This window comes from Colius striatus, chromosome 13 (assembly GCF_028858725.1).
Source record: "Colius striatus isolate bColStr4 chromosome 13, bColStr4.1.hap1, whole genome shotgun sequence".
In the NCBI taxonomy this organism is placed as follows: domain Eukaryota; kingdom Metazoa; phylum Chordata; class Aves; order Coliiformes; family Coliidae; genus Colius; species Colius striatus.
In genome coordinates this window covers 16,592,090-17,168,805 of record NC_084771.1, presented here as the reverse complement: position 1 = coordinate 17,168,805, position 576,716 = coordinate 16,592,090, and the positions used below count along the sequence as shown (strand labels likewise).

The 576,716-nt window shown below is 35.5% G+C and overlaps 1 protein-coding gene across 1 annotated transcript; it reads left to right on the top strand.

Moving 5' to 3' along the window:
- Nucleotides 1-155,098: 155,098 nt before the first annotated feature.
- Nucleotides 155,099-460,371, top strand: PCDH11X (protocadherin 11 X-linked). The gene is made up of 6 exons (XM_062006639.1): nt 155,099-155,638; nt 177,205-179,691; nt 341,532-341,603; nt 369,835-369,842; nt 423,803-423,830; nt 460,165-460,371. Exons 1-6 carry the CDS (start codon nt 155,099-155,101, stop codon nt 460,369-460,371), a joined length of 3,342 nt encoding a protein of 1,113 aa, XP_061862623.1.
- The last annotated feature ends 116,345 nt before the right edge of the window (nt 460,372-576,716 follow it).

The window sequence follows — 576,716 nt, the reverse complement described above, 5'->3', positions numbered from 1 at the left end:
CTTAATTTGATACACTGTATTCTAGGGGCACGAACAATTGTAATGGGTTCTCCGTAGGACTGGCTTTAAAACTGCTAAAATCTGAGATCTTTTTGAAGAATCACAAAGTTCTTTTCAGTTCTCTTCTAACATAGCCTACAAGATCAGTGTTATGTGAAATACATGTAAAACTCAAGTGTCATCATTTCAGAGGCATCAAAGTTTCAGAACTTACAAATGTTAACTGACATTTCTCTTACATGTGACGGAGAACCAGCTAGCTCCAACTTCGTGCTTCTTGGGCAAGAGTTGTTCATCATGAAGAAAAATGATATCTAAACCAGCAAATAATTTATTTTCTAAGCCTTAAAAATGCCATAACAAAGGACTTCCTTTCAAAAAGAAGTAAAATCCCACTTCTTGCATTTGAAACCACAAAGCAGAATTTGTTCAAGAAGATATTTTTCAGAAAGTTTTTAAAAAAACACAAAAGTGTCCCTTTTTTCTCTTACATGCCAACGAGACGGTGGGACCTACTGCACACTTAGTAAAGGAATCAGTAGGAAAAACACTCCCATTGAAACAGTTACTGCTTCTTTTTAAAATAGGGGAGGTTTTTTAAAACAGATGGAATCCAGAGAAAAGTATGCTGTAAAGCTTTTGTCAGTGCTTGTTTCAAATGACCTGAATAGCTCATCGCAGCTTTGTCAGCACTAAGCAGCATACCTATTCCAACAGTTTGTTAAACCCTTTTATATCTACAGCACTATCATGCATTTTGTATAGACCACATCTTTTGTAAGTCCAGCTAGTAGATAATAACTACAGCTTGGTAAATGTAACAATGTCTTCTTTTTCCCCCATCATATGTCTATGAAGATAATAATCATACTGGGCCAAATTCCATGGGAACAATACCATAAATAGCCTAGAAATCTCACTATTTCAGTTCTTCAGTGTACTGGATTTCTTTTATAAGTTCAGAAGTTTCCAACGATTTGTGTCAAATACAGTATTTCAAAGAAGCCCCGCTCTAGAGAGCAAACCCCCAAAAGAGAAGTATACTTCCCTGTGCAGAGAGGAAACCAAGGCTGCCTAGTACAGACTGAACAGTTCTTTGATATAGTTTTATGCACTCCACTCTCTTTCATTTACTTGAAGTTAACCAACTGATAAACAGAAAAAAAAAAAGAATGTACCCAGGAAACCAAAGATTATTCACCAGGGAGAAAAAATTACAAAACTGTTCTTCATGCCCAGTAATCACTTAAATCACAAACCATTAGCAGCAATCACATTGATCACATAAAATAAACTGCAGCCCCAATATGCAGCTAACCGTAATCCTTCAGAATACAGACTATTAGCAAGGGTATGATTTAGTATTGCTAAGAGGTATTGATGTAAAATGGTTAATAAAAGATATCAGTAACCACTTTACTATGAAGCTTTGACCTTTGACCACTGAAAAAAAAGTAGTTTTTTAACTAAACCATGGCAGTGAAGCTCTTTCCATAGATAAGGATTGTTTATTAAGAATTTAGTGTCACACACTGCAGCGACTTTGAAGAAAACCTATACAGTGATGAAAACATTCAACTACAATTTTTAAATGAAGTATTCTACCTGAACCATAGAAAAAACTGGTGATCAAATCACTATTTAAATAACTGTCAACATGTATACGTGTATATACCTGAAACTGCATATTAGTTTCGAAATCTCAGAGTCAGAGGATACATCTATTATCATTTATTTCAATGTTATAAAGAAGTTCCTTAGGATTTTGAGAAGTATCCAATGAGGTCCTCCTCAGACATCCTTGAGAAATTCAGAGTTTCATTGCATTATTGACTTTTTTGTGTTTTGTAAATTGCTGGAATAAGGAATAAACAAAGTGCATAAAGAGATTAATAGAATTTTTAAGATAATAGGAAAGAGTTTTTGTCTACTCTCTACCTCATGCCCCTGTTCTGGCTGCCACTAGCATCTCTCTCTGCAGTAGGTATCTCTGCAAGTCCTCTAACTTAACAGTAACACAGAATCAAAAAGTAAAGAAGATAATGGGCCTCAGGATAAGCTAATATAAATGAATGCAACTTTAAGTGAAAAATGGGGAAAACAGAAAAGGTCATAAGAGGAAAAATAGCAATGATTGGTAAGCAACACAGTATTTGGAAGCAGCTGATATAACTACACAAAACACAGAAACTTCCTTTAGATTTCTTTGAATACTTTGAAGTGCTTTAAAGTATTGCTTTCCTGCAACCCACCAGATACAGTAGATATACTTTGACATCATTTATTAATATGGTATTTTAAGGCTACATTCAAACATACAAGGAAATGGGAAGAAGAAAAAAGGATACAACACTTGAAGTTAGAAAATCATAAAATAAAACACTGATAGTAAAAAAATGGAAACAAGAGGTTGGATGTAGGAAATCCAACAAATCGTAAATAATAATCATAAGAATCAAAGTTTAATTTAACATCTTTGACATTTTTGTTATCTGATCCTGGTCCTAGACTGCTCGATACAAAGCCAGAATTTAATACTAAAGATAAAACCAGTAGCCGCCTTTAACTACATTAAGTCAAATTGAATTGATATTTCTGGACTTCCTGGTACATAGCCATTGGTTACAGTAAGCAATTATAAATATACATGGCTGAATGCATTACATCCACTGCCCTCTGTAATGCTGGAAGAACAAGTTGATGACAGAAACAGACAGCCAGTCACTTCATCTGGAATCTGTCCAGTGTGTATGACCTGGACTGCATGACAGGGATAGAACCCTGCCACACAAATACTATACAGACAGAAATGCCTTTCACCTACCCCCATAGAGAGCAACAGAGGCACGAGGAGAAGCCACTTTAGGAGACCACAAATAAGACTAGCTGCCTTGAAGTTCATTTCCCTCATACATTCCCCTAACATCAGTAATCACTGGATTAGATTTGTCGATGCCTATCCTTTCCCTTTAGTATCTGTTCCAGAGCTACCTTTCCAAGAATTTCTGCAATGTCTTTGTGAAGCACCTGAAACTGTGTCCAAAACTTCCTATGCCAATTCCAAAGCATAGCATTTACTTTAAGTGGATCTCTGACCAGTTTAAATTAGATTTTCTTAGTTGTAGTACTGAGATTTGTTGAGTAGCAATTCTGTATTTACTTTATTTACAACTTTAATGATTCCATAATCTTCAAATTTCCCCCATTTCAGTCTTCTACTCTCCAAACTGAAGAACTTCTGCCTTTTTAGCCTCTACTTACAAAGTCATCTTGATTATTTTATATGTGATCTTCTATACCTTAACTCTACTGTGTCCTCTTAAGAGTAATAAAGATATGAGCATAAGGATGTAAATAGCATTTGTCTCTTCCTTAAAACTTTTCCGGCTAATGCCAAAGACATTCAGGGCATTTTTGAGAAGAGGTTTTCACTGAGCCACCTATTTCAGAAACTGTTAGCAATGACTCCAAGTTCTGCTTTCTGAAATCTGACAGCATCTTCTGAGGTTGAGATAAGATTTTTCTCCAGATTCACTATCTACAGCAAAATTCACATGCTACTTTGCTCACCCATTTCATTTTCTGCAGTCCGCCTGGCACAGCGTTACACTACCAAGAGGGGCTTGTTCATCTGCAGTCTTGGAGACTTCACTGTATACAAAACTAGATTTAATTTTCATCTTTGCAATTTACAGTCTTTTTTTTTGCTAATTGTTAGAAAGGTGCCCCAATGAAGAAACTTTTAACAATTTCTACAATCATGTCTATGGATTAGAATTTATTTAGATTTTAAATAATATCTGAGCTATTTATCTGTTACTTAGGCTACTAAAACTAGCCATAACTTGCTACTAGCTAACATTAAGTACTGCAGACAATTGAAATATTTTAGAGAACATCTCCTACTTCTTAGTTTGAGTCTCACATTATGCAGACCATGAAGAGAAATGAAGTCACAATGTGTGTTACCTTCCCCCATGAGAATTCTGTCACTGAACTCTAGTGATAGCAAGGCCTCAAAAGTATCTGAAGTTAGGTCAAGCCAGAATCTAATTATTTTGCTGGACTCTAGAGCACATTGTAGCCATCCAAACCTCTCCAATGTGGAAATTAATCAAAGTATGTCAGCATAAGGTTTTTAAAGTGACAATTTTTGTGGCTGTTTTCTGGACATTAAAAAAGCTTTACAATAGCTACATTAAAGGCTTGAAAACATAAATAAATACATACGTATTTGTTGAGAGAAACTTCAGGTTTTATAATTAGGTAAATAAACCCTAAGAATTTCCCTTCCTATAATTTTCCCCTCTTCACGTTTTGATCACAATAGAGCTGATTCTACTTTTTTTATTGTTTATTAGGAGGTTTTAGAGAAAGAAAGTTTACTAATCTTATCTGGGTTTATTAACAATACTTAAAATTTCACAGTTTTTCACCACCTGCATTCAATGAGAGAAGAGGAAAATTACAGTGAAAAATTTTGTTTCAGAGACATGCTCAATTCTCATCAGTGGTTGATGCTGCAATCCAGACCAAAACCAACTATTCAAAGCCTTATTCAGTCCCCTTCACAGAAAGGTCTCAGCTCCCTGGATCCTTAAGTGCCTTTACTCTTACCGTCACTGGAGATTTGGGAATACAATCATGTTGTTACCTTTGGACTACATGTAAACAAGCATAAAGTGAATGACAGAACAAGGATCCAAATAACAGTAACTAGATGTTCAGCAACAACTAATTAAAGCTCCTGATGCACAGTTCAACAATAATGCCAGCCGACCTTTAACACATTTCTAGTAAATCCAGGTGAATAAATGTAGTACAGCATGAATCTCTTAACAAAATGCATGAATATCTCCTATTTTCCTTTTGCAAACTGACAACAAAGCTTTACCTAATCACAACAAAGTATCAAGAAGACATGCACTTGGAAAAACTCTTGATGCGATTACAAGGCAGCAACATACATTTTGCGACCTGATTTAGGTGAACCTGCTTCTGCAGGGGGTTGGACTAGATGATTGTTAAAGGTCCCTTCCAACCCCTCCCATTCTATGACTCTATACCTCTTTACCATTACTGAAAGTTATTTTTCATCTTTTAGAAACTGTAAAACTTTTTGAGTCAAGTAAAACGCTCTAAAGGCCTCATATGTTAGCATTCATTCATTCATGTGGTACAGCTTTCTTGACTGTGACTGTAGAATCAATCAGTAATCATTAATGTAGAATCTTTACTGTTTTTTTTACAAGGAATGAGGCTTATCGGCCGCTAAAAAGGGCACATCTCTCAAGCTCCTTGTATGAGAGATTACTCTACATTTGATGTTAGCAATCTGAGTTAAGTTACTTAATAGGAGGTAATCATTCTTCAATTCAACAATCCATCTGGGTTACTACTAATGAAGAAAAACAAATACAAGCTTGCCTGCATCCATTAAAATTAATGTAACAGCTTTACATCAACACAATTCACTCACAATGCTATATACTTTTCTGTGGTTTAGAACTTTTGTTTTCCATTGATAACGTTCAGCTTCTTCTACTAAACAAGCAATACACAGTAAAAGTTATGTTTCTTCACAGCTGATTAGTTTCACATAATTCTATATTTCTACTTTAGACTAGAAATATCGTTTTATCCATGAGACAGTATTACTTGAGCAAATAACCACTGCTGGCAGAACGGCACTCAGTAGTGAGAGAAAGAGCAGGAGACAGTTCCTCTGAAGTCTCACTCATATTGGTGCACCAAGCCATAAGAAAGCTTACCAAAACCATTAGGACTACCTGTATACTCAGGTATAGAGGGTTGAAGTGCTGCTTAAATCATGAAAATCAGTATCAATTTTGAAGTTGTTAGAGGAGACTCCCATGGATCTTACTGACCCTGTTCACCGTGGAATTGGCAGTGTTATTTAATGTAAACTTCAATAACAGAATTAAGTTGACTACAAACCCCTTCCTACTGTGACCACTATCTCCTGGAATTCCTACAAAGCACTACTAAGCACACATGGGTGAATTAATCATGCCACCTTTCAGAATAATTAAAACATTTTTGTTTTTTCTTTCCATATACTTTCTTAAAAAATATATATCAAAATTATACATGAAAAAAATTTGTACATTTCCTCTTGAAATTGGAAAAAGAAGCAATACTTTCTCCCCTACTCCACCTCCCCACCCCCGAAACAGATTTCCAGTAAAATACAGTTTTCACAGAACTGTATGTTCTGGCAAAGTTGTTTGTCTATGCTTCCCAGACACACAGTCAAATATGAGATTAGTCAATAGATTTAAAACTATAAAATCAACAAATGAAAACTAAGACTTTCTATATATACATTTATTAACCACATAAGGTGGGCAAGAATAATTATCCCTCTGGGAAAAGTTAATTTTAGAAGGCTGAAATTATTTTTTTTTCCCCTTAAATCTAATGTATTAAATCACTGAATTGTATTTTGTCTCAGGGCTAAATCACAGTGTAGGTGGACACCTCAATACTAATTCTATCTTGAAGTACTTTTTTGAAACTTCTATTTAAAGAATGTTAATTTTTAAGGAGAAGTTCTAGAAATGGAAATGAGAATTTATTTAAGTCTTATCTCACTGCAAACTGAGCTCCAAAACTGTCTACTGAAGAGAAAAAAACCAGTCTGTTGCATAGACTTCAGTGTATGTTCACCAGAACATTTCTAACTATAGTTAAGACAACTAGTAGAGAATTATAGCCAAAGTAACTGCAGACAACTCACAAATTGATCTTTGATTTACAACCATCCCTCAATTACTGCTCATGACATGACACCTTAACCATCTGTATAAAGATGTCATTACTACAAACAATCATCTGAAGCTATATATTCACTCAGCTCTACTGATACACTGCTGAGAAGGAAGAATGGAGAAATCCATATTTGCCATAGCCGGTTCCAATTATTGAGACTGACTTAACTGTAAGGCTTAGATATTTTCTGTGTTAGATCTTTTTATAACCTCTGCTTTCAATGTTATGTCCTATTTAACAGTGAAGCCCATTCTTATGTCTAGATCCTAAGTGCTCTGTGGAAGGTAGTACTGCCATTGGTGCTTCTTGTAAAGGGTACCACTCAATGACTATGGTCCTGCACACACCTACAAACAGAATTTGAAATCAGAAATCAGGGGAAAAAAAAAGTAATCAGTCATTGTCTAATTTTGTTCTAGTGTTCATACCAGCAAAGTCAGTTCTTAAGCTCTTTTTGTCACCACTACAAACTAGCAGTTACAGAATGATATAATCATTTAGGTTGGGAAAGACATTTAAGATCGAGTCCAACTGTTAACCCAGCACTGCCATGGTGTCTACTGAATCATGTCTGTCACTGCCACAGCCACACAGCTTTGGAATACATCCAGAAACAGTGACAATCCTTGCAGAGAAGAAATTTTCCTTCATATCCATTCTAAACTTCCCCTGGAGCACCTTGAGGCCATTCCCCCACCTGGCCATGACCTCCTTTCATGAAGCTGAGAGCAGGGTCTCCCCTCAGCCTCCTTTTCCCCAGGTTGAACATGCCCACTTCTCTTAGCTGTTCCTCATAAGTTTGGTCTACACCATTCACCAGCTTTGTTACCTGCCTCTGGACATGCCCCAGTGCCTCACTGTCCATCTTGTAGTGAGAAGCTCAACACTGAACACAGTAATCATGGTGCAGCCACATCAGCACCACCTACAATCACTGCCCTGTTCCTGCTGGTCACACTATTTCTGACACAAGCCAAGATGCCATTGTTTTTTTGGCCACACAGCTGGCTCATGTTCAGATGGTTGTTGACCAACACCCGCCAGTCTTTTTCTGATACGCATCTTTCCAGACCCTCTTCCCTCACCTGTAGGGTTACCTGGGGTTGTTGTCACGCAGGTGAAGGATTCACCTCTCAGTCTTACTGAACTTCATCATACTAGCCTTGGCCCATCACTCCAGCTGGCCCAGGTCCCTCTGCAGAGCCTTCCTGTGCTCAAGCAGATCAAAACTGCCATCCAGCTTGATGTCATCTGCAAAGTGACTGAAATCTTCAGTATGAACCGGGTAAGACAGCATTTTTTAAATTGCTTTTATGTGTACTTTCACCTCCTTTTCAATGATGAAATGCTAGGCAAAGTATATGAAGAATACTCTATTGTAGAATGAGAAAAAAATCTAAACTGCTGTAGAGAAAAAAGCCTTCAAACACTGAAAAAATAAGGCTTAGTGTCAAGCTTTGATTTTGGATGGATTGCAATGGATTTTTTCATTGGCAAACCTTAAGGCTTGACCAGCATCAAAGTAGTACTTGCAGTACTAAGGCTCCAAAGTGTGGTTTAAAGCTTTGCTTCTTTCTCTTGTATATTTTTCATCCTTTTATATCAGACTAGAAAAGGATCTTTTTCCCCTTTAGTTTTCCTTGTAACTTTACATTCATACAGGAGTACACAACACAAATTAAAGATGCAAACAATGATAAAAACAAAAGAAGAAAATATCATTTTAAAGCCATAAAGCTCCACATAAACCCTTACTATAAACATCTTACTATAGAAGGTGATATTTCATCTGTAAGATATGTTAACTGTATGAAACATTGATTGGTTCAAGGATAGGACTTTATGGTTAGCTTTATTAGAAGTGTAAATGAGTTGCAATGATGAGCTGTCTGACTGTTGAGGAGAAAAAAAGTCTTTCCCCGAAATCTGTGCATAGAAAATAACTCTTTCAGAAAGAGAGCAACAATTAATTCGGTGATCTCTAAAAAGGAAAGTACAATCAAATATTCTATTTTTATTTAAATAAAAATTGTATATTCAACAGCAGGAAGCTGTAACACAGGCAAGAAAAGCCATCCTTATGCAGATAGGGAGAAGTGGCAGTGCGAAGGCACTACAGTCCTGTGCCATTGTCTCTGTTGGCTCCATGCTTTTTAACCTTCCAAGAGGATCTGGGCAGAACCTTGCCTGGTACTGTACCTAAGCAGAGGTGAGCTGGTTTACACTCCAAGAAGATAAAAATTAGAAGAAAAAATTATTCTTGTTAAACCTATTCAAAATCTAATGAATACTTTTTGTGCTGGTGTATATGTATGTTTATCAAATGGTTATTTCTGTATATAGACATTTTAGGAGTGCTTAATACTACTCACAAGGTTTTTTCAGTAGTGTTACTGTTGGCTGAGTGTTGCTTACGGGCCATGGAATGGGAATGTGACAAGCAGAGTCCGTGCCCTAGGATCAAAGCTGATCTAAAAACATCATATGATAATGCACAAGCCAAAAAGTACCAACAGCATCAGCGACTAGATAGACAGAAGATAATTAATTAGGTCTAGATAGCTATGCAGACCTAATTTAGAGGCTATTTGAAGACAGAGGAGGCATGATTAATGCCCATCTTTGTTACGACAAATTTTGCATCCCTATTAAATTTCATTATTAAAATCAGGCAAGGGACAGGAAAAGGACGACTGCAGACAACCCAATCAGAGGAAGAAAAAAAGCTCATTTCCTTTGTAAAGCACATATTCTCTCCAGCTGTCTTCCCTTCTGTGGTGCTATAGTGTGACAGCACAAGACTCCTCATGTTCAGAGAAAAAAGAAAAATGAAGGGCTTGCTTCAAAAGATCTTAACTGTACTTAGGAGAAAAATATGCAAGGAAGAGGGTATGGAGAAGACTTCATAATGCTGTTTAGAGGCTAATTTAATTCCTTCAGGATCCATGCATGAAATAATCTCTTGATCATGAGGACAGAGATGGGAGGGTAATTTCTCTCAAGATAAAGTTAGTTTTGATGGCTGTTCTCCCTTCTCAAGAGCAAAATACAACTGTACCTGAAAGTAAGAATTAGGCTAGTTAAAAAAAAAAAAAAAAAAACAAAACCCAAACAAACAAAAAAAACTCAAACAAAAAACACACTCCACCATACCGCAAAAAAACCCACAAAAGCACAACACCAATCTAATTATTGCTAGAATTTTACCACAAACAGTAGGAAGAGCTGTTTTACATGTTGCAGACTAGAAGCAGAATAAAGGATTCCTCTAACTTTGACTTCTAAGTTATTGGTATCATAGTATTAAAGTTATTCTTAAAATGTAAAAAAAGATACAGTCCCTGCATGGATCACTTGTGTCACTCTTGCTTCCCATGCTGGGACCAAATGTTGTATAGAATTAGTTTTACAACACTGTAATTCATAAGCCAGACAGTCCAACTGTGATCTGTCTATTGTGTAGTGAGTATTTCAAAAATCAAAGCAACTCTGCTGTGACGCAACATAAAAACCTGATCTCTACTAAATCCATTCTAAGATTCTAAAAGAAAAGAAATACCATTAATATTGTTGTTTGGGAATTATTCTTATTTTTTGTTTGTGAGTCATGGAATAGTGGGAGTTTGCATTGACTCCTATAAGCCATTCCAAATGGCCAATCAATGGAAATAAAACTGAGCAGCTTTAACAGACTTTACAAATGTGCACTCCTCTTCCCCTCCCCAAGCACTGTTTAATATGCAACTGGACTATAATGTTTCTTGTTAGGCAGACAGCTTAAAATTAGAACTGTGGGAGAAGTGATTGATGATCTGAGTTCCCACAGCCCTTCAATGCAACATATTCCATTTCCATTTCAAAATATGTTTATTATGAATTATTGGTTTGTCATTGGACTTGATGAAGGTGAATTTACATGAACAATTCAGAGCTCTGCAAGGGGAAACACTTTAATCAGGCAACCTTTCCCTCAGACTTTTCCATACTTTACAAAACAGAAAATCTAGATAGAACTTTATTCTTTGCATACAGAACTAGATTATTGATTGAGCAATGCTTCTTAGTTTGGAAGTCACTTACTCAAAGTCAGAAAATGTTGTGACCTCAACCCCTTACTCTCAGAATAAATCATTAACATGTGTCTCAGACAAAGCTCTACATTCTTTTGCAGAATGATGAAAAAGAATCTGAATATTGGGTAAGAGAAGCACCTTCTCAAGATATCCTTGTAAAAAGAGAATCCTCAAACAGAATGTGACTTCAAGCACATGCTGATAGAAAATTTTTTTATAAAATACACTTCAACTTTCAGAATTTCAGTTTTCTAAGCAGTTCCCATCTGAGGTTTACTAATCAAACCCAACACAAAACAGAACATGCACCTGTGAACTACATAATCATTCTACAGCTTGCCATTGCTTAACCTGGCATTCCCTGGAGCACAAGAACTTCTCTCATTCACAAGGAAAATTAAGGAAATAGTGACATGGTTGAATATGGCTGTTATCACCTCTCAGTCACAAAGAGCAGCATTTCATCAGCAAGGAAAAAGTTATGGAACTGTTTTTTTACTTGTGTTATACAGCACTGATTACACTGGCAGGATTTTTTTTAAAGGAGGAGCAGTAGTTATCACTGGTCCTCTGCAAAATCAGCTGACTCTGAGGGGCATTCAATGACAGGGCAGTAATGTTCAATATACAAAAGCCCCTGCAGCCATCGTCTTAAAACCCCTCAAACTCCCTGGCATCAGTTGTTAAGTCAGCAGTTCAGATGACTATAGATCTCATTTAAAGTAGAAACCATTCCTTGTCAGAGTGTGATGAAATGATTGCAAGGCCTGTAGCAAAACATAAATTAGATTGCAATTAAAAGCATACAAGAACCAGTAAAATGCTCCCTAAGGAGAAATTAAAGGAGCTTCTAAAGTCTAAGGTCATCACGTAGTATTGAAGGTCCATGGCAGCACTAACACTGATACATTTTCATTTTATTTATACTTTAATATAGGCTTCTGGAACGTCCCCATTCTCTTTTGACCCTTACCCCGAGGAAAAACAAAAGAATGGAATTCCCAGGGCATTTTTGTAAAGGACAGTGCTAACTTGTACTTCATTTCACTAAACAGTAATTGTAATACCTCAACTGCAATGAAAATACTTACTTTGGGAAGATTGATGCTGCTGTTACCTCTAGTTAGCATTCAAAAACAATACCAGAAATACCAGAACTGTGATACATTGCACAGCATCTTTCACATACAGGGATATTGTTTTTAACAGTATATCAACATTTTAACTGGACTATGTAGGTTAGCATTAAAATCAGAATGGCAGAGGACAACACAGCAGGCCAAGGTTAGCGCTGGTTTTGGCTGGGATTGAGTTAATTTTCTTCATTGTAGCATCCACGAAGCTATGCTTTGGATTACTGCTGGAAACAGTGTTGACAACACAGGGTAACTGCAAAAGTTCTCAATTCAGTCTACATACATTCTACCTTTGATAGCATAGTAGTACCTGACAGTTTGTTTTAACTTGCCTATTTTTTTCAGTAGGATGACTCTTCTTCAGTAGTCATTCTCATTTTCAAAACCCAACTCTCCTCTCAACCTACCAGTGAATTCATTCTAACTTCACTCAGGCTTCTGTTTATTTTTCCAGTATTCCTCAAACCTGAAGAATTCTAGCTCTGAATCCAATGTCTGCCCATATTGGATTTTTCATTAAATGTAATTGGACAACTTCCTGGTTTTGACAGGCATCCTGACAATCACAGACAGAAAATAATTCTATTTTATATTTCAGTAGTCTTCAAAGTAATTCTTTAATTTAATTCCTAGAAAGTGGTGTCTACAGAAATATATTATTAAAGATAATAAAAGAAAAATAATTGAAGTAGAAACACACCAAATATTCACTTTGATAGGAAATATCCTAGAATAGCACTGCTGAAAATAATACATCTAGCATACAGGAACAGTAGAAATACCTGAGCTTCTTGCAATACAGATGTTTCCTAAAAAGTTAATTTGGATCTCAGTTTCATTCAGATTTCAAATGACAGAATCTGCTTAGAGCTCATTTGCTTAAGCATACACTCGAGGATAGCTAAGAACAGTTTTGAGAGAGCTATTTAAATAGTTCAGTAATAGTTTGAATACTAGAGAAGTTGACATGATGTACAGTAAATGAGGAAACACTCCACTAACAGCATAACTTTAATTTAAAAATTGATTTCTGATACGAAAATGTGTCTTTATTCACTGGCAAACAGCTGCTCTCAATTAGCTTAACAAGTATGTGGTATGAGTCTTCCTCTACCCCATTACAGTATAAACATATAATCAGACTGATGTTTTATGGAAAGTCAGCACCATTTCAAAAAGTACTGAACACTGCTTCAATTTCCCCACTTTAAAGCAGGCTTCGTGGCACCAAACTTTTCCTAGATGAAGGCATATTCGTGCTCAGGAAGTCACAAGGAATAAAAGAGATGGCAGAATCTGAAAATGATAATCAGCCAAAATGTCCTTGTTCCTTTAATTATTCATCTGATTTTAAATATATACATACACATTGTTATATTTTTAAAAAGTCCCTTCTCAATACTACAGGCAAAGTATGAAATCTGAGATCCTTTCTGGCTCTGCTTTATTATGTACCACTGGCATGTTTTATTTCAGACGTCTTCTCTCCCGGATTTTTGGCCAGACAGTGCTTGTAATCTGATTTACTCTAGAGGGTGATTTACAGGCACTTAATCTTATTTGTCTAAAAACTGTATGGTGTATAATTCTACATTCTATATTGTATGCCAGTAAACATACAACTAATATGATATACCATATGCTGTACTTAAGAAATCAGTTAATATGTTACATGTAAAACTACCTGTCAATTAGAAAATAGTTGAAACGATCTTGGTTCCAAGGTCGCACTATCCATCCATTACAGAAGCACAAAAACTAAGCCCAAATCTAAATCTTAATATTTAATTAAGATAATACTTCATAAACAATAATATTCAAGAGAAATCCAACATCTGTTAAGCTAACTACATGTGTAGATACACATATAGCTTAGCTCTAAAGTAATATTATCCATTAAATACCATCCATTTTCTTTGCAAAATGTAATATGCCTTAGTACACAAGCCTCAATATTCACTTGGAATTAAATAAGATTTGTCTCCTATTTTACAGTCACTAGATGGAAAGAAGGCCAAGTTGGTCCATTTGAAAGCTGAACATGTGTACGTTACAAAACGCTCACTGGACTTCAGTTCACAACTTGGCAAAAGTAGCTTAAGTTTGACACCTAAAAAATGAAAATTTAAGACTTGCAGACATTCTCATTCAAGTGACATGGAGTATTCCAAAGCTGTGAAAAGTGAGGTTACAAATCTCCTAGATTCCTGAAACTCTAAAATAAAACTTTTTGCTATGTTGTTGTACTCCCTCTAATCAGGGGTAAAAGTCAAGCAGAAAGAAATTCTTTAGTTAGTAAAAGAACCACTGGATTTCAGCCCTTCCTCTATATTTTGGATTTCTCTTAACTATATATTTATGTGGCTTCCAGCATCATAAGATTCTAAAATACTGGTTTGATTTCAGTTTTAGGTGTCAGTTTTAGCAAGCATGTTTTTCTCCGGATACACAAAAGACTAGGTGAGATATAGTGTGGTGCAGAATACAAGAGGGAGTTGATATGCCTGAGAATATTGTCAACAGAACAAAGAAAACAGACTTCATCTCCCTGGGTTTTTTTTTTCCCTCTTCAGCACATCACTATAGCTATTAAAAAGATTTATTGATGATGCGTATGATTATTTCAGCAGAAATATGAAGGAGCAATGGATCAGCATTCACACCTCATTTCCCAGCACATCCCACCAGAATGGATGAACTCTCCCACAGTACACTCAGTGGAGGGATAGTACCAGACAATGTGAGAGAATACATGTCCAAAACAGAGGTGGTGTTTTTCATGCTCTGTCCCTGTTAAAGAGCATGGGTTCCCCCCCCCCCCCCCCCCCCCCCCCGTATAAATGTGTTTCTTTGCTTTGAATGTACAAAGCAGCATTGCTACATAATTACCATCTGCCACTTCACCAAGGGAGAAAGATACAACTATTGGGTTGTTTCTTTAGTTTTGGTTTGCAACTTTTTTGCATGGATCTCATACAACTTAAACTTATATACTGTAAACTGTTACCAAGTGGCTTTCCAAGTGAGCAACACTTATTTTAAAAGCAGTCTCAATCTTTCACAGTGTAACTCAAGTCTTGCAGTAAACAATGCATGTTAGCATGTAAAAGCATGCATTGGTAAGTGAACATTAGCATGTAAAAGGCAAAATGATAGTGAGATAGGACTACTGAAAAAACAAGTAAAGAAATTAAGCTACCTGGTAGTGTCCACATTCTAATGCTCATGTAGCACCCAGCCCTGACAAAACATCTGCACAGTAACTAGCAACATGCCCTGTCTTTTGAGTAGAGGCCCTCAATTACTGCACTGAGCAGTACTGATGTTTTCAAAAACTGATAAATATTCTTTACTAAACAAATTGAGAGCACCTTGTAGGTGAAGCTGTAGAGCTTAATACATAGTAAAGTTGTTTAATATTAGTATTTCTGTTCTGTAACCTGTAGAGTTAAATAGAGAAGTTATGAACTATATTGCCAGGACTGAGAGTGCATTCTAGGTATTCTTCAATGCTTGATATTCAGTCATCTTTATTCAGACACAAAGCATCACCAGTTGTTGGTATAATCGAAGTAGTTAAAACATGCTTGCAGTATGTCATACCTAAATATTCATATCCTACTTTATACTTCTTATGCAGCACTACAATTCTGAGAGTATTGTAAAGGTTTTGTCCACTTCGTTCATTTCTTGTTCCTTTCCATCTAAACCAATGTCCTTTTCAGAGGCAGCATGGGCTGAGGAGTAATATCACACCCTTATCCACTACCTATTAGCTTCTATCACAGAACAGCCCTCAACACACCTGTAGTAACATAAATATAAACATACAGGAACTGCATTTCCTGGTCCTTCAAGGATGCTACTTTTCTTTGTGTCTTTAAGCATTGGTTAATTCTTTGCAGTTATTTCTGTCCTCAGAGCTGCACTCTGATTTGGTTTTATTGTTTTGTTTGGGTTTTTAATTAATGGATGGAAATTATTTTAACCTTCTCAGTACTCTTTGAGCAACAGACATTTAGAATTGTGACACTGGTTTTCTGTTTGGTTTTGGTTTTTTTGGTTTTTTTTGTTTTTTTTTTTTTAAACATGAGGAACTCCAAAAATATTAAAGCTAAACTGGGATCACTCTGACCACAATGCTCCTTCCATCTTCTGGGCCTTCTCTCATTAAGGAAAGTTAGAAGTCAGGAAGTCAAACAGTTTTCTGCCAGGAACCACCAACAGTGGACATAAATAATGTAAGCCATGCTTCTAGAGATACACCAAAAGTAACTTTACCATTGGAGTATCAGCCTAAGTATTGAAAACCTAAGAAATCAAAGACCTGGCAATTCATGTTTTTTTCTTACATCACTGACATCAATGAACTGGATTATTTCATGAAATCGTTGAGGTTGGAAAAGACCTTTGAGATTGCCAAGTTCAATCAATAACCCAGCACTGCCACAGCCACCCCTAAATCATATCCCTCAGCACCTCAACTGCACAGCTTTCAGAAAAAGCTGTGGGTTGGAGAGTGTGGGTTGCACAGTAGCACTTGTGCAGTCACTAGGAAATACACACTGTTTAGGTTTTCAAAAGATATCATTTCATTTAGACAGAAGAGTTATCTTCCCAGTCCAAATAATACCTGTCTGGAAAAGGTCCACAAAGAAACAAAAGGATGATTTAAGAAAATAAGTAGCATTTCTATGAAAGTTGTTCCAGCTACAGAAGTGTGCTCTACCTTTAATAAGACACAAGTGAAAAGAATAATTGTGATGCCTCAGCATATGTTTTTCATTCTTTCAGCCTTCTGCAGAGACATGAAGAAAAAAGATGCACCTTGCCTGGGCAGACTAACCTCATGCACAAATATCCACTCTAATCATAACAAAGATGAGAATAATAGATTTCTTTTTTGAATGGTTTCTAGTCATAACAGATTTCTTCTAACAAAAATCTTCCTTAGAAAGAATGCTGAATTTCTCCCAAAGGAAAAAATTTAGATAGTCACCACATTATCAGCTTCATTTTCACTTTCAATCTACACCCTTCAAGTATCCCAATCCATTAATTTCTTTCCTATATAAACATTTATGTAGTGCATATCTCTCATAAACGAAATCCCAAAGCAATGATGAGCTTGTTATAGGAATAACTTGACACAGATTATTATTCAGCAAGGATACAGCCAGCAAAATAAAACCATCTTAAAACCAGGATTTGGCAGTGGCTATCAAATCTAGCTTGTTACACAGTGTTACCATCGTTTATAAAAGTGCACTCTAATTAAGGTAAATGAGACAGTAAAAACACAGTGACATTGTTAACTTCATGACCCATAGCCAAATTATTTAAAACTTCTTTGAAGTTCCACTTAATTGTAATGGATATAATACTGAAGAATTTAAAGAGGCTCTGGATGCCTTGTACTATAACCTTAATGATCTTTCTCTCCTCTCCTCTGAATTTGTGTGTGTGTTTAGAATATTGTTTATAATCCCTGTACTTAGTATACAAGTGAATGCTGGTGTGATCCTCACAGTAAAATGACATCCATGTTCTCCAAACCAATCACTATACCATATTTTGAACTAACAAGGTACAAAAATTTGGCAGGTATTATAACTGAGTTTTTATCAGATTTCAGTTCTGTTAAGTGAGATTTTATCAATCCAAAGGATTCTTCTGAAGATTTCAAAGATGCTTTTTTTTTAATGTTTTAAATACAAAGCACAGAAAACACACTTTAAATTAATTATCAACATAACTGTATTTTGCCTTGTTCTAGAATGCAATCTCAGAAGCACCAGTGTATTGTGGGCTTCCAACCAAAACAAAACCTATTAAAACACAGCTTTACTGCAAATAGCAAGTTTAAGTTACTCTGGAGACTGGTAGCAAAATCCGATGTACTTATTTTTCTTACCTGAATTATGAGTGCATTGTTTTCATCTGCAGAGTGAGACTCGATATCTAATATGAATTTTATAATAGAACAGGAAAACATTTTTCCCCCCAAATTATTTGATTATAAGCTCCAGAAGGGGAGTTACTTCCCACATTATGCAGGACAATCAGATCTGTTTAAGACCATTGGTACAAATCATGAAAAAGATATTAAGCATTTAGAAAAGACATGCAAATTATGTTACATTTTCATACTGGTTATTAGAGAGCAAGGAAACAATCAAAAGCACATTTACAGGAAGTAAAACATACACGGGGGTGGGGGGGGAAGCAAGTGTTAATTGGCTTAGGCCACAGTCTTTTGGTTCTGGACTGCAATAGAACACTGCACACAGCAAGTTCATCCAGTAATGAAAGACATTGTTAATTAGCACATATTACTGTCAGATAACGGCTTTGCATGCCCTCAATATCTTTGGAATTGTTTTTGTTTCACATAAGACAATAAAAAGATCCACTAAGACTCAGAAAATCCCTCTGTTAACATTACTCTCCATCTTCAACTATACATGCCAAAGAAATTAGTCTAAATGCTTTGTAATTTACCCATCCGCTACATGATGTGGGTGATGATTTCATGTGCTGTATCTGCTGCATTACCTAATCACCCTGTGCTTTGAATCTCAGTGTAGTGTGCCAAGCACAAGGGGCAAGGAAGTTAATTCCAAGCACAGGCCTTTTATGCAAAGGAGAGTTCTACAGAACAGGACTCAAAGATTAATGACAGTCTGTACTTTGTGAATTACTACTTCTAGTCTGGTATCATAGTGCAAGTTTTTCATGCAAGATCATCTTCTCAATGAAAGCATTTCTTCCCCTTCTCATTTGAAAGTTTCTTGATGCATCTGTGTTTTATTTTTTATAGATCTTATTCCTGAGTAACTTCAACACTGCTTCAAAACCACAGTACTGCATAGCAATTTTTCCCCTCATTAACACTCCTGCAGAGGAGACTAGGGGATTATAGAGCAAGATTATTAGTGGTGAAGGGGACTCCCCGGACCAACACTCCAGGATTGTTAATAAAAGTAGTCCTATTACTTAGAATTTCCATAAGCTGATCCAACTAAATTTTAAAACTACTTGGTTTGATTTTTCCTCTTACAAATGTGCAAACTATTATTACAGATTTTTCTTTAATTACCATTATTTTCTGATATGAGGGAGTTTATTTTAATTTCCTCTGAAACAGTCATCTTCTAAACCCAAAGTTTAAGTGCAAGCAACATGTGCCAGAGGACACAGCAGTCAAAATTTCAGTGTAGCCTGTACAACACTCAAGGACTCTGAGTTTGTACATGGGTCACTGGAATTTCCATTGGTCAATTACCACATATTTACTAATGCTACCTAAAGTAGATTTAGTTTGATTTCCTTGGTTATCTTGTTAATCATATTTTCTTCAGCAACACGTGACAGATTATTAAATTGAGCTTTTCAAAGTACAAGTTTTATTTTAAATACATAGAAAATGCTGAGATGACTGGCATTTCCATATCACTATTTGGAGATGTCAATCTCTTGGCTGTGTCACATTGATAACATCTGTATAACTCACTGACAGTCAAATTAAGAGAAATTATTTTTGCCTGCCTACATCTCTGAATGAGCAGCCTTACAAAACTCAAAACCTCCAACTTAGCTTGCTTCTGGAATTTTTTCCCCAGATTTGGATACAACAAATGGAATCTTCCCTTTGCTATGCAAAAATTTCTCACTTTATTCATCTACGTTGGTTTTAGTAATAAATCTGACATACATGTTTTCATGCTATTTACAGAGTAATAAAAATAGGAGCTTTTCTTAAAAAAAAAACCTAATCAAACAAAAAGCAACCCTATCATTTTTATGTTTACAATTTTCAGGTTTTAACCATGTAGTTTTCAATCTTTCTACAGTCAATTCAGAAATGTAACAAATATTCACCAGTAACTCTTCTCCTTATCAGCCCAGGTAAATATTCTGAAATGCCTCTGTTGGAGGAAAGATACGTTTCCAGAGCTGTTTCTGAAATTTGATAAAGTGCTTTCTGTACAGAGAGCCTTGTTGTTAGAGGTGAAAAACATGACAGCCTAATAATATGTTGGGACTTTAGAGACGACAGTAAGCTCAAAAAAACTACTAGAAACAACTTAGGAATTATTTTTCTTTTACATTTTCAATAAAGATTGGAAGGTGCTGTCTTGCAAGATGGCCTCATTCTCTTTTTTGCTATTTCAATGTTATTTAAGATGTAAATACAGGAAGAGGGATTGATCTCTCTAGAGAATCTCCAATGCAGTGCTGTCAGTTTCCTTCTTACTGTCTTTTAATAATATTTATAATTTAGCATGAAAAAGCTCTACATGATCACACCCAGCTTTCTATGATTCTAACGAGTTTGAACTCTAAAGGTTAGTTTTGTTCCTCTAAGTAACTGCATGTAAATAAATGGACTGGAATCCCAAATTTTCTTCTCCATAGGATAACTTTGGGTAAAGAATCACTGATCAATGATTTCAAATTATTGAAATAACTCCCATCCATTTACACACTGGTGTGGATGGTTATATAGTACAGCAACAGCACATCTAAATGTCAGAAGATGGAGAAAAGATGCCAAGAGGCTGCAACAGAAGAACAAAGACCTGCAGAAGAGCTTCTCAGCCTCAGCCATCAGTCTGAGATGCATAAAGAGCCTGTGGTATGATAACTGAGCCAGGCACAAGTTATATTGCATTACTTCCAGCACCCAAATTTGATCATCCACTATCTAGTTATAGTGAAGTATAAACTTCTTACATTGCTTATGCACTCTAGGGTATTCTGACAAAGCATTGCTATTTTCTGTAATTTCTCATGCTTGTGTAAGTCTATCCCTAAAAACAAACCCATTTTGTTATCCTGTTCAAATGGTTTGACTTTTACAAGACTCCTATACCAATCATATTTCTATTAGGCATTTACAATTCATTTGCTGCTGTGCTGAAGGCCAGTTATCCATCTCCTTGGCCTGTAAAGAGCTGAACCTGCTAAGCCACTTTAGTCACCCTTTTGTGGATATTTTCATTTCAGCAATGTTGTTTTAAAAACATTTTAGAAGAACCAAAACAACACTGCATATATTGTTGTTGGATACAAACTTACACTGTAGTTTGGAGAGCAGTTATGATGAACAATGTAATTCATTGCACAGATTCCCACATGAGGCTGAAGCACTTTGGATATACTGCAATTTTCAAGAACAAAAGAATTTAAGAAAATTAAATAAATCCAATAGATATGATCTCTGAAATTTAGTATGACAACATATCAGCCCTTATATCCAATGCTAAATGTTCAAGCCTGAATTTTTTCCAAACCATTAGAGTGATGTTCAGTTTTAAGAAATACTCATAGCAATGAGTTGAGATAGTGAAAAAAGATTGTGTTTAGGAATAACAGGAAAACAGGTGTTAATTGCTGAAGAATGAGTGGCATCTATGGCCCACATCTTGCTCAGAAAAGTTTTGATTTTTCAGTAGATCCTCCTCCTAGATAGCCTTTAGATAACTACATCAGAATCCATCAGTATTCATTTATAGCAAAAGTTGAAAAGGAGAAATTCCAGAAGAGCAGAATGCTATGATTTAAAAAAACAAAGAAAATTCAGGATTTGAGGCATTTAAGTTCTATATATAGATTATCAGTCAGTAAGCACAAGTCAGAACTTTCTACAGTTACTACATAGCAATATTCATCACACTTCAGCTTTTGTTATTCTATACACAGAGAAAATTATAGTGCATCAAATACATACTGTGTTGATGTTTTAGTAAATGTCAAAATGTTGACAGTTTTTGTGGAATTACTTGCAATGTACAGCTGGTATAAAACTTATGAACTTTTTGGAAACATTTGTTTGGATTTAATTGGTATTAGGTGAGGCACATGAGATAGTTACAACGTCATCTCAAAGAAATGAATAGCCCAAGTTTTTTAAATAAACATTTACACCATAGCTGCTGCTTCTGTCTGTCAGATCTGTCTGGAAATCCCCCAGTGACCAAACAAAATAAAATAAAGGCAGAACTGTTGTGAACTTGAGTACTAACTTTACCGTCTATTCCTTTTGCTTTGCCTCTGGCACTTCAACATCCCCACAACAGAAGGGAGCAAAGGGCTCTGATGACTGAATAAAACTCTAGGAGGATTAGTGGTAAAACATATGCACTTGCACTCTGATTTCTAATATCACACTTAATCTATTCCTGCTTGAAAACTCTCACTTTTAAGTACTCCAGGGATTTGTTCTCATATTTCCCTGAGCTAGTATGAATCAATGTTATTTGTTAGATCTAAAATGTTCTGTCATAAAACCTTTTAAAATTTCATAATGGATAACAAAATTTTTGTCCTATTCCTTAATCTAGCCACTTATCCTGCTTCATTACTGATTTTGTTAAACAAGTTGCTTCCTGGATTTTTTATTATTTCCTTTTAAAATTCTAATACTCCTTTTTGTGACATGTCTCTGCATCCAACATATTCTGTTCATTTAGGTAGAATAAACATTTGGGGCAATGTTCCTTTTAAATGAATGTTTAAGCATTCTTTAGTCTGTTTCCACAGTAGGACACTTGCAAAAACATGAAAGAAATCAGAGACAGAAATGCTTATGGATAACTAAAATAGAAAAAGTAAAATGTAATCAATGCTTACTTACTTTCATATAGGATCTAGAGACTTTTAACTTTAAATTTGTTTTACACTGACATTATAATTGGCTTCATTAGTCTTGAAAATTGTCGCTGCAAGTCAGACAGGCTGACTGCCTGGCTCCTGCAGTTAGAAAATAGCATTAGAAAATGCTAATTGTTAAATGAAATTTCAAGCTAAAATCTCCTATATGAAAACACATTGCACTTCAAATACAGAGATGCAGAGTTTTAGAGCAGACAAGTAGAGTAGGGATTTGAAAATACAAACTGAAACCACCACTGAAATAGGAAATGGGGTACATAATAACTTTTCAGATTGAAGCTTACTTGAAAAAGCAGACACAATATTCCCAGGAAGCACTAAAGCCTGTAATGAAGTAATTCAACAAAGAAACAAACCTTCCACACTCTGCTAAATGGTTTATTTTGCACTTCTCACTTTTTTCCAATACCTGTTAAGAAACACTCCACAGTACAAACTTAAAGGAAAACTGATTTCTGTTAAAACTAGATACTGTTAAACAGCAGAAACATGGAAATAACCTTTTTTATAAGCTTTGCTTAACATGTATTTGTATTTTTTAAGTAGCTACTACTACTAACAAGTCCCACCAATGTTTTCATACAAGGTAAGTCATTGTGAGGCATAAGGAAGGAAGTAATTACAAGACTAGTGTAATAAAATGGTTTTTACAAGGTCCTCCTTTAGCAGAGATTTAGATCTTTACAGATTTCTGCTGTCTTATTAAATATTTATTTATTCAAGTTTCCCTCTGTCATTATCTCTTCCATAATACTTGATTAAAATATTAGCACAATCCAAAAAAGTTTGGGAAAAACCCATATACTCTAACAATAGTCTCTTTAAAATGGGCTCTTTTGCCAAATTACTGCAATTGCAGCTTTTTCAGGGTGTTCATAGAAAATTCCTATATAGTAGCATACCAATGGAGGCAATGCAAAGTTGATGATAACTATCTCCACTTGAAATTCAAAATGTATGGTAAAATACTTTGAAATCTGTCATTTACTCAGCTCTTCAGCCACATATAAGAGGAAAGAGAAAAAAAAGAAAAAAGAAAAGGCAAAAAATAGACTTGGGGAGAGAAAACTCCTGTTAATCAAGACAAACTTCGCAAGTCTGGAAACCCAGTTCATAACTCTTCACAGACTTTCAGAGCTCCGCTTCAAGTTCCAGATGTAAACGTTATGACAATCTTGGCTAAAAATGGATATTCAAAAATCTGCATAGAATAAGATTCTATTAGCATACAAACCTAGAGAGTAGCAGGAGAAATTAATGAAAGAAACAATGTTACTTACTATTCATCTCTCAAAAATGTCTTTAGAAATATCTATGAAGAGCATTCCAATGAACACTCACGTTCGCAAAACACACAGATGTACCCATAGGGCCCCACACTTTATAGCAGTGAATCTACTAACACACATGCAGTATCACCAACTAAAAAATATATTCAGAAAAAGAGAAATGCAAAAAAGATCTTAAAGATATTTTGTCTAGAAAGAATAAAAATGGTGCACACCAAAGAAGAATTTTTTTCCTGCTTTGCCAGAGTCTTCCACTAGGTCCCAGATTGTGCATCTGAGGAAGATAGGCAATCAGCAGAAATGAGTGCTAATGGTTTCAATGAGGCAACAGCACTTCTCATTGTATGCTCAAGGCCATAGACTAGAAGCAGAACAAGTTGCAAGAGTTGACAAGATGCACTAGTTACAGAATCCAGACAGGGGGGAAAAAACAAAAACAAAACTTGGAGAATCTGATTCTGGCAAATCTTGTAGCAGTTTACAACAGCAAAGCTTAGCTATTTGCTCCGTGCTCTTACTAGGTGCTTGCCTTTTACCTCCAATACAGACAGGTATTACTCTAAGAATCAAACTGAGAACTGGCTCACAATGGTAGTGCAGGAATGTGTTCCCTTACCACCCCATAAAAAGAAGTCAACTTCAGCATGACAGCCAACAGCTCCCAAAGATACTGTCAGGGTACATGTCATCACCGCCCTCCAATCACTCCTCAGATTCTGACATACTGCTACCATTCAGTTGCCAGCACTTCCAAGACAATAGAGAAAGGCTGATTTTTAGAGATTTTGTCCCTACATTTTCTTAGAACAGGGAAAATTTTTGCACCATTACCTGCACTAGTTAGGACAAATTACACAGAGACCTACATAGATGCTCTGAACTATTACTTACTGCTTAGACTTAAATATAATCAGCACGTATTTGACACTTCTGTAATAATGTTCAAAAGATCACAACAAATCCACATTTCTATATCATGTAACACAACAAACCAGAAAGATGTGTTTTCTTTGTTTTCGCATCTGCTTTGTAAGAGATAACAATTACAAATGCTATTTTCTCTTGTAAGGCTAATGCAGTTTTCAAAATAATGCTCATGTATTAATACAGGGTATGTTATCCAGCAATTGCTTAGATAGCTATTGGAGACAATACATAGTTTTTGCTTGTTCCAAGATCCCAATTAAAAAAACATTGTAGCAAGCCAAGGTGCTGTGCAAAGAAACCATTCTCTTTTCCTGCCCAGCCTTACAAAAGTATCAACAGTTGTACTTTGTTGAATCAAAGTTCATTGCAGCACCACAGAGCACTTCTTTTCCCCCCACTGTGGCATAAGGCAGATGCCTACAGAAGACTCTTAGGATAAAGCAAAGAGTATAACAACTTTTCTCCTCAGGCTCTGTTTGTTTTCATAGTCAGAGCCAGAAATGGTCTGTGTATTACCTATCCACTTCATTAACCTTGTCAGTCTCTTCCTGAACTCATGCAGATCTTTCATATCCACAACGTCCTGCAGTACGGAGTTTCATAGTCTGTAGATTCTCAAAGATTACATGGATTAAAATCATGATCAACAAACTGAAAATTATCAAGCAGTACTCAATAACACTCAATAAAATCCAAACGCAAAGTTTTGGGGGTTTATTCTCTTAAACAATGTTACTGGCCTTTAAAGAAGTGCCTCAAATTCAAGGAAGACCATTTTAAGACAAAAATACAGTGATTTAACATTTCTGTTTACATGAGGTAAGTACTTTGGCAGTTGGCGTCTTTACTCAAGGGAATAAAGATTGTTTATTTGCTGCTACTGTTAATATTTTTCTTTAAATGTAAGTTAGTTATCAATGATCTCGCTGGACAGGAATAGGCATTTGTTTATATGAATAATCCCAATACAGAAATACAGATGAAGAATAGCTCTAAGTGCTCATGGTAATTTACATCTATGAAGTTTAAAAGGACTTACTGAAAATCAAGCAGTGCATTCTCTCACCACAAAACACTTTTCTGTCGCAAAACACCTTTTCCTTCGACTATGACTTGATACACATTGCTTATACATCTCAAGTCAGCTGACTTAAGGCATGTAAAACCTTAATTAATTCCTTAATTAATTAGTTGCTCAATGACTTCCTAAATTCTGTATGGATTATAATTAATGAAATTTCAAGCATCGGGGTACTGTTTTGTCAGTGCTTGAGGCAAAAATCACAAATTCAATATTCTGTCTTACAAATAGTACTAAAGTTTAGTAAACTGCTCCTTAATTTGAAGTATAGCAATGATGTGGAGCTTTATACTTATTCCATAAGTATAGGTTTAACTGTAAAGCTTTTATTTTATACAGACAAAGCTATCTACTTAGAGATAAGTACACATGAGCTGTAAAAAGGTCATGCTTATCTGGCTTTACACAATACCTCAGCGCCCTCCAATTTCCTTGAAGGCATAAAAACTGAAACCAGTTCGGTAGGGTCAAGTGGCATCTAAGGTTGTGGAAAGATCAGGGATGAGAAAGATTCAAGACTATCAGCCTTCATGTCTCAGGGCTCCTGAGGATCATCATCAGGAGACATTGTGCAAACGCAAGGAAGAGGAGACCTAACTTACACGGGAAAGCGGGGACAGGTTGTGTGTATGTATAGGAGGATATAATCACATGAATTTGTAACCGTAGCAAATATAAGTGAAGTAAGTTGCAGAGTTAGGTGCCCATGTTTGTGGTGATCTCCAACATCCCACCCCCCACCCCCCCGCCTCCATGAGCCCGCAGCTGAATAAGTCATTGAGTTGCAGAGTCTGTTCCACATGTCAGCAACAAGTAACCACAGTGAAGCAAACTTGACTAGGCTGTACAACAGGTCATTGTTACCATGGGATATTTGTGGTATTCTTTAGGGAAGGTAAAGCATTAAGCTTTGATAGTCTGATATTAAAAAAAAAAAAAGAAAAATATCAAAAATATCAAATGATAGACAGAAATAAATGTATTCAACATTAAAAAAAATATTTTTAAGAGTAAGTAAGCATCTGGAACTATACAGTTTGCATTGCATTTTTAAACCTTTCTCCACAATGTAGATGTTTCATTGGAACAAAACAAGCAACACAACAGGGAATACATTAAGAATGAAATTGGTTTGGTAGATACAGTCAGCACAGTTGAGTCAATAGTTACAATCTCAGTATGCTTTCAGGGGCTATTATCCTCACTTCAGCATTCTGTTTATTGTTTTAGCCCATCTGCAAAGCATGAACACTTGGAAGTATACTCTTCTTTTCTATCACAGATTTTGTTTGCACTTAAACATTGCTGCAATTGAACAGATATGCCCTCTCATATCTACTGTAGATCAAAAAGTTTGTCTTGCAGATGAGTCTTGCCTGTGAAGGAAATGTAGTAATTATAATTCATCTTTTCTAATCTGATCCCTCAGGTTACTAGCTGTGTGTTTTCAACACAGACACTGTCCATTTCCATGGCTATCAGTAGGATGCTTTGTGCTCTGTTTTCAGTTTTGAAAGGCAAACTAGAGGGTATCGTAACACTTACCAAGATACAGGGAAATAATTTTTCCACTGTTACAAGCACAGTGCATTTCTCCTTTGTCTGAATGCAACTACTGACACTCAGTCTGTTTGGTTCCTACATCTTACATCCCACACATGAACATTGGTGCTCACCATGTGGTACTTACAGAGGATAACTTTGTCCACTGTTAGTCACATCACCTAATAGTACATCTGAGGTTTTTAGATAGAACAGCAATGAACCATGTAAATGTATACACACATTATTCGATACAAAATTACTTATCATGAAAACTCCAAAGAAACAGAAGAGTCTATATTTGTGCCAGGCTTGTCATTCTGTCACAGATCTTCCCAGTCAATCACACTGCTTATGATGAAAGCAGAATACAAAGAGAATTTTCTTTCTTTCTTGTGTAGAAGACAAAGTACCATTTACATATTTAGCCAATAATACTTTATCAGACAACCTGCCCCTAATCTCTTTTGGGATCATAAAATTACACTTGATTAATTTCTCATCTCACATTCACACGTGACATACTGATATCCTGTGTAACTACTGAGGAAACAGGAGATACAGGTTTCAGTGTATTAAGTAAATAGCATTCAAACTTTTGGTAGGCAAAAGTAATCTCTCAATTTTTAAGTACAGCAATTAGGAAAAATATCTTAGTGTACAACTGCCAGATCCCTATTCAACTCTTGAGCCACATATTCTGACAAGAAAGGAAACAGAAGAAAGAAATTACAGTTTGGTTCAGACCAAGCTGTACCACCACCAACACAGACAGAAATAAAGATGTCTCAGTGGCATTTTAAAGAATAGGATTTAATTTAAGATTTAGATCTTTTGCCTAGTAAGTACTGTTATAAATCTAAATCTAAATCTGCTACTACCGCGACTTCTAAAACTGTTTCTCTGAGGTCACTCTTCTGTATGAGCATGTCATATTAAGATTTACCAGACATAATAAACTAACTAGCCCATTTATTACAGTTATCTGCCCAGATTTATAATTTCCTGACTGCATTAGACTCGGCTAGAACTGGAGATACAGTCTATCCATTTCCTTAAACTGCATTCTCCAAGACAAGAAGGCAAAAAATGAAGAGGAAACAGAAAGAAAAAAAAGGAAGATGTTTATAAACTTCCCAGTTGAAGAGAAAGCATCAGAGCAAAAAACATTTCAGAAGTCTTTTCTTGGGCCTTCAACATCTACATGGAGGTCAGTCCCACAAGAAAAGATTCAATTCAAATGGTATGCAAAGGACTAAAAGGCTGATGAGTAGTGAACAGGCATAGAAACTCTGGTACACATTTTACTCTAAGCAAAGTGATTAACATTGATAATCAGTTGCAACAGTTGAGGTATAACATAGAGATTTAGGGATCTTTTTCTTTTTGGGATTTTTTTTTTTTTTGTTTTCTTCAAAAACTAGTGTAGACTTTTTACCTCCTGCTTCTCACTTTGAATCTACTTCTCATTAAAACATTGCAAATAGGCCCGATAGGTTTTTTTTTAAAAAAATCAAAATGACAATTAAAGCTACAACCTGAAGTATAACTCAGGACTACATAATCACCTTAGTATTTTTGTGCCTTTGCCTGAAGATAATCAATCCACAGTGCAAGTCCTATTCAGCAATCCCTCCTGCTCTGGCAGATAGAATAGTGGCATCGTTCTCAATGGTAGAAATAGCAATCTGCTATACCAGCAACAACTGTGATGACACAGATCAAAGACAAACATTAACTGACAATGAACTAGAAATAAAAAAAGGTCCTCTTTAGATACAACACAGCAAGCACTAGACAGAATGCTGTACAGAGGGTAAAATAATACATAGAAAGGCAGATCAAATCTGTTTTCCAAAGATTCTTCACACATTAATCCTGAAGCTATAAGGGTGAATTACAACCTGCTGTTCTGAATCATCTGCTCAAAATACATATCTAATTTTATTCTTTTCTTTCTCTTCACTGAGAGGTAACTGTGCTCTGTGCTTGGCTCATATAAGCAAAGAATTATGTGATATGATCTGAATCCTCTGCTCCTTTGAGAAGACACTATCTCTGTACTACATACACATGTGGAGTAGCTAATATTCCCTGGTTCTCTAACATACCAAAGATGCAAGATAAATAATGAAGCTATGCAGGGCACTAAGGAATAGTTCAACAGAGATCCTAATCTATGCTAGCACCCCATGACTCCCTCAGTCCCTCTGTACTTGAGAGCTATTGTGCATGGCATATATGTCAGTGTACAAGAATATATAACACACTTAGCTGCAGACATGTCAGATTATTTTTCCATTACCACAGCAAACACACAGTCAACATTCCTGTTCCCTGTGCAGCTTCTAGGAGGGGTAAAATTTCACATGCACATTCACCAGAAATCTTACAAGCATGATAAAACAAGTAGGATTTCAACCTTAAGTTTAGGAGCAATATTTCAGGTTTGTTTCAATCTCTGTTCTCTCCCAAGTATGTAGTAAATGTAACAGCACTACAGCATTTTGAGGTGTTTTGTGTTAGTTTGTTAAATTTTCATAAGGCAGACCAAAAAAAAGCAAATAACATCTCACAAAAGATACCTGTTAATGGTTACAGCAGGCCAAGAGTTAAAAACACAGCTTGGGGTATATTTTTTGGTATAGTAGCTTGACAGTTCATAGTCAAAGTTATTATTAATTCTGTAAACTCTATGTTAAGTATTTATCAACATATTAATTATATATTTTACATTGATACTGCATTCTTTATCTTTTAACCAAGTTTTTCAATGAAGTAGTACACAATCTCATTTGAAAAGAAGAATAAATATAATTTCTATTCAAAGGATAGAAAATAAGGTAAGATAAAAGATAAAGTAAGGCTATGTTACTCAAAAGTGTATAAAAGTATAAAATAATAGTGAAAACACTAATGTCTTTGGCTTAAACCACATTAAAATTTAGTACTGAAAAATGACCATGTCTTAAATCAGCAATTCTCAAATTGTACCTTATGCAACCTTCCAACCCTACCTACTTCTTAATTTGAGACACAGTCACAGGTACACTATTTTCTAGTTTTATTCTTATAATTTCTCACACGAATTTTAAAATATACATATTAAAAAACAATTATCTTCTATATTCTAAGAGGATAGCAGAATTGCATTAACTGTACCTGAAGTATCTACTAGCTTGATATATTTGCAACTTAAGACACAGTCACAAATAGCAGACTCCTGACTTCCTTACAGAAAGAATCAGAAGTAATAACTGGGTATTATATATTATTTTAACAATGCACAAAAATATCACAGATAAAATCTAAATCCTTCCAGTCCTACACATTAACTAGAAAGTTCTGTGAAGCAGCATTCAAATGCAATCGTAGCAGAACATCAATCCAACAACTGCAGTCAAAAGATTCCTTTAGTTCAGACTTTGAACTACAATCTATGTGGTTATCCTTGGGTTTCAAACCTGTTTATTTGTTGGGATTTTTAAAGGTTTGCTACTATGTTGCCAGGCTTAATTAGTAGAATGCTAAGTATGGAAGATGTGAAATTCACAGGATATAAACGTCATGATAGACTAATTTAAGATGAGGACCTAACTCCAAAAGCATGAATCATTGCCACTAAGACAAAGCAGAACACACACAAAAAAACTTGCAAGTTCAAGTTCTTTCACCTTCAAAGTCAATTAAGTGAATTTTGTAAATACATCCATCATGGTAGGAATTACCAAAAATAAATATTTAGATTAAACACTTCAGATATCCCTCCATATTTCTAGTTTAAATGTCTGTGCATTACAATTGAGGTGGGGGATTTTTCTAAACTAAGAGTTAATTGGGGAAAAAGGATTTTTTTTCATATTTCTAGATCACGTTTTAAGGGAATTTTCTAAACAGGACAAGACTTGATACTGCAGGTCATGATTGTTCCACTCTGCATGACTCAGTGTAACTAGCTTCTTTGTTTTAAGAACAATGAACTAACCACCAGATATTTCTTCCACCCATGATGTGTGGATGAAATGAGTCTCTATGTAACAGAAAAAAAATCACTTGATATTTTTGAAACTCATTTGAAATGATGAAAGGATAAAAATAAATTATGCTTTTGCTTCTGTTCTGATAAAATGTAACATTGATTCAAAACTATTCTACCTGATAATTGCACAGAATTCTACATGGCTCACATCTCGGCTTGAAGTTTCTGGACAGACTAATATCTTAAACAAGAATGAGACCTCAGAAGGAGTGAAAGTTTGGTATTCATCATACTTTAGAAAAACTACAGCATAAATCAAAGTTTTTTGGTTTGAGTTTTTAAGCATTTTTTTCCTTTTCCACAGACATACTTTCTGTTGAAAGTTTTATGTAAAATAGTAAATAGTTCCCTATATTCTTTTTATTGCTAAGAGCATCCTTAAAGCACTATGGGAGAACAGTAATAAAAATACCAATCCTTGTAACATGAAGGTGGCTCTTCTGTCATTTTGGAGATTACTATACTGGCATACCAACTACAAAACTGACAAATTACTATATGGATAAAGCTACAGGAAATAAAATGAGAAAATGCTAAGTGTACACTACAAAATTAGATATTGCACTTTATGTAAAAGGTAGTTACTTGAGACTGGCATGTAATAGAGCTTGTAGAAAATACATAAAAATGGCTAGAAACAAAGCAAGATAGATATGAACTGACACCTAGCTTTGGATACCTAGGTACCCACACATGAGAAACAAGCAACTTCTTAACTTCTCTAGTAAAGACTTATTTGATTCGTCCTTTTTTTTTTTCCCTAATACCAACTTTGCCTCCAGCCACACTGTGCTCCTTAGCAGGTCTGAGAATGAAGTTCCCATACCTTCCAATTCTCAGGATTATCAAAAACTTTAACTTCTTAGTGCTGCTCTATCCATAACAATTTGTTATGAGCCTTAAAGACTGTGTATTTAACCAGGTATAGCTGAAGCACAGCAGCACTACTCTTGCTCATCAAACAGAATTATCCCTCAACATCTACACTGTTGCACTACCTTATGCCACCAGAACATTGTAATGAAGCTGTACTGGAAAAGTCATTGGTCTCTGTCTTATGATATAGAGCAACACACTCAGTAGTCTTTGTATCTAAATCACATTATACAGAAAACACAGCACTCTATTAATTCTTAATCCAAAATGAAAGAGATTTGTTCCATAAGAGTCTGAATGCTTTTAAAGGGGAAAAGACATGATTAATAGAGAAATTGTGCTTTTACCCAGTACCAAAAAGTAAAATATACATCAGAATACTGACTTCAGTGAAAACAAAAAAAAGCCAGCAGCAACAAACATCAGGTGTTTAGTGGGTTTAGCCTGACATAAGGGTTTCTTCATCTGTGTCAGTAGGTCCCTTCCCTGCAGGGCAGTTGGGCATAAACTCTCTGGAACAGCAATCCCAAAAAGCTGTGATGTTCAAGGCTGTGGTTGGTCCTGGGCTCCATGTAACATTTACACAGTGTTCTTGCTGCAGCTATGCTAGAAGTCATAGTTCAGTTAAGTCTGCACAAAGACACTGAGGACTGGTAGTAAAAGTCCTTATTTTAACATGACCAAGTAATTCTTACAGAATGAAATCTATTGACAAGAGGATGCCAGCTGAGACCTGTTGCTGTGAAAATGTCCATTTGGGATTCCCGATAAATAGATGGTAGATGACAAGAATGCCCAGCATACTATAGACATTGTCTTCCTGCTATTCTTGTACTCAATTCTCAGAATAAATGTTTTTTGTCTCTATAATAGGAAGAACACTTCAATGGAAAGGGTAATGGCTTTTTTCCTTTGTGGATATAAGTTTCAAATACAGATAGTCAAGGCCAGAATAGATTTTACTACTGACTTTTAGGAAAACAAGGAGTGTGTACACATGGTACTCCATAAAAGTTTGGAATTCTAAGGTCAGTGCTTTGCCATGACCCACAAAATGATCATACAGCTAGTACATCTGATGAAAAACACACTGACTAGCCCTTACAAAAAGAATGCTACAATTAATCAGTAAACATGTCTTACACAAGAGCAGGGATTTTGATTTGAACATTAAAAAACAAATAAAAAACCCCTATGAGTTTCCCTTTAAACTTAAAACCAAAACTCAAATGTTATCAATGTTTTTACCACCAACCATAGTAGCATATGCAGTCCCTACCCTCTGGGCCATTCTTTGCTTATCATCTTCTCATTGTAGTTGATAACAAACACAGTGTATAATTGGAGTCTGATTTTGTGTAAACTCGTTAAGATGTAGCCAGCGGGTGAGTCAGTCACAGCGCTTTTAACTCCTTGCACTGTTTTAAACCATGAAAAGCTTCCTCTCAACTATCAGAGAAAAAATAAATAGGTCATACTGGAATAAGCAAACCATTAAAGTACTGAAAAGGCACAACAGTAACTAACCAGAATTTAGTGATGATCAAGAAAATAATTCAAGTGTCATTGATGTCTAAAGAGTAAAGATTTACAAATTAGGTAACCATGATGATCTAATTTGAAACCATAGCAAGGAGAATGGAACGTCCTCAAGAGAATTAAAAGTCACAGAACTGGATGTTGTTAAAAACCAATGCTGTGGTCAAGTATTGTTTTAAATAAGACGTATACCAAGGTATGAGGTTTAGCAAGAATCTAGTGGTAGCTGACAGGATAAAAGAATGACTACTAGTTACTGCAGGCAATTATACACAGCTCTAGGAGGACACCCCAACCAACATGTGTTTGGAAATATAGGACCACCTTAGTATAATGAGTTGGGTATCTAGACACGCAGAAGGTTAATTCCTTACAAAATCATAAGTGACGAATCTTCTATCTTTTTAAAGTTTTTTCTTTGTTATTATTTTGTATATAAGACCCTATTTGTTTTGTAACATCATGAAGAACAGTTCGTCCTGTATGTTAACCACTGGCAGGAAGATTGTATAGAAAACATCCTTGTCTGTCTGAGGATTAAGATATTCCAACTAGTTTTTGCACATGATATCCTACTTAGAAAATGAAACACGTTGCAAAAAAAAAAAAAAAGTTCTCATTTCATCAACATTCACTTGACAAATAGTGGGGAGACCTAACTAAAGCTTCAATATGAAAAAATCAGGCAAGGTGAAGTGCATATTTGGAACGTTACACACAGCGGAATAGATCTGAAGCGCTTGAAAACACTATGAGAACATAGGACAAAAATATAAACAACTTTAGAATTAGACATTCAGAATTAGGAAGGGGAAAATAGAAGAAATAAAGTTTGAAAAACTGTCATCATAATTCCCAAAATTTTTTCAGAAAACTACTGCAGGGAAGAACAGGTATTTCTGTATACTGCTAGATGTATGCATACATATACATACAGAAGAAATATGAGAGGCATGCAGAAAGCTGTATGTCCATTAATGCAATGCATGCTTATAAAAGAAAGAAACTAATCTCCTCCTCTGGATATGGTATGGAGAAATCTTTTTAAATAGCAAACACACAACATGAAAAGATTTCATACTGACATAGGCACTATGCAACTACACCATGAACATTGCTTCTCAGCAAAGAATAAACAGTTGCTATGTTCTTGAGATAGTATAAATTGTCTCTCCTAGAGAAAAATAAAGTACACTCATCTATGAAACTCCCTGGAAAGCAAAATACATGGTATGAAAAGATCCATTAAGCATGCAATTTGTGGTATAGGTACAAAATGACAGACCCAAGAATAGAGATCTTGAAGGCACAAGGAGTTATCCAGAAATCTTACTTATAACAGTAGGGGAAAAAAGAAAAAAAATAGAAGAGACTATGTCCAGTTTATTTCCTCTGAAAAAACTCCTGAAAGTTCCTGGGCAAAACCAAGACCAGAAGACAAGGCTGCTGGAATCTGCAAGAACCCAGATTGGTTGGTTTCCACACTCCATTTCTCTCCCACATCAGTTTTCTATAGAGCATCTCTATATAATTTGGGAAATTTTTATTATTAGAAAAAATATGAAATAAAATGATGCTTAAGACATTGGAAGACTTTGATATTACTTTGCAAATGAATATCCATCAAAGATAGGTTATAGGTTGAAACTTTAGTCTGGCAAGGTCCTGTTACACTTTAAATGTGCTCTCATAAGCTTTCACACTTTGCAATTCAGTACAAAATGTGAATTTGCACTGGGTTTTTTAAGTAAATTTAGAATTGGCTATAAAGTACATTCTTGTCAGACTGCTGTAGACTAACTCCCAGCAACCTAAAGATTCTTTTTTCCCGTGAAATATCAAGGCAATTTACAAAATAAGAGCTACTGGCATTTGGCCAGTAAAAGGTCTTGCAAACCAGCTTTACCTCTTTCCATTCAGGTCTAGCTGTAAACCATGCAAAGAGACAAATATGCAAAAGTCAACTGTAGGTTTTCCTGCTTTCACTATTCCACTTTCTGTACATTGAGGTTTTATGCATTTCTTCTCTGACTAGCAAGTACCTGTGCTACTTGTCCACTAGCTGCTGCCATCTGGTAGTTTATGTGAACTACATCATAGATTTTTAATTTTCAAATGACAGCTAACCTACAAGCTTATTTTAGACTGAAGCCAGAAGAATTACAGTTGATTCACAGTTGTTCTGCCTTTCTACTATACCTTATCAACTCTGTTGGAGGGCAGCTTGGGGGGTGGGGGGAGGATCTGTTTTGCAGAGGTTTGGGGGGTTTTTTTTCAAGAAAATTTGAAAGATTTGTTCCTATTTCGAGATGTGATTCAGCAGCATTGCATGAAGCTTTTCAGCAAGTGAGTCAGAATTGGTCCCTCTGTTTTTAGCAAAAGAAAGGGGCTGTGTGGGAAGGCATGTGGAAAGTGTGGGAGTTCAGAGAATGTTCATTATGTAACTCAGCAGGGAACAGAAATTCAAGAATATGGGGAGAAGCCAGAGTGAGCAGTCAAGTCAGAAGTATGTAACAGTAAGCTACAGAATCTTCAGAGGTGTTAAACCACGTGTCCTCCTTCTCCTTAACAAAGCTGTCACTTCCCCAGGTTCAAAACCAAAAGGGATCCTTAAAAATCCTTAAACCACCACTGAAAAGGTCATACTTGCCAAACATAAGTAGTACAAAATTATCTTGAATATCTTTGCAAATACTGTATGCTTTTTCCAGCCTGTCATCTTCTCTTGAACTCATTTTAGCTAGATATGCATTTACTGTAATAAAAAAATCTGGAGATTGTTTCAATACAGATACTAATTTTGTAATCAGAACTGTCTTAATTATAGCACAGTAAAGCTGGAATATGTAAGGAATTCTCATCAACTCATAAGCTATGCCAAGCAAAAATTGAAATGTTACCTAACTTCACACACAATGGAAGGAAATTCATTTATACAGGAATACTTGAAGTGAACCCAGAAATATTCATGGATTAACAGACTGAGAAACACTAGTGATTGATCTGGATGAATCCAGTATCCTATGGCTGCTCAGCTATAAAGTATTCTACTCTTGTGCACATCAGAGGCTATTGTGATAAAAAGAATGAACCAAATGAAAGATAATTTTCTTTTGAACTACAATGTTCAGTGAAAAACCGTACTTTGCAGCTGGAGTAATATACTTCCTCTAAATTAAATATTCTTGATTGTCTACAGAAGACATTAACTTCCAGGGAAAAGAAAAAAAAAAAAAGCAGACTGCATCACAGAAAGAGAACAGAATTTTCTCAGTAATTACAGCTTGTAACCTTGGAAGTCTCCCACTACTTAAAATACTTTAGCTATCACAGGCATGTTTGCATGTCACTTCTGTGACTTGATAGGGGGGATAGAGGCCCTTAAAAAGGATATTTTTTTTCCACACTGAAAACAAAAAACATATTTACGAAAAAGTGTGCTGAAATGTTAAAATAAAATAGCAGTGCCTGTCTTCTGGAGCATTTGGTGCTAGAAATTCCCTTGACAAAATTTTATTCTGTGCTAATGTTTAGTTAACACTTAAAAAATTTCCACAGAAATATCATAAAACTACCTCTAGCCATTTTTACTAGTAACTTTTTTTTCTGCTAAATTCAGTACATTCTTGGGGATGAGTATCTGCATTTTTTGCCTACACAGAAAATTCCTGAAGTCATACATCTCTTTAGGTACAGCTAATATGTTATCAGCAAAATTGCAAGATGGGAAAATTTAAAGATTGGCAGCAAAAGCTCAAATATTATGACATTTCACATTCAGAAGGAACAAAAGAAGATTTTGTTTGGAAGTTTCCTTCTTCAGCAATTTTCTATCCTAGATAAAATGGCAGAACATTCTGTCTATGTATTTAGACATACAAACAGCAGAAATGGACTTTCAGTGAACAACTGTCATTTCTTAGGAATGTTTAGCCCAACATCTTTCTTTTTATTATGTTCTGTTTGTACTTCTTCACTTATCATAGAATCATAGAATCATTTTGGCTGGAAGAGATCGTTCATTCATGTTCCAGCTCTCAATTGTGCTCCCACATACCCCTTTTCACCTCAGTTCTTCCTTACATCTTTTTGTGGTTTCTCCTCTATAGAAACTTTCAACTTACTGTGGAAAAAGTTACTGTTGAAAACTTTCATTCATATTCTGTCAGCTTTAAGGTTTAACACAAATCTGTCAACTACACTATATTACAGTTATAGTGTTTTCTATAGAACTCATCATCAAAAAAAATCAAAAAAGCAAGCAAACCAAAACCACAACCACACCCCTAAATCTGCACAACCACTGTTAATAGTATGAAAAGAAAAAATCCTGAAATATTCACATATCTGATATTTTCACTTCTCCCCCTCCCAGCAGCACAGAAAGCCAGAACATAAAGGCATTCTTTTTTGCTTGACAGCAAATTGCATCCAATAACTGGTTTTCTAATTGAGTTGTAAACAACATATAAAAATCATAACATTTAACAGAAAACTTATTCTGTCTCAGCTTGCTAAAACAAAAAAATTGTTATGAGAAGCAAAATACTCCATTTAAAACAGAACAATGCACTTTCAGAACTTGTATGCACAGAAAATGCAGAAGGAAATACAAATGAATACTGAAACAGAGAATAGGGGAATAGCTCTGTTTCCTTCTGGGAGATCAACCGGAGTTACAACACTCTTAGCAACTGTGAGCTAAATTTGGCTTTTATTCCTTTGCCTACTTAATTGCAAAGACTTCAATCAACATTTCTCATGTAGGCAATCAAGCTCTGAAATATGCTGAACTGACCTTATGTCAGGCTATGGGGTGTGCTCATGACAGACTGTAACAAGAAACCACTGCTCCACTTCGTATTAAAATAGGTACATTTCCATGGAATAAAATAAATGGGCATCATTTTCTGATTTGGACACTCACCTGGGAAACAGTAGATTGTGGTTGTCAATAAATGCTTGTTTCTGCCAAGCAGAAAAGAATGAGAGAACATCATCTAGCATGGAGGTCACAAAAGGATCATGAACAGAAGAGACAGCTCAAAATTATATGGGCAGAGAAAAAAAATGACATGTGGTTCTTTAAAACATAAGAATTGTCCTAATCCCCGAGTGAAATGAGAAATAATCCCTACAATCCAACAGCAGTGATTCTAGCTACCTCCCTAGAGAGCAGATGAATTTGCATGTTGCTCAGAGAAAAAACAATGGGAAGGCAGTGACAGTCCTACATGCTGTGATTCAGACTACCTCCACTAGAACATTCCTGCTTTTGTATTGACTTCCCAGATAAAGCTAAGTAACTCAGAGGCACTTAAGCAAGATGGTATGGAGCAGCTCAACTCTTCTGACAGTTCTTTCCAAATTAGTAGAAATTGCTGTTCTTGAAGTAGTAACCAAATCTTTTGTTTTAGTAGCCAGGTGTTGGTCACAACCCGTAAGTCTTCGTTCATTAAGGAAACCAAGGTTTTCTGAGTAATTAAAACTCTTTTCAGAGAAACCAGTCAGAATATAAAACAGGATGAGACTGCTCACACTTGTATTCTAAATATAGGAAAGATTAACCTAGTAAAATTATCAACATACAAATGTCCATATTAATCCAATGACTCAAAAATGCTTTGTGGAAATAAACTCTTCAAGCACGTACTTGGTGTAATCAAATTAGCATTTCATTTATGCTTATAGAATTCATGTCTATCTAGTCTTAAATGCTCAGCAAGTAATTTTTTTCCGCTTTTTATACACAAATCCACAGACGAGTTTAACAGTTTAACTATATATATAAAGCATCCATAACTATATATACAGGTTGCACTGTGCTGCCAGCTGACTTCCTATATTCACCTTTTCAAAGCAGGCTCATCTCAATGCTGGAAATGGAAATTAGAATGAAAGTGTTACCAGATAAACTTGTATTTAAGAGAGGTATGTGCCATCTGTAACATCTTACTCAGAAAAAGAATTTCCCTGTTTTTCCTCCAGTCTAGGATCCGACATGCACATCTAGTGAATGGTAAGAGAGTAACTTTTCCTAGAGCCAGAACAAACTTGGCTCCTGATAGAAAACCCACGTAGCTTAGTTTGAGAATGAATCATAGAATCATGGAATCATCTAGGTTGGAAGACAGTTTTAAGATCATTAAGTCTAACCAGTAACTGAGCAATGTCACATCCACCACTTAACTGTGTCTCTCGGTGCCATATCTATACAGCTTTTGAATACCTCAGGGACCGGGACTCTGCCACTTCCCTGGATAGCCTGTGTCAGGGCTTGACAACCCTTGCAGTGAAGAAATTTCTCCCAATCTCCAATCTAAATCTCTCTGGCATACCTTGAGGCCATTTCCTCTTGTTCTGTCACTTGTTACTTGGGAGATAAGACCCACACTCACCTCCTCAAGAAAGGGCAAGAAAGTTTTCCTTCAGCCTCCTTTTTCCCCAGGCTAAATACTACCAGTTCCCTCAGTTGATTGGCATCAGACCAGCTTCACTGTTCTTCTATGGGCACTCTTCAGTACCTCAGTGTCCCTCTTGTACTGATAAAATCTAAATTTAACATTCATGTAATTATGAGAAACAGAAATCTGTATACAAATAAATAATAGAAGGGTACGTATGTGTTTAAGACAAAGACAAAAACCTTGTATTGACAGAGACATTATGTACATAATTTCTTTTAACATCAAGAGAGTTAAATGTCTAAATATTAGAGTACTATTAACCATAACAGCAAAACTCAGCTTCTCTCACAAGGAGGAACATACCAGTCTTAAGTAAGTATATGCACAGAAGAGTTGGGCTGTTGGTGCATTTCTGCTGCACCTTAGTATCAAATCGTTCTTTGGTTAACTGAATCTTCACTTTCTCAAAAACACAATATAGATAATTGCCTCCTGCTGTTATTAATTTATAAGGATTTCTTCCGAAGTATTTTGGCTTGCAGACACATTTTGTGTCTTGCTATTGAACTGCTACAATCTAAATTAAATACCAAATCATCTGGCCTAGCCAAATGTTGGATAGAAATGGATTCACAGCAAAATAATGACTACTTCTACTTCTGACTGCAACTATTACACTTCATGGTATTTTTCTTAAAATACATTCCACAGTGCTTGATCATTCTTATTCTAATGCATTCAGATATATTCTACACATAAGTTAAATAAAGAAATGTCTGTTTGCTGAAGGCAAAAGTATTTTATTTTTCTGGATTTTCTTTCCTAGTTCTAGACTCTATAATCCCTCTCCCTCCAGGTCTGTCTTGTATAGTATTTTCCATTCAGATATATAGAATTCATTCATCAGTACTTAACGCTTTTATCCTTACGTGTGTACGCATACTTGTGTTTTAAGAACAAGTCTACACACATGTGCACAGCAAGGCACACAAAATTGATATAAATACCTCAGGGTCATGTAATAGATGAAGAGAAGAGGCAAGAAAATTACTCAGGTTGTCAGACTCATCTTTGCACCTACCAGAATCATACTTCCACTAAATTTGATACAGTAGTGTCCCAGCATCTGGCATTACCACCGTAATTCAGAAAAGTTGCTTCATTTTTATTTTATAGGCAAAGAACACTAGCACTAAAAAATTTTAAAACTTACAATCACAGCAGCACACAACGATCAGAAATAATGGTTAAGAACAGTTTCTAGAGAGTCTTGAAAAAGCATTAATAGGGTAATTCACAACATCTAATTTTTGGTCAACTAGGTATGTTATCTGAAAACAATTTTCATCACTAAGTTTTTTTTGCACAGACTGAGAGGCAAACAGTTCCTGTCTGTGTTTTTAACACTGTTAACATGTATTCCCTGCTGGAATTAGTAAATAAAGTAATCCTCCTCCTTGGTCTGTGAAACATACACCTATCACAACAAGCTCAGGAGATAACACAGCTCCTACAGAAAACCAGAGGTTACCCCTTTACAGGTAACTTAATCAAAACATCAAGGACTGAGAAAACCTACAGATTAAGACAATGAATTCTTGTACTTCTGATCTAGTTCTGATTCACCCCCCTCTCACCAAAAAAAAAAGTCATAATCACAACACAATTGTGATCAAAAGCTGATCAAGTCACACCACTCCCCATACCAGCCAGAAGACCCACATATAATGCTAATATCCCTATATTTGGCAAAACAATCCTGCAGTCTAAAGAAAAATGCCTCTTACATGAATTGGAAATACATTGTAATTCAACAAGAATCCATCTGTTGCTGTAGATTTCATCCATCCTATTTCATATAATGTAGGCAGCACTACAGCTCTTTTAAACATAATTTTCTTTTAATTACTAGTGAAACAGAAAGAAATTAAGTATTACAGAATAAATATCATAGGATTTGATTTTTGTTTAAAGATAAAATACTGTACTAATGTCAGTGACACCTAGTATAAGTAATTTTTCATATTAAGCATAAATTTAACAGAAGCTCTGCCAACTAGGAAAGTAACTTTATCTAGTTCTTCTTAAGACAATTAATCATTGTACCACAAAAGCACAATGTCCTTTCTTGAACGTTTAATATATTAAATATGTGAACCACTGTAAATAGCAGTTTGAATCTACTAGCTGCTTATATACTTATAAACTCCATTATCATCACCAGACAACAGACTTGCATTGATAGAATTAAACCTATCAAGATACGTTAGAACTCTTGTTTGTTAATTGTTAATCTTAAAACCTCGAACAAGCACAATCCTCATTTTCTTAGAAATTAGCCACAAAAGCACATTTAATGAGTGATACAACTGCTCAACAGTAAGAAGCTGTGTATTAGTTTCATATAACAGCTATGATAAGAACAGCAGCCTCCCACAAAAGGCAGAATCACTTCCTTGCTACCTTCTTGTTCCTCTGGTAATGGAGACGGAAAATAGGAATTTAGACCATCTACGTATGACCCAGATTTAACAGAATTATGACTGCTTGGTGGCAGAATAAAAAAAAATCCACACCCAAAAACCTAACAGTGATATGTAAGAACAGCACTGCAGGAAAGTTTCACCTAACTCTGAGGCTTTCCTGAACAGAAGACATCTAATAGAACATCCACATGGAAACACTATAAAGTAGTAAGCAATAAAGAAGAAGAAAGTAGGATTTGTGGATAAGCCACTCATAGAAAAATGTCTCAGCTTCTTCCACTAAAATAACTTTATAGAGCAAGACTGCTGTCATATATTTGCTATTAGAGCCCAAATATTTAACTAACCAACGAAAAATCAGGATTCTTTGATTCAAGCACAAAAGATCTTTCCATTCCAAAAGTCAGTCTACAAGGACACTCCTCAGTGAGCATTTAACTACAGCTATTATTCACCTCAGAGCAGTTTCAGGAGGTCAGTAGCAAATAGAGGGTTTTAACGTTTCTGCAAAAATATAACAACGTAGACACAACATTTGTTTTGAAGATAACAAACTGAGAAGCCTTTTCTGTGTTAAATTGCTCTCTAACTAGTATTCCTCAACAGTCGGCACCAAACAATTAAAGTAAAATGTCAACATCTAATTCCTCGCAATGTGTATCATGGCTTTAATTATGCTGCTTATTCCTTTCGTCTTCTTCAAGAAGATGAAGGGAAAAGAAATTTCAAAGGCAGAAAACAAATGGCAAGTCATTTATCTCAGATCAGGATTTTGCAGTCAGCATAGATTCTCAAAACTGTACTCACAAGAGTCACAAGTTTCTTCTCTCTCTTTTTTACCTTCCAAAAGTAACCAAGCATCTGTACTCTTTTAGGTGTTAACACATCCCATATAAATGTATTTACTAATAACTCAGAAAGTTAATAGCTCTTCTGAAAGACAATAATTCCAAATGCAGGATAATTAACAGAGAAAAGTGAGTAGAAAAAAATACAAAATGTAATGACAACGACATATCTTAAATAATTTTTTATCAATATCTATTTTTCATTCAGTAATTATAATGTTAATATGTTCTTCTGTGACAAAAAGGCACCTCCAAGTTATTAATGACAACTAATATCTATAATATTAATTTAAAATAAATAATTCATGCAATAATTTAGATACTAATAATGTAATTAGACCAAGGTTATGATCTCTGAATAGTAGATCAGTACTCAGTTCATGTTGGTATCTATTTTCCTCTGACACAATGTTTCTGGAGGCTTAATTAAATACTGCAGCATGTTTCAGTCTTTATTCATTATATAAATATTCTGCTCCCTCTCTAGACTGTTCTTCCTCCCTGCCCCAAAGGACTATATTTAGCTTTATGGCTGTACAACTGCTAAGTACAGCAGAAGGGCAGGTGCATGTCAAAGAGTTATACCAGAGACCAACACCTTCTGTGTCCTAGGAACAGCAAGCTTCTCTTCAAGAAGTCTTCAGTTTGAGTAATGTGTCTGTTGTGGAAGAATTTTTCCCCTGACTACATCAAGACTACCACAAAGTCATTAAAGGCACAGATAACCTGCCTAAAATTAAACAAATGCCAACAGATACTGTAGAAACAAGCACCAGGTATACCTGCAGTGACTTCCTGTCCTCAGTGACCTCTCACAACACTGAGATCACCTGCACCCAGATGTCAATTTACCCTTTCTGCGTTGGTAAGACAGTAACTGCAGGTTATGGCACAGCAAAGTGCTGTTTTTCTTCACTCTGAACTCATGATGTTTCCCAACAGTCACATATGTATCTGTACAAAAGCCTGTGCAGCTCCTAACTGGTCAAATGATGTCTCCTTGTAAAACAAGTCAGAGGGAAGGTGAAAGTTCTTATTTTTACTCCTTTAGAAATACCTCTTAGTTTCCAAAATGCAGGAAAGTTGATTCTCTGAGTAAAATCTAGAAGCTAGCCTCTAAATTACCTTTTCATAGAAAATCTCTACTCAATGTCATTAGCTAACAGTTGTTCCATGGACAAACAATCTTTGTGCTTAATTAATTCAGATTTTTAGACACAAGCAGCACTATATCAAAACATTTTCTCAGTAGGCCACGATGGTTCTATAACTATTCCATTCCGAGACAAATTTGCATTTTGTGTAGAACTGCTGTTCATCAGGACCTATCTATGAAACTCAGATTGCAATAAGTATGAGGGTGGAAAACAGTACATTGTTTTTGATCGTTACCTGTGTATCATCTATGCGCTTACTGGATAACTCTTGTCTGATAATTCTCCTCTAGGTTCCCATCAACAGGAACCAGATAATGCCTCTGCTTTTCACTCAACAGACTGATGGCAGAGAAGTATTCTTGATTGGCTGAGAGTATCCCATTGCACTTTAATAATACAGTCATTTAGATTAATCTGAAAACATGCTTTCTATTACAGAGCTCCAATTTCCTAGGAGAAATATCTTAAGTGTATTAGTGGTATGCTGTTCAAGACTGCTTGGCACAGATTTTGTCTTCTTTCTGCAATTCTATTATAAGAATTTATGACAGACATTTGGAAGATATTTTATCTTTACAAACAGTGAAATCTAAATCATAAAGCCAGAATGATATTCACGCTTGCTGTATCTCATCTAGTATTAAAGGACAATTTCACAGTAGTGGCTCTACCAAGTCTTACAGGAAATTGCTCCAGTTGGGATCCCCGTAGCAAGAGAACTACTGAATTATTTCAAGTTGTTGTTCTTGCAAACTCCATCAATTTTTCAAGACATACTATGTCTTCTTGAAAATTCAACTGTTCTGGATTAGTAGCCTCTTGTGACCATTTCTGGCAAGCATATGGATGTTTCTCTGTCCGTCTTCTCAATCCTACCACTGTCTCAATGTTAAAACCACTTGCCAAAACAACTGGTAATGACATAGTTGTAAATACACCTAGAAGATATAAAAACCCTAACAACCGAAGAGTTAACATTTTATTATATTTTGCTAGATTTGCAAATCAGAATTATTCAATAGATTAAGAGAAATAAACAATATCTTTTATTGAGTTGGTATGACAAAATGTTTGGAGAGTGCAATTCATTTAGAAATACTATATCTCAAGAAAGAAACTCCTGATGTTAGTAGCAATAAAAAGCATGCAAAAAAACCGACAATGCATCAAATATTACAATATTTCAGAGTTTCTGAAAGGTATATGATAGTTTGTCATAGGTAATTAAGTTACCAGTTTTTCCTCAAGACAGGTAGTACACAAACAGATAAGGGAGGCAAGCACTGAGAGCAGATATGGCACACCAAGAAAGGGAAAGTGATGAAGTTGATCAATCCATCAACGACAATTACGAACATTGTGTCCAGTCAGATCACTACATGATATGACCCCCCTGCCTGTGATCTGAGATTAGCTCCATATCACCAAATCATAGAAAACAGAAAAAGAGAAAGAAAACTGCAGAAAGCTAGAACAGAAAGCTAATCACTATGTACTTGACTATAGAGATTTATTGAGTCACTGCATAACACTGAGTATACAGAAAAAAAAAAACCTACTAGACCTCTGAGAACCTGCCTCTCTGAAAAGACTATGATGAAAAGTATTTGACAGGAGCAGTGACAGATCATCCTGATCAGCACATAACATTTGTGTGAAATCTGAAACCGTCTTACACAGTGCTCTGAATCAGTCCATCGTTATCTTCACTGATATGCAAGTTACAGTGATAAGGTAATCCTCAAATCAGTATGAGAAACCTACGTGATAAGTAGCAATATAGTCATGCATACTTAACCTGACATTGCTTCCTATCTAAAGATTCCTAAACTAGTTCAGCAAACTCAAATCTATAATTTCTTTTGACTAGAAGATTGCCTGTATAAAAACCAAAAATAACGATTACTTCATGCACTTTTGACTAAAGCTACATTAATGTCTGGGAGCCAGAAGGCATCCCGTTTCAGTAATATTCTAGACTAGAGTTTTATTCTAGACTTCTAGACCCTTCCTGTATCATAAACCATCTTTATAAGAACCAGTGTGAATGAGAAAACAGATCAAAATTACTCCTGGAGAACTCATCCAAGATGACTGTCCTCAATGCCTTAAATATCCACATCTATTTTGAGAGCAAAGGAACTGTCAAGAACCTTCTACTACCATTCATTGAATTTAGTTCTACGGAACCACTGTCGACTCAGCAGAACTGAAATTCTACTTCTCATTCCTAATAGAAAATGAAATACTGAATCTTACACAGACAGTAACTGCTGCTGTAGTCTACAGTACTTGTCCCTCTGAGGCCCTTTGCTACCTCAGGCCATTTTCAGTCAATCCTACAAATCTCTATTTTGCAACATTGCCTTTTAAACAATTTAGTTTGTCATGTTTGCAGCTTATCCCATCACTATATGTGACTCCATGTGCTGGCTACACAAATCTATAACTAGAATCTTTATTTCTACATTATTTTTTATTTTCTGATAGTAAGTAAGAATAAAAGAAAAAGAAACAAATACACATACAAAAATTTAATGCCTTCTCATTTCCTAGTGCAAACAGCATGTCATGGTCAATATGACAGTCTCTTTCCTGCCATGTACCAAGTCCACAGAAAAACATGTTGCTGGAAACTGCAATTGCTATTGTTCTAATAAGATACTGAAAACAGAGACAAGATCTTGCCAGCTTACTGAGAAAGACAACTATACTGCCCAGTCAATCAAAAAAAGTCAATTCATATTAATTACTTATATCCTGTTAGCTGAAGTTTGTAAAAGGCAAGTGAATGAGCACAAACGAGAGACTATGACATCCAAGAAACACACACCTAAACAGATGAACTCAGCTCAGTAAAACACTAAGCTCTCGTAGAATAATCTTAGATTCCAGTCTGTCAGAACTAAAATCATGGCAAAACTGGAAAAATAGGAAAATGTTCAGGTACTCATTGAAAAAGACCAGGTTTCTACTATTACTTGTATTTCAAGAAGCAGTAACAGTCTTTAAGTTTGGATTTAATGAGCTGTTAATGCTTTCAGTTCTTTTTGCTTGGTTCCTGCTGCACGAAAATCCATTCTACTGTCCTATTTATATTTTTTCTAGGAGTAATGGAGATAAAACACACAAACCAATGAGGGGAAAACAACAAAAAGGACCTTCCATTTATCCCAGGAGCTTCCCTACACATTCATGACTCAGGCAACACAACTGCAGGGCTCACTAGAGACATCTGCCCAGACACTGATTGCAGAACTGCACAGAAAGCTCTGAACCTGCGGGGACCAAATGTTAGGTTGCCTGACAGTAGATCTTAGTCAAAACTGTTGATTGTGCTTACCATCCATTATAGACATGTAGCTACAAAAACACTTTTCCATCTTCCTTAGTTTGGAGCCAACACGCAAGGTCCATCACAAAATAAAAGATTCCATCCAGCAGCTACTTTTTTTTCCCCTCTTTCATTTAATTTTTAATACCAGAATATGTTTGACTTCAAGTAAAACATAACCCTTTATCTCCCTTTAGAATCATATCTCTAGTTTTCTCAAGGCAAATAAAAGTGACATATTTTGGGATACTATTGTTCTGTTGCTTTTATTCCTGTTTTCCACTGTTCTTAACAAATGCATCAGCACTTTTATATAAAAAACAATTAACAGGATCTTCATCCCTCTCCTGCTTTGAAAGCAGTGCCTCTAAAGTTGAACCTCATGATACTAGTAACACAGCTCAAATATCTGAAAATGGCTTTCAAAAAGGAATCACTTGCTCTACTATTTTAATAATTTAATAGCCATGCTACTGTTACGCTCCAAAAGGAACATAAAGAAAGGCTTTTAAGAATCTATTAACAGGTATGTAATACCTGTTTAAAAAAACACTTTAGAAAGCTTTAGTTTTACCATTCTCAATCATATATGCAGAGAATACACTTGGCTAGTTTGCATAACCAATTTCTTCTTACTGTGACATTACTCAGTGGTTTCTTACCTGTGAAAGCTGAATTCCCATAATTAGAGAAAACTATTATAATGAGGATAGTCACAATCTGAGTCATCTTTTAGGACTCTTCCTAAACATTTTTTAACTCTGTTTTTAGTAGACAGTCCAAGGATGCATTTCATTTTTATTTCACAGGACAATTAAAAATTTTAAATGGTAATTATTCTTTATTGGGTAATGCTATATTTCACTATTCAGATATTCTGAACTTCTAAAAGAATATTAAACCCAAGTAATTCTCAAATAAAATAGTAACACAAAAGTTAAGAGATGCTTAAGACACAATCAGTCTCTAGGTACTTCTAAAGTGGGGTGGTGCTCTTCTCTTTGAAAACCAGGGCAGGACAATCCCTGGCTGACTTTTTTTTTTTTTTTAAAACATTTACCTTATCCAAGTACATTAACAGGAAACTTATTCTAGAAAGAAAAATAGTTTCTTTTGGATAAACTGACTGGAGGGAGAGCGAAATAACACTCAGGTTTTCCCAGAGCATCAGGAAACTATATAGCAATTTAATGTCTGTAACTTGTAAGGTGAAACAATTCTTTCCAGCCTTACACATTTTACATAAGCTCAAATTCCAAAGAGACATCTAATAAATTGCAGAGCTATTTCCAAATCACTTTTCATTTATATACTTAGAAGAAAACCTTAATTCAAAGTCTATTATGAAGCTTTAACAGGGAGAACTGTGAATGAAACTGTCATGTCAAACATGACAAAGATCATACAGAGCAAAGCAAGAAGATCCCAGTCATAAAATTACTGTTAAATGATTACTAGTTTAGGAATGTCTACCATGTTAGTGCAATCGATTGCTTTTATAAACTACAGAGTAGCTAAAGATCTAAACCAGTGAATTATGTTGTCTGATTAATTATATAGATGAAACATGCTTTCAGAAAGATTGTAAAAGTCATCAAGTTTGCAAATATGGGTACATGCTACTTTCCCATATATGAAAGCTCTAACTTAAGAAAATATCAAGGAAAAAAAAAAATAAGCCAGTTAGGCAACATGACATTCAGGATCAAGATCAAGTTACTCATTACTCACTGTCAGTGACAAGCGTAACATAAAGGCTAAAATATTACATGTTTAAACAATAGGAGTAATTGCTGTATACATCTATTTAACACACATTCAGGAACAAGGTGAACAAGAGGTCTCTTTTTTCTAGCTAAAAGTCTATTAGCATAATTTACAATTACCCCCACTCCAGAAATAAAGCTGCCAGGGTATAAAAATGTCACTGGTGACACCAGTACACAGATCACAATGGAACTCTTAGCATCAAATTACAAACGACTCAAAGAAACACAGTATTATAGTGACAATAATGTAAAGCAATCTTCAAGTAAATTTTTTTCCAGATGTTAAAAAAAAAAAAAAAAACCAAAAAGGCCACATAATGCTAAATCAATCTGTTTTTAAAGAGGAGACTGAGAAAATGTAAACATTGTCTTGGTTGTAGAGCCAAAATACAGGGCACATTTATCAGGCAGTCTTGAACAGGAAATTAACTTGCCAAAGTAACTTTATAATTGAAAACTCCTAGGAGATACTGCGAGAAATAATTTTATTGGCTTAATCTGTGAAATCTGCCTTCATAGAAATGTCTAAATCTATCTAAATTAAATATCTATTTAAATAAACATAGTGTAATCATATTTTCCTGTTCACCACCTTTCTTCTTTTGCTTGTTATGGTTAAAATCAATGATCACCTTTCCTTCCAGAAAGTAGTGATGCTTTCCAACTGCCTGTGGTCAGACATGGTTTTTCCGTTATACATGACACTACTGTAAAATAACTAAAGTCTGAGCTCAGTGGCGATCTGCCACTCTCATAATCCTTAACAGCACCATTGATCCTGAAAAACTTAATAATTTTGGAAAGTCATTAGCATAAAAAGATATTCATAAAACATCTGCTACCAATTTTGCAAATAACATCTAATTGTTGACCCATCATTGCAGGAAGCAATACTGTCTCAGCAACTATCTTTGCAGTGACCTAACTCAAACTATTGCAAAGTTCAAGTGTCCTTTAATATGGACCTTCCTTGGAAGTCAAGGAAAAGACTGCTGTAAATAAATATCGGTAGAGCTTGCTAAGAGGAACAATCTTCTAGATACTATACCCTTGTATGACCTCTATGACAAACTATGACAAATCTAGAAAGGAGATGTATATATCACAGTATTATTGTAACAGCATCCAGCATTAAAGCACCTCTGATTATCTTAAGGTACACAAAAGCATTCAGAATTGTTGTGACATTGCCTTATTTGATGTAGAGAGAAAAGTGTGTCTTCGGGTATTATGTTTATCTCTCTCTCATATTCCTCAGTAACAGATACTTTGAGAGATCTACCAGGAGAGGGGGAAAGTGCTCTTAAACCTGATCCTCTATACAACCTCAATTTATACTGTGCCTTAAGTTGTAGGCAGAGTGTATTTACAATAGATTTTCCTCCCCAGAATGCAGTGACAGGGGCAGTGGTTGAGGCTACTTCAGAGTATCACAATTCCAGAAAAATAACATGCACTGAGACATTCTAGCATTTCTAGGTTTACTAGGGCTGTAGTTGCAATACTTCTCTGTTAATTGGTTTGGAAACCTAGTACTTTTTGACAGGATGGGAAAATGAAGTCTAAGTTTTCCCCCAGAGAAAGAGACTGCTGTTGTTAAACTTAGACATATTACCCATAATTATATTATATTCAGAAACACTGAATTAGAATTTCTTTCCTATGAGGAGATATTTATACTTAGAACACTTCATTTTCTGTTTTTTGAACATTACCACAATCATTGACCCTAAAGCTCAGACTGAGAAACACACAGTATGAACCTACTTGCAGCCAAAGCATATGACTCAAAGAGCACCAGAACATAATTCTGGAGCAAGTGTTACAATAAAGAGAATTAGGCAACTTGGTTTTTAAAATAGAAAACTGCAATAAAAGTAAATGGATTGAAAGTCTAATGGTGGGATGAGAATTTATTACAGCCCTGGGCATAAAGATCAAGACAGTAACAGCCCACTACATTTCTTTATATAGAAGCAATCACTGCAAAATCCTGTCTAAAATAGGGTATTAGAAGTCAGGCTATTCACAAGTCTTCTGTAGCTCTACCTTTTTCTTTCAGGCTGTTCTGACTTAACTACTGTTGACAAAGTGTGCACAGCTATTTTTCCTTCAGCTGTTCCCAACTATTTTCTTTATACTCCTGGAGTATAGCTCCATTAAATAATTGTAAATTATTACCCACTTGATGCTGTCTACAAAGCACTGCTACTCCATGCCTGCCCCAAGTTAAAGAGCACACATTTGTCCTTGCATCTGCTTTGCCTCAGATTACAGCAACAAGCTCTGGTTCCTGTGATCACTTAATGCAATGGCTGTGGCTGTTAAGGAAAGCTTCTGACCTTTTGGACACACAGTACGTTTGAGGAATCAAAACCAGAACTGACTGCCGAAAAACTAGTCTCTTTCCTTTGATCAAACTCAGAAGTGTAAAAACTGGGGAATTAACACCTTTTGCCATCTAATTATATAAGGAAATTAAGTGCACACTATCCTCATCAATTTAACAGTATTTTTAATCCACTGATTTCTAACATACTTTTTTTACTGAAATGAAGAATTAAAAAAATTCAATTATTTCTTTTTAAAATAATAGATATTAATTTAGAAGCAGAGAGTGGGTTTTGGTGTTGGTTTGAGGTTTCTATTTGCTTTTTATTTTTGGGAAGTTTTATGAGGTTTTCTTACTGTTTTTTCAACCTTGCAAATCAATTTCAGCACTAACTGCTGAGTCAGCTGCCCAGAGTTTTGCATGCCACTGGACTATAAAGTAACTTTCTTTAGAAGAGATGCTTACTCTCCTGCTCAAGAAAATCACTTTAAAATGTACAGGTGCTTGATAACTAAAATGGAAGTGGATGCATGATTGTTTAGTCAAAATGGAAAGTTGTGCACATCTCTGCTTCTTTGGTTAGCCACTTAATAAAAGTTTTCCTTAACTTGGCTCACAGTTTCCCTCTGGCTGAGACAGCAGACAGTGGAATCTGGCAGACTTGTGTCAAAGAAGTAGTACAGACTTCGGAATTGAACCCTGAACTATCATAAGGCAAAGGCTAGGAATTAATTTGTACTGTAGAACCACTTTGGTTGGGAAAGACTTTCAAGATCGAGTCCAATCATTAATCCCATATTAACATATCCAACATTAAACTATACCACTCAGCTCCACATACCTCTAGAGATGGTGACTTGACCACTTCGCTGGGCTGTCTATTTCAGTGCCTGACAGCCTTTGCTGTCAAGAAATTTTCCTTAATATCCAACCTAAGCCTGCCCTGGCACAACTTGAGGCTGTTTCCTCTTGTCCTATAGTTTTTTATTTGGGAGAAGAGACCAATACCCACCTCGCTGCGAACTACTTTCAGGGAACTATAGAGCATGAGAAGGTCTCCCCTCAGACTCCTCCAGACTAAATGTCTCCAGTTCCCTCAGCCACTCCTCACCACACTTGTTCTCCAGACCCTTCACCAGCTTCACTGTCCATCTCTGGAAATGCTCCAGCACCTCAATGTCCATCTTGTAGAGAGATGCACAAAACTAAACACAGAACAATGTGCAGCCTCAGCAGAGCCAAGTACAAGGGGAAAATTACTGCCTTAGTCTTGCTGGCTATATCACTTCTGATACAAGCCAGGATACAACCAGTCATGCTGTCCAGCTGAGCACATATATTCAGGCAGCTGTCAACCAACATCCCCAGGTCCTTTTCCACCAGGCAGCTTTCCAGCTATTCCTCCCCAAGGTTGTCAATGTTTTATTTGCCATCTTTTAACCAACTTTAGATAAATAAGATGAATTAACATGGATTTTGGCAGATCTAGTAACCTCCATAAAATTAAAGAACTAAGTGGCAAAACAACTCTGCCAAAGTGGGGGAGTGAGGGAGTACAGTTATTCATAACACTCATTTCAACAGGCAGTTCCTGCTACATTTAAAGCTGCAGAAATCTTTCTAGTCTTATTTAATTTCTTTCAGTTTATCATCTCATTAAGTAATCCACACTTTTTGTACTGAAATAATGTTAGCTTTGTTTTTCAATTGCAGATCTATTTCTACAAGTTTTGGACAAATTAGTCTACTCACTTGGAATTCAGAAACATGGAAAAATGTGTCATTGACTGTGAAATTTTAAAAGCATCTCATATAAAACTTTGAAAATAATACATTTATTATTTTAAAACCTAATGCAATTGTCATCATTTTGGATACGCAGAATTCTACATCCACTGAACAGGTGTGCTAAGAAATCATTATTCACTGGTTTACTTTGTGACAGTCTAACTGCAGTAACCCTACTTTACTTACCCTACACTTTGACAGTACACTCAAGCAGGTAAATATTTTTTTTAATTATCCTAAAAAGATTTTGTATGAGATCTATCAGGCATTCTAATATATCAAAAGTTCATTAAAATCACTAGCATGGTAAATACGATGAAACATTTATTCTCAAGACATTACCAATCTTGTGGTCCAGAACAACAGTGGAATTTTACACTAATGTCATGGTCTAGGACACTGAACATAAAATTACAGCTTTGTTAGCTTTCACTTTTTGTTTCATCCTATGAATTGCACCTGCAGAAAGATGTGCTGCTGGCTGATAATAAAATTTCCAGCACGCAGCTGCTGAGAAAAATAATACAATATGTTACTTAGGGAAACTTATAAAAAGCTTGAAGTCAATAGGTATATACTGAACTATCATGACTGTAGAAGCTGTGCAAGCAGTCAAGTTTCAGAAAAATGCGTCTCACGGTGCAGAATTATTAAGAGTACAGAACAAGAAATAGTGACTGATACAAGACACACTGCTATAGAAACAAACATTTTTGTAAAAATTATTACAATTCACACAGAGAAGAGCAGGAGCAAGGCTGGACCTTTAGTTTGTTATTTAAGTCCCCTTGTGCTCCACAATTAAGCTTTAATTACCATATAGTACTTTTAGTAGGTTTGAATAGACTACTCTTGCTATTTTTACACGTGCCACCATTAGCCTGCTAAAAGTGTTGTTATGTAAAATACATTTTCACTTCTACTACTTTTTAAGTTACTTGATGAATAGAAAGCAATTAACATTAGAAACCAATTTCTATTGGTGTTTTGGGATTACTTTTATTACATTTGATCACTTATGGATCTAAAGCTAATTATAAACAAAAGGACATAATAGCTACCAACTGGGATAAGAGAGGGAATACAGAAGTGATTATTAAATCTGTGGAAATGTTCTTTGCCTAAAGAACATAGCACACTTTGAGATACCTGCAAGAAAGCCACAATTCCAACAAAAATTGGTTAATTAAACAAACATTAACACAAAAGATTACCAACTCAGAAGACAAGACAGTAAAATATCAAAAACGTGACATTTGGGTGCTTTTTTTTGTGCTTGTTTTTCTAATACTCTTTTTAAAATGTCTGCCACAACATCTTTTCCTTGAGCTGAATGACTCTTCTGCCCTACAAAGTGTTCAATTGTCTCAGTCTATTGGCAAATGTGCCCCAGTCCTACTGCACTGCCTTGCTTCTGCTTCATTTCCAGAATTTGATGCTGTATATCACAGAGAAGTAATTCCCTCTAAGAGCTGTGTGTTTCCATGAACTGAGCACCACTGGAGAAACATACCTTCTCTCTCAATTGACTCAAAACAATACTTTTAATGTCCATCTTTGTGTAGTGTAAGTAAATACTTTTCAAAAGAATGATCAATAACATAACCCCAAAAGTAGAAATCTGTTCCTGCTGAGACACTACCCAGAATTGATCACATCACCAACAGCTAGAAACAGTACCTGTTAGTCAGGGAGTCACAAATCAACGATAGTTTTATGACTAGTGTACGGAAATATCTAATAACACTTTTTTGGAAAAAATATTTAAACTTTATGGTTGAGTGGCATTAAAAAAATGTTTACTGTTCTGAAATACAGCCTGTTTTCTGATATAAAAGATCAAAAAGATGTTTTGGCCAGTTTTCACTTCTGAAGGACACAATATTAGAATAAAGTGATACAGAAGCACTAGGCTGCTGTTGAGTTTTAGAAGATCATTTTCTTCAGGTAAAGGATGTCAGAAATCCTCCAGATTTTTTTCTTTTAAATTCCATTAGTCAAACCATTAGCAAAGAAAAGAAAACCTTCAGGGTTTGTTTTGTTTTGCATAAAAGCTGTTCTGTTACTAAGTTTTTTTACTTCACAAGACAGCAAATGACTGCAGTGTTATGAAAGAGAAACTCTGCAAAAAGGCACCAGGTTGTAATCAATGCAATTGGCAGTGAAGTTTGACAGACTGAATTCCTTCCTTGAAGTCATGTTAATCATGCATACTATCTCACACAATTGGGTTTTTCAGGACTCAAGTGTGTTCACAGCATTACATATGCTTTGCTGACTTTCTAACACTTAGCTTACTGGCAAGAACGTTCAATGAAGTCTTGAATTACTAACAAATGTTCCTGAAATGAAAATTTGAAACTTGCATCAGAGTCCTGACAGTAGGAGTTATGCTCATCTCAGGAACCGATGCAAGCATACCAGCCTGTCACCAGAACCTCTAATCAAACAGAAGCTATTGTTAACTAGTCAAGAGTAACAAACTCTCACTCAGAAAGGCAGAAACGAAGGCTGTTTAATATATAACAATTACTGATGCTTTCACCAACACTTTACAAATTAAAAAGTCAAAAGATATTAAGATATTCTTTCAATAATTTCTTCAGCTATGACCAAGTTTAAGACTTTGGTAAGTAACAGTAATACATTCAAGATGTGTCTCAGGTGTCACCTTCCAATTGTTCCTACAGCTAAGAATGCAACTGTGAAGTACTTCAAGTTTGAATAAAAGGCTTATATTACAAGTGTTCAATAACTACAGAAATATAATCTCTGAACAACTTGACACATTAGACATAGTAGACAGGCTAGAAGGACATTTCTTGTGGAACTGATGTATTAATCCATTATTATAGTTTTATTACAGATATTGTTTAAATCTCAGTTTGATATGTCAACATGAGCTCCAGGTCCTCTCTTTATAAAGGGGGTTTTTTGTCTATAACTCTCCAATATCAATTCCGTAGACAGTTCCATCTCCCAGAATAATTTTAAAACAAAATTAACTGCAGCTTAACTAAAGTTGGACATGAAAGGTTACCAAAAAAAAAGAAAAAATCTTAAGTTTCCTGAATCTACTATAACACTCTCCCTCCAACCTCAAATGACTCATCACAGCTGTACAAGTGAAGCAGCTTCTGGGGGACTTGCACAAGATCCTGGAACAATCAGTGTACAGGACAGAATGACTGTTCTTCATACTGTCCTCATGGACATCTCTTTGAAAAAGAAAGGTATAAACTCATTCAGTTCTGCCCAGCTACAAAGGGATCAAGTCAGCTGTATCTGTCAAAGGAAAACACATTTTCTCCCAGATTTTTCAGGCTTTATTAGCAATAGTAATTTTATTTTCCACTTTTTTTTCCACACTGTAGATGGATGATATTCTAATTAGTTATGACAGGCAGAGCAAAAAGGTCAGATCGATCGCTTAGGGGAAAGTAGACTTCAGGGAAAAAGATAGAGATTAAAAAACAGGGGGGAGTAGCAGCCCACCCAGTGAGATCTTCTAAAGCACCCAACTGATCTTGGAATGTGAATCCATTTTATTTCCCACTAAAAGTGATGGAAATAACCTCCCTATTCCTGAACTTCTATAACAATAAAACTGGCTTTTTACTAAGATGAAGCTCAAAGAATTTTCATTGCTTGAAAGAAAAGTCCATTTTAAATTATTTTTCCCTCTCTAATGTTCAGTCCAGAACACTGAAAAATGTAGTCCAAATGGAGATGGCATGAGAAAATTTCCACTAAAAAACGTACACACTCATGGAAGCTGATACAATGGTAGTATGACCAAACACTCTGCTACTGCTATTCTTTATCTTATTCCTCCAATTTTTATTCCTGTGTTGGAGAGTTAGTGTTTTTAGGTAAAAAACCCACCATCTATTCTTATATTCTTGTGCAATAAAAATTTCAAAAACAATGCATTGAAGGTAGAAGGTAAAAAGATTAATGCAAGAAGAAAAAAATAATAGTTTAAAATTAAAGCAATTAACATTTAAATTAGTAACCTTTATTATAAACTTTCTACTAGTTTTACATAGAAATGACTTAATCCAAATAATACCTTTTTTATGCCATTAAAATGAATTTTGGAAGTCAACAGTCACAACACACAGTTATAAATTACGCATACTTTCATATATAAATACACACACACACACAACTATCACTACATCTCATTGAGCTCAAAAGACTAAGCAAGATAGAAAAGGAATTTAAATGAAAGTTAGCAATTTCATCTCTTCTCATTTGAATTCATCTCTACTAGTCAAAGACATGGTCTAGTAAGTGCAAGCACTGCTGTCTGTTATAGGATAGGACTGAAGAGTTCTGATCTGGTTCTATGGCAGCTCCTAGAAAGAAAAAAATTCTAGACGAAGAAGAATCCAGATAACCCACATCTGATGTACAAGGCAATTTAGTTGTTAGGATATGATGTATTGTTTCTACTTCAGTGACTAAGCATTTTCAAACTGGAGCAATACTAGCACATTGGGGAAGGTCAGTGAGAACACTGAAAACCAAGAGACTTGGTAATGCTGTCCAGGGAGATTATGAAGGAGGGAATCCCATAGTTTCTCAGTGTTTTAGAGGAATATCATAAGTTCCCAATCCTTGAACCAGAGCCACTACATCAGAATTACTTGTTTAGTGAATCTAACTGTTCCAATTTGATTTGTGGTCAGGAACTTAGTATTTTAACTTATTTTCCAGGAGTTTTATTTTCAAAGAAATATTTGTGACACTATTTCACATGGTAACTCAAAGTAGTTATCTTACATACAGAACCTATACGTTTAACATACACACGTAGCATGTGTGTCATACATGGATTCCTAGGCCTAGGGCCAACAAACGCAGAATATGACTTTAATACAGAACTATGACTTTTGCATGGAAGCTGCCAAGAGACAACAAAAGCTGTACTGAAAAACCTTGCATCATTGTTACTGTAGGTTAAAAAAAAAAAACCCTTATAATCATCTCTATGTCCCTAAACACATTCATAGAAAATTAAACACATAATTTAATTTAGAATTACAAGACATGTTCAAAGTTTTTCATATTCTTAGGCTTGAAGGGTAAGCTCATCTACTCACTTCAGTGGCAATGGATTACCCTCTTGAATTTCTGTAATCACACTTTTTAAATCTGTGAATTTCTGTTTCTTCCATCCATGCATTTCTTATCATTCACATCCAAGTCCTAAAGTCACCCTTCTCAGTACTACTATCAAATAACTCCAGGTGGTTTAGGTAACAATTAAGACTAGAATAAAATGGAAGAGAGAATTCTGTGGAAGAATCTGCAGTCAACAGGAAATATACACAAAACAATATTGTTAGCTACACGCAATCATAATTTTGGTCACTTGTAGAAAAAGTTAACATTAAGCAATCATCTCTTTTCATTTTCTTTTGTCTTGCATGACTCCTTTAACATCTAGTGGGTAAATTACCAAAGTAGTTGCACTGCAGCACCCAAAGAAATATCTAAATTTTAATTTAAAGTGTGGCAAAGCTCATTTGAGCCTCCAATTGACAAATACATATGTTCAAAAGAAGCAAACAAATTAGCAAGGGAGAGTCAATACTGAAGAAACTAAAATTTGTTCGGTTATTTGGCTATGTCATGTTCAAAATGATAAATGTAATTAAATTTCATCGAGTCAATACATCTTTTATCATGAAGTTTTCATAGAGTGTTCACTGTAAAATACTGAAATTTCCTATGTGCATTGAAAATAAATCAATATTAACTTCAAAATTAATTGGAGTCCTAAGGCTTTAAGTTCTCTATTAGATGGAAGGTATGAACTATCAAAACAGGGTCAGAAGGAAAAAAAAAAAAAACAAGCAGCATCTCACAAAAAAACCCTGAACAGACACTTTCTGTTTCCCCAAAACAAAAAAAAAATAATTCTACTTCAGATTGAACATGTCCCTTTCCCCTTCATTTCTTTTATGACATGGTTTGGAAACCATGCATTTGATACAACTTTTCCCTGATATAAAACAAAAGGAAAACATAAAATAAAATTTAAAAAAAAAAAATCAACCAACCAAAAAAACCACAAAAAAACAAGGAAGAGGTATGAAAAGTTCAGATTATGTTTATCTTAGATAGTTCAAGACTTTTAAAAAAGGGGAAGGAAGGTATTCATCTAAAATATTTTTGCATCATATCAAAGAACACTTACAGAAGTCTAAGCTGACATTACACTTTCTGCAGTTTCCCTGTCTTACCCCAGAAAAGTCTCCTTAGTTTCTCCTAATGGAATTGCTGTACTTATATATATTACTTTAAAAAATAAGTCTCTGAATTAAGGATAAAATACCAGACAGCCTTATTTACAAGGGTCTTCAAAGGCAGTCTGAAATAGCATTCATATTTTTCATACAGTCTAAATATTACCAGTACAGTCTATTCAATTAGTGTCAAAAATTAATTAGAGTCTGCTACCTTTCAAAGCAGTCACTCAGCTTAAAGCTTTCTGAGGTGGGTTATCTTCAGTTCTTCAAAAGAACTGTGCTACTTGACACAAAATACATAAATATTCATTGAGCCAGAATGACTACACAATTTGTTAAAATGACTGTCCAGTCCCTTTCAATTCAAGTTTGATCAATTAATGCTCAGGTAAAAAAAAAAAAAAATATGAAATAACCAGAGTGACGGTAAAATACCCTAGGCAGATAGCACTGCAAATACAGTCTACTGATTGCAGCAGATCGAGGTTTTCAGCCATCAGAGCAAAGCACCAGAAATCTAACTAAGCTATCTGAAACACGTGTGACATAAATCTGTTTACTCAAAACTGTCTTTTGGGTGGTCTAATTAGTATTACTTCATATGCTTAGTTGTTAAAGATGACTCTGAACTAATTCCAATGACCTTGCAACACAGTAATTCCTTGAGTGTCATCTTATTCAGGAAAAAGCAGAGGTGAAGTGCATTAGAGAATATTAAGCTCTGAGACATACTTAAGTAATATTAGATCTTTAAATATTAATTCTCCTCCTGCTCTCAAATTCTTCAAATCTGATGGCTTTGCCTTATAACTTTAGATAGGCCAATTCACTTTTTTTTTTAAAAAAAAAAAAAAAAAACCCAAACTAGGACAAGTACAGTTTTGCTTTGAAAGTAATAGCTGGATCTCCAGAAATGTAGGTTTCCATTTTCTTCATGATCCCAATTCCACTAGGAATAGCTTTGCATTTCTTTATTAATCTTTGTAAGAGGGAAAAGTAATTAAAATCTGTAAATACTGATTCATTTGTAGAAATACCCTCATATGGCTCTCATGGGATCACAAGGAGATAGTATAGCTTAAATAAACAATATCTACCAACATAGTTGAACTGTTTGCTCCCTGTTCTCTTTATGACACAAATGTCTCCAGATTCACTCAGTTTGTATGAAGTTAACACCAGATCTGTCTATACTACTATTTCCAGCCTCTTCTTTCCCTATTCTTGCCTCCCAGTCTTTTACCTTCCATGTATGTATCTTCTTAGAGTCTTCTGTTGCCATGACAGCATGAAAATATCACCATTGCCATAAATTAATATCTGAAGATACTGTGGTCTCTCAGTTACAAGACACAAAGATCCTACTATGATTTTTTTATTTTTGTTTCCTTTGATTAATTATGTGTCTAGTTGAAACAATCTGAACCAATATATTAGTGCATTTGTACAACAACAATTATCTTAGCTTTTAATAGGAAAAAGTAAGCTCTTCCTCAGTACTCAAAGGCGCATACGACTCACTATCAGACTGCTTCCCACAAAAAGCAGCATTATGCTTAATGGACAAGTCAAGTGTGAGAGAAGTTAATGCTGATACAGACCAGTCTTCCACTCTACCTACTGCAAAATACTCCGTATTTAATATCAATGTGACTTTTCTTTTAAAGGTAAATGTCAAATTAACCTACAAATAAGTGATACAGGTATGTGAATCAAGAACTGTAAGAACAAAATTCTCCACCATCATAACTGTGAGCAGAAAATTCACAAAGAGCGAGTTTTGTCCCTGACAACTGAAAAGTGTAGAAGTGTGGTCAATAAATCAGACTCTGGCTCAAAAGGCTTGCTTCGTCTCTTTGCTTACAGATTTTCCAGTTCATAAGGGCTTATAATAAGCTGTGCCCAGCATGTCTATTCTGCTTTGTGTTTAATCACCTTTGCCAATACAGTAACAAAGAAAGATACAAATATTGCCAAGTAAATAAGAACTTCAAAATACTACTGGACTTGCAAAAACTATTCTAGCAATCTGAAAATGTAATGAGACCAAGAAGTAGTGGGCAAGATAAAATGAATGAGACTATCAACCGGGTAGATTCTGTACTGCCTTGGTATGCCTTTCTAAGGCTGATGCCTCAGAGCAGAGAATGCAACTATACAGAAAGGCCAGAAACACAGTGAAAGGTGTTAATGTTCTTTAAAGACAGAGGTCTTCTTGGTACTATCTCTAAAATTCTGCAGAGCCCACAGATGATTATTTCATACAGGTACTAATCTGTTGGCCATTGGAAAGGAAAAACTAGAAAATAGCATTTGTTTTACTTCAGTTATATAAGTCATTTTCTGATTGGATAAGGAGACAAAAATTCAGTCAGAATTATATCCATCACTCAGACTGTGTTTACTGTGTTGAACACATACAACAAAATATGTTAGCAAAGAAAATCTGAAACCAAGCGTTCATTAAAAGAATTACCAAAATGTTTGCAAAATATTTCCAAAGATTAAATAGCTCTTGAAAATAATTACTTCTCTTTTTTTAGCTCTGCAGTGTTTAACTGTAGCAAGCCTGGAACAGGCTGCCCAGAGGGGTTGTGGAGTCTCCTTCTTTGAAGGTCTTCAAGACCCACCTGGACATGTTCCTATGCAACCTGATCTAGGTGAACCTGCTTCTGTAGGGGGGTTGGACTAGATGATCTCTAAAGGTCCCTTCCAACCCCTATTCTATGATTCTATGAAGTTTTTCTGTCATCTTAAGTTTTTACAACAACCACAAAAAAAACCCTGCAACACAATGTGAGACAGAGTTACAGGAGTAACGTGATTTTTTTTTTTTCCCCCTAATGTTTCTGGAAGATATTCCAGCCTTTAGAAGAATAAAAAAACCCCAACCCTATGAATACCACAAAGATGACCATAAAATAATAATGAAGTGTCTAAAATGACTTTAACTAAACCCCCTTTTCAAAGGTGTTTTATACTTAAAGCAGTCTGAGTACTACTGAAAGCCATTAGGATTATAGTCCCTTATGTTATGTCTCTAAGAACATCTCATCAATATAACAACATCCTCTACTGTCCAAACTGTCATGTACTGGTATAGGATGGTCAGTGCTTGAAGTATCTCACTGAAATTGCACTGCATTTAACTGAGCATCCAAAGTCATGTTTTCTGATGACAGGAGTTCTGTAACAAGCCTAGTGAGAGAAAAAACAAGGATGGTAACTATACATAGCATATATCTGATCTAAAGCATATTCATCACACTGCAGAAACAATTAGTTTATCAATACTGGTAATGTAATGCAGAAACTGAAACACTGAGGCTTTAATGGGAGAGGAGGGGCTCATTAAGGCACCATGCAGTCTGAAGCTTGATTAACTGGGGCTAAACTGTTTCCAGAACTTAGACTATTTGGATTAGAAGCTGTTGAACATCACCATATAAATCTATCAGCTACTGAAAGGTAGCTTGACAGTCTGGAATTCAGAAGCTTGTAAAGACACTTTAGAGCTTACTAATGTAACCTTGCCTTTACCTAGTCCTGTACACTATCTTTTGTGCAATCACACAATTTCCAATTTAAAAAAAAAAAAAAAAAAAAAAAAGCAGAAAACCTGGACATGTCTTGTCTTAGCCTTGAGACCTCAACTCCTGTCAAAAACTGATTAACAGTTTTGCTTTACCTTCTTATTTAAAGATAATCATAGATGTTTCTCAAATGAAAATAAATAGGGCCGCATCCCTTCCTAAAGTGTGGGCTATATATGAACAAGCCTCAAATGCAAACATTTCTCTATGAGATTTATTAAAAACTTATCATAGGCTGATCTGTACATTTACAAACATGTAGTATTTGGAAACTAGCTATAACCATGTATTTTTACATTAAAGGTATGTGAGTGCCTGTAATTAAACATACAAATTAAGCTCTAAAGTGATCTTTTGTTTAGTTTTGTCTGAGTCACTGACCTATTATCAGATACTGGTTCTATTGCATACTTGCATTACCTGTGGAAAACCAGGATTCAGGTAGGGTGAGGGGGAAGACTGAGTAGATATAGGCTGCCTAATGGCTCAGCTTGTCATTTTTTCTTTGGCTCAGACACATAGCTACAACTGTGCCACCTTATCAAAAAATTAAATCAAAAATTAAAACTTCAAGGAGCCTGAATGTCTGGTTGTAGTGATACAACACCCAGTCAATATCTATCTTCTCGATTTGCTAGTAGAGCCGCATTTTACCTCAATGTTTAATAGTTTCCATGTTGAATTACATCTCAAGTATAAAGGTCAAAGCAACAAAGCTCCTTCAGAAAGCAAATTTGAATCTCTACACTCCATGATCCACACAGATCAATTAGAACATCAACAAACCAAATTAATAATGTATTAATATTTATTTCTTCATTAACATACTTTTTGGAGGCGGCATTTAGGTGGCATTAAAAAAGCTTATGGTACTACAAACATGTTGCTGCAGATGCAGATAAAAGGACAATTGATTGCCCAAAGTAAACTTTTTCACAGTAGCAGAAACATGAAGTGTTATGTGTATGTTTCAGTTATGCGTAACTGTTTTCATAAAGTACTAAAAGGCAAAGCAAGGCACTTAGCTCAGGGTTGCTCCCCTTCTTGGAGGGGCTGCAGTTCCACTGGCCGGTGGGAATGCCCAATGTCCTGGGCACTTGTCTTTGCGCAGTGTTTCTGGTGCTTCTTTTTGTCAGACAATGGCATACTCTGTACCTGCAGAGAGGGTAGAAGGGATGGAGAGTTTCCTTTAAGTCACCATTAACCAACTGTAGAACCCAGCAAAGTTGCTTCTAATATGTCTGGATCCATGTCTTGATAAAAATGCTACCTTTTTCAAAAGAAAAGTCAATGTGAACTAAAATCAGGCATATGAATTCCTTAAATAGCAAAATAGCAAATACTAGTGATCTGGACTACAGAAGAATCACAGTAATATTTTTCAGCAGTGAGTAGAGAAATTATTCTTTCAATCCATGGAAAGTCTTTCTTGCTCTTCATCTTAAAACTGCATTTCTTCACGTGACTTGACACTATGCAACAACAAAATGCAGTTTTCAAAGATATGTGCAATGTAGAGGAATGAGATAAAGACAGTATGCAGCAATAAAATTCAATAATGTAGTATTAACACCAGAGATTTAGATATCTCCTTGAAATAGTCCAACTTATCAATAGAGCCAAACTGCTACTTGCATGCTGCTTGAAATAACATTGGAACTTGTTCTATTCCCCGCCCCCCATAATTCATGTTTTTAAAACATAGGTTCAACAAACAACTCATTCTTTTGATCTATATAAAGGTTTCATCCAATTGAAATAATACTCTACATTGGAAAAAGTCCTTTTTAAATGTAATGTAAGTAAATAAATGTTGACTATACTGGGCAAGGCAGTTTTTCTACTTTGCATATCGAGAAAAAAGAGTTAAATTCTATGAAACTGGTTTGGTTGTTTAGTTTATGAAATAAAGTAATTTGTACAGCTTATGAGTAAATCACACCTATTTTAAAAAAAGTAACATCACATAGAGTGATAAAAAAGTTAACCTATTAAAGAGTTTATTTTCTATTCCTCAGCTGTGAATAACAGGTGAGATGTTTCTGAGTGCTTTTGCACCATACTGCAGTCCTTGGAATGCATGAGGCAAATGCTACAATTCAGTACTACTTCATCCACTTTGTGTAATACGGACAGTAGACTTGTGATGGAAGGGAAAAAAACACTCACACTTTAAAAAAAAAAAACCAAAAAAAAACCCCATCTAACAAAAGCTCAGTAGACAACCCTTGGAATTGCATTGCTAGCAGCTCTTAACCAGTCCTAGAATGAGATGATTCATGAACGTGGCAACCTGCCACTTCCCCCTTTGTTTCACTGGTCCTTCACTGAATGAACTTCAGTATTAAGAATCTGTCCCTGAGACTGCCTAAACCAAAACAAGAGTATGATAAGAATCAATTTAAACTGTTAAAAGCACATTTTGTTTAAGTGTATATATAGAGGTAGCTTTCAAATGTGTTGATGTGAGAAGCCTTGGATAATACACAGGATACCACCGCTAGGATACTGACAAACACGCCAGAAACACCATTCAAGAACCCCATTCTCAAAGACTTGACAAATAGGAGAAAGCTGCCTGAAATCAGCTCAGTAGCATTAGTTTGTAGCTGGAGTTTCTAAACTTACTCCTTGCTACATGGTGCCATGGCAAACTGGAGACTGCTATTTATTTTGGTTTTCTGTAATGGTAAGACTATTTTTTGTCAATATCTTACTCAGCTAAAATTGTCACTGTAATCAACACAATGACATTCATGGTAAGGTAATGCACAGAAGTTAACATAATAAAATCAGCAGCACCAGATTCTGGTTGCAAATGAGGTCTTTTCAGGAGTTTCAATATATTCAACACAAAAAGATATATAGTCTTTTTTTGTCTGCTCCACAGCCCCTCCACCCCCACCTCTTTAAGAGCACGCCTGCCTCTCTGAGTATCTAGGAGTTATGAGCACCCACAGTAAGATAAGAATATGCCCCTAAATCCACAAATTCTCTAAGTTATGAACTGTCATGTGAAAGGGGATCACAAAAGGAAAAGGTAGAGCTTGCAGTGATTGGACAAAAGTTTGCCATAACAACCCCTGCTTAGCAAATTCTCTACCAAGCAATTTATATCCACAAGAGGTACATTCCATTCCCTTAGCCTCCTGTGTCTTTTAAAGTTAAAACTTCTTTCTTGCTACAGTTTATGGCACATTTTTACTATGTGTACTTAGGAAGCAAGCAAGGCTGACTAAACAGATTTTCTTCATGACCTTTACTACTGTCGGCTGAAAACAATTTAGTCCATTTTAAGTCATTTGAGAGCATTGTAAACACTATCCAAGCAGCTTAGGAATGACCACCTAAACCATGACCTTTCAAGCTGACAAATGACAAAAAGTATTCCACTTTAAACCATTTTAAAAGATATGATAAAGGTCTCTTATCCTGCTGAAACAAAAAGGAATTTTCCTTTTACCACCATAGAATAAAGATGCTTTTTGTTCCATTTAAGGAATTATTTTTTGGGTTTTTTTGAGAGAAGGATGGAAAAAAAATGAGAAAAATAACCTAAAGTATTCAAGTCCTTTTTGTCTTGATTAAAAGCTCAACCCATCCAATTAATATAAACTAAGAACTGAAATAAAAAGGGTAAGTAAGCAACTGAGAGAGTTAGGTGATGCAAAAATGAAAAGCCTTATACTGGAAATACTTTGGCTGGAAATGAAAAGAGAAAAAAAAGAAACTTTATCCAAACCTATTGAAACTTTGTATACATACCTGGTGTTTAACTCATTCATACTCAAGGGGACCTACATGTAACTTTCTACCTTGTCATCCTTGGTTACACTGGAACTCAAGCTAGTGATAAGCAAATCCAGAGCTGCAATTCAAAAGCTACTGTGCTGTGCTGTATTTTAAAAAGAGAAGTCAAAAAAGTTTGATATGCTGGCAGTATCCTTGGGTCTAATAGTACACTTGTTCCAAAAATGACTGATACTCTCTCTCCACCCAATAAACAAAGCACATTCTTGGCTTACTGTTGGGACAATGACAGCATTTTAAAAAATTCTTGAGAAAATGTGATGTGTACAAGATTCTCAGGTGTAGCACTCAGGTATATAACACAAGGTACATAATATACCTCAAACTTTGTCTTTAGACAAGACATCTAGTTTTTATCCTAATTTCTCAGTAGGATCACTTGGCTTGGACTGAGTAACTAAAGCATCCATGATTTTTCTTCCTCACTGCATGACTTCTCTAGAACTGACCTTTTGTGGTGGTTTAGCCTGGTGTCCATCAAGTCATAAAATCACTCCCCCTCCTAAACTGGACAGGAGAGAAAGAGAGAGAAATATAAAAATGGCTAGTGAGTTGAGATAAGGATGGAGAGATCACTCAGCAATTAGAATCACAGGCAAAACAGATTCAATTTAGAAAAAGGTTTGATTTATTAAAAGAACAATAAGAGCAGGGAGATAAGAAATAAAACCATCCCAAAAACACCTCTCCCCACCCCTCCTCTTCCCAGGACTCCCCTTCCTTCTCCCCTCAGTGGTGCAGGGGATAGGGGTTCCAGTCAGTTCATTACAGATGGACCGCTGCTTCTTCTCAGGGGGAGGCCTCCTCACACGTCCCACTGCTACACTGTGGGGTCTCTCCCCACAGGAGCCAGTCCCTCACAAATTGCTCCAGCATGGGACCTCCCATGGGGGCAGCTCCTCACACCCTGCCCCAACATGGGTCATCCACCAGGAGAACAGTCCTTCAGCAACAGACTGCTCCTGTGTTAGTCCCTCACAGGATCACAAGTCCTGATAGTAAACCTGCTCTGGCATGGGCTCTTCTCTCCCCATGGGCTCCCAGGTCCTGTCAGGAACTTGCTCCAGCGTGAGCTTTCCACAGAGTCACAGCCTCCTTCAGGTACCCACTCACTCCAGCATGGGGTCCTCCATGAGCTGCGAGTCTCTGCTTCCGAATGGTCCTCCAAGGACTGCAGGGGGACAACCCACTTCACCATGGTCCTTACCACATATCACAAGGGAGTCTTTCTTTCAGGGCCTAAGCACCCTCCTTCCCCTCCTTTTCCACTGACCTTGGTGTCTGCGGAGATGTTTTCACATTCTCACTCCCTGTTGCTGCTGCAGTTTAGCAACTGCACCACAACTTCTTCTTCTGAAATATGTTATTCACAGAGGCGTAACCTCCATCACTAATTGGCGAGGCCTGTATCAGGTGCAGGGTCCAGCTTAAAATTGACAGGTCCTAACCCTGTGAGCTACAGGGGAAGCTTCTGGCAACTCTTTGTTTAAAGAAGCCACCCCTGTAACCTCCCCTGCCCCCCCCAAAAAACCTGGCCCATGCAAAACCACTACGCCTTCCGAGTTCCCACACTGGGGATGCAAAGTATAACCTCATGCTCTCTATTGTCTCAGATTTGGAAAACTGGAATTGAAAACTGTTTTCAGAGATATGCAAATGACTCCTCAAGGAATCACATTTACAACATCTGCCAAATTTTACTTCAAGTAATAACCAATTCAAGAAGAATGCTATACTGTCAAATTAAGGCATCTTGTTACTTCTGTGAACTAGCACTGCAGCACATACTTTCCACAATTTTTCAAAACAATAATAAATACTTGAATTTACCACTAAGCATGACTGATTAACTAGCATCCTTCAGGCTCAAAACAGGAATTTGAGGGCCTAAGATTTAAGTAATATCTAAGCAGATTAAAGAATATAAACCTGCAATGACTGCACTAACTCTTCTCAAATAAGACCATGGGAGCAAAGCAAACAAATAGGTGGCAGAATCAGAACAAAAGGAAATTATTTTATCACAGGTAGTTTTAAGCTATAGTACACTAAAGAGGCCAGTGAGACAATCTTTAGAAGTTGACATTGCACAACCTGCAATATCACAAACATCACAGATCATTCATTTGAAGAATGTTCTGCACATGTCTGTGTAAAGAAGCAAGGGAAAATAAAGGCAAGAAATACCTTTGAAATGTGTATTTTAAATGTACACTTTTAAATCTATATTCATCACATGGAACCCTACCTTACTCCTGGTGACTGGAGTTAGACCTTGTCTTGGGCACAGCCGGTCCGACTTAACAGAACAGTCATAAAGTATCCAGAGAAAGAAGCGTACAATACATGATTCCATTTTATTATTATACATTCAACAGACTTGAAATGCAGGTGTATGATGTTCTTGATACTCCATAAAAAAAAAACCTCCAAAGGTCAGGTTCGGTGCCTAGTTGAGCTAGTAGAAGTTCTGACAGGAATATCAGTAGAAATGGAAACACAGCACTTCTAAAGCATAAAGTGTATCCAATATACAAAAGAGGAGATAATAAGCGACACAGCTTTCTGCTTGAGGACATGAAAAATACGACAGTTAAAATACAGAAGAAAACACAGAAGTTTCACTTGGAAACAATGAAAAAAATGTCTCAACTTCAGAAAACAGGGCAGAGGACACTGTGTTTTGAATCATTTTCACTGGATCAAGGACATTCTCATTAAATCAAGTAATGACAAATAGGAACAAAGGATAAGTGCCCAAATATAGCACTGAAGCACTTCCAGGACAAGCTGAGTCTCAAGAAATCTGGAGGATTTTTGCCCTTCTTTACATTTTGGTAACACCGACATACTTGTGTTATTGGACTGAATTTTCTTCAGTCATGCCCAGGTAACACAGGAACTTCCCCATAGCATCACTGTATAGACATTACACTAATCTTCTGCCAAATAGTAAGAACAGAACCATCAGAGCTGGACTAGTTTCAACACACAGATCCCTGCTTAGTATTACTTGCCCCATCTCTCACCAAAGGGCTATTTCTCGTAACAGCTGTCTTAGGCAACTGCAGCAACAAAAAACATAAGGGGAGAAGAAAGCCTCCTGAAAATAAATTTAATTATTGCCTTTTGAATTTGACACATGTCAATGCCATTACAAAAGCAGGTAAGCAAGTCAGCTGAATTGTTCCTGGAAATTACTCCAAATACCTCATACTTTGTGAAGTCATGTTACTAAATCACCTCAGCAATATCTACACCAATTGTGTTCTGTGTCTGCTTCATCATAACTAGTAGCTGTAGAATACTCCCAACTTTTCAAACTGAGATCCCTTAAATAGGCATATTAGTGTAACTCACATCATCCATAGGCTCCTATAACCTGAAATTAAGATACACCGATAAATGTAAGTAAGTTATGAAGTAGAAGATTGGCAGGACTCCTTCAAAGATATCCAGTTCTGCTTCTGTCAGCAGTTAACTGTAATTTAAAGCAAGTTATTCCATTTACAACCAGAGAAAATACCAGACCCATCATTATGTTATGTATCCTAGAAAGATACTGTTGAGTTGGAAAATTCAAAACTTGATTTTCCTGTAGTGTTTCACTGATATGATGGAAATATTACACAGTCACCACTGAAAAGAAATGATAGCATCTTTTTTTAATTAGTTCAATCTGCGGTTGCCATGGTGCATTATGTTGACATCTTGGGACATAAAATCTGGAAGACGCAGAATCTGTGCTTCAGGGCAAGGTGGAAGAAAGAAGTTCAAGAAAAAGATATTTAAGCTAACTAAAAGATCAGACTGAGTTCTACCAGATGTTGAAGGTTGAAGCCACTAAAACACTCAGGCAACAGTCATCAGGTCAAACAGCACAACTGAGTATTAGGAGAACTGGGTTACGCACAGATAACATTCACAAGGAGTCTCTCCAGCACTTTACTGAGACATTAGTTTCAAGCAATTTTGTCAGGTATAAATTTTAAGCAGGGTGAATTATAGATTCATAAAATAGTACGAGTTGGAAGGGACCTTTGAAGATCATCTAGGCTACTCCCGCTGCTCAAGCAGGTCCACCAAGATCAGGTCACACAGGAGAGTGTCCTGCTGGGTTTTGAAAACCTTCACAGAAGGAGACTCCACAGCCACCTGGGGCAGCCTGTGATAGGGCTCCATGACCCTTACAGTAAAGAAGTTCTTCCTTAAGTGGAACTTTTAATAAAACTAACTATGGCTTGCTAATTTGATATAATTTGTGATAATCATAATAGTTCTTTAGGTATGGTTTTTTTCAGTTCCTGACTAGTTGAATTTGCCATTTTCTATAGACTTCTAGATAAAACCATGCATTTAATGTTAGTTTTTCTTTTTCTTCACAATGTATACCTCTTTCATATGACATAAATGAACATATAAACCAAGTAAAAACTAAGTATGTTTACACTATAACTTCACTATATTACAATAGATTAGTATGATAGTTTTGTCTAGAATGGAAAAAAAATTGTTTTACTTGTCTCTGGTTCATATCAATCCACTACTAGGTGGATGATAGCTCAGAGAAACATTCCACTCAGAAATAAAAATGTTACAAAAAACCCAAATTATGTATTATGTTACACAGCATAGCCATTTGATGTAGCCGGCATAGCAGAAGGTATCCTTGCCCATGGCAGAGGGTTAGTAACCAGATAAATTTTAAGATCCCTTCCAACCCAAACCATTATATGATTCTATGAATTAATCTGCCAAAGTTTTACCTTATAGTTTCTGACACGTAGCACATAACAGTTTATTTGGCACTTAAGTCACAATTTTCTGTATCTAACTCATGAAGAATCATAATTGTGCTGTGGACCTAACAACTGAAGAGATGCTTTTGAAATCAAAGAGTAAAATTTCACAGGCTCTTCAGTCTAGAAACAACAAAGTCATCTAGCCAGATTTTCAATGAGCCCTCTAAGTACATAAAGCAATTTAAAGAAATCACAGTAAGAGACATCCAATCTGCATTCCCAGAAATATTTTCATAATTTAAGTACTCAATCAGTATTCAAGAAAATATATTATTTGCAGCTCAACTTCCTGAACTAGCTGAAAATTCAAGGTAGAAAATTCCACTTGTCAGACAAATATATAACAAAACTACATACACAATCTAGACTTTGACATAACAGAGTCAGGTAACAAAATACAAGATTTGTTAATGAGAAATTTGACTTGGTAAGAAAACACAGAAGGTCGGCAGGATCACCAATAAAAAAATATCACTACTGTTACTACAAAGCAAGTGGTTCCAAGTATGATAAGTTTTATAACGATTCCCAAAATCTTCAGAATGACTCTGAGGGTGGTGCAGAGAGCATCCTTTAATCATTTTCATGCTATCACACATGAAAAAGGCACAGTCACTAGCCTTTAGAGATGAGGAGGATCACTAAGCTCTGGCACTCAGAAGACTAAAAAATTCAATGCATCAGTTAAGGAAAGTATTAACTCGTTTCCAATTCTGAAATTCACTGCCTGCTTGACAGTGAAATAGCATAATGGGCACCAAGTGCTGCAGCCATTGGAACTTGTGAGTTCTCAAAAGTATCAAAACAAAAAGCCTGCCATTTTGTCAGATACTGCAGCTCTACCAAGTAACAAGTGAAAAACATCTAAGACTACTATTTGACGTGTCTTTACTTGCCATTTCAACAACAGGAAGTTGCTCTTCACTGCTTCATGTAAGTGCTTGATCTGTCTGATGCTCTCTTCACAAAGAAAAGGGCTTGATTATGAACTACACTGGATGTTCTGAAGCAGAATACTCCAAGAAACCAAACATATCTGATTTTAAACCTTTACAGCACGCTGAATATGAAACTAAATTATTTACATAGAGTTTCAAGTGATCCAATAGAATGGATCACCACAACAGTCTAAACACTGTAACAGTTTCATGTTTGTGTAAACTAATGTAACACTTTCTTTCATTTTTGTTTTGTTTCCTGGAACAAGCTTGGTAGTGTAAACAAAATGAAAGGGACTTTAACACAATTAAAACATTTAGCATATACTTGGTGTTCTGACCTCACAGGAACAACAAAAAAAACCCCAAATCTCCTGAGAACCATATTTTATCACTAGTTTTTAAAAAGTGTATAAACTTCATGACTACCAGCTTAAAAATCACCTTGTCTTCCTTTAAAACGAAGTTTAGTGTTACCACTACAAGTAGGCCAGAAATATACAATAAGATACTACTTACTTTCTGTGTAACTGTAAAATAAGTTTGAAAAGAAAGCAGTCAAAAAAACTGCACTACCCACTAGCAAATCTGCTATGTAGATTTACTTTGTACTCCTAAGTACCACATAGTTACACACAATAAAACCCCTAACAAAAAAAACCCCACAACCCAACTATTTAAATCATCTTGTTCCTTTTAATGTTACTTAGTTTGATAGTGTAACAGCCTTTGTAGTAGCACCCTGTTGTGTGTGCTGTCTAAAATATTCTGCTGTAGCCTAATCAGCTAAACACTCTTTAAGTCCTGATCTTTTCCAACTCTTTCCTAACTGCTGAACACCTGCAGAGAGCTCCCATAGTTATCTTTGTGATACAGAAACATAAAAGATGAAACACAGTGTGTTATAGAAGCTACGCATACATGAAAAAAACCTCAAAGGACTGACAGTCTGTCCATTTACCATTGGATTCTTCCTTTAGCCCATTCTCTGTGCAAGTAAACTCATAATATTGAATTGTTGATTTATTAAATGTTGAGTGAATAAAACTATGTCAACATTACAAAAATACTGAACACCATTATTTAGTAGTTTAAATGAAGGCAAGAAATGAATACAAATCTACATCTATTTGTCTTTCACTCATTACTCATTACTCATTCCATTGTACTACATGGTCTTCCAGATTTTAATTCCATTACCTTCTCATTTTGGATACTGTTTCTCCCCCCCTTCTGCTTCCTTGCTTTTTTGTCCAGTCATTTCACTTCTCTAAACATATTAAATTATATGAACCACTGAGATTTTCCCTTTATACTGAATTCACAGGTTTTGAGAAATCAAATGAAAGTTTGAGAAGTTCCAGATTACAAACAGAAACTGTTAATTTTGCTTACACTTGTAAGACTATCTTTAAGTGAAACATTCTTTAATCAGGTTCCATTAGCTTTAGCCATTACCTTTCTGCAATATTGCCAATTTGAGTATCACGCAGGAAAAGTTTATCCTTCAAACAGAAAGCAGATTTCTTGATACTCATGATCCTTTGCAAAAACTGTGCAATATGACCTTTTGCTTGAAGACAGAAGCAAAATATACATTTATAATTTCTTTTTTAAACTTTGCAAGAGATTGCAAACATGATGTTACCAATAACTTCTCAAAGAGCGAGATGGGCTGCTCCAAGAGCAGAGATAAGCCACGCAATGGCAGCCTCATCAAACAGGGGACACAGTCCCACATGGTCAAAAAGCCAGGCTGCGAGAGGGACTTTTTCCACAGCATCCAGGCGAGGGAAGTTCCACGGTATAATCAAGGAGGACAGTGAGAAGCACGAGAAGGCAGGGCCACAGACAGGACTGAAGTCCAGGCTATGATACAGGTTAAAACATTCCTCTTGGAGGCGAGCTACCCACAATACAGCTCCAAAGTCCATGCAGGAAAGAGCCAAGACGGCAGGAGAGCCAAATGAGTAGAGGTATGCTTGTGGCAGAAAAAAGGCAAGGGCCCTAGACCAAGGGGCAGCCTGTGCAAGGATTCTGGGTGAGAGGAGGCCCCTGGTAAGTCTGTCAAGGTAATTAAGACCCATTAGTGCAACCATGGCCCTATCACAAACCACTCTATACTCTTGTCATGTTAGGGCAATAAAAAGCATATGTGTTGTAGTGACTGTTGCCTATTTCACTGGCTCTCACACTAACATCTGTTTCAGTTTAAATCTGTATCATAAGAGTTTTAACTTGGAGCTCTTTGGTAGGGCTCAAAAGGGACATTAGGAAACTCTTAGCATATTTTAAGAACAGACACTTTATCAATCATAAAATTAAAATAAATTACAGAACTGACCAGGAAAACAAATTCCAAACATTTTAAGGTGAAGAGCGTCTTTAATACACTTATCATCATATGTGAAGGAAAAGAGGAAAGCATGTTTCACCCTCCACTGACAAAATCTGAAGCTAGTATTCAGTCAAAGGAATCTCTGAGGATGCAGTCAGTCTGAAATGTTAAACAAACATGCTGTTTTTAATTGATAATGTATCAAGTGCAGTTGACTAGCTACTATATTGCTCACATGTATATCTAATATAGGCTTTTCTGCAGTATTTTCTGTTAAATAATCTGTAACAAGGAATGAGAATGAGATGAAGTAGCACAGGTCTGTATCCTGTTTAACTATTCATTACATATGCAAAACAATTTCTGTCTCTCCTCAGGCAGAAAAGGTGCATGAATCTATGATGACCATTTAAAAACAGTTACTGTACTAAGACAGGGCAGATGTAAAAAAACGGATGTCAAGAGGATACAGATAACCAACATGGTATACAATAGGCAAGTGCACAATATTAATTAATGACTGCTGTTGACTTCTGTGTCTTCTCAATAGAGAAGATGATGACTAATATAGCCCCAGCAAAAGTAACAAAACAAGAAAGAGAAGAGCACTTAAATTCAGCTGTTTCAAACCAGACCTATTTTGCTGCACTAGCTCTTCAGCTAATGTGGTAATCCTTGTCTTTCCATAAACCAGCTCTTGAGCTTGCTGAAGCAGAAGCCTCGTAGCTGAAGTCCAACTGCCTGAATAAAGCTGTTCCTGATATCTCCTTTTGGCTTCCCTAACTTTTCAGCATACTATAAGGGCATTGGACAACAAACGCCTTTCCTCACAAACCACTCAATCACTTCAGTCATTAATGTGCACTGACAAAGACATTTTTGAGACTAAAGGCAAAAAGATACTTTAGAAGAAAGACACAAGAGAAGTAATACTGCTTATCTACACCTTTGCAAAGGTTTAGAGGCACCCCAACATAAAGAGCAAATCTACAAAGTTACCTTAATGTATTTGTGTTAGGTTACTAAGAGCAGATGTCAAATCAAAGGAGACTTGCAAACAGGAATTGTTCTGAAGTAATGCAAGAAGTACAAGAACACCACAAGGATCGATGCTAAGAAGAATAATATTATTTTCACTATCTCTTAAGATTTATACAATGCCACATGAACTGTAGTGACAATATTCATTTAAAGTACGAAGCAGTAGCAGTCAGCATTAAGCAAGAAGGTTATACAATTCACATGCATGGGGTTCATGCCACTGTGAAGGCAACAGCGATGAAAATCAAAACAGAACATAACATTTTAATGAGTTATAGCCTACAGAGATGTGCAGGAAAACATCTATTCTCGGAAACAATTGTATTATTCTTCTTTCAACTTGGACATTTGATACAATAATTACCATTTTGTGATACATCTGAAGCTGAATTTATGTAATTAGTTTCTTTGTTTAAAAGAAACAGACAAGTCAGAAGAGCATAATACAAGAATAACAAGAAGTAGATCGATTTTGTAAGAGAGTACCAAAGATCCCTACTGAAAAGTTGTTAGAATGGGTATTCCTAATGAGAATGAGATTTCTTAATGAACCATGATGAGAAAAAAGAACACATGGACAATATCACGTCTTGCCTGAACATCATACCTTAGATTTAAGGTTGATTGAGCATCTTGGACAGAATTATGGTTCATAGTTACAGCTTCTAAAAGCCATGAACTCATAGCCATGTTACCCTGTATACTGAGAGTTCCATATAAAGACTTATGAATTCTGAATAACTGTCTTAACTATATATTTACTATACAATTTATGATATACTCATATATGAATAAATTATATCCTCACATTTTACAATGAAAGCTGTTACTTACCTGTTACTACCAGTACAAAATCCTTTTACACCATCACACATTTTCTTTTGCCCTCAAAACTTACTGCTCTTAAATAATTTCACTTGTCAAATTCTCTCATCCATCAACACGAAAGACCTAAGATAACAGATTTTAAAAATTCACTAGTATAATGAAAAAACTCAACTTTTAAACCCTATTTACTAGCCAGTGAGCCTTTTTAAGCTTCTTTTTCATTGTTCTTACTCAGTGTTAGAGATTTTCAGCTTTATCATTAAACTTCATTGAGCCACTAGCCCTTACTCACACAGGCCTGGCATGGATGCTTACCTTCAGACATATGTTAAAAGTCTATCAAATTCAACAATACTAACATATGCAGTAAATAAAGACAGAAATACACAAAAACCACTGTATAGTTAAAAATACAGTAGCATTTTCAGTGACATAACTTGACAATTCAAAAACTAAAGGAATCATTTGTATGTTTGACACATAGCAGGAATGGAAAAAGCCAGTAATTTACACATTTTGATTGTGTAGAAGATGTTAAAAAAAACCCCAAAAAACAAAAACCACTCTCAATCATTACCTAAGTAATGTTTCTGAAAAGAACAAAAATTCTAATTAAAAATTACTAACTCTCATTTCAACCAATGTAATCCCTTTATTTGTCAACCCTTCAAACACTGCTATCAGCCAAAAATGACACCTAAGCTTGAGAAAGCTGTAATTACCACAGTGATTTTGTAAGGGAGTTACAAATTAAAAGTATTTCAGTTTTCAATTAAAATTCAAGGAGAAATGCAATAATTCCACAACATGCTTTTATCAAAAAACACATCTTCAGTTTGTTTTTCTTTTCCCTCTTATAAAATGTCACCTTTTTCAAATGGTGTACTGTGGATGATGAATTAAACAGAAAAAGAAAAAGAAAGGCCCTTCTCTAAATTAGCTTGTGTTTAAACAAACATACAATTTAACTGCAGCAGGAAAGTGATCCCACTAAATAAGAGATAAGTATATTGTCATTTGTACAGAGGATTACTAAACAAGGTGAGAACTACCCTACTGTCTCCTAAAATGAAGGCAAAAATCTCATTACCCGGCCCTCACCTTCAACACTATTGTTTCATTAGCTGCTAAAGACTACAGGAGGCGCCAACGCAAATAAATGGGCTGCAGACGCCCAGCAGTAGCTGAAGGCAATAACCCAACACAAAGGCTTACCTGTAAACTGCTGGAGCAGCGGTGGCATCTCGACCTACGCAAGTTCGTTAAAAAGGAATAATGCAGTCTGTGAATGACAAGGACGTCCCACACACAGATAGACACAACCGATAATGTAGCCCCCGGGAAGAGGGCAGCAAACAAGATCTGAGTCTCAGGAAGAAAAAGCTACAGAACAACTGGACTGCACCTAGAGATTCCAAACCTGGTTTGGACAGTGCTTTCCTGTGCAGATTTTTATAACAGATTCACCTGATGGAAAAGGCACACAAGCAGCTAGGGTGTCAGGCATAGAATGGCTGTGCCACCACCACTGGAATAAAGCCAGCGGGAGCAGCCCGCAGGACCGGTCCCGTGGCGCAACATGGAGCCCCACACCTCACATCGCGGGGCAAGGCTGCTGCTGCCGCGCTCCCCTCTTACCTTTCCCAGGGGTGAGGGGCCATCAATCCCTAGAGACCCAACCACCCTTCTGCGCGTTGAGATTCCACCTCAAAGGAAACTGGAGTCGATGAACGGGTCCCATTCCCCTCAGCTCGCTCCAGCAGCGCGGCGCCACACCACCCCCGAGCGCTGGCAGGAAGTGCACTGCGGCGCCGGCGCGCCCCCGCCCTCCTCGCAGGTAGGCGGAAGGTTCTGGAAGGCGGCGCACGAGGAGGACGTGCGATTTCCCCTCACACGCCCCTGAGGCGGGAAAGACAAAGGCTTGAATGTGGCGGCGCATGGTAGGTGCTTATAATAGCTCCCTCACAGGTGCTGCATTGAGCCTCCTTTTTCTCCTGACACACTGCACAAGTTCTGTATTCTTCTTTTTGAGCTACTTTTAGTGATTACTGATAAAAGGTTGAAGACGGGTCAGAAGGTCGAGGGAAGTTCTCTTTGCCTTTTATTCTGCCATGGTAAGCCCATATCTGGAGTACTTTGTCCAGTTTGAGGCTGGTCAGTTCAAGAGAGACAGGGAACTGCTGGAGGATGATGGAGCACTGGAAGGGGCTGCCCAGATGGGTTGTTGAGTCTCTTGGAGACATTCAAAACCCCCCTGGATGAGTTCCTGTGTGACCTATTCTGGGGGGGGGGGGGGGGGGGTTGACTAGGTGGTTTTTAGAGGTCCCTACCAACTTTTAAGAATCTGTGATTCTGTGAGGGCTTCACAGAGATAAGGGGACTGGAACATCTTTCCAACAATGAAAGGCTACAAGGCCAGGGGCTGCTTAGCCTGAAGACGAGACTGAGGGAGGATCTTAACAATACTTAGAAATACTGAAAGTGTAGGTGCTGAGAGGAAGGATCGGTCTTTTTTCTGTAATGTCCTGTGATAGGACAAGGGGTAACAGGCACAAGCTGGAACACAAGAAGTTCTACTGGAACATGAGGAAAAACTACTTTCCTGGGACAGTGAGGGAGCCCTAGCAGAGGCTAGCCAGGTATGATTTGGAATCTCCTTCTCAGGATAGAGTTTCCAAACATACCTGGATGTGTTCCTCTCCATCATCATTAAAATGCTTTAATTGTCATTTTTTCTTTTATGAGAAACTGTAAAAACTACTGATTTTTTAATTGTTCTAATGCAATCATACCATATAGACAATTTCAACCACTCTTTCCTGTTTAGTATGTTTAAAATGTATGCCATTTTTCACAGATCAGAATAAACAGGTATTAAAAAAATATAGAGAAAAAGCATGAAAGTCTAATCTCAATTTATGTCAAGTGCATAATTCAACATAACAAAAACAAGTACTACAGGCCTTTTTACAATAGCAGAAAGAAGGACACCCTGATGGACTGACAATCTCTTAGCACCTTCCACAATATTCTTTGGAATCCTCTTTAATTGTCTTGACAACAGGAGCTGGATCTACAACAGTACCAGTTTATGGTTTATCTCAGACCTTTGTAACTAACCTACCCCCACTTTTATTAGTCTTTTATTATATTCCAGTTCCTTCAGTAAGATAGGTAATGCATAAGTGGGTATTCAGACTGCATCAGTAACAAGTCAGGAATGAATCAGTTTTAAAATGTTCACTATTACCTTTCTGTTACTAAAAATAAAACAAAATCATTTTAATGATTTTTTTTTAAAAAAAGCTTATGCCAAATGTTGCAACTTCCAGTTTAATTCACTGCTAATTTCATCCTACCTTGTATATAAAATATGAACTTAGCATCTGCAAGGGCCCCACAGGCTGTTTCCTTAACCACTTCCCCACAGAAACCACCTTGCATACTTTCACTGGCATAAGTAGATTTTTCTTCAGGCCCAGAAAGCCTGAAGATCAGACCTGTCATCTGCACAAAAACACCATTTGTTTTTTCAAGATAAACTGTCACATGAAAATAGTCAGAGACATACCTCTGCAGTTTCTTCAGTTGTTCAATTGTTCACTGCAGGCACAAGGCATGGAGCAAAGGTTGAGCATGCAGGCATACAGGAAAGAGATGTGAAGATTTTCTTTGCTACCCAAATATGTCAGCCAACAGAGAAGGGAATGAATGCAAAATTAATATGCTTCTGGTCAAAGTTCAGCACAAAATCTTTTTCTCTTATGCTGACTAATATATGCTGATCTTTGGGTACTCAGCTGTGTAAAACAGAGGAAGAAATTGAAAGTACGAAGTCTTACAGCTTTGTTCTTTGTTGTGGTACCTGCAATAATTTTTAAATTAGTTTCAATATCTTTCTCACAGCATTGTGTTTTAGTTTGTTTCTGCACTTACCTTAAATTAAGTGTTAACCAAATTACTTTTAAAGAAACAGGCAATTTTCATAGAGTATTCTCTTCAAAATCCATTGTAATTCACAGTCTGTTTTTTTCATTTTTTTTTTTAACAAGGAGCAATAATTTTAACAGTGTACATGCTTTGCTTTACATTTAAAAGTACAAAAATACACACAGTAACAGCCACAAAGTAAAAGTAACCTTATTTGAAAAGAGTGATACTGAGCCACCTTACTTTTTTTTTTTTTTTTGTTACTGTTACAAGCAATGTGAATTGCAGGTGTTTGTACTGACATTTACATAATATGGAAATATACTTAAGAGAAAATATACTCTATGAGGCATCTTTAGCTGTCATTCTCATGGTTTTCTTTCAGATTATAAACACATGGATACAGGCAAAGAAAATATAATTGAGGTCATATTAGTAATAATTTTTATTTTTTTTAAATTAGGATGATGTTCTTTCACGTTTTCTAGAATAGCTTGTTCAGCAGAAAACTCAAACAGTGCTGTTCACAAGTGTCTTCTCTCTCTGCTCCCGTTTTCTTTATTCTTCTCCCTGCACACCTTTTACATGGCCCCATGGCAGTGCTTCCTCACACCAATACGATCTGCCAAAATTCTCTCTTTGTTTTGCAGCACACAACCTATCGTTCTGTTGCACAGCCTACTGCAGCCATCTCATTTCCCACATACACTGAGATTCAAGTCTCAAATGACACCAAAAAGCAAAGCATTCCTTTTCTGATCTAATACAAAGCACCATATTTCAGATGTACTTTCATGCAGAAAGCTGAAGAGGAAGTTACCAGTTTACCTCAAGATTTTACTGTCATTTCTAAGGAATAATGAGTGAATTCTTAACCCATTTTTACATTACATATAATGATTACAATTCAGTAGTATTTAGTGCAGTGATATATTTTTTAAAGTATTAGCCCATGCAGCCTTATAGTACAATGCTATCTGTGTGATCAGAATTTTAAATACAATTCTCTGTAAAATTTCTACCTTGGCAATAAAACCCTAGGGTTTTTCTACACTGAAAGATACTATGATCAAATTTACTTTTTTTTCTTGGCTGTTCTTACTTTATCTTGCCATCTGTAGCAGTGTCTTTGCTAAAATTCAGCATCTTTCCTGTATCCTAGTTCCTACTTGATTCCATGTACTACCTAGCTGCCTTATTGGTCCTATTTTCCCTTACTACCTATTTTCACTGTCTTCATGCTTTTTACAAGCTTAAGGTCTAACATTACCTCTTCTTCTTAGCAAGAGAGAGACCCTAAATGTGTTCAAATCACTTTTGAGCATCGCTTTCTTTTCTCTGAAATGAGACACATTGATTTAGAAAAGTCCTTCTTTGCTGTCTTCTCATTTAACTTTTTTCACAATTATACTTAATAAATATTACACTGTAAGGAATTAAGAAGAAATATAACTTTTGATGCAAAGACAAGTCACCCACTGTTGAGTCTAGTTTGTACTTAGAGATCCGCACCAGTAAAGCTCTCCTTCACAAAAGCAGTGCTGTTTATCCTTAGTGCTGTTTATCTTTGAAGATCCTTCTCAATAATGTAATTGTAGCACTTTTTTTTTTTCTTCACAGAGACACTGTAGTATTTTTGCTATAGAGACCTTTATTAGATTGGGGGGAGCAGAAAATTTGGCTCATACACATGATTTGGAGATCTCAGTGCTCCTTTCACAAGAATGGAAAATGATAACAGATGAAGGGACCTCTGAGGGACTCCGGAACTATGTACATCTCTTATTTTATGTTACTGTAATAAAAGTGTTGCTGCTTCTACATTCAGCTGTCTAGTTCAGTTGGCAAGAAGTACATTTTTCAATAAATCATTTTCAAGCCTCTTTTGATATCTGTTCCCTTGAGTTGATAGGTTTCTGAAAAAGCAAAAGCAAAAAACTCTCCTAGGCTGTTTTTCAGTGGTAAGTATGAAACACAATGAACCCCAAATGCTGTCATGCATTTATAAGCACTCATAACTGTAGAGTGTGCTTTCAGTAAGAAAAACCCCAGTACTGTTCTGGCTAAGTAACATGACATAGTATTTGAGGTACTAGCTGGAGCATGGGGACCTATATTGTGTTCTCAATTGCTGCTCTTCCTCTCTTGGATGTGACTCAAGCCTGTCACTCTGGGCCTGTTTCCTATCTTATTCCTATCTTATTTGCTTGAAGGTTATTCAGAGGACAAAATTTGTCTTACCAAAGTGAGGGATCATTATTACATCTTTAGAACTGTGTACTACAGTGTTACTAAGTGGATAAAATTAGATAATACAGTGCTTTGCATATAACATGTTTCTCAGTAAATAGCACAAAACAAAACTTACAGGTGGGCAGCCACCAACCTTTAATGCACAACCCCCTGACCTCTTCATTACAAAGTTTACCATCCACCCTAAGGTTAAGAGTTATAGTGGCATTTGTGATATTTGCCACTACTGCAAACAATTTACTGTCATATATTGCCAGTGATCACCAAACTCAGGCATTATGGACATTTACCTGATATTCTTTTGAATCTGGTACAATTTTTCCTCCTAACTTTGGAATAAGAAAGTTATAGTCAGAGATCTATTAATATATAATAGGACTACACTTTTATCACATTTATCATACATGTAAATATGACCCAAGTGTAAGAGTCATACATAGAGTCTTTGATCAGGTAACTTCAATGTTTTCATCTACCTGTGTGTAAAACACCTATGGTATTATGCCTCATCGAAGAGTATTCCAAAGCCATATCATAAACTTTTAATTAAAAATATATGTAATTGTTGTTATTAATGATTACTTAGTCTTGCAATGCCACTCATGTAGTCCACTTGTAGAACTTTTGTTTAGTTGACCCAAACTCTTGGCATAGTAAATTACATGACTACATAAAGAACAATGTATAAACAAAAGTATACAGTATTTTCTATTTAGAATATATAAATGTGCTCTCTTATCGCCAGTCAACTAAGTATAAATATACTTTTCACACATAAACTTTGTTATTTTAGGCATTTTGCTACCTCCTATGCTGACCAAGGAATACTTTTCATGCATTACATGCCACATTCATTGCAAGCTAATGTATTATAAAAAATTAGTTTTAAAAAATAAATATTTACATTCCTTTGAAGGTTTAATGCCAGATATCCCTAATGGCAGCATTTTCTCATTTCTGCATTTTAAAGTAATTGCTTTCCTCACCATGTAGTCTTTGGTGATTTTCCAATTAATTGCCAACCCATCTGATCACATTTACTCTGTGTTTTATTTCTGGCTTATAAAAAGAAAAAACAAAACAAACAAGCCAGATGTAAAAACCATCATGGTAATATTTTTAACTGCTTATGAATCTGAAAATGCTATGCAGACATTAATTAAGTCACATAATGGTATTTATCACACACTGCCATGATTGATGAAAGGCAGTTGATTGTGTAGGCAGTTTAAAATGCAGTCTCATAGGAACTCCCAAGCCTGAGTTTCATTGGTAAAGTCCACTTAGTAATTAGTAGGAAATTTAACTCCTAACATCAACAATATGGCAAGGTACCCGGAAAATTATGGTGGAAAATTAAGGCAGAAAATATAAGGTAATATGACAAATGTTACCAAATGGTACCAAAAGCTACTTATCTCACTAGGTCTTCATACTCTTTGTATGTACAATGTAGAGGGTTTAAATCTGCTTTTCTCTCCAGAAAACAGGATTTAGGATAAAGAAGAGTGTCACTGCAATGTCTTGCTGAAGCAAATAGTGAAAGCAACCACTGGAAAGAAAAGAAAATGTTACACAACTTAGCTATACATGGCTCCGTTTGGTACGGTTTCATTTTAGGCCCTAATCACAGGAACGAGATTTGTTCTAAATGGTTTGCATTTGCTTTTGAATACCTGGAAATCTGCTTGCTAAGTGTTCAGGTGGAGGAAAAAGCCTTCTCAGGTGCAGAAAGAAGTAATGCTGTGCAATCAGTGGAAAGAAACATTCAAGCAATTATACACCCTACTGCTTCAAGTCATATTAAAACAATCTATAAGCTAATTCAATGCTAACACAATGTCTCATAAATGGTAAACGGGCCGGATGAACATCCTGGCTGAGCAGGCTGGATGAACAACCTTCCAAGTTAAGAAATACAGTATCATTGCTTTGTTCAACAAGATTTTAACTGCCAGTTGTGCTTTTATAACTGGTATGTATAAATGTTTCCTGCACAGATTTGTTTCCAGAATTGTGTCAGACAGTTCAGCATGTCCTACAATTTTCACAGTGGTCCTTTAATTTTTCCAGTAAAATGTCCATTTAAATTACTTGTCCCTAGTTTTAAATATAGTGGTTAGAAGAAACAGATCATGAAATAAGGAAAACTCACAGCTAGCAACTAAGATTCTGAAGTTTGACAATTTTTTACCTATCTTATTAGATTCCCATATTTTCTGGTACAAGCCAGTAGGTGGAAGACAATCAAATGGATTAAAGTAGAGGTTTAAGACAGTTCCAGTACAAGCCTAACCCTGACTCCCTCCTCCTTATGTGCATGAGCTCCAGTCACAATTTATAGCTGATCCTATGGATTTGGTGTCAAACATACAGAACTTGTATTCAGAAACACTGAATTTATACTACAAATAGCTGAGGTTTTTTAAAACTTCCTTGTCTTGTTTAAAATCACATTCCTAGCTAGTTTTGGATAACTATGGTTTGCACTCGATAACCTTAAAGGTCTTTTCCAACCTAAACAATTCTGTGACTATATAACCAATTAATTGCTACTAAAACCACAAAATGGCACCAATGACGTTACATAACAGTGCCAGTTACATTTCATTGGAAAAATACTGTCATTGAGATGATTTACCCAAAGTCCTCACTACAAACAGGTTGAAGCTTACAAACACATGGAATCCACACTCTAACCTCCTTTACTATCACCAGCTAGACAATTTAGGCCTAAAGTTTGATCCAAACTGTAGGTAAACAAAGAAAACTCTAAATAAATGATAGGGAGAATATGGACTTTGACAGCCTAAGATTTCTGTCTATGGAATAAAGAACCATAGCAGAATCCTCATAAGATGTAAGGCAGTAAGTTAGCCAAATTTTACTTGAAAAATAGAGAACAATATGATTAAAAATGAGAACTGTACTCTGTTCTACTTCTAAATGTTGAAGTTCTTTATCATGCAGGGCCAGGGTAGTATAAAGAAGGCAACAGAATAACCTGCTATTGTGTGACACTGATAAATACTTTTGGTTGAACATTGTAAAATGAAGTTGCTGGATTTTGATGTTGATCAAGGAAAGTACTTTACATGGATGGTAACTGGGCACAAAGGATATAGATACTGATTAAAATATAAGTGAGGGAGGAGAGAAAAGACATGAAGAAGTTGAAGAAGTTGAGCTGGTTGGCTCAAATTATCAAGCAAGGTTTGCAGCCCAGGGACCAGCAGCACAAGGCCTAGGAACTCTACTGAGACTGAGATTTAATGTGTTTAGTTTTTTCTAAGGAAGGTACTTTTCTTTATTTTCTTTCTTTCCCAACCTTAATTCACAAGGCAGTGTTTTGTAACACTTTTGGCCCTAAGATATGATTTTTGATCGATTTGCCGTGGCTGTAGGATGTCGTAAAATTGCCTGTCATACTAAAGGCTGCCTCAGTGTTTTGTAATGGGCTATTATTAAGATCTACTAAAAATAGCAACTTCTAAATCAAATGACAGTAGGCTCTATTAGTATTGTCTCCTATTTTTTATTTTATGGACTTCATATTGGCTCATGTCCTTATCTCCAAGTGTCTGCTTACAGTTTAAATCTTCCTTTGGTAAAGTAACCATGCCACTATGTGTACAAATTGTTAGGCATCATACAGGCAGAAAGATTGTTTTTATAACTGACATCTCTTTAAACCAATTTTGGGATAGGAAAATCCCAGTGAGATATTTTCTGATATGCTTTGTGCTTTGTTGTTGCTAATACTAGCATAGCCAGGATGTTTCACGAAGCATAGTTAAAAATGTGACTATAGTTACTCCTTCCATGTAGCTCAGACTAAATATTCTAATTCTGCAACTCATCTAATTCTTCTGTTAACATACCAATTTAATACAATATCTTCTCATGACTGCTTTGATTCTGCAGGGTGAATAAGGTTCAGTAGGTATTACGAACTTACTAACTTTTTGTTTTTTATATCCTCATACCTGTGAGACAAAATTGTTGGATCTAATCTCCTTCAGAACATTTTCCTCTTTAAGAATAAACACACGGGAATCTCACAGCAATTCTCTAAAAGAACTGATGGGAAACACTAAAAATTGAAGTTGATGCTTAATGCCACCTTGAAGACCTAGTAATAAGCATGTTCAATTTTTTCAATTGTAACTTCAATCACTAGCTGCCTAGTCCCCAAGATACCTTTAAATTGAAAAAACTTCCAAATACTTTTTTTCCATATTTTTTCAATGATGTTTCTATTTGATGAAAAAATAAAGCAAAAATGAAGCAAACTGGATTAAACATGAGAATCAAGAATGGTGTAAACCCAGGGAATATCAGTAAAGGATCTGTTTGCAGATTAAATGACAGCACTGTCTTTCATATCAGGGAGTATCAGTAGGATCAGCTGCAATATTCATTAGCTGGGGTAGTTGAAGAGAAGTATGTGAAATAATGCTCCTGGTGCTACTTACATTAAATTTATAGCCTTATCTTTGTAAAAATGGGATGGTACTTTAGATCTGAAAATCTACATATCAAATAAATATTTTAAATATAATTAAATATAAATAAATAAATATCTAAAAGTAAAGTTGGAAGAATGATTAAATATTAGAAGAAACTTTCGGCTTTTTTACATTGCTGTCTGCAAGCCAAAGTAATTTTTTTTTTCCTTTCCCTAAAATTATTTTTAGGACTGGAATATATCTGGAAAAGCCAAGACAAGAAAAGATTGCCCAAAAAGACAAGGTGGTGCATACCATCTGTCATACATCCCCAAATGTTAATTACTTATGAGTAAAATTTAAGATCCAAATGGAAATGAAAATGATCTTGAAAGTAGAGCCATAGCTGTAATTCAGTTCCCTGTATGTCTTGAACCTCTTTTTCTAACACTTCAATTACGTTTGATACATCAGCTTTTTACAGGTTCTGTATCTCAGCATACACTACTCATCTGGTAAAAATTTCTGCAACACTAAGGGGTCTTATCTCTTTAGAATGAATGTTACAGGAAGTTTTGCATTTATACCAAATTCAGAATGTACTTAGAGATCTTTAAACAGGTATTTCTTTCCTTTTGGTACTATGGAAAGAGAAACAACAGCTAATTTCTTCATAATTTGTTGATATTGTTAGAACTACATAGTGAAGAAGACAGAAGAAAGGAAGAGAAAAGTATTCATCCCATTTTGAACCTATGGATATGAATTGTTGGATCCAAAAGCAGCTCAGAAATTCTGGTTTGAACTTACATCCAAAACTGAGCAAAGCCTATTCTTTTACCTTTAAGATACAGAATAGTTTTTTTGTAATAACTTCTGTTCACTCAAGATTTTGCCCTGAGAGGAACAAAGACTGCACAGAAATATCTAATCTTCAGAGATTTCTGTACTTTACAAGGAAAAAATCCTGCACAGAGAATAATCACTTGAAGTTATTTACTTAGCCCTCAGGTAGAAGTGTTTATGCACACACAGAAAATCCAGATACTGTCTTAAACAAGGTCTTGTATATCTCACATGCAACCTCTACTAACTGCTCTAAAAATGAGTAACAGCTCAAAAATAGCTGTATGCAAGCATCTCTGTGGAAGGAGTTGGAGCTGAGCATATCTATAAAATGTTTCTCAAAATGCCTAATAACATTTTATAATATAAGAATAGAAATTCTAATGTTCAAGTTTTCTGCGAAGAACTGTTTCTTTGTATCCTTTTCTCAGAAAAGGCAAACTGACTGTTGAAAGGCCCTTGTTCTGCTCAGGAATGTTGCTGTTGGTACTGCCCCGCAGTGGCTCCATGCACTGTGTATTGAGGGCGACGGGAGTTTCTGCTTGAGTAGGCATTGGAAGAGGGGAGTGTTGCCAGGGAATCTTTTCTTTTCACTCAGTCTGCTTTGCTAATGATCTATAGTTACAGGCAAATATAGCTATAATCCGAGATCACATTTTTCTTTCATGTCCTTATTAAAGGGCTAATGTACTTTTCTTCTCAATGTATAGATTATATTTTCCACTTACAAGTAGTTCTTTAGATTGGATGAAAAAGAATGATTTAGTAGATAAATGGGAGACTGATTTGGAGAACAGGCATTTCATTGAGTTCTGCTAGTGACAGTGAATCCTGCAATATGCCATGAATGGTAAAAACCTCAATGACTGTAAATACACATCCGTGTGTGTAAATACTCTTTTTCACACACTGTTCCTCTGTGCATACTTTCCTTTCATATAACTTATTCTGAGAACAAAAAGAAAACTGCCCCTCAATCTCAATAAATGTTCTGGATTGTATATTTAGAACATATGTAACAATCAGGAACTAATTTTTAGATTAGGTCTGATCGTTTCACTAATATTATGATTTATCACAGCTAACACATCGCACAATGAAACAGATTCTCCTGCACACTGTGGCTTTGGACTACTCTGCCAGCATCATCCATTTCCCAAGGCAAAGAGGAGGCTTCAGTCACACACATTGTCATACCAGTGCAACTCTGCTGTGACTGTACTCAGAAAAATGAAGGGTTAGCCCAGAGTATCACAGTGCCAGTTTAACTTCCTGGCCCTCTTAGCAGTCAACATGGTACCTTAATTCCATACAAAGACGCTGGCCTTTGTGCACAGCAGCATCATGGTAGGATAAGAACAAGTATAAAATTACTTTGTTCAGTTATTTTTCCTACCACTTCTTGCAGATTGCTGTCTAGGTACACTTAGCTCTATAGTCAAGTACATTTTCAAATTGCCATCAGATTGAAATAGAAAAAACTTCTCTGGAATTCACGACTGCTTTCAGTCTGTGAATTGGGGAGAATGTCACAAAATAGTAAGTCAACCTTCATTCTGACCTTGATTTGCAGTATACAATTTAGTGAATCTCACATCCCATCAGATGTTCATTGGGTTAAAAAGATCAGTGAGCTTACCTGTCAGTACATATGTAGCTTACCTCTTTGAGTTCAGCTTGTCAGCATACTAGTGATCTGTGCTTCAGCTGTACATGGAAGCAGAAATGCTCTGTCTCATAATATGTAGGCTGGCACTGCACTGTAATTCCCATTTCAGCTGAAGAATCTTTATGGAGCTAAGCATACTTGTGCTGTCATCCTAATTTTTCGACATTATTGTACCAGCACAAAGTTCTTGCAATGTGTTGTTTAAAATGCTGGCTGCTCAGCAAATGATCTAGTGCACACAGCACTGTAATAATACAGAAATCTGCATGTTGAATTTCAATTGTGCTTTAAAGCTTTCTAAACAGAGTGCTTACATTTGCTTTTCAACATGCAATTAAATGTTTCTTGTGGCTTTGTGTTTTTGTGGGTTTGTTGTGGTTGGATTTTTTTTTTTCTTTGTCTAGAAATACCATCATGGCAGGGCACTAGAGAGCTTTCTTTAGCTCCTGTGCCCTGTGGAAAGCCTGCTCAGTGAGTGACCATGGTGTAAAAGAAACTCATTCAGTTTTCAAATCAGTTAATGCATCATATCTCTCTCTTAAAAGAGAGGGAATAAATTCTGTGAGATGTGTTTTCTTTTCCAGTGTTTAAATAGCCAGGGCAGAAGTGCATTTTGGGATTGGTACAGAGTAGAAAGGTGCCCTATTATGAGATTTATTTGCTGGAATTTGTCACTGGTTTGTGCAGTCAGCATATGGTAGGGATTGACTGCTTATGGCATAAGAATCAAACTTCAAACTGTGATTTGCAACTTGGTAGAAATGAGCCTTTTTATTCTAGAAAACATGTGGATGCACCACTCTGGCAGACTAGATTTCATTGTCATTCTCATAGTGCAAAAAGACCATATTTAATAAAATATAAAGGGGAAATAGCACAAGGCAAGAATCAGCCTTAACAGTGCAGTGGTCACCAGGTAAGCAGGTAGGTCTGTATGCTCAGCGGCATGCAGAAGTACTGGAATAAAGCCTATAAGCTTAGAAGCCTAGAATCACGTTACTGTGGCTGAATATAATCATATTAGCCCAGTTTGAAAGGCAGAGCTTATCTGCCCAGCTACAAATTATTTTGGTGAAGCCATATTGCTTCAGGGATCCCTGCACTCTACTTGCACTGGTCTATGTAGATAAGTCTGTGATCTACCAGAGGAAGGTGAAGTAAGTTGGCATCTTCCTCTTTAGCAGCAAAATAACAGGCTCAAACAGGAAAGCATTTTCAGAGTTGGAGATTATGAAAGGATAAGCCAAAACAAATTAAGGTTTGAAAAAAGTATAGAATAAGAAATATAAGAAAGTCATTTCCCTTTTGTAAGAGCCTAACTAATACGATTCTTCAAGATCATGGGGAAAGGAACAATGTAAACCAAAGTTCTCCAATATTCAAAGAGAAGTCCTAAGCTCTGAATAACCATTTCAATGACCTTTTTCCAGAGGGCTGCAGTTTATAGTCCACTACTGGTTTAAAAAACAAGATGAGTTCAAAATGAAGAGTAAACATATTAAAATCTTGCAAATAGTTTTAAGGAAATAGAAAGAAATACCATGAGTAGTTGATCTACAGGACAACAAAGAAGCAAGAGGTGGAGGAAAAAGTGAAGGAAGGAAGATTTTAACTTTCTTCTTGTGCAACATAAATTAAACATGTAAGTACTATACTATAAATAAGGTTCTAAAAACATTTCAGGGGCCTTGGTGACAGAACAAACCACTTTAGCTCTGTTTTTTTGGTTTAGTACAATGTCACTGAAGTCCCTTGTGGTGAATATAATCCACAGAAACTTCCAACACTAATTCTTGGTTTACGCATGCATGCATTCTGCTTTTAGAAAGAGAGAAAAAAAGTAAAGTTTTTTATATTTCATAACTAGTGAATTCAATGGTAGTTTTGAAATGTTACCATAGACTAAGATCTCTATTTATTATTCTTTAATAATGAAACCATTGACAACGACTGTAAGGACGATAAGGGGATAGGAACTGTTCCCCATTATCACAAGAAAGGGCCTCCAAAATTTAACACAGAATTGTGATAAAGCATCTCCTTACAGCTAAAAGGACAAACACAATTCAGAGATCATAACCAGAATTGTTAGAACTATGATTCAAGTAGAACTTGGCTTCCCCTACTAACATGAGTGTTCAAACAAATAAGATAGAAAGAACTTCTGTGCTAGCAGACAGATTTTAAATTGAAGTGACAATGGAAGAAGATTCCATGTAAGAAAGGACTAGTCTGCCCAATAGCAGATGGGGAAGAACAACCTGATCTCCTGTGAATGCAGTCTAGCAACAGCTGCTTACAGCAAAAGGGCAAGGCATTCTTCCTTTCTTGCACATGCCTCCTCACTTCTCAACCTCTGTATTTGTAGAGAGGTTTATGTGCTATTTGTGTTTCTACAGTTAGCATGCTGTATTTTGTTGATCACATTCTGCAAGTATAACTTCCAGCACAAGATTGTCTAAAAAGCCTAGGCTTAACTTTACTCTTTTTTTTTTTCTTTCATCAGAGATAAAAAGAAGTTCAGTTGTCCTGTGCTATTCTAACAACATAGACCTGCTGGAAATTTGCACACTGTTGAGCCAGATATAGACCTGTTTGCATCAGTTGAACAACATAAAGCAGCTAGAGCTGGCGAGTCTAATCTGAAGACTGTTTTCTTCACAGTTCAGGCTGTGCACATCAGTGTGATATGTACAGACATCTTCAAATTTATTATGAGATTGCATTTTTATTTTTAAAATATCAAGGCTAAGAAAAATATCTTGTAAGCCCACAGTATGACTAACTTTTACATGTTTCACCACTCAGAGATAGGTTGAAATAGATGGGAGCATCTGAAGACTACTAATTCTGCCTAATTTGGTTTTGTCACTACTACGTATATGTGTCAGTGATTAGTGATTCATTTTTGAGGAAATGATGGGTAACCACAAGTCCAAATTACTGCAGGAAGTATTGGATAGACAGGAGGATAGCAATTTCTCATGTACTATAGAGTTTCAAAAGCAAGTTAATGTTAGGGGTTTTTGAGTGCTCAAACATCCAGTGTCACAAATGGGGTAATATTTGTTTTTGTCTTACCAGTAGGCAAATACTGAAAACACTTCAGAAATCTACTGAATAACTCAAGAGGAAACTTAACACTAGCCTGAAAAACACTCAGCTTTGCTTTCATTTCATATTAGTCACTGTAAGAACTGTCTTCCAAGATACTGCAGGTATTATCATGGTTGAATACATTACACTTAAAACCCTCAGGGTAGCACTACACTTACCTGTGCATAACCCGCAATCAAATATGAAAAATAAATATTAAGGCACATTTTGGAATCCCTGAGGCCTTGTTTGAGTGGCTCATGCTGTCAAATTTCATTTATGTCATGTTTTAAATTTGGCAGATATATCAACAGCAACAGATACTTTATTTTCAGTTCAGATAAACCATTTTGTTTAACTATGGCTAGAATATGCCCTGAATTACATCACAGTACAGATTACAAGTTGAGTTTTTTTCCTTCATAGAGCAACATGAGACATTTTTAGTTCTAGTCTAATGCAGATCACAACCTCTGCTCTTCATTTACAACGTACTGCAAATGAATAGAAGCAGAAGCAGAGAAAGACCACAGTACTTTGCTTTTGCCTTTCTATACGCTGGCCCATGGCATTGGTCAGGACAAAACAGTATTCTCTAAAGAATAAAGAAGTCTATTTCTTTGTTTCACATACTGAAACAGTGCAGAGCTCACTGGGAATTTTAAAACATGGTAATACATAGTTATAGTTAGACAATGCCATAATCTATATGCTCATGTGTTAATCACCTGTCTGGCATTTATTGCTTCTATGCCTGTATGTTTTTACATTAGGACACAACTTCCCTCAGCATGGCTAGAAAGCTAGATAGCTCTGACTGGTGTTAAAAGAAAACCCACAAAAATTTGAGGGAAGTTTTACAGAGATCAGCTCCTGGTCTTACTCTCCTCTCACGTCCAATGAGTCTGACACATAACAGACATTCCTATTATCAAAATAGAATAAGATTTAGGCTTGATCTCATTTAAATTTTATCAGCATAGTTGTTGATCAGTTGTTGTTATTCACACATCTATCCTGATTCTAGAGTTATCTGTTTAACTGCTGTTGTGCTGATGCCAGGGTATGCCAGTAAAAACATTTTATACCTGTGTAATTGGATCTACACTAAAGCGATTGAAATAATGATAAAAGCAAAAGCTGGTCTTGTCTGTGCAGGGAATTTTATGAGCAGAAATATATTGCTAGAAGCAGGGGTTCAGGCACCCAAGTGACTACAACAGTAATGCATGAAAGCAGAGTATCAGCTTACCTGTGGCAACTACTAACTGTGTGGGCTAAACTACTGTCACTGCAGGATGGGAGTGACTTAAAAAGTTTCAGTTGATGGAGTTTACCAGGCCCTTGCTATGGGCAAGGGGCAGTGACTTAGTCACCTTCAATGGTTAGATGATGGATTAGCTTTTAAAGCTTCAATAAGTTGTAAGTGAGTCTGAGATCCTTCTTTATGTAGTTACAGCATTTTAAATCGCTCTGTGGAAATGTAGAAAGAGCAGCTTTTTTTCTTGTTTGCCTTACCCTGCTTTTACATTTGTTCAAGGCATAGAAACAAAACTATCAGTGACTTCTTTGTTTTCAGTAGCTGCCTTGTCTACAAAATTGATGAAAAAAATGTAAATATCAAAATTTATTCCTGCCAGTTTAGGGATAGCAAAAGTCAAGTAGCTTAAATATAGGTGCATTGAATAATTACAGTTATAGAAATCTCAGCTACCTGGAGTAGATTGAGGTTGTCCTGTTGAGTTCTATATTTGCTGTTATTGATAACGGTAGATAACAATAAAGATTATGATAAATATGTGTAGATTATTTTAAGATTCATAAAGATAAACTTTGGAACAGAAGCAGAGGCAATTTTTCAAAGTTATGTCCAACATCCATTGTTGAGCTGGAAACAGAGCCCTGCTTATGCCTTTTCATCTGACTATTCTTCCTCTCAAATTATGAACCACTGTAGTATATATTATTTGATATAAATTATTAGATATGATTGGATCAAACTGGATCAAATTATGTTCTATTATTAATATATAGCCAAAATCATACCTAAACATAAATAAAATTATAAATATTCTGGCCTACATGTATTAATCAAACCTCACAGTGTAACACGGGATTATTTTGGTTCATGAGTTTACTTTGTAAAAGAAAATTCAAAATACCTTCAGAAATATTAATGACAGAATTTGTGATAACAACTTGAAAAATGTGCTCTTGAAAACTCATTCATTCCTTAATCCATTTCACCAAGAATATTTAAGGACTTTAGATTTTTTCCAAAGAACACAGCTAAGAATATTCCCAAAATATTAGCAGCATGTAGTGCAAATTACAATTTCCTAAACAATTCTCAATTTCTAAAATCTCTAGGAATGTATACTTTAAACATATGAAGATTTATTGGACATGTGTCATATATGGGATTAATATATTTGTTGCCAGTTGCTTCATGTCCAATTTCTTTGTTAAACAATTTTGAGCACCAGTGATGATTTAACCTGGTACTCTGTAGTCCTGGTTTTACTTTTCTGTTAATTTTCAGTATGCTTCCATGCTCAAGTTTTGCAATTTATGCTGACACAGTTAAAGTGACAAAGCCTAAAATTCATTGATTAATGTCAGTTTAAAGGAATTCAGGAGGATGATATTTTACTCACATAAGTTTTCTTTCACCAGATGAACTGCTAGAGCTTATATTATCATGATTATGTCTATAAAAAAGAAATCACAGCCATAATTGCCATAGTGGTACAGCTAATTACACCTATTTTTAGGTGTAATTTCTAATCCACTATAAAAAATGTCACCTATATATTTTTTATCTCACGTTCTTTTCAAATAATAAGCATGAGCAGCCATCTTTTGAAAGCAAGCTGTGCTTCACTATTTTAAGTGCCATCAATACAAAGTTGTTTGTTCATTAAATGTTGTTTATTATGGCAGTCTGGAGTGGAGTACACACCAATTTCACTGGATAAATGGGAATTTAAGACTTTTAGGCTATATTGGTAGCTACTAGTTATGAAAAAAAAATAGCCATATGTTAAGAAAAACAATATTTTGTTGTGAATTATCTTGCTATAAATCAAATATGTTATCTGCAAACCATCACTTTATAGTTCTGCATATTATTTTATTGTATTTCAAGATTACTAGGAGTAAAGATAAGAAAAAAATTTAGTCTATTTTGATTTTCGTCTCAAGTTTTCTAGTTTTGAGAAATTATGAGAGCTAACAACTTGGTTTCAGCATGGAAATAGTCTAGAGCAGCAAATGCTCATTTTTTTTTTTTTTTCTCCAGCAAGATTTTTCTTCCTTCATTAACAAGAACAATGCTACATAAAACTCAAATAAAACTTATCTTCTTCAACTGCGCTGAAATATACATTTTAAACCTATACATAGAGGAAGCCTGAGCTAAACTGAACTAGAGGCAAAGGTATGTAATTCTCACCAAATCCAATCAATATGTTTTTAACAGATTTTGACTTTTTTTTTCCTGTTTGCTCTAAAATTCCAATGAGTATATTATCAACATTGTATCGGTGCTTTTCAATACTAATGGAGAAATATGATAATTTAGAGCCTTATATGGGACAATTATCTTGCTGGTTTGTTGTGATTGTTAAACAAGAGCATGATTTGTGATAAGTGACTTGTGAGGTTTAGAACAGTTTCATAACTAATCAGTAACTAGACAGTCAAATTAAATTATAGTGATTAAAATTATTGTATACTTTCCCTGCTCTATATTATCAAAGTCCCTTTTCTAATTTTTTAGTAGCAAAGCTATTGGAGATTGAGGAGTAACGTTGCCTATGACTCCCTCTAGTGATACTGCTGTGGGAAATGCAGCCAGCTATTTATGCCAGACATACAAAATCACCCTCAGTTCATCTCTACATAAATTCTTCACGTCTAAAAAACGTTTTTCACTGTCTATTGAGTTGTCAATAAATTAAACTTTTTAAAAGCAGTAGGCTGAAGTACTCAGGAACACATTGTTTTGGGAAGCTGCTGTTCTGCAGCAAATAAATATTTTCTGATGCAACAAGCCGTTCTTCCTTCTATATAATGGAGAACCCGGATGTGCCAATAGAAATAAAAGCCTATATGTTAAAAATGAATGGTATTAGTGCATTCCTAGCCTAATATTGTTGAAGGTACTTAATTTTCAAAAAATACTTAGCATATCTCTTGGGAGAATTGAGAAACTCCAACATAAAAACTATTCACTCACTGTATCACTTTGTATATCACTTTTTGCATCAGTTTGTGATGCAACACGACAGAACATTATGAGATCATCAACATACAACTGCTTCATTTTGTCTAACTGTAATTTGCATTCTCGCTAACATTTTAGTTTTCTCCCTAGTCCAAACACTTGGTAACCATTACCACCAGTTGCTGATATCCTTACACTATCTCAAGAAACCTTGTTTGATTTTCACAAGCATTTTAAAAAATGAGTTTTATTAACTGCAAATATTCTGTTTGTTCCACATGCAGATAACCTTTGCCATGAGGAAATGCTACCACTTTTTCTAGCTATAAAGATATGCAATATTCATGGCCAGCTTTGAAATGTTACCAGCCAGTTCCTTATAAACAAGGACCTATATCCATCTTGCCATAAACTCTCTAAAACAGCTCAGCACATCTATCCTTAGCAAATGATAACTTGGTTTTCTGTGTATTAAAAAAGAGAAGAAATGCAATTGTCCATTAATCAGAAAAAAAATTCCTAGAAATAAGGTTTGTTATAACTCAATAATGATTTGAGCTGTGAGTAGGTATTTTCTGCATGCAGGTATCTTATAGTATAATGTTTATGGCTAGGTCAGTGAAGCATTAACCACAGATGTAATTCCGATGACAAAAACACCTAAATGCAATTCTAGATTTTGATTGACTAAAATACTTTTCCAGCAAGTAGATTTAGAGTCCACACCTAACAGCCAAAATTGAAGTGAGAAAACATAATAGCCCATAATAGTCAACCCAAAACCCAGGTACAACTAACATGTTAATCTATACCAAATCATTAGTTTTCTTGTCAGTAAACCATTTCATGTTCCTGGTGTGAGAGGAACACAGCTAGAAACAGTCATACCCATTCTCTGTTATTATTTTGATCCTGCAGCAGATGTTTGTTCAGAAAGTCCTAATTCATGAGCACTTACATTGAATGAATACGGTTTTGGATTGGGTCCAGGTTAATTTTTTGTCTTGGAAACTGTTTTGCAAAGCAATTTATTCTCTAGCATGCAAGACAGTAAATGATTCAAAGTTAATTTCAAAGGATTTTGAGACTATGGACACAAGTTCTTCTATTTCTTTCCTAGGTCGTCTTATAAATACTGGTACTGATGAGCCTTTTTGATACTTACTAAGCATGAAAAACCAGGGAGCATCATTCTCTGAAAATGATGCCTCAAAAGCAAAGTAACTTGGTTTGCACCCTTTTTTCTACTTGGAGAAATCAGAACTTCAGGAGTCTTTTTTTCAATAAGTTTTAATCGAATCAGTGTCTCATTAACAGACTTTTCCTAACTACTAAAAGATTCTAAGCACATCTACTTGTAGGAAGAGGATATCAATTTGAAAGGAGGCTGGTTCTGTTATGCTGATGTTACATTGCTGGTGTTACTGGACTTATTTCATGATAATAATTGCCAAATAATAACTTTGCTTAAGTATGGTCTAGACATGTCTTACTGAATCTATTGGGAACTCAGTCACCTAATATACAATATATCTTTTGAAAAACAATGCAGCTGCTATATTTTCTGATTCCAAAAAGTGCCGTGTACTTTGTTTCCTACTTTTAAACTCACTGTAAAATAGAACTAGGAAGTCCAACCAATAGAAATGTTATGGCAGTTCCTGTTGCACCACTTCCAGAAAAAGCTGGCCTGTTTTGGTTCTCTGGAAGAGAACCATCTTTTCAGCACCATCACAGTCTATTGAGTAGATGGTAACACTCCTGCAAAACTTGAACTATAAACATGCAGTAGTGTAAAGTTTGCAGACATCACAGTGTTGCAGACATGCTCTATGTCTCCTTTCCATGATGAGTTTACTCTCATGATGTTGGTATCCCATACATGCTGATTTCAGTTATCAAAATAAAAAAAAAAAAAAGTAAACCAACAATGACACAGGCCAATCTGAGTATTGTGCAGATTCCAGTCTAATTTAGATGAGGCCCTGAGTCTTCTGAATATACACACTTCAAAGAAACTATAGAAATCTATTTTTTTTTAAAGGAACACTTAATTATTCTATAGCCACCAATGCCACTACCTTTAAAGTAATGACAAAGGATACTTAAAAATATCCTGTTACTGAAGGGCAATGTTTTTCCCTTTGCAAAATACAATATACTTAACAATTTACTTAGGAAATCCAGGTCAGATGAAGATTTAAAAGCACTTTAGCAGGTTTTTTTTTTTTTCTCTCAGCAAGACAATACAAATAAATGTAATGTAAAATACATTTTTTGAATGGGAAAACCTTATCTGAATGGGAACCTTATCTGAGCTATGTCAAACGATATATGTATATCTTTTTCTTCAAGCATAATGAGAATAATATTTAATATATTTCCAATATGAATTTTCATATTTAATAAGGATCTGACAGGCACAGAAATTAAATGACTTGCCAAAAGCCAGATTGAAGACAATGCCCTAGTGGAAAACAAAGCTGGGTCTTCCAAGATCCTGATTATTATCTGATTTACTGTGGTCATCTTCTTCAGCTACAGATGTCGCAAAGAAGCACTCTGAGCTCTAGGAGCAGCAGCGGCAGGAGTTGCAGTCATCATTGTTGCTTGTCAGATATAAATGAATGGTTTTCTGTTAGAAATACTCTTGAAAACTGTTCATTTACAGTCTTACAGAACTCCTGGGATGATAGCAGGCCTTTTCTTCTCCATATTTGTTATCACTCAAGGATAATTACTGTTTTATAATTGATACAATACCTAGCTGAATCAAGGGTGCTTTCTCAAAAGCTCGACTGGAACCTTCAGTTTATGTGTGAAGTTTGTCTCAGAAGGATCCTTAAAACTGTATTTCTTTCTGTATAGTTGTTGCGCCACGGTATTGTTTCTCTGTTCATAAGCCAGAGGAGTAGCTGTCAAGGGCAGAAATCTGCCTCCTTTACTAGTACTCACAGGTAGAAAACTCCCTTAGCTTGGCATGAACATCTCCATCACTGTTCTCCAGAAAAAAACAGCTCATTTCTACACTCCTGGTCATAAATTCAAAATATCTGTCATGACTCTATTTGATTATTCTTTAATTGCACAGATAATTCATCTGAAAGGAGAATAAAGAAAAAAATATTTAGGACCAAGAAATATTTGAACCCCTATGATGAATATTAAATAGCATTTTAAAATGTTTGTATGTTAAAATGGGTTAAACAAGCCACTAGAATAAGGAGCAGGGAGAGGGGAAGGATGTGACTCTTCATACTAAGTAAAATATCCTGAAGGTTTATGGAAACGTTTTGTTTTTCTTTTATAGGAAATCACTTGTAATTGCATTAAGTTGGAAGGAAATTTATATTTATAATGGCAGGTAACAGAAGAGCCTTTTAGTATGTTTTGTTTTGAATATTTGAATAATGTGAAATCCTGTTATTGTGCACCATTCTGAAATTTACAGCATTCCAGTACAGGCTAATTTAAAATAATGAAAAAAATATTGTTTATTCTATCATTTTTGCATGTCTAGACTGCTTCTTAAACACAAGCTGTGCTGTAAAGTACAGCAAAAGACACAGTATATTTCAGCTTTCTTAGTTGATCTCTGTTTTGCAAGACATAAATCCCCAAGCACTCTTGAAGATGCAGAGAACAGCACAGTGTAACCCCTGTTCAGTTTAAAAGATTAATTTAAATGAACAGTTTCTACAAATTTTTATTGCTCAAGTAATGAATTCCTAGGTTAAAGACTCAGTCTGATCTTTATCTTAAGTCATCTTGAGATAGCACCTGTACAGTCAGGGATGTCATAGCTCCTGATGCAGGTAATCAAGCAGGGAGCTGAGTCCACAACCTCTTGCTTGTGCACTAACTCCCGTTTTGAGGCTTTCAACATCTTGTCTTGCACTGCCATGCCAAAGCCATGCCCTTTTGGCACGTGTGTGTGAACTCTCAAAATGTGCAGTACAAAAACTAATGCATTTTATACATAATTCATGACATTTAAAAATATTGTCACCTGATAACCAAGATGATAATAAAATTAGTATGTTCTACCTCCTGCTGTTAGGTACCAGACTTCCGAAGCTCCAGATTGTAATTGTTCTGGCAATAGCCCTGAAGATGATAAACACCACTGGTGCCTGGCTCTCCCTCAAAAATGTATTAGTAATTGTGACCCTTCTAAAAACAGCACAGCCTAAACTTCCTACATATTATCAATAGTTGTATATATAATATCTTCAGTCGTGGAACAAAGGAATAGATACCATGCAATCATCTGACAATTTTTCATCTAGATTTATGACTGCAGAGTTCTTTTTATGATGTCTGCCATTCCTAATTAAGACAGTAATTGTCAGAAAATTATTTGACCAGAAGTTGTGACAGTTTCTTGGGAAAAAAACCCCACCACAATATTTCCACAAATAATTTAGAAAAACTGATCAGCCATTGTAAATTCTAGAGCAGTTCAAGAGGTGGGACTCTGAGAGACCGCACTGCTGTTCATTATGAAGTCCAGATATAGCATCAATAACCATTTGTGAACCAGGGTGTAATGCAGATAAACCTTGCTCCTAGAAAAGGTAAAATGTAGAAATTTCCATTATTAAGAAGACACAATAAAACCAGTGCTAGTGCTCAAAAACCAAATGAGAATGAGGGAAAAAGAAGGGAAAGAAATTATTGTTCACGTAAGTAGACAGAGAGTAAGTGTCTTACTTGAGATTGAGACAAAACCCTAGTAAAAGATGTGGTACAGGGTAGTTGCAATTTGTTTTCTGAATTTTTCTGTTGCTCTGACAGGAAAAAAAGAAAAAGCCCAACTATGTGAGGCCTTCAGAAGAGGAAGACCTCCAACCTCTGTCAGTCTGGTGAAGATAGCTCCTTTTTGTTCCCTGCACCAGCCTCCACACATACCTCATTCCCAGTAGTGAGGGAAAGGCTTGTCTCTCTTATTTTCTTGCATGGAGACATAAAAGTAAATTACAATCTTTCCTCGAGACTCTAATCTACAGTGCCCTCTCCATGACTTGTCTGGGTGACCAAAAGAAGGCTACTCAAGCAATATATTTTGTGTGACCTTTGCAAAAATGCCAGGAATTCGTCCCACAGGCAGTGCATTTTTATTAACAGGTTATTCCACAATGACTGTAGAGCCAGTACTTGTATAACATCTATGAGATTTTTCTCCTTAGATTTTGAGAAGTTTATAAAAAAATCGTTGTCTGTGGGAAGAGCTACCACAACAATTACAATCAGGGAAAAGCAGGGAGAGCCCCCATCCTGCAAGGCAGCAGCCTGCTTGCAAGATGCTTGGTACCACAGTCATGGGGACCTGCTAGTACACCAGTTGCTCTAGATCAGCCACAGCACATGAAGAACCAGATGAAGGTGCTGCATGGAAATCATATTTCTGGTAGTTTTTGTGTTAAGTGCAAGTTTTGGAAATGAAGCAAGCCTGACCTTCACAGTATGCAAAACTTTTTCTCTGGTCCTGGCTCTTTTCATATGTGAATAGTTCCTGTGGGCCTCTTCATGTGTTTAGAGTAACAAACAATTTCAGGATATAGACTTTGGTCAGAACCAAGGGTAGCAGCAACACCTTCTCATATACAGAAATGTTTATGTTCATAACGAGTTTTGCTACATGGACAATGCTAATCTTGCTCTGTATTTGACCCTTCATTTTTGAGATGCAATTGCTTTGATTTGTAAAGGTGTTTTGCCCTACTCTGGGATTCCTGTTTGCTTCCAGTATCAGTTAAATAAGCCATCTACCCTTTTCACCTTTTGGGTTTAATGAAATCAGACTTCTGGCTGTGTATTTCAAACATAGTTGAGGCTGAACTGCTGGATCCATTGTACCTTCTTAGATACCACTTTGAAAAGCAAGACAAGTCATTCCCCCAGACAAGCTGTTTGTTTTCCTTCCTGGAATGGCTGATGCTATGCCCACTGATCACTCTTGCACAGGGAAAATGATGGTGTTGGTCATTATGTCTCTCAGGAGGAGTCAAAGTTCTTTCAGTATTTTTTTTCAGTAACAATCTTTATTTAATATGAAGGCAGGAGGAAAAGAACATGACAGTGACCAAACAATAAACAGGAATTCTCTCATCAATTGTCTCTTCTTGAGCGTAAAATACAGCTGTCTATTAAGATATGTCTTGTGTGGACTTTACTATTTTAGAAATCCATTGTAATGCCAGCTCAACAAAATAGGTATGAATGGGATCACCAACCGGTCCTCAGCTATATGGCATCAACAGGATGTAAACCAAACACCCACAGCTGCACACTATGTTTATTCTTTGTCCTTTTGTTTTTTAGATATGCTTTATTTCACAATTCATTTTAAAAAATCAGAAATACTGATAAATTAGTGTAATGGACTGGTAGGCATTACTCTCAGCACCAGGCTGCAATGCAGTGGGATATGAACTCTAACTTGTGAGTACTGTCGTGTTGGTACATAATGAGGTACCTCTGCTATCTATGTGTATGTGGGACAAAAATAATGGAGTCACATCACTAACTTCATTGAATTTAGTACCTAGTAGAGTAAAATACAATGGGCATTTGTAATAAATAACGTGATTGAAATACAATATGGAAATGTAACCTAGAAGAACAGGAATTACATATTTTTTGTAGTATTTTAGCATAATCAGTGACCATGCAATGGTTCATTTTGAGTCCATATTCAGGGAATCTCATTGAATGGACGAGTTAATAGATAAGATGGTGATTTTTAGAAGCTTGTTTTAGAACTCTCATCCTTTCTCTTATATACCTTTATTTCAGAGAAATTCTGCCAAGTAAACTATATTTACCAATAAAAGTGAGACATCACCCACATATTGGTACAGTGAAGAAGGTAAACCAAGGCTTTCACGTACATGTTTATAACATGTTTATACTGTTTTTAAAGGACACATGCAAGACTATGTGCTTTCAGGGTAAGTGCAATTCCTTTTCTTATTAATCAGAAAAGAATTTGAAACTGTGTCTTCACCCACCAGCAAAGTACAAAAGATGTTAAATTATTTATTAATAATTATTGTCTTCACTGAGAAGTGCCTACTGCAGGCATCTGATAAAATACTGCAAATAATTCAAGATACTGAAATTATTAAAATCAACACCATAAATTAACTATTAAACTGTTCTTTCACGCACACACTCATAAGTAGCTGAACTCGCCAACACAATCGGTCTTTGCACTCACTGATACCGCACACATAGTAAACTGGCTCTCGCCCCGTGGCACGGCCGCCGCCACAGAGCCCTGGGCAAGCACGTCCCGGGGCGGCCCACACCGTGTCTCCCTGGGGCGTGGGGCCGTCCTGACTCAGATGGGACACTCGGGACCCACGACTGCCCACAGGGGATCCGCGGCCGCCGGTGCTCTCCCAGCCGCGTCCCCCTCAGCAGGTAGTCCCCGCCCGAGGCTGCGGCACAACGCGCCCCCGTCCCGCCGCCCGCGGCTCTCGTCTCCCAGCCTCTCCCGACACCCCGGCCCCGCGCTGCCTCCCCTCGTCTCGGGCCCCAGCACTCGCTGCGGGGGAAGACTCCTCTTGCCCGCCGGCCTCGCACCTTCGCCCCGCCCGAGAGCACCAAGCGCAGCCGGAGAGCGCGTTCCTCCGCGGCGCTGCTGTCAAGCACCTCCCGTCCGACCCCGCCGAGCCTTCGCGCCGCAGCTGTTCCGCAGCGGGAGCGGAGCTCCGCTGGCCGCTCCTCCGTCCCCGTCTTGGGCTCCGCCAGGGCATGTCGGAGTGGACACCCGCCGCACTACCGAGGTCGGCGGTCCCACACCGAGGCGGAGGGGCTTAACGCGGGGAGCCGGGGGCGGAGGCGGCTGCCTGCGCGGGCGCTCTCCCAGCTGGAGCTGGACCGAGGCGACGGAAGAGGCTTTCTCATCTGACCCCCGCCAGCCTCCTCCGCGGCGCTTCCGCAGGCGGAGAGCCCGGGCGGAGGAAGGCAGGGGCGCGACCCCGAGCTGCGAGCGCTGCACTCCGCTCTGGACCCACGGTCGCGCCGGAGAGTCGATGCTCCCCGGCGGCGGGCGGGGGAGCGCGGGAACCGCCCGCCGGGCAGCACTGCCGGCCCCTCTGGGTCTGTGCCGCGGGGCGGGGGACGCCGGCGGGGACTGGAGCCGCCCCCCAGCGAGGCGGCTGAGCGGCCGCCGCGCCACTGTCGGGGGATTCTCTGAGAGGAAAAGGCAGGGCGGCTGCGGGAGGGGGAACCCCCCTCGGCTCGGCTGCTCGCATCCCCGGTGTCGCTCCTCCTCCTGGCGGTGATGTCAGCCGCGGGGAGGGCCGGCTGGCAGCGGCAGAGCGGGGTGCGGGCGACCGCGGCAGAGCCGAGCCGGAGCCGAGCCGGAGCCGTCGCCGCCGCCGCCGCCGGGACAGCGCGGTCTCCGGGGCGCCACCGGCAGCGCAGCCCGCGCCCCCAGGGCCGCTGCAGCGGCCGCGCCGGGCCAGCAGCCAGCCCCGCGGGAGGCGGACGAGCGCCCAGCGGCGGCGGTTGCCCCGCAGGGGAACCCCTCGCTCCGCTCCCCTCAGCCTCCTGGCCGGGGCAGAGCTGCTGGTCTGCGCGGCGGTGCGGCGCCGAGTTCAGAGTCTCTCCGCGCAACTTAGGTTACGCGGCAGGACCTCTGAGGACTGCTGTGGGGCTTTCAGGTCGCAATTGCGTCTCCATCCTTTTGCAGCCGCAAAAGCAAATAATTAACTAAACCCATCAGAAATAAAACAAACTCGAGCTTACCTAAAAGTTAGGATACGTTTTATTTTTTTTATTTTTTTCCCCTTCCTTCTTTTCTGTTACAATTTTATTCCCTACGTGGAAGTCGCTTATGAATCGTGCTCGGCACACTGCACTGGAAGAAGCGGCTTGTGTTTTGGATCGAGGATTTGCTCTTGCAAAGCGGTCTAACTTCCATGCAGTGGGGCAGCCTTCACTACTCTAAACGCCTTGATGATATACTGAGGAACTCATGTAGATTGACATCTTGTGCAGAGAAGGCACTGAAGGTAAGATGAGGGCTTGGGGAATAGAGGGATTTTTATATCCTTTCATATGGTATCTTTTGTCCAGCATCCCTCTTTCATCAGAGCATCAGCAGTTGAGCCAGAACAGTATTGATAGACTGGAACTGATCAAGTGAAATGAAAGTCTGCGCCTCAGAAAAGTATGTGGAGCTCACAAGTGATCGCAAAAGATGCATTTATTTTTAGTCTGCTAACAGAGCATGTTTCTGCGCTCTGCTCCCAGTGCGGACGGGGAGCCAACTCACACAGCTCGGGGAGATCCGCGGTCTCAGTCTCCGATGGGCAGTTTGCATTAGCTGCTGCATTTTGTTGAATGTAACCCCCCACTGCCCTCTTGAAGCATCCCCTCGTCCGGTCGGATTTGTTAGGGTTTTTTGCAGACATAGTGTCTAGTATTAATGAGAGAGGGAGAGGGATGGGGCGGGGGGGGGGGGGGGGGGGCGGCATTGAACCAAGCCACAAAACATATGGAACATTTTATTGATGTGATGATAATCCTGTAATGGAGATTGCATTAAATGAGGATTGCATCAAAATGCCTAGCTGCTGTGGAGAGACAGAGCAAAAACTATGCTGGATTGTAAATGAAGTTGTGTGATTGAAGGATTTTCTTGAACCATGAAGGGATGTCTGTGAGCTTAAAGTTGCTGTATATGTGGAGTACTGGAATGTGATAAAAGCCAAATCAAGCTGAAATACATTTTACTTTACTCAAGCTCTGGATATAGTTAGATTTGGTTGGAGGCATTGCAGTAATGTCCAATGAATTCTTGGTTTCAGCCATGGAGACCATAGAGAGACGAGGAGATAATGTGATCGTTTGGGGAGGAGGAGGAGGATGGTTCCTTTGTGACTTTTGCCATAGTGGCACAAAGCTTACAGCCTGCTGCTTACAAGCAGGAGCCTTGCAAGCAATCTGAAAAGCTGGGGATTTATCCCACTTTCCTTTTGCAACCTTGGTGTAGTTGCTGTGAGAAGTAGCTGTGAGGTGCACATCAGGAGGCAACCAGGGACTTACCTCTCTTGGATGCTGAGAGAAGGTGTAAGCTTGAGGGAGATGGAGTCAATGCATCTGATCCTGTCCTTTTGAACTCAGGTTGATAATACATTTTGAGTAATTGTTGCTGCTTATCTTAATTGGCAAAGGAGAAGGGGAGAAGATGTTCAAGTTTATTGAACCAAAGCAGGGCTGAGGACAGTAGATATTATCTATTCACCCTTGCATTCTTTCAGGGCTCAGTTTTATTCTTGCATAGAGAACTGAGCCACAAAGAGCACCTTCTTCAAGCCTTGTTGAAAGGAAATGTAAAGAGGACCAAAAAATTAAACCAAAGATAATTTTCAACTTTCTGCTTGTCAGCAGTGGAAGTAACACAGATCTGTGAGCTTACCCAGGTCAAAAGAGGTAAGATAGGAAAAAAGTTATTTATTTATTTACTAACATTGCCACACACACACACAAAGTAAAGTTGGCATACAAATAAACATCACAGCGTGGGAAAGCACCAGTTCTTAGAACCGTCTCAGTTATAACTGAAGTAAGAAAGAGAAATTCCTGTAAGGACACAGCAGTATTTATGTGTAACTGCAAAATAGCTGGTTAAATGCAAAATTATATGGAATAAACCAGAACCAAATAGCTGGCGTTCACAGAAGTAATTTGTTTTCCTACTTGAGTTGTGTACAAAATCTGAAGCAATAGCACCACAGTTCAGTCACTCTATTGCTGTACATTTGGCATAAAGTTGAGACAGAAACACTTATTTTAAATGAAATGAAGAAAAGCAGTGTAAGCATCTTGAATTCCTTTTAAGCATTTTATTTTGGCAAAAGATGACTTTTAGTGAATAGTAAGAGATAGATTTAGAATATTCATGGCTAAACTCCAAGGAACTTGGTGTTAGCTCAGTAGGCAGAAGGTTCTTCTTCTAAACAGATAGCTGGAAAAGATGTGTTTCAATTTCAAGCCATATTCCATTGAGACTGTGGATTTCCACATTTTAGAATCATTTGTTATGCTTCTTAGCGGAATGATGCTTAATTTGGAAAATAAAGCAAGTATTCATCACTCATTTTTAAAAGGAAGAACAAGCAGCGTGCTTTAATTGTACTTCTGTATGTGCAAATGTTCCGGATTTTACTCTATTTTTTATCAAATAACAGATGAGGAAAAAAGGTCTTTGGGAACCATGGTTATCCATGCAAATCTTGCTCTGTATTTTTGCTACAGAAGAATTCTGCTTCATGGCTGCACTGTACATCCTTGCAGCATTTCTTTAACTGTGAGCCTTACTATAGTTAAAGGATAATTTATATTCAGTGTAGTACTGTCTGCTCAGTGGAATTGGCTTTATACATCACAGCCTCTGCAAAAAAGGAGATCAAAGATCTGAACCTGTGGTCCTGTATTGCATTTGTATTCTACATGGGCTTGAGTAATCTTATACTGGAGCCATTCCCACTCTCATAGTTAAGAATGTGTCAGTCTTTCCGTTAAAACACTCGTGTGCTTAGTAATTTAACAACTAGTTCTAAAGATGAGCTCTAAGCTGAAGTAAAGTACATTCATACAGTAAAAAGATATCCTATAACAGCAATTGGCCTTTGCTAATAGAGCAGTGGAAGGTGAACTTAAAGAAAGCTTAGCAGAAAATAACACCTGCCCGGAAAACTTAGAGGTGAAAAGGGAAAAAAAAAAGAAAGAAAAAAAAATCTTTCCAGATCTGTAAAGCCCCTTGTGGGTCCAGGTGAGTGTTTGTACAGGGATTTTAAGGGGGCCTGTGATTACTATGCAGGCAGGACAGCTTTTCTTAAAGGAGAGCAGCACTGGCTTAGAACACAAATTGTTTGTCTCTCAGTGTAACAGTTCAGTTTTAGACTGCAGTAGAACTAATGCCTTTGGCATTGTTCCAGGTAGTTCTTTGGGGGGCCAAGTGAGAAGAACAACAAACTCCCAAACCTTGTACCTTAACCAGTACAGTTATCCTCTCAAAGGCTGAAAAGAAGTATATATTTTTGAAGAATGATGATTTTTTTACATGAGTGTTCAAAGCATTTGGGAGCTACTGCTGTTAAGGCTCACATGGCAGGTAATCTACCTGCAACAGCCACTGTGCTAAGTATGCTCCCCGTTGCTGGGACAGCTTACATTGCAACAGAACCCCTCCTTCTAACGCATCCCCAAATCTCCTGCACTTGACTGTATGGGTTAGATAGCCATCTTCTAACAGTGAAGGAGTTGCTTCATCTCTGGAGACAAAGTGTGTGAATACTTCTAATAACTTTGTGCATATTTCAGGTTAAAAGTTGAAAGTCTGGAATTAAAAATACAAGGGGATTCAATGTTACAGTTGCGTGTGCTATATATATAGTACCTCTGTTCAAGTAATAGTTCACCATAGAGCTTGCTGTGTTCCAAGTATCTTGGATTGTATGAAATTAATGAGTATTGTTTGAAGGAAAATTTTGTTATTTAAATAACAATCCCTAATGGAGATGTATAGTTTGTCCCAATTACCCCTTTCTGCACTGAGATCACTGAGAGGAAATTTGTAACAGTTGTCTTTCTTCAGTGCAGTGAAGTAGTGGTGGCTTTCTTGGGTTTTCTGAAAATGCATGCTCCCTGCAAATACATAGGCAAGTAATATGAAGCAGGAAATTTAGGGTGGAAATGGGAATTTGATTATCCCTTAAGATCTGTGGGGAGACTCCCATTCTCATTATCCAACGTAGAGTAAGGAAAATAGGTTTTAAACAGTCATTTTCAATTACGCTCTCTGAATTAGTAGAGTGACTTGCCAGGAAGCATAAAAGTTTCTATAGCTTTTGCACATTTAAAAGCTCCACTGAAAGAGGAGTTTAAACTGTCTTTAAATTTCTATTTAAGGTGTTAAATTGTGAGTAAGAGTGAGAGTAGTGGAAAATAATACTGGGACTTATAATAATAGTATTTACCACTTCTTTCATTCACAAGTGAATGAAAGATACAGTTTTTAATTTTCAAAAAACTTTAAAGAAAAAGATTGCTATTTCCAAATAAGAAAAATGAGGAGTGTTTTCCGAGTCACACAGTGATATTTTAAGTCTGAATGAACGCACCCTCCCCCCAACCTCACCTCACTTGCATGAGAGGTGTCTTGAAGGCCCAGGGTATGTTAGTGTAAAAATTAGAAAACAGATTAAAAAGGCAGTGGAATTTAGTCTGTAGATGCAATCAAACCAATGTAGTAAGCAGTAAATATTAGCAGTAAATAAGACACTGTAAAGGGATTCCTGTAACTGCATCATAATTAAACATTTTTTATTTGAAGTCTTTTTTCATTGCCTTTAACAAATATCTTGTTGAAAAATACTTTATTTCAGATACACTTAGAAATAAATGTTTCCCCATAGATTCTATAAGATTTAGACTTCTCGATCCAACGCAGCCTGAGCCAAAGCTTCCTGCAGCCTGTGAAAAATTCCTATTGGAACAGGGCCTCCAATAATTGCTTCTTGGATTATATAATGTACATTAACTTCTGCCACTTGTTTAGGAGTTCAACACGTTAATGTGGTCTAGAAGGCATTGCTGACGGGAGTTTTGCTGGGAAGGATGGCAGAACGTAACCTGTTTAACAGCAAGCACTGTTCTAACTTTAGAGAGAAAATCTTCGTAAATGACTGTTGTTTTCCTTCATTTAAGCTGCAATAGACTCTGCAAGGACTGCATAATTTCAAGGAAACCTACATCACCAAATCAGCAGAGAGACAGATGAGGGCTGAAATTGTTGGAGACTTCCAAATTCAATAGTGAAATTATCAACAGAGGTGGCTCACTGTACTAAACCCCCATCCTGTGGGGTTTAATATGGCAGTTGAAACTTTTGCCTGATTCATTTTCCTGCCTGGGGAACATTTTGCTTTATATACTACTTTGATTTGAAATGGTTGTTTAGGGGATGATTTTCTTCCTCCAAGCTGGTCTAGAAATAAGATGTCACTGGTGATGTAGTCTGTTTGTATATCAGTTTTTATCTATTGCATCCTTAAGGACATACTTTTATTATTTTTGTAAGAATTCAGTTAGTAATTATGTGTGTATTATGCTGTTTGCTGAAGTAGCAGGAAATACGTGCTAAAGGGAAAAAAATGAAGTAAAAGTTTAGAATGCTTTAGGCACAGCATATTTCATTTAAGCAACCACTTACCGTCATCATTGTTACTATTGCACTATCTTGTTAAATAAATAAATGCACATATATGGAAAGTTGTAATCTACTGGATCTGTGATCACATACATGAGCACCCTGAAGCAATATAGAGTCTTGTTTCCAGATTTAGTCCCTGGCACATACACACATGCACAAGAAAAGAAAAGTGAAAAGTATTTGGGGGATGACAGAACTGCAGGGTCCATGAACATGTAGTGTAGGAAACAGTTATTAAAAAGTCAACTGCCTGCCTTTAGCCCGGAACTCAGATTTCATTGGAAGGTCACATCTTTTAATAATTCTCCTGAGAAAGGAAATTTCATGACTTTGGGGAGGAACTGAGTTTTATTTCTGCTAATGGAAGTGAGAGTGTTGTCATTTATGCAGGCTTTGTGACTGCTTCTGTAATGATAAAAATGTGAGACTGTGTGTCCTGACAGGGACATGGTTACCTGGGTCAGTGGTTTTGCTTTAGCACACTCAGTTTTCCTCCTGAAATGGAGCACAGCTTCAACAGGAAGCCTGATGTCAAGTTTCAGGCTAGATTCACAAATTGGAAAGAGATTTTCTTGGAACTTGTGTGATGTTTGTGATGAAAGACCTCAACTTGACTTGTCAATGTTAAATAGCCAAGGAGCGTGCCTTAGCATTCCCTAAAGCAAAGTGCAAAGGAACTCCAGTGTTTTTGAAACTTCATTAAATGGTGACTTAATAGGAATGGTAATGTGCAGATATAACTCTGGACCGAAATAATTTGTGACCTCACCACAACAGTTTGTTCAGATTACAGTTGCTGCCAGTAATTTATAAATATATGCAAGACATAAGGCATGAAACTAAAGCTATTATTAAATGGAGTAATGGCTTTACTTTGTCAGTCATTTAATTGACCCGTGGCAATGTGTTGTAAATTAAGATCTAGAATACATGGCAACACAGTAATCATTTTGGGGATGAAAATTGGGAATGAAATGCATAAAATTTTCTGTTCACTTCCCTGCCTTGTCTGCATGTGAGACTTTACTAGAATGAATGGTTTCCAGGTAAGGGTTTCATAATAGTTTCCTGTTAATTGGACTACAGGAGATCAGTTAGGTGCTTATTGGGCAAGTGTATGTTCGTGTCTCGTTATCAGAGAATTCATTTTAAACTTCATATTCAGGAGATCTGTAATTTTGTGACTTATTAAAGAAAATGAGATATAAAGTAAATCAAGGGTTTTATTGTCCTAGTTTATTTGTCTTAGTTCTTTTGTTACAGTTTTCTAAGATAATGGGGAATGGTCTTTTCTTCTGGCCAAACAGGTAGCTGAAGTAACAGGTAATGAAAAGCTGTAAACGAGTAATTGTGGCCATGGAACTGAGGCAGAACTAGTATTTTCAAGTGGAGTTGCACAGTTTGAGTGTACAAGTCCCATTTTCAAAGTAAGCAGAACTCTGAAAGAGCCTAAAACTTGTCTGATATGCTTTTGCGAATCTTTTCAGTGTTTTGAAAGCAATACTGCTTTTGTTTAAGACTGGTTATAATAATAGTTTGTACCTCATATGTGTTTTCTTACATTTTATTAAAATATTTAAGACATTAAAGCTAGTCACATCCAATACTCAAAATATGCAAGAACTTCAGAATGATGACTCTATCAAAAACCTAAATGCAAACTATGGATTTCAGCTAAAATCTTACAGTCTTCACCAAAGTTGCACAAAATAAAATTTTTAAAGGAATGATATCTTTTTAATAATTTTGATTTTATTCAATTAGATTTTAAATTCTTAAATAGAGAGAAGGAGAATTAGCAAGCTGTCACTGAAATGAATATATTATAGTAAGGCTGTAGCATATCACGATTTGGGTTGAGTTTGTAGCCCGTTACTTCTAATTTGGCATTCTAATTTCTGAATGTTACCTGACACAGCATTCATCAGAGAACAGGTAACACTGAAGTATCAAACAGCTGGTACAGTTAACCATTGAACCTTCAGCCCTGGAAAAAGATCCAATTATATTTTAAGACAATCACACTAAGCATGGATTCTAGTTAGAAAATGAGATCCTTTGTACTTTCTATTCATCTAAACTTTAAAATCTTGTCAGATGAACTGAGACAATAAACAGAAGTTAAAACACTGAAGGAAAGGTTTACTAGAAAGAACTGACTGAAATTTGTCTAAATACAAATTGTTTATTTTTATTCATTATAGAATGGGAGACTCAACCTGAAATCTATTGTACGATCCATTAAGTTGGAGAAAAAAGTAAATATACTGGTAAATTTGTTGTGATAGGACAGTCTTTATTGTGATTGTATTGCATTCCACAGCTCACACTCAGTAAGAGATTTCTAACAATACAAATGGAGCTAAATGCTCCGATTCTGTGTTTGAGTAGTACTTCTTGGAATTACTGTGTAGGATATTTTGAAATTACAAAAGAATCTTCATTAACAACATATTATTGCTATTTGGGACTGCTTAGCTTCATATACTGTGTTACACAATTTATTCAGTAACTGTTTCCTTTGGATATTTTTATATCTTGCTAACTTAAACAAAAACCCAAAACCCACTTTTTCTTCCACTTCAATGGGAAAATATAAAACCCCAGAATATTTTCATGTTAAATTATGTGAAATTTTAATCTGGCTTCATATAAGTGTTGTTTGTGATTAATCCTCTTAATGTCAGTATTTGTATTTTTGTTGTACTGTGCTTAACAAAAATGAGTATTAAAAAAATAATGTCTGAATCAAAAATAGCATAACATCAGACTGCAAAAAATGCGTAGTCTCAGTTCCCTATATGTAATTAGTTTTGGCAGGCACAGTGTTTTTTGTTTTTATTCTACTATAAGCATTAAAGAAGCTTGAAAGAAATTATTGGGAAAAAAAATTTAGAGAAGGTGATTTAGATGAGCTGGCAGGTGGTACAGTTTGGCCATCGCCAGATCAACTAATTTCTGAAAACTCAGTCACTTCAGAGTATGGAATCTCTGTCTTGATTCAGTTGTTGTTGAAGCAAAAGTAATAATTTTACTCATCTGCTGAACTGTGTGACAGTGACTGGTGGAGATACTAATCAACCCACGAAACTCCTTTCTAAAAATGGGATGCTTTGGTGATTAAACTGACCACTTGGTCAGGATATCTCTTTAACTGCTATATCTGTGACTGTAGGTAGATATAATAAATATGTAACACAGTGACATTACAAATATGTCTGAAGGAGAAGACTGATGAAATGCAGAGAATCTCTAAGGCACAGTAGAGTTGAAATGATTAAATTTCAAAATACTCTTGGAAACAGCTTCACTAAGTTACTATGGTAGTAAAATACCTGTTGAGCCTCACAAAAGTTAGGTCAGCTCACATTATTTCTTAGTCTGATCTCTGAGGGAATTATTGCTTTTAATAGACTATTTTGAGATCCATAGGAGCAGATGAAGGATGCTGTCCATCATTTTGTGAAGATTTTCCTCCTTTCTTTTTCTCTCAATACACACAATTCTGACTGCTGTAACTGTTTTGGAGGGAGAAACACTAAATCCTTTGTGAATTAGGAACAGCCAATTTATTTCTCAGATTTTGGAGACCCTGCTCAGTTTTATGAAGGACCTCATAAATAGCAGCCCTAGTTGTAGCTACATATTTCTGTGACTATGAGGAGTTGCCTAATGTCCTTGACATCAGTGTGATTTTAGGCTGGGTTATGCATAGTAACGTGCACTATATCCTCTGCCATTTTTCTGTTTCCTTGAACCTAAACTGCATATTTATCTGATTTTCCTAGTGGTGAAACGTTTGAATCATTTGTTGCTGTAAGTACAGAAGAGAATCTTGGAATATTTGAAGAGGTTTCTTCTTTTTGCACACTACAAAAATGTTCACTTCCTATTCAGAAGAATTCTTGGAAATTTTCAAAGCTTGACCTAAGGCCCTAAGCAACCTAATGTAATTTACAAGCTTTAAGCAGGTTGGGCTAGACAACATCTTCCAGTCTGAACTTCTCTGTTCTTCTAAGAAGAAGCCCCCAACTCCTCTCCAGAGGTCACACCTTTTTGCTTTGTCTTGATTGCATTTTTTTTTTCTCAAATTCAGGAACTTGCTGTGTCCTTGGTGCTCCAGGTGTTCAAGTAGTGAAGAAGCGAGAAACAGGACAGGAGAAGGAACCCACTAGTGAATGGAACTGTTATTTTTGTTCTTGGATTTGGATCTCAACATTGTTTGCTGTTCCTGCCTCAATGTGTGCAATATGGTGCGATTTTAGAGGCTTCCTTGAACTGAGGTTATATAGACAGGCTGCCACTTCAACAAGTCATCTATTCGCTGTCTTTTTTCCAGGACTGTTCTGAATACAGTTTAAAGTGCTGCTTTTGATCTATGAAACACTTTTTAGTTTTCTTTCTCTCTCTGAGGCAGATCTGCTATACCTTTTTGTTCTTCTGTAAGAACCAACTGGAAAGCAGAAGCCTCAGCTTTATAAACTGTGCTGAGGACAAGAAAACCTATGACTGACCTTTTTTTTCCCTTAGTCCTGCAAGGCCTAAGTTAGTTGACATTCAGGAGCTGTAAAACAAACTTGTTAATTTAGCTTTTCCTGAAGGTTTTTTTTGACTGGATGTATTAGGCGGAGTATAATTTTATTTGCTTTTGTGAGGAGGGTTCTGCTGGTGTTTCTTGTTGATGGTTTAGTGTTCTTTATAAGAGTGTCTGGAGGTTGATCAACAAGTTCCCTACAAATATGCAAGAAATGCAGATTCCAGAGAGGGGCTGTGCAGATAAGAAAATGGGATGTTTGACAATAGACAATATTTTATGGACAGAAGTTTTAAGTACCTTCACTAGATACAAGGGAAGACCACTGTAAATGAAAACAAGGTTCTTAAAAGTTCTCTATAAAGGATCTTTACTGTTACAGAAGCTCTCATTTATTCTTTGTTCCATCATGGAATTACCATTCTGTGATTCTATGATTTGTCAAAGTGGGCAGTCAAAAGAAAAAAAATACACTGGAGAGCAGTGATGAAGGTGCCTGAATCTGAACCAGCATTTCATGATTTGCTGCTGCTGTTGTAAAGCTACATTAGACTATTTCCGTGTTTCGAGTACTTGCACTGATTTTCCGTGCTGTCTATATACCATGACGTCATTGGTATTTAGACATTTTTCAATATCTAAAGGGATCGTAATACTGCTTGTGCTAAATTTAACTGAAATTTAGGTTAAAAATTACTTTCATGGATTTGTCTTGTTTTATTTCGGCCGATTTTAACTGAAAGCTCAGCAGAATCATGAATGTACTCATTCAGTATTTTCCATCCTTGACTCCTGCTGTACCATTGCAGTCTCCATTTTGTTCCTGCTGTTTTCCCCTTGAAAGATACTTAGATGTGACTAGAATATTTCAAAAGATCTTGGCCATTTGCAGTTTATTTGTAGTTGCTTAATGTTAAACATAGTTGTTCCACAATGATGGACCGTTTACATTGAGGAAAGCTCCTTATCCTAATTATTTGTTTATCTTAATGGATATGTGTAAAAGGCTGTATTGCATGTGTACCATTAGATGCTTTCAGTCTGATATTTTCAGAACCCTGATTTTAAATAAAGGAAAAGAGCAGATGGTATACAGGGAAATGTTTTGTAGGCCAAGAAGGTAAATCAAAGATTCCTTGAGTTCTGGGAGGTACCCTACGTAAGGACTATTCTTCTGTCACTAAGAAGTTTAATAATAAAGTGCTTATCTACCATATGTTACAGAAGTTCTTAAATATGCAGAATATTCTATAGAACAAGTGTATACTGTAGAAAGGGATTTGCAATATGCGCTCTGTGCTTGTTAGCATACATTTTAGACATGGGACTTAGGCTTGCTTTGAGATGATCAACCCTGATGGTGCTGAATATAAAAATGTCAGTATAGTTAGTCATCTCCAGCAGAAAATAATTTTTGCCATCTTTTTTCAACATGTGGAGGAGGGGATGAACTGGGTTTCGGTTTCTTTCTATCATTTAGGTTTTCTATTTTTGCCATCAACTGAGAACATTTCCCAATGACTTTTTTTCCGTCTTGTTCTCAGTGATGGGCTGTTTTATGAGACAAATCTTAACAAAAGAGATGCCCTGATAAACCACCATGAACTGGTAGTAGTTCAGCCAAAGCTGTTCCTTGACTCAGCAGTAAGATTTTATTATTAAACTTCTTAGTGACGGAAGAATATTCCTTACGTAGGGTATGTCCCAGAACTCAAGGAACCATACATGCACAGCTTTGGATATCAGTTGAGCTACTGACACTATTCTAGTGCTAATCCAGGGGTTCCTATTAAGATTAATTGGAGTGTCCATTGTAGAAACTTCATATTAACTGTTCTGATTATGGCAAATATATATAAGCATATTCTCTTTGTTTTTGCATTGGTGCAACTACCAGAAAATAGTGTTATGCAAATATAAGACGGTATACACAGACTCAGAACACAGACAGTTGTTCTGATCTTCCCTTATTTGAATCACCATAAAATATTCTCAAAAGATACTTCATTGCAATCATGGCTAAGCAAGATGTTGTAATTTAAATGTATAGTTACCATCATAGATGATATGTATGGGCTTTGTAACCATAGGGAAATCACAGACTTTCAGTTTCCATTGGAATGTGTTCATTATTAGAAAGTATTACTAGAGTATTGTTTGTTGTAAGAGAAGAAAGCTCTGTTCAAGTTTTTAATGAATCTCTTGAGAGATTCATCAGATTTACAGGTTAAAAAAGCTGTAAACATTCTGCTGGGAGTAGTCATTACAGAGAAGATGAATGTGAGTTGTCTGTATATTTCTTATGAAACAGAAACCCTGAAGATGATTTACAAACCAAAAAGCTATTTCTGTTTAAACGGCCTGTACTGCTGCATTATGTAATGAAATACAAAGTATGATCCAAAATAAGCCTGTTTGCTAGATGAGAAGCAGTTTCAGTATTTTGTTCGGAGAATTTTATAGGTAAGATGGTAAGAATTAGAAGGCAAGAAGCCTGAGACTAATATTTCCTAAATTTCTAGATTAGAAAAAGCATCAGAGTGGAAGAAAAAATCCTTACTGCATAGTTAATCAACTTGGAGGCCTTATGTTGAAAATCTGATTTTCTAAATTAATAAAGATTAAGTAATGAAAGTTCTGTAGGTTAAATGAATAAATTCCCCCAAAACCGATCTTAATTCTCTGGTGAGTTACTTTTTTCACAAATCACAAAGTGACAGCATAGGACTGCAAAAAGGCTTGCCTTTCCACAAGTCACTTCATATCTTTGGTTACTCACACAAGCTTGAATGACCCAGCAGCAGACTAGAATAAACTTCTAATTTGTGATGGAACAGCTTGTTTAATTCTTGGTATTTTTTTATGTGAAGTATTACAGAAACAGTGAAGGGAAAGTTTTGAATATACTGCTAAAAGATAAAATTCAGATAAATATTCTTAATTAATCAAAGATTTTTGCTTCAGAATTTTAAATCGATCATCTAAGATTCCTCCGAACATCTTACTGTAGTTTATAATCTCCCGCTTCATCAGAAAGTTGTAGATCTGCCACAAAGAAGACAGTTTGTTTGTAGTTATGGTGAATTTTGGCATTAGTTTTGTTTTGTTTGTGCAACTCTTCAATGAAGTACAAATGTACTGAAAACTTGGATAACAGCAAAACGTGAACTGTGTCCTAACCGCATCTGTTGAACATAACAACAGTAGTTTCACATTCATTCAGCTTTCCAAGAGGTCACACCCTTTGCAAATAATATGCATAACAAATGGCTGTATTCACAGTGCCTCCTCATTATGAATAGTCTGTATTTCAGCTGACACTGCCATTCACTACATGATTTTACCAATTTAGTACATGATTGTGAGTCTGGTCTTACTGTCATATTGGAAATATTAAGGACTCCAAAATAAAAACACTGTGATACCAAGAGGATGAATACTTCTGCTGAATTTTCTTAATATTTTCTAAATATTACATGCCACTGAGTATTGTTTCCAAGATACATGTGTGTGCAGGTTTTTTGTTTGTATTAAAGTGTATGTGTGTCTTTCTGATGTATATGTATGGACATCCTGTGGTCACAAAAGTTTTAACTTATGCCCTTGGTCTGAGATAAATGTTGGGCTTACAGGCTTTGAGCAAGATTCTTTGTGAAGCAGTCCTAGTAAAATTCATCTCTGACCTGAAATACCAATGTGCAGAATCCTCTTGTGCACACTTGTGTCATGCCATTTGTAACAGGGTGATTGACAAGAATAAGGACATCATGTCTGCTCTAGCTTAAGACTGAAATGTCACAAAATGTAAAGGAATGCACTCATTCAGATAGAATCTTTTTATGACGTAGCTTGTGGATCAAAGATTAATAGAAGGATCTTGTGACATTTCCTAGCAGCATTATGTTTGGATATGTCTTAAATAGCAGTTTGCAACATGTTAGATCTTATTTTCTTTACTTTTCCTTTTTACATAAGTTTAAATTTGGCCTGTCATTTCTCTAGGTGACTGGGAAGCATTTTACCAATTTTCCTGTATCAGCTATCCACTGCTGCCTTTCTGTGCATGTTTGTCTCCCACTGACTCCTACTTTTTCACAAATATGTGCCCTAAAAGGAACATTTCTTGATATAAAAGCAATAGGTTCCAGCATATGGTTTGAAATAGTCCTGTGACTGTTTCCTTCACAAAGGCATGCAAGATTTCAGGAAAAAGGCCAGCTAGTGCACAGACAGTTTGGCTCTCAGAGCCCAATGTTAAAGTTAACAAGTTGCAAATATCTGCATGTTGCCATTAACTCAAAACCCTGCTGCTTTCAGGACATGATGAGGAGTCCAATAAGAATGTTGTTCATTGCTTGTTCATATCTTTTTTCTTCTCTTGCACAGCACTTTCTGAAGAGTAAGATTTAAAAGTTGGATGGCTTGTGATGGGGTCTTGATGTAATTCTTTTATCTTACTGTCCATCACGTTACTGATAGAAATCTAACAAATAGATTACTAAGATGAAGGGAAAAAGCCAAACCCAAACTTGGCACTGGTTTTTGGAACAACTGTTTATAGGAATGAGTCTGCAATTTTGGATTACTTTTTTCCTACAAAAATAAATTCAGTGTTAAGAGAGCTGCATATATTTACAGCACCTACTGTAAACATTCAAATATGTATAAAACTTTTTACAACTATATAAATGTGCACATCTTGATAGATGTCTGTTGAGCTGTGCTGACTTACAAAACCCTTGGGTTGCCTCTATCATATGCCACTCAAAGTTATAATCTCTCTTTTTTTTTCAGACGTATATAAAAAATCATCTTCGTGTACTTAATGAAACAAAATATTTTCAGTATTTAAGAGCTGCTTGCTTTTCTTTGAGAATGTCTAATATATTACCTTCTGCATGTATTGCTCAGTGAATTGGCCAGCTTTGGAAAAAGGCTGCTAAATGAATCATTATTAGTATATTTTCCTCATGAAATGATCGGTATGAACTTGACACTGATCCAGGAAGAATTAGCATATTGAACTTGGAATTCTACATGATCATTTCTTTCCAAAAGAAAGCACAAATACTGATCAAAAGGAACCATTAGACTTGGATATACTGGGGAAAAAAAGTGAGGCTTGATGTCATTCTCTTGTTAGTGTTTTCTGACTGAAAATGCAGAAAAATATCGTATGATTTGATTTGAAGAAGTGTGCAAATGTTCCAAGTAGACATAAAATAATAATAGTAGTAAAAACAGTACTACATCAGTAGTGTTAGTGACAGTATCACTCAAACGGACCAAACTTCACTGCCTTAACTACCTGTATCAGGAGCTGATGACCATTTAATATTTCTAGCTCATTTTATTTTGGTCAGGGAAGAGGGATCGAGGAGGGTTCACTACGTTACCTAGGAGTTCTGGGTTATGCCCCTCTCATAAGATATGTCAGACCCCGCCTTAAGCCTGGTAAATTTGCAATGGAGCTGAAAAGAACTATCTATATTGGAAAGAATTAGAGCTGAGTCGTCGGAGAAAATTTTATAGAGGTGAAGACATGGTGGTAGAAGTACATGGTTGGAACATCAGAGTACTGAGATTAATGTACTGCAATACTGAGGCAAAGTGCCAGTATGAAGGGAAAGTATCCAAAGAAACTATGGCATTGGAGCCTCCCAATAAAGAGGAGCTTTGAGGTAAGAACACTGAAGTACTTAGAAAAAATATCAAAAACCCAGAGATGTTTTGCCAAGCTAGCAAAGAACAAGAATCACAGAGAAACATTGAATTCACATGCAGAAACAGCCAAGTGCTGGAGAAAAATGCTAAAATGTTCAGATAAAATTGATAGTTGTATTGTGGAGTGCTTGATAGGCAAAAGCTAAAGTGCAGAGTTGAATAGCTTCAAACCGAATAGCTGAACAGAGGAATCATGGAAGTAGTCAAATTAGTTCTTTTCTCTGAAACTCAGATTTTCGGGAAGCTGATGTTAGGATTCAGTCTGATATAGATTGGTGGTCTGCTTATGGTAACACTGAAGGATTTATTGGTGTTTTGGCACAAATGGGATACTTAAAACACAGATGACTACTGAGGTTTTTACTATAGAGAAAAGTTATAGGAGGGGTGTAGCTGTGTATAAAATTAAAAGGAGGAAATAACTTTGGTAAAAATACTCCTTAGGAGGCTTAAAGTCTGCAAAATCCTGCCCAATTATACTAACATGCCTTAAGATCAAAGACTTATTTAGTACTTCTATAATATGTTTTCAGTTTTATAGGATATGAATCCTACTGATCAAATCCTCAGGAAGGGTTACCCTAAGCCAGGCCCATTGCGCTTCATTTATATGAAGGGAGTGCATGGCAATTCAATCAAAGGCACTTGTTTTTAACATAGCAGGAGTGTACAGTTTCTTCAGTATTCAGCTCACTGAACATTCATGCATTTTCTGTCGGTGTGTCTTTATTTTAAAAGATAAATGGTGTCCTGTGACTGGTGTGGAAATTTGCTGAAGGGAAACGAGATTCAAGTTTCAGCAGAAGAGAAGATACAGCCCTTCTAGCTTGATTTCTAGGCAAAATGTGACAAAACTGTAGAAGGGGAAGATGGGTGTAACATTCACCAAGTTTCAACTCAACCCTAAGTAAACTTGTTTCACTCTAATAATGGTTGAAGAACCAGAGTGCTGACAATTTTTGTGTGAAATTGTATCTATATAAAATAATGTACGTTTGTCAGTGTTCAGTGCACTTTGAAAGAGAATATTGTATGTACAATATGCATGTTGTTGTCCATGCAGTCAGTAAGATGCCATTGAACTCTATGCATTTATTGTTCTTAAACATAGCTGTGTTTGCAGTTGTATAAACTTTTGTTTTATATGGGACCTGACTTGGACTACTAGTGATATATTTTTGGTAGCTGCAGAGTGTTTCTATAAAGGTAAGATTTTCAGTAGAATGTTAACAGAAAAATTATTCTTTTCTTTAGTTTAAGAGTTTTTATAGTACTGATCAGTGTGTCAATTATCAGTATGACATAAGAACTACCTCATCTGGTAAGACCAGGGTTGTTTCGCTTTTCTTCATCTGTTTGCTTAGATAGCAAATGATATACAGTTTCAGAGTATGCAGTATCTCGTGTTCTGTGCAGCCTCTGACAGATTGATTGCAACAGAACATGGATGTATGCATTTTGTTCACACATTCAATATGAAATACGGAAAATATATTTTGATTACCATCTTCCATAATGTCCTCTTCATGGAATAAGAGGAGTGATGCATAGTGCAAGGTTTTAAAGTGTTCAGAGGCTAAATCACACAGATGCATATGGAAGGATCCTTCAGCATGGAAAAGAATGATCTTGGAGCAGCCAAATTTTTCCCTTCACCCTTCAAGCATTTGCAGTGTTGGTCTGTAGCACTAAACACATTGTAACTCCATAGGCACTAGAAATTTGTGGGACAATTGCTGGAGTTTCAGAACAAAATTTGCATGTGGTCCAAGTATCTCTTGGGCAAATATAGCATGCTAGAAACTTGGGAAGAGTGTACATTATGTAACCAGGCTCAGCTTCACAGCCCATTTAGAAAAAATTACATTTTACTTCCCAGAATGAGACTCAGGTAAAGGAATTTTGCCTTGATCAAATGCAGCAGCTGTTGCAGTTTATATTCAAGTGTCATGCAAATCTAGCCCCCACTTCTGCTCTGTTCGCTTCTGCTCAAAGAGGGAACTCTGGTGTTTTGGGTTTTTTTTTCAGAAAATTTGCCTGTGGTTTGACCCCAGTAATTATACTTTTTTTTTCCCCAAAGGACAAATTCTGTCTTATTGTAATGACATACAGACAATCTAAAAATGCTTAAGTGATGAATCTGTGTTGTAACAGCCAGCTGCAGAGTACTTATAACTGGAGTATGTTAAACCATTTAAATATTCCAAACATTATGTACAACAGATCTTGTACTAATTCATTATGAAAACAGCAATTTCATTTAATAATTTATTAGCTATTTATAAGGTGTCTGCCTATTAAGCATGCATACAGATTGTTGTTCGACCTAGCGACCGCTATAATGATTGCATAAGTGTCACCCATGTGTAATCAGTAACCATTTTTTTTGGTGATCATTGTTCTCAATTACTAGTTAGCAGCATGACTGTATGGTTCTGAAACATGTGTGTGCAATCAAGTAAATGAGCCTTGGACTCCCTAAAAAGAGAAAAAAAACCCAACAAATTGCTCAAAACAATACTAAATTTTTATGTAAGTTATTCATTACTCATTTCTATTCACCTCTGGAATGTATATTTACCATAAATATAATATGGCACCCTAAAGACAGTGGAGCGGTTTGCCCAGAAACACTGTAAAATTTCTGTCCTGAGAGATTTTCAAGATTCAATTGGCCAAAGCCTGAAGCAATCTGATCTGAGTTGAGCACTGATCCATATCTGTGCAGAAGATGGGACTACAGCCTTTTCAAGGACCCTTCCAACATGAGTGTTTCAGTGAGTTCCAATGAAGTCACAGTGGGGAACTAAGCAGAATGCTATTGAGGATGTTGAACTTCATTTCATTGTAGAATACAATGTTGAACTGTGATTACAAAGGAAATAATTCCAGAGGAAGCAAATTGAGTAACGCTGTCCATTCTACATGGGTGTATCTTAATCACTGGTGTATCTTTAACACACTGCTTCAGTGCTTTGTTATTTTTGAACAAATGACACATGAGTTTCAGCTTCCCTGTTGTGATAATGAGCTTCTTTGCTGGGTCTTACTGTACTGTAGGTGTAGGGCACCATAGGACATAACTCTTATTAGCAGTAAACTCTTTGCTACTTATCTTGTATACATATCTGAATCATCCTTCTCATCTGATGAGTAAAGCTTTGAGAACCTTAATCAAGAATTTGAAGTTTAAAATATCCAGGGATTTAGACTAGCAATCCTAGACCACAACTCTTATCTATGTCCTGTAGCCAAAGCTCTGAAGAGCTTTACAGCATAATGTAAACCAGTAATAGTAACAATACATATAATATATGCAAAATCTAACATACAGCCATCTTGCTAAAATTCAGCTGGTCAGGGTCATATAATTCTCACTCATGCCTGGTCATATGCATCTGTGCCTACTGCACAAACCACAACATATATTGCCTTATGTAGAGATTGGATATGACTGTTGAAATCCTTAGGGACTGTTAAAATTCCTACTAATAGGATTATTTATCACATGTACTCTTACTCCTACAGTGAGTATGTGAAGGTGGGAAGAGACCTTGTAGATCTTAACAATCTTGAACCTTGCTACTGCAAATGTCTCACTCTATAGTCCTTTTGATATAGGTACATACAGACTATTTGTTTCTTATATAAAGTGTTGGAAAGGAATAAGATTTTGTTACAAATAATTTTATCACATCCTTGAACTTCCATTGTTTATTTTCCCCTTCACAAGTAGATAAATATAAAAATATCTTGACAGCAAAGAATCAATAAAATACTAAAGATTTCAAACCACCAGCAGATTCCTGTAGTGATACATCACTTTGTTCTTTCAACTTTAAACTTCTAGGTGCAAATATTTAGTTCTGAGGTACTTGAGGTGTGCTACACTATGCATTTCTTGTGGAGTAAACAGACTCTCAGAGACAGTGAAATTATTCACAGAAAGTGTTGGTATTGTTTGTGATGTTATATGCAAGTCCACCTGCATTAGCTTCATGCTTTTTGATATGTGCATTGCTTCCATTTTAGTTAAAGCTAAGACCACATTTTGTTATAAATGTCTATATTCATGGATTCCAATTATCTTTGCCTGATATATACATACATACTTAAACATATATGATAGAGTTTTCTTTTTAAAACAAATTATATTTTCAATTGTGGGAGTGAAATTTCCCTCTCTAGACACTTCAAACTGAAAAACAAGACGTTTGTTTAAAAGAACGAAAACAACAAAAGTCAGGAATTGATAAAATTAAATGAGAGAGAAGGAAAACTATGAAAATCAGAATCTTAAGTCACAAATCGATACCTTTGGGCCTTCAACAATGTGGCACAATATGGCATTCAATCAAAATGAATATTCACTTAAACATCAGTAATTGAGGGTAAAGTATTTCAGAGATTAATGATAGATTGAAAAACTGCTGGCTTGCAGTAACCAAGAGAGCTCATCTGGCTATTAATTGCCAGGAATACCTGCAATGAAGTCTTCATTGATATTATAACTTGAAAAATGATGAAGAAAATTATGTAGATTCTTTTTCATAGTGAGCATTCGTTATTTATCCATTTCAGTGTTTGTCTCTTTCACCTAAATATGTTTCCAAAAATAGTAAGGAGGAAGGAAATGATCCTAAATTATCTACAAGGGCTTGTGTAAAGTACTGCTTTTGCTGCTGCCTAGAAGAAACATGCCAGTTACAGGCATCAGTATCTGAACTACCAAAACCAGTCTAAATCCAGCAAGAAGTCAGCAATGGCAATACCCAACAGGCAAGGGACAGGAAAGAAAAAAAAAAAACAAACAAGGGTTCTTAAAAATATTTGTGTATCAGCTTACTTGGCACCCTAAAGAGATCTCTCCTGGAGGCATAACATTGTTTTGCACACATTTTGGTACTCTGAAAATGAAGTATGTTATTAACACACATAATCTGCTTGTCCTTCCATTCACGCTCTCTGTATATCAGTGCACTTACACTGATTTATGTCAAATGACATCCTGATGAAATATGAAATTAAACTGTCTTTAATGTTAAGTTGTGTAACATTAATTTCCAGAACCCCATTACCTGAAGTTTAGAATGAACCGTTCCTTGAATGTGTGACTGCAGGGAATTGTAACACTTTGTTGTGAAAATTATGTAAGGAAACCCACTGCGTACTCAGCTGTGTACTGAGATCCTAGAAGTGGGGTATGTGCCAGACCATTTCTAAGTAGAAGAATTGGTAGTATGCAATCCAGTTTCACTAAGCATAGAAGCCAATAAGCTAAGTTATGATCTTGTATTCTTTACAAAGCAAATCAAAGAGAAGAGAAATCATTTTGGTTACTTTAAAAGACGTTAGAAAGCTCTTACTTCCATAGTGCCACCCGATTCTGTGTTACAATATGAATATCCTTTTATATGCCACTAACAAAGTAATCTCTCTAAATTCCTTTTCAATTTATGCTTAACCAAGCTGATTTGCATGCACATAGAAAAGGAAATGAGAAACTTTTAAACCAAAAATCTATGTTCTTAGAATTTGTTATTCATGCACATTTTTATGCATGGAATTCCCATTAAGATTACTAGAAGATTTACCTACAAATCTTCCATCCTGGATGAGTGATTAAATTCCCCAAATTTTATGAGAAATAAGAAACTGTATCTTGCTTTTCAATTGTCAGTTAATGCTCACGAGGGGCATGTGCTACTACACTCCTATATGTTTAAATTGACCGAAAGGTTTTGTATGAAGCTGGTTTGAAAGCTAGAGTGTGATAAAAATCTGCAAGTTTTTCATGTCTCAGAGGAAATACTTTTTGGGTTGACTTCTGCTTCAGCTGACGAATAATTTTTACATTTTATTTTCCTGCAGAAAAAAGGCCTTTAGTAAGAATGTGAGTACATGAGAACATGTGTAAAGTAGATCAATTGCATGAATATTAACAAAAATTAGGATCATGTTTCCTAAATAAAGTATAACAAGACTTTGTTTTTAAAGGCTACTCTTCAATTTAAGGAGTTACACTTTCTGTTACAACTATCAGTTAATCTGAACACGGTCTTGGTTGCAAAAGTGTGATGTAGCAAAAATTCCCATTCCTATTTAAATTACAATAACAACTTCATCTGACCCAACTACAAAATGTCCCAGAACCTCACTTCATTTTCTGTTTCTAGGGCAGCAGCACAGAATAGCTTAGTTCAAGTTTCATCACTGTTCTCTAACTTGTGGCAAACATTTGGTAGATCATTTTGCCAGATGCATTATAGCAGAAGACTTGAATGAATAGAGACATCTTAGTCTGGTGGTGATGAAAAGCTCAAAGAAAGATCTTATTTAGTCTGAGCCGCTGTACAGTAATATACTGTGCACTATACACTGCGCAGCTGTTTAAATCTATATGATGAATTCAGGCAAGTTTGGAAGGAATAAAACTGGAAGAATACTGAGAAACAGCTATTGTGATGGCAGTGCTGGAGCATGAATGGCTGTATTTTTATCTGTGAGAATTAGAATCTTTTTTGTTGTTCACTGCATATTCTTCTTTTTATATTATTTCTAAGTTTCCAATCCTTCAGAATCAGTATGAACATTTCTTTGGGAGTGAAAAAATCCCAGTGAGTGTGAGGAGGAAAGAATTTTTGGTTTTGTTGTCGTCGTTGTTGTTGTTTTTGTTTAGACAAATGCTATACATGAGTCAGAAATACAAGTCAGCAGTACACAGGTCAGATATTGCCTGAAACCTACCCAATAAAATCACAGAAACTCTTAAAAAAAGGTGTGAATTTAAGTTTTATCTTGCAGTACCAGTGTTTCAGCTTAGTATTTTTGTTGGTAAAGGATGAGGCACTTGCAGTGTGTTCATTTTTATGCAGTTACCCTATTCTTTTGACATACACTGATAATTTGAACTAAGTCTCGTGAAAAGGGCATTTTTTTAAATGAACTTGTTGAATGCATTTGTTAGTTTGATATCAAAGGGTTTGCTCTGATTGAGAAGTGCTAAGCACACATGCCAGGCATAAGGCAGGTTGAGTGTACCTCTGTGAATGGTGAAATGTTTAATGTAAAGACATCATGAGGGAACGCTCCATCAGTTTCAGTTGCCAGCTGACTGAGAAACTAACTTTTTGCTGTTATTTTGATAGGTTGAAGCTAATTTTTGTTAGATAACAGAATTCTGATATAAAATCTTCCTCATGAATTTGAAATGTTTTGCTACTTTTGCATTCTTTGTGCTATATACAGCTGTGGTGTATTTTTGAAATTATTTGGCAAAACATTTTACATACAGATTTTGTTGGCATTTTTCCATTCAGAACTTTCTGATACCTAAAAAGCTACATAGTTATTCCCAGAATTCAGACTCCTAGTGTAGCTTCTTTTATGTTACTGTTCAAATCCTACTGGATGTTGTAGGTAGCAGTAACATCCAGGGACACTGTTGTCTGTGACACGTTAGTGTACCTGATTATATTGATTCTGAATTACTCTGGTGACTGGACAGCTAGGAGTGCTGGCAAGAATTCTAGGTACTTGATGGCAGAGGAAGAGAGTTTGATCATTACAAATATCTTCTTTTTTTTCCTTTTCAATTAGCGCCTAATGCCTTCTGCTTTTATTTTCTTGACTTCCTCATTACCTTTAGTTTTGTTTCACCTATAAATGAGTGGTTGAGTGATTACATTTACAGCAAAAAAGCACACCAGATGAAAAAGGAAAGAGGAAAAGAGAAAATTTAATTGGTAGAAAAGTTATATAAATGAAGTTTCTTATTATTTTCCTTAAAATAATTAATTATTCAGTATTTTGGTTTTAATAATTTAATGGAACCCAAAGTAAGATATCAGCAGGACATATGTGAGATGGGTGGTAGTTCAAGTTTGATCTAAAAGGCTTGCCTTTGTATTGAAGTTGGATTGAAGCTTTGATCTATTTATAATGAGTATTCTAAGGGTTTAGTAATTATTTTAAACCTGAAGAGAATCTCATAGTCCATTTTTTAAGTTGGAAAGGAACCAAAAAAAACCCTAGCTGGAAGGTAAAGGCAGAAAGTCATAAAGTTCAGGCATGTTTTTTAAAGTTAAAGCGTGATTGCCTACTGGCTGTATTTCTCATAAGTTTGGGAGCAAAATGTATTTTCTGTCTCCTTTTTTCATTCTGTAGCATAAGGGAATTTTCTGAGGTACTTCTAACTTCTGACTACAGATATAATGTCCTTGATATATTCCATCCACTTAAAAAGTTTGTAGTAATAAAGTTGACATGCAGAAAACCGATTTTTGCTTTGTGTTCTTTGGAATTATGTGTAGACAAAGTGTGTATCAATTTCAGTTTCCACATTTAATCAATGAACAAATTAAATTGACTAACATACTTGTTTATAAGCAATTGTAGGATTGTAATCCATTTATGAAGGGAAAATATATAAAATGTTCATGACTCTACACAAATACAATTTCAAAAATAAATCTGAATTTAACACTACTTAAAACATTGCTCATGAGAGGTTTTTTTGGAAATCAGGTACTTGTTCTTGAGCCACATTTAATTCCATCTTTAAAGGCAATATATTCCAATTTGTTACAGCTTTTTGAACAATGCTTTTGCCATTCCTCAATGGAAAAAACTTCAGATAGACAGAAGACAACTATACTTTTCTGAGATAATCATTATGGAACAGCAGTGACTGTAATCAAGTGGACATAAGAGAGTCCTCCAGCTGTATGTCTGCGAGCACTGCAACATGTAAGCTGCACAGGCATTAACAGCTGGAAATTTTAATTGTGTTTGAGTGTTCATATAAATATTCCTCAAAGTAACAAGGCCGGGGAATTGATATTTATTTGCATCAGAGAAAGCAGAAATTAATATAAAACAGTTCTGCAGATTCTGGTTTTGAATCAGTCACTCTGCAAGCTGGAATACATGGAATGTGTTCGTTTTATGCAGATATTGCTTTGACTTGATGATGAGGATGAATACTTTCTCTCATTGAAAACACATAGCCTCTTATCAAATACTGAAGCATTGTTCCTGAACATAAAATGATGTGGTCTGAAGTGGTATTTACATCATGTGAGGGGTTTTTTTTCCACATTTGCTAAGAAGTTTTCCCATTTTCAAGAGATGTTGGCTAGTTTAATGAATTTATAATACGTATAAAATGCTTTCTTGTTTTCCCTGAATCAGTATTTGGGATTAAAGGTGAACCTCTTTTCGTGGTTCAAATAATTTTCATTAACAGAAAGGAAAAACATGCCTAATAAGCTTGGTATTGCAAAAAATTATTTAAAATAGTTCTGAGGAAAAAGTTTTGCCTTTTCAATTATGCAAATGCTCATTAAGTTTTTGTCTTTGGTAATGTTCAGCTGATATTAAAAAAGTGACACAGACTTCTTGACCTGGCAGAAATGTAACAGCTGTGAAGATTTTTTTATACCCTTACCCTGGCACAAGATGAAAGAAATGAAAGTACTGCATTCCACAAATCAAGCTCATACTTATACTTGTATCTTATCCTTAAGATTAAATTTTTATGGAATCATGGAATAATTCACATAGGAGGGAACCTTGGGAGTTTCTTCTCTAATCTCCTCCTTCTCAGAGCAATGACAGCACTGAATGCACATCTGATTGCTTTAGGCTTTGTCCACTGAGGTCTTAACCTGCACAGATAGATTCCACAACCTCTCTGGGCAACCTGCTTCCATGCTTAGTTATCCCAAATGATTTTTTTTGCCATAATATCTATTCTGAATCTTCCCTGTTGCAGTTTATGAGCCTATCTATTGTTGGCTCACTGTGCACTTCAGTAAAGGGCTGGCTTTGTCTTTCTGGCACTTTTTCCATGCTTGTAGTTGCTTTCCTCCTTGACCCTTGTGTCTTTAGGCACAAAGATCTTTTCCCTTAGGACAGAGGCAGAGAAGCAAAGTTTCTGTCTTCTCTTTTATGTCTTGCATATGTCCTTTTTGTACTGGAGCTCAGTTATAAATTCCCTGTGAAACCAAGCAGGTTTCCTGGCATGTCTACTTATTTTCCTGGGTTATCAGAATGGTGATTTGCTTGTGAAAGGTTGCCCTTCAAGGACTGCCAGCTGTCTTGAAACTCCTTTTCCTTTCAAAACTTTCACACAGGACCTCACCCACCCAATCCCTGCCTAAGCTGAAGTCTGTCCTCTAAAAGTCCAGGGCCTGTACTCTGCTAGTTGCCTGCCCTTGTCCCTTCAGGATCTTGACTGAGTGTCACTAGTTCATGGTCATTACAGAAAAGGCTGCCACTGATTATCACAAACCCATCTTGCTTTCTTTGTGATCAGCAGATCCAGCAGTGTGTTTAGTAATTCAGTACAAGAATTGTTGTTTGGTTTTGCCAGCCAGAGAGCCAGAAGGATACTATTTTTAAATGATTTAAGGGCTAATCACAGAGATGGTTATCCATCGGCCTTCCAGAGAGCAACCTATATACCTAGTGAATCTAATTGTAAGAAAATCATTCATCCATATTGTGGAAGCATCTGGAAATGGTGTTTCTGCAGTGACTTTTTAATTACCATTACTAAAGTAGTTAATAAAATACTGTATTTTGAAAATCAGAGTGGCATTACTTAAATGAGTGGCCTTTGTCTTTAAAAGAAAGAGACAAGTTTTTAAAAATACTCAGAATATCAGCATAAAAAATAAATATCCTGAAAATATTTTTAATAACTAAATATCCATAATTATCATTATGTTTTGATATAGACTTCGAAACTGCCGTAACTCATCAAATAATATATTGCAATCACTTAACATGATTGCAGAGCTGAACAGATTTTACCAAATTCAGTGAGGTTTAGCTATTTGCTGATAATTAATTACTGGTTGATCACTTAAGGCTTTGTCTGGGACCTAGATGGAATGGATAATGAGACTGCTTGTTACAAGTTCAAACAAATCTAGATCTAAGTGAAAAGTATACAAAAAATATTAGAATTAGACCTAACTGATTAGCTAATTAGCTGTACCAAGTGCAAAACTGATAATGAAAAAGAGCTTTAACTGCAAACTCGCAGGATTTCTTTTCCAAGGTGCTGTATTTTAAGGCCACACAACACACATACCGAGTCCGTGACTAGGCACTACAGCAAGGAGAGTTTGTCATCAAATTTAGCACTCAGGAGACAAAATTTGTAGTGCCATAATATTTGACACAATGCATGCCTTTTAGACATCAGAATTTTTGCTATGCAAGTATTTCGGACTGATACCATTTCAAAATTAACATTGACTCCAGCCAAACTAAGTCCACGGAAGTCTTGTCCAAGTCAATGGAAGATCAATACAAAAGAGGCTGTATTGATCTTTAATTGTATCTCTGTGCCATTGGCTTTATGGGGCTTATACTGAGGTAGGCTTTCATTTGGTTTATTGAACGTATTTTTATATAAAAAAAACAGAAAGAAGATTGGACGAAGGGGGATTCTGTTGTTTTCTAATGGAAAAAAAATGTTTATTTTCTTTCACTCAGTTTTTCCATCCTTTCTGTTTTACTAAACTCTATGAAGAGGAGATGTTTAAAGCTCATAGAATCCTGTCTGAGTGGCCTGCAACCAAAAGCCATGTATGATAAACATACATCATCTAGTTTATTAGGTAAAAAACATACTTAATTCTAATTCCTTGTAATTAATTCTAGAACTTATTGATGAATCCAGACATGCAGTAGTAGTCTCTTAGCAAAGGAATATACAGTAAAACTGAGGTTTTTAGTCGCTGCTCCTTATTTTGACAACACAGTTAATATATAGAAGGGGACACGTGGCTTGTAGTTTGCACACATTTTCCTTGGGATTGTAGTAATTTGAGCCTGAACAATAATTAAAAATATAGTATGTAGAGGATACCAGTAGCTAGGACATATGCAAAGGCCTTATTTGAAACACATTCAGCTGTTGTAAATGTTTTAATTTGATCTTTTAAGGCACACCTCTATCTATTATCATATGGTGTGTTCTACTACAGTAGTAATTTTACATAGAAATATATGAAAAATATTTCTGTGTCTATTCTTGGTTCAGTACAAGAACACATTCATTCACATTTAAAAAAATACTTCCATTTTTCCACTGTGGTTTAAATAATACCTTCAGACAGCTTTTGTCATTGTTGAACACAAGCTGTCATGTGTTCATTTAGTGAGCATGGGAATATTCTGTTTATAAGAAGAAAACCTTTTAAAAATTTAAAGTCATGAAAGTCGGAAGGAACTGAGGTTTATTTCTCATTATTTAACATAAAGAAAACCACTTATGTGTAACAACAATATATATATATTTATATATATAAAAAAATAGTTACGCATACCAGCAAGGACTGAAAGTGTAAGCAATCTATATAAATAACTTTTGAAAACCCAGGCTGCTTTCTCTCAGTATTTACCATGTTTAAGCTCCCTGAAGACTGGTATAATTAGTTTTCTCCCTTACAAGTAATTATGAGCACCTGTAATTTAAAAAAATATTTGTGTCTGAGATACAATCCCTCAGGTATCTCTCTTTTAGAACCTTTTTTCATTTGCTGTTAGAAGTTTTTTTCCACTAACTTCTACTCTTGGGATACCTTCAATGGAAAGAACTATTCCTCTTCAATTACTTCTAAAACCAGATGAGACTTGAAACAATGCTGACAATGTTTTTTCACCCTGGGATCACTTTGGAGTGAATGCTGTAAGTTCCTGGTGGCTGATTACAACTCCATGAGAAAAGGGAGATAAATGTCTGTACTGGGTCTAGTCAGGCCAAGGGTAGCCTTGAAAAGGTTTCATGTGGTTCATGTTTAAGTTCTCTGAAAATTTCAGATGGCACAATGTATGGGTACATATTCAGTGATCTACATGGTTTTCTACATGGTTTACTTCATGATAGTGTCATATTTTAAAATAATTGTAATTTAAACAGAAATGTCACGAGACAGCTGCATTGAAACTGCCTTCTTACAGAGCCTTGGATCAGACTCTGTGGTAGAGGGTTTCTAATGGGTGTCTTAATGTCCTACTATGAGAATAGTGGTTCCTTTCAAAACTCTGTCCAGAGGGCAGCTCTTCGCCATTACTGACAGAGACAAGGATTTTACAACTAGCTCAATCTTAAGTAAGAATTTTGTTAAGCAATGGTAAGACAACACTTCCTATTTTCTCAACATTTTTCTCACTGTTGTGTTACACTCCTTCTCAAAACAGTCTATGTATTACCCTTTAGGAATTATGCAATACCACAAACCAGGAGATACTTTATAGACTCTAAACCCCAGCATTATGTTCCTCTACTCTTCTTTCTGCTTGGATGTGTTGCAAGTCAAACTCTACAGGATTAATCTTCCATACCTGAATGCTGGCATTACCTTTAAGCTGAAGGATTTCCTCAGAAAGAATTATTTAATAGTAATTTTGCTTAATGCAAGAAACTGACAGGATAAGCCATGAAGTCTACAAAGAATTGCCCATTAGTTTGACAAACCTAAACCACTAACTACCTGATAAAAGAATTTGATTTGGTTTTTATTCTAATACTGTATTGATCTTAGAATGATCTCAGCATTCATTTCAGTACAGTAGACCAGTCATTAAATTTTGTGTGTTTTCCTTTTCATAAGATATTTTACTCTGGGCACTGAATCTCCAGTGGAATTTGATGGAATCACTTCGTCATATGAGCAAATTCTCAGTGATGAACAAAAATCACTGAAAATGATTTGGCTTAAAAACCACTTTGATTTAAGTGTTCTTGGATACAGTACATACACCTATGTTCACACAAGCGCTCTTAGAGAATACAGATGTGTAGCCTTAGACTTTAAACCTGTGGGTATCATAAAAAGCACAGGGCCTATAAAGTCTTTCCTGGTTCTGTAAAAAACATCCATCATGAAAATATTCCCAGTTTGTGCTGATAAGGAAGTCAGACCTTTCTACCTCTATCCTCCTTTTCTAGAAAGACATGCTAATTGCACAAGGTTAAAGGAGACACATGGTGTCCCATACTTCAGTCAGGCTGAGTGGGAGACCAGGAGTCAACTGCTCCTGTTGTACAGTTGAGAATAAGCCTAACTGTCTCTAATTTTCATTTTCATCCTTTAATCTCTGTTAAAGACAATGGAAACACTATGGTCTTGGAGGGCAAAAACATCCTTCCATAACACATTAATACCAAACTAAGAGGTACAGTATGCTTCAGAATGTCCTTCCTCTAACTTGTCATGCAAATATTTTACAAGATCAGGAACAGTATAAAGTTATTCATATCAGCCTTATGCTTGGCTCAGAAATTACATGTAGAGGAAGGTCTTTTCCCATGGGCAGTGCCCATGCCCTTTTAAGGTCCCTGAATTTTTTCACGATTCAGATCTACCTTGTTACATTTCACCTTGTTAAAAAGAGTGCATTCAAATAGAGGGATCTGATCTGGATTTCTCAACAAGAATAAAACCAAAAGCAATCACTGGCTTTTCAAAACTTGCAATGGTCTTGGCTAGATATGCTTACCTTATAATTGTATTTTCCCAAGAGCCTTTCTCCCAAATAAGAGGTTGAGATGCTATTGTAATGTCAAATCCAACTTCACTGTTACAGCTGCTATTAAAAGTTAGCAGCTGTAATTAGGAGAGAATTTTGAAGCTGCAGTGTTGTATTGTCAGTTGTAACAGCTTTTAATTATCATATATTTTTCTTTAAAGTGATCAGCTTTGCAGAAGTTGAGTGTGCTTTTATCATTTTTACTCTGGAAATGAACTGACAAGTTTAATATAATTTAGATAGAAATACTGTTACTGCAGAAAACAATGGGAATGTCTGAACTTTTTAAAGGATTTTGAACACAGGAGACAGCCATAGTGCTTAGAGGGATTTTGCCATCATCCAATTAAAATAGACCTCCATTCTTTCTAATACCATTCTATCTGGTTTTAAAATGCGTAAGACTAATTACATTAGCCCACAGAGGCTTGCATAGCTAATACTATTGGCTATTTCCTCAAATAGAAGAATTATAAATGATTAACCACTTTGCAAATAATACCAGTGTTTCTACTGCAGGACTAGATTTGATATGTAGATACACAGTCATTGTTACAACCCACTTGCAGCAGTGTGTGGTACTCAAGGTTAGAATAGAAGCCCATGTTGAAATTTCAACAGCCAATTCCTTTGTCCCTCCATCCTACTTTAGTCCATCAGGAAACCAAAACCTTTTGTTGCTATTTCTAATCTGGTCTTATGCTGAGGATAGAAAGAATAAAGACAGAGCCTTATAGATTAGCTTTCTAATAGGACAAGCCTTGTTATGCATGACTTCACTCCCTTGAAGTACCTTCATTTGTACCAGAAAAAAATCTAGTTTTCCAGGGAAGGACCCTGGTTATTCAGGACCTGAAAGTATGCAGTTGGTACAGGATTTACTTGTGAAAAAGCCTCTGGGTTAGCAGACTATCTTGCAGCATGCAGCAATCTAGAAGGCAGGGTACAGCTAAAGAAATCCTGTTCAATTATGACATTTTTGGCAGGCAGCATTCTTGTCAATATGCATAGGCACTCAGATGAATAAGAGGACCTGTCACCCAAGGGATGTTACACATTGATGACAACGGCCAGTCACAGGTCCTCTACTCTAACATGCAGTTAGATTAAGTTCTTTCAAAGTTGTTACTCTGAAAGAAGGAAAAATGCTAGGCAGCAATTGGTAGTGCAGCCAGTATCAACATTTTCAGTTTGGATCCTACTTCATAACTGATTCTTCAAGACTGGAAAAAGTGAAAATTCTTTCAGCTTCAGGATCCCCAGCAAACCTGGAAATTAACCTCTCCATTATGATTTTGTCCACTGTATCCCCATTTAGCCCAGTTTAGCCCATGATTATTGGTTTTAGAAATGCTGTCTCGTCCCAGTATGTTGGTATTAGACTGTTGTTTTGACACAGCCCCCAGACTCTTTGGAGCAGGGCCTAAATAATGGTTGTTTTTGGTTTGATTTTTGGATTTTTTTGGGTTTGAGGTTTTTTGTTGGTTTTGTTTTCTGTTAGTAGGGATGATGCCTTTCAAATCACAAAAGCAGAAGTAAGTCAATGAAGCAGGTATGAATGGGTGTCCTTTAACTTTTACTACAAGACTAGTATATATCAAGGGATGGGTAATAAAACTATAGTATTTCAGAAGGGATAATTCCTTCTCTCAAAAGCCAACAATGTATTGTTGTGACTATAAATTTTAGATTTGAAATTGGCAAATGGGAGCTTTCACTTACTACAGAAAGAAAGATTCTTTTCTTTCAAACACACTCAGGATTTATTTCCTGTTCTAGGCAGGCCTAACACCTTGGAGTGTTCAAGGGTTTTTCTGTAAATATAAGTGTCCATCAAAATATATCTCATCAGGAGTAAATGCAGTGCAAGCTAAATGGTGTTGGTTAGTATTGGACAGTTATATGGTCAAAGTGACCTCACAGAATGTGCATTATCTTGGGGAAGAAAATTTCTAACTCTTCTCTTCTGGTAGACTTTCAGGGTACGTGCTTTTAAATTTTGCTGTAATGCTCAAAAAAAAAAAGTTTATTTCACTGAATGCTTTTCATTATTTCTTTTCTATATAAGCAGCATGTGTATGTATAAATATATATATACACACATAGAGATAAGTCCTAAATAAGTTTATAAATTGAACCAGAAGATTCAGGGTGTTATGCTTTCCAGAGGAAATAGGTTTTTGAAAAAAATATTTGACTTGAAGAGCACAGGATGAGATATTCAGCACTGGATATGCATTTCCCACTGCTATGGGAACCTAAGTTCCACTGAAGTTCAGGAGGGCTAAAGCATTGGCTCTGACTTCATCATTTGTCATCTGAGTTTCTTTCATGGAGACATGTGAAATTCGGATATTTGAAAAGTAGTTCTTAGAATCTGAATAAGAAAATATTTTTGGTATCATCTGATTCCTTTGAACATAGCCTTTCCACAGGCTTAAAATCTCACTATTCCAAGGAAAGCACTAAGGGTAATTTAAAATTGAGTAAAGAAAGAACTAGTCTCTTTATTGAGGGACTGTTGGCTGCTTCTTGAGAGTATTGAATTTTCATGCCAGTATACAGGAAAGCAGTATATTGCCAAGATGAAACAGAAAGCTTAATAGGCACTGTATCTCTTGATGTTTATGGAAACTTTGCCAATAATCTTAAAAGATGCTGAATTGGACTCCAAAATACTGATACAAATGAAATTGGGAGGAAATATCCCTTACAATAGTACTACCAGATGTGTCATTCACACTATTAAAATACTACATTCATCTTCTTTTTATTAAATTGGAAATTACAAGTGTCTAAGAATAATGGAATAATGGGAAATCTTTGTACAAAAAGACTGGCATATGTTTTTACAGCAACAAACTGAAATTGAAATTTTACTAGTAAAATTACTTACAAAATTAGCTTTTAAAGAAAATAATTTCTTAACAAGAGAAAGCCACATATTCAGTATTTAAAATCTGTGCAGGGAAACTGTCACAATCCTGCTCTAAGGGGAAAGGGGGAGGACATGACTTAGTTGTCTGTTATTTTGTGCAGAGTTGTAACATATCAGCATAATTTTGGTATCCAGTCGACGAAGTGTATTGTTACTTATTGCAGCATTCAATAAGGTCATTGTAGAGTACGTGTTATTGGTTAGTCACTAGGTGGCCTGCTTGCTAAAACATAGTAATGAAGGTGCATGCAAAGGCACTTTGGGAAGGCACTGAGTGAAAAATAAGTAAATAAAAATGTGTCTTTAATTTCTAATAGAGAATGGTGCATTCACACTCTCCAAAGTAACATATGAATGGAAATTTGCAAGTTGCATAACCTACCCAAAATCAACATAGCAAACAATTATTTTTCATCTTGCAGACAGTATTTAGTTCCTCTCTATACCTTTGCTTAGGGAAGAACAGTAATTAATTCATACTTATTGTTAAAACCTTCTTCTCTGACACAGCAATGTCTTAACTGCTGACATAAAAAACTATGTAGCTATATGTATGCCTTTTTTCCTTCCCACAATCATATGAGGTCAAAAGTTTCCAACTGGAAGACAGTATAGTAACCTGTATGTTCTCTGAATTGTAGAGATCTTAGTTCTTACGAGGGAAGTTAAAAACTGGCCAGTACAATGTAGTACTTCCATTTCTTTTAGAAAACTCATGGGTTATTGTATTATGCTCAGAAACATGAAAAGGGTCAGTATTATTTATTGTTTCTAAGTAGTAAAGGTGATAGTTTTAGGAGTTAGCTGTACACATACAGTCAATCTGATCTCAAATATCAATCTATAGAAAACATTAATAATAGTAAGCAAAGCACATCTTGCTATTTGGTTTTGGTTTTTCTTTGTTAGGTTTGTTTTTTTGAGTAAATGAAGGCTGTACATGACCTGTGGTCTTTGAGTATTGCAACCTGAGTCCTGTGATCGAACAAACCATGACAAACTATATATTTTGGCAGTTTTGAGGGTTTCATTTGTTGGTCTGTGACTCTTGTTAATGTCAGTAGGAGATCCATGCTGACTTGAGGTTGTGTTCAGTTGTGGACATTGTTTTGTTTTGGTTTGGTTTTTTTTAAAGTATTAATTTTAATTATTGAAAATGTAATGAAACAATAATTTCAATAACAAACCTTCATTAAAAAGAGTTTTACTGTTCAATTGAATGGCTAAATAATTAGCCACAGATTTATCTCAACATGACTATTCCCCTTCTTCATTGCAGGTATAAAAAAAGACTAATAAGATGGCTAAAATTCTAATAATTATTTAATCTATCATTGATACAATTCTAAACTACTAGCAGTCAAGGAGAATGAAAAGCTTTTACTGTTCTACAGAGACCATGTGAGAAGTACATATCTGAGCCAAGGAATGGAACGTAATCTGCATTCCAGGCAACACTATTTTGGTCATCAGCTTTGAAATTCATCTTGCAGATATTTTTCAACTGAATTCCCCTAATGTCTCTGTTGTAAAACAAATAAATGAATGAACAACAGAAAACCCCATTGCGCTGATTTCTAATTGTATAAGAAAGAGCATTGTGTGACTGTTGTAATTACTTGTTTTGTTTTTTCCTGAAATCCTATGAATTTAAACAATGGATTCAGATGACTTACCATACTTTTCTAGGACAGAAAAAATATTTCAACCTGATATTTTTGTGCTGTAATCTGAATAAGACTACAGCATGCCAGCAAATATATGGCAGAATATAATGTTTTCCATGAAAATATCTATTTTTTTGCTACAAGAAAACATTCCATGCCAATAAAAGAGGAACTACAAGAATTTGGTTTTTTGTGACTTGATCAAAAAGTATATGGCTCCATATTCCAGCCAAGTCTGAGCATGAATCTCTTGAATTGATTTTAAAGAAATCGGATGTGGTGGTATCCCTCAGGTTGCAGAGAATGACTCTACTTTAAAGTAATACAGCATCCATCCCCACAGTGAACTGGGGAATAATCTACCTCATCAAACTCTGACCAAAAAAACCCCCCAAAAAATCTGGGTTACATGGTGTCTAATTATAAAAAATGCAATCACTAATGCTGATATTAGCAGTGATGAAAGAACTCCTGGTAATACACATGCTTTTGCTGATGCATAGAGAAATATCTCTCTGAGACACTGGGCAACCTCTAGGAATTCCTCTTATCTGGATATCAGAAAATAGGTGTATTGTACTACATTACATAACATAGAGTGGTATTTTATTAGACAAATGGTCTGAAAACTTAAGACATCCTATCACACTTTAATACACTGTCATGTTTGAAATAGTTCAAAATATTTCGTAACACTTTACAGTATACATGGGACTAACATCATTAAGTTCCAGGAAAGTAATGATTATGTTCCAATAGAAATTGTGGCTACTTTTCAATAGCATAGTACTTTTATAGTTCCAGTTCCTATACAAGAACAGAACATTTTATTTGGGAAATACACTTTTGTGCACTTCATACATATCACATAATGCAACACTGGAATTATGATAGATTTTAGCAACAGAACACCAAATTTTATTTACTAAACAGTGTTTGAATTTTATAAGTTCTGAGCATCTATTGTACTGGAAATCATTAAGAGTTTGAGTTCTAACTGACAGTTATATTGTCAAAGGTTAAAGACTTGAAATAGTATTTTCTCTATTCATTGAATCATAGTTCTGTATTTTTATTCTTATACCAGTAATTGATGGAACAGTTAATCTTATCACCATTGTTCTTTTCCCTTGTGAAGAAACTTATAATTATGTCCTTCTGTCACTTGCATTGATCTTGCCTTTCTTGTCTTTCAAAACAACCTCTGCATATAAAGAAAAACATCCTTTTCGTGGTAAGCCTTAGATTTGGAGGCATGTAAATGAACAGTCTATCTGATGTATTGTCATGACATTTCTATTACAACCTTCATACAAACGTCTAATTTCCAGAAATAATCAAAAAGCCTTTGGTCATTGTAGTTGAGTGAAACAGGCAAAGTCACCAAAATGTGAAGTATGATAGAACTTACAAATTATACAATATTTAATATAATCCCATGTTACTGAAACGTCCTCTGTGTTGTGATTACTTCAGCTAATGGGCTAGTATGCTTTGTGGTATTTTTGGTGCTCTTTTTTGTCTTTCTTATATTTAAATAATAAACTGTTATCAAGTAGTGAAGTCCAATTATAAGCACAATTAGTTTTTGCACTTGGGTTTGTAGTGTAGGGACATATCTTTTATACAAAATAGAGAAATATGCAAGAATATAATTGTAATTGAAACTTCAGACTAAGAATTATCCACATTTAGGATTTTTCTTCATTTATTTCAACATTTAATATTCTGTTTTCTTAAAAAAAAAAAAAAAGCATCATGAGTCCATGATGAGCAAATGCACCTAATTTGTTTTTTATAAGGTTTTTCATGAACATCAATGACCTACAGGACTTTGATATATAAATGTACGCTGTACTTATTATTCATGTAGTTATGAATTCCCTCCCTTAAAAATTATGGGAGCTGTTCATCCTCTTGCACTGTGTCAGAAGAAGGCAAGTGAATGGAAAATAATATCCAAAACCTTTCTGTTCTTCATTACAAGCATGAGTCCACGCCACATCGCTTCTACCTGGACAACAGTAGGCTGGCCAGACTAAGTCAGTGGATGTGCAGATTTCTAGCTAGAAATATTGTGCCTACATTACAAAACTTCTTTTATTTCATCTTAATTATTGTGAGATTTCAATGAGGAGGCAGTGAAAAAATGCAAATAACACATTTTCCATTATTTGAGTACAAATTTATAAAGGAGATAGAGTATCTTTCTGAAGTTTATACATCTAGGCAAAACTTTAAAAGCAAGTTTTTTGAGATTCTGTTAGGCATCAGCTTTACCATGGCAGGCGTCAGTCAAGAACATAGTTTGTTGTGATCTTGCCTGACATGTAATAATATCTAAAATTAAATATTCAATGCTGACACATAACAGTCTATGCCAATATTTAATAAAGTTCTGTTGTTATGTACCCTCTCTCACTGGCATTAAATTTCCAGAGCTATAGTTCTGGCAAACTTTGTAAACACTGCAGAAGGTGCCACTGATTTCAGTGAGCTTTGAATCAATTTAATTGAAAATGGTTGACCAGATCCTCCACTTTTTTAGCCATATTGACTATATATATAAGACAAAATTTAAAGTACAGATTCACGCCCTGCACATGCTATAGCCCCTTTTAAAGTATCCTTATAATTCTGTTTCTTCCAATTTTGTAACTCTTTACTGAGTATTTTTTGTACAAGTAGTCCAACTGTATTTTGATAGTTGCTTTTTCCCATATCTAAACAGCTATGTTCCATCATTTCCATTGGATAATTTAGTTTTCAATCCCCTTTCCAGAATTGCTTTAGTGTAGTTCCTGGTACAGAATTTCAGTGCTTTGAGAAGCGATCCATGTGTTTGCAATTTACAACGGTTTGGAGATCTGTCAGGATGGAAAGTGCTATGCACAAGAAGGTATTTTAACAGGACAGTTAGGTGATTCCAGAGTAGTTCTGGTTTTTAAAACAACAGAGAAAAATACTTGAATTTTTTCTCTATGTAAACTATAGAATTATAGAAGTCTTTTTCTTATATATCAATAAGGCATGATGCTTTTTACTAGTAAGAGAAATTTCTTTAAAATTTTCATGACTGCATCTTTTAGAATTTGTTACATCTTTAATAGTCATGCGTATGATAATACTGAGTTATTAAGAGTTCAGTCCTACTCAATTAGTATAGAAAAGATTGTTAAATTTTGTTGCAATTCATGCATCTTTTGTTACATCAAATAATTGGGAAAAAAAATGGGAGAAAGCACAGTATAAAATAATGATTATTTCTATTGCTATCTTTAATTACTTTCACTGTGTCAACAGATTGAAGCAAAGGTCATTTCAAGCTACAAATGTATTAAGGAAAGAATTCTTCCTTGAGTGGATTGAAGAACAATGGATAATGAAAGACAGAACTGTGTCACAAGGAAATACTCAAATGATGTTTTATTTATATTATAACATGAGATAAATTCATCTCCTTAATAATGTAAGATATGAATCAGTAAAGCTTTATTGTAATCCTTTTAACTATTGCCAGCTGGGATCAAACTTGGATGCTTTTGGTCTCCCACAAGGTCACAGGAAATCAAACTGCTTTTCATTCTCTTCAAAATATGTTTATTTCCTGTAGTTGGTAGAGGATAAAAAGAGTGGTTAAACTTCTTCCCCTGAGAAATTTTTCCAAAGCCACACCACGATGCAGCTGCTGTTGCTGACACCTTTTGTGTATACAGCACTTTTCACTTTCAGCGATCCTTAAAGTACTTTATTGACTCTACAGGCATTTTTTTCTCTTCAGTACCAATAGCATTGCAATTAAATGGCTTTGAGAAAGGGAGCACAGAATAATCTCTCTACCTGAATCTGTGCAGCACTGGCATTTATGTAGGCCAGCCTGGTGTAACTTGGCCAGAGCATGCAGAGAATTTGTAAGTGCTTCTTCATGTCCAAGTTTAAGAATACTTGATGAGGTACCTTGTGAGATGTCTTTCACCAGGCAGGGGGGAAACCCTCAGGTGAGAGGCAGCTGCAGAAAGCCATCTGAGCATGAAGCCCCGGGCTACGGGAAAACTCCTTGCAGAAACAGCTCCGCGCAGAGGGAATGCCTCAGCCCTGGCCGTGCCCGGGAAGCTTCGAGAAAGAGGTAGGAAGATAATTGGCACGTGGCGAGCTGCGCTGACCTCGGGAGCAGCAGGTGGCGCCATTGTGGTGCCTCCTTGGTCCCGGCCAGTGCGACTGGCAGCAAGTGAGAAAGCTCGGAGCAAGTCGCGAAATTCAGGTGTTTTTTGTGTCTTCATGTGATTTTTTGGCATAAGACTTTGCAAAGATAAAGATAAAGGTTTTGTCTTTCTGTTCAGATAACAAAAATGAAAGGGTTTTCCTATAAATTAGTGGAGGGTCTGTGGAGGGAGTGATAAAGTCTTGAGCTGATGGGAGGAACTGACTTGCCAGGACAGAGAATGGAGACACATTTGCTCATAATCGTATATTTTTGTTTGTCATGATCTGGTTTTGATGGGGTATTTTTGTGTGGATTTATTTTGCTGTTTGTTTGGGGGTTTTTTTTCTTTGAGATTTTTTTTTTCCTCTCCATAAAAGGACTAAGGTGTTTTTTTTTATATTCTAATGTAACATCTTGAGATTGTTTTGTTCTGCTCTTGGAAAAGGCCTGCTCTCTAATCATGCTCTCTTAGGAGAGTCTTGTGTTGCATATTGCTCTATTTTATTTATGTAATGTGTTTAGGGAGGGCCAGTTAGCTAAAAAATGTGTTGGCTGCTTCCCTGCTATTTGGACCCACGCATAAATTATAAGAAAATTCCTTCAAACACATGCGATTAGTTTGTAGTACTTTTAGAAAGTCCAGATCTTCACATGGATATTTCCTTCTGTATTTGGTTCAAGAGTTTATTATTGGTAAATATGTATTATTTTGTACATAATCTAAATGTTACATGTGACTACTTTGGACAAACATGGTCATTAGGTTGTTAATTGATAACATATATGCTCTTTGATTTCAAACTCTTAACCTAGTACCTTCTAGTTTGAATCTCATTACATTTGAGATCTATTTAGTAACAATGAAAAAAATCTCATAAGAAGAAAGAAACATACCATATGAAGGGGAATGGAACATCTTTTTGTATGAGGAAAGACTGCGGGAACTGGGGCTGTTTAATCTGGAGAAGAGAAGATTGAGGGTGATCTTATTAACATTTATAAATATCTAAAGGATGGGTGTCAGGAGGTTGGGACATCCCTATTTCCTATAGTAGCTAGCAACAGGACGAGGGGTAATGGGATGAAGCTGGAACTCAAAAAGTTCCACTTAAACATAAGAAAACACCCTTTCATTGTGAGGGTGATGGAGCAGTGGCACAGGCTGCCCAGAGGGTTTGTGGAGTCTCCTTCCTTGGAGGTCTTCAAGACCTGCCTGGATATGTTCCTATGCGACCTGATCTAGGTGACCCTACCATCCTATGATTCTATGAAAATGAGTAACAATATTGCCATGTGATGAAAGTCATAGTTTCTTATCTAAAGACTTCAGTGGAGACTACACTACTGTTAAGATCTCTTTTGCTCTACTGTATGAACTTCTGGTTGAAGGAAAAAGATTGAATAGGAAACATTTTGCTTTTCTGAAAAAGTAAGATTCTGGCATAGTTTAAAGTTTGATATATGAATTCTGACACCCAGGAAAAGACATAGGGTTTTGGGGTTTTTTTTCCCTCCTTTTGGGAATTTAATGCAACTAGTGCAAAAGCCCAGATATCCTTAAAAGACAATGTGTCTATATCGTTTGTAGTGGGATTTTTTTTTTTTCTTCTATATGTTTTGGGAACAGTGCTTTCTCAAATGGAACTTTTGGTTCAATGAGAACTGTAAGTTAGAGTAATTATACCACCTCTGTGTTTTGAGCTGAAGTGGAGGATGGAAGAAGACAGCTAATTTTTGCCACACTAGAATGCTGTTGTGTATATGGCTATATAGCCAGAGTTGTATTTAGTGTAAGTACATAAGAAACAGTATAGCATTCAGCAGTGAGCAGTATTCGTGTCCTTATGCACAAATGTTTGAATTGTTTAGGAGACATTGGGAAATGTATTTTTTTTTTTTCTATTAAATAATGAAAGTTATTACCTGGCAGTAAAGTAAAATGCATTATGCATGAAACAGGTGGTCTTGAAAATTGCCATTTCAAAGGATTTGACACAAGTGGCTAAAATCAGGTTTACTTCTGTTTTTTTTAAAAATTATATTTTAAGTTGAAATACATCCAATGAGCACTTATGTGATTTCACATATTTCCTTATTGTGATATTGTGTTCTCTTGCCAGTGGTTGATGGACAACTTTTGTTTACTTTAGCAGAGATTGAATTTTCAGAGTTGAGGTGTGAACAGATTTTCAAAGACCAAAACTAGAGCAATTTTCCCTTGATTTGTAAAGTGTATTCATAGATACAAACACAGAAATAAAATACTAAGAAAATTACATTATAAAACATACTATTAATAACTTGATTCTTGGTATTGTTTTTGAAGTCAGTCATTGAATTTTAATAAATATATATTTGAATTTATAGAACGTTGTCTTGGCTTTGGAGATGTAACATTCAGCAGCTTTATAGAGGGTTTGCTTGATGTAGTTTTGTATTTTTTTTAGTTTTTCATGCAGCTCTGGTGTAAAACTACTGGTATTTCACTGCTAATAGCAGGACTATCTATTTCCCAGTTTTACTAGTATATAAATAAATTTGATATTGAATGTTCTCACAGTTTTCTGAAATAAGTTACAGATATTTAAACTATTGACTGAGTGGTTGCTAGATGGATTTTCCCAAACATGGACTGTACTTACTATTTTAGTAAAAAAGATACTTCAACAGGGATTCATTTCAAACAGTTAAAAGAAATTACTCTATGCCATATATCAGTGTGATTGTCTTCAAATTGTTCTTTCAGCTCACTGCCTGTAATGTATTTCTAGTTTTGTTCACTGTTTCCAGCATCTTGATGCAAATTTTAATGAACCTTCCTGTTAGTTTGATTCATATCAGGAATATAGAGGTTTGTATCAGCAAGAGTTTATTAATTGCAGTTTTAACACACCTTGACTGCTGCTTCATGTGGCTGGAAGAATCTGACTTTTGGTCATTAACTTTTTAATTCTTTCTACAGGTAAAGAGTGTTTCTTACACCTTTGTCATGGGGGAAAAAACACACAAAGGCAAGCCAAACCTAAAACCACATCTTCTAAAGTAGTGAAGATTGAATCAGAAGAGTATGCAACTGTAAGCCAGTTGTGGCTCACATTACTTAATTCTTTTGTTGACTTAAATGGATGTGGGATGATGTTTCCTCCTGGTGATAAGAATTTCCAGTTTCATTTTGTTCATTGCTTGAAAAAAAAAAATCGAATTAAAGAAACCTCATTGAAGTCAGTACCATCACACTAATAAAAAATAGATCAAAGAATAAATCAATCCCTTAGTGGATTTAGAGTAAAATCATATGAGAGAATGAATTTGAAAGCCTGGATAATATATCAAATGGTCTGTTTCTCTTTGAGGTAGGTCTCTTTCTTTGAGTATGATAATGAAATGTAGTACATAGGGAGTGGATCTTGTGGATAAGTATTGATAGTTGCAAAATAATTAATGTTTGAAACATTATAAATTGTGAAAATGAGTTCAGGTTGGTTGTTATCATTTGCACCTGGACTTAAAAAGACAAGCAACAGCTTTGTTGTGTTTCTCTCAAAAAATGATAAGAAGTACCAGTACAGTCTCTACCTTTTAAAAACAGTTAACCCACCAACAAAACCAGAAATTTCCTTAAATGAAACATGATATGTGTGGTGAGAAAGGATATACATTGTTACTTTCACCTATGTTGGTGGCTTACAGCAAAAAAACTCCCCAAAACCAGAACATCAAAACGGATCAGAAACCTGCAGTACTAGAAAAAGTCCTACCAAACAGTCCAGCAGCTGAAGTCTATAGGATAAATTCAAATTTATATCAACATGATTCAGAAATTCGAAACCTCTGGCATATTGCATAGAAATGCTTAATTATCAATGGAACTGGAATAGTTGCAAATAACTCTCTCTCCAGTTAAATGACATTATAATCATTCTGTTGACTGACAAATATGCCCCCTGTCATGAGAATCTTTTGCTCTGAGAAGCACTGTTTTAACATAGGGGTTTAATTACTATTTAAGGAGTCCACAGTGGATTAGCAGCAAATGAAAGGAATATTATATTGAAAAAGTGTGATATATTGCTATTTTTTTGCATATAATTAAAATAGATTCAGGAATATGAAGACAAGAATGGGAGTGATATTTTCAGACTTTCCTCTCTAGTATGATTTCAATGTTTGGATATTGATGTAGGTTTGCTTTCAATGCAATATTCCTACATTTGTAAAATAATCTATGATACTTTTTTCTTAAAACTTCATGTAGCAGTTACAAAATATTGCCACAGCTTATTTATTCCTCTTCTAAGCCAGATTCAAACCCAGGTATCAAGACGTAGTGTTGCTTTTTCATCTGAAGTGGACACCTCTGTGATCTTCTTAAGTAAGAAATAGCAGTTAAGCTCTGTAATGAGCTACAGAAACTCTGACTTGGGACCAGTTAGAATCATATATGTAAAGAACAGATTTAGATCTACCTTCACATCATACTCCATTAGGTAGTTAAAGTTTTTATATTCTGTCTACTTATCAATGTATGATTTGACAGCTGCTAAATGAGGAGAGTAATGAACAATTATAATATTTAGTGCTACTAATATTTAGTATGTAAGACATAAAAAAGCAGGTATATAAGTACACAGATATTCAGGTGAAAGCGAGTACATCTCACATTGCTTTTTTTTTTTTTTTTCCCCCTCCTACCCTCCATCCTGTCCATCTGGGACATTTGCCTTACTAGTTACAGAAGTCAATAGCACAGACATCATTGCTTTCTTTTGAAAGCTGGGAAAGTGGTTTGGCAAGCTTAATATTACCTTCTGTTAAACAAATTTATTTGTTTGGTTGTTTTTTTTTTCTTTTTTTAACCAGCTTAAATGTTTTAGAGACTGATGGAGCTTATGAAAAGTCCTTTAGAACTGGACTACTCTAGCCTTCTGGACTTTTTCTCCCCACATCTATACTCAAATCATCAAGAAAGCCTTTCTCTGCACACTGTACTATGTGCCTTTGTGCCCTCGTACTTTCCTTTTTTGCTTTTTGTATTTTTATCTTAGCTGCCTGACTTCATCTTTGACTTTTTCCACCATCTGTTACTATTCACATGCTTTCTTTTGACAGTTTCTCTTAATGTCCTGTTTTGTCTGACTCAGCCATTTCCATTTGCAGTTTCTTTAGCCTTTCCTTTCACTTTTCGATTTGTAATTATATTATTTTCCTGTCTTGTGGTATGTATATGTATGATATACCTCTCATATTTGTCTACATATTAAGTAGTATATGTCAATAAAGATACTCTGATTTTCTAAAAGTCTTTCAGGATGATAGATTGCTCGAAACTACCTTGTGCTCTTTTTCTTTGCATTGCTGTTGCTATAGTATTCCTGTCAGTTCTATGGCACAAATGACAGGCAACATACAGCTATGACTATATAAATAGGTTTCTTCAAGAACAACACTTTCCCCATGGCATAAAATGTTCCACTGTATATTTAAGCAGAAAACTTGAATCACACTGGGGTTTCTTCTCCTTAAAGATCTACATCTCTGCAACAGTTTTTAAACGTTCAAAACTGTCCTCAGAATTGTGTAGAAAAGATAGGTAAAAGCCATCTGAAATTAATGTGTTCTACAGAAATCCAAGAATTATAAATTGTTGCTGGTTGGTTTTTTGTACTTTAAGACAGAACAGTTTTCTGTTAAAACTCATAATATTACCTGTTACGTTATCTATTCCCTTTAGTAATTCAGGGAAATTTGTGGCAGTTAAAGGCATTAAATAAGTCATGTTGGCATTTACCTAACATGGTTTATAACAATAGTGTTCTGTTGTTTCCATATTTTCATGTATTTTTCTTTAATATGATACAGAAATACTTTCAATAGAATAGTTCAATGTTTTCATTTAAAAAATGTAAATAAAGATGTGCACAGTGTTGTAATTCTAAGAAGTTCCATGCTGCAGATTTCCTGACAAACCTCTTTGAGTCTTGCTGTTGTTATTTTATAATCCCTAGAAATTCCACTGCAGTTATAACTGAGGTTATAGGAATTCTTATCAGTTATTTTTAATATCAGTTTTCTTCTACTACTATCACATCTTTCAGAATGGATTTAGAAAAGTTTTTCATGAAGACTTTAGTGTTCGATTTGTGTACTCATCCTCAAATTGTGTTGTGACAGTAACAGTGTAGCATTAATAACTTTGTTAAAAATAAAAGATTTTTTTTGTAGCAAAGATATATAGATGTGTCTATACAATATTTTGATATTAATTTATAGGCAATTCTTACATCAATGTCATCCATCATTTGGGATAGGGACTGGAACTTATGATTGCGGCTTTTAAAAATAGCATTTCCTCCTCTCAGAAGTGAACCATAAGTTTAGAATTTTACTTTATGACCATCAGGATGTGAAGGGGTTTTTCCCTGTTTTGTTGTTTTTCAGTTTAACTTCTAGTAGAGAAGAAAAAGTGGCAGAACAGTGCTTTCCAGCATGCACAAAGCCTGTTGCCATTTGTAAATTTTGATTTGAGTGGAACATTTAAATATTAACTCTTCATTGCAACTCATACATTTTTATTGGTGTTTTGCATGGAAACTACATAAATAACATTTCTTTTAATAATAGTCAATACAAAAATGTGCTTTCTTGGGAGAAAAAAGATTTCTGCAAGTTGAATATATATGGGTAATTAATTTTATGGAGTGTCAGTTGCTTGAGATGTATTTCAGAAATATAACATTTAATAAATAAAAATACCAAAATTAATATACTTGTACAATGTTACCACAATTCTTTCTTTAAACTCCTGCTCTTACCGTAGTGTTCCTGTTAACAATAATCAGTATCTGCTGATGGCTTCCTTATTTACATATGTAGAATTTATTATTTTAATGGATTTATAAAATGGCTGATTTTAGCACGCTGTTTCTTCAGTCTTCGTTGCCTGTTCAGGACTATGTTGTTCCTTGTACTGAATTACTAAAGGCAGTGCAAGCAAGTCAGTGAGTTACTAAAATACCGCAGGTGATGCAGTAAGTATGCCACGTGAACTGCATATCCAGTTCTCACCCCTGTTGGCAATCTCATTCAGGTTAATTTAATTACTCCAGTTGAGCAGTGCCTTTTCTCATAAGTGAAGATTTACAGGATTGGATTTTTATTTAATGTTTCTCATTTTGTATAATCATAAAGCCAGAAAATGCTGTACAGTTAAATTGTGCTGATGTGGAAAGATACACCTTGCAGATCTAGTTGGAATGTTCTTTATCTGTTACTTACTCCCAGTCAAAAGCAGGCTGCACAGTTGAAATGGAATGGCAACATTGATTGTTCCTAATCCATTTCTCTGCGAAGTCCAATGTTTTAATTTAAATTACCCAAAAGTGGTACTGCAGAAAGGCAATAACTAAGGGGTGAAGGCAATTACTGGCTTCAGTAATTTCTTCAACCACTGTAACTTGATCTGCAGGAGTAAATCAATCTATGCTATGACAAGAAGAAGAAAATCATAAAAGGTAGGAAAAAAATTAATTTTTACCTGCACAATGAGAAGAATGTAGATGAGTCAGTACAAGTTTATTTGAAACAGATGTTAAGCTGGTAGCAGCTAAAATTCCATTAATGAAAGAATCATTTTAGATGGAACTCTTGAATGTCTCTTTACAGAAATACTCTCCTAGATTATCCTAAATTCTGGAAGGGCAGAATTATGCAAAGATTAAGCAAGGCAGCCTATTCTGTACATGGAGTTCAACAGTGTGGTTTTTTTGCAAAAGTTCTTAGCGAAAGACTCTAGGCACAGAGATGTCTGAATGTACCTATAAGTTGTCCCATCCATCTTTCTTGAGGTTGTTAACAATCTTGAGAGAATATGTTGTTTTTCAGAAACTAGGATGAAAAGTAAAGAATTTTCTTTTTTCAACCTAGAATAAATATGTATCACACTTTAAAGGTATTCTTATCTCAGAGTAACTCATATAAGAGCAGACATCTCCAGATTTAAATTGCTACAAACTTTCTTACAGTTCATTCTCCGGGAGATGCATTAAATGTCACACACCAGAAAGGAAGTTATTGCTGTATGGTTGATCTCTTTTTTTTTTTTTTGGTCTTCTTTTTTGATGGTTTTTTTTTTTCTTACTAAAATTGAAGAAACCAAAAGAAATCTCAACTGTCTTGGAAATTAATGACATGTATCCAAAGAGAGATTATCTGACAATACGCTGGGCAGATGGGGAACTAAGAGTGTTACAAGTTTACCCTTCCTGCCAGGAAAAATCTTGTAGCTTTATTTCCACATTTAAAACTTCTGATATTTTGTTGTTCCTTCTGTGTTGAAATATGTGCACTGCTTTGTAGACACATAATTTCAGTGAATTGAGTACGAATATTTACTTCCAAAGATCAAATCAGAACTTCTTGTCGTAAAGAACAAGACTGCTATATGAGTATCTCTCTTAGATTGCTACCCATTTCTTAGCTGAAGTTCACCAGACTCCATCTAGATAATGTTTTCTTGCCAGTTTGAGTTAGAAATAGACAGATTTATTTGCTTTTAACAAATATTACGTAATTTTGTCAGTGCAAAACTTGGTAAAATTAAGGCAAGTGTTCTTGGTTTCCTGTCTCAGAGCAAGAGGTATAAAAAGATCTGTTTCTAGCAGGTGATTGCTTGCAAACTTACCTACTTTTTCTTTGGAAATAAAAAAAAAATGAGGACTGTGACAAAGAGTTGAAAGGAAGAGGTTTTCTTAAAGAGCAAAGCAAAGTCTTATGCTGGAATTAGAGATTTTTTGATTCACTCGTTCATTCACTGTAGTTCTTACATCAGTGTTTAGTAAAGAATTTTAAGTAAAAAATTGTACATAAAATTTAATATATTTTATGAAATATTTAATCAAACAATAATGTGGTTTTCAAATGCTTCAGGTTATTTGCTGTAGGAAAGGTACTCCTTTCATATCTCTATCATGTTAAGAACACGATATTCTGTGACTTTTAAAGAATTTTCCTTTCTTTTTCTTTTTTTTTTTCAGCTACTCCTGGTGTTCCACACGAATACTCATTAGTCATTCTGGAGATGGACTTGCTGTCTGGAACCTACCTCTTGGCAGTCTTATTAGCCTGTATTGTATTTCAATCTGGCGCACAGGAGAAGAATTATACCGTGCGGGAAGAACTGCCTGAAAATGTCCTCATTGGGAATTTGCTCAAGGATCTTAACCTAACACTGGACCCAGATGTGCCCCTTTCATCGCCACTACAGTTCAAGCTTGTGTATAAGACTGGGGATGTACCGTTAGTACGGGTGGAGGAGAACACTGGTGAGATATTCACAACTGCAAACCGCATAGACCGAGAGAAGCTGTGCTCTGGCATCTTTAGTGAGAATCGCTGCTTCTATGAGGTGGAGGTGGCTGTTTTACCTGATGAAGTTTTCAGGCTGGTCAAGATCAGATTTCTAATAGAGGATATAAATGACAATGCCCCCCTCTTCCCTTCAACAGTTATTAACATCTCTATCCCTGAAAACACAGCAATTAATTCTCGCTATTCTGTGCCATCTGCCATTGACCCGGACATTGGTGTGAATGGTATCCAACATTATGAACTCCTTAAGGTGGGTTTCTTCCATTCTTCTATGTTGCTATCTGTTTTACTGTCTTTCCACAAATGTTGCCAGTCCTCATCAACTCATTAGAAATATGAATTTATGTGCTATAGTAGTGGTACTCCAGCAATCTGTCTTGAAATGTTAATCTGTAATCCTGAGTGCTTTCTAGTGCATCATATCTTTGTTTTGTGGAAAACTGTTTATGTCTGTATACGTGTATCTGTGTAACAGTGTGATGAAACATGCATGTCTCCATTAACTGTCTGCCAACATTTAAACTGTTGTGTGCTTTGGCTAACAGACCATTAAAGATGTGTTCTTACTGCCACCACCATGACAATGCCAAGTGCAACAATGTTTTTCATTGGCTGATGTGTCTCTCTTGCATGTCTAAGATTTGAGCAATAGAACTGAGCCCAGAATATTATATGATATGATACTCATTTATGTACTGAGTGAAAAAGGGTCTATTTGTCAAAGCAGCTTTGCAATGTTTGATTGGGCATAATGTCTGTGTCAGGAGAAAGGCCAAGGTACACATGAGTGCAGGGATAGCAGTGCCAATGGCCTTGTAAGAGCAGATATTTAGTATTCTTGCTTCTTTTACTCATTCTTACAAATAAAACTGCAATTAGGGAACAAAAAAATAACATATAAACGTGATGTGTAAGAGTGCTAAATAGAGGATTACTTTCATTTGAGTTTACTTGACTACAGGGTTTAGAACAAGAAAGGAACTTATCCTAAAACTGTTGAATTATTATTTGCAAATATGAAAATATCTTTATCTGTAATAGGAAGCTATTGGGCAGTATGACTGCTCAGGAACCAATCTAACACCCTTATTACTGACTGGAAGAATGCAGACTATATAGGCCAATATATTGTTTGATTTGGTAGCTAATATTCACTCATGTCAGTACCTGCTAGCAATTTAATAAAAATCAAGTGCTGTGTTATTTTAACTCTTTTAAATTTGTTAAAACTCAAAGTAACTGTTTCAGTGTGCATACTAACTAATGATGAAGTCATAAAAATCTCTTTCAGAAAACTGCATCCACCTGGACACTTCTGGTTATCTATCTAAAAAATACCCAAACATATATATATCTATTTGATTTAAGTATAAACTAGGAATTTAAAACTTTCCAAGTTATTACAGACTTTGAGGTCTTCACCTTTAGAGATCATCTGGTTCAACCCCCTGTAGAAGCAGGTCCACCTAGATCAGGTTGCACAGGAACATATCCAGGCAGGTCTTGAAGACCTCCAAGAAAGGAGAGTCCACAACCTCCCTGGGCACACTGTTCCAGGGCTCCATCACCCTCACAGCGAAATAGGTTTTTCTTTTGTTTAAGTGGAACTTTTTGAGTTCCAGCTTCATCCCATTACCCCTTGTCCTGTTGCTAGATACTATAGAAAAAAGAGATGTCCCACCCTCCTCATATCCAGTATTTAGACATTTCTAAATGTTAATGAGATGCCCCCTTAGTCTTCTCTTCTCTAGACTAAACAGCCCCGGTACCACAGCCTTTCTTCATTCCTCTCTGCCCAACTCTCAAGCCAGTCGAGATCCTGCTGAATGGCAGCACAGCCTTCTGGGGAATCAGCCAATCCTCTCAGTTTGTGTCATCAGTGAACTTGGTGAGGGTACACTTTGTCCCCTCATCCAGGTCATTGATGAAGATGTTGAACAAGACTGGCACCAGAATCGATCCCTGTGGAACTCCACTGGCCACAGGCCTCCAACTTGATTCTGTGCCATGGATCACCACCCTCTGGGCTCTGTCATTCAGCCAGCTCTCCATCCACCTCACTGTCCTCTCATCCAAGCCACACTGCCTGAGCTTTCTGATAAGGATGTTATGGGAGACAGTGTCAAAAGTCTTGCTGAAGTCAATATAGATAACATCCACTGCTCTCCCCTCATCTAGCCAGCCAGTTATGCCCTTGTAGAAGGCATCAGGTTGATCGAACAGGATTTCCCCTTGGTGAATCCATGTTGACTCTCCCTGATAACCATCTTTTCCTTCATATGTTCAGTGATAACATTCAGGATGAGTTGTTCCATCACCTTTCCAGGGATGGAGGTGAGGCTGATCGGCCTGTAGTTTCCTGGGTCATCCTTCATGCCCTTTCTGAAGACTGGAGTGACGTTGGCCATTCTTCAGTCCTCAGGCACCTCACCTGTCCTCCATGATTGTTCAAAAATGATGGAGAGAGGCTTAGCAATTCCATCAGCCAGTTCCCTCAGCACTCGTGGATGCATCCCATCAGGACCCATTGACTTATGAGCCTTAAGCCTGGCCAACAAGTCTTTAACCTCTTCCTTTTTCATCCAGTGGAAGTCCTATGCTGTCCAGACCATCATACTATCCTTGCTGGGTTTTTTATTTGTGTTGGTTTTGGTTTTTTTAGATAGCTAACCAGAAGTGTCCACTAGGATGCAGTCTTCTTTATTTGGCATGTTAAATGAGAATCTAGGAATGAACAAGAGCATAAGAAATAAACACCAATAATACAAAAAAGCCAAGGCTACAAACAAAATGTGGCAAAATAATACACTTAGAATTTACAGATGTTACAGGCCTCTGCTTTGTCTATGAAAATTTCAGTCTGAAGCATTTCTTTGTTCTCTCAGGTGTTAAAACAGGGAACTGTTTCAGAGCAGGCTTTGAGTAGAATTCCAGCTTGGAGCACCGTAATGGAGGGTCACAGGTGTACTTCCAAAGGGATTCATATAAATGCATGTTTTAAATCAGATTATTTTAATTGATTATATAGCATTTCTTGTCAACTAAGGTATTCCACATATGCTAGATGTTGCATGACACAGTTAGCAGTAGACTAGAGTGAAACTGTAACCCTGCTCTTACAGGAGCAGAGCATTTGCTTCTGTGAGCTAATCCTGTGTGCTAATAAGTTGTTGCTTTAATCTGTTGCAGTTTGGGGGGAAATTAGATTGGTGTTACAGTTGTTATAGTTCCATTACTATTACCTATTACAGTAATTTTCCTGTATTTACTTATCTTCAGAAGCAGCTGGTGCATTCCTTCTAGAATAATATAATAATCTTTTTGTAGCTGTCAGTTCATACCTCTGTAATCTGACAAAATAGATTCTTACTCAGTCTCACAACACGTCAGTCTTGCCTCTGATGAGGAGAGTTACCTCTTGCTACTGTAGATGATCTATTGTGATGTCTTTCAATAGAAGCTTTCCACTTCTTTCTGGTACAGTTTATCAATTCTGTGACCCGTGGAAGATGGAGATCACAAATCTTCATCATATTTCAGGGCTGCTCTTGCAGCTAGGTTATTCCTGTGCCTCATAGTTCTGGAAGGAGATGTGTTTTCTGTAAAATGAAAGCTAGGAATGTAGTTAGAATTATAGAGTGAGACTAGATTTGTAGTTAAATCAGAGCCAGAAAGATTAATGAAATAATTGTTGATAATCGTATTGTAAGCAGTGATACAAACTTGATAGTTGGAAATACTAACAGTAGAGGGCAAACAAAACTTTTATGTAGCGTGTTTGTGTTTTAATGTTGCACCAAGACTATCCAAGTGATTGAGTACATAGAGAGACAGGAAGAAAGCACAGTTAACATCCCTGCAAATTCAGTGCACAGTGACACTGACTTAAATTTTCACAACACAGTTGTTCACCAGATTATCTTCTCTGTCCTATGCATCAGCTTGAACCTCTCATTTCTATCCTTTTTAATGTTTTGATTCCTTAAGTGGAAGCTGAAGCAGCAACCCACACTTTTACTCTCCTACTATGTGTGAATGAGGAGCATCTGAAATTAATGTGGATGACTCTTCTGTGTAGACTTCAACAGCATAAAAGGACAATGAAGTGGTATATTGGCCCTTTAAATAGGTCACAGAAAGCCTGAGGTGCTTGCTATCAACATCTGCCTTCTGTGAAAACACTGCCAACCTAGAGCTTTTTCTGCATGTAAACAGACATTTATTAATATTGTCAGGTCTTACTGAATATTGCAGTTAGACACTAATAAGACTTGGTAAATTCTAACTTCATTATTCTCATGTTATCAAAAATCCATTATAAATTTACAGTAACTCATTAATAGCAAGACATTTTTATACTTTATAACTTTTAATATTTTTTCTAATTGGCAACCCTTTATAGTAAATGTGCAAGGGATATATGATTGAGTTGTAAAAGATAGCCATTCAAGATCCCAAGAAATCTTGTTTTACAGACTTATATATGCTCAGAAAAGTACAGGTTTTGGATAGGATCTTGACTACCTGATAAGACAATGACAGTAACTTCTTGGTATGTGTCTTGTCATTGGAGAAAGACTGGTTTGGTCAGTGATATTTTAAGATTCCCTGACACTCAAACAAAAATCAGTTACAAACATATTGATGCCCTAGGTAGCAACAGCACTTAGCTATTTGAAACTATAACTGATAATGTTTTTTAAAAAACAAATCCTAGGTTTGTTAAAGAAGCACTTGAGAGTTCTGGTTTTGTTTTCTTTGTTTTTGTTTCTTCCCTCCCATGGAGAAGTATTTTAGACTAAGATTTTTATTTTCTGCTTGGCTAGGGGGATGACCTGTTTTTCTTCCTTCACAATCCTTGAATTAGTGTAGGGATTTAATTCAGAGTAACTTTGCAGGACAGGTTAACTTCCATCTTCATTGTAATGGTTCACATAGATTATACTTCATCTATCCACAGAACAGTGCTGTGTCTTCTTTCCCATTTCATATGCCAGCCTAGATGGGGTAATAGATTTAGGGAGCTCAAAAATAGATTTAGGAGGTTTTTTTTTGGTATGGAGTTGCACTCTAGTCAAGCTCTAAGGTCACCTTCTAGTGCCTGAAATTTAATAAATACGGAGAGTTGGACATGTCTTTCTAAGGTAACGTTCAGCTGACCTTTAGAAGAGAGAGGTTTTATAGGACAGACAAGCTGTCTTTTGAATGATGCTGAGTACTTTTTTCCCCTAAGTCCACGGTGGCAGTGCGGAATAGGTCAGTACTGAAACATCTTTCCTTTTCTCTGCTACTACTAGAAGGTCAATGTATTTGTTTAATGTTATAATGTAGCCTCAGTTTTTCACATGGACAGTTCCCTCTTCTTATCTTTTTCCACTGAGATGTGAATAATTACCCTCTGAAGGGGCCAGAATTTCATCTTTCCATTAAAGATTTGCAAATGCTACTTGCTGAGAATTACAACTTTGTAAACCTTATTTCTTTTAATGTACACTTGTGGAGGTTGAAGTACCATTGCAAGTTCCCGTTGAATCTTGCTGCACCTGCCTTTCGAATAATTGAATATTTTTTTATTCTCCTTATTTTATTCTATTCTTCAAATAATAATGTGCTGCACAACAGGACTAGGTTTAAAAGTTAGTCTTCAGCTACAGGGAAGTTCAGGTGATAGTAAAAATTCATTAAAAAACTGAGCCTCACAGAGACTAAAATTTCTTCACAAATAGGTAACACTGATTATGGGGTTTAGTTAAAGCGGTCCTTAGTACTGCTCTGTAGAGTCTCAGATGCTGCTTCTGTACAACTCTGACTGGGGAAAGAGCCTTTTTGTTCCAGAAATCTGAGATCGGTTTGTTTCAGGTGAAGTAATAACTTTGACAAAACAGTTTTAGAGTTAATTTTGTAGGTGAATGTTCTTTACTCATGAAGTCAGTTCTTGGAAAGTAAACATATTCTTACAAGGTTATGATTTTCCTTTCCCTCAGGCTTTTGACTGATAGGTAATGTTAGGCCTGACAATAGCTTTGTTTCTGAGCTCGTTTTATTCAACAATCTCCTTCCCCTGCATTTCGATCTTGTTTTTACATGTGTACCAACCTAACTTACCCTGCACAACTTTCACCCCAGTACTTTCCCATAAAAGAAGCCTATCGCGAGCCTATTCAATGAAGATTTAGGTGTGCACAGCACGTATTTGAGAAATGCTTGAAAGAACACATTCAATGATTTAGCACAGGATACACTTAGGTAAACCCCTACGTTGCTGTTGAGAGAAGAGAGGGAAAAATCTGTTAGTCTTGTAAATTTTAGAAGTACTTATTGTTAAATAAGTTCATATATCAAAGATGTGCAGAATTTCCTTGTTACCAGTCTCTTTGTGAAATAAAAGATAAATGGAAGTAATGAGGAATAGTTCAAATGTAATGGAATAGGGAGTTTACCTAGCTTTCACTATAGGTAAAAAGTAATTGACTCTCTACCACCAGTTCACTTGTCTAGGTCAGGTAGTTTTGGCATCATGGATAACAGACAGAAGCTGAAATAAGCTATGAAATGAGATACAGAAACTTGAACGATGGTGATAAGTGCTAAGTGACATTTCAAAACTTTGAAAAGCTCCTCTGCAAATATATGAAATAGACAAATAACTTTCATTTTGATCTTATTTTCTATTAGTAGTTGTCCTTGGACATCTAGTGAAATAGATTTCCTTTTTTTTCTTTTCAATTACTTAGTTTCAATAACAGAAGGAATTTTTAAAAACTACGCAAAACTCTTCCCTTTACATGTCTCCCTTACCTCAAAATGTTCTACATGATCTTTGTGTCGTAAGTTTACTTTCTTTGATTTATGATATAGTTTGGCATCCATCTTCTTATGTAGTCAGTCCCCTCCCCTCTTTACTAATTTTTGTTACTATCCAATATATCAAAATGTACGATCCTTATGAGAAGATTTTGTAGTAGAATGAAAGTATTGCTCAGTAGTAATTTGTCTACAGAAATCTGGGCAAGTAAGTGATCACCTATGAACATTGCTTTGAAAAAGTCTCCGAGTCTTATTTTTAAAGGATTTGCATTCTTAGAGCTGTGAGTTACTGTCTCTAAGTAGATAAAATTCTACTACTGACTGGTGGTAGTGAGTCAAGAGTCAAGGTAATTGCTTCTTGTTGGTTGATACAATGCTCCTTTAGGGTGGTTTATGGCATTATTACTGTAAAACTGTCAGGTTCCATTATCTTGACATTCCTTTGGGGGACTGACTGAAGACTGGAGGAGAAAGCCTTGCTTCTAGGCACAGTAAGTTCAGTGAGTTAGGGTGAGGGACAAGTTGGTGTATCTTTTTGCATTCAAGGCTCTGATTTTCACACTGACTGTCATTGAACAATAATATATAACTTAGCATGACTGTGTGTGGGAAGGATGATAGACTCAAGCTGGAAGGCACAAATCTGTCAAACGAAGATCTTCACTTCAGCTATCTTACATGAACATTATCTTTTGCTGATGTCCAGACAGATCATTATGCTAGTTAACACGAATGTAGTGGTGCTTTCTAAGCATAATAGTCTGAGGATTTGTTTACAGAGTCTTTTTGAAACCAAGTATTTAGACAACAGCTAGAAATTAGTATTTTCCTGAAGTATGTTGGGTAAAAACTTTATTTATACGGAAAAAAAATGCCAATCACACAATATATAATACTCTCAACAGTAAATCATAATAAAAGCAATAACAAAACCCTTATGTATGTCAATAAAATTTCAGTTTAGTTTGCATATATGCATGAATTGATATTGCAAGTATGTCATGTCAAACAGCCTTACAAACAGTGTGTTGTATTCTTAAGCCAGTTACACTGAAGTATCCTCGTGTGAACAGTGATTGTTTTATGTTTCCTATACAATGGCAAAGAACTGTATCTCTCAGGCAAATTGATACAAAAATATTAAATGTCACATTCAAAATCAGTGTAACTCATTTCATGTTCAACTTTTTGTGAACACTTTAGAAGTGTTTCTATGTTGACAAAATTTCTAATGTTTAATTGGCTGTTGGTGTAGCGTATGGCAGAAATAGTGTCTTCTGTATGTCATTTGTGTTACAAGTTTTGAAGTATGCATATTCATTATCTGAACTTTCTGAAGGTCTTTAAAGGTTTTACATGAGCAGCAATATACTGAATTTCTTTTTGCCCTTTTCTGTGGTTTAGATGCTGGTGATGATTACCTGGAGGACAGTATTTTTAATGTGCTGCTTTGATTTGAGAGAGCTATGTCTTATGAGCTACTTGGAGGAAAGAAACAAATCAGTGTTAGTAGCTCAAAATAATCTTGCTTAGGAGAATTTGAGACTTGTGAGGATTTATGAGGCATGTCAATGTAGACAGTTAAGTATTTGAAAAAGTGCTCAAGAATCATTCAAGAAGAGATTTTTTTCCTCACCAATTAATTGCAGAAATTATTAGCTAAACATTTTGTAAGTGCAGGTAAGCAGTGAAATTCTCTAGCAAGTTCTCTCTGCGTGTTAAAACTGAAGCCATACTGAGTCTTACTGGTCACTCGATCAAGACATCATCTGATTTCATGATATATAGAAGTGAACCTTAAATTTGCCACCAAAGCATTCAGGTGAAGAGGATGACATCACTGTATGAACTCCTAATGTGTTAAGACACTCTTGATTCCTTTCGGTGTAATGAATAGTGCAAGGACAGAGAAGAGTGAGGTATTGTGCAGATCTATGCTGATTCATCATGACTTGATGATGATTTTCAGACAACTTGCAAGAATTTTGAGGGCCTTGGATTTCATCATGTGTTCTTATTTGCTGTTGTTTTTATGCTTCTCTAACTTGTGTATCATTACAACAAGATAGCAGCAGTTTGCTCTCATGTACTATGTACTTAGCAGGACACACACTGAACTTGCAGCCATTCAAGGAGTTTTGTATACACCTGTTCTTGACTCTGTGATGTCACCTGATTTCTTTGTGTCTCTTTTCTGTGCTGTCCTACCTGTTTCCATAGCTTCCCCAAAATACTTGGGAATCAAATATGGCCTTCAGGTTTCTGGCTATTATCTTCCTGTGGATCTGATAGGTGACCACAGTGCTAATAAATTTCCTCTTCTGGGAAGTCTTTCACAGATGTAGCAGAACACATAATTATGGCTTAGACTATGTATTTGTATGTGTATAGATATATTAAAAATTTTTATATGGGGCATCTTTTATTCTGGCAGGTTGCTAACAATGCACTTAGGGCAAATTAGACTGCACTCATATCAAAATCTGCTATCTCAAAATCTACAATATTTTAAAGACTTTGTATTTTTTATGTCACGAAGGAAAGAGGTTGGTGCCTTTACAAAGTACCCTGAGAAAGTACCACCATTGTGCTGGTACATTAGTTTTCTTATGTTCATTGTCAGTATCTATGAATAAAGGTATTTATGATTGCCCCCTATTTTTCTTTAAATAACGACCTAACATAGATTTCTGAATTTCAGACCAGTTAATTATGTTAGTGAAACTGAATTCAATTTTCTGTTTTATATAGTAGTCATCACCAGTGTATCCAACAGGATTTAAATTTTCTGTGGTAATTTTCTTGGTTAAGTTTTTTTCACTATTATTAAATAATAGCCTTATTGCTAAAGGCAGGAGGAGTTATCACCATCCAACCATGAAATGTATTACATTTAAAGACCATTATTTTTTTGGCCAAATGATAAATAATTATTGCGAGTTCTAGAAGGAAATTAGGTAATGGTGCTCTGTATTACTGCATAGAATGTAAAAGTTCTTCGGATCCAGAGCATTTCTAGTTTCAGACAGGTTTACTGAGGATTTTTTTTTTCTACATCTGTTAGTTATTATCATGGATGCAATAATATATATTTTACTTGTATTTTGGATGGATTGTCATGAAAAACCTCAAATTAGATTTCCAGCAGCAAATTGCATGCAAATCCTAAAATTATTCCTAATTATTATTCAAAGAATCACACAGAGTCACAGAATCTTAAGAGTTGGAAGGGATCTCAAAAGATCATCTAGTCCAACCCCCCTGCCAGAGCAGGACCACCTAGAGCTTGTCCAGGTGGGTTTTGAATGTCCACAGAGAAGGAGACTCAACAACCCACCTAAGCAGCCTCTTCCAGTGCTCTCTCATCCTCACAGTAAAGAAATTCTTCCTTGTATTTATTTGGAACCTCTTATGTTCTGGCTTATATCCATTGCTCCTTGTCCTATTAATCCTAATTGTTATTATAATCCAAAATATTCATTAATAGTTTTCTTTCTCATATATTCACAACAGATGATTAAAAAAATACTATTCAGTATTTATGAATGTTAGTATTCACAAAATCTTCAGAATTTTCTTTTGTCCAACGCTGTCCCATTGCCTCTGTTTTTCGGAGAGACGAAGATTTCCAATTATAAGATAGATTTTGAAAACAAGTGAGGTAGTTTCAGGTTTTCCTGCTTTTAGTTGTCATAAAATACACAATTAAAATATAAAGAAGTTTTTACAATAATAATAATTTGTTCTTGATTTTAATTTTGCTTTTAGCTTTCTAATATTAGATGATAGTGATAGAGATTTAAATAATCCTAGCTGGTTTTCCCTCTAATGCACTGTATATAATATTTTTCTTCTTTTCAAGAGGAAATATAGTCCAAAATTATATTCTTTTAGCTATCAAAGAACACATTTAAATAGAGTTTCAACCATGGATCGTGGCACTTGACTGCATTAGCATGGTTATTTTTATTCCTGAAAGAAAGGTTTATTACAAAGTAATTTGTATTCTCTAACCTGAAATATAATTGGTCTGAACACTGAAGTCCTGTGGAGCTTTTGAAGCTGGTACATGTAGCAAAGAGCATTTCAGACAATTTGAAAGAAACAAAAAGCAACATTGGTAAAAGGAATGAATTGCGAGTCATCATCTGTCAGTATTGAAATACATTTTTCTCACATTGTACTGTAATTGCTGGCTCTATTAGTATGATGTGTATTATTGCTTTGGTTATTGCTGATGTTTCAAAGTCAAATAATTGTCATTTTTTTCTCTATGCTTTCTCATGGAAAGTGACATCTTCTGTGGGGTTTTTTTTGGGGAGGGCGGGTGGAAACTTTTCCCCCCATTTGAGTCAAGATGTTCCTTTGTGCTTTTCAGTATGGAGTATTACATGTCTTTTTCACTTTGAGATTACTTTTTCCTCCTTATTTTAACCTTGGCCATATAATTTTCATCCTTATTTCCTTTAGAGACTTTTCAAAACTGTTTGTTGTAGCACTTTTAAATGTATAAACAGTGTAGTAGCTTTTCTTTGTTCCCTATCCCGTTTCCTATGCAACTTCAAAAATAGTATTCTGACAGTTACATATTAGTATTTTCCATTGGTGAATTAACCATTGTCTGGAAAACCAGCACATAGTGTGGGTACCATAATTTGAAAGTCAGTCTTACAAATAAACCATAAAACAGTGATGGAACTTTCTTGAATTCCATCAGCATTGCACACCTTTTATTGTTTCATGTAAATGAAATATCCATCCAAGATTAATATCTAGGATATTTACTAAACCTGTAAAAGATCAGAACATGAATCAGTTCCTTCAAGTTTACAGATTTTCGAATTCTTCATAAGATTTTTCCCTTAACTTAATGTTGTGGGTTTGTTTTTTTTTTTAAACCCTTCTGAAGTAGCCCAGAAGTTGTCTCTTACTTATAAAAAAAAGTGCTGTTTGAATAACTTAAACCTTAAACTGCTAGAGTCATCCAGAGTTCTTGGCAATGAAGTTGAATGGCCAACCAGACCTTTGGCACAATTAAAGAAAAAACCCCAAAAAGTTGGTGTGTGTTTTAATGTCTGCTTCTGATGGTTCTATTTTTTTATTATTCAGCTTTTGCAGTGAATTATGTTAAGACTTTATGACCTTTTCTGTACATCTTCACATATGAATCTTAGCTGAACTGTTGTCTTTTTAGTCTTTCCTTGTCTCTGTTTTCAAAGTCTCACACAGTTATCTCTGCCAGCCCAATTGCTTCTGCCAAGTGCTAAGCGATGACCGAACAGACGGCATGGACAGCAATAGAATATATTTTGCTTCCGTTGAGGCTTTTGGTTTCAAGGTTACTTGTGAGGGTGGGATCTTAGAAGGCAAAATTGTGTGCATTTCAATCACAATGAAGGGGAAAATGAAACATAAAAAATTATTCAAAGAGGCTGAATAAAAAAAAAATAGAAAAGACACAAAGCACTCCAATGGTCCTTTCTCCTAGTAGTGCAGTATTTGTTTTGTGGGATGGTTATGATAAATGACCAATTTGAATAAAAGCTTTCTCATTTTTTGGACCAGTGATATATGAGAAATAATGATGCCCCAGGCAATTTTCTAAAATTTAAATCTTGTTCACATTTTGTAATGCTCCCTAAACCAGTAGTGTTTGTGCTTCCATGTTTTCTGTAACACACCTAGTCTGTAAACTGATGATGTGACTTTTGAGAGTCACTGAACTGCAAGATTTGGGTCATTGTGATTTTGTTACTGGCCCGAGCTGGCAGAAGTTATTGCTAGACCACTCTCTATCATCTTTAGTAAGTTATGGAGAAGTGGCTGAGGACTGGAGGAAAGCAAAAGTTCAGTTTCTATGTGTGTATTACAAAGTATTGGTACCATGAATAGTGTGCATACTGTTATTTCAAAACAGCTGTTTTAGGACAGTGACTGAACTTCAGGAAAGAGCCTTGACTGTATCCAGACCTAGGAAAGCCCGCTTTTCCTCTGACTTGCATTACATGAGTTGTACTGGGCAGAAATAACTTCAACTATCTTTGCTGGATTTCCTATTTCTACTATTTCCTAGCACAGTTTGTGTGTGGTCTAAATAACATGTCAGCTATTTTGTTTTATTCTAGTGTTAGCTTTCCTTTAGAGATACACTTCATCATTTACTTTACTACTGAGATTACCCACTTTATGCAGTTTTACCCATGAATTGTGGGAAAGCTTGTCTCGGCCTCAGAGGACAGATACTTCACAATTTATTGGAGGATATGTGATATCCGGTGGGACTAATCTAGATCTCTGCAACAGGAGATGGATATTCTGTTTCCCTTCTGTTAATCATGCTTAAATGTCACCTTACTGTGTTATTCTATGGGTCTATGTGTTTTTTTCACATCTTTCCCCATTGGAGGAAAACCCCCTGGCCATTAGCCAAAATTTATAGCATATATTCAAGACCCAGGTGCTACTAGAGAATATCAACAATGAGCAAAAAGTGAGCAGAAAAGCCATTGTGGAATGATGAGCATTTGACATTTTCCCCTGTAAGTGTAACATCCTAATATTTTAATTTTCTTTCTTGAAGTTCAGTTGTACCAATTTCATCACTGATTTTAGGTATGATAAATAGCACATTTACTCAATTGGATAAAATTTGAATTTTTTTTTGTTTTTAGAAAGGAATATCTTCTTGAGTTTAATTACTTACAAAAGTCTGTATGAAATACAATTTTAAGATTTTTGATCCCAAACAACTCTCAGAGAAGCTATTTCTCGGAACACAACTTAAATAGAAAGTTGTGACAGTTTATATACTAGAACTTATGATACACAAAGGTAGCACAAGATTTCTTTTCAAAATTGAGTAAGTTGAATTACTGCTTACAGTAACAATATGTTTCTTCCTTTATATCTTGCTTTTGTTCTACTGATTCAAACAAGTAGGAATCAGTAACACTGGAAGAAGAAGAAGACAAGTTACCTTCTTGATAAATCCATCACTGGATTTATCCCCTACATTTGCTGATCAACCTGGTGAAAAGACCTTTATTTAATGAGTTTTGGAATTCAGTCTCTCTGGAACTGTTTTGAGTACTTACTGTCATTCTGTTTATCTTCTCAGCAACCATCTGATTTATTACTCTGAAGTTGCAGTATTATTTATTATCTTCCACTGTGTAGTGAAGTAGCATCTTGCACTTACATATGTCATACACTTTTACAGTTTAATATGGTAGATCCATGGTTATTGCCTCAGAATAATAGAAGGATAAGCTTTCATTATTTGGAAAAGCATAGCTTTATTTCTTTCAAAAGCAAAAATGGTGCTGTGGAATGTCTCACGCAAACTTTCTTTTCTTTTGAGGTTTACAAAATCCTGCAAAGAGTGGAGGTTTTGAGAAAAGCTTACTGTTATCTTCAGTTCAGCAGTTCCCTTCCAACCACTACCATCCTATGATTCTATGATATGATAGACTTACAAGTCCTAAAGTGTGCTGATACGTGCTAGGGGAAGTCTACTCAAAATGAAAGAAGCAAAGTCTGTTGTGTTAGGCTTTTTTCCCCATTCTCTTGTATTTTTTCCCATGTGAATTGTGAATTTTCTACATTAAGACTATGTATTTGTTAATGTCAAAATTTGTAAAGCAGTGATACATGCAGATTAAAGTGTGGTCTCTGCATGTGAAGGAATGTCCCTTTGATGTAAATCCAGAGACCATGTAATATTATTAATTTATTTTGTTTATATTTCTGGAAACTGGGATCCCTGAAGGGAAAGGTGGGGATGTGGGAGATACCATGACATTCAGATGAAAGTTTTGTCAACGTTTTTTTCTTCAAGTGTAAACATGGAAGGAAGATAGACTGGTTTTGCTTGCAGATGAACTTCAGTTTAAAAGGACCTCAGATGAAATAAGATAATCTTACTAAATAACTTGGAAAAACTACAGCATCAGAAGTTAGGATATGGGTTTGTCTTGATGATGATGCTATGTATTTAAATAACATATGCACTTTAGCTGAAATTTTGTGTGTGTATAAGAAGGAGTGAGATAATAACAATGCATTAATTTAATGAATGTTACATTGTAAATATTTGTACTCCTTTTTTAACAAAGGAAAAACGTTTTCTGTCAAAATCCGTATGTATCCATCACCTAAGTTCCTGTTGAAATTATTGGAAGCTGATGGTACTGAACAGTGTCTGCCTTAGGGTAAAGGAATTTTCAGAAACATCTCAGTTGTTTCTATTTTCTTGTATACAAGTGACTGTCAGTTTTAATCTCCTTCTACCTAAAAGTACTGATCTAGTTACAGTGCAGGTAGTGAATAAGGAGGGCATTACAGGTTCACACTTCTTCAGCACCCAGTCAGCATTCATCTGAGAGCTCTAAAATATGTGATTAGGAGCCCAAGATACCTTATTTGTCTGTCAAAGCAAAATGAGGTTGTGATTTAGGAGCTGTTCTGAACAGCAATACAAAACCATTCACTCTTGCCTCTAAAAGCACAGTGATGTATTAGAGAATTACATCAGTAAAACGTGCTCATTTATTTCTCTTTTTTTAGAGATACTCGGTGTTGTTACTGCTCTGAACTAGGAAAGTGAGCAAACATGTAAGCATCATACGTAAATAATAGAAATATCACTTGTTGAATATATTGTTGCTTAATACAAATCCTATTTTTTCTTCTTCATTATATATCTATAGTGAGATTCCAAAGACAGAGAACATACTGAAGGAGGGATCAGGTATCTGACACTTTATCTAGCTTTGGAAACACGGGAATTCAGAGTAAAGCTCAAACATTTTTATACCTTAATCTGAACACCTTCAGGTGTGTTGAAAATGCAGTTTCTTGTTCAGTGGGATGCCTGTGGATATTTCTGAACAACTATAATGGTCAAGATTAAGAGGGGAGGTTAATTCTCCAGTTGCCGTGCTGGCAGCTGTTCACCTTTCTTGTTTTGGGAAGAGGATCTGTAAATGAAAGAATTTCCGATTAAAGTTTAAAATTCTAAAATGTAGTTTATAAAGTTAGATTCTAAAGTTTGGTTTCTAAAGTTTAGTTTAAGACATGATTGGTAATTCAGAAATGTCTAGCTTCAGAGAAGTTACAAGCTTTGGACAACTCTTAAAATGTCTCTGTACTTCAATTTGAGTAGATTTTGACTCTGTACTTACACCTTGAGGTAGAGCTACAACTATTTATAGAGCAAGAGTATTGTGATGATAAATCCCTTGAAGTTTTTAAAGGCTTGCTTTAAGTGTAGACTGGAGAAATTAGGGCAGCAAATGAGGAAATATATTAAAAATGTAACATTTGTTGTGTCTAAATGGAGTTCTGAGAACTGAATGTCAAGAATTGAGGAGGATGCAAAACTACTCCATCTTAGAAAAAATATCTATGGATCTATCTATCTTTATCTGTCTAAGAAGATAAAGTTGACAATGTTCTGAATGCACCAAGATTGAAATGAACTCTTTACAGAAAGGAACAAATTATCTGGAAGGATTAAGGTAACTGAAGCAATGTAATTGTTAGAACTGTTTCAGTCTTTTTGTAGCAACATTAAATTCAGATTTCTAAGAAAGTAATTTTGTGTTTAGGTATACCTCCTAGTCTTTTTTACTACTTCTTCAGAAAATCAGTATTAAATGCATTGACTGTCTGCTTCTTCATTCCATATCATGCTTTTTACTGTTCCTTTCCAGCATTAAATAGTTTGTTATTATCCTTATATTGTATTGATCCCATCTACAGCATTTTGCTTTCTGTCTGCTTTATAGTATGAGTATGGTTTTGTATGTTTTTCTATAGCTGGAGTGGAAATCTTTGGCAGTACATTTATAGAAGACCTTTCATAATTGAAGGTGAAAAGAATAGCAAATTATGACACAGACATTGCAGAAATTATGTCCTTAACTTTTACATTGGTGTGGAGCTAGTTAGGATTCTGAATGCACAAAATTCACTTCAGATTCATCCACGTTTTGGACTCGACATCCTGCTTATACCGTGGATTTGAATATGTAAGTTCACTTTTTTCAGAGCTAAGCTTTGGCTTTCTTCAAAGGAAACCTTGTGAAAATCTGATACCAATGGAAAATCTTAAAATGAACAGAACTTATAGGAATGAGTTGTGACCTGCAAATTAAAAGGCTGTAGTTGTTTTGACAAAACTATTGTTTCAAATCTGTAGGCAACTTTGCATCTACTGAGTTTTGCATAAAAAAAATTCTTACCTGTGCAATCTTAATTTCTTCTTTGAGGTACTGTCAGTTCAAAATGTAACCATCTGTATTAATAACACAAGTAACTTTAGATTGTCAGATGTTCAATGTGATGAGGGTGGTGACTGGGCAGTCTTTAAATAGGACAATTGCCCAACAAATTTTAATCTTCTAGAATGAGTGAACACATGAATTGCACACTGTGTAAGAGCAGACAAGGAGCCTTTATTAGAGCTACAACAATGAAAATATTATAGATCTGAGTGTACTAATATGCACCTATTAGAGGAACTTGCCTATTGTGTGGAATATTTTGTGTTTAAGGCTATAGCTTGGCTTTGGGAACTCACATTTTCACATCTGAAGTATCACGTCTGAAAGAAAAATGCAAGTTTAATTATCAGGTTTTACTAAAAATATTGTCCCCTGTGTAAGTGTTGTCTGATTTTCTGTGTTAGTAGTTATTATGCTACTATACTGTTTTCTTTGCTAATGTAATGCTACATTTATAGAGCGGTTCCATATGTCTTGACAAAACCAGAGAAGGAAACAGTGTCTGGGACCAATTTTGTAATTTTTCAGGAGACCTGCAAAGGGTTTCTGTGTGCTACACCTGAAATAACTAGCAGTTAGCAAACATACATTATTTTCTAGGCATTCAAAAAAGATTTTAAGATTCCTTGCACATACAATTGCATTTCAGCCAAAGGTTTTATTATTAAGTAATTACTGTAATGAATTAGTGAATTACTTTCTAATGAGAAACTGACATTTTAGTCTTCCTTTTTTTTTTTTTCTCTTCTAAACATTTTATTCATATTATTTCTCTATATTGCTGTATTTGGCCTGCTAGAATGGAGTCACTCTAAATCTGCTTATTTTAGATTTCAGTCAGATTTTTAAGAAATAATAAAGATATCTGATTTTAAGAGGATTGTTGATATGCACTAAATGTACCCTTCTTGCTTTTTGCAATATTCATTGAAATGAGTTACTGTAGAATATTAGTAAGTTTATTTTATGCCCGTTGTCTAGCCCTTGACTTTTGTTTAAGATTCAGTTAACTAAAGGTGTGTGTCCTATAATGTTTATCATTTACAGTGCATGAAGACAAGTGTTGATAATAAGAGTAGGGTGAAGTTGTAGACACAAAACAATGAGCTGTGCTTGCTACTATACTTTTCTCTAAAGGTTCAAAGCAACTACTCTTGAATGAAGATGGAGGACAGTGTTGATCTACTTTGTCATTTAACAATGTGCAGTGGTTATATATAGTGATGTAATTTGTAGTGTTTTAAGAAATAATCACTAATAAACTGCCTTAATTTCAGAGTAGTTCGTATCACAAGCAGTTACTTTTATAGAGTTATTCAGCACAATATTCTTTGCCTTCCCTATTTCTTTCAGAAATTACTATATCTGTCAATTCATTGTTTTGCAAGTGTTAGTTCATAAGATGTTTTGAAGACAACAGACCACGCCACTGTTAAGGGCATAACAGGAAGCTGGACTTTTTACCCATTCCTCTCAGTGTCCAAGTAGTCAGTACCTCATGGATTGAATGATGTGCCTGATACTGCATTATGCATGTCTAGAAGCAAGTTAAGTGTAGGCTTTAAGATGCACTTTGTAATATACAGTCCTGTCCATAATACTAGAAACTTGTCTAGCTTATCACATTGTGTCCATATGTCACTGATGATGTATTTATTGATCTATCTAAATGTTGCCATTTTTTAAAAACTCTCTAATATTTTATTTACATGACAGCCCAAGACTGCTCCGAAAAGGACATTTGGATCCATTACAAATGATCAGGTAAATATTCAGTTGGGAGTGTTCATCATCCCCGTTTTATTATTTCAGAGATTACTGTGTGCATGAAAAGGATGTTATGAAAATTGAATATGGTAATGGAGTTTCTTATTGCCCTTATAAAGAATCCTGTGATCAGGGCCAGAGCCTCTTAAGGCTCATCCTGGCACTGAGATGGGCATAACCTTGCTTTGCATCAAGTAGTTAGGTTATATTGCTTAAACTGTCTTTTTAAATTAAAAGTCAGTGTTTTTTATTTCTCCCTCCCATCCTTCTGTAGTGGTGGAGATAATAATGTTGCTGATTATTTTTACCAGTCAGTCATTTTAATGGTGAAAGGTACTGTATAAGTGTTAATTATCTATTATGCTTCTCCTATGGATTCATAACCTTCCTAGTGTGAATGAAACCTTCAGATCATTGTGATAATGTGGTGACTGAGGTACAGTTCAGTCCAAATAGCAGTCTAACCTTAATGAAAATTTTCACTTCACTGAGGTTTTAATGATGATAGAGCCATTTACTTCAATATCAAGAATTTAATCCTGAAGGTTTTCCTTCATATTTCTCTCAGGATTTTTAGCTCTCAATTTATTTGCTCATAAGGAAGAGAATTAGATATTTATAACCCTAAAAAATGTTTCTGGATTTTTTAATCTTTTTTTTGAGTGCTCAGAATAGAAGAACTATCCTTACAAAATGCAATTGTTACAACTAATCTTATCCTATGAACAACATGGAAAAGGCTAGTTTGGAGAAACTATAGTTTTCTTTAATTCTTTTTTTAGTGGTTTTAAAAGATGTATAAATCTGTATTGAATAGTAAGAAATATTCTCGGTGAATATTTTCCCATATGAAATTACATAAGTGTTAATAATTACTTTGGAAGACATCTTTTCATTCTTTTATGTTTCTATAGTAGTTTACTGCTACTGATGGGGAACTCAAGCTCTGTATTTTGCATCAAACTTGTATGCTATAATGAAAAATATCTTTCTCATACCTCATAGCTAAAAAGCAGAAATGGTTATGCATATGTATAGCTGCATGTATTCAAAGTCTATATGAAGTGTTTGTTGTAGATGAAGGATCTAATGACAGAATAATCAGTGCCCATCTGTCAACTTGTGTACAAATAAAGAAGTAAAAGATAGCTGACAGGTTTTTTTTCTCTAGTTTCTGTTACTTTTTTTTTTTTTTAATCTATGTTAAAGCATAGAATATGTAATCCATCACTTCTCAGTAATTATGAAATTTATTGCCAAGAGCTGCTAGCCAGATTGAAGATGAAGAGGAAACTCACACTCCGCCTTCATGAAGAGATCAGCATAGAATTACCATTCTAAAATTTAACCTAATTGGTTCAAAATTTATGTCTTGATTTAGAAACAATTTGTAAGCCTTATATTTTCACATGCTTTCTGCTAAAGAAGCCAAAACTATATTTGCTTTGTGTATGTTCCAGTTCACTTTAGACTGTCCTAGTTGCAGCTTAATGTTGTCACAAACACTGTGCAAGTGGAACAGTAATTTTTGAAGTGGGGATTAATAGTTCTTTTCCATGAAATAAATTATTACTTCTGTAGTGTCAAATTCTTGCTTTGAGAAAATAAATCAATGAAATAGTATAGTCTTTTCCAGAAGTAGACCTATAAATGCATTCACTTAACAATGGTGTAGTAAGATATTGTGAATACCAATCTTTTATAAGTAATGACAAATAAGGAATTTTACACATTGAAAATATTTTCTTTCCTTTTGGGTCTGAAGTTTCTTATACCAGTTTAGACCATGCATACAATTACATGGCTGAGGGCAGAAGACAAGCATAATCAACAGAGGAACAACCAGTCTAGACACAGTTATTCATTCTTACAGTTACAACATATATAACCACAATTCTAATTAGTCATCACTTTAACGATGTCATGTTTTTCTGGTCATTCTATACGTTCAGATTTAGTGGTCTGCATTCTAACTCTTCCCTTATGGAAGATATGGCTGGAAAACTGCATCTCTATCCTTTTTTCCTCTGAAGCATGTAATATGTGAGAAAAAAGGATGATTATTATATTCTTAATCACTGCTTGTCTGAAGAGACAGCAAAAGAGGGAATGTATTTCTAGATTCCAATCTTCATTTTAGCAGACTGTCCACACTAGTGTTTTAAAAGAAGCTATGTTTGTGCAATATATGTGGCATTTCTTTACAATTCCAAGGGTGTTAAGTGTTCAACAAACCCCATGAGTATTTCCAAATTGATCTTGTAATTCTTTCCTCACTGGGATTGTAATTTTCACTAAAATGATAAAATATATATTAATGAAGAAAAGAGTAGTTTTAATGGGTTTTTAAATATTTCTAATGAACTGTTATTACCTGGTTTTGTCTGTACCATCTAATGCCTGAATTATGTAGTAAGCCTCTTTACAACAATGAGGGGTTTTTTTAATGGTAATGGTTTCAGATCATGGCCAGAGTTGCTCCATGAAGAGAGAAACAACCCCTTTTGTCATGGTTGTTTTACTTAAAATGGAATATTGGTTTAAGTCCTTCAGTATGTGCATGCTACTTTGTCTTTGGATGTAGCTGAACTTTGGCTTCCTTCCTCTCTACCACAGTCACTTATACAACAGGGAAACCAAATTACATCTGTCCAGGAATTTATTATTTTTTCTGTAGAAATAGAGAAATTGGTTAAAAAACCAAAACACCTCCCTTCCCCCATTTTTTTTCTAAAATATCCATTTCTTCTCATATTTGATGTGAAGTTTTCTTAAGGCCCCAGAGCTTAAAGCCAAATCAGATGCTGCAAAATAAAGGTAAAGATTTAGATGTATATTTCTTAATGTGGTGTATATATAAAAATATATATTCCATGGCAATTTCAGAAGATTAATTAGATGTTTTTCTATTTAAATATACTGTCGTGCTAAAGTATGTTCTTTCTGTGTCTTGCAGGGTCAAAATGTATTTGGTCTTGATATAATTGAGACACCTGAGGGAGATAAGTGGCCTCAACTGATTGTCCAACAGACCCTGGATAGGGAGCAGAAGGATACCTATGTGATGAAAATTAAAGTTGAAGATGGTGGAAGCCCTCCAAGATCTAGCACTGCCATTCTGCAAGTCACAGTGACTGATGTGAATGATAATCGCCCTGTCTTCAAAGACAATGACATTGAAGTTAGTGTTCCAGAAAACGCTCCAGTGGGCACCTCTGTTTCTCAGCTCCATGCCACTGATGCAGATCTGGGCTCGAATGCACAAATACACTTCTATTTCAGCAATCAGATCTCCAGTTTGGCCAAGAGGCTGTTTGCCATTGATAACACCACTGGCCTCATCACTATAAGAGAGCCACTAGACAGGGAGGAGTCTCCTGTACACAAATTAACTGTTTTGGCAAGTGATGGCAGTTCAACTCCATCAAGAGCAACAGTGACTGTTAATGTCACAGATATTAATGACAATGTCCCATCAATAGACACGAGATACATCATCAATCCAGTGAATGGGACAGTGCTTTTGTCTGAGAAGGCTCCTCTTAATACAAAAATTGCATTGATAACAGTAATGGACAAGGATGCTGATTTGAATGGAAAAGTTACTTGTTTTACAGATCATGATGTCCCTTTTAGGCTAAAGCCCGTGTTTGATAATCAATTTCTTCTCGAGACAGCCATGTTTCTAGATTATGAAGCTACACGGGAATATGCCATTAAAATAGTGGCTTCAGATTCAGGGAAGCCTCCCTTAAACCAATCTGCAATGCTCTTGATCAAAATCAAAGATGAAAATGACAATGCCCCAGTTTTTACACAGTCTGTCATAGGTCTCTCAATCCCTGAAAACAATGCTCCTGGTACTCAGCTAACCAAGATAAGTGCTACAGATGCTGACAGTGGGCGCAATGCTGAGATCAGCTATATACTGGGTTCTGATGCACCCCCTATTTTCAACCTTGACCGCCGTACAGGCATTCTGACAGCAGTGAGAAAGCTGGACAGAGAAAAGCAGGACAGGTACTCCTTCACTGTGCTGGCTAAGGATAATGGGATGCCACCCTTGCAGACCAATGCTACTGTGACAGTGTCAGTCCTGGACCAGAATGATAATAGCCCGGCTTTCACACATAATGAATACAATTTCTATGTGCCAGAAAACTTACCCATGTATGGCACAGTGGGGCTTATCACAGTTACAGATGCTGACTCAGGAGAGAATGCTGCAGTCACTCTCTCTATATTAAATGGTAGAGATAATTTCATTATAGATCCACTTACTGGTGTAATACGACCTAATATTACCTTTGATAGGGAACAGCAGGGGTCATATACTTTCCAGGTAAAAGCTGTGGATGGAGGAAGACTGCAGCGTTCCTCAACTGCCAAAGTGACCATCAATGTTGTTGATGTAAATGACAACAGGCCTGTTTTTGTTATTCCGTCATCTAATTATTCATATGAGTTGGTTCCAACATCAGCCAGTCCAGGATCTGTAGTTACTAAAGTCTTTGCAGTTGATAATGACACAGGAATGAATGCAGAGCTCCGCTATAGCATCATAGGTGGGAATTCAAGGGGCTTGTTTACAATTGACCAATTAACAGGCAATATTACTTTGAAAGAGAAGGTAATTACATCAGATCATGGCTTGCACAGACTGGTGATAAAAGTCAATGACTTAGGACAGCCAGAGTCTCTTTATACCATAGCTCTTGTGCATTTGTTTGTGAACGAGACAGTCACCAACAGTTCCTACGTACAGGAGCTGGTGCGCAGGAATATGGAAACGCCGGTTGGCCAGAATATTGGGGATGGTGAGATAACCCCACAAACCAATGATTATGTCAAGATCATCATTGCCATTATTGCAGGCACTATGACGGTTATTCTGGTGATTTTTGTTACTGCTTTGGTACGGTGTCGCCAGACACCTAGGCACAAGGTTGTCCAAAAAAACAAACAGAGTGGTGAATGGGTTTCCCCAAACCAAGAGAACAGGCAGATCAAGAAAAAGAAGAAGAAGAAGAAGCGGTCCCCAAAAAGTCTCCTCCTCAACTTTGTGACTATTGAAGAATCTAAGCCTGATGATCCCGGCCATGAGCACATAAATGGCACTTTAGACATTCCTGTAGAGCTAGAAGAACAGACTATGGGAAAATATAACTGGGCCACCACACCAACGACATTTAAGCCTGATAGCCCAGATTTAGCAAAGCACTACAAGTCTGCTTCTCCACAGCCTACCTTTCAAATTAAACCTGAGACCCCCGTACCCCCCAAGAAGCACCATGTGATTCAGGAACTGCCTCTGGATAACACCTTTGTGGTGGGCTGTGACTCGCTTTCCAAGTGCTCATCAAGCAGCTCAGACCCATACAGTGTTTCTGAATGCAGCTGTCAAGGAGGCTTCAAGACCCCAGGCCCCATACACACTAGACAGGTAATGAAAGTTTTAAGGTGCTCTCTTTCTCCTTCCCTTCTTACTTTGCCATTCCTTTAACTAGCTTTAAGCACTGCAAAAAAATTTCACTATGAGGATTAAAAGTTTGAAAGATCGTGTTTGTCTGAGGCATTGAAAACCAAACAATTTGAGATTCATCACTATTAAGGGAGAAAATGAAAAGAAAATGACTGGCCTATAAGGAAATGGTAGGATGAATTGCTGGATTGGTGGATATTCCTGACTGCAGATGGCAGCATGGTCCTGCCTGCACTGCTGTAGTACCTAGTGCAGCTCTGTACAGCAGCGAAGGGTTGTGGTACTGTCCTCTGTAGTATTGTATGCTGAAGAAGTGAAGTAATCTAGACCAAGTGGAAAGCAATAAAGCTTTACAGGACCTAATAAGTTGTTCTTAATATTAATGGAGTCTGGAATAGCAACCTTCATTTGGGCATAGCTTTACTTTGAGGTCTCTCAAAAGCAGGCAAGGATGTTCCTCTGAGAATTTCAGTGCCATTTTCAGACTAGAAGTGTACTGGTCTACTTAAATCTGGTGGAATGGCACACCAGACAGGCAAAACCGGGTGAAAATTTAGAGGCATCAGTATAATTACTGTCACTTATTTGCTCCTCTGCCTGATAAATCAGATATTAGCTTCTCAGAAATTCAGTAGAGCAAAGGAAATGTCTTATGAATGTTCAGCTTAAAATTAAAAATAAATGGAGAACCAAGGTACCTTTTATTCCTCAAGACACCATAGAAAGACTTTAAGTCACTGGAAATTGAGTTTAATGTCTATTTATATTCTGGACAATTTCATTAATAGTAATGCTTTGCTGTTTGTCTGCTTCACGAATATCACAAAGTTGTCAGTAAAAACAGTTTTTTATTTAAACTTTAGTTGATCAAGGAATTGACCATTAAAGAAGCAATAATTTCAGGAGAGTTTATTACATAATTGATAATATATTTTAACGCTGTTTCTTGGGAACAAATCTCAGCATGATGAAATCTGTCAGAGTTTCTGCTCCTGCTAAGGTTTTGAGTTTTTTTCCTATAGGCTTCATTATCACTATAATAATAAGAAAATCTGCCTTAAAAAAGCTGCTCAATCAAAGTAATCATCATGGTTTTGAAATTTACAGGATGGATTGTTTATTTTATTCTTTGTTTATTCCCCTTACCAACACATACCTGTGTGGGAATCTGTATCACTACACTTCACAAAATTTTTGGTTTTTTCTGAGGTGCAATAACAGAAAAATTTGAAGTGGAAAAAAATCTCTTCTTATTTCTAAGACATAACAGCACTGAAAAATGTGTAGCTTTTTGAGATGTGTTTTCTGTGAAAGGTATTTGAATGTGTTAATTTAAACGACACCTTAGAAAAGCTTCTCACTAATTTATTCCTCTATTTGAACTCTCGTAACTCTTGAGAAAGGTGATGCTGTTTTCTGCATTGCTCTGGGCCTGATCTAAGTGATTTTTCAATTGAGTTCTGGTATAGTTCCTCTCAACCAAAAAGCTTCTTCCATTATCTGCTCAAATACACTTTTCATGCAGTAATGCTGCTAACAAAGAAAGCAAGCTCTTGACTCTAGGTTTTTACTAACGTAGTTCTTCCATCAGAAGGGGTTTTTTAAGGTAGAATGGAAAGCAGTTCTCTTCTGCAGAAGCTGGTTTGGGAAAAAAGGTCAGTGACAGGCTTTTCCTATCTGGAAGAGCAGAGTAGAACTGTGTTTTTGTTTTGTTTTGGTTTTTTTTTTAATAGTCATTACCTGATATTAGCTTTTTATCATATAGCTGTACCTGAAATTCTATCAGTTTGATGTGCTGAATATATTAAAAAAATATTGTTTCTGTTTGTATTGAATTTCTTAAATCTACAGCTGTCCTTTTAGATATATTTTTCTCTATGAAAGCGACCACATTGTTTGAAAAAGTAGAACTATTCACTACCAATGGCACTTTACACTAATTTGAAATCATAGAATCATAAAATGGTAGGGACTTTTAGAGATCATCTAGTCCAACCCCTCTGCAGAAGCAGGTCAACCTAGATCAAGTCATATAGGAACATGTCCAGACAGGTCTTGAAGAGCTCCAGGGAAGGAGACTCCACACCCTCACCGGGCAGCCTGCTCCACTGCACCGTCACCCTCACAGTGAAATAGTTTTTAATTATATTTAAATGGAAATTTTTGTATTCCTACTGCATCTCATTTCCCATCGTCCTGTTGCTAGATATCATAGAAAAAAGGACTGCCCCAACCTCCTGACACCCACCGTTTAGATATTTGTAAATATTAATAAGATAATAATACATGAATTCACATTTTTATTACTTATTTAAATGTAAGTCATTTCATGAATGCATTTTTTTACATGATTTTATCAAGAAAGAACATTAAGAGTTAAATCTTTTGTGTTGGACTATGATCACAAAGGCAGAATTATGTTTCATAAGTAAAACTAAACAAAGTATCTCTTAAACCTCAATGATAATTAAAAGTCAGTAGTACTCCTAACCTGGTTTTATATATTTTAGTCTGTAAGGTATTAGTTATGTGACTGTAGAAGTAGACTCAGGACAGACAAACTTAGAGTTGTCACTGTTAGCCAATAAAGAAATAAAACAAACAAAAAGAAACTTCTTCCACAGTGCTTCAGATGTCATGCTGTCCTGCCATCCTCCAGCCTGGGAGACTAACAGGACATTTGTGGTTAATGATGCATTTGCTGTGTGGTCTCTGAATTTTCTGAGAGCTGTAGGAGAGCCTGGAGAATTGAAGGGTAGTAAGTTCAGTTAAAAAGGGAGACGTTCTAGTTTCATATATTAAAATAAGATGTCTAATATGAGAAGAAATATTTTACTTTATCACTAATAATTACTGTAATGCATCGCTTTTATAAGACGAGCTCTCTGAAGGAGACTAAAGAAGATTACATCCACTGTGAAGATATCTCTTCATTTTCTATCAGGTGTTGATATTAATAAATGATGCATCTCAACTGTTCTTTGTTTTGTCCATGCAAGACTTTATGCCCAAGTGTTTCAATTAATATTGAGTTAAAGCTAAAAATTTTGTGTATGTCTGAATGGTATTGATTCAGGTCTTTAAAGGAAGGAAATTATGTCTTTGCTTTGCTGTTAAATTTATCTAAGTGATCTATAAAATGTTAGAAAATAATTTTAACAATTGTACTCAAAAAGAAAGAGAAGATGGAAAAGTTTTTCTAATAAATGCCAAAATGTCTCTTTAGTGCTCAAGTGGGCAAATAAATATAACATTACAACAGCTGAGATTTTGTTGGAGAAGAATTCCTGAAGCAGCTGAGGACAGTGAATCACGAACTACAGGAAGTTGAAAAGAAAAAAATATGGTCCTAATGTAATGTCCACAAAGAGAGAGAGAGAAATTGAACTTGTGTTTGTATGTGAGAAAGGACAAGGGAGAGGGCTAATATTATTATTATTTTGAAGTTAAACAGTAGGAATTAATGAAGAAATTAAAAATTGCATACTTTCTTTTGGGAGGTGGTAGTTATAATAAGTTTTAAAGAGTTTTAACTGTGATAAATTGTCAAGAGAATTCTTTTTCACAATAAGATTTTTCAAACTCAGATATTTGGATGCTCATAAAATCAAACTGACTTTCAGTGTCATCAGATTTTCTTTTTTTTTTTTTTTCTTGATAGTTGTGAGCCTCATATAAAGAAGCTTTTATTTTGGTAGAAGAACATACAGCACCTTTAGAGTTTATCTATCTGCAAGAAAAGGTCAATTGCTTTTGGTATTCACCTTTGTGAGAGCAAATTTTGTAAAGTGTTCCATAATGATGCAAATCTAATTATTTTATGTTTGCATTGGAATGATGAAAAGGAAGTAGAGGGTTTTTTCAGCCTTATTTTCATATAGTATGTAACAAAGTTTTAAAATCTGAAATATTTGCTCAAATACCTTAAACAATATTCAAACAATTCAAATGCCTGTCAACCTGGCTGTTTGAAACATGAATGATTATAGAGCACAATGTTATCTGTGGCAGCTTGGTTCAAAGAAGCTAGTGCCATAAAGGTTCATTTGAACTTCCCATGCATCCTCCTTCTTCTTATCCCTTTAATTAATGCTATTTCAGACATTATTTTCATTTGAAAGTAGTATAATGCATACTATAGGAAGAGTAGAAATCTTCAATAATAAATACCTTATCTCAGGAAGGGTCCTGTGACAATTTGTATTGTCATTTTGAACTTCAATTTAAGAACATTTTTCTCAGAGTTTGCAACTGAAGAAGTGTAAGCATTCATGGAAGTGGCACCTCTTCCACTGACAGAGCTGCAGGGTGCAACCTTACTCTGAATCTATGATTATGTGCTTTTTGGTGCTTCTCCCTGCTATGTTATGTTACTCTAGCTGCACTGCTAGTGCACTGTGCTATCTTCAGGAAATAGTTCAGGGAGTGAACAGACATGCAGATTGATTTTTTTTTTTTTTTAAATAATATTTTTTTTAATTTATTTTTTCCCTCTCAGATTTACTGGTGCAAATCTTTGTTAGTTGGTTTTAGTTGCCAGGATTCTATCATCTGTGAACATATCCATACTTAAGAATAGAAATTTCAGATTACACAATGATTGCTGATGAACTTGTTTGTTACAAACTGGTGGGAGATAGGCATTTTAATTCTATAGAAATCCAAATAGGAAGTAGACTACATTTAAAATACATTGCATTTTGGGGCCCTACTGTCTCTATTCTATGATTGTTTACAGTTATGGTGTGTTTGCTTTTCTGATTCTGGTTTGGAATGTGGTGAAATGTTGCTGGAGCTTCCCATTCGTTATGAGAGCAGTGTGCTTAGGATGTGAACTGAAATCATATTGCACTGTTCTGGGAAGTTATAGCTCTGAAAAATTCACCAGTTATGTAAAATTTTAGCTGCAGGATTTATTGTTTTGTTTCATAACAGTGAGACTAGTGAGGTTAATCTACCATACTGTAAATATCAATCGACAGTGCTGATACTTTTAGTATGTAAAAGGGCATAGAAATAACTGTTATGTTGCATTGACAGATAAAGAGTAAATTGCATTCAAAGATTTTCTTCCAAATATCAGCTAAATAGCTGTTGGTATAAGCACTTCCTAGAAGTCATTTAGAAATGAAATACTATGATTCTAAATATACTTGCTATTTTCCCTTAATTTTCTGGTGGGTAGTTTTGGCTGTAGTTCTGATATGCTGCAATGTATACACAGAAAAAAAAATGAAATCTGCATCTGGAGAAAAGATTTCTAACTGAAGGATAAACAAAAGGCTGAGACTCAGAAGTTTGTGAGCAGTTACTTCAATGTTCAGTACTACTGAAATAAAACTGGTCAAGAAAATGCTTTTCTTCTGTGGAACACTTTGAAGAGAAACTTCTTCACAATTGTTCTTTTAATATGAGTCTTTCACTGGAAAAGCATGAGGTGAGATATCTGGAAAGTGTCCCCCTTGCCTTGTAATTGAAGACCAAACAAAGCATGAATGGTAAGAAAAGAAGAAAGGAATTAATGTTCTTTCTGTGAGGGGAAAAAAAGGAAGATTTTGAATACCACAATTAAAAACTAATTTGAAGAAAACAAAGGTGTTGTGGTTTTTTTTCCCCCTCCAAGTAAGAACTTGTTGACTGAGTTGATTCAGAAGTTGGTAGATAAACGTCAAGCAGTAATAACTGGGTGATTTTTATGCAAGCTGGAATGATATTCAACGCTCTCTCCAGTAACAGCTTGCTTTGAGATAGTAGCAGCTTAAATTTCCCACATATTACATGCATTTCACCTTCATTTTTCAGTGGATTACCTGAAAGGTTTATTCTTTTCTCTTTGTAACCCAACTTTGTTTTTTTAAATGACCTATAGATATAAACACCTGCCAATTATGAAGTTCGATTTAACAGCAGTTTAATTTTCACACTTTTTCTTTTCCTGTTTTCTCCCAGAAGGTATTGCACTCAATAATCTGCAGTTGATAGCAATTTCCTGACCAGTGAGTGGCTTGTGTCTTGGTGACTGTGGTACTGACTACTTTCTTTTCTGTGAAATAATTGACTGAAGTGGCTTAATTTCTGTGATTTTTTTAGGACTCTTTACTCTGTTGATGATAAATATACAATAAAGATGCAAAATAACTCTTCAAATTAAAATGTTTTATGCTTTTAGGAAAGATGTTATTGAACGAAGTCTACTAAACCCTGTAGAACATGTTCTAGATAATATGGTAGTCTTCTTACAGCTATAATCTTGCAACAGTACTTGGGGTTTTGAGCTGACAAGGCAAAAAGCAAAAAAGAAAATGGAGTCTAGGGTAACATACATAGAAGCCATTTCTGTGGCTCTGTTTTGGCATTTTTGTTATGTGTATACAAACGTGTGAAAATCTTTGCTTGTGTATAGAAACCTAAAAGCACATGCACATAAGAAATGGTTGATTACTTAGAGCCGCAGTAGTTCACTACTTCTTTCTAGCCATACACTGATTGACATGGTAGAAATTTGGAAACAAACTTTACAATAAATGGGGAAAATTATGCAGGAAAGGGCTTTTCTCATGCTGTTTCTCTGTTTGCCAGCTCTGAACGTCATCGCATCTGATGTTATATACTGAAGTCGTACGTGTACACAATGATGTTAAGCCAGCAAACATGAAAACAAGGAAATAGCACGAGAAAGCCCTTTGTCCTGTCTCTGATTGCCGAAGAAATTTATCGTCTGATCTCCAGAGGGGTTTGGATGTGACGATGAACTGTTCAAGCTGCCCTACTGAAAGGTATCAAGGGCAAAAATTTTTTAAAAAGAAAAGACAAAGAAATTTTAGTACCTTGTGCTATAGTGTTCTATAATGTAGTTTTGCTAAGAAAAAGGTAATGTGACCCATCCTTCTTCACAGTTGGTGATTATGGTAAATCTATTTTGCTTGTAATCATCATCTTGTCCCAGATTTTCTTCATTATTTATTTTAGTTGAAAAAATTAGGAATTTTGTTTCTATAAATATATTAAAAGGGAGCAATAAATTTTATTCATCCATTAAAAAGAGAATGTAAAGTTCTTTATACTCCCTGCATTTAAAAGAAAAAACAAATTAATTGTTGTCATATATAGCACCATTAGAACTAAGTGTTATTTATATCTATTCCATAATCTTTTTAATTACGATATTGCTGCTATGGATCATAAATAGAATTGATCAAATCAATGCTTTCTCATTTTATAGGCACAGTAGTAGTAGTGAAAAATGAGTACTTCCTGCTTTCTTATTCACAACATTGTGTAATAAATTATCACCTTTGAAATAACTGTAAAGTAATCATTTTTGAAAATAAAATTTAATTTATGTTTTGCTTGCTGAAGTCTAGATATAATATCTGTGTAACAGGTGCCATGCATTTAACCTTCTGAAGTACTTTTATTTAGAAAAAAGAAGTCATAAATACAGTGGCTCAGTTTTCAGTGTGATAAAACAGAGAATAGCATACATTTTTTTTCATTATTGGCCAGCACATGGAAAAAAAATGGCCTCATATTTGTTTTTTGTCCCAGATTATTTCCCTATATACTTCACTTTCTAAAATTAGTAAATTTTTTACATTAAAATTTATTTAGCACAGCTCATTTAAAAAATCAAATTTGAATATCACACTTCATTTACAGGTCAGTTGCAATCTCTTGTATATTACCTCACATTTTAGATAGTAATGCTTAATATGTATCATCCATAATATTAGAATTTCATGTGCAATGCAAAATCTCTTATTAAGCAAAGGAGTATAAAGAACCCTCTTTTCTGCACTTATATGAAGACATGTAATAATAGTTTGCTAGAATATAATGAAATACAGACACTGCTTTTAGCCGGGATGTATACAGTATATATAACTTTGTTTTCAAGAAAAAGTTATTAATGATTCATGAATTAGACTACAACATGGAATTCTTACACATTACTGTATGTTTGATGTAAAGGTATTTATAGGCTTGTACTTAATAATCACGTTGCCTCAGTTCTTGGACTGCAGAATGTCTACCATGACTGTTGCCTCTGGTTTCCTCCACATTTGCTATCTGGCTCTTTTAAAAATGTGTATTTGGCTATTTGATCTGTAAAATAAATTCTATTAATAATGAATTACGTATTGTAATTTAGCATATTGTATGGCATAATTATAGCTATGGTTGTTACAGAAAGTTTTTCATTTCTGATAATGAAATCATTGTCCCTGGAAGACGTTTATGTATCTGTAAGACATTTTAGCTATTCCTATTTATCATACTCTCCCAGTATTTATGCTTCAAACTCAACACTCAACACTTACAGTGATTATACATATAATAATCGTATTTATGGATTCAGTGCCACAATTCAGCCAGCTATTTTGGGTGGAAAATTCATTCCTAACATAGTAAGGAACTTATTCAAGAAGTGTTGTTTAGTGTTACAATGATTGATCCTGTCTAATGCTGTTACAATTGTTTAGATACTGTGTAGGTGGGTGACAGGAAGCACTCAGAGATGCTTGTTAAGAGTAGTAACCCTTTGGCTTAATAGAATTGTTTGTCAGGAGGACAGTAGGATTTCACAGACTTTCAGTGTGTGTGGTTTAGTTTTTTTAATCTTAGGATTTCTGTTCTTGTGATAATTAGGTGGAATTTCCTTCATGAGAAAACTGATATACATAAAGTTAATGTTTACATTAAATTCTTGCATTGAAACTTATTTTTAATCAAAGCATTGATTAAGTGACACTAGAGATTCTGGACTAGGGTAATGTAATCTAGCCTCAAGCATGTAACTTCATCTGAAGTGGACATAGGGTTGCCCTCAGTTTTTTCTCTGATGATGAAAAGGCATAGATGTACTGTAGCAGGTCATTTTGATTTTAGGACTGCATGCCCTCTAGAAGTGCCTACTTTCTTACACTGAGTATGAAGATAACATTTGATAAATACCTTTCTAATTTAAATGCTTGCAGAGTAAAATATTTTTCATGAGATTCTTAGTTCTTTTGCTTTTAACCTAGCTCAAGATATATCTATTTTTTTCAAGTATTTCCCTAGTATTATAATTCTGTTCAATCAATAAATAATTCTAAAATAATCTAGGATTATTTAAAATGAAAAAAAACTTTTCATAAAATAAAAGACACATCAAGTGATTGGATTTTTAGTTCAAATCAGTAACCTCTCCTTTCCAGTTCTACCACGAATCAACACAGCCAAATATAATAAACCTCCAAATGCACTAAAGGAAAAGCCAGTAACCTCTGAAATTGTTCAGTTTCATGTGTTTTCTTTTTTTGATTTTTTTGTTTTTTCACATCTAAGTATAATTTTTTAAAAAGTAGTTCTTTCATAGTCTGGTACAAGATGTTCAGGGAACTCATTTCCTTGTGATGGTTAAATGGGTTCATGAAAGTCTTATGAGAGCCTCATGTGAACTAACCAAATATGTATCTGTGCCAAATCACAATTTCTACACTTTTTGTTTATGTGAAGGCTAAATGGAGACCAGTCAAAAAAATCAGTATTTAAGTTTTGTGTTTTTTTAAAATGAAAATTTGCATCCTGAGGTAAAGCTAGATGTATGTATGTCAAAACCAACTCTCTCCAATTTTTTCACCTACTGGAACACTATTTTCTGACTTCATAGAAGTTAGAGCAAATGAAGAGCAAAAAATCACTGAGTTGGCCAAATACTGTTTTTGAAAATTAAATCTCATGACATTTTTGTAGGAATATCAATCAACTTTCTAAGTTATTTTACCATACTTTACATTATAATTATTATTACTGTCATCTCAGTAAACTTCTCAAGATATTCATCCTCTTATCTGGTGCATGTTGCCATTCTTGTCACTAGTGCAGACAGGTCTGGAAGTATAGATAAAGTCCTAGAGTCTGATTTTGGTAGTTGCAGTGATGTGTGTGGATCAGCAAAAAGAATAGTTCTTTATTTCTTACCAGTTTAACGCAGTAAATGAATCACGTCATTGCTTTTAGCCCTACAGTGCCAGCAGCCAAAGATGACTCTCAGATTTGCTGTTCTGCATTTTGTGTCATATTGTCAATGCCTGGATGTCCTATGGATGCACATCTACCAAAGCTCAATGCTGCTCAATCTCAATCATGCTCTGATATCAAGTGAGTCACTCCAAGGAAAAGTTGTAGCACAGAGTCTGAAGTTTGTGTGAAAACTGCCAATCGTATCAGAAAATATATTGGACCTCAGAGGATTTAAATCCTTCTAAATTTGAGCGGAGGACTCCAGAAAGGCAGTAGGGTGCTGTCAGGAGCAAAGCTGGTTTGTGATGTAAATAGAATTTTTTTAAACAAACTATAATGCTGCAGGGGTTTTTTGTTACACATTTTCAGTGATTTCCCATTTTACCATAAAACACATTTATGATATATCCTGGTCTTAAGTATTATTTGTAAAATCTTTTAAACGAATATTTTTTATATATATATTTGCTTTCATATTGAATTACTGAGCACTGTTCCTTTTATGTCTTATTTATCTATTTCTAAAATAATTTTCATTTGAAGATCATATTTATATACCTCTGGAGAAGCACTGTTTTTAAACACACCTCCGGTATGTTTGCTTAAAGCATGCACACCACCAAGTCTATACATATACTAAGATTTTTTAACAATAATTAGGAGCTATGATTATTAAAAGAACATTATCACACAAAGTACCATAAAGCTTTACTTGTTATATAAAGAAATATGGGTTTTTCAAAGCCTCATACTCCTTAGCAGTACATTTCTTTTGTCTGCATATTTGTCATAGAAATCTGAGCTCAGCAGGAATTCCTAGAGTTGCCCATCTTTTAACATTTACATGTATGTGTGTTTACACAGTGCTTATAGCTAGAGAGAGGGATAGAGATAGTGCGTTTATATTTATATATCTCAACATATGTGTGTATTTTGTGTGTATTTAAAGAGCGAGCATGAGGATGTATATACACATTTATCACCTATTCAATTAGTAAAGTTTATAGGCAGTATATATTACATAGAATATAACTGTAGATATGTGCCTATCTCAGTATCCAGTATATTGTGTGATGAAAGATAACCGAGCACTAAGGTTTTCCCTTTTCCATGTTATTTTGAGATTTGGAAAGGTCAGTCTTCTTTTTGAGAATGTACTGGGTTCTCACTGCATTAGAAAGTGACTCTTGATAACTTGGCAGTTACGATACAATAGCGTAAGTACAGTTTTGAATTTCAGTTCTTTTCTTTTACTATTTCACTTCTGCTCATTCCAATATTGCCTCCTATTATTTTAAAATACTTTTTTTTCTATAATATAGGCTCATTCTCTTAAATCTCAACACTGAGAATGTCATGGAAATGACATTTTTGTATTTCCTCCAAATAGCGAGTCTCAGCTTATTTCATGAATAGACACATTTAAATCAAACTTGATTGTTTATATTCATACAGATAGATATTATGTGTGTTATCAGGAATTTTTCAGGGATTCTCCTGACTTTCTGATATCTTCTCAATGGGTTTTAGTCATTTGTATTTAGATTTTTTTGGGGATTTTTTGCCACTATAGAAAGTGTTAACTAAAGCTCAAATAACTTATTTCCAATAAAAACTAATTGATGATATCAAGGATATGAGGTTTGATTTCCCATCACTGAATTGCAGCCAAGAATTATGAGCTGAATTTTAGTCTATATTCTCAGCATAATTTTGATTCTTTCACTGCTGAGAGACGATGTCCATGGTTGTCACATGGATAAGCTGCCCTCTGCTTATGTTCTCTGTTTCTGGGCTATGTTGTTGTTTGTCTTTGTTCTTGATATATCACCAGAGTCTGACATGGAATAGGAATCTAAGACCTTTCCTCACAAGAGTTTCCTCCTTTTTATTGTCTAGGCAGTACAAAAACTTCCCTTTCATCTGTATACATCAATAGCAAACAACTTGCAGACATATAGACACTCTGACACTAATATGGATCTGAAAGACTCCAATCATAGACTTTCCCACACAAAAATATTTTTCCTAGATCTGTATCTAAATCACTGACAGGCTGGTTCTTTTGGTCTTATAGTTGGATAGGGGAGAGAATCAGAATAGTACAAGTGAGATAAAGACTCATCAGCTAAAGCAAAAGCTGCACACACCAGCAAAGCCAAATCAAGGGATTCATTCACTATATCCCATGGGCAGGCAGGTGTTCAGACATCCCCAGGAAAGCATAGCTCCATCATGCTTAATAGTGACTTGGGAAGACAAAGGCCATAACTCCAGCTTTTTACTACTGAGTGGGAGGCCATATGGTCTGGAATATCCCTGGGTTCACTTGGGGTCAGCTGTCCTAGCTGTGTCCCCTTTGAACTGCTTGTGCACCCCTAGCTGCTTGCTGTCGACTCTGTGTGAGCCCTGCTCAGCAGTAACAAAAACATCGCTGCATTATCCATGATTTTCATCACATCCAAAACATAGCCCCATAGCAGCTGCTATGGAGAAAATTAATTCTATCCCAGGTGAAGCCAGCACAAAATGGAAGTGAACAAGAAATGCAATTTAGACTTGAAATGCATTTCTTATAACATTATTGACTGTTTTAACTGCATGAAGCTATTTCAGTTTTTAAGAATGGTACAAAAAGTTTACAGTGTGATGTACCTTTTTATGTTTTTAAACTTACCTGAGGTAAAATGATAGGTTTTGTATAACAATAAACTGTCTTCTAGCTTTGTTGCTTTTTATTTCTTGAAATATACTTTAAAAAAGTAAAAACCAGGTACTTCTGCTTGCAGTTATTATAATTACATAAAAATACACATGTAGAAATTTACAACTATACACCATGAAAACATAAACATTTTGTGCCTTCTGTCTTCTATTTTCAAAAGCATCTAGTTTTGAGGGGGTTAACATGAAAATGTCTGTAACAAACATAGCAGTAAATCAAAGTGAAGCTGAGAATGTGCTTTTCTATTTTGAATAGGTATATTTGTAAACAAAACTTAGAGAAAACATGGGATTATGATCTCAAGCTTAGCAGACAGGAGGCAGGAACTTCTACAGCCTACTGAGATTTTGATTGTTATTGATTTCAAAGTTAGAAGCCCTGAACACTACAATTTATAGAATAAATGTTTCCCCCAACTCATGTTGAACTCAGAACTCAGTGAGAACAGCAACTAAAAGCTGCTGGCACTTGTAAAAGTATGTCTGATACTGTTATTAGCAGCAGTGATCAGCATTGCTGTATTTGCTGTTCTACAGTCTATGCTGAGTCAGCTTGATATATAATATTTCTTTAGAACTGAGTGGGAACAATGGATTTACCAAAAATCCTACAAGAAAATCCCTTTTTCTTCCCATAGAATGGTAGTAACCTACTCTTCCAAACAGAGATATCTAATACTTTTAAAAAGTATGTCCTGTTAGACACTTTGAAGTGAGATAATAGTTTGTGTGTGATTATTGTTCACACTAAATATGTACCTTTTAACTCCTATTTATACATTCTAGGGCTGTAGAAGCTTGTCTATGGATACACACAGAAAAATAAGGTAGTTTTCTGATAATTTCCAAATTCTTATATTCTATGTAAGGGAACGTTCTAAAATATTTCTTGCTGTTTAGTTACATGGAGGAATGCATTTTTGAATGGCCCAAAGTAGATTTTTATTTTTATCTGCCTAAATAACATTGTGACTAATTAAAAATGTGAAGAAACTGATTGGTGTTTATTTACACATGGGGAAATTCTCAAACCTACTAATTTGGGAAACATTAGGCTTGAGAATTCCTTCAATCTTATTAACTCCAAGTGTATGATGAGAGAAAGCAGTATTGTTTTTTGGCTGTTGTATGTCCAGAGATGTGAAGTAATACCTAATAAGTGGTCTTTGCTGAATAAATTCTCTTTCTTCATCAGGCTTATTGTAAGGTCACTTCTGTATATTATCCCTTTGGCCATTCTCCTAACACAAGTTGCTTTATACTCTGTTCATCAAATATTATCTTTGTTATTTCATGGTTAAAAACAATACTTGTATAGACTAATACCATGCATTTCTTCATATCTAGCCTCTCTGTTAGAGGATTTAGGATTATTTTATTTATATCTTTTCCCATTTTTTATTTTATGTGAGAGTCCAGACATATGTAAGTTCTTGCACTTGGCATTGTGTCAACTTGATGTTTGACAAAAGCACTGTGGTAATAATAACCAAAGAAAATAATATCAGCTGTATAAATCTCCTTTGACAATATATTAGAACCTTTTAGGATACCTTGGTGGGTAAGGGAATATACATCTATTTGTTATACCAGAGTTCTTAAAGATTGCAGATCATGGAATCATATAGTAATTGAGGTTCATAGAACCTGTCACCAAGCTCATATACAGTGCTCAAACCTGGGCTAATTTAGATCGGTTTGCTCTGGACTTTGTTTGGTCAACTTGTGAGTATCTCTAAGGGAGGAAATTCTAAAACTTTTCTAAAACACTAGTTCCTATTTGACTATTTTCCCCATGGTGAAAAATTTTATTATGTCTTAATTGCAATTTCCCTTGTTATGTTTAATTTCTGTTGAATGACAGAGCCCAGAGGGTAGTGGTATATTCAGCCGAGTCAAGTTAGAGGCCTGTGGTTAGTGGGGTTCCACTTCAGTTCTTGGGCCTATTCATCACCAACCTGGATGAGGGGACATAGTGTACCCTCATTGCGTTTGTTAACACCAAACTGGGAGGACTGGCTAATTCCTCAGAAGGCTGTACTGCCATTTAGTGGGATCTAACCCAACTTGAGAGCTGGGCAGAGAGGAACCTCATGAGGTTCAACAAGGACAAGTGCAGAATCCTGCATCTGAGAAGGAACAACCCCATGCACCAGTGTGAGTTGGGGGTTGACCTGCTGGAGAGCAACTCTGTGGATAGAGACCTAGGAGTCCTGGCCGACAATAAACTAACCATGAGCCACCAACGTGCCCTCGTGGCCAAGACATTCTGGGATATATCAAGAAGAATATGTCCAGCAGGTCAAGGGAGGTTCTTCTCCTCCTCTACTCTGCCCTTGTGAGGCCTCATCTAGAGTCTTGTGGCCAGTTTTGGGCTCCCTAGCAAGAGGGACAGGGAAAAGATGGAGAGAGTCCAGTGCAAGATGATCAGGGGACTGGAGCATCTTTCTTATGAAGAAAGACTGCATGGTGCATTCCTGTGTGACTTATCTAGGTGGATCTGATTTAGCAGGAGAGTTGGGCTAGATCTTTAGAGGTCCCTTCCAACCCCTATCATTTTGTGATCTATGTCTGCTATGTCAATACTTTGAAGGAAGCACTCTTTCCTATTCACCCTGGTTCTGGAATCCTATGAGAATCCTCTGGGGTCCCTTCAGAATTCTCCGAGATTCACACACCACATTCCTATTTCAATACAAATGTTCAATATTTCTGGATCCTCAAGTAAACGTAGGTGTCTCAGTGGAAATAAGAATCTTAATTGTTTATGTGACTCCACTACTTACATGCATAAATATCCAAATTATTTCAATTTACTTATAGATATAAATATTTTAAATATATCTATGCATATTCATTTTCAGGGTAAAGCCCAAAAGAGCATGTTTCTGCACAGTTGTGTGGCCCATCACCTTTTGTATTCATCTTTGTAGTAATCAAATGAATAGTCCATCATTGGGAGTATTTGTTTGGATCCCATTGAGTTCTACTATTGAAAATACTGATACGTTGACATAGTATTGATTATTTGACTCACAGAGTGAATCAAACCTCTTTAGAAACTTATCATGAAGACTGGATATTAAAAGCAGATAGAAGTGACAGAATGGTTCTGTCAATAGCAATTTTAAAAGGTAAATGTGTTTGGAAGGAAAGATTATTTTGATGTTTCTGTATACGAGATACACAATGGTGCAATTATCTGTTCACTTTCAGCTACCAAGCATGATTTATTAGTTACAGTATTTTGGCTTTGAAACACTGAACATGGATAAGACAGCATGTGCTCAGTTGTGTAAGGGTTCCAACATCTGTCCTGACAATCCTCTTACAGAAAGTCTTTTTGGAATTAGGAAATGGCAGCATGAGGTCTGAAATGGATATGAAAGAAACAGAGTAAATGGTGGGGAGGGAGGGATTGGAAGAGAATGTTTCATTATTTCATTGCCCCTTTTTAACACATTAACTGCTTGAACTATTTGTTTTTATGATTCCAGATGGTAGCAAGATGCATATAAATGAATAAAATGAAATAGAACAAATCACATGCTTGGCTGCTGTTCAAGAGCAGCTAAAGCTAAGCTTTATTAAATTCACATGAGAATATGATAACTGTGGAATTTCACAGAATGAACTGCAATAATCTTACTCATGAAGAACATCATTCTTCTTGAGATAGGTGAGAGAATTTTATCATGTAAAAAACAAATCCCCTTTGGAGCTTTATATGCAGAGGGCAATCACTGCTTGAGTGAAATCTGTACATGTAACACAGATTCTACTAGCACAATCCATTTTTATACCTGTAAAGTTTTAAGGATTTGTTCTTTCTTAGCAACAAAGCAGAGCATGTTTCAAAGAAAGTTAGTATGTCCTAGATTAAAACTCTTCCCCATCATGTAAAAACTCTTTAGGAATACATATATTTATATTTTAAAAAGGGGGAAAAGTATTAAATGTGAAATTAATATTAGATATATTTAAGTAGGAAGAAAAAGGTAAAGCTGACTAAACCACAGTTATTATGATTTTTTTGGCAAGAAATCATTTCTATTATTGATGCTTTTTTTTTTTTTGGTGACTGTAGATAACTTTTTATGCTTCTGCAGTTTGAATGACTGTCTCTAACTCAGCATTCAGCATGTCTTCTGCCAAATAATGAAGTGAATGTTAAGCAAGTTTTTTTTCATTTTGATATACTATTTATCTCATTTCTTTTCTATGAAACTTCAAAATTTGTTTGAAATTTCCTATGAAGTAATAAAATACTTTCCTCAAAAATCCTTAAGTATATTTCCTGCCAATACTTTCGAAGTATAGTTTGTTACTTTTTCCATTTAAATATAATTTAAATTGATTTTCATCCATCAAACTCCATTCATACACTGCATCCCTGTATCTAAAATGAGGGAAAGAGAAAATGCTGAAACTCAGGGCTAAATGAGCATTCAAATCTATTGAGGGGTCAGTTAGGCCAGTCCAACCATCTCCAGGAAAGCAGGACTCCATCATACCTATCAATATCTTGGGAAGACAAATGTCATCACTCCAAACATTCCCCTTCCTTCTTCCCCCAGCTTTCTGTGCAGAGCATGAAGCCATATGGTCTGGGATAGCCTTGGGGCCAGTTGGGATCAGCTGTCCCAAATGTGTCTCCTACCAGCTCTTTATGCACCCTCAGCTGCTTACTGTGGGGTGGGGTGAGGAGAAGAAAAGGCCTTGAGTCTAAGTGGACTCTGCTCAGCAGTAACAAAAACCTCCCTGCATTATCAGCACAATTTCCAGCGTAAGTCCAAGACATAGTCTCATAGCAGCTATTGTGGTGAAAATTAACTCTATCCCAGCCAACACCACCACAACTATACAGATCTTTGGATATTTTAGCAAAGGTATGAATTAAGCTAGGTCCTCAAATATAACATAATATTTTGAAATGACTTGGTGCTGTGTACAGGACCATACATATACTATATGTATTAGAATTTTTTGTAAGAAGAATATTTTATATGACAAGCACTTGTGTCATGTTCTGTGACTTGTAAATCAATTTGAAAAAAATTTGATGTCTTTTGATCTTTTCTTCAAAACTTACTTCAGTGGCTATTAATCCTGGGTGAAATGATTAAAAATTAACACTTTAGAAAAGAGAGAAAGCTGTAATAAGAGACAACAGTGAACTCTTTTAAATATTATATGAATAGAAAATTCTAAATTTAAACATTAGCAGTAACAGAAACTTTATCTCATTATTGCTTATTGCTTCTGAGTGATACTTGTCTTTACTGTACAGTATAAGTGTTTATACTAAAGTTATTTTTGAGCAATGCACAAACCCAGAGCATAGTTTTCAGTAATGCAGGAAAAGACTGTAATAATTACAAATTTTTAAATACATGTAACTGATTGACATTTCATAGAATCATAGAATCATAGAGTCGTAGGAGTTGGAAGGGACCTTTAGAGATCATCTGGTCCAATCCCCCTGCAGAAGCAGGTTCACCTAGATCAGGTTGCATAGGAACATGTCCAGGCAGATCTTGAAGACCTCCAAGGAAGGAGACTCCACAACCCCTCTGGGCAGCCTGTTCCACTGCTCTGTCACACTCACAGTGAAATAGTTTTCCTTATGTTTAAGTGGAACTTTTTGTGTTCCAGCTTCATCCCATTACCCCTTGTCCCATTGCTAGCTACTATCAAAAAAAGGGATGTCCCAACCTCCTGACACCCACCCTTTAGATATTTATAAATGTTAATAAGATCTCCCCTCAATCTCCTCTTGTCCAGACTAAACAGACCCAATTTTAAGCCATTCTCTAACAGGAAAAAAAAAATGCTGAAATAATGTGGGATTTTTTAATAGGAAGTGATGAATCTTTATCTTCCGTAAGTTAGATACCATCAAAGTGGGCATCATATAAAAATAGTATAAGGCAACTGCCATTTTAGTGTTTTGATGAAATCCTTTGTAGCTTGTTTGAGTAATGTCAAACACAAATCAGTTGTATTTTAATGACTGAGAAATTTGTTCACTGTCGTCTTCTTTGAAAATGGAGTGAAGAGAGATTCTGTCTCCGTGACAGACTGAAGATACTTTTCAGAGACAAATGCAGAGCTTATTTAAAGGCTACCTATACTTATTCATGAAAATAATAGTTTAATGGTCTATATGAAAAATAATGGCCAGAAAAATTCTGACATATGTCATAACAGATAGATATCCTTTTCTCCTTGTGAATTCAGCCCAAATAAAATACTCTTCAGATTAGAACTATTTTTTCTCTCCCTATGTCAGTCAAACATTTCCTATTGACAATCTGATCCAAATAGGACTGAGAACACAAAGTCTACTTTTGTAATATTAAGATGAAAAGATTCTGCCAGAGTTTGATAACATTTGAGATGCAGAGGCTATTACAGGAACATAATGAATATCAAATATATCTGCAATAAAAACTTTTTGTCAAGATAAAATCCTGATGAAAAATGTCACTTATTCTTTATTTTCCATCGACAGGTTTAAAGACTGCGAGAATGTAGTTCTATATTTAATGGAGATACTTAGTACTTTGTGTGCTGAAATATGAACCTTGAATTCAGTCACTTGTCATGTGACCCAAAAAATATTTTAAAATTAGACCAGTTCTTTCATTTTCAAGTATAGAATATTCTATTAATACATTAGAGTTTACCAATGAGTGTCACAACCCTATGGGTACATCTGTATACTCTCTTATTTCAAAGGAGTTCTGTAGTATCTGGATCAATTTCAATGTAACTATTGTTTTGGTGAATTATTTCCACAACAAAAAAAGTATCTGACTAGTCACTTTTAATTTATACACCTCAGAAGTGCTTGGTGTTCCATGAGTGAAGAAAGCAGATTATTGTTTATTTGGTTTCTGTTTCCTTCTGGTTTTATCTGGCAGTACAACACACCTGATAATGACTTTGTCAAGGGTATTATTCTTTGGGACAGAGAGAAGCTGGAACAGGATGTTCCGCTACTGCTCAAAAAAAGTTGTGTGATGGGAATTCAGAAGAGAATGTATTGTAATCTTCTAGAGGGATTGTGGAGGATTGTCTTACACTGTTTCCACGCCATGCCTCGTGTGTGGTTCTAGGCTTTGCATGGATTTTCTTTTTTGTAATTTTTTCGCCTCAGCCATACTGAAACTGAAGATTGGAAGAAAAGGAAAAAAGGTCAGAAAGGCTTAATAGCAATTTTGGTTTTGAAAGGGAGAGACTGGATGATCCAGCTTAAATGGTTACAGCTGGATCAACCACTAACCATTGAATTACGGAGACAAATGCACATTGCAAAACCTTACAGCACTACACCAGCTGTAAACAGAAGAGGATATTGAGAAAGAACAGTGAATCAACTGGACATATTTTAATAAAATTTTGAGAGGATATCTGAAAACAGATGGAGAAAAAGGGAACACCACTTCTTTACTAAGATGGAAAAAATCAAGGAAAACTGAGTTTCAGAGCTCTTCCATTTCAAATGTTGCTGAGGATAAATGGGGCTGTCTTGATGAAAGATAGAGTTCTAATTCACTATTGTGTTGGTTGTACACTCTATTGTTTATATAAAGTAGTACATGGACTATTGTCAGGTGTATGATCTCACTGAGGCAATTATCATACTGAATCTCTTAGACTGACTCAAGTGAACATTTTATATATATTTTAGTGGAGAAATGCTGAAAAAATGATGAGTTAATCTTTTACTTTTCAATGTCTTTGGGTTACCCAATTCAGTTTTACAGATTTAGAACAGATTAGCTGATACATTGAATCAGTAAATATGTTGTGTCAGGCATAGATACACAGATAGCACATGCAACCTTATTTTTCTCTTCATATTATATAATGCTTGAAGTTGAAGACATCAGAATATCTTACTAATTTCTTCCAAGTGATAACAGTTTCCATTTTGAATGACTGTAAAGGTAGCAGAAATATTTTTAAATGAAGGATTTAGGTTGGAATTAATTTCTTCTGTAAGAGATGGAAGGAGACATCTGTAGAGAATCTTCTGCTCTAGCAGTCTCAAATACCTACCCTAAGCTATCTGTGTACTGCAGGAAGAAACTGTATGAACACAACTTTTAGATAGCTAAAACTAAGATTATTTCTAAAATCCAAAATAATTTTAGAATCTAGGTCTCACAAAACTTAGAACCTCATTAAGATATATAACCTTCAGTACTATGTGCATATGTACTAGTTAGAAGGAGCTGAGGTAATTAAATGGTAGTGCAGAGAAGAGTTTTCAAAGTGATTAGAAGTATTATGCTTAGATACTGACTGTAATGTTAGGTTATATGTTCTATGCATACTATTAGAAGTTGTTTTAAATATTGGTAAATTTTACTATGTCAAGGGAAATTAAATTCTCTGATATTTTGCCTTATTTTTCTAGAGTAAACATTTTCTATGTTATGTAGTAATCATATTTCTTTTTTCTCCTTTACTCTTTGCCATAAACTTAAAAGGATTCATGTGTGTTCATTCTGCTTTCTTATTTGTGAATATAATTTATTATCAGTGTATTTACAAAGAAGAAAAGATTAAGGATTTTGAAGAACAAATATTTATGTAGTAGCACATGTCTCCATGTTGCCAGCAGACAACCTGTAGTGGATCCTGGTATGTTCCAGTAATCCAAAATCCATGCCTGAGAAGAAAGTGAGAAATATTGTCTTCAAGAAGTGTAGATAGTGTAATCATTTTCCTGTTTGCAAAGTTCGGAGGTGTTAACATGCATATTTTTATTTCCTTCGGTAGCATCTATATAAACTTGAATATACAGTTTATGTCACGTTGTGAGAGATGTCAGAGTCAGTGTCTTATGTATTCCTATACTGCTACTTTGTAACTTGCAGCAAAACATTTCAGGAGAAGCAGTCCAATAGAGAATGCATTTTCAGAAAACATTAGGATTTTTGTCATGTAACTACTACTACTATCAAAGCTCAGATTGAATTAATGGGTTTAAAGAGTTCATATTCTTATTGAATTATGCCACCCGGACAGCTTTTTTGGAAAAACTGGACTAAGAATGGTAAGTTGTCAGTATAATCAATTTGAGGCAGGATGTAAGAACATTGCATTTAGTTGTCTATTTCCTCTTCCCAGAAACCTTTGGATGACTGAGAAGCACAGTTACATCTTTATATAAAAATGTAGGAGCAGAAGTTGGAAGCAGGGTGGTAGGAAGATGGGAAGTGGACACTTTGAGAGAGAAGATTTTCCTGAAGTCTAGAAACTCCTAAAATGTCACATAAATTTTTGAAGGAGAAGAAACTTGTCACATTGCACAGCTTTTAGTTAAGCCCAGGAATTTTGATGTGTGTTTAGCAGTTTTTACTTCATCTTTCTCTTGGAAGGAGTACTGTGCAGGGTGAAAAGAGCGGTATGATATGAGAAAACTGCAATTAAGCTCCACTATAATAAAGTTCTGCCTTTTACCAAAATAGCCTATTGCTCTTTTAGTGTTGCTGGAGATAGACATCCCAAATCTCATAAACTACCATCTCATGTGATACTAATTAACACATTTTTTGTGATGTCCAGAAGGATTTCAAAGTCTAATTAGCATCTGACGGCTGAACTGTATTTTCAGCATAAGTGCAGCTCCCATCATGTCAGGGTTTACATGTGTTAGCGTGGTATCGTAAAGCTACTTTTACACTGTGATATGTTTTCAGACTGGAGAGGTTTCAAACTTGAACCTTCCTGAGTAGTCCTAATGCTCACATACAAGTTTAAGGACTAGAAAAAAAGTCCCAAACCACTATATATTAATCTAGTTTCTCTTAAGATAATTTGACAAAAATATACTTCTGATAACTGCATTTTGGAACACCTTAAAAAAGAACTGTGTTTACTGTTTATTCTTTGGCTAATTTTTAGTTCTTCAAGGCCACATCTTGAGTTTATTTTAATGGAAAATCAAAGGTATGGTTATTATTTGATGCTTCATGTCTTTTACTTTATTCTAGGTAGGAAAAAATGACATGGTTTTATTCTATGAGTAAAAGTCCAAGAAAAAAAAATAATGAAGAAAAAAAGATAATAATGATGAAGTAAAACAATAAAGATATCTTTGTGATGCTGTAAATCATATTACATTATATTTATTCACAGTTTTGCAGTTAGAAAACTACAAAGGGATGAAGCCTTAAGAGAAAAAACCCTTATGAAATGAGAGCAAACAATATCAGAGCATAAGGTGTCTTGCTAACCTTTAAAAATGCCACGCAGTCCCCTACAATTTTCTTCATTCTGAAGCAATCTCCAGCTCTTCAGTAGCAAACCAATCGGTTGAATTCTCACTCACTTTGGTGTATGGGTTGAAATTTAATACAAAAGAAAGAAAAGATCTTTTGAAAAATCGTATTAATGGAGGTTCATTTTCATTATGTCCGGTTTTCTTTCATTATTTGGATAAGTTATAGAGGTCTCTCTTTTTCTCCCACTGCACTTTTCCTGACATTTTTTCACATGCCTTGAAAGCAGTGTGGTAGTCTGCTACTAGTTTCTTCCATCCTATCTTCTTGTATTAATTTTAGCTACAAAATTTTATTGATTAAAATTTTAGGATCATCTGTACTTGTACAGTGTGCTTTGACATATTTATATTTTATTTTTTTGTTCAAAAGGTTGCTATGGATTTATATGAAGTGATTTATTTGGAATTTTACGTGAAATCAAGCATCTTTGCATGATCTCAAGAACTGAACAACAAAGGAAAAAATGAGGATACTGTAATGGAAGTATTTTAGTAAATTAAAGTTCCAGATCAAGGGTCATCATCTGCTTTTAGCTCACCCTATTACTGACTTTTAGTGACTCAGTGCACTGGAATATGATTATCATAGTGATTAAATACTCCTGTTTTACAATGAATTCAGAGGGGACTGCATTTACTCAGGAGTTGAAGCTGCTAAGTGTCACTGGAAGTGTATAAGGTCATTCCTCTTTAGAAATTGTTATTTCTCTATGTGCTTAAGATGGGCATTTCAAAACTATGCAGGCTAACTCCACTTTCAGTACAGAAGTGTAACCTTTAACTTCTAGGGAAGCAGAGTAAGGTCAATGTGCAACGCTTTACAAAAGTCCATTTATCTGATTTTCATTCCAGATTATCTTTAAGAAGGTAGCCAATATGAAACAGGGAGGTTAACTGTGAATTCAAGTGTCATTGAAATAGCTGGAGTTATAGATGACTCCATTACTGTCACTCTTTTATCTAATATCATATTGATTTATTTTAAAGTACTTAATTTTTCAATGTTCTGTACAGTTTAGAGATCCATCTTTCCAATCACGTGCCAAACTGGTATAGAGTGCACTGAGAATTATAGCTTTTATGACATTATATCAAATCAGATCTGTGTGTCTGTATAAGGAAGAGTTACATTAAGCAAAACTTAGCATTATATTAAGTTAAACTGTGGTTTCATTTTCAAATTTGAAGCAGAAATTACTTTCGAGTAATCAGAGAAATGTGTGTGTATGCATACATTTATTTCACTGGTTGTTTACAGATATCTACAGGAAAACAAAATCATAAATAGAACTTAAACATGTAGGAGTATAGGAGGCCTATGCTTAGAGCCGTTAAAATCGAGGCTTACTCTTTGTTAATCCACTGCTGCTTACATCTGTTTACTGGTGTTTCTTCCTTACCAACAGGTTAAATTGGGACCGAATGAATATAATTTTAAACAAGACCTGTCTGTCTTTGCTAGGACTGGGACCATGGGTTGATCCAAGCGCAGTGTAATGGATCAATTACCTTGGTACTTGGAGAGAGGCTGGATTGTCGACATAGGAATAATGGTCTGAACTCTCTTTTCACGAAAGGAAGGTTACTAGGAGGTAGTGGAAGGGAATAAGTTGTCTTCCATTTTAATAGTGAAAGTTACAATGTTTATAGATTTGAACAATGAAGATAGATCATTAATGTGTGGCTAAATTCTGCCAGTCACCTTCATTAGTCATTCCAAGTAAGGACAGGTAGGGTCTAATGAACATTTTGTAGAAAATATTAAATTTGCTCAAGAAAACAAAAAGAGCAAGGATTCCCTCAAGACATTGCCCATTATTATATACATTGGGTAAAATGTGAGAGCAAGATTTAGATACTGTGGATGATGATAAAGTTTTAAATTTGAGATTTCTTTCTTTGATTTTGAAGAGAATTTCTGTGTTGCATTACTGAAGCATGTTGCTGTACACTGTTCTGTGTCTCTTTCACTTCAAAGGCATTAATGTAAGGACATGAATCAGGTAGTGGAATGCAAGAAGAAACTTGCACCAGCCAGCTAATTTGTTTATCAACAGTGTTGTATAGGAATGCAGAGCAACATTTACTTGTAGCACTATCTTTTCAGTCTTATCCTAAAATTTGTGAAAAAAGATCATCTTTTATCAGGAATGTTAACCAACTTATTCAAAGTAGAACCTAGTGACAGTTTATTTGGAACAGTGTGAAGCCCTACAGTCTGGTACGTTTATAGATTTTCTTAATTTGAGTGGTATAGGAACTCACCATTTGGAAACTATAGGTATTAGTTTGACTACATTTAGAACAGATGTTGTGGTAGAGTAGTCTTCAGTCTTCATTAGCTCTATTTCCATATCAAGGACATTCCAAGCTTTTTGAAAATAAATGTTGCAGTATAATTACTATTATGAATTATCGACCACTTGCGCCACATAGTAGGAACTAACCTTACTTGTTATCCATTATTTAAAGGAATGATATCACTTCAGCAAACCTAGTGTTCTTAGATGGCCAGCAAAAAAAAATTATTAAGTAGAAACAATTTTCTTTAATTATCCTCAGTGATTCGCAGTTTAAGAAAGATTGCCATATTAGCAAAACTAATATAATGAACAACTCCAGAGAACTCAGAGTATGGACTGTATTGGAACCTAATTAAAAAAAACCAAACCTCTACAAATAAAAACAAAATCTTTAAAACTTTCTCTTTATTTTTTTTTTTTAATATCATATGACAGTTAATAAAACCCTGTAAACTCAGCCTAGCAGCATGTGATAAAACCTCTTTAAGAGTGGAACATTGATTGATGGCTGTTGATATTAAGTCACCAGAGAATTTTCCCAGCAGATGGGACACGTTAATTAGAGGGAAACCGAGAGCAAAGCCTAGAAAGTTTTGAGACTGGATTAGTATGTACCAATTCACTATGCCTAAAGAGAATCTTATCAATTAACTATACAATGTGAATGATGCTCCATTAAATGATTTACTGAGGATCTCTATTTTACTTTGACTTATAAGAGGTAATGGTAACTGGAGAATGAACAAGATAGCTTTGTGCAGTATGTATTCTGATACAGACATTCAAACAGACTTTATCTCCCTCAAGAGAAAAGCCTATAAGCTTTGGAAGTATGACTGATTTTACTTCTTGTTCATATAGCTATACTAATAATTAATTATGATAATCTTTACACATGCCCGAAAGAAAATAGGGTGAAAAGCTGTATTGAAATCTATCTTAGGAGATTTGCAGTACCTTATTGCCCTTACCATTGTTACGTACTTTGTGAAGTTTCACCCAACTAAATAGATGTTGACAAAGTTTCAAGGTGTCTTTTACAGTGAAGCAGCTTCACTTCCATGTTTCTGAGCAGCCCTTCAACACAACTACCTAGAAGCCAAATCAAAGGTCTTCTCTTTGCTGCTAAATCTTTCTTACTTGAATTTACTTATATATAGAAGCTGCCCTGAGGCAAAAAGGCACAGTAAAAGGGCATATTAGTTTTCACCACTCTGAAAGCAAGGTGAGCTCAGCCATATATTGAGACGTGTTGCTGACTAGGCCTAGTTTATCATACAGTAATATGAAAGAGTATTGTCATCTCATCTGTGGTTTTTTGTTTTTATGCCATGTTGTTAATATTTTTCCTTAGAGATGGAATTTCTTGTGCAAATTAACTACTCAACAGTAATAACTTTTTTAGCAATTAAATTTCTTCAAAAGTGTACCTTCATTTTATGGTTATTCCACTTTATCATCAGGAAGAGGCTTTTGCTAAACACTTTGCTTCTTTGGTTAATATAAGATTCCAATCAGATTTTTTTCTGGAATTTTTAAGTTTTAAAAGATTATAGTATTAATCAGTTCAGTAGTCATTAATTTTCTGGATTTCTCTGACCTTCCTAACAAGATCAAATTTACCTACTTTTTGCTCTCTGTAAAGAAGCTTCTTAACTCTTATAGTTCTCTTTACTGTCATTCATAGTCATGATAAGGAATTTAGGTAGTATAGTTTTCCTTTTCTATCAGTCAAAATAGAGAGCAGTAAGGAATAAATAAAATAAAATATTTTATAATTATCTAGGCAATTGAGTAGCCTAAATTTAGTAAAATACAAAAGCAGCTGCCACAGATATTTCTACTACTCTTCTAAAAGACTCCATACTTACATATCAATTTATGTATTTGTTTGCTAGAGTTCTTCATTCCTTCTACTGTAACAAAAATAACTAAAAAGGAAACAAATGCTGATTTGACAGCTTATAGACAGCAAAGACCATTTTCCATCTTTAAACTGTAGACAAAGTGTAAAAATAAAAATGTAGCAAGTTGTTAAATGTAACTGAAGTATAAAAAATTTATACCTGATACTTATTTCTAACTTGAGAACAAAGATCAAGGAACTGTGACAAATATTTGCTAAGTAACAGCCTTTTGCACTAGGTAGAGGCACGTGAGGCATCTTTGGAGAATTGAGTGGGGAAAAAAATCGTCTGATAAAGAAAGAAAGGATGAATTTTAATTTTATGGCTTGAAGAACTTATGATAAAACTCCATTCCAATAAAAGGTGATAGAATTTTGAGATGTGATAGTCATAAATCACACTTAAATCCTGCTGAATATATAAAATAAAATTTGCTTTTTCTCCACAAGTGTTTAGGCTTGATATTTATTGAAGTCTTCCATTATTTAGAATGAAATAGCAATGAAAAAGAAGAGAATCTGAATCTATTTGCCTTCTCATTTTCTAAATATTTCGTATTTCTACAGATAACAAAAATGCATGTGAAGCAGTAATGCAAAATTTGGCCATTTGACTTTGATATATGCCAGATAAAAGTCTGAGTCTTCATTCAGTGAAATCCATCACTTGTATTTCCAGTCTTACTTGCAGTCATTGTAAGATAGCAACTGTCAATTTTTCATAAGATAAATCTAAAGACTTAAATCTCAACTAAGTAATGTTCTCTAAGTTGCAGTTTTCTCTACCTGCTTATGAAATAAAGATGAATAGATGTCATCCACGTATTTATAAGATGTACACCATGGCACCTGGATATATATATCTTTGTTTTCCTTTTATTTCGTGAAGTTCATCCACTCCTGTTCTGACAGCATGGATAGAATCCATGCAATCTTCTTTGAGGTTTTGTAATCTAGGAAACCTGCAGCTTTAGACGGAATTAAAAACCTTAATTAAAAGTGGGAAAAGAAGCTTTTTCATTTTTGCATTTGTGTACAAGTAGTCACCAAAGAAATTGAATATCAGAGAGATTTTTCAAGATCATGTCTCAGTGATATCATATATACCATTAGCTGACTCATACCACACTCTGTGATTGTCAAAGGATGACAGAAAGTTGCTTATGACCCTTGAGTTAAGCACTCCAGAAACATACTCTAAACAGAAAACATTGAATTTCACCAGAAGACATACTTCCATTGCCTCTTGTGATCACAGTCTTTCATCTAGCTTGATATCTGAAGCAGAGGCCTATTGTTATGCTTTGGGTAAAGTGAAGGATCGTTTGGCATTCTAGCAGATAATATTACGGTATTAATGGCTCTAGCTTATATATGGCTTATATATACACACATTTAATATAGAAAGGAATAAATGTAAAAGCATGACCATATTTTTTCTTTTAGCATTCAGAATAGCAACACAATTGCAGCTGTTCCTAAAGAGAGGGGAAAAAATAAATCTATGTGTGATGTACTTGTACAGTGGTTACCACAAGTTTCTTTCAGTGCGTTCAGCAGAAGACAGGGAATGCATAATTGGAATGATGGACTGAAATGATCCACCAGCATAAATTAACACAGCTGAACAGTTACTTTAATTCAAAGTGAGTAGCAATGCAATGACATTACATGGTGATTACAATAGTGGGAACATCTCTTAAACTGGTCTTGTGTTCTGCCAACCCAGGAAAATATGCCTCAGCCACTCAAGTGAGAAATCTCTAGATCAGATTTCATTTCAACTACAAACAAAAGAATAGTTCAGCTGTACACAATGAGCAAATTCCTGTCTCCCCCCCTCCATGACTCACATTCACATTAGGCAGGCATACACTGGAGTTGTTCAAGGGTACCAATTTCTGTCTTTTAGCAGACAATGTAACTGAGGCCTTACAGCACCTGCAGAAGTGTTCCTGAGTTAGGAAACCTGATAAATTCTTTACCACCATATGTTCTTCAGAACAGGAGCTATACTCATTATCTGATTACATCAGTTATAATGATGCTCTCTAGGAATATGTGATGCAGGGTGCATGTTTGTGAGTGGACTAACTGTCCTTACCCAAATTCCCATGAAGTTGTGAGGCTTTGGTAATTTTCATACAACATCTTAAAGTATGGCAACTGACATCATCTAATAGTGTTGTTTATATGCAGAAATATATTGTTTCATTTATATATTTCTAAATAAATTATTTCATGAGATTCAAAAGGGCTAATGTACATATAACTTGCATAGACACAGAAGTTACTTGACATAATGTCAAGAAAACAAAATGTTACCAATATAACAGTGTGATTTAGCTACATTCAGAAATGAGTGACATACTTGGTCATGTTATCTATTGTCTACAAAACATACTTGGAAATTTCTCCCCTGATGGCAGGAGAATAATAAATTCAGTGATTATATTCTGTCCCAAGGTTAAAAATAACCTAATGGAGTTTTAATTATCTTAATAAAACTAAGAAACAACTGTGATTTTTTTGTCAAAGTGGGTCATTTAACCAAAACTTGATTGGGTGAGGGAAATAACCATATATTTTCTGACTTTGAGGCTACTTTATGTATCAGTTTTATTTTTCATTTTGTTTGTTTGCCTGAATTTTGTGAACACATTTTCACTTAATTAGTGTTTAGACATCCTCAGTCATACTTATGTGTAATGCATAAGTCATGCAGCAGTCAGAAAAGAAAGGAAAAGAGGAAAATTTTGTGACACTATAAATAAATATGCTCAAAGATACTGACACTGTATATTCAGTTGCTTTCCTGTTACCACTAGCTATTGCCACTACTTGGACAACAAATGGAGCTCAGTTCACAATATGAACAAGATTGAAAATGCTTGTTTGGCACTGTTTGGTCCAAAAGCAGGAATCAGAATCATCTCTGCATGTTGTGTTCATAGCTAGAAATGAAGCTTTTGTGCAGTGTGGTTTCATAATTTAGATGTGGCAAACACATGTTGCAGTTACCTAATTCAAATTAGATGCAGAAAACATCAAAATTTCATGACTATCTGCAAGTGATAGAGAAGGTGAATTACAGTGTGAAGATTTTGGTTATTGAAATAAAGCAAATTTTCAGTCAACTATGTAGCATATTGCTTATAAAGAACAAGTTTTCTTATTTGTAAGCATTGACTACAGTAGGACTGCATTATGAACTGTAATATGGCATAATATGTTTTTCTGCCACGGTTTAGAACAGTGGACTACACTCTTAATTCATTTCAACTGAAAAATTTCTCCCCCTCTACAACTATACTGCTGTGTTTTCATTAAAAATCTTGTTCAGACTGATTTCTAATGTTTTGTTCCTAACTTGTCAGAAGAACTTTCTTAAGAACATGGTTCCTCAGCACAATCTGCAATTAAAACTTTAACTGTAAAGACAAAAAAAAAATTAGATTTCCTTGTATTTCCCCAGTAATGGATTGCATAATCACCTTGGCTTACCCTGTGTTCCTTCCTCAGGCTAAGTTCCCATGGAAGCAAGACTTTGATGGAAGTCATGAGTAAGGAGTGCTGAACAGGACCCATTATGATTAAATACATATTTTGAAAAAGCTTGAGGAATGACAAATTGCATAATTGCATTATTGCTATTTTAATTTGTATTTAAGAAAGACCAATGAAATTTTGGGTCTTCTAAAAGAGCAAAGCAGATAATAAGAAATGTGTTCTCTTAAGAGCTTTCCTGAAGGCACGTTCTTGTCTATTTTTGTCATGCTCCAAAAAGTGTAAAATATATTGTTAGAAGCTAAATGAAAACTTCTACAGGAAGTTTTTTTTCTGTCAGTGTAATGTAGGATGAAGTCTTCTGAGGATTCATGGGAAATACAGTGGATTAAAGATTAAAAAGCTAGCAATGTTACAAACAAGTAAAAGGTCAAATGGGGCCATTGCACACAGATATTGACTAAATCAGGGGTTTGCTGTGCATCACCTGCAGAGCTCAAATAGTTGGGAAAGTGCAGAATCATGGCTTCCTGAACTGTAGCAAAAGCACAGATTATGAAAGACTGCTATTGGTACTGTGTTAGTTAACTAGCACCGAGTAAGTGAGCCCAGTACTTACAACTTTTGTAAAGAGTTAAGCTTGTAGAAGAAAGAATAAAATATGTGGTTTAGTGCACCACTCATCAGTCCAGCCTTAGCTATGCTTCTTTCGTTGGGGTGCATGGTTGGGTTTATAAACCTAAATCAGACACTTAATACTTTTATTTTACTTTGTTTCTATGATAATTGGTTTTCTCTGTGAAGCATGAGATGGAGGACATTAAGTAGCAGTTGGGAGTGAAACTTAGCACTAGGCAACCACTGGATAAGTAGTTAGGAGTGACAATGATTCTCTCTAGGGAATCATGTACGGGGGTGTCACCTGCTGGCTGCTGCACAAAGGAGCCCCTCAAGGAGACTGATAGGAAATAAAAAGCATACAATTAGGAAATACAAAAGCAAAAATTACTTTGAAACTCAGTAGGGGTGCACAGCAATCCACTGCTCAGAAGCAGATGAAAACTACCTAGGTCAGAAAGGAGTCGTCCAAGTTCCACATAGTGCTACATATAATGAGTCCATTGTCAGTGAATCAGTCAGTGTAAAACCAACTATTTAAAGTGTCAGAACTGACAAGGACAGTTTGACTCCTCTGGTGACAGTGTTCAACCAATGTCACTTAAAGGCAATCAACAAATTAAGTTTGATATCTCAAAAAGATTGTCTTAATTTAAGAGATAACATTAGAATCAATATGCTTTGGGATCTTCTAGTAAAGGAGGAATGTACACCGATTCAAGTTTACAAGCTGTAGACAGTGGTCTGTTAAAGCAATTGTAGTCATGTAAGGCTGATTGGAAATCAATATCTGTAAATGTGAGTCATTTGCATTATTTTTTCTACACAGACCTATGTAAAAGAATCATATTTCTTCTCCATGCTTTGAGTTACTGCTGTTTAAAATATGCTTTATAGTCTACATTTGGAATTCCTGGTAATCAGGTAAGGTTAAAAATAATCTAGGAAAAAATTAATGCCAGACTGTGATTAAAATGACTGTCATGTACACCATAGGAAAGAAGTTGAATATTCTTGTGAAATGAACTTGATTTACTGCCAGTTGTCTTTACTTAGCTTTCAGATAGATTTCAAGCACATCAGTACAGTGATTCTAGCTTATTGCAGATTTACTTAGCTACACTTTCAACAATCTTGATGGACTGTTTTGATTCTTTTAGTCCTTTCTTGGAGTAATTTTACAGAAGCACTAATTAAAGCTTTTCTACTGAATAATACATGTACTTCACCCTCCAAAGTTTAGCTTAAGGGACTCACATTGACAAAAAATACATTATATTCCTTTCACTTAATTTCATTAGTGGGACTTCTCTGACTTTGTGGGAACATACAGATTTTCCTCCAGAGCATGTTAGAGCACAGAACAATTAGCAGAGCATTAGAAGTAACCACAGCCCAGGAATAATGTCAGTTAGCCCTATGGCAGTATGCAAAGTCCAGGGCAATTTGTAGATGTTCTGTTCAATGGTGTATAAAATAGGGATGCACTGCATTGTACTTGAGGCACTTTCTCTAAAACTCCAGCCAAATCTGATACACTAAAATAATTCAGACTTATATTTTCTCATTTACCAAGTAGTGTGCTTTGTGTACTGGATTGACAACGGAGCATTGACTTAAAAAGAGATTTTTTTTACTTTTTGGTGTGCAAACTTATAAAAGATGCTTTAATTCTTGTGTTTATGGTACTGGAAATCAAAAGAAGTTCTACTGAAATCAGGAGGGTTTCACTGGTGTAAAATTAGCTTAAGGAAGAGAAGAATCGTGCCCTCACAAAGCACTAAGAGGCAAGGGGTGACAGTAGAAAAGCATTGGTATTCTGTAGTGAAGCTAAGCTTCCTGCAATAATGAGTGCATAGCAGAGGCCAAACAGAAAGCAATACGTTTAGGTTCAACATCACATTCACCTTTTGTGGTCTGAGAGCACATGGGAACAAAAGGAAATGCGAGCAGTGACTTCAGATATTTCTTGTTATCCTTTTATTTCTTTACTGCTTTCTATTCTGTTCTGTCAGTTACCAGTGATCATCATTTTAAAACCACTTGTAGTTCTGGGAACAGTTCGTACACATTTGTTGAAGCATTTATGATTGCCTGTAAAACTTTTCAGGCTATCATTTTATTTAAGCCTGTCTTATTCTCTTCCAGCCTATTAGAAGCTTTTTCTTTTTTCATCAGCTAGTCAAGTTGCATGGCTGTGCTATATGTGTGAAGTTTTGAATTAACGTTCTGAATTATATTGCACTCATTCTCATATTGGGACAGATCTTGCACAACCTTGATGCTATGTATCTACTCACTATATGCAGACAATTTGCCAATGTCAATAGAAGTTCATAGATAAGTGCTATTATTAGTACTGGTTTGAGTTTTTTTCTTGGTCTAATAAACTGCACAAATAAAAAACAAAGTTCAGGACTGCCAATTTTAATTTTTGTTCTATCTAGTGCAATTCACAAAATCACATCTCATGAATGCAAACTAACAATTAATGCAGATTCTTTTCAAACATGCAACAATCTTGCTAAACAATTTTTCAGTTTAAGATGTTTATACAAGTTAGTCAATTAAAAAAAAGGCAAAGTTGACTGAAATTCTGCCACTGCTGAGATACTTTACTGATTATCTGTTGCTGCTGTTTTACAGATTTGAAAGTACAGTACGAAAACATTTGCAGTAGTGTCATGACTTTCCTCACCAGGTCACCCACTCATCCTCCTTCTGATTCTCTGATCATTTCTTTATTATATTATCCAACGGTGTCATTTCCCCTTCTATCTTCTCCTACTTCTTTCATCCATTTTCATCTCTGACCAGTCCTTATTTCCTTTGTGGTGTCCCCCTAGGTAATATATCTGAATATGAATGGCCTCCTGTTGCACCAGGGGAGGTTCAGACTGGATAATAAGAGAAATTTCTTTACTAAGAGGGTTGTCAGGCATTGGAACAGGCTGCCCAGGGAGCCTGTGAAGTCACCATCCCTGGAGGTGTTTAAGAGACAGTTCGATGTTGTGCTTAGGGAAATGGTCTATTGGTTGATAGGGCTGGGACAAAGGCTGGACTTGATCTTAAAGATCTCTTCCAGCCAAAACTATTCTATGATTCTCTCATGAGTTTAAAGGTCATCATGGTACTACATCACAATTCTACATCTTTAATCTACATGAAATATCTCCTGTAGGCTGAGGAGATATTTCAAGTAACTGAAATGTAATGGTCAGAATTATGCTTCTGATATTTTTTCTAACTTTGACTGATAGCTTTTTCTGTGTTCCATGCAAATTAGCAAAAATGAGGTTGGAATAGTGGACTAAGCACCAATAGTGGAGTACTAACCCAAACACAAGCTGACTATTTCCCTTCTAAAGAAACAAAACCCTTGCATATGCAGCAATTCAGACTACTAGTTCTTCATATCTTAACATGCAGTAAGGTAGCAGCAGAACTAGTCATTTTTTTTTGTTTCAGACTTGCATATAACATTTAAAGACAAAGTCACCTACATTCACTGGTTGTTAAAAGAGTTGAGTGTATGATTGTCTTATGCCCTGAAGGAAATATCTTTCCAGGTTGCATTCCATGTTTATCCACAAGTGATCAGCTACATTTATATTTCTGTGTCTTCTGTTTTCATGCTTTGGCTGCATCTTTAAGACTCCTGCTCTCCTGGGATTCACTCAATGTGCATAATTAGAATCATTGACAATTCCCTCTTCAAAATATCAATTTCTTAAAAGCACGTGTATTTATTTGTAGGTAATATTTTTTCAACAATTTTATTGTTGATATCTAATTATGTCAGTGTTACTCAGTTTTGCAATGTGTTTTCTTTCTATTTTATTTTTATTCTCTTAAGGTTACAGAACCTATAAACAAACTGCTTCCAACCTGATACTCCATTCAGGAGCATTTTGTACTTGAGTCTTCCAAATATGCCCTCAGATTTACTTGTTGCTAGATTGTTATTTTAATGTTCATAGATTTTGCTCAGTCTTGTCTCTTTTGGCTCAAATCTGATGATTTAAGTTCTTTTCCTACACTTCTTTGCTGTGAAGATGAGAGACCCCTGTCACAGGCTGCCCAGGGGGGATGTGGAGTCTCCTCTGGAGGTTTCCAAACCTATCTGGATGTGTTCCTGTGCCCCTGGTTGAGGGCAACCTGCTTTAACAGAGGGTTGGACCGGATGATCTCTGGAGGGCCCTTCCAACCCCTAATGTGCTTCTGTAATTCTGTGTGAGTATTTAGGTGAATTGTAAGATGATAATGTATTCAAACTTGCAACTACATTGTTATTGTTGTAATACCATCATTGCTATGACTTTGTGATTTTTCCTTTGATAGTTATAGGCTACTCAGAAATTATATTCTGAGCTTTGTCACCATGAGAAATAGCTGAAAATACCTTTCCCATCCAGTCTAATAGGTCTCTCCCTCCTCCTGCAGTCTACCATTTAAAACTGCAAAATCTCTTTAATCACTATCTTATTCATAGTAAACTTGACTGAAATGTCTTTGTTTACTTGCCACAAAAGAAAAAGACATAAAATGTATTGACCCTTGTAAATATGTCGTCTAAAACAGACTATTTTTTATTGAATTCCTGCCCTTTCTTTCCTCTTCACCCAAATCCATTCCCCTGTTGAATTATAATAAAAAAACAACCCCAAACCAGATGTCTCAGGATTAGAGCACTGAAGGTTTTTTCTTTACTTCTTGATTTAAAAAAAAAAGAACAGTAGATTATAATCAACATTGTTTATTTCACTGCTTGATTTCCTAAATACTAGTGACTGGATTATGAGCTTGTCTGAGGATAATCAGAAAAGGCCAAGAATTGCCTGTTTTGAAAATCTTTTCCAACCAGGGGTAGGAATCTCTATCTAGCAAAGCTGATGGCAGCTTTTAATTCCTGATTAGTGCCAGCTGAAAAGCTGTAGAAATTAACTGACCAGACACTAATCAGAAAGCAGAGACATACAGAGGCTGGAAATGCTTAATGGATAAACTGTGATTATTAGCCTGACAGTGGAGACCTCATTGTAGTACTTGAAGAAAACAAAAATTTTAACTTAGAAGTGGAATAATACTTAAAATTAGAAAATAGTTGAAGCAACTTGTATATAGTGACAAGAAGACATTTTTGTGCTACTTGCATAACTATGGATAGCGGAATGAGCTGTCACAGCACTGAAATTGTCAGTTCTAACTTCTAAAGCCCTTAGAATACCTTAAGGATACGTTTAACTGCTTGTCTGGGTGACCCTTGTGTCTCAGATTAACACCTAAATGCTTAAAAATGTGAATGCTCTTTGCATGATATACCTCCAGAGAGAGGAGTGGATGCTTAGAGGTATCCTTACAACAAGAGCTGGATTTTTTTCTACCTTTCTTACAGGACTGAGTCCTGCCTATAAAGTGTAGGAGATACCAAATTCTTTACAATATTTTTCCCTTTAAATTTTCTGTGTTTATGTTTCCACGTGCCAAGCAGGTTCCCAACAGACTGAATTTCATCACCATACATGTTATATATCAACTGTTAATGCTAAGATCTTTGGTATAAGAGTCATATCTGAGAAGAATAGTTCATGACATCCTTAAAGATGTTCCAAAATATGTTTTTTTAATCTCTGAATAAAAAAAAAATATTTGACAATATCTCTACGAATGAACAGCTTTTTAAGAAGCAGCTTCATTCACATCTGATGAGTTCTATGTGTGGTTTGAGTTGTATGTTTTGCTGAGTCCAATTACACCTGCTCACTATATGTATAAATGAAGTTACTCCCCAGTTTCAAAGCTTAGAGCTTTTACAAGAATTCTTTTACAGTATGTCACACAGTGCTTGTGTGTAGTATGTATGTTTTACTACTGCCAGTTAAACTGAAAGACTGTGGTCCACCGTTGCTCCTTTGACATGTTGGAATACTTTACCTGACTTAACACATAACCTTTATGTTTTAATGTCCTCTGACTCCACAACACAGACATCTGTTGGTTATTATGAATGCAAATATGCACTAAGAAAATCAAATTGTGACTCCAAATTATTAAAAACCATAGATATCTTTAAATGTCCCCAGCAGTGGTTTTCCTTCTTACAGAATTTCAATGTTTTGATGACTTTCACCTGTACTTTTCCCATTATTTAATTTCTTGATCTAGTTTTAAGAAAGCTGTATTTTATATTCCTTTTTTGAGTCATAATGACTTTTTATCTTTTTATTTATGATATGAAAAGAATTATTATCAGTGGGACCTTTCTCTTTTGAATAATCTTGAGCATTAATAGAAAGTAATGCAGAATGAGTGCTCTGATATTCTTTGTTGTAAGTATCATGTCCTCAACACTGCAGCTCCACAGTGTCTTTTCACAGTGAGACTAATTCTTTGCTGAGGTACTGTGGATATATTTAGTTTGCAGTAATGCTCTTTCTTCTCCTTAAAAGTTGTGACATTTTCTTGGAACTAAATGTAATCCAGTGTAGAGCTCCCCTATAAGGCTAATATGACTCACTCCTAATATCATTAGTCTATCACATTATTATTATTCTTATATCTTCAATACAATGTTCCTGGAAGTAGTTTGAATTTGTAGTGCATGACTTGACCAGCTACATTACTTCTCTAGAAAATGTGAACTTGCATCCTCTATGACATTTCTGGTGTTTGGCAATCCAAAAGCAACAAGTAGTGACACAGTATCAGTTAGTCTAATTTGAGCTTAATTATAATGACTATTAGGTATCATTCTACCTCTCATTCTCTAGATCATAAAAACATTGCATAACTGTATTGCTTACTGAAAATGATTCAACAATCAAACATACCATAGAGACTTGGTAAACAAATATGACTTGGACTAGTAAAATGCATTGTTTGAAATGAAATAATGGATGTTATTCCTGTATTTGTCATTGATTTTTAAAGGTTTTTAAGCATTGCTAATAGATGCAACTCAACAAGTTATAAATGAATCATAGAATGGTTTGGGTTGGAAGAGACCTTAAAAATCATCTAATTCCAACCCCACTGCCATTGGCAGGGACACCTTCCACTATGCCAGATTGATCAAAGCAGCAATTAATGGAACACTAGAGGCTCAGAAGAGAGGGAAGTGATGTTTTGGTCTCTGTATCAATTGTAAGATAAAGTATTTTTGTGTGATGCATAAATAAATATGGGTATAATGTCCAAAATTCAGAATGCGGAGAAATCATTCAAATAAAATTATTTAAAATTCTCAGATCCTGACTATTTTCGTTTCACCTCTGGGACAGAGATGAAAATCTTCCAAGAGCCAAAAATAAATAGGAATTTCTGTCTATCATCCAAAATGTATATGTGATTCTTAACATCAGAAGCACTCAGAACCAATGTTATTGAAGTGTGTGTGGAAATAGTATATGGTGCATGAACGGAAGAAATATTAAATGTAAGGCAGGCTTGAGTCTTAGTAAAAGTGACAGTAAAAGATAAAAGCAGAAGACTGAAACATTGTGTAAAATATAATGAGCTGAATCAGCAGGACAGGAGAAGGCAGTGTAGGAAGTCATGGTTACTGTTGAGTTAGAAGGTATGTTAAGGTACAGAAGCAATGGGCAGATTAGATGGTGCAGCTGCAGGCAGAACAAGAATTAGTTACAGGGAATTATGTGAGCAATTCTCGTGACTTAATTTCAGCAAATGGACATTTCACTTCATACAAAGAGTTGGTGCCAATTTGAAAAATAATGAGAAGAAATAGATAAAATCTATGAAGCTGCCAGAAACATCACCAAAAATATCTCCATGGATCCAGAAACTTGTGTTTTGTACTCTGAAACAAATAAAAATCTGTATGTTGCTTTTCAGAAGCCCTCTCCTAATAGTGGGAATCTGGTCAGAGTTTAGCAGTCTTAAAAATCTCCACATGACAAGAGTTGTAAAGCAGACAGTCTTCTCTAAATTTGTCATACATAGTTAGAAGCTTCTGGGAATGCAGGAAAAAAGAAATAGCCAACTTGCTATATTTGTGATCTGGTGCTAGAATTCAGCACCTGTGTTCCTAAGAATTATAGAAAAATGAATAGCACAGTATCTTTCAGTACCATAGCTATAAATTATTCTAATATAGTAATGATTTTATGAATGTTATCTGTTAACTAAATTTGAACACATTAATGAAGAAATGCATTTAAGAAATGGAGAGCCCATTTTGATAATATTGAAGCATTTTGTGAGACTCCAATTGAAAACAACAGATGATCAGAGCACTTCTGAGGTGTTTTTGCTGTTCTCTTGTTAAGAAAGAAGTTGGTCATCCTTTATGGCTTTAATATGAGGGGGACTGTTGTTTTTATTAAATAGTCCATCCTTCTGCAGGCAGAGAGATAAGAGTATCACAGAAATAATTCTAATATGTATCACACTATGGAGTTTAATTTTTTTTTTCCTTCTTCCTTTTAATGGTGAGGGGTATATTTCTTTTTCAAACTTTTTCTCATTAGTATTAGAGGCTTTTCTCATTGTTAACAAGTAAATTAAATAAATAATTGGCAGTACTTGATCACTTGCAGCCTGATTTCTGTGCAGTTTAGGACCTGAATTTGTCCAGGGTAATGTGTAATTTGTCCACTGGATCAATGCATAAGTACCTATGTTAACATGGTCATGGAGGGATTTATTAAATGTGCAAAGTGAATTTGTTATAAGCTAGATGTGAAATCATTTACTTTTGATTAATAGAGTACAGTTTGACAGACTGACAAACACACTACTTTTTTACAAATTTTATTTTGCATCTATATTCCAAGGACTTCTAAAAGGAAAATAGAAAAATCAAATAAACCTTGTTTAGGATTGGTAATGGTGTGTGTAGGAAAATATAATCTTGTTTCTAATATGAACCTTGAGAGACAACATTGGACGTGACATTTGAGTTACCCTATGACAGTACCGTTCTTAAAAAGAATTGTGTTTGAAGTACCTTTACCTGCTGTTTTTTTAAGAGAGAAAACTCCTATTTACTGTCCTACCTGTAAGTATTGGGTAAAGATGTAGTAGTTTATTTCTTCTGATATGTTGTCTCACCTAAGTATTTTCTCATGCAAATGTGACCTTTCTCTCATTTCTTTAAATTAAATTATCATCTTGCCTGTCTTTGCAAATACTTCAGGAAAGGCAAAAGATTATCTGAGGGCAAGTGGACCTATGAACACCTCCACTACTTATTGCTTGACTTTTTGAAGAAAACAATATGGTTTTTTTCCTTAGTAATTTCTCATCCCTTCCTTTTGCAGATGATAAACCTCTAATATCTCAAAGTAGATTGTAAAGGTACCTTCAGCCATTTAGGGGCCTGCAGTCAATTTGTGACATCTTGTGTTTCTGAATAAATTTGAAGAATAGCTTTGCTTCCTAGATTTTTGTTGTGGTTTGGCCCAGCTAGCACAGCAGCACCACCACAGTCTCTCGCTCGGTGCCCCCATTCACCCCCACCCTCGTTAGGATGGCAGAGACCCCAGCGAAATGGGAGTAAAAAAATAAACAAGGCTGTTGTGCATTGAGACAAGGGCAGGGAGGGCTCACTGCCAATTACAGTTCTGGGCAAAACACTCCAGTACTCAACTTAGAGAGGAAAGTAGGAAAGTTTATTCTACAAGAAACAGAATGGAACAAAAGCAAAAAGGGAGTAGGATGATGAGAAAATTACAACCAGCACTTTAAGATCTCCCACCCCATCCCTCCTTTCTTCCCGGGCCCAGCTCACTGATCCTGATATCTCTACCTCCTCCCCTCCAACAGCTCAGGGGAGCAAGGAATGGGGGATGTGGTCAGTCTCTCACAGATGGGCTCTGCTGCTTCTGTGTTCTCAGATGAGATCAACTCCTGGCATTCTTCCCCTGCTCCAACACGGGGTTCCTCCCCCGGGACACAGTCCTTAACAAACTTCTCTGGTGTGGGTTGTTCCCAGCAGCTGCGGCTTCTGCCCATACAGGGTCCCTCCCACAGGACACAGTCCTTGGTAAATATCTCTGGCGTGGATTCTTTGCCATGGTTGCAGTTTCTGCAGTTAATGGGTCCCTTTCTCGGGACAAGACTTCTTCTGGGCATAAGTTTAATGAGCTGCTTTGTCGTGGTTTCCTCCCCACAGTTACAGCTGTGGATATTGAGTCCCTTCCTCGGGACACGGCCTGCTCTGGCCATAGTGATAAAGAAGAAAATCACTGCCCCTGGCTCGAGGTCTGCAGTGAAGTGGTTGGGTCTCTCCCATGGGACACAGCCTCCTCTGGCTATAGTCACTGTCCCTGGACTGGGACTAGCTTTATCAAAATGAGTCTCGACCACTGATGTGGTGTCTTTCAAGAAATGAAATAAATCTCAGCTTCACCAGTTCTCTCCATAGAATGCAGAGGAGTCTCTGCTCCAGCACACCTCCTCCTCTCTTTCATCACTGACCTTGGAGTCCTCATGGTTGTTTCTCTCACTGTTCCTACTCCTTGCACCACACCCAGCCAGAAGAAGAAGAAGGGGCAGAAGAAGGAAGAAGATGGAGGAAGATGGAGGAAGAAACCTCCTCTTCCAGCTTCTTCTTAAAAAGTGATCATGGAGGCATCTAATTGGCTCAATCCCAGAAGTGGGTCTGGCTCAGAGCTGGGGAGAGTTGCGAGCAACTTCTTACAGGAGCCATCTTTACAGCCCCCTCCCCCTTACCAGAAAAGACTATAATGTCAAACCATGACAATTTTTTATTTTATTTTTTATAAGTCAATATGTTTTCAAGAAAGACTTAACAGACATTCTGGGAGTGACGTACCGAGGACTATTAATAAATGAATGACAACTATGCTACTTTCCCCTTCCAGTACTCTCTCAGACTTTCCTCATTTCATGCAGTCCTCTTCCTTATCAAAAAGACCAAGTTTAATGTCCTGGCAACATGCTTTGTCATGTAGCAGCAGCACCATTGATAGTATACTAAATAAATTGAAATAAAGATGCACTTCTAGACTAAGCGTGTGATTGAAGCAGACAGGATCAGAAACAACAAAAAGCTAGCAAGCAGTATTTTACTTTGCTTTATGTAGTAAATAATATTTTACATGATACTTTATTCTTCAGTTACCATGGAAGACAAACAAAAAAAGTCATTAATAACCACATTTTTGCCAAATGGTGCAATTATTAAAGGAAAGGCTATTGGATAAGGCCTTGTATTTGCAATGCCCATAGCTTTGCTTTTTTCCTTTTCTGTTTGTTGGATGAAGAATTAGAATTTTATCAATTTGATGATATTTGATATGATGAAGCAGTAGACTAGAAATGATCTCTGTTTTATTTGTTGCCATCATTTTGGATTATATTATTCTGATTTTTTTTTTGTAAGCTCCTTACTAGTAAAATAAAGATGAAAGCTGTTGGCCTTATCCATCATTCTTTTTTTTCCTCTAAAGCGAGATAAGTCGCCAGCGTTCAAGTCAGTAAAAAAAAAAATAATACAAGTCTATTCATGACTGGATTGAAAACTAAGAGACTTTGTAATTTTTAAAAAGTAAGAATTGCAAAGTTTAAATATCAGATCCTTTGATAGATTGTAGAATCTTTGAAAGTAAAAGGGAGTTCATGGCCATGTTCATTGTGGTTACTAAGTACATTTGACCTCAGAAATTCTGGTTTACAATGAAACCCTCTCATATGGTACGCACACAAACACAGAAGTTGAGTCAAAATTTTACTTTTATCCTGGAAGTTGTTCTGTACCTACATGGAGCTCTAATTTACTGTTGTCCAATTTTTATCACATCTAGCTGTGACTATGTCAGGCTTTACAAGATTGCTTAGCCATTCCCATAACGCGGTGCAGTGGAGAGAAGAGGAGCTTTGTTTCTTCTAGGCACTCTTTTCCATACTTGGTTCTTTTTAGTGAAAAACAGTTCATGGTGGTACACACTTTAGAAATATTTTAAAAGTGCCTCTAATAATGTGTTGCTTTTTCATCATTTCTCTTAATTTAATATTTATGTTTTGCTATTTGCTAATTTTACTAAACGTATGTGAGAGCACAAAGCTTTGGCTGATATTTCTAGTGTGGATGTTCCTTTTTATTGTTTTCTTTATTTTAAAAGTAGACAGTTTTGATTGGTGTGTTCATAATTCACAGCATTCAGTAAGAGTTTATGTATCACAGCACCCTGACTGCTTATGGATTTTCTCTATGCAATTTGCAGTTTGTCACTCATCTTTTTTATTGCGGTGACTGTGTCCAGTTCTGTATTACATTAGAGTATGTGCTTAAAGCACTTGTGCAGTAGCTGCAGTGTTCTATTACTTTGTAGACCTGCCACTATCCTCAGTTTAGAAATAAGCCTAAAAAGGACCTTATTGCATATGTCCATGGCTTTTGCATAGGAAGACATAAATAGAAGGATATCTGTGGAAATACATTCAGAGCATACGTCTCTGAGATAGCACCCTAAATTATTTGTGTATGTACTTGTTCAGAAGAGGTTAAACAAAATTAAGTAAGGCATTCTGAAAATGTTAACAGTAGTATCTCTCACTAGAATGTTTTGTTCACACGGGCATAGTTAGACAGCTCTGTTTTCTGAAGTCTGCAAGAAGTATTTTCTCTCTTTGTTCAGAAAGTCGTGTCTCATACAGCATCCAAGTTGGTACCCTGTACAAGGTCTACAACAGTTTACAGACAGACATTAGAGTGCTTTAAACAGAGAGGAGAAAGAGAATGTTAAGTGTTGTTACTTTGCTTGTTTAGTTGAGATTAATTTTATTTACATTGAGGATATTAGTCAGAATAACAAATTGCGACAAATACATAAAGCAAGTCTATTTCTAACTTCCAATATATAATGTGTGGAATCTATCCAAAACTGGTTCTTTGCTAAGTTTCTTTAAGCTGTTAATGTTTAGATTTTGGTGAAAAGGAAGTGCAAGATTATGTTCTTTTTCTAAAGCCTATTTATTTTACTGTGCAGAATATTGCTAAAAGTTATTCTGAAGCCATTGCTCAAACACAACCATAGTTAACACTGTTCAGTGAGAGTTCCACCTCTTTTGGTGTGTCATTGCCGCAGTCTTTAACAGGGCAGTAGGAATGGCTTCTTAGACTTGTTTTAGTAAAATCAAGTTACCACAGTCTACTCTCAGTTTTGTCATCCACTTTGTGTGTAAAAGGATGCATCATGTTTTATCTTACTCTATGTAATGGCAGTTCATGTGGCAGATTTTCAGTAGTTCATCTTTATTACATAAGTAGGCCTCCATTGTTTTGCATTGAGACCTTTTAAAATGACTGCAGAAGAAAAAAATATGACCCACTATTTGAGGATCTTTATTTAGAAATTGTAGAAAATTCAGTTAAGAAATCAATGTAGCAACAGCAATAAGCCTAAAATGTCACCATTTTAGTGTACCAAAAACTGCACCTGTCTCTTTTGCCAAGCTTTTGTATCACACTTGCTGTTACAGCTATTGAAATGCTATTCATTAGAGAAGTTATTTCTCTTTTCATTCTTCACATGCAAGTGCACTATATATCACTCTTTTGACATAACGCTGTAGAGTGCGTGTTGTTTATTTCTACAGTGTACTGTTCTGCTGTTGGAGTATTCGTTTTCAAGTTACAGTGCTCTGAAGAAAATGAATCTTTGACACATTGATTGAAGAAAAACCCTAGACAAGTGCTAAAGGAAAATAATACAGTGATTTATTCTGCAAATTGTGATTAATTTCAATTTCATTTTATAATCCTTGAGGATTAAAGGTTTTAAAGTCCCAAACTTTATTTGGATAGGTGTGGTGATACTTAAAATTCTTAACTGAAGTGTAGCATCAACTAATTCACTCTGCCATGTATATGTGTTTAGAATGAACTTTTAAGACTTTAATTAGCACAGAGAATGTAAAATAATACAAAATAAGAGCTTTATTATTTAGTGGAAATGAGACTGTTATTTTCAGACTTTCAATCTGGATTTAGGTCTTGAAGACCCAGCTAAAAATCAAAGTTAATTAATAGTTTTGAAAAACTAGTTCTACTTCTCCTGCAAATGATTCTAGAAAATCTTAGTTAGCTTTCAAGTTCTTTCTCCTGATTCTTTGATTTTCCCTAACTGCAAAAAATTCATCACAACAGGAGAGTGGAGATACTGAAAAAAACTAAGGACTCACCAGTTGAAGCTTCTGCCTAGACTGGGTCATTTGATTTTTAAAAAGGTATGCAAAGTCTCTGTTACACAGTTTTCCCTAGGAAAGGCAACTTGAACAGAAATGCATGCTTCAAGAGTTACACTCATATTTGTTCTGCAAACTGGAAAGTAACAGGGGTTTTATTTGTCCTTTAAAACTGAGGGACACTTATGGATTCCTAGATATAACAATTACTAGTTAAGGGTTAACATCATTTTTACAATTTTTTTCCCCTTATACATGACAAATAAAATGTAGAAGATAAGAATGGCCAATTGTGATAATAAATACAGGAAATTACTTTTGGCCATAACAATAACATCTGTATGATGAAAACAATGCATGGTGAAGTGTCTGCTAGAAAAGGAATCAAAAGAGCTGAGCTGTAAGTTAAATGAATAAGTTTTTCTATGAGACATTCTGACAGGAATCTACTTCACCATTTCTTTTAAGACATTTTAATGGATATCTGGAGTTAAGATGAATGCTGGATTTTTTTTTTTTAATTCTTTTAATATTTTTTCTGCTTCTCTTACAAATGGTCATGACAGATATGCTACCATGTTCTTAGCCCTCCTGACTTCATTTTTTGCCTTTCATGAAATTCCCACTACTTAATCAGAAGAGAATTTAATTTCCTTGGATCACAAAACTCTAGAACTCTGATAAATGGTTTCGTTCATTGCACTTTCCTGCAAGTCTTAGTTTTCCTTTTGTGTAGGACATTTATACATCTTCCATAAATAGCTCACTTGGATTATTACTTGCTAAGAAAGGGATTTTTTTAACCTTGAAGATTTCATTTCATTTTTTAACTACTAGCAGATACCTCTGTTCGTCTGGCAACCTTTTGGCACGAAACCTGAAAGCAAGCACATGTTTTCAGAGAAATCTTACTTTCATAGAAAAAAAAAAAGAGATGTATTTACATCAGCCACAATTAGGTTTAAACTAAAAAGTGTGACTAATCTATGACCTTTATTTGGAAATCTTAAGAAAAAATTACAAATCTGTAAAAAAGGCTCCTTTGCTGTGACAGCTTTTATTGCTGTCTCTCATAGATTGCAGCTTGAGCTACTGTGGAGTCCCAGGAATGAATTTCATAGAACAGCGACAAGGCAGTAGAAAAACATAAGTTCTTCATTTTGAAGAGCACATTCATAAACTTAGAGTAGGCAAAGAGATATTTAGTACTTGAAACTTCAGAATATATTGAAGTTTTAGTGTACAAAATCTTAAGGTGTATCTTTCTACTGCTGCTGATCCTCCTATTTCAGATATGCCTAAAAAATTACATTTTCTATCAGCAAACTTTAAAAATAACAGTATCATAGCCTTTATTTTTCTCACTTAGGATAAATATTCTGGCCTTCTTTCAGTATTTAATCAGCTATTGTGGTTTTTCTTATTTGTGTTACATAGAAACACAGAAAAGGCATTAAAATATGCCAGGATTAGAGAAAGAATGAATGAAAGAAAGAAGGAATAAATGTTATATTGAATACTGTGTAGTAAAATCTCAAATAAACTGTAATTATGTTAGGTTGGTGTCTTTCAACTTTTTAGCTTGTGCCTCCCCTGAATTGCTTAATGGAACTTTGGCACCCTGTAGTAGTTCCTGGAGTGTGAGTGCTGTTCATTTCTAGTGAAGGCACCACCCGCTGACACTGCTAAGTAGCATATTAGCCGAATGCCACTTACAGTTTGTCAGACACAAATATCAGTGTATTGTTTGGAGGCAATCGATGTTACTGTAAATAATTTGTTGGAATGAGAAACCAGTAATTCCTGGCCAAAGCCATCACCTTGACTTGACTTCCCTGATGTGTATCAAATCAAGGGCTTTACTGTACTGGGGTAACTTATTTTGTTTTCAGTGTAAGCCCTTAAGGACCCATCTTATTTAACTGAGGTTTCTTGGGGATTTGGTGGTGCATGATTGTCTTGGCTTTTTTTCTTTTTCTGACTATGAATCAAGTTGGAGCAAAGCCTGTTGTACACCAACTTATCTCATGAGACAGAGATATAAGCCTAAAGACAGCCAAAAAAATCAACAAAGCAAAACCAACCAATGAATAAAAAAAAATCGGCAATATTGTGTTGGTAAAACCAAAAATGTTTACGTAATACTGTATACAGGCACTGTATTCACTTATGGAGATTAGTTAACATTTGCTGAGTGTGATTTCTCATTGAATGTTCAGCTGTGAATAGAAACAGAAGTGCATACGTACCTTGTAGATATGCCAATTAAAATTAGAAGTTTGGAAACCCGAAATGCATTTGAGCAAATTTTGGGTGTCCTTAAATGACTTGTTTTTTGTGGTATGAAGTAAGAAATATTCAGTGGTTTACTGAAAAGTTTTAAAACATTTTGTGATTATTCTACTTCAATGAAAAGCCGAGGAAATATTAAATCATATGATGAAGTTAAATACTAAAATTTCTGTGTAAACATAAACTGCTGATTTTCATAAATGTTTATTAAACATGTTGTTTATGTTTGTGGAAGTCAAAGTACTATCTTTCTGCAATCAGCTAGGCAGCTTTCAGAGAAGAAGTCATATGTATTCGCTGTGTTACAGTTTTCCATCAAACTTCCTCTGAATTCAATGCTTCTTTCCCAAAGCTGTGATGAAAAACCTGAAGGCTTTTTGAAGCAAAAATACCTCCTTATCTTGCACCTGTGTTGTAATAATGCTGGAAAAATGTAGCCTCTGTAATGATGAAAAGTTTAACAAAGTATGTACATCAGTTGTCATGCCTGACACAGGTGTATGGGAAACTCAACTTTTTTCAATTATACAGTTTATGCTGTAGTAATAAAATATGTTTCTTTGCTGGGTCTCTATATAGCTTGCAATTTTTTTCCTGAAGTAGTAACACAAATAGTGATAATTGTTTTATAATTATGCAATAGACCTATTATAACAATAGATGAGAAACATATGACCTCTCAAAAAACCAAGAAGTACATTCATGCATCAAGTAATAATTTATTAGTGTTTGTGGATGTTGAATAAATGTCAATACAGATTCATCAGTTACAAAAGAATTTGAAAATACTTTAATATTTATTTCCTACAACAAAACCTACCAGACCTCTGTAATGTCATCCTTTTTAAATGATATTTTGTGTTGAATCCTCGTTAAGTGTACTAAACAGAAAACATTTAAACAAAATGGATAATGCTGAAAAAACTGTCATGAGGACACTTGCTTTTATTAGGATATGTCTTCAAAGTTAGCTTTACCATGTTAATCACATAAATCTTTTGAATAATTATCAGTCATATTCTCTAGGACTAAGCATTTAGCAGGCTTTAATAGCAATTAAGTACTTTGCAAAGTTAGCAGAGCTTTAAAATAATACTTATTGAGAGACTCTCATAGAATATTCATCTGACATCTAAAAACAGTTTTTAAAGTGTCTTTGAAAGAATATCATGCAGGTACACATCTAGCTCATCCATCTGAATTCCAGTGATACAGTGTGGGTTACTCTCAACACTTGCAATTTTGACAAGCTGAACCAAACAAATTTAAACAGTGTTCTTTTTGCCAGCATTCGTGCTATGTGAAAGCTTGCATGTATGCAAATGTTCAGCTTTGTTAGCATTCTTAAGGAAAAGATAATGTCAGTATGTGCAGTAATCAAGAACATAGAAGCCTGATTGTAAAACCTGTTTCACATATTGAAGAAGCATGAAGAGAGCTAATGTGATAGATGTGCTGGCATATTGTGGTTCAATGTCTGAATTAATAGGTGTACTTGTAGTAATATAGTAATAGTAATTTGCTCCTGAGAATGTAGGATGAGGACTGTCACTCAAGAAACTAAACTCTTTTCAAGAGTATTGGGAGTTTCCAGTTTCCCTAAGTCATTAGTGTCACTTCTAATGTAACCTGAATTATGAATGCATATGACCATAAAACATGAAGTTTGCCTTTTCCAAGAGTACCACTGTAGAACAGACTTGTTTCAATATCTAGGGCTGGATTAGTGGTGTTAAAAATGATCAACCATAAATTTAATTGATTATTTTGTTTTGGTATTATGTATTTGGGATCACATAGGCACAATTAAAGGACTAAGCAATATTCAAGGAGTATCATGATCATAGTCTTAAGATTTAATAGTAGACTTTCCATGCCTAGCTTTTGTGAGTATGCATGTGCTTATGTTCCTGTGTCTGAATGATTCTGTGTGAGATGTGACTTGTTTTGATGAAGCTGAAAAAGAGTAAATGGCTGATAAATTTATGCCTTGAGTTGCTTTCTGCTAAACCAAATTATTCTGCTCTGTCATGATATCTGAAGTTAAATTGACTACACAAATATTTTTTTTTTCTTTTAATATATTAGTTTAGATTTATTTTATGTAGGAAATATTCAAGTCTCAAAACCAAATTTCATGGTAAATGGCAAAGTGCTGATAATGGCAAAGACCAACACAATCATCTAACGTTGGAGGTCAACTATTTTCCTGAGAGTTAGTGTCAGTACATTTGAGGGTTTTCTTGACTTTTCACAAAATCAGAATGAAAACAAAGTTGCTTCAATTTGAAGATACGATCTGCTACTCTGATTAATTTTATTCTTCCCTTGAGATAGAAAAGTTGCTAGAGAGCTAAATGCCAAATGTCTCGCACTACAGTCCTGTATAACTGATACCTCTCCCACTCTATGATACACAGAACTTAATTGCTTACTTAGTCTCAGTATATGTTGGTCCATTTTATCACCTAATTAGATTGTGTTTGAAACACCATTTGGTAGTAACAATCCAATCTGCTCTGCCATTTGGTTCTTCATTAATTTACTTCCAAGGATTTGTTTTTACTGGGAGGAAAAAAGAAAGTAAGTTTTTTTGCCACAAGGTATCTAAGACATTAGCAATGCAATATTAAAAAACTGCTGAAAAGGGCACAGAAGTTGTTGGTAAATCAGCTCTAGTCTCCACTTGGATTTCAACTTTACTGCATTTAGCTTGAGAGGACTGATTCATACATATTAAAAGCTGCAGGGAGAGATTGGCAGGTAGTGAAGACAAACCTCAAAAGCGTTTTCATTGTACGTTATAATTCAAGACTATTATGTGCTTTTACCTATCCAAAGCACCTTGTCCATTTCCACTCTGCATGCAAGTGTGCTGCTGCTCTTGCAAAGAATCACTTTGTTCTTTTAACTGTGTGCAAAGACATGTCATTGCAAGCTTTCAGAACAGTAGATATGTTCACTATGTGATCGTCCCTGAAATAATGTTTGATAACTGAAGATGCTCTTTGATGAAAGGAACTGCCTCCCTCAACCATTTGTTTTCCAAAGCTGATTGCCTGTGGCATGATTGTTTTACCCATGTCTGGACAAGAGAATATACAATTTACTCAGTGCTTTAAATCAGGGAAACATCCTTGAATGAAGAATAAAAGATTGCCCTCATTCACAAAGCATCTTCTTGGGCTGTAGTATAATGTAAATTTAGCACCTATAAACTTCTTTTCTTGTAGCTTGAAAATATGTAACAAGATTTCATTTTTGTCCATAATGTAGCTAGATGAGAATTTGCTGTAGACAGGGGACAATGAACCCTCAATGCCCTTGTAGAGTGGTAGGCAGTGGATAAGGAGAAAGAAATTCTTAGAGTTCTTTTACTGTAATATAGTATGGGAGTTTTTTTTAATTGCATGGTAATGGAATACACAGGTAGGCCAGAAGACAAAAAAGGAGTAATGAAATTTCTGTTCATTGACGTGATTTTGTTATCCACCATTAGTTATGTTATGTAAGAAGAAATACTTCTTTGAATAACTCCATATTTCTCAGCCCTCACCCCACCACTCCAACACACATTTTTAACGAGCTCTTTGAGTCTGATAATAGTAAAAGGAAAGTGTAAAAGAAAGCTATGACTGTTGCATTTCAGGCATTGGAAACTAGTAGTCAAGAACTTTTAGTCTAAATTGATATGGCTTTTCTCATGTTTATGTCAACCAACATATTTAATTCTAGAAAAAACATAAATGTGGGAAAGGTAGAAGTAATTCTTCTCAGCTTATGAAAGTCTGTGCTGTAGTTATGCCTTTGATTCTTAAAGTCCTTAATATATTTTACATTCACAAATTAGTATAGCTTCTTATGAACCAACAACCTCTATAAAATTTTGAATTAATGAATTCCTTGGTTTAAATACAGTGTATCTGAACAAGCAACTTGTTTTGTTTTCTACTTGGTAGTTTCCCTTTATGCCCCCTTTTAAGTTCTGCTTTTACTGAAGTACAGAAAAAACATGACAGTCTTTGCCTTCTCTGGGCCACTCAGTTTAAAGGTTTTATAGCACACACCCTAAAAATCAACTCTTCTGACAGAAGACTAGTTGTTTCTTAGCTGTCCTTGCTACAGAAGGCATCTCATATCTGTGATTATGCTGTCTCTGGGTTTTTTAAATACTTACATATTTTTTTGATGAGTGGAACCAAGCTTAAGGACACTATTGAAATATCTGTTAATGCCTTAGATGGTGTTTCATGCTTAACTGCCAGAAAATTATAGCTACAGACTGTGGTCGAGAAGTAAAGGTATCTTTAATATTTGATTGATATTACCTGACAACGAGATGAATCTGAGGGGAATGTTTCATTGTCATTTCACATGTTTTTCAGATATCTGACTTGAAGTGAGAAATAGCTGGATTTGTTCTTGCTTTAAAGTATCTATATCTCAGAGTTGAAATCGGAATGTCAATAGGACAATTAAGGATCATAATATCTCTTACATACACTACATCTGTGGCTGTAGTGTGACATAATGCTAGTGATTATAAAGAGCTCCATGATATAAGAAGAGGACTTTATGTAGACTTAAGAGGATTTATTGAGAGTGAATTACATGTCTACTTCTTTTATACAGTCATAGAATGACTCATATAGACATAACAGCAGATAAATAATGACACTCTATAAGAGAGTTTCTACAAGTTTGGGATTTTTGTTTCAGTGTAGCTTACTTTTGTGTCAGAATACATCTTGCTGTCTGGACAGGAGTAGGGACTAGTCACCTCTGGTTTATGTTCTTTTTGTGTTTCTGTTGAATTTTCTGTAGCTGACCCTCCTGCTTTAAAACAAAGGAACAGAAAACATAACAGCAAAAACACATGGAGCAAAAAGCATTTGAAAATCAGCAGATTGCAGCAGCTATTTTCCATGGACTACTATGCAACAATCCTGCTGCAAATGGATTAAAACATCAGGGCAGTTATTGTACTGATAATACCAGTATCTGTCAGTATTATTTTTCCTCAGGCATGGAGAGGAAGTCTTTGTGCAGTATCTTCTTTATACTCATCTCCAAGATGAAAATATTTTTCCTATCTTAGACAGGGTGAATATTAACAAAAAATATTCGAATTCCAAATGCCTGATTGACAATATTTGTATTTTATTTAATGTACTTAGAAGATTTCTATTGATATTGTGGCTGCTAATCTGAATTTTTCCTGAATGGAAATGACACATTTCAAACTCTGTTAGGTTTACAGAGAGTGGTACTAGTTTCACCGCTGAATGTAATTGAAGCTGATCAAAGAAGGGTAACAAAAAAACCACTAACTGTTCTGAGAATTTTACCTCAAATTTATGAAGACTTTTAATTTTAGTATTAAACTTTCCCTTCATGGGTAGATGATGAAATGAATTTTCTGGTTTTTCCATCTCTTCATTATTTTTGGGACCAGAAGGTTCATAACTTTAAAACAACTTTTGTATTTCCAAGAAAAAGGTAGAGATTCAAATGTACACACACTTATCTTCAGAGAACAGGAGGCCTAAGAAAGAAACAGATTAAGACTACTGTAGAACAGACTAAGTTCAATACTTCAAAATAACGAGACTTGATTTTTGCAACCTGTAACATACCATTCCAGCATTCTTACTGTGACTTAGCTGACAGTGACTAAGGTTGTGAGGGAGATTTTATACTTCTTGCAAGTCAACATCTGATAAAGGAAAATTTAGTTTTAGTTTGCGTGATGTGTTTTTTCTTGTCCTGTTTTGAAGTTGTTTATTCTCAATGATGCTTTTATGCAAATATGGTTTTCATTATTTATGCTGAAGGGGAAGATCCCAGGTACTGATGATCAAATTTTCACACTATAAATAGACTTACTATATTGAGATGTGAATTTACAGGGAGTGATCAATTGAAAGCAAATGATGCTGGTCGTCTGCAGAAGTCTTTCACAGTAATCAGAGGCGAGGGAAAATCTTTCTGCCTTATTTATGTTTAATCACTTTTCTTTCCTGCAAGCTGTTCAAACACACAGACACAATTTTCTTCCTTCAGTTTGATGGTTGTTGATTTTGCCAGAAGGCATGCTAGCATTTGTCCACCTTGAAGTGTTTCTACATCGCCATGAAGATAGTGCAAGTTGTATTTGTCCTCTGCCTGTGGGATATTATGTTACAGTCCTGATATAGATCTGAAAAATTGAATGAACATAAAATCTAAAACCACATATAGAATCAAATCACAGCATGCACTAATGAGACGGGATGGAAACTAGCAGTACACAAATATTTGTACTTGTGTGTTTTTGTGTGTGTGTAGCTACGCACAACATTGACTAATGAAAAAAAAAGCTGAAAAATAAATGATAATTGCTTTTTATCCTGCAGTGTATGAAACATGCAAGAGTGTTGCTTTGTGTCAACACTGGACTCTTTCCCAAATAAATCTACATACGGAGAATGGGGAAAAAAAAAGCTTTTGGCAAATATAACAGCTGAAACACATGCCTATCTGAAAGAGAAAGAAATCTGGGAATAGGCTATCAAAGATGGATTTTCAGCATCTAGTTTGAACACTGCAAGTTGCTTTTATCTGAATATTTTAACTCCTAGGAGTACTTGGGCACTGCATCCTATAAAAGGCATATCTATCTTCTCCCTCCTTTCCCAGAACAAATCACTCTCTTTTTTAGCTCTCCAGAAGATGGGAACAGCTAACCACCACTCTAGTCTCCAGAGCCCCCTGACTCATTGCTGACAATAAGGGTGAGACAGAGCTTCTTTTGGTTGGGCAGCCTGAACTGAGAAGTGATGTTTTGGAAGAAACGTGAACAGGGAATTGCTGTATGTGAGACTGCAGAGCTGCTTTAAACTGTGCTTTATCTCCAGTAAGGGACCTCTTAAAATAACTATGTAGCTCTACCAAACTCACTAGTTTGCAAAAAAGATATTATGAAATGATGTATTTGTTTAGCACGAGAGGGTAATTTAGGATTTAATGCCAGTTAATGCATTTATATACAAATATATCAGAAACACACTTCGTATTGCTTCAGATTTTCTCGAAGACAATAGGAAAATTGTCTCTAGATGTTGAATGCCTGAAAGTCGTCCCAGTGCAAATACGCAGGGGGCTGAAAGTCTGGAGCATGACTCTCACATTTTGAAGTGTGTTTGCAAAGAGAGTTGCCCATCAACTTGGCTGCTGGTGAAAGGGAGATGTTGATGTTTCTAAGTAGAGAGGGAAAGAGTGTTGACTGGGAATTGTTAATTTTTAAAACCCAACCAACTGTGAATAGTAATTTTACTACAAATTTAAATGTGAATGTATTTATTCTAGTGCAGACTAGTATAAGCTCTAAAATATGACAGTGCTCATGATCCACTGATCTAAAGCAGTAAACTTAATACATTTTTATTAATTATTGACAGTTTCTGACACTGTACAAAGCAGAAGTCCTTCCTATGTGAACATTTACATTCTTCAGTATCCAAACACACAATATTGAATACCAGTAGTCACTAGAAGTAGCTGATAGATTGGCTCTGTTATTTGTGGATTGATGTAAAGTCATTGAAGTTCCTGCTTATTTATAGAAATGTCAAGATCTTGCTAAAAGCTTTAGTCAAACAGAATTAGTATTGTAAATCTTATTAATTAGTGTATATCAAGCTATATTAACCAGCAAAATTTCTTTTTGTATTAGAAAGCTTTAAATGGTTGCACCAACACTAATTAAAAGAAGTATGCTTTAAAGAATAAATCCTTTTCAAGCAGTCTGCCTTTTTTCTTCTACAGGTGTCAAATCGTGCAAATAGCTAAAAACTAGAATTTTGTAAAACTACTAAAATTAAGTAGTGATGAATACTGCTGTATTTTATGGCTCATTAAATAGACTCTTACAGAAAACTTCGTTGTTTCCTGCAGGTTTTTGAATGTAGCGTCAGATACTGAGCTCAAAATAGAATGGAAATTTTCTGATCTTTTCTTTAATATATGCAAAAAAAGAGCATTTAGTTAAATTAATTTCTGGGTATAGTAGCTCAAAGCTCTCACGTCTGCATTAAAAGCAATATAGCAAAATTTTGAATCTTGGAAAGACTATAAAATCACAAATTATTCCTTGTGATAGATAAAATATTTTTTAGCACCTTTGATATGTAATGAGATAAGTAAAAGTACTGTCTTCAGTATCTTTACTGATTTCTGGAGTTTAAAATGCAACAACCTGTCTCTCAAAGTCTTTGTCACACACCTCTGAGGTAGGCACCTTGACTCTCTTTCCCATTCTAAGGTAAGGAAATACTTTTGCATCCTTGCTGTGTTCTTTTGTAGGTTTTGCCTGGCATCTGTATTTGATGCTGAGGGATCTGGCTGCAATACTATAGCACTTCAATTTTACCCAATGTGAGTTTTTGTCATGTTGCATAAGGCTTAACTTGGATATATCAGTGGAATTTTTGTTTTTCCCCCTATATAATAATCACTTATTTTGTTTATGCCTTCTAATTGTGTTCATTAGCATAGCACCTTTGTTTCATTCTCTTGAGACTCGAAAACTTGATGTTTTTAAAAAGTTAAGAGATTTACAGGGTCATTTCTATTATCAACTAAGACTCTCATTTATTTTAAAATAGGTCAGATACCTCTCAAAACAGCCCACAACTCCTTTTAATATCTTGCAATTTTAAAGCTAAGGCTTTAATGACTGTGTGTTTCCCTTCTCCACCCACCAACCCAAACAATTGAAATTTGAAAACATTTCATATATAGATCTGCATTAATGTTCAAGTTTAAATATTTACCATTGTCTTTAGATTGCAGAAAACATTCCTTGGATTGCTCAGTTTTCTCAGGCTAAACTCCAACTACTTTACTGGGAGGTACAGAGCATCAGTAGAGTATTCTGTAATTTTCTAGCTTTTTTTAGGAAAGTGGTGGGTTTGTCTCCAGGGTTTTCTTCAAGAAGCTTTTAGCTGAGAGCTTCTGTCCTCATTGCGACACAGAAAGAGACTTTCAATGAAGAGTGGAGACAAACCAAGGCAAAGGGAAGGAAGATGTGGGAATGGGGAGAAGTTTGAGTGTTTAGAGTTATTAATTTACTTATATTTCTGATAGATAGCATATAGTGCTATTTTTGCTGCCTGAGGAAATCCAGCACAAGAACATGGGGATAAGCCCATGGGTCTGTACCCTCTTGGTGTCCAGACAGGGCAACTTAGAGTATCTGTAATGGTGTTAAACACCAATGTTTAGGTAACCACTTTCCAATTTGTGTTACCAGTGAATTTTCTAACAGTGATGAAGGATGGTGTAGTTAAGATCACTGCAAACTCCAGGTGCATTGTATTCTCAGAGTGAAGTTTTCAAATGGAAACTCTGGCATTAGTTTTGTAAACAGAAGGATAAAAGGATTATTCTTATTTAATTTTTAAAAAAAGATAAAAAATCTGGTCCTGAGTTTTTAAGCATGTTTTTCTTAATTAGTGAACTTCACTTCCTAGCTTGTAAATTCTCAGATCTCTCATTATAACCTAAAGGAATATATGTTCTTATTTTTTCCAGATGGATTGTGGGGGCCTTTGGGAGAGTGGGGGTGTTTAGATTAGAAAGTGGCTACTATTAAAAAGAGCTGTTTCAGTGACTGAGATTTAGTTTGATCTGAGGAGGAGCTCTTTGGAAGCCTGTGGGCATTTGCAAATGTTTCCAGATGTCAAGGCACTTTAAGTGGTGGAACAGTTTTGAGCTGTGAAGTGAGTGACTAAGTGCAGAGACCTGGTTTGTGTTCATCTTAGATAATGATGCACTGGCAATTTAGAAATCATTCTTCATTAGTTCCAACTGAATGCCAGCCAGACTGCATAGCTTAAGAAAAAATAAAATCCAGTATCAACAAACTAACCACAGGAGACTCTTGCTTCATAGGGGTGCTTAAAAATGTGTTAAAATGTTAGGAGAGTGTGGGAGGCCAAAGGAGAAAATCTACTCTTGTCTGATCTGACACATAAATAAGTGGATTGAACTGTGGTAAACAAGTGGATTAATCTGAGTTACAATGGTTTGCAGTCATCAATATGCTTTTATAATAAACTGGTATTTGTAGGAGGGGGAGAAAAAACCCTCTACCTGCCCTTCACTGATTCTTGTCATAAAAGAAAACATTAAAGGAACAGCAGGACAAGATGTATATTTCAAGCAAAGCAGAAGAGGCTTTCTTTTCTGTTTGATTTTGCACTTGGGGAATTTTACTTCATCTCTGCCTTCAAAGATACCAGAGAATTCATTTACTGTAGCCTGAGGTTATGATAGCAAAACAAAGACCTGCAACTTAACATACTTCAGAAAAAACAAAATAATTCAATTAGACTAACTCATTTTGTTGTTCTTGGACACTTATGAAGTTGGGAAGGACATGTAACTTCTGTTTTTAAAGGAATTGAAAGAAAAGAAAAGCCAGGGAAAAAGGAACATTTGGACTAAGAAAATGTAACTTGACTTTTACTTCTTCCCCAGATGAGCAGGGTTTTAAAGTGGAAGAGGACTTGTCAGTTCTAAGGATAATTAATTTAGTCTAGATTTTAAAAATGTTCATTAAAGTTGAGGTGGCTGAATATTTTGTACAGGTGGTCACATGACCATGAGAACTTTGTCCTAATAATAACAGCTATTTATTCTCTAAAGGAAGTTACCTAAACTTAGTAAGTAATTTGTCTTCAAGACTAAATACATTATCCTACAAGTGACTCTTTCTGCTGTTCTGATACTTCATTAGCTGAATTTTGATAGTAAGCAGATATCAGACAAGTCTGTATTATTTCTAGGATATTTAGTTTGCTGTAGTTGAGATATTTAAGGCCTTATTGTGATTGAACATGTTTGTATAAGTCCTGTCATATTCCTGAACTTAGTGGTTCAAGCTTTTTGACCTCCACAATATCATATGTGAGCTTGTAAATTATTTTGACATATATATATATATAAATATATATAGGAACCTGAGATATTTTTATGAAAACCAAGAATTTGCAGTAAACCGGGTTTGTTATTGATTGTGATTAAATCCCACTGATGTACCTTTAACTTGTAAAGCAGTTTGCCTATTATTAGAGAATGTGTCAAACCAATTGCCATAGGTAATCAAAGATGATCTAAGTTGAGCTACATAAAGAATGGGATTTCAGTATCACAAGACTTTGTAGCTACATAACATGTAGCTAATGGGGAGTAATTTTGGAAGGTGGATAACTTTATGCTGTAAATAGTCAGTCAATGCAGCTTGTACAGCAGCTTGTCCTTTCAGAATTAGTTTGCATCAGAGAAAGCTTATCCTATGGTCTCTATGACATGCACTATACTACTATTCTAAGGCCTCTGTTAGCCAAAATAAGTGCAGCCATTTCTACCATCTGCTTCTAGTCAGCATCACATTGTAAAAGGGTTTTCAAACACAAAACAGAGATTTCATTTCTTGGCAGCCCAGTCTAGACAATCTGACTTAGATTTCCTGATCTGCCATTGTAATTTTTTTCTTACAGGGGAAAAAAAAATGATAAATGGAAACCTGAACCCTAAATTTGGAATACACTTCACAAGGCTATGCAAATATAATACGTTACTTGTATTCTTCCTCATGGGTTTTGCAATCACAGAGGAAGTGTATTGGCAGCTCTCTACACTATGTACTGCCTAGTCCTCTGGGGCTTGCTTCCCTGAAAAGCAAGAAAAGCTTATGTAGGCCTGGATTTAAATGTAAACACCTAAACTAGGAGTTATGTGTTCATAGTGTGCTCTTTATGATGCTTGTGCAAGTGGACAATGCCCTCTGCCTTTTTTGCCTAACACTCCTGATTTCACTGAAGATCTCCATTGCTGCTCTGCAAGTGTTATCTTTACAAGACTAAGCTTACATATCCTTTGAAAGGTGAAATTTTAAAGATCTGTTCCCTCAAGTCCTCTGCTCTGCTACTTTGGCTTCAGAGGAGGAGGTATGTCAGATCATCTTTGTCTCATTTTCCTGTCTTCCCTATTTTTAAAGCTAAAAATTTGAATAGACTTGAGAGAAGTTATCCCTTAACTTTTATGTAAAAATAAATGTCAGTGGAAAAAAGAATTTCCCTTCTTTTCTTAATATTTCATTTGATCTTTCATACTCGGTCACCTTGGTGATATAACTCATCCTTTTCACAGTAAAAACATATAAGTGCTCCTGGTTTTCCCCTTTTTTTGTATCCACCAGTTCCCATGGTGCTGAAAAACAGTTTTTAATCTTCCTAGTTAAAAATAGCTTTGAGTTCAATAAACAAGAAGATGAAATAATTTTTTGTTTTTCCTTGGACAGGTGAATACATCTCTCCCTAATTTTATATGTATTCAATTCCTTTCCAAATCCTCATAACTAATCCTGCTTTTACAGATGTATTTAGCTTCCTTTTTGGAGATGAGAGTTGCAGATGGTGAGATTTTTATAAAAATATTTAATCTGGAAATAAACCAAAGAGGATTTAGAACTATGATGGGAAAAGGCAGATGAAGAAAGGAATCTTGAAGTGGTCTGGGAAATTCAAGACAGCTCAAACCTGTTATTTTTAGTATGTTAGTGCCTGTTTGCATTGTATTTTCTTTTGTGTACAGAGTTGCAAATATATATTTCAGAACTTCTTGTAATGACATGGCATTCTGTGTTAGTAGAGATCAAATACATTTGTAGGAAGCTGTTTCTAGCATTATAATCCGTTAATGGTGAAACAGACATTTCTTAATTCAAAGAATTTTGAAGATTTTTCTTCAAATCCCAAAGTTATGTTTTCATTTTTACTAGTGGTTTAATATTTTTAATATGTTATATTTCAGTAGAGGAAAAAGGATTTTAAAAATTTGAATTGAAACATTTCAAACAGTTAGATGAAAGAAGAACATAGTGGAAAATACTTCTGTGAGATTTCCATTGGTTAAAGTGCTGTAACAAATAGCACTTATCTCTATTGGTAAATCTAAGAACCAGAGGCATGACTGGACAGCTGCAAGTGCTGAACTAGACAGTAGGCATAGCGCTGGTTTTATACATTAAAAAAGAAATTGAATTTTGTCCCACCTAAGGAAGAAATGTTGGCATTTTGGAGAACGAGAAATACACACTGCTCTGTAAATCACAATAACTGAATTGGTACAGCTTAGAGAATATTATTTTGGGAAAAAAAAAAACTTTTAGGAGACTTCCCTTAAAAAGGCTGCGAGACATGAATATGTTATGTAAATAAATGGATAGCCTTAAGGAGATCATTCATTACTTCTGCAAAACCAACTTTGTAGGTGTGTGGCAGCTGGGGAAATGCATCTTCTTACTTTAATAAGTGATTGCTTTTCACAATTTATTTAAATACCCAACCAGAGGGAGGGATATGTACCACAGTTAGAGGATTACAGTGTCATGTATATCATTTATTATTTAATTCTCCAAGGAAGTATTATGCTTAAGAAGGAAATTGAGAGAAATATGGGCTTGTGTTTGGGTTTGATTTTATGTTAATTTATAGCCTTCTGTTACAAGCTACTAAAGAAGAAAAAAGTTACAAAAGGATCTTCTCACAGCTAAGTTTGACAATACAAGTTACGTTTTCCTTCTGTCCTTACATCATTCCATACCAAAAAGACCTTTGTCTTGAAATCTAGAAAATCTAGATTCCTTCTCTGAAGTCTGCAGCTATCCCAAGTCTAAATATAACTATAGCACTGCAACCTAAAATATAATATGAACAATTAAAAACCACTTAAGGTGTTTGTTTTCTTTTACTTTTACCTAAAAGTTGTACAATCTAGAAAATTCTTATTCATATATCTTCCCCTGCTGCATTTTCCTTAGAAGACATCAAGTCCCAAATAAAGGTGAATAGCCAGTTCTTCTTCAGCACATTAGTTACTGCCTCCAATTTTGTGTCATTTTTGTGAAACTTACTGAAGGTGCACTGCATCCCTTCATTCAGGTTATTGATGAAGATGTCAAAAGATATTAGCCCCAGTATTAACCACCAAGTAACACCACATGTAGCTGACTGCCAGTTGTAGTTTGAGTCATTGGTGAAGCTTTTGAATGCAATAATACAGACATTTTTCTGTCCACCTTGTACTCTTTGTGTCCAATCTGTATCACCTGAATTTATTAGTATGGTAAATTCTCAGAAGCCTTCCTAAAACCAAGAAAATTAAATTCACTGCTTTCCATTATCCACAGCACTGTCCATTTCATTGTTAAAGGCTTAATTGGGTTGGTCGAGTGTGGTTTGCCTAGTGTTAGTTCCATTACAGCTCATTCTTGGTTTTTTTTGTAAGTAGATGTGACTTCACTGTAGACTTGCTCCATAATCACCACTGAGACTTAGGTAAGGCTGACTATACTGAATTATTTCTTGCCTTTATGAAGATAAGCATAGTATTTGCCTTTTCCTAATTATGGAGCCTTTTTCAAAACTCATAGTTTTTGAAATGATAGAAGCAAACACATCCTATGATGCCTTGTACCATTCTGAGCTGTTGTAGCATTGAACCCACTAAGATCATATGTGCACTCTAATTATATATGGAAGCAAATACCTTGTTGTATCAGGATGTTGTTATGTATACTATAGCCTGATTCAGTATCTGTTTCTAATTTCCCTGAGAACAGAGATGAACTTTTTATGCAAGTATTCTCTTTTCTCTCATAAGAGTTATCCTTTCTATGGTTTATTAGATAAGTTTTTGAGTTGGCCTACTGTTAGATATGCCCTTTATATATCTCTGCAAATAGAAATATTATGAAATAGAGCTAAGCTTAGAAATAATTTTTCTTCGAGTTATCTGGACATGTATTTAAAATTGCGTTGGCTGATACTTTTATATTGTCAAGCTGATGAATGTAGATGAACATTGCCGTGGGAAAGGGAAGGGATACCTTGCAGTGTAAGATGTGTAATTCAATGTTTGAGATCTGTGCATTCATTAAAGGTAATGAGTATCCCAAACATGCAGCCCTGTCAAATGCAATGATAATGAATCAGGAGAGCCAGTTTTCCATAGATCTGAATGTACTGTTGTGAAAACAGCTTTAATGACTTCCTGACAAAATTTACCATGAAAACAGAGTTCAGCTAATTAGTTTTGTTTTTATTCCTTTGACAACAGAACTATGGCATGTGTTTGTAATTCCCCTTGGAGTGCAGTGTTAGGTTTTAATATGTACACTTTATTTTTTGGCATTTCATTTATAAAATAAGAATGAGCTTTCAGCTTTAGTGCCTTCTTTCCCTGCTGGTTATATTAACTATATTAAAAAGATACACAGGAAATACAGTTTCTTAGAAAATTATACTTTTTTGTTCTATAGAAAGCTTGCATTTACTGTCTGGACATTTTTCTACTTTCTTTATTCTCTTCATATTTCTCATTCTCCTTTAGATTAATCATCTTCACGTTTAAATAAAACAGGGTTTCCTGTAAGATCACATCTTGCCTTTTGTACAGAGGAATAGCTAAAAAGATAAGAGGAGGAGGAAAAGCTTTTCCTTTATTGTATATTGATTTAGAAATGAAACACTGTAATGGAAATGATAATATAACTTTATCCAAAGCAGTAGTGAAACTGCAGTGCTATGAGTGAGCAGACAAGCAATCATTCTTAAGAATTACCTCTATATTCTTTACAGAAGTTGCAACAGAAATAAAGTTCCTGTGCTGAGGGTGAAAAACAGCTGAGTTTTAGGATATTTTTCTCTTAAATATATTTCTGTCCTTGTTCTGATTCTGATAAATATATAGGACGAGTAGAGAAAGTAGAAAAATGCCCAGATACTAACTGCAAGTTTTTTGGGAAAAAAGAAATCTTTGGTTGAAGTCCTCTGTCCTCTAAATGTAGAACTTAGGCTGTGAAGTCAAATAAAGTCTAAGCTCTTAGGAGATTTATGTCCTTGCTATATTATTCAGTCAATATCTTTAGTTATTTGGAAACCTTTAGTGATTCTCTAATAATATCAGAAGTCTGTTAATATTTCATTGTTTTTCTTCAGGTTTCCTGCTCTTCAGTTACAGATGCTGTGAAATGACCATTAAAAATTCAGACACTAGATCAGCTCCAGTTGTTTTGGAAGTATACGTTTGTATCATTTAGTTCTTGTTGCTGTAGGTGAAAACACAGTTAGTAGCACAGTTGGAAAACCCCCCAAACATTAACTAGTTTTCAATTACTATTTTGATGTAATTTAAAAAATTAATTATAATTTATTTATGATTGCATATGATCAGTAATATGGAAGCACTGAGAAGCCCTGAATAAGTGTTTAATTATATCAGACACTGTGGACATGCAAAGCAAAGGAAAGAGAGGTTATTCTCCAGCTAACTTACAATCCTACAAGATAAAGATATGTTGAGATAAAGGGAGCTGCTTTGTCATCATTTTGTGATTAGGCTCTAACACGGACTGAATCTGTTCTCTTTTTTTATGTCTCTCCCTTATTGTCTCTTTTATTTAAAACAAACACATTTACAACCAGCATCATATAACAATTTCTGGATGTCAAAATATTCAGTTACTGTAAAAGTAAGGCACGTTACTGAGTATATACAAGTAATGAGCAAATTTTTCAGGCCAGTGGAGCTATCTGACATCTTACCAAGTCAAGTTGTTAGTGATTGAGGGCAGTTTTTAATGCCCTGGTTGCAGGAGTGTTCCTGCCTGTAGAATGAGCAATTCATAGTGTAATAAAATCTCTATCACTATTGCCATTTTCCACAAATTCTCTGCTAAGCTGCTTGTTTGATAAATTGCATGGAATTATAAAATGCTATCTATAAAGTGCTTATGAAACACTGATTTATCTTTTGGGTGTATGTGGGAGTATGTCCCAAGGAAATCTGTTATATGTCCGGTTTCATTCTTAGTGAAATATGGTGTGTAAAACTTCTTAAGTCAGATTATTGGTGCTGATTCTTCTGTAGTAACATCTAAAAAAAAAAATCAAACAATTATCTGTAAAAAGCAAGGTGCAGCATAATTGTAGGTGCTTGCATTTTACTGTCTTCGATAGACATTAAACCAGAGTATATAGAAGGAGTGATTTACAGAATGGAATGTATTGGAATAGAAGAGAAAAGTTATTTGTGTCAGCATTTTAGGAGGATATCATATTCAATATAATTTATAGGGAGGCTTAAGAGAGAGTTTTCTTCTATTTATTTGACGTTTTACTCCTAAAAATATGTAACTGAGTATTATTTCCTCAGAAAAGAATGTTTTACCTTTGTGCAGAGAATAGATTTCTAGACATATTTTAACACAGGACTGTGTAATTACAATACAGATTCTTGTTTTGTCTTTTTGTTGTTGTTGCTTTTCCTTAAAACCTACAAGGCAATTTATTTTCCTTTTCTTTTTAATACAAACAAACACTTCCTAATTATAGTAATCAGTTCACATGCAGTAATCACATTAGCTGTGGTAATTATTATATGCATCACCTGGACCTCTGTTTGGGTTAATAGACAAAATCAATAATTCTCAAGTAGGCAAAAGTGTGAGGCTGATTATGTGTTCAAGTGATAAGAGATCAGATTGCATTTGATTAAATGAATTGGTTGGAGATTTTAGTAATTAATGTTCTTCATTAAAATACAAAGAACTAAACAAACTCATATGCTCTGCCCTTGCTGATAAATGATCATGCACACTGAATGCTGTGATTTGAAATGTAAGAAGAGAATGGCAGCACGGCACCCAGCATCTAAACTTGAGACTTGAAGTTTAAAAAAGGATTATATTAGTCTTTCTTTTACTCACCCATTCTCTCCTGAAAATATGAAGTGGAAAAAAGTCATTAAATTTTATGTTTGGTACTGCTTTCTATATCAGATAAGCAGTCTTGTATGATTTTTTCTCCTTTAGACTACTAGAACAAGAGTGTTTCTAGCACTGCAGATTACTCATCCACCCATTAGAGAGTAACACACAACTAGGGTAAAAAATGACTTATCTTGCAGTCTCCTTTGTGTTTAATGCTTCAGGATAAAACATTTCATGGACGACTAATCATACTAGTGGACAAGAGAGTAGGCATTATTGTAAATATAATGCATAGCATGATAGTTTTTAGCACTTAATGTAAAGAAGACTTAAATTTTACTCAGATCAAAAATCTTGGACAGGATTACATAGCTCAGTACACCAGTTTTTAGGCTTGTTTTACCTAACCACCTAAATTTTTCAACAGCAACAACAAAAAATCCACAGACCATATCATACAACATTTCTACAGTGAATGTTGTATATAATCTGTGTGACATGTAAAACCAAGATTGTGCTAAATTTAAAGTTCAGTTAATACTTTTCTTTTCCTGGCTTTCTGATATCTGCAAACTACTGATAGTCAGTGGACTGTAGGAAAACGTTTTTCTGGTGTGTCATGCTTGGTATTTGGATTCTTTAGGCTTTGTCTTGTAACACTGCACTACCCAGATGAAGCTGGATCTTTGCCAGCAAAAAACTTCTGTATCTATGTCATCCTGGGTATAAGGGTGTAATTCCCTGTTTTGAGATTGTTCAGCAAATCTCAGTTGTGCTGTACTTCCAGCTTTCTGAATATATGTAATTTCAGAACACATCAATAAGTAACCTTGGCATTGAGAATGTTATTGGTAGCCTTAGCACACTATTTAGTATATATGATCATATTTTTATTTATTATATTAAGGAAGTTAGTAGGTACTAAAAGAAATCTTGATGCAGTATAAAATTAAAATTAAAGTCATAATGAGCTGCAGTGCAGGGCTACTTTGAAGTACTGCATTTTGTGTGGTACCTCAGCAGAAGATACAACATGGGTTGACAACTAAATCACTCTTCCATCTCTTCTTAGGGAAAATGATTTATTCAATATGATGACAGAATAATATCTTAAAATAATATAAAGTAGGTTATTTTTGAAATGAAATTGTAATTGCAGATGGAAGCTGGCTAAGCAGAGCTGAGTCCTGTCTTTGCTTCACCTTGTCACTGGACACAAGATGGGGCATCTTCTCAGGATAAACATGTTTCAAATTCCTGGCTTTACAGTATCTTTAAATTGGATCATATGTTGGAGTGTTCTGAAGCCAAAAGTATGAAAGCACCAAAAAAATATTTTGCTATATCAATTTGTCTCAAAATGATTCCAGGAAACATTTACTAAAATTTTAAATGGAATTAGTAAAGACTTTGTCTTCATATCCAAATTATGAAAGGAAGACATTCTGTGTTACTGGTATTCTTCTGTTTCTCTTTCACCACACTGTATGGGAAAAGAACTGCTTGTGGAACATTCATGTCAGCTCTGTGTTGAAGAGGTTAAAGAAATGAAGAAAGGACTCATCTTCCTGACAAAAGAACACAAGTTAGGAAAGAGTGAACACCGGCATTAATTATGCTGCATATTAAATAACATGTCTATGAAATGTCAGCTGTGTATATACCAGACCATTCAGAGAAGTGTGAGCAAAAATCCCAGCCAAACTCAAGTGAAAAGTTCTGTCATTACTGTACTAAAAGCAGGACCAATTACTGCAAAGCATTGCAGAAGGTCTAGCTCCATATCTCCAAAAAAATGATTCTGTGGTCAAAGGAGGCACCTTGTACTGATCTTGAAACACTCAATTATGTCCATGACCAAAGAGAATCAGATTCAACTGTCAAGTGAGAAGAATCTCAAAATACAGTGTTAGCATGAAAGATTGATAAAATGACAGTCAAAGTGTTCCGTACATCAAGATATACTATTTCTGCAGAAGTAACTTTGCAGAAATTTACACTTACTCCCCTCAGCAAGACTAGACTACATGAAAGTGCTGCTCTACACATTACAAAACATTCTACAACAGCACTAACTTAAGAAAAAGTGCTGCCTGAGGCACTTTTTACTGCTTTTACTCAAAAAGGGTAGTAGTAGAATGCAAAGTTGCAAGCAAGTAGAAAGAACGACCAGAGGCATGGAGTTCCTTCTGTCTGAGGGGAGCCTGCGTGAAACAAAACTTGTCAAGCTGAGGAAAAGGTACCTGAATGGAGACATGATATGACAGAACTCTATAAACCTACATGTGCAATGGAAAAAGAGCCTAGGGAGCAAATAATCAGTTTTTCAAAACAAGAGCTGGAAGGCATCAAGGTAGCTAGGATCTGGAAAGTTCAGAATAATAAAAATTCCTGATTATAGTTAAGCTCTGGAATTTCTTTGCCACACAGCATTGTTGATAAGATGTTTTACAACAGTTGAAGTGATAAAAAATTCCACTGGGAACTTTAATACAAAATACTGTCTCTTGTTCAGGAGACAGTTGAGTCAGAAGTTGAGGGAAAAATCTGTGGCAATATGTAGTGGAGTTTATCCCCTGTTGGTCCTGTCTGGAACATGATAGAGTTTGATTAATTTTGCCTCTGTCTGACTGTCCTTTAACATATTGTTTTTAAAAGATAAAACTAACCATCTTTTGAAATAGTAAAGAAAAATGGAGTTTGGATTGCAAAGTTTAGAGATTGGTAGTTGAATGAAATGCCTTTTCACAAGCCTAGTACATAGCCACAAGATTACTGAACCACAGCAGCTATTGAGGATGGAACTCAGCTGGGTGTTGGTAACATTCAAAATCTGGGAACAGAATCATAGAGAAAGATCTTCCTAAAACAGATTGAATAGCAAAGCAAATGTTATGTAAATACATGAATACTTTTTTTTTTCTGTGATGCATCCCACAATGTTCCATAAAGATTTCTGAAGGATGTACCACGTTACCTATAATGCTTCAGTAAGTTGTACTGTATTACAAAAATTACATTTTAATATATTGTAGGAGAATTTTATCTTTTTTGGGGGGGGCACATGGCAAGAATAATCAAGTAGGGGGGAGGGTGGGAAACAAAAGCAAAAACCTTAAGACCGTGAAGTCTTCCTATGGCCTTAACTTTTACACAAACAGATTGTGTCAGCTAGTGACAAGTGTTGCTTTACAAGGTTAACCCTTCTTTCAGGGATAAAAAAGCTCTTTTAGGGCCTGATTTTTATAAACAGATGAAGATATTTTGGGGGAGTCACTATACCTCTTTGAGAAACTATAGGGCAGACAATCTAATATATAACCCAATAAGTTTAAGTTTGCGCCAGATGAACATGACATACAGACATGATTAAGCTCATCTGGTTTTTCAGGAAAGAGATACTGCACCCTTGGTTGCAGGGCAGCACAGGTGCCCCTGGTTCCCATGTTGTAACTATCACTGCACCAGCTTGTAAGGACTGCTTCTGTAACTGATGAAGGATGTGATTGCTCTCAGGTTGACTGCTACTGTCCTTGTGTTTCTGTTCACAGTTCTACTTGCAATGTTTTTTCTCATTTTTACCTTCTTCCCCAAACACAAAAGTTGGAAAAGGTTATGAAAGCAAGCAAAAAGAGAGTTCAATTTGTGCATTCCTTACCTTAAAAAATACTGAAAATTTAAAATCTTTTGGATTTTTCTTGGAAAGTCTTCGCACAGGCTGTGAATTGTATGCAAGTTTGCAGGAGAAATTAGGATTTGCTATAATTTGGAATAAGCAGTGCAAGAGGGGATTTTATTTTCCAGCTACAAACACTTTTTTCTCTCTGGCATGTGTGTAACTAATACTGCTTTAACTCTGTGCTGCTTTCAGACCTCACAACAGTATAGAAGTTTAATCCATATAAATATAAACCAGATGAACGATTACCTTACTTCAGGACTACATTTTTTTAACTGTTTTAATTGTGCTTACTGTCTCTTAAGTTATTATAAGGAATTATTGTAAGAACATGTTTGGTACAGATCTTATTTGTTTATCCAATTCTGTTTCTCATTTTGTAATTTATTGTTTAAAAGAGAATGACTTCTCTTTACCAGAAGCAGAAGAGTTCTTTGGATTCACTTAACAAGTATTCCCTTTTGTTATTCCTTATTGGAAAAGCTTTTGAGGACACTGTCTTTAGCCTATTAAAGCTGAAATACAAATTACTTTCACAAACCTACTTCTTGCTCTGTTACGGGATAAATTGCTACAAGCTGTCTTGTTTTTCATCATTTTTATCTGTAGGTAGCAGTTTCAGGGAGACTTTATGAATCTCAAAAATTTTCTTGCTCTCAGTGCTACATCTGGAAACATTTCATTAGCTGTAGTCATACCCTTCATGGAGATGACTAGACTTCAAAGTACCTTTAAAGAGTGTAACAATTGTCCCCAATGCTACACACAACCTGCTCACAGGGAGTTTAGTTATGCTAAGAAACACTAAGTAAAGAAGTAATTGTGTTCTTAGGAAATCAGATCAAAGCACAGGTTCACTGGCTGCTTATATTTAGTAGCTATTTCTGTAACTAGTCATTAAAACATATCTCACTGATGTAAGAACCTCTAAGTGATCAGGGACCAGGGAGATTATGGTGGTTCACAGGGACTAATAAATTAGTTTAAAAGTTGAACAGGTAAGATTTAGCAGCCTAGCTGCTGGAGACAAGTGCAGGTAGTTTCTAGGCATAGGTATTTGCTGTTTATCTGTAATCTACAAATGTTAATATTTTTACTATCAGTATCTATTTTAAACTATGAGTCTGTTACCTGTGTCACTGGAAGTATGTATTGGAACCTGGCTAAATCTTAGACACTGTTTATTTGTACAGCTTATTTGTATTTTCATAGCAGCAGGGTTTCAAGAAAACTTTAATCATTTTCTTTAAAAATATTCCTGGATTTCACACCTCTTCTCAGGATACAATGCTTTGGTGTAGCCACCTTATGCTTATGATTTGATCCCTTAGTATCTTACCAATGATCTCTCAGAAGTGTGATCTCTTATAAATAAATGTTTGGCTGTTAGGTAGTACAGGTTTTTAAAAAAATTCCTTTTCAGCTGAGGTTCTCATTCTTAGGAGTACTTGCAGATATTTTTTTAAAGATATCAGTAAAATGTAATAAACCAGGAATTACTTATACAGTAAGTGAACCATCTTCTGTCATCCTTAGTAGGAAGCTCAGCCCCTCTGCAAAGGCAACTTTATCAGCATTTCAGGCGTGGCATATATCTGTTTTTCATTCCCTTCTTTGATAGCATAATTGTTAGCATATGATGATCAGTATCTGTGCTTCTCACTTACTGAAAGAGTATATCTTCTTCAGTATAATTTCTGATTTCTTTTGGGTGTGCACATTGTGATCAGACCCTTTCCTGGGGTACAACATGTTCCATAGCTTTGATACTTTCCTGTGGCTACTTCTATACAATTGGTTATGTAGAAGAAAATAGAGTTTTATTTAAAGGACGAGACCGAGGTTCATCTGTCCTACTATGCACTTCTGCCTTCTTTACAGGTTCTCCTGCAAAACATCTGACATAAGCAGGTGGTAATGTTAGAAAAGTTAGTGCTGCATGTTGAGGAAGGTAGGCAATAGTGCTTTTGCAGATGCTGTAAAAGATATAGAAGTGTCAAGATATTGTTGTTTGACATTCTTCTAGGTACAGTCTGGTAGATGTGCTGTGTTTCTGGATTTCCCAGAAGTTTTATTTAATTTTTTTTAGGCACATGACTGAGAAGATTGAGTTTCATGGAAGCAATTTGTAGCTTGATAGATAAATAATGACCTTTTCAGATCATGAAGTGGAAAAAAAGATTTGAAGCTTTCCAGACATTTCAGATTGCAATTTTTTAGAGAGTGCTTGATGGCCAACAATAATGGATATTTTAGACAGTTGTTGTGAATCTTTTGCCTAAGAATATTTATCTTTTTTTTATTATTATTTTTTCTTGTGCTGAAACAGTCTATCTCTCATATCTGCTTCTTCAAATATCTATCTCTTATATAGGCTAAGAAGTTTCTACATATGCAAATTTAGTTTGCACCTTCTCACCTTTGCAGGAGTCTAGTTCAGCTGCAATTAACACATGTAAAATTTTTCTCACATTTTCAAGCACCAAAGACAGAAATAAAATCTAATACACAGTGAATAATCTTGGATAGCCAATTTTGTCCAACTACACTCACCCCCTGGCCCTTCAGATTTTATACCTTTCCTCTGGTATCCTTGAGCTGGTAGCTATTACTATCTCACTCTGTTTTTAGTCATCTTTTCTTGGCTCTAGCTTATTTTCTCACACTTTCTTTCTAACAACTTATAAATTTTCTCAGTAACCTGAGCTAAGGTCATCCAGCTATGCTGCATCAAACCTAAGCCTTGGATCACACACAGCTGAAGCCCTGGGTTCAGCTACATCTGCAGGATAACTGAAGTGCAATAGGTTCAGGAAATATATTTCCTGGACAGATCAGCCTGGATTTGTTATTGCCATTTAAGTGAATATTTTAACATTTCCCTTGACTTTACAAAATAGAAGTAGAATTGGCCTAATCTTGAGTTTTTCCTGAATAGAGGTATTAATTATAGATATTGAGGAGTACTTAAAGTATGACATTTTCTTTCTAACAGATAGATCTTTAATTCCCTAAATAAGTTGTCTTGCATCAAATAGAATTAAAGCTTAGTAGCGGATTTCTTGTGAAAAAATTTCTAAAAGCTTATATTTTTCAGAGAGCTGTATTAAAGTAATATAGGATACTTCTGGAGCTTAAGTACATCACATGTAGCAACTACCAAACATCCTACATTTCAATAATTCTCAATGAATGTGTTTAAATAAAAAAAAAAGAAGTAATGAAAACTCAAATATTGGTTCCTACAAGATCTTTGCAGAGATTTCAATGATTTCAGTAGCTAGTGAAAACAAAATCTGCACAAATAGAATTTTTTACATACAAATCTCTGTAATCTATTGTATGAATAGTTTTTCAGTATATATGCATTTATAAGAAAGGCTGACTTTAATTCTTGTAGTTGTCTCAGGCTAAAAATAGGATTGTAATATTTCAGCAGTTTTAAAATGCCATCATCATCCTGGGCAAACACATTATCAGAAATACAAATGTTTCAGACCTAATGTGTTTTATCAATTTATTAAGCATAAGATTCTCTTTATAGGTGCCTGATAAAATTGATGAGGAGAACTCTGCTTTTGTAAACCTTCATTTATGTAAACTTGAAATTCCCAGTAAACTGTTCATTCATCCTACTAATTCAATAGAAGTATGTTGTTGAGCTTTTTAAGGTTATATTCTTGTTGCTTGGCAGTGGATTGTGGAAAAATTCATTTAAAGTTCAATGAACGCAGAACTAGAGTAATTTATTCAAATCCACCACCTATTAAATCAGAATTCAGCTTTTTTTTTTTTCTTTTTCTGACTAATAAAATGGACTTGAAAAGAATTAGCTAAACCTCTGTGGAATTGTGACAAAGTAATTCCGATGACTGTTGTCTATTAGTTTTTACTGCCACTAAGGCAAATGGAGATGAATGCATTCCCCATTGTTTTGTGGATTGTCAGAAAGGGATTTATTTTTAAACAATTTATTGTCTCAACATCATCCTCCTTTCAAGATAAGTAACATGGAGATAATGTACCTGCATTTTTATTAGGCATCTGAAGTATCTGAATATTTCACAGGAAGGAGTATTTTTTTCTCTGTGACTAGTAAACTGAATGTTAGAAAAGACACACTGCAGATATTGAATTGGGATAGCTTTCTGGTGGGCATAAATTTAAAATGTTATAACAATAAATACATTTTCTTTTAAATAAATAAGAGAGTTGCTGCTTCTTGAATCTAAACAAAGACAAATATAGCATGACATATTTTTAAAATGTTAAGCTCACCTGCAGTCACTGGATTTTACTGTGGAATTCTATATGAGATTTTGATCAGAGCCATAAAGCATGTTTTATTATGCATTAGGACCTGAAAGAAGTAAAATGAGATTATGAGAGTTGTATTGTTACAACATTATTCTTACTAACTGTAAATCATCTTTTGATCAGGACACCAGAGCCCTGTGTCCTCTAGGAGAAAAGAAAGCAGGACAGACATGGGAGCCCGCAGACTTAGTTTTAAATGAGATATAACAGATGAAAAAGAGAAAGATGTTTTCTTGTGTCCCTAGTGAGATAATATAGAATATTTATGTAAACACAAGTCAAGTATATGGAATCTACATCTGTATATAACTCAGAGATAATTCTTCATCTTTTTTCCTACCCATGCTCTGTTCTGAAGGGATCTCAGACATGGGCACGGTGCAGACTGCCCATGTTGGGATGACATGATCTGGCAGCATCTGCTTGTATCTGCAAGTTTTCTCACAGACAGCCTCTCTGACTCAAGCAGGTCCAGGCAAGTTCATTGATCCTGTAGCACAGCAGCAGCATGTTCTGTACTTCCTGACCAGTTGGCTTCATCACAGCAAAAAGAAGATAAACAGCACAAAGAACATGCACACTTACGGTGTTGGGGCTCTTATGATTTAAGGATATAACCAAGACAAAGTTTCTAGCATAGAAGATTTAAGGTACATAAGCCATTCTTCCTATGGATTTTGACATGTTCAGTCAGGATTTTGAAAACAGTTTTGTGATAGCATCCTAAATAGGAATCACCAGAGTATGACTGTATTTATAAGGAAGGGAGGATGTATTCCTGAGGCTTTTTCAAAAGACCAAATGGGAAAATAATTACAGAGAATTACAAAATAAAATGGCAAGTTGATGAAACCCAAGGATTACCTCTCTGCAAGTAGACTTTGCTTGACAAACTTGACAAACACTCATGATCTGCATTATAGATTGCCATGAAATAAAGTGATAAGAGTGGACTGAAAGAATTTAGGAATTTATTTCCACAAGGAAGGAAATGGACTTCAGAAACTGAACAGGAGTAGGCTAAATGTAAAACTGTCTCTGGTGTCTTCACAAGCACCATCTTCCTAGGGGAATATGATTTTTTTTTCTGAGGGAGCAAAAATATTTGCTTATATTTGAAGATTTTGGACAGAAAAAATGTGTCAAGGTTAACTCATATTTTCTTAATGAAATCTAAACGTGTGTGTACTTGTGTGTATGTATGTGTGAAATAGATTTGAAATAGTCTGAAAAATTGTCATGGTTTAGCAAAGGAGCTGTTTTTACTTGGTAACAGGAGGAGGGGGTTGCAGTGAAGACCCAGTAAAGAGTTTTTGGACTCTCTCCCGGCTCCTGGGTTCAGATTCACCTCTAGTGCAGCTGGGCCAATATGGTGCCTCTGCGATCATTATTTAGGGATGGGAATTTGAAGTGCTGGTAGGAGGTGTAAGAGTGGTACAAGATGGAGGCGACCACATGGATCCCACAGTCAGAGAAGGAGGAAGGAAGGAGGAGCACCAGATCAGAAACCTCTCTGCAAGCCGTGGTGAGAATGCAGCTGTACCCCTGCAACCCATGCAGGGCCATGGCAGGACTGAGAGCCACCAGCAGCTCCGTGTGAGTGCACCCAGATGGGCGAGGGACTGTGTGAGGAGATGGCCATGGCGCAGGCCGTGCTGGAGCCTGCGCACTGCAGAGACACACACAGGAGGCAGAAAGGAGCTGCAGCTGTTGGGATAAATGCACGTCAGAGCAGCCTGTGCAGGGCTGCCGTGTGTGTGAGGTACCCCATGGACTTGCAGGGAGGACTGGTGTGGAGCCCACCTGCCCTGAGGAGAGAAAAACGACAGAGGCTATCAGGAATAGACTGACTGAAACCCTCATTCCCTGGCCCCCTGGGCCATTTAGGGGAGGAGGAGGTAAAAACACTGGGGTCAGGACTCTGAGCCCAGGAAGAGGGGAGGAGTGGGAAGAAGGTGGTCTTAAAGGGCTGATCGGACTTTTCATCGTTGTACCACTCTAGGTTGTTAGATTTTGGTTGTGTTTTGGGGTTTTATGGTTTTGCTGTAGTTGGTATTGCATTACATTTTTTTCTGTCTTCTTCCCCAAGCCGAGTAGCCTGGTCTGTTTTATCCTGGACCTTAAGCAGCAATTAAGCTCTCCCTGTCCTTTAGCAATCCTCAGGTCTTTGGTACTTGAGGCTAATCGTGCCTTTTTTTTCTCTGATGGGCCTAAACCACGACAAAAAGACTTCTATTTTTATCTTTCTAGCAGAACACCTTGAGTCCTATGTCACAAAGTACTTTCCATTTTTGTTTCTGTTATGTCCTCTGCTATGTTATCACAGCTGACTCAGGAGAAATGGCTTTATTTCTGAGATACATCTATTTTCCGAGAACATCTTTAATATGAGGAAAGGCTGCGGGAACTGGGGCTGTTTAGTCTGGAGAAGAGGAGACTGAGAGGAGATCTTATTAACATTTATAAATATCTAAAGAGTGGGTGTCAGGAGGTTGGGACATCCCTATTTCCTATAGTAGCTAGCAACAGGACAAGGGGTAATGGGGTGAAACTGGTGCACAAAAAGTTCCACTAAAATATAAGAAGAAACCATTTCACTGTTCAGGTGAGGGAGCCCTGGCACAGGCTGCCCAGAGGGGTTGTGGAGTCTCCTTCCTTGGAGGTCTTCAAGACCCACCTGGACATGTTCCTATGCGACCTGATGTAGGTGAACCTGCTCTTCTGCAGGGGGGTTGGACTAGATGATCTCTACAGGTCTCTTCCAACCCCTACCACTCTATGATTCTATGATTAGCATCCATGCAACTGCCAAAGGCTCACTCTGTAGAATTCACCTGTCCATAGGATCCTCAGCATAACAAAAGATTCCAGATATTTTTCTTCTAGTAAGAAAAATGCTTCAAGACAAAATCTAAGTATCCAGCAGAAAACACTAGCCACCATTTTTTGAGAAGAATTCTATACATTCTAAATACTCTGTCATGTTTAATTGACTAAGTAGCCTCTTATTACCCATCATTTTACTCAGTTTATCTTCATCTCACTAATTGAAAAAAAAACCTGTTAGGAAATGAGCTAAATGAATTTAAAGTTTACGTTATATTTCTCCTTATTTTCTTTTATTATCATCTTAAAATCCACAGAAAAGAAAGATATTTGTGGAAAATGTGCTAAAGCAAGCTATTGATAAACTTCTAGTGTTGGTATTAATTTGTATGTATACTTGCCAAGATAATACACTCAAAGCATTAAAATTGTAATGCCTTAACAAAGGGCTTCAGCAAAGATTCATGCTCTAAAAATGAATAGCTAAGAGCAACTGTGAACATGACAGTGCCTTATCATGGTTATCAGGGGTGAGACAAGACAGGAAGAATAATAATGGATACAGAAGTAGCCAGGAGTGTCTCTGAAAATGAAGGTGTATTGGAGAATGTGTATTCTGTACCACTGCTGATTGGGCCACAGCAATAGTTACAAGACTTCAGACACTTATAAAGTACGTCATTCTAAATAATATGATTTTAGCAGCTCCTAGTGTTTAGTAAGCAATGTGACACAACTTGTTGTTTGCAATCTCTGATAAGTTTTTAAATTAATCTCCATGGCTTCAATAAAAGGTAAATTATTTCAGGTGAAAAGGGAGGAAAAAGACAAAGAAAAAAGAAACACAAAATGTGTAGGAATATAGAGGGATTTTTGGTTTATATGAGATCCTTTTGCTTTGTTGTTTTTTTGTTGTGTGTTTGGTTTTTTTTTTTAAGAGTGGAGCAAATTCAAGAGTTCATTATTTTCATTTGCATTCATATAACTAGCTGCTAATCCTTCCTTCAGTTTATTCACTTTGCTTCCATCATCTTTTTACTCATTCCCTAGCACTTACAATATAATTATGTAGTGAAAATCTCCCAGAGAGGAATAATGGAAGAGAATTTTATCCACTTGCTCTTTTACTAGTGAATTCAGAACCACAATATATGAAATGATAGAGGGATCAAGTCAGTCTTTGTTTCTTACTCGCATGTACTCTGAGATGTCGATCAGAAGAGCTGACACTTAACACCTTTAAGTATCAGAGTCTTAGATGCCTAATTTTTTAGCAAGACTATGGCTTCCAGAAGTTATTGGTGTGTGCATACTCTCCTTCTTACTTCTATTACCTCTGGGTTAACTGTATTACAGAGGTACGTTTGTATTAGGAGACATGAGTTAAGAAGTTAAAAATTTTAACTCAGGAACTTGGTTATTATTTTGGCCACGTTTCACTGTGACTGATAAGCAGAATTTCTTTATAATAAGAACATAGTATCTCTAGTAGCTTAGTGTTGAAAGTCACACAAGTGTGCACTCCTTTACATGAGCTCCTTCAGATGTGACCAGATGCCCAAAATGTGATCCAGTTCTGTGTGGCAAAATATGACCCAAGCAATGCTCATGTGAGTACTATTCTATTTCTCTTCTTATAGTAATCAATAATTTATTTGTTTCCTATCTTACCTTTCTAAGAAATAACTGTGAGTTACTCTTCTATTTTGTCCCTAGAAAAGAATTCAAAGTATAAATTTCAGTGAGACTGCCGTTGTAACAGTCAGTTTTGTGAATACTATACAAAATTATTGAAAAGAAAATCCGTTCTAAAATCATAGGGACAGTATGATGGCTGAAACCTAAAAATGGAGACATTGTGCATGGTATGCAGTTTTATGCATCTAGCTAGACTAGAATTGCTTCTGAAGAGTTTCCTTTAAACCAAAAAAAAACCACCCCTAATACATTCCCCAATGAAGTTTCCAAAATTCATGTTAATAGCAAAATATAGTAGTAGCATCTTGGAAAAAGTCGCTGAGGTTATTCGGAATAGACTGGAATAACTCGGTATGTGTTGGGAAGAAGTTACTAGAATTGGATGTGGAAGTGGGATGTTTCATAATTACATCATGTCTCAGCTCATGTTCATTTTCTGAACTGATGAATTACAGTACTTCATAGTTCTGGTGACATTGTGAGAACAGAAGGATCATTTTCTGTATATATGGCTTCCGACTTCTTGAGAGAAAATAATAATGTTAACATGAGTTTTACGGGAATGGTCAGGCAGCAATGCATTGCTTGTGTCTGACAATCTAGGAACAAGGAAGGTTCTGAATTTCAGGGGAATTTGAAGTGCTGCTGTCTTTTATTACCTAATGACACCAGCTCACATGCTTCTACTGATTTCAGAAGTATGCTGTCCTTTCCCACATGCATTCTGTTATTCATTAGTACTTGTGTTTTCAGTAACAAACAGAAGCTCTGAGTAAACATATATGCACAGAAAGTGCTTGATTTTGGGAAGATAGAGAGTAAAAACCTGACAGGAACTACAGAATCAACACAAATCTTGTCAAAACATTCTTTTGGGGGGGGGGGGGGGGTGTGAAGAATGAAGCCCACATCAGTTTCAGGAAATTCTTTGAGAGAAAGTAAAGCACAAGAAAATGCCAACATCTGTCATTGTGCAAAACAGTCCCATAAAGAAAAACGCCATCCCACCTACAGATTCAGAGTCTCTATAAATGGTTCTGCTGTACCTATAAGGAGTACCAATGAGCACAGTTCAAACTCAAGTATGACAAAATGTATCTCTGTTTGAGATTTAGTGTAAGTTACTGTTAACTGTGTCTGTGAACACTGATACACAGGTGTTGGTATAATTCTCAGCCTATTCAGGTAATTAGGGAACAACATTTTACCACCAATTTAGAAATCTGCTGGATGATAGCAAAAAGAAAAATGCAAGGGTATATTACAATTTTGTATCAAGCTTAAAGGAGCTCTGTATGCTACAAATTCATGTTTTGCTTAGAGCAGAAGGAGGGATATTTTGGAGGAAATTTCTTTGGTTTTCTTCTTTGTAAAGTGAACTTTGTAAAGTACTGAACAAACTGGGAGTAGTTCTTTTCCCTCATAATGGTATAGTGCTGTTAGTTCTCAAGGTGACCTTAGCTTGTAATTGGGATTCTTCAAGGACTTATGTAAAATATTCATGATTATTTAGGTTATTCAAATTAACAGTTTTTCTGGGTGATTGTATTGACTTGATAACAATAAAAATGTAACTCTAGCTTAAGAAAAACTTTGGTTTAATATACCAAATTAAGAGTATCATTCGAAGGTCTATTGATCCTAGTTACAAATAAGTGTAATATATCTCACTGCTTGTATATAGCTTATATTCATGAACTCCTATATACATACTGAATTATCTGCTGGTTTGTTTTGTTTTGATTTTTTTTCCTGTTATAACTGGCTAATGGTCTGCCATATAAAGGGCACATACACCTCATTTTCTGACAAGATTTGCTTCTCTGTAAAATAGAAGAGCCTCCTCAAATAAACTGACTTGCCTTGTTTTCCTCCTAATGGCTTCGCCATCTATGTCTGCCAATGTGCACCAAACACTTGCTGCTTTCAGAGCTCTGACTCCTGCAGGTCTTCTAGAAGCTGATCAAGAAGTATCAGCCAATCTATCTCAATCAAAGTGTACATCCCCCACTCTGTGCAACTGCTCATTCCAAACTTGAACAATATTTTATGGTTTATAATATTCCTAGTGCCTAATTTTATGTGGCATGGAAACTACAGGCAGAAAGGTGTTGCAAATTATGGGAAGAAGCATCAATGGGCTTTTTTAGTCTTGCATATATCAGCTTGAGTTTAAAAATCTCCCTTCTAAAAGTCTTTAAACATGTGACCTCTTTAAGGGTTATCTTAAAAGTCTGAGCTCAAATTGTCTTCTGGTCACAGTTACACTGCCTCAAGCTGTCTATAATATAAATAATGGAAAATACATTTTTTTACTTAAAAAGAATGTTTAAAGTGTATGTGATTATATTTATAGCATCATAGGAATAACTCTACTTCTAACACTTAATGACAGAGGTGTGCCAATTAACAAGATGATTTAACTTTCTATAGCAATGAGAATTTGGATAGATTTCCTTTAAAAGGAATAGTGTAGAATATTTGAAGAGCTTTAAAAGGAAGAAATATGTTTTGTGTTGTATTTCTATAATGGTTTTATTAGATTGTTAAAAAGTTATATACAAAGGGCAGCATTTCTTATCAAGAAAATGAGATTTTAAAATAACTCACATTAGTGGTCAATCCTTGTTATGTATGTTTGAGTTCTAACAGCTGTAATGATTTATTTTAAAGGAGCCATATCAACCTGTGCTGATTTTTAAGCCTTTGCTGATTGATTTGACTTGTTTGATGTATTATAAATCACACAGCTATAAAGTCATGGTAAAAATTCCATTAAACTTGTGAAGTAAGAAAAAATAATAAAAAAAAATCTATAAATAAAACAGTACAAAATGCAAGGCAGCAGCAAATGTGCTATTGCTTTTCCTGTTTCACATTTAAGTTTAAGTTTACAGCTAAGGCTATTTTTATGAGAAGAAAAACAATAGCAACATAGGAGAATCTACCAGGAGTCTCCCTATGTAGCTGTATTTTATTTCCTATGTTTGAAATTGAAATGCAACAGTATTTCAGTCTCCTTCACTGTACTAGTATAAAGCTGATTTCTTTTGTAATTTCGTCGATCAGACCTGGTATTTTTTGTTTTGAAACTAAGGCTCTTGACCAGGATAGCTATCCTTAAAAGTACCTAAAAATAGCTAGAAGAAGTAAGAGCTTGTGAATATGATCTCTTGCTTCTAATAGTTTAATTCCTCCATTTCTGTGGTCTACTACCATCTAGATGGTCTAACCAGTAGCTATGCTGAACCTCCCACCAGACTCTTATTTTCTGTATAATTTATTGTTGGTCTGTATTTTGTCTTGTGAATTATCCCTTTTTCATTTCCACATTTAGGCCAAGTTGACAAATAATGAAGTAATTCTTTGGAAATGACAAAAGTTTTGTCATTGAGATAGCAAAAAGGAAAAGACATTGTTATTCTTGGATAAAAGTTTTTTAAAAGTTGAATGAGTTGTTCTAACTTGCACAATTTTATCAGAATTCTTGCTGTTTATTCACAAATTGTAAAACTTAGATTAAATTTAATTTGATTTTCTATTGAGGTAGGGAACTATTGTTAGAATTTACTGAGTGATTTTTTAATTTTTTTTTTTCTTTTCCTTTTTTATCTCTAGAAATTCAAGATACACTTATATTATTTCATTGTACCTTAGAATCTTCAAAACACAAGATTCACATTTTGGGTTCTATTATAACATCCAAATATGACAGTGCATATTCTGCTTATTAGTTAAGTACTGTGAGGCTAAAGGTGTCAGAGTGGTGTACATGTGAGATATGTGTTAATGGGCTACTAAAACATGTCCTGAAATACCTTAAGGCTAATGACTACCTCTTTCACCTGAGGCTGCAATTTTATAAATAGTAATACTGATGATGATGATGATCCATATGCTTGTTTCTTATCAGTGAGATGTGGTTGAAGAGCTGCTCATTTTCCGAGGTGTTGAAGCACACATAATACATTGCGTTATGCTCTATCTACATTTTAGTAGTGTCATGTGGACAGTAATCCTTGATTATTCCATACTGATATCCTCTCTCTGACTTCTGTGGCTTGCATTCCTAGACCTCCTGTGTCGATGCAGTAGGTTGTATTTTCCCAAGTCTTTGCACTGGTCCAGTTTGTTACTGCCAGAGGAAAAAGATAATGTCTGAAAAATGACAACCCAGCTTTTGTTAAGCATTAAGTACTGGAAAGTCTGCAGTTGGGACTGTGACTGGTGAGGTTTATGAGGCCATTAATGCTGTGTTGTCTCGTGAGTTGTCAACAATAAAAATATTCCTATAATTATTGTGGGAATGCAATAGATGAAGTTTCCAAGCTGTTCAGACAGGTATATAAATACCATATACATACTATTTCAAGCAAAGAAGTTTAGGAAAGAGTACTTTTCCTATTATATAGAACTTTAGGGGCAAATCTGTAGACTCTTGAAACGTATAATTGGTATATATAGTAGGAACATTAAAATGAGACAAGAAAATGTCCCTTGGACCTATTCATTACTGTTACCCACAATGATAGAGATGTAAAGAAATATGCATTACTCTGGAAAGGCCAGCATTTATTCACTTTCTTCCCTCATGCTCATGCTGACGGTTGCATGCCAGCAGGTAAACAGACTGTTTAAATGTACTCTGAGCAACTAAGAGTTGGCACTGGTCTCAATTGCTACTCAGTGCGTTACAGCACACAGTTGTGGCACACCATATGAATGGGTGTTAATGAGAAATGAAGGGAGAATATCAAGAGAAGAACATAGTAACAGAGTTATTACTGTTTGTTCTGAGTCACATTGGGCTTGTTAATTCCTCAAATCTAACTCTCAGTTGTATTACCTGCCAGATGGGGATTCCTCTTCAGCTGGTTGGCAGATACACAAAAATGTACAATTGATGCATATTTGGACTGTTTCTTCCTCTAGAGGTGCCCATGCTGATAGTTTTAAAAATTCGTAGATATACAACTGACTTTAATTAATTTCAGTCCAAACAAATATAGTGAGTGCCCCAAATATCGCATAACAAGTATTGTAGCTCATAAGTATGTGAAGGTAAATATATGTATTCAAAGTGTTTTCCATTTCACTCCCTTGGCTCTCAGTTTCAGAGTTTCTGAAATTTCTCTATGAAATTCTGTATCATTTTTTTCAAGAGATCCCAACAGAAGGATCAGTTCCTTTCTTTCCACTGTTGTGTCTTCCTTTTTCCCCATTTCCTTGTTTCTTATTTGACATACTTTTATGACTGCATGGAGAACATCTCATTAATCTGTTATCAAGTTCCCTCTGCTGGTATGTCATGTGATCCACAACTTCAGAATCCTGACATCAAATGTTATTCTTGACAGGTCAAATATTTATTCCAGAAAGAAAATTTGGGTTTAAATTTTTCTTGAATGTACAAACACTATTACAATTAAATAGCAAAGATTTGTTGTTGTTGTTGTTGTTTTACTCGAAATAATGACATTCCTTTGTTTTACATATACATACACATTGAAATTATTGCAGAAGAAGCAATGATTGGATAATTCTACTTTTTCACTATTCAGATGTTCTTTGCAGGCACTGCAAATTTACAAGATGTGATATTTAAGATACTACAACAGAAGAAAGACTTGTTCCTTCATGCACTGGGGCTGAAACTATCTGGTTTTACTAAAGAAATTTTTGTGTCCATGACAGTTAAACTGATAAATAACAAAGTGGGAATTGCAAGTTGCAGTGGTAGCTGTGTGAGGTTTGTCATGCCAAGAAATCTCAGAGACCACCTGGAATTGCTACTGAATGAAGTGAAGAACTATGTTTTATTACTCCTGAGTACCCTTCCTTTAATCACTTTATCTTTCCTGTACACTGATGTGTAGCCTCCTTATCTCATGTTCTTCCTGCAGCTTCTTAGAAACACTTCAGTTTGTTCAGTGTTCTTCTTTGTTAAAGTCACAGGTTTTGCTCATGTCAGCCACAAACTGCTGCAAGATTATGGCTCCAAGATTACTGTGAGTCTGTACAAACTCCTTGACAGGATTAGTAGGGGCCATTGCTGCTTCAGATAATGCAGATAGTCTAGACTGGTGAAGCTACAAGCAGTGTGGAGGTGTGAGTAGTAATCAGAGAGAGGTCATGGTAGGCTATTTATTGTCTGAAACTAGAGCATTGGAATGGTCAAAGAGTGTACATGCAAATGTGTTCAGTATGTTGTTGAAAAGTGGGAGGGAATTGTGATACCTGGATTTATTTCACCTACCTTGGCTACATGTGTTCAAAACACTTCTAAGCAGTATGAAGACAAATAAAAAGTCCTTGGTGCCCAGAGCAGTGCTTACTTCCATATGTGTTGGATAATAACATGTGGGTAGATATTCATGCGTGCCAAAGTAATGCAGAAAAGAAAATTCTGTGTGAAGTTTTTCTGTGGTGAAGTGGCCATTGCTGCAACAGCTGCTGCATGTCAGAGGAAAGGTTTGTTGTCTCCAGCAGAGCTCCCTGGTAGCCCAAGGGCTGTTGACTTTCCAAAGAGATGTGCAGAATGCAGGAAAATCTTCTGCATTTACTTTTATTGTAGATTGCAGGAAAACCTTCTGCATTTGCATTTATTGTAGATTGCTGATGCTAGAATAGCCAGAGCTTTAGAAAAGCAAAGCCTGGGTGGGTGAATACTTCTTGCTGAGCTGAGCAGAGGATGGCAGGCAGCCTTTTCTCTTTGATGTCTGCTGCATTTGACAGTTTCCCGGGTGGCTAGGCTTCTTTCAGGATGATGTTCCTGTTAGAAATCGCTAATTCAGGAGACATCAAATAGTTCTCAATTTAGCTTATTTTAAAGGAACTCAATATTGGAATTGAAGCAGATACCAGTGAGATACTACTGAGAGCAGTGGGTGGGTAAATGTATGTGGGGTGAGTAAGCAAAGGAGTCACTTCAGAGTTCTGAAAGATCCATTTGCCTTATGCTGAGTTGGCTTCAGATACATGTCTTTGGAGACAGTCACTGAAATAAGTTTTCACCACTGTTTCTACATAAAAATAGGAGTGTATTGTTATTCACATATAGGGAATAAAGTTGGAGAAGCACAGTGTTATTCAGACACAGTAAATATGGATATGAAAATGTCAATCACATGACATGACACATGGAAATGTGAAGGAATGTAAAGTCCAGTTTTGAGCTATTGCATGGATGTGTGCACCTCTCCGTTTAGAAGAAAACCCTGAAGACAGGTGCAGTGTCTGAGGGATTTTTCCTACTTTGTGGTACATGGTCTGTATCAGGGCCACGTATCCAATCCTTTCCTAACATTTTTGAATATTATTCAAACATCCAATTTTAAAATGCCAGTTGGATGCTCTCTGCTTTTTATCCCTTCCTTGATAACACAACGATTTGCCTGTGAGACCAATGGTAACCTTGAAAAACATGATTCCAGATTTATTGATCCAAGTGATAGTGCTGTAGGCAGATAGAGGCAGGCTATAGGTGGCTTGGCATGGTTATGGTGTCTGACATTTACCCCGTCTTCCTGGCTGAAAGAGCAGGTGCCTATTGCACAAGCAGAGCGCAGATGATTTATTCATACATCAAGCTGATGCTTTCATAATAAGCCTAATTAGCTTCAGATCTACCTATTACCTGTATTCTGTATGAAAGTGAGTGCATTGCTGCAGTATGAAGGTGCTCTACACATCCAGCATTTCCAAGAACTTGGAAGGTTTCCTCCATTATACTCTCTATCCTGTGTATCTGCTTCAACAGACTTTCCAAAAAGTTAAACATTTAGAGTCTTCAACATATTTCAGTACTGCTAGACAGATAGCATTTAATCCAAATTTACTCTGACAGTTCGAAGAAGATCCTCTTATCTTAATCATTTTGCAGATACTTAAAGGGTATCTTTGTTTAACACCAAGTGTCTTTACTATTTAATTGAATTTAAACGTACTGGAAAGACTGGAGACTGAACATCAACTGTTTGCACTTAGCAAAGTAGCAGCCCAATGTAGTTTATGCAATGCCAAGTGTGTTTTGTTTTTTTCATTCATGTAGTTGATGATACTTCACAAGCTGCCTGAATGGAAAAAACCCCAAACCGCAAATTCTTTCAGTACTGACAATATTGTCATTATGTATATTATTTAGAAATAGACTTACTTGCAATCTCACTTAGAGCTTTGATTTACAGTCTGGGGCACACCAACTAAAAAACTGAATCCAAATGCTAAGAAGAAGAATCTGGTGTAGATCCGTGTTTGTGTAATCAAAAGGGGAGGGATTTTTCTTTTTTGGCATATGGTCCAAGTTTGCAGAAGGAAGTAATATCGTTATAATGTTCTTTAATGGTGGTAACATTGAGATTTTTGTACTGACTCTTTCAGCTGAAATGCTCAGGCCAACAAATTTATTGAGTCCTTACTCAATGCTGGCATCTCTATGACAAAAGCACCGAATGCATTATACACAGAGAAAAAAAACACTTCTCACTGCTCAAGAATCAATTTGTTTTATAGTTTCAGTATCTTTTGCCACACTTGAGAAATTAAACAGAAAACGTGAAACATATGGTAAGTATTTCCAAGAATATCTTCAGGTACTGCTTTCAAGACATATTCCATCTTTAAATTACTTTTGAAGAGGTGCTAGGAACACTATCCTTCTCATGAGTGATGTTCTGAAAGATTTTGCTGGAAAAAAAACTGATAAAATTTAAGGTAAGAAGTTAGAAGTTGTTTGCCCAACATTCTGTTATCAAAATCTGTAATACTAACTCCTGTACTGCATTCAGCAGAGTAAATTTCTAGTTACAGTAGGAATGAATGTGAAATAATCAAGGTACTCTTCAATTATATTCAGACTTCTTTCTTTATCTGTAGGTGAATGACATTTCCATAGGCTACTTCTGCATGTTCTCATTTTCATAAAGTTGAGACTTGCAGAAAATAAAACACTATTAATAGCTTATATCAGACTGTACACTCATAAAAAGAAGAGATGCAGCACATAGTTCAGATACACTTCTCTATATTTTAGGGCTGTTAATACCTCTGTATATATCTAGTGAGGTTTTTTTTAAAGTAACATCACTATTTTAATGTTTAGTTGTCAGCACAACTGCTGCCCTATGTGTGTTTAATTTTACTTTTTAAAATATTTTTTTTAATATTTGTGTTGTTGTGACCAGGCTTATGTTGCATTTAGACCTTTGTCTTTATTTTGGAAGAATCATTTCATGGCAAACAGATTGAATAGATATATTTAGGTTGTGTGAACTGCCATTCCCTTGATTTCCCTGTTTATACTTCATCATTCTTGAGTGATGACATGGAAATTAGATATGTCCTCCAGAAGAAGGTCTCTCTTAGTTACATTTATTAGAGAGTGAAAATGAAGTACACAAATACAGGTTCTGCTGTCAAAGCCCTGGGTCTTTTTTCTTTAGAAGGCTTACTTGTGCTTACTGAAGTCAACTGTTGTTTTGTCATTGAATTCAATAATGTGTAATCTTGTTTTTCATTTGTTTTAGAAGTTAGGAGTTCTCTTTGTCCTGGAAATCCCTCTTGAGAAAGACAATTTCTGTCACATCTACTGGCTGATGGAATGGAGTTCAGCTTATTGGATTTCTTACTAGTATTGTCAGTTGTAGCTCTGAAATAAAAACAGTGTTGAAATGGTCTGGTGAAAGATACATATACAGACTTGGAATAAAGCAAACTTTTAAAAAATTTATAGCATTTTATTTTATGTGATTTGTGTATTTTCATAGTCCTTATTGTGTGAAAACCTCTGCTATAATGACTTTTTAAGAGTAGCAGGGTTATATCATAATTTTATCCTGCCTCAGTTTGTAATCACAGTGTTTCACTTCACACTGGCATGATAACAGTAACAAAATGAGTGTTGACAAAATCACTTTGATATGTAGTTCCCTCTTCCTCACGTGACATTGTCTCTGTACTCCATGGAGCAGCAAGCTTTTAGCTTGGAAGGTACCCAACTGTCTCTGTCAGCTTTTGGTTCTCTCTGTTTCTATGTTAAGCTTTTGTGAGTGGTTTGGAAAGAGGCTGGACAATAGAATGAATAGACAAATATATAATTGTGTTTTAGCGCCTTTTTTCCTAAAAGTTGGTTTATACTTGATTGAATACAGAATCATAAAAATATAAATTTTTTGCAGTCCAGTCACCGTGTAAATTGAAATTTTCTGGCTGGAGCTACTTAATGTCACTCTAGATAATTTGTCCTTTTTCTAACATAATTAGCTTGGCTTTGGATAATTACAGATGTAATAAACTGATCAGGAAATCTTCATATTTTTAGCAATATAGTATCTTCCTAAATAGTGACCTATAGGTTCTACTTCGCAAATGTGGCTTTAAGTTAGCAGCTGTACTGAGTGGTGCTATTGAAGTTAAACTTGTAAAATAAGGAGGCGCAAGAGAACTTTATCAAAGCAATCTGTAATATTTAAGCAGAATGAAATTAACTGGGTAAGAATGAGATCAAAGCCTTTAGTGAGGTTCTGAGGGTAAAGAAAAGGCTGCAGTGGTGAATAGCGATTACTTGTAGTTAATTTAAACTTACAGAAAGATTTTAAGGATCAAAGTTGAGTCTTTTGAGGAAGGGGATCCACCCAATTTCCTCTACTTATATTTTTCCAACATAAATTAATCTTGATATATTTTACTTGCTTCTTACTTTTTTTTGATAGACAAGAGCATTTGGACCAGCATCTGCAGAAACTCCTCAGCTTTTGTTTATTGACAATGCAGGGGAATTTCTCTGGGACTGTCTCTGGGTTTCCGGGCTCATGGACTGGCTTTGCAACTCTTCTGCAAACCTGTCTCGGGTCCAGGCAAATATGTGTGCTCATAGGTTGTATGCATTTTTGTAGATGTCCTTTTGGTATCCATATGAAGTTATCAAAACTATTTCCTATATGTTGTTTATGAAATTTAGATTGTTTTACAAATAAAATGACACTCTATAAATGATATTTTGAGGTACTTTTTCACTATGTGTGATTTCCTAACATGTAGATTAGAGAAATAAGTCTACTGTTTGTAGTTTAGGGAAGAATAGAGAGGCTGCCTGTGTCTCAGCTCACAACGTGACATGTATTTCTTGCATACAGAAGCATAAAAATATTTGATTTTTTTAAGTATGAAGCATGGCCAAAAATATTCATGTTTTATTCTTAGACAATTACATAAAAGTGCTGTTTATCAAACACGTTTTCAAGTTTTTGTATGTTTTCTGTTTGGCTTTGAAAGGTTCAAGAAGTGATTGTGACTGTTGTGTTTCGTATATTTTTTAAAACTGTTTATGTAATAGTGATAATAATGGGTCTTAAACAATTTGTTTTTTGCTAATTGAGTAATCTATATGAGGGAAGCACATTTTAATGAGTAAATGATAAATATAGTTCCTTTTTTGTAGCTTAATAGCTAGTAATACACCTTCAACACCAGTTTTGGTTTTTTACAATTAATTGTGCCTCCTATACTCCATTCAGTAACTGCTTCAGTGGTAAATCTCTAATGAAACTGGAATACAGTGTTTAGCAAATAAACATTTTAACATGATGGCAATATCTCTTTAGGGTAACGTTTCAAATTCTACTTTCTTACCTAACTGTCATCTGTGAAGGTATCCCATCAGATAATGTAGTCTAATTACTTTTTAATCTTTTCAGCAAGTGTCAAAAGCCTCCAAAAATGTTTTCTTTATCATTTTATGTTTAGTGTCTGACAGCTGCGGTAATACTATTATATAATAGTGGTATACAGCTGAAAGGAATTTAAAATCAAATATATTACAAATTGTCCTGTTCCAAGTAATAAAATTAATATCTGTGTAGCACAATAATAAGGAAATGATTAATCAGGTATTGCATGAGAATAAAAAGTCTCTTGGAAATGATATTTCAAGGGGTATTGAACAGTAATTTTACTTTCCTTAAGCATTTATCTTGATAATGAAACGTATACATTATAATTTTAGCAAAAAATACTATTTAGAAAAATACTCACCCCAGTGAACTCTAATAGGTTTCCTTACTGATAGTCAAGTATCTCTCCACTTAGCACAGACTAAGAACTTTGAGGTATGTTACATTTCTTTATGTACTTGTATGAATATAAAATCCAGAAATAGATCTTAAAGTAACAATTGATTTTTTTTTTTTTTTTTAAGTTATAATCACTTTATATACCTGATGGATTATTTTTGGCTCAGACTGTCATGGGGAGATTTCACCTGTTTGATGACACTGTAAAGTGCTGCATTCTTGAGCAGAATGCAGTCATCTCTCAGTGACCTGGGTGATTCCATTTACAATCAAAAAGGGAATATGAAACATGCCAACCGAGGAATGTAGCTTCCTTTATCTCAGATCGCTGAAGCAACTCTCTCTGCAGTTTGATCATCATAGTTCCATGCAATGTAGAGATTCAAGATCCCTCCCTCACCAGTAGTTTGCTGGAGACAGTGATTGTCCTGAGCAGTTGGTCACCTTGTACCTGTTTTCTCTGGTGACTCTTTGACCACTAAGGGCAAAGCCCTGAGCTCAACCCACCAGCATACGCTGGTAACAACTTTGTATTTCACACACTGACAAAGTCTGTACAGCAAGGCTTTCACTCTTCTGGCAAATCCTTTAAACTATGATGTGAAGCCTTAGTGTTGTAGCTCTCAGTAAAACTATCTCCAAGTTGAACCAAGTAAGAACTGGGCACTCTTGACTTTGGAATTTTCATACTGAAAAGCATTCTTGCAGTGTTGCTAGTACCTGCTGCTGTCACCAATGTTTACTGATGCACTTTGTCTTGTTATTCTGTGACAAGCTGAGGAAAAGTAGAGTTACAATTCAGTTGTTATGCTGAGAGCAAAGATGGGCACATTGGGGATTTTCTTTCCTTCAGATCATATTATGAGCACGATTTATATCTCTCAGTTTTGAAATGGAAGTCTTTTTAAACAGTCTTCCAAATCACAGCACCTCTTCTGATGCCATCCTGTATACAAAAGCAGACTTGCTCAGTTTACTGACTAGAAATATATGAGAAAATGTTTTTCAGCTTTTCTTTTGTCTTTACCCACTTTCATTTTTAAATATTACAGTTCTTAAAGTGTGAGGTTTTTATCCCCTAAAGTGAATGGCAAAGCTTCAATACAACATTGGTATAAGGATTATGAAAGTCTTAGCTTTGAAATCTTTATAGTCTAACTTTAATTTTCTTTTTCGTTGAAATCCGAACCATGTTTAAATTTTTATCCTTAATTATGAAAATCACAATTGTTATATCTTCAATTCATGAGCTTCTCCCACTTACTAGTAATTATGGCCTGGGGGAATAAAAGCTTACTAGTTTCTTTAAATCTGAAATAGAAAGCTCGGAGTTCGTAAAATATTCTGTTCTTTCTTGATTAAAACTTGACTACTAGCAGTGATGTGCACCTTCCATTTGTTCCACGAGGCTGCTAGTCATTGTCACAAAACAAGTCATAGTTTTTAAGCTTATGCAACTGAAACGCTCCATGCGAATGGTGCTAAAATTCATCCCTCATACATTAGTCCAGATCTTCAGCTGATCTTCACAAGGAATTTTTAAAAACTCGCTTCTGGTAAGCAGGTATAAAATGTGTGACTCTGCATTTACCTACTAATAATCTAAATGACACATAATTATTCTCACTGTTTAATAAAAAGAATCTGCACTATTAATTTATATGAAAGAGTGGGATAACATGAGTTGATTATATTTGATGTCTTTAAAAACATGAAAGTGTGCATCTCCACAGCAGATTTTTTGATGATATTACAATATTCCTTGAAGTGATTTAAATTCCAAAACTACTGTCACTTGAAAGTGACTTATTATCTCTATATCTAGTTTCAATGAAAAGACACACGGCATAACATACTTAATCTTGTTTGGAGGTTATCTAAAGGACAGTGTACACAGGTTGATGAAAAATAAAAGTTCACTGGGTACAAACACTTCACTGTCAATTTGTTGCAGAATGTATTTACCTGCAGGACTTTGATTACTGGATGAGTAAGAGAGAGATGTTTAAAAGCCTTACTTTTCACAGGGTCAACAGATCAGATAAAGAGAGCATACCCGATCAGGGAAAACAACATTTACATCTCAAAGACAGAATAAAAGTATCTACATATTTTATTGATTTGGAGACATTTCATAACTATTTCTTACGCCAATTAAAAATAAACCTGTTTTGGATGTGAGAACAAGTGTGTGGGGAGGAATGTGTTAAATCTGCTCAGCTCCTTGAAAAACTCAAAACTGAGATTAACTCTGAAGGCTAACAGGCTCCATTTCCAGATGGGCTTCTCTGACTAAAGAAAGTTGAGGAAGACAGAGTCCCTGAGGAGGTTTTGTCAGGAAAGCATCTCAAGTAAGTCAGCTGGATACAGGGAAAGAGAGTCCTTTAAGATGTAATCCTAGTTTGATAAGTTAAATGTGGTTCCTCTGTCGGCTTTTCTCGTGTAGCTGTGTGAAAGAGTAATGTCTACTTCGTATAGTGTATAAGGTACTTCTATTTTCAATTTATTTTCAAACAAGTTTACATTAAAGTTGAAGGTTTTCCTGGTCAACATCAAACTGTCCACAGAAGGGTGTCATCTGTAAATCAGAATAGTGAAATCTGCATAAATATTCAACTCTCATTAACGCTTTACTCTGTAATAGTTAAAGAGTAATGGTGTGTAGCTCCTTAAAAATTTCATAGGCCATTTAGTGATGTGGTTTTGAGGTGCAGAAGAAATGTTATCTAGCGAGCAGTCTTAGCTAGGATTGGTCCCTGGAAAGCAAAAAGATACTAATAGCTGCAATCAGCAAGGTATCATGATGTTATTGGAAATCTAGGAGTATGGTTGAGTAGGAAATTTAATACCCATGAACACTGAAAGTTGATACAAAAGTCTGGAGACCCAAGGCAAGAATTTTCCCAGTGGTTTTTGGCTTGTGAACAGAGTACATTTTAAATAGAGTAGTGTTGTCTGCACATGCTGGTGTTTGGAAAAATGTGTTCCATGAAAACAAATAAGATTCCTTCAGTTTGAAAATGCCAGAGTACTTACTTGCTAAATAAAATATAAAGAAAGCTGTAAATATGCTTCATTACAACACAGCCTGGTCTTTAGAGGATTTTGAATAGCTGTTGTGCACAGTGGAAGACAAATTAATCTCTCTGAATCTCTCTCAGCTGAAACATTCTAATGTTAACTAACAGTTTCTAGTGATCAAAGTGATTTAGTTAAATTATTTATTTGCATATGCATTTAAAAGTTTCTATTGTTGTAGCTCAAGGGAAGAGAAGATAGGGGAGAAGAAGAAGAAGAAGGTCTTAAGATAATTACCTGAGATTTAAGAGCAGCTGGCCCAGCCTTGTCCTACTTTCGTAACTAGTTCAGGCATCTTTGCCCACCTAAAATCTCCTGATTGCCATGTGGCCTTTGTTATGCCTTCTCAAAATTCCAATTGCAGTCATATCCGCTCTTTCTTCTTTTAACTAGTAATCAAAATGATCAGGAATAGATGTTTGCATCCATTAAAATATGTTGCATTACATTTTAGTCAAATGTATGCTTAAAAGGTGAATCTCTCCATTTTCATGCAGTGCATTGCAGTTGTCTGCATTTTATCGTGTCTTTTCTGTTATTCTTTGTATTGATCACTTTAATAGTAAAATTGTCAGTTTAAAAATCAGAACCAGATTCTGTTTTTCGCACGAGTACTCAGTGGAAGACTAAGGCTGTAACATTACTTCCATATGCCCCCCTGCCCCAGCAATTGAATTGATTACAACTGTATGTTGCTGCTTTCAGTTACTAGTTTAGCCAGTGTCTGCTATGTGGTAGTGTATAGCCCCAGGAAACAAACTGATTAATGAAAGCTAATTGGCATGCAAATTTGTTTATATTGAGGTTTGAAGCCTGAAATCAATACTATATAACAAACAAAGGAACTAAACTATCAAATCCTGTCTAGCTCATCTTCAAAATGAAAAAAAAAGCAGTAAGTTTTGGTTTTTAAGAAAATCTGTTAGCAGAAACGATGAAAGGAGGAAATTGCCAATTCTTAGTATTTTGAGTATCATTCCTGTTCCACTTTTAATTCTAATGCCTTTGAAACTTTAAAAAAACCCACAGCAAAACAAAACTTCCAGAAAACCATTTAGAAAGGTCAAGGCAAATCACATTTTGTCTTATTACCTTTACATCTGTGGAGACACTAATTCTCAGAACTTATAGGAGGGATATTCTATTGTGGCTTTAAAAAATGAAATAAATGTAAACAGAATACCAATCTGCATATTCTCAGAAGGAGCAGGCATCAATCTGTATGATTTGTCAGTCTTTATTTTTGTCGTCTTCAGGGCTGCATTTTAGATGATTGTCTTGCCATTCTTGTCTAATAAAAAATACATGAAAAAGGGTCCAAAATGTTAATTGAGCTATTCGTGATTTTTTTTTTCCTCTTGTAGAAAAAAAAAAATCTTTATTGAAGGGTTAGTGCAACTTTTTGTTTCAGTCATTCTTTACAAAGAATAATTCCACAAAGAATTCTAGACAATACTGTTAGCCACAAATGTATCATGTTTGTGTCCAGACTTCAGCAAATATGTTCATATATCCAGATACCATTTTTATATATGTATATAGAATTCTGTCATAGGAACCTTGAGAATGGGATGTCTTTGTATGATTATTTATTTGTTTTTATATTTTTCTAATAAAAAACACACAATAAACTCAGCATTCTCTAATACAGCAATGTGGTGAAAGATAAACTGTTCAGATTATAAGTTATAAATATCAGTTATGACTAAAAGTCAACTTTAGTCTTATAAGAATAATTGGTTAATTACATTGCCTCAGATCTGCTTTATACTCTTATCAAATATGAGCAAGACTTTTCTTCATTGCTTATGAATGAAAATATATTAAATTGCTAATTATTGAAGTTACTTTTTATGGAAGAATCAGAAAGTGAATGATGAGTTTCAGGTTTATCCTGTATTATCGTATTCTGCAGACAGGACATCATTATATCAGAAATAGACCATTTTGAGTCATTTGCACATTGCTGTGATTTTTAAGACAGATAAATTTTGAAAAAGCTATGCCCCAATTGAATCTGGCCATTTTCTATGATTTTATACTATCATTGCTTTTTATTTTGGTATCCTGTTTGCCTGTAGCCTAAAGAAAAAGATAGTGTGTTAAAGGAAATTGTGCTGATAAAATATAGAACTTAAAACCTTTGGAAGACTTACAAAAATCTGTCTTTGCATATCTGTAAATTAATCCCATTTCTGACTAATTGACACTTTTTAATTTTTTTTTTTCCAGTTCTGATTATATACACTGCTTTTGTAATGTTGCCAATTATTTGTCTGGGGGAGATGAAGACCTCTAAATGCCTTTTCACTACTAGTTAACTCTCAAAGCATTAGAATAAGGTCCTCTGAGCACACAAGTTACTGTATCACTTCATGAAGTCATGTTATTTCTCACAATAAAATTCAATAGGACATAAATAGGATTTTTGTAGTCATTAGCTATTTCAGTGGCATTTTTTCTTCCAGTTTTTGTGATGACTTGGAAATCAAATCCTCACACTTGTATGGCTTGATTTGTCTATCTGATTGTATATATGGATCCATCTTCAGCACTCTGTAAAAAAAACACAGAAAAAAAGAGACAAAGGAATAAACCCCACATTTTTGAACCTTTATATCTTAAATTTTACACTGCATTACTTCTTTCTTGTATGTTGTTGAAAACTCCAGTTTCTTTGTTCTGAGTAAATAATCCTACCGCTATGCTTTTCCTCTCTACCTTGGATATTTTAATTTCAAATCTTCATGTCAGACGTACTTATCATTTCCAATTTTCATGCATTCTTTGGTTGATTATTTTTAGTATTTAAATTCTTACATGTTCTCATTTTCTTGCCTCTCTGCATTGAGACAGCATATATGAAACAGATGATATTTCTCCTTTAGCCAGGTTCTAAAAATTTTCTGTTTGAATAGCTGCATGATAACTATAGCAGTTCTCTATTTCAAGCCATCTGAAAAAGTAATATCTCCTTGGAAATATGTTAACTTAATCTAGTGGAAGTAAAGGAATGTTTATTTTTTTTTTTCAAAAAGACTCACTTGAAAGAAGAGAAAATCTATTGCCTGCATATTTAAGCTTTGATTTAAATAGTGATCCTTTGCATTGAAGTTTTAAGGGTGTTAATTCTTAACATAGAAAGATTGACAGTTCTGATTCCTTTACCAATTCCAATGGGTGTGCAAACAAATCCTGAAGGGAGATCCAACTCATCTGATTACCCACTAGTTTAAGAAGATTTTAATTACTATGAAGATTACTGAGACTGCCATCCTATAAATTAATATTTTTTCCCTGGTTCTTGTCTATGTGAGAACACATACCATCTTTTTACAAACATTTGTAATTATGCTAAGTTTATCAGTTATCAACACAGATTACTACTGATAAACAAAGTCAAGGATACAAATTTCAGTAAATATATGCTAATATTTATTAGTAAATATGTGTTATTACATCCCTAAATGACCTAAAGGCTATGCTAAATTGTACTCTTTGTAATGTTAAAGTGCATAGCAGATGATACTAGTTTTCCTAAGGGCTCAGTTTTATCTTGAAAATTGACTGTTAAAAGGTCTCTCTTTTCATTATGTCAGATCTAACTTACCTTGAAAAATTACTCTGGGATACCAATGTCATAATCCGTTCTAATACCGCTTTTAATTAATGATCTCTATTAAAGATAATGAGTCAGCTTGCATTCTACTAGATTAATGTAAAAATGAACTTCAAACTACAGTTTAAAGGTCTAAGTCAGGCAGAGACTGGCGGAAAGTATCTGACGGTATTAAAACATTGATTGGAGACTTTGATATCATAACTGACTTGCAGCGTCCAGGATGTTTTCTGTCATTCTCCCGTCCTTTGGACTTCTACTCAGTTTTTCTCTTCTCACAGGCTTCAGAATTGGATGTTGATGTATTTTGTTACTGTTTCTTTGTGATTCATTTCTTGCAGTGCTTTGTCCTTCCTTCACAAAGTGTGTCTATGTTCAGCTGAATATGCATCTACTTTTCCTTTTCAACTGCCTCTCTTCCATGCCTTTCTGTATGCAGTTAATTCTGTACCTATATATTATGTATTTGATCTAGATATACATACTCATTCCACTGAATTGAAACTCTGAAGTACCCTAGCATGTGATATCTATAAATTATTCAAAATTCCAGTCATAAATTTTAATTTGATTCTGAATAATACACTAATCTAAGGAGATGTTAAGTAACCTTTGCAATATATGCTGATAAATAAATACTGGCATTAATACCTCTGAACATTTTGATAAGTGTTGCATAGTATCATACGGTCTCCGTCTCAGTTCTAAAAGCCATTGTTAACATGTATAATTTTCTTAGTGAATTGTCAGAGCCTAATCCCATACAGAGTTGCTCTAAAACTTAAACTAGTTTCCATTCATTTTGATGACATGTAATGTAGGAGAGTTTAGGAACCTAGTTTTGCTGATGATCGTCAAAGAATCATGGAATGATCTTGGCCATGCAGGATTTGGAAATCTTCTTGTCCAAACCGTAATCAAAATTGGGCAAACTTGGTATTTCATTAGGTTTCTCAGAACCTTTTCCAGTCATTTTTCAGTATTTCCTAGAATAGTGATTCCACAACTTATTCCAAATTAGTTTTGTAAATTTTTGTAAAGATTTGTTCCAGCTAGCACAGCAGCACCATGACAGTCTCTCACTTGTTGCCCTCATTCACCCCCACCCTCATTAGGATGACAGAGGTCCCAGCGAGATGGGAGGAAAAAGATAAGCAAGGTTGTTGTGGATTGAGACAAGGACAGGGAGGACTCGCTGCCAATTATTGTTCTGGGAAAAACAGACTCCAGTACTCGAATTAGAGAGGAAAGTAGGAAAGTTTATTCTACTACCTACAAGAAACAGAACAGAACAAAAGTAAAAAGGGAGTAGGAAAACTACAACCAGCACTTTAAGATCTCTCTCCTCCATCTCTCCTTCCCTCCCGGGCCCAGCTCACTGATCCTCCCTCAGTGGCTCAAGAGAATAGGGAATGGGAGATGTGGTCAGTCTCTCACAGATGGGCTCTGCTGCTTCTCTCTGCTCAGAGGAGGAAGACTCCTGGCATTCTTCCCCTGTTCCAATATGGGGTCCCTCCCTTGGGACACAGTCCTTAAACTTCTCTGGTATGGGTTCTTCCCAGCAGCTGCAGCTTCTGGTGATACAGGGTCTCTCACACGTGATGCAGTCCTTAGTGAATATCTCTGGCGTGGATTCTTCCCAACAGTTGCAGCTTCTGCAGATACAGGGTCCCTCTCTCAGGACATGGCCTCTTCTGGACATAACTTTAATGAGCTTCTTTGGTGTGGGTTTCTCCCCATAGTTACAGCTTCTGTGGATACTGGGTCCCTCCCTTGGAACACAGCCTCCTCCAGCCATAGTCACTATGTCTGGCCTAGGGTCTTTAGCAAAATGAGTCTCCGTCCTTGATGTGGCATCTTTACAAAATGAAAACAAATCTCAGCTTCACCAGTCCTCTCCATAGAATGCCGGGGAGTCTCTGCTCCAGCACATCTCCTCCCAACTTTCCTCACTGACCTTGGAGTTTGCCTGGTTGTTTCTCTTACTCTTCCCACTCCTTGCACCACCATCAGCCAGAGAAGAAGGGACAGAAGAAAAAGGAAGAAACAAGAAGCACCCTGCTCTTCCGGCTTCTTCTTAAAAAGTGATCGTGGAGGTACCTAATTGTCTCAGCCCCAGAAGTTGGGTCTGGCTCAGAGCTGGGGAGAGTTTTCAGCAACTTCTTACAGGAGCCATCTTTACAGCCCCTTCCCCCTTACCAGAAACTGTCATGTCAAACCATGACAATTTTAGAGTCAAAACCAAATAAAACTGAAGTATTATGATTAACACTTTACAGTTGTCCTGTAACATTAACAGGAACTGTTAATACAGCATAAGAATGAGATGCTTCATGTAACATGATAATATTAAATAATCTTGTTGTGAATGGAACTTTATTATTAATTATTATTTCTCTGTAATCATATATATGTTATGATTTTAGAGTTGCATCCCTCACAGGTTCCCATCAGTATAATGCATAGGAATGCAGAAGTATTTTATCCTAGTTATGAATATGAAGTGGTTTTGTTTGATTGAAAAATCAAACAAAACTTTCTTGTGCATTGCTGTAAACTAAAAAAACTCGTGTTTGGTGTTTGTAATACAATTTAATGTAAAAGGATTAAATAAACTGCAGAAAACAGTCAGTGGCAGGATAACTTGAAAGTTTTGTATTTTGTATATTTCCTAAAGTAATTGTTAACTATGATAAGTAGAAGCAGATTTTACAGCACTGCAGTATACCTGCCAGGAAGTGTGTAACAAACTGTTTCAATTGCTAATGCACTGATATTAACAGTGCAAGCCATGACAATTGTTCTATCAATAATTACTGAGACATGGTAAAAAATAGTGTACATTGCTTGATGTAGCCAGCCAAATGGAGGTCCAATAATTATCTGCTGCATCAAACTGTAAAATATAATGACTTTTGAAGGTTGAAGTTTATGAGAGCAGTTCATTATCTGTTCCAAACAATGCTTTATTTTGCTATTGTTTCTTCATTATGTGGATAGGAAGCACTGTAGCAGAAATTGGGCTCAGGGGAAACAGTGTCTACCAGTAGTTTAACCTTGTGACATTCTACTAAAAAGCACAAGTTCTTCTGAAATACATAATACATGAACTTCTCTGATTGTTTAGCATTGATCAGTGCTCAAGTAAATTGAGTTACTATCTTATTAGCATAAACAGCAAGGCTTCAGTGATCCTCTTTACCCTCCCATGGTATACTGAGTGGCTTAGGGATTTCTGCTTCTCTAAAACTGAAAATCAATTTAAAAAACCCACATAGCTAGAAAGCTCTTTAACAAAGGTAGAACAATATTTTGAAGCAGCATCCTCTTGATTGCAGATGCATTCATTTTAACTTCAATATTCAAGTTACAGTATAGATTAGTTCTCAGACTTCTTGTCTTCTGTTGTCAGATCTATCTGTCATTGCATTTTCCTCTCTGTCCATAAGTGTATATATACATTATATATTGTGGATTTTTGTCAGAACGTAATTAGGCCATGTTTCAATGGCAAAGTTCTTAAAACCTCCCCTCTTTACTGCCTTGCAAAGCAGAATTGCAGAATCACAGAATGGTAGGGGTTGGAAGGGATCTTTAGAGACCCTCTAGTCCAACCCACTGCTAAAGCAGGTTTCCCTAGATCAGATCACACAGGAACATGTCCAGATGGGTTTTGAAAACCTCCAGAGCAGGAGCCTCAACAATGAATGGTAAAGATACATTCCTTCCTCAGAGAAGAGACAGCGAAGGCATGTTTTAGAACCATGTTGTTCTTTCTTTACAAAAATGTGTGCACTCTGAGGTGACATCTTTAAAATGCTAACAGTTTGTCATTGAACATATTTTCTGTTTTCTGTGTTAACTTTGCATCTTTCCTTCCTTTCACCTTTCCAGTTGCAGAAAGAAAACTGGACAAAATGGGTGGAATGTTTCAAGCATGAAGTAGACTGATTGAGTCTGCTTTTATCTTCAGTTCCCCGTAATTGTAATTGTCAGCATTTATTTTTAAATCTAAGCAGAAGGTCAGGATGAAATATTATGTTGAATCAGGGGAACATGCAAGATTAAGGCTAACCATGTATTAAGAGCATTTCAGCTCTGAGGGAGGCATTTCTGTCTAAATTAAAGTTTGATGTTGTGGGAACTAACTTTGATTTGATAATGTTCTGAGCCAGTCGTCCAGATTATCAAAGGTAGTTTCCCTATAAAATGGGCAGAAAACATCAAAAAGAACCCTTTCCAAGACAAACTCCTAGAGCCTTAATTGTTCAGCATCTCTGACAGTTTTGAATCCCTCCTTACTTGTCAAACACAGTCTAAGCTGTTTTGGTTGGTGCTTGGATACCTACCTAGAAATGCAGGAGCATAGGAATCATAGGGGTATGCCAGGCAGCAAATCCCCAGCTTTTGTGTCTTTTCCTTTGTCTGCATACTGATGGTGCTGAAGCTAATTTTGGATAAAATTATTAAGAAGAGTATATCATAGATAGATTGAACTGTGTTATTGATATATGTTATTTGCACATAATTTAAATGTAAACTTCTGCATGAAAAATTATTGCCATAATTTAAAAGACCTTAGTTGTGTGTACATTTTTGACAGAAGATGTTATGTGGTATCAAATCAGGGAATTTGGTGTCTTAATTATTGTTTGCTTATCATTTTGGTCCTTTTCTGATTCAGTTCCTAAGTATCTTTTGATTGTTAAATATCTTTCATGCTTCTGTTCATGCACAGATGCTTCAGAAGTAGAAAAACCAGCAGAGAGATACTGACTTCTGGTTACTGATACTGACTTCAGTGAGATACTTCTACATGGTTTTGTGAAATGAGCTGATGTCTGTAATTCTTATTTGGGCTTTCTGCTCATTTAGTATGTGTGTGTAAAATCAAGCTATCATCTTATCCAACACCAAAATACATGACCTTGAGAAAAAAATGTAAACCTGGAAACTACTTCTTTTAGTCTGTACTCCAGAGCAAACAGAGAAACAAATAATGCCCCTTTGGGGCTGTGATTTATCTAAAAAAGCCACATAACAGAGCCATTAGTCTTCACTATCTTTAGTTTAGAGCTTCAGCAGCTTTAGCTTGGCTCTTTATCTGGATACTAAAAAGGAATCCACGAGATTCTTGGAAATCTTCCCTGTTCTCCCTTACAAAACTTGATCTTACTTTTTTTACTATTCCTGAATCACCCAGTGGAATCCATAATCATTTTAGAAGTTGCTACAGGTGATTGACCCTTAATAGACATCATTGGCACTTCATTTTCCCGGGCACAAAAACATGTGGTACTGGTCAGGAACTGATTGCTTGAAGGCTTCAGCTGGGCAGGAGCTTACTGATTGTAAGAGGGCCCAGGTGGAGCTGTAACTATAAGGAAAGTGTTTTCTAATATGGGAGTAGTAGCAGGCACCAGAGGACTTGGAGAGGTGGTAAGTTAAAAGTGTGACTCTACAGTAATTGCTTTATATTATTACTATACAGGAACTTTGAGAGTTCTTTAATGATTGGATATACTTACTGAATGTGTTCATACCCTTTTGTGTGCTAAAGGTACATGTATATGCAAACAATGCATGTAGCAGTGAATTTGTTCTTAAGTCAGGTGGTTGCATTCCTGTGGGAGACAATTTGTGTCCTATTCAGGAGAAACTTTGCTAGAGTGGTTGAATTGGCTCACTGTAGCAAAAGAATTTAAACAGGCATGTATGAACACTTCTGTAATTAGTGTTTGCACAGATAATGATCCTTGTTGGACTAGAATTTCAGGATTTAAACTATTTTTTCTTTTCAAATAGTAAAATACTGTTATTTCTCTATAATATCCTTTTCCTCTAGGATGCAATCACTTACTTATCTGTCAGGTATCAAAATATTCTAGCTTCAAGTTCCATTTGTTTTGTTTCAGTCCAGCACCTCCATTTTTTTACTATCCAATATCATGTATTATAATACTGTGTAGTTCAAGCTTCTGCCTAATGTTTATTGCTCTGAATCTATTACGGTATATTATGATACAAGATAATAGTGCCAATTTCTGTAATTCACTCATATTGACTTGGGGTTAAAGGTTAAATCATTGCTTCTGTTGCTTTGCAAAGATGATTTGTTAGTTTTCTTACTTCATTTGTAAAGAAACTATGCACTTTCACTGTAGTATTGGTCACCTATCACTCTCCATGGCATTTTTGACTCACTGCTCTGTTGAGCTTTGGTAAATTTGTTAAGAACACTCGTGCAAGATGTAGTTATAATTTAAAAAATAATTGTAGAATCCTTTTCTATATAGGTCTTTTTGGACAAATAAAAACTGTGTGTTATGTGTAAAGTTCATCTTTTCCAGTTCATTATATGTTTATATAACCATTTGTTTGGATTTTGATCTAGTAACTGCTCTGTCAGATGTTCACAACAGAAATACATTGCATTTCCTTTACATAGATTAATTGCAGGAGTCTTTGTTTTCTGTCTCGAGGTGCAAGTAGGTAGAATGAAGAAGAGTCAAATGCTTATGTAATCTTTACGCTGTAGAGTAAGCAGTTCCTTTCCAATAGGTTACAGCAGCTGACATTTGGCAAGGGGAAGTTACTGGTTTTGTTGTATCTGTATGAATCATAGAATAGTAGGGGTTGGAAGGGACCTTTAGAGATCATCTAGTCCAACCCCCTGCTAAAGCAGCTCCACCTTGGTCAGGTTGCACAGGAGCACCTCCAAGTGGGCTTTGTAAACCTCCAGAGAAGGAGATTCTATGCCCTCCCTGGGCAGCCTGTGCCAGGGCTCATAGGAAATTTCTAGATGAGTTCTGTCAGTTGAGTAAAAAAACAAAAACAGTTATCGGGAGTGTGCTAATAACAGGTTACTCCCTATATGCAAATGTTATTCTCATCTAAACCTCATTAACAAAGTGAGATTTATCAGAGCTTCTGCAATCTGTATGTTTCTTAGATTTTCTTAGATTTTCTTCTGAAAAGCAGTGCTGGCAGATGCTTATTGATCAGGAGACTCAGATTTGCTGAAGAATCATATTTTTGTAATTTGTTTACTGGAGATATCAGGTAGCCTATTCTGTAAAACTTTTTTATGGAAGATTAGTATCTTTGATATTTTTAACTAAGTACTTTGAAAGAGTAAATGATTTGAATTGTCTATCAAAGTATATCAGAACAAAATTATTATTAGCATTTGCAGTATTAGAATTCTTTTCAAATGTGTTTTAAAATGTGATTTTAAATAACTGATCATTAAACTAATTTCAGGTCCAATTCCATTTTGTGAAGGTAAATTGAAACTTCTTCTGAAAACTTTTTAATCCATCAGTTTAAAGTGTGGATTTTTCAAATATTAAACTAAATCAAGAACATGTATTTTTAAGAGAACAAAATAGAAGTTTTTGCTGTGCACAACCTCCTTCCTATTGGAAAATTTTTGTATCTTCGCTTTAAAATAGCTATAATATTAATGTTGGAATGATTATTTTTTTCTATAAGTCACTTAACATATTTTAACTTTTTTATCTGCTGCAGACAAGACTTAAAAAAAAAAAAGTTATTATTAACTTGGAGGTTTGGGATGTTGTGCTTTGGGACTATGTTTTTGTGGCTTTTTTCTTTGACTTTACAAGTGGAAGTAGCTTAATAGGGCCTTGTTCTTGACAGCTATCAAGATCTTACCATCTTGAAACAAATCTTCCAACTGTCAAAAGTGGACTATCAAGAAACCACCAATCACCTTCTAACAAGTGTGTTCATACTGCAATTATGCTTTAAAGAGAAAGGGTATTTTTCCAAGAATTTAGTGCCTGGTTAGAGCTCAGTAGGTGGCTCTATCATAGCTTCTTCACCACCTTCTATGACATTCAGAATAATTTTGCAGCAGTGCAGTAATTAGGGTCTAAAATCTAAACTAACAAATTACCATTTTTGCTTGATATAAAATTGCTTTTTTATGCTGAGGGATAATATAATCAAAATACCCACATCAGGCAGCTGAACAGAGGCAGCCACTTGCCTTTAACATGTATAGAGTCTAAGAGATGAACTGCCTGACTTATAAAAACAGCAGCAGTTATTCTGTAGAAGGGTAACATATGCTGGTATACCAAGAACCCAAAGTGTGGGAGAGCTGGAGTATAAGAGCTGCCACTGACCATGGTTATACCTCTTTATAAAACTGAGGGAAAGAATTGATAGATCACCAAATTCATCCTTGCAGTAGTCTATCAAGATCTAATAAGCTCAACTATTCAGCTAATTTGAAGATTTTAAATAATCAAACTAAATTTAAATCATACATTTTAAAAAGGAATCCAATCAAAGTGTTCTCATTTGGCCATACAGATATATATTTGCATGCATCTGTATGTCAGCCGTATACATTTAGACATACAATTACAACTGATAGGAACATGGGCTCTAATAACTCTCGAAGAGAAATACAGAAGTTTAAAGCCTAATTACCAGTAACGTGAGTAGAAAATTAATTGCAAGGTGAAGTTACTCATACTGAAGAGGAAAATACGTGCTAGAGAAACTCTTGCCGCCTTGGCTTTCACTACAGGGATTGTGAGGGGTTCTTGTCAGGCAATTGGCAATAAAGTAATTTAACATGAGAATAACTCAATGGGAGATTGAAAGATACATGTACAAGTTCCTGAAAATATTATCAAAACCTGATTCTGAAATAGTTATATCTTTATGGCAACTTTCCTGACGTGCAACATAACTCAATTTGCCTCCATAATCATTAGCTAAAGGACAGTCATACATCTGGAATACCACCTATCTCAAGATGGTAGTTTGATACTGCTTATATTGCTTGCTGATACTGTCAAGAAGATATTTGCCCATTGCATATCAGTAGATAACAGTGACCCTGTAGAGATCATATATAAATGACTAATAATTCGTTATTTCTGTCGATCATCCTAACATTGACAGAAGGGTTATCATTAGCCGTTTACTATTTATCTCAAAACAAGAATTATTAATATCCCTTTACACATTTCAAAATATTCAAGATAGATATATATTTGCCCTGTTGACCGATAAAATTTTGTCTTGCTATCTTTCCAATTAAAAAAAAAAATCCATTAAAGTCTTAATAATTCTTGAATGTGACATTTTATTCTACCTATCTGGATGTTACAGCTTTTAGCTTTCTTTGACTGAAAGGAGTGTTTTCAGGCATTGTTTAATTTCTGTCTGTAATGGGGTTTTTTTGGGTTTTTTTGTTGGTTTTTGTGGTTTTTTTTTTTAAAGATGAGTCTCCACAAATTTAACTGTGTGAGACTTCTGTTTACAGAATGTGCCAACAATCTGAGATGGTTTTTAAGTGCTTAATAGATTAATTTTCTTTTAATTTTCTTTTTACTCAGACTGCTGAAGTCAGCAATCTTTCCCCAGCATATACTGGTATTTTGTCTGAAAAATATTCTTAAAAAATAAATAGTCAAAACCATATTAATATCTGAATTCCACGTTTATCTGTCATTTTGCAAACAAATACATTTAGAGTGAAACAGAATTATTACCCATTCTGCTGATAAATTTCTCATTAAAGCCATAGAAATTCAAATGTCTCTTCCAAAGGTCTTGCTCTTCATTGCTTGGACTGTATTTACTTATAGGTCTTAACTTCTGCAAAAGAACATTTTCAGTACTGTTATATTCATAGATCTGATTAATACTGCATTTTCAATAGATGAGTTTTCATGAAAGCATCTCCTATCTTTATTTCTCCTCTGAAAATCATGCTATTTTTTTTCCTGAATATGCCTACCATATCTTTACATCTTTTTAAAAAGAATCTTTCTCATAATTGATTGTTTCACCATTCACAAGGCAGTATTTTAAGCAGAATATGCATTTACTATGGCCTTGGTAAAAAAACAAATTTTCTTTTGCTACACTTTTGACAAGAACAGTTAGCTCTGTACTGAAACTTAAAAGACCTGGCCTAAATTCCTGGCTCTGCTACAGAAGGTTTTTTTTTTTTTTTTGGAGTGTAAACAAATAATTTCTCTCTTCCTCAAATATTTTACTAATGGGCATGTTAATATAATCCATGTTTATGTCAATTTTAATATATCAAATACTGAAACACTAAGTACTGTAGCTGTACACATATATATCTCGATACAATTATGAAAAAAAATTCCTCTTGGTATGCTTTGTTTTGTAGACAATAATTTAGTGTTTATTGCAAGGGAAGACTGAAAAAGAATTGTAAGGATGTGGAAGATAGAGTGTGGTTCTAGAAGGGATTTTTGATATTTTGTGCTCTGTAACCTCGCTCTAGTTACCCTACTAAATTTCAGGGGTTTTTTTTCCAGCTTTAAACTGGATTGATTTATTGAATACATTAAGTAGGATGTAGGTTAAATTTCTTATGTGTAAAGGATGTAGTCCTCTGGGTTTTCTAGGTTACACCTAGTAATAAAAAAACCAAACACCTAGTAAAAAAACCTGTGGCATTATATTTAATTGTAATGGCCACAAAGTGCTCTCCACTCAGTCATTAAAATCTCTGTGAAGTGTTACTAAAAGATCTCCTAATTCTGCTGATTAATTTTCCATAGATTGCTTGCATATCAAGGAAAGGGGTTTTTTTTACCATTTCTGTAATATTTGTTGGTGATAGACTCATACAGTGTGGAACACATTTATTAATTAAAAAACAAACCAATTAAATTCATAAAGTTCTGAGTTTCACCAGTGAGAAAGAAGAATCCTCTGAAGTCATTTCTATTCCAGTTAAAAAAAATGAAACTTGATGCAGGGACTCGGATAACTAAGTTTCCAATATAAATTCAGAGCCATTCTAATGATAACTTCACCAGTAGTAACCCAATAGAGAAGCAGAATGTATTTATTGGCTGAAGTAGAATGTTACTTTAGCTACCAAGCAATTACCAGAGGTCATTCTTTTTCTGCAGGGAAGCATATGTTCAAACGTAAACCGCCAGACATCTGTTCAGTTGCTGAACTCTGCTCTGTGTATGGAAATGTTTCCATGCAAATATGTGCTCTAAATGAGCCTATGTTGTGTGTATTCAGCCAGTGTGATCATCTGAAATAATGTGTTCCTTAATAAATAAGTTTATCTATGATTCATATGGTAGCCCATAACTCATTGATGAAGCTTATTTCAGGCTTGCATTGCAAGTACAGAAGGTGTCTCACTGAAAAATAACATTGATTTCTGATAACAAAGCCTGAATTTTCCTTGTGCAGTTTGTTTTTCCAGGCTATTTATTTTCTTTAAACTTCTAAAGCTAAGCTTACTAATGATTTTCATTATCAGAATGACAGTATACCTATGTTTTATGTCTTTTCTCTTTGTGTGTTCATCCCAGATGTACATCTGAAACTTATACTCAATAATGAGCAGCAATACCATCCCCAGACTCCTGCTAAAAAACCTGACACCTTTAGGTCAGAGCTGTCCTCTGTTTGCTGAGAAAGAAGCTTTCTAAGGCAGGCAATAGATCTGCTATGCTTTTCTTCCTGAAGAATAGAATTGGTCAGTTTATAGCATTAACAAAGAAAGTCTACTTAGTGTTGTACTTGGAGAAAATACACAGATACACACATCTGATCAGTTGCTTACTGCATTCAGTAAATCAAACATTGCAACTTTTTGCACATAATGTTTAATTATCTCAAAAAAGCAAGTATATTCTCAGGCTTATTGCTCATACGAGATGGAGATGCCTATAGTAAGGGCTACAAATTGGAATCAATGGCAAGAAAAAGTGCTTAACAGCTGTTGCTTATTATGTATGTCCAAGACATCCCATTCATGTAGAGAATTTGATGTCCAGACCAAAGACTTGTACATCTCTTAAAATTAATCAGAACAATGTGATTTCTGTGCATTTAATACATTTGCTTTCAAAGAAATTAAAGACAATATAGAATTCTGTAGTTTGGTAGTGTGAAGACAAAACTTGTAGTAAAGTCAAGTTAAGGAACTGCGATTCTTTCATTGGTGGCATGAATTTAAGTGATCATCTGAAAAACATAGTCTTGATATGCTGGAACCGATATCAAGAAGCATACTAAAATCTTAGGATGTTTTTTAAGATCTTGCTTTGCCTGAAAGATTGCTCCTTATGAAAGAGGCAATCAGAAGAGAGATGCTTAATAATAGAAAGCTTAAAAAAAACCTCAAGAAAACCCAAAACAACTATATACTGCAAGAACAGAGCAAGTATCTTCACTAGTGTTTGTTACTCAAAATAGTAATATTTCAGTCTATCTCAGTCCAGAAGTGTAATGAAATACTTTAAGAAAAAGTGTATTTGCCTTCTGTTGAAAGTGTAGAATTCAGATAGCCGATGCAACTAAATTGTCTGTCTCTATCAATCAGTGCCTTATTCCTCTGCTCCTGTGGTGTGAATGTCTCCCGTAGGTCTTGGAACTATTACAGCAAAGATCACTGACCCATGATTTTTATATCACTTTAAACCTTAAGAGAAGCAATGAGCAAGACTTGCATTGAAAAGCTAAAATAGCAGTTCTTCCTGACCTGAAGACTGACCCTACCTCATTTGTCTCATCATGAAGTGGAGATACTTACCTCCTGTGCTGTAAAATCCTAATGGAGTTAACTTAATCACATAATGGAGAAGCACACCTTTTTCTTTCTTTCTTTCCCCTGCCAGTAAGATTAGCTACTTTTATAGAGAAAACTTCTACATGGGTAGTAACCTGTTTGTGACACAGCCAAAGTCGATTTAGCCAGAGTGAGTACTGTAGCAGCAGCAATGCTGACGAGAGAGGTTTGGGTAGGAAAAAGAATGTTTTGTTCTTCTTTGAAATTCAAGATTAAGTCTTTTAAGAAATGTATGTGTCAAAGCTGGAGAAATGTGTTAGCAAGTGGCTTCTGGTAGGCTTTTTCAGCCCCTATGTCAGTTTATTTGAGTGTACATCTACTAGTAGACTCATGTCAGATTGAATAAAGTTCTTAGAAGCCTTACTATTTTAGCAGTTAAAGGAGTTACTTTTTGCTGTAACTGTTATAATTTTAAAATTTTGTCAGTGACATCTTGTAAGTTTTTTCACTTAGCTAAATATTGTGTTGTAGGTAGGCCAATGGCCAACATTTTAATGTTCTAGTCTACTGTACTGCCATCAGGAGTAAACTGATTAAATGGCTAATTTGACTCATGTTAGCAAATATTTCTGTTTGTCTAACAGTACACAGAATTAGTTAGGCTAAGCATTCGTAAATGGTAGGATTTGTTATAATACCTCCTGAAACTTTCAAGTTTATTTGAACTTGAAATGGCTCAAAGAGCTAATACCCTGATTGTAAGTAAGTTCATCTTATTAGTTGCTGGTGATTTTATAAACAGCGTGAGCAAAGATAGAGTTGTTTTTCCACGCTTGCAAACCTTGAGAGAAAGAAAAGCAACTTACCTGAGTGATTTAGGATGAATTTATGCTGAATCCCAAGGATGCTTTTCCACTGTACTGTAGAATTTTTCAGTATTTGGGATTATTGTGGTTACTTATCATCTTTCTATATCCTCCTTAAAGTACTCTTATTAACAGTCACTGAAGTCTTGAAAATAATTTTATACTTCATACAAACTATGGAAGTTTTATAATTAGTTTCAGAGAAGAGCAAAACTGGAAACCAACAGATAATTATCGAGAAAGAATGAGTCCCCATTAGCAGCTGAAGAATTTGGTAGAGTTTCACTTGGAAACCACATTGGCAGCTGTGTGCCTGTTCTGATACACATTATGCTTCTGAAAAGGGAAACTCTGGCAAGTGATTTCTGTAAAACAGCCAACTTCAGAGCCAGCTTGGTCCAGCTGGGCCATGTGGAACCAGAAGCAGTGGCAGCCCTACCTCTCTCTCCCTCTCCTCTCCATCCACATGAAGTAGAAAAAAGCCAAGCTACAGCAGCATTGGCATTCTAATTTTGGTATCTGGTGAAGTTGTGCCTAGGCAAAAGAATGCTACCTGGGGCATCACTTCTACATGTTGTAATGACTCTCTGGGAATAAGTGCTTTGAAGGAGCTGGAGTTACACTCAGCTTGACAAGTTTCAGAATAGGCCAAGAACCAAACAGTGCAATCATGCATTCCTCTATGTCTTAAAAATAATGCATTGTTCTAGTCATAATGGGATATCTGGTTTGTCATACAAACTGTAACTCTCATTTTTGTGTCAACTATGTGATAGGTGGTGTGAGAAATTTTATCCAAAAAACTAGAAGGAATTGGTGTGCAGCATCTAGCTCATTGAACCACTGTCTGTACTGGAAGAGAAGTGCGAGGGAAAGAAACCTCTTACACGTTATTTTTCACTGTGAGGGTGACAGAGCAGTGGCACAGGCTGCCCGGGAGGGTGTGGAGTCTCCTTCCTTGGAGGTCTTCAAGACCCCCGTGAACATGTTCCTATGTGACTTGATCTAGGTGGACCTGCTTCTTCAGGGGGTTGGACTAGATGATCACTAAAGGTCCCTTCCAACCCCTACCATTCTATGATTATTTTAGGATCAAAATTACATGTTGATAAGGTATAAAATTATTTCTCTGAAGTGTGAAGTTACATGACAACAGTATGGGACTTTATGAAATAAACATTTGTCCAATCTCAGGTGGAACATAATTGTGCACTATGTTAGAGTTATATGCTGTGTTAGACAGTACTGCAATGAACAAATATGCCACTTTTTATTTCTCATTGTTATATTTTACATTATAGGAAAAAAGTATTTAATCTCTTTCTTTTTCAGGAGAAATGATGCTACTTAATTAAAGAAATGCAATGCTGTACTGGATGAAAGAAAGATATGTTTCTCATCTCTTACAGAAAGTAGCCTAACAGAAGACACTTATTTTTAAGAGTATTACCTCTTAGTGTCTACATCTATACTGTTCTGTATTGAGGTCTGAGAACACAGGAGTCTAAATTTATACACACATACACATATATATGTGTATGTGTATATAGATATATATACTTGCTGTCTGAAGGCAGCTTTTGGAATTGGATCTAGAATGATTACATGGTTTCTAAAAAGAAACCTCGTTTCTACTCTTGGCTATAGAGCCTATTCAGGGATAAGATACCTGTGAGTCCATCTGTCCTTACAGAAGTAATGCTGAAAAATATGAAGGTGAATGTATGGGAGTATTTCCTGGGTGGACCCTGGCAGCAGTGACATGTCCAGTTTCCAAGTGGGACTTAACACACTTGTGAAAGCATGCAGAAGAGATGAGGGAAGTTCATTTTGTTCACCTTAAGAGGAATCGGAAAGAGCAAAGAGCTTGCAAAAAAAACCCAAGAAAAAAAGACAGTGATGGATTCCTAACAACAGAGGGAGTTGTTTGAGGTTAAATGGCTAATGCACTGGATTGACATCCAAAGATGGTTGCTAAATAAAGCTTGCTGGTTTAGGCTAATCTGTTCTGTGGTGTTGTTATTAGCCATTTTATCAATATGAGCTTTTGTTTATGGTTCAGGAACCAAAATTTCTTCTTTAAGAAATGTATGGTCTGACAATGTCAGTCGATTCTAGAGAATCGTAAGAACTAGAAAAAACTTTAGTCTCCAAAAATGAGTCTAATTATAATACCAGTGGCTGCTTTTCCAGTGTAGCTGCAATAAGCATCATGGGAAATTAGCAAGATAATTATAGGAATTGTTGCTCAATGAACTTGACTGCATATTTGGCAAATAGTCCATTTGTAATGAAATGCTTTGTGCTGTGTTCTACCCTTGTCTTCAAAAATACTCTCTTAGATTCTGGATTGTATGCCCAGTTCCCCAAATACTTTAGCCCACTTAAATTTCTATGTCAAATGAGGACAGGAGGGTGAAGTTTTGTTTTAAGCAAGTAATTGTCCTTCATCAGGTATGGCCAAAGAATACGAAGAGTTTAGTTTTTCTATCCCTTTTTTTGTGGTGAGTGCATGATTTTTTTTTAAACAATTTTTTAACAGAAGATGCTAATAAAAATAGTGGTGCCTGCCCATGTTGCATAAAGAATCTTTTTAGTTATCATCACTTTTTATTTACTTGCTGGGAATGATGGATTAGTTTAGAAATAGACGTTACAAGTACATAAACTACAATTTCAAAAAAAGCCCTTGTCAGAAATAACTCAAGACATAAGCTTTCTGTAACAGGAAATGAAAGCAAAGGATGAGAATGGGCCAAAACTTGTCCTCATGTGCATTTTTTTTCCTCTTCTTATTTTTCTTATTCTGTAGGGCAGGCGTGAGATTGTGTACAACATTGTAAACTCTGATTTTTGGCATAATCAAGTAAACATATTGTGTGTATGTTTTTCTTCTATTTGTGTGATTCTTAGCACACTTTTGATTTTGCAGATACTGTCAGTATAGTTAGTACTGCTTTCTCTCTCCTGCTAAGAGAAGATTAATAGTATAAGTAAGAAAAAAGAGCAGGTGCTATATGAAGTTTGACTCTTAAAAAAAGTGTTATAAACCATGGGCTCTGACAGAAGCGTGTACTTATTGTTCTGTATTTATTTAAAAGCTGCCAGTCTGCCAGTGAGGTTGGTATTGTCCCTGGAGAAGAGAAGCTTTATGCCATTGCCAAGTAGCATCTCTTTGATTAAATACATCAATTAATTCTGCTGTAATCTAACAAAATGAGGTCCTTTTGGCTTTAACCTTTCTTAATGTGGCATGTCTGTTGCAGACAAGAATGTTTTAAAGCCAGAAAATAATGCTGTGCACACCAAAGAACATTACTTTTTCTAGTCAAAATGGAGCAAACTAACCCCCTAAAATATCCCTCAGGGTTTTCTGAGGGGATTTAAGTAGCACCGTTAGCCAATAACTTTTATTTATTGCTGATAGACAATATTGTTGGAAGAGTTGTAAGAGTCAAGTTGTACTGCTTTTGAGACCTTTAAAGACCTACAGTAAATCTGCAAAAGCAGTGAGTTCTCCAATTCAGTTATGTTCTACCATGCTAAACTTTCTTACACCTTAATCCTCAGAGTTTGCATAATCTGTCTTTGCACAACTGTTGTTAGGGAAGACATGCCAGTTTCCACTGCACACCAATGCTGTGTTGTAGGGCATTTCTTTCTCTGTTTGGTTGTGTGGATGGAATTGCTAAAAAGTTACTGTGCCAGTGCAGGCATGTGATACCTGAAGCAATCTTGAATGAAATGACATTTCACAAAGTTCTTCACAGTGGAAGATGTAACCACTGGAAATCTGTAATAAACGGATAGGAAAATACCTCACCATTTCCCTCTTCCATCTGTTTCTAATGGAATTAAATAATTACTTGAAAGGACAGAGAATTAATGACTGAAACAAGTCAGCGTGGAATATATAAACCTACATTAAAATTACATGATATGGTGAAGCATTAATCAGAATTTACAAGAAGGAACAATTTGCATGTTCTTCTCCTGATTTAGGTAAAATTCTTTTCTTGTTTATTTGTTTGTTTTAAACTAGGCTTCCCTGCAGGCCAACACTGGCTTAAGAAAACTTAAGTACTATTTTAAAGGTAACAAGTTAAATTAAAATAAATGAAATTTATTAAAACACCAAACTTGAATTGTTTGGTATTTCAGTTTATGAAGTGCTACGGTGACAAATTAAGTGGCATCTAGAGTGACAGAAAAGAATGTACCTTAGAATTGCCTTTTTTACTCTAATCTAAAGAAAAAAATCAGTGAAGAAGAAAAACTGTAAAAGTATGGCAATGCTTTTATTTTTAATTACTAGCAAATACCAGCAACATTTATTTGTTCTTAATCATTGGAGTACTCTGTGGTATGCTAATGTGTGCTGACTACAGCAATGTTTGTGGAGGCCCAGAAATACATGATGCTGTGACATGATGCTATGACTTTGGATTATCACAGATAGTTCGCTGCTTCCAGCTGGATTTGTATAAATGTGTAAATCTCTGTGATGAACACACAGAAAAATGCACATGACTTCTGTTTTTGTTGAAGTGATGCTCAGGAAAATCTGACTTCATTATAAATTGGGTTTTTTCTCCTTGTAAAGCCACTCAAAATCCTATGTTTATACATCAGTGAACATAGTCATGTAATGAAAATATGTAATCCCATCAAGTAAAATTGAGATGTTTCATAAATTCTGATGAATTGTTTATGAAGATATCTACTCTGGTCTCCCACCCCCTCCTTCTGATTTGCCCATGATTAGACATTCTAGCTCTGAGTTTTAAACATGCTGATTTTTTAATTTAGATGTTAACATAGGTTAAATTTCTCACACCTGAGGCTTTTTGAGGTTTTTTACCTTTCAGAATAAATGCTACAGTGCATACAGTTCTATTTAAAAACTATTTTTTTATAGTAATGAAATTCTGCAAAGACTTTTTCCTGTGGAAGCTAAGATGTACTTATGTATGGTACATACAAGGAAGACTTGCCAGCATGGAGTTGCCTGCTCCATTTTTATGTTAGAGAATGTGCCTTTTTTATGTTGATAGAGAATGGGATCTGGTTTAGACTGAGTAAGAAAGACTCTATTTCTCTTGGAACTGAGAGAAATAATGAGTTAAATGCTGATAGTGCACTGACATGGCAGACAAATGGTACAAATATACTATGCTGAAGAATAATTCACTTACAGCCTTGGACACAAATATATTCTGTTAAGAAAGGATGCGATTGGCTGGTTGGATTCTCCTTTGTGTCTTAGCCCAGAAACCAAAATGTGATTTTTTTTTTTTTTTTTTTTTATGTGTATTAGGAATTATATATATAGCTTGAGCAGATTTGGGGCTGTATATACAGATTAGAAGCCAGACACAACCCAGAAAGAAAATGTGTGTTTGATTTTTCTTCCCTTCCATTTCACTATTTATCTTTGCATTTTCTGTTTTCTTTAAAATCGATTAAGCCTGTAATACCGAGGGTCCTCAGCTGTTCTGTTAGCAATAGGTCTACAGGGCTCAATCCAGCAAAATGCTGAGCACTCTGAATCCAGTGCACTAAAGCACATAAGTGCATAGTTACAATTATGAATGTGATTGGTTGCGATGGGAATTTCCTTTTAACTGTGTGCTTGATTTCTTTCTGTGTTTGAGGGGGAAAAACAGCATAGCATCTTCTAGGAATAAGCACCTAGTAAGAATACATTTATTTAATTGTTATTATTGATATAGTTTTGGAGTTCCTCTGCAGAAGTTATTGAAGTTTAATGTTGAATGACCATGGTTCACCTAAAGAATACTCTAAAATAAAATTATGCTAGGTGAATCCAGTTCTCATTAGCCTCTTTTAGTTTCTCTTCAAAGTTTTCTAAGTTGGCCCAGGTCTTTCAGAAGTCTAATAGGATGTATGATGATCTTATACTCCTGTTACATAAAATTTGAACAAATTCAGTCAAATGAGCATAGGAGTTGAGAAACTTGGTGGTATAAATAGAGATTGAATTAAGTAAGTCAGGTTACTGCTTTCCCTACTCTCGTGCTCATGTGATCATTGCATAAGCAGTGTCCAAATGTGTAATGACTGATTTTAAAAATTAATGACCAATTCTGGGAGATCAGCTCTTCATTTTCTGTTGGATTTAAGATTCCTAGTGAGTCCTTATAGGAGAATGAAAGTTTTCTTGTTTCCCCTTAGAGGGAATGGAGACAGATTTAGCCCCCAATGCCTAGTATATGATTTTAACAAGTCACATAATCACAAACCATCACCGGTAAGATTTCCTAACTCAAGGCCTGTAAACACTGAGAAAGAAGGCTTGTTTAATGTGTTGAAACTGAGTATCTAGAATTGTTGGCTGTGATGTCTGTAATAATCGTAGCATGCCTGTGGAATATTTTGTCCAAGGAAAAACAAAAATTTGTGAAGCAAGAGAGAATAGTGTTGAGATAAGCAGTAAGGATAACATCATGAATTTTTACTAAGAATTATCTCAATGCTATTTCCAAAGTAACTGGGACCAATTTTATGTTTACTGTTGGAAGTGGAAAGTAATTGCTGGTGATACAAAAATCTTATGTAGTGCAACTAACCTTAGTACCCCCAAAAAGTAAACTCTAACCAAATCTAAAGCAACTGTGCCCTCTGTCTTACTGTGAGGTTAAAACAGTGAAATGCTGAGAAAGACAATCCAGTTCTAACTTTCTCATAGGATGGGTTAGTCCATAACCTTGGACTTTTACATGGTTGGATTTTCTGTTAGTTTGCAGAGACTTGCATGCAATGTTCACAAGCCTGCACCTGAGTTCTTCTAGACTACTGCAAAATGAATTAAATTTCTCTGAATTGCTGAGTGGTACTGGGGAGAATTGTTGTCCTTTTTATGACTTTGAGGAAAATTTGGGCATCTGACTTTGTATTTACTGAAGGCAATAGCCAGCTAGCCACTTCTACCTTTCAGGCCAACTTGACATCTTGAGGCTTTATTGTACATTTTCTGTGAGGCATTAGTGCTTTCATTTTGCTTGATTTAGAATAACAGAAATGTTTTGATTAAAAGGACCAGTCAAAGCTAACTTCAGTGTTTACCCTGAAGCATGAGCCCTGTGAACACATGGGGTTTATTCATCCAACCATTACATGGTTTTAAAAAACTACTCTTACATTCACTGATTTTGTGATAAATGAAGGCCCACAGCCTTCCCTGTGGGCTTGCCAGTACAAAGAAAGGTATAGATTGAAGAAGAGGGGAAGACTTGCATGTCTAACTCAAACATGTCAAGCGTTCACTTCTTTGCTGAAGAAGAAGAATGCATTTAATTAGACTATCGTTGTGACAAATTGGTTGTGATGAGGCCGTGTATCTCGGGAGAGTGATGCTAATCTTTCTTGTAGTTTAAAGGCTCTCCTGTGTTGGCGTGGGGTAACTATTCATTTTAAGGCTGTGGGAAAACAAGAAATTCTTCCTATTAGAAACGATTGGATCCTTCATTTGTCTTTATATATGGTGGGGATTTTTTGAGGAATGGTTTTGAGGTCAAAATAATTTTGAAGGATTAAATCCCATTAATGCCTTAAGCAATGCAGAACTCAACTTGCACGTGTCTAACCTCTGTCCCTAAAGTGGAATCCTAAACCTCCAGTTTAAATTTATGTAGAATAAGGAGAGTTATGCACCAGAAAAAGCCATTCCAGAAAGTTATTTGTTGACTAAATGATCATCTTGAACAAGCTAAAAGGAATTGCAGAGCAGTGTGGCATGGGGTTTGCAACTGAGACAGTTTCTGAGCCCCTGCGTGTAGATGTTGTGAATTTTTGCTCTGCAAAACCAATAATCCTCTCAAGAAAAGGCATTGACAAATTTCTTTTGGTATTCAGTGTGTCTTTTTCATTTCAACGTGTGGCTTGTGCTGCATTACCTCCGTAAATTGAGCAATGTAACAGTTATCAGAATCTTCACTAACAGATATGACAGATGACTGTGCTACCATTTATCATGTTCCATCTTAGCCTTTCCTAAGGGACACCTGTGCTCTTTACTCCTCCCTGCCCCAAAATATCTTGTTTTCTAAACTTTTGATCATTTTGTTCTTTGGTCTGTGTCTGTCTTCTGTTCCTCCCAAGGCCTATCTGGAGGTGAGTGAAGTCTTGATCTTCTATCTTTTACATATGGCTTTCTCAGTATTTGCAAAAAGAATTGCTAGTTTTGAGCCTCCATGTTGATCATAACTTTAATTTTAGACAGCTATATTAATTTTTTTTTGCTGAGTTTATGTAATTTTAGAAAAAATAATATTTACTGTCCTGTGCTCTCTGCCGGTAGTAAGGTTCTCTGGGCAGGCAGATGCATAACATGAACCAGTAGACTGAAGCAGTAGAAGCGTGTGAAAGATGACATTGACTAATACATGTTAACCTCAGTTAGACTGTTGATCCAACATGACCAAATCTACTAGACAGAGCCTAGGGGTGGGGAAATAGCTTGTTGCTAGCTACTTAGAAAGCATGGACACTTCTCTCTGAAAGCTATGCCTGACCTTACTATCCAAGGCAGTCTGAATGGCATCCAGCCAGTGGATGCCTTTTATTTATTTACTACAAGCACAAGATGCAAAAACCTGTATAGTACAGCTGGGGCGTGTGAAGACGAGTCTACTTTGCTGGAAAGTTAATTAGCTCTTGTAAGTAGCAAAGCTCTATTAAACTGACAACCACAGTGCAAAAAGCATTAAAGGTCATGTGGGGCTGTTGGATGTGTGGTAATTATTTTCTGCTGTTACATACTGAAGTATCAGCTGCACCTATAGAAATCAGTGAGATAAAGTTTCCAGAAAGAGCTGTTCCCTCACTTTTTGCAGGTTTACCCTCAACAGCATTCTAACAAAGAATTATCAAAGACTTTGTGTTTACAGGGTGAATATATATTGAATTAACACTCTTACACCAACCAGTTAAAAATTACTCCCCATAAAATGGAAGTTTATCTTGATGAACAATTAATCTTGTTGAATAAATACCTAAAGCAATAGACATATTGGGGAAAATCATTGTGTATCTATACAATTGATATCACAGAAGGAATCTATTTATTTTTGTTATAATTGAAATATTACTCAGGGCATGGTAAAGATAAATGCTTATGTGAGCTGACCTTTATATAGCTGCTTAAATACCATGTGATTTGTTCCCATATTAAGTTGCAAATGCAAGCCTTCCACACTGTTGGCCCTTCCTGTGGGCTGCTGGGACTGATAAGCAACTGGAGCCACCATATGCTTGCAGGATCACATATTAGCCTTGCTGGGGTTGTACATAACAGAGAAACGGTGTCATCTTGCCTTAACCTATGTTTGTTAAATATAGCAGCTGGTAAAATAAAGACAGCAAGCATGCATGTGAAAATAATCAGCTTGAAACACCTTGTTATTCAGACTGAAGGATATCTGTTTTCTTCCAAAGATCAGATTGAGGGGTTTGAATAGCCTTGCTGGTTGCCTCACACAATGCTATCGCTACTTCTAGCAGCAAATGAAGCGTATGTGCCTATGAGATAACTCTAAGCTAAGAAAATTCTATTTTCCAATGTTAGTTCAGAAATCAGAATGGTGTTTATGTCTAATATGTTAAAAGCTATTTTGCTGTATCATTTCTTAGGTTATATTGTTTCTCCCAATACTTACTGGGATTTTGTATACTCCCAAACTGATCTTGTTTCCTGGAGTCAGAGTTTAGTTGATATTCTAAAATATGTAAACATCTGCTTAATGAGATCTGATGACTAAGATCCTATTTAAATGACTGAAATTTGTCAGAAATTTTTATGCTATGTTTTATCTTGGTATTAATCTAGTTATGTCTGAAGGCACACCTCAGTTTTCCTAGTAGATAGAATCACTGTCTAAAGCTGTCTCTTCTATCTCTGTTCTTCCCCTTTCCCAGATTTTTTATGTCCAAGCAGGGGAAGAAAATGCAAATGCTAACAGAAAAATTGAAGCATATTTTAAAGGAAACACTGGGGAAAAAAAAAATGTTTAGTCAGAGACTGATTTGTGACCTACGATGTACTTTAGAAAGAAAACTGAGAGGATACAAGCAAGAGCCATACATGCAATAATGTAATGTGCATAGAAACATGAAGTTTTGCAAAAGCTAAAAAAATCTCCTATGAGCCAAAAAAAAAAAAAAATCCACCCTAAAAAACCAAAGAAAATATGGTTTGGGGGCTTGCTTCAACAGCTGAACTAAAATAGACTTTTGCATTTGCAAACAAGAGCGCTTTCTTCTGCATACTGTAAACATGTCGTTGATGTATTGTATTTGCTGATAACTGCCCTTATTCTTCCCTTATTCTTGTACTCTCTGATAAAGTGTCGGTGTCACTTCTAGTTCTGCTGTTTATATCTGAGCTTGTAACATAATCTACTTGACATCATTCAGGTGAGATGGCTACTTATCTGTCCTACCACAAAAGCACAGCAGGTGATGTGTTTTAGTTCTAGTACGTATGAAGTGGATTGTAACACTTCCCTGGGAGTTAACTGCACTTGCAGGTAGATCATGTGAATATCCATAAATCTTTGCCCATAATGTCCTGCTACAGATGTGAATGAATGTGCAGCAGAGGACTGCTTTCTCTTCAGCTTCTGCACAGTTCTTTGTGACATGGTTTGAGATTCCTTTTAATGTTCTTTTTGATTGGCTCTCCCCCCACCAGTAAATTGCAGTAGTTCCTTTAAGAGAAGACAACAAAGAAACATCTGCAGAACTGTGATTCTAATTATTAAAGCAGTTTCATGATGTGTTGTCTATTTTTTTCAACCTAAGCTAAATAATTGAAATTGCATATGGAACTAATCTTTGTCTTTTTCAGAGGATTTTTTGAGGACTCTGTTAAGCATGACACTGTAAATGAACACACTGGGTGTCACAAAAGCAAGCAAATTATGATATAGATTGCAGTGTTAAAATGTAATCTGCTAAGCTTTTTCTCTTTATGATTTTAGAGGTTTTAGAAGATCAGTCTTTCAGGTTGTTTTCTAGATGCACAGTAAATATTGGTCAATTATTTCTGATAAGGCTGATTTTTGCATGTTTACAATTAAGTACTGCAGGAAATCCTCTTTGTATAGCAAGCAGTGTGCATGGATCTCTGTACGCAGAGAGAAGTATCATGCCCTACTAAGAAAAGAATAGTTGAGAACTGTGTATTTGTTCCTACGTGAAAAGAAGAAATTATTTTACTACATGGATAAGATTTGATATACATGGACTAGAAGCCAAGTTTAGTATTCTCCCTGACTTAGAACTGCTTCTAGAGTTATTTCCTAAATCTTCTCCATCTGACCAATGACTTAGAATTGGAGTTTAATGTAAAATGACCTTAAAGTATTCACTAATTTGAAACATTCACTAAGAATGTTTCAAATTGCAACATTACTAGGAATTTGGGGTTCATGATTTTAATACTGTCTATTAAATTGTGAATACTTAGCATGAGAATTCCTCTAGCCATAGCCTGTAGCTCAATACTGTCAAGTCCTTTGGTTTTCCTACTCTTTCTGCCAAGGGTCATGCAATATTTTACCACTATGTGACACATTTTCTCTGCAGTCCTGAATGATTTATGTTAGGAATAGTACAGTACCTCTAACAAAAAATATTTGGTGTTGCTGACTTGAGTGTTTTGTGTTAACTTTCATGGGTTTTCTCAAGTGCTGCTGGTCTCTACCTTTAGCATATTATTCAATTGTCAGAATTTTTGAAGTGGTAGTGTTCTATAATATGAACACTTAATACTGTAAACAGTGAGTTTCTCATGCATGGTTGAAGTCTATGTGGTAGATATTCTTCTACCAGGAGAAACCGTTGCAAATCAAATTATTGTTGACCCAGAAGCTTACTGGTTAGCTGGGCTGTGCTTAGCTCTGGTAAACATTTCAATCATTTATCCTTGATTTGCCTCTTCTAAAATCAGTGTTGGGAGCTCATAGAAATTCATTAGTAAGCCACTTCCCTGCAGCCAGGAGAGACACTTCAGAAGAGCTTTTCTCATAGTTTATAAACACTGCTGTGGTGCAACACCTGCACAGTTATTTATTTAAGGGCTCCTTGTTTAAACTAATGTACAAACAAGTATTGTATATAACATTAGTTTGTTAGGATTGCTGCCTCTACGTTGCTGAAGAGCTGTTATAAGATTGAGGTTTTAAGTATTTTGTTTTGTGTGTAGGTAACAGATTCTGCAGAAAACTGGAGCTGCTGTTAATTGTGTTAAACTGCTTGAGTTACAATGTGACAAAGCAATGTTGCCAAAATTATGCATTGGGAATTTTGAAGAAGAAAGTCAAAGGTTGGCCTCTAACAAGTACCTGTAGGAATTCCTAATGAAGTGTGGAGTTGTTTTGTTTAGTTTTTATTTTAATCTATTGACTAGGTATCTATTATGTTAAAGCTGATTTGTGTATTAGGAATACATCCATCTGTTCATGGATTTTTAATTTTTTATCTCTGCTGGGCTTTTGCTATTGATCATGAGAGAGATGTTTTTATTAATATGTCTTGTTTACAGAACCTCTTTTTGTCAATACTTTATTTGATGGAGATTTCCTGACGACTTCTGCTTATACACTAAGCTTTTCAACACTGAAATGTAAAAGTAGATGCTAGGTACCCACATTAAATATTTCTCAAATGAGTTTCAGATATTGGACAACCATTTTCAGATCTGAGCTGTTCAGTTTTTTCTTCTACTTCCCAATCAGCTATCTGTGGGCATTTATATGCATCTTCTCTGTCCAGGGGGCAGGATTTGCATTCTCCAGAAAGAAAACTGTAATCTTGCATACATTCTATGTACTGGAAGTAGGAGAAAATGTCAGAACAAAGCTCCTTTATTCTGGCATGGTATAGGAGCTAAATTCAAGGATAGCTATTGGTCTTAGCTCTGTTGGGATTTTGTGCTTTAAATTTCTGTTAAGGATCAATGAAGCTTCTAACTAGGGTGAGAAACACATGTCATTTTTGGAGTGAGTTCTGCTTTTTAGTTTTACCTCAACAGTCACTTTTTTAAAATCTTTTTTCCCCTCTGCTTACTACTGGGAAGCCCTTTTCCCGGGTCTTTCCTGTGCTGATGTTCACTGACAAACTGGACTTTTTACCTTTCCTAAAAAGTCTAGAAGGTTTGTCTAAGGAGGAGATATGATGAACTGAGTTATTTGTTCTAAAGTCTCTGGCCAGTTAAAGGTTAATTGTTATGAAATGAGCCAAAGCTGCAGTGAGAAGACAAATGCACACAGCATTGCTGGCCTACAAGAGGTGATGAAGGGACTTTGGAAGTCTAGCAGTACTGTTGATTTATATAAACACAGCTTAAGATTAAGATTATGCTGGAGCATTACAGAATCAAAGACATAATAATTCCTGGCAAATAGTGGCCTTTGAAAAGATAGCTGTGCACTAAGAAGCAGATCATCTAGAGAAAAAAATAGTAGAATTTCCTAGACCTACAGCAGATCAAAATCTGGCAGAGAAGTTGTCAAAGGTTTAGTCTGTTTGTTAGGAGGCTTGTTAGAGTTCATTACAAGATTATTTGGTTTGTTGCAGGGCAAAAATGCAAAGAAAAAAAACTCTATAAATAAAAAGTGCTTTAACACTGCTCTTGTGCTTCTGTGCTGTGATAAACTTTGACTTTTTTACTTTATTTTCCTTTTGTAATGAATGCTGATCACCTGGCTTGCAAATAAGTGACCTTATCAAACAATATGCTTTTCATCAGTTGGTTTCTTCTTGTCTGGAACAGTGAATTTAAATAAATAGAAGTTATTTTTCTATTGATTTGAAATGTTTAGCATAACTTCCTTTTTTCCAATTAACCTCAGTGTGATGTCGTCTTTTTTACAATGTTTGACATGATCACAATAGACACATAAATCTCCCTCCTTTCTTTTCTTTAACTTTGTGTGTTGTTTTGCCAAGTAGATTATCACAAATTAAATTAGACTTGTTTTCACACTTCTATAATGCTATTGTATTGCCCATTATGTACTTGATTCTCATATTTTCATTGTGTGTTTGCATGCAGACTTAGCTTCTAAACTTTTACATGACTTTTAAACAATAAAAGAGTCCAAGGATTGGACTCTCATAGAAACAGTAGGTCAGTGATAAAACTTGATCTTTTCAGCATGCTAAGAAAAACATTGCTAAGATTCAAACCATAAAGAAGACTGTTGGATGAATGTCACATGAGTATTCATTTTCAAAGCTAAGGTAATGAAGTTGCCAATATCTGTTGTCATTGCTTTCTTTGCTTATATTTGGAAATAGCCCTATTTCTCAAATTCTACACTACAATTTTTCTTCTTGAATGAAAGAAGAAGAGGACATGCAGTTCGTCATTCACCCTTATTCCACTGAGAGGTCACTAGTGTGGGCTGAGAAAGCTAGAGATTACTAGTCTGGTATATTTTCCAGGTTATCTACTGGAGTAAGCATGCATCTGTATGTAAACAATAAAATAATCATAATGAATTATTAAGTAGTCAGCACAAGGAGTGGGGAAAAAGAATATTATTATACTAGACAATTATCTTAATTATTCAAGAAAGCTACCAGAACACAGTAGCTGTGCAGAATTTTTTCCCCTTGTATTTCACAACAGATGATATGGGGTGTCCAGACAGGATATAGCACTAGGAGTTTTTCAGTGGTGCTCAATGCAAGAAATGCAAGCCTTCCATGACTGAAATGAGAAGCAAACTTTAAAAATGCTGGTATGTGTCTGTGGCCCAGACCTTAATTTGTATTTAATCTTTGTTCTACCAGTGAATTTACTGGAAAGTCAATGGCAAAAATACTAAGATATTTACTATGGTAATGAACTGTCTTTGTTAACTTGTATATTGTTAAGGTGAAATTTTGTATATTCTTACATCTGTATTTTGTTTTTCTGAATGATCTTACAATTGTATTGATGGAATTGGCTGATATGAAAATGACTGTGTGCACTTTGAATCTAGGATTATTTTGTCCCTAGTAAAAAAGAAACCCTGAACAAAATTAAAAGCCACCATTAAACTCAAATGGACCAAACACCACTATTAATTTGAAGGGAGCAGTTTGCTGAATTGGGGCTGTTGGTTTAAGGCCAAATGGGTGGTTATACAAGCATGAAACAACCCGGCAGATTAAAATCCCTGCCAGTTGTTATTGACCAGGAGAATATGCAGTAGTTCTTTCTTGCATGTCTGCTTGTGCAGTTCTTGAGAAATATGTGGTTGGGAGCCCTAGCATGTTCTCTGGTGTTATGCATGTCATTGTTGGATGAAACGGCCACATTTCAAAACATTTTTTTCTGCTTTTTTTTCTTTCTTTCTTTTTCATTAAACATATTGCATTTAAAAGCAGGGACACTGATCAATCTAGAGATTGACTTTTTTTTTATATGACCTCTGGCTTGACAGAATGCTATGTCATCCATCATGTGTACACCAAAATTAGATAAGACACTTTAGTTTTTCACCCTGAACTTTTCTTTCTCCTTTTTATCAGGTAAGATACTATCAAGACCTCATTTGACCCTGGAGGATGGTCTTTTAATTGAGTAAAAATGAGTCTGTCAGCCATATTCAAAGACAAATTTTTACTTTGAACTAACTACATTGTCTAGATTTATTATTAGTTTTGTGCTGTAACTTCAGAAATTAAGACAGCATTTGTAATTAAATGCCCTAGGAATGGTTTATATAGCTGCTGTGTCTGGCTGTCAGGAGGCTTGATAAGAGAATTTCAAGGTTATTTATCTGTTTTGTTTAAATATTGCAAATCGGAAAATGATAACGTTTTAGTGAAATCTTGTGTCTTCATTCTATCTCTAGATATTCACTTTATCTACCTTCTCTTTTCTTGTCTCATAAATTATAATTTCTGCATGGACAAGTAGTATCTTCTTGCTTCCAGTGTGTGTGGGCTAATGCTTGACAACCTTTTTTCCTACCTCCTGGCTAATCGGATCTTGTGATCAGATATCGCAAACCACCATTTAATGGGCATTCTCTGGGCTGGAAAGCCTCAATTTTGCAATAAAGCTTACTCAGTAACTGTAGACAGATTACATATATTCAAAAAGAAGTGCTTGCAGGCACTTGCTTTTGAGGTCTCAGTGCAGAAATGAGAACCAAATAGTGTGGAACAAGCATTTAGCACTAGACCTGTCCAGGTTCTGTAAATTTACTGGCTTACCCACCATTTATTTATTTATTTATTTTATTCTCCTTTTGTAGTTAAGTGGTTTAACTTTCTTAGAAGTTAATATTGTCTATTTTGTTGATAAAATACTTTCCTAAATAGTAAAGTGCAATTAAGGTATATTTTCTCATCTTAAAGAGCACATTTCAGCCTAGCCAAGTGTATAGCATTTCAGCCCTATATAGAGTTCACCACAGGTATGTGTATAGCAACAAAGAATCAGAGAAAACACATGCTAACCAAATCACCTTTTATTTACATATTTATTCATGCAATCATCTTAAGAAATCTGAAGAGCATATATTTTGTCATGTTGGAGATATCAATCTTTCTTATACCTCATTCTGATTTATCTCCTTATCACAGTAAGATTGTGCTCATATTGGGGTGGAGGTACATGAGAGAGAAATTAACTTAAAAATTAAATAGTTTATAGATAATGTGTTGATTGATTTTATTGTTTTAACAAAAATATTTTTATTTGCCTGGATTTTTACTTTCTCCTGCCTCAAACTTTGTGGCTTGACAAGTCATCATGATTTGAACTTTCAAATAAATCTTCTTTCTTCATTTCCTCTTGGAGTTTTTGTCTGTGTATGTCACTTGTATTGCAAGAGTGGATATGTATATAAATCCCACTCAAATCAGATAGAAATAAAACACTCATAAGATATATATATATATTTATGTAACAAAAAAAAAAATAATGTAAGTCCTGAGGTTTCAGGTAAATTGTGTCAGAAAGCAGTCCTCCATGAGGGAGTCTGATGCTACAGGAACAGCACTGCTCTTAGGAGACTAAGCAAAAGTCCTGCTAGGTCACCCATGTTGAACATGTAAGATGCCAGTGTGCAAGAAGAAAATAGCAGGGTATCCTGGCTAAGATAGGAAAGCTGGATTCTTGTTAAACATCCTGTTCCAGTTGTGGAGCTAATAAGCTGTTGTACAAAAGCATTTTCTCATCTAAGGTTTATTAAACTACTCACAGTTATGTGTAGGTAATATGAAAAAACCCACAAAACAGCCCATACAGTATAGAATAACAAAACCCGGAATATATATTTTCATGTTGAGTGTTTACAGATTTCATCACACACATACTTTATCAAAGACAAGAAATGAAACTTGATAACATGTTATAAGGGAAGTTTTTGTTGATAGATTTTACAACTGTTTCTTAGTTTGGCATTTTGCAGCTGCTTTTTAGTTTGCAAAAGCCTTGCACACATACATTTACTATATTAACTTGCTAAAGTTTGGAGATTGGGCTGAGTTTTCCTGTTTAAAAGTCAAACAACTGAAAGTTTTATAGGATGAATTTTATTTAACAAAGTTTTTTAATGTTTACATGTGTAGTATCGTCAATAGTGTTTCTATCTTCACTCTTGGGTCCCTGAAGGTAAAGGCTAGATACTTTGATTACGTTGTTCTCATTACTGGATACATTTGCATTGAAACAAGATAATTACAATACCTTCTGTTTACAGTAGATTCCCCATGTACTGTTAATTAGATACAACCTCCTTGAGTTCATTTTGTGAACAATTATGTAGCTTGATATGCAATGTTAAATAGTTTGTGTTTCAACCCAGAAGTGTGTGAAGTGATTCATAAATATGATAGGATCATAAAATCAGTTTGGTATGAAATGGCAGAGGATAAAAAGCAATTCAGAAACACTATGACCTCCACCATGGTAGAGGAGGTGGATGCTCCCAAGGGAGAGAGGGGAAACCTCGGAGCTCTACATGGGGCAGAAGAAAAGCAGAGAAAAGATTCATGTAACTGCATTTTTTTTCTGTTCTTCCCTACCTCTGCCCCTGACTCATCATAGCAGAGAGAGGGACTTCCCTCGTAACTGCAGAATATCATTTGTAGATGTTGGAGGAGACTAATAATCCTATTTGGAGTTGGTAGTTATCAATGGGAAGAGGAAGAAGTGTCCTTTTTTTGCTGTTTACCTGTAGGTCTGTGGTAACTTTAAATCTCGGAAGGTTCTGTTGATGCCTTGCAGAAGGACAAATGCATTGTGTTGTGCCACTGTTGCTTTGCCCTGGTAGAGCTGCTGTGTCTTTGCTTTCATTCATTCCTTCACTATGGGAAGCTTAGAATTAGCTTGTTAAATGCTCTCAGTACTTTAAAAAAGCCACTCCACAACCACTTTTGAAATGCTCACTGGGTTAGCAAAGCCTTTGGGGTTTTTTGCCCCCATTCTTTCTGAACATTTTCTGTGCATTGCCTATCTCAAGTGTCACTGCATTTTCCCCACTGGATTTGTGGCTACTTTGTGTGTTTCACTTTAACTGCTGGGGGTTTGGTTGTTTTGAGGGTTTTTTTTTTTAATGTGTATGTTTGTTTTGTTTTCTTTTTTTAGCTGCTTGCTTTCAACAGTCAGTTATGAGTAGTATGTAGTAGGAAGAAAACTTTTCAAAACCCAATGATTTTGACAATAGGTAATTTCTGTGCCTGTCTAAAGACTTACCTTGATGCTAAGCCTGGTCAAGTGATATCTCAAATCTCTCTAGTCTTTCTTGCCCATTTCTTGTTCTTTGATGCAGCTTCCATCTCTCTTGAGAGTGTAAATGTTTTAAATATACCAATCTTGTTAGGATCACAGCTTGAGTTCATATATTTTGTCAAAGAAAAAATTATTTTTCCCATACATGTACGGTGTTGTTAAAAGCATTCAGAACAATTGAACAGAGATGGTGGCCTAAGGGGAGCTGAAAAAGTACTTGTGAGCAGCACCCAACCTGCTTAGTGTAACTGCTTTTCCAGGATAAGTGCACAAGTTTAAAATTAGTTTCTGATAATATTCCATTCCAGGGCAAGCTTTGTGGTGCTATGTTCATCTTGTCAATAGGAGATATAGAGTCCTGCCTATTTCACCAGACATTCCACTGCAACACTTCTTGTTTCCATGTGCTGCAGCAGTACCAGATTGCCCACCCCTCAGGTGACAGGCACTTGAAAATATTTAGGAAACTCTCAGAATCAGGAAATTTTCCCATGTACTTTGCAACTAGCATAGGATACTCTTCTGAAGGAAACCTTAATTAGAGCTAAAGTAGCTAAGTCTACGTCTGAAAATTCAGACTTTTTTTTTGCCTTTTATAGTAGTCAGTTTTAGATATATTGGCAGAAAGTTCATGGAGATTTTTCTGCTTTCATTCCCAAACAAGTTTGGATTTTTTTTCATCAGATCCTAAAGAGCAGAAGCACCTTTCAAATTACTGTTACCTAGCTGTATAGTTCTAAAAGCTTTTTCATGCATTTTGATATTTGGGTTTTTAATTTTTTAAACCAAGTCCTCTATTACTGATGAAAAGTCAACATCAAAGATACTAATTTGGAGGCAGATCTTCTCCTTGTCTAAAAAAGAAACAGAAACATTCTAGCTATCTGATTTCCAAGGGAATGCTTAATTTTATTGTGCCAAATGCAGGTGCTACATATTAAGTGATGAAACTTAGCTAGCAACTGTCGCTCAGAGTTGGAAGGCCACGATATAATGTAATTTCAGAATGGGAATGTGTGGTTTATGCATATGGAAAAGGTTAATAAAAATTCTTGATTTTTGTATTAGCATTTGCATAGTTCAGGAACAGAATGTCCCTGTCTGTAGTTGACTGGAAGGTCAGAAGTTTTCTAGTTTTAATGAATTGAAAGTGTCTTTGTTATGACAAATCCTACTTTCTTGAAGAAACGTATTTTTATTTTGCCCTTGCTACGGTCATTCTTGTTTAATACAAAGTGACACATACTCCTTCAGTAAACATAACGCTGCAATTGGGCTATGTATCCTTCTATATTGTGATTCATTTCTAGGTGTAATACCCGTACCCAATCCACTATAGGACCACCCCAGTTAAGTATGACATTAGCTCAGATAAAAGCAGTTGCCAGCTGTCTGCATCTGAATATTATGCCTCTTTCTGTGATGATACTCTCTCCCAGGCCTTCACACTCAGACTCATTCTGGAAAGTGGTGTGGGTGACCGTGCAATCTGTATCTGGCAAGTATGCTTTGGCAGGTGCAAACAGTGGTGTCCTTTTCACAAGGTGTAAGTTGTGTGGTGAGATTGCAGAGGACTCAGGTTCCCCGAGATGTTTCCCTGCAGAGCTTTTGTGAGAGGATGTCTGAGCATTATTTCTTGGGCTATATCTTGTGATGGGCCTTTTCTGTGATTTCTGCACTTTTGCACCCAGCATAAATAATGTCTGTGGTACAGAGATTGTATTTCATCATTTGTTGGTACAGTGAGTGCTTCTCACGGTTTTATGAGTAGGAGGGAGGCTGTTTAAGTTAGGGAGGTTGCATCAAGTTTGGAAAATTAAAGAAAAAAGATGCAGAATCGGAAACCTCTTTCCAGGGGAGGTGGGACGAGTGCTGTGTTTGGTTTAATACTGTAACAGCTACAGTCAGTATGGAGTCTGACTGTTAGATGTTGTCTAGACATGTTTTTTTCACTTAGTTCTGTATTTATTTCCATTTTTTATAATTTTTAAATCACTAAAGTGCTTGGTAAGAACAAGCTTGGGTTTGGGAGGAGTTTTTTGCTTCCAATGTGACTATTGCTAAGATTGATTTTCGAAAACTCTAACAAGCCCAGCACATGTTCCTTTTCAAGATAAAGCAGTACAGTGGATGTACTTTCAGAGTGTTTGCAACCTTGAAAAGTCAGGAATTTCCATCATTAGAAGTCAGCAATAAAGTTCATTGACTGTGAGCCCCATGGGGAGGAAAGAGAGATAAATAGGTCACCACAGGCACAGCTTAGTGAGTGTTGTGTCCCATCCCCCCCAAATATATTTTAACCAACTGAATAGGAGGTAAGTTTTTCTTTAGTATTTTAGTAGGAGTGCATTGATATGAACTAATACTATCTGTTTTCTTATGAACTGCTCTTCAGCTCTTTGAAATATTGTACCTGAAGAGCTCCAAGCAGAAGAAATTATTTTTCCCCAAGATTGTTAAACAATATAGCAGATTTATGTTTGCTTATGTAGCTTCTGTTACGCTTCATGAACTCTTCATGAATGCTTTGAATGCTGAAAATGTTTCAGTCAACTTAGAGAAAGCTAAAAACACAGTCTCTAGTGTTTTGGCATTGTTGGTTTTGCTTTTTGAGTGTGTTTGTGGTTTTGGGGTTTTTTCTTGGTGGTTTGTTGTTTCTCCTGTAAGATTTCATTTTGAATTATTTACGTACCTAAAATGAAACTGTCACACAATTCTCAATCTTGAAATTGTTATTTATCAATCTGAATGTGCACTGTCTAAATAGAGGATCAAAATGCTTTAGAGATGTTTTGATAATTTTTGTTAATTTATTCTAATTGAAGCCTAGAAGTAGAATTCTAAGCATTGTTGTACTTTTCAGCAGCAATTGCCCTTGCTGATTTTTCCAGCAGTAATCTTCATTTGTTTGAGTACATGGAAAATATATGTGCACTAATTCTACATTTGATAACCTGATAAGATATTTGACAATTGCTAGTGGGAGTCATCTGTTTGCACAACAGTCCTCTGAGCTGTTGGGCCACCCAGGGAATCTATTAGCTGAGTGCACTAGGGGTGCTCAGAGACCCAGCCCTGGCACCTCACTGTAACTCCAGGACAACATGGACAATGATACATACAATTAACTTATACCTTCAGTTCCATAGCTCTTGCTGCAAGAACTAGAGACTTCCCAAGCAGAAATTACTATCTTTCAACCCTGATGATTAGTGATTTTATCTGAGTCAGCTGTTATCTTTCTTTGGAGACTTTGATCAACATGATATTTATTACAATACCCATATTATGCAAATAAGTATGAATTTTTCTCTTGTTATGGCTCTACAATGCAGATGTAATAATCTTTGAGGAGGTACAGAGTGTTGAATCTGAAATGGGGGGTTCCTTAACATCTTGAACTGAAGAAAAATTTAAGTGCTGGCTCAAAAAGGTTATTAATTGAGTCTTGGTTTGGATACAGATAAAACTAGGTTTATTACATGCATGCTCTTCAATTAACTCTTCCTTTTAAAGTCATGCAAAACTGAAACTTAGATTACTATATAAAGTATTATATGCTTGTACTGTAGAAAGCATAGAATCATAGATTGGTAGGGATTGGAAAGGACCTTTAGAGATCATCTAGTCCAACCCCCCTACAGAAGCAGGTTCACCTAGATCAGGTCGCATAGGAACATGTCCAGGCGGGTCTTGAAGACCTCGAAGGAAGGAGACTCCACAATCCCCCTGGGCAGCCTGTGCCACTGCTCTGTCACTCTCACAGTGAAATAGTTTTTTCTTATGTTTAAGTGGAACTTTTTGTGTTCCAGCTTCATCCCATTACCCCTGGTCCTGTTGCTAGCTACTATAGAAAAGAGGGATACCCAACCTCCTGACACTCACCCTTCAGATATTTATAAATATTAATAAGATCACTCCTCAATCTCCTCTTCTCCAGACTAAACAGCTCCAGCTCCCGCAGCCTTTCCTCGCATGAAAGATGTTCTATACCCTTTATCATATTGGTGGCCCTGCGCTGGACTCTCTGCAGCACTTACCTGTCCCTCTTGAGCTGAGGAGCCCAGAACTGGACACAGTACTCCAGATGAGGCCTCACCAGGGCAGAGTAGAAGGGGAGAACCACCTCCCTTGGCCTGCTGGCCACACTCTTTTTGATGCATCCCAGGATGCCATTGGCATTCTTGGCCATGAGGGCACATTGCTGGCTCATATTTAGTTTATTATCAATCAGGACTCCCAGGTCTCTCTCTGCAGAGCTGCTCTTCAGTGGTTCGACCCCCAGCCTGTACTGGTGCATGAGGTTGTTCCTTATATATTCTAAGCTATCCAGTTCACAACTATTTGTAAACTGTATCAATTTTTAAGGTATTTAAAAAAATTTTTGTTATTTTATCCTATTAATTTATGATTTGCAATCAAATAATGCTTGCATTACGTCTCACCTTTGTCAGAATATTAACATATTCTTTTTTTCTTGGGAAACGGGCTAAAAGCTAAAATGCTAATGCTAAATAAGAGTGGGTTATTTAGTTTTAGTTGTGTGTTCATGTGATAGAGGGTCAATTGCTTTTACTACTTTACTATTACATTCATTTGTAGACTTATGTTCAGTTGTATGCTTATATGACATTTATGTGATACCAATACTCATTCTTATAGTAGACACACTTTATTGCTGGACTTTCAAACTTCTTTGTGGCTTCTATTTCTGTATCTTTGTGAATAATTCTTTCTGGGAGCTATCAGTAACAAACACCTTATAAACTGGAGTCAATAAATACTTTACTTTTATAAATAATTCAGAACATTTCAGGGTAGATCCATTAGTTAAGTAGGATTTTTTTGTAACACCTAGCCTATCTGCTGAGAAACTGTTTTTAGCACCTTGATCATAATCAGTATCCATTCAGGAGCTTAATCAGTGTTCCTCTTTATAAACTGCTTCAGTCATACCAGTTCCTGTATTTTCATCACAAACAATTTATGTCTCTTTTTTTTTTTTTTTTTTTTTTCTCTGTCTTAAAATACCAAATATTTAATGACAAAAATTTGTCTGGCTCCTGGTGGGATACTGATCATGATGATTAATTATGGTTAAGGAAGGAAAAGACTTTTGCGCACTTCAGCGACTGGAATGTCATGAAGACATTTATACATACATTATATGTATTATCAGAATGTTAAAGCAGTTCCCTGTTGAAATATAATCTACTAAGAATAATATATGGCAGTTTCAGCTATGTGCCTGCCTCATGGAATCTATTCCTTGATTTCAAGAGTGCAAAAAAAATGCAACGTCTTATGTACATGCAGCAAAACTAGCCATCAGTAAAATAGCTTACCTACACTGTGTTCAGCAGCTTTGCACTAGTATGGGGCTAGGCTGTGTTTCTAACATTAAATATACAAACAATGTGAAATCACAAGGATGATTCTTCAGTACTTTCTGGCACATGAGCAGGAAGGGGAAAAATCTGTTTATATATTGGAATAATAAGTAAATCCTTATGCTTAATAGTATCTGATATAATTAAAACTATTTCTGGACCCTCTGCCACCTCCCTCCCTAAATTGGGAGTCTTAGCTTATCTTCTGGGTGAACAATTGAAAAGTAAAATGCCTGACTTTCTTTCAAACCACACATCTAATAGTACAGAGTTAGCAGTACAGCATGTAAATGGATACTCCAGCGAGGACTGGATCCTCTTATGGGCACTGGAGAAAACCTTGATTGACAATACTGAAATAAGAAAGATTTACTTGTTTTGATAACATCAGTATTAAGTCATGTAGTCATATATGAGTGAGTGAAAATGGAGAGGAATTGTCTCATTTGAATGCATGAAAAATATCCCTCTCTGGGGAAAATGATTTCTAAATAGCATCCTGTTGAAAATATTTCACAGATTCATCTCAGCCATCATGTTGTCCAAATTTAGGAACAAGAATGAAAGTGGAATAAGCCTCTTCCATCTTAAATTTACTATTTGTCTAAACTAGAGCTCTTAATTTCTGTTGTAAATTTCTGTTTTCTTCTTGATTTGAAACCATGAAATCATGTTTGGAAATGGCTTAAAATATCAAGTGAGTTCAGAAAATAAGCACTATGAAGTAAAGTAATAGGAGAGAGATGAAGAAAACCCTGTGTATATATTTGGAAAAGTTCACGTTAAGTTATACAATTCCGCCACTTCTTTAGGAGACCTTGAACTAGGCTAACCAGTTTCATTGTGTTCTGTTACATCCTGCGGAAACACAGCTGAAATAAACTGTCTTGTACTTGTAACTGTCACTGGTGTTTTAGTGTGAATGTTTGTTGGGAAAGTCCTGTTAACCTGTGTGACATTCTGAGTAAGTTCACGGGTGACTTATTAAAAATTGAAGATATTTTTACTAGAAAGATAGTGATATTCCCAAGAAAGCCTGTGATAGGTATCATGTGGGTAAATTCATAAGGAATTTACCTTACCAACATCAAGCCATAAAAAGTTTATTTTGAAAATACTCATAAGCAACAGCTAGATGAAGTTCTTATGATAGTCTGTAGGAAATATTTAATTGAGTTCAGATAACTCAACCTAGGTTTGAATTCTCCTAAATACCTACAGGTATGTGCTAACATAGAGGAGACTCTAAATCTTGTATTATTACAAAAAAATCTCTTTTCATGGGGAAACAGAAGCATGAAAGTGACGTTATTTTCCTCTGATATATGTATCCATCTTTAGGATTGAATTGAGTGCTAGCATCCTCAACTCCATACCAGCTTAGAAACGTTCTCTGAGTGCATTTAACTTTAGACATCTAAGTTCTGTTCCAGATCGTTCTTACTAAATCATAACTTGCTGTCATCCAAATGCCACAGATTTTTTTTTTTTGAAGGAAAGTTGTATAGTTTTTAACTAAGTCTGACACAATTGGCAGTAACTAAAGATAATCTCTAATGTTATTGTTATCTCCACTTCATATTTTTGTTGTCTAAATTTGCACTTGCTTTATGGGTGAGATTTTTATAAAACACTTGTGCTTTTTTGGCACATTGGTTGACAGCATATACTCTGTACAATCCTGTGTTTGTGTGTGCCGATGTATTGTTATAACAGAATATTATTTAGGACATACCTTATAAGTAGCTTTGTTGCTTTTGAGAGACTTGCACAGTGGCTCAGACCACGGTTTTGATCTTCTGATTAACTGTCATTTCTTGTAATGACACATAAACTGTATGAATAGAAGGGATAACATACTAGTGTGTTCAGTCCCCTTGCCTTCTGTCCTCTGTTCTTAAAAGATACATGACATGAAAGTTGAGTTTAAATTTTTTTCTTGGGGCTGGAACTGTTATATATGTGATGTTACACATGCTCAGACTAATAGAAAGATATTTTGTGTGTAAGACAGTTTTTGTTCAGTTTATTTTCCAGATAAATGAGTATGATACAGCTATGTAAATCCCTGTATCTGTGCTACTGTTTTGCAAGGATGACATGTTATTGATTTTCAAGCAAATGAGAAAAGGAAGATGGCTACCTGTTTGGGAACAGTGCATACCATAATTGTGTTACTGAGGTGAATGTTAAATTCTTGAGAAAAAGGAAATCAGAAATGAATGTCAAGAGCTCTGTTTGATATGAGTACATTGGCTGTTGTAAGTAAAAACACTTTTGTCTGATTTGATTCTTATTTACAGACTGGTAATTTTGATGCATAGCTTGATAATGCCAAAGAAGTAAATCTTCATCAATATGAATAATTTTATTGAGCTTACTCATTCAGAATTGACAGCAGAAAGTGCTTAAGTGTGTGCCTACAAACATAAGAGCAAAAATTCAGGAAGACAGAAACAGACTTTCCCAGAACTCTACGTATCTTCTAAAGCTGGGCTGCTAGAGTTAAATATTTAACATGTTGCCGTCTTTCAGACTGACTAATATGGCTCACAAAAAAAATTTGTTCATCAAGTAGGCATTGCAAAGTTAGAGGTGTTTGCAGAATTTAGCAATAGGAACAGGATGTGTTAGCTAACATTTCCACTCATTGCCATAGAAGCTTCATTTCTGGAAAAGTAAAATAGTTTTTCTTTGTGATTTATAGGAAGATGCTTAAAGTAATTCAGTTTGATAAGTAGGTCTTTTAGAAATGATTAAATGCTTCCTCTTCTCTGAAGAAGAAATAGATACATGCTTTAGGTTATTACATACAGGCTAGGAAAGTGTTTCATAATGCTTTCTGTCTTATTTCTATCCCTTGCTGGGAAAAGCAAGAACCCAGCATATCCTCAGACACCAGCATAAATGATAAACAAACTTGAAAAGGAACTCTAGGAAGCAGAAGAAACCTTTAAGAATCAGAGTACCTTCTTGGCCAGGCATCGTTTCCTTTTACATCTCTGTTAAAAGGAATTCCTACCTGACAAAAGAGGCAATTAGTTTCCTGAATGACAACAAGAAATGTCACCACTGGTAGTAAACTAATGACTCTATTCCTTATTCTGTTGGCAGGTCTTATTATTATGAACATTAAAGTAATCGGTTCCCTGTCACTTAAAAATCTGTACCTACCTCTTCCTTCCCTCAAATACCCTTATTTCAGGTGCACACTCTATTATTTATGCACAATTTTTACTAATCCTTGCTGGCCTGAAACATTACAAGGAACCTGCAGTCTGAGTAGAAATATGGCCCCTAATAAGTAAGAGGAAGAAATGACAATGCTAGTATATAATCACTACTCAAGTGGTGTTTGTATCTTTGTAATGGCATTGAGGTCCTCTACTGATTTAAAGAAGAAAGCAAAACATTTCAGTAAGAATTTAGCTTCTAATGAAATTGAAATAAGATAGATTTCTTCTTTATTTTCCTCAACTGTCTATAACAATTCATCCCCTTCTTGATGTCCTAGCACAGTCTTTTCAAAAGTGACACCCTGGCAACATGTTATTTACCAAATTTACCCAACCTAAGACTGGTTTTGCTTCTTGTTTCTCTTCTCTCTGTGATGGCTTAACTAAAAACAGTAAATGCAAAATAACAATGAGATTATTTTAACTGATCTTAAAGTAAAAAACTATTGAATATAAATTAGGAGATACTAGATACATTAAAAAATGTGATACATAGCTTATTTTATATTCAACACTTGGGAAATGATCCTGAATTTGCCAGTTAGATGCAGAATGTGCATTCTGCATCTGCATTTTAGTTCAGATAAAGTAATCTCTGCTTCACATGTCTCATTTCATTTTGCAAAATGGCTTGGGAATATGCAAACTATATTTGATTTTAGGTAAAGTGAAGGATGTATTTCAGGAGTACACTTTATGTGCTTCAGTGAAGATTTGTTGTTAACAATGTGAATAAACTGAAGCTAAACTGAAACTCCTGAAACACATATAGGGCTAGCTGCCCATTTCACTGTACTGCAGTTGCAGACCATTCCTAGTATTTGAGCTTTCTCCTTCATGTTGATATGTGGTTGTCTCTTCCAATTATTATTTTGAAATGCTAAGTTTTGGCAGTAACATAAGTAATGAAAATGAGCTGGTTGATCTGTTGCTATGGTTGTTGCACCGTGTCTGTCTTTGGCCGTTGGGTTGGATCAGAGCAATGGTTACCTGCTCTAATGCTTTTTGAACTCCAGGCATTTATTCCCCATGGTTAAGGTAAAGGCTAACGCTGTGCCCTAGTTATTGGGATTTTGTAAAGTATATTTACGGAAGAGTGTAAAAATAAGCCAACAGTAAGTCTAGGAAAATCCTGAAAAGAAAAGAAATAAAGATTGCTGGTTGCAAATTTGTTGTGTAAACGGTGCATTTAAAGAAAGAAAATCCTTTATTTCACCTCATGAGTTCTGTGGGCAGTACTTTTCTGAAATACCGTGCTTGTTTTTTTTCCCGTGCAAAATGCATTAGTAAGGAGGGAAAATTTTAAGTTAATGACATGATTCATTCAGTTCTGAAATCCATCACTGATATAACACACTGATAACTTACCATAACACTACTTGTCTAGCGAGCATGTAGTTCTATTGTTCAGTCCTGTATACGTGAATGGCTGCTGGCCATAAATGCCTGGGAGACAAACATGTTCTGAAGTGTGATTAGCTAAATAATTTGATGATAACTTTCAAAAAATAGTCACAAGTTAAATGGTGTAACTCGCTTTGGCAGTTGGTGATTTACAGGAACATTAACTTTCAAGCTCAATTGACAGCCTCAGAGCTATGTTCAACATAAAGTACGTGCAGCTTGGGAAGAAAGTTACAGAGACAAAGAAGTCATCTATTCCGTTAAAGAAAGTATACTTTTAAAAATAACTTCAACATTGTGAAAGAAGGCATTTATGAAGTATTACTCTTACACTTCTCTTGATTCTAAACAGTAGGTGTCTTGCTATAGACGCCTGCAAAATGTTTTTCATGCTGTCATGACAAATAATGAGTGTGGTAATTTGGGAGGAGGGCTTGTGTAGAAGAATCAAAAGAAAAAAAAAAAAAGAAACCAAAAACACAAACCAAAAGACCAGAACAAACTCACAAACTTTGGAAGTCTTGGAAACTTTGTTGATATACTGTTAAAAACATTCTTCAAAACATGGATGTTCTGAAACTCTGTGCTATGCAAGGGATCTTCAACAGAGTGGAAAATATTCTTCTAAGTTTAAATATCTGTTCATAAGTATGTGAGAGTCAACATGGCTTCACCAAGGGGAAATCCTGTTTGACCACCATGATGGCCGCCTGAGTGCATAACTGGCTGACTAGATGAGGGGAGAGCAGCAGATGTCATCTACCTTGACTTCAGCAAGGCTTTTGACACAGTCTCCCATAACATCCTCATCAGAAAGCTCAGGCAGTGTGGCTTGGATGAGTGGACAGTGAGGTGGATTGAGAGCTGGCTGAATGACAGAGCCCAGAGGGTGGTGATCCATGGCACAGAATCAAGTTGGAGGCCTGTGGCCGGTGGGGTTCCACAGGAATGGGTTCTGGGGCCAGTCTTGTTCAACATCTTCAATGACCTGGATGAGGGGACAGTGTACTCTCACAAGTTCGCTGATGACACCAAACTGGGAGGACTGGCTGATTCCCCAGAGGCTGTGCTGCCATTCAGCAGGATCTTGACCGACTTGAGAGTTGGGCAGAGAGGAACCTCATGAGGTTCAACAAGGACAAGTGCAGAGTCCTGCATCTTGGGAGGAACAACTCCATGCACCAGGACAGGCTGGGGGTCGAACTGCTGAAGAGCAGCTCTGCAGAGAGAGACCTGGGAGTCCTGATTGATAATAAACTAAATATGAGCCAGCAATGTGCCCTCATGGCCAAGAATGCCAATGGCATCCTGGGATGCATGAAGAAGAATGTGGCCAGCAGGTCAAGGGAGGTTCTTTTCCTCCTCTACTCTGCCCTGGTGAGGCCTCATCTGGAGTACTGTGTCCGGTTCTGGGCTCTTCAGCTCAAGAGGGACAGAGAACTTCTGGAGAGAGTCCAGCGCAGGACCACCAAGATGATCAGGGGACTGGAACATCTTTCATGGGAGGAACATGCGGGAACTGGGGCTGTTTAGTGTAGAAAAGAGGAGGCTGAGGGTAGATTTACAAATATTTAAATGGTGGATGTCAGGAGATTGGCATATCTCTTTTTTTTTTTTCTTTCTATAGTAGCTAGCAACAGGACAAGGGGTAATGGGACAAAGCTGGAACACAAAAAGTTCCACTTATATTTAAGAAAAAAACCTACTTTACTGTGGGATTGTGGAGTCTCCTTCCTTGGAGGTCTTCAAAACCCACCTGGACATGTTCCCGTGCGACCTGATCTAGGTGACCCTGCTTCTGCAGGGGGATTGGACTAGATGATCTCTAAAGTTCTGTTCCAATCCCTACCATTCTATGATCTGGACCAATAATAGTCTTCTAGACTAAATGTTTTGGTGTTAGGAGATGCCATTTTTATTAAGTCTGTTTCTGTGAATTTCTCAACATAACATTTGGGCAACTTGATTTATTTCTACATTTATCTTTCTGTTAATTAAAAAAACCCACACAGGATACTAATGCTTATGTAAGGTGAGAATTATTTGATTCATTGATATCTCTGTAGTCTTTGAAGAATTAATTACTTAGTTGCATTTGAAAGAGCTATTGCTATTGCCAAGCATATTTAATCTTTAAGAAAATCATCCAACTCAGACAGAAAACATAAATTCAGTAGAAAGAAGTTACCTGTTCTAGAACTGGGAAGTTAATATTGCAGATGCCATCTTTTCACCCTAACCAAACATACAGTTCAAGATAGTGTATCTGTAAGTAAAACTCAAATTTAAATGCTGTTCTCAGCACTACGAGATTTGAGATGACTATTTTTTTCAGGAATTACTAAGACTCAGAATAGGGCATGCAACATGATGTATACTTCACACATAAGACAACACTTGCCTTTTCCAATGGTGATACTTCATAAGAACCTTAACAAAAATACCTCTACTTCACCTTTAGAGCACTTGTTGCCCTGACTAGTTTAAAATACTCATCTTTCTATTATTAGCATTTGCTGGAGAAATGAAAAGATTTCTGCCTTTTTCTACTTAACAGCCTATTTAAATTAAAATGGTAATATGCACATGCATTTACTGTCCTAATTTGATCTCTGCATTTTTTTCAAAACAAAGCATTTTGAGTTTAAAAGATAAGTGGATATCATTTGTCCATAAAGATGAATTAGCTGTGTGGCTAGAGTATGTAAATCAAATGCACAGATGAGAAAAGAGATTTCACATAAAAGCAGACCTATAAGGAATCCAAGCTAAGTCTATGACTTCCACAGTTCTGTGCTTTTGAATCTGTGGAGTCTTTGTATTTTGGAGACATCAGCAGGAGGAGAGGGAAGAGGATAAAAGAAAGCCTTCCAGACAAAAGAGAAATTCAGATCTTTATCTTCCAGCTTCTGAAATGTATTTACTGGAGCCATTAATCCTGACAGTCACTAAAAGTGCTTTCTGAAGGTTTCCAGTTACCTTGAAAGACTTAAGGGTAGGAATGTTTGTATTAGCTTGGTAATCTTGTTTTGTTCTTACCAGCAGTGTTTCAGAAATTTCTTTATCTGAAAATCCAGGAGAGGGTCACTTTATAATTCAAGAGTGTTGTGAATTCTTCTCTTCAGTGTCTCATTTGTGGGATGGATGAAATGTAGCCCTACCTTTCTAAGGGATGAAATCTGGCATGAAAAATTCTGCCACGTGGACTGAAAGTGACAGCAGAGAACCAGTTTATGGTGAGAGTAGCTCTGAGGTGCTTGGAGAGGCAGCCTGAAGGACAGCCTATTTGGAAGCCCTTGTGTTAAGGGGTGAGGAGCTGTGTCTGTGACTTTCTTTCCATATAAACACTGTGTTGAAGGATGCCATTTTATGGTTTAGTCAAGGGTTTGGGATGTGTATCTCCTTAAGTGTCATGGCAGTAATTGTGAGTACATCCTACACTGCTTATCTCAAAGGAACAGAGTACATAACAATATTCACCATTGCAGTTATTTCAGTACAGGCTATAAGTTATTGCTTCAACATGTGAATGTGAAATGTTTTACACTGTTGTAATTGTAAATCTATGTAATTAGATGGAGAGACTTTTCAACATGTTGACCTCTATATAACAGCACAAAGCAATTTTTATTGATAGTGGTAATCCAGATGTCTAGTAATAGATAACCGAAATGATAGAAGAGTAAGTGAAATTAAATAAACATTTGAAGTTCAACTCTTACTGCAAGAAGGCTTAGTTTTGTAATTCAAACATTGACCATTCAGTTGGTCTGCATCCCCTATTATATTTGAAATTGTGAAGATGTTCTTCAGCTTAGAAAAGAGGAAGAAAAGCTGTGAGGAAAGTACTTGAACACGTTTTTAAAAAAGAAACCCACAACAATGCAATTTCTGACAGAAAACAGAAAACAAAAAGTTTTTATGCTTTCTTAAAATAGAGGTACACCCACAAGGACTATTACTACCACATCAGTTGTAATGGATCTTTGTAGTTCTGCAATTATGTTGCACCTATGGTATTTTAAAATACTTTTGAGATACTGGAGAATGTTACTTGATTGGAGAGATAAAAAAAAGCTATCAAAACTAGACACTCATGTTAAAATTCACAATAGTTTCATAATTGAAGCCAAGGAGATTATTATGGTACACCAAAGTACTTCAGTAAATTCTTTTGATTGGCTTATTTAACTTTAAAAGATACTACAGTGTTTATTACCTATGTTGGCATGTATGTATATATCTAAAGACTACAAAAGAGGGATAAATGTTAATTGTAAGTAGTTTTTTTATTCATATACTAAAACTAACTATAAAAATTGATAAAGTACTTATAAATTGATATGCAGTCTGTATTATGCCCTGTAGGAAAATAATCATACTTTTTAATTGTTATTAATATTTCATGTTATGCTGAGACTCAGTAACAACTAACATAATATAAACAGCAGCACAGACATCTCTGGCTATTTTGTTCTTCATAAGATACTGGGCACAAAAGATGAGCTTTGAGAGTTCCTTGGGAAAGCAGATCTGAGCTGAGAGTTTTGGTTTTATTCCAATGTAAACAGAAGAGTAGACTAGGGAATTTCGAGTCATTTCAGTTGTGTTGAGAGTATTCTTGAATTCCATAGTTACATAGTATGGACAAAGCGTGCCATTTCATACTGGTGGGACATTTCTGCACGTGCCAGCTTGTGGCAAGCAAATTTATTCTGACCAGAACAATTCTCTTGTTACAACTTCTATAAAATGCAGTGATTGTACTGCCAGATAACACAATACAAGTTCTATACCAATGGGCATGCATTCCTGCTTTTCTTTAAAATCAGGATTTTACAGGTAGAGGTTTTCATAGTACTGTTTTGTTTTGGTGGGAATCTTACAAGCAAAATATAAAAGCCTTTTATACAGCCTTAATAAAAAGGGTTTAAAAATGAGATTCCAGAAAATGTGGGGGGGGGTTTTGTCACACGTGACTTTTATTGTGAACTGGTTAAATGAGTAGTCATTTTCACATGAAAGAAATCTAAATGCTTATGTACATAAGCTGTGAACTCTCACAAACCTCCAAATGGGGAAGCTAAGATGAATGTAGCCATAGATTTGTGCTGGAGAAACCTCTTCTGGAAATGAGAGTGACTGTGAGTTACAGTTGAATCTATTCTCTCACTTTTAAAAATCCATGTACAGTAGGAAAGTGAAAAGCTTTCAACTTTGGAGGAATCTTTGGAAAAGTGTAATCAATTTGATTTTATCCCCAGTAGCAAGGATTGGGGGATTTCTTAGTGGAGTAAAATTACATGAATTGCCGTTTGGCTCTGTGGTGACAGCTGCGGAGGGCAGCTAGTAAATAATGCTCCATGTGAGCCTCTTGTTTCCACTGTGCTATGTAGCAGTTGATGCTGATGAAGAACTTGCCTAAGAACTTTTAACATGGACTTGACAAGGTGAAAGCACTTGCTTTTTGTGGGGTTTTTTTTGGACAGTGCTTAATTATTAAGAGTTTGTATTTGTTGCACCTCTCAGCAAGGTGATCTCTGCACATTTAGCGCAGAGGACAATCTGAGAAATGTAAGTTTTAAATTCAGTACAGTGTTCTGTGACAGGGATGTTGTGTTTGGTGCTTCTCTAGATTTACTCACCAAGCCCATTGGTGCTGGCTGGTAATGCAGGGGATGATTTATGAATGCTAAAGGCATGGTTAGGATGAACCTGTTGACATCTAAAAGTGGAAAAGAGCACATTGAGCCTCAGGAGACCATAAAAGCTCTTTACGCTAGTGAATGTGTGCTGTGCATTAGGGAGCTGACCTCAGTGCCCCAGCACATCTAATTTTTTTTCTTTTAAAATCCATAAAATATGTTTTTATTTTATTATTTTTATTTCCTCATGTTAAAACTGTTACAACGTACAGCTTCTCATAAAACTTGTGGTTGGTTGATTTCTCTGAGTCAGAAACTAATATTTCTATATTAATAATGGGATTGGAAGCCAACTATCACAACATGCTCTAGCAAATACAAGATAACAGATCTCCTGTTACCACCTAATGATTTCTTCCACAAACTGTTTTTATGATTGCTGCAACACACTTTACCACACTATGTAACTGAAATGGTAACTGTTGAATGATTCAGTGATTCTGCAGGTTTTGCTGGTGCTGTGGTCATGCGATCTCTAGCAGTTTGGATGTGGGTTGCGATGAGAACTGTGAAATGCTGTGTGGTGCCCTGCCTACACTGGGAAAGTCACGTCCTCAGAGCTCTGATTTTCAGTTATTGAAATTAAGTCACTGAAGCACACGCATAGTGACATCTTGGCATAGCCTGCTTGTCAGCAGGTGATCTTATGTTGTTCAGGGGTTTGTTTCACTCTGGAGACAAGCTGTGGTTTGCCAGCTTGCATCAAACATGTGCGGACAAATGCAAATCTGCAGAAACAAGAAACACTGTGTTGCTAAAACTGTAAAGTACACCAGAATTAACACGGGCAAATGTGAGTAGTTTATGAAAAAATGTGTTAGAACTGCCATAGGGTGGAATTATCACTTATAAAGATCTCACTCCCACAGCTTAGAAGAGCTTAAAGGTGCTCGAAAATAAGGTTCCGCACTACTCTCTGGAGATCACGTCTATTTTGTCTTAATTATTATAGCTCTGAATATTGTTGCTCTTTAATGCCATGTTGTGAAATCCATCATGTGCTCAGCGATCCAACCACACAGCACAATTTTTTTTAAATTCCCTTAAAAACTACTGAATTAATTACTTCTCCTCACTTCTTGAACTAGAATTTTACAAATAGTCACCATATAACTTATTTGACCTAGAAATACATCTGTCAGTACAGCTATCCTCTTATGTCATGCTTTTCATTTTCTTTGAAGATAAACATTGTAATTTATTTTAAAAGCTCTAAAGGAGAGATATGTTTACCTTATTTGTATCTATTTTCTTTCTGCATAAGAAATTTTTTCTGACCTAATGATGTAGTGGTCTTTGCAGGACACCAGACTGTCTCATATGAAGCTACTGACTTGCTCCAGAATGTCTGCAAAGCTTAATTATTAATTATGCTCTGGATTGTTGAGATACAGCAGGCACCCACAGTAGAATTTCTTGACAGTATTTCTTTGTGTGGCTGATTCTAGTTATTAGTCAGTTGATCACGTCCTAAATCTTAATGTTTTATTTATTGATTTTGATTTTTTTTTTTCCCCTCTAACACTTTTTTCTCTGTAACTGGGACATATCTGCAACTGGGATAAAGTGAAAGTATTCTCGAAGTTTAAGGTGGAAAGGCATAATGTAAGAGAAGTTCTAACTATGATGCCTGTCTGTGTGTGTGAGCTGATGGAGAATGTTTTCTGGTTTAAGTAACTTCTTTGTGCAGGACATTGCGATTACAGTGGTCCTGCCAACTTTCAGCTCTGGTGAACAGTGATGGCAGTGAGAGTGGGAGCATTGAGTTGTCCATTGGCTTTGTCTGAACTGCAATGTGGGGTGACAAATGCTTTCTATAAAATGAATCTCCACTGCAACAGAGAAATAAATAATTAAAAAAACCCACCAGAAACCAGAAAAGGATGATTACAACTTTAGTCTTGCAGGCAAGAGGTAAACCTTCAGAAAAGTTGGAGGAGTCAAAGGATTGATTTGTTGTGAAGGATAGTTAGAGGAGACAGCAAATCAATTTACTGAAGTGGGAAGTTTGTGGGAGGGTCTGTTAGGACAAGTGGCTTGGGAGGACTAAGTTAAATGATGCCCCAAAGTAAAATGATGTAGATAAAGGTGAAGGTTTCTGAAATGAAAGGAAGGAATGTAGAATTAAATGCAGATCTCAAAGCTCCAAAAAACATAATCTTGTGCTTGGAAATTTATGATAAAAGTAAATTAAAGAAGCAAATTGTTAGCAGAAAATTGTTTGAAGAAAGAGAAAGAAAAAAAAAAGTTCAAATCCCAATATGTTTCTGGGAGAGAAATGTTACTTTTTTTTTTTAAAAGTTAATCTGATTTTCTGTTAAGGTACAATATTAAACTCCTGTAAGGAGATGACTATTTAAGACTTTACTTGAGCTGTGTAATTTCGTTTAGTCATTTTAGCCTCTTACAAGAAGATTCTTCCACACAATTTTTTTCTGAAATGAACTGAAGCAGTGGTATTTTATGCTGCAGTAATATATTTCTCTAAAGAGAGAGGTGAATGTAGGAATACCTGTAAATAAACAAGTAGATAAATTATGTCCATAGTGCATTTTTTTCTGTCTTGTGATTTTTATTTTTTTTAATAGTTCGTGCATTTATAGGTGTAATCTGAAAGGAAGTCTAAATATTAATTCCATATTATTAGTATCGCATCTAGTGAAGAGGGATTTTAGACTATCTCTGAGTTGAGTAACAGGGGAATGACATGTAATTTGAATCTTTAGCGTGATTCATTGATGTATTAAGAAATGTAATATGTCACGATACTTTGCTGTCTTCTATTTACTGCCATTGGCCTTTCTAAGGTTGCTTAAAGAGAGTTTAAAAATTCCATGATGTAACGTACTACTTTAAAAATTTCCATGAAGCAGAGATGCAATGTAAAATTAATTGCTAATAGGATTCAGGACAATACAAGACTAAGTCTATTGTCTCAAACTTTATGGTAATCATACATATTTAGCATAGAAAATAGTTTTGCAGTTTTTATTTGATCTGCAGCTTTATAGAAGCCTTCCTCCATCCTTGTTGATATCTTTTCTCTGCCATCAGTCATCTGACACATGCTATGTATCAAAAGCACTTGGTTTGAAGGGAATTCTTTTATGTCATTTTCTTTGTCATTTACCATTTTTATTTATTAGTTTAGCTGTGATTTCTATATTTACAGTCATTAAATTTACTTAGTTTCATCAGTGTATGACAACAAAGAACAAATATCTTTCATTTCCTGTTTCAAAAGATTTACCTTTTGTGCCTTTTCAGTTAATATCTTAATCAGCAGTGTCTATTAGCACCCAGTGACTGAACAGCAGTGATGTTTTTGTTCTTCTCATTTTCATTTTTTATTCCAACTCATTATTTACTAAAGAAACAGAATGGGATGATTGTTTTAGGGTGTTCTCAGCAGAGATTGCTGGGGTTGGCTGATATAAATCTTCCTGAGTGTACTTGTGCCAGGCACGCTGCTGCATCAGAATTGAACAAAGAAATTTTTAAAGCCATGAAAAACCTATGATATTTGCTTTTTGAGTTACACTTTGCTAATATTGAATAGCAATGTATATTCTCAACTATGCAGAGAAGGAAAAGGAAGCAAATCTGCTGTGTTTGTGTAGCCATCCTATCTGTACTGGATGTGATTGCCTAGAAAATTCCTTTGGGTTCAGTCAACAAGTTTTACACAGCTTCTTCTTTCTTTCCAACTGGTCTCTTTGAGATAAGTCTGAAGTAGCAAAGAAAGGGAAAATATTATTTTTACCTTTTAGATGCTGAGGCTTTATACTTGTATAGATATATCATAACAGCTTTACAGTCCTGTAATAATGATATTTTATCTGTGTGTTACAATGAGACTGACAAGAATATTTAAAGGATTGTGAGACAAAGTGCTTTCCATTTCCCTACTTTAGAAAGATAATTAAATTTTCTTTAATTTCTCTTGTTGATAATTTTTTATTTCATACATAATATTAACCTATATTTGCATTTAGAAAAATAGAGAATATTGACACAGGATATTTCTTGTTGATTTATGAGGGTTTTTTTTTGTAGTGAGCCTGGAACCAGTATTACTCCTACAATGTTTGTTGTGAGTTCAGATCTTTTATTTCAACAATACTTCATGGAGTGTAGGAATTGAAATAATGAAGACCAAAATCTGAAAAGGTGTAAGGGCCGTGTTTGTATGAGTTGTGAAAGTGTTTCATGTTCCCTAAGATTTTGAATTTATGCCAGCAGGTTCAGTGCAATAATCCTGAGATAACAGAATGGGTTTTTCATTGGACTATATAAATCATGGGTGTCAGGGAAGAACATACAAGACTTGCATAACGCTTTAGAAATCATCACAAGCTTTATAAGTGAAATTATTCCCAGTCTATTGGATATGGACAGAATAATGCACTTTATAATAAAGTGGCTGCTGTGTATGATTTCACTGACATATATTATTTAACTGAAAGTGTGTTTAATTTAAGTAGCAGTTCAGTGTAGATAGTTTAGAATGGCTGTAGTGATGGCCATTTTCTGTGTTGTTGCTCCAAACGTTGATTTGCAAATTTTGTATGTTGAGATATGCAAACCCTTTAACTTTCAATAGAATGACATTCAATGATTTTTATTTCATTACCTATTTCTAAAAGCTAAAATTATTACTGGAATACATTGCCTAGAATAATTAAAATGCTTGCCCTTGATAAGCAAACTGCCATTTCCTAAATCCACTATGATCTACTTTTTAAAAATACAAAATAAACAAAAGAGGATGATTTAAAGGGATCTCTGTTTTTGTAAGGTCATAGATATGACCATAGAATCATAGAATAGTAGGGATTGGAAGGGACCCTTAGAGATCATCTAGTCCAACTCCCCTGCTGAAGCAGGTCCACCTAGATCAGGTCACACGGGAACATATCCAGATGGATTTTGACCTGAAATTAGAAATTTTGGGGGTTTTTATTGTTTTATGAAATTAGTAGGGGGAAAAAAAATGGAGTTCTAAATCCTACAGAGCTTCCTGTATTTCTTTGTAAGCTCTCAAATGAAAGTCTCTATATCATGTCTTTGCTATTTGGGGTTTTCAGACTTGTTAGAGTGACACCGGACCAGGTATGTGTACACGTTACCATGTTTGGTTACAGCATTAAAAATCCTTTACTAACACTTCTGCTGAAATTCCAAGAGTTTTGTATTCATCTGCTTAGGACCAGAGCTTGTAATTGAGGTATTACCTCATCTAACTCGTTCCCTCGGGTTTTTTCACGCTCACCATATCTGCAAGGTACTGCTGGGAAGTTGGAGCACGGGAAGTTCCACTTGAAAAACTTCTTTGCTGTGAGAGCTAGAGAGCCCTGGCACAGGCTGCCCAGGGAAGATGTGGAGTCATCTCCTCAGGAGGTTTCAACACCTGGCTAGATGGATGCATTTTTGTGCCTCCTGATTTGAGGGAAACCTGTTTTAACAGGGGACTGGACTGGATGATCGCTGGAGGTTGCTTCCAACCTTTAGTATTCTGTGAAGCCAGGTGCATAAAAAGAATTATTTGCAGTGATTTAGAAGAGTTATTTATAAAATGCATTGCTTAATAAGAGTATCCTTTACAGTGTAACTGTCTTTTTATAAAAATGCATTACAAAAATTAACTACATTTTTATGTAGCACAAATTAAATACTTGAGTTCTGGAGTGTCTCTGGAAATAGGAGGGCATGAGAGCATGTGTTGAATATGCATTTGTTTTGGAAGATGTCTTCTAAATTCTAATATTTGTATTTTGAAATCCACTTCCAATGTTCTAATGAATTACTTTATGACATTGATGAGATTGGGAAGAAAACTAAACGGAGAGTGTTTTGTCTCTTAACTTGGCATTAGGAATAAAAATTGTCTGTTTGAGTGACATCATTAATATTTACAAATTCGTAAAGGAAGAGTGTCAGGAGGATGGAGCCAGGCTCTTCTCAATGACCAATGATAGGACAAAGGGCAACAGGTACAAGCTGGAACGTAAGAGGTTCCAAAAAAAGCACAAGGAAAAATTTCTCCACTGTGAGGATATCGGAGCACTGGAATGGACTTCCTAGATGAGTTGTGGATTCTCTTTATTTGGAGACATTCAAAACCTATCTGGATGAGTTCCTGAGTGATCTACTCTAGGTGGTCCAAACTCCTTACCAGAGCAGAACTAAATAATCTTTTGAGATCCCTTCCTAACCTTGAGATTCTGTCATCCTGTGTGATTATACTCTGTAGCTTGACATTTTTGAAGTGAGAGAAATGATGCTTCCATAGGCGTGATACTAGTGTCAGTTCATTATTGTTTTTGTAAAACAGAAGGATTGTTCTTGGAAAATTTTTCACTGCAGGCATTGTTAGTGGGTGTGGACCTGTATAAACAAGTTTAATTTTACATTTATGGAAAACTAGATTTTAGATACTGTATTCTGAGTTTTCTTTTTCTCTTTCCCTTGCCCTGCCCCAAGGGGGAAAAAAACAATCTCTCATTCAATAATTCATGAATAACAGAAGATAAAATGAATAACAGAAAGTGTCAGGAAACATATTTGAGAAACAGTGTGTGTCAGGATTAAAATAATCTTTAAAATAGAAGGTGAGAATGCACTTGGATTTAAGTACAATACAGTTTGTAGAAGACAGTCAGAAACTGATTTATCATAAGTGAAGACATCTCACGGGATTAAGTTTAGACACCCTTAACACTGCTGTAACGTTTGTCAGCGTTCTTCAGTCCTTCAGAAATACTCTGCCTTGTCCAATGTTTAAAAGAGTAGATGAGCTCTGCCCCCGCCACATTCCTATGTTCTGAGCATGTTTCTGATCAGAGTAGAAACAGGACATCAGGTGCAGCAGTGGTAACAGTTGTATTAAGTGCTTAAGTTTCAAAGCCATCCCAGTATCTAGTGCAAAGAATCTTGTAATGATGTCTAGATGATAATGAGAGCACTTCTGTGTTACTATAACCTCTGTGAATCTCCTGAGTTGGGGCCATTACTTTTATATATAAAAAACGAAAAAACATCCCAAAATCCAACAAAAAAAAAAAATCCCTCATAAGTCTTGAACCAAAAAAACCTCTAAGTACTGTCAAAATCCACTGAGAATGCTCTGAGCCTGCCTGAGTTGCATTCATAGAATCATAATATTGTTTCAGCTGGAAGAGACCTTTAAGATGATCGAGTCCAGCCTTTATCCTAGTCCTGTCAGCCACTAGACCGTTTCCCTAAGTACAACACCCACCTATCTCTTAAACATCCCCAGGTCTCTGCCACCTCCCTGGGCAGTCCGTGCCTATGCCTGACAACTCGTTCAGAAATTCCTCCTGCCATCATGTCCTACACGTATAAGTGTACAATAAGTATGGAGGCATTTAAATGTCAGTAAAATTATGGCATTTGTGTACCTTGTCCTCAGTCCCCCTCCAGTCTTCCAAAGTCTCTTTCTTCAGTGCAGCCTCCTTAGGCTGTGTTCCTCCAGCCTGGTAAGCCTTCTGGTGAGTTGTAGCTTCCCTCCTTCCAGGAAGACAGCATAGCAGACAGATTTATAAAAGTCAACAGGAGAAGTAATTTCATAATCTTGCTATTTATAATGTTTAGATGAAAAAAAAAAGTTAGGATTTTATAATTATCTATGAAATAGAATTACTCATTTCCTCACAGCAAACCCTATTAGCCTAGCTAAAAGTATGATATCAAGATGGGATTTTCCTTGAGGCTTTAGAAAGGATTCCTGACATAGAGTGAAGATGGGGTTGGTATAGTATATTAGGGGAAACATGCTGTGGACATCTGTGGATACCAGTTTCCTGTTGGAACAAGTAAATAAATATTTTCATGTTGTTTTTCTTGATGCAAAAGGGATGTGCATAGTTCTCCAAGGGAAGGGAAGAAGCTACAGGGGCAGACAGACATCAATTTGTGTGTTTTGGTTACCAAGAGTGCAATACAACTGTAAATGGATTTTACTGTCATAATAGTCAGGACTGTATCCTGATTACATATAAAGTAACAAATGATAAGAATATGTGATCACATACATCTATGCCTATAAAAAGACTCATATTTTTCACAAGTTGTGCTGATATAGCCCACAGATATTCTTGGATTAAGTGGGGCATTGACCTACCTTAGAGTAAATGGAGCTCCCTTAACATATACTTGCCCTCAGTGACTTCTACATTTATTTCCCTGTTCCTCCCAGGTTTACAAGTTGCACTGCATTCAGTCTGAATTCTGTTCCATAGGTTAAGATATGTGCTGGAAAACTTAATTAGAGACTTGGTAAGGAAAAAAAAGTTATTTCCAAGCATACTTCTTTATCTCTTGAGGGATTGTTTATGATACAAGTCCCTGTTCTGGACATGCTCTTGCCACCTGAACAACAAGCTGACTTTTAATTTTACATTGTATACTCAGAACTACAATGTGCACTAGAAAAAGAAAACGTACTTTTTCAGACAAATAGTCACAGCTGAGGATAAGGAATATAAACAGGATGGCATCAAATGAAAAGAGATGATGATCCAACATGGCTTCTTATAGCTCATGTCTCTAATGTCAGAAGAATTGCAGATTAGTCTTGCTGCTCTTTATAAGTAAGCCTATTTATCAGCTTTCTAGAAAAATCTAATTTAAAGTGGCATATTTTCCTGAATTGTGCCACACCTCAAAGCCTAAAGTGTAAGGGTTTGTCAGCCCTTTTCTCCTGTCTGTAATTGATGTGTGAGATCCCTGTTCAGGCTTTTCTCTATTGGCCAGGTCTGGGCTACTTCTGACTGACTCCAGTTGTGTAATTTTAGTTTACTTGATTAGTAAAGTAAAAAACTTAGGAATTATTGGCTTTTAACAACTTCATCCACTTCAGACTTAATGGTTAGAGAGCAACTTAACTTGCAAATGTTTGTTAAAAGCAGCCAGATTTCTATAAAATATAGCTTAGTCACACCATAGGGAAAGAAGATGACAAAGCCTAGAAAAAAATCCATTTGGACAAGATGGATACTGGCAGAGGCTATGCTCTTTTTCCTGAATAACCTATGGAAAGAGAATCTATTTTTATGAAGGGGATATAACAAGAAATGTGAATTTTAACAACTCTGGAGAAAATACGCAGGTATATAAAAATTCCTAGTTTTGCTACCATGTACTACATTTCTAACAGGATGCTTTATATCTGAGTCACAAAATGGATTTGTGTACATTTATATTCACTCTTTAAAAGCTGAGTAGAGCTCAAGCAACTAAAACAAGCTGTATTATATTATGTTCTTTTCCCCCCTTTCATTTGATGTAGGAATACCTTAGCATATAATGTCACATTAGTTTTATATATGTAAATACTTTCAAGTCAGAACATGTAGTGGGAGCATATTTTATCAGCTATTACCACTAAGGTTTTTACATATACGAACCAAACAAAAAGTTCTGTATTTATCAAAATTTCAAGTATTTTGCTCCTTTAGCATCATCTGATTTTTTTTTTTGGAATGCCTCTGTTCTAATATCAGAATTTAACTATGTGTTGATTAAGAAATTTTTATCAAGGGTGAAATTTGGGAAACTTGTTTGAGTGTTAATAATGTGCAAGATAACACAGTATCTGATAGTTCAACTGTGTCATTATGTTTAAGTAGCAAAGTCTTCAATAGCATTTTCTCATAGGTAGGTATTTTAGGCATTCCAAAATGCTGATTTTCTTACAGAGAGCTTTAGGATAAATCTATATAATTCCAGTGCGTGACATTTTGAAAAGACTAGAGCTGTGAATATCACACCTGATTGCTTTTAAGTCAAAAGCTTTCATGTGCAAGAAATAATGTTTCAATGAAAAAGGAAGAGAAAGGGGAGGTAATTTGACATTTTTACATTGCACTCAAAATCATGTACGGGAAAAAAAAGGAAATTAGAGGAAACTTAATAGGCTGCTTACTCAAAACTGAACAGACTTAAGTGCTTGTATCACCTGTTAAGAAGGCCACAATTTTAGTGTCAAATTACTGTATCAAGTCTCAGAACTTGGTGGTTTTAGTCTCTTAATTTTTGAAAATTTGCTGCTGTTAGTTACTGAGTGCTTGGTTGTATTCACCATTCTTCTTGTTTCAACTTTTTCATCATTTATTGACTCAAATTTATAAATTCCCTCTAATATAATTTCAGCTGTGGAGATATCATCTAAGATTACAAATACTGACAGCAAGTGGAAGAAAGTTCTACGTCCTAGTATACTGATTTTGTTTTTTGCTTTTCCATGTGAACTGTATTTGATTACAATTAAAAGTGTGTATATATGCTCTCATGATGTTAGTGCTGATAATTTTTATTACTGCATACAGTATCTGACATTTCACTGGAGATTGAGGAAAACCTTTCTCTTTGCAAAAAAACAATATGATGAATTTATCTTAAAGTTGTTCCTGAAATAGATACTTTTACTAGTGATACTTAGATATCATTTGGGATAAGTGATTCTCCTTTCCTGTAAGATGCTTGAGCATTGAATTCAGAAATACAGATTTGAGTTTTGCTTATTGGTTGGGTTTCTTTAGAGAACCATTAAGAAAAGAATTTGCCCTGTAAAGATGCACCATGTATGCATGGAATTTCTAGCTGTATAAAAAGCATTGTTCTTCTATGGATGACCTCCTTGCACAGAATGATAGTTTTATCCTTCTCTACATCATTATGTTTGCTGTACAAAAATCCTGCTGTGCTACATCATAATAACATGTAATCTTCTTGCTCAGTTTAGCTGAGATTTAAGGAGCTGCTGTTCATGGAAGCAGTTTTCTAAAGTCTGATCTATAATTTACCAGAATCAACCAGGCAAAAGAGCAAGAGGCTTTATAAGAGGGATACAACCCTTAAAACTCTTAAATGAAGATTAGTTTAAAGTTTTACAATCCGGTGCAGAACCATCTGGCAAATCTCATGTCAGGCTTTGTTAAACCTCTGAGCTTTCCTAGTACTCTGTAGTCATCAACCCCCACTCCACACCACCCTGCCTTTAGCTTCCATTCCCCTGTGTCCTTCCAGACAGTCACTTTACTCATAGATAGGCTGGAACAAAAGAGAGAAATAAGGAAGTGAAGGGCTGATTCTTCTACAGGAGTAGTATAACAGCTGTAAATGATGGAGGCTGTGAGTGTGCTGCACCTCTGGAAATCATGCCCTTATAATTGCTGGCTGGCTGGATATGCACTAGGTAATTTATTACATCTTTGAAGAGGTACTTGCAAGATAAAAGCTGCCTGTTGGCAGAACCATTTGAGACTTGCTGGGTTAAATTGTGGCTTTTGAAGCCAAGGAATCACTGGGAGGATGTATAGCAACATCACAAGTCATTTTGATACAGTCAGAAATGGAGCTGCAATTGTTACAGCTAAAAAACAGTGTACAAGCTGCATTAGTGGAAGTTCCAGATAGCTGTTTGGTGTGGAAAGCCAATTGTTTCTGTCATTCCTAAATCATATTTCAAGGGCTCTAGACTGGGTCCCTTGCTGCTACCCCCACAAAGAGGATTTTTTTAATCTATGTTACAAATTGTATTTCTGTTCTTTAGCAAAAAGCAAGCCTAATGTTTCCTGCAGACACAGCAAAACCCCTCCCCTATGAATCCTTACTAACATCTTGGTTTCACCTGTCCTGTGGCTTTCCTATATATTTGTGTCATACAGATTAATTTTCATATTTATATAAAGCTTGGAAACTTGGAACAAAATAATTTGTTCTAGCAAGCTGTGACATAAATTTCATTTAAATTAACCCTTCTGTTCACCTTTCACATGAAGAATCTTAGGAGACTGAAGGAGAAGACTGCAGGAATCCAATTACCTGAAATCAACTTACAGGCAAGAAGGAGGCATTGTTAATGGAGATAATCTCCTTCTCAGGCTTACAGCATTTCTTTGTCTCAGTGTGATAATGAAGATGTTCTGCCTAGGCAGTGAAATTAGAATATGTGATTTCCTGATTAATGCTTTTCTGTCCCACATTATGAAGTCTGCAGTTCATGTCAGAAAATGTAGCTTTTGGCCGTACAGTTTAAAAATAATCAAAAAGACAAAAGCTGCCCCAAATACACATATGCAATCCCAACCAGACTTCAGTGACGTAACACAGCTAATAGGCTATCTACACAACCAGTCCATTCTCCTAAATCTCACTTCAAGCCATGCAGGATTTCAGCTTGAAAGACAATTTCATAAAACACTTATTTTTTTTTTCTTCTGTAAAACGCAGGAGCAGAACACTTTGAGTTAGACAATCTTAATGCTGCCGTAGCAATTTTGTAAGGCAACAAAGAAAAATGCATCATATTATCTTTGAATTTCAGTCTGCTTTTGCTTCCCACAGCAATCAATAACCATTAGAATTATTGGTGGTAGAATTCATCTATATAATTTTAGGGCTCTTCCAGAAATCAAAATACATAAACAGAATTGTCACGTAACATTTTCTTTTTAACTTGAATACATCCAGATTTGTTTTGAAGAAAAGCAAAAACCTGTCAATTAGGAAGTGGGATGAAAAGGAGGTGACAACTAGCTCAACAGGTCCAGCAGTTAATATTAGAATAATAAATTTGAATGCCAGAACAAATTCCCTTTGCAGTCTACAAAAGTAGTTGTCATTGAAAAATTAATTATTTCCATGAGCCAAATTATTAGAAATCTGTGATTATTTATACACCCCATCTCATTAAGCTGAGGCCATCCAATTCAATATGATTTAACTTCTTTCCAGCAAAAGGGGGAAGGACTTCTCCACGTTTTTAGAGTATGTCTTTTTGTATTAGAGGGGGCTGCCAGAAGCACAGTTTGAAGAGCTTCCTCAGTTGCACGGTGGAGGGGGAGAGGCTGCGTAGCTGTCAGACAGGATCGCAAAGAGTGGGCATCCCTCTTCCTTTGTCACCTGCATCTCACCTTCCCCACCTACACAGGAAACTCAGAGCAGGATCTTAGAGAGCTGGACTAATACCTTAGGGCAGAGAAAGAGAGAGAGAATGGGATTGAGTCTGCTGGAGAAAATAGGTTGAGCAAATGAGTAGTGTCTAGTTACAGATCAGCCTAACCTGTACATAAATCAGGAGCCAAGTACCATACAGAGTGGATACCATCAGAAGAGAGATCTTCAATGCACAAGCAGTTGTAAGATTAGTTTGAAGTATCTCAGGTGTGTAAGAGATTTGTGGGGACCGCTAATGTGGCATCTGAAAGATTAAAAATGCCATCTGACTTTAAAATGGTGACTTTCATAACCTTTAAAATCTATTTTACAATTTATTTTCTCTGGTAGGTTTTGGAAGTCTGGATACTACCTGTCAAACTGTCATAAGTAATCATCTGATTGTTAACTTACTATGTCTAATAAACAACAGGAAATATTCATGATGAATTTCATTTTTTTCTCTAAAAAATATTTTGTAACTACTTTGATTAAATATTAAAGCTTTCTTTTGCAGTTACAACTAGACAGAATATTCCAGATATCAGCAAAATATTTTGTGCGCAGTCTTTTTACTGTCTGGCCATTATGCTGGACTTCATTGATTGCTAACATAATTGATCAGGGTAATTTCTAGGTGGTCTGTGGAAGACTGATGTGACTGGCTGTATGATGATTCAGCAAACTAAAACTTATTTCATACTGAAAATACCTGGAAATTGGACTTCTTTGGACAGACAAGATTGCCTGGCCTTGGGGAATAGTTGACAGTATTGTTTCCCACTGAGTAAAAGGGATTACTGAGGTAAAGCAAACTCTCACAGTCAGCAAGACCTTTTGTGATTTCCTGTCTTTCTCTTGCCTTCCCCAGTGCCTGTACCAAGGCATTGATACAGGGTATGAGGTAGTGATTTAGAATAAAATTAGTCTCCCTCAACTGTGGCAGATAGGGGAGATCTTGGAAGGTGTTGGATGAATGGTGGGAACTTAAACAGTTGTCCAGGTAAGCCCCCTGCTTGTGAAACAGTGGTTGGCTGTAGCAGAAGTGACAGGTGGTTCATCAAATATGAAAAGAGCCTAATTTATTCTGCTAGAGAAATTGTAATCGGTGTGTGTACAAGAGCTAAGGGAGCTTTAATGCCGCTGCTGAAACCATAATGTAATATCCAGGTTGAAATCATTCCATTTTATCTCATTAAGTGTACAATTTTCTTCTATGTGTGAAACTTAAATGTCAAATTGAGGAAGTGGAGGGAACATAAACAAAAGACTGTGGGCATATTCTATTGTTTCTTTATGACAATTGTAGAAGCTGCAGAAGTCTTTGAGAAGATGCCCCAAGCAAAATGGAGGGATAAAGGCTTCCAAAACCTTCCTACTTTTAGTAAGAGTTTCTTTATCTGCACTGGAAGTAAGAAAGAAGCTCCTGGGAGAATTGTCAATCATTACTGCACTCCTCTGTAAAAACAAGAAAAAAGAACTTGAGAATAAGTGCTGCTTATGCGATCCATTAAGAATATGTTTAAATCTCAGCAAGCATTAAGTAGGGATCTTGTAAACTAAAAGCACAATTCCTATAGTATTCCTATAGTAGCAGGTAGTTCAGAACAGGTATTTGTGCAAGCTGTATTTTGCAGTATGGTGAGTTGGAAGCTGCAGCAGATGTGCTGCTAGTTAGCGGTACAGGTGTTGGTTCATTTTAAGCCATCTTGCAAAGAAGACTTTTTTTTGGTACTGAAAGGTGTCAATACAACACTTGCAGGTTCTTCATGGCAAACCAGATCTGTGCTGTGTGAGGGATTTTCATTTCTAGAGCTCAATTCCTTGTTTTCTGAAACAGCTTTGTAAAATGAGAGCTAGAAAGAAGGTGTTTACTGTGTGTGGAAATCCCACAGAGGCTGAAAGTAGTTACTGCTTGGTTTTGGTTGGTTTTTTGTTGGATTTTTTTGTTTGTTTTTTCTTTTATGTGCTCTGGAATGCAGAATCCTGTTTGAATTCCCAGAATCTACTTGTCACAACTTTCTGATGCTTGTGTTCAGAGGGGTGAAACTGTCTCTTTGGGTGCTAGGTAGTGGAAACAGTAGTACGTAAATTAAGAACAGAAGGTGCTAGCCTGTAACAAGTTCAATGTTAAGAGGTGTTTGAATCTTCATTATGTTACATCTAAGGTTTAGAGCATGATGTTACTCAAATGTTTTAAGTATTAGTTTGCCTAAATGTGCTTCTGCATCCCATTTCTTCATGTACTCATACATTTGCTTTTTGCTCTGCTCTAAAATAGAACTGACTGGACAAATATTGTATAAAAAACTTAAGTGAGATCCAAGGAAAGCTATTTCTCAATAAATAGCGGTATTTTTAATGTCAGTTACTGGCAGATTGTCCCATGTGGAATTATTATGGTATCTTGGTACCACAATTGATATGTTTAATAATTTTCATTATGTGTTTGGGTCCCTTTGGTGCTTGATTATTACATTTAAAGAAAGATTATAAGGTAGAACACATTTGCTTTTAAATATATGAAAAACACAACCTTTCCCTTCCAGATGCGTTCATTTTAACTTTGTTTAGCATTCACTAAATCTATGGTTATTTTTTTTTCTTTTGAAATACATTTATTGTTCTATTTCGAGAATGAATCATGTTCTATTGCTACCCCAAAATATAACATAACAAAAATGGTTAAAATGATTGTGTGTAATCTATTATTACAGGCAATCCAACCTGCCAAAACAAGATTGCCATTTAATAAGGTGGTTTTTTTGAAATAAACCCTGTGAATGTGCCATGCTAACTGAAGTTGCTCACAAATTCTATATTCAAAAGAAAATTATTCCTTTTAAGTGGTAATATTTTATGTGACAGAAAATCCAGTGGCATATCTCTCCCTCTTTTTGTCAATCCTTGAAGTCTCCATGGGCATTTAGTTCACTCTGATGTGAGACCTGGAACAATGCTGTTTATATAATATATTGTCAAAGGCCATATCCAAAGGGTAGTACATTAGAGCTGTGTTTCAGGAGGAGGGACATCCTAGTGTTACTTAAATAATGTATTTCAGCAGAGGACCTTTTTTGTGAATGCCATTGTTTCCATTTCATGACAGAATGAATTTAAGGAGAAAGAAAATATGAGAGACTTGTCAGTATTTTTTCAGCAATGTATAAAGCTCCTTCCCTGTGAAATTCATGTGGGTGAAATGAAAAGGAGCCAACATCCTCTTCAAAGCTCAGTCCTAGTGCTCAAAAATCTTATGTGTTTATTATTGAAGCAGAGCAACTACAGACATTAACCACTAATTGCAAGATGTTTTGGTAATATTTAAAAAAGAAAATGTGAAGGGTCAGCAAGTGTAATTCTTTGAAGACTACTTTAATCTTTTTGATTAGTATAGGTGATCAATCTTTTTGATTAGTGTAGGTGATCAATCTTTCCTAAGGTTGTGGAAAGTCAAGGAGACAAGCAGCTGTTAACTACTCAGATTTTTGGCTTCAGCTCTAAAACTCATTTAGGAAAAGCAAGGGGTCTCATCAAACGTGGCTCACCTGCCCAAATAATGCAGACTCTAAAAAAGTTTTTGTATTTCTTTTAATTCACTCATTGAAGGTAATTCCATTGCAGACTGTGGACTTTTTTCAGGGTGTCCATTAAACATAGCATTGCCTGGGGAGGAAATGGCAGAGAAACTGGAGTTGAAGTCCCTCTGAAATTCTGCTACTGATCTTTTGTCTGAGTTTTTTCATTTCTACACACAGATGTAGTGTACCCCCACACCTTAAAGCAATTCTACAAAAAATAAATTATCTAACTGCAAAAATACCAGTCCTTACACTTTCCTCCAAACATATGCAGCCCTGATGAGTGTTACCATTCTTTTATATGAATTTTGTACATGACTTATATTCTCTCAAGGGAAATTAATGCTGAATGCTGACAGAATTGTTGAACGTATAACTGATATATACTTTTTCTTTCCTAAAAGCACACAAAAGAAATGGGAAGACCACAAACTCCTTTGAAAGAAACAACCTTGGAGCCTTGGACTCAGCCACAGGTAGGATGGAATAGCTTTTCTGTAATGATGGCTTCTGTAAGTCTTGAAAGAATTAATCTGGGGCTCTAAAGAAACTGCAGCAGGTAGATCTGTGGTTCTTAGCGTTGTATGTCAAACGGATTTGTTTTGGTGTTTGGCTGCCCAGACTATTGATAGTGTCCTTGTAGCTGAAGTCTCAGTTGTTTTTTTTTTTAGGATTATCTTGCCATATGTTTTCCTTATTGGCTTAAACTTTGCAGAACTTTACAAACCCGAACTGCTTTCTGAATGGTGTGTCAATAAACTGTGTCTTCTGGAGTAAAAATGAAGTTTGTAGAAGTTTGTTATTTTCAGAGGAAGATTTGAAATGTCATCCTTTTGCATCAGAAGGATTTAACTAAAGAAGTTAATTGAAAGAAAGAGGGATGTGATCCTCCTGAACACAAAGTGGCTTTAGATATTTTGGCCTTGTGCTTGTCTCTTTGCTTGGGAATTAGATGCAGAAGCTCAGAGTCAATTGTGCTGGTTTTTTCCCCTCTGTATCGGTGTAACATTCTGCACGTTGAACTATGCAGCTTCAGAGGTGATGGAAGGGAAGGAAAGAGCTAATTCAGAGCAAAATAGACGATGATGTGATTCCAAGGACAAGAAATAGGACTTTACAAGAGAAGGTGCTGGAGAGGGGTGGAGATGAAATGAAGTGCCCAGGAAGACCAGCCTGGGGAAATGGACTGCCTCCTTAAGTTGCTGGGGCTTTTTATGGCTGTGAGGGCATTTTTCCTCTAGCAGCTGCCACATCTGTAATTCATATAGCACAGTGCATCTTTGTGACAGAAACACCTACCTCTGCCTTGCAGGGTTTTTACCTCTTGCCAAAGGCAGCAGTGTATCTATAGATTTAATGCCCAAGTTGAGTTTCTTATCAAAGATGGAGGGAACTAGACAGAGGTAAAAACCCCTGATCTGTAATTACAGTATGACTGTAGTCTAAGTAGGCTCTGTCTTGTATTTTCAGGCTGTAAGCACTCTGGCCAAATAAATATTCTCCTAGTCAATCTCTAGTTTTTTTAAAACTACAGATACGAAATCCTAAACCTTAGGTTTGTTCTAGAGATACATTTACTCCAAAAGCATATGGCAAACAGTGTAGGAATTTAAAAGGCAAAATGCAAAAAAAACCCAAAACCCCACATCTCTGTTACTGCTCCCTTTGTTCATGCTTGGGCGCATTTTCATTTAGCTGCAATGCTAACTGTGCAGGCTTTTATGGTACAAGCTATATGGCTGATTAAAATATAGTAGCTCTTGAATAGTAAATTCTTCACTGTAGAACCACTGTGTAAAACCACGAATATGTGGGTTTTATGTTTTGTGAAAATCTGCATCCAGAAAGAACATATTTATCTGTGCACACACAAGCTTTGTATTGTAGAGAAATCCCTCAGCTGACTCTCTAAAACACAAGCTCTTTCCTCCTGACTAAAGGTTCCCAGGTATACTATGTGCCCTGACTATTTCCAGCTGCTGCATGGCCAAACCTCCAAACACCTCTATCCAGGCAGCTGCTAATCACAATAGTTAAATGCGCATTGATCTGTGTCTGTAATCAATAATGTTTATGTGCAGGACCACAGGAGCTAGCTGTGGTCTACAGTTACTAATAGATAGTAACACTTTATATGCAGAAACAAAATAATTGAGGAAAGTGTTTAGTTCCAGCAGTTACTGCTGAACAGCTGATGAATCATTAAAGGAGGGCTAACAGGCCCCTCCTGTTTCCTTGCTTACAGCATGTGTTGCAGAGCAGGTAGGTGGAGAGATTGCAGCTTGGACTGGGCTCTGGTTTGTTCCCATAGTTGAGAGAAATTTGGCTTTTGACTTGTGAGAGGAGTCATTGAAGCGGATTGATACAATGATGATCATTTAGGGAGCCCTTGTGCACGAATGTGTCAAAGGTGAGCTTTTGAAAGAGGTGACTCGTGTGACTGCTGGCTGCAGCGTTGTCACAGAAATATTCTGTTGAATTGTCCCAATGCTGAAAAGAATCAAATGTTCCTCCTGAGCATACTCTAATCACTTCAAAAAACTGCATTTGCCACTGCTTTATTTGGAAACTACACAGATTAAGGTGTGTGAAATGTATTTGTCATTTTTGTTCATTTTTTAGAAAGAAAAAATAATCTGGCTTTAAAAAAAACACATAAAAAGAAGTTAACACCAATATGCTTTTTTTATTTCACAGAGAAGGAATGTAATCAACAAAATCAGAAACTGCTGGAACCATTATTGTAGCAGAAAATTAAATTAGTTGTTAATTCTTTCATGGATGTAATTCTGGCCCCTGCAAATTCATCCTTAGATATTTTGTATAAAGTGAGTAAAAATTCATGGCATGGATAAAAGCTTTGTCTATTTTATGAGCAACAGGCAAATGATCCAAATGGTGCTCATAAAGCAAATGGTTCCCAACTCTAAAGGAGGAGGAATATATTTAAAAACTGCTGGAAGGAACCATGAGTAAAACCAAATCCTATTTACAAGGAGATGCTTATTTACATGTAAGTTTTTGGAGTTCCTCCCCCTAAAGGGAGAGACTCACTACTTTTGTCTACTTAACAATAAAAATTCATTGCAGTTTCTTGGGCTACTTAGTACCACTGAATGTTGAGAGCTGCTGTGGGATGCATTTTATCAACAGAGAGAACGGAATAGCTGTGAGCACAGTTTCAGTGTGCAGGGCCAAACAGTCAGTGAAGCAGAAAGTACCACATCTGGCCCCTAATATCATGAGGTGAGAAGCTAGTCCTGTTAACAGTTGGGCATTTTCACACAGGAGTTATGGTCTGGGCAAAAGAAGAAGTGATGATTGTGTAGAAAGAGGGAAGGCTTTATGTCACCTGTACTGTCATCCTTCTCATTTGCCTTATTTGTTGAAGCAGTGAAGTAGCTGCAAATTTGGAAACTGGTCTGTTCAGGAAGACAAAAATGAAGAACAGTAGTGTTTTGTTAAATCATTTCTTATTCCGTGCTGGGGATTTTGTTCTCGGTTTTATGGTTTTGGTTTTTGGGGTTATTTGGTTGTGATTTACTGAATTCCTACAGCAATATGACATTGGCAATGTGGGAATTCTTTTTCATGACCATGCCTTTTTTCTGATAAATTTGGAATAAGGACTTTGCAGATAAGGAACATATGTGGTAGTAGTTGCCCTAAAAGACTTGTCATTGGTTTACAAGCTTTATTTAAATACTGAATAGAGGTATTTCTGTGGTTATGATTTTTGCTTCATTGCCTGATTAAACATTTAGCTGATAAACACCATCAAGTCTGCTCAGAGCTACAACTGTTAAGAATATGTATTTATGGTCAGTTAGAAACAGGGTAATTTAAAATCTAAGTCATCTGTGTTTGAATTGTTGAAGTTGTTGACACTATTTTAACATCTGAATTTTGTGTGGTAACAGTATGAAATAATACTGATCACAATGATTCTGAATCAGAAAGAAATTACTTCATTCTTCCAAATTACTAGGAGGATAAGTTTAGAAAGAGAGAATAAAGAGTTACCAAATTAAGGAAGAAGGTCCATGATTAAGATTATATGGCTTAAAAGTGCAGTAGTGGGAAGTAGTGAGGTTTGCCATCATGGCAAATATAGGAAAACTCCCACTCTTCTGTTGCTGCAGAGTATTTCTGACTTAAAACTTTTTTTGATGACCCATACATACTGCATAGCAGTGATTCCCAGAGGTGTATGATAGGATAAAGGTGGTGTGAGAAGGTGGTGTTATTAGTGCTGTAGGCTTTTATTTGTTTATTCACTGCAAGAATTGCAAGTACTCTCACTCAGTTAAGATAAAGCCTAAAAAGGCAGGGTACAGTTGCATTAATTTTCCTGCCCCAAATGTGGCATAATGACTTTAAAGAACACATGAATTTCTGCCTTTTCCTCATGCTCTTTGTCCTTCACAGTCCATGCTGTCACTGGAAACCTAGACAAACATTGATGATCCTCAAGGTTTTGTAGCTCAACGTTCTCTCTGAGGGTTAAACATCCAAGGACTAAGACTAGTGAGGCTCAAGGAGTGCACATTTATGTATCTTACAAATTAGCATCACCTGAAATCATCTCTAAAGGTACCTTCCAACCCCTACCATTCTATGATTCTATGACTTAATTACCACCTGACGTAATCATGGTGCATTACCATGATGAACATGACAAGCAGGGACGATAAAATACAGACTAAACAATTGCCTCTCAAAAGCAGAAGAGGAAAATATATTTTTTTCTTCTTTTGCATCTATTTTTTTTTCTTTGTACACAGAGCACTTTTTTTTTTAAGCAGAATTACTTGTGGAAAGGCAAAAACACTCTGACTGAAATCTAATTACAAATGATAGAGCATAGTATTTTTCTGCTCAATTTTAAAGAATCACTTTATAATCTTGGAACAGTGGATAACAACATCACTAATCCAATATTTTAACAGTAAATACGTTTGATGATGGGAATTGCTACACTAATCTTATATCCCTCCACAGTATAGTTAAGAAATCCACAGGGGTTTTTACTAATCAGTTTTTGTAAAGTAAATCAAGTCCTATAATTCTTGTTCCCTCTAAATGCCCAGCAACTGCGGGCAAAACCATGTGCTGTATTTTTCGTTCTTTTCATCAGTTCTGTGCCCTAATCTGCAGCCATGCTTTCCCTTTCAATATGCAAGAAAGACTCCTGGGGAGAAAAGTCTCCAAGCACCCTCAGACAGAGATGTCTTATTAGGTGAGCTGGCAATTCACTTTGTTCCCCTCACCTGCTGCGCTGGGAAGGGATGAAGCGAGTCCATCTCCTGCACACAGGCCAGGAACAAATATAATCCAACCATGTTCTCTACTATCCTTCTGATGCATATGGTTTAAGCTACTTAGTTTATACCCCCACCAGTGAGATATATTGCAACATAGCTTGTGGTTTTATCTTTTTCTTATTTTTTTAAAAAAAAGGAAGCTATATTTAAATTATAAACAGCATTTTATGTTAGGAAGAAATATGAACAACCATGGTTAAAAACAACTAATAAGAATTGTGTGGATATTTTCTTCCCACAGTTCATGGGACCTAGGTTATTTTTCCTGAAGTCCTAGTGTGTTCTGTTTCCTTAGCTCACAGCTTCAGCCTTTTAAGATTCAAGATCAGTGAAAGTTAAAAGTGAAATACTTTTTGTGATTTAGTGTCTTCATCTTAGCTGCAAACCAGTAACCTAAATAGATTTATACAATCTAGTTATGCCCTGATTATTTAGTATTTGGAATCTGTATGCTGAAAATAATCCCATTTTATCTGGTGCCTTAATAAATGTACATATGCCTTGAGTCTTACTTCTTACTTAATGGAACATCAGTTGCAATCCTAACACAAAAAACTTTGTAAATATTAAAAATTAAAATAAAAATCCAGATTGGAGTAGAGGATGTGGGGAGTCTAAGTGCAATTGTAATTGCCTACATAAGTATCTGAACTGGTTTGGAACACTCTGATCTGAAAACTTGATTTTTTTTCTATTTATCTCTTAAAGTGATGAAGGCCTCACAAGCTAGAAACCAGTTGGAAGCAGACACTTGTTTTAGTTTGATTTGAGTACCAGCAGGAGATAAATAGTATTTTTTTTAAATCCTAAAGAGAAAAAACAGACTAATTATTGCACTTTGCAAATAGAGTGGATACCCTTGTAAACATTTAATCTTTCCAGCAGCAGCTAGTGCCATAACTAGCTGCCAAAAGGTACAAGCCTGCCCTCTCAGATAGCAGCACTATCTCATTGTAGTTGTGTTTTCAGAATATAATCTATAATTTGTAAATTATTCCCTGCATTCTAAGCAAATAATGTGTCCAGAAATCAGGGTGCAATTTTGGAAGGTAACTTAATGGAAAGACAATTTATTAAGTGGAAATGGGCATTAGCCATTTACTGTCTAGCTGTCATTTTTCCTAATGATTCCAGTTAACACAAACTAGAAGAATACCAATATGCCATATCTAAAACAGTGTAACAGCCTGTATTAGGCCACTGGAGTATTCAATTGTAAATTTAAAAAGTAAAGTTTAATTATAAGGTGTTTGCAAATAAAGACTTATTATAGTTAAATAAAGATTGACTCTGCAGTGGAGCAGGTTTGCTAAGATAACCTGGCCAACAGGAAGAACTCTATTTTTATTAATCTAGTAAGACTTCAGTACATTTGACAGGCTTTATATATATATTTATTATATATATATATATATATATATATGTATTTTTTAAAGATATACTTTTGCCATACCATATGAGCGTTGCAAGTTAGTAGCTGATGTAACTGAACGGCCACTTGGAGAAAACATGAAAACAGAGCACTGAAGTTATGAGCAATGAATTTATCATTGATTTCAGCAGGGGAGACCGTTACAAAAGCAGGGAAAAAAAAAAGCCCATTTCATTGAAGTTTATCTGTCTGTTTTCCAGACCAGCTCCTGATTCTATGATTAAAAACTCTCAATTTGAGCTAAGCTACAGTTCTCTTATGAGTTAATTAAAATAAATGAGAACAGACAGTTTCCATACAGTTTACTCAGTATGTCAGGCGTTTAGCTGTACAGAAGCAAAAAGCCAGTTGCTTTGGTGGCTGTATCTCTGAGGACAGGCCCTTGCATGTTCGTCTGTCAGATTGTTCCATGTATTTTCAGAAACCAAATGCCAAAGCTGCTGAGTGGAAAATTGAGGGATAGTAAAGGTTTTAGGGCCTTACTGCCTTGAAATATTGAAATCTATTCTAAGTCACTCACTGAGACTTTGAGGAACATCTTTTCCTTTGTCCACTATGACAGCGATGGTGTCTGCCTAATTTCTTTGGCACACACTGCTAAATCTTTTCATTCCTCTTCTGACATGTTGGAGCTGTTATTACAGACTTGAACAGCAGTGTAAATGAGGAAAGAACTGGTAACAGGAGCAGGGAGCTCAGCTGGAGAGCATCACCTGGAAATTCATCCCACTGTGCATGAAAACAGGTAACCCTAGAAAGCCTCCTGTCAGTGTGCATTGTACTGGAGCTCCAGGAGGCAGCTGTGCTGCTCAGCACAGGTGGTTGATTTATTCTCCATTGCTATGCGCTGAGTTGGAGGAGATGGGGTGCTTGGTAGTGAAATATCCAATGACTTCGTTTTAAAAGGGCAACTAGACAGCTACTCCTTTATCTTGTGAGATGCAGAAAACCTTGTCAGTGTCTAAGTAAATCACTACCGACCTGCTTTCAGAAAATGTAGATGAGATCTTTGAGATGCTTAGTTACCTATGGGGATACTCAGAACAGCTTTCTTCCCCATGGTATTTCTTCTGCAATCACCCATTTGATGAGAAAGCAGAGACGTCCCATTATTTAGGAGGCAGCAGCAAGTAGCAAAATCATTAAGTTGCATTGGACTGTAACTTACTTGCTCTGAGCTGTGCTCAACATGCATAAATCTTAAACCAGAAAACATAAATGAGGCGTGATTCATTGAGGTGTCCATTTTTCCAGTGTCCAGTTTGCTGTCACTTGCAGAACAGTTAGCTGTAAGGTAAAGTGTGAGCTGTGCACATAATGCTTAGAGGAATTTGGTTTTGACAGTGGTGTTTGTTGTGAGGTGTTTGGGCTTTTATTCTGTTGGTGCGATTTTTACTATAAACTTTTACAACATTTAATATTACATCTCTGTTGAATTAGCAATGTGAATTTTATCTTCCTGCATAGCAAACACGGTCATTGCCATAAAGTCTTGTCACTGGGAATAACACAAGTAAGCAATATATGTATCATGTGAGCTGCTCATCTGGAGATATCTGTCCTGGTCATGATTCTAAAATGCAGAACATTTTGCTATTGATCATGGTGGAAGAAGACTGAAACTCAGTGTTAGCTTTCAGGTAAGAAGAAGAAATTATTAACAAATGCAGTTATAGCCCTCAGTGCACACAGACCAAACAACAGTTCATATATCTTCAGTGTTTATAGTAGTTTTTGAGTTAATTTAGTTAGCTGAAATAAGATATTTCACCAGCTCATTAAGTTATATGATGATTGTTGTGTATCCATAGTGGCTCTAGGTTGCTGTTGCTGTCTCGGCCATGGAATTGGTTGTTTTTCTTGAAGGATATTTAATGGGCTGATTAATTTTTTGGCTGCAAATTATTTTGTATAAAGCACAGAGATTCCAATTTGGTGCCCCAATGGCTGTATGGTAGTGGATATTATGTAACCATTCAAAGCCTAAATGAGATTAACACCAGTGTTGTCTCCATCTGCCTTTGAGAAAGAATCCAATAACTAACAAGGCATATAAAGGAAGATTATCACATTATATTCAGCATTCACAGACAGGTACATGCTCAGTGGGGTAGAGGCTCAGGTGCTGCTGAGAATACTGACGTTGAACTCTTCACCCAGAGCAGCTCTGGCCCTAGATACGGACACTTCTTGCTCCTTGGGCTGTGCCTTGTGGTGCTGTGGAGGTTTTGCCTATTCTGATAACTTTTGATTGTGGGTTCTGATGCAAAGCTGGCAGTGCCAGAGTCCAGCCTAGCCACATGGCTCCCTCACATGAGCTCCCTGATCTACTTCCAAGTGTCTGTGCAATGTGTAGGGAAGCAAGTGTGTCCTCACACAATTAGTTCAACAAATAAGACCTTCCAGATCTCTTCCTTCTGTGTTGCATGTTCTCCCATCTCATATTCCTGCAAAGTAGCAGCAGGCAATGATTTTCAAGCCCTATGATTCCAAGCCATTTCTGTCCATCTGACTGAGCCTGCCTCTGTCATCTTCCAGCAGCACAAGATTTTGTAACAGCTGGAGACAAATTACAGGGGGTCTCAAAAAAGATGGTGGCCTGGAATCAATTGCTACTGAAGTGGTGTATCCAGCCTGCAACCTACCTGCCTGTAACTGATGTTTGCTAGAGGATCTTGAGCAGCTTTCCAGGTATTTCTGTGTAACCTGACTGTGGACTATGAGCGTCCAGTGCCTGAAGTTTCTGGAAAAGAAACCAAGGTTAAACTTGTAGCAGCACTAACCAGGTAGAGTGGGAGGTTTAAGGAGCACATTGTCTACCCTGAAGCTGAGATGTACAGCTTACCACTTACATTGCTTTGTGATGGCTTTTCATCAGGATAATAGCCAGTACTGATGGATCAACATGTGATACAAAATGCTTGTAAAATTGATTCAGCCTTTTTATATGTTTTGCCTTCTCTCACTTCACACATTTGTCATTGCTTAGCCAGACCAAAGGATTGTTTTAGCAAGTATGTCAGTACAAGCACGCTGACATAAATGCATAGAGTAATCTGGGTTCTTCTTCTGTTAGCTAACTTCGTAGAAATAAGTCAAAATCTGGAAGTATTACTTTTGGTTTTGTATCTCATCATTTTGGGAAAAAAGGATGTGGTCTAAAACTTGTGACTTGGTTTGTTTTGAGAATTAGTTAAGACCTTTAGAAATTTTTTGTGGGTTTTTTTTTCTTTTTCCTTTTATGAAAATAAATACATTCTCTGTAGTAAGAAAAGAATTCTAGAATTGTCTGTCCATTCTCCTATATTTTACTGGCTTTTCCTTGTTCTCTTCTCACAGTTTTCTCTGTAGGAAAACCTGGTCTTTACAGTGATCTTCTGTCCTGTGCATGTTACAATTTTCTTCTTACAGATTTTTGCCTTGAACGTTAGGGATCATTTCTCAAGATCTATAATGCCTCTGCTATGCACAGTGGATTGCTATTATTTATATTTGCTGATTTTATTTTCCTGTTCAGCAGCCTGCCTGTGAGTTGATGGGACAAAGCAGGCAGGTCTCAACAAGAATAAGGCTTTTGGTGCTTTTGAATTTGATCATTTTAACTTTTACTGCTTTTATATATGTCTAACACACAGATCTTTGTCAATTTAAGTCAAAGTAATGATGCTTTATGATCTGTTTCATTCTCTATATTTCAGGGTTTACAAGTGTTGTGACTTGGAAGCATCTGAACTATTTTTTTTTTTAAGAGGAGCAATGAGAGGGACAAGCATGCTTTATTTCTTTCTTTTTCAGAACACTGCTGAAATGGTAGGCTTCTGGGCTTGGCAGTTTTACAGCAACTTGATAAAAATAATCGTGACATCACTATTTTATCTTGCTTTTTTCAGATGTGTTTCCTTCAGAATTGCTTCTTTCTTTTATTTTTGTGGAACTGTGCTTAGCAGAGTGGCAGTCTGTTCACAAGCTCTGCCAAGCTGAGGACTTGAGACAAAGTAAACAACTCGGTTGGAAACATGGATAGCAAACGTTGCATAGGCTCTAAGAAGTAGAGATATGCTGCTGTATTATACAAGAGTTCACTTAATGGAAAAATGCTGTTCTCCCCTTAGAAGGAATGAATCTCTCTTCAAGCCATTGTAGCAAGCCAGTCGTGCCTGACAACTGATTCTGTTTGGGCAACTTCTCTATCAAGTTTTTTATAGCACTTTCTCTGAATGAGAGAAACCAATTTTTGGCCCTCAGAATATAAACCAATATTTACAAGGAGTAAGTCCATATTCTAGAACTTCCTAGAGAGAGCTGATAGAAGGAGCTGGGCAGTAGCTGTGGGAGCTGTGAGATGGGCCGTTATTGAAGAATTCTTTTCCTACATATGATATAGTTGCTTCTCACATATTTTTGATATATTGATTTACTTGCTAGTGATATTCTGAGGGCTGCAAATCCATTAATGATACTTTACAAAACAGCACCCAGACCCTGACAGATTTTAGCTTTTGTAAACAGGCATGACTGTTTCATAAACAGGCAAGAGGAGATACAAAACAGCTTATGTGATATCCTACGCAGACACACTGTAAACCTGTGTTGGTATGTGGAAACATATAAAGCAATGTGTATAGCAGAAGACCAAACAAACAAAGCTACAGAAAATAAATGCTTCTGAATAAGATTGTTTAGCTATGATAGATGTGTTGTCAACCTGCTGCAGTGAAAAGCTAAATACGTGAGTTAGAGAGAAAAAGAAATCCAATTGAATAAAATCAATCATTGGGGTGTAGGCTATTAAATGTTGACAAGTGGTAAAGCCTGGTTATGCTGCTCTAAAACTTTGGGGGATAGCAAAGCACCTTTGAGTAAACTTAAGTCTTTAAATCAAAAATGAAAGTTTGTTGTTTTCTTTCATGGCATTATATGTCAGGGGCCAGTATTCTCAGCAACTATTACACAGTGTGAAATTACTGGTTTACTTGGTTCTTTATATTTCTGACCTTGAGATCTTGATCTTTACAGTCTATCCACCTGTCAAAACTGCAGAGTTCAGGAGGAGTTTAGATTCTGTAACAATAAAAATGTCTTTTTTTAAAGGTAAATAATGAGGAACACTGTTCATGCTAAGTGCAAGTCAGATAACTGATTAATTTTGTTCTATAGGATATATCACACAGAATATCCACGCACCACTCTTAATTGGTTTTTTTCTTCTGCAGCCAAGGAATTCACTACACAATTGTATGAAAATATGAACTGAAGTTTTTAGGATACAATATTTCACACTCTTTGGAATTGCTTTCTTAAAATAACAAAGCATCTATTGATTTGTACTTCCCAATATTTTTTTAGACTGTAAGCTTTAAATTGTTTAAATTTATATGAAAAAACAGTATGTATTAACTGTGTGGAAACCCAGGGCTTCAATTGCATCTTTCCTTATGTATTGATTGGACTGTGTTATTTGGCAGTTGTGCCATTTTCTGAGGGCTGAGGACTAATGATCAGCATTTGCTGGAAGAATGAAAGGGAGCTGGTAACCAAATTTAGCTGTGACAGGCTGCTCTCTTCTCTTATCAATGCCTAAGAAATTCACTTATTTTTATGCCAGTCAAAGCTAAAATAAACTGAGGGGTACTAAGTGGTGAACAGTAGTGGTAATGTAAAGGTTTCACTGTATAGATCTACAAGACGAAACAGAAAAATAAAGAACAAAAAACCCCAATGTGTCTACTCCGACTGTGGATGACTTTTTGAAAGAGATTATTTAATCGCCCTTGTAATTTGTGTCCGCTTGCTTATTTTTCCCCTGAGATACAGTGTTGGGGTATCATGAGGCGTACAACATCTAAGCTTTTGATTCATGTTCTTGTGACAACGTTGTACTGAACAAACTAGCAGGTCTGAGATCCTGAAGGCAAACTGCCCACTTCTTAGCCTGTTTTGATCTTTTGGTCAGCTTTTATGAGGTGAGGACAGGTAGGTGTAAAAAGCACTTGCTTCAATCATTATATTAGCATTCTTGTGAATGTTATTCTGTTGGGTTTCTTGCCTTAGAGTTAGTGACAGTGTCCTAAAACAGAGAAGAAATTGCCTCCGAATAGAAGCATTTTGGAAACGATCAATCTTCCATAGCTTCTGTAACTTATTGGAAGAGAAAGCAAAAAGTAATATTGTATGTTATATGGCCTGATATTGACTTCTAGGCATCGCTACAGAGCAGTCAAGGCTTCTCTGTGCAGTGGAAGGAAATAAATGTGCAACTGCTAATTAAGCCCAGATATATTCTGTGGTGTTTCCTATAGGTAATACCCTGTGGCTGTGTCAGCCTTTACGGGCAAAATGAGGCCAAAAAAACAACATTGCTGCTATGCATGTGGTAGTTCTCATGAGAATCAAATAAGTAATATTCTGTGGTGACCTTACCTGCTGCAGTGGACTGTGAGGGGGAATGACCTTTTTTATTGCTAGTTGTGGTTTTAAGGATTTTCCAGTTTAGTTGCAGATGCTCGTGAAGTTAGCAAGAAAGTATAGAATTGTGAATTTTACCTCTGTCACCTACAAGAGCAGTAACAGCCCATTTTATGTCACATTGTCCCTACAGAAGACATGTGAGAATGGAATAATGTCTATAGATCCAAAATGTTTCTGTCTGAAGAGAGCTTCAGATGCTCTCAAATAAAAATGTGCATCCCTGTCTCTTTTGCAAGTGGGTGACAGATTCCTCAGGGGCATAAGAAGGATCAAGTCAGGACAATGACAAGTTGGTTTTGATATTAAAAGATAAGAAAATCTTATCTTTTAAGATTTTGGAGGAAAATCTTGCAGGCTGTGAAAATCTTGCAATCTTCAATATGTTCAGTGTTCAGTGAAGTTATAGTTTAAAAGGTAACTTCGAAGCACTGAGTGAGAAGAGTGGCAAGCTGGGAGGTGGCCCACAACAGCACCTCACGGCAGGAAGGGTATATCTGTATTCATTCAGATATCCTTTCCTGAACATGTTAGTGTCCATTACCCAGAAATATTTGCAATCCCTATGCGTAGGTGAACCTACTTCTGCAGGGGGGTTGGACTAGATGATCTCTAAAGGTCCCTTCCAACCCCTACCATTCTATGATTCTAAGGTAATGTTCACAACTATGTAGAAATTATTTGTTTTAAAACTTTTCTTTGGATTTTATGGGAGTTCTTTAATCCTTTTTATTCTGTTAGTTGCTTTGTTGATTAAATTTTGTTTTCTTATGCTAATATTTTTTCAGCAAACACACATTAGCAATTCCTCTTATAATGAGTTTGGATATGTAAAAGAGGAAGGACACAGAAACATTCCTGAAAGGCAAAGACTACTGGAAGTCTAAAAATTCTTTAAGTTCCTTCAAATGTTTTTGGCCTACGTTCTTTACTTAGAGAAGCGTGAAAGTTTAAGGGCTTCTTTTACTGGTAAAATCTTTACTTTAAAATAGATCCTTGATGTCATGCATGAGATAAATCATAGTAGTGGTTGTTTTGACACTCTGGAGTGTAGTTATACTATGCACCGCATTCCCAAGAGATCTTAAAATTTAACAAGCAGAGGCCAGTGTGAGTGATGAAATGAGGCAGCAGTAGAGCCATTTCAATTATAATTTTATTACACAGCCATTCTTCTTACTTTTTGTAATGCTTACTAGAGTATGAAGTACTTTATGTGAAGGAAAAGTAGCTCGAATTTTATGACTAAGTGGACAGCATGATTTCAACGTGCTTTGACAGCAGTACTAGGGTTGTAGCAGCATGAGTAACACGGGAGAACACAGGGAAAAATAAATGCTATGCTTAACTTTTAAGGACTGAAATCCTTCTTGGAGAATGATAAGATTTGATAATTCAGTTATATTGTTAGGAACAGAGGTACTTGCAAACAGTTTCAATATCTCTGTTTTGTTTCGAAGATGATTTACTAGCTCAAGTCTATAGTTAATAATGGTTACCACCTTTTCTCTTTCCTTTTTTCCCCTCAATAGGCCAGTGCAACAGCTTTAATGTTAATCATATTTTTTATTATCTTTTTTCACTGCTTATCTCATAGTTATCATCTTGTACTTGAATTACTCTTTAATGTTTATTTCTAATATAGGCTATCATCTAGAGAGGGCATTAAATATTCTGAATTGTTAATAATATGACTTGCACTTTAGATTATGAATAGAAGTTAAGTTCCTTTTTTTGTACAAAGACAAAAACAAGCCTGTTATACAGACTACATGTATGAATATGTAGTTAAAATCTGAAAGTTTAATATTTCTAATTTATCACATTTTAGGGACCAATTTTAATTTATCATAAGAGATTTTATTAAAATAATTTTCCATTTAAGACAACAAAACATCAGGCACTGGAACTCCTCTTGGGTTACGTGGGGCATTAAAAAGCTGGTTGAATGGCCTTCACTAAATGCGTCATCAATGCAGGTGGCACCCAAAGAAAAAGACCTCACTGGGTGTATTTAGGACAGTGTGTCTTGATTTAGGCCCAGCCAGCAGCTAAGCTCATTCCACTGCATACCACTCAATGGAAAAGGGAGGAGAATTGAAAGAAAGAGTTGAAAACCTCATGGATGGCAGGACAAGACAAGGACAGAAAAAAGAAATAACACTAATGAAAGAATATATGAAGGAAGTGATGCACAATGCAATTACCACCTAGAACCTGATGCCAAGCCCCTGCTCAAGCCATGATCCCTTCTTCCCGTGCCATCAGTTACCTAAGTTTATATACTGGTGATATAGTATCGAATAGCCTCTTGGCTAGTTCAGGTCAGCTGTACTGGTTATATTCCCTCCTACTTCCTTATGAAAATTAACTATCCCGGCCAAAGTGAGGATATAGTGCTTAGGGGGAGACAAATCACGGCTGCTTCTTTGGTAATCAAGCTGTTGCACATATTCTGGTCAGACTGCAGCTGATTGTGGTTATTAAATTCCCATCAGAATATACTAACTTTCATTCTAATACAGTGTTATTAGAAATCTCCCTCAATGTGTAAGGTAATTGTTAATTTAGGCCACTTGTGTCTTTCTGAGATTAGTGAGAAGGGAATCTATTTTTTCTTCCTTTACAAGCAGTCCTGTTAAATCCTTTAGCTGAATGGATAACGATTAGAAGTCTCAACTGACAAGCTACAATTTTTTCAGCTCCTGAAAGGTCGTTTATAATAACAGAAATGACTAGCACAGCACACCTACAATATCTGTGTTGTGAGAGGAATCTGATTAAAATTTCAGCTGGTACCAAGAGGTATGCTTTTGTATGGTGAGGGAGGCTGTTAGGCTATTCATACTTTTCATGGCCATGGCTACTGTGGCCAGCAATGAATATTCAGACTCCTTTCTTATTTAAAAAAAAAAATAAGATGATGTAAATCCAAACTGCCAACATATTGATGGAATATTTTTAAGTTCTTCTGATTAGAAACATATGTTCAACATTTCCTGTTACAGACAGTATTGATGCAGCGCTGTGTGATCATATGAGGAAGAGAGGGAAAATTCAATTTTTGAAAAAGCGAAGGAAAAGGAGTCTGTCTTCTGTTTTTCACTATTTTTCAGAGCATAAATAGAAAACAAGATTATTTAACTAGTGTTTGAGAACAGAGCTCTTTCTCTTTGCCAGTCTTGGAGTGGGATTTTTGTTCTTTTTAATTAGAACTCGTTAACAAAGTTCTTAAATATGCTGGAGTGAGGATGGAGTTCATGGTGTAGGTTGGATGTCTCTGGTAGAGCTGTAGCATGCTTTAAAATTCTCAAAGTTTATTAACACTACCACTAGTTACAAGGCTGTACAGTTTCTACGGGTGTGCTCAGATCTTTGTGAAGTTCATGTGACATTTATGTTGTGATGTTCCTTCTGTTATGTCTTTGGACCCCAAACCCAAGAGTCTACTGGAAGAATCTTTCAAACCTGAGTGGTGACCCAGAAGTGAGAATTCCTGCTCCTTGCACCTGTGTAGACTTTAATATTAATTGGGAAATCTTATTTTCCCTTGCAGTATTTGTAATCTGAAGTTAGCTACTTGTTATTCACCTTTTTTTTAACTTTGCTTCTGAGCTTAAAAAGTAGCACTTTGTTGGACAAAATGAAGTGATTATGTCCATGCAAAGCAGTTAAATCAAAATTGCTTCTTGGTAATTTAGCCCACCATTCTGATCAATTTTGGACAAATAACATACATTTCTGTTTCTTTTTACTTTTTTTAGTCCTTGCCATATAATAGACCACCACAGTATAAAGAATGTTCCATCTGACGGTATGCACACATATTTTCCAGAAATAAATCGGGACATTTCCCAATGCTCCAGCACATTACTGTTTAATATAGGCCAATAGATCAAAGACAACTATTGTAGTTTCCCTCCTGGGTCTGTTAAAGCCAGTATAAATGTGACCCTTTATAATATCTGCTGTATTATTTAGGAAGCCACTGTTTCCCTAGAGTTAATCTATTCAAGAAGTTATTGAATTTTGTCTTCTCTTTAACTAGATCTTTCTATGGTATGTCTAAATACACTTCTAGTTTAGCTATTTTGCATAACTCAGCTTATTTTGTGTGACCACATAGTTATTTACTGACAGTTACATTATTACATTTGGACTATCAGCCAGCAGCTACAAATAATTCATACAACTACTAACTTCTGATTTTATGTATGGATCTCTAAAATGGTTAATGATTCAGATAAGTGTTGATTTGTTAAGAAATCCAGAAATGAATATATGGAGGATTTTATTTTTACATATGTGATTAACCTAGGCAAAGTAATACCTGCTTCTGAAGAGTAAGTTATATTTTATCATCTTATGTGTAAAATAGCTCTGTTATTCTTCTGAACAAAATTGGTGTCATTTATCTCAATACAAAAGAAGTACAATTGCTATGCGCACATCTGCACAAGAGAAGCAAGGAGTTCTGGGTATGTCTGTGAGAAGTTTACTTGGAGTTGAAACTCTATTTATACTTTTATACTAGTCTTTAAGATATTCTTGTGTACTTTGCTCACTAGCACATTATACACTAACAGTAGTATCTTTTCCAAAGTATGAAAATTTGTGAGCTTTACTAGAAAATATCATTAAAATGCCATATAATTAGACTAAATATTAGCACAGTAAATTTCATCTCCCCACTAGAAATAAATTATCAGAACTTTAATTTGAATTTAAAATCTTTCCTAATGTTTAGATGATGCTGTTATTGCTTAAATGTGAACTTATTAAACTACAACTGAAGTAAAAAGGAGCAGAATATTTTATTCTGCTGTGGAAATCAGAATGAAAAATGTGGTTTGTTTTTTTTTTTTTTATCAGTCCTCCAGTGTATAGATCTCAGATGAAGAAAAGATGGACAGGCAAACTTTGTAATCTGCAGTAGGAAAAATCTGTATTAGCCATAAATTTGTAAAATTTATAAACCTAATTTACAGATATAGCTGTTTGCTTCCACATATAAACTAGAGACGTTAGTATCTAATTTCGTTACAAGATACTTATCATAATATTTAATGATTTATAGGAAATAAAGTAATTGGCTATGTTACTTATTTCTGAAAACTACTGTGACATTTTTGTGTTCATACTCACCCAACCGAGGAATTGAGAGTTGCTTGTCCGTGTTGCTGGTTATGATGCCAGATGCCAAGATAGATGTTCGGCCTTGAGCTCATGCATCAACTGACCCAACCATCTGATTGAATTGTGCAATATAACTCCATGGCATTTTATTCCTATTCTGTCATGCACTGTAGTTATTTATTATCCTCTCTTACATATCTTTGGCATATGCTCAGGTGAATTATGTCAAAGATTAGTGAGATCTTTTCTTTTTCCCAGGAGTCTGAAATTATCACCATGAAAATTAACTAGCTTTTCTGCCTCCACCCAATTCCTGTTTTAAGAGTCAGAAGGATGTAAGTTGAGCACTGTCTGTTTAAATCAGAACTGAAAAAATCATCTGCCATCAGAGTTTCAGACATTTTAAAAAATGGCTGACCACAGAAATAATTTCTTTCTGCTGGTAAACAGAATAAAGTGGTTGTGTGTGTTGAATGTGAATACAGAGAGGATATGTGTGGCAGACTTGCTGTTTCTTACTTGGTCTTACTTTGGCCTTTCTGATTAGGTATGGTCTTACCACAGATTTGTTATTTAATGCAATTTCAAGTGGCTGAGGTAAAGCATCAAATTATAATAAATTATTTGTTTATACAGATAAACAAATGAGATCTAAATTACAGTGATTTTTCATCTGATACAGATCAGTGCAAAGTAAATAGTAAATTAACATTACACCACGTAGCTGCAAGTGTATGGAAATGCATTGTAGTGTTGAAAAGCAGAGGCTGCATGGTGGGAGAAGATGAAGTCCTGTCCTTTTCTCAACTTGTTTTCTGCTTGAGGTCACAAACAGCTCTGTGGTAACTGAGGAAACCTTCCATTCTCCTCTTGCAGTCTCTTGTGAGGAGATAACTGTTGGACCTTTAGAGGGGTAGGTCATGCCAAAAAAGATAAAGGAGCCTTAGTCTTTCTCTTAAGCTGCATTTTATTTCCTTCCCTTGCATAATATTTTGATCTGTGAAAAACTAATTATTCTTCTGTAAAATTCTAATCAGTCAAGAAGGGAACAAAAACATCTTGCATCTGACCTTTCCTGACATTAATGCTACAGGGCTAAAGCAGTTCTAAATCGTGGAGTTTTTTTTCAAATATATATTTTATAGACAAAAGAATAATTCACGTAATTCCTAATTGTTAGGACAGTGTTTGTGACTTTGAGTTGTCTTTGGGAAAGAATCAAGCCTGGAAAATATGACCCATGATATTTCTGAAGCACCAATAAGAAATTGCTGGGGAGTGGGAACAGAGGGAAGCATTAGCAGTACTCTGGCTGCTCCATCAACTAATTGACAGTATGATGGAGGCATGTGTTGTCCAGAGGTTGAGTCTAATGGTGCAAGACTGTCTATGCACATGGACAAACACATCCAGTGTGTGATTATGATCTCTATATTGCACAATTTTAAAAGAACATTCTTAAGATTTAGAAGGAAACCCTGTTATTGAGGTTGATGTTTCTGTTAACTGACAGGGATGGTAAAAAGTATTTTGTCTACCTTGATGAACAGCTGGCCTGTATCTGTGTCTCAAGTGCTGGTTAAGGTTGTAGCTGTTATCAGGCAGAAAATGATTCCTCCTAGCAAGTTTGACCTTCACTTGAACCGTTAGTACTGTTAAATTGTTGATAATGATACCCATTTGCTCCAGCCCTGGTGCATTGGAGAATATTTTTCCTGACCCGTTTATGCTTCTCCCATGTATCCATAGTATAGCACTTGCAAAATATTTTCTTTTTCCTGTGCTTTGCTCCTAATGATTAATAGTAAACCTCGTGATGAATGGGAACAAAAGGGTAGCAATTATAATTTCATTAATCACCTAATAATTGGGGTCCAGGTCTCAACTGTGACTTTAGACTTCTACATCCTAAGGAATTAAAGAGAAATTTCTATTAATCACCGTGTCCCAGCTGCTGACAAGGCCTGTTCTAACAATAGATTTAATCATTTCAAGATGTGCTACAATTAGTGTGAGAATGATAAAGGAGTTCATAGTCTGAGCCAGCCTTCTGGTCCCAAGAGGTTGCTGGAAGGAGCCTCTCTATTACGCCAATGATTTACCTCTAAATGCTATGCATTAAAGTCATGCTTCCCTGGAGATTTATAAATGTTTAAAGCTTTTAATAAACTTAACCTGACTTTGAGAGTCTATTCAAAGCTGGATAGCTTGTTACAGTTGGATTTCTCTGTGATTATTTGGTTTTCTAGTTGCTGGATAGTGCACACCCCCAGATGAAAAAAAAAACCCACCAAACTGTTGAAATTATGGATATGTTTTAGAATTGTCACATGGAAAAACATCTGGTTGCAATTCCCTCATTGTGCCTCAGCTTATTGATAAGGTTTGAGCAGACATGTATCTAAATGTTAAATTTTAAATGAATGCTATGTCTGATTTTGTGTAACCAAAGAGCAACTTTATTTTAGCATTAAATGCCAGTATGTCTGCCTATGCTGAAAAAAGGGAAGTGTATCTTATGCTTCTCTTTCCGGCCTCCAGCTGGTAGGCGCATTTTTTTGTATAAATCTGCTAGAGAAATTCAAGTTCATTGGCTTTCTTGTCTGCCCTAAGTAGAGAAATAAATGAAGCCATCAATGTGCAAGCAGCATTCTGAAAATAAAGATTCCATGCATGGAGAAATAATGAATTTTCTAAAATCTATATGTGGAGATAAGCCACAGGTATCCATGTTAGAGATACTGAAATTATGTAACTAAGGCAACTGGAATAATAATTTGACATCAGAAGGAAGTTGGTATAAATGGGATTTCAGGGAGTTGTATATATTTTCCAGAGGTTTATTTAAACGCTTTTCAGTAAAAGTGAAACTTGTCAGAAAAGTGAAAATCTATTGAAGTTGTCAACACTTTATTTTTATCATTCATTCATGTTTATGGTAAATCTCTGAAAAGGTTTTTTGTTTTGAATAGAAGATTACAAGTAATCTTCTGAAAACAAATAGATCATTTTAAAGGTTTTAATATTAAACCTTATAAGCCATGAATTGTGAGTGATTTTATAAGTGATTCCATGTTGCAGTATTCATAAGATATTGCTTAGACCTTGTAGATGCCAGAGTATGAAATGGCCTTCCCCGTATGTAGAGAAACTCTGAGACCTGTTCTGAAACAATATTATTGAACGGAATGTGCTAAAGATGAGGAGACAAAGGCAAAGAAATAAAAGATATTGATTTGATGTTTGAAGCAGGCATAGTGCATGAGACTTGTAGAACTATATATATATATACATACACACATATAAATTATCATCTGGATCATTATTTGAAAAGTCTTAATTTGAAGTACTAGAGCTTTCTGTATCTTTCTGTATCACACCTCTGTTGAGAGGAGTGAGTGGCTTGCTGCTCTAACAATGACATAGGGTCCTATCATGCAGTAAGCTAGTTACTAATGAATAGTAGAAGTAAATGGAAAAACTACTTTGCAAGGTGTCACTGAACTTGAACTTCCCTTTTTGAGAAATTAAAATCTGGATGTAATGATTAGGTGAATTGTATCTGATTGTTGTGAGTGAATAGTTTAAAGTAATGATCTGAGGTGAAGCCAGCATGATCAAATACTTTGTTACTGAATTTGAGCTTTGCAATTTAGCTTAATTGTAAATAATTTAGTTTCATTTTCTGTTCCGAGGCTGAGTTTTGAGTTCCTCCATAGTATTTGCTATTCATATTGTTTTTCATTTAACTCTATGAGACACTCAACTGTTTGCTTTGGTTGTTTTATCACAATCAAATCTGAGCTGTTCAGCTCAATGTTGCTGCCTGTACCACTTCATGAAGTATGCATCTTAAGGGAATGACTTGATACAGCTTCCAGAGTTTTAGGTGCTTAGGATAAAGAAAAAGGAACTGTGTCTTTAGTAACTAGATTCAGTGGAGCTACAAGAAGTTATATCTCTTTGTGAGGCTCAGTTAAATCCTGGTTCTCTTGGATGGGTTTTAAGAATTTTCTCCTTTTCCTATGTGTAATCAGATGTCTGTGCTGCAAATTTTGCCTGTTCAGATGGGAGAATTTGGAGACAGTGGCTCATGAGAATTTGTACACACAGAAAAGTTGTTGCTTGACAACATGGCAAGGGGAACTGGTGGGAAGATTGGAGTAGTGGTCTTCTGAATTCCAATGATTTGGATTTTGTGGTACATTCACTCAACTTGTATGGTATTTTCTCATTATTCTGAGCAACACTGGTTGGTGGGTTTTTTTGTTTTGGTGAAATTGAAGGGAAAATAGCACTAGGATGATTTACAAACTAATGGTTTAAGCTTCCAAGGTGTGCTTGGCTACATTACTGTATTACTACAGATAGAACAGGTAAATGCCTTCAATACAGGCATGTTATACTATGGAAGAATAGAAATAAATAGAAAGATATATATCTTCAAATAAGGTTAATGCAGATCAACATACTTCAGAATTAGTCTGGAATGCATGTGTAAGTGTTTTCATTGGTGTGCATATGAGATTGGCCTTCTCAGAGCAGCCAATTTCTGGTACTCTGGGTCATGGAAAAGACTTTTTGTACTTTCTTCCATGAGTATTGCAAATAATAAAATTTCCTTATTTATTCCTTTCTTGTAAGGACTTAGAGCAGCAGCAGCCGTGTTATGGCAAGTATTGCCATTGGGATCCTGCTGACAAATAAATAATAACATAGCAAAAAGGTGTCATTACTGTGACTCATTTCGCTCAGGTTGTGAAAGGCTGTGATTCATTAGTACCAAATACTTGCTACAGAACATAACTATTGCAGACTGAAGATTTACAATAATGGAAAGGCAAGAATAAAATTGTTTTAAAGAAGAGGGAGAGGGGAAAAGGAAATTCTGCTACTATTAGTTGAAGATACTGGTTTTCACTTGACATAGATAAAATGAAGATGCAACAAAAATGAATATGCAATAAAGACAAGTTGTGTAAAATCACTGTAAAGATTAATATTAGGAACAGCCAATATTCCTAAAATTTTGCATAGGATTCTTTTATGTCCTTTATTATTGTTCTTTCACTGTATCTTCCAGTTACAGGAACCTCAGCTTAGAAGAAAGATGTATCATACAATTTATGTGCATCCTGATTTTGGCTCTAAGAAAGTTAAATTTCTTCATAGTAGCTTGTAGAGTCTTCTGCTTTGGATTTAGGATGAGAATAATGTTGATTGCACGGTGATGTCATAGTTGTTGCTAAGCAGTGTCAATACTAAGTTAAGGAATTTTCAGCTTCTCACTGCCCTGCCGGCAGGGTCTGGTGATGCTCAGGAAGTTGGGAAAGGACAGCACAGAAAGTTGGCCTGCACAAGCCCGAGGGATATCCTTTTCACATGATGTTGACTGGGGAACACCTCAGCTTGGCAATTGGCTGAGCAACAGTCAGTAAGTGGGGAGCAAATGTATTTTGTGTCACTTGTTTAGTATATTCTATTTTTTTTCCCCTTCCTTTGCTGTTCTGTTAAACTATCTGTATCTCATCATGTGTTTTACTTTTTCTTTTCCTCCTGAAATCTCCCCCTGTTCACCCTGTGGAGGAGGAGTGAGCAAGTGACTGTGTAGTGCTTAATTGCCAGCTGGGGTTAAACCATGGCAATGTGACAAATTTACGGTAATCAAGGGATTTATATGTTTGGATTTTTTGGTGGTTTTTTTTTTTTTTTTCCTGTGATAACACTTTGCTATAAAGAGTTTTGGATACTTCAGTTTCATTCAGTAAAGGCAGCCATATAAGACTTGTGGCAGAATGTAATGGTTTTGCCTGGACCAGGTTTTTTGGTAGCGGGGTGGCTACAGGGGTGGTTTCTTTTAAACAGTTGTCAGAAACATCCCCTATAGCTCATAGCATTAGGGCCAGTCAGTTCTAAACTGGACTCTGCACTTGACCCAGGCCTGGCCAATTAGTGATGGAGGTAACACCTTTGTGAATAACGGATTTGAGAAAGAGAAGAAGTTGCTGGGCAGTTGCCAAACTGCAGCAGCAACAGGGAGTGAGAATGTGAAAACATCTCCACAGTCTTCAAGGTCATTGGAGAAGGAGGGGGAGGAGGGTGCTTAGGCCCTGAAATAAAGATTCCCCTGTAAACTGTGGTGAGGACCATGGTGAAGCGGGTTGTCCCCCTACAGTCAATGGAGGACCACCAGGACGCAGAGACTCACTCGCAGCGCGTGGAGGAGCCCACACCAGAGCGGGTGGATGCCTGAAGGAGGCTGTGACTCTGTGGGAAGCTCACTCTGGAGCAAGTTCCTGGCAGGACCTAGGAGCCCATGCCAGAGCAGGTTTGCTGTCAGTTCTTGAGATCCTGTGAGGGACTCAGGCTGGAGCAGTCTCTCCCTGAAGGACTATTCTCCTGGTGGATGACCCACACTGGGGCAATGTGTGAGGAGCTACCCCCGTGGCAGGCCCCATGCTGGAGCAGTTCTTGAGGGACCCCACAGTGTAGCAGTGGGAAGTGTGAGGAGGCCTCCCCCTGAGAAGCAGCAGCGAAATCCATCTGTAATGAACTAACTACAATCCCCATCCCCTAGAACCACTAGGAGGGAAGCAACGGCAGTCTCGGGAAGAGGAGGGGTGGGGGAAGGTGTTTTAAAGATGGTTTTATTTCTCATCTCCCTGCTCTTATTGTTCCTTTAATAAATCAAATACTTTTTCTATCTAAGTTGAGTCTGTTTTGCCCGTGATGCTAATTGCTGAATGATCTCTCCATCCTTAACTGAAAAACCATTTGTTATATTTCTCTCTCCTCTGTCCAGTTTAAGAGGGGGAGTGATATCATGACTTGGTCGAACCTGGCTAAACCACCACACACAACTAGAATATGAAATTTTCCTTGTCAATGATGTGAAGAAACTTTCTTCCGATTTATATCAGTGTTCAGATCCTTAAAAGTTCTCTTAACGAAGGACAGAATGATAATCATTAATAGTTGCACGGTGATTTCATTTAGGCAAACAGGAGAATACATATTTGTATTCTTCATCTTATGCTATAGATTAACTTTAGATTCTAGAGCTTGCTCCTTGTTTCAGCATATTAAATTTGTTCTCTCAGTAAATTTTGTTGACATTTTTTTTCTTGCTATAATTTAGGATTTCAAATTCACCTTGAACTAGAGCTGCATACCAGCTGTGGAAATCTTTCAATTTATTTGTTTTAATTTTTGGTGTAAGATGTATTTAAAGGTAGATGTTCTGTCCTTGTATGTGATATCAGCTTTACTGCATTGTGCATGCAAAAAATGTTTGCTTTTTCATTTCTTTCTGCTGGTGCTTTAATGTGGAAGATGTCTTATATTTGCTAGTTTGTTTTTGTTATAGATGCCATCTGTGGAACAACTTGACTTCAAACTATGTTGGAGAATATACAACATTTTAAGTAAAAGTAATTCTTATGTCAAGACATTGGCGTGTTACGGATTATAAATTTTGACTTTACTGCCAACCTCTGCCAGATTTTACTTGCTGCTCTGTGCAATCCTCTGTTGAGCAAAATACTATCACTGTTGTTCTCTAAACAGTAAGGACATAATTTCAGTATTAGAAGGGAAAAAAGACTCAATATCTATTCCTTATTTTTTTGTTTTTTCATGTTCCACCCTGCAGGCTTTTTCTCATTGTCTAACAAAGGTGGCATTGCCTTTAGTTGTATTATCTTATTAGTACTCTCATTAGCATTCTATTTTAATGTGTACTGCAATTCAACTATCAGAGGGGAGCTCCCTTACCCAATTACTGTCATTGCTTACCTGAAGACTACTATGATATAGACTGGTTTTGTTTATTTGGTCATAAATGCAGTGGCAACTGGGAGCCTCAGCCCTGTGCAAGGTGTGAGAATCTTCTCTTTACTGAAGTTTTCATAAGCATTTTTGACCTCAACTTTCCCCATCCCCAGTGAAGAAGTTCCCGTAAGATAAAGGTGATGGAGCTCTAACACTGGGTGACACCTTTACTGCTGAGCCTCATTTTGTTTCTTGAGGCACAGGGACCTGTGTGGCATAGCTCTGATCTCACTAGTGGGACACATACTCTGGAAGAGACTGGGGTGTTTTGCATGAAACTCCAAGGGCCTGTTGTTTGAAACCTGTAATTATTTTGTAAAATGAAAGGTTCTTACAGATCAGCACAATCATGTATCTGAGTTGGAGAGCCTCATACCAAAATGTTTCTTCTATCCAAAGTGTATGTCCTGAAACTATGAAGCCGAGGCTCAAGAGGGATACTTAGTTCACTGACAGGATTTTTGACTGCATCTGTTCCCAGAGAGAAGGACTTGGGCTAGATTCGTGTCTTTGTCCAGCAGACATCCAGCAAGGGCAGGCTCTTTTCACTCACATTTTCCTGCATTTATGTGCACATTTGGATTCCAGCTGCACAATTCAAGCACAGTGGAGGACTACAACATGGGAGCCACACTTTAAACACTTGAGGTTCAAGGATGCATAGGCTACCTTTAATACATTATTACCTTAAATGCTCTTGCATCCTCTGTTAAGTCCTAGAGGCAACAGAAGAGATGTGGCCAGATGGTAATGCTTTATTGGTGTAGTGCGGCACTTCATCTGCATTAGGCTGTGAAATGATGGTTAGGTGACCTCCACAGCCCAGGGAACAATTTAGCTGCCTGAAGTCTGCTCAGACTTACGCAGGTGATATAAATCTATTTTTTAACTTCTGCTACTGAGTCAAAGTAGCTTTAGAGAGCAGCACAAAGATGTTTTTGCTATGTTTTGCCTCATTTAATCTTTTGCTGACTGGCAGCAAACATGAATGACAAACTTGATGCCTTGAGTTCCTTACACTGTTCCTCAAAGCAATCACTTTGCATCACTATTGATGGTGAACTGTTTTCATCTCCATGTTGTTGATCAACATTGTAAATCTTCTAAAAGCAAAGGTTTTAGAAATATATATTCATTGACAGTCTTCAGATAATATTCCATATGCATTGTGTGTATTTGTGTTATTGAACAATGATATTGTAGACAGAAATGTTTAATTTCTGAATCGTTAACACATTGCCTGTGAGTTTTTGGAGCATTTCATGGCTTTGTCTTGATTTTTCAAATTAGCTCAGTGAACAGAATTGTAAACTTTATATATTAGGATTATACATTAAATATGAAGTCTATAAAACTATCTTTGTGACCTGATCTTTGCAGGACTTGTGTTTAAAATTACCTTATACCATAGATTTTTTTTTTTGATATTTTGGATTAAGAGAGAGGACTTTCAGATTGTTCTGCTGATCACCCTTCCTGTTGTAACTGTGATCAAATTGTTGAGTAAGCAAACCTTTCCAACAATGGCCATGCAAGAAACTCTCCAACTCAAGTGTTTGTTTTTCAGGATTCAAGTTAACTATAACCAAACATTTTTGCTCTACAATTTGTTTCTTAAACTGCTAGCTAGCTATCATGACTAAGCTCTCTGTGGCTATGGCACCCAAAGAAAGAGTCCTGACAACGTGCCATACGATTACACGTGTTCCTTTTGTTCAATCAGAAAATGATATTTTGTATAGTTAAAAGGTATCATCCATGTTTCAATCTTTGTTTTCCTTACCTCTAGAAATGACTGCAGTTCAATGGAGAAAAGAGTGATCTTCTATGTGACATATTTTAAGTATTTACTTTAATAGTTGGTATTTAGTTGATGTATGGATGGTTTTTTTTGTGAGGCTTAACCAGCTGTTATTTTTAAGTCCTATGCTATCCTTAGGATAAAAGCTAAAAGTAAAATGTTCGAGTGAAAATAATAAGTGTATGCACGAGATGCAGGGCACAAGATTTCAAAGTGTGTCCTGAAGCAGTCTATAATCCTGTGTGCCGTGAACAAAAGATTGTGGGACTCAATGTATACAAACAAAGGCAAATAGTTGACAAACATTCTTAGTATGAATGGGTGGGATTTTAGGAAAGTCCTGAGGATTGTGTATTTTCTCACACAGCATCAAACCCATCTGGGATGTAGCTCATTTCTTTCAGATTTCAGTTCTATCCTCTTACAAAACATTAAAAATTGTACTTCTGTGGTTTATAAATAACTTACTATTGATGTGATAGTTCAGTTCTTAAACATAGAAAGTGTGTGGAAAATATCAAACCATGAAGTCCATTAAAAAATTATTAGCTTAATGTAATCAGTCACAAATGAAGCTGTGTTTACCTTCTCCGTTCACTGGAGACTCTATTAGGCAAAGTACAAAGGATTGTGGGAGGACAAAGGTGAACTTTCCTCGTATCCACCAGCTCTGTGACCAATGTTGTAAATATATTTTTCAAGTGACGTAGTTATTGAAGCCAAGAAGGTGAACTAATTCTGACTGGATGTTCAAATCAGAATGTCAATCAGCATGATCACTGCAACTCATCCTGTGTTGCTCCCAGCAGATGGACTGATAGCATGCCTGTAATTTATTAGCTCAAGTGAGACACTGTATTGATTTGATACTCTGTTATACCAGCTTATTGCTATGTGGTGCAGTTTTGTCTTGGAGCATGACCTCAATGAAATCAACTTTAGATCTATAACAGCACCAATATAAATTGTGTCTCACCAAAACACTCCTAAACACTCCTAAATGTTGACTAGTAATTAAAATTTGCATGGAGATGGGTGTATCTAGCCATCCACATGAGCTGTTTATATGTTTAGTATATTTGCATTAGTTAAAATTTCATCTCATTTTGTAAGGTTGTGTGCAGTCTGCATTTAAATTGGTAAGATTGCATATTTCAGATGTGTTTTCAGAATTAGGTGACTCCTAATTGTACAAGATTTCATCAATGGTAAATGTCTAAAGACCTTTGAGGATTTGAGGGTTGTTTTTTTTTTTTTTTTTTTGCAAGTCTTTTATTGCTTATATAGAATCATAGAATGATTGAGATTGGAAGATATCTCTAAAGGTAATCCAGTCCAACTCCTAAAAAAGCAGATTCCCCACGATCAGGTCACACAGGAATGTGTCCAGGTGGGTTTTGAGGACCTCCGGAGAAAGAGACTCCACACCCTCCCTGGGCAGCCCTTTACAGTTCTCCATCACCATAAAATATTTTTTTTCTTATGTTTAAATGGAACTTTTTGTATTCCAGCTTCATCCCATTACCCCTTGTCCTATCACTGGACACTACAGGGAAAAAAAGGGACACCTCATCCTCCTGACATACCTATTTAAAGGCTTTTAAGTGTTAATGAGTTCCCCTCTTAGTCTTCTCTTTTCTAAGTTAAACAGCCCTTGGAAGCTTGTTGAAATTTGTCTCTTAATCTAAGGAAATCTCAAGTTTTTTAAAATTACAGGAAAAGTTAGAAAGGCACTTTGCCCATTACCCTTCAATTAATATTTATACTACTTGCATGAAGTGTGTCTCTCTCGGAGATCTATGTGCATTTTTTCCATTTAACTGCAAGTTTTCAAGAGTCTCTTGAGATGTGGTATCTGATATTTCTATTAAATGAGAGTGCACACAGTAGAGTTGGACTTACCTAAGGAAAACAGAATGAAGTTGGTAGAGAGTGTTACTCTCTTCTAACCAAAGGGGCAGGAGGAGGGAGATGCAAGATTCATGTTCAGTTAGTAGCAAGACTTGGTCACACTGGCAACCCTTCATCGTGAGTTCAGTAGTCTGAGAAAAGTCATTTGTATAGGTGAATGATTTCACAATTTGTAACAGCCATGTAGGTCCTTGGATGTCCAGCCTGCGGAGACTGGGAATTTTGTAACTGCGCTTTGGTTTGTGCTCTTTTTTGTACTCTTGCAAAGCATCCAGTTTCTCTTAACCACACCTGAATTTCTGTGTGTAGTTAAGACATTGTTATTGGTCTCTGAGGGGTTTGTGTTTCATAGATATTATGCTTCATCCTGGTACAGCTGTGAAATTCAAAGCTATATAAAATTTGACAGACACAAAGACAAGCCTTGTAATTAAAAGCCCATAATATAAAAGAGTGAACTACCCTTCCAAATTTTAAACTAATATTTATCTTTGTATTGCATCAGAATTGATCACAGATGAGGTGAAGAATTTATAGTTGAAACTTTTAGATAGCATCTCCATTAAATTAATTTCTGGGTTTTAGATGGGAATCAGCAACGTATGAACTTTGCACACCAATTTCCTTCTCAACTAAGAGAAGAAAAAGGAAAATTATTTATAATGTTGTTTACTGGCTTTACTATTGCTAATTAGTTTCTAGTAGTTAATGGAATAGATGAGATTATGGAATTAAACCACTGCAGCTAGCAGTGTTTAGCCAGACAGTTAGGATTTAATGATATGCAGAAAAATATTAGTAAACAGTAATGGATAAATGACAGCTTGGATTAATTTCAGAGTGAAATGCACTTTCTTGCAGGTATGATAGTTTCTGAATATTAAGTGGAGGTTTCTCAGACTCTGAATTCTGAAGAGCTAGTTAAATTAGACTGTAGGAATTTTTAAAAGGGAAGTTTATAGATTTTTTTTTTCTAACAAGAGTGCCACTCTCCCATATCATTATCATCTTAATATTTTGGATCTGTGGTGAATAATGGAATCCAAGTATCACTAGAGAATGTAGTGTGGTTTTTTTTTTGGAAAAACTAAAATAAGGAGCAGGAAAGCAATGCAAGTGTGACTTGTGCTAAGGAGATGTATGCAATAGATCAAGTATAGAATGGTGTCTTGTCTGCTAATGAAGTCACCATATCTGAGAGAAGACAAGCATGAACTTGGGAAAAATCTGTTATCAGTTTCACTTATCGGTCATAACTGAGAATGATGTGAGTTGGGTTTATGTTCTGCCCTGAGATGTGACCATATCCAAGAAAAATCTTAATTATGATTAGACAGTTCATAAGGAGTTTCCTTGTAAAATTATAGAGAAAATGAACCAGTTTAAGAATGTTCATCCATACTACTTCACACACATTGTGTTGTAAACTTTGAGGCATGTGCATCTTTTTTTAATCAGATCTGAATTAGGTAATGGCTGGCAATGATAATAAAGAAGTCCAGATGATTGTTTTCCAAATATTTTTGTTTTCTGATACACCACAGGGAACATTGGGTCTTTAGGTCCTACAGTATGAAAAAAAAACATTCACCTCTGACTATCCCACTCCAGTCCTAACAGAGTAAGTGAAATTTGATGGTGCCACTTTAAAGATATTTGTGAAGTACTTATAAAAAGAAACAAAGAAAACATCTTATGATAGTATTGGTTACTTCCATGCCTACCAATCAACAGTTAAAAAATTAACACAATTAACTGTAAGTTATTTATTGTGCTGATCAGACAGTTTTGATTGTGTCTTTGAAAATGAGTTAGTTTCTTCTGAAATTGATATCTTGCTTAAGTTACAGAAACTCTTTGGAATGAAACTAATTTGAAACAGAAAATTGCATGTTAGTTAAATGGGATTGAAGATGAGAATTTTTTCCCAAGATCCTTTTGTTTGATAGAAGTGTGCTGATTTCTGTGAAACAAGTATTTTGAAGTGCTAACTCTTTGATACTCATTTTGTGAACGGTTTTCAATCTGACTTTATTTTTCCACCAATAATGTATTTCCTGCTGTTTGGAAACTGCATGCAGCTGACAACATTACTTTTAAATATTCCTATATTAAAATGTAACACAGTGACTAAGGGAGCTACACTGACGTTAATTCTTGGTTTAATGTGCCAAAAATTAGTGCCTAGACATTGTAAAATAAAGAGAGAGACTTTGAAACAAACGTGGTGATAAAATGGTGATGTGTTTGGCCTTTTCTGCAAGGGCACCTGGCAGATCTGTGTCGACATTAACACTGAAAGAACTTGATCGATCCTAAATTAGACTTGTCTTGCTTAGGTCTACAGGCTGTTGCCCTTATTTTTAATGAAGAACAAAGGTTTTATGGTATGGTCAGATTTTCACATGCATGACAAATAGCAGATCACAGGCATAAGCTCTGTATCCTTAACTATGGAACTAAGAAAATTTGAAATAAGATGTCACTATAAGACTTTAATACAATCAAAGTAATCCAGTTTTCACATTCTTTCCAGAAATAGACTAAATTTAAATGGCCATAAAAAAAAAACCCATCAGTCATAACTATTAACATCTGGTGGAGTTTTATAAACAAATATAAATAAAATACTGTAGGCACTGTTAGGTAACCTCAGTAATCACCACCCTGAACACTTTGACATATAGTTCTGTTGAAGCCATAAAGAACCAGAGCAAAATATTCATGACATTATCACATAGTTAAGTGTTCCCTGTCAAATAAAGTGAAGTGGTTTTTGGTAAAGACTTGTAAGTAAAAACAGAGTTTAAAAGAAATGAATTCATGTGACTGAAAGTGATTAAGAAACACATAGATCTGAAGGGGTTTATCAGTGGGGACTGGGCTAATTTGGTGGAAAGACAGCTTCTTCAGCAGGTGCTGCTGGAGTCAGAGGAGGACCCTGCTTAATACTTCCAAATTAATAATGTCTGGAAACAGATTTGAAATCCCAATTGGTTTCTTAAATTGGTCTTTTGTTTAAATAAGGTTAAAAAAAAAAAAAATTATGTGAGAGTTGACCTTTAGGGAATTATAGCAGGAAAAAACTATTCTCAAAACAATATATGCTGAGTTTATGCACATCTATATTAAAAAATATTAAAAAAAAATAATAGAAGGAGATGAATTGTGACTTGATTTCAGGATGATGATTAATTTGGTGCTCAGTATACACTTCCCAAAAAAGGTTAATGAATCTGTTGAACTAATGAACTTTTCTTAATTAATGCAGTTTCAATTTTCTCAGACCAAGGACATTAGACAAGAAAGCAATGAATATCACACAAATAAGCACATACCATGTTTTTGTCAAGGTAAAACACATAGAGAATTGAGTTATTTTGCTGCCTTCATGTAAGACACTTAAGGAGTGGATCCGTACCTGTACATGTCAATATATGTAGATGATTCAGGACTCTCTCTAGAGCATTCTTATAGCTAGAGCTGAGGTTTTGTCCTTCTGAGACTCTTCTTCTCTGTGTAGCTATTTTACAGAGGTGACATTCCTACGAGGAAAAAAATCATCCTTCTCTTAGTTAAATTGGCCTATAGATCTAGAGGTGGAAAGGTTCTCGCTCAGCGTGTAAGCTTTTTTCCCCCTCACTAATGTCTAAAACTAAATTGCCCTCAGGCCTTGAGCAAATGGCCAGCCTTGTAAAAGAGCGTGTTCACCAAAGAGCTAAATGAGAGGTGGCAGGAGCTGAAGGGAGGGGGATTCTCGGAGGAGCCTGGTACGTTCCACTCTGTATTTGCCTGAGGTGAAGTTACAAAGTGGTTCCTATTGCCAAGGCTCACAGGTAACTGAAACACAAGCTCAGTAGCTGGGAATGTAAAAGTCGCTGCCTGCCCCTGGCCCCTTTTCTTCATAGCAGCTGTCAACGAGACAGCCGGCTTGCTTGTGCTGACAAAGGCATGCAGAGCCCTCTGAGGGCTTGAGGAAACATATGTTTGAATGCAAACTTCCCTGTTCATCTGCCAGTGTCATACTGCACCTTCTCATCCCCAGGTATTCCACTAACTATTTCATGGTGTTACAATGTACTAGGAAATTGCTTCTCTCACTATTTTTCTTCCAATTTTGACTTGTTTCCACGTTTCATTATGTGCTTTGGATGTTTGCATTTTTTCAGGGTCCAGACTTGCTTGTGAAATTTTAAGGCCCAGCTTAACTTGAATCAAGTGACTGGGTTATAGCTTGTGGTTAACAGAGGACAGATCCTTCAGGTCTCTTCTGTTTTTCATAGCCTAAGTCCAGGAAATTTTTAAAGAGTGCTAGCTGCATTTGTGACTTCAAACTAGGGAAATTTTATTTCCTCTGTAATTATGTTAAATGCCTTAATAAAGAAAAATTGATTAAATGGATCATTCCTATTTATAAAATAGTATGTATGCTGTTATTCTGATAAGTAGCTACTAAGGGTTGTGAAAGATTATTTATAAAATAGGAAGCTAGAACTTAATTATGTAGACTTGTGCGGTGAGCAGGGCTTCTTGTTACATCCTGTTTCTGAAGCAGGAAATTTATTGAGGTTGTACACCAAAGTGAAGTAACTGGGTGTGAGCGACATCAGGAAGAAATATGACTATCATGAAGAGTCATTCAGATGGATGCTCTGCTCTACAGAGTTTCTTTTGAAATGTAGTCTAAGCCACACTGGCTGTGTAGCACTGGCTACTTTTTCAGAACCTTATATACAGTTTACCGCGTGGATACAGCAGCTGAAAGTACATCTTTTTATCTCTTTGAATTGTCTTCCAGTTTCTCAGAATGAGCTTTGAATTAAGTCTGTGGTGCTTTATGGCACTCCTGTATCAATATGCAGTACTACACTGGAGTTACCCTTACTGATGTGTAGGATTATGATGAATATGGAAAGAAATCACTGCCTCTTATTACTTGCTTGCTCATCTGGTTAGAGATGATGGTCTGTAGTAGAGGAAGTAAACTACTGTTAACAAAAGGCTCAGAAAGGGCTTGCAAGGAATCATAGGGAACTATGAAGCTGTACCTCTTTCTCTTCCAAAGATGGGCAGATTCCTGTGCTTTGGTTGATATTGAAATAATTTTCTGGAATCTTTTAAAGCCTTTGATTTTTATTAATAGAGAAAATCTCATCTTGCTTCCAATATAAATGCTTTTATATGTTTTAAAATTTTAGTACTAAAAAAAATAAATGTAGCCCATTACTTTGTATATTACCTGTAAGTTTTCAAATGTAGTGTTAAGCAATTATTTAACTAACAAAAAAATCATCAGGCAGAGAAACACTATTAATTCTGTTTCTGTGTTCTCATTTATGTTTTCTTAAACTATTTTTTCATTTCACTGTCTAAAGCACTGACTCTGAGTTAAACTTCTACTAAGTAACAACTTAAAGCTGCTTATATTCTTCTACCTCACTATTACATATGGCTTTGAAAGCTTCTTTTCGAGGATGTGTATAAAGCTAAAAAAAAGACAAAAATTTTAATTGCAAGTATAACCAAAAGAGTAAGACTGTCTTGTTCTTACTGAAAAAAAACCCTTGCCCTCAAACTTTATGTATCTATTTAATATCACAAATGTTATTTTAACAAGACAGCATTGCAGTAGTTAATGTGTTAGAACCAAAGTATAGAAAAGGGAACTCTTTCCTTTACATTTATACGCCTCGTTGTGTTACTGATTCCAGGAACTCTCTTCTCGATGAGGTTATATGTCTCAGATTAACATTACAAAGGTAGATGGAATGGAGGGGAAAGCACATTATATAGGCTATTATATTTGTGTATTTTTAATAATTCACACTTCAGACAAAAATCATAATGTATGTTGCTTTAATGCATACACATTTGTGTAATTCCAATTTCTTCTGAAGCACTAACAGCACAGATCTATCTATGCTGTGGTTCAGTTAGTGGTATGGATTGAACAGCTGCTAGAGGATCAGCATAGACCATGCACACAGTGATCAAATGCTTCCTTTGAGCAGGAAGCTGTAAAATAAAGCATCTTTAGAATAAGAGTGCTTTGAAAAAGGGAGAGTGTGTTTATAATGTGCACAATGAACGTAAGTAATGCCAGGAAGCAGGTTAATGCCCCAGCTCCTTTCATACTGCTTTCAGGATACTTAGGTGGACGCCGACCAATAAAAAGATGAACTGTTTTCTATTCCATTCAAGGCCCAAGTATCTCAAGAGGTTGAAAAACACACAACTGTGGGGGCTAAAAGGGGTCTTCTTGCAAACACCTGTTTTTTTTCCCCAGCATTTAAGGGAAATCAGGCATATGATGATTAATCCTTGTGTTATATTGATTGAGCTTTTTGTACAAAACCAGCTCTTTTAATATACAGCTCCATCTGTAGAGAATACAGAATATTCAGGTACTATAATGAACAATCAAGAAAAGCAGCTCCCATTCTTCCTCTAAGGGTACTACAAGAACATATTACAAAAGTAAGAAAATGAAAACGTTAAGTATCAAGTGACAATTTTCCTTTGTGCCTTTATAAGACTTTGTTCAAAACTCTGTTCACTCTAATCTTCAGCAAGCTTGTTTGTGTTTTGAAAATCAAATTTGGTTTGCTACACTCATTTTTAACTTGTATAAATATTTGCTTGTATTTTCATATTGAACTACACTGTATTTCTTTTTTCTACTGTTACAGATGTAAGCAATTTTCTACTCTTTCCCCCCAGCATTTTTTTTGGCAGCTAATGAATGCAGTCCTTTGGATCTCATCTGATCTTTGGCAGGATATCTGGAACTGATGTCCTAGGATGTGTGTAGCTAGCTCAGTAACGATGTTACAGGAAAACTAAACACTCCAAGCTCTAAAGCTCTATTCAGAAATTTTACTTCTGATCCAGAGGCAAACTAAAAACTGCTGTGGTCCCGTGAATCACAAAATGAATATTAAATAAGGCACACAGATAGCCAAGGGAATGAGAAAGTGATCCCCTGAGGAAAGTGAAATATCAGCAAGTCAGAGTGCTTGGACTCCTTGTAAGGGGATTGTTATGAATTCTTAAGAGAATTACATAATTGTTTCTCTGTTTTCCTCAGAAAGAAGTGTAACAATGTAATAAGAAGTATTGTTAGTACATGGGTTTATATCCATATTCAATATCAAGATCCCACTGTGAGGGACTGTAAAGTCAATTTGCATTTCACCTGCCTAAAACTAATTTCTGCTTCTGTGGCAGTAATACAGCAATTCCATCCAGGATTTATCCAGGTTGCTACCAGGTGTCAGGAGCTATCAAACAGTGCCTGAGCTGATGTGAGAAAGGTGTAGGATTCTGTCATTCTCCTCATCTCCTTGGAATAATTCATTAAATACTTCTACCTGTGTCGATTGCAGGTAAACCCTATGGTGGAATTACTTGTCTCTATTCTTGTTAATCCCTTGCCTGTCAGCTCTTGTCAGGCATTACATTCTACCTGCCTTAGCAACTTTGAACATGCAAATTCTTCAGCTGATGAAGTGCTACTAGACTGTCTCATAGGGGTATATTATGGATTTAGATGTCATATACTAATCTTATAGTAATATTTCTCTTTGTAGTTTGGTCACTTTATAGCACAGTTTTCAACAGCAAACAATTGAAATCCTCTATCTTTTTTCATGAAACTAGACATTTATGTACTGGTTTCTACTGGCACATCAAGTAGCCAAAATTCTAATTTCAATGGATGAAAGTGTGCTCCAGTGCGACTTATTAGGTGCATAATGCTGTGATCCGTTTTGGTATGATGATGACTGCATTGACAGTAGCAGCCCTAATGCTTTACTGAAATCCAGCTACCTGGAGTTTGGGCATCAGCAATCATTTAAATGTTAAATCTTTATGTAAAATAGCAAGTAAAAAAGATTAAGTATTGTATATCTCTACCCGCTGATAGAGGAGACAGAAACTGTAGTTATATCATTGTTCCAACTAGGGTACATCATCTTTTTAAGACGCGTCATGCTCAAGATTTTGTTTAAACATTTCATTTACACAGTATTTAGGCTACTGCACTTGAGATTTAATTCTAACACAATAGATTGTGCTGCCTTAAGAAAAAGACTAAACAATTAGCTTAATTTTATTGTCTTTTATAGAGCAGAGTACTGATAAAACAGTTTGTGTATATTCCTTATTTTTAAAGACAGGTTGATAATTCAACCATCCATGGATTTTAATGCAATAATTTCTCCATTTTGAGCAGTGAAATGAAGGTGATGTCCAAACTATTACCTTTACTCATGCTAAGCACCACTTTCCTTCCAAATAGTCCTGTTGAAGTCAAGGCAAGCTCTGACTAAAAAGACAAAAAACAGAGATTGCTGAGGGACCTGTATATTCTGCAGCAAGTGGAACCTGTATTTCTAAACTGATTAGATGAGTATGTTCCTTATCTGGAAATAGTTCAAACAGAGGTTTTATTCAACATCATTTGTTTCAAATGTCTGATAATGTTTAGTCATTTTCTACTGCATTTGGAAAACTATAGATCTTGACTAGGCAGTAAAATTTTGCTCCTCCGTATGACTTGTATCTGCATAGCTTATGTAAGACATGGTATGTTTCACTCCACTTTCAGCCCAAACCATCCTTCCTGTAATTTTGTGTATTCAATGGAAATTACAGGAAGGATGGTTTGGGCTGGAAGCAGTGTGATACATACCACATCTTACATAAGCATTCTGCTGCATGGGGTTTCGTCCCTAGTGACAGCCAATATTGCATATGCATGTATGAAGAGCAGCTTACTCCTGTCTCTCTGCAATTACTGAAGTTGGATTACTATACAGAATGCAGGGTTACTACACACACCTCTCTCTTGTAAAAGTACTGGTGGTTAGGAGCCAATAATCAGTGTCCTCTCAACTGTATTTAGTCATAGATTTATTAGGAGGAAAATTGGAAGTGTGATATCAGCAAGTTTAACTTAGAGAGAAGGACAAAGGAAAAAAAATGTAATATGAAGCATGGTGGACAGAACAGGCAATGAATAGAATACTTTGAGACATAATGTAGAAAAAGGAAAGGGTCAGATAACCATAGCCACCACAAGAAATGGGCAGCAGACTGTAGCTTTACCTCTTGTATAAAAAGACAAATCTGCAGTAGCCAGCAGTAAGGCAGACAAGGCTTCTCTATGTCCACAACTTCAACTTGCTGTCTGGCTCTGTGTTTCTATGGTGAATGTTAGATGTTGAAATACCTATTGAGTAATTGGAGTACAACTGGAAAACATTCCTTCTGCTCATATCCTGTCTTAGTTTATCCATATCATAGTACTAATAGTATGGTGGGATTCAAATATACATGTGTTTTGAAAGCTTTAAAATGATGCATTATGTAGGTTTATTACTTTTATTTGTGCTTTTAATAAGAGCTGATTGAAATGATAAAGCTGTATCTCTTCATGCAATTGTGCATCTGTCAGTATTCTAGAAGGAAGGCTGTCTACAGAAGGTATTAGAGTATGAATACTGCTGAATGATTCATTTATAAGTTGCTTTATTTTGTTAGAAGTTTTTCTGTTATACTTTCCTCTATAATACCTAAATTTTTCCATGCTGTAATGAGCTCATATCCTTAAAACCTTTGAGAAGATGTGATATTACTTTGATCTCACAGACTGGACAGCATGGCAAATGAAGCATAGCAAACTTCCTTAAGTAGCCTTAAGGTTCATGTGGAAATAGGGCATGTATATCCCTGTTTTTTCTGTGGTGTTACTGAAAGATAGTTTTTACTAGGTGCATACACATGAACATAGCACAGAGAAAGAAAACTTCTGGTTAAGACTGTTGAATTATCAGTGAATACAGGTTTTTTTCTGGTGTGCTTGTAGATATCTGACATGCCCTAGTGTGTGTGTTGAACGCTAAAGTGACTGCTTAAATTCTTTAGAGAGCTTGAAGAGCAGTTAGCAATAAAGACGATTATTGACTCTCTTTAATAAATGTCCAATTGAAAGAAATCATTTATGTACATAGAGCATTTCTTTTGTGGTACATTACAATCTCTGATGTGCGTTTGACAGATTTGTTCAAAGAAAATATTTATTGTACCCTGAACTATGTAACATGTCTTGATTGTTGATGTTTCTATGTGTGTCTGTGCTATGAGCTATGGAATATTGATATTCTTCTCTTTATTCCCAAGATCATATATCCTTGTTTTCTTCACTTCTTTTTGAGAGGGCAGAAAAATGGGCTTAAACTTCTGTCTTAAATGCAATTCAACTCTAGCCTTTTATTGTTATAATTTACATGAATCTTAGATGGCTTAACAAACAACTTTTTTGGGATCAGCTTGATGGTGCTGAGGCAGCATGACACTTTCCTGCAGCAGTTTCCTTAATTAATAGGCCTCTTAATTTTTTTCTTTTTCTGTGAGGTCCTCAATACTAGCTTTAAAAAAGCCTCCTGATTCTTTAAGCTTTCTGATCAGAAGGATATTATTGCAGGAAAACTACTGCTTAAAATGAAGGTCAGTCAAAATGAGTTTTAAGAAAATGTGTAGAATATAACCATATATAGTATTATAAGAACTGGAAATGCAGGGAGAGAAGGAAACCCAGCATGCAGTCTGTTGTATGAGTTTAAGCTTGACTATGAACAAGACTGTTCATTGAGATTTCCTTGTATTTTCCAAAGAAACAAATATATCTCATCTGTGTCATTGTCTGCTAAGAAAATGCTAGTATATTTGGTGCAATATATTCCTGTTTCTTTGTATCAGTGTGACATTTTGTTAAACATAAAAGCAAATGGGAAAATAAGGTGCATCAAGGGAATGTTATTGCTGAGAGGGAAGTTTATCACTGAGCTGTCATTGACAACTGAAAGAATTCATAGACTAGTGTCACACACTAACACATTGCTAACAGCAAGTTATTTAAATATATCAGTCTGAATTTAAACTATATGCTTCAAGGTTAGTAGTTCGAGGATACTTAGGATCAAAGCAAGCAAAGTATGAAAGAATCTATTAAGAGTTTAAACTGAGTGCTTAACTTAGATGTTGAAATGGGTTTATCACCTGAATCAAGATCAATGAATCTGTGTTTAGCATGAAGTCTGTTACAGTGTTTTGGTCATCCAGAAAATGATTCTGTTCCTGAGGACAAGGCATCGTGTGTACCCTTATCATCAAGAAAATGATACATGAGCTGGTTTTGCTTCAAGAGAAAGATGAATTCCCTTTTCTGTGGTAATTTGCTCTATGAGGTTAGATCAGGTATTTTAAAGAGAAATTAATTTCAAGCAAGTTGAAGCACAGCTTTGTAAATGAAAATTTCAGGAAAATAACAAAACAAAAGGAATTTTTTCAATTGTAGAGTGTATTGACCTTAATGTTTTACTTTATACAAGGAGCCACTTTTTACTATGCTTACAGTAATTTTTCTTACTCCAGAGGAACTGGATAGTCCACAGATGTAATATTGGTACCATTTCTTTATCCTTAGCTGATTGCTAACTGTAAGGTTAACTTAGCAGCTAATAGATTTTTGAAAGTTCTGAGTCCATGTACAAGCTGCTTGTGACACAAGCATTCAGTAGCATTTTCAGTTCAGCTATGCATGTTCATATTAATGGAACAGAATTCAAAGAAATCCATGAAGGTGTCTACATATAAATATGGCTGCTGAATATGCCTGTGTAAACTACCATGTAGAATAATGACCTCAAATAACAGTTTTAAGGAATCCTGTTCATTACAAGTTCCAAATGTTTGTGAAGCAAACATTTAGATCTTCTGTCTGTATAGAGGAACAAGCTGTATAGTATGTAGCTACCAAAATCATAAGACATCTATTTCACAAGCAACTTAATAGAACTAATGAAACTGTGTGGAAAATGAAATATTACTCTGACCATCATCATCTTGGAGAAATATATTTATACTCCCTCTTAAGAACCTTGCTGCCAAAGAATAAAATGCCTAGTGATATGGGTTGATTGGCTTCTTCTAGGAGAATCTTGTGAAGCTTCTGAAAAGTAGTAAGCAGGGATGAGGAAGAACTTGAGAGAAAGTTTGTTTGTACATTGATTTGTGATCTGAAGCGAGACTTAAATTTTCCATAATTGCATGAGTAGCTTAAAACAATTAGGATAATTGAGCTATTTAGTGGATTCTGGATGGAATCAGTAGTGGTGTATGGAAGGAATTCTCTGAAGAAGGAAGGAGAAGGTGCTAATGATAGATCTCAGTCACAGCAAGCAGGTCTTGAATCCTGTGACTTCCAGTAACAGCAGCTTTCTTCAGTCTTCACTTTGAGATGATTTTTAGTGCCTCTCCTGGAATAAAGACGTCTAAGATGAAAGACTGGTGTCAAAAGCATGGAGTTCCTCAGTTAACACACTTCTCTCTCACCTAAAATACCATATCCTTAATATGGGACTTGTTCCATATTACTGCCCAGCAAGACGGAATCTATGCTTCAAAATACATTTTTCACTTTTTACAGCTTTTGATGCAGTGGCTAAAGCTTGATTTGTTGCTTCAGGATGTTTCCATATCAAGTGCCATGAATCAAATTATTTTCTAACACAATGGGGTTAGCACCTCTCTTGCTATGACAAATGGTTTTGCAGAGGCACCAAAATAAATGCCTCGAGTAGCAAGGTTTATCCCATGTTTCGACTAAAATCTGCCCACTTGTCCACTCTCAGTGAGCTAGAGAGCAGTACAGGAAATTGTTTTCCTCTGAGGTAAATTCACATAAGTATATATGATGGGCTTTTTGGAATTAATTGTTCCTGGGGGACAAATGTCACTGATTATGTGGGGCAGCTAGCTGTGGGAAAGTACCTGTGCACTAGTACTCCATTCCAGTGTCCTTGGCATGTGAGGGAAAGCCAAAGTACAAACTCTCAAAAGTCTGTTGTCTTGGTGTCTTCTTTTTTTTTTTCCCAACCTATATGCATATCACTCCTTATGTGTATTTGTAATTCTTTCAAAGGGAAACAATATATATAGGGTTTTAGGCCTCACAAATTAATTCTGTGTTTTGAACAAGAGTGCAAATTAACTTCTGGTAACTCTGCTGATATGAATATTCTGATTCTCCGGTGGAAAAATTATTATCCTATCCATATTCTTTACTTATTTAAAGATTAGATAAATAAGAACATTTTGACTTACTGTAAGGCCTTTCAGTTGAATATCTTGAATCACATAATAAAATATGAATTATTTTGTCTTTCATCCATTAAAATGCTAAGAGAAAGTTATAATCTTCATTTGTTGATGCATTTATTGAGTCACATTGCAGCATTATGAAGAATTTAGATCAAGATGGAGAGGAAACACCTGAGATACAGGTGAGATGTTTTAGGGACAGATATGTTCTACTGGTTGAGAATGAGATGCTCACACACACATGAACACACTGACATGCATAAGCACATTTTTAAATAATTCAACAGGTACTGGCTTCCAAAGTCTTTGATAGTCTTTGCCCAAATCAAGTGCTTTGACATTCAAGTGGTGTTTTCATCCTCATAAAATATTAGAATAAAAAACCCAGGGCTATAATGGCAGTAAACTAAGGATGCTTTCTAAGTGCTTATTTGACTGCAGCAAACACTAGCATGTTATTGACAGAACAGTTTTTCTTCAAGTGAAGCTTCACCTTCATGTAGAAGCTTATAGTACATAGTTATATATGGAAACTTTTCTTTTTTACAAATATAGTTTGATAATTTACTTGGAATATTTTCTAAAGTACCAATTTTATACTTTTCTTTTGTATTACATGTTATAGGTGCATTGTAATTCCTGCAAAATGCAGTGCAAGAAGAGACCCATTGCTTGGTGGTTTTTCGTACAACTCAGATACCCACATTAGCCATTTAACATAAACTAGAGATTTTAGTCTACATATCTGTAAACATCCATAACTTCATAGCAGTGTAGATGGGAGGATGAATTACAAGAATGCTGATTGTTATCTGGTATTAAGGTCTTTGTACCATTTGTGGACTGCTTCCCCTCAATGTATTCGATTATATTGTGATCAGCTGAGGGAGGCTTAAAGACAGCAGTCCTACATTATTTCTAAACAATTATCAGATATGTAGTCTTTCCAGATCTTTGCAGTAGGAGGGGAAGGATATTGCTTTAGGTCAATGGCACAAACTATTTTCTTAGATATGAAGTTGGATTATGAAGATGTATTTTTAAGTAACCCTTTGAAATCCTTTCCCATCTGCCCTTTCAGTAATAAAAATTCTTCCAGCTTTTCTGCCAGGATTTCTTTCTCCTAAGTATATACTTTCTCCTAAGTATATATTTAAAATGCTTAAACTGCAGCTAATCTCAACCTGATGTAACTGACTTTTATTATTTTAGCATTTTAGAGCTTTCTTCCTTTAACTCATTCGATAACAAAAAGAAACACGTGTAAACGCAGTCAGTGCTAGGGAATGAAGATAAGGTTCAGATGATAGAAATAGGTGTTCAAATATATGGGAATTAGTTAAAATATTGTATAATTTGTCATAGATTTTCTGATATTATTGAATAAAATGTGAAAAACTAAGTAAGACTGGGCCTGAAGGTGTCCAAGGCTGAAGAAGGGTCAACCAGATAGCCCTATGTTTCGGCCAATTTTAAGTGTGGTGTTGACCAGGTAAATCTGCAATTGAAGTAATGAGTAGTGTTAAAACAAACCTAAAACTTGGATTTAATAAAAATAGAAACTAAAACATCATTTGGAGGTATGACAAATTTTGTAAGGCAGTGCTGTGCCTATTTTTTGCATCAATGTTGCTATTGTGTGTAGGAGAGAAAGGTGAGCACACACTTGCTGAAAAAAATACTACAGTAGAAATTTCAAAAGGAATAAATGTCTCTGAGAAAAAGTGTATTTGCTTCATCATGTAGCATTTATATTAGCACTGCTACTTTACTGGAGACAAATTAAATGGATGACTTATTAGAAAAAAAATTACTTGCACACACAGTAATTGCAAGAGATTAAGAACCATTAAGTGCTATACCAGATAATGGAAAGAAAAAAATCTGATCAGTTAACCTCATGAACTCTTTTCTATATTTGCTAGAATTATCAAATCCAATCTTATTTTTCATGTTATTTTGTGTTAGTTTTTTGTAGACTTGTATTAAAATGGCAGCAAAATTTAACAAGTGTGCATTCTGTATGGAAACATGTATGAATAATGAAACAGGAATTTCAGAAAACAATTTTATAATGTTGACTTTAGCATATGGCAATTCACTCTTTTCCAAAGTCATATGTACATTTTCAATATGGTTTAAGAGGCACATTAGGGAAAAGTGCAGTGTGTAAAATGAAGGGCTTCCCCCTTCAGAGGTGAATTTCATGTTGAAGTAGTTATATTTCATAATTACAGAGTAGACATAATACTCATAAAATCTCCATCTTGTCTGATTTTAAATGTGGATGTCTATATCAAGAAACAGCTAGATTTTAATTCCAAAATCCTTACTAAACAGAAATCCTTAGTCATACTTTTGTGTATCAATCACAAAACCAAACCTAGACTTTTGTGGTTTCATTTTATTCATAGGAAAATCATGAAATATTAATTTAGTAAAGGAGGCTCCAGATCTTACAGTTCAATGCACAGGCCAGTGACATTATTTCTTGCTCTCCATGCTCCATAGAAGTCTTTTCTGGTGTATTTTTTGAAGAATACTACCTCTTCCAAAATATTTTTTCTACCTGCTGCAACAACATTAACAATGGCTTGTGAGCTCCTATAAAACCAATAGAATGTAACAATATTAATGAAGTCCTTAAAGTGATGGCAGTGATTAGAGTGATAACAAGCAAACCTCTTCTATGTTCATTAAGTGCAGAAAAGTATATTTTTATTATGGATCTGATTTCTGTAGGAGCAGCTCATAGTGTGATTGAAGTCTGAAGGATCATTTATATTAAATATGACAAAAATATGCATAAAGCCAGTATCTGAATCACCATTCAGGTTTTATAGCTTTTTCACTCTGAACAAAACTGTGTTGTTACTGGTGAATGATTATGACTGACTTTTTCCTGCTGTAGAACCCTTAGCAATGTGGCATTGTGTTTTTGTGCTTGTTGTTGAACGAGAACATTTGCAATCAGGAAATAAAACCAACATTGATGCTCTTGCTATAAATGAAATATAAACATATAAATGATGAAAAGAAAATCAAAGACACTGCTTATGTGAGTGGAGTTGTGTGGTACTGAAAACATAAATAGTCTAAAAAATTGTAGTGTAAAAATCCATATTCTTAATAGGAGAACAAAATAAGGCTGAGTGGGTGAAAAAATGTTAGTTTTACTCTCTGTTTGAGGAGCTAAACAGAGTACTTTTTAAAAAGACTTTTCTGTATTTATGACCACTATTTCATTTCCATTTCATTTTTCTTCTTCTAACAAGATACTATGTACCCTGTATTCTTAGTTATTAAATCTAGGAAGTGGATGGAAAGTCCTTATCTTATGACAAAAGATTTTAAAAAACAAACCTAAAACACTCTCAACTTTTAGATCAATTGCTTTAATGTCACTTATAATTTGAGGAAGACTGCTAAGAGTCACAGACCATTTTTCAGCTCCCTTTTGAAATCAAGTCACTACAATGCTTATAAAACATAAGGGCTACTTATCATTTGAAATGCTTATGCTTTGCTACTGCTGCACAGAAGGGGGCTACTCCCTACTGGGGAACATGAATCTGCATAACCCACATAAGTGAAGACCTGAAGCCAGAATTTACAGAATAACAACCAAGTTAGGAGAGCTTTGACATTGTAGAGCATGCAGGCAGAGACCCTGTAGAGGAGTCTGCATGGTTTGAGACTTTCTAGATATACTGAAATCCTCTGGAAAGGGCTGAAGTGGCAAATTAGTCAGTTTCCCTTATTTCTGGCTAAGATGAATTTGTCTGGATGACTTGTAACTCTTCTCTGTTTATGAATGAGAGCTCTTGAGTTAAATGTATCACTCCTGATAAGAAAAAGAAGATTAGGAGACAATGACATCTACTGGCTTTGGAAAGAGAAGACATCAAACCAGCATATACCGACGAGGCAAGGACTTTGGTTTTTAGCAGTTCTTCATTTTGACTCTTTCATGAATCTGTGAACCTATAAAACAATGTGAAGAAGTATGTCCTGAAGACAGAGTCCTGCTGTCAGGAACACCAGGCACCTCAGGAAGGATAGTGACTGCTGGCTTCCATGGGATCCGAGCTTAGCCCACGCAGGAGGGATCCAAGCTTAGCCCATGAAGGAGGGCATTTCAGAGAGAAGGAAGGTTCTGACAAGCAGCTCAGTGGCAGGAGCCGCTTCTGTGTGGGCACCCTTAGAAAATGTCCTGAGACACGCTTCTGGTGTGTTTACCTCCTGATTTGGATATGACCATTCACAGCTAACAATCCTTCAAGGAAGATATTGTCCTAGAAAACCAACATGTAAAAAAAAAGAGGATTTTTTGTTTGTTTGTTTATCCTTTCTTTGAGGTGATGAGATAGATTCCCTTTCAGATGTTTCTGTTGGAATTCTTAACTAGCACTGTACTACAAGATACTTACAGCATCTTCCATCTGGCAATGTGAGAAATCTTCAAAAAATAAATTAATATATTGCACCTATCCTTTTTCCAAAGTTAGGAACTTTTAGTCCAACATTTCTGGTCTCTTTTGTTTGTGGATCATAGGACTGGATTGAAATATTGTAACGTTTGCATTGAACATCTTAGAAGGATTTTTCTACATTTGCTTTACACCTTTGATTAACATTCATACACTAAATCTTTCTGCAATTTCTTAAATCTGAATGTCATGTAATCACATGTTTTATAGAAGCAGAGATCTAAGGAAAATATTAAATAGTAGAGGTTTTGAATTAAAATTTTAGATTTTTAGCATTTGGAAGCCATCATAGCACAGTAGGCACCTGGAGGAAACAGAGGCATTGTTTGTTTCAAAGATTTCCTCAGGAGCCTAAAAGCCAAATGAAAATACCAAAAATAAAGCCTAGGCTTCCAGCTGGTCTGTGACTGCAGTGAGTCTTAATGTTTCTCTTGAATAAGGTGTTTGACAGAGAGAGGTTTAAAACAATTTGTCTGCAATAAAATGTCCAAATGTCTGCATGGCTTTTGATTTGGTCACTCAGAGTCAGTACAAAGGGAAAAGTTTATTACAATACAGGCAGCTGACTCAAAGTACTTATTTAGTCTATCTTGTCTGTTTTCTATTCATCATTATTATGGCCCGTTTCTTGCCTTCTTGCCACTTGCCCTTAAGAGTTGTACTTACTAGCTTATAACTACCAAAAGTCAGCCTGCTGGGTTTTTCTTTACTTTGTTGGGTTTTTTTTTTATCCATATTTCAATTTTTTTATTTGTCAACCTAATTCTGCTGTAGTAAACTTTATTGAAAGGAAAAATGCATCTGTTTTCAACAGGATATAATAGCCTATATATATATATCAGGATTATGGTTTTACTTCACAAGCAATTGCACTGTGTCATCATGGTTCTTTTCTATGTGAAATATAATTTACTTATTTCTGAGTAAGGATGTGTAAAATTAATTCTGTGATTCTTTGTTGGTCAGCTGTCATTCACCTTTCTCTGCAGTAGATTTTGCTGGTTTTCATTTGTTCTTTCTGGCATTTCCGTTGTTGATCTTGTTTGGGTTTTATCCTTTAAATCAGGCCTTGTCATCTAGTTGGTACTGGCACTCTGTACCTGGATTTGTACAAGAAACATGTTGAAGTATCACAAAAGGAAATTATAAAGTTGAAAGTTCTCTGGGCCCAAATAGTTTAGGATCTCCTCTGTATACAATAAAATAATTTTAGCATTCATAGCATGCCTCATAGAAATGCATTATGCATTTGTTATCATGTCAGCTTGTAATATTGGTACATGGCTTCAGTGCCTTGCTTGTATTTGTAATTACATTTAAATAATTTAACTCCATTATAGTACAATGTCTAGTGGAAATGCATGATTCTTTAAGATGACATTTCCTTTCAGATTGATCTAATGACTTCAGAAAATGCTGCTGTTATTAAAGCGTGTTAACCATTGGTATGCAAAAATAATACTGTTATGTGCAATAGAATACATTAATAAATATACTGAATTTTTGAGAATATTAATATTTGATAACTCATCATTTAATTTGACTTCTGTGTCAGATATCTTTAATAGCCTGAGTAGTTATATTTTTTGGATAATAGGTAGCTTTTATCAAAATCAGGCTAAAAGGATGAGTGATGGAAGTGGTGCAGTGAAATAATTATTCTAGAATAATGCAATACCCAGCCAAATTCTTGGATGACAGCAAGATTTTTTTGGACTGTAATAGGACTGTGTTTACCTGAAGCTGGAAAACACAGCAGAATACATGCAGTAGATTTGTGTGTGTGTATGTTTACTGACGGATTTTTGTTGGATATGTAAAGGATAGCATATCTTCATCATCAAGAAGGCCAATGTCTACAGTATATTAGGAGTGTGGACACTAGGTTGAGAGAGGTGTTCCTCTGTATCTACTCTGCCTTTATCAGACCACATCTGGAATATTGTGTTTGGTTCTGGGCCCCTCAGTTCAAGGACAGGGAGCTGCTGGAAATAATTCAGTGCTGGGCCACAAAGGTAATGGAGTGGAGCATCTTCCTTCTGATGAAAGGCTGAGGAAGCCAATCCTTTGCTTTCTCTTCCCAATCTCTGAGGACTTTTGAATGTTTTCCATTCTTTTTGTGCATTTTCCAACAGGGGATTCTTATGGTGCATCCAAAGGTTTGTCTCAGGTTTGCATTGCTCAATTCACACGATGTACCCTGGAACCATAGGAGCAGCTTTCTGTACTTCCCCAGCCCTCCCACCAGCAGTGACAGGTTCAGCTTTGTGTAACTGTGGGAAAAAATCTGAAAGCATCTGGGTCAGATTTTCTGGTCCTTTTATGGTAAGACAGATTTCTCTCTTTTCAAGAAGCTTCTACGAAGCAGGGAAAAAAATTAGCTGTATATGAAGCTAAGTAGAAGACATCTAAGGAAAGTGCCAGGACTCTCTCTTATTTTCCAAATGTGTTCTTCTTTGTTTTTTTAGTTTGACCAGTAAAGGTGTGATTAATGTAGTTTTTTTTTGCTTGCTAATGGGCATGACTGGAAAACCCTGAAGGATTTTTTTTTAAACATATACCTTTAAATATTTCTATATAAACTACCTTGAAGTTTGGTTGTTTTTAAGCTAAATGTCAACCATCTAAATTACTGACTTTGTATTTTCTTAGTGAACTACATGCTTTGATCTACTTTACTATAATCAATAATACATATACACACTGATTTGGAGAAAAAACAAGTGATTAAGTATTTTTACAAAATTAGGACAAATAGCCATCCCTTCCTGTTGTCAGACACATTTCTTTTTGTTTGATTGATAGTACAGATATTGTCATTGTACATTAGCTGTGTTACTTAATGAAATGAACCTATCATTACAACTCAAAACTATATATAAATTACATATTGTTATAGTTGCTATGGCAAATAATTGCCATTATTTAATGGTAACTTCTGAAACCACTGACTAGCAAGGCAAACATTGTCTAAAACGTACAATGCAATTTCTCTGTGGAATATATTTAATACCTTAATTTTGTGGCTTCATAGCTATTTCAAATTGTGTATCTAAAACCTTAACAGATATACAAGAAGGCAGCTTTATTTTGGACACAGAATATACCTGTATGCACACTGTGGTCCTAGTCCTCATACTTCTAGTTTTAAGGATATTCCTCATTCATACTCAAGCCCTCTCTCTTTCCCAAGTATTTGTGTTTAAAAACTGTGCTACTGCCTTCTCAAATTAGTCCTAATCTACTTCAGATTTCAGGCTTGTCTAACTGTAGCTTACCTCAGTAGGAAATTATCTTTCAATATCAAAGGGATTTGGATATCTGTTAAAAATGACATTCTGAGTTACAACTAAGAAGATATTACAGAATCACAGAATCTTAAGAGTTGGAAGGGATCTCAAAAGATCATCTAGTCCAACCCCCGTGCCAGAGCAGGACCACCTAGAGTAGGTCACACAGGAATTTGTCCAGGTGGGTTTTGAACGTCTCCAGAGAAGGAGGCTCAACAACGCATCTGGGCAACCTGTTCCAGTGCTCCGTCACCCTCACAGTGAAGAAATTCTTCCTTGTATTTCTTTGGAACCTCTTGTGTTCCAGTTTATACCCATTGCCCGTTGTCCTATCATTGGCCATCACTGAGAACAGCCTGGCTCCATCCTCCTGACACCCACCCTTTACATATTTGTAAATGTTATTGAACTCACCCGTCAGTCTCCTCCAAACTAAAGAGCCCCAGCTCCCTCAGCCTTTCATCAGAAGGGAGATTCTCCACTCCCCTAGTCACCTTTGTGGCCCTGTGCTGAACTCTTTTCAGCAGTTCCCTGTCCTTCTTGAACTGAGGGGCCCAGAACTGGACACAGTATTCCAGATGTGGTCTCACGAGGGCAGAGTAGAGGGGGAGAATCTCTCTGAACTTGCTAACCGCAGCCCTTCTAGTACACCCCAGGATGCCATTGGCCTTCTTGGCCATGAGGGCACATTGCTGGCTCATGGTCATCCTGCTGTCCAAGACCCCCAGGTCCCTTTCCCTTACACTGCTGTCTAAGAGTTCGTTACCCAACCTGTACTGGTACATGGGGTTCCTCTTCCCAGATGCAAGACTCTACACTTGCCCTTGTTGAATTTCATTAGATTATTACTGATATTATTAATATATCATTAAATATATTCCTGATCTAAGTGTCTGATGCTGGACTCTTAATAAAGGTGAATTTTCTGCCATGCAAAAATCTATTGGGATTGTTCATGGAAATCAACAAGCAGGCCACTGCAAAATTTTCTAGCTAAAAGGGAATAATTGCAGTTTACTTAGCAGAGTAACAGATGCAACCACATGGGGAACTCTGAGTAGAAACACTGAAAGCTTGTTATACTTCAGAGCAAAACATGCAAATAAATCTTATATATATATATTATACTGTAAAACCCACTAGTGATTTTAAGATTAACTTGCCTCCCCATTATTGATATGTGTCATATTTCCCCAGTGTTGATTCAAACCCTGTTTGTCTCCTACTTTTCTTTTTTTTTCTCTATCCATCAGAATTTGAAAGGTGTCTAATAGAGAAGTCTGGAGCCAAGTGTTATTCAAAGAATAGATTGATCTAGGGCTTCATATACAAAAAAATGGTACTGGCAATAATTGCAGTTTTTTCACAGCTTTAACAAATGTGTGGCAATTGAAATAAAAGTTCAGTGTTCATTTGTGTGTCATGCAGCATTATTCCTCATTGACATTAGACTTATTTACAGAAACTTGTGGTAAAGCTTGGTCGCTGTTGGTTTTATCAGCTGATCTTTGGTATAAATCTACACATTTTTGTAATTTTTTGTAACAGACTTTTGTTACCAGTGAATAAACTCATTCTAGCCAATAAAGATGATCTAACTTTGCAAGAAAGGCCATTAAAATACTAGCTAGCTTGAAATTCACACCCAGTTTCTCACAATGTCAATCCTGTGGCTTGTCCAGGTTGATTTCTGTTTTGAAGGAGCTGAACAGAATGGCATATGTAGTTTTTCTGTTACAAAAGTGCTTCTGACATTTCTCTTTATTTGTTCATATCTCAAATATTAGAAGAGAAGAAGAATGAAAACTATGTTAAGAAATGGGGCATTTAATATAACCTCATCAATTAAATAGCTTAGATTTGGCAAGAATTAGATATTTACAGCATGTAAATAAAATTATTAATTACATAAGATACTGTTTACTAAGATTCTCAATCCTTCTGCTTCAGAGTGTAAATTAATTAGTAGACAATGCTGAAAGATTGCATCATTTTATGATACGAGTTCACGGAAAAACTGGATTAACAAAATGTAAGCTGTCGTATGATATTAATAGAACAATAGAGACATCATTGACTCTTGATGGTAGGTTGCACATGCAGAATAGTGGGAAAAATAATCCTAATCACTTGCAGAACTGAAGAGGGGATGGCAACAGCCCTTCAAGGGGAAGGAGAACTTGAAACATCTAATCCAATTTTCTTTTAAAATGATATCTATAATAATAAGCATTAATTAGGTGATGTGTATCTTAAATAGACCTTTCTCAGGAGAGATCTCACCATGAGTGTTTTAAGCACAGGTGGTGCATTCATCTTTTTGAAATGTGAAAGTCTTCCTTGGTTTTCTAAGTCAGCAGAATAATGGCTTACAAGAACTTTGTCCAGTGGTGTGGTTAAATCAGGGTTCTTTCTGTCTGTGGCAGTGCCATTATCCTGTGGCCCAGGAGTGCTTTGGCAGGCTTTGTGCTCCAGTGGCTAATGAAGGTTAGGAACAGGTAGCAGCTAGCAGAGGTCAGATCTCTGTAAAAGTTTACTCTCTTTTACAAGCCTATAAAAGGAAAAATAACCCGCCATTTTACTTGGCATCATGGTGCTGCCACTTTGATCAGGACATATTTCTCACAGGCTAACTTTTTCATACAGAACCATGTGTTTCTTTTAGCTCCTAATCATTCCCCACTTTTGCTCGTCCATAGCCTGAAGGACTCACAGACAATTTCAAGTCCAGTCTCATAACTGTAGTACACTTACCTTCTCTGTCCTTTTCACAGAAACTTGGAGGAGAGAAGCTCTGTTCTTTCACCAGGCTGCACTGGGAGCCCACCAGAATGCCTCTTAGTTATCCATATTCCCAGACCTTCAGTAGGAGCCCATGGATGCAATGGGAGGAAAGAGAAAGTTATGCCAGTGTTAAACTAATTAAAAACCTTATCTTCATAATTTCATTTTTGTGGTTGAATTCCCAATGACAGTAAGATTCTATGTATTTGGGTGTATATATGCGGAGGTGCATGTGTGTGCATTAACAGTGTGTATGTACATTAATCCTAAATGGCCATTGCAAAAACAGAAAACTGCAGATCTACTTGTGTCTGTAGACAGAATAATATTGTGGTTAAAGGTCATAAAAACAAGGTAGAAGTTGGCTTCTCATTTCTTTACAGTGAAGGTCAGTAGAAAGAACCTATGGAGTTACAGGTAGTTCATGTCAAGTATTTTCTTGTGACAGTGTGAAACCTTTGGAGAACCAAACTGGGTGGTTTATTTCCTGTCTGTACACAAATAAAATTACTTAAATATTGTTTATTTGTTGCTTTTTTTCTGATCCTGTAATGCCAGGGAAACTCCATACACGTCATAGTTTATGAAGGTTGATGACTGCTGCTTCTTTCTGTAGAACTGATTCGAATCAATACTCCAAAATGGAATGAGCTTCAGGATTTTGCACCAACTCGGGGCAACACAGTTTTGAATTCAGAACTGCCCATTCATCTATTTATGTAATTTTGTGTTAATTGGGATTTCCTGCTTTTGTCAATGGACTATTAGACCTTCAGCTTATGAATTGTTGGCTTTGATTCTGTTGTTCTTCTCCCTTTCCACCACTGGTTCTGGGTCCTTCCTTTGGCAAATTGCTTGTAATAAGTAACTGAATTTTTTATTTTAGTAACAATCTTCTGGCTGGCTAAAAACTTTTTATATGGTTGAGAGTAATGCAGTGGTGGAAAGAAAGTGGAAGAAAACTTGTAGTTGCAATTTACTTTGATTTGTGAACCCTCAAGCATAGACTGCAGTTAAACCCTATCACATCTTCAGCCAGCAAACAAAATCCTAATGAGAAATTAGAAGTGTTGAAATGATTCCAAACTTGCTATTCCCATGGAACTCTAAACTGATGCTTCTCCAATATCCAGAAGATACCAAGATGAGAAATTAGCAAAATTATGTTAATGTAAGTTAGCACTTATATGCCCACTTAATTTTGGTTAACTAGATACTCTTAATTTCAGCTACTCATGTGACTTCAGTGAAGATTTTTTTTTTCTATTTAACATTACATAGTGGTCAAAAAGAAAATGGAATAGAGCTTGCACAATTGCAGCAGATTATACAGTCTGTACTTCTAACCAGAGGGAAGTAGTTATTTCCTTCATGTGTTACCAGTATGAATTAGCTTAAGTTTGCTGATTAGTATACTAATCTTTTAGTAATTCATTCCCTTTCTGTATGACTTTTTATTCTTCAAGGTGGTGTTTTGATTTTTTTTAATTGGTACTGCAACTTTGTATTTTTGTGAGTTTTTCCTAAGTGTAATGAAGGCTTACAACTCAGAGAGGGGGAAGCATGAGTAACATCTAAAAGAAAAATTAAAACCAGTGCATCAGTAATGCTAAATATGCTCTTCCCAGAAGGATACAAACAAGATCTCACTCCAGACTACATAGAGGAATCATGATAAAAGACATTTTAATATTTTTCAGGACTTAAATAGTGCTTTGTATTTGCAGAAGGCTGTACTACTGTTACTTAATGCTCGTCTGTTAGCTGCTGACTGCCTATGTCCTCTTTCATTTATCTTGTACACTGAAGTTCAGTAAAGGTAACATAGTAATCAGAAAGAAGTGTTATAAACTGTGACAAACCCAGTTTCCTGTGCAGAGTTCAGCTGCCATGATGCATATTTTACATCTTTCTCTGATGTAACAAGAGGTGTGAGTTCCTTTCTGATGTTACATTTTGGAGCTGGCTATACAGATTTAGACTTGCCTGGAGCCAGGAGATGTCCATTGATATGAAATTATTTTTTATTTATTTTATTTTGGGTGAAGGGGCAACAAATCTTTTGCAAATAGAAAGAAGGGAGTGGGTTTCCTCACGTGATTTGTGAAGGCAGGAAGAGTTTAATGAATACCCTGCTAATTTTGCTAATTTTAGGTTAATAAATATTCTGACTTAACAAAAAAGTTGTCATGAAGTTAATAAAAAGCTTCAGAAAATATTTTAGAAATTCAGAATAAAATGATCTGAAAGTGTCTGCAGAGGTAAAATCAAATCCAATAAAAGCATGCCTCTGTAGAAAGCTTAGCTAAACTGAGAAATTCTTAGAAAAGAAAATGAACAAACAAAAAACTCTCAAAGGATGAAAAAGAAATGCCTTGAGAGGTAGGGAGCATAAAAAAACAAGTCTTTCACTTTAGGTAGGTGTTTGCATTTCATGTAAAGTGAGACAAAATAACTTAATTTTTTCCTCTTTATCATGCTGTATATTAAAGCAAAGAGTCAAAGCTTCACAACTGATACTATACTACAGTTTCAAATCTCTTCTCATTTTGGTGTCAGCAAGTACTTCTTTCAACCTTAGCGCTGTTATTTCCTTTAGCAGAGTCACTGATTAATTAGTTAAAAAAATAAATAAAAACCTGATGTATCTCTGCCTATTGAGACAATATTTAGATTTCAGATTTTAGCAGAGGAAGCTATGAAATGCCCTATTTTGAGTAACTTAGCCAAGACAATGATATTGTTGATGTTTCTTGCATTTATCTAGCCTGTTTTGGATACACAGGGCCTTTATTTCTGTGAAATTGTTACATGTACATAAACTTTAGACTGTTAACATAAGAATAGAACTGAGGTTGCATTTTAGGATTTTTTTTCTTTTCAAGAGGTAAATACATACATTTTTTCAAATGGTCTCACAAGGACATCATCTGGGAAGAAGAAACTAAGCTAAATAGTTTTCCTTTTCATGAAGAAACATAACTAGCTGAAATTTCTTCAGTAGAGAAAATTGATTGTAATGGAGGAGGACCACTTTGAAAAGCTCCTGTGATACAAGGTTATGAGTACCTGCCAACAGTAAACTGTGTACCTGGAAGATATTTACGTATGTGAAGTCTGAAGAGAAATTATTGTAATCAATTGTATTGTTTTTACTCACATTTCAGAGTGGGATGCAACCTCCATAATCCAGCAAAAATCAAGTGAGGAGAAAGGGATGTCACGTTAGTTCATCTAACTAAATTCTAATTTTCAGATCCTTTGTTCAACTGAGGAATAGCACTGGCAGGATAGTGGCTGCTGGCAGAGAAGTTCATTTCTTTCCCAGAAGAAAAGAAATCAAAACAGCTTTGCACTGATCAGCTGGCACAGACTGCTGGATCAATGCTTGGCAATTTGCAGGGCTGTGCTGTAGATAAGGCTGTCACATTTTGGCAGTCTCATCACTACCAGTCAGCCACATAATAGCTGATAGGTCCCTTTCAGATAAAGACAAGTAGGAGATAGAAAACTGAAGAGAAAGGGGTGTGAAAGGAGGATAGAGGAGGAAAGGAAGATGACAAATCGGTATTTTCAACCTCACTTTGTAGTTCTGCTCCTTTAGTCTACACTTAATTTAAATGTATGTTAATATTGCTGTTAATTCTTGCAGCTTTTAAGTGATAGTGGTATTCATCAGTGTAATTCTTGGGGTTTGTGGTTTATCCTTTTGAAAATGAGATGTTTTCTGAAAACTGAAGTTTCTCCCAACCACCAAAACCAAAAGCAAGGTGCAAGACAGTCACTATCTGTTTCAAGATCTCAAAAATCTCTCTGGTTTACATCTGAAGATTATTGTCCCTCACTTTCTTTAGTGTAAATATGACATAGAATGTTGTTATCTTGAAAAATGAAAGTGGGCTTTTGTCCAGATCATCTCCTGGTCCATTGTTTGTTGCAGCTTGGGATTTCTGTCAGCAAAGTTTGTGTCCTAGGGAAGGCAAACTAGTAAAGAAGTGAAAAGAACAGGAAAAAATACAGTTAAGCAGCAGATGAATTATTTCAAATGTTTCTGGTTTTAAGAAAATTCTGAAAAATAGCTGCTTCCTCTGATTTCTGCTCCTTTCTATTTTTCTAGCAGTAATCTTCTAGTGACTTGATGACAGTGCAATGAAAAGAGGTGTGGGGATCATTACATTAATACAGATAAAGCTGCTAAATATGCTTAGAGAGATTTAGACGTTTCCAGAAGCCAGAGAACACACAGAGTAAAGGGTTCTTTAGTAAAATGTGCCCTGACTATTCTTAATCATCTTGAGTTTGTATTAGGTATTCCTGACTATAGGGAATATTCTGTAATTCCAGTATCTAATGTGCTACAGTCTTCCAAAATCAGTTATACCCAATGTAAGGAGTAAGTAAATTTTTTTACACTTCCCTTTTTTTCAGATTTCGAGATTTTATCTGTCAGGAGGAAAAATGCTTATTTTATTTGTAAAGGAAATGTGAAAGCATGTTTTTTTTCTGCAAAACCAATTTTCAGATGTCTTTATCAGAGCAATTTAATACCAGTCAATTTGGAAATCTCCATACAAATTATTTTTGCTGTTTAGACCTTCACTTTTTTTCTTGTGAATAGAGGAAAACAACTTTATTTGATATGTTACAGACAAGCTAATGAAACTGGATGTATCTGTAGTTAGGTAAAACAACTCTCCCTAATGACCAGAAGGATTTGGGTTGTAGTCAGACAAGTGTTTCAGACTATTTTCCAACTTGATTTAGTCAATTCTTGTGGTGCATTGCACCACTTTGACAGAAATATGAAAGAAAAAAAAAAAGGTGTGGGGGGGGAACCCTTTCGCTTTCCTTATTGGCATTCTGAGGAATTAAAGACCAGGAATGAGAACACCACAGAGGCAGCTGACATAGATTGTTTATTTAATTCTTCCAATTTGTTCACCTTAATGAAACACCAAAAGATTTGAGTGAGCGGTAATTAACAAGAGAGACCTTGTCTAATGAAACCATTACAGGATGATATTTGTTTCAAGGATCGATAAAAGACTGTGAGTGAAGATCTTACTGGCATCATTGAGGAAAACAAATCATCTTGTGCCAATCAATTGTCATGCTGCACATACATGAATCTGTGTGAAGCATTTTAAATATTGCATTAGTAGAAAAATAGAAAAGGAAAGGCTTGGTAAATTTGGAGGTATCTAGTACTTAATTTGTTGGTCTGTCAGGTACTATAATTATAGTTGTAGCATTCCTCTTCTGTGCTTTCAATAGTCATTGCTAAGCAATTCTAGTGATACAATCTAATTAAAGTATGTTTCTCTTAAGAGTCCATTGCACAGGGTTTCTTTGTATTCTATCACCCCTTGCATGTTTTCAGGAGAACGACAGAGACTGCATTCCCAGAAAGAAATCAGAGCAGCTGATAAAAAGCTACTGCTCTGACAATCCTTTTGGCCCCCCAGAGACAGCAGTTAGGTTCCCTGTTGCCAGTGCTTGACTTAACAATTAATAATGCAGCAATTAGCAGTGTATTTTCAGATCTCAGTGCACAAGGCATGATTTTATTTATATAGTGAACTGCTGACAATAGCAGAGTGAAAAAGGAAACAGCGGTAGAAAAGTTGTATCTCAAAATACAGAATCAATTGTTTTTATGGGAAGAATGGGTTAGTGCTAAAGGAAGTTAAATATGCTACGTGAGATTATTGAAAACTATACTGAAGCTAATGTGAAATAGCTTTGCTTCTGAAGAACAGAGATTTGAATTTGCATTCGGGAAAGAATGGAATTTAAAAACTTTTTTACTGCATGAAAAGGTGAAGATTACAGATAAAAGGTTAGGAACTGCATTATTCTGCTGCCTTTAATTTAGAATGGAATTGATGAAGAGAAAATAAAGACTTCCTTTGAACAATGGCTTAAGGTAATTTAGAAAGTGATAATAAGATTAGAGGCGATTTTTTTGTTTCTTAAAAAAACCCCAAAAAACCAAACAAACAAAAAAACCCCTGCAACAAGACAGTGTAGACATAGTTGTTTGAAAAACAAAATGTTATCATCCAGCTCAGTATTTGGGTTGAAAAAAAGAACAATTCCAGAGCCTAGGTATTGGAAATAATCACGTTAATGTAAGTGTAGAGAATAGTGTGAAGGACATAAGGAAATTGTGAATGAGATTCACTTATGTGGCTGGAGAAGGTTCAAAAGCTTTTTTGTTCCATGTAGATGCAAAGATGAATGACAATTTCATTGGAGCTGTTTATACATTTCCAGGAATGTTGTTCTAAAGCACTTTTTTCTTATTCTAATCTGTAAAACAATTAGAAAATTAATGTCATAATTCTCTCATACATATTCTTTATTAGGTAATCAAACTCATTTGGATAATGGCAATGCATTTTTAACACAAATTCAGAAATTTAAGCACTCATAAAATTAAGGACCTTGTTGAGTCCATGTACAGGGATCATATTCAGCAATTGCATTTGTAACTGACTGGCAATGGGAACTAAGCTGCAGTTCTGAAACTTTACAGATCTAAGGTGGCAAGTAGCTCTGGCTGGTTTTATTCCTGGCATGGCATGGACTCTGAATTGAGAAAATGCCTTTAGAAAGTGCAGTTTGTGTGGAGTATTGTGGTAGTTTAGACCTGGCTGGGTTCCAGGTGCCCATCAAGTCCTAATATCACTCCCCCTCCTAAACTGGGCAGGGGAGAGAGAAATATAATGAGCAGTTTGTGTGTTGAGATAAAGACAGGGAGATTGCTCAGCTATTAGCGTCACCGGCAAAACAGACTCGGGGAGAAAAAAAGTTTGATTCATTAACAATCTATAAGAACAGGGAGATCAGAAATAAAACTGATTCTTAAAGCACCTCCTCCCACACCTTCCTCCTCCAGGAGTTTTCTTCCTTCCCTGCTAGTGGCACAGGGGATGGGGATTGCAGTCAGTTCATTACAGATGACTTTGCCACTGCTGCTTCTCAGGGGAGGATCTCCTCACACTTCCCACTGCTATACTATGGGGTCCCTCCCACAAGAGACAGTTCCTCATTAACTTCTCCAGCATAGGTTCTTCCCATGGGCTACAGTTCCTCACGAACTGCTCTGGTATGGGGCCTCCCACGAGGGCAGCTCCTCACACCTTGCCCCAACATGGGTCATTAGATGGTCCATCTGTCAGGTACAGGGGAAGCTTCTGGCAGATCTTTGTTTAAAGAAGCCATGTCTGTAACCCCGTTCCCCTGCTACTAAAAACCTGGCCCAGGAAAAACCACTACAAGTATTCAACGACTAGTAGCCACAAATGGGACAGAATACAGCAGGGAGACAGTAATTTTCTTTTTTTTGTGTCAAAGTATCAAAACCAGGATGATGCACAAGTGGCATAATGTGGCAAGATTTGCAGGCTAGAAGCTGCAACAGATTAATGAGAGGAAATTGTCTTTAACCATTCCAACTAATAATTTTATCTATCAGGATGTTGCCCTGTCAAATTATTGGAAGGTATAAGGGATAGCACGAGCAACTGAAGATTGCTTCAGTGACTACTTAGAAACTTTATTTCTTATTTTTTCATCCATGTGTATAAATATTGATGGTTTGCATCTAAAAAAAAATATATGATAACACAGATAATTTCTATCATTGAGTAAATGGGTGTGGGAGGGTAAGAGACAAGAATATGTTGAGTTTGCAGCTTTCATGTGACAGGGGAAGTAAAATGGGGAAAGGGGAGGACCTTATATAGTGAAACTGATTTATCATTCATTAAAATCCTTGGACAGATTTCAACTGTAACAATAAAGCAGTGCCTTTCCACAGCCACCAATTTGGAAGCAACAAAATACTGCAAAAAATAAGGACTGTTTGTGAATATGTCAAAAATCTAGATTTCAGGAACCAATATAAGATGGAAGCCAATCACAATTATCAAACTGTAGAGACAGTAAATTAATATAGTTATGATCCAGCCTAAGCTCTTCTATAATATTTACTGTTTTATGCTGCTTGTCAGTTAAATGCATTACTCATCAGGAGTTCATAAAATTCCCAAGTAAAACAACTGGGAAACTTGAATGTACAAGATATTTTTTTTTTGCAGCAGCAGCAGCAGCCAGAATGTGAATGATTAGAAAGAAATGCTACTGATAGGAGAAAATTTAAATATTTTAGGTGTAGTGATGGCAAAATTTCAGAAAATTAGACAAAGACTTACATTAAAAAAATTAAATGCAGAGACTTTTCTCAAAAATAAGTTATGGGAAATTTATGTGTTTGATCATGAGAGCCATCGGAATGATCATAATCTTAAATATATAATTATATGAGAATCATGCTGGAAGGTCATGGTAATAGAGGGCAATCATGGTCACATGGATAGAAGAAAAGCTGGAAGGCTGGATCCTGATGCTCAAAGCTATCAGTTGCTTGAGACAACTTCTGATAATTCTGTTGTTTGTAGTCTATAAATGAGTTACATTTTTTTAAGCTATTTTACTTTCATGGTGTTTATTTGAACACTATAAATCGGATAACGTTGTTATACTACTTCTGGAAGAGGAATTGATCCTCCTCCACATTTTACAAATGATACAGTTGTAAGGTTAATGGATTCTAAATTGCACAGATATTACCCATGTGCTAGTCTGCTTTTAAAGCTGTGATTTTGGTTTAAAAAAACTAAAACAACAACCACTAACTTCTCATGAGTACATCTTATGATAAAGCTTCACAAAGAACATTAATTTTCTACTAGCATAACCCTGCATGACTGATAATAATTCTTTATGGTCAAGGCCATCTTCTGTCTCAATGACTTATTCATACTGGTATACCATGACATGCCTTTCACTTCAGTACAAACTCCCTCTGCATCAGAAGTCTCCAAACTGAAGAGAAACATACAGTATTTGACAAAAATTCTCATGTTGCTTTTCTGTTTTAGGAGACTGCTCTGATTTTTGTGTGCTTATTAGTCTGTCTACTAAAGTACATTGTTTGTTACTGTAGAGTATGTGTAAATAAGTGCATGTCTCCTTTATCTGATACTTTTTCCTATTCTTGTTTTAGTATTTTTCTGATGGCTTAAATAATATGCCTGTAAAATAATCAACACATGTTTAGAATATGGCTAGATATATTTTCAATATAGGGAAAACTAAAACAGATGGAAGAAAACACATGTAATTTGCAAAGAAGTTGTAAAGTAAATCAGTGTTCAGGTTGTTGTTTTCTGGTTTCATGTCCAGTCATAATAAGTAAATATATATAACTTATCAGTAGCAATGAGAAGTTTGAATTAAAGTGCATTGTATTTTAAATTGTATTTCACTTGCAATTTGATCTGGAGACTTGTGCAAGTTGTAAATATTCTATATAAGAGCATACATCAAAATATGATATTCTACTGGGGAGATCAAATTATTGATTGATGTGAAGTTGAGAAGATACCATTATTTTTTAATTACAAAGGTAAATTTCTACTGTATGTCCATGAAATTCACAAAAATGTCACATTATTTTTTAATATTCTCTTCTTAATTTTATAGTTTATACCTGCTAGGCTATATTCATTATCTTGAAACACCATACATAAATCAAGCATCCCAACTGTTTTCATCCCTAATGTGTCTCAGAGTGGGAATTGTTAGTTGACATTAAGAAAAGCTACACACAAAGAGATATGCATTGATGTACCACATATAAAAGCTAAGAAAGCACACTAACAGGTCTTGCAGTTTAAGTTGTGCTTGTCACTTCAAGTGAGAACTGTATTCAAAGCTGGTTTGTAGTGCATTTGTGTCTGGAAGTTTTGCAATGTCCCTGTGTCTGAAAATAATCTCACTTTTGTTTGACACTTGTAGGTATGTCTAGACTTTTTCCCTAAAGAAATTAGGCAGCTAGGTAGCTATAAAGTACTTTAAGATGCTGAAAGAACAAATGTTTGTCTTCCATTCCCTGTAATCTCTGTCTTGCATGTGTGTCTGTCTTTTTTATCTTAAGAGTCTGTCCTTGTTGTTGAGGACTTGTTATGCTTGGCATTTCAGCTACCTTTTGCCACAGTCTTATCATTTATGTTGGTGAAATGTGTTATTCACAACACTAGTAGCATCTAAATATCTGTTACATATTTAAAAGCAGTGTAGGGAAAAAATGACTTGGTTTTATGTCATATCAATATTCATTGCACTTGTAATTGCTGTTGCAGTTGCATAGAGAAAATAAATGGAGAACCTATTAAACAGCTAAAATATCAAGTTATCTGAATTGTGAAAATGATTTAGCATCTAATCTAGTTCAATCTGTGCAGATGCTGCTAGAAAGGCTTAGGGCAATTTCATTCTAAAATTTTTGCAAGTGGTTACTCTTGTTTGTATTTATTTAGAATAAGTTGGGAACCTTCCATTTGAAGGATACAGGCAATTAAAAATGTGTTCTTTTCTTCTTTGTAAATATGTAAGAAAAAATGTTGGCACAAATTATAGTATCACACAAATGGGATGATATGCCAGTGTGACTGATCCCTTTTCTCTCTAATGCTTTGAAACTGTTTCACACTGTTGTATGGCTTGGGTATATGACAGGTGAAGCTACATCAATTCATTAGGATAGGAAAATACAACTGGAAAGTCTCCAGGTGTTTGGTTTGATTTAGACCCATTTGTAGTTGTGTAAGAGAGAATAAACCCTAAGGAAAGCTACAGACCTGTGATGTATTACACTACAAGGACTGCATTAGAGACCCTGTCTGGTAGTGTAAATAAAGACTTTTGTATTTCATTTATTGACTGCAACACTAAGAAAGCTTTACATTGTCCAGTAGAAGTAGCTGAAAGATAATGTATGGAAAATCTATGAGAGACGCAGAGGCGTTTTAGAAAGTAGAGAACAATTAGCTTTATGATCAAAGACAAATCCTTTGTTATATACAGGCTGCTTTGATTGTCAAAGAGCTTATTGATATTTCCCCTTGCGTTGAACAGCTAACAATGCCTTCAGCAGAAAAGGCAGAATGTGCTCTTGCTGAAGCTGGGGGGAGTGGGGGTGTGAGTTTCGTAGTCCGTTATTTTTTTCTTAAACACTGATAACTAGTGACAGGACAAAGGGTAATGGGATGAAGCTGGAACACAAAAAGTTCCACTTAAACATAAGAAAAAACTATTTTACTGTGAGAGTGACAGAGCAGTGGAACAGGCTGCACAGGGAGGGTGTAGAGGCTCCTTCCTTGGAGGTCTCCAAGACCTGCCTGGACACATTCCTGTGTGACCTGACCTAGGTGGACCTACTTCTGCAGAGGCATTGGACTAGATGATCTCTAAAGGTCCCTTCCAACCCCTACCATTCTACAATTTCCTGGAAAGAGTGGATCCAAACCATCTGACACTGGGATTATAGGATCTTTTTTCTTTAGCTGCACTATGACCAGGCTGAGCTCTGGTTTGGTGGGTAAATATGGGTGTACTGACCCAACTCTGTCTGGAGATGAGGGCACACTGAGGACTGGACAACAAACTCAATACACAAACCACAACTTAATCCAATTTTGAACAAACATGTAGGAAAATAGTACAATGAGGACTGAAAAGACCACATTCACAGAATTGCATTCCATTAAGTCTATATTTTATTTCTTTTCTTCAGTGTTTTGAGTGATTCATGCTTCACAAAACATTAAAATTCACTCGTCAGTTCTTTAGCTGGCAAAAATTAGCTCTGTTCACCAGAACATATATACATTCTTTCTTGCCTTTGCTCTAGAACAAATACATACAATGTAAACAGTGGTGAATGTACCCCTGAAGGCTTTCAACCACCAAACTGCAAGTGCTTGAGTAGGGTTGAAGCACTGCCTTGAGTTCTGCCATTGTCATGATTCCTCAAGTCATGAATCATTCCTTATGGCTCAGATATCTGTGTGAAAATAAAAATGTATGTGAACAGATCACAGCTCAAATTAGTCAGTCTGAAGTAAAGTCTTTGTGAAGTGTTCCCTTGCAATCAAAATCTATTTTTACTTGCATAAATAAAAATGAAAAAGAACAATGATTTTGATCTGAAAATTCCACAGGTATGTCTGTAGAGATGTTTGTAGTCATTTCTTATTTATACTCATTTGATGAAAGGAAGAAGTATGATCAGGATATAGGCTTTGTCACATAGTCTTTGATCAGCACCTATATAGAAAATATTAATAAGACAGGAGAAATATGCTTCATGATCAGATTGCACTATTTGTGTGTCCTGAGCACTGTCAAGCAATGGGAAGTGATGGTGTAAAGAGGAGGGAATGTTAAGATTTAACTGAAAACTTCACTATGTGCAAAAATACAAATCAAATATTTGTAGTACTGCACTTATTGGAAAGGCACAAAAAAAAACTAATGTCTTGAATTTAGAGGAAAATAATTGAAGGGACCAAACATAGAGCTGATCCAGTGTCATAGAAACATGGCTAAGTGTTCTGCAGAAGCATTGAACAAAGGTGTAATTATATTTCTCTTTAATGAAAAGTAACTTTTTATTTCAGTCCTTTTGCTCTGAATTCACATAGCTGCAATGGAGAAGACTTTTACTTACCAGTATACACAGCTGTTCAATGCCTAGTTGCACGTCCAGGATATTTTCACCTGTGTACCAACTATCAGTGCTAGTTATTACTTATCTGTTAAATTCTGTAACCTGATTTTTTTACCTTCTGAATCCTCACACTGCAAATTCAGTGCTTTGGAGGAAAGATACATTTGCCTATCATTTTGTTTTGTTTTTTTTTTTTAATTAGCAGTTCTTACCCAATGTTCATACATGTTTGTGTGTTTTTAACTCCTGAAATTTGCTGTTTTTCTGATTTGCACACACATATACAATCCAGTGCATATAAGATACAATCGTGCTGCTTACAAATGAGCTTCTGCTACAAAATTAGCTTTTGCTGTAGTGGAAGGTACATACATCACTAGAACTTATTTAGGATGTCTTTCTGTCCTTTAGGAACTGTCTAGACAGTTGTCATTACTGGATGGCCCAGCCTCCCTATGACTGCTCAGGTGCTAGGAATGGGACAATTGCAGGTTTTCAAAAGCTGGAGAAATTCTGTATGCAAACCTGCAAGCTGGTTTGAATAATTTACTAGGTTTATATATGAGTTAATGCAAGACAAACATTGCTTTTTAAATCCTAAGGTTTAACATTTTATTGTCACATAAGCACGACATTAATACTAAAAGGAAAGCAGTAGGTGTTCTCCTTTCTTTCTTTCCTTGAAGTGATTACAAAGTATTAGTTTATCCCAATGCACTGGTTTGCTAATAAGTTACTCGCTTACACCAGCAAATAATGCGTGCAGGATCGTGCCATTACCCTAAATGTAAACAGAGTGACAGTAACTGCACTGCCAATTTTAGGATAATAGTGTCTTTTTTCCTGTAGCACCAGTGAGTGGATGATCTGGAACTTGGGAGAATAAGGGAAATACATGTGAGAAACCTGGAGGCCAGGACTTCACCAAAATATTGCCGAGGCACGCTCAGGCTGCAGCTGTTAAAAGCAGCATGAATTTCATAATTTCAGTGTTCCTGCTGCTTCTCTGCTTTAGTCCGTTTTTCTATATTCTATTTTAGCTAGAGTCTCCCTAATTTCACAACTCCCCCGTGGTGTATAGGATTTTTTATAGCTGTAAGGATTGTGAGTTGTTGCCTTGGAAACACAGTTGTGCATGCAGCTGTTGTAACTATACTTGCTACTTTTCCTTTATCACAAAAGGTTTCAAAGCTTTGCTGTATTTGTCTGACATTTCTTGATTCTGTAACTCTTTATAACAACCTATTTGACAAATTACCAGAGGAGGAAATAAAACCACAACCTCACAATGTACAGAGTGCCCTCGAGTCCTGACTCAAATCACTTGCCTTCTTGCCCTCGTAAGCCTCCAAACCCTGTTCAACACCCTGCCTAACTATTCTGAAAAATATGAAAATATAAGGATTTCTAATAAAAATATTTGCTGTTCTCCGTCAGGGCATCTGTCTACAGATCCTGAGGACAGCCTGAAGCTACAGCTTCTCTGAGTTTCTCCGTGGTACCAGAGAAATGATGTGCAGGCCCAGGCTTCTGCCGGTTTTCTTGCTTGTTAGGACAGATCTAGCAAGAACAGTAGGAGGTAGCAGATGAGTCTTGAGTGTTTCACCCACGTAGAGCATCTTTCCTGTGAAAGCTGCTTTGGTACCAGAGAAGGATTAATGTTCATACTTGCTGCCTTTGTTGTAAGAGGGCTTAATCCTTTCCTTTGGGCCTCCTGCTCAAGATCAGGTCCTTGAAATAAAAGATACTTGATCCCTTTCAGTACTGAAAAAGGGTTTGTTAGATCGGAGAGAAACCACACAGAATCCCCTTCCAGGGCATGTCTTCTTTACTTGCCAGCTGCAAACTAATGCCAAAGCTTTGAGATGACTGAAATGCATAGAGAGTAGTGTCATAGTTTTGAACATTGTGTATGTTCATGGGTTTTTTTTAGCCAAGGTTTTTAATTGCCAGCATATTTTCAATCCATATACCTGTCAACTACACCAGTTTAGCTGCCATTGCACTGCCTTTATGTTTTCTTCTGTTTTTATAGCAATATAAAAAAGGGTTCATTTTTGGTATGTTGCTCTGTCACTGAGTTTTCCCATTTCCCCTGTCTGCCACATAAGCTATAACAGTTGGAGGGAAGGATGGATAGGCACTATTTCTGCTATGCTCTCCAAAAGAGGAAAGGAGTGCGACATGAAGAGATATAAAAGCTGTTAACTGCAATTAGATATTACAATGTCTTTATTTCCTTGTATCTGCTTGCTTTCCACAGACCTCAGTCCATTTTAATGCCTTTGTGTTGGGTTTGTGTGCAGCTGTTTCTGGTAGAGAGGAGGGGCTGCAGTGGGTGACACCTGTAGGAAGGTGCTTGAAACTTTCCCTGTCTCTAAGTGGGTTGGACTTGGTCATCTTAAAGGTCTTTTCCAACCAAAATGATTCTGTAATTTTAAGTCAGACTCCACCTCTGGGTGCCTCAGTGATCACGTTTTGGAGAGGAGGGATTGGAGGTAGAGGATGGAGTGGGATGAGAAAGAAATGACCACGCAGGCCTTGAAGTCAGTGAGGGAAGAGAGGTTTGTCGGAGCAGAGACTCTTCTGCATCCTGTGGAGGGTAACAGTGGAGCTGAGATCTGCTGGCAATTCATGGAGGACCCCAAGCCAGAAGTGATTGTGCCTGGAGAAGGCCATGGCTCTGTGGGGAGGTGGCCCTGGAGCAGAATGTGCCTGAACTTCTGCTGGACATGGAGAAGTCCCACAGGGAGGAGTTTGCAAGGAACTGCAGCCCGTAGGGGGAACTCATGACAAAGAGGCTTGTTAAGGACTATTCTGTGGGAGGGATCCCACATTGGAGCAGAGGAACAATGTGAGGAGGAAGAAGCACCAGAGCCTGTCTGTGGTGAATGGACTGCCTACACCATTCCCTCTTCCTCTGTGGTGCTGAAAGAGAAGAGGTAGAGATATTGGGAGCAGGGAACTGAGCTGTAGAAGAGTGAGGGCATGGGGAGAAGGACATCTAAATAGCTGGTTGTATTTTTTTCTCATCATCCTGCTGTGTTTTTGCTTTCTATCTGTTCTGTTTGTAGTTGTTAGGAGATGAAACTATTTTTGTTTTCTTCCGTAAGTCTAGAAGTCGAGTCTATTTTGTCCGGAACTGTAATTGGCAGTGAGCCCTCTCTATTCTTGTCTCAATCCACAAAGGCCTTTGGTTATCTTTTCTCCTCCTATCTGTCTAGGGCCTCTGCCATCCTATGGAAGGTGAGGGGTGTGGGAGATGAGTTAGTGGCTGTGTGGTTCTTCATTGCTGACTGGACTTGGACCATGACAGCCTTGTGCTGCGCAGTGTTTGTAGTTAACGATTTTGTAGATGACCTTTAGGGCAAAGATTTGAGTCAGGTCAGCAACTGAAATTATAGTCACAACTGTTTTAGATAACCAGCATGAAGTTTGGTTAGATTTGCTGTGGAGAAAGATAACCTTACCATACTAACAGAGGCTTAGTATAGTATCATGTAGTACAACTTTATTTTTCAATTTACCTTCTTCAGGTGATTTAACCTTAGAAAGTTATAGTCTGCACTTTCAAAAAGGAGTTTGTTAGGAAAGCTACTAAAAAAGCAGATGAAACCAGAAATATCTGAACAAGTAATATACAGTTCTGAATGATGTTTGTTTTTCTGTAAACAACCTTTATAAACTCAGTGAAAATGATAACAATTCTTTTCAACTGTCATTCCATCTGATGAAAATAAAAGAGCTTTGGTTGAGAAGTACAGAGAACATTCTGAGTGTGATCACAGTCAAAGGCACTTTGTTCTCTTTGATGGGTCACTCTTTGGAATAAGACGTGTTTCTGCAGAGAAGCACAAGCCATATCTTCAAGTCCCCTGATACCTTTCATTAAGCTAACAGGGATGATATAGGATCTGCTGTTTTACTCTAGTTTTTCACTGTATGTGGGGAGGATTTACAGAGCTTATCATCTTTTTACCTGAGGAACTGCAACAAAGTGAATTTGTAAGTTCAGAATTAGGGCAATAATTTCAAGTAGATGATAGCATCGATTTCAGAGAAGCATCTCTGTAGCAGTTTCACAAAATAATTAAATATTAAAATAAGTACAATCGAGATTTTTAGAATGTTGGCAACTAAACTAATCTATATTTTCACTGATTTTTATGACAGCATCTGAAATACTTGCCTCTACTGTTCGTGTGTAGTATGGCTCTACAAAGTTACTATCATATCATATACTATAAGATGCAATATTCTGGAAGCTAGACATTAATGGTCTGTCAGCATCTTTAGTTTAAGCATTTGTAAACTTATTAAGAATTTATTGAGGTTGTGTCCTTGGTTGCTGATTGGAGTGAGCTGTGAAAAACATTGCACAGTATGTTCTGTCATATTCTGAGATTTTCTTCCTGTCAGCCCTTCCTTCTCCTAGGAAGACACTCTAACATAATAACCTTTACAACAGAAGTTTCCAAAGCCTGAACTCTGGGACCTTAATATATTTTGGACTTACATGGGTTTTTTTGGTTTTTGGGTTTTTTTGGTTTTTTTTTTTTTTTTTGACTTGGAGGGTCTTTCCTTTGGATGGGAAAGAGACTTTCAAATGCAAAACACTGTATGTATAATAATACACATACCATGATGCATTAGCAAGAGAACAGGCAATAGGTGCAAGGAAATGATTTTTGCTCTCTGTTCAACTCTTGTGAGACCACGTCTGGAGTGCTGTGTCTGGGCTTGAGCTACCTGCTCCAAGATAGACACTGATTTACTGATGCAAGTTAAGCAGAGATCATCAAGACAGTCAGGCAGCTGGTGTACATGTCATATTAGAAGAGTCTAAGACAATTACTTTTATTCAGCTTGGAGGAGGTGAAAGGAAGATCTTATTTCAATCTGCAGGTGTCTTAGAACAGAGCAGACAAAATATGGAGGCACTATGAGTGTGGTTAAACATTAGAAACAACTTCCCAGAAGTCCTCTGGGATTTCTGTTCTTGGAGACATTTAGAACCCAACTGGACGTGGCTCAGGGAAACATCTTCCAGCAGAAGGTTGGAGTAAGTAAGCTCCAGAAATTGCTTTCAATGAAAATTATTCTCTTCCTCTCTGATCTTTTTTTTTCATCCCATCAACCTTGTCAAAGATATATTCATTATTTACAAAAGCAGTTAGGAGAAAATTTTTAAAAAGCCTTTTCAATTGAGGATTTGTTTTACTTTTTATTTGAGTACAGAAACCAGTACAAACTAAAAGATATTTGCCATTGTTGAAAGAAGAAATGGGCGAGTTGGAAAAAACCCACAGGAAACCCATGATGAAGGCTGTTTAGATCTTGGAATTCTCTCAGAGAATCAGAAGAAATAAACTGTCTTAAATTACCCTCCCAGGAATGGGATGGCAGTGGAAATGAATGCTGTGTTTGCTACAAATGATAGCATCTTAATCTATGCACTTTGTATTTCCTCAATTGTCTTCCCTAATGTATTTCAGCTGTCGAACTCCAAAGTCAAAAAGCTAACAGCTTTGCAGATGAAGTTCTGCTTTCCCATTCCAGACCACAATTGCTTCTGACAGACTGTGTTTGCCTGTTGCTGAGATTCACACAGATTAATTTCCATCTTGGCACTGAGGATTTGCATCAGGCTATTAAATGTGCAAGGATGCAGGGAGTGAATATCTATCCATATCCTGAAGACACTTTGGGTCTTGAGAGCCTTTAGGGACTTTATATACTGGCTTGTGCAGATTAGGAGATACCTCAGTGAACCACCTTTGGCAGCTACTGCATCAGCCTTACAAATTGAAACAAGGTTTAGAAGAGTTACTTACTTCTTTGTCCCTGGTTATACTAAGAGAAGGAAAACCCCTGTAATAGAAAAGAGTTAGATACCATCACTCCTGAGAACAGCTGTTGAGAATTAGTGGTTACTAAGTATTATCTTCTGTCACTATTCATAACACTGGGATCACAACACTTCTTCAAAACTGTCAAACAACAAACGGGATTTTTTTGTTAATATTTTAAAGTTTGTATTGTAAACTTTATAATGTGTATATGATCAAGTGAGGAGTGGCATTGGAAGCTTGTAACTGCTATTTTAGAAACCATCTTTTCCTGGTAGTAGATTTTATCGTTAGGTGTCACACATTCATGTAATTACTGTTACTTGACACATCAGCAGCCTTCAGATGGCTGGAGAAGTCAAAAGGAAAAGGACAGTAGGGTAATGATTATTCACCTGCTCTGACCTTATAGTTTAATAATAATGTATAGCTCTATTCCATCTTCTCAGAATAGCTTTATTGACATTACAAAGCATCATTGAATGCTTTGGTTGTGAAAAGAAAGGAAAGAAAATTCTTTCCTCCAAACAGCAGAAGAAGCATGTGTCAAAATTTCATGTAATCTCTAAAGGGTGGCTTGGAGTCTCCCAGTTCTGCTGTCTTAACTGTTTTGAAAGGTGTGTAAGGGCACAGACCACTGACAATGGGCTGCTATACTGACAAAAGGTTAATTTGACCGGTCTTGAAAGTATTAATGTAAAAGTATGTGGCAAATCTATCCTGCAGTCAAAGGAAGGGGAAATAACTTGTTTATTACTAAGGCATGTATTGTTATTTTGGAGAAAAACCTAACATTTATCACAGAAATAGAAACAAGGTGGTTGTTTTAAAGTACTTAATCTCAGAGAAAGAAAGCATGGAGACGGTGCAGAATTAAATTGGAGTGATGTCACCTGTTGTTAGCTGCCATGCCTACAGATATAATAACTAACTATTGACCGAAGCAAGGCTTTGATGCAAAGACAGGCTTGCTTTAAAGTATCTAGCACTGACAAATGAGTTACTAGGTCAGCTGAAGTAGCTGAAAGGTGAAAAGTAAAAAGCTGATGTTTGTTATTTAGTTTAAGAAGAAAAATACAAAAAGAATAAAGAACCTATTAGTGAGAATGTATATTGTCCTATGAATTACAGAAAAACTGTAGGAAGTTGAAAGACAGTGTTTACCATCTCCCTTTCACCACAGTTGCACTTCTTTTCACAAATGTGGCCAGTGAACTGATGGTGACCCACCCTTTAATTCATCATTTTACATACAGGAACAAAACTGGAAAGGATAATAGTATCCCATTCATTCTCTTTAAGATAATCAAATTTCTGGAGCTCAGTGGTTTTATGGTCTTTGTGGTTTTGAAATGAGGTTTGTCATTACTATGGAGTTTGCTTTGCAGCTGCAAAGAGTCAAAAACATTAGGGTTTTTAAACCTCAGTGAAGCTCTTCTATTTTAATAGATATTTTCTTTTTTAACATGCCAACATCCTGATTGTTACATTGAAGGTATGTGTGTGTGTACCTACATGTATATCTGTGCACACAGCTTACAAATACACATTAAAAAAAGGTCTGAGAATTCACTCACAGCAGTGGCTATGCCATAGGTGAAAGGGTGAATTTTTAGGGCCATTGAACACCGTAAATGTGTTCATTGTATCAGTGCTTCAGAAATACCCATTCTAAATGACTTTGTGTTGATCCACTGTGAAAATTCATTGTGCTCAATTGCCCTCAAAATTTCTCATTTCTCATCTATGATGTTGCAGTCTGCTGACTGCACACTAGACTGCTGTACAAAGTGTGTGGACACCCTGCTTCAGAGTGGCTGAAAACACTTTATATTGCCTGCAAGGTTGTTGTGTGTTACTTAATAACTGAATAAGTCTGTGTCTAGGGCTTCTATCTATGAGACTTTCAAAGATGGGAATAGATTTTGTAGAGTTAGTTCATGTTGAAGCACACACACAAAATGTCTTGTGTATCTCATATTGTATGGATCTAACACAGAAATGTGGAAAATGAGACTTTGACTTTAATTTTTAATCATACTTTTGATTCAGAGAAATCAAAACCAATCTCATCACTTCAATTATATTAAAAACAATCTTTTAAAAAAAGAAAAAGAAATTGCTACTGGCACAAATAGCTTTCTTTTGGCACTTATGGCAAGAAGTTGAGTCATAAAATGGTTTTTTTTTTTCAGACATCTCATTCGAAACAAGGTTTACTGGTTGTTTTGGATTTGGGGTTTTTTTTGAGGATTTTTTTTTAATATAAGAGGAGCTTGTATACTAGACTTTAATTATGGTTCTTATGTCTTTTAATTTCTATGTTGTCTGATTTCTTATAAAAGCCTATGTATATCTGCCTTTAAAGTGTGGAGAAACAAACATCTATTTTGAAAGAAAGAATATACATTCCCTCCAGAATATCTCTAGAGCTGCCTTAGTTGGTCCTTAAGGTGTTAATATACATTGGTTATTTCCTGTGGACATTCTTAAGCGTTAGAATAATGATATCATTATAAAAGACTGATGAGATTGACAGAAGCACTGGCTGAGGAAAGTGCATCTAGGCAAATGAGAACTTTGCCTTCAAATTAGATGAAGCAGAAAAAGTGTGGAGGAGTGCAAAGGTGCAAATTTGAAAGAATTTGTTTACAAGACAAAATCTTGCTTTTAATTCAGACAAGTTGGATACTTTGTCTTAAAAATTGGGGCAGGAGACACTTATATAAGATTCTTTGATTTTTCTGCCAATTAATAGGAATTTTAATTATATCCTTGCACTACCATCTTGCTGGAGCAGTGGCTCATTTCTGAGTTGCTGTAGTGGGGAAATTATTCCTTAAGCACCACACAAGCCCCTGCTCCAGGAATGAATTAGTCTTACATTGCTAAACCTAAGATTTGACTGGACAATGCCAAGGCCAGTCTCTACCTCACTCAGAGTCTGTTAAACAGATGTACTTCCTAGTAACTCCTTAATTTATATTTCACTACAAATTCCAAACTCTGTATTATTTACATATTTGGCATTGCAATTGTCAACACCAAAATGGGAAAAAATATAAATAAATTCAATTTATACCTGATTGGCTGGGTTTGGTTAGTGGGTTTTTTCAACAGTCCATTTGCCTTCTGTCCCCACTTTGTCCTGGTTTTTGTTTCTAAAATAGGTTATTTGTAAGCAGGTGAAAGCTGTCTTCTAAGGATTTGAATATCAGTTATATTTTTTAAAAGACAAACAGAATTTGCAAGCACATTGCATTTCTAATCTTGAATGTTAAGCACACAACAAATTAAAATCATAGCAAAAATAAAGCACTTTTGTATCTCTCCAGGATTCTATGTTCATCTTTGGCATCAAGTTGTAATACCATGGGTGGCAAAGTAGTATTAATTCATATAAAGTGGTGTTATGAACAGTCATAATTCATCTGTTCTTCAGGTTTAAGGAAAGACCTTTTGTTCTAAACTAGAAAACATTGTCTGATTTTGTGTTATATAATAGTTATGTTCTTTTAAAGTTCTTGAGCAAAAGGGAAGAACTCCCTCATTTTAGTGCCACCTTATTTTTTTTTCCCCTGTATTTAAATGCATAAGGTGAATAGAGCCATTCTAATAAAGAAAACGAAACATCAGAGAAATCTTCTTCTGACTAGGCTTGTGAAAGCTGGGTTTTGTCTAAATTATTTGCTGACTTCAGTCATCTATTTCTCAGAAAGAAAGAGAAAAAAAGGTACTGCATCACATAATCTCAGAAGGTCTCTCAAGAGAAGATAAAGGCCAGCTTGAGTCTATTGTCTAGACTCAACCGTTCAATACTCATCATCTTTAGTCTTTTTATTCTTATGCCTCAAAGTAATTTTAAAAGGAGGAAAGATAATAGGAGTAGTTGTATGAGAGCAGTATCTCTGGCAAATATGACCAATTCTGAAGAAAAGGAGCTCATCTTGTTACAGAGATTTAATTTTCTTTTACTTAGTTTTACTGCAGATCTTCAGCATTTCACTTCTGATTTTATGGTATTTCAAGAACTGTATACTTCCACAGTCACAGATTATATTTATGTAGTCAAGAAATTTTCACTTTTACACAGTTGCAATTGCATCTTTTGTTTCAATAAGTTGCATTTACATTGCAGTTAAATTCCGTTTCATAATTAAATTACTTTCAGTCTAATTAAGTAGAAGAAATCTATGCTTTGAAGTACAAGTTTACTGACAAAAGTGAAAGGTAACCCAGTTCTCATCCATGCAACTTTTTAATTAGTTGCTACACATCTGAGAATTAGGTTTGTTGGGATGTCTTGCAGAAAATGACATTAATATTCAATTTGGTTAAGGACTTTCAATAAACAGAATTAATAAAGCTATTAAACAAATGTCTCTGATGACCAGTTTCCATATGTATTGCAACTATTCAAAACCATTTCTAAATGCAGACTGTTGAGAAGAGTTTATCTTTCAGTGGTTTTGTTGAATCTTGAAGAGTATCTGGGTATTTTCTGTTATGAGCTAATATGCATTTGAATTTGCTGAATGTATTTTCTTGGGTCTGCAAAAGCCAGGTGGAAAATAATTGTTACAAGCTTTGTTATCAGCTTCTCAGAGTATGTGGTTTAATTTTCTTTTTGTCTAGGTTTCAGAATATTCTGTATCCGAATATGACAGCTTTTTTACCAATTGAAATTATTCTCTTAGAAATTAAAAATTAGTAAAATCATGCCTTTATCTGGAATTTTTTTTAAATCAGTTGATACGTGAGGAATGGTTTTGTGAAATGTTCTGGAAAGGGTCTACAGCTCCAAGTCCAATTACTGTTATTAAAAAACGTCTCATCTAAAGTAAATCTGGAAATTACTTTAGGTTTATATTATCATTTTTAAAATTTGGAATTTCAATGAAAGAGAACTGGTATAGAAATGTTATTTCTCATCTCATTTAGAAAATAAGCTCTGCTACTTGAGTCCTGGAAAGATGACACTGATTTTGTGTGAAGAATTTTGGCTGGTTCTATGGTGGCATAAATTAACTTTATGCTATAGCTTACTAATACATACAGTGTTGTAAGTTGAAAACATTCTTTCACAACTTTTGAGAGATATTGATTTGATAGTGACGATGTAACTTATCCCAAAACAGTATTTACATTGTATTAAGATTCTTGTAGGGACAGGTTGCATTTACATCACAGATATTTAGTTCCTACAAAATATGTACTAATTTTAGTTGTATTCAAAGTATTTGCAAATGTATATGTGAAATTTATTTCACTTTCTATTTTTTTGCCAAGAAATTTCCAAAACATTTTAGATAGCACTAGAAGAAAGCCTGTTAAGAGGCCTTGTGCCTAATAGGAATGCTAGACTCTTTGGGTGTTGGTTTATGAGGAGCTCAGCTCTAAACTGCAGTGACAGAGTTGTTCTCCTGCCTTGAAGGGGGTGACATCGCTCTAGGAGGATAGCTGTGGTGGGATGAGGGCACACCTGAATCATCTCTCTTCAAGCTTAACTGGATGAAGAAAATAGGAACTGCTACCTTTAACCAGTTGGCCTGTGAGCTGCATTAGCAGACGTTGTTCAGCAGGCTTACAAAGTAGCATTCTCTAGGAGATGATTTGGGCAGGCTGCTAAGGAGAGCTGTTTCCATGCTTGTCCTCATTCAGTTTGATGCCAATTTGATTTAAGCTTCTAATAGTGAGCTAAATGTGCTGAAGTGCTGCAGGTGATAATTGTCGGGAAATTTCATCTGCTTCTGTAATGCAGAGGATGTGACTCAGAAAGCAAGTGAGACCCCAAGCATCATATGACTCCACTGCTCTTCCCTTTGCACTTTGCTCCATGCTAAAATTCAGGACTTAAACTCTTGTGAGCAAATGTAGAATACTCCATGTTGTGACTGCCAAAAGGAGTAGGTAGAAGAAGGATATTTCAAAGAGAGTTTTATTGTGATTTTGCATAGATTTGAATGTGTAATTTGCCCAAATTTAGTAGAAATTGTTCTTCTTTCATTGTAGTCTTATCTGTCCTTAAGGGGTTTTTAATTTGTTTTCTCCCATAAAACAATTTCTGGAATCTGATTCAGTTATAAAATAGTATCTAGGCTGCATTCTTGGTTGTTTTGTGTGTTGAGTTTTATGCAGTAAGGCACATGTACGTGAGCTACTTTTTTATAGACTTTAGAAAAAAATCCCAATGTATTTATTTATGCTTTCTCTGAATTATTGAAGTTTACAGATACAAAGGTTATGGAAACAACTGTCAATGCATTTGTTAAATGGAAGTGTTATGGATTAACGCATGGTAGAAGCCTGACCCAGTACAGTAAGATCTATTTCTAAGGATCTTATCTATATTGTTGTAACCAATATGAAACAAACTTGAGAATAGTAATGTTAATCCATAGATGCAAAATCATCTATGTTCCTTTGTAAAGGCCTCAATTGTCATTATTCTTTTTCACCATCATTTCACTGCCCCGTTGTTGTTGAAAAACACAGTACTGATTTTCTTCTGTGATTTCTTCCATGACTCGTGGTCAGTAGCAGATAGCATACTCCCCTTTATAGGCTAGAGCAACAGCCACATAAGGAGTATCATTTCTTTTTGTAACAAAGATGTAATTATTTATAGTAAAATGTTTTCTCACTATGTCCTGCTTTCTTGCATCTTTGAACACACAAGATGCTGATATGAATAGTTAATCCACTGAAATAACAGCAGTTTCTACTGTCTGAGGCATTGCTTGTTGTCAGCCGGCAGGATCCAGTGAGTGCCTCCCCACCATCTGCAGGGAGCTCGTTAAGCTCTGTGATGTTTGCTGCTGTTAATGTAATACAGCATTGCATGCTGGACTTGCCCAAAGTCCAGACTGCAGTTTAAGGAGAAGCAGTAAAATGATAAAATTCTTTTCTCGTTTGGTAGAGATTTTCTTCCAGCTCCAAATTTCAAGTTATTTGAGGATTAAATGCAAAGTCTCTCTATAGGAACAGATTTGCAGTTAGCTTTCATTCCTTAAATTAGAATGCCATAAATTGTAGCTATAGGTGACACTGCTTTCACATTTTCTAAATGCCTAGTGAATTAGATGGCCTTTTCCCAGGAGCAAGGGGATTGATGCCTGAGTTTTATGTAAGGTTTGGGAGCCAGCCACATTCCCTTCCTGTCTTCCCACTTTTCATTACATTAAAGCAAGAGGTTATTGCAACAGATACAAAGCTAATGTGGATCAAATACGTCCTTCTGTCCGTGTTGAGAGAAAGATAAGATTCCTATTGTAATTACTACTTAACACAAACATGGGGAAGGTGAAAAAAATCTTTCTGAAAAAGGATTCTTGTGCTCTGAAGGTTGATGCTGCTTAGCCACAACATGACAACTTTTGAACCTCTTTAATGGGACTTTTCCCATCAGAGTTAGATAGTATATATTAAGGTACCCAGGAAGAATCTATTCACACATTGATCCATTGAGTTCTCAGGAGAAATTAAATAAATAATAAATTGAACCGATGTTATAAATTTGGAGGAACCCTTTAATCAATTATTAATTGATTATTCACTTGAGGACAACACTTGTAAAGATCAAAACCTAATTTTGACAACATATGCAAACTTTTCCTTTTGAATTTAATAATATATTCTCAATCTGTTGTTCATTAAGGTGAACATCTGTGAATTTATTAATTTTTCTACAAGCTTGCTGCACCACAAACTTCATTTCTTTAACAAATTTTCCAAAGAATAATTCCCATTACAAGCTTAGTTTATAATACATACAATGACAGCTTCGTTAACATGCTTTTTTCTTTTTCTTTTTTTTTTGCCTAATAAGTCTTTGCAGCACAGTCTGCTCCAGGATGGTATAGGGCACTCAGGCCAGAGAATGTGTATAAATCTGGTTGAGGAAACTGGCTGTAGAATTTACGATCTTGTTATCTGGGCTTATAAATTGTAACACCATAAGTTTCCCCAAAAAATGCTAATCCTAGGCTGTAAATGGTCACTTGCAAATTATAGAAACTGTAAATTTTATCTAACTTGATATATGCCTTTTTTTCTATTTTAAAATAATGCAATTGTAAAATCTCTCTTTTGCTAATTTTACATTACTGTTTCAGTGAAATTATAACAGTTCTATAACCCTAAAGATTTTCAAAGCATACTGGAAGGTAGAAAGATGAAATAGGTTAATGATTCCACCTGAAAACATTGATTTGGAACTTTTAAATGGAACTATGTAGCTAGAACTGTACTCAAAGATAATTGAGTTATTTCTTTAGATACTTTCCAGACAACATACTCTTCCCGCTTACTACAATTCTAACTGAAATCTGCCTGTCTAACCTTTTCAGGCATATATCTATAGACAGCTGCCTTCTCTTTCTTGGCTATTTTTTTTTTTTTCCATAATGTTAATGGTAAATGAAATACTGATGTTTCAGAGAAGATGAGCTACATGCTATATTAATCTGACCAGTCCACACTAGAAGAACACTGAGCAGAATTTGCAGCTGCAGAAGATTGTCACTGTCTTCCTGTATTTAATGGAATAATTTATGTGTAGAGACAGAAAGGAGTTTAAACTAAAATAAGTACAAGCACTTTTAAGCAGAAAACCTGTAACTAATTTTCAGTCCTGTAATTGAATTTGCAGGATAACACATAAATAAAGCAAGGGTTTAGTTTGGTTTTGATTTGTTTTTTGGTTTTGGTGGGTTTTTTTTTGGTTTTAAGTTGGATGCTTTCCACTGCATAATAATGTTTTAGTGCCTTGGAACACTTTCCCATATATTTTCCCCCACACCGAGCAATTGCATCACAGTGGTGCATGCCTGGAAACGTCACCTGCAGCCTGTAGAGTGTTGCATCAAGGAAGCTACAGAATTACATTCAGATTGACTGTTACCAACTAATTGAAAGCCTGCTACATATGAGTTGTTAATTTGTAATTTTCTTTAGCATACTTAGCCATCAGTGTGGTCTCTACAAGACTGTATCCCAAAATGAGGTGCAAAACTCTTTCATTAAAGGCTTTTTTATGATTTTTGTGTTTTGCTTCCACTAAAAGCCAGAACAATTCTTAAGAGGTACATTTGAAGCCTGAGCTTTAAAGAGTTTTCCTGAAAAGAGATTTCAACAACACACTATGAAGTTATGTTGAGAAATACATAACATCTTACATATCTTTTTCTGACTTTATTGAATTACTTGCATTTAATAATTAAGCAGAAGATTTTGCAAGTTACTAACTTAAATGGTGCTAAAATGTTGCCACAGTGACATCAACTTGAACAGTCATGTCCTTGAACTCAATACTACCTCACAAATCTGTTAGATTATGTGCTTTTTAGATGCAATCTTACTAAGTACTGAGCTCTCTCAACATTTCTTGAAGTCAGTGGAAACCAAGGCCATCTGGGTTGAAGCAGAGGACATAGAGTTCATTGTAAGATTGAGTCTTTGCTGGAACATTTTTACTTTTAACATTTTAGATAATTCATTGATCTCTTGAATGGATAATATCTGTAATAATACTACATTTCTACATCATTTGAAGTCAATTAAAAGGTGTGTATTATAGCTGTATTTTAATCAAGACTTACTGGGAAATGGAAGTAAAGAATTCAGCTTTTCTTAATAGTACCATTTGCAAAAAGAAAAGCTGTCTGGAAAATCAAATGAATTATCTGTTCTTTATACATCCTTTATATATTCACTTTTTTCCCCAAAAGGAATTTAAATTGCCTCTGTCCTAAAGAAGGTGTTTCAGAATCGTGAGAAAAAGTAGATGGATCTTTCCAGAATATTCACGTGGAGAACTCAAGTATAATTCCTTATACTTTGTTCTATAAATAAGAACTCAGTAAAATAAAGGTTGTCATTGAGAGATGGTAAGTGAACAAGGAAGTTTAGTATCTTCTGGTGTCATATACTTACAAGACTTAAATTAGAGGGAGTTCATTTAACTATATGAAGGAAACAAGCTCTCATTTACAGAACTGCAGAACGGGCTATTTTTCTTTTTTTTTTTTCATTCTTACTATCTGAAAATTACACTCAGCTTTATAACCGTGCACTCTGCATGCCATTATTCCAGGGCAAATACCTGCCTTTAGAAAACTGGCTGTTCTATTATTTCTGAACTATTCAGTATTAATATGACAATGTATTATGCCGGAAAATTTTTAAGGGTTCCAGGACCGCTACTGAGAAGCATTTACTAACTTCCTGTGGTTTTTAAAGTAAAGAATCGCTATCTTATGAGTTTCATCTCATCCAAACATGGTCTCACATAGATGTTCAAAGAAAATAGTTTGTTGTATGCATGTGAGGTATTGTTGTGGTCAGCAGAATTTATTTTGATAACCTAAATAAATAATTAAAATGAGAATACACAGCTCATCTAACATATTGTCATTTACATTCTGCATCTTAATGGAAGGTAAGCTCAAGAGCAGATGTGTGTAATTAGGAAAGCAAAAGGCTGATTTGCTACTTGCCACACGTTAAGAGTGGAAAAAAAGATACTGACTTGGCAATGAATCTATTGGTTCTGTGACAGATTTGAGATTAAGTTCTTACACTTCCATGACATTTTGAAGTAGACCATTTTTGTTGAGGAAAAGGGAGAGGAAAAGGAAAGGTCATGTCTCTCTTATCAGGCAGTCGTAGTCTCCTCTAAAATAGAAATGTCTGTTTAATGTCAGTGAACAGCTCAGATGGAGATTCATGTTGGAGTAAAACATCTATACTTTATCTTATACCTCAAAGTTTATACTACTTAAACCTTGTGATAACAGAATCCAAAGTCATTTTCTGATGGGATTCCTCAACCATTACACCATGATTCTCCACTCAGACTGCCCACCTTTTTCTGTTCTCTAAAATCACTCTCTTTTTTCTGAAAAAAGTAATCCTTTTAACAGCTATTTAACATCATGAAAGACTGAGTAAGCTCAGGCTCATGTTAGTACATTGAAATATTTCATGATTTGTGCTTATAGAGGATTTTGCAAGTCCCTTTTCCTGCCTGCCTGAACATACAGACATAGAAGCCATTGACAAAATGATAAAGAGGAGTGATGCTACAGTGGCATTGTAAGGCACAAATGAAGGGATGGTAAATAAAAGAATATTACCTACATAAAGTTTGATTTTGTAATTATTTTGAGCTCTCTATAAGGAACAACTTCATTTATCTACTGCCTTTTATTCTATTTCTTCTATCTGTAGAATCTGTTTATCTGTCTAAAATATTTATTAAAAAATCATTGCTTTGAAGCTTTTCTTTACTCATCAAATAAGAGTCTGTTCTTTTTAAGCTCTATTAGCTGTGTAAAAATGGAAAAAAATATTGTTGGCAGTGACAATAGTTTAATTATAATAATAAGAGCAATAACTTTTACTTTATTGCTCTGTGGAGTTATGTTTCTGAACTATTACTTTTCCGCACTTAAAATAAAAAGGATTTAAGTGCAGTCTAGCTTGAGGTTAAATGTATGTACATGCATTTGAATGGTTTGTACACATGGTTCTTGGAATAAAAATGAGTAAAATTGGACCATCTGTAAATTAATATGCTTCGAGGAAGTTTTGATATAACCAGAAACTGAAATTATTCTAGCAGATGAATGTACTATTTAGTGTGTCTGTGCATGTGCACGTGTGGTGTTTTTTAATTAGCTACGTACCTTTCTCTCATTATATCCTTCTACATAAGGCATATCCTTCAAAGAAAAATACACTTTTTAATGGCTAATATTTTCAGGTTATTTCTGGTAATAATTTATGAATAATATTTAATGTTATGATTGAAATAACTTTCATAGAAATTATCTATTAAGGAATTTCAGAAGTGATGGTAAATTATATTTCATTGCATATTTATGCAGTTTGATTTCATATATTTAATGTAAAATGACATGAATTGCTTATAAATAGTTCCTTATGCTTTAGATGCCATTTAAAAAAAATCCTGTACTATTAGAAATAATGACCTAGCAATACACTTTAATCTTTAGTCTGTGTTACTAATAGGTATGTTGGCAAAGGATAACCATTTGAAAATGAGGAAGTTTTGATTATTTAGTTAGAGCACTTCATTACAGGTCTTCTGGAGTCTGATGCCAGAAAGCAGGTAAGGTCAATATTTTGGCACCTCAGTTCCTAGGAAAAATAAACACAAATAATTAGCTTATGTTAAATTGTGTTCAGTTTTTCTTCCCTTGACCATTACTACAACATTCCCATCCTCTTTGTCATTTTTTCCTATTTCTTCTACTTTTCTGTGGTACCTTCACATCACCTCTTACTCCACCTTTTGCCTATGGCAATTATTTTTTTTTTTCCCTTTCTTTTCAGGACAAATCTGCCTGATAGTCCCTTCCCTTTATCTTCTGCACTTGGGTTTCATTTTTCGTTCACGAAACTTTTTTTTTTTTCCTGATTTTTCATACATACTCATAACCCCTTGGAGGCTTTTTTGATAGAAATAAAGGACCTGCATCAAATTGCAGTCCTTGTAAACCACAAAGCAAAACGGTCATGTCTGCTGAGCACAGGTTACAGCAGCAAAGTCAATTATGTATAGACAGGTACCTTTACAGAGTTTTTTCCTAGATTTCAGGAGTCACCCTAGATGGGCAGGGCTTTGCCTACCCTCTTGTCTCTATTATTCTGGAGTTTTGGAGTTTTTCAGTACCTTTTTTGTTAGGAGCAATGAGTTCATATATGGTGTAGTTAGCATTTGCTGTCATTAGTATTATTTTTCATTCCTTTCCAGATCAAAACATGTAAATGTCTCTTGTGAAGCTTTAATCTTATAAAGTAGGTTTTATTGAAGAGTTGGGGGTTTTTCTTGACATTCATGATAAGTTTGATAATTACATTAATAATTATTCTTTCATGTTTGCTGTTTATAATGAAGAAAGAATCAGATTCTGAAGCTCAAGGAGAAATCAAAAGAGTAGTAGTGTCAAAGCTGTAAAAAATACAGTTTATATTGGAAAGGAAAAGTTGAGTTTTAAGAGGAAGGATAGTTCTTAACCACTGTCTGCTGTTTCACTACCACACTATAACATTTATACAAGGTGTGTTTCAACTGTGGCAGATGAGAAACCCTTGACTTGGAGCATGGTCAGATTCGTGTTATTCTCGGTAACAGTGTCATCTAACTTTCTTTCATAAACTAATCAATTTCTGGCCTAAATCCCTTGAGCAACCATTTAAATAACTGGGAGCTTAGTGTGTCTATGTTTTCAATTTACAAAATGTATCACTTTACCTCTGGGTTTATGGTGCGGATATGCTGAATCCGTACACTTCAAAGGAAATTTAACAGTTGGAGTTGCTAATAAATCCTTAGCTCACCCATCTGTATCACTTGTATTAACGTGTCTATTAAAGGTTTGCTTATAGAACATAGACTTCTTTCAGAAATAATTCTGAAAATTGAAATAAGGAGAAAGCTGACAATAACAAAATTCTGTACATATACATCTATTAGAAGCTCACACAACTTTTAAACAACAGCAAAAGATATTTCTTGCTCCCATAGTAATTTACTATGTGCTTTTCAGCTTATGAAACATGTTGCATCACAGTCTCTCAAGCTGTGAACTATTAGAAGTAGTGGGCTGTATCCTTGTCCTTTTCCTGTCAGTGAATTTTGTGTTTGAAGTTTGTGTGCTTCTCATCACATCAGGTCTGCTCTGACACTTTTCACTCTTTAGCATCCTAAATATTTAGTTTGTGAAAAAAATTAGTTTTAGTTCTATAGATAAATATAACTTAACTTACCTAATAATCTACCTGTGACAGACAGGTGTTGGATGGATAGTAAAAGCTTTTCTTAAATGAGATTATATCTATGTCATAACCAACATTTTTCTTCAAAAAAGAAAGGGGAAAACTTGGATTGATTAATATTAGTATTGTGTTTTTTGGTTTGATTCCTTTTTTAAAAAACCTCAGTGATAGTACAAGAGGTTACTGCCTGTCTTCTGGGATGGATGCACTTGCAATGCTGATAGTATAATGGACTGTTTGGAAAATGAGAGCTTCAAACTCTTCTATATCTTTGGTCCTCTTTGAAATCCACATAGTTTTTAATTGCTTTATTTTATTTCCTCCTGAAACTTATGACACATTACCAAAATCCCTATTTTTCCACTAATTTAGTCAGAAATCTTTTTATATACTTCATCTTGGCTGTCAAAGTTAATATTTAAACATTCTCTTCAGCATCTTTCATCCATTAGTTAAAAGGGGTGGCAAAAATAGTGAAAATGGCACATCACCTTGCTCTGTGCTGGAAAACAAAAGGTGTTGGAAGAGCTCTAGTTCCTCAGCATTTTCAGAGAAATATTGAAATACTAAGACAATAGCAATGAAAACAGAGAATTTGTGCTACATTTTGACTGATAAAGTTAGCATTGATAGTCATCTAGAGGCAAGTTGAATTATAGATCAGATATCTAGCCACCCTGAGACGGTGTCTGTTTAGCCTATCTGCTTCAGTGTTGCTTCATACAAAGAAACCAAGTATGACTGTTTCTTGCTTGATGTAGCGTTATGGGTTTGGATGGGATAGACTGCATTGATGGTTATTAGCTGGATTTTAACCATGACAATGCAATTATAGGAAGATAATCTTGTAGAGACTTCCACTGGGAAAGTCCCAGCGTATGTGAGTGTGTGCATTTTCTGATATGCTTTATACTCCATCCTTTTGCTGTGTTATTAAACATGTTTCCTTCTTCTGTACAACTGCCTTGATTATTTTCTATTTTGTCATAAAATATTTGCTTAGTAACAGGCACAGGAAATTGGCAGTCATCTCTGCATTTCAGATTTTGATTGCTGGGAGCTTTGAACCCATACAGAACATTTTGCAATTCAGAGGGGAAAAGTAAGCCTGGCAGTTGATTTCCAGCTTTTAACCAACATACAAAGCAAAATATTTATTTACAGTGATCACAGTTCTATTGTTCTCTAGACTATGGGAAACAATAATGCCTAATCAGATACTTCTGCAATTTGGAACCTAAAATTATCTTGACTTCTACAAGATTAGCTTTAACCTTTAGCTCACAGATTCTCCTTCTCCTGTTTTCCTGAGATTTTTAATGTCAGGAAAAAAGAAGACACTTGCATTTTTCTGACTTCAGCGTGGAATGTTTTATTACCAGTCTGTCTGATTCAAGTTAATGAGAATATATATCAATCCTATGCTAGATATTCCAATATTAATCAACAAGTTCATTTTTTCACATGAATCAAATATTCTTGAACCATCTGCTATACTTCCCTGAATTCAGCAACTTAAGGGGATTTACTAGAATAGGTTGCTCCTGTAGCAGTGTCTGTTGTGAGTTAATGTGTAAGATAGCATAAGATTGAGCTAGAATGCATCTTAGTGACACTTAGTTGTGTAATATCCTGGTGGTTTTGAGTAAAGACAATTTATTCCTGAAGTAACTGTACATGCACATTATAGGATATTTAATGATCTTTTGAGCTAAAACACACTGGGCTTAAAGGGATGGGAATCAAATCCAGGAAATAAGCAAAATCTGTGATTTACTCAGAGGACGTTGAGTCTTATCATTCCTAATCATAACGTAATGTTATGTGCATGTTGTATTTTAGTCCATTTCTGATTCTTATAGGAGACAGGAAAATATTTGTGTTGTCAGTTATTTTGTCAGGTCAATGAGCATAGAAGCAATGGGGAAAATAAAAATGCTCTGAATTTGTAATTGTTTTGGTGGTATGAAGGAGTTGCTTTGAAAACTAGGAAATTACATGGAGAAAAGAAGTAAGAAAATGATAAAATCAGTCAGATTAGAAAGTACTAGAACTACAGTTTCAATGAAACTACCAGTCCTATTTTTTGCATTCATTATGAAATAATCACATTTTTATCTGCCTATGAAAACCTGAGTATGAATCAAGTTCATGGTGTGAAGATCCAGGTGCAACATCACTGAAGACAGAGGAGTATAGGGGAGCTCTGAATGACTACTGTCTTACAAGGAAGAATCAGGGATGGCAAGGGAATAGATGTATACTTTCATTGTGTAAAAACTGACTACAGGCCCCTTGAAGCCTTAGGCTATTTACACGTTCTAGCCAATACTGGTCAAGGTCAACGATTTAGCTAAAGATCTTGAATCAGTGTGTGCTTTTTCTTTGTTTAATTTTTTGCATATCTAAAAGTATGTATCATAAGTGAAAGCTTTTGTATATTAGGTGGCCATGCAAGTAATAATCAGCAAATACTAACAACTGCTTTTTTTTGTAGTTTCAGGTCATGTCATGTAATCATGTTTTTACAAACAGCCTTCAATTATTGTATGCTCTCTTTTTTCCATGGGCATAATAGATTTATTTCTCTCTCAATACTTATCTCATGAGGCTGCCTGACATATGGCAGCCTCTGATAGTGGTTCAGACATGCTCAGAAAAACTGTTTCTTTTAGCAGTGACCAATACAAATTATTGTAGAAGCTTTGTATGTGCTGGGTGATAATCTGTATTTTCTCAGCAAGTCCAACAGGCCATAAATGTATCCAAATTGATGAGTATCTCCTCTCTGTGCCTTGGAGGTTTGAAGGTTTGGGAATGGTGGACCCACAGTGCATTTATTATATAAGATAAAGTCCTGCAATGTGAAAATTTCAGGGAATAAATTTGGTACCTTTGCATCATGTTTTCCCAGAAGAATATGTCAAGATTGAATAAGTGTTTGAAAAAAATGGTTTTTTGCAGTTTTTGAGAACTTAGACAAGGAAGGCTTCTTCTTTTTATTGTGGAAATATGTTTAAAATTTATTGGATAAATTAACTTATTTTTTTTAAATTTGGTTAGAAAGCTGAATAAATATTTTAGCTTAATTGATAAATACCTTCATTTTATCTTCATTTTTTTAATGCAAAATGCTTTTAAAAACTTTATTTACAGAAATACTGATTTAATTTGATTCAGAAAAAAAAATAGTTTTGAAATACAGTTTATGGTTCTCCAGTAACTTTAATGATCTCTGAAACTTTTTTTCTGTGGTTTCTACAGGGTAACTACAGAAAAAGTGCCATTTCTTGACATATTTGTACAGGTCAGGTCACAAATGCCTCTATTGGTTTGAATCCATCCATTGTTTTGGCTTTGAAATCTGTTTATGTTGAGCTCAGACAAATCCCATGTATAAACTTTTTTGGCTTCTTGAAGTCGAGTGGAATAACAATGCAGGTTTAGCTTCTCTGAGTATCTGTTGTCTTTAGGATTTGATTTTTTTTATTTTTAGGGAGAGTAATGAAATGTCTAACTAACACTACAGTTAAAAATGTACAGATCAATATTGCAAACCCGGTTACTAAAAGTTGAAAGCATGATGTAGTAGTTTCACCCACCTTATTTACTTGGTGCCATGCAACAGAATACCTTCCTCTTTTAGCATCTGAATAACTTTTGTCAAATGCAAATGGTCAGAAATTTTCTCCAAGATTAGCCCAGGGAGATAAAATTAAGAAAGTTAGGATGTTAAAATGCAGGAATAGTGGTAAATTTTGCATGACTACTGACAGGAAAAGAAGCCTGTCCCATAGCCAATTCAGCCTCATAAATAAAGCACAGACTTCACAAATCATTAGCTTCTCTCACTCCCTTTGTGTTCATATTTTTCAGCAGCTGTATGTGTTATTAATCTGCATTTAGGTATGAGACTGAATGTTTGCTGTGTACTTGTTAACAGATGCAGTGTTCAATTTGCTAGTTGGGATTGAGGCCTTTTAAAATGTCATTGTGTGTTTTATCATTGTATACAATATGTTTTTTCAATTTTGACTGAAAAGCTTACTTTAGTGAGGGAAGCATGAACCACCATATTCATTATTTTTTTCCCTTTTAGGACTCCTAAGCATATTCTATGTTTGCCAGCAGAGAAGCAGTTAGCATACAGTGAAATTCTCCCTGATTGCCTGCTAATCTGCAAAGATCTTTCTTGCTTCAGCACTGCATCAGCAAATTACAGACTGCTTGTTTTCTCCTTGCTTGACTAGGTCTGGGACACTGCCAATACGTTCCATCACAAGGAATTGCGTTGTTCTGTGTTAAAGCCTCTGTCAGATGGAGTTTTGCAGGAAAGAGATAGTGGCACGCTTGTAATCACTGCTACTTGTAATATAAACAATTAGTGATAGAACTTGGTGGTGTATACCACATGGTACTATATATGAGGTCCTGTTTATTACTTTCAGCAAGAAATTAAAGAGATTGTGACTGTGTGTTCTGGTGATAGGAGTCTTTGCCTTGAGAAGTACCTGTGGGTTTCTGATGAAGGTTGTCAGCACAGTAATCTCAGATACTCAACATCTGTACAAATGCAACCGTCGTTGTTATTCTCTGCTCAGTTCTCAGGACAGTCTAAATCTCAGACTCTCATTTTCAGCTTGAAAGAAATTTGAAAGAATCCAAAGCACCACTGGTTTTGCTACCCTTCTTTTCAAGTGCCATAACAGAGCATTATGAAAAGTTCTGCTGTTTTATATGGATGATGGTTATGGATGGTACATCTGCACATTGTGCTCTGGGCATGAGCAGAGCCTGTCTCTGCTCTGAGTCAATAGCATGTGGGCTCTCTATGATGTAAATATATCCTGAGAAATTTTTCCATGTCAGTGCTCTTAGCAAACAGTCACCCTTTGATCCAAAAGGAAAATAGTCCCTGGGAGATAATCTGAATAGCAAAGTAAAGCAAAAATCAAACGACTCATCTTTGATGCACTAGAACTTAATTTACTTTATACATAGAACTGCTTTAACTTTACCTGGAGGGAAGGTGAAGTTTAGATTGCTGCTTTTTTTTTTTTTGCTTTTTTTTGAGAAATCCCATTATCTGTATTAGAGTATTTCATACCAACAAAGACATTTTTTTTCTCAATTTGAAGCAGCTTTTACAGCTTCTTTATTTTGGATTCACCTAAATTAACAATTAATATATTTCAAACCCTTTATCTATCAAATTATTCTTTCAAATACATTGCTAATATATATTTATCCTATTCTGAAGGTAGATAATAATGTTCTAATGTCTTTATATGACACAACAGATGTGTCCAAAGAAGAGTGCAGCTAAGTATAGAAGCCCATCTTGTTACACCCTTGAGACATCCCAAATTGTTTGAGTAGCAGTGATGTATCCGTGATTTGTCACTGGGAATTAGTAAATGAAAGCCAGGGTATATAGAAGCAAGTAACTCAAATTAGATGTACAAATTAAATTGCAAGGTTTAGGTTCCTAAGTAAGTTTTGACCTAATTTTTCTAGATGACAATCATTTGCTATTCCCATTTGCCTCACCAAGACATGTTTTGATTTTCTAAAAATATAAGTGAGAACGTATCTTTAAACACCTAATTCTGGAAAAGAAGTGAGATGAAACAGTTTAAGACCTGGCATTAAACTTGAAACTCTGATGTTCTACAATATATTGAATACAGTGTTATTAAAAGCTAAGACATGTATAGTGGTATTAATACTGAGAGTTTAATCCTGAAACAAAACTTATTTCCATCTACAAACTATGCTCAAAACAAACAAAACTTTTGAAGTTGTTTCCTATAGGTTATGTTCTGTGATACCTGACAGAATTACAGGATGCCCAACAGCAGCTGGCTATTGAAGTTTTTGCTCTGCCAAATGCCACCTCATGTCTGTGCTAAGATTCTTTTATTTTCCCAAAATACTGTTGTCTACTAAGCAGAAGCCATGTTTAACACTCTGAATTTTAATTTGCTTGGTGCAGAATGCTATTCTTTCTTAGCTGTAAATTCAAATAGATTTTTTTTAAAATTCTGTTGTCCGTAGAAGTAGCTATGAGTCTCAAAAGCAGTTAATACTTTAGGTAGTGGGGGCTCAGTAAAGCAAATGCAGTAATATTTTCATCAGTTCCAACTAACTTACAGTATTTCACTGGTCAGATCTAATATGTTTGATGAAACATCACTGAAACATATTATCTATAGTGGAAGCTTTGAAATTGATTGTAACACATAATTCAAGGGCACTGTTTCATGCCTAGGGCAAGAAATACTATATTTCTCTTTATTTTGTTTGCTATTGTATAATGACTTACCTTTTCCAAACTATATCCACCAGCTTTGTTCGTACATGTGCAGAGAAGCCAAAACCAAAATAACAAGACACCTCAAACCATGCATTTTTCACTTGGACCACTCTGTAAAGTCACATTTGATTCCTTGTTGGGAAGGTATGTCAGAAGGCATATTTCAGGCAAATCAGATCTCAGATTGTATTTACATTCTAAGCTGCTGTGGTTAATTTGCTGATTCCATTCTTCAATCATTAAAAGAAAAGACTTAGCCATTGGAGTTCTATCAATATTGAGAAATTAACATGTTAAATGGGTTCCACTGATACTTTATATGTATACACATAGCACACAAATACAGCAGGCATATAGTATGTATCTTAAAGCTGAATCTTCATCTCTCAGGCTGAAATTCTTGCCTTAATTGGTTTTAAAATGTCCCCTTTCTTGCAGTTTCAACTTGTAAGCCTAGGCACATCCTTTTGCTTTGAGAGTGCTATAGGATTTATTTCTTTATTTATTTATAGTTTTATTAATCCAAGATGTTTTTTATTTCAACTGTTTTGTTCACTTCATGGTGGTTCCTCCTCCTCTGCTTCCAATAAGAGAGACTATACGGTGATGAGTCAGTTTATTCAAGGTACACATGAAATTTAGTATTGTATGCCTTTACTCTTATCACTGTGACTCCCCTGGGACTACGGGCATAAATATTTTTTCTTCTCTACTGTCATTCTGACAGCCTCGAAAATGCTGACATTCAAAGTATTAAAACCAATCCTTATCTTGTTGCTTTATTTTTGTAGGAGCAAGTTTCCCTTTTATGTAGATGATGTGCATGCTGTTTGTACTCCTGCCTTGGTTTCATGATTTACTTGAGGCTTTTATGTGTGCAAATGTATTGTTATAATCATTGTGTTAGTGATTGGTCTCTCACATTGCCAAACTTGGTTTGATTTAATGTCCAATAAATCACTAATTTATAAAGAAATAGTAACGAATTTAGTACAAAGATCACCTATCCTGGTCAGACACCAATCTTGTCATCAAAACTTTGGAAAGCCAAGTTCCACTCATCTGTCATCATGCAAGTTTCAAGCTAAGAGCTTGTGTTTGCTCAAGTGTTAGCTGGAAGAATTGCTTCTGTGTAACATGAGGCAGTGCTAGCTTTTTGGCTTAACATCTGTGATCTCTTTTCCATCTTCCTCCAATACACATAATTTGAAATTTTTGGACATTATCTAACTTTTTTTTTTTTTGGTAGGTTTGGGGGATTTATTTCCTTCAGATTGCAGCAACAGAGTTGGTTATTTGACAATAGAATGTATGCAGTGGCCTCTTTGTGAAGTGGCTTGTGGAAGAGTTGTTCTGAAGATCTATCTGTCATGCCCATGTATAATCTGATTTACTATGACTGTAAGGGATGTGAATCTCTGAAGAAATGAGTGCTCCTGATGCTCTGATTGTGCTTTTAATTCAGTCTTTGTGTAGATCTAGTATTGTTTTTCAGTGTTCATTTCTCATTCAAGCAAAATTATCAGACTATTCACGTGAGGCTATGCAGTGAATATATTTGATGCCACTCATTCTGAACATTGTCTGCTTAGGATTGAACACTTCCCTTTGACTGAAACTGCCATTGTAGGTGCTGTTGTCACAGTTCAAGTTCATTTGCTGTTTAACAGGGATACTAATAAGCTACAGTGACAAGAATAAGAGCAGTTGGAGGCTGAAAACTGAAAAAGAAATTGGTGGTATTCGGAGTTCTGTGTTATAATCTCCTTTCTTATAGGAGAAGCTCTATGATTCTTGGCATTTTTTAATAATTTTCCTTTTACATTATCGCAAGGTTATATCTTCTTGAATGACATTTGGTGTGAATTGAGTTCTATCTTCTGTTGCTCAGTTGAATCCATAGGTATTTCTGTACTGAGCACCCATGTCATTGAAGAAAATGGCTTAATTTATAGAAGTATTTGGCATGTCTCTATTTCAAACACTTTATTAGATGTACTTAAACTATTACAAAAAAAAAAACCCTGCTTGTATTTGCTCCTAAATTTTAGGACTATGCCATGTATGACAATAAACATCTCTGGAAGAAATAAAAGACCTCTTGACCAGGCATACATGACCACCATTCTGAGCCCTTTATCAAACACAATCACAAGAACATCATTTTCTTTCTTAGATGTGCACCCACCCCAATATTGATCAGAAGAGGAAAGATATTCCTCATCATAGTTCAGAATCCATAAACAGTATTATTCTTCAGAAAGGTTTTAATATATTGCTATTGCTGTGTTAAGGAACTGGGTTTGTAGAAGTCTCCAGAAAGTTTCTGTCTTGGTACAAGCTCCTGTATTTTAGTCATCTGTTCTTGCTATGCTTCAGGTTGAATGAGAATAATACAAATATCTCTTAATGAAACAATATTCTGAGGATTCATTCTTAAAAGTTGATGAAGTTTTTGGAAATTAATCTTGAAAACAAATTGCTTTTGAGAGTTTGTTAAATATAGACATTTAAAAAAACCCCACAGTAACATGTAATAAAGAAAATAATAGTGATATATTCCTACATCTCAGGCATTACATTTTTAATAAAAATTTACTATTATATAAATCTTTATCAAAATAGCATTCTATAGAATCTGGAAATTATTTTGAGACTGAATTTAATGTTCCAAATAGGTTTTGTTCCTTTCTTATATTGCATACGATGTAGCTGTAATAAAGTACACTTTTCTATTCCAAGGTAATTTAACAGGATATTTGATGCTGTCATTTAAGAAAAGGTTTTAAAATACTGTTCTAGAAAGGAAGAAAGATCCCTGACTTGTAACAAGCAATTGCTAGGACTACATTTATGTTGTTTTCTGTCTCTATGATTAGAGCTGGCTGAATTCACCAAACCTTACAGAAACCAGAGCATGTGAATGTTTTAATTTTCATCTAAGTAATCTCATAACTCTTTATCTTCCCAAAATATGTCCTCTCTGAGATAAGGCTGTTTTACCGGCACTATATAGTCTCATTTTTTATCTACTTTCTTTGTAACCATCAGAATGAATGGGTGGTGATGAGAGAGGAAATGTGCAAGTGAGCATTGCTGTGGGAGAGAACCTGCTGCATCACGTAGGCATCTTTCAACATGTCAGATCATTTCCCAAAAGTCAGTTTAAAACTTTATAACAACCCTCACACAAACAATAAATAACATGAAATTAGTCAGACAACAAACAGCTGAAAAGAAAAACAAACCATACGGATCACCTGCAGAGACGGACGGTCATGCTTTGGCATACATTGAGGGAAAGAACATTCTAGTGTACAACTTAGCAGGACAAGGCTTAATGAACAAATCAACTTGACAAATTTCACCTCTCTTTTAGCTCATCCATAAGCTTCCATCATTATGAATTTCCTGTTCTTCATTACCTGTTAAGTATTTCTTGCATACAGATGTTAGTGTGTGAAATGCTGTTTTTCTTGTTCCTAGCACTGTCTGATTGCCCCCTTCGTAAAATACTCCAGGATTTCCACTCCCCAAGCAAAATACATCTGTAAAGAGGTAAAGACTCCATACCAGAGTTAAGTTTCTATCCAGAGTCTTTACTTCTGTTTGCACAGGGAAATAATATCTAGGTCCAAAATGCTTGCCATCAGGTTTAGCAATGAGTAAAGTGATTATCGTCAGGTTGATCTTGACTTGATGTTACACTTAACCCATCTTAATATTATATTACTGGAGATATATAAGCCTAATGCAGACCTTTCATTCACATTGTTACTGAATTTTCCCCCCAGGCATTTGATTAGCATTACATCCCAAACCTTTTTTCAGTAGTACAAGGAAAGTGTGATCCAAGGAGAGCATGCTGAGTTGGAGTGGCATATGTGGGTATTGATTGGGAAGGCATATTCCCCTATTGTCTCCACACTCTCCTGATGGTTTTATACAAACATTACTATTGTTCACAGAGCAAATCAAGTTTTCCAGTTTATTTTCAACTTTTTAGGTGTTAGGGTTATGCAGTATCAAAAGTAAAGTAATGAAAACCCTAAACACCAACATTTATTTACTGCAGAACTCGAGATTACTCTGATGTGGTCTTAGCTCCAGCTCAAAAGGTTGAAGTTATTCCCCCTTGATGCTACATAATGCTTTGGTGTCAGAACTCCCTTAGTGCTGGAGTTTCATCTCGCTAGTTATATCACTTCTTTTGCTGTAGTCTGTCAGGTTAACTTGAAAGAATATTGATTAAGGTCTTAACTCACTTCACAGATAATTATATTTTTTTGGCCAGGTGCTAGATTTCAAGGCATTTGTTTTGGAGAACCTTCTAACAAATGGAGAGGTGATTAGAACTTCAGTGAACTACTCACTACAAGTTATAACTATCAGCTATCAAAATTAGTATTCATAAAGAGTATGAAAAGGAAATTTTCCCATTTTTCTGAGATATCTCTTTAAGAATTCAAACCTTATCTTTTCCGTGAGTATGTGCTGCTTATCATCTTCCCTTACTCATACTGTTGCTTGACAAAATATGGGGGGTGTCCTGAACAGTAAACCACAAAAATTTTGCTGCAGAATTGTTGTTGAATGAGCCATTGCCTTTCTGAGAGAGATGTTCAGAGTGTACCTTTGAAAATGAGAGATAAAGAATTAACCAGGGTCAAAGGTACTGATGTAATAGTTAAATATAATTACCTTTATACAAGCATAAGCATAATTACTTTTGCTTTTTGCAATAGTATCTACTTGCTTGCAGAGTATTTGTTATAGTCTGGTGCTGAAGTTGTCTTGTTATTGAATGCTCACTTTTTTGAAGCTCAATGGGTATTTTTTCATTTTACCATCTCAAATTATATAAAAGTTTAGTTAATGTAGGAAGCATGTTACAGACAGGTTTTTTGCTAATCAGCTTTGTAAGGAGCAAGATCATTATTGTTCTTTTCTAGTTTCTCAATTTAATTTCTCTGTTCCATTTTGTGGAAATGGAATTGATGTAGGATATGGTCAGAGGTTTAATGTGACAGTTTTCATAGTTGCTCAAGTGAGTAAGCATCTCTCCTAGTTCTTTCACAAACATAGTCTTGTATACTGCCACTGTAACTGGTTTGTTGCATTCAAATTACAGAGGAGGTTATTTGAAATCTCCATCATTTTGCAATCAAAATCCTATTGTGGGCAAAAGAAAACAGTTTCTGTGCAACATCAGGGATTTCTGTTAGTCTAATTGAAATCTTAGTGGTGTAAACAATTATTATTAGTCCAATTACTATGATACTTACCCTTACAATTCAAATTATATACAGGTAAATTTAGTATGTGCAACCTTTCTATTGTCTTCCCCTTGCTAAGGTGTTATACTCCTTTTCCACTCTCACTGATCAATAGCTTCATTCTGGAGGGAGGTGTGAATACCTCAATTATGAGCACTCAAATTCTTCCCCCATAAATGTGATGCTGATTGTTTCTTCTTCCTCACCCACCCTTCAGTTCAGTTCAGATCATCTTTAAGTGCTTGCTAAACATCCTGCACCTTGGTCTTTCCCCATAGGACTGCTTAGATCTAAATTTACGATATATATGGTGTTTTATGGACGTTGCAAACTTGTTCTTTGTTCACTTTGCTAACCCTAAAAGCAGTTTTACTGAGCTCCTGGGAGTGCACTCACTACTGATGAGGTAGATTTTCATAATTCTTGGCCTCCAGTATTATCCTTTTCCTGTACTTTGAAGGCCCCTGCTATCATCCCATGCCTATACTTCTCTATGCGGCATTTTATTTCCAGTCACAGACAGTTAATTTTACTTACAGTAGCTGCATATATTGCATCTATTAGTTTAATATAATTATATGTGTATATAAAAGACAATAGTTGTTTCCCTAAATCAGAAGCAGAGAAACAATTGCACCTTTCTGAGACTTGTTGTTACAAGCAAAGCAAACAAGCACAGCGAAACTGACTTCAGCCTGGCCAAGGCACGTCTGGGCAAATCTTGAGAACACCTGAGGTCTGTGCTGCAGCTTTGCACAAAGCCTCTGGCCTATTCCAAGCAATGGCAGCACCATATTTATTGGGCTATTAGAAAAAATAAAGAAATAAAGAATAATAAAGAAAAAAAACGTAGTTACAGTTTTATTCTCTACTAGCACAGCCAAACTAAACCTTTCTCTTTTCTCTTTCACTGCAGTAAGCTGAAACCCTTACCTGCCTTTTTCACAGTTACTTTTTTGCAAACTTAACCTTGTTACACCAACAATCCTTCTTCCCCAGGCTGGTTCCTACATCTGCTACATTTGTTTCATTCATGCCTTTTGCCTGTGCTAATTTTCTTTACGTTTGGGTGACTCCTGAAAGGTACCAGTGAGTGAGCCAAAAAATTATAGTTGATCCCTCTCAGTAGGAAATAATGGGGATGAAAGGTATGTCTGTATACTTTCCATGCATCCTGAAGTGCTGAGTTTTGGGTAGAGGCAACAGGGCTGTTTCTGGTGCAGATGCTGAACACTGAACACACAAAGTCAGGACTCCAAGTAATTTTCAATAAGCATTTATAAGTAATTCCAAGCATTAAGTATGCACTCCCCCTGTGATTTTTAGCACCCATTTTTTCCTCTTCTTCCTTGATTGCTAATCAAATCACATATAGAAATGCTTTCCTGATGAATCTCAATCTATGGGCAGTCTTTCATATATACTTCACTACCAAAATATGCAATTTGATCATTGTATGCCTATATAATAAAATTCATCTTTTCAGAAGCTTAAAAGCACCTATCTCTGTGTCAAAAAGCTAAATATCCCAGTAGGCTGTTAAGTGGACTTGTCCTTCAAGCTTTAGGAAATAAATGCAATGCTGATTTGGTACAGATTGAAGCGTGATTTAAAGAACCACGGCATGCCATTTCATAAACTGAGTGCTGTCGATAAGGCTTCTCTGTATTGACTTTCATGTTTAGGAATGTTATTGTGGGGTTTTGTCATTCTGCTTTTTTGTTTCTACTGGGCAAAAAAAAAAAAAAAAAAAAAAGAAGAGTAAAAGAAAAGGGAGAAGGAAACTATTTTTTGCTATACCTCTGAAACATTTTCCCTTTTTCTTGTGTTGACATCTTTCATGTATATGTCCAAGCTCTGAAGGATTTTACATGATAGACTGGGTCAGTGAATCAGAAAAAGTAAGATTTGTGGGAATAATGAGGATATACATGTGAACAGGATAGGGGACAAAAGCAGGCTGTTATTGCATTGCTGTGACTGTCACATTGGCAATAATGCCTGTGATTGCAGTAATGGACCCAAATGAATAATAAGCCTTCCTTTGAGCAAGATAAACTGTCAGCCTGTCCCTAAAATAGTCCTCTCTCTGTCTTATTGAGTTAGCTATAGCTCTTGAGAATCACCAGGTGCTATTTTTATGCTCTTACTATGCAAGTAGAGATGTAACACCAGCTGGCTTTTTCCCCTGCTTGTAGCTCCTGTTCTTTGCCAAAGGTCAGTATGCAAAGATTTCTGCTTAACTTTGGAGTCTAATATGTGATGCGGTACTAAGGTAAATTCTCCATTTAAGCACTGTCTGAAATGGATTATCTTTTGTTCTCAGTGGTCTGATTGGAGTCATAGTATATGATATATGATGAATGCAAAGGAGATGTTGCAGTTCAGTCACAAATTATTATTTGCAGGATTACCGATGACCTCTTATTAGCACTTACAAGTGGCAGCTCAGCTCTTGAAGGGTTTAGGAGGCTGCCTACTGAAGAGGCTTTTATTAAGAAGTGTGGATGGCCAGTATACTGGTGATTCCATTTATCTTAGGATCCAATCAGAGTGTGAGCAACCTTTGTGTAACAAAGGAATGGAAAGGAGAAGCCGGTAACTACTTGGAGCAACTTTGTAGTCATTGCTTTTTGTATTTGGTCTACCCTTTGTATTTAGAGGCAGCTCATTCTTTCTTTCAGCCTTCAAGAGCTTTCCTTTCTTATTCGTGATGTATGCTAATCCAAAATTCAATATTGCATCCTCATTACCTATTGCAAGGCCTACCATAATTCTGTCATCATAGACATATATAGTCTACATCAAGCTTTGTGGTTTTGACAGACAAATTATATAGATATGTCAGAAGTACAAATACAGTAGAGAAACAGAATATCTGAAATATATTTTATTCATAGACATGGACTATTGCGTCACTAGATGTCACCTAATCAGGGAAGATAAATGTGTCTTTGAACCTAAGCAATTTAAGGTATAAATTAAGATTGTGTTTTGCCCTATCCCCAATTCTATTTTCTCATTTGTTTTCTTATCACAGTCATCTAACTGGTAACAGATAAATATGTCATTCCTAAAAACTATGTACATATTTTTTTCTTTCTGCTACAGTCATTCTTGGTGTGCAATCACCTTCTTTCACTCTCTTTCTCCTCCTGGAAGAGACAGAGGAACGTACTTGGTATTGATGGAGCAGCTTAAAAATACCTCCAGGTGTAGCCCAGGTTTTGTAAACAAAGTAACCTGGGATCTCCCACAAGGGCCTTAGTACTCTCCAGCCTCCTGGCTTCTGTTTCATCATAACACCATTTCTGCATTGTAACATTTTTATTGTGTATGGAAGAATCAATCTTCCTTGCAAAATACCCAAGGGTGAGGGAATGTGCTTGTGCAGCCAATAGTGCTATATATGCCAGATTATAGCCACAGTAGAGTGTTGAAAAGGTTTTGTGTGATCTGTCTATAGAGATTTCCTAGTCATATATATATGATTAAATTACTACTGGCAAAGTAGTGACTACATGAGTAGGTCTCTGTTTAGCTGTCAACAGCTGAAACCCCACTTCAGAGGTATAAGCATGAATATGGGCCTGAAAAATAATAAGCTTTGGATTTATTTTTATGGCAGAATAATACTATATAAAATACAGTAATGTGGTCTAAATGTAGGGAAAGAGTGGGTTTGGTTTTGTTTTGGTTTTTTTTTAATGATTCAAATGGAATGATGTAAACCTGAGGTAAAGTATGTTTTGAATTTTGGATTTTCAGGATTTCTTCTCTTCCTGAGTTTTTCTTCATTTTCACAAAGGAGCTCAGTATTGCTCAGTGGCTTTGGGTATATCTTCCTAGTGTCAGAAAATTGGATTTTGCCTGAATTTCCATTCTGGTGAATTTAAATTAAAACAAACAAGCAAACAAATCCACAAATAAAACAAAGAAACAGCCAATCACGTTCAATGTTGTATTTTCATGGACAGGGAAACAGCCATTGATTGTTTTCCTCAAGCTTAAAGCTATCTGGGATAATGCAAATCATTACACTTAAAATATAAGTTGCAATAATTGAACCTATTGCCTTTGGTAGGGGTATCTCAGTGGGAACCTTTGATGGTAGCGTGCACTGAGGAGACATTGACTGTTTCAGCTTTCCATTTCTGAAGTTAATTGTCTGGTCCTCTCTCACCTTTGTAAATCGATTGGGTTTTCAGCTTTTTCTGCAAACGCACACACTTACAGCACTGGTGGAAGTTAAGGCAACACAATGCACAGTCTGTGCTGCATTTCTGAGCTGCAAAACAGACTCATTAGAGAGAAAATCTACCTTACAACTTTCTTGTCAAGCAACAAGTATCACAAGTATGTTAATTGGAGTCTTCTAATTCAATGGCATCCTTTTATTTGGAGAAACCAAAGCAGGGAGGTGAGTGCATGTTGTTCCTGTCTGGGTAGTGTGGCGTTCTGCCCATAGGAGAAGAATGGTCTGGAGGTGATGGTCAGCTATCATTAACAGCAGAGTTTGACCTTTTATTTTTCATTATTTTCAATGAGCAGAGAGTTTTGCAATTTCAAGGGAAATAAAAATTGCAAATAACCTTTCACCTGTTAAGACATGCTCTTAAAAGAGGGGGAAAAAAAATCTATTGAATGTTTGCGTTAAGGTACAAGATCTCTGCCAACTGTGAGTGAAAACATGTCTGAAATCAATTTGGTTTTCAGTATTTTTCAGTCACTGAAACTATCAGAGAAAAACAAATTAGTTTTTCTCATTGGAATTACCAAGAGTCTCCTCAAAATGGTTTAGAAGTCAAACTCCAGACAATAATATAATTGTTATGAATGAACAAAACAGTAAAATCTTGAGGTCATGATGTCTTCAGCTGTCTGGAAAGTAGCTAGATAAATCTGAGTTCTTGTTTTGGACTTAACTGTAATATCACTAAATATTTCCAGAAAGAACCCCAGAACAAACAAATTGTGAACAAATTTCCAGAGATGGTTTATTTTCTTCCTGTCTGCTCTCTTCAGGGATTTTTTTGTTTATTTTTTAAAGGCTTTAAAATGGCTGAAGAACTGGTTAATCCATGTGCTGCTTGTGGCAAGATGAAAAAGAACACGGCATAAACGACAAAATACTGGAGTGAGAGCTAATGCAGTTTTCAAGAGCCTATTGAGTAAATCATAGCCAGCAGCGTGACTCCGCAGCGCCTTCATACACGCGCTAGGGGGTGAATTAGTTCTTTGCCACCGTGCTCTTATCCGTGAGGCAGCAAGGACTCTTGGCTGGCCTGTTGCTAAGGGAAGATGAAGTGCAAGGTTTTAGTCGAAGGTTTTGCACAGGTTGGTGTTTAAAATCAAACAGAATGTTTGAGTGCCTATGCAATAATTCAGCCTAAACATACAGGTTGAATAACACAGTCTGTAAAGATAAATTTACTGTTAGCACTTGCAATGTTGCTGTTTTTTAACACTTCAGTTGCTTATTTGAGAGTATTTATGGCTGAAGCTGCATCAGTGTACTTGTAAGAGATATTAAGCTTAGACAAAATCAAACCTTTACAGGTGGATGTGTTAGTTTGTGATATAATGCCTTCTGGCTGATTTTGATTTGCATCGATTTGCCTGTGCTTTTGTTTGATTACCTCTAGGCTGGTATTAGAAATGCAGGCTGTTCTGTTTGATCCCCTATTAGGCTTTTACCTAGATATCCTATTGATAGATGCCACTCTCTTCTCTTCTGCCTTCGTGCTGAGAGCAGCTCCCTGCCTGCATGCCTTTAAAACTTGAAAAATTAAATGAAAAAAACCCCAAAAATTTGGAGTAGGCCTGGAGCTGAACAAAGCTCTGGTTTTCTGTTTGAGTTTCTAAAGTGAATAACAATAAACCATTTCAGCATTCGTTTAATGTCATGAAGCTTCAAGAAACCTCTGTGCTAGCATTCCAGAAGCTCTCTACTGCTCTTTATAGCAGAGCTTTGGTTAAAGAGTCTTCTGGACTTCTGTTTGTTTTCTGTAAAATGTTATGTTTTCTGGTATTTTGACACAAGTTATGTGAATATTGAATTGCAAGTTAATGTAGAAAAATCACTTAATATTTCTCTAATAATATTTCCTTTGTAAAGAGAAATTTAAAGTTGTACATAATGCCCACTTTTCACCTGAGGATGACAGGTTTTGCGAGTGACAGCTTGTTGGAGTCCATTGATAGGACTAGGGGTAATGGTTAAAAGCTGGAGCACAAGTACCACTTAAACTTAAGGAAAAACTTTACTGTGAGAGTGATGGAGCCCTGACATAGCCTGCCCATGAAGAGTGTGGAGTCTCCTTCTCTGGAGGTTTTCAAAATCAACCTGGACACATTCTTGACTGATCTGATCTAGGAAAACCTTGAGCAGGGAGATTGGACTAAATGATTTTTAGAGGTCCCTTCCAGCACCTACCATTCCATGATTCTGTGAAGATTTTGTCCCGTTTCATGTATTTTCAAACTAGTCACTATTACTGTGTCTTAGATTATGAATCTGGATTTTATTGGGACTTTTATATTCATTTCACCAACACTTATTTGGAGGTAGGGCAAGAAGAGCCCTACCTCAGGGAGCTGTGGATTAAGTCTGCCATATGTTGACAACGCATCTGTCTGGGGTGTGATGATACTACCTTGGAGCATTTAAAATTCTGAGCAGATTGTAAGATTGACTTAAATACCAAAAGGAACACCCATGCTTCTAAGCTAGGCTCTGCATTACATTGCAGAGCTGGTGAGTTGTTGGACATGACAGATTTCAGTTTCTGTGTTCAGAGCTCCTCCTAAAGCTCAGACTGTTCTTGTGAAATGAATGGCAAATGCTGACAGGAACACTGCTGTCAGTGCAACTTCAGAACAAGAAGACAACATATTTAAAAGTGATAGCAGATAATTGTAGTGACTCAATCTTAAGCTATTTGAACCTGTAGAGCTTTTAAGCAGGAACTTTGCTTGTCAAAGCAGTCCTTTGTTAGCTGTGGATTTCTCAGCTCTAATTTGAAGATTTCCATTAATGAACTGGTGTGTTACTTACAGATGGAGTATCTGGCAGAATGCATCTTCTGCAGTCACCAATTTTTCAGTCTTGTTAGAGCAGATAAGATCATTATTGTTCTCTCACTTGCTCACAGAGGTTTAGTGTTAGATGATGTTGCTAATGGCATTTTTAAATCCATATGGCTCCATTGAAACAGACTGCATTAGCACTCACTTCAATGAATACCTGCTAGTATTGGCCAAACTAGTCAGAGAACAGTTCTTATTGAGTTATTTTCTTTTGAGTTTGGGGTGCATTGTCTGGCTTTGATGTGCTTTTAAGTGATGCTGTAGGTGCTTGCATTTATGTGCATTATTCTTATAAAATGCACATGCATAATTATTTTGGACAGTCTGTGATAGCTTATTGGAATGTAATTATGGGGTTTTGGTACATTCCTGGAGACAAGATATTTTTCTCTGGGGAAGCATTATAGATGTCTTTATTCATGAACATGGAAAGTAATTACAACTTGCCTAACAGTGTCCTTTCTGTCCAGGACTCCTGATTTCATTTTTCAATACCACCATTGACTTCAAGTATGAAAATCAAGAGGGCACAGCCATTGTGCTTTGATTTCTTGATTTGCAAACTATTCTAATAACTTTAATAACTTATTTTATTCTGAAACTGAATTAATATTTCTAAAGTCCATTTGAGTAAAGAATGGTATATATGTGCAACATACCGTTATGCTATAGGCTGTTTTTCAAATTCCTAACATCTGTTGTCAGTTTGTGGTGGTTATTATACATTCGTATTGCTGAGAGAAGGAGATTTATGGAAATGCAAAACCCATGGGATGCAAAAATGCTTAATGTCTACCTAGCAAGTGGAAGAGTACATCACTGATAAGAAACATTGCAGTGTTATGCTGATAAGGCAATGTGCTTGTGGAGTGACAGGCAAAGTATTGATTGGAGCTGGAGAGTCATCTTCTTGTATTTGTTGTTTGTCTTCTCTTTCTTCTGTGAATCTCTGGGGAGTCAGTTGGGAATTAAACTGTAGTCTGTACAAAGAGTGGATTTATAGTCTTTAACTGTGGGGAAAAAAATGGGGTATATCTTTTGAGGCAGGGATATAAACAATTACAGAAAGTTAATTTGTTGGCTGGGGTTAAAGTGAGCCAGCACAAAGGCATACAGCACAAGATAAAATTATTTCCTCCCAACTAGGGAAATTACTTCCACAGCCACCTGATCTCTTTCATCAGAGACCCTTGATGTTAGTAATTATTTATGTTATGATATAAATGAACATATCATGGTCCTGAGTCTCAAAGGCAATTCTAGAAGTGTAGGTGAAAGGTGCAAAGTGTTGCTCTGTATCCCTTTTGTTTCATTGCCTGTAGTGACATTCAGTGTCTTGTCACCTTGCTACACAAGCTTAGAGTTAAATCTGCACTGATTTTGATTGTGTTCATTTGAGATGTGACAGTACATTTCTCTAGTAAATATATCACTGTCTATGCATTGGCTACCTATGGCAACATAGCTCAGGTCTTTTGAAGTTCTGGGAAGAGTCAGCTGGTATGCTTCAGGCTGCTGCTTCACTTCTGGTTTCCCAGTACAGTACTTAGAAACCAAAGCAATGCTGCCAGCCTTCTTTCAAACAATGAGCCTACCTTAACAGTTTAGAATGATTCCACTGAATCTCAGAGGAGCATTGGTTTTTCAGACAGGATGTGGTTGTTTTTTGTTTTCAACACATTAGAATGAGATCAAAGCCACTTCAGTTTGTGTTCAGCATAAAGGTCTGAATCCAGTGTTCTGGAAGTGAAGCTTCATTTCCTTGTGGCTTTGATTTCCTCCTTGCAAATACCATGTTGATGTGTTTTCTTTGTTACACATCTCAGATTGTTTAAATGTCATATACATTACAGTTATTTCTACTGCCAAGTCGACTATGACCAGTTCTGCAGCTAATTTTCCCTTTCCTACCACCCCTCCTGCATTCACTGAGATTCTACATAAAAGGATTTTAAACAGTGCAGGTAATTTGCTATAACAGTAGCTACAGATAATTTGTTTTCTCAACACCATATAAAACTGCAAAAGATTGTAGAATTCACTCCATTAAAGAGGTTGCTGAAGTTCACAGTATGCCTTGATTTCTGGCTACTAATGAAAATACATTTCTAAGTCTGTTGAAATGGAAGCTGTTTAAGAATAAGCATTTACCTTCCTACAGTCCTTCACCAAGAACCAATAACATTGTAAATAAAGTAGAATTCTTTTGAAAATGATTAGTCTGTGGTGTAAAGAAGGGGCCTGGAACTGTTTAATTAGATAACAACAAAAAGCACAGAATGAGCAAAATGGTTCTGTAGATATCTGATGATCATACTGAGATATAATTGAAGTGGAGAAGCCTGTTGCTTCTAATAGTTTAAGTGCCTTACACACCCACTGCATGCACTGAGTACAATAGAATGTTCTATCACACATTCTCTTCATCATACCCAATATATGATCCATATTCCTGCAATAATAGTGGGGATAATTAATTCTGGCTTAAGCATTTAGAGAATTATTAAGTGCTGCAATTATAGGCTTTCCAAATGGTAGTGTTTAGAACCAAGAAACTATTCTCAATACTTCCCACCCCCCCACCCCCTCCCATATCTGAGTGCACTGAAAAACTTCAATTCAGCAACATAAGGCAAAAGCCCCTGCAGGAGTGCATCTTAATGTAGTATTAATTGGGTAAAGGAAGAACATGGCTTAGGAACACAGAGGGTGCATTTGGAACAGGGCAAATAATCTGAAATATAAGTTTGATGAATTCCCTTCATCTCTGTGCTGTGGTTGCTGCAGCACTTTTGTTTATATTGATCTGAATGACATGGAAATTTTCTTTCATCTGTCATTTAAATTCATTTTACCTCTTGCAATTGCCTCTGCCAGCTTACATGTTTGTTTTCTGGTGAATCTATTAATAAGATTTCCAATACATCAAAAGAATTTCTTTTGTGCAAAGGTAGAATATAATACACCTAAGGTGTGGCAGGGTTCCTAGCTTCAGTGTTACCTACTAAAAGTTATTAATGAGTTCTGTGAAGTAAAAATAGAGAAAAGAATAATGCTAATTGCATGCTATAGATTTTCCTCCATTGCTTACTCATTTAGTTGGTGATTTGCAGAATAGAATATTTACACCACAGCCACCTTCTGATTGCAGTATGCCTTCTGAATTGACAAAAATAGGACCAAAGGTCAAATTAATTAAAAACAGAAGGAGAAAGAACATAATTAATGCTACAAGTTTGTATTTACACGTTTTTCATGGGAAATATGTGAAGTGCATTATGTTTAGTGCAAAGCACAGATGCTGTATGCCAAGGAAAATTAGAAAGCACTAAGATATATCTTAAAGAATGGAATTAAATTGAATTTTCTAGTTGGGAAAATTCATGCATAACAATAGTTTCAGGGTGAGCAACCAGGGCAGTTACCATGGGTATTTGATAGTGTAATTGATAAGGGATGCAAGTAAGTGTGCATGTACGTGTGGCTGTGAGTGGGAGATACCCATGCCTTTAGTGTCTCCCTGTTGCCTGCATGCCTGCCTTATGCCAACTTTCCTGATATTAATGGTATAACCCTTTCACAAGCACTTTTTTTCCTGCTGATTTATTTCAGAGGTCCTCCCTGGTCCTCTGATATCTATAGCAATTTGCCTTTTTCTGAGCAGTAAGAATACAGTGTTGACACTAAAAGACTTGCATTTGTTCTTGCACAACTGCATGTTACAACTGGTTCCTGCACTGATTTTCTGAATCAGTTAGAGCAAGCAGTTGGCTTTACTGATCATCTCCTTGATCTCAGAGTTGCAGAAGTATAAATTTAGTGTGGCTTATGTGGAGGATAATATTTACCCCTGATTTAACTGAGCTTTACATGAAATTTGAATAATCCTGAAGTAAAGATAGCAGCAGGATTAGTCTTCTGTGTGGAAGGTGAGTTCAGAAATGGCATTCACTGTGTCTTTTGCCTTCCCTCCTCATCCCCTTTTGTTTCTCAGTTCTTTGAAGCACATTTACTCAGGCATCTTTCTAAAGATACAGGGTCTCAGATTCAGGATTATGCTATTTACGAGTGAGAAATAATATTATTTTTAGTTACATATGGTAAATTGCTGGGATTAAGTTCCTCTTAAGCAAAACAAGTTTGCTGCTTCTGACAGGAAGGAAGAGCTGGCCTTTGTGGCTCACTGGAATTGCCCAGTCCTCACTTTCTCTGACTTTTCTAATATTTTCCCTTGGTACTTTATACACTTTTCCATTATTACCTCTGTCTTCACTCTTTGAGTTACTGAGTAAACAACTTCCTTTCTGTCTTGGTTTCTACTTACAGTCCTTGACTTGAGTTCACCTGTTTTCTCACTCACCTCAGTAACTGTTTGTCAGGAAAGCAACCCAAGGTCACATTTCTGTGTTTTATAAAGGCAAGTCCCTGGTGACAGATGACTGAACCTCACAAAACTGGACCTTGACTTACAGCTCCCTGCCACAGCTGCACTCTCATTGTGATTTCAGAGCAAAAATCCCATGGTTGTAGGTCGTGTCTGGGCTGGAATCAGGGCAGCTGCAGGCACATGGGTCTGCCTACAGGCAGGTCACCTGCTCCCAGTGGCACAGAGTAGCTCTCAGCTGTGGGAGCAAGCGACTTTCCTCAGACTGAAGTTCCTCAGTTCCCTTTGCCCAAAACTGCATTATTTCTTTATGCAAACTAACATATGCTGCATTGCTTCAGTAATTTATATTGCATATTTTGCTTCATGAAGAAAGATGAGTAAGTGGTCTTAATAGTCCTAAAGAATGTCTGTACTGAATATTAAAATAAGCTAGAAAGATTTAAAGAACAAGGAAAGGCTAATGGCTTTATATTTTGCTTTACCAAAATTACACTAGTGGTGAGTTCTGAAAGACAGTTATATATTCTGATTATCTGAAAGGACAATTGCAGAGACATCACTCTGTAGGAGCGAAAGATGATATCAATGGTACAATACAGCACTTCAATTTGTAAATTTTTTTCCATTTACAAATAGCTATTCCAGACATCCATTTAAGAATGTGTTAGTGGCATGGAGCTCAACTCACTTTAGTAATTTTGAATATTTCATATATGCTATTGTAAATAACAGCTAAAAACTTGTTCATTATTACCCTGATAATATAAGCTGTGAAAATACTGATGCAAGTGGGAGATTTCTGACTTTAATGAAATAAAACATAATGCTTTTTCATAAAGCAACTTGGAGATAAAAGTGGGTATTTCAAATATTTGAAATAAAAACAAAGTATTGCAGTACTGTTCACAGTGACATTTATCACATGGCATATTTTCTATGTATAGTAACAGAAGAATGAAACAAATCAATGTATACCAGTCAAAAATTCCTTTATTACAGTATACGGAATAACTTCTCATATTGAGAGTAAAACTTCTATCTGACAATTGGAAATACATGTCTTGATTCTGGAAGCTTTCTTGAATTCTTCTTATAGCTCCTCTTGAAATTTTTTTTTGGTCTAGGGAATATTGTTTGGGACCACTGAAGTCCACTAAAGAGGATAATACTGATAAAAATCTTCATGCTGAAACATTGGAATTTTACTTAGTACAAGGTGGCCTAATTATAGTTGCCATGAGAATGTACTTCAGATATATGACCTCAGATGGTAAACATTGTACATTTAAAATTAAGAATGGGTAACCTAGATGTTTAAAGGATATCTGATGAAGACCAAAAACATGAATGTTGCAAGCAAATACCAATACAGAGAGAAGAAATGAAAGTGCTTTCTCTGTGCCTAAAGTAAATCTGGAGTTTCCTGAGATCCCGTTTTGGGTAGGAGGGTAGCTTTTCTATTCTTCCTCTTCTTCAGAAAGACCAAGAATCTTTTTTTTGACAGCTGAGTTAAAATATATTAGTTTTATCCTTCCATTTTAACTATCATCAGTTCCCATTCTAGCTAGTCAAACACATGATATCAAACATTATAGATTTGCTGCTCTAACAAGTTCAGTGCTGTTGTAACAAAGATGTGCTGTCATAACAAATACAGTGAGATAGCAACATGCCAAAGAGCTGCTTTTCAAGGACCTTTGTTTTCAATTTTTTCTTTTTTTTTTTTGATTTTGTGTTGACTCTTCTTATGGTGATATTGCAGAAAAGTTACTGCTTTATTTGGTCAAGATGTAGCAAGGGCTGGCTGCTTCCTGGGGGCCAGGAGCAATGGTGAATGAGGACTACTGTGAATGATATCAAAATTGGTGGAAATGTAGTTTAAAAACCTTTGGATTCAAAAATATGGGTCTTTTTTTCCAGAAAAAAAATTGAAAAGATCTGTCTGTCTTTCTATTCAAGAGCTACCTCAACCTCTTCAGGTACTAAGCTTATACTCTCCATAAGATTAGCATATTGTATACAGCCCTAACTTGGGTACTTTTTAAACCATAAAAAAATGGTTCAACATTTTTCAAGAGTTCAACAACTATATACATGAATAACAAACATAAGGTTATTTCATGTCTGTATTACACGTTAACTGCTTGATAATCACCCCACTCATATCCTATCCATACCTGCAGGAAAGAGTTTTGTGGAGCCAAGATTAATTTTATAGGGTGAAATATAACTAACGTGATACTCAACTACTTGTGCTAGGGTATTTAAGAATAGTCCTTGAGCATGTCTTACTAAAAGTGTTTGTCTGTTTTCTTCTGACTTCAGCATTCTTTCAACCCAAAGAAGCAAAATTAGATAAAAAATCCATTTTTCGGTGAAACAGTAATAGCTCCATGTATTGATTAGAAATGAAGAAAGCATGTTTTCAAGCCTCTTCGAGTGAACACTTGTGATGGCTTGTGAAGTTATACACATGTGTAATGCTTCAGAAAGGTTTGACCTTTAAATGAAAAACTCTATAGAAAAAAATCACAAGTGGAAATTGAATCAGGTGCTTGAGATTTCTTCCAGGTCTCTATATCTCTAATAACCTCATAATCCTTGAACTTAACGGCTTAGCCTTGACTGCTATGATACAAAATTAAAGACTGGAGGTCAGTAAGTAATTCAATGGAATAACATGTATTGTTCCATAAATCTATAAGTACTCGGGAAGAAAGACAAAATCTATTTATCTGAGGTGCAACTGAAATGTATAAATTACCAGGAATAAATTAGAGCTAGAGTGCTATGCATATTTGTTAAAGTATAAATTCTGCTCTATTTCATTATTAACACAAAGAAAATACTAGGTTAGTGATATACTAGTTGCTTTTAAATGAAATATTCATAACTGTAATAACACTTGATCAATATTTCTGCTAAAAAAGATCCATGTTGTTGGGCCAACAGTGAGAAATGATGCCTAATATTATGCAAATATGACCATATTATTGTTTATGATTATGTTCTTATAACTAAAATGACTTTGCCTATCTAAAATCAAGCAATCAAGATAGTAACATCAAAGATGATAACCTGGAAAGTGAAGAACCTATTAAAAAAAAAAAAAGAATGGAGACTTTCCTATTTGTCAGTCTTAGCAACAGCACAGCCATAGGCAACTTTCATGTGCAATTTTTATTTAATCACATGTCAAATTGAAGACTTACATGAATTAAACTTTAAAAAGCTTGCTTTCAACTATCATCTTGACATCTAGTTAGCATACAATAACTGCCTTTCAAAAGCTAAATAAAATGGTTGACATGCTTTAAATGTTATTTTCAACTTTGTTTGCTTTTTATTTCAGTTCTCTGTTGTTATTTCAAGAAGCTCAGAAAATACAGTTTAATTGTTAGGTGTTACTAAGAAATGTCATATGAGATATACTCTGATACAATGAGAACTGGGGTCTGAAAATACATGCCCATTGAGATTGTTAATCAGAAATTTGTGAAGTTAGAGGTTTATAATGTTTTTGCTCAATGATTATTTGTCTAATGAGTTTGTTCTATGACCTCTGTGCCACAAGAGGAGGATGGGAGTATATGCGTAACTTTAGTTGCTTCGGTGAAAATTTGCTTCTTAAAGCAGGTGGTGTTAAAAAAAAATGTGTTGCTTACCCACATATGAAAAAGTTTCACAAAATTATTCTTTTACAGTAGCCAATAGCTGAAATATACGATATTTTTGCTTATCAGTTAGGCACAGTTTTAACATGCCTGCAAGAAATGCCTGTAGGGGCATGTAATTATGATTTTAAAAGGCACCCTGAGTAAGTGTGGTAGAGTTACAAGGTAGTCTTGCAAGATTATTTCTCATCGCTTGAGCCAACTCTTTGTGTGAATAAATCCAACTGCAAGATCTAACAATTTAAAGTAATTTCTATTTGAGAAGGTAAAAGGGTACTGCCTGTTCCACTCTTTTACAGTATGGGTAGTAATTCTTTTGTTGAAAAACTACAAATCTCTAGGATAATCATCCATATTGAATTTGCATTTATCTGGGTATTCAACCAAGCTTTTACTTGCCTCTTTGAAGTTAATAAAGTATGCTTCCTACATCTAACTAAAGTAATAAAGTGGGAGGAGTTACTTAAATCAATAATAAGTGAAAGCCTAAAACTATTCACATATCTCAATACTGTACAACAGTTAGATTTTTAATCACAGTGAGGAAAAGTAGAAGAGTTTATCAAAGATTTATCTTTTTTAGATGGAAGCCTGATGCTGTATTTTTCATTAGTAATTACTGAGGATGTAAGACACCAGTTACTAATGATATTAAATCATGAGGACTAGATAAATTTATAACAAGAATGTAAAAAGAATTATATTGGATGTCTGAAGTTTTAAATAGCTGAAAATGTAATGTTTAGCCAATATTTAAAAGGGTAAATATGATAAACTGTGGAAACAGTAGGCTTGACGAACAGAAAATCAGAAGCCAAAAGGGATGTGATCAATAAAAATAGGACACTAGCTGATACAGCTGAAATTGTTCGATATAAAGTAGGACTTGTTCAACAAGCTTGATCTGTATGAGATGACAATTAAGGCTAATAGTATTGGCAGTAGTTGAGGGCGTTAATTTAATGGACACTAAACTTGGACTTCTGAATCCAACTGGATATTGTCACTTTGATGTACACTACCTCTTCTCTTTCTCCCAGAAGACAAGCCCTTCATTTTGCTCTTATAAAAAAACCCCAAAATTAGTCCTCTGAGGGATTACTGCAGGCTACAATGAAGATATTATTAGAAAAACAACTGCTAAATCATAAAAGATGATTACAGTAATGATTATTTATCAGTGAAGTGTTTCTAGTTGTGTGTAATAATAGTGACTGAGAGTGTTCAGCATCTTCATAGGTGCACCAAGAGAAAATATAACTGATGGTAAAAATTTTAAGTTAGACTAAATTGATTTGAGTGAAAAATTATAATGAGCTACTTTATACATTTTGTCTGTTAGGAAACAATCAAGACAACATAGTGAAATCTAAGATTCAATGCTCTGAGCTGCACTATGTGTGTGAAATACAGACTTAAAAAACATTTGATATAAATTCTTTGTGCCCTAATAATTGTACTGTACACTACTAAGTTTAGGGAAAGGAAAAATAAAAATACTAACTTGTCGTTCTTGAGTTTCAACACAAGAATGTCTCTCATTGGGTTTGTAGTTTCATTCTTTTAAGCTGGTTGTTTTCATGTTATTCTGAGAAATTTACATTGGTAATAGCTAGGTCCTGCATGACTCAAGACATATGGAAAAAAAGGTGGTTGTTTTTGAACAAAAGGTGATAGTTGAGTATAAAAAGATTTGAGTTGAAAATTATGGTTTGATTGGAGATTAGCAACTGAGAAGTACTGGTCATTGCTGAAGGTAGTTGTTGTCTGATAACTTAAGGCATGCATTTTATACTTTCCCAGCCTTTGAATGACTGAAACTCTCAGCAACTGAGAAATTATTAATAGCAAAACTAGATTTTAAAGTTAAACATACTTTTGACTACTTCTTTATTCACTGGCTGCTGATAGTGGAGAAAAAAAAAAGCTGAAGTAATCTTATTTTATACTGTTAGGCTACTTTGTAGCATCTCCTAAATAAGGTCTGTTTTAAACCAGAATGATCATCTAAATAATATAATTAATTCAACATAAATTAAACAGTATTTTTTCTTTATGATCTCCTTTTAAAAGGATATTAATTTGCTTCAATGAATGAAGATAATAAGGTTAATAGTTTAATGTTCCTCCATTGATATCTACTGCTTTTTCTATTACCTTTTTTTCAATTTTTGATTATAAATTGGCTAGCCCCTAGTGTATAATTCCAGAAATGATCCCTTCAATGTATCCAAAGCTATTTACTTAGACTCATCTTTTATTATTCCCAATGCCACAGTCTAATTATTTTAGTGAAAGATTGAACACAGAATAGTTTGGGGCTTTGATCAGTCTTCATATAAATTTCAATAATGAGAGTAAAAGGTTTGAGGTTTTCTGAGATAATTTGATCCCTCCAGACACATACTGCTTTTACAAAATGCAGTGGATGCCATAGGAGACTTCTGACAGAATTTGTGTCTGAGTTCATGCCATCTCTGAAAGCAATTTTTTTTTTTCATACCGATAAAGTAAAATTTAGTATTGTTAAATATGTCAAACTGTATATTACTGAACATTTTTCTTTAAATTTTCACTTCATTTTCCCCTATCAGTCTCATTGTTTGTATTACAAGTTTCTACATCAATGTTTTCAGAATCCACTAAGAATACATAATGGGTTTGCTTGCATTTCTCTCTTTCTGGAAAAAAATACACTAACTGTCAGTCAAATAAATAAAACAAACCATAATCCTTGTTATTCTATTACTATCGGTTCTAACTCCCTTTGGAGATAAATAGAAAAGCAACTGGAGTCTGAGGATATTTTGTAATCTTATAAATTGAAATTTAAATGCCTCAAGGAGGAAATTTCTAAAATAATTGTGACAGAAGATAAGTTCCAGCTTTTGGCAAAATTTTATTAGAATTACTTGTTCCAGATCATTGTCTGGTGCCTGCATGATTTAAGAAAATGGCAGCACTGCCGTAAGAGAAATAGATGGGTTTTTTTTCATCTTGATAAATTCTTCTGAAAGTGCTCTGTCATCAGCATTATCAGGTGTGACATACTCAGAGTCACTATCAAATTAAAAATCATGAGACTTTAGCAGATGTCAGTTTATGTTAAATTGTATGGATTTTTTCTTTTCTGCTAATAGCATCTCAATTTCTGTAACAAAATATATACAATTTTTTACTGATCATAAGGATTAGTGAGATTTTAATTTTATTTAGGTTATGACTTTTGTTTTTTCTCACTGGGCTAAGCACTTAAAAAAAAGACTTCTTTTTCTGATCTCGTTTATTGGTATCTACTTAATTTTTTCCACATTTTGATGACAAACCTTGAAAAGAAACAGTTATTTTTATAAACTTAGTTTTGTATTTGTATAAACTTAGTAAATCTCAGTTGCACATAATATTAACCATTTCATTTTCAGCCATTTGCAAAAGCTGATACTGATGTCTTAAACTAAAAGTTGGGAAAATATTTTAAGAACACTATATTCTTAAGATTCACTCATAGCTTGGAGATGAGAAGATACAACCTCCCATGTGTAGTAAACAGCACTCATGCAACATAAGACAGCATGAAGGCATGGTAAACTTCACAAAATACAATCTTTACAAAAATGTCATGCAATGAAGGTTGATTTTTCATTGATATTGTGAATAGCAGACTCATTTAAGACCAACAAAAGTATATTCTATTTCCACAGCTGTGTACCTGTGCAAGCTTCATGTGGTTTTGTACACAGGGAGTAAATCAGAAACATTGCAGGAATATTTTCACTGGATCAGCTCACAAAGATAGTTAGTTGGGCTTTCAGATAAGGGTTTGCTGGTATGAGAGGCAATTGATAGTTAAGAAGAAGAAGATGATAAGTCATATCAGTAATTTCTGTGGATCCATTTGCTTTTTGGACTGTGCAGAGACACTCCATGTACCTTCACCTGTCTGTTGGGAAAAGTATCAAACAGCTAGCAGGAGGAGAAGGACCACTGTCCCATCCATCCTTCCAGAGAGCCTGGGGAGCAGCTACAGACAGCTCTCTATAAACAGTGAGATTCTTCTGGTGACACCAAAAATGCATAGGAGGGTGGGGAGAGGTGGAGGGGGAAGTGCATATGTAAACTGCAGGCTACAAGGATGTCTCTGGCCCAGCATCGCTCCTTCTGTCTTTTCCTGGCTGCAGGGTCCACATGATCATCTCCATCTTGACGTTCTCTTCCATCTCCCTCTATGCACTTCAAATTCCTGTCCTTAAATAGTGCTGGCAGAGGTGCCAGATTGGCCCAGCCGGGCCAGAGGTGGGTCCAAACCTCAGAGCCAGGGGAAAGTTCAAGAACTCTTTGCCGGGCTTGCACTGCAGCACCGTCCTCCTGTTACCAAGCAAAAGTGACTCCTTGCAAAACCATGATGGAAATCATAATGTGTTCAGGATTCCAGAGCTCAACTGATGTCTTGACTTTATCTTTTTCAATTTTTATTGAAGATCTGTCCAGTGAAGGAGAGTTCTAAATCTGCAAATTTGGTAAACAGGAAAGCAGGATTAGAAGGCTAAGTGTACTTGATGATAAACAGATGAAATCATCTGGAAAACCAGAATAGCAGGAAGAATGAATGCACAGTGTCACACTTAGGCTCCAACAATCAACGAAAATAACTAGAAAGGGAACAACTAGCAAAAGATCATTAGAAAAGGAACCAGGCATTATGGTGGTTGGCAAGAAAAATGTGTTATGATGCCATAGAAAAGGCAAAGCAGTAGTGGAGCCTGCAGGAGCTGTGAAATGATCCTTCTGCTCTACTCCATGCTTTAAAGTTCTCAGCTGAAGCTTTGTAATGAGCATTGCACAGAGAAGCACAAGTGAGCATGTGTGCAGGGCAGAACGTTAAGAGACATCAGAAGGCACACGACAGATTGAAATAATAAGGTCTGTTTATTTTCAAGTAGACTAAAGTGCCAAATGCCAGAAAGATGAGTGGGAATAACCAGACCATGATGGATGGAACTGAAGAAGTGATTTATGTTGTAACAAGAACCAGGCAGGTTAGACATTAGAGGAAAACCTCTCCATTAGCAATATTGAAGCACTAGACCAGATTTTCTGGGGAAACCATAAATTTTTTACTGGTAGCTTGTAAGAAGAGTTTTTACTCACGTCTGTCAGGAGTTGCATAGGTAAAGTTGATCTAGCCATTTTCTTGGCTGTACCACACTGTGCAGCTGCTGTCTTTGGGCATATGTAATAATGTCACAGTGTCAAAAAGTGATTTTTGAAAAACAGAGAAACAACTTTTTTAGAAAAAACTTTATAGAGGTGATAGTGTTTGACACCATCACCTATAGGAATAAAATGTCTAGGGACCTCTGACATTGTCTGCTGTATTATCAACCTTTTTTGCATAATTGCATTAAAAAACCCCTGATCTCTAGCTTTGCTAATCCCATCAGTTCTGGAACTGGAAAGTTTTGCATTGCATTTCAGATGGAATTTTGAGTAACATGAAGATAGGAATATTTTAAATTGTTCTTTTGAGATTTTGTGCTGTTTTGTTGTTTGTTTATTTTTTTGTTAATCTGCATGTTTCATGTTCCCAAAACACGTGAAAATAAGCGGGAGAGCTGCTTATTTCTTTGTTTGCATTTCTTTTAATACTGGGACAAAATTACATTCCTGTTAATTGACTCCTAAATCCCTCAGCGTCACTTAGGTAGTGAAAATATCATCCTATGCCTGGTGCATCAAGTGTTTCATTTCACCTGGCCCTTCCTTCAATAGCTGTGCTCTGATGCTTTACTTCCTCAGCTCTCTGTTTCTCAGCTTCCAGCCTTTCACAGTTAAGATTCAGATCTGTGGTATAACAGAAATCAAAGGAGTTATAATGAAATGTCTGAAGGAAAGTAGTGAAATGTATTTTTAATTCTTTTCCTTAATGGATGTCCAAAATCCATTAGAATTGTTTTCAATACATAGGGCTTGTTATTGTTTGTACTTTCTCTCCCTTAGAAGAATCCAATGTTAGAAATATATCACATTTTTTAGGCCCAAAACTTTGGAACAGCTTTTAATGGGAAAGAAAACGTTTTTTGAAAACTAGAAAACTGAGCAGTGAAATAAATTGAGCCTCAAAAAGTGATTGAAATCTCCAAGTCAATATACAAAAGGCATCCAAAGACTTGTGAAGTCTGACAGAATCTCTTTAGTTTGAGGTGTCTTTCATTTTGCATCAGGGCTTACATTTTTAAAAAATAGAAGAAAGCAGTGCTGTCAGGTGAAGCGGGTTTGAAAGCAGGCTGCCTGTTCATGAAAGCCTGAAATTGTGCACAACTCTAGATAATGCGTCTTCAGCAGATAACTGAAATAATACATTTCCTAAATTACTTGCATTAAGCAATTACTGATACTGTAGTGGAAACCATATAATTTTCTTCCTTCCTTGTAGCCTCAGCGCCGTGTCACGTTTCACCTACCAGATGGCTCCCAGGAAAGCTGCAGTGACAGTGGACTCGGAGACCATGAACCCACGAGTGGTGCAAGCACATCGCACCCGCTGCCCCTCGGCTTCCCCCAGGAGGAGTACTATGAACAAGCTTCACCCAACAGCCGGACAGAGGGAGATGGCAACTCGGACCCGGAGTCCAGTAAGTGATGAACTCTGGTCATCTTAGTTGTTAAATCATTTGAGTATTGGAAGTGGGCTTCTTTAAAAGGCAAGCATTAAAACTGAATGTTGATTTTAATGTGGCCAAAGTCAGTCCTGTATTTCTAAAAGTGTGAAGTCTGACCATTGAAAGTAAAACACTCTTGAGCTGTAAAGAGTTTATGGATGACCTGGTGTTTTTATAGATCTGCTGTGCTATACTCAGAGGAGCTTTCAGATGAGGTTAACACTGTTTCCCTTATGGTCATAAATACTGCACTGAGGGAGATTTCACCTTTTAATGTGTTTCTTGATCCAACGCTACTGCACTTTGTAGTTTGGTTTAACTTGACGATGATGAGTGGGTTTGTGAAGACACTGCAATCTTTGGAAATAGAGGTTGCTTGATTTGTCTTTTGAGAGCAGCAATGGTGTGTAGTAATAAGCTCAAAAGAGTTTGTCATCTCACTTCTGCTACTATCACTGACTTCTTATGATTTTGAAAACAGGCAAAATCAAGGTGAGCTCAGGATCTGAAACTATGGATACCAAAATTGCTTTCTCTTCTGTGATGTGATAGCCAGTTAGAGACTCCACTGTACTTTAGTCAATTGTTAATTGTCACGGGGCTCTTTATCTGGATTAAACTATGCCATTGATAAAGAGACACCTGAATGTGTATAAGCCTCTAAGGCCTTGTTAGTAGCCTAATAAGTGATTTAAAAATACATCTGTTCTGGGCAAAACTTAGCCCGAAAGGTGTATTTCAGCTGCTTTAGTGTATCATGAAGAATGAATTACTAAGTCCTATGCACTTGAAATAGCTCTACAAGAAGGTAGTAACATCTCTGCACTGGCAAAGACAGCATCCAGCAGAGTGCATTTCCTCTGACTCCAAGCTGGCTCTGACAAATTCAGCCTGGCTCTTGGAAATCACGTTCCTGCCTTCGTCTTGTGCTGCCCAAGACTAGAGTCTGAGGGACTTGTCTGCACAGATAAGGCCCATTCTCCCTTTTCCTTTTATTTCATAAACTGTTAACTGGGATTACCCAGTTTCAGACTTTTAAAAATGTATTATTATATGGTTCATGAAATAATACCAGAATATAATTTTGTTTTAACTGATAGCTGACAAGTAGCATCAGGGATTTTGGATGTTGTGTTGAAAGCATCATTCATCATTTGTTTTTGTTTATATGTTTAGGTTGTAATATACAACTTTAAGAATATTCTAGGTAGCAAAACAGAATTCTTTTCAGAATGCAACTCCAAAAGGCTATAAATATACCCCCAGAGAAAGAAAAAATATCAAGTTATATATTGTTTACTGCTTTTGCTATGCATACTCATAATCTTTTCTTGTTTGTGAGTCTGATATTTATGCTTTACTAAAGTGAGCATGATGTACATGAAATCAGTATTTGGGTCTTTTCGTACTGAGAGCGGGGGACAGGACCTGGTATGTGAGGAGTTGCTAGAGCAAGCATGTGGATCCTGTCTTGCTATTTACAAAGAGACTCAGGTTTTGGATTTACCAGTCTATTTTTGAGCTCATTTTTTAAAATTTCAGAATAAATATAGATCATGACTCTTTTAGAATGTTGCTCTAAAAATAATATAGCTTTGACATCTGAACATCATCGACACATATCACTGTGCAGAGGCCAAGCAGATATCTGATGTCTTTCCAAGTGTGAAGCTGAAGAAAGTTAAATCACCTGTCTAATTACCTGACAGTTCAGTTTTAAACTTGAAATCACAGTTTAATTAGCATTTATGTTATGTGAAGATTTTTTTTCCTTTATAACATGTATCCTATTGAAACAGTTTAATTGACTCAATATAGCGTGATGCTAACTGTGTGGAAAGCATAGTTTGCATCTCTTTTTAGTGTTTTATGCTTAAATTAATGGCAGCATCTAGTGGCAGGAAAAAAAACCCAAACAATATAGATGTCCGTGCTGTGCTCCCATACATCTAAGTAAAAAAGATTCACAGCATATTTTTATTCAGTATGCTGTTGCAAAGTGACTTACTATAGGTCAGAGCAAGCAAAACCTCTTGCATACTGATCTATGAAAGTGTTCAGCTTAAGGGTTCATTTTATTCACTTGTGCATGTGACATATTTAGTCAATAGTAAAATAGTGAAAACCATTTGGAATTAATAGTTTTCTCCACAAACATGCTGATAGATTTTTTGATTGTTGTTTTTTTCATCTGATTTGGAGAGGAATAAGATATTCAAAGTGCTTCTGTTCTTGTTTCATGGAAGAAAATGTTAATGTGGAAAAAATATATGGTCAGATAATCTGAATGGAATTCATACAACAGAATACTCATGGCTTTCATCCTGTCTCAAGATTTTTAATATCTGACTTATCGTAATCTGAAACATTGTCCAAAACATTAAGCCTGATTAATCATCTGATCGTGATTTAGTTCAACTTTACCTACCAAGGAGACAAAGAGATGGGATGAAAGAACTTCAATAGAGTCTAGAGCCTACTGAGACATTAAGTGGCTTTTGAAAACCAATGACAGATGCCACATCACACAGGAATATATTCCAAAATGTTTTCTCCCTTTTGTTTTTCCTGAATACAGTTCTTAGGTTTTATTTGTTTTTCTAATATTGGAAAGTATTGTATTTTTTAAACTTTCCATTTATTAGCAATAGGTCATTTATTACAAAACACTGAAAAATGTGATCATTACTTAAAATAACAAAAGCTGAGAAATATTGGTGAAGAGGAAGCCTTACAAGTTTCCATCCAATATAGCACTGGAACAGGCTGCTAAGATGTGTTTTTGAGTCTCCTTCTCTGGAGACATTCAAAACCCATCTGGGTGAGTTCCTATGTTACCTACTCTAGGTGGTCCTGCACTGTCAGGGGGGGTTGGACTTTTGAGGTCCCTTCCAACCCTTAAGATTCTGTGATTCTGTGACTCAAGCAAAGGGGAAAGAATAACTGTAAAACTGCAGTGGTTAGAAAACTATGAGCAATTTATAGGTAAACCTTTTAAAATTAATTGACTATATTAATTAAAATTAGAAATAGATTATTTAAATGATTTGTCTTCTCTTCAGCTGCTTTCTCAAAAAAGCATAATGTGAAGTGTGGTAGATAGGTCATAAGGAAGAGATGACAATAAACTGTCATACTAAGTAAACAGTAATATAAAAATGTGTAAGCTTGTAGAGAACATTATCCTTAAGTAACACTGTTATTTTTTTCTTCTGTATTCATCTATTTTCTGCTCATAAATTGCTCAAAATAATAAGGATGCTCCACTAACTCCCTATGCTAAGGCTTTTAACCATACTCTTAACTCTTCCCTCTCTATATTATGTTTAAAGACAAAACATGCTACAAACCTATACAAAAAGCATCTTTGGGTGAACTTCCCAAGCAATCTGTCTTTCAGTGGTTCCCACTTAGCAGCTGTAAGCAGTGATGTTGACAGAAGGTCTTGAAAGATACATTTTAAACCCCCGTTATGTTTGATTATTTAATACATATGTAACATTAATGACAAATTTTCATGCTTCATCTGGAGAAGATGAATATGCCAAGTTCAGCTAAAGAATTGGGCAGACTGGAAAAAAAAAAAAGCACCTGAAAGAAAACATGAAAGTAATCTGCAGAGAAATAATTGGAATTATTTTGTATAAACAAAATGAAAGTATAAACAAATCTGGTTGAAAGTTAAAGGACGAGTTAATGAGGCAAATCACACTGAGATTTCAAAGCAGGACTGGCATCTTAAGGAGAAGAGGTCTCCATAATAATGACTTAGTGGCTAATAAGCCAAGAAAGTTGTCTTGAAAAGCAGATGGTGTAGTGCTAAAGAAAGGATCGACAAAAGACAGGCCAATATATACTGTAACTTCACAGTCACTTCGAGCTGGTGTTGCCAGAGGTCTGTATGAGTGCCTGCTTCTGTCTCCCAGTTGCACCTTCTCTGGTAGCAGCACAAGCCTTTGTAGATCTGCTTGAGTGAACAGGGTAGAAGATTCATCTGGATTCAGCCTGATCTAACAGGGGAAAAGATGTTTTTAAACAAAGGATTTCCGCAGTTCTATTTGTTACATGATGCTCTACTTGTGGACAGCAAATGAGTGAATGAGTAGCTGGGACAAAGCTTACACTGGCTTTAAGTGAACATCAGACTTTGAGAGAATTAGTCTTAAGAAGAATTAAGACTATAATCTATGGTATTTAGCCACATAAGAAGGAGGTTCACAGCAAGGATGACATCTGTTCATTATTAGAGATAGCATATAATTCTTCCTCAAAATTAAAAGAACACTTTCACCTTGCCTTAAATTTGGATAAGGCTGATGTTGATGAGAGCAAAGACAGGCTGATGATGAATGATAATAATGGAACTAAAAGTCAGAGCAGCCTCAGTGTGTTTGTGTGGAGGAGAGGAGATAATCTTTCTCTCAGGATATCAAAACTGATAGTGTTTTCCTTATTTTTCTGTGATTCTAAGAGACAAGGTGTCAAAAAAAAAGCGCGCCTCACTACTGAAAAGCATTCATAAGAAGCTAAGATAAACATAAAGAGAAAAAAAGTGATACTGTAGGTTTTCTGAGAGTAGTACTAGATTAGTTTTATTATCTCCCTTCTATGATATATATTGTTAGCATTGGGGAATATATGTATAATTAGTCTATATAGATTTAAGAACTAAGACCTGTCATTATGACATTAAGATAGAGCATTAGTAATTAAGAAGGAAAAGATACAGATTAATAGAAGGATTGAAAAATCTCCATCATTATTTTCATTAATGAGTTTGGCATTAAAAAACAGGGACATATCAATGAAATATTCTAGTGCCTCAAAGCCAAATATCACTGAAAATAGCGTGCATGACACACGAATTGGATTTTGCTAAGGATTTAGAGTAATAGCAGTGGGATGAAATCTAATAGTTGAGAGTCTTTCTCATAGTAATGGGTGTATGTAACTAGTATATACATCAACTGCCAAAAATGACATCAAGAAAAAAACAACTGAGTATTACAAAGATGGACTATAAATCACCAGTACATAATATGATTGTAAAAATTTCCTGAGTTACTCCTAGTGCAGGGGAAGAAAACCCAACCCAAGGCATTGATGATACCACAACAGGAGTATTATGGATAGTATTGGCTTCCTATATTAGAGAAATGTTAATTCACCTGAGAAATAAATGTAAAGAAATATTATTAACAGAGGAATGGAATGCCTATCTATAGAATGAGGAATTAGTATTGACTTGTTTAAACTGCAAAGTAAAGACTGACTGGGGATTAGGACTGCTCTCAGGTGACAGCAGAGAGTAGGAGTAGAGAGATTCTAGAGGCCAAAATGAAGTGTTTAGTTGCTACACAGGCAATGAACAGGTACTGTCAGTAAAGCAGACGAGGCCAGAAATTTGGAGATTTCAAAGATCAGTGAGAAAGCATAGAAGAAGGGAATGAGAATGCTAACTGATTTTAAAGAGAAGTTGATAAATGTATGAGGGCAAATAAATTGCCCTCTGTAATAGCAGCAAAGTGATTCTGTGATCCAAACAGTCCCTTTTCTATGTTCATATTAGAAAAACTGTCTCAATGAGTGTGTTTGGTGAGTCTGAGTTCTGCCTTAGGCTTTGGCTTTGAATTCAGTGCTGCACTACCCAGCCAGAGCTTGGCCCTACTGCCACTGAGTGCCCATGCTGCCAGGGAGGCATGCTGGCAGCCCAGCCTTGCACCAGCTCTGTGGGAAGCTGGCCTTAATCATGGCTCACATGGTCCCCTAAGTCTTGATGTGGTTGTGAAGAAGGAAGGGTCAGTGCTCTACACTTCAGACAGCTGGAGATAGGAAATTCACTCTCCCTGGGGAAAATGGCTGCATTTTTTTTGCTATACTGACTTGTCTGATAATCAGAAACTGCAGTTTCTGAAATACACTCTTTAAACACCATCAATAAGACTGCTCTGGCAGCTGGACTTCAGACCTCATGCTGGGGCACAAAAGAAGATAAAACTACAAAGTTTTAAGTATCTTATTTTCTGTCCAAAAACTGGGGCTAGGAATGTTTGCCAACAGATAGGGAGGGTTTTTTGGATGATGTTTTCAATTTTTGTTTTCTTTTTGTGTACTTTTTGTTCCACAATAACAATGATATATAACGGTAATATTTTAATTCAGTTGTTGCTGAGCTATAAACACGCTGTAGCACTTGTGTCTAATTTGAAAAGAAGAGAAAGACACTATCATTAGTTAAAGATAATAAATCTTGGGCTAAAATGCATCCCAGACTACCACATCTGTCCGTTGGGTCCTTTTACTTCTACTGTACTGGGTTTTTCTATACCCACAGCTGAACACTAATAATTAATTCAGAAAGTACTGAAGTAATTAATCTTTCTGAGGCAATAGTGTTTGATTGATCATCTACATTTAATCAAATTAGCCTATATGTAGGTGGGAGAATGTAATGGCTGACTACAGTACTGTACCACTTTGTGAAGTGCCAGCCTTTCCGATGACCTTCTAAGAGCGTGCCCATGAATCACGTATATGTAAACCACCACAGCAATCGTTAAGCAGCTGTTTGATTTAAAAGATGGGAAACTGTCAGAGATCAAAATCAGGATTCCCATTTTAAAATATGACTTTAAAGTGTATCTTTATATCTTTGTGGCATATGTTTGAGGACGATGAATATCACAGGACTGACAACTGTGTGGATTTTCCAGATGTTTTAGCTGTTTGTAAAATAACTATCTAGTCATAAGTCCATACAGTGAAGCAAGCCAACAGAAAGTCCTGTAAAACAAAATATTATGATATTCCTGATTTGTTGATGAATGGAGGTTAGAAAGGGGGGAAGAGGTCAGACTGGAGAGGTGAGTTTGTAATGATATAGATGAGCAGCTTTTACAAGTGGATTTTTACTGGTACCTTAGAGGATACAGACTGCAAATTCAAAAATAATTCCATGACTTGGTAATTTGAGCCCTGAGTGCCTGGATTAAAAGATATTAAGGAAGTTGACACACAGTGGGAAAAAATGGACAAAGCAAATTCAATGCAAAAATGCAGAATCCAAAAGACGTACCATTTGGACCCTACCAGTCAAACACAGCACTACAAACACAAACACAGATTTTTAAAATCTTATCTTTTCTGCAAATAAGGAGCCCCGTCTATAAATTCTTCTAAAAGTAAGTTTTAGATATTTTTATTGTTGCTATCATATTATAATGCCTTTACATTTGAAGAAATGCCTTCACTGTTTCAAGAAAAGTAAAATAAAAGCAAGTTTTCTGAGATGCACTGTATTCTTTCATGCAAAATCAATGAGAATTGATGAGGAAAATCAATGGGAAAAATCTGCTGGGTTTTTCTAGACTGCATACTGGGGATGAAGTAATTCAAGCAATAATAGTGTGTTTGTGAATAGCATCTAATGTTTTCTTGACTGAGGTTTATAATTGAAGTTACTCTGTATAAAAAGATTATAAAGAATAACTATACCTTTCAGTTTAGAAATCAGTCATTTCTTGTGAAATAATAAGGGAGACTTTAAAGTGTTTGTTTTGGGTTTTTTTTTAATAATAAATGAGATCTGACATCTATAAACAGTGATTTAGTGGCAGATGTTCTGTGATATATATTTATGTTATCACTTAAGCTGACATGATAATGGATAATCCTATTTTTTTCTGCTTGACATTTATGAAAGTTTTAGAATATATTGCTATAGCAAGCAGCCTGGTGGGACAGAGGTGAATAGAGATCAAATTTCTTCCTCCTACTTTTCAAACTCCTTTTAGATCTGACTAGCTGTCATATTTGCAGTAAATAGAGGCCCTGAAGTTTGCCTGGGTAAATGGAATCTAATTTGGAACACCCTGTATCTGGGAGTGTATTAGGGCTTTGATGGTTACGATAGCTTGAAAAGTCACAAAGGGCACAGATTAAAAAGGAAAGTTTATCAGGAGCGTATGAAAGCTGAAGTCATTGATAGAGTTCCCTTCTGGTGACAGCTTTGAAGATGAGTGTATCCTATGTATCTTAAATCTAGTTATGGATGAGATAGAAGTTTATCACAGGGAAGCAGACCTCTGCAAGCAAAGCAATCCCTTATCTTGTCCAGGGAGTTTGCAAATGACAAGTGTGAAGCCTGGGCACAAGTGCCAGGTGGCAGCAGGAGTCCAGGGCAGCAAAATCAGCCTGCTCCAGAGAGGCTTCTGGCTGAGAGAAGCTGTGCCCATCTCCTGACAATAAGCCTTTCTTTGCTTCTCATTTTCATTAGGCCACCCACACAGTAAGATAAAGTTAATGCGATATTTGTGTTTCTATTACTTATGAGATGCAAAGCAATTAATTTTATGTTCTCCTTCTGCCTCTCTTATTCTGTCTCAAGTTTTCACTTCTTTCTTATTTTTAACAATAGGAAAACACAGATGATGTAATTTGTTTTTTTTCAAGTCAAGCTAATCAGTGACACCAGGAGAAGCTTTTAGCAGTATGAAATATTAAGATGTTTGTTAGCACCTAGTTCTTCCTTTAAAAACAGAAATAGAAAACCCCACTTTTTTATATAACTTAAACCATGTGAAAAGTGGCATGATTGTCATTTCATTTGAAGAATCATAATTTATTATTTGATTTCTTTGTGATTAATGAAAGATATATCAAGAAATATGTTTAATGGCTATCTGCAGCTACCAATCTTTCTTAAAAATTAAATGGAAGAATTTTTTTTATTGAAGATTCCCAAATAACAGTGCAGTTAAAGTCACATTAGCTGAGTCAAATCTGATCAGCTCAATAAATCTAGTGATTGTTATGCGTGCTTGTGTAGAGATGGTGTTATCCTTTAATCTAATATTTTCCTTTTAACTGGACTTTTGGTAGTAAAATAGGATCCAGTCTTGAAGTATGTATTAGGAACAGCTACAATTTTTGTTCCAAAAAACTCATATTTATCACTATATTTATTAATAAGGGCAAATATTTTGTCTTTTCAAATATCTTTTACTCTTCTGGACAAACTGCGTGTTTTTAATAAACTACTGTTTTTGGGGGGAGGGGGTGAGTTGAGACTGCATAATCCATGTTGTGATCTTTTTATTTTCTGGCTACTTTTCAAACCTTGGCTTTACTGTGGTAAGGTCAAGGGAAGACTGAAAAATTCTTGCACAAACTGTGTCAGGGGAGTGCAGGGCTGGTGTCCTTGGTACGTGCTGCTGATTCAGCCACTATAACACCAGTTTTTTTGGAAACCTACTGGTTATTGATACATTCTGAAAAGTAAAATATATGTGTCTGGATTGAGCTGGAAAGACCCAGGCAAAATATTTGTGATGATATTTTTGGATTTATTTTACATCAGAGGTTGAGATTCTCACTTTTGTGTTTAATTCCAGTAATGCTTCTTTCTAGTTAGTGGCATGGTTTTATACAGGTTGTGTCTTATTCAGAATGCTGTGTAATTCAGTACTTTTGTTATGAAACCAAATGACACTCTAATAGTTCTTAAATGTTCTGAGAGTTAACTCTGACTCTGTATATTGCTGATTTCAGAAATGCCAGAAGCTGCTATCTCACATATCCCTTCATAATTCTCATCCTGCTTTCACACTATTTCTGTTATTTGTACATATCCATTCCCATGTTTGAATTAGATTTTTATCTCCCTGGATTACAGACAGATATTTTGTTATGTATTTGTGGAGCTCTGAGCACAATGTTGTTGTTACGCTGATTTTATGCTCCCAGTACAATTGCAGTACTGGGAGCACCTACACTAGTACTTGTATAGTAGAAGTGGTGCAGACCTATAGAAATAACCTATGCTGTACTAGCAGTGCTTTTAAGTGACTATCAAGGGGTTTTATTGTTTTCATTTCATCCTGCAAAAATAGTTAGCTCATCTTGTACTGGATTCCCTAAGCTCAATCACACTGCCAATGATGATGTGAATTTAGTAACTCATCATGACATGAAAGGGCAGGAGCCATGTGTGGATAAGGAGAGGTGCTAATGTTGTTGAACAGTTCTGTGGTGGGACAGCATCGTTCTGTTTTAATTTGTAGAGTCATCCTACTGCCAGATCAACTGCTTCATGGAGATTCTTCCAATAAGATGTTGTTTTAGCCTTACTGTATAAGGCGTCTGGCCTTATATTTCGTTTAATCTATGTATGTTAGTAAGACTAATTTGCTGATTGTATATAACAAATGCTTTTTAGGTAGCTCAGATTTGTGTTAATTCTGCCAGGGTGAACAACACTTGCGTCCAGTATAGTTTAGCTTACATGGCATAATAAGATGGGATAATGAGATGAAACAGAATTTAACATCTTCCTTTTTTCCTGATTTGTGCTTTGAAAAATCCCATTGCTTTCTCCCATGTCTTGCTGCCAAGCAATACTTGCAATGCTTGTCCTTCCAATGTGTAACACTCTACTTAAAGCCTTGGTGCATCAAATTAAAATTCTGTCTAATTAATAATAGGAAGCAACAACTGGTCCAGCTAAAGTACTGTCTCCAGGATAAGGACATGGCTAGCTGATTCTGTATGGTTCACTATACTTAAATTCCACTCACCCAAAATAACTCTCTCTCTTTGAACTATCTGGACGAACAATGACACTATTTCAATAGCTGTCCTTTTATCTGGTTATCTTGACTGATGTTCAAAAACCACTGTCCCAGCAGATATGTCCTCTATAGGATGAGAGTTATAAAGTCTAGCTTTCACCTAATACTTTAAAAGGAAGCAAGCCTTTCTTGACCAAGAAAAGGCTTTACTCGTGTCACATACTAATCATACACCAAAGAACTGTTTAGAAAAAGAAAGGCAACCTCTGCCTCTCCTCCTCAGTAGTTGTACATGTAAAGAAAAACAGTAGCAATAAAGGGAAATATGAATGGTGAGAGAAAACACTTTGAAAACTATAAAAGCATCTTTTCTTTAATACATAGGCTCATTTTTTCACTGAGGGTTAAATATCACCGATTACAGATTCTACTGGGGTGGAGCTCTCATATGTCTGTGTCTTATATCACCTCCCTACTGCCCTTTTTTCTGAAGTTTGCTCAAATCTCTTTCCATCAGCCTCATTACTCTGGCCTACTCCAATACTGGAACATATTCACAGTGTTATGAAAAATCAATAGATAAATATCTGTAAATAAACCAGGTCCTTTACCATCATTGCTGTATCCTGTGAATGGAATAACATTTGGTTATGTCTGTATGTTGGATCTGAGTTGTAATATTGTAATTAGGAATTTAGATAATTAAAATGTGATTTGTATCTTTTAGAGAATATTAACAGTTCAATACTGAGCTATCCAGTTTTCCATTTAAAGATTCATACTTATAAAATATTTACCTTTTGGGAAAGGGTAAAATACTTTCTCCTCAATTTTATCCTGTATTTTTGTTTATCTGCTGAGCTACAAAAAGATTTCAGAAGTGTGATGCTGTGAATTATTCTAGAGTTAGAAAAGGACAATTCTTGGAGGTTCTTTTCTTCCCTCTGTTTGTTTGTTTGGGTTTTTTAATATTTTTATATACAGTGGTGCTATATCTGTGGAGGGAGTTTGTGTCTGGATCACTGTATGACTCATGGCCCTTAATTTGTGTCAGAATGCAGCAGATTGCCAGATACTTGTCACAGCTTCAGAAATGGTACTCTGTCATTCTGTAACAGGCACAAGAAAGAGTTGTGAAGTTAGTAGGAATTCTTTTGTCTCTGATAGCAGCTAATACAATAGTTTGTAGGACTCTAACACTTAACTGCTCAATAAACCTAATAAGCACACTTGGTTTTTTTTTTAAACCTCTGTAACAAGAAAGCTGACTCACTAAAACTTAATGCAGTAGGAGATTTTCTATCTTTGGGCTAAGACTGGAATGAATAGTGAGGCCTTTGAGAAGCATTTCCTTGGAGTGTGTGTTTGGCAGAGCCCATGCTGTGACAGGCATCTTGCAATCAGAGCTCCTCAAACAGATCCCTAGCAGTTGAAAGCAAAGAGATGAAGAGAAGGATTCACATTGAGTGATTAAAATTGCCAAGATGACCACTGTCCACATCATGATCATCCAATGCACTGACATAAAAATGAAGCACTCTGATAGACAATACCACAACAGATCCTAAGAGAAACAAGATATTAAGGAGCAGGGGAGAGATGAAAATGCCCTGGTCTTCTTGTTCCTGGGTTAGGAATGAATCATTACAAACATTACAAAACTTAATATAAAGCCACTAGTGCTGTCTTAATAAAACCTACCTCATAATTCTTTCTTTATGCTTTTATAACTCCAAATTTTAGAATTTGTTTTTCCTTTGAAAAATATTTACAAAAAAACCTGTGGCTCTGCTAAGTACATTTGTCAGTAACCCCTCTATCAACTTTGTATTTCTCATCTAATGAATACAAGAGAAATTATAAAACAAGTAGGCAGATGTTTTCTACTTTAACACCTACTCTTGCTGAATAAGGAGAAAAGATGATGTATGTAGAGGGACATTAATATTTCTTGTTAAAACGTGCTTTGCAGACTGAAGAAACTCATATACATAATGATAATAAAAAGTCAGGGAGTAAAATTAGGAATTTGTTAAAAACAGCTGTGCTGCACAACTCTTTGCGAGGAATAGAGAAATGCTTTATCCACTAAAAATTACATAATTTATTTAAAAGAATCTGTGTCTGCTAATTTCACCAAGACAGAAGGTTAACAAGTCTGTAAAACAGGGAGTTGGTTTGGTCTTCATGACCATGAAAAAAGAAACGTTTAACTCTGTTGAAGAACTGCTGTTTTTCTCACAGGAGAATTCTCTGTAGCATCCTACAGCAGTTGCAGTGTATTTTTAATGCTGCCAACTGCATTGCCTTCATCTTAATGTTCCCTGAGAATCTTTCAAAGAACTGCTGATGTGATATAATAATATTATTTTAATGCTCTTGCTCTTTTTTTTTCCAAGGTGATCTTACAGTCATTGGCCCATTTCCCAATGGAAATACCAGGAATGCAGCCTGGGGTGTTTGTGTGCCCTAGTCTGGTGCTTTGCACACAGGGCAATGTTGCAGACAGTGTGTGTGATTACCACTGACATGAGGACACAAATTACTCACTGTATTATTCAACTGGAACTGGCATTACCTAAGTAGTTTTCTAGGTTATTTGGTTAGTATAGACTGTACGTCAGAAAAGATCTTGGCTTTTTAGCCAAATGATTGGCAAGCTGAATTACAGATGGTCCAATCTATGAATATAGAAGCTAGATCCAGACAGCTGCACTGGAGAGGAAAATAGTTTCTTACCTGCAACATTGATGAAGTCCCAGAATACATGCTACAGTACTGTGTTGCATTTTTGCTTGAAAAATGTATAACTATCTAATTAAATACTGTAACTATATCTTGCTATTCACAGTGACTAAGGAAAAATTTGATCCTTCACTAAACAATCTTTGACTATTAATGCACAATTTTGAAATAAGCACATAAGCAGAAAATATGGGGGGATCACAGAAAGATTTTTTCTGGTCCAGAACTTGTAAGTGAATCTGTGACCCAGCCAGGCAGCCAACATATCTAATTCACAGTCACTCTATCTTTTCCCCCTCTAGCAAATGTACTCTAATCCATAATTATTTTGCATGCAAGATTTGGGATTTTAAGGAAACACTGTAGATCAAGTGATAATGCCTCATTTGTATTCTCTCAGATCCCCAGCCACTATTGCAGAAAGTACAGAAATGGATGGCAAGCATGCATCAGTTTTGTGTGAGATGAGGAAAGGCTCAATGATCCTTAAATAGTACCAGAAATCCTTTCCACACATCTTACAGTACCAGATGATACTGTTCCAAGCAAATCACATGTTATATGAAATATGGTTTAAATTGTGTCTAGAAATGTCGCCACTACTAAGGTCTTTGGGGACAAGCATGTGTAACTGAAAGCAGCATTAGCTCTGCATGACTGTGTGGTCATGTGTTAGAATTTTTGTTATGCATCTCTTTTTTTGGAGGAGCTGCAGATAACTTTGTTGTAGCAGCACTGTGCTGGAAAACGTTTTTTGGAGTTTCCCCTTTCCAGTCTGAGATTGAGGACCATGGAGTATTTAGGATGTACGTGTAAACTATGACTTGAACGAAAGTGTTTTTTTCCAGTTCAGATAGTGAAAGATATTGTTCATACCACCTTTAACATCAGTTTTCGTAAGTCAGATTCACAAGAGTAATTCTATTTTGTCTGATTCATGACTGTGTTAATCAGGTTTCAACCTGGATGTAATGGAAAAAGGGGGCATCTTATTAATATTTACAAATATCTGAATGGTGTATGTCAGGAGGCTGAGGCATCCCTTTTTTTGATAGTATCTAGCAACAGCACAAAGGGAAATGGGTTGAAGCTGGAACACAAAAAGTTCCACTTAAACATAAAGAAAAACTATGTGATGCTGACGGAGCAGTGGCACAGGCTGCCCAGGGAGGTTGTGGAGTCTCCTCCCTTGTAACTCTTCAAGACCAGCCTGGACACATTCCTACGTGACCTGATCTAGGCAGGCCTGCTTCTGCAGGGGGGTTGGACTAGGTGATCCCTAAAGATCCCTTCCAACCCCTACCATTCTGTGATTCTATGAAAGGACATATGCATGAAGCTAAAGTCTTTTTCTTGTTGCTCGTCTCACAAGCTTCCATCTTACCTCACTAGGGGAGCAACTGAACAGATGACACACATAGAAAAGTTTGTGTTGACCAGAGGTCCCAGATTTGTGTGTGTTTCCAGCCATCAACTGAATCCATGCATGAAATTGAGTGTGGCCGACTGCATTGTATCAGGAAAAAGAAGATTTGGGCATGCTAGGGTCTACAGAGTTATGCTTGTCTTGCAAACTTTAGGCATATTGGCATACTAAATCACAGTTATTGCTCAAGAAAAAAATATTTACCATACAGATTATTCTGGGCACCCTCTCTAGTGACTTGGACATCTTCCCAGACTAACTGTTGTATAGTCCAAACTTTATATATCACTTCACTTGTTGTACCACTCTATACAGTCTGTCTCTAACTTTCCATAAAAGTTAGATGACCTCATCAATTAATTTTGTCTGTATTGGGCCAATGTCTGATAGTGAAATAGCATTCTTCAGTCAGTAACACTGAACAAGCAATGCAGCCTTTAGACTATGACTGCAAGATCAAGATCAGAGATGATGGATTGTCTTGTTACCAAATCCACACCAGTAAGTTTTTCTAGGTCTTGCTGTTAAGAACATGAAGGGCTCTGTACTGATGCTGTTGTCACAACAGCAACACAAGTTTCTATATTATCTGTTTAATGACTCCTTTGCTATAGAACACCAGAATGCATGAGATGGATTAATGAATACATCTTACAGATAGAACATCACGGTGAGTAATTAAATACTCCCCACCAGACCAGGACCTCCTAGAGTAGATCCTCATTCAGGTGGGCCTTGAATGTCTCCAGAGAAGGAGACTCCACAATCCATCTAGGCAGCCCATTCCAGTGCTCCCTCAACCTCACAGTGAAGAAGCTTTTCCTTATGTTTCTTTGGAACCTCTTGTGTTCCAGCTTGTGCCCTTTGCCCCTTGTTCTATCATTGGACATCATTGAGAACAGCCTGGCTCCATCCTCCTGACTCCTGTCCTTTATGTATTTGTAAACATTAGTGAGGTCACCTCTCAATCTTCTCTTCTTTAAGCTAAAAAGCCCCAGCTCCTTCAGCCTTTAATCATAAGCAAGATGCTTCACTCCATCATCTTTGTGGCCCTGCGCTGAACTCTCTCCAGCAACTCCCTGTCCTTCTTGAACTGAGGGGCCCAGAACTGGATACAATATTCCAGATGTGATCTGACAAGGGCATAGTAGAGGGGGAGGAGAACCTCTCTCAACCTACTGCCCACACCCCTCCTAATACATGCTACGATGCCATTGGACTTCTTGGCCACTAGGGCACATTACTGGCTCATGATTATCCTGCTGTCCACCAGGAACCCCAGATCCCTTTCCCCATCTTTAAGAGTTCATTCACCAACCTATACTGGTAAATGGGGTTACTCTTTCTCAGATGCGATACTCTGTACTTGCCCTTGTTGAATTTCATTAGATTTCTCTCTACTCAATCCTCCAGCCTGTCCAGGTCTCATTGAATGGCAGCACAGCCTTCCAGTGTGTCAGCCATTCCCCCCAGTTTAGTATCATCAGCAAACCTGCTGACAGTGCCCTCTGTTCCCTCATCAAGATCAATAATGAATATATTGAACAGTTCTGGTCCCAGTACTGACCCCTGAGGGACTCCATTAGATACAGACCTCCAACTAGACCTTGCCCCATTGATCACAACTCTCTGCCTTCTTCTCTTCAACCACTTAACAGTTCATTTCACTACCCGATCATCAAGCCCTCACTTTCTCAGTTTTGCTGAGAGGATGCTGTGGGAGATGGTGTCAAATGCTTTACTGAAACCACATGGATAAACCACATCCACTGCACTACCACTATCTCTCCACCTGGTTACATCTTCATAAAAAGCTATCAGGTTGATCAAACATGACTTCTCTTTGGTAAAACCATGTTGATTGCTCCTAATGACTCTCTTGTCCTTTAAATGCCTGGAGACAGCACCCAAGATAAGTTGTTCCATCACCTTTCCAGGGATGGAGGTGAGGCTGACCAGTTTGTAAGTACCCGGCTTCTCCTTCCTGCCCTTTTTGAAGACTGGAGTGACATTTACTTTCCTCCAGTCCTCAGGTATCTCTCCTGTTCTCTATGACTTACTGACGATGATGGAGAGTGGTCTAGCAATGACTTCCACCAGCTCCCTCAGCACCCATGGGTGCATCCCATCGAGCCCCAGGGATTTATGTACTTCCCAAGTACTAACCTCCCTCCTTGACCTCCCTTGCAAGGCAAAACTCAAATGAGGCTTTAGCTTTCCTAGTTGCCTCCCTACATGCTCTGATATTGGTGCTAGCACAATTGTCAGTGGTTGATCTTTGGGATAAGGCACTGATAATCTGTTTTTGCTGGGCAGAGGAATGGCACTGGGATATGACGATGGAATTTAGCTACTTATTTCTAACAAGTCTGCAAAGGAGATCTGTATGTCCATTTGACCAAGCACTGCCTCCAAAGCCACTGCTGAACCTGCCAATAACAGAGACAAGAAAACGCGTTTGATCTTTGCCAACTGGCTGACCAACCAATACATATGCACCAGAGGTTGTAAAGCCAGGCCAAAAACTAGAAAGGATTGATAAGAATATGAGAAAGCTGGAATATGTAACTGAAATACAATTCAGGCATGTAGTATGTCACTTCCTTTTGCAAATCTGAGTCTCTTCTTTTAAATAAGGTATGGAAATATAGAGAAAAATCTTTTTTTTAAAAAACACAGCAAATTTATTGAGGTTTAAGAGCTGTTAGACTCAGTTTCAAACTGTGCACGTGCCAATTTGATGGCATTGCAATATTTATGACTAAAGTGGGGGGGAGAATGACTAAAGCATAAATGGCTCCTTATAGAGAAGCTTGGTAACCCTTTTAAAACTTGTTTGTAACTTAATTAAACAAGTAGAAATCTGTTTAGCAAATTAAAAATAGTACCTATTGTTAAAACAAATGAAGTAGAACCATGAGTATTCTAATTCAAAAGAGATTTAGGAGTTTCCCATTGTCAGTAGATAATAATTTGTTTTCTATTTTCAGTATTTTTCACTGTCAGAGGTATACTTTGTATATATGCACATATGTGCATTTTTATCTGCCTTCCTAATAGGAACAAGTATGTGTGTATCAATATACATATATACAGATGCATGCATTTCCTGTTATACCGACTCATGGCTCAGTTTTCCCTAATTCAACACTTTCTCAAGGAGACTATTCATGAAACAGTTCCATGTTTTGTTGGGAAAAGACAAATATGCTCATTGAAGACATTTCCATTGTAACTGGAAATAGCAGAGAGCAAAATGTTTTAAAGTCCACCCAGATATAAGTGTGCAAAGCTTTTTTCACTGATTCACTTTCAACATGAAACAGCCTATATGCATTCTTGAGTTAAATTGTATACTCTGAGCAGCTCCAATGAATTCAGTGGGTCTACCCTGAATGAGCAAAGTTAAGTAGGTGCATAAGTGTTTTCAGGCTTTAGGCTTTACAAGCTTTCATAATTAGTACTCTAGACAACATTAATTAAAGAGTACTTTAGAAAGAATATAGCTGTTTAAACCTCTCTAGTGGTTTGCATCTTATTTAAGGATCCCAATCAATGCAATATATGAATAATCCACTCAGAAAGTGATGTTGTGTTGGTATGATTATAGTTTAATATAATCTGTATACATCTCTGCAATTGTATATAACAAAATTAACTTTATACAAAGTCTCTTCAGTTCAAAGATAATAGATAGTAAAAATGAAAGACAACAAATGTTTTCTATCTTAATATAGACTTTATTGCAAGTATTATGATCTACAGTAATCAAGTGTGATGACAAGACAGGATTTCCTGAGACTAGTGATATTTTTCTTATTTCCTTCTTTAGCCTTGGGCCAGTTTGTATCTCACTCATCCTCCTGTTATTATATAATTGAGGGAGAATTAAAAATAAAGCACTGACTAATAGCTGTAAAATGCTTTTATGAACAAAAAATACTTATTGAGATGTTAAGCATTATGTTATATTTCTTTTGTTGTGGAAAGGCTCTTTTGGATTTTTGTTCCACTCTATGTGTTATATGATATAGTCTTCTGTCTTCATGAAACTGTCTTAGTATCGTGTGGCAAAACTTTTGATGTATGACTGATAATTATGTTTGACAAAATAAGATCTCATGCAGTAACTCTACTTAACGCTTAAACAGTTTTAATTTTTGACACTACTTGCCTTTTACACAGTCTTTTCCTCTCATATTGAGATAATTTCCAAACACTGATGAAGAAAATTACTGCATCCTGTACTGATATAGTTGCAAAGGCACAATAAAATTTGATATCTTCCATTTAGCAAGTACATCTTGATCAGAAATAGGACTATCACTCAGAACAAATTATTTTGAAGCCTAAAGCAGGAAGGATACAGTAGTTAAGTACAAAATTACCTGATGAGTCTTTAATCACTCGGCAATTATAAAAGATAAGATCTCTGTCCATTACTGAAAGAGAAACAAAAGACCAAGAATAAAAATGAAGACAGTGACAAACTAAATTATTGAGGATGCCTGGGTCTTCTGTGCCATCTAAAAACTTGAAACTAATGCCTAAAGATGCTCAACAGCAAAGAGGAAACTCAAACATTTCCTTCAGTATGTTGAGCTTCTTTTCACCTGGCTTTGATTTCTAATTATTCCAACAGAAAGAAGCTACTGAAAAGGCTCTAGACAATTTGGGTGTCTGCTCATTTTCCTGTAATATTTCTCTGAAAAAAAAAGAAGTGGTTGACTCAAAGTGCTTGCAGGGATTGCAGTGTGGAAACATGTCTGACAAGCCACTGACAAGCTGCCATCCTGGAGAGCCACAGAGAGCAGGACTGCAACAACCATGTGGGTTAAGAAATGGAATTAACCAAATCCACAGAAACCCATACATTCAAAATAGTGATAGTGTTCCTTCTCCAAGGAAGAAAAATATATAAAATTCTGTAGCTCTGTATATACTACTTCTGTATTTCTTTGAAAGAACAAATTTTTTATAGTATGTATCTTCCACTCTCTCTCAACAGTGTTGAGGGTTCAATTGCCTCAAATTCCACTTAGTTAGATTAAGCTTTATACTAAGCTATAAAATCCAAATTTGACATGATAATATGGTAATTATTAAACAGATAAGTTTGAATCTTCATTTTTTTTCCTCCAGCTTCGACTTTGTGACAGTGACTACTGATTATGAATACTATTAGTGAAATAGAAATTAGCACAGTGTACACAGATTTCTTTCCAAATAAAGGGCTTTTTTTTGAGCATTCAGGTTCCCCATAGGCTTTTAATCAAGGTTATGGGAAAGTCCCATAAACTTTCTGCTGAATATTTAACAAGCTGGAGGTCACAGCAGACGTGAGATCCCAAGGACAAGTGGAATGAGATTGCAATCAGAAGAGCAGAAGAGACCTGGAGATAAGCAAAGCTTTGTCCACAGATAATATCTAACTGAACAAACACCAGAGTCACGTTTTCAAGCTTCTTTTGTGAGACTTAATTTTCCCAGTATAAACAACTATAAAAAGGGATAAATACAAATTGATGTTTGCACTAGTTTTAGTCACAGATCTTTATTTAAATGATGATTGAAATCCTGTCTGAAAAAAAGTTTAATAAATTGAAATTACACACATTGCTTTTTAACTGATCTGAAGTACCAGTTCCCTAACAACTTTTAAAAATAAATTCTGTAAACAACCTCTATTAGACTGAATTGTGGTGGCTGTATAAATGTATTTAACCAAGAACTATTGTTTGGTAGATCTTTATAATTGAGCTATTTTTAACGGCATAGTTGTGACAATATTTTTCTGTGTACAAATGGGAAAGAATCTTGCAGAAACACTTATCCATGCCTACCCAGCAGCTATAAAAATATAATGCTCTGCATAATTCATTGAGTAAGTATTCAGAAATGTTATCTGTAATGTCAGCCTGACACTCACGTAGAGGCTGTGTGAAGTTTGCACCATGAATTGGCTTTGCAACAGCAAAGCAAGAGACAGGAGAGCGCCAGTGCGGTAAAGCTGTTGTGTCTGCAGTGGCTACTGGGACTGCATGGTAGCATAAGCTGCAGCAAGCATGTCTAAAGTGATAGCAACTCACAGCATCTGCTTTTTTTTGGTGATTTTTGGAATTAACTGCTCAAAAAAGTTCTATGTTAATTGGTGGAATTTTAACTGTGCATTTCCTGAAACTGTTATGTTGGTTATTCTTCATTTGTAGCAAAAATTCACTGAAAATTTTAATACTTAGCAGTATAGTTTCGCAGCCAGCTCTTCATAGGATAGATATAAATTCCTTTTGTAAACTCAAGTTGTCGTATTCTTTTTTACCTTTTTTACCTTTTTTATCATTAAGATATTTACCCTCAAAGCATCTGCTAAAACTCAAGTTGACTTCATTGCTCTAAAGCTGAGCACATTCCATTTCTATAAATAGAGTAGCATACTGTTTTGCAGTAACTCTGATTAGACTAGGTAAAACATACTCATAAAATTGTCATTGACTTAATTATTATCATAGAAGAAAGGTTGATGTCATGCTAAATGTTTTCCCTCCTTTTCTTATACCAGATACTGTTAAGAAGACCAAATGTTAGTGACTATGTGACAATTGTTTCAGCTCTGCAATGGTTTCTAACAGTCTTTCATAAATCAAATCATTAATTTGGAGATTCATTCCCAAGAACTGGGTGAATTTTTCTTCTTTAATAGTTCATTGTCATAGAAGGGAAAAGAGAGCCTAGAAGAGACTAATAAGAAGAAGGACAGGAAACTTCTGGAGGAAGTCCAGTGCAGGGGCACCAAGATGATCAGGGGACTGGGACATCTTCCTTATGAAGAAAAGCTACAGGAACTGGGGTTGTTGAGTCTGAACAATAGGAGACTGAAGAGGGATCTCATTAATATTTACAGGTATAAAAATGATGGCGGTTGGGACATCACTTTTTGCTGTTGTATCTAGTGACAGGACAAGGGGTAATGGAAAGAAACTGGAATATAAGAAGATTAATCTTTTGACTCCACTACATTCAGTCTGTCCAGTGAACCTAAATAGGAAGTGTTTGTGTTTTAACTGCAAGTCTCAATGAAAATGTCACAAAGTACCAGTGTAAAACCATAGAAAAAAGAACTTTGATTGTTTTAAATAGCAAAGTTTGTTTAAAAAAAGTAACAACATTCTAAAGAAAAAAATCAAGAAGAAAATATCAGGTTAAAAAATTTTATTTTTAAAAATCCTTAATAGTCTCATTATCTTTGATTAACTATATTTGCCTGCCAGAGAACAGCAGATATATTAAAAACTTTTCATGTCTTCTAACCAACCATTATTGAACTTATGTTGTCACTTCGGTACTATATAATAGTTTCTCAGTCACTGTAGAACGTTTCTATTTAAAGTTTAAATTTAAACTTAATAGATCAAACTTAAATCTATTTCTTTATATGCACTTAAGTTTATGTATATGTCAATGTTTTTTAAGGAGTGTATAGAGGTTGAGTTGTCTTGAAAAATATTTCATATAACTGTGTTGTACATCAAGACTTTTATAATGTTTCATGGTACATGTACTGTATTTTAACAGCACTTGATAGTGATCATACTTATACCAGGCAATATTTCATAGCAGCCATTTCCCTTAGACTGGCTTATTCCAATAGCAGCTCAGTCACACTCTCAGACCTGCTCTTTTGGCAAGTAAAGGCTTGGAGTTGTTTGACTTGGAAAAACACAGCAAAAATGTTCATGGAGAAAGATGATTTCCCAAGCCACCACTTCTGATTCTATAAGATCCATGAAATTAGAAGAAAAGAGAAGAGAGACTGAGATTAGAGACCCTCAGTGTGAAAGGCTTTCACAATATCTCTGCAGAATATTATAAATGACGTGCTTATGAATAACACATGATCATTGCAGGGATTTCACTTATTCGTATAGAGGTATTATTATGCAGTAAGTACAATATTTACCATACTTATGTATCATACATGGAAGTGAAAGGGATTTTTCTATTCTTTGTATGCTTCTTTGCATTTTCAGTTTGGTTTTTTTTTCTGAAAATATAGAATGTTTTTAGGAAATCTAAATGACTGGTGGTTTTGGAGGGGAGTGGCCACACTTTAAGGATTAGAAAATACTATTAAGCTAAATTGCAAGGAAGATAATAAAAACGATACAGATAAAATACTACAGTATGAATCTGGCTGAATAACTATTTATCTTGTGAGAACTGGAAGTTTAAAACCTGTCTCTGCACAAACCATAAGTTAGGTATTAGATAAGAGTAATCATCTATATTAAAGGAAATATTAATTTGTTGATGGAAATGAGATGTATTGATAAAAGATGTACATATCTGATAATTATTTCACCTAACAGAGAGATAGCAACATTGTGCCTAAAAAATACAATAAACAGGCTACACACAGTAAATTAAGAACACTATCTGAAAGCCTAACAAGACTGTGACAAGCCTTCCAGATAGCTAACAAGCCATAATGAAAGCATGTGTAGTTTTGTTCATATTAGAAATATTCATAAATCTTGCATAATGTGACAATGAAATGATTTTCAGCAGGGTTAGGCAAGGAACTACAAAATTATTTATTTTTCTGGAAAATAAACTAGACTGCAAAAATGGGCAGGATGACATCCTGTCAGCAGCTCTGAGAACTTTATTCAGCATATGGCTTTCATATTTGATTTACATTTACAAATAAGGATATTATGGAAGAATATAGAAAAGTTTTCTCCACTGTATGAAGTTCAATGTTGTCTTTCTACTTTATTGTAAATGCCCATTTAACCATGTATCTTTAAGTAATACAGAGATATGTTGGGTTTTGTACTATAAAATAGTAGACACTTTCCTGTCTCCTCAATCTGTAGGCAGGATACATAGCCTCCCACAACGTATTAATCAGTATGAATGATAACTTAAGTTCTCTTTTTTTTAAGATGAGACAGGTAAGAGAAAAAATGGTGTTGTTGGTTTGTCCTTGGTGTTATTTCAGACTTTTTTCCACACTGTCTCAAATGAGAATGTTTTCATTTGGGTTTATGAGACACTAATAAAATACAACAAAAACTAATATGGCTAAGTTGAAGACTCATAAATGAAGCATGAAAATTGTGTTAAATCATAGGAAAATTGTCAGGTAGATATTTATAGGAGGACTGTCAGACAATGAAAATGACAGAGGTATTTTCAGAAACAAATTTGACAGATCGATATGCATATTATTCTCAAATATTTTCTTCATGTTCATAGCTTTAAACATTCATCATAAATGTTTATTTTAATTAAATAATTTCCTAGGTAGCCAACTTAAAATTATTTTTATATCAGAGTAATGTAAAAAAGGTTATTAAATTTTAAGGAGCTTTATTACATTTGTCATGTTGACATATTTAAGAGTTGATATTTTACTAGAGTCATGAAAAAAATTTTTAAGAGACATTTTGTTTTATAAACAAATATTAAGTAATTCATTAATTAAAAATTCCACCTTTCTTCCAGTCTACCCTCAATAGCTAAATTTTCAAGTAAAATTATGGAATATATTGAGTTTTTGAGATTAAACCTGCAATTTCAGTAGCAGAACATTAGGTTTAATTACAAGAAATTCTAGGTAGGTTCTCTGAATGGAAGTCAAGAAATGCAAATCTGTTTTCTGACTTAATGGGTTTTGTGTCTATGCAACAGTTTATGAGTTAGGTACATACATAAAGATTTAAAATAATCTGTGGTTATTATTTTATCAGTTGATGAAAAATATGTAACCTGTTATTTTTAAATCTATCTTCCACAATTCTTAAACTGTCTGGAATTTCAAGTTAGATTCTTACAAACCTTCTATTGGATTAAGGCTCTGTGCATGTTTTGTGAGGAAAAAAAGTCTGTGCCTACACATAGAAGAGGAAGAATTCCTATCTTTGTTGAATAGTACTTTTTAGAGAAATCATTGTCTATCTCTCATACTAACAAATCTTTACATAGCTTATCTTTTTCATCTGCATGCTTTAAAATCCCCAGTTAGATATGTGTCCTGTGCCTTTGCTAACATTACGAAATCATGCTGTCTTCCTGCAATCCCCTGCAAGGAATTTAGTCTTTGTTAAATGTGAATAAAGGATAATTGGTGACTTGTTAAGTTAAGCTTTCTTTGGAGTTCAGTATCACTTTATGAGTACGGTTTTCATAGCACAGACTATTATTTCATCAGCAGAACAGAAATCTCATTAATTTATTTTAGCGATGACAGTGCCTGGTAGCTGGCACATAGGCTTGTTTAAGCTATCGAATTACCATTTTCTTTAGTGTAGCTTTCTGCTTTATGCAGTAAATGTCATCTGCAGACAAATTAATAATTTGTTATCATTTGCTGAAGCAAGAAGTAAGAGAGCTGAAAGTCAGCTAAATAGGCGGGACCATCACAATGGTAGAAACCAAGTAAATATAATATCACTTATAGTCAACCCTCAAAATATACTGGTAGAATGCAGTAAAATTGAAACAGTTTCTCACAATTGTTTACCACCTTCAGTGTATTAATAGCAGATAAAGATTCAATGGTCTTAACAAGTTACATTTTTTCTATTAGTGTGATTAGGGAGATCATCAATACTCTGACATGGGGCATGCTGCAGTGCAGGCGTGTGTATGAATCCTCATCATGCAGAAGGAGAAGCAGGAGTTTCATCATCTGCTTCATTGTACATCTGAAGAGGGCTTTATAGCCAGTTAAGTAAGAAGAATCTGAGAGTGTGAGGTAACTAGTGTCCATTGAATACTGAAGTGAGTTTCTTCAGTGTCCTGTGGAAGTGTCTTCTTCCAAATACCCTGCATTATATTATTACTTGGAGAGACCAAGGTGTTTCTCTCTAAGATATTGAGTCTCTTTGGAGTGGTTCAACAAAGTTCTTGTTTCCTACTGGGTTCAATTGAAGTTTGATCAGTGAGTTATTAACTAGAGGTGAAGGTTACACTTGGCAGAAAGTACTTTTTGTTCTGCAGGGTTTGATCTTGCCACACAGAAGGACTTCCTCATAGAGGACACAGTGAAACCATTTACTTAGCTGCAGTTGAACATAGCTAGCTGCCTAGCTGCTGCTCTTAATTAAATCGACCACCAGCCAAACAATTTGGCTTGTTTCCATGGCCTTGTTTCTTAGAGGATTTTTTTCCCCCCAATTTGTCCAAGGATAATCTGAATGCTACAGCTTATTTGTGATTGTGACTAAATAGCATGTTGCTTTACTCTTAGTAGTTTTATTAATCGTTATTAAGCTCATGACCAATCTGGACACATTCCGTTGAGTTTGCTTTTGTTTTTTATTATAATCTGTAGTAAATAAAATCATCTTTATCATTGACAGAGGTAATGAAGGAGTAAAAAATAGAATGTTTTTACTAAATGAGAGAGTTTATTATGAAGAGTTGTAACACATCTGAAAAAAAATTGTTTATTCAATATACAGTTATTTGCTGGTATCTTGATGGATTAGCTCATAAATTATGTCAGTCAGACATATCCTATTATTTATACAATGGCTCTTTTTAAGAAAGTTCATTTTTAAGGTAAGCAATCAAGTAATTCCTTATATGGAGATGGGGGAATACTTAACCTTGAGTACAACAACATTAACTCTAGTGAGCTAAATGAATTATTCATGCTATTATCCACCTTGAGAGAGATCAAATTGCCCTGCACTGTCTTCAAAGTGCAGTTTACCAAAAAATGATAGCTCAGTGAATTATATTTGTATATCTGAACATTAGACTAAAGACAGTACTGTGAAAAGACATTGGTGGATATACCTGTGTAATCCCTACAGAAGCAAGGTTTGGTGTGTCATTTTCTAATCCACTTGATGTCATAACTCATTAATAATTTGTTTGCAAGGAATGGCCTGATGTACAAAAGTCATTTAATATTCAAAGATACATACACCAACAACAGAGCATGTAATCACTGCCAGCACTTACCTTTTTACAAAGAAGTTGTTTATTATGGTTTCTAGAGTTTGATGCAACATCCTGAAGTATGAGGTTGCCTTTTTCTCTATTGTATTTAAGGTTTCTACAGACAGAAACAAAAATGCTATTTGCCTTTCAGTATGCAATTCTGGAAGAAAATTTTAAAACCTTGTTTGAGACAAGATAACAGAATGTTTTTCGACTGTTTAGAAAGAAGGGTTGGGGTAGTGTTTGAAGAGGACATAGATATAATTTTGCTGTTTGAGTACAGATAAATGCAGAACTCCCAGAGAAAAGATTTATCATTAACTAAAATTCAGAACATCAAAAAAATTCTAAGTGAACCCTCTGGCATCTTCAGCTCCATATCAAGATGATAGTACCAATTTCTGAACATAGTTACTAATTGCTTTTGTCTGTGAAATGTCTTCTAACCCATTAAAAACACCCAGAGAAAAACCCATGTATTTTATGGATTTAGTTGCTAATACTTTGTAACTCGTAAGATCTGATAACTGAGATAAATTGCTAAAGACTCCCATGATCTGAGTCCTAAAGTTTCTTTGTGTACTCTGCTTGTAGCATTAATTATGATTTTATATATATATATGAGAATAATGCATTTGCTAATTTTGAAATAGTAAACAGCTTTTCATGAGCATTTTGATTTTAAATTATTTGGCTATCTGGAACATCCAACCACAGACAAACTTGCCTCTAGACTGGCAGGAAGATGCACTGCAAATCCTGATCTCTGAAATTATTCCGTATGACAGGGGATTACAAAGAGAAATTGTAAATATCAAACTTGAATCAATGTCACAGTGTGGACTCAAACAGTGAAAGCAGCATTGTATGTTTTTGCAGCCACCTGGAGTGTCCTGTGGATTTCCAGGTTCCTAGAGCATTTGTCAAGTCTACAATTAAAAGTATTTTTTATTTGGCTTTTCTTTATAGAGCGAATTTCAGTCTTGTGTTTTGACTACGGAGTGGGTTTGGAACACCTTCTGACTGATTTCAGAGCTTATAATTAGAAAATCATGTTTTCTGGAATATGGAAGGCTCAGTATGATATCTGACAGTTGTGTATCTCCACAAAGAAAACAATTTTTCATAGTGATTCAAATACAACTATAGTAATCTGACTTAACCTTTTTCCAACAGTGATTTTGCTCATCTTAAAAATGTTTGAGAATGGGAGGAAGCATTTCTTTTTCTCTGAATAGCAAAAGACATAATCTGCAGTAACGATTTATTTAACTCTGTAGTTGTTTAGTTGATATTTTTTGTATCTCAATTGAGTGGGGTACCGCAGGTACTCTTTATCTAACACCATAGGTGATATTCTGAATATTGCCACTGTAGCAAAAGAGTTGCAGGAGGAGAATTAGTACATTGAGGCTTACAGAGGTGGTCAAGAACAGAAAAAATAGTACTATAGAGCAAAACAGCTTTTTTGTTTGTCTTACAGTTTTGATTGTAGTAGTAGCCTTGTATTAATCCATTTAATTCTAGAATGCAGCTTTGCTGACTACATGAATTTGAAGAAATGATTAGGCTTTTGTCTTTGTTTCCAGACAGGGTAGGGATTTCTTTCAGGTGGAACATATTGTATGTGTACTGTACAATGTATATAACTGTAAATGTGAGTATCTATCTGTCTGTATATTTACATTTGTCGTATGGATCCCTAATGTTAAGTATGCTACTTGTCATTTGTCAAAGACTTTTTAAAAAAGGGATGGGAAATGTTAGTTAAAATATGCAATATTTGTTGACATATTTGTTAGAAATCTTTCAAGTACTCATACTATCACAAAAGCTTTCTCAAAATTTTACAACTTATTTTGGAATAAATGTTTACTTTTGATGTTTAATATACTTTCAGTATATTTACCATATTTTTAAACACAAATCTGAAGGCATAGAATGAAAACCTGTGCCATCTAAAGTGGATAAAGTTATATAATTTTTAAATATAGCTGTTTGTAAATCTCAAATGCAGATTTTAAAAAATGAAGTTAAAATAGTACTGTAATAGTGCTTAATAGTACTGAATTGCAAAGCAGAAGTCACAGGAAATATGTATATGCACTAATAACTTGTTCTGAAGGGTTTTTCTGTTAGTGTTTGGCTTAATCCTTTTCCTAACCTGAAACAAAACAATATCTACTTAATTTTCTTTTACAAGTGATCCTGAGGTAAAAATCTGTTGCAGATACATAGAGATACCACATCATATTTGTACATATTATTAGTTACTGCTGGAATTTATTTCTCAATTCATAGAATATATTATGCATGTTTTAACCACTTTTGAAATTTACTTGTTTATTTTTTTATTAGTAAGAGTCATGATTAACATAAAATAACAAAGATGAAATAAAGTCCATCAGTTCTGATAGGGCTGGGGAAGAAAAATAATATTCTTCAGATTCAAGATGATAGATTTATGGATTTTGTTTAAGGGAGGCTCAGCAGATGGACATAATCAGTCACGTACAGCTACCTGATATTTGATTGTCAAAGACCTTGGTCTATGCTGCAAGCAGACATATTTACCTCTCACATTTACAGAAGGGTCAGGACTGAGGTCATGAACAACCGAGTGAAAGAAATCTCAGACATTGCCTGCTTTGCACTGTGTCTTGGGATGCAGCTCTGTTCTACCTGAGTTAAATTTCTAATGCTCCCTGACCCTTACTTTGTTATAAATAATCAGAAATATTCATTACAGAATGGCAAGAGCTTTGGAAAAGCTATGGAGTGTATATTATAACGGAAAAATACATCTAATTCTCATAACTCCTTGCAAATTATATTGGAAAGCCTTCAGCTGAGTATATTCACATCCTGCTGTAAGAAATGCTACAAATAATGTGAAGAGTTGAATTCTTCTCAAATAATTCCACTTGTGCACATGTGTGGCCACCTATTTGACTGTGTAGAGGTTTGTCATTTTCTCTTTCAAAACATATTGAAATACAAGGAAAAAAATTTTTCAGGTCAAGTCTCACTAGTAAATTCATAAGGTGCTATAGATTCAGTAATACTAACATGGTCCTTTGTGTTTTTTCTATTTCTCTGTCTTTTTGGTTTCTAAGTTTCAATCATTAGCACTAATGGCCTGGAAAATCCTACTTTTTCATGAAAAAACAATCTGATTCCTGATTCTGATTCCACAACTCTGTCATTTGCAACACAAGTGAAAGAATAATGTGCTTTCAGTACTGTCATTCCCGTGTATCCAAATTTAGTGCACACTAGAAAGAATGGGGAGGGGTTGGATTTTTTTCTATATTAATATTAAATTTTTAGAATATCTTTCTTGTATAATTTTCCACTTGCTCTTGTGAAACTTGTTTTGGTTCTTTATAAGAAGGAACAATTCTGATACCTAGAGTAGAGTGAAAGCTAATCATGTTACATGTTAGTGGAGACTTCTGGATTTAGGGAACGAGCATATGTAAGAATGTCTGCAGCAAGTGCTCTGGTACACATAGACTGAAGTCAACTCTACTTTATTGTACATAGACAAATTTGTATTTTCAAGGAGGGAAACATAGATGGGGAATTATATTCCATTTAGTGATCCATCCTGATCCACACATTGATTTTCAATGCTCAGTGTTGTTCACATTTGAAAAGGGAACTCTTACAGAGGGTTTTTATGACATATTGTCTACAAGTGGAGTAAGTGCAGAGTCCCATATAAATTTACAGCCTTATTTACTGCATAATAAGTTCCCAAGGCAGATAAACTCTCAGGTGCAGTGATCCACAGAGGCTAAGAAGAAATTGGAGGCAAGGGAACACACCAACATTCTGAGACTCATTGCTCATGAATTTTGACAAAATATCATTTTTAACTGTGAGACCGTTATCAAACAGTGCACTGTTTAAACTTCATGTTACCCAGAAATCTTCATGTCTTGCCCTGGTAATTTATGTGATGCTCCTTTGCAGGAACTTAACTCTTTTTGACAATTAATTCTCTCCAATCTGGTTACAGCTGGTATGGTAGAAATGTACTTGCATTTCCTTATTTACTCAAGTCTCAGAGTCATCTTTTAATATAAAGAGCTGTGAATTTGAAATGAGCCATTTTCAGTTTCTGGACAGCATATCCAAGTCATATTTGCCATTGCAATTTTTATTATGTTGTTAGGGGAATGCAACTTGGGGGTTTTTTTATATTATTTAATAGGAAGGTTCAAACTTTACTTCGTATGTCGTCTATCCTACTCTTAAAATAATTTTTAACAGCAGTATGATCAGATTCACATAAACAGAAATGTTATAACTCCAAGTTTATTTGTTTTCTTCTCTTTGAAAACCTCTACATTTAAAGTACATTCTTTTTGTGATCAGGCAATAAGTTCTCCCTAATAAATAATTCTAGAGTGTTACTGCTCTACCAGCTTAGATTATTTATATACGAGACAAGGCACTCCATATTTCCGCTTGCCCTGGAAAATGCATTGTGTGTTTGTGTAGGGTGGGATTTTTTAAACATTTCTTAAGAGAGTTCTCCTTTGACCTGGTTGTTAGGGTAAATGTGTCCAACTTCTGCCTTGCATTTCTTATTCATTGCAAAAGCCTAAAAGGAGATGGGAGATATTTACTCCGAAACAAAATAATAAGTAGCTGGCAAAAAACTAGGCTGTCCTTAAGATGTCAGCAAATGAGCTACTTTGACTTAGGATTCATTGCAGATTTTCTGCCATGTCATAGTCTGCGGTATTGGTTTTCTTCTTATGGAGTGAAATAAACATAAGTCTTACAGTAGAAAGAGAGCTCTAAATGTGTTGACTAAATAAAATGGGTGCCTGCAAGATGTCGATGCATGCTATTGTCTTCAAAGATTAATTTGGCCTTTGAAATTACATCTTCAAATCACAAAGGTTCACTTGGATTTTGCAGAAGATAAGTAAGGTGATTTTTTGTAACTTGGCTGTGTTTAAGGAAGTCTCATTCTCAATTACTAATCTCCTTACTATGATTTTGAAGTATTTATCACTTTTTTATTGTTCGTAGGACATGACAGACAAGTACTGAGGTGTATTTATCTTTTTAAAACATTTGATACTTTTTAATAAATTAAACATAGCTTTAAAATTATTCTCACCAAATTCAATATTGAAAACTCCCAGAAGTTCTATTTTTCAATTAATAATACAAACTGAAACATGCATCAGCCCTTATTCATGGGCTGTCAACTAATCTGATGAGTGTTCGTTTGTCACAGTAACTCATATTCTTCTAATCCAATTAAGAACTGACAGAAAGGACTTGAGGTTTTCAAATAGCTTATATTTAGTTAAATAAAATTAAAAGGCAAAAATTTGGCTCAGTAAAATAAAATACTCCTTTTGGATCAAATAATGTATTTTGTTGTACTTTTTAATTCAATTTTTAAATCTAAAAAGCACAATAAAGATATATTTTGAAATAATTTTAAAAAATGTTGTTATTTAAATGTCAAAGTCTTTTCAGTCTTTTGGTTTTCAAAAACAGCTGCATATAATCAAGGAAATGGCTGGTTTTTTATCATTTGAGTAAATATAATTTCAGCTAAAAAATATCAAAGCTTTTCTATAATCAGTGGAAAAGAACAAGGATTTTTTTTAGACCAAATAGTCTATTCTCAGATAGGACACATGGCAGGGATCCTTGCCAAATGCATATCACTATAGATACTATTCAGTGTGACTACAGGAGAAAGTTTAAACCAAACCGTTTTCTGGTTACTTTAACTTTTTCTGCCCACTTGTGAGGAAGGCAACTGGTTATTTTTTACTGTGGCTTATATAAATGGGCATTAAAGTCACCTTTGATTACTCTTAAAGTACAAAACTAACTTGAATATTTCACATTTCACTGTCCTCCATATGTAAACCTTGCTACTTCTTCTAGTAATATTCTAAGAAAATCAATGCTTTTGTGTTATGTACTTTAAAGTTCATTTCTGCTGCAGAATAGAAGCCATAGAATGAATGAAATCATCATTGTGAATTTTGGCATATTTCCGAAAATGCATACTATTTTCAGCACTTAGCTACATAGAAAGTGCCTTATAAAACCTTCTAATATGCAGGGATCTGCTGAGAAGAATTGACAACCTGATACTAACTAATAAGATTTGGAAATCTAGCTACAAGTACTTATGGTTCAGTAGCTACTATTAACCCTGGAATGTGTGTAGAACTTCTATGAAGAATCTGCACTGTTGCTGTTGTAGGTCAAGTAACATCAAAGAGTACATCAGCATCATTTCCTGAATTTGCTGCTTCATTTCATGTCTACTGATAACAATGACTGGGAAATTTCTGATCTTTGCTTATATGGTCTCGATTTTAAGAGTCAGTTTCAATAGTTTCTAGGTGAATATGTTTCATTTCTATCTTTAGGAAGATAAATGCATAGATTTCAGAGCCACTGAGCTAGTGGCTTTTAAGAAGGCAGAAATCTTTGTAACATCGTATTAGTGATTTTTTTTCTTATTGTAATCACTGTGCGATTAATTAGCTTTTCCAAAGGAATACTTACTCAAAAAGAGGCTTGATCAGTTTTCTTCTTGACCTTTTTCCCTACATTATCCAAGTACTTCATCAACAATATTCAGTTTATCTCCATAAAGCTTCTTGTAGTGAGTTGTGATTGGAGTCCGTTTAAAGCTGTAAACGCAGGCAGAAAAAAGCCCCCAAAAGACTTTCAGCATCTGGAAAGTCTGAGATGGACAGGAAGTTGTCCTAATGTAGTCCAGTTCTGTAATCACCAGACTGTTCATACTGTTCTGACTGGTTTCAACTGAAACAACATGTAATGACAATATTCTGTCAGATTAAAATCTTAATGGGATCTAAACCATTGTTTTCTTATCTACTTTTTATTTGTTAAAAGCAGGTTAAAATGTAGTTTTAAAAATATTTTTAAAAATATATCAAAGTCTAAACATAATATGTGACAAATTATAAAAAAATTGCAATGTAATTAAGTTTTATGATTTTTTTTCACCTGACAGCTAAGATCTTTTACTTCATTTATGTCTAATGCCAAGTACCAGTTTCTTTTTAAGTCATTGCAGAGGTAGACTAAAGAGGACTTTGATATGACTGATTACTCAGTCACAGAATGGGAAAAGTATATATTGAGACTCTTGTTTACATAGCTATCTGCTATCTGTGTTAATTTTTCTGAGTTATAAATTGTCATGTAGTCCATAAATAATTTCTGACTACTCATTATTACATTAGTGCTGGTAGTGATCCAGTCCACTACATTGAGTCAACACTTGGAAATATCCCTCAGGTTTCAAGTGCAGTTCTAATTAAAACCTAGAGTTTGGATAGTCACGTGCCAAATTGCTCATAATTCCCACGGAGCACATGGAAAATCTAATCCTCCTTCTTTTTTACTAATCCTTTAGATGACAGCATAGGAGATGTAAAGCTTTGTGCTGCTAAAGCACCAGCTGCAAAGGATACCTGGAGTTGAACAGCATTGAGCTGTGCACAGCTACCATGAAAGCTGGGGCATTCAGTATATTGTTACACTCCCTTACTTGTATGTATGGCTTACTCCATTACTTAAATTTGCCCACATATCTCTTTGACTAGCTCAGTCTCTTCTAAACTGCACAAAATTGTGTATATGCTGCTATTAAATCATAAGAATTTTTTTGAATTTTTTATTTCCTAAGTACTACAGAGAGATTATTCCCTGATTATTTGTGCTATAGTGTAGGCAGCCAAAAGAATCTCTGTATCCGGAAAGTCAGCTTCAAATGTTATCCTACTAACAATTCTTTCCGAAACTAGTGAAGCAAAAGTTGTTGATAATTATAATGAGCCTATTAAACCTAGTCATGAGTTTAGTTCCATCAGGAAAAGTTTTAGATTATTTTCTCATCTCTTCTATTCTATTGAGAATAATTAGTGGTATGATAATCTGCTTACCTGAAAGAGGAATAATAATTATTTTCTAATCCCAATACAGTGTGTGATTTAAAACAAGGCCATTGCAGTTCTGAGTAGGTTGTTTCGTCAGTTTTTTATTTGTGGGTTTTTTTTGATTAGAATTAGGAAAGCCATCAGTGTAAAACAGGTGATACGGTCAGTTAAGTTGTTTTTGGCTGCTTTTCATGAGCACAGTGCCACTGAGCTTGCTTTACTCTCTCATGTCTAATAAGCCTACAAAAAGTTCCAGAGGCTTCCAGACATGACAGATTTGCAACTGCAATTAGAAGGATAAGTCCCTAGCAAGATGGCTATTCAGGTGTGTGCTTAACATGGCATTACATCGTAATAAGTAGTAGTAGCCTTGTCCTTCTGACTGTCATTGCAGCTGAAGTAAGTAAAAGCAGGCACCAAGGACACCTCCAGGACTCCGATTCTAAAGTGAATCATCTGGTACATTAACAGTGGCATTATATATTTGCTGAAGATACAGAGATACCTTGTAATGTTTATGACTAGGAATGTCCACTGTCTAATGCTTCAGCTGCTTTATACACAGTAAAATCAATAATGGTCTTAGATAGTATTATGAGTTTAAATATTTCAGATACTCATGGTGGTGCAGGAACTTGTGGTTTCCGAGGAAAGAAGGGTTGCATTTAGTGTCTTATGTGCAATATATACTACAAGCTGTTACTTCTCTTAGAAGCACAAAAAGATATACATACTAGAAAAAAAAATTGCTGTCTTCTTCTAACTAAAAAGAGAAACAAAATGGCTGATTGTTGAATTTGTTCTTAGTACTTTATAGGTCACTCATTGGAAAAGGTGATTTCTGTCATGGCAGCTCTTGGTGACTAGGAGCACAGTGATTTCTGTGTTGTTCCAAAGGTGTTTGGGGTTGGTTTGAATAGTTCTTTGTGACAGCTTTTCTGGTGCTTTCTCAAAAAAATAAAGGTGCTAATCTGAATCACAGGCAGGAGAAGAACATGATCATCTCAAAATAGGAATTTTTAAATGGTAATTTCTACTATTGGTTAAAAAGGGTTTTAAGGTAGTGTTGACTATAGAGTTGGTGTGCACATTCAAGGTGTCTAAAACAATGCAACTTGATCCCTGAATTGTGTCTGACATCTTTGTGTCATAAGTCCTACTTAATTTTGATGGAATCATGAGAAATTACTATTTTTTTTTCTGGATCATTTTCCAAAAGCTGATCTTAATTTCTTGTATTCTCTGGTAGAAAGTTGCTACTTGGTTCAATATTGATAACTATAAGTTATACTTTGAAAGACACTGTGGGGTGACTGCTGTGTGTATTAAACACAAACTCCATATTACAATAATGACCGTGTTTTCATGTAGATCATAAAAGAGAGTGGTGCCACCCTGCTGCAATCTAAAGGAAAAGTCAAACTCACTCTAAGTACACAAACAATAAAAGATTTTAAATTTTGAATTAAAAATAAAAGAGCTATGACTGAGTGATGTAGATTATGACAATAGAGCAGAAAATTAAACTAGGTTATGTGTATAGCAATCAGCATTAATTGTGGAATAAGGTGCTGACAAAACTACTTATACTTTTTAACACGTTATTTCTCAGAACCAACCAAATATCAATACTGATTCTACTCCTGAGACTGGATGATCTCTGGAGGTCCCTTCCAACCCTACCATTCTATGTTTCTCTGATTCTATTAGAGTAACATTTCTTGTCATGGTTTAATGCCTCATTTCTGCATCACTAGGGAAGCTGCTTAACGTGTGCAGAACAGCAGCAAAATTGTTAATAGAAGAGAAGCAGCTCACACTGTAGTGCTTAAACAAGTCCTATTGATAGAACAAACAGTGATCTAGCCTTGTAAAGCACTACCTTCTAACTGAAGAAGCTTGCTGGTTTTATGTAAATTTTCACAGAGAAACAGACCATGAAATATATTCTCTATAGAATACTTTTGCAGAAGAATGGAGTATGTGCTTGCTGAGAAATGGATATCTGAGGCTGCAGTGGAGATGCCTGCTGCATTTCTTGGGTCTCTACTGGTGAGAATTTTAAAAAAAATATTAAAAAAATTAACATTTTGTGTTATCCAGCTATTATCTGAGGCTGCTTAACCAGACTGCTAACTACTGTGTGTGTGCAAGTATGTAGCAGTTTTAGGTTTTAGTGTGTTGACAAGCCAGACATTAGAGCCACTTGTTTAACATAGTATAGTTACAGTCTTGTTTTGTATTCACTAACTTGTATATCATATTTATGTCCTTGTTCTTTTGATATCTGTACGTGACTCAGAGACATCAGAGGTTATATTAAGGCAGTTTATCTCCTGTAAAAGTTACAAAGAAAAATGATTACATACTGAGAAAACAGTTGTATCTAATTGCAAAAATAGTGTACTCTCAAAATCAATATACTTGAAAGAAAAAAGAATTAAAAGCCATAATAAAATCTATTAGAACTTAAATTGCTATGATATATTAGGATATGTTACTAAAATTGCTTCATATCTTTCAATGCTGCATTGAAAAGTAAGACCAGATAGGCAGATGAGTCATGATATACATTACTAAGAAATGGTAGTAGTTCAACGTGAACACAGTATGACTTAGGTTATGTATCATCCTCCTTAACAGACAGTATACATTGCTTTCCCAAAGGAACTAAAATACAAATAAGATTTTCAAGAAATGAGTGGAATGACTGCCATACATGTAGAAATGCAAAAATGAAGTATGTAATGAGAAAGCAGAACTTAATGGAAGGACTATCATCTATTCTGGCAAATGGCATGGATACTAGGGCTACCTGTTTCTTCTAATGCATAGACTTACAAAGTTATGTTAGCAGACTGGAATACTTCTCAGGTAGGACTAGTAACATTTGAGTATAAAGAGGATTTACATCATCTTTTATAAAGGTGGATAGATAACAGGTTGTGATTTCATTTTACACTATTTCATTAATTAAAAATGAATCCCAGACCAGGTCAAATTATATTATTGAAACATTATATTTCTCACTGTATGTTATAATTTTGTCAAATCAATATATTCCAAACTAAAAGTTTCCTGTAGAGTTTTTCTCAAAAGCTTTGTTACAAAATGCTCTAAGATCTTAGAGCTACTAGGTCTTAACTGCCTCAGATTGGTTGTTCCATCACTTTTCCAGGGATGGAGGTTAGGCTGACCGGCCTGTAGTTTCCCAGGTCATCCTTCCTGCCCTTTCTGAAGACTGGAGTGACGTTGGCCTTTCTCCAGTCCTCAGGCACCTCACCTGTCCTCCATGATTGTTCAAAAATGATAGAGAGAGGGTTAGCAATCCCATCAGCCAGCTCTCTCAGCACTCTAGGATGCATCCCATCAGGACCCATTGACTTATGAGCCTACTGATTGGTCAAAACTTACATATTTCTACAGCATGTTGGAAAAACCACATACCCTAATTCATAATTTGAAGTATTTTTTTAAACTTGCAAGGAATACAAAGAACAAGAAGTGACAATAGCAATTAAAACCTATTCTGCCAACATCATACAGTGTTGTAGTGTGCTTGACTCCAGTTCTTCACTGTTAATTGCTTTGAGCTACTGATATCTCTATAATTAAGGTTTGAGAACTATCTTAGAAATAAAGACAGCAGTCTTCCACTCTCCCACCTTTAGGCACAAGCATGTAGAAAATGACACTATGGACAGTAATGACAAAAGCTACTTATCTCTTATTTTGTCTTAGCGATCACCTTGGATTGAGACTGTTTTCTTTCTACACCACAATAAATAGTACTGCATTTAAATAAGAAAGCAAAACTGAGATGAGAATGCATAAAAGAGTAAATTGTGTATGACCTAACCAATGAACAGTGCAGACGGTACATGTTCAGAATAAAAGTTGAGCTAGTTAGCTCCCTCTGAAAACTAATGCAGTGCTTATGAATAACTCTGGAGAATGAACAATGGCAGACGAATAGTTGTTTCTGCCATTGCAGTTTAGATTCTTATCCCTCAGAAAAAAAAAAAAAAGAAAAAAAAAAGGACAAATTACATACAGGATTTTTAAAAGATTTGATGGAGTTATCCTCATGTTTCCCTTAATATTCCTTGAGCTAATCATCACATAACTCATTTTTAAATGAGCAAAAATCTCAGTTCTTTCTAGAAATAGTTTCAGTGTGATTTACAGAAAACACTGAGTGTAAAATGTATCTAAAATGTATCTCAGGTTCTACATATCCTGGTATCAAAAAATTTGAGGCTACTGAGGTATGAGAAGCATTAGAGCAATATGATTTACAAGATCACCATGGGTCTGTAATTTGCATTCTTGGCTGAGCATTTCTGATCTAAGAAGTGAAACAAGAACCAATTCAAAACATACCTGTTTATTCTCCACCAACATGGAAAGGAATAAAAGAATAGAGATTTAGTTATTCTGAAAAAATAAACATTATTAATAGAAAACAAAAAACACATAAACCAAAAGTAAACATACAAAGAATGTGGATGACCTACAGGCAATCTGGATATGTCCAAATACTCTGCTTTAAATGGCAGGTTAACCTTGTATTCATTCTGACCTATGAGGCTCTTCAGATAGTGAACAAACATCTTAGATACATCTTTGGGTGCAGCAGGCATAGCATAATTGTAACTTACAGGATTGTAAAGGAAGGAATTTTCACTTACCATATTGCTTCTGACTGAACGTCTTGTTGACCTGCAAGTTAGGGATTATTTTTTGGTGCTTACATAGTAGAATCTCAGTTACTTGAATTGTTGTGTATACTGATAGAATCAACAACGTGTACTTACTACTGAGTATTGTAGTTATCACTTAATGTTGACTAGATCTTATTATGAATAACACTAAAAAAAAAAAAATAAGGTAGGTTCCACTCAGAATTATCATCACAGTTGGAATTTACTTATGCACCTGTTAACAGAGATGTCTATTAACTGCATCACTTCAGTGTGCAAATTACATGTCTTTAGTAGAGGTCCTGCTGGTTCACAATCAGTTAGTGTACAATTTGTCCAGAAGTGAATTTAGTGTTTAATTAAGCTGTCATAAATACAAGAAATAGTATGAAAGTCATGTGACTTTTAAAAAATACTCTATATTTCTAATAAATTTGAAGATGTAAAATGGTATAACTTCTAGTAAATGGAATTTATAATGCTTTTACTTTTTGCAGTGTTTCCATATATCTAGTATATATGGAAAATTCTTTTCTGAGAGTCACTTCTGAAAACATTAAACTCAAAGAGGTTGTTTGTTGTCTACTGAAAATTTTCAGAGTGATTGTTGTTACTGCCTTCAGTGGAAGATAAAAGGTTCTTCCTACAAATAAGTTATTTAATGAGTTGACTTTTCCAATTTTTAAATAAGTTCTCTTTAAAATATTTTAAGAAGTGTCAAAAAATTCACATTGAATAGTAGGAAAGAGGCAGAGTAAGTACATGAAAGAGAATGTTTTTGCACACACAGAATGAGTGTCAGTTCAAAGACACCTGTGACCTTCCTATTTAATGAACACAAACCAGGCATGGTTCTGTTTTATGATTTCAGTCAGACCAGCAGCAGTCTGTACTAATGTTACTCTTGATTCACTAAGTGCTTTGATTGTGGGGAAAACGCAGCAAATACTCTGCCAAAGCAGTGTGCCTGAAATGAGGAAAAATAATGGTAATTCAAAACTACAGTACAAATTGCATGTGGTTATAAGATGCAAAATGTATCAGAAAGAACATCTAGTCTGACAGAGATCTAAAGGAAAGGATTACATTCATGTTCATTTCAAAATTGTTTTAATCCAGGGTAATCTAAATCCACTCTTCTTTACAAATTCATTTTTTCAGTAAGAACTAGATTTTTTCAGACAGTGTTCCATGTCTTGAGAGTACAATTGAGTGCTATGGTAAGCATACCAGCTTTGTCAGTATTTCTTCTAATTAGCTTAACAATAATAAAATTTTTATTCAGCTGAATGATGTTTTCTTATAAATCTTTTTAGTTTTATGTATCATAGAGATATAAAAAAACAAAACTGTTTTCTGTTGAAAAATAGAGAAGCTGAAATAGAAAAACTTTAGATACCTGAAATCACGCAAGATAGCAGTGTTAGATTTAGAAATAGCACATATCTCTCTTGATTTCTGTTCTTGTTATTTGCATCATTACGGTATTTTATACCTCTTTTTCATAATAGTATTTGGTAAGTTTTGTCTTCACACAGGGTAAAAGACAGTGAAAACTCCATCTAAAAAGAACATCTTTAAAGCACATTTGTCACAACATTCCTCTATGGAAAAGTAATGTAGCAAAGGTTTTGTATTTAAGAAATTCTACTTTTTATCAATGTAACTGTGGTACCAAATATATAGCTTATCTCTGTCAATTTGTGTATCCATAATTAATAAGATTCAGCCATTAGATAGAACATAATTTGTAATTATTTTATTGACGAAAAGCCTCCTAAATACTGTGTTCTGGGCATTTAGTGCACTACTCCTTTACTACTGTTATCCAGTAAGTAGGACTTCATTTACCTATTGTATTATTACAGTTTCTGATTGTTATCACTGGATCATTTTGTCACACAACAAATATTGCCACAGTTCTCTCATGTGATATCTTTTTGCCAATCTACATATTCCTCCATTTTGATAAAGAAATGTAAGAAATTTTCACTGAAAGCAATATGTTAATAATATGAGATAGTGTGTAAGACATTGGATTCAGACTTGTTTCTAGCATTTTATTTAGAATGCCTGAGTTATATCCTTAGATTTCATTAGAATTTTTTTATCATTATCTATTAGCTGAATAACCTCAATAAACAGTCTGCCTTCATTCAACACAACTGTTGAAAAATTTATTTGATCTTAACTGTACATAACACGCTCTTGTGTGTTTTATTCTCACTGGCCTTTCAGGAAGAATGGCAATCGTGGTATATATTGTTTTTTATGAAGTACTTTGCAAACTTCTTTCTTTAAGATACTGTTATTTCAAAATGAAACATGTATCAATCAGAATGTTTATACATTTTCCCATTTTCTCTGACTCACTTCTTATTACAATTGCAGAGAAAAAGACAAATTACAGACAGGATTTTTAAAAGATTTGATGGAATTATCTTCATATTTCTCTTAATATTCTTTGAGGTAATCACATAACTGATTTTTAAATGAGCAAAAAAGATTTTTCCGTTAAAGGAATTCCTCTTTCTAAAGGATCTTAAAACTTTACAAAGCTAGTAGATTTGTGATCTCCTTTATTCTGGATATTGTGATCATCCTAAACAATGTTATCATAAAAACCTTGTGTCCGAAAACTAGTCTCACAGTTGTGATACATTATTGATATGCTTAGTGAAACTGAATGTGGTTTTAAGTTTTAGGATCTCAGTGCTTGTTTACACATGTGTATATAGGAAAATTAATGCAAATGAGTTCTGAAATTATCTTAATTCATTTTATCTTTAGTTTAGTAGTGAAATAAGATAAATTAAATTGAGATAATTTTAATTTTAAAGAAGAATATCTACACAAGGTCTTAGGATAATATAATTAATCCACTTCAAAGTTCATACATTTTAGTTAATTCCAATTAAGCTTGAGTGTTGTCATGATCATAAATTCCTATGAACAGCCTATCTCTAATGTAGTAATGCAGAGGAACAGGAGTGCTTCAGTCATCTCTCTCCAGAATGAGAGCAGAGAACAACTTTCTTAAGATGGGTGTTTCTTCTGAGATATGTTACTCAGCTCTGTCTAAATAGGCTCATTTTCTGAGCAAGATTACAGGCCTTTTTAGGTTTACTCTTCTACAGAACTAGAAAATGCTCCAAATGCTGTTATGTTTACATAACATAATGTACACTACAAAAATAATGTAACTTCAGCATTATGCCAAATATTAAGAATCTCACTTTTTGTAGTCTTCTAAGTACTTGTACTCATACAAACATATACTTCATTCATCACTTTACAGCGTCATCATTGGAATCACACTCCTTTGTGCTTTATCCCATTTTGGAGTTTAGAGTAGTGGGGATTTTTTTGTGTATGTGTGTGTTTGGTTTTTTAATAGTGAGAGGGTGCCTCATCTTTCTCTCGTCAACTGTGAAGACCATTAATTCTGGAAGACTGTTAGGCATCATGAGTCACTCTGAATCCTCATTGCAAAGAGAGATTTCTAATTTAAATGAAAGCAGAGCCTGTGTTATAAGTTGTACATCTACTGTTAGGGTCTGTCAGGATTTAAATCATTTGCAGTGCAGGTAAGCGGTTTTGATAAATTGTGCTGTAAAACAGGTAAATCTGCAATGCTGACATAATCTAAATAATTGGTTTTCAAAATACAGAAGGAAACCCTTTGAAATTTCTGGTCTCATACTCAAACTTTGAATCAGAATTGTGTTCAGTTAGTCTTAGTCTCATTTAATATTTACATTATCTGATCTTGTCAGGTTCAGATATTTGGCCTTGACTTTTATCCTTTATGCCATATACAGATTTCAAATTACTTATTCCCTATCATAGTGTTCACACTTGTGTGTTTGTGCAGAGGAAGGATCGTGGACATCACATATTTGTTGTCTAATGAGAAGATTTATTTGAATGAAATAGAAAGTCATTTTGTTACACATTCTTTTCAAACTCAATCAAAGTTTAATTGCATAGTGTTTTCATTACACTGCACCTAATGTCTAATTGCTTAATACTATAACAACTCTGATAGGTAAGAGAGAAGTATATGAAAAAAGTGGAGCTAATCTTCAGCTCTTTTTCTGTGTAAACTTTTAAAGACCACTTCATCAAAAAGCAATACATTTCAAGTTTATAAGGAATTTTCTTCAAGACCTTTAACTTCATGGATCCATAGTATTTTTTATGAACCCAAACATACTAAATGTTGGAATAGTCTTTAAAAATAAACAACAAAAGATCTATTTGTTTAAAAATTCAGATGTAATCACATGGTATTGGACAGGTTATGCTCACAGACCTCACCTGAAATAAATTTTATTTTCCAGCAACTTTGCTTTCTTCACATGGTTTCTCTTCCCCAGAGCAATATTGCAAACAGCATCTCTGTCTCTTTCTCACTCTAACTTACTGACATTTACTCTTCAATCAGCTCTTCCCATTAGCAGCAGCAGATTTCCACCTGGTTCTCTGTTTCCCTCCTTGCAATATCCTACACTCATTCTGGATGCTTCAGCTTACAGTTTAATGACTAATTTCTTATGAGCTGAGTATTTGCTTGTTTGCATTTTCATTTAATCTACAGCCCTACTGTAGTGTTTGTCTGCACCAAAATGGGTTTTTTTTCACTATTTTATCAAACACTCTTCCTTCTTTGAGGCATGACGTAGTTTCTCCTTTTCTGCGGATGTCTTATTCAATACTGGCATCAGCTTTTTCCTGCATATTTTTGGACTTGTTTTAAAATTCTCTCAAATCTGCACTCCCTTCTTATTCTTCCCTTGCTTCCATTTATTTTTATATCACTGCATAATATCTTGTCATTTTCTTATGGAAAAACACTGACAAAATGAGGTGTTTATCTATGCCTTCCCATTGGTTTGACACTCTTTTCTCCATCAGCAGCACTCTTTACTGAAAAAAAGCACAAGTTTTTCATCTGCCTCCAAACTGTTCTGTTTGTCCCATCACATTTCTGTATATTTCTTGTTGTTTTTTTATCTTTCCTTTTATTTCCCTTGACAATAAAAAACATGATTAAGCCTTAAGCCTCTCAACCTTTAAAAAACCCAAACACCTGAAATACCGCTTCTGCTCTTCTCTCTGTTTTCTTTTGTTTTATGCAGTATTATAATTAAGATTGTGTGGAGCTCTTTTCCTCTCAATCTTAGCCCACTCTGACTTCTGCACTCAGCTAAAACTATTGTTACCAAACCTTTTAATTACACATTTTCACTTGAAAATCGTTCTCATCTTACCTTTATCAGATGCTTTTACCAGTTAGCCATGTTCCTTTTCTTATATATATATATATATATATATATATATATATATATTTATATCTAAATCTATCTGGTCATTCCTTCTGTTTTCTTAGTCCACTGTATTGTGGAATTTGTCTGCATCTGTCTTCTATTTGCTTTACTGTATTTTGTATTTTAAGAACATACAAATTTTAATTTCATGATTAGAGCTTCTGTTTTGGTAATGACACAAATCATAACATTTTAAGGGAGTGTAGTTTTTTCTTAAATCATTGTTTCTTTCAAAGTAGCCAGTAAAGTTGAAGAAAAGAAATTTGAGAAATTTTGAGAAGTTTAAGAAAAGATATGGAACATATGGAAATGGCTTATGGAACGAAAATGATTGAAATGAAACATGACACTAGCATTAAGAGTTTTAGGACATTATCTGAAAGTGTAAAGCTAAATAATGTTTCTAAGTGGTAAATAACATATAGAGTACTGTAAATTAGGGATAGCTATAGGTTATAATAGTCACACCTGCCTGGAGGCAGTGCAAGTATTTTATCCAGTAATTATCTTATTATACATTACCTTCTTATTATAATAGTGATATTTCATCACAAAAGGAAAAATGAGAGGAAAATTAAAACAAAATACTCCATCCTAAACTGAATTCTATAGCAAGCAATTCTGAGAAATTACATTGCATTTTTTTTTGTGATTTTGTGAAAAAATGCCCCAAACATTCACTTATGTCAAAGCCCATAGGCAAAAATCCAGGATTTTCAAAACTATTTGAAGTTTATGGATATTTTACACCAATACCTTTGAGAATTGTTCACTGAAATCTAGCAAACATATTAAAAAAAAACTATCATGGAATATTATGCAATCTTTATACATGAGAATCTTGTGTAAACACAATGTTTCTGAAACAGTTCATGACAAGAGAGGAATGAAATGGCTTGTAAAACATCAACCTCTTTTGATGAGTAGATTAAGTTGTTTTAATGAGAGCAACTTGGTGCAATTCTGTGGTTCTCACAGAAACAGAGCAGAGAGTTGCAATGTGTAGCTAATTGGAGGGGTTAGCTTAAAATCTGCTGGCCTTGCAGTTAAAGTAGGTAGGTATCTATCACATTTTTAACATATGCACTTCAAACTTTTAAGTGACCCTAGTCTACAAAACATTCTACTGTAAAATAAGATTTTGGAACTAATATTTCCTGAACCTGCAGCTGGAAATTTGGTCTAGTCACCTATATGACTACAAAATAACTGCTGCATATGACTTTTGTAAGCAGAATGTCCCAAAATAGGAAGAAGTTTCTGGTTTTGCAGCTGATATTACTGTTAGAATGTTACTAAAGCTAATACTGTTTTCAGGAAAAACTAATACAGGATTATTACGACATTGCATCTTCTAAATGTGCTGGATTTTATTTGGACTTTTCCACATGTTTTGACCTTTAGTATGGTAAACTTTGTTCTTGAACATTGAGGAAAAAGGTTAGTCCATAATAAATGAGAGTATAATTTAGAAGTAAATTCAGACCTTATCAGAGATTCTCTACAGTGGGAATTGTCATATGAGATCTTATATAAAAAGTTAGAAAAGAGAACCAGATATGTAATACATATTCATAAAGCCATAACCGTAAAGCTGACTGTAAAGTGTAGAATTATTGCATTAATTTAATTTGTCAATGGAAATGTCATAGAATCATTGAATCATAGAATGGTAGGGGTTGGAATGTCCTTAAACATCAAAGAATAATTTCTACAATCTTGATTATTATTGTCCATATATGATTCAGTAGTATCTTACTCGCAGTCCAAGATTAAACTCATGAATCTCTAATCTCAAATATTGTGGTTTTCATGCAACCTCAGGTAGAAAATAGCCACTAATTTGCTTTTCATTTAACCTTAGATAGGACCTAACCAATTACCTTCTTTCAAAACTAATATTGATTTAGAAAACAGAAAGTACAACTCTTCCTCCAGCAAAAAAGATTCACTATGATCTAGAGGAGTAACAGGAACAATGAAGAAAAAACTGTTTTATTACAAGTGCGATCAGACTTAGCAGACTTTTTAACATTAGTTTCTCTTTCAAGAAAAGCTCTGCTATGGCAGAAATATGCAGTAAGGAATCATGTATGAGGTGCCTTGAGGAGCTTGGGAATAGCAAGCTATGAGCTGGGGTGAGTGAAATGACTCTCCTCACCAGAAGGTACCCTGTGATCCAACCCATCCCCCAGTCTTAGGCAGAGGTTAGGGACAGCTGTAGATTATAGGAAAAAAGTTGTTTATGCAAGATGGGTTAGGAAGAGTATGGATTTTGTGCCATAGTGGTACTTTTATTTCCTTTGCTAATATATATAAACCAATCTACTGCTCAATCAGATTTTAAAATATAGCAACTGGCCCCATACGTAAAAGTATAGCATATAGAGGTAGAACAACAACAAAAAAGAACTGAGCATTGTGGTTTACTGTATAGCAAAATGTCTCTAAGGATACGAGAGACAGAGTACAGCAGATGCATGTAAAGAAAAGAGACGTGATGATAATAGAGATCTCAGGCATATAAATGCAGATCACAAAAGGTCAATAACTATTCACTGAGGAAATGCAGACATAAAAGGTGAGTAGAACTGGTTTGGGGGCACAGCAAAGAACACACATGCATGTCAAACATGTTTTAAATATCTTATCAAGAAAGGAAAGATAATAAGGGTATATCGAAAAAATAGATGTGCGACCCTTACAAAGCACACAGAGAAAGAACAGAAAGAAATTCCAGGCTTCAACTATGTCTCTGCTGTTAAGGACACCACATCTGCTGCTCTGCAGTGGTGGTATTTGATTTGCTGTTCTGCACAGATTGCTACTGCAGATTCAGTAATCATTTGTGAAATGCTACCTGTCACTTTATGTGTCTTTCTGTGCTTGTAAAAATTTACATTCTGGGCCAAAACCTGTGACTCCATAATTTCAGGTCACACAGTGATCTTCTAGTGGTCCATGAGCTATGTGGGAAATAGTTTTCATTAGTGAGTCATTGGAAATGCAGTTCCAGATCTTTCTATTACTCTGTAGCATAAAAAACAAGCAGAGCTAGATCATCTGCTCATGTAAATTACTGTGTCTGAAGTCTGTGTCAGCTCAGGATCTGCTACCAGAGTTTCATGCAGAAATTTACACATTGCCAGAAGGTTTGCTTTACAGAGACAGTTCAGGCTTTATTTTATACTGCTACTTAGAAGAATATGTAAATTGTAGAGGCAAAAGACTTTTTTGTTCTTGCCTGCAGATGTACTGTTTCAATTCTGATATTGCCAGTTTGTCTAAGCAAGGTTGGATTAGGTCAATACTTCATGCTATTCCTGAAGCATCCTAGTTTTCCTTAGAGTCTTTTCATTGAATAAATTGCACTTTAAGTCAATACTGAGCAAATCACTGTATTCAGAGGCACTATTGCAGACAATATGTCAAACAAGTGCCTCTTTAATTTGAAACTTTTTATGGGTAACAGTCAGCCAAAAAAAAATCACTGGAAAAATGTGACCAAAAGAAATTTTTTCTTGATCTATGAGTATACGCAAAAATCTCCTGTACTTTGGCAAGTGTTCTAAATTCAATACTTATCTATCTAAACAAAACTACACAACTTAAAGTGTCAGTTATGCAGTGTTTAATAATTGTCACTGTACAAGAAAAAAAAAAGCAATTTTTTCAAACATCAATACCACATTTTTTTGCTAGTATTCTGTGTTTTCAAAGAGTTTCTCTATTATTATTCATGTGTGTTTGATCTATTATTCTGATAATGACATGAGGAAGTTATCAACTCCTGCATTAAAAAATGTTTTAAAATATAAAATAGCTTCATGTCTATAATGTAAGTCCATATTATACTGCTGTCTCCTCATTAACATTGCCCAATACTCTTCTTTTATAAGTTTTTTATATGTGATTATAATTCTGTCAAACTTTTAACTCTTGCTCAAATACGGCATGCTAGATAACTGCTAGAAGCTTCTCAAAATCTTTCAGTTATTCTTTTTCAATATTATGGCAAAGACTATTCTCCATTTAGTAGAAAAATGTTCAAGAGGATTTTGTGCTATTAAACCTGAAATGGAAGGCCCATGAGTCTTCTTCTTGTTGTTCAGGAAACAGTTTTAATGTTTCTCATTCACACAAATTCTTGGTTGTTTCCTGAACAACAACAACACAGAACTTGACTCATTTAGCTATAAAGCAGGTTGAGCCATTTGCACAAAAACAATAAGCACAATTGGGTTGGATTTTGCAAACTAAGGATGCTATGCAGTTCCTACTACCCATGACATAAAGCAGTGTTACTCTCTAAAGTCACTCCTTGGCAGGTAGGCCAAAGATAATTTAAGACTGATGGTCTTACTGCCATACTTATAAGAAACCTACAATTTGGTGCAGAGTTAGGTCGGCTCTGAACAGTATAGAGGTATGAAAAACACTTTTTCCTGCATTTGTCATTGTCCATGCCACTAGGCTAAAAGATCACACAGTAAGTATTAATACATACCATTTGAAGGAACAAAAGTAGTAGTAGTTGCAGCCAAGAGATTAAAAGAGGAGAGCTTTTGGAAGAATATATAAACCAATTTCCAAACTGAAAAGTTTCACATTTGTTATGGTTAGGAGGAGTCTGTAAAACAAAGTCCATGTTACTCTCAAATCTGTTTTGAGCAAGACGTCACTAGATATTTAAAGATCATATAGATGCTTTTCCCTTGGAAAATCTCAAGGTTGAGAAAACTCAAGAGTGATCTTATTGCAGAAATATGAGACTGACAGCTGCAGCAATATTAAAGCTTTCCGATTTAAAAGTCAGTGCTGGAGGTGGCTAGGCAATGGGAGAAATTGGCAATTCTACAACACATAGGTCAGGGCACACTTCTGAAATAACTGAATAGTTGTTTTACCATACTGTGGTTGGTTCCACTAGTGATGTTGTCACTCATGTCACATTTTAGTACATCAGACATTGTGATATAAACTAGATTTCTAATTCAGTAACAGACTTTCAAGTCAAGTACTGTGCAAGGATTCATGTTTACATCAAATCTGGCCTGTCCTGACAAGTATCATTATAATCTAGTTCTGTCAATCTGTAATAGAATAGACAGAAAAGTTTCTCTCCGCTTACATAGTGTAGCAAACTCAGCATACAAGGAAAATATTGATGTGATTACACTACAGATTGTGAAGTTATGAAGTAAATAATTTTAAGCAATTGTTTTCTTCTGAGAAGACAGGAGGGCCAATGGGAAAGACTTTAAAAAAACTCAGTATTTATTAAATACTTCCTCGGGTCACAGTGACTCAGAAGAGATTTCTTAAGCATTTCATAAAAATTGTCTCAAGGAAACTCATCTGTCAGAAGTTCATTCATTTTACACAGAGAGTAAACTCTTTCCAAACCGTAACAGTTGTTTTAAATAGTTGTACTTGTATTCTTTTTCAACAACCCTCTCAGGATGCAAGGGATTTGGTGAAGTGATCAAAGCATAGTGCCACTGCCTTTACTACCTGAGGTTTTTTATTCCTATTTTTAACAAATTCTTTGTACCTTCTTCCTGAAATAGCAGTAGAACTAACCATAAATGCAGTATTAAATGTCAGTAATGGCATAAATACTTTTTTTCTTCCTGTATTTCATTGCCATTTTTTAGGCAAAAGAGATTCAATAGCAAAACAAAAGATACCCTGTTGAGTATGCAACCCTTTGCTCCCTGGGGAGAGAGAAGAAAGTTCAAATAATATGCAGCACGGGTGAAGGAGTCTCATTAAAAGCATTTACTCCCTAATGCTCTGACAGGTAGAACTGCCTACATGTCAAGGAGAAATTATTATTTTGACTGTAGAAAATAGAACATTGCTAAAATTATATGAAATTCAGGAAAGAGAAGCAAGAGACAAATAGTAAAAGAGGATGAAAAATGCAATTTTTAAGGAGTCCAATGACATTTTTCAGTGTTTCCCTTCAGTATTTATAAATTTCCTATAATGTTCTGTAAAAACCTTTTTCATATGAATTCTTATGCCTTAACACGGAGAAACAGGGAAAACGGGCTGAAGAGCTATGTAACACAGAGCTTAGAAGTGGACGTTTTAAGTGAAAACTAGTTTTCATCATTCAGTAAGCTCACAGAAACTGCCAATTGTTTTGGTACATTTTAAAAAAAAAGAGTATACAATGCAGTTATGAAATAATGCAAGAATCAGCTTTCATCTGTGCCTGAATAGGTAAAGGCTAGTTTCTACTGTACAACATAAAAGTTTATGATGATGTTGTGGTTGAAATTCATCAACAGACAATTAAATGAGCTATTTGTCATCCTTTCTTGTTGTTTTTACTGGTTTTAACAGTTCAGGATTACAGTATGTTCTGTGGAAAGTATGTTATACATTTCTTGACATCTGTATCAAACAATTCCATTTATGTAATTAATTTTTTATAAAAAATAAATAATAAAATAATGGAACAGGAAAATGCTATGGAGAAAAAGAGCGGAGGACTTACAACTCTGGAAAAAAATAAACAAATCAAAACAAACCACAAACCAAATAACAAATCAAATCCTGTTCCAGAGAATAAATGTATTTGTATTTTTGTGGAGAATGTCCTAAAATCTGGTCAGAGAGAACATATGGTGATTTAGAAATTCTTGCAACTTTCACAAGTAGTGATCAGTTGTTCTTGTGGCTTTTGATTGTGAACTTGAAGCATTACCAGAAGGAAAGATAAGTCTATTTTTACTACTTTCCTTTTTTTTTTTTTTTCGTTTTTTTTTATCCAGAGAGAGAGGAAACAGAAGTTAAAGGAAAGTATTCAAGTGGAGAAAGAACAAGTACTTACATTCTAAGAAATAACAAATGCAAAGCAAAATATCGTATGTCTAAAAAAAAATTTCTCTCACTGTTGTAAGTCTATTTATTACAGTGAAATGATCTCATTCCTTATATTCTATTTGAACTAGAATAAAACCAAAGCAGAAGAGGTAGAAAAGCAAACTGAAAATAGAACAGCAAAGATTTACAGGAAATAACAAATTTGAATACAAGATGACGCCTTGTTAATAGCAGATATTTACATGCCAAAAAAAATCAACATTGCAGAAGTGGTAAAAATATATGGAAGCTGGTTTGTCACTATTTTTATTCTTATAAAATAAATGCAGTCAGTGCCAGTACAGATAGTTAAAATGCTAGAGGTGTGAGAAGCTCAGCTACAGACAATGCATGGAAACACTTCCTGTTTCAGTGCTGTATCTGCTATTCGGATACTTTTTTAACACAGGCAAGTATACATGTAGCATTTCTTTGCACTTCCCTGAGTTGTTAGAATTACTGGATACCAGATGATCTGCTAATCTATGTATAAAAGGAAAACCTCTATAGATACATTCCACGGGAGATTTGGCAATAAATTGGTAAAAATGAGTTCTTAATGGTAGGTTATTTTGTGGGATGGAAACTTGCTATATCGTGACCTTGCTGCCAGGAGATACACTGTTCATGCATGGATGGCATTTCTGACAAAATCAACTTGTAATCATGAGCATTTTATCAAAAGTTCAGAGAGAGAAGATACAGTCACTATGAGTTTGACAGGGTCACTTTGAAAATGCATTCAGCGTGCACTCTTGCATACCTGCTCTAGCAATGCAGTTCAATCAAAGGCATTTCGAAAAATGACTCCGTCACTAGATGCTTCATCTATGGTAATATCTCTGGATCCCATTTCCTTGGAAAGTTAACAAGGCATATTCTAAGGATAGATGCCTTTGGCTAAAGTGTATCCAATATTGTATATACAATTTTCATGAAAATGAATGTAGCTTCAAAATTATCATGGAAGTATGCATTTCTTCACTGTTGAGGGCCACTATTAAATATGTTTCTTAATATAGAATACACTGAAAAGCACTCTGAGGAGGAAAGGACCTAAGGCTGAATTTAGTGAAAGATGTTCCACTTATTTTGATTATTTTTGATAACTTGTCGTGTTCTTCAGCTGAGCAGATATGAAACAGATAATAATGAATGGATGATTGAAAGCTATAGTGAAATTGAGTTCTAATCCATGAAATAAGGGAAGAAACAAGTACTGTCTTGCCAAAAGTGTCCAGCCTAGGATCCACCTTTTCTGGTGTCCTGTGTAAAGCACTCAGCAATGAGTGGAGTTGTAGCCCGGTGGTCAGTACTTACTGCTGAAGGCTCATCCACTTCCAAAAATAAGTGAATTGATAATTACCTTCCTCTTCCTGGAAATGCACACTGTTATAAATATTGGCAGCTAAAGTACAATAGTGAGCCAAAAGTCATAGGTACCTCAAGGCAATCTCTTTCTCCCCCTTCCTTCATTAATGGTTAACATGAAGGACTCCAAGATTGATAATATAAATCTAGGGAAAACTGGAATTGCAGTCACACGTATTCTGAGTTCAGATGGTCTCTGCTCAGGAACTGAAGCCTCTGGAGAGAAGGAATCACCAAGGCCCACCAGTCCAGGATCAGATTTTCAGAGCAAGGGCACATTTTCCATGCAGGCAAGTTGTGCATGCAAAGTAAACCTGATGTTGGACACATTAGATTTATTGTGTTTGCACAGAATGTTTGCGTGTCACATACACAAATCTAACTGGGACAAACAGACACCCAAACAGTGCTATGCCAAAACTGTGATGACAGCTACAAATTTGTATGCAGAAAATGTTTTAGAGTTATGCCATACTGACAGAACTAGAGACCAATACATATTTTAAGAGCTTTTTCTCACAGTCAGAGAAAACAATGTTGAAAACTTCTTGCCCAGAAAACATGAAGTCTCAAGCCTGAGCCAAGGAGAAATAATGGTGTAGGCACAAAATGGTTACTCTTGAGAAAAGTGGCTTGCTGATGTGCTTTATCACATTATTATTCTGATTCTAACAGGCCATGGGTATTGCAGATACCTGCTTTTTTTATAGCTTGATTTGGCTAAATTATAACTTTTTTGACAGTAACATGATTATTTAGTAATTTCAGTTACACAGAGCTGAGGCAGGAGTCAACTTTAGGATGTGACAGTAGAAGCAAGCAGTATACACTAACGGCTTCCTTTCACGTCACTAACCCAGTTTATGAAAAGTCATCTACAGATCTCTCATTGGATATGTGATAATAGCAACAAATCTAACATTAAAATTTCCTTCTCTATCTTCTCTAAGAAGACGTGCCTCTGGATAAAAACCAGAGTTGTATAAAATTCTTCTGTTTAGACTCTAGCAAGACAGCACCACTTTCAGTAGCTCTACTCTGATGTCACTGTAATATATGACCAGCACATTGAATTTCTCCCATATTGAAGGAAATATTGCAAATATAATACTAGAACCACAGAAACACGCAGGTTGGAAAGAACCTCTGGAGGTCATCCAGAGCGAAAATTGAAATGCCACTGAAAAAGCAGCACAACAATGTTCCTAAGTGAAGATTTTATTCTTAGTCTTTATTTATATAGGAAATTCAAGACAAATCTTGTTCTTCTCCTAAGCAGAATGAGAAAAGTAATAAGTCCTTTTGTATGCCACAGGAAAGGCTATCTTACCTACAACCTGGAAAGGGCAAGCTATGTGAAGTGCTTTGTGGAGAAGCCAAAGTAGTAGATGTCCAGCAATATAGCTATTGAAGCCAATGTCTATAGGAAAGATACAGGTCACTCCTTGCTCTTAGCTGCTCTATTGTACCTGTAAGAAAGAATCTTAGAATCTAATTCTTAGATTAGAAATTTTATTTTTCTGGAGAAAGACTTGAAGAGTAGTGAAACTTTAATGACACATTGTACCCAGTAACGTTATGTGTGAAAATGTACTTCTAGTGACCACAGAGCAATCATATTGATGTCAATGAGTGCTGGAATTGTGTGCTTCAAGAAGCACAATGATAAAAATGCTTATATTTATACTACTTCCCTGTATTTGTCCAAAACAATTTAAAAAATGCTCTCATTTCTGAGCAGAAATTAAGTAAGTATTTCATTCTAGTGATTGGTCATGTTCTTCATGTTAATGTTTTTGAGTGGTCACTGCTAAAGCAAAGGTAATTTTTTAAGTGCATCTGTACTGAGCAGACACTGTGTTTTCTAATCTTATTTTTGAGTTTAATAACTTTTGGTTAAAGGTCATAAAATGCCACATTTAAAGTAAATATGGAGTTTAATTGCTTTTAGAGTGGATTCTTTATAAGAATTGTACATTGCAGTTTCTACTCAGTCTTATTTACAAATTATTAATTCAATACTAGCTTTGCAACATATACCATTCCCCCATTGCTTGAATTTAATTAAGAATGCATCCCTGCTAATTGATTATGATAGTGCTTTCATAGAGATTACTCCCTAATGGCTATCTCAGGGTATTTCTTGTTAACTAATTAGCATCTTTTTTCTTTTCTACATTATCACTAAAAGTAAAAACAGTGTGAACTTCACTTTTGCACTGTAAACAGCATCTATAAAGGTGCTTCTAAAAGTTTCAGAGAAATTACATACTCTTGCTCATATTTTTTACTATTTCTTTTTCAGAACCAGGTCAGATATATTTTCTTCTTTTTTTTTTTTCCCAAGAAATTAAATGAATTACCAAAATCTAGTTCACAGAGTATATTTGTAAAAATGTTTTACTGCTGTGTGGAAAAAAGTGACAGACTGGATCAAGACTGACTTACATTTGATTCACAGCTACTATCAGGAAATTAAAATGACTGCATTCAATATTGTAGTAATTTTCTCTCAAGTGAGAATAATTCTCAGGACAAAAGGAAGGTGGCTTAGTTCTTTGCAGAGGGGATAAATCGATAAGGTACAGAATGGTTGCATTTGTGTCCAATGCTAGGATCTTTTGTAGATTAAATGATTTTTTCCCAAAATTTGAAATCTGACATATAATGTCTGAATCACTTATTAATGAGCACCTGTCTAACTAACGAAGTGTTCACATTAGTCATTGTGTTATATTTTTTGATGTTTGTGTGAAAAAATGCAGTGACACTTTCACCTTGTTTATACTTGCAGATTTAGGGAGATATCACAAAAGCACTGCAGTGTCGTTGGCAGTGCCAGTCATCCTTTCAATATCTACTGTATAGTGAATGAAGTACTACAGTAGTAAACAAATGTTTTAGGCAATATTAAAGGTTTCAAAACTATGTATTTGTCATTACTTTGATTTCACATATCTCTACATTTGATATAAAAACTTTAAAAAGTAGACTCAGTTCCCGACATCCAGCAACATATTAGGATCTCAAACCTGACTTTTATGTGAGTTTTTCAAGATTTCACAGCTTCACATTTGAGACAAATAGGAACTGGACTAACAACTGATAAACTCCATCAAAATAAAGACATATGTCTGTGCATGCTGTGCAACAAAATGTGTTTGAGAGAGCTCATTTTAGCCTTATTTCTCAGGCAAACTGTTACTTTCCTCATAGCAGCTCAGTAAGAAAGGTGATCTCACATTACCGAAATGCCAGCAGGTGACAGAGGGTATTAATAAGTAAGCTCTGATGAATCTCTCTGCTAGATAGATTTAAGTTCAGTTTTCAGACTTTGCACTGGAATATTGAAGATGCATGCAGACATTTCCTTTTGTCAACTGCTGTGGGTGTGAGAATCTGTGGAGCCACCAGCTGTTCTCACCATTCTTCCGCTGACTCCTTTGTGTGTGATAACTTCCAGGAGAAGCACTGCAGGAGCAGCTGGTAACTGCTTAGATTATCATGGGAAGACCTGCCAGAACTTCTTTTTCAACAGCCTACTTAATGCTCGGGTTTTATGCAACCACCCATGTGCTGGCTGTGGTGATTCGTCCAATCGAAGTTTCAATATGAAGATTGTCAATAGTTGTGACACAAATTAAAAGTCTGTTTGAAGAAAGCCATTAGAATAAGTTATACAGTAAAGAACCTGTACTTTTCTTTGAAGTTTAAAGGAAATGGAGCTATAGTTCTACCTGTCAAGTTCTTCAGATCTACTTATATATGGGCTTGATAGTATTTCACATATAATTCTGGTAATTTGCTACTTACCAAAAAAAGCACATAGAATTTTCACATTTTATGATGTGGCCCTTTTGATCAGTCATCTAATGGTAATCACTTGCAAGACATCTGTGGAGGGCAGAAACCCACTCAAGAAACAGAAGGGGAAGAAGATATCCATATAAAGAAATAATGATTAAGATTTTCCTTACGTGTCCCTAAAGTGCAATCTGGAAACTGAAATCATAGAAGTTTAAGTTTACTTCCTGACTTGAACTCTTCTGAAAGGTGTCACAGCAATACTTTTTTGATAACAATTTACAAAGAAAGATCAAACATTTAAAAGGTACTGAGGTGGTCATACTATTCAAAAAAAATCAAAGCAAGTATTTGGCATTCAGCAAATATCTCATTTCTTTGGTAATTTTGTTCAGAACAGACTGTGTCTTCCTGTAAGCACACTGACTTTCTCATTTGATTTTTTTTTTCGCCGCTCTTGCATTTATCTTTGACATTTAATTTCCAGATGGGTGCTTAGTATGACTGATGCTTTTTTTGTGTGTGTATGTAATCCAATCCTGAATTCATTTTCAAGGCTGCAGAGAGCGGATGGCTGTCAGTTAGGTACCAGTATTTTTGAATATCTCTATGTGAAATCCTAATTTGATGGATTAATTACTAAATACAAATTAACATACTAAGAATCACACAATCTTCATCCATCTCTGGGTCTCAGAATTTATGTCTTATCTAATATATTTTGATCTGTTCTTCATTGACAACACTGTCACCATAGTTACCACTAAGACAAGATAGAAAAACGTCTCAGTAAAAACAAAGGAGAAAATATCAGTAGTTTAGGGGCTAAGATGGCAGGAGATTGTCTATTAGTTAGAAATTACAGGCAGTGTTCAGATATTTTGCATTGTGTGGTTTTTACAGACGTATTTAAAATTGATGGATGGGAAATTTGTGGAAGTGTTTGCAATTTTAGCATGAGTAGCCATTGCCATGGGCTAGTAATTGCTTTTATTTGTCTTGAAAAACCCTGAAGGAGAATACTTGAGTCGAGTAAGACCAGAAGAAAATCTTTCAAAGTATTTTTTAAAAATGAAAGGGATTTTTTGTTGTTTTTTAAAGAACAGTCACTTGAACAATTGAAGATGAGAAAAGCAGCTTGGCAATTGAGTAGGGAGAATAAAGTTCAGAGGAAGTGCCTTTCCATTAAGTTCATTTCAGTAAGCTGATTAATATTGCAGAAAACAAGGACCAAATCTAGTCCAGACACTGAAATAGTTTTGCAGAGATTGTGGAAGCATTACATATGTGGCATGATGGAGACAGATAGATGTGCATATATCCTTCAGTTCCACCATTTACTTTTTCTTCTCTGTTTCCCAAAATTAATGTTGTACTGTAATATTGTAATTTGGAAGGCTCACTGATTCTCTGTCTGTGTATAAGTATATATTAGTTACTAGATACTGCATGTAAGATAGTAAATAATGGAGTGGCTGTACTCTTTTGGAAAATGCTATGCAGCATTGATGTCAAATTATCAAAATTAGTTCATTTTCATAGATAATTCAGTAGTCTCTCTCTTGTCTAGATGAATTAAAAATTAATTATGACATTTTATATCTCTTAAAGTATCTGACCTTAACTTTTCTTTTCTTTTTTTTTTTTTTTGATTAATCCCACTTAACCCTGTATTCTGTTGGAGACTTACTTCCTTTGAAATTACCAGGACTGTGTTGGTACATATTGATTTCAGCAGTTAAAATGCAAAAGGGAAAGTTATTTTAAAAACAATAATAGTTTTGTTGGGTTTTTTTACATTAGGATGATTGCACTGGATGAGATTCTTGTCTCTTTTGCTATCAGATGAACACTATTCACACTATAAGTGGATGTGGACATTGAATGGATATATCTATATGTTCAAGTTCAGATACTGAAATGTGAAAGTAGACATAAAACTGAATAAAGCTGTAGATTCCATAAATCTGTCATTTAGACATTTAAAGAAGCATCTCTAGTTGCTTTATTTTTATCCTTCTAGCTTCCTTTTTTAATTCAAGACCCATCTGTGGGATTAACAATGCTTTATTTTATACTTAGTGCTGTCTAGATCTTTTCATTTATTAGTGTCAGTGTTTAGCATTATAAAGATTCTCCAAGTACCTATCAACCAGTTAACCAATCAAACATATTTTCTAGCTCATATTCACTTAAAAGACGAGAACCAAGAGGTCACATATGAATTTTAATATTACAAGTAATTTTTTCCCTATTGAAATTTGGGAACAGAATTTGAGAACAAACACAATTTCTGGTTAAATTACAGAAGATCAAAGTAAACTATAATTAAAAGTTTTAAGTTTAGAGTTTCTAACATGTGATTGTGTAGCTAGGTAATCTTCAAGTACTCCAAATGTATTAAATGTATTATCTTAGTGAATTATATATGGATGTTAATTCTATTAGATTCTCCTGCTGTACATGGTATGTCTAATGTTTTTTGGCCATAAGGAAACAGTTTTTGGAAGCAAGAGGAAAAAAGACCTTAAAGTACAAGCTTTCTATGCTGGACATGACATCCTATGGTCTGGAATCTCCCTGGGGTCAGTTGGGGTCAGCTGTCCTGACTCTGTCCCATCCCAATTCCTTGTGCACCCCCAGCTACACTCTGTGGGGTGAAGTGAGATGAGAAGCAGAAAAGGCCTTGACTGTGTGAGCCCTGGTCAGCAGTAATGAAAACATCTGTGTTGTCAACATCATTTCCAGCACAAACCCAAAACATAGTCCAGTAGCAGCTACTATGAAGAAAGTTAACTCCATCCCAGTCAAACCCAGGAAAAATAATCATAGCTACTACACTGATTTGTTCTTTGACATACATTTATGATGTGAAAAACATTTTGTTGGCTTCCTTTTAAAATGCATAACCTAATATTAATAGCTCTCCAAGTTAGAGCTCATATGTCAGGTTTCACCATTCAATGATTATTTTTATGACTGAGTCACAAACCCCATAGTGACTGGAACTAAAAGTGCTGATAATTGGCTAAATTTACTGTCATTACAGGGCTTCAGAGATCAGTGAGGTTTTTCAAGACTGCAAAACTGTCACCATCTCTGACCTACAGTCGTGGTGAGAGTGCAGGAGTCAGTAACTCGCTCAATTATGAGGCTTAAAAATGACAATGCATACAGTACTTCCAGGGCAGAGAAAAATATAGACACATTTAGTGAAAATATGATTATTCTTCTACTTTGAAAACTTTGTGATAGTTTTACAAATTGTTACTGGGCAAAAAGAAGTCAGCAACAGCCAATTTGCTGTTAACACAATTACAATTCAAATGGCTGACTAGAATTTTGTTGTGTGACAGGAATCTGATATCCTGCCACAGTATATTATGCATGGGAATTTCTAACCACAACCCATTAGAAAAAGCCACAGTGCTGCTCTTTTGAGTTCCTAGCTGCAATTAGGCAGCAGTGGGACACTGATGTGAAGCCTTTATGAATAGAAACCAGCATGCCCCTGGGCAAAAGAAGTGTATGAAGTGAAGGGATGGTTCATCATCAGCAGGGGACAAACTCACATTTTGAGCAACACTGTATATTGCATGAGAAATGGTTTTTAATGTGAACAGACATCTACATTCACCTAGGTATTACAGGAGACTAACTCTCAGAGAGCATCAATGCTACCATACATGACTTGAGCAAGTAGCAAGGATGGCTCTTAAACAGCAAGGTGTCAAATTTGTATGTTTAGGGAAGTTTTCCACAAGTTAACCTCATAAATAAAGCTAGTAAAATAACTGATTCTTATTATATAGATTATATATTATATAGTTTGTTCAGTGTGCTCTTCAGATTGGTTAGAAAATTGGGCAGAAGTAAGGAAACCTGCTTTGGAAAGTAACAGGTGATTTTCTTCACAAAGTTTGCCCAGTAAGTTTTCTGGTTTGTTATCTGAGGGCTTTGATTTGTGGTAATTTCTTTCCTTGAAGATTGAGAGAGATTGGGTTGTACAGCTATGATTGGGCAGGTGAGAATAAACTATCAAGAGCTGTCAACATATGAATGTATTTAACTAAGATAAATCAATGAAGGACCTTAGTAAATGTCAAAAAGATACAGAGTTTGAAACAACTGAATTATCAGGTTACAAAGACAAGGTCTCTGCCAGGGGAAAAAAAATCTAGAATGAGAGAGGAGGCTTTATGTTCATACAATCTCAATTTCCAGTGTAATATAAGGGTTCCTAAATCTCTTCTTTCTTTGTGTGATGTTTTGTTGTGTTTTTTTTGTGTTTTTTTTTTTTTAAATAAATGCTGTTCTATGCAGTCGCAAACATCAATTGATTGCAGAGATGACCAAAGGGTAAAGCCTCTGAAATGATGTTTCATCAAAAAATTATATAGAGCAATATTTACTAGACATCAAGTGTCAAAGTACAGAATCACAGGGCAACAATCTCACCATCTTTGTATGCAAAATCATGAAGGTACACATAGTTTATAGAGACTAGAATTAAGCTTATTGTGAGGTTACTAGACAGATATGAAGCTGAAATGGTGTTCGTAAAGCATATTAAATACACCTATTGCTAGCACTTCAAAAGATGGTGATGCTGATATATATCTCCTGTTTAGATGAGTAGTTCTGATTAAGTCTGAAAAGCTAAGTAAGCAAATCCCAGTAACATGGCTTATTTGCCCATTATCTGCATAAATGTTATACTCTAGTAAAAATGTACAGCAGCTCTTAGGATAACATGCATAGACTTGTAGATCTGCACTCATATACCAATTGAACGCTCCTAAATCAACAGTTCTGCTATAATCCCTAGCTGCTGATTGAAGTTAACTTGAAAGACTCTTGATTTTAAATATTAAATGCTAATGTGTTTTAAATCAGAACTATTTTGGATCATGCAGGTATTTTTAAAACTAAAACACTTCAGAGGTCAAAATTCCCAATCAACAACCAAACATAATTAAATATGTTCGAAAAAATAAATGAATATAAGAACTCCATAAACAAAAAATCAAGTGGAATAGTATAAAAGTTTCCAAAGATAGAAGAGGCCTCAGAGCAGAGCCCCCAGAGTGGCAAAAAAGCTTACTTTAAGAACTTTATGTAGAAAGTTATCTTCCCCAATCATAACTAAAATTTTGGCATTGTTAAATCAGTGTGAATTTTGTCCTTGACACTTGAGTCTCGATTTTATCTGAAAAAAAATCCACACTCCTAATTCATTTGACCAAGAAAAGTAAAGAAGTCATTTAACTGCTTCTACTTAGATTTTATTCTGCCCATTAAAGGCAGGATAAGATAGTCAAGTCAGAATTTTTGAGTCTTGCCTGTAGCTGCCACCATGCATTGGTACTGTAAATATTTCACTTTTTGTGTGTCAGTTTATAAGTCTACTTTAGAATTGCTCAGAGCATGACAGAGTCCTTTCACTCTCATAACATGGTTTGGGTTGGAAGGGACCTTAAAAAGATTGGTAAGTTAACATTTATGTGGTGCTTCCATTCCAATCTGGCAGGGCAGGTTAACACACAAATGAGATGCTCTGCTGCACCATGAGGTTTAACAAAGGTCTCTATACAGGCAGATTTGAGACAAAATTCTTTTTGGTGATGATTTGTTTAAACAGATCAATAGTAAGCCATCTTCTAAATTTCCACTCAATGCACAAACCTTCAGGTAAACATATATGTTTGTGGTTTTACTATATTAAAAGGTAATTGAAACTGCCAAAAAAAGTAGGAATATTAAGCTAGAGAAGTAGAAGTTAAATAAAATGCAAAAAAAAAAAGACATAAGAAATTTGTTCTCCTATTTTCAAATTTTAGATTTATATTCACTCTAAACTCATGAAGATTTAAGTATTTTCTGTCAAAAATGGCCAGTGAGGTTACAAAAAGGTGGCATATCTCAAGTCCCGAGTTCTTGAAAATGTATGGAAAATTTTGAAAGAAAGTTCAAATAGTTAGCCCTATCAGAAGCATTCAATATGCAGGAAGTATTTGTTATGAAAATATTTTTTCAAATCCATCCTTCTCAGAAATAGTTTTTTTCTGTCAACATAGCAAAAATTGAAACTATGTAAAAAGCCTCATTATCCCATAAATGCAGATCTGAAAGCCTTGTCAGGCTGCCTATTGAATTAGCAAATACAAAAGTTGAACACTCTGATTGATGCTGCCTTGCCAAAGCAGCAGCCAAGAGGATTTAGGTAGCTTTATTAAAGCTGGGTTGTACGGCAAGACTAAGTATTAATTCTTAATATGGTCGAATGCAAGGTTAGAGCATGTCTGCTGAGACTGCTTTTTCCTTCTGTTAGATTACCAGATTCAAGCTTACTGTCAAAATGTAGAACAGAGGTTTAGATTCAAAGTATATTCTGCACACACACACAAAAAAAACCCACACTGAACACTTCCAGTTTTAACCATATGACAATTTTAAGAAAAAGACCCAAAACCCAAGACTCTGTGAGCATCATGGCTGTGAGTTTTTCTGCCAGGGATTTTGTTATCATTTTCCCATTATGCACAAGTGGTTTATTTGTTTGTATTTTCTTTTTCAATGTTCTTTTTAAAAAGTTTCAGTATAGCCTGCTGTTTTGTTTTGGCCTGCTGGCTACAAACTGAGACCTAGTGAGAAGGTGAGAGCAGTAATTCTTCCATATCTCCTCTTAATTTAAGAGGGCAACTAATCCAGCTCTCAAGTTGCTTTGGTGTAAGGTAAGAAAAGGAGAAAGTATTGAGAAGGAGAGACAACCAGCAGGAAGCCAACAGGCAGATAGATATGGAGGTCTGAGAGGCAGCAGACAGAAACATCTTAAGGACTTAGAGCAGAACAATAGACCATGTAACTTTGTCACAGTTGGGAGACCGAGAGAAAGGCCTTTCAAAAAGCCCTTTCATTATCCTGTAAAGACACAGTGACAAAGAGGGTGATCTGTTTCTAAATCTTTTGGTTTTATGGTCTCATCTCAATTTTGAACTATTGAAGAAGTTAATAGCTCCAGGTGTGTTGTAACTAAACTTAGCTTTTGCATTTGAAGGCACTTTTGTCTATGGTCATGATTATAAATTGAAAATCTACACAGATCAAGCCTGACTGAATACGAATCTTGCATCATCTCAAGCTGAAAACATTGAAATAAACATGGCATTGTTGAGATGTTATTGCAGCACCCCTGGGACTAATGAAACAGCAATTTCTTACCACTTTCATCATTTAATAAGGTTTTTTACTTTAGTTTGCAGCTTGAGAAATAGAAAAAAAATCTCATATATGCTGAGGAAACTTTGCTAGAGATTTTGGGAGTTTGTTTTAAAGTAATTTAATACTTATCTCAGTTTTTGGGAGTAGCATGCACTTTCAAGTAAGTTTAAATCTGAATATCAAAAAAAGTCACAAAACACAAGGGCAACAGGATCTAGAATAGATTCATACAGATTTTTAAAATCATTCCATTTGTGCAAAATGAAATCAATGTTGTACAGTTTCTCTTTCAGAACCATAACTCACCATTTAGAATCCATGTCCAGCTATATAGTGACAGTTTCCTCAAATAACTTTCAAAATGGGAAGGACACGTACAGTAAGAAGTGTTTGGTATCCAAATTTGTATGATCTAACCAAAACTGAGAGCACTTGATTAAACCCTAAGGCATACCAGGATTCTATGAGCTGATATTTCAACAGAAACATATTGTAAAATCAGGGAGTATGTATATAACATAAGCTCAGCTCATATAGTTCATGGCTAAATTTTGCCTGAGAAACAAGAACACAAATTTGATGAGCTTTAACATAGATGTCAATAAGATCAGTCCCATGATAGGGAACACTGCACAAAAAGAAAGAGAGAGAAACATGAAAAGCTAATTGCTTTAAATTCTCAGCAGCTGTAATGAAATAAAGTAAAAAACATCCCCAAGCATACTGCCTTAGGTTCACTTGCATTGAAATCAAGAACTGGTTAAACAAGCAAAACTGAGACTGAACTCTCCCTAGCTCAATGGCTCCAATTTCAACATAATTTTTACAAGAAAATGCATGCTGTTTACCCAGCATGCAGAAATTAAAATTAAGCTTAAAATGTTTTTCTTTGTTCCTTTCTACTTTACTTTCCAATGAGCAATTTTTCTTGCACAAACACTGAGCAGAGCAAATAACAAGCTCATTGAAAATATGAGTCAAGAACAAGTAGCTGATTTCTTATCTTTGCACTGCAAATTAGGCGTACAAATCAAGTACAGTGTTGTCCTTAAAATGCATCTTTGAGTGTCTGTAAGATCATCTTTATTTCCAAAAAAGGAGTTTATTCTAATAGCTGAAAGATATATTATTACAGTCACTTTTCCACTTTATCTTTCTCTGATTGGCTGATAACTCCAAAAGAGTGAAAAAAGTATGTTCTAATCACATGCTTCTGCTAAGTATTAGTTTTGCTATTTTACTTATAGAGGCCTTAATTAGCATAGGAAGAGTCATGCTACAAAATCCATTGCAGTCTGATTAAAGTCACCTTCCCTTAGGAACTCGGTTTAGTGAAAATTTCTGTTACTATTTTGTAGTTAAGTAATTTCTTCTTTTTCATTTGGCAGTTGAAATAGTAGAGAATTTTTAAATAAAAAGCTTGTGTGTGTTAGTTTTCATTCTCCACATCCTTACTGCAATTGACTAACATGTTGAAAAAAAAATTAATCCCCTTTCTTTTCCAAAAAATACACAATTACTCATTTTCCACTTGATTATCAGGTGCCAATCAAATGTAGGCCTCATAATTACCCTTGTGCTGTAATTTCAAGTAATGAAAATTATATGCATAACAACATATTGTTTCTAAATTTCTCCTCAGAGAAACAGGATTTCACTTTTTAACTCTGTAGTTTATTTTAGAGGTTAAACTTTGACTTTAACATAAAAATACAGTGCACCAAATATAAAGCTGTTTGTTTCGACTTACACTGGAAAAAAATCCGGCTAATTTTATTCTGACACTTCTCATTCTGGACATGATTTTTGATAAGTTGAATATATTTAGTGTGGAAGTACTTCAAATGTTCTTAGCTTGACAGAACAATAAATAAATCAGTAAGTAGAAAAAATATTTAATGCTGCTAGCAACTGCTTCCATTGTAAGCAAAATTGAAGTGATTTGAAGTATGTTTTCCCAATATCTGCAAATTGTTTGCTGGTTTACACTAAACTGACATAAAACTGATATAATATTTATACATTGTATATTGACAAGAGAATTTTAACTTTTAATAACTAGAAGTTCAATAAATAACCTGGGTTTGTTTTGGTTCTGTGTTTTTTTGTTGTTTTTTAACAGTTCTGTTGTCTACATTAACAAAGAATGAAGTTTTAGATTGGGCTATTTCAATATAGTTTTTCAGCACCTGAAGTAGTGTTTTTTCTATCTAAACTTTAACTATTTCACTATCCTCATTGCAGAAGTGAAAAGTATATAGGAGTGATCCAAAGAATCATCCAAGTCATTCTATACTGCACAGCAGACCCATTGTCCAGATTCTCAGAGGGAACTGAGGATCAGTAGCTTGACAGAGCTGGCTGCTTTATAGAGACTAACAGTGTCTTTTTAAATGGCGCACAGGCAATGAACTCATGGTATGTTTGATCTACAGTTCTCCACCTGTTCAATATAAGGTGAACTTTGCAGTGTATAAACTTTAGTCTTATTAAACCAGCATTTGGGAAAATGGTAAGGAATTCTAAACAGTAGACCCAAGTGCTAGTCTTACTGCATGAACATCCTCTAGCTATCATCTCATGTGTGACAGTGAGAAGTTTTCAGCAAAGAAACTGACGTGCTTAAAATGATAAACTGCTATTTGTCTGTTAATATGTGAAATAAGTGTTATAATTTCTTCTGTACTCCTTAAATTTGGTGGACAGGTTGATTTATGCTAAATATATGCTTAGCAAGCCTAACAAGGTCAGGAATTCAATAGTTAAAGGAGAATATTGTATGCATCCAGCTGTGCAATGGGACTTCCAAGGAAAGCACAAGCCTAAATCTTTGTCTCTGGCTGACTTGATATAGAGCCTTTCAAGAAAGGAATGCCACAATCTTTTAATTGCCACACATTAGGAAAGCCATTTTACCAAAGAATCAATGGAGTAATCATCTAGGTAGTTTACATCATTTCTACAGGTTTCATACAAGTGAATAAGCTTTTGCCTTAACATGAATTAAGGCCTGGTCTTTCTTAAGTCAAATGAACTAAAAGATCCTTAAAAAACCTAGGGGTTGTTTTTATGGTCCAATTAGATGTCAAAAAGGAGAGAAAACAAGTCGTGGAAATACTAGTTTGTGAAAAACAATTTTTGTGGATTTTCAGTGTAAGCCTTACTGCATGTGACCTGTGTAAAGCAGGTTTTTGTCAGAAAAAGTGGGCCAGGAGATTGGTTATGTATGAATTGCAATTAAAGCACAGCATACAGACTTAACAGCTTAATTAAAAATCAGGAAAAAATTCTAACATTTTAAATACACTTATTTTGTTTTCTAATCTTGTCTCAATTCTGATTTCAGAGGGTATGGCCTAGCTCATGTGTTTCTTTCATCCCACCTCAGACAATTTGTTTCCTTTTAAATAGTAAGCTAGGAAACTAACAAAAGACAACCTGAATCGGCATGCTTAAAGAGTAACCATTAAAAACAAATGTTAACAACCTTTACTAAATGATTCTTAGGATCTCTGAAACGCTTTTGATTGCCAATCGCAAGGGTGATGTTTCCCAGTTACAAACAGGTACAGCCTAGATGGAGTGGACTAGGGGCAATTTTGTTTTTAAAAAACCCACTGCTTCAGGAACCTTCTTCAACTCTGTTCTGGTGAGAGGATTTCTGACAGGCGGGAAGGGGAGTTCATTCTCTGTGGCCCATTCAGTCACTGGCTTCTTTCTTTTCCCGAGGCTGCCAGCAAAAGTGCCAATTAGTAGCAATTGTGATGGTGATTTCTGAAGTGCAGTTTAAAGGATATCTAACTGGTTTGGAGCTGTTGTCAGTTGACTGACTGGAATAATAATAATAAAAAAGCTCAGTGCTTCTACAGAAGCTTGTTAGACATTCCTATGTGATCTGCTATGGATAGCATGAACTGCAACAGCTTTGCATTCAAAAAAGGGATTTTCCTAAAAGCATCAGTGAGCACTTGGCTGTTTTATCTGCTCTAAAAAAATTTTCACTTTAAATTCAGTTAAAAACAAAAATAAATGAGGATCTGGAAATAGGAGGCAAAAAAATTAAAGTAACCTGCGGGGCATACATAACTATTTCAATACCCCAGAATCCCTTAAGTGTAGTCTTATCAAGTGGAAAAATATTACGCATTTATTCATGTACAGAGTTACTGAGACAGAACCATAAGCACTAAATGGGTTAAAATGCAAGGGGCCTGATATACTTAGACTTTGTGTTGATATTTTATCATAAACATCACAGACTGACATATATTGACAAGCCATCCAAAGAAATAAACATTTATTATTTGCATAGAATAAGTGAACGCTTGAACTATATGTGAACAATACAAAGCCATCTTTTTAAGAGTTGATCTTTGTTAAAAACATATTCTTTATGAGACCATACGTATTTAGCTTTCTAATTTTTTTCCCTACGATTTTGATGTTGGAGCACCTTGAGATTTGTTTTTAGAGTTAATGAACTCCCATGAGCAGCTAATCAGCAAAAAAACCCCAAAAATTCTTACATTTCAGAGCCATATGTATTAGTTGCATCAAATATTTTATCTTGTTTTAGAGTTCCTAATAGGCTTGTTTTTAACTTAAAAAAACCCCCACATACATGGGCCTGAGCAAATGTCAGGAGCACAGGCAGGCCTCACTGTGTGGGACATGGTAGGCAGCCCCTGGGCTGTGCCCATGTCCTCCTTCCTGGTCTTCTCTGGAGGACTTCCAGCTGCCCCTCAAGTGCTAACTGGCTTTTGCTCACTACAGTTGTCACAGAGGCTCTTTGTGAGCTGGTGTCTTAGAGAAAGGGGATATGACTGAAAGAGCACAAATAAAATTGTGAGGCACTTGTCCCTTCATTTGTACATGTGGGCATGGAGCAGTGGCCTGTGATTCTGCATGTGACTAAAAACATGAGGTTTGGATTTCTTATGTATGTGTTGAGTCAGTCTTTGTTACCTGGAAGGACTTAGACTGGTACTTTAACAAAACTAGTGCAGTTTTTAATGTTTGAGGTTGTTTTCAAAGCAGTAAATCAGCAGACTAATGTGTGACATGTTACACACTCATAATGTGTGATATAAGGGTATTTCTCTAAAAAGATTTTGGGACCACTATTAGAAGACAGTTAATGCTTCCAAAATTACTTTTGTGACTTAGAGTAGCTGTTGCCTGGTGTAAATTTTACTCAGAAAATAAAGTGTATATCTGTTTCAAAATGGATTTAAGTAGATGTAAATCATAATGAATTTTACAGAGATTTAAGTTACACCACTCTTGTTTCCATAAATATGTGTTTAAACTCATAATATTGTAATGCAGTTTTTATACATACAGAATTATATGCTGGTTACATAACTGACAAGTGCTTTAGAGACTGAGACTTTTCGAAATATGCAGTAGATGTCCCTTGGAGAGAAAAAAGGAAAAAAACCTGATCAATACTATTAAGAAACCAAGAGACTAAGGGTGTAAATTGATGGAAAAAAAGACCTAAAAGAGTAACTGCTGACCAAAAAGACAAGTTTCCCCTGTATCTTTTTCTATGCATGTTATAGAGGAAAAATTAAAGTTACTTTTTTAGTTTGTAAAATGAAAAAATTAGACCAAATTTTTTAAAACAAAATTTTATCTATGAAACACAAATGTTGAGACTGAGGTGTTTTTTGTAGATTGAGTCTTCAAACTTTAAGAAATAGTACAGGATTCCACTGGACTTGCACAAAGACCCACCACTTCTGAAAGAAGTGTTATCAGTTCAATGAACAGACCAGCTATTAGTTCACTGAAGTTTTACTGTTCATTTTCATATTTATAGTAACAAATACTTTTGTTGACTGCAAAAGTGCATCCAGAATAAGACCAAAAAATGTGTATGGCTATTTTCTAAGTATATACATTTTTTAAATACAGTTTTGTGCACAAACATGCACACATATCTGTGTGTATATATATATAATTGAAATGGATATGTTTCTTTTTGATAAAACAATAATAACTGACAAATGTTTTTTATGTAAAATTATTCATGCAAGGATCTAATGTGTTTCTTTCTGGCTAAATCCTGTTTGAATATATACATATTTTAACATGAATGTCTTATGTGACTATTCCTATGTATACCAAGAAAGATCCCAGTGATTAAAGTATGTCACATGTTAGGCATAAGCAATTTGCCAAATTCAGAGTTATGATCACAGAACACTTCTGTGTAAACAAATTCAGCTTGACTTTCTGACAACCATATCACATAATGTCTTTTATGTCAGACTCTGTCTTAAAAAAGATTCTTATGATTGCTTGGAGCCAATAAATTCCTTTAATAGTTCTTAAGTTTTCTAATTTCCATGCCAGTTTATTAATAGCATTTGTATTGTAACAACATTATTATTTTAATTTGATAGTTTTAATTCTTTAAATAATTGTTAATATTATGATTATATTTAGGAATTCATTTTACTAGAAAAAGGAGCAGGCGTCCTTTAGTCTGTTGTAGTGTTCACCTTTCATCTGTTGGCCTTAGAAATTCTTCTCTATACCCATGTCAACTCAATTCCATTTTTTTCATTGCTATTTGCAAGAATTCTATAAAACATTATAGATAAGACCCTCATGCATTGAACTAGAGCATGAGTGCCTCCTGATATCTATAGAAAAATACTAAAAATGTTTATGTAGTAAAGCAAAGTACATTTATCTTTTTGATGATCATGTTAACCACGAATGCTTAGAGAGGATCAACTGGGGCAGTTCTGTAGAGACCCATTCTCTCCCAGTCAGAAATACCTCTGTAATTCTTTAAATACATGTAATATAGGTAAAAAAGGGTTACTTTGAAACAGAGGTGGGAAAATTGAGGCATTAAAAAGAAAAATGGGGGAGTAAATGGGAATTTCTATGGGGAAGAATTTTGGGACACAGTCATCTTGTTAATTAATATTCAAAAGATATTTTCATCTTATAGCTTTTTCTATGAACTACCCCCTGGGCTACCATTTCCTGTTATTAGTACACTTAAATTTTAATAATGTTAAATTTCATTCCACCATCATTCTCAAGGTCATCTACTTCTTTGTATCTGATATTCTAATGCCCTTCAAACTGATGGCTTCCAACTTCCTGACACCGGAAAACTCCACCAGCACTGCCTGCTTTTTTATGGAAGCCATTAACATTAGATAAGAAGTCTCCAGCCCAACTTGTTCTTTTTTCTTTTGCAATGTCCTTTAAACAGTTCCTTATCTATCTTTACAATTCTTTTACTACTACTTTCTGCAGATTAACTAATAGTTTCCTATATGTGACACTTAATATTAAAGTTCAGCTAGGTTAGTTCCACCACATTTCTTTTATCTATAAAATCAGTTATCATTCTGACATCCAAAGTCCTGGGTAAACTTAAGCTCTATGTCATCCCATTTATCATACACCTCTGTGGCTTTCCAAAGAAGGTAATATCTTAGAGGTTTCTTCTCTCTGTGTGGAAGAGAAACTCATCACAAAAGAGCTGAACGATAAAAGATAGTTTATTTCTGTATGTTCCAAGACTATTTTTAGACAGCAAGTAATTCAAGTGCTTTCTTTTTCTGTGTTTTTATGTTTTTATGAACTGTACTGAGGGCTGCCTTTCTGACTTGTTTCTCTGAATAATTCAGGCTATGTCTGAATTGATTTCCTTTGGAAAAAAAAAGCAAACAAATCAACCAATCTTTGACATTAACATGCAAATACAATAAAATAGAATATTGCAGTGTGTTTAGGAATATGATATGGGAGCAGTTTGATTACCTGATTCATGAGAGCAGTCCTAGTGTCTATATAGGATCTTTTACATAGAGAAGGAAAAACGTATCCACTTTGTTATTTGTAATTTTGAACAATGATGGTCATTTCAGGAATAAATTCAAGTCCTGTTTATATTTTTAATACTAAAGAATTTTGTGTTTCCTGGTTCATTTAACTCAGCAACTTTTAGAGTCAAAAATTACTTTTCAGACTCAAGGTCCTTCTGGTCAGTTCCTTGTCAGTATCCTGCCCCTCTGAAACTTAGTGACTATGTTGGTTTATTCCATCATATTTTCAAGATCCTCCAGCTGTTTTGAATTTGGATATTTCATACATATAATAAAAAAATGGTGTACTAAAAATGCTCAGAGCAAAAATGGTAACAAGACACACTTTTCCTACCTTGAACTCTGAATCTATTTGTAAGCAAATCTAATCAAATTTTGGAATGATATCTATGGAATGTTATCTAAATCTCTGTTTTTTGTTTTTGGTATGAAGATAGATATTTCTTTATGTTATTGAAAAAAAAATTACCTAATGACTAAGATATTCTAAGATGAACCTGCTTCTGCAGGGGGGTTGGACTAGGTGATCTCTAAAGGTCCCTTCCAACCCCTATGATTCTATGATTCTAAGATAATGAGTTATTACGTGTTACGTTAAACACAAAAATGTGTGGATTTTATGCAAAGTCTTTTCTTAGATTTCAGCAATTTTTGTGCTATTTTCTAATCAAATCATCGTCGTTTGTAACCAATGCTTATACAATCTTGTGTTATCTCCTGAGAGATACTTCAGAATAGCTAGACGTTTTCCTCAGCAGAATATCTGCTTCAAGGAGGTCCTTCTCTATTCCTCTACTTCTGTCTGCCCTTCTCCTCATACATCAGGTTTGCTGCCATTTTTGTCCTCCTTCCTCCCATACCCCATATGTTCCTTTACATCTCTTTCTGAATCCTGAAAAGTACTGCAATGAACCCTACACATACATGCACGGTAAAAAAAATACTCCAGGAATGCCAAGATTTTTTTTTCTTGTGGTGGTTTTTATTTAACTTAAAGGAGACCTGCAAATATCTGTACTGTTGCAGTATGGAAATGAATTACAAGAGCGATGGGCTGGGCTGGGTATGTTAAACCACTTCTGAAGAAAATGTTCTATGTAATTACATCCTCTGTTAGCTTTTTAGGGACAAGGTATGCGTCACAAAACTGAAATCCATACTGCCTCCATACACTCCTTTTGTAGTTAATTTGAAACTGTAGTTAGCCAGGCTTTAATATAGTTATGTTTTCTGTGATGTTGTGTCCTGAATTAACAGTATTATGTAATACAGTAGTAGCTAATTTTTGTTTTGAACCAACTATCCATACAGCTATTAACATTTAATCTGTGAAAATTGCATTTGGATGTAACATTCTATTCAGATAAATAGGGGCTGTTCATGCCTTGGTAAGTGCTTACTGTTTCAACTTGGTCGTGAATAATCAAGACAACTATGAATTCTTGTGTAGTAGAAAGTCTGTCTTTGGAAACAGAAGAACTAGAAATTTTTAGTTAAAATGTTCAAAATCTTACTGAATAAATCATAACCTGTAGGAAGTTCTGAAACTACTTGTCCTACTGTTTCAGTTCAAACACCATTTCCATGAAGAGATTATTTTTTTGTTGCTTTATATCACAAAAATAAAGTTCTGCTACTGGGAAACAGCACTATTTACATTAATTTACATTTAGGATCCCAAAATAATCTGGTTCTCAGAGCATAATGGAAATCTAAAGTTTTTCTTTGTTCAGTGTGTAAAGATCTATGTTTCTGCAATTACTTTTCAGGGATTGAGGTAAAGAAACTGATATCATCTTGCAGAAATTTGCCTTAAGGATTTCATAAGACTCCCCTGTCTTTGCCCCACAAAATTAAAAATTAAATACTGTTTGAACCAAAATGTTTGTCCTTAAGTCATTGGGTATTGGATTTATACATTCTAAAGGAAAACCATAAGAAAACTAGCACCTGAACTTCTTGGATATTCAACATCCCTTTTAAAGCAATAGTAGGTTGTTATGATGAATGTGATTTGTTGATTGTTTTTAAAAAGTACAGTGATTATACCCTTTAGTGTAGAGTAATTAAATGAACCTATAAATATATAAGTTATAAAGTCCCATGTATTGTCTGTGAAAAAGTTAGATTTTATTCTGCTCTGACATGTATATGGCATCCTAGCCTGTTTTTGTATCTAAGCTGTCAAAGATTTCCATAGATTTGAAAATCTATCCCCTGTTCCCCGTATTAAATGTCACTGTCAGTTTACTTCATGAAAAATGAAGTTTATTTGATGTGGCTGTCAGGATACTTGTATAAGCTGTGCACCTATCACTTTTTTCTGTAAAGAAAAAAACCTGATGTGATATGTAGTCAGACTTCTTTTCTGCAATGACTTTTGCAAAGCAAAACTGTTTTAGTGTATACTTTCTTTACTCAGATAATTTACAGAATGCATAAACATGTAATAGTCTAAATAAAAAGAAGGTAGATAGAATACTTAGGTGTATGCAATGGGATTTTCTTCGTCCATATCAGTATAGCTGGAAATAAATGTTTGAAAATAGTTATATTACTATCCATGTTTGTTCTTACCTATAGGAAAAATTCATTGTGAAATACTTATAGGAACTGATTTGTAAATATTAATCTCTAAGCATTTATATTGATTTCTCAGACTGTATCTTTCTAGGGAACAAAAAGGGCAACACTGACCACTGAAACATTACTCTTAGGATCTGAGTCATCACTCCTGTCAGGCTACAGAGTACTGAGGAAAAGTGAAATGGCTAAAAGCTATTAACTTTTCAATGGGAGTTCTCTTTTTGAGTGGGAAAAGGCTGATGGAAACAGTTTCCATTCCCTATTTGATTTCCAAACTAGTATGCCTGTATGGCATGACATCTATGCAGTTAACTCCAACATCAGGGAGTCTACCTATTATTTCCAAGTCTATGAGGACATGGGAAAATGAAATGTTTTACTTTGTTCAGTCTTTTCTATACTTTGCCTAAAATAACAGTATTGGCTATTCTTAACCAGTTGACACTGCATGGACACTGTTCACAGACACTTATGGGCATTGTGAATGGAACAATGCTCCTAGCAATTGGCTTGGCACCCTGTGACAATGTGCACAAACATGACCAATCTTACGCTGTCATTATGTGACCGATTTTCACTTTGAAAGTAATCTTTCTCCAGATGATTTTGCAAATCTTCATATGTCACATCAGTCCTTTAAGCTGCCTGTGACATTAGGCATAAATATTTTATATAGGTATATTCAAATTGCAATTGAACACCTTTTTCCACTGATGTTACATTTTGGCACATTCAATTGTATTTTAGGATTGTCTCCATCTCTGTATTTTCCCATTGAGTAGCCTCTCCTATATTAATCAATGTACATATATACATATTCTCTTATATTCATGCAGAAAGCATTATGTATGATAGTTACTTTATTATGTATGTTTGACAACTATATTTGCAAATAATTCAGTGCTTTACCATCTGTTGGACTCCATTTAGTAGTACAAATTTGTGTGGGTTCAAGACACTGTTTAAGGAATATATGATAAAGAATTATTTTTTTTTCCCCAAAAAACACTTGGAATTTAAAATCACCAGTATCTAGTTGGCTGAACTGCTGGTATCTAGCAAGACCAATGTATACCAGTATTGCAGTAATATTACTGTCTGTGGATTTTTGTCTTATTTATTAAAGAATAGTATCTACTGAGTTCACAGAAAACCTTAATTCAGATCTTGTAGCATGACTCGACTCAACTGAAATTTGTCTCCTGTACAGCAATTAACACTGTCCTTAATTATGACATGGCCCAAATCACTTGTCATCATTAAGAAGAAAAACAGGTATTTAATGGTCTATATAGTAGCCAAGCTGTAAATCCCACACCTAACATTAGTTTAGGTTAAAAATTTCTATTGGATGTTTACAAGGCATCATAAATGATGAAAGATTTGGTGTTTTAATTAAATACCTTTCCTGCTTTAAGAAGTCTAACTTAAAGTATTAATTTATGGCACTGACCTACAATATGTTCTGGTAAATTGAGGCAACATTTAAGTGAATATTTTAGTCTGTCATACTTACTTGAGCAGTTATAACAAATGTAAAACAAATAATTTGCAAGTCTAGCTGGATTATATATTATTAATAGTAGCCTCCAAGTCATATCAGGCACTGTAGAAAAATGTAACTTTGGCTGTGATGCCAAAGTGCTTACACAAAAAAAAAACAGGCAGATAAGAAAAGATGTGACTAGAAACCTTTAGTTTTTCCTTTCAGTCACTATAATTTCTCCCCATATTTTCTTTTTAGAAAGCATTCCTTGCCTGTACATCCCTCCTTTATAAGCTTTGTTTCTTTTTATAGTACAGCTCTTACTACAACACTGCAGGTCTGCTTTGTTTATCCTTATATTTGTACTTAGATGTTCTGTTTGAGTACTTCAGCATCCCCGTGAACCTCATGAAGTAATTTTGAGGTCAAAATTTATTATAGGGGAAAACTGATAAAATCAAATAGTAAGGTCATGCAGAAGGTTCAAATAACTGGAAGGGGTCTTCAGATGTAGGACAACCTTCCACCTGTTTGGTATTCTATTCTCCAGCATACTGCCTGATATGTTCCTTCTCCTTATCTCCCTACTATTGCCTACAAAGTACCAATTCTCACCTAATATTTAAAACTAGTACACATGCAAAGGAAATAATCCACAGTTTATTTTTCAGAAACCTAGTCAAGACTTCAATTTTGTTCATCAAACTCTCCTAATAGAAGAGAGAATTAATTTTTGAGAAGAGATACAGTAAAGCTGTGAAATGAAATCACAGAAGATGTAGATGATAGATTCATATTTTCTAAACTCTTCATGTTGTAAGGAGGAAATTCACAGAAATGCAAAGTTGGCCTGTTCAAAACCAGCACAGGGAGACTGTTTTTCTCTTAGGACTAATGATTAATCTGCATCATTCATTGCCATATGGTATCTTGAACTAAACATTAATAAGAATGAAATAATACTCTACTTGAAATGATTAGTATTTAAAAATGTGTCAGAGTATTGAAAGGATTACAAATCTTCATGCTTCCTTTCATAAATGGTCTTGTAGCACATGTGGTAAAAAGGACACTTTTCACAGGATAGATTTGTCTCATAAATAGTTTTGAGGTTTTTTTCCTGGAAAATGTCACTGTTCAAGACAGGATTTGGGATTAGATGGATGACTGCTTTGATCGGTGCTGGCCACTCCAGTCAAGGAGTTATAGAAGTAAAACTTGTCACCTTGAAGATTTTTGATCATCTGGCTGCTTTGGGAGATGGAAGGTTGCTCCATGATCTGACAAAGTGCTGCGATGGGTTGAGATTTTTCAGTCAAGCTTTAGGCAACAGTGAACATTTACTGACAAACTGTCACCTACTCAGAAGTAGTTGATAATATGGAAAATGCAAAGGAGCTATTAACTCTGAGTAACCTGTGCTACTGTAATTAAGAGGGTATCACAAAATCTAGGAAAGTTTATTTTAAAATTTATGATATATTTTATATTTTATTTTATAAGGTCAGTATGTCTTTGACAAGTAGATAATGTCATAAACTAGGCTATTATATTTGGTGAAGACACTATGCATAATCACTACATACTTGAAGAATTGTAGAATTATGATTATGTAAGTAATGAAACAATAGGATCATGTTTTCTTGTCTAGAAGTGACATGATTTTATTTTGATTATCTGGAGGAAATACTACTGGCGCATGTATATTCACTTGCACATTATCTCACTCTCCTTCTGTCCTACACCTCTTCTTTACAAAAGAAGGTTCAAACTAGTTGGTGGGTTGTTGTTTTGGGATTTTTGTTTCAATTCAAACACTACATAGTCCCTTCTCTTAGGACACCTTTGCAGTACATATGGTAGGCAAAGTCTCTAGTCTTTGGAGGCTCCTGTGATACAATATGGTAGTTAATAGTTCTTAACTGACCATTCTGGCTCAGGTTTTAAGTCAGGGGCACAAAACTAAAAGTGGCCAATTTGATTCTCCCATGAGTGTATGTAGTCCTGGTAAGACTGGGATACTATGAGGAACATTGTGACAAGGTCATGTACCTGGTTTGATGCTGTAATTCTGACACATTCAATTTTTATCATTTAGGAATTATTTTTTAAACAATATGTTCAGCATGATTCACAGAGAACTGCAAATGTGTTTTTATAGCAGGACAGAGGGAAATGTGAAGCATGCAGACGGCATTTGAGGGTGTTTCTGAAAGATCACTTGAAAGACTGAGCTGTGAGCAATGATGCCTGATGCAACCTCTGCCACTACTCACAGAGTAGTCCCAGGCTTCACCCAGTGGGAGATCTATTGTTTCCAGTCCAAAAGAGATTTTGGAAATGAGATGGCATATGCATAACGTGGGCAGAAACCTCAGAGCAAGATCCAAGGGTGATCCATGTTGTCAAAATTAGCTACTCTTCTCTATTTCATCCATATTAAAATTGATCCAGTAAGCCTAGTGCTTTTCACTGTGTTTAATTCAACAGAAGCACTTCCACTGACTTTCAGTAGATTCTGGATTGAACATTCTAGGCAAATGCACTGAAATAGTTATGACTACTAGAGAAGCTAAGATTGAAAAGCTTTTAATTTTACAGTACTTCCCAAACACTCAAGGATTTAGATTCAATAAAAAATACTAAATGCTTTTAAATTTTGTTTTTTTCTCTATATTGTATTAAATTATGTATTAATTTAATAAAAATTCTGTTGTAAAATAATCCACACTTACATGTTTGACAGTGAAGCTTTATTCCCATGTTAAGTGGTGTATAAATACATAATTAAAAAAACCACACAACTTTGATAAAAGATACTTGTGATAGCCACAGAATTAGAATGTACAACATTCACCTCTTCTTTTCCAATGTCTGGATAGATACTAAATATTGACTAGCTTTGTCTAGCCTAGCAACTATCCCAAACTATTCTTCATGAGTGGCAGAGATAGCAGTGGAAGGAGAGATGAGGTGCAAGTATTATCTCTGAAGTACCATCAGATTGTCATTTTATTTTGTGCTACTATTAGCAAATCACAGTTTCATTGTTTAAAAGCATCTGTGACTGACTTGCAGCCAGGGAGCATTGTAAGAAAATACATAACTCTAAAAGAAAAATCTTTTCTGTTGTTCAAAATAAGGAAGCAGAAGTTTTAAGTATTGCAAAGAAGTGCTTTTGTTACTTCTCTGAAAAATACAGGGAATATGGCATGGTTCATGGATCTCTTCAAAAGCAGTTAGCCATTAAAGGCTATAATGTAGTAATAGATTTCGGTATGATTTAGTAACATAAGATTCAAACATACAGGCTGTTCTGATACATTATAGGAAAAAGGAAGCATCAGTGAAGCATAAAAAAAAAGGCAGCTGTAAAAAAATGTTTACAACTTTTAAGACAGATAGTAGTTAAAAATCTTAATTTCATTTTCTGGCATGGACTATATTTAACCTTGAGAGAGGCTGATTAACTGTTGTTTTATTCACATCTAAGATACTCTAATAGCTGATGTATAAGTTGAGAATCTCCATGTATTACTTCTTGGGCCCTTGTGAAGGTAAATACTTTAAGCATGTTAAAAGACTAAGTATATACATTAACTTATCGCTCAGATTTAATTTCATGCCATTCTCCAGTTAAGTTGGGTCTGGATACAATGAGGATTGAACTGTTTTGTGTTTTACAAGTAATTGTTATTATTACCAATATTTATTTCACAAACTGATACATGAATATTCCATTACTTATAAAGTATAATTACATCACTTGCATTGTTCTCACTGTTGTTTTTTAACAATTGAGGCAGGCAACCCTAAAGGAGAATTTTCACTAGAGGGAAAAACCTGTAGGTATTAGTGATTATTCATTTAAAACACTGTGTGGGTGGGTATATGTATAGAGTCCTATGAGAGTAGTAAATTAAGATGAACTCTCACTTGCAGTGCATTCCAGTTCTCATGAACACCACTCCTCCACTGGTTCAGACTTTCCTGAGCAGCAAATTATGTCAAGGTGGGACACTTCAGCCATCTGCTTGGTTGTTGTCAGAGTCATTGTGGCATTGCTCAGTACAGATATTCTTATATACTGATATTAAGACAATTCCCTGAAGGATAAGTGGCGTTGAGATACATATGTATAGTAAATGATAAATACATTTGACAATTTAATCAATTTATAAAAGTTCTTGAACTGATGGCAGAGTGTACAGAAAAAGAGTGCTTACCTTGTACTAAATGGGCCCTAAACTTTATAAACTTCTTTGTCTTTTGGTTGTCATTTTCAGCTAATTTACACTATTATATTTCTTTACTGTAAATACTTAGCTATGACTGCAAAGTAACTCAGCAAACTTGCTTTACATGGGCAAATTTAGATACAGTAGCAGCCTCACCTCAGCAATATAGACCTTGATCTAAAGTAATTAACAAACTTTCTCTGTGTAGATATATACGTAGATTGACAGTTTTCCAAGTGAGCACTTGAAGTATTTGTTTACACCAGACTTATGGCAAATATCTGCATGCTATTCTTCTCGGTGGATACATCAGATGGAAAATGATGCAACTTATACAGAGAATCAACCTATTTTTATTCACTTTCTTGGCAACCCTCTGAGGAAACAAGACATATCAAAATTAAAACAGCAGAAAAAAAAAAATCAGTTACTGAGGTGAAGTTGAGAAAAGCAAAAGTGACAGCAGTTATATGAAGAAGCGCTGGCTCTTGAAGTTAAGCTGCTCTGTCACATACCATCAATTGGACTATTATCTGGCACAGGAGGACTGTAATAAATTGTCAGATTTTCTTTTTAGCCGATATGATGGGATGGAAATTGTGCTTTTGGACAGGAATGGGGAAAAATCTAGCATGTAGCTGATTTCCTCACTTGCCAGCCCTTCCATGATGCACAAACCTAGTTTTCAAAGCGTAGCTCTTAGAAATGTTGTGTGGTAAAAGCTAAGATGGGTGAAAAATTTCTTCTCTGGGAAAATAAGGTCAAGGAGGAGAAAAGTCACTAATGAGAGACAAACTTTTTTTTTTTTTCAATTTTACAACCAATAAAATATGCTGGTCCTTTTTTTCCTTGTCATAGAAAATTAAGAGCTATGCCGGCTTTTGTATATCACTATCTCTGATTTTGTAGTATTTTCATTAGAACTAAACTTTTAGAAAATTATAGTACTAGAATATTTGGTTCTCTAAAAACTGGATTTGATGATCACTGCTTTTGTGTGGGTCAGGATATGGAAAAAATGTTATTACATAGGGAAATACTTTGTAGGGCTTATATGGTCATTTTAGATTATTTGTGGTGGTTTTGGAAAGGAGCTGATAATATTTAGGGAAGGTATGAACAGTAGATCAAAATAGCCTTTCAAAATCTTGTATGTTGTCAGAAACATAACTTTTTCAGTAGAATTATATTATGACTAATATATACATACCTGTATATTATATATGTAATAATAGGGAATTGATATTCATTTTAAAGCCTTAGGTGAATCATAATGTAACCACTGTAGTCATCAAACTTTTGCACAGCCAGCATCCTTAAAAAACAGTGCCAAAAATGGAGGTGCCAGAGCACATCAAAGAAGTTTAACAAAATAATCAAGAGTAGACAATATTGATCTATGAGTGTTTAAGGATCATACTAACATGAGCAAGCTGTTAAAAAAACTATGTAGTTTGCATGTAAATACACAATGGTGGAAAGAAAAAGGTAGCAGCTGCTGTATCTAGTGTTTGCAAATGCTAGAAATGATCAAACTGATAAAATTGTTGAGAGAATGCTTCAAAGGATCTAAAACCTCCCATCAATGTGAAATGAATTCTAAAAAACTAAATTATGCTGGCAAAGCTTCTGTAATAGTACATTTTCCTATCCTGATACACTTGAATCTGTTGGAATAATTCCCTGGAATATGAAAAGATTATATAGAAAGATTAACAGAAAAGAATATGCGGTGAATTGTCAGGGGAATTATTGCTTTGGATTTGAAACTTGATAAGACATTAAAGATAGGATAAGAATAAGTAAACAATTTACAGCAGTGTTGCCTTGTTCAACTCTCTTACAATAATTTAAAAAAAAAAAAAGTAATAAAAAATAAATTGCAAACTGACAGCTGCCCCATGAGAAAATAGTGAATGCCAGACAGATTCAAGGGTGCTCAAAGATTTGATCACAGCTGAGAAACTGGATTCACCAGTTTATGATAGCTAGTATTTTTGTTGTTTATTTGTGTGCATCCTTTAAAATGCGGTTCAGTGTGTGCTTTAAATCCTACTGAATATTGCACATACAAGTTTGTAGTTTTTTAATGTTTTCTGTTTGATTGGCAAGGATGGCTTCAGAGGAATATTAACATAGTTTCCTTCCTTGTGTGCAAAATTTAATATTGTCATGTCAAAGCCCATGATTTAACTGAAACTATTTCTTCAATTTATTAAAAAAAAAAAAGAATTTTTCTATGAGGAAATGCTATTACAATTGATATTTTGGTGTCTTTGGTGTGGTTATATGTCTTCATTTTGTGGCTAAAGCAGTGGGCAACAAATCTTTACAAGCCTTTGCAAAAGTTACCAACCATGAAACAGATTTCACGTACCATCTGCTGTGTGAAGGACACATTAAAGTAGTTCCCCATTTCTCCAAAGCATCAGCACATTCATGCAAATCCCTATTCTCCTACCTGTACTTTTGAAAGTGATGGAGTGTACTATCTATACAGTTCATTGAATCCTATTTGAACTGTGCAGTCTTCTTCAGAGAAGGACTAGATAGGTAGATAACACCTAAACTGCAGCACACTCAGATGTTTTCAACATTTTCATTTGCAGCAGAGGTAGTCAACTACTTAATGGGGATAATTACTCTGAGAATTAATTTTATCCAAAGTCCCATTAAGCATATAACAGAATTTTATAAAAGCAGTTAAAACTTCTGGAGAAGGGTAAACTCATGACATTCAATGCTGAATTAACAGCATTTCCTCAAAGGATTAATCCGTTATTTGTCACAGTTGAAGTTACTTTATTGAAAGTATGTTTGAACAGTGAGACAAAAAACAAAAAAAAAAGTGAAAGCACATTAATACTGAGTTGAGTGTTTTTTGTTCATAACGCTGACTGATCTTTTAGCCTACTTAAATTAGGTGTAAAGTCTTTTCATCCAAATTTATTACGATGATTTTTGTACACCAGAAGAAATGTTTCTGGCAACATAATCTAGTGCTACATTAACATCTGTAGACTGTGACCTTGCTGTTGTCTTTTACTTGTCTTATAGTACCAAGGTCTCAGCTTAAAAGAGCTAACACACTGGAAGATTTCTTTACAATCAATGTTTATTACTTTTAGTATAGTGCTCAAAAACCCCACAGTATTATTAATTGTCAACAGAAAAGCATTAGTCAGCAAAATCCAAAATTATTAAACTGTTCATCATAATCAGTACAACACAGCAACTACCTAGAGAGGCTTTAGACCTTTAGAAACAGCATAGCAGGCAGTCTGCAGTATGCCACTTTGAGTCTCCTGCATATGGTCCAAGAGGCACTTGAGTAGATTTTAGTGCCGATTTACATGTATTGCTTATATTCTAATTTGATATTCATGTGAATATTCTATACAGTTATAGCATGTAAAACAAGCCATTCCAAAATTATCCAATTCCTTCATGTGACCCTGAGGATCCAAATATTTCCACTTCCAAACAACAGGAAAACCAATCCTGAGCTTTGTGTTGTGGATTCTTTGCTATTAAAATATGCAATTGGAATGAGACTTTAGTGAACTTTTTTTTTTCCGATATATCAGCTCGACTGTTTTACTCAGAACTTTTATTTTAGAGGAAAATACCTCCTTGTTCAAAAGAAATAAGGAAGGGGCCTCCTATGTAAAACTTTCTCTTTACTTGCTTGTAGAGTTTTTATCTTTTTTGTTAAGCAGTGAAGTAAGTGTAAAAGAAATTAAATTCCGTATCTAGAATGCTTGGGTTTACTACAGATTGAATTGGGATGTTTCACTGTTTGAAGAAGTTTTCTCTTTTATTCACATCTTGCAGCTCAGAGCTATCTCCATCATATAATAAAAGAAAACACCTAGGTAAGAGAATGAAGCAAAAGAGGCAGATTTTTATAAGTGTTAGCTATGGGGCTTTCTTGTCCTTCAACACTGATTTTTACTAAATGCCATAGGCGTAATTCTATTCATTTTTGGGAAGTGATTCCCTAAACTGCAGTATAAAACTTGGCTTATCACCTTAAAGACAATCTCAGTCATTCTGGAAATCTCATAAGATAGTCTCATAGGTAACATTGCTTTCATTTGCTTACGCTGGTTGAATTTCTTGTATCATGCTATCCAAAGACAGCTGACTTCGTTTTATTCATTCTTACCTCATTCTATTCATAGATAAGCCTCAAATCCAATATTGTAAACTATATTTTAAAATAATAACATAGAATGAGGGTTAAAAATTCTCAAATCTAGTCTCAATTTTAAAGCAGAACCTATCTGTCTCAAATAAATGTTTCTTGTTTGTTAACTGTGGATTAAAAGGAAAAATTATGGTTCATTCCAAGATAAAGTAATCTAGGAATTGTTTCAAGACTCACAAAATCAGCTGTGTGGTTAAACCTTACTCAGGCTGTTATTTTTCAAACATATAGCATGGAATTTTAAGTAAAGAATAATTGTTTATATTATTGGACTATTTAGGAATTCAACTCAGCATAAACACTGTAAACAGTATGAGTAATTAGTGACAGTGTCCTGTGCATCTCTCATTTGTCCTGCTTGAAGATTGTCGTAGTGTTAGTTTATAAAGATTTGAAATCTAAAGCTTAGAAAGCACCAGAAAAATTAGAGAAATAACAAATTAATCTCTCCTTGGCTGTGTAAACATAATTCTCTATATTGAATTGAGGAGTTGCTAATCCCTTATAATCACGTTTCTTCCAATTAAATTGCAGGGCTTTAAATACTTTCAATCACAAGAGGCTGAAGAAGCAAGTGCAGTGTCAGGAAGGAGAAGGAGGGTGGTAATCCTAACCAAAAGTAATTTTATTAGGAGAGAAAGCAAGCAGCAAACAGGAGTTCTGAAGTGGAGAAGTTCAGAAAATAAAAGATTCTGCAAAATGGTCTGACCCCCTAGGGAAGTGAAGAAATAAAATTGGGATTTTCAGCTTGATTAAAGTTTGATTTATGAGCTGCTTTTTGTTAACAGCAATGGAACAGGAGGAGGAGAAAAAGGATTTAACTTGTAAGGGAGAAAATTCTTTTGGAAATTGCCTTCAAGTTCATGAAGCTTGAAAAAAGTGAAAAATGGATCTATTTTGTAAGTACTCCCTCCCAGTCTCTACTTCGCTCTCCACTCTCCCCCAAACCATAGTTAATAAGAAATTATAAAGAATGGTGAAACGTAAAAAGCTAAAACATAGCAGATGACAGATTTGATGTTTTGTTAGTGTTTAAGAGTAAATAGCTTAATATTGGAGCATGTATCCTGTATTTATATTGCATGCATTCTTACTTAGGTGTCACAAAAGTGCATCAAAAAATCTAGGAGATCACAAGCTTGTTAGGATTGACATGGAATTGTAGGTGGTACAACTGTCTTCTTACTCTACATGTGGAAAGATTTCTCTCTCCTTGTTTCGTCAAGTTCTTACCTCAGTTTAACGGCTGATGACGTAAGGAGTCAGTCCATAGCAAATGGGAAAACAAATCCTCATTTTGTACTGCTGTCCCTTTCTCTGCAAAACATTAAGTATGTGACTCCTGGCCCCAGCAACATAAGGTAGGATGTTGTTACCACAGCTTTAGTTCTCCAAACTGGAGTCATGGTGACATCTCTACCTTAGATCCAGAGAGCGATAAGGTATTAAAAGTTGCTTCTTTAGTGCACTGAAGGGTTAAAGAAAATGCTGTTATGTTTTGTAAGCAATAACAGGTTCATGTTGACTTACAAATTGAAAGTTATTATTGTAGAATACATTTTGAAGATCAATGTAGGAGTTAAAATTTCAGTTTTGACTCAGACACTGAAAATTCTGGATTGTCATAAAAATTCAGGCTGCTCATACTTTAAGAACCCTGTACCTTCCATTTTTACATAAAGCGCCAAATCTGTGAAAAGTAATAACACAGAGGATGTTTTTGTTCCCAGAAAAGACATTATATGTTGTTCATCAAAAGTTTTCAATGCTATGATCCATCATAAGATAGTTTGATCACTTTACAGTGACACAAAATCTTTTATTAATCTCAATTTAACTTGAATCCTAAATAGACTCCCAAAATTTCATACTAATAAAATGAAGTTGTTCATTGTGCTAGGTGATATAGTAATAACATTTATAAACACTCAAATTGTGCTTTTGTCAGTAAAACATACTAAGTTTATGTAGTAGCTCTTGAAACCATCTGTCATCTACCATCAGAGCTTCTTTATTTCAGAAAATTTATCTATTCCCCATAAGCCCAACTTTACCCAGTTTGTTAACACATAGTGAAAATGAAAAAAGTATAAGTAACTTATTTTTAAATTATTCTTCCATTAAAATTATAAACTAGTAAATACTGAATGTATTTGTATGAAATTCTTGGATTTAATATTATGTTGTCTGTGTATCATCAGATATTAACATCTGCCTAAAAATAAGAATACAGATGCACATGGTGTTATTCATCTGTTCATCCAGCAAACTCTGTTTCACTGTTTCAGCAGAAGCCAGTGTGAGATACAAGAGTTTCATAATTCTTAGCCAAAGAATAATTTTCAGTCTGGCAGTCAGCACTGAACTTTGTCTCTAGTATCTGATGATGATAGGCAGTAGATATCAATGGTATCAGTATACCACAATTTTAAATGTCCTCTGTTGATTATATGTAAATGATACTTTCAGAATGCTCAACCATATGTATGTGGCATCAAACCATACTAGAGGTGGTAGGTACAGGTATAAAAGCAATATTTTTGTGCCTTCTTTAGACCAGTGTAGAAGCTGATCTACCTCCGAACTCAGTGGAAAGTGGAGAAGATCTCGAGGTGCCCTTTTCTTTCCCCATCTTCAAACACCCTTAGCTTCCTTTCTTCAAACACTTTCCTTTTCCCATCAGTGGAGCACAAAGAAGGATGTGGCTGTGGAACTACAGCTCACTGAAATAAGAACAGAAGTGGTTACTCCCAACCAAAGTTGCCTCCACTGGCAACTTTGCTATAGATGCATCTTTGAAGAGGTTGCAGCTCTGTAATGAGAATGCAAGCTATTGAAAGGAGAGAGAGAGGAGAGATTTGAAACATCCAAGTGATTCACAGATATGATATGTACCAAATATATTGGTATGAAATTAATATTAAATGTCTGTTAAAGACAGAATATTGCCTAAAGAATCTCAGCAAGTGCTCCTATCACAAATAAAAAAACCTGTCTCCATCTCTGGGTTTTTTGCTTCATATGTATATAGGCATTCCATACCAAATGTATTTAATAAAAACAAAGCACCTTCTCTTCCATCAGTGCACACATATAGTATTGCACTGGATGTAGGTACTGCTGTATGTAAATTTACAAATATAAATCTGTAAAGTCGGTTTCTGAGATTAGAAAGAACAATTTAGCATCTTCTCTGAGTTGAAGGGCTATCTTTGTTACAGTATATGCAGTAGATGAGTTCTGCATAGAGATTTGTCTCTACAATCTTTGTACCTTTCAGACTATCTTCCTGTCGCTTGGGTGTTTCTAGGCTGTCTCTTTACCACTTAAAGAAGCTGGACTGTCACCACATTCCTGGCTGCCACTGTCAAGCTCTTGAAAGAGAAGTGGGATTAAGTACTGCTGATGAGTGTTATATGTAATTTACCACAAAAAGCAGAAATTTTCAGGGCGAAAATTCTGCCCTCTCATATCTTTTCTGGGTGCTATTATATTTTTAATGTACTCTTACAAGGTTGCTTTGAACTCAGTTCACATAAAAGAGCCTCCAGCTGTACATCTTACAAAAAGCACATAGACCTCAGTTAATCATTCTTTTTATTCCTCTGACTTGAGTGTGATCTCTGTTCCACTCTCACTGACGAGGCTGACACTTTAACTTCAACCAGATTTGTTCTTGATCTAATTCAGCAGGACATACAGTAGAACAGATTTCCAAAGTGGAATAATAGCCACTTAAAAATTGTTTAAGCCCACCACACACAGAGGCAACAATTTCAATTAAAAAAAAAAAAATCACATCCTAAACAAGCTTATTAAGGTACCATCTGAGTCACAACATATCCACTGTAACCAGATGTAGTTTTATATGATCATTGTCACACCTTTTGTTTTGGAATTATTTTCTTTAAAGTACTTACCATCATATTGAAGAATATTTTTTGCTTTCCTCAAACAGAAACTAGGATGATTCTGCTTGGAATATAAGCTACCAAGTGGGGTTCTTCACCTACTGATTTTCACTAACAATAAACTTTCAAAAACCTCTTTTGTTGGACAGTACCCTTTTCAATTCTTCAGCAAGTGGCTTCCCAGACAGCAAATACAAAATAAGAACATTATTAAGGAAAAGTGTGTCTTGACTCAGTTAAAAATTATTCTTGTCCTCTAGGTGGTGTTTCTTGGTGTACTTTTTGCTAGAAAGGGCAGTTAATACTTTTTAAATCATTAAAAAAAACCCCTCAAACAAAAAAGACCTTCCTACCAATCTCTACCAAACTTTAACCATGTGATAATATTTTCCTAATATTTTGGTTCCCAAACTTTCAAAATGGGAAATATAATAGATAACTTTCTTATAATGATATGCTGCACAAACTGGCCTTCAAAGCAAAATCATATACAAACCTGGAATACTCTGGCCATCAGTCTTTGATTTGGTACATGCAAAAGAGAATCACAACTGGTCAGAGTTCATAAATTAACAGCATCACTGCTATCATAACTGTGCCATGACTATGACATGTCATTTGTTCACTGTGATTAACTGCTTTACCAGAAACTCATTTTTCAGCAGAACAAAATAGGAGAATTAAGTTTCCTTCATATATTGCTTAGTTCATTGTGTGGTCCAAATTGGTTAAATATTAAAGTAATTTGGCCTCTTTTCAGCTTCAGTTTCTACTTTCAAAACCTGAAGACAGTGAACTCTGTCTTACTAAAGGGTAAACTCAATTTTATTTTCTGTTATGTGAGCTAATTTGTGAAGGGTTCTCATAATGTCATGTCTTCAAGGAGATTGCTATGAACGTCTTAAAGTTCAGGCCAAACATGTGAATTTGCTGTTCGTGTAATAGTATTAATTAGAACTAACTTAGGTCTTTTCAAAATGCCCAGACTCTACAAATCAGAAAACAGAAAGTCTCATCTACAAGTAATCTGAGACCTTAGACAAATTCCATCAGAAGTGTATTTAGAATAGAAATTGGGATTCGTCTGTTGAATCTCTAACTGGTCCGTTGATTCATTATTTTCCACTTAGCCTTCAATTCTTTCTTTATTAGTGGCTGTCATATTGCTTACAATTTTATAGGGGCATGGCACCTAATTATTACATTTGGCAGACTGACACAGCAGAATATATTTTAATATATTATAAAGTATTATGACTTGAATGAAAATAGGTCATGTTTTCACCAGTGTTCTCAATGTGTAGTGTGACAGCCAGTCTTCAAAGATAATGAAATATAATGCAAGTAACCTTAGACTAGATCCTAAGATACCATTCGTTTTAATGGTTATAAGACAATTTATATATAAAGAAGCAGTGCAGTACAGACGATCAGAATGACTAATTCTCTTTCACCCAACTGAAGAAAAGGGTAATGTGTACAGCTTGCTAAGGCTTCTTGAGGCATTACTAAAGGAATTTAGATGTGCTTTCACTTGTTCTGTTGGTTATGGTTAGCTTTAAATCTTTATTTCAGTTGTGTGGTTCCTGTACAGGCCTAATTCCCACAAAGGATTTTTAGTTTACTGTAGGGGGTTTTTTGTTTGGTTGTTTTTTGGGCTTTTTAAAAATTTACTACTGTATTCATTGTCTGAATTGTGTTTTCTGAGATAATCTATTTGTCTTATGGACTATATAGCTTCTCATAACTTGATTAGCTGTGAACCATCCATCATAATATGGTTTTTTTCCTCGGTAACAGATTAACATTATTTTGAACTGTGCCTTACTCATTTTTTTGCCAAACATAGTTCAAGATTGCTTTAATATATTCTTGGGTCATCCAAACATTGTTGCTGTAGGATTCCAGAATTTTCAAGGTCCCTGAAAATTTCCATAATAGCAAAATATATACATATACATGTGTGTATGTGTAATATTTTTCAAACATCTTGTTTTCTAACATCTTAACTTCTCATATTAATGGTAGTTTTCAAGGATGTTTGCTTAAAATAATCTGATTCTCTTCAGGCTACAACAGTATATGCAGGTTTTGTTGTTTTGTTTGTTTTTGGTTTTTTAAATGAAGGTTCCTGGAAACATAGAGTAAACCAAATGCTCTAAAGACATATTCTGCTTTGGCCAAATGGAAGGATTGAAGAGAGTTTTCAAGATAACTAACACAGATGGGTTTGCCATTATCTCTCACATGAGGAAAAAAAAGAAGACAGCCATTTTATGCTTTTGTATGGCTAGTTCATGCTCGGTACATCTGAATCAGCATTTCCACTACCAATTTCAATTTTGTCCATGGCTATCTCTGACAAGAGAATATAGCTGTGATTCCCTACAGTGCAATGATAATCACAACTCACTGCAGTTGCTGGTTAAAGCAGTAACCATTCCTCTGACATGCCAGGTGAATTCCCTGTAGCCTTTTATGACGGATGCTATCTGGTTTGTTTGCTCAGAGTTCACTGTATTGGTACTTTATGCTATTTTTTGTGTGACTAGGCAACAAACAGGCCGACTGTTATCGTGACTGCTGTACCCTAAGCAGTTGAACACCCTGGGTGGAGTATGCCAGAGTACAGCAGATCTTTTTGGCAACAGCTCAGGTTCAGACAGGTTTATCTCAAACCTCTAATCAGTTGGGATCTACCAGGTACTTACATATTACTATAGATATATTTTCATGAATGGCAGTTGTCATGCACGTGGTAGCAAAACCATTAATTAGTTTCTTAATAATGTTTGTGACTCTGGCTCTGCAATAATAACAGACTATTACCTTATTTATTGCTTCTTTAATTGCCACTGGCTTACAGGCGAATGTACAGTAGATTTACTTCTGAAGTATCATACATACTCGTTTGGGAGCAGTGACTGGTGTTTGTATGAGCTAAGTTGAATGAGTAAACTTGTAACACGTGCAAAAAAAATCAGGAAACAAGAAGTTTAAGGGGCTTTTCTGTTTTCCAAAAGCACTAGTTACAGTGGCTTTTAAATACATAGAGGGTCTGTGCTTTCAGATTTTTCAGATGCAGTTTTACCAGTCCATCTAATTACTTGTCCAGCTATTTCTATATGTTTCTACCATGAACATGGAGCTTGCACCAAAAAACAAAAACCTGCAGTATTGAGAAAAGAAAGTTACTATTGAAATGCAGAGAATAAAGCATTAGCTATAATGAAGTGGTTATTCTTTGATGAACGTAATGGCTAGCATTGACTATGAGTTCTTTTCTGAGCTTTGTAAATCAAAGTCAAGAGTTAAGTGGAGTAAATTTGCCTCATCTAGAAATTTATAAAGTGAATACATGACAAAGTGATCCTTCTTCAGGGCTTCAGCTGTTAAGGAATTGTTGATTCTCATGGAATATAAACCTAAGCACATAAATGCTCAGAAACTCTTAAGTTTTGTTAAAAGGAACTAATATATTTTTCAAAGGTAAGCTGAACTTTTTTTGGTGACGTTTCTCAAAAAAACAGAAATAATAGCAAAAGAAGCTCTGTAATAGTAACCATTAGGAAAGCACAGATCAAATGGTTAAGCTGTTTTTCCATTGTTTACAAATCTCTGGCCCTTCTTTTTTATTATCTGAATAATACCTCTGCAATCCCGTAACTCAGAAACAAATCCCTGCCCATGGTAAGAAAGCTGAGGAAAACTCATTCTTCTGAACATTTTTTTTAATTAGTTTGGATGGAGAAAATAGGCAATTCAGGGAAAACAAGAATATGACACATTGCAATATACTTTCTCTCACCTGACTTAAACCAGAAGTCGATGTTTTTAAAAATGACCTTATATCTATTTTAAATTTTTCTAAAGTATGTTCGTTTGTGAGAAAAGCTGTTTCAAAAGGATGTGAGTAGAGTCTGAAAAGGTAGTATAGAGAGATATTTTAGCACTTTCACTCTGGTTTATCCCAGCTAATTTAGGCATATGGTTGTGGGTTACCAAGCATTGGAGTAGTGTACTCTCCTTTGCACCTTGGATTTCTCCTCCCATTCTTGTGTTTACTGTGATTGCCAGGTTAGTTCTTTTCAAGCAATTATTTTATTTTTATGTATCTGTTCTATTTAAATCTATCTCTATTTTAAATCTACTTTTCTTTTAGCATCCATCCAATTCATTTTGTATTAAGTGACCTGAAAGCTTCACTTGTGCCCATAAATAACATAAATTAAAACAGAATCCATGTTTTAATTCTGCTTCCTGACATTTATTCACAAACATTGAAGGTTATATAATTAATTGCTCAGGTTCTTGAAGAGAGTTGTAATGCTGTATGTCTTGAAATAGCTCAAATGGAAAAACAGTATTTGATTTTTTGTTGTTGTTATTGCTGCATTTCTGTATTAAAAAAAAAGCTACTCAACAATTACTTATACTATTCAGCTATGGCTAAGGGGTGATTGCAGATCTGTGGATTTACAGATAGCAATCCTTTCATCACTCAGTTCTATGTTTTATGAGCATAGGATTTGTACATTGTGATAGTTGCTATGGTATCCACATGTGTACCAGGAAGATTGTAGGGGAAATGTGATGTCTTTTAACAATCTGAATTAAAAAAAAATGTGATCAAAGGTGACTGGTAAATTTTTAGTTGTGTTATTCAAAAGTAGAAACCTCTTTCTTTTGATATAAGGCCAAAATTCTAATTCCTGCCATGAAAATGCTAACGTGGAGATACACTCATAATTTGGGTATTAGTCCTGGGGTGGTACTGTTTAATTCAGCCTGGCTCTAGAATGCTCTCCCATGGTCTTTGAGTCTATAGCAAGTGTCACTCAAAGTAAAATTGAACTGCATGAAGGGGAGATGCAGCTTTCCTAATACTTAATCTAAGAAATAAAAGAAAATACTTGTTTTATTGGAGTGGCTGCTGACCTAGTAGTTACAGATTGCACTGTTTTATTTCCTTCTCATCCCTCCAGGTGAACTATCAGTAATTTGGTAAAATACAGCATGTGTTCAGTTTCCTAAAGTAAGTATGAGGGGAGCTGGCACTACCTCTTCGGCAGTAACCCTTTGCTCTGGCTGAAGGAGAGGCAGCAGTAGGAGCTCTGAGCTCTGGGCTGTTCTCTGCTAGGTGAAGTGGGGCTGGGCCAACAGGGCATGTGGCACCAGGGAGAGATCAAACCAGGTGCATGGGACTGCACAGGGAAGTGACAATGCCATAGGGAAGGCAGGGCTACGTTCTTGTGTTGAACATGAGCTCTTTAAGTTTGAATTCTGTCTTCCTTCCAATTAGGAGAGATGACCACTTAATTCCACTTAATTAGAGGGGGTTTTAGATCTCCATTAGGAGCACTGTACATGCAAGATCAGTGACTTACCTTTGCTGTGAACGCTAATAGATTAATAATTTATATTGCATACTTTAATTACTTCAACACTTATTTACTTTTGCCTTCTAATTGGCTTTATGAATGCCATTATTTGTATTGTATGACTCCTTAAGGAGAAACTGAGAATACTGTGATTTTTTTTTTTTTCTCAGTAAAAATAACCCACAGGAAACATTGTTCAAATAGAGGATTGTGTGGATAAATTTGTTTTCTAACAGCTTATAATTTGGAGAAATTAAGCACTTTTACATGTAGGCCACAGACTTTTGTACTAACAGTTTTGCAATTTCTTGGAGCTGCTGAGTCTCAATTCTATTTAACAGTTTTCCCCTTTTGTTTTCGTGCTACTTGAGAATCTGGAAAGACTTTCCTTTTAAAAAGAATCTTCTACCTGTGTGGACTGATATAAAAAGCTTCAAAACATGAACCCTGAAGATGGCAAAATCATAAAAGAACAGTGAGCATTCTACAAAATATTCTCTCAATGTGCATTTTGCTTGATCTTTGACTTTTTTTTTCTGGAAGTCATATAGTTGCTTAGGTTTCAGAGACACGAGAAGTCTTAGGTGTTATGTGGATGTCTTTGGTGCCAAGACATGACAAATGTAGTGTAAAAATGCACTTTCCACAAGAAAAGAGAGGCAGATGTCAACCTCTTCTGCTAACCTTATGTGTTCTTTTCTAAGGACCTTGAGATTCTCTGTCTAGTATAATCCTGACCAGATGAGAAATTATGGAATATCTGAAGTTTTTCTTCTCTTTAACTTCATTGTACCTTGTTGCCCATCAGGAGAGCCAGGATTTGTTGTGTACCTAGGTTTAAACTGATTACACAAAAAAGTCTGAGTGAGTTCTGTATAGCATTTCCATATTTGCCAGCTAGGTGAGGAAACATGACCTTTTGTGTAGTGCTTATAGCAATAATCTCCATTTTTTACTGTACAAGTAAAATAAAATAGTGGCATAATAATTCTTGCTGTGATTTGATTGTCTTTTACATGGAATTTTGTTTGCCCTCTGAATGCCTACAGGTTTTCTGGTGGAATGGTGAAACATTAGCTAAAATATTCCCTATGTATTTCACAAAACAATCTATAGTCTCTGGATATATGGCATTCTAGTGATGTAAAGTTTAGTATTTTCTCTGTGATAAATATATAATTAATTCCTCAATAATTCATGATTTATGTATATTCTTTTCTTTCTTTAACTTGCTGTCATTAGTTGTAAACTAGATTTTTTTTTCTTTATTCTGTTTCTTTCCTGCCTAGAACAATTTTCTCCTTCAGTTTATCACTTACCCAATTTATGCAGTGACTGTCTCCAACCTCTAAGAACAAGTCTTCTACTTAAAATATAAGAAATACTTATTGGCACACAGCTTTGTTTCATAAAGAGAATGTTTCCTTGAGAGAGTAATTGCTGTGAGGTTTTTTTCCTGCTTACTAAGGAGCTTACCAAGTCCTTTTACAGAATCCATAATAGTGTTGGTTTTCTTCCTTGAATGTGAATAAATGCTACAGACAGACTGGAGGGGAACTGATGCCTAAGTTCACTCACTTTCTTAAACTCTTTCCTAAAAAGTCCTTCACAAGTTGTGAGTTATAACACTGTTTTCAGAAAAAAAGTATTCTCTGTGTTGAGTACTGTAAACAAGATGACCAACATGCCTGAAAACTATATTGGATCAAATACAGTCAAATCCCTTTGGCTCTTTGAAGAACAAGCCAGCTTAGAACAACATCCAATAATGCAATAGAGTCATAGGTCAGATTGGTTGGGCTGTAGAATGAAAAAAACATTTTAAAGGATGATATACTTGTGGTCTGTCAATCTTAGGACTAAAGTAGGAATCAGGTAGACAAAATCTAGTGGGCATTTATCTAATTAGAAGTGACCTTTATTAAAGCAGATCTGTCTGAATTAAATTAGTTATTGCTCACGTGGTACTACCTGTCTTTATATCTGAGAATTTGAGAAATCTCATCTAAAATGCTAGTTCTGTTCCATCTTTTCCTCTGAGGCACATTTTCATTTAATAATGACTCTTTTCATTGTTTTAACATTAAGGGCAGAGCTCTCTTTTTTTATTCAAGTTATCTTTTAATTTCCGCACTAAAATATGTAAATACTACTTTCAGAGAGAAAGCAATGGGAAAGGTGGGTACTTTAAGTAGTATCAGATCTGTTGCCTTCAAACAGAAGAGTAGAGTACACTGCCTGAGTAGTAAGGTAGCACCTGATAATTGAACTTCTCTATTTTAGAAGATTTTAAAAAGTAATCTTGAACATTTAGCTTCTCCTATTCTGAACCTAAACCTCTTGTCTGGGAAGTTCTACACTGCCATTGGTTTATATTTCTTCAAGTGGGCACAGGTACTACTCTACAGCCTGAAAGAGAAGCAAAGTTATGATCAGAATCAGAGAATGAAAATGTAACCTGTGCTCAGGTTCCCAAAAGGCTCTTTTTCACCAGCTATCTGGATAGCTGTTAACCATGCTAATCAGCATGTGCTGATTCCAGTGAAATCTGGCATGGCATTCTGGCTATTTTAGATCACATAGGTGATGTATAGCTCTCTATAAGACCTGCTTGGATAGCTATCTACAACTCAGAGAATCCCAACTTCAAATGCATCACAGTTTTTTTGTATTTTCACATGGTATGCTGTAGCCATACCCTGGAAGCCATTCAGGTGCATTTAGTGTTTCATGTGCAAAGTATATCCCTGCAATATCTACTTCTTCTCACTCTTTGGGTTTGTAGCTTTCCCTTGTTTTAATAAAAGTGATGCTAACAGAGTTTGCCTTGACTTGCTGACCAGCTGAAGTTTAAACAGTTTTTTGCTCAGCCTTTAAGAAACTTGAAGCAAGTGCAAAGTTACTGATGTTACTGTGAGCTCAAGCTGCCAAGATACCTTGATAAACTGCTAAGGAAATGAATATACAAGAGTAGAAGGGATTACTGATAGAGATAGAAGGATTAGGCTGTGAACTAGCAGCAAGACTTGCTGTAAAATCGTTGCTTCAGGCTTTTGTTTATTATTTGGAGAAATTCTATTTAAATGCAGATTAGGTTTTCTACCTAGAAGTACAACTTATTCTTTGGCTACGAACTCTATAAAGAAGAACGAATAAAGAATGTTCTTGTTTTCATTTCTTCATGAACTTTGACAGTCACATTGCTTATCCTGTTATCTGGATTAGATATGCAAACTGTGGATATAAGAGTTTTAACAGTTTGTTTAGAGACTCTAGTTTAATTAATCAGTGTAAGATTACCAAATTGCCTTGGGATGAGAAACTGCATCTGAGAAGTTGTAATGGCTCCTGACTAAACACAAGGGCCCAGCTCTACATAGGGTATTTGGGAGGGAGACGGGAAAGAAGGGGAATGAAGATAAAGCAGCAAGCAGTAAATTAGACAAATATTGACTATTTTGTGAACTGAAATATTTTTTCTCTATATACAGCTTAACTTTTTTTTTAATTGCTGTATGTTCTTTAATCAATAACCTCTTAACATTAATCTTCCTTAGAAATAAAAATGAAAAAGAAATAATTCTTGATCAGTTCTTCTGGGTTTCTGAAAAGCAGTATGAAAAGTCTTAACCTTAACTAGAGCCTGAACACTCAAAAATTTTCCCTTGCCCATTGCAGGCTTACTCACCATAACAATATCAGTAAAATGTAGCTATGGGAGACATCCCAATTACTTCCCATGGGTTTGTTTTTATTTCTATATCCATTCTTATTGCATCTTGTCCACAGCATCTCCAGTGATCCTTACTGATCTTCTTAAAATTCTGATAACATGATGTACATACCTAAAACAACTTTTTTTTTTCCTAATAATCTCAGCTGTCTGTACTAAAAAAAAACCAAAAAACAAAAAACAAAACCACTCCAAATTCAAAACACTGGTTTAAAAGAAGTTTTTCTTGTTTAACTTTTTTCTTTTTTCCCAACATAATTTTTGTGTTATTCACCATGTTTTTTGACAGAAGTTCCACATAGTGATTGGCATGAACTGTCACTGGAATTCATGTACACAAGCACTTGAATTCAAATATGTTTCAGGATCTGAGATTCTGACTCAATTTTAGAAAAGTATAAGAATTCTCTGGAAATAAAGTTGACTTTTGTTGCTTTTGTCTATTGTATGAGAAGACCACATTTGATGACAGGAAATCAAATACGTTCTCTAAGATCTACTTCACTAGCCATTTAGCATGATCAGTAATTTTTTATTGATCATTTAGCATGGAAATAACATGCTAATGTAATAGATTTAATGTGGTATTATGGTAATGGTGTACTATTTAGCAAGGTAATATTTTAGTATTATCAGGTTCATAAAAGCTTGTCTGTTGAAAATATAATGAAGATTTCTTACTGTATTACCTAGCATTGTTATCAAGTGGAAGAAATGAAAAGATCAAGACTTTGCTTAAAGAGGTTCATGAAACTGCAGTTTTGGTGATATGATCAACTGTTCATAAAATAAGTTAGAAAAAAAGAATCTGTAATGAACATTTCATGATTAGTGAATGACAGAAAATAGTATATATTTTAGAGAATAAATTAATGAATCACATGGTTAGCAGTATATGAAAGTGTCAAACTGATATAGGGTTGATAGACTGAAAAGCAGTTATTAGATTATATTACCTTTAATGTATCATTTTCCTTTAATGTATCAGTTTTGAAATGTGCTTGTACTCTTAGGCTATATCAGTTCTTTATATTCTTTTTCAAGAGTTTCTTGTAACGTTCTATTATCTGACTGGAATATAGCAACTATTGGCTTTGATTAAAATATGTTCTTCAAACTGTGTGCTCTGGGAAATTTTTTACTGTTAATGCTTATTTTTATTCTTTGCCATATCTACATGTGTACATTACCATTCCAGGCTAGTTGGCAGGACCAACAGTTAGGTTGTGAAGATTTTGTAACAGGATTTTTTTGCTTGGAGAAGAGAAGCATACTTTCAGGATGCTTACTGTGAGCCTGTGGAATTTCTGAAGCCCAACTGTATCTAAAAATCTTTGGACAAATGGCCTTTCTAGTAGGTACTTAAGGCTCAAATTAGAAAATACAGTTTTGTAACCAGACCTCTGGGGTGGCCAGCAAATTGTTGCTTGTGAAGAAACCTTGTAATAAAGAGTCTGACATTAAAACCTGATAGACCAGAACTCTTTTAGAGTACCTCTTGCTTTCCCCAGTTTTCTTTTTTCTTTCATGAAAGGAAAGTCATATCTGCTATTTCTCTTTGGATTACAAGAAAATGACAGTTTAGTTCAGAACTTTGATTCCTCAAGTTGACATAAGTACAGGGGCCAGATGTGAAGCTGTTGTTACATGGTAACTGTCAGAGACCCCTTCCTCTCCTTTTTCCTTTGTAGCTGTCCTCAAACCCATTTACCCATTCTGTTACATAATTATATTGATATAATCTCTACTAATGTGAAATGGCAAGCTCTAACCCATTTTTATATGCCTCTTAGTTTCTCTGTGTCTGGAACAGAGTGTTTGGAGCAAAAAGGTGTGAAGGCATATCCAAGAAAATTTGAGTGTTGTATTGCAGTAACATGGATGAAGCTGAAGTGCATCTACACAGTCACTAAAAAGCTGCACATTTGCTACCCTGAGGACCTTGTTGCCTTAGCCATGATGGTAGTTATGCCTAAGCTAACTTGGATATTACTGATTGAGCTGAGCATATTGTACTGACTGCAGAATAGACCTCTGTTACTGTATATAGCTCTACAGAGTCCTTCAACTTTCTGCCATCTGTATGATAACAATTTGTAAGATTCACTTTTCCACATATGATGATTATATTGAACCAGAAAGGGAGACAAGACTTAGTGCTATCAAAAGTGTTTTATACTTTCTTGTGCTAATGTCTTCTTCCCTTCTTTTCATTAGCTGTCTTTGTAATTTATTTGTTCCCTAAGGAATTAAATATTTACTTCATAGAAACTGTAGATGTCTATAGTGGTTAGGAAGGAAAGATTACAACCCACGTTAGATGCATACAGGAAGAAAAATCCTCAAAAAAGATATTCAGCAGTTAGAGATAACAACACAGTAGTTCTGAGAAACACTCGTGTCTATTTTTCATTACATATGGCCCACTTAACTTTTAATTTACATATGAAATCTTAAATATTTTATATTGGAAATAGTTATAACTGTAGTCCAATCTATTTTTCAAAATAATTAAAATTCAATTTTGACAAGCACTTCGAGGAATTTCTAGAAATTGGTTTACAATATAAAATGTTATGAAAACATTACATTTTATTAAATTAGAGTTAATGATAAATTTTAAGATATATCTTTTGGAAATATTTGATTCCATGTCAAAGCACATGTAATCCTAGGCTTTCTAGTGATTTGTCAAAATAATGAGCTCTTCATAACAGCAGGACCATTTAAAGTGTATGTATGTTTTTCTGATGTTGTATTTTGTTAGATTTATTCATGACAGTGAAAGAGAAATTATCAATATGTTTTTTGTTGTACGTTTTGAAATGTACAACATGGTTCTTTGGTGGAGGGAGAAAATGGATTTTTACTAATATATTGTGCCCTTCAGGTTTCTTTGGGGGTGCTAAAGGTGTCACTGCTCCAACAGATGTTCTCTGAAATTTTAGTGTAATATCAAATGCTCAAATATGCAAAGAATCTAGTTTAACTCTCTCAAATTTGGCACCTAGAAATAGACTGCATAATTTTCTTTAATTTCCTTGGTTTCCCAGATGCAAATGGTATCAATAAAACAAATCATGCAAGTGGGGTATTATTCACGTTCATGAAGCTGTTAACAAAACAAGTGCACAAGGAAATGAATAAATCTGCATTCAACACAAGGTTTTTGAAATATTAATTAAAAAGGTGTATGACCACATGCTGATTAGAGTAGATAAAGAGAAATATTGAAGAACTACTTACTCCCTGAATTGAGCCCAAAGGTCCTATAAGAAAAATAGTATGTGATAGTATAATTAAAGTTTTCATCAAAACACATTTACACAAGGGAGCTGCATTAATAGTGCAGAATTTGCGCTTCCTTACTTTTCAGTCCTTCATTGGGAAATGTTAACTCTTTTTCAATACCTTGATTCTTCAGTGTGACATAACATACTGATCAGATTCTTGGCATATTCAACCCCAATCAATTTGTTAGATTCAAGGCATTAGTATAATAAAGTAAGTGTAAATCTTGAATCAGAAATACCAAATATTGGTAGCAGTTCAGTTGGAAGCACAGTTCTTTTGGGTTCCGGAATATGATAGCAGGAAGCAGGGAAAAAGGGAGACAGAATCTATATTTTGACTGATTCATCCAGATAAGCCTACATATTTACTCATTTGAAACATGTTATAAATGCTCACTTATTCCTGGAATCCAGATAACTTATAGATATGTAGAAAGTAGTAGATTAACCAACACCTATTAGTTACTCTTATAGAAAGCATAATTATAGCAAATTGTAAACAAAATAAATTATTATTACATTTTGTAGCATTACAGTGATTGCCTTTCCTGCATGGATCTGTTTATTAACAGTTTGTGACCCTCTGAGTATTGGTACGATTTCAGTACAGCTTGGAATATCACCATCACTCCTTGTACTTATATGCTGGTGCCCTACTATCTCTGGGCTCTGTGCTATGCAAATGATGGCGAGCAGAGCCTTAATGATTACTTCTGCCTCGAGGCAGCACAGAGGGTGAGAGAAAGGACCTGTGAGTGTGAAAATAAATGAGTCAATGTCAGGAACCAAGTTATTTGGGGAGTTAAACTCTGGGGTTTTTTTGTTTATTTGTTTTCCCCTTTAGACTTTAATGTCCTGTTCTGCAGAAGTTCTGCAGTCATTACAATTTCATCTGCCAGAATTCCAACAGCTCAGTTGGTGTGAGGCTTTTTCCCAGCCATGATAAATTATTCTCTGTTAGAATCCAAATCTGCCTTTTCAAGTGTTATCATTTTTGATGAATTTATTCTGTTAACAGGAGCTTGAATAGAAGCAATAGAGGATAATAAATTAACTTTGAGCATATTAATGACATCTGTAGGAGAACATGGATGAATTAAGGAATAAATAGATGAAATAGGTTCAGTAACAGGCTGGTGAGCACTTAGTCAGCAATTGACTGGTAGTTTTTCATTTAGGTCCTTTTATATCGTATGGTTAATTAAAAGCCATAGAAAGATTTTAAAGCAATCTTTTGGAATGCACACTAAGTATGAACTCCTCCTGCCATCCATACTAGCTATGAAAAGACGATTCTGAAATGCACTGAGGCTTAAAGAACATCTGCTTCAGAAATTCAGGTTTGTACCCTCTTAAAAAAAAATCCCTGTGCCAAACATGAGAGCTTTCTATATGCATCTGCCAGAGCAACACTTAAAATATCCTTTGTATAGGCTCATGAAAAAAATAAATATAAATTATAGGATTTTTTTAGTTTATTTATACAAATTAAATGTTAGAGATCTATATGAACTTTCATTCCTAACAAGAACTGTTGTGATTTCATCTTATTTGGTATATTTGTGTCTGCTGTGTCCAGGATTTCCAAACTAGTTTATAATGTAGACTTTGAAAAGAGCTGGATGCTAAGCTTCAGTGACTGTATAAGAACTGAGTGTTTCTTAAATCTCTGTCAAAGAGATCCTCTGTCATATGTAATAAAGAAGTGGCTGTTTGAAGCTTATGTAGTAAAGAAAGTGATAAATTCCTTGACAAATCTGAATGCCAGTATTTAACCACACTTAATAATGTACATTAGGCTTTTTTAGCTGAGTTATATTCATGCCAAAGCTTATCTAACAGGAGTGAATGTTACTTTTTTTGCAAAGACAATTATGGTCTATTAAACATATAAAACCAAAAATTATTGTTTTATACTAGGAAATCTTGTTGTTCAAATATAGCTGAGTCAAAACTTAACACCTACTCCCTGAAATCTGAAGCTCGATAAATACATCTTTCACTTCAGAATCCCCTATGTAGACACATATAGTGCATGATGATATGAAGGTGTTTATATAATTAAGTTTATAAATGCATACTTTAAAGATCAAACAATTTTTTAAATTACTATTTTAAAACATTTATATCTTTTGACATGATGGAGTTTAATTACATGAACAATCAGATATGTCATGAAGTTTGACTTCATACCCAGACAGTTTTATATTTGTTACGCTCAAAAACATTTCTTAAAGTAGATTGATAATAATAAATACATTACCCTGTTTTCAAGCATCATCACGTTTTATGGAACCTGTTCTGACAGCTATTGAAACAGTCAGCAGTTGCTCACTCCCGTTGTCTTGACTGATATTACTGATTCTAAAATCTTCAAGAATGATCACAGCTATGTCTGGTCCCTAACACTGTCTTCTTAAGATTGTGTATGCTGTGAGAAATCTCAGTATGTAAAGAATTGTGTCAAATGTTGATCTAGTCTGAATTATTACAATTATCCAGGTGTAGAGAGTCATCTGGTTTAGAGAATGAAATTACAAATTTGTTAATGCTACTAGCTACAATCAGAATATTCTTATATTAGAATTGAAAATTACATAGAATAACAGAAAATAATATTGAAGAAAATATCAAAGTCTCCATTGGAGGCTATTCAAGGAAGACTGAGTGTTAAAACTAAATAACATTGTTTCTGAGAGGTGATTTTTTTTTTCCTTTCAGGAACAGAAAAAGGGGATGTTTGTAATGGATATATATTTCTATCCTGTCATAAAAACTCCTTTGTGCCAAAATCTTCTTAATAGTCGGAAAGGAATCTTTAAAGAGATGGTAACCAAGAAATGTGGCCTCATCAGAATGGTGTCAAAATTTCTGAAAATACTAGTATAGGGCCAGTTAGGAAGCAGCAGCCATCATAGTAAGTGGTTTTGAACATTTACCATTAAGTAAATGATGGAAACTCTAGTCAGACATCTTTTCTTTTTTTTTTTCTTTCAAATGTCTATTCTGATTGAGGGTCTGATCTAACATGCAAAGATTGCTCCAAATCACTCAGAGCCACACTTCTACGCCCGACTGGAGCACAATGAAGTTTGGATTATGCTGTTTTAAATTATCACCCATTTCAAGTAATTTTCTTTATAAAACAAGATTAAAATGACTGTAATTCAAAACATTTTACCTCAAATTGATGTGAAAATTGTAGTGTTCATATTATTTCCATTTTTCAATTTGACAAAACATTTCACTCTATATATAAGCTTTTCTGTGTTGTCACTATCTTAAGAGTGAAAATATGCATTTTACTCTGTGCACTTTACTCTTTCCTGATGTGTCTTATTTCTTAACACTATTTATTTAACTTTTTTAAAATATATCTTTACATAGCCTGTTGTGGTAACTGGGGAAAATATAAACAGATTTAGGAGGTTTGCTTACCTCCTTTCTACTGCACACAATAACAGTTTATAACTTAATATTGCTCATATGTAGATATTTCTCCACATACTTTTTCCTCAAGGTTTCTAGTCTTTTCCTCAGAAGTTTATTTCATTGATAAGCCATTACACCATTAATTCTTTCTTAAAATCCAGTAAATTTAGTTACTTACTTGAGTTCTCTAAGAGTAAGTGCATTTCTGTCATCTAACATTGATTTCTAACAGTTCTTGAAGTAGTACAGAACAATACTAAAAGCACTGAAAAATTAAGCAAATCACAGAAGTCCATGGCTAAGTTATTACCAGTGAGAATTACAACTGTAAAGTTCCTTGCCTAAAAATAGAGATATACCAATGTACTTATTTTTGAGTCATCTTGTATTCAACTGTAAGGGCAACTGAATGCCAAATCTTATCACTTAAAGTAATAGCAATTCATACGTCAGCTATCAGACCCTCAAACTCTGGGAAAGAGCTGCTTTTGTGTGCTCAATCTGCAAAGGATAATTCATTCCTTACTAGGGGGCATGATTTCATGAGCTGAAAGCTTTAACTAGTACATATGTATAGGGTAGATTTAAAGTGATTATGGAAATATCACCGCAGGACAATACATTATTAGTAGTCCCTCGTATGTTGTATGCTGTCTCCTTATGTTTACTGATAATTAAAAAGCAGATTGGGATGTCATGGTGAGAATGAGTGCAAAATGTCCCTTTTATCATTTGCAATAAATATGAAATAGTGGTCTTTCTGTATCCTTCAGTGATTGTTCTATTTGCGTTGGTGACAAATGACATCTTTCTCCTTGTAATGTGCCTGCAGGGTTAAATGACTTTATTATTATTAATGAGTCGTTGCTCTAGCTGCCCAGAAATAGAGGGAGTAGGAAACATAAGAGATTTAGACCTAAGTAATTACAACTGTAATTATTACCTTTCAAATCTCATTTTTACAGCAATCACAAAGTTGTTAATCAAATATGGCCTTTTCCATGTATTCATATTTTTGGGGGTCGTTGTCAAAGGGATGAGCACCTACGTGGTTCCACTGAGGGTAGTCTGTGACAAATTGACAAAGTAGTAATGACAGAAAACTGCTGTGAAAAATTGGTTAGAAAATGTTGTCTAGTCATCAAGGAGTCTGTGGTTCAGAGGGTTTTCCAAGAGAAACCCCCGCCTGAGCTGCAGCCATATGGAAGGGAATGTCCTCTTGGGGAGGACAAAAGCTGCAGGCAGGGAATCCTTTTGTCCTGTGGAGATATGAAATGTCAAAGTATCAGTCCTCCAGTCTAACCTTCTGGAAGGGTATAGATTGTCATTAAGGACTCTAATAAGCACAACAAAACATGCTACTGGGCACTTTAGGGGAATTATTAATTGTGCCCTCTTGGTTTTGCAATAGTTTTCCTAATTATTTGTAATTCTGGATTTTAAAGGTTTCAGAGTACAAGGCTTGTTCTACCAGGGGAATGATGGTGGATTATGTCGGACCATGTTGCAGATGTCATGAAATGTAAGCAATGTTGTTTTGCAGAATCGTAATCGGAAGCTGAATTTCACTGGGAAATGGAAAATCTGAGGAAATGCTTTAGAAAAAAATAAACATTTATTTTCAATAATTTAATGTCTGTCTAGTGTTGAAATATTAAGGAGTCTCATATTTTTAAAATCTAAATAAAATTAATGGAGAAAATGGAAACATTGGAAACTGGAAGCAATATTTATTTAACTGGAATAAACAGATTTAATCTAAAGAAAGATGGTCCAATAAATGTAGTATTTACCAGCACTCAAATAAGCATAGTGCCTTACTTAGATATCAGCATAGGTGAATATTGTAAAAATGTTTAGAAATAGTCACAAAATAAAGTCAGAGTATTAATAATAAAACCAAATATTTTTTTTTTTATGTTCTAATAAAGACAAATGTCTTTTTTTCCCCTCAAAATGCTATTGGAGTCACAGCATAAATACCATACAATATTTTCAAAATATTGTCATTTTCTTTATTTCCTGCTGCTCTAGTGGCCTTGGATTTCAATTTCTGTTCTTATATATCTGATGAAAACTCAATATCAAAACATCTTCTATTGTGTAGCTCTTAAGTCATCACAGGAAAGATATGTTTACCAGCTTACTTAGCATTTGGGTTTTTTTCACGATTTCCATTTGAACATTGCCCACAGTTTTCAATTACTTAATATAAAAGGATTTCTTAGCATTCTACTTCAGATCAAACCTTAGTTTATTTTTACTGTAAAGTCAATAAAAAGAAAACAGAGGCCCATTTGATATGCAGATATATCAAGAAACTCTTACTGAAGTGAATAAAGGATGTAAACACAGATATTTGAAGCAGTATTGTAGGTCTCTTATCCCACACCTCTCCCTTGAAGGAGTGCTGTATGTAAGATATCTCAAATATAAGTAAAAATGAAGTGCTATTTGTCCCTTTATCACTCTGTCCGTGTTCTCCATTCTACTGACGATGACTCACCTGGTCTACTTTTTACAAGTGTTAGAATTCATTATTAGAATAGGATGAGAGTATGCTAATATTTTCATACTCTGGTCTGTTTTCAAGAGTGTATACTACTGACCTTATTCCACCTAGAAATTCTGTTCTCTCTTTATCTTTTTGAAGTTCATTCTTTTTCCTATCTCCAAGCCTAGATCTTTGTTCTCTAGCCAGAGAATCACAACAGGTAATTGATTTTTTTATTACAATAGCCACAGCCCAAGCTCAAGAAATGTATGTTCTGCTGTTCTCACACCAAATGAGTTTATGTAGATCCAGTAATTCTTAGTTCTCATTATGAATCTTCACTCTTTTGAGGTATTTACTCATTTATAGTAAAATCAGTAAACTACTTCTGCTTCACATACACACACAATTTTAGTTAAAATTAAACCTTAAAGATTGAATATAGTATTATATTCTGTATACTTACACTGTAGAAATTGTAAGCAAGAATTGTCTTTTTCTTAAAAAATACACATTTAAATACAAATGTGCATGAAACTCTTTAGCTAGGTTTGGAGAACAGAGAGAACAGATGTTAAGAATTATCAGTAGAAATTACTGTTAACATTTCTCAGGATTAGCTATACAAAACTGCATTTTGAAGATTTCTTATTTTTCAGTTTTAGGTTAAATACCTCAAGTTCTGCAAATTGTTTTAGTGTATTTTTTTCCTGATTTTGTGAGGGAAGTATAGCAATGACTGTATTTCCATGATACAATATGTATTCTCACTTTGTTATATCCATTTAACATGTTCAGTACTTTTAAAACAGTATTGATGTATTCCCTAGGAAACCCACTTGCAGCAGATTCTCCTCAATGCTGAGTTTAATGAAAGAACATATGATGTTGAAATGAACCTGGATTAAACAAATTAATTTAAGCAAATAGACATCTGTCTGATTGGTGATAATGGATTTTCATATACATTTCTAATGATGAATTTGAATAACAATTTTATCATTAAAAGGAGATGTAAATGGTATTTCAGTGTGTAAAAAGTTACCTTCTATCCTATTGTATAACTGATTTTTCTATCTCCCATTCTGGTTTAATATGTTTGACTCGATCAAATTTTTAAGTTAGAAAATATGGCTGCATTATGATAACGAGAAAGTTTATAATCAGTTATTTCTATTCCATTTTTTATCTTGTTGCTTGTATTTTGTAGTATTTATAAGTTGGGGTTTTTTTAATTCTAATACCATTAATCTTAGACAGTAAAATAGTAAAAGTGATTTTTTTAGGTACAAATAGATAAAGGGTGTTAATTCCCAAAGAAGCAACAGGAACAGCAGGGCAATGTTTGTCTAACATTAAGAGATGACTGACACTTGCACGGTTAAGAGCAACTTTTACTGAGCTTTTAGAAATTCATATGAGTTATACTACTTTTCATATATCTCCTGCATCTCATATTTCAAGTAATATTTAGAGATATTGTCCTGGTTTTGGCTGGGATAGAGTTAATTTTCCTCTTAGCAGCTGGTGCAGGCCTGTATGGTGGATTTGGTGTGAATAATGTGGATATCACACTAATGTTTTGGTTGTTGCTAAGTAGAACTTATCTTGAAGGTTTTTCAATTTCCCAGACTCTGTGGGCAAGCAGGTACACAAGGAACTGGGCAGGAACATGACAAGGAGAGCTGACCTGAACTAGATAAAAGATCATTCAACACTATGTTTGCAGATACACTAACATTACTGCACTTTACATTTTCTTGCTCACCATAAAAACCAGTGTTGATAAGCACAGTTCATCTTCCAGAGAAGGTAAAAGGCTTTCAGTGCTCTCAGTACTGCTGAGGGAGTGAGTAAGCAGCTGTGTGGTGCTTAGCTGCTGGCTTGGGTCAGCCCACCACTTGAAAATAAAGATGTTACTTGAAGAAGCAGTCATTCCAGGGTGATAATTGCTGGGTATCTACAACTTTCTGTAGAATCTTGTTTCCCTTACTGCAAATAAGAATTGTATCTTGAGGGGCTTAAGATGAAGCTTTACACATCAAGAGAGAGTTCACTGTGTAACCAGTGCCGTACTGAAAACATATTGGAAGTACTTCCTCTTTCAGGCACCAGCGGAAAAATGACAGCCGAAACCCTTTTACATCTAGCATATTTTTGTAGAACATTTGGTTTATTACAGAAAGTAATAAGGGTAATAAAAAAGAGCTTAATATTTATCATCTAAAATGCATAGTCTTCTTAGGTATGGGGGAGGAAATGCAAATTTCCCTCTTTGCCATATTTCCAGTTCGAAGGTTACTGCTGGAGGATAAACTATTTTTCACTATGTAGTTTCACCTTGTTTAATTGATTTGAATTTAAATTTATATTCTGTGTTAAATAATGAACTGTTTCAATAATTAAGTAGCTCCAGTACAAATGTGAAGCATTTAAATAAATATTAAATAAAGTAAATTTTATTACCCAATATTGTAATCAATATACTAGATTTTACGTTATTCATTTTAGATGATCGTTATACTTTAAAAGTTATGGTTAAAGTTTTCATTAATAAGTCTATATACACTTCATTGGCTAAGAAACATGCATCCTTTTCAAATTACCAGATTTGTTTTGCCATTATTAACAATAAAAATGGACATTCCAGTTGAATACAGTTGGACTGTTAAAGCAATAGGGTCAGTGCTATGTATTCTACAACACTGTCCCACCCGTGTTCATTATGCTGAAACAGAAGAGGCTGCAGGTAGTTTCAGAACCTGGGAGGTTTTTTATGAAATCTCTTCCTGTGGGAAACAGAAATTATTGAAACTGAACTTTTTTATGGGATCATTGTTTTTAGTCCATTTTTTGGTTTTGATTAATACAAGGTTGAAATTCTAGGCAATTTAACTGTAAGAAATGACTTAATGAAAGATTAATGTGCTTTATTTATATGGCTGTTATTTGTAAAGAAAAGATTCACTTCAATTCACAGGCATAGTTAATTATATAGGAGTTGACAAGTCTTTTACCCTGATACTTCCTTCAATCCCTGTCTTCTTCCTCACCAACTTCCCCTACCTATCTTTGATAATGTTTGCTTGACTAACTGAAGCCAAGCAAAATACTCACACCTCATACCATCAGAATTTTATAATAAAAAGCCTAAATCGTTGCAGTTTTTAGGATTAAATTGAAATGAAAACCATGGCTGTTGAGAGATAAACTGTACCGACTGGAATGGAAGCAGAGATTATTCTTGCAAGATATCCAGTAAAATCTGGCAAGCTTTGGTAGCAAATGAAAATGTGTGATTTCCTCTATGCCTGTTGATTCCTCAGTTAGAACATCTGGAGGATCAATCTTTCTCCAAGTATGATTTCTCTCAAACAAGGCAAGTTCCTTACACACAGCTGAAAATTTAAGGAAGTGATGTGTCTTACTTGTTCTTTGAATAAAAAGGTACCAAGTCTAAAACTTAAGTAACTCTTTCAGGTTTTTAATTTATTGAGACTTATAGAGGAAATAAAATATTCATAGGAGATTTCTCCCAAAGGCATTTTATTATTAAACTAAAAAAAGAGAGTATATTATAGCAGCATTTATTTAGGATTTCTACATTCAAGCTTCTTCCTCTTGACCTCATTAAATAACCCAGTTTACACTAACAACTATTCTCCCCTCCCTTTTTTATTGCTAATGTCATTTCTTTTCTACTCACATAATGGAGACTACTAAATGATGTTACCCAAGTAGACACTTTTGGTCACCATGGTAATTCTGGACTATAATTTCCCTATATTACACTTGAATTCCTGCTTAGATTTAATACCACATTTAGTAAATACACATGGGCAAAAAATGGGGGGGGGACACATGACCCATTCCTTAGAACTATTGGCTGAGACGCGTAGTATAAGGTTGCCATCTTCATCACTCTGGTGGGGTCCTGCTGAGCAGAGAGAACTGAAAGTGCGATGGGACCTGTTTAATATGAAACACTTGGGTAAATGAGTGGCACTTCTGGATGCTGACAGAATAGTGTTGGCACTGAAAGCCATGTATTCATATATGTGCTGTGTTGTGAAAATATGAAAAATAGCTCAGCAATGGCATAATTATGGGCAATTTGCTTAATTGCTTGCTAATTGTTGCTTGCTTTATTATGAAACAAGAGTGCTCTAAATGCAACACTGGATGGTTTGCATCCAAAATGTGTCAAATTCAATACTGGCTTTTCATTAAGATTTCAGATACATGGCTTTAAAATTCAAGCACTCTATATTCTGTATTTTAATCTAGTTTCTCTTTAAGAAAAAAAACCAAACCACAAAACCCAACTGTTTTTGAAATTTCCTCTGCACAATTTATAAGCCTCTAAGCCTGCATCAGTATAGTGTAGTCTGACCGTTATTGAACTTCTAATGGATCTGAGTACTTTGCTAATGAATTAATTTACAAATGTCTTTTGGTCATTATTACACATGTGGATGAAGATGGAGATGTTTTAAGGCTTCTCCAGGAGCTCATGTTCTTGATAGTTCAACTCTTAGAAATGCACAACTCCCTTTTAACACATATATTTGGATTTTTTTAAAGGCATATGTGCAATTCTGGAAGTTTGGCCTGAACTTTTGGAAAAACTACGCTCTTCTGTTTTGAACAAGACATCCTGTTTTTAGCAGAATGACAGACTATATGTCTTCAAAAGTCCCTTCCAGCCCAAGTCTTTTTGTGATACAAATGATGACTTTTATTGCAGATTGAGAAAGGAACCAGCCCTCTTGATGTTTTCATAGCAGTACTTCTCCCTTTTAGGGGTGGAGGAAAGGACATAGGCATCGAAAAGAAAATATATCATGTATACACTAAGTATATGCTTCAATGATCTTAGTGATCTTTTTCAACCTAAATAGTTCTATGATTCTGGCTTTCTAAGACTGCTAGTAGCACAGTCATACCATCAGCCTGTATTCCTTTGAGAATTCTCTATGCGATATAGTCTTAAAATTGGAACATAATGTTAAGCTGAAAATGCCAAAGTAGACAAGTACTGTGCCACATATTTTGTTGACTAAGAGGGAGACTAACATTGTAGAGTTCTTCCACTTTCACCCCCAAAAAGTAAAGATAATAACTGACATTTTAATTTACTATCTCTAAAACTCTACACAGACTTTATAATCACAGAAAGTGATCTTGGTTCTTCTTTGGTTCTTCTAACCAAAACAAGCAGGAAAAAAGTGAAAATGGTATCTTTTAATAACTGTTTTGACTGAAGGATAGCTACCTGGCAAAGTTGCAATGCCTCATTTTCTTAAGTGAAAGTAAATACTTTTACTGAAAACTACTTTGACCTGTAAATGATAAAAGACGGTGAAACAATGAAAAAAGTCTTTTAACTGTTGTGCTTTTAGTTCTATTTGGCAGTTCAGATCTAAACACTTCATAAGACCTGACAGACATATTCTTTAAATATGTTCTTAGTTCTGATGCAGACAATTTTAAAAATTGTTTCATTGCTAAAACAATCTGGAGTTCAAATCAAAGTGGTAAACTCACATGTGCATAAGTGTGAATTGAAAATTCTCTTTTATATTACTTGGATGTCATAGTTGAAGAGTCTCCATACAGTATGAAAAAATGCATAAAATTATGGATTTATTATTGAGTGGAGTAATAAATGAGGTAGCCTGGTAAGAGTTCAGTGGAATGTATTGTTTATTCATAATATACATGTGACATTAACATTTCTATTTAAATTTGTTAACCTGTCTCTTCTCCAACAGGGAATTGTTAAAAATGTATTTTTAATAAGTAAAGCATAGTTTAGATGATAGTGCACTGCCAGTGCCAAGTAGCTATTTAGAAGAATTTCAAGTATTAGAGAAGCATGAAAATGACGATACATTATGAAAATAAAGAATAAATTAGACTAGCAGAAGGAAGCTACATTTCATGGCCTGGAAGAGCAGGCAAAAAAGGTAATACCTGGTGAATATTCATACAGAAGATTTCCTACATTTTGTTCTAGGATCATTCAAAAACAAATGAATTATGCTCCAACAGTCATTTTCACGACATTGTGCTTCAAACATAGTATTTCACACTATGGTTTTATTTATTTTTACCTTATACCATATAGAAACTGTTTTCCATCTCAGTTATCCTTGCAGTACTATTTACTGCAGCAGATCAGTGCTTGAGATTTGTCTCGTTCCTTTTAAATATAGATATTGGGGACCTTGATTGCCTTGCATAATATTTATTGTAACACAGTTAATTTGGTTTCCTAAGCATACCCAGTCTCCTAAAGACCGCTTCAGCATTGCAGTAATTCTATGGCCTCTATAGAGATGATTTGGATTAAGAAACCTCACAAAATTATGTTAATTAGAAAAAAAATCTAGAGATTAATGTTATAACTGTAATTGATTTTTTACAATTTTTTTTTAACTGTGTTCAGTTTTTTATAAAACAAAATTTGACTGCTACTGATGGAAAAAAAGTCAGACATCATACAGAAAAGCACCTGTATTTGCTAAATACTTCTTATTTCCTGTTCTGTATTACTGCAGAGGTACTCAGTAGAAAAGAGTCTTTTCAAAGTGAAGGAAAACTGTATATTTTACATGTTATTAATCATGAACAACGACAAAAAACACACTCTGACAATCAAGAGTATATGTACCAAATATTAACATTGAAAGAAAGATTATGACTGCTACAAAAGATGTACCTTCTAATCAGTTTTTCATTGTCAGGCTATTGTATCTCAAAACCCCAACTCAAAGCCAAAATAATTTGTATTCATGACTTATGATTATGCCCAGGATTGTTCTCAAGTTTTTGGTTTGATGGAATCTTTTGTGTTGATTTTTTTTGCTGGGTTTTTCTGTTGTTTTTGATAAAACTAAAACTCAGAGTAAAATATCTCTTTATTAACAAAGTAAACTAGACTGTTATTCTGACAATGTTCTTATTAGCATGGTAGCATGTTCCAAGTTTACAGGCAGTCTGACAACATATGGCACAAAATTACTGTCTTACTGATCTGTTGGGGTGATGTAGAGACTTTTTTATATGTGACCTTTTATTTCTGAAGTTGCATTGTCTAAAGCTTAAATGTTAAATTTTTATTGCCAAGTATTTCTTTAGTTAGTTTAGCTATGTTTACTCTCCTCCTAAAGTTTGAGATAGTACAATATAAATATTGTAACTACTTGCTATGAAAAGCTAGAAATGCATAAGTATTTATTTCAATTAAACAATTGTGTGGTTTGTCAGTTTAACCAAATTAGTAGCATTTTAACAGCAATTAGAAAGCCCTGAGATAAAAATAAATACTGAGGTACTGGATATTAAAGAGAGTATTTTAATAAATACAAAGAAGATCAGTTTCTGTATAAAACAGGGATAACTCAATATTCTGTCAAGGTTGTACCTGATTTCAATGAATTGCCTTGATCTGGAAAGAAGAAAACCTGGATAATTAAAGAATTTTAAAGGGCTTGTACATACTCAAATGTATGTGTCTAATAGCAGATAGTAGGACACAGAAAGATTAGACCTTTTCTTTTTTTTTTCAGGAACTATTGCCTCTGTTGAATTATTTCCATATTCATGTCTCCTACTGCCCATCAAAAGTGGATTAGTATTTCAACAGCAAGTTGCCAAAGCTTTGTCAGGATTACATTGAAAAATACTGAGATAAAATGACTGAAGACATGTTGAAATGCCAGTAATGGGAAAAAATGACAATTATAAACAATCATTTCTCTAACTGGTACTCATATTATATACTCATACTATATACTTAAGGAGAAATAATCAAGAATATGGAATGCATGATACAACAAACATCTAGTTGTGTACTTAAATGTGGTAGATTTAAAAAAGTTTTGTCCTGTATTTCGGACAGCATTATATATTTCAGCGCCTGGAGGAAAATACTTAACTCATTTTTATTGAGACATAATGTGGAAATACATATTTGTACTTTGTAGCTTTACATAAATTTCAACATGCATAGTATTGATTAAAACAGAAATGCAGCATATGTTTAAATGTAAAGCTCTAAGGCTGAGAGGCTTCTGCTCAGAACTTGTATTCCTAGTGGCATACCTTCTCCAGTGGTTATGAGCCAGAATCCAGTCTTCAATGTTATTTTAATGAAGACAGATATTAAAAATACGCATGTATTTTTCATCAGAAAGTTTTGCGAAGACAAAATAACTAATCAGATACTCTTCTGCACTCCTGAAGTCTATAAACAATATATACAGTAAGAAAATATAGAAGTAACAGATACGATATAAAAACTATTTTGATGAATGATTTGTATTTTAGTTCTATTAGTTTGAATTTACATGACATGATCAAGCCACAGTTTAAATGAAAGTAATCAAGAGTGCTCATATATTGCAAATTACATCTTTGAGATTTAGTAATTTGCTATTGAACAAATTATAATTTCTATAATCCTTTTTCAAGGCCACAAAGCTTGTATCTACTGAAGAAATCTGGTTCGATTATGGGTAAACTACAGAGGTTACAGCTTCTTTTGCTATTACTCTTTTATTTCTCAAGGTTTCCAATGTCAAATGCATGGAGAAATCAATTCTCTTTAAAATAGCTGTTATGCTCTCTTTCATTCTTAAAGCACATTTTGAAGCCAATGTACCATCTTTGGCAGTGTGTTCAAATTAACTTTGTTTTGCCTCAAGCAAAGTAAAACAATAAAGAAATCCATTTTTAACAGGACATCAGAAAAATTTCAAATTTTAATAATTTATGTTTTCCAAGTAGTTGTATGCAAATGTATAGAATTATGGTATTAGATAATTTAAAATATTTTAGCTTTATTACATAAATGACAATTCCAAATAGTGAAAATGTCATTGCAAGTAAAATGTATGAGGGCTTTAGTTACATAGCTGCAACGATAGTGTCATCTGCTTGTAGAATCATATAATGGTAGGGTTGGAAGGGACCTTTAGAGATCATCTAGTCCAACCCCTCATCAAACATTTACTTTTTTCTAATGATAGCCAGTGACAGTATTGTGGATCCCAAACCTGCAAACATCTAAACATTCCCTCAAGTTGCACACCTGGAGATATTTTCTTTTTAAAATGTGGCTATTATTGTAGAACTGAAATTGCTTTGTTAACCCTGATTCCCTGTGCACCTAAGTCTTGAACCTCTGATAACGTTTTGTCTTTTTCTATCCTCTCAGCTATTGAAGTAAATCTCCAGAAAGCCCTGGCTGAAGCTTCCGAAACCTGCACACAGGAGTGTCTCATCCTAGGCCATTCTGACAACTGCTGGATGCCGCCTTCTTTGACACAGTATCAACAGTCCAACACCCCTTTGCCGTCATTTGGCTTCCAGCAAGGCTGGGGCCGAGGAGCCAGACCTGAGGGACGACACACACTTGGGAGGCCCCTTCCAAAGGATGACACTGACAAAGGCCAGGGTGGGCCCAGGCCCCAGTTCTACAACACCTGCGAAAGACATTGTGCCAGCGAAGATCCCGTCAAAGTAATTCCTCTGGCAAATTTTGCTGCGTCCCACCAAACACCTGTGTCTGGGAGTAGCACTACATTTATACATGAGCACCAGTTATAAGTGCATATCTAACAAATCATTATTTCAGGCTTTAAGGGTGACTGTATATAGTCACAGCCTAACACTATTCTTAGTGCGTATACAAACTTGTTAGGCTTGTGAATATTTATGTATATAGAATTCTA

Coding starts and splice junctions, on each gene's coding strand:
- PCDH11X (XM_062006639.1), top strand. CDS start 155,099: ATGGACTTGCTGTCTGGAACCTACCTCTTGGCAGTCTTATTAGCCTGT. Junction 155,639..177,204: donor AACATTATGAACTCCTTAAG/GTGGGTTTCTTC, acceptor TGTGTCTTGCAG/GGTCAAAATGTATTTGGTCT. Junction 179,692..341,531: donor GCCCCATACACACTAGACAG/GTAATGAAAGTT, acceptor CTTTCCTAAAAG/CACACAAAAGAAATGGGAAG.